The sequence below is a fragment of the Pseudophryne corroboree genome, chromosome 9, assembly GCF_028390025.1.
Source record: "Pseudophryne corroboree isolate aPseCor3 chromosome 9, aPseCor3.hap2, whole genome shotgun sequence".
NCBI classification, from domain to species: domain Eukaryota; kingdom Metazoa; phylum Chordata; class Amphibia; order Anura; family Myobatrachidae; genus Pseudophryne; species Pseudophryne corroboree.
This window is the reverse complement of record NC_086452.1, coordinates 60606108-61118607: the sequence shown is the minus strand read 5'-3', so window position 1 is coordinate 61118607 and position 512500 is coordinate 60606108. Positions and strand designations below refer to the sequence as shown.

General features: G+C 47.6%; 5 protein-coding genes and 4 pseudogenes across 16 annotated transcripts; 4 read left to right on the top strand and 5 right to left on the bottom strand.

Annotated features, from left to right (window-relative positions):
• The first annotated feature begins 85836 nt into the window (after nt 1-85836).
• On the top strand, nt 85837-97395 carry HPDL (4-hydroxyphenylpyruvate dioxygenase like). The gene is made up of 2 exons (XM_063939427.1): nt 85837-86055; nt 96037-97395. The coding sequence occupies exons 1-2, from the start codon at nt 86029-86031 to the stop codon at nt 97222-97224; spliced, it is 1215 nt and encodes a 404-aa protein (XP_063795497.1). The 5' UTR covers nt 85837-86028; the 3' UTR covers nt 97225-97395.
• Nucleotides 97396-103240: 5845 nt separating this feature from the next.
• Nucleotides 103241-139412, bottom strand: MUTYH (mutY DNA glycosylase). 8 transcript variants are annotated; one of them, XM_063939424.1, is made up of 16 exons: nt 139302-139412; nt 136919-137010; nt 136569-136687; nt 136159-136198; nt 117511-117584; nt 117385-117426; nt 116753-116824; nt 109120-109233; nt 108905-109002; nt 108626-108770; nt 108074-108164; nt 105729-105917; nt 105496-105641; nt 104886-105053; nt 103854-103904; nt 103241-103767 (listed from the first exon to the last, which is right to left on the bottom strand). In XM_063939424.1, exons 2-16 carry the CDS (start codon nt 137007-137009, stop codon nt 103654-103656), a joined length of 1554 nt encoding a protein of 517 aa, XP_063795494.1. In that variant the 5' UTR covers nt 137010; nt 139302-139412; the 3' UTR covers nt 103241-103653. The 8 variants fall into 8 exon arrangements, with proteins under 8 accessions (XP_063795494.1, XP_063795487.1, XP_063795489.1 ...); XM_063939417.1 differs by lacking the exon at nt 139302-139412 and adding an exon at nt 138388-138499 and having other exon boundaries at nt 136919-137013; XM_063939419.1 differs by lacking the exon at nt 139302-139412 and adding an exon at nt 138388-138499 and having other exon boundaries at nt 105729-105914; nt 136919-137013.
• On the bottom strand, nt 134513-134631 carry LOC134964647 (5S ribosomal RNA; annotated as a pseudogene).
• On the top strand, nt 138437-192820 carry TOE1 (target of EGR1, exonuclease). Of its 2 annotated transcripts, none has more exons than XM_063939426.1 (8): nt 138437-138638; nt 138930-139046; nt 155125-155165; nt 156011-156107; nt 174675-174833; nt 181286-181545; nt 183482-183653; nt 191795-192820. In XM_063939426.1, the coding sequence occupies exons 2-8, from the start codon at nt 138936-138938 to the stop codon at nt 192431-192433; spliced, it is 1479 nt and encodes a 492-aa protein (XP_063795496.1). In that variant the 5' UTR covers nt 138437-138638; nt 138930-138935; the 3' UTR covers nt 192434-192820. The 2 variants fall into 2 exon arrangements, with proteins under 2 accessions (XP_063795496.1, XP_063795495.1); XM_063939425.1 differs by having other exon boundaries at nt 138438-138605.
• An 8472-nt stretch (nt 192821-201292) lies between these two features.
• Nucleotides 201293-386032, bottom strand: TESK2 (testis associated actin remodelling kinase 2). 2 transcript variants are annotated; one of them, XM_063939412.1, is made up of 11 exons: nt 385927-386032; nt 370905-371208; nt 314662-314783; nt 283208-283256; nt 253343-253489; nt 244260-244342; nt 238435-238519; nt 216382-216465; nt 208848-208934; nt 206661-206802; nt 201293-205182 (listed from the first exon to the last, which is right to left on the bottom strand). In XM_063939412.1, the coding sequence occupies exons 2-11, from the start codon at nt 371115-371117 to the stop codon at nt 204227-204229; spliced, it is 1968 nt and encodes a 655-aa protein (XP_063795482.1). In that variant the 5' UTR covers nt 371118-371208; nt 385927-386032; the 3' UTR covers nt 201293-204226. The 2 variants fall into 2 exon arrangements, with proteins under 2 accessions (XP_063795482.1, XP_063795483.1); XM_063939413.1 differs by lacking the exon at nt 385927-386032 and adding an exon at nt 384168-384189.
• A 32-nt stretch (nt 386033-386064) lies between these two features.
• LOC134957463 (uncharacterized) lies at nt 386065-473786 on the top strand. Of its 3 annotated transcripts, none has more exons than XM_063939414.1 (7): nt 386065-386328; nt 425554-425906; nt 461931-462116; nt 465686-465883; nt 470521-470597; nt 470673-470885; nt 473028-473786. In XM_063939414.1, exons 4-7 carry the CDS (start codon nt 465780-465782, stop codon nt 473732-473734), a joined length of 1101 nt encoding a protein of 366 aa, XP_063795484.1. In that variant the 5' UTR covers nt 386065-386328; nt 425554-425906; nt 461931-462116; nt 465686-465779; the 3' UTR covers nt 473735-473786. The 3 variants fall into 3 exon arrangements, with proteins under 3 accessions (XP_063795484.1, XP_063795485.1, XP_063795486.1); XM_063939415.1 differs by having other exon boundaries at nt 386065-386348; XM_063939416.1 differs by lacking the exon at nt 465686-465883.
• Nucleotides 390545-390663, bottom strand: LOC134959070 (5S ribosomal RNA; annotated as a pseudogene).
• LOC134959069 (5S ribosomal RNA) lies at nt 397834-397952 on the bottom strand (annotated as a pseudogene).
• LOC134959068 (5S ribosomal RNA) lies at nt 416511-416629 on the top strand (annotated as a pseudogene).
• Nucleotides 473787-512500: the final 38714 nt, after the last annotated feature.

Here is a 512500-nt window from a genome sequence, read left to right as displayed (position 1 = left end):
TGAGTTTTGCCGACGCTGGGTTTCTGTATTAAACAAATGCAGTTTCGATCTGATGTTGCTTGTCATAGAGGAGTCGGGTCGGGAACTGCAAGTTGCTAAATCAAAAATAGAGGTTCTGAACACCACACATGTGGATATCATATCTGACCCGGGACACGCTGCTACCTGGTCTAAACTGACACAGCAAGTTGATAATTATAAGAAGGAATTATTGAAATGTAAAAGATCCAAATTACAAGTGGTCCAGAATGACTACGAAGATCACCAGGTCTATAGATGGTTAACTGGTACAGATAATGTTAAATCCATTTACAGAGCCACAAAACGGACACCATATCGGCAATGCAGAGGACGCCTAGATAAGGGCCATCACTCTTCTAATAGCGATAGCGACTTCATCGTCGCTGATTCAGATGATTCCATTTCTGCTAACCGTCCCCCTTTAGGGGCAACAACCAGGGCCAGGGCAGAGGCTGGCCCAATCCAACGCGACGGAGCGGACAAAATCAAAGGATCAACAAAGGGAAACAGATCCAAGAAAACAACTTGATTTTCAATCTGTCTTCTAGACAATTGACAACTATAGAAGAAACTGTGCTTGACAAAGGACTCTCTTTTGTTCCTACCAGTCATCATGATTCTTTCGACTGGCAGGCCGACATGCATCAAATGAATAGGAAATTGAGAATAAGAGAATGTTTTCAAAATACCCCTAAAAATCCTCAAGTGGATCCAACTAATAGAATTATTCGTAAATACAGCGCTTCATTGTTTGATCCGGTTTCCAATAATGCATCGTTGAAAACGTTTGGCCACCTTATGGATGACTCGGTGAACAGATTCATAGCCACTCCTAAACCAATTTATCATAACTTAACATTTGAACAGAGGGAAGCTCTGAAAGATCTAAGCACTGATACATCTATTGTGATTCGCCCTGCGGATAAGGGTGGGAGCATTGTGCTACAAGATAAAACTCAATACATACAAGAAATTATGAACCAACTTTCATGTACTGAGACCTATGTCAAACTGGACACTGATCCGACAAGGACATTTCAGAAGGAACTTAATACCGTATTAGAACAGGCTTTTCAAAACAAGTTATTAGATTCCAAACTGAAGGAAACATTACTTCCCAAAAATCCTATCATTCCGTGTTTATATACATTGCCGAAGGTTCACAAAAGTCTTGCGAACCCCCCAGGCCGACCGATAGTCTCAGCCAGGGATTCTTTGTACCAGCCAACAGCTGAATTCCTTGATGCTCTTCTCCAACCACGTGACTAAGCGACAAACCTACCTTAAGGACTCTACAACGTTCCTTAGAAAAATTATGGAGTTTGACGCATTACCATCTGATACATTGTTGTGTACTATGGATGTCTCCTCCCTCTATACCTCCATTCCGCATGAGGGAGGTTTAGAGGCGATGAGTAAATTTATTAATAACTTGGGTGACGAGTTTGGTCTAGACAAAACACTTTTTCTTATATTACTTGAATTAGTATTAACCAAGAATTATTTTTTGTTTAACGGTTTGTTTTATTTACAGCGGTCCGGCTGTGCCATGGGGAGCAGCGTGGCCCCGGCTTATGCCAACGTTTATATGTTTGATCAAGAACAAAAATTATTCTTTGACAATGTGTCTTACAGGGACAATATTATGTGGTTTATTCGTTACATAGATGATTTATTTATGTTGTGGAGGGGCAGTGCAGTGATGTTTCATGAAATGATGCAGAACATTAATCAGAATCCAGGTCCAATCAAATTCACGTTTGTCTGTTCACCTGATTTAATTAATTATCTTGATGTAACCGTACATTTGAAAGAAGGCAAATTAACATCATCAGTATTCTATAAGGAAACAGACCAGAATTCATTATTAGATGCGAGTAGCCACCATCCAGTATCACTAAAGAAAGGTCTTCCTTATTCACAGATGTTACGGGTAGCCCGTATTACTAGTGACCCCATGATGCTAGAGGATGCATTACAAACGGTAGTTAACAAGTTTAAAATTAGGGGTTACAATATCGGTGATCTTGAATTAGCCAAAAGTAGAGTAATGAAACAGGATCGTGTTCTGATGCTTCAGGATACACCTGTTAATAAAGATGAACAAAAGTTGTTCATATAGTCTACCAGATATTCTACATCGAGCCCGATTATACCTCGAGCTAGTAAGGCTGTGTGGCCAGTTGTCAAGACTGATAAGACCCTCCCATGTTTTCAGCAAACTCAGATTATGACTAGCTATAAAAGGGGACGTAATTTACGTGACCATTTAGTTAAAACTGACATCACAGATTATACTCCTAAACCTGGCATCTTTGGTTCAGTTAAGAAACCTGGCTGCTATAAGTGCCCCTCTTGCATCACATGTTCCTCTCTCATCACAGGATCATCCTTTGTACATCCAGTAATGAAACAAAAATGTAACATCAGACATGTGTTGAATTGTACAACTAAATTCATCATATATTACACTATCTGTCCCTGTAAATTACTATACGTTGGCCTCACTACCCGTACTTTACGGGAATGCATGGCATTACACCGCTCCAATATCAGCCAGGCACTAGCTGGCAATTCTAATGAACAACCGGTGTCTAGACATTGTTGTGCAAAGGCACATACATTATCTGAACTTCGTTACCAAATGATAGATCACGTCCCCCAGTTACAGAGAGGAGGAGACAGGGTTCTAGCTTTGCATAGGCTGGAAGATAGGTGGATTATTAAGTTAACACCATACAACCTTCAGGTCTCAATGAGAAGATTAATTGGAATTATTTGAGATATAAGTAAGCGCCATGCAAATTAGGACCTTATGCTTTTGAACCTCAGTTCTGTATATTGATAGGGTTGGAGATACAGTTAATGGGGGTATTGGATTTCTTCAATTATGTCTTTATTACCGGCCCTGTATAATCAAGTATTATGTGGTGACATACTCTTCCAGCTGCTACATCCAGCATTATTTCTTTGATATGCAAATAACAGTGTAAGCGCGTGCTGAGCTGTATATTTTACAACAATGGCACGGTAGTAGCACTGGTTATATATGTGTTGAACTTAGTTCTGACTGTCTAATTATGTGGTTATCCACACTGTTTTGTATGTATCACATTTCCCATTATGTTTTGTTTGTTTTTGTATGTATGTAGCTTCCCCCTGTCAGGCTGACTGGCCAGTGACAGCGTGGGGAACTTCCTGCATCGGGTTGCTGTGGCGACCGCCGCCTCCCGATGATGTCATCTATCAGGCGCCGTGTCCTGACCGGAAGCTCCACGCTGGTCTGCGGCTATACACGCTGACGAGGGGATGCTATATAGGTAAGACTTTGATGGTGTTTAGTCATATGCTGCTTACCTGTGAACACGTGCATTACCTGATGAAGGGACCCGTCGTGGCCCAAAATGCTGCATCGTAACTATGCTTGTGTTTCATTTTTACTAACACCGTGCCCTGTATCAGTGGATATCTGACTCCTGCTATGAATGTTAACAGGTCTTTGTTACTTGGACATTAAAATATATGTTGCTCAAGTCCTGCAGTGCCGCGTCCAGTTTGAACATTTAGGTGTTCTGATTGCATTGTATTCATACTGTACTTTGGGACAAAGGCACGTTGGCTGTTGTATTTTATTAGGAGTGCCGGATCTTTCGGATTATATATATATATATATATATATATATATACACAGAGAAAAAAACCACAGCACTCACCACACCAGAAGCGGGGCACAGCTATGCACTTACCACTCACAGGGTGGGGTGCATGTAACACAGCACTCTCCACCACAAAAGCGGGGTACACAGCTGTACTTACCACTCACAGGGCGGGGTGCATGTAGCCCATGACCACATCGCTCTAATAAATACAAACAAAGAACCCAGCACTCACCAAAGTAAACTCACTTATCCTCAACAATTCAATAAATAGTATATATATATAAAACAATAGAAGAATTGGCACCAGGGGGTCGCATCAACTCCCACTATTCCAACCCCTAATTGGTTAATACTTTTTAAAAAAAATAATAACATGTTCCATCATAAAACATTTATTAAAAACATATTCAAATTAATACAGAGGAGATATATTATTCCACACTTTAAGATGTATGACTCTTAGCGCTGAATACAAATGTTGAAGGATCACAACAATCTCCTCCTTCTCCTTATAGTTGGTTCGGAGATAGCTTCACAACACAGACAACCCAATACGTTTCGTCTTATACTAAAGACTTCATCAGGGGTATCTCTCAAGCAGCTGAAAAGTACAGTATTTTATACAAACAGTATAATGCGACAAAACTTGTTCATACATGCATGATGGAAACTTCAATATAACACCGAGGCTTTCTGATGAACAATCAGTGTGGCCTTGTGGTGAGATAACTTGTACAAAAATTCAGAAACCAAGGTACTGAAGGGTCACTTAGAAAGGAAACCTTCTATACATCTGCAGTGGACGCTCAGTACCTGTGCATATATATATAAGGATTGGTCTCGGCACTCAATTCCTCTAATAATGATGCCTGGGTGCCTTCCCTTACCTTACGGTATATGTATCAGAACAATAGATGGCGGCACTCACTCAGGACTTATCACAAATAATACAGAGACAAGCTGCTGCTGCTGTTAACGTTTCAGTTATAATAATAACTTTTGTCCTGGTCTCTATATCATATGTAGAGATGAACCACAATATTCTACATAGGGCATACTTTACGCCCAAGCTTAAATTTTTGATGGGCAAAGCGGACACGTCGGTGTGGAGACCTGGGTGCCGACATTAAACACTGTCTTTGGTCATGTCCCCGGGTTCATTCCCTGTGGTCTGCCCTTTAAACCTACATTACTCGCGACCTACACCTATCCTTCACTATTACTGATATATGGGCCTTTTGAGGTATAGTACCTGCTGAATTGAGATAACGGTTTAACTAGTGGTAACTTGAAATTGCTTATTAAACTGGCCGCCTCAGCTAAAAAGACGATACTATCCCAGTGGATCTCTCCAGACCCTGTACCTATTAAGGGGGGTACTGACGAGGGAGATGTGCGCTAAGTGATCGTAACACAGACCGCTCAGCACACATCTCTCCCCCCGCTCAGCACAGCGTGATGTGCTGAGCGAGGGGACGGACAGACAGGGGGGCCGCTCACTTAACACAGCGGTGAAGTGAGCGACCTGCTAGATTGAGCCTGCATGCAGGCTCAATCTAGCACTGGGGGGCATACACACGGCAGACCCGTGCTTAAAATCAAAGCAATCTAGTCAGATTGCTTAGATTTTAAACACGGATCTCTCCGTGTGTACCCCCATTTACTCTTTTATATCCAAGGTTATCCTATCTATTCACAATGGATTGGTCTGAGGTTTCCCTACAAAAAGAAAAACGGACTGCGACTTTTTTTGACAGCTGATTCACAAGAAGCAGTTTAAGCTGAAGTGTTCACTTAACCCTTTAGGGGCCGCAAGTCCACGCCCCCTGACTCGCAACACACACCCATTTACATAGCGCGCACCCCCTTTACACGGCGCGCGCCCCCTTTCTCGTGGCGCGCGCGCACGTATGCCAGGGCTGGATGGGATTGCGAGACATTCTGGTTCCATGCACAGCAGGAGCCATGGGGGAAACAGATCCCTTAACCATTCTGTAGCTTGTCCCTTTAGTTAAAGGTACCCAGTACCAGAGATTTTTACCTCACACCTAGGGATATCACCTCACTGTGGGAAAATGAGAGGCTTTAAAATGGCATACCTGGTGCTTTTTATAGAGTTTTCAGTTCAGTTACTGAATTCTGACATGACATAAGCTAGGAGGTAGGATCGCGATTACTACTACCAAGAAGTCCCAGTAGCAGTGGCCATCATCTCCATCAGAACAAGCTCATGGAACGGTGAAACAGTGGAGCAAGTATGCGGTACGGAATACCCTTAAGAATTTGGCAGCGGGTACACAGTACCACCTGCCAGACACTTTGCCATTACCACAATTATAATGTGCCATAAAGCAACAAGACCATGGTGCTTGGCAGCATGACGGCTCCTCCCACTTTGTCAGGGTTACTGGGAGTGGGACAGTGGCTGTATTTTCCTGTTATAATGGAGGCATTACTATATAGTGTTATTAAATTGGGGGCGTTACTATATATTTCTATTATACTGGAGGTATCACTATATATTTCTATTATACTGGAGGCATTACTATATATTTTTAGCGTTGCCTCCAGAATCCCCAAAAAAGGGCCTGTGTCATGTGGCCACGCCGCTAGTGTCATGTAGCCACTCCCACTAACAGCATGCGGCCACTTCCCATCACAACACATGACAACGCCCATTTTTCATCACTCAGTACCCATAAAAAAATATTTCTACTTGCACCACTGACGGTGAACCACAGGAGATGGGCAGCTGTGCACCCAGGATTCAGAGAAGCCGCATCTGGAGAAGCGTGAAGTTGCCCAGTGGAATCTCAGAGCGGGACCCTGCTCAGCAGCCTCCTTCGTAGACGCAGCTTAGCTATCCCCAGCCCAGGCGGTAAGTGTGACTGTATAACTAATTGCTATTTCTATTACTGAAGCTATAAAATCATGTAATGCTAAAATATAGCAGTAAAACCTGTAACAATGCAATATTATTGTCTCTGTGTAATACCCAAGTAAAAATCCTATTTCTCTGACGTCCTAAGTGGATGCTGGGACTCCGTAAGGACCATGGGGAATAGCGGCTCCGCAGGAGACTGGGCACAACTAAAGAAAGCTTTAGGACTACCTGGTATGCACTGGCTCCTCCCACTATGACCCTCCTCCAGACCTCAGTTAGAATCTTGTGCCCGGCTGAGCTGGATGCACACTAGGGGCTCTCCTGAGCTCCTAGAAAGAAAGTATATTTTAGGTTTTTTATTTTACAGTGAGATCTGCTGGCAACAGACTCACTGCAGCGAGGGACTAAGGGGAGAAGAAGCGAACCTACCTAACTGGTGGTAGTTTGGGCTTCTTAGGCTACTGGACACCATTAGCTCCAGAGGAATCGACCGCAGGACCCGACCTTGGTGTTCGGTCCCGGAGCCGCGCCGCCGGCCCCCTTACAGAGCCAGAAGCAAGAAGTGTTCCGGAAAATCGGCGGCAGAAGACTTCTGTCTTCAACAAGGTAGCGCACAGCACTGCAGCTGTGCGCCATTGCTCCTCATGCACACCTCACACTCCGGTCACTGATGGGTGCAGGGCGCTGGGGGGGGGGGGGGGCGCCCTGAGGGCAATATAAGACACCTTGGCTGGCAAATCATCACAATATATAGTCCCAGGGCTATATATGTGATAAATTACCCCTGCCAGAATCCATGAAAAAAGCGGGAGAAAAGTCAGCCGAAAAAGGGGCGGGGCTATCTCCCTCAGCACACTGGCGCCATTTTTTCTTCACAGTGCAGCTGGAAGACAGCTCCCCAGGCTCTCCCCTGTAGTTTTCAGGCTCAAAGGGTTAAAAAGAGAGGGGGGGCACTAAATTTATGCGCAATATGTGTATACAAGCAGCTATTGGGGGAAAAATCACTCAGTTATAGTGTTAATCCCTGCATTATATAGCGCTCTGGTGTGTGCTGGCATACTCTCTCTCTGTCTCCCCAAAGGACTTTGTGGGGTCCTGTCCTCAGTCAGAGCATTCCCTGTGTGTGTGCGGTGTGTCGGTACGGCTGTGTCGACATGTTGGATGAGGAAGGTTATGTGGAGGCGGAGCAGAGGCCGATAAATGGGATGTCGCCCCCTGTGGGGCCGACACCAGAGTGGATGGATAGGTGGAAGGTATTAACCGACAATGTCAACTCCTTACATAAAAGGCTGGATGACGTAACAGCTGTGGGACAGCCGGCTTCTCAGCCCGCGCCTGCCCAGGCGTCTCAAAGGCCATCAGGGGCTCAAAAAACGCCCGTTACCTCAGATGGCAGACACAGATGTCGACACGGAGTCGGACTCCAGTGTCGACGAGGTTGAGATATATACACAATCCACTAGGAACATCCGTTACATGATCTCGGCAATGAAAAATGTGTTACACATTTCTGACATGAACCCAAGTACCACTTATAAGGGGTTTTACGTTTGGGGAGAAAAAGCAGCCAGTGTTTTGTTCCCCCATCAGATGAGTGAATGAAGTGTGTAAAGAAGCGTGGGTTCCCCCGATAAGAAACTGGTAATTTCTAAAAAGTTACTGATGGCGTACCCTTTCCCGCCAGAGGATAGGTCACGCTGGGAGATATCCCCTAGGGTGGATAAGGCGCTCACACGTTTGTCAAAAAAGGTGGCACTGCCGTCTTAGGATACGGCCACCTTGAAGGAGCCTGCTGATAAAAAGCAGGAGGCTATCCTGAAGTCTGTATATACACACTCAGGTTCTATACTGAGACCTGCAATTGCCTCAGCATAAATAGTGCTGCTGCAGCGTGGTCTGATACCCTGTCAGATAATATTAATACCCTAGACAGGGATAATATTTTGCTAACATAGAGCATATTAAAGACGTCGTCTTATATATGAAGGATGCACAGAGGGATATTTGCCGGCTGGCATCCAGAATTAATGCAATGTCCATTCTGCCAGGAGGGTATTAGAGACCCGGCAGTGGACAGGTGATACTGCCTTTAAAAGGCACATGGAGATTCTGCCTTATAAGGGTGAGGAATTGTTTGGGGATGGTCTCTGGGACCTCGTATCCACAGCAACAGCTGGGAAGAATTTTTTTTACCTCAGGTTTCCTCACAGCCTAAGAAAGCACCGTATTTTCAGGTACAGTCCTTTCGGCTTCAGAAAAGCAAGCGGGTCAAAGGCGCTTCCTTTCTGCACAGAGACAAGGGAAGAAGGAAAAAGCTGCACCAGACAGCCAGTTCCCAGGATCAAAAATCTTCCCCCGCTTCCTCTGAGTCCACCGCATGACGCTGGGGCTCCACAGGTGGAGACAGGTGCGGTGGGGGCGCGTCTCGGAACTTCAGGGACCAGTGGGCTTGCCCACAGGTGGATCCCTAGGTTCTGCAAGTAGTATCACAGGGATACAGGCTGGAGTTCGAGGCGACTCCCCCTCGCCGTTACCTCACATCGGCCTTGCCTGCTGCCCTCGGAGAAAGGTAGTACTGGCGGCAATTCACAAGCTGTACTTCCAGCAGGTGAAATCAAGGTACCCCTCCTTCAACAAGGCCGGGGTTACTATTCCAAAATGTTGTGGTACCGAAACCAGACGGTTCGGTGAGACCCATTCTAAAATTGAAATCCTTGAACACTTATATACGAAGGTTCAAGTTCAAAATGGAATCGCTAAGGGCGATTATTGCAAGCCTGGAGAATTTCATGGTATCACTGGACACAGAGCCGGCCTTAGGTATAGGCAAACTAGGCAATTGCCTAGGGCATCTGGTATGCCTAGGGGCACAAGCAGCTTCTGCTGATTAAAATGATATGCGGCATGCCTATATTGTGTGTGTAGCATTTCGTATGCAGATACAGCCGCAGTCACACACAGAATATAGGCATGCCGCATATCATTTTAATCAGGAGAATCTGCTTGTGCATCCTAGCCACATAGCAATGCAAATAAGATGCATTTTCATCAAACACAGGCACCCGACGTTAGCAGAGCTACCAGTTGACTCGCGCCAGGCATCTCCTGCTGCATGGTGTAAGATTTAGGTATCCAAGCAGGGGCAGAGGTCGCAGTGTTAGCGGCTGTGTGAGTGCTGTGTGTGTGAGTGAGTTGGTTGTGCAATAGTGTTCAGCATATGTGTAAGGGTCATTATGCGTTTCATGTGTATAATGCATTAATAATGTGCAGCAAATGTGTATAGAAAAAGGGCACTACTGTGTGGTCTAATGTGAATAAAGAGCAATATGGTGTGGTGTAATGTGAATAAGGAGCAATACAGTATGATGTTATGTGAATGAGGGGAACTACTGTGATTAGTAGTGTATATAAGGTAAAGTGGTACTACTGTGTGATGTAATGTGAATAAGGGACACTATCGCATGATAAATTGTGAATAAAGTTGCACTACTGTGAGGCATAATTTGAATTGGGGGTACTATTGTGTGGCCATGCCCCTTCCCAGCAAGAACACATACCTTTTTGGTCTGTGCGCCGAATGTGCACACTGTTCTTATTTAAATTACAGGGGGTAGGGAAACCAAAATAAGGACTGGTATAGGTGAGGGGTGATGGTGCTGGGAAAAGGGTGCAGGGTCAGAGGCGGAATAAGCGTTGGTGCTAGGGGGCACCAGCCAAAATCTTGCCTAGGGCATCATATTGGGTAGGGCCGGCTCTGACTGGACATCAAGGATGCTTACCTGCATGTCCCTATTTACCCTCTTCACCAGTGTCAAAGTCAGAAGAATATCTCTATGCACACTACCATATTTGCACCTCACACAGGTCCGTGCTGCGCATGCGTACGCTCTCCCGTACGTGCGCATACTCACAGTCGCGGGCACCCGCAGGCGCACGGTATGCGTATTTACGGTAGAGTTTATGTGTTCGTAGCGTGCGACTCTTTCGTTACATATTTCCACTATATAATGTATTTTGTAGATCATGGTCCCTTTGATAGATTCTGAAAGTTTGGTTAATATAGAATGTTCATGAACAGAGAAATCCCTCTCTGTTTGATACGAAGGGTCAGACAGGAGTAATACAGTGGTGTTTAGTACCCATCGGAAGAGTATTTAATTAGCAATATTCCGGTGTTGGTTTGAAGCGGATTAATCGCTCGTGCGAATAGTTATGGACATAAGAAGTTTATGAACATTTACTGTATTTGCACTTACTTATCCATGCGGCGGGAAACCCAGTTTCCCTCCCACCTGAGCTGTTGGAAATAGTCACGGCCCACCTGTATGAATCAACCTATGACCTTTTGTTATAATGCAAGGAGGAATTCCTGTGTCCAATGAACAATGAGATTGTAGGGACCATTGAATTGTATTGTGTGTGGGGCATAAATAGACAAGCCGATCACATCCAGCACTCACTCTTCATCGGTTATCATTGCTGAAAATCGGGAGCTGGATGTCCAGAGGCGCATGCGATCGTTTCCTTTGTGCGTAAGTTTTCTCCGCAACCATATTGTTCTTACTGTTAGTGTGGGCCATTTCTCTCTCTCTCTCTCTCTTCTCCTCTTTCTCTCTTATTTTCCCTTAAAACGTAATTGTATTGTATTGTATTTCCTGTGTAGTTATCTGGTTAGGTAGTCTATGTTATATTGTAGTGTATGACCTGTATTGTGTTAATTCTTTTGCAAGTATATCATTCATAATATATATTTATTAGGCGTTGGACCCTAAGCCCAGGTATCTGTGTATTTCTTATAGTGTTTAGTATTCTCAGAGCGTCGGAGACGCTCGAACAGCATTTGAGTTAATAAGGTTATACTGTGTTGCATTTACACTCTATCATTACACTAAGGTTTTACTGCACAATACACTGTTTATGGTTTAGATACAAAGGTTTAACATTGTTAGCGTCAGCGCCGCTGGTGATCTCCTCGTGGTCCCGAGCGTCCGCTACACTATAGCGAATCATTACGTTAGTCAGCAGCCAATAGTGTGCCTGCCTGTGATCTCTTGGCCGTGAGCGAACGTGACGCTTGAGCGTCTCGACTACGGCTAAGCGATTGCTACGCAACGTGCGTACCCTTACGGTACTCCATACGTAAATAGCGTACAGTGTTCTTAGACCTCATAAAGGGTTTTATATAAGATAAATATTCAGCTTTATCAATTGGCGGCTCGCCCGTCCTTCACATATCTGCACTAGGTAATTTCAGCAGACATTATCCAGCAGCAAAGGGCGGGAGGTTATATTCCTCGTAGTGCTGTTTGGATAAGCGTCTGCTTCGCTTAGTAAAGGGTGCTGAAGGAATCCGGGACCGGAGGTAAGAACAAAACGATAGTGTCTTTTTAAAAACTGTTTATTTCTGTCTTGCGTACACACGCACGCATATCTGCATTTCTTTTCATTCGTGTATTTTCATATATCACTCTCCTGTTTGCCATTGTATAATTGATAAACGTACTAAGAGAGATTTGCCGCTATTTCATAGTTAAAGAGTAAAGGTAATACAGTTAAGGTATAGAAATACACACAGCTCTACCTAAAGGTAAAAGGAGAGATTGGTGTGGTGTGCGGTAGATGATCGAGGATCATCTACATTGATAAAACGTGTTAGTTGTGTTACGGTGGACAAAGACTGGTGTACACGTGTCTCTAACAAAGGGAGACTCGCCGACGCATGCAGCGTAAATTACGCAACGGAGCGTCTGGGTACGCCCACGTAACTCAAGTCACACGATAGTGTTGATTTTTAAATAGCGCAACAGGCGATAAGTAGCGCAAATCTATTTTAAATTCGAAATTTAAATTAATAGATCCTTCTCCTAATTTGTAACACATCTGGTCTAAAGAGAAATTTCTGCGCAGAAATAGAAATAGAAACAAAAGTGTACATGTGGTGAGTGAGTGTTTTTACATACATTTATACAATTTTGAGGTTGAACCAAAAGAAATCATCGAGTTCTCGTGAGGTACATACGTGTAAGTGACATGCACGGTGGCTAGGGAGGCATCCTTGGTTAAACATAAAAAAATTGAGCATTAGAGTATAGCAGACCAGGAGGTCATACTGTAGCAGACCAGGAGGTCATAACAGACCAGGAGGTCTAGGTACAGCAGACAAGGAAGTCCGCTATACAGTCCACAGGCACAACACCTAAAAGGGTTGGTGCAACACCCATATAGGCCATACAAGCTCTTGCTGAAGGAATTCGCAGCCGCAATTTTCGATTCCGCTGGTCGCTCCGTACATAAGATTAGTTGCTTATGTGCTGAACGATTGTACCGCACGTAATTGTGTGCATTAGTAAACCTGACCGGTACTATTTGTGTACGAAGGTCATAAACGCTATTTGTACATTCTGACGTGATTTGTGTAATTTTTTATTTTTACAAAGGGAAGTTCGCTGGTCACTCAGGAATTATCCAACAACCTCACCTTTACTGGAAAGAGTAAGTGTTCTGCGGATATCCCTCGCATGTTCCAGTAAACAAAGGTTAAATAGGTGCCCTGGGTCGAGTACGCCAGCACCATATCGGTGTGATCAGGTCGTATTGGTCGGCGTGGGCAGAGTGAGTAAGGTGCTCGGTAAACCTTACCGTCAACCTATCGTGAATATCTTGGTTTTTTGTAAGGGTCCGTAACACCTGCAAATTATGGGGACCAGTTGTTCAGGAAGGGGGCGATCAACCTCGGTTCGGGTTGATTCCATAAACCGACCAGTCGGGTCGGCAAGGTACGTAATGTGTGAAAAGTACGGAAGTCACACAGAAGCTTTATGTGATGAATGGGAGAGAATGACAGTACATGACGGGGAGAAATTCCCAAGAGTAGGTAGCTTCAGCACAGAAGTGTTAACGAATTTAAGGAGAAGGATATGTCTCATTAAATCAGCAAAGAGACGAATCAAGCATTATGATTATTTGCAGTTGTGGCAACAGGAGGGTGACATACAGAGAGGATTGGCTCAGGCGGCGGGATCTGGCTCGATCAGGAAACTGATAGCCACGGCCCCACCGCCACCATACATATCAGGAGAGAAATTGGTTGCGGAGAATGACGCACTAAGGTGTAACAAACAAACACTTAGCAACTGTGTAAATGTTAAAGATAATGTTAACCAATTAACCAATGCAAGTATTAACCCGTGCAAGTTGTACCCTGTTTTGAACTTTTCTCAGGAGTGTGATCAAGAGGACGAATCGGCAACAATTTCAGCGCTCTCTCTAGCAGCCACCATAGCAGAGACCACAGTAGGCACAGCTCCACCCCCGAGATTAGTAACAAAGGCCCCTAGCGGAGGGATAGGTGAGGTCGTATCAACGGGTAAGTACGGCACCATACACTATGCTGAAACTATTTCACCACAGCCTGTAGAATCTACACAGAATGAGGTTGTTAGAGTTAATCCTGTTAAGGTAATAGTAGTTCCAAATGGGAAAACAGACACTTCAGGAGTCACTCCTGTTAGGAACATTGCCATGTATAGCCCATTTTCCCGAATGGAATTAAGGACCATAGTGTCTGAATTCCCTGACCCTAGAAAAGACTTAGTTGCCAGCCAAAAATACATCAGAGACCTAGGTAACACGGTAGAGCCCAACAACAAAGACTGGCAGATATTGCTGAGAGCATGTTTACCCTCCAATGTTGACGCAACTCAATTTTTAGCTGACTGTGGATTAGATCAGGATGTACCTCTTACAGAAGTGTACAACAAAGACAATGTAAAAAGAATAAGCTTACAGTTAAAAGAGTATTTCCCAGCGGTAGTTAAATGGAACAAGATATTCTCCATTAAACAAAAGGAGTCAGAAACAGCTACAGAGTATTTTCACAGAGCATTATTAGAGATGGCAAAATACACAGGCATAGAGGACATTAAAACAAACATAAACCATCGAGAGGTAGCAGTATCGGTAATGATGGATGGTTTAAAAGAGTCATTAAAGACTAGGGTACAGACCACACAACCATGTTGGCGAGGTCTGTCTGTGGCTACTTTGAGAGAGGCTGCTATTGATCACGACCGGAATATCACCAGACACAGGGAACAACAAGGTGATAAGTTAATGGCAGTAAGTATACAGGCCTTGACCACAAAACAGCCTGTGTTAATATCACCAAACCCTGTGGGTAAGTCAAATGTGGTAACATGTTATTCTTGTCACAAACAGGGACACTTTGCACGAGACTGTAGATCGAGAAATATACAAAAATCTTATCAACCCCCTAGACAACGACACGACACACGACATTGGGATCAGGGTCCGCAGAAACGGAGTTATGAGCCACATGCAGGGGAAACAAAAAGATATCCCCCGAACAGAGACTGGCACGCCTCTGGTAGTTCCCAGCTAACTCCATCACAAGTAGTTGCTGCCAGCGGGATTCAGGGAGGTCACCATACCCAATAGGGGTGTGGCCATACCAGGGCCGAAACTAGGATTTTTGTCACCCGGGGCAAGGTAGTCATTTGACACCCCCCCCCCCCCACAAAAAATAAATAAAAATATTTTATAATAAATAAATAAAAATAATAAAATAAAATAGAAAAAATAAAAAATATATGAATAAAAATATTATATATATATATATATATATATATATATCTCTTTCAGAACTTTTTTACCTGAGAAACTGCCTTTTCTAACATAAATTTCATATCCAGGAAAAAGTGTCCCCATTTTACACAGTACGACAGGCAAGTGTCCCCATTCCCCATTTTACACATTGCGGCAGACAGGTGTCCCCATTTTACATATTACGGCAGGAAAAAGTGTCTCCATTTTACACATTGCGGCAGGAAAAAGTGTCCCCATTTTACACATTGCGGCAGGCACAGGTCCCCATTTTACACAGTACGCTGGCAAGTGTCCCCATTTTACACATTGCGGCAGGCACAGGTCCCCATTTTACACATTGCGGCAGGCACAGGTCCCCATTTTACACAGTACGCTGGCAAGTGTCCCCATTTTACACATAGCGGCAGGCACAGGTCCCCATTTTACACAGTACGCTGGCAAGTGTCCCCATTTTACACATTGCGGCAGACAGGTGTCCCCATTTTACACATTGCGGCAGGAAAAAGTGTCCCCATTTTACACATTGCGGCAGGAAAAAGTGTCCCCATTTTACACATTGCGGCAGGAAAAAGTGTCCCCATTTTACACATTGCGGCAGGCACAGGTCCCCATTTTACACAGTACGCTGGCAAGTGTCCCCATTTTACACAGTACGCTGGCAAGTGTCCCCATTTTACACATTGCGGCAGGCACAGGTCCCCATTTTACACAGTACGCTGGCAAGTGTCCCCATTTTACACATAGCGGCAGGCACAGGTCCCCATTTTACACAGTACGCTGGCAAGTGTCCCCATTTTACACATTGCGGCAGGCACAGGTCCCCATTTTACACAGTACGCTGGCAAGTGTCCCCATTTTACACATAGCGGCAGGCACAGGTCCCCATTTTACACAGTACGCTGGCAAGTGTCCCCATTTTACACATAGCGGCAGGCACAGGTCCCCATTTTACACATAGCGGCAGGCACAGGTCCCCATTTTACACATAGCGGCAGGCACAGGTCCCCATTTTACACATAGCGGCAGGCACAGGTCCCCATTTTACACATTGCGGCAGGTGGTGGAGAGAGAGAGAGAGGAAGGGAGAGGGGCTGACTTACATTTGAAGCGGTTCTCGCCGCTCTTCAGCCGCCTCTCCCTCCTCGTCTGCGCGGCTCCGGGCTCCCCCTTCTCCCTCCTCCGGCGGGGTTTCGTGGAATGACGCGTTTGCGCCGTGACGTCACGACGCAATCGCGTCATTCCGCGAAACCCCGCCCCCCGAGCTGGGCACTCGGGAGAAGGGGGTTTTTAAAAGTAAGTGCCGCGGCGGGTGTTAGGGGGTCTCGGCGCCCCCTCCAATCTGGCGCCCAGGTCGCCTGCCCCCCTAGCCCCCCCCTAGTTTCGGCCCAGGGCCATACCTGTAATCTGCAGCCAGTAAAATTGATTGCAAGTCTTGGGAGTGAACCAGAAATTGCAATCAATGTAGCTGGTAAATCATTAAACTTTCTTGTAGATACAGGGGCGGCCAAATCAGTGATAAATTCGACAGTGGGCATGAGAACCACTGGTAGGACAATTCCAGCCATGGGAGTAACAGGAGTAGTCCAGCATTACCCTGTTAGCAAACCAGCTGAGATTACAATAGGGCCTTTACATACCAAGCATTCCTTTTTGCTGGCTGCATCGGCACCGACTAATCTCCTGGGAAGAGACTTACTGTGTAAAATGGGGTGCGTCATTTATTGTACTCCTGAAGGTGTATTCTTGGACATACCTGAGAATCACGCTCAGGAAGTGCGAGACATGTTAGACTCCCCATCAAAATTAATGTCACATACCATTATGACAAATAGGACTCCATCCCAAGTAGAAGAAATGACATCTCAGATACCAGAGTCACTTTGGACTAAAGATGGACAGGACACTGGATTAATGGCAAACGTAGCTCCGGTAGTTGTACAAGTAAAAGATGGTAGGATAGTGTCACGAACCTCGGGCAGCGGCGACCGCGCTTGTCCCTGCGGGTGGCCTGGTCTGCCCGGCGCCTCTCTTCCCCTGTCAGTCTCCGGCTTCAGCGGCGGGTCGGCGCTGCTCTCCGGCGGCTTCCCGGAAGCAAGGGCGCCGCCATCACAAGCAAGGGCAAGGAGGCGGAGCAGGTCTGACGTCACCTGCCTGCTCCGCCAATCAGGCTAGGGCGGGGAATTTAAAATCAGATACCAGGCAGAGATCCGATGCCTGAGTATCTTCGTTTCTCCTGTGGAAGCTATGATCCAGAGCTCCCTCGTCCCTGCAAGCATCCTGTGCTTCCAAGCATCCTGTCCCTGCAAGCATCCTGTGCTTCCAAGCATCCTGTCCCTGCAAGCATCCTGTGCTTCCAAGCATCCTGTCCCTGCAAGCATCCTGTGCTTCCAAGCATCCTGTGCCTCCAAGCATCCTGTGCCTACAAGCACCTCCGTGCCTCCAGTTATCTCCGTGTCTCCAAGCACCTCGTGCCTCCAAGCACCTCCGTGCCTCCAAGCACCTCCGTGCCTCCAAGCACCTCGTGCCTCCAAGCACCTCGTGCCTCCAAGCACCTCCGCGCCTCAAGCACCTCCGTGCCTCCAGTTACCTCCGTGCCTCCAGTTACCTCCGTGCCTCCAGTTACCTCCGTGCCTCCAAGCACCTCCGTGCCTCCAAGCACCTCGTGCCTCCAAACACCTCCGCGCCTCAAAGCACCTCCGTGCCTCCAGTTACCTCCGTGTCTCCAAGCACCTCGTGCCTCCAAGCACCTCGTCCCTCCAAACACCTCGGTGTCTCCAAACACCTCCGTGCCTCCAAGCACCTCCGTGCCTCCAAACACCTCCGTGCCTCCAAGGGTCTCCCAGCACTCCCTGTACTCCCAGTACCTCAGTGCCTTCAATACCACAGTGTCTCCAATATCTCAGTACCCCAGCCTTCATTATTTCTACAAGTCTTGTCTTACAGGAGACCTACAAGAATTCCTCTGGGCCTCCCGCCTGCCGTCTTAGTTCTGCATGAGGAAGACCTACATCCGGCCATCTCTACTACGACCCAGTGGCGGTTCCTCTTCCCGGTCATCGGAAGAAGCCCCGAGTCCACAACACTCCCAAACCAGGTCAGTGATAGTATACTCAGGCCTCATGGACTCGGGGGATCGGAACACGGACTCTAGTGCCATCCAGAACCTGGCTTCTCGAGTGCAAAGTCAGGAAGCAGCACAAGGTCAGGTGATGCAGTACCTCCAGCAGTTGTCCGGGCGTCTGGATCAGATTCAGGCGTCTCTGGCCTCAGTAATTCCGGCTCCTGTTCCAGCAGTCGCACCAGTTGCCGTTGCCAGCAATGTTCAACCATCGGCCGGTGTCACTCCACGCCTTCAGTTGCCTACTCCGTCCCGCTATAATGGGAATCCCAAAAATTGTCGTGGTTTCTTGAACCAGTGCGAGGTACATTTCGAGCTACTTGCACACAACTTTCCTACAGACCGGTCCAAGGTAGCATATATTATTTCTCTGTTGGAAGGTTCTGCTTTGGATTGGGTGTCTCCATTATGGGAACGATCTGATCCCATGGTTTCCAACTACACCAACTTCATCTCGTCCTTTCGAAGGATTTTCGACGAGCCCGGCAGAATGACCACTGCTTCTTCCGATTTGCTCCGTGTTCGGCAGGGCGCCCGTTCCGTGGGCCAGTACGTGGTTCATTTCCAGACCATTGCTTCCGAACTACGCTGGAATAATGATGCCCTGAGAGCTGCCTTCTGGAACGGTCTTTCCGACCGGCTGAAAGACGAGCTGGTTACTAGAGATCTGCCGGATCCATTAGAAGATTTGATTTCCCTTTGCGTCAAGGTGGATCTTCGGATGCAGGAGCGTGGAAGAGAACGTAACCGTTCGGATCGTTCCAGGTTCCGGAATCCTACTCCTAGGCCGGTGGCCTCACCTAGCTCAGATGAGCCCATGCAAATTAACCGCTCCCGACTGTCTCCGGAAGAACGACAGCGTCGTCGTGAGGGTAAACTCTGCCTTTACTGTGGAGCCGCAGATCATTTTCTTAAATCTTGTAAAGTCCGTCCGGGAAACGGGCAGACCTAGCTTGTTCCGGAGGAGTCAAGCTGGGAGTTACGACAAAAGCTTCTCCAACTTCGGACTGCTTGCTTCCAGTAACTCTAGTCTCCAATTCAGTCTCCAGGTCTTGTGAAGCCCTATTGGATTCCGGAGCTGCAGGGAACTTCGTTTCTTCCTTCTGTGCCCAAAGTTTGGGTTTAAAGTTACGGCCTATCGAGCGGCCAATTTCACTGACGGCTATCAACGGGACTAGAATTTCCAAAGGTCTCATAATGTGGCGCACGGGGCCAGTTAAGCTGCGGGTCGGGGCTCTACATCAGGAAGATTTGGAACTCTTGGTAATCCCAGAAATGCCCCATGATCTGGTTCTTGGAATGCCTTGGCTGAAAAGTCATAACCCCCACATCGATTGGAAGTCGTCACAAATTCTGTCCTGGAGTTCCTTTTGTCACACTAATTGTCTTACTCCTGTTTGTCCGCTCCGTGTTACCTCCAAAACGGATGAAGAGCACATTCCGGAGGCATATCAAGGGTACAAGGACGTATTTTCGGAACAAGCTGCTGACCTGTTACCACCTCACAGGCCTTGGGACTGCCCTATTGACCTTGTCCCAGGGAAGACGCCACCTCGTGGTCGCACATATCCTCTGTCTCTTCCCGAGACTCAAGCCATGTCGGAGTATATTAAGTCCAATATGCTCAAGGGATTCATTCGCCCCTCTTCCTCCCCTGCTGGTGCAGGCTTCTTTTTCGTGAAGAAAAAGGACGGGGGGTTGAGACCATGCATCGACTACCGCGGCCTAAACGACATTACTATTAAGAATAAATACCCCTTGCCACTAATCACAGAGTTATTTGATAGGGTTCGTGGTGCCCGCATTTTTTCAAAACTCGACTTGAGAGGAGCTTATAATCTTATACGCATCCGAGAGGGGGATGAATGGAAGACTGCCTTTAATACCCGAGATGGGCATTACGAATACTTGGTGATGCCGTTTGGTCTTAGTAATGCTCCCGCGGTTTTCCAGGGATTCGTCAACGAAATCTTTCGTGATATGCTGTATCAGAGCGTTGTGGTATATCTGGACGACATACTGATTTTTTCCAAGAATCTTGTCGAACACAGGACTCAAGTCAAAGAGGTGCTACACCGTTTACAAGAGAATCATCTCTACGCCAAGCTTTCCAAATGTACCTTTGAAGTAACATCTATTCCGTTCCTCGGTTATGTCATCTCGGGGACGGAGCTTCGCATGGATCCGGAAAAGTTGTCGGCCATTCGTGATTGGACTCAGCCTCTTTCCCTGAAAGCAATACAAAGGTTCCTGGGCTTTGCGAACTACTACAGGAAATTCATTAAAGGTTTCTCCACCATTGTTGCACCCATTACTGCCCTGACGAGAAAGGGTTCTAATCCTAGTTTGTGGCCTCCGGAAGCCATTGTAGCTTTTTCTCGCTTAAAGTTAGCTTTCACGACGGCTCCAGTTCTCCAACAACCAAATTTCGAGGAACCCTTCTTCTTAGAAGTTGATGCATCTTCAGTCGGGGTGGGGGCTGTCCTCTCCCAGCATTCCTCTGATAAGAAATTACATCCGTGTGGCTTCCACTCTCGTAAATTCTCTCCAGCCGAACGAAATTACTCTATTGGAGACCAGGAACTCTTGGCAATCAAATCTGCCTTGGAAGAATGGAGATATCTTCTAGAAGGGGCTAAACATGTGTTTACCATCTACACGGATCACAAGAATTTACTGTACATCAAATCCGCACAATGTTTGAATCCTCGCCAGGCGAGATGGGCACTTTTCTTTTCCCGATTCTCGTTCATTATCAAGTACCGTGCCGGGACTCTCAATATTAAAGCAGATGCGCTTTCCCGTTCACAGGTTCCCACAGACGAGGATGAACCTCCGGAGCGGGGTTTAATTCTGAATCCAGTTTCTGTCTCTGCTGCTTTAACTACTCCAGCTCCTCCTCCTGGAAGAATGTCCGTACCAGCTAGATTCCGCCCAGGAATACTACGGTGGGTCCATAACTCCAAGTTTTCCGGTCATCCCGGCGCTCAGAAGATGTACAAGTTTCTGCAAAGGTCTTACTGGTGGAACACCATGAGGAAGGATGTACAAGATTGCGTTAATTCATGTCCCCAATGTACACAACATAAATCTCCTCGTCTGCCTCCTGCAGGGTTACTTCGTCCTCTGCCTATCCCTGTGAGACCCTGGACTCACATTTCCATGGACTTCATCACTGACTTGCCCTGTTCCAAGGGTTGCAACACCGTTTGGGTTATCGTTGACCGTTTTTCGAAGATGGCACACTTTGTGCCCTTGACTGGTCTTCCGACAGCACCGAAACTGGCTCTATTGTTTATCCGAGAACATTTTCGTTTGCATGGGTTGCCACAAGAGATTGTTTCTGACCGTGGAGTACAGTTCACCGCCAGGTTTTGGAAAGCCCTTTGTTCAACTCTACACATTAAACTTAAGTTTTCGTCGGCTTATCATCCCCAAACAAATGGACAAACGGAACGAGTCAATCAAGATCTAGAGACTTTTCTTCGGTTGTATCTCTCTCCCTCACAGGACAACTGGGTGGAGTTGTTGCCTTGGGCGGAGTTTGCCCATAACCATTTGTTTCATTCTTCCACTGGGGAATCACCATTTTTCGTCAACTACGGGTTCCATCCCCGTGTTCCGGAATTTCCAAGCCTTCCGATAATAGAGGTTCCTGCTGTAGCGTCCACTCTACGACACTTTGGACAAATTTGGAGAAAGGTTCATGCTAATCTTAAGCAGGTTTCTGTTCGGTACAAGTTCTTTGCAGATAAGAAACGGCAAGCCGCACCTCAATATAAAGTTGGGGACAGGGTATGGCTGTCCACACGGAATCTCCGGTTGAAGGTGCCCACCATGAAATTCGCTCCAAGGTTCATCGGTCCTTACCCTGTGCTACAAGTCTTAAATCCTGTGGTCTGTAAACTGGGTTTGCCTGCCCATCTTCGCATACCTAACGCCTTCCATGTTTCTCTACTCCGTCCCCTCATACTGAATCGATTCCACTCAGCACTCCCAAGGCCAACGTCCGTAGTGGCAGAAGCTGGAGCGGAGTTTGAAATCAAAGCTATTCTGGACTCTCGTTATCTTCATAAAAAATTACAGTACTTGGTGGACTGGAAGGGTTATGGACCTGAGGAGAGAAGTTGGATTGGGGCTACTGAAGTAACGGCTCCTCGTCTGATTCGGATCTTCCACTCCAGACATCCGACTAAGCCCGGGAAGTGTCCAGGGGCCACTCCTGGAGGAGGGGGTACTGTCACGAACCTCGGGCAGCGGCGACCGCGCTTGTCCCTGCGGGTGGCCTGGTCTGCCCGGCGCCTCTCTTCCCCTGTCAGTCTCCGGCTTCAGCGGCGGGTCGGCGCTGCTCTCCGGCGGCTTCCCGGAAGCAAGGGCGCCGCCATCACAAGCAAGGGCAAGGAGGCGGAGCAGGTCTGACGTCACCTGCCTGCTCCGCCAATCAGGCTAGGGCGGGGAATTTAAAATCAGATACCAGGCAGAGATCCGATGCCTGAGTATCTTCGTTTCTCCTGTGGAAGCTATGATCCAGAGCTCCCTCGTCCCTGCAAGCATCCTGTGCTTCCAAGCATCCTGTCCCTGCAAGCATCCTGTGCTTCCAAGCATCCTGTCCCTGCAAGCATCCTGTGCTTCCAAGCATCCTGTCCCTGCAAGCATCCTGTGCTTCCAAGCATCCTGTGCCTCCAAGCATCCTGTGCCTACAAGCACCTCCGTGCCTCCAGTTATCTCCGTGTCTCCAAGCACCTCGTGCCTCCAAGCACCTCCGTGCCTCCAAGCACCTCCGTGCCTCCAAGCACCTCGTGCCTCCAAGCACCTCGTGCCTCCAAGCACCTCCGCGCCTCAAGCACCTCCGTGCCTCCAGTTACCTCCGTGCCTCCAGTTACCTCCGTGCCTCCAGTTACCTCCGTGCCTCCAAGCACCTCCGTGCCTCCAAGCACCTCGTGCCTCCAAACACCTCCGCGCCTCAAAGCACCTCCGTGCCTCCAGTTACCTCCGTGTCTCCAAGCACCTCGTGCCTCCAAGCACCTCGTCCCTCCAAACACCTCGGTGTCTCCAAACACCTCCGTGCCTCCAAGCACCTCCGTGCCTCCAAACACCTCCGTGCCTCCAAGGGTCTCCCAGCACTCCCTGTACTCCCAGTACCTCAGTGCCTTCAATACCACAGTGTCTCCAATATCTCAGTACCCCAGCCTTCATTATTTCTACAAGTCTTGTCTTACAGGAGACCTACAAGAATTCCTCTGGGCCTCCCGCCTGCCGTCTTAGTTCTGCATGAGGAAGACCTACATCCGGCCATCTCTACTACGACCCAGTGGCGGTTCCTCTTCCCGGTCATCGGAAGAAGCCCCGAGTCCACAACACTCCCAAACCAGGTCAGTGATAGATAGCTCCAAAAATCCCACAGTACCCTCTGAAGCCAGAGGTGGAGTTAGGAGTTTACCCAGTAATAGAGCGCTTGCTACAACAGGGCATTCTGGTAAGAACGTCCAGCACTGCCAATAGTCCCATCTTCCCTGTTAAAAAGAGTGGGGGGAGGGGTTACCGGCTAGTGCAGGATCTAAGGGGGATTAACAAAATAGTTGAGAGTCAGTTCCCCGTAGTGCCAAATCCAGCTGTCATCCTAATGCAAATCCCTCCCACTGCGAAATTTTTCACTGTTATTGACCTCTGCTCCGCTTTCTTTTCGGTACCTCTGCACCCTGACAGTCAATATTTGTTTGCATTTACATACAGAGGAGTCCAATACACATGGACTCGATTACCACAAGGATTCATAGATAGTCCAAGTATATTTTCCCAGGCTTTGCATGATTGTTTACAGCCTTTTCAACCAGTGAGTGGATCAGTATTAATACAGTACGTGGATGATCTACTACTGTGTTCTGATTCATTGGAAGCATCCCTGAAGGATACGAAACAGCTCCTGTTTCATCTTTCAGACACAGGACACAAGGTTTCCAAAGACAAGTTACAATTATGCCAAACTAAGGTAAAATATTTGGGACACTGTCTAACACAAGGACTGAGACACCTGACCGCTGATAGAATTCAAGCAATTAGAGACATGACTCTGCCACAAACCCAGCAACAGATCAGAACATTTTTAGGAATGTGTGGGTATTGCCGTAATTGGATCCCAGGGTTTTCCATTCTAGCGTTACCCTTGCAGGAGATGGTCTCCTCTAACAAACCTGATCGGATTTCGCATACAGACGAGTCTGAGACGGCATTTGAGAGACTTAAACAGTGCCTAACGCAGGCACCAGCATTAGGTATGCCAGACTATGGGAAACCCTTTGAACTATACGGAACAGAAAGTGCTGGTTGCGCGGCAGGCGTACTAACCCAAAAGCACGGTGATGCCAGCAGGCCAGTAGCATATTACAGCGCTCAGCTAGACACGGTAGCGCGATCCCTCCCCACATGCTTGCGAAGCGTTGCTGCGATAGCATTGCTAGTAACGAAAAGCGAAGATGTAGTGCTAGGTCACAACCTCACAATTCATACACCACATGCAGTGTCAGCCTTGCTGAATTCTGCCCAAACCAGGCACGTCTCATCAGCGCGGTTTACAAGATGGGAATTGGCACTAATGGCCCCCGTAAACATCACCATAAGGAGATGCAGTGCATTAAATCCTGCAACATATCTCCCAGGTGTGCCTGGACAGGCACAAAGGGTGGAGGATGAGAGTGGTGGGGAAGGAGGATTCAATACAAAGGAAGACACACATGATTGTATGGAATATTTGACCCAAAATTTTACCGCAAGGCCTGACATCAGTGACAACCCACTGGAAGATGTAGAACTTACGTTCTACACGGACGGTAGTTGTCATAGACAGTCAGACTCGGGAGACTTGTGTACTGGATACGCAGTCGTAGATGACCAAGGCACCATAGAAGCGGAACCGCTAGGCCCACCTCACTCAGCCCAGGTTGCTGAACTGGTCGCCCTAACCAGAGCATGCGAATTGGCTAAGGGCAAATCAGCCAATATCTACACCGACTCTAGATACGCATTCGGGGTAGTCCATGATTTCGGAGCCCTATGGCGCCTCAGAAATTTCATGACGGCAGCTGGTACACCGGTAGCGCATGCAGCTCACATAAAAAGGCTTCTAACAGCGATACAGGAACCCGACAGAGTGGCTGTTATCAAATGTAAAGCACACACATATATCCAAGACCCAGTATCACTTGGTAACAGCCGAGCAGACGAAGCTGCTAAGTTAGCAGCTGGTACCCCCATACAGACAGACACCACACAATTGATGGTATTTAATACCATCAACACACAGAAGTTGTGTGAGATGCAAAATTTGTGTTCCACACAGGAAAAGGCAGTCTGGAAGGCAAAAGGATATGGCCAGGAGTCCTCAGGACTCTGGACGGATGGACACGGTAAACCAGTGGCCCCCAGAGCATACCTTCCATGTTTAGCTGAGGCAGCTCACGGGCTGACTCATCTGGGCAAGGAAGGGATGTGCAAGTTGGTAAGAGCATATTGGTGTGCCCCAGGATTTTCATCTCATGCGAGTAAAAGAGCAATGTCATGCCTTACCTGTTTGAGAAAGAACATCGGAAAGGCAATACCTACAGAATCATCTCATATCCCACCTGCCGGCGGCCCTTTCCAGGTAATACAGATTGACTTTATTCAATTACCCCCTTGTCGAAATTTGAAATATGTACTTGTTTGTATAGATGTTTTCTCAAATTGGGTCGAAGCATTTCCGGCGGCCACAAATACCGCTATGTTTACTGCTAAGAAAATTGTGCAGGAATTTGTATGTAGATATGGTATCCCTAGAATTATCGAAAGTGATAGGGGTACCCATTTTACAGGTGATGTCTTTCAAGGAATGTGTAAATTGATGGGAATTGATAGCAAGCTGCACACTCCATACCGTCCACAGGCGAGTGCGAAAGTGGAAAGAGTGAACAGCACTATTAAAAATAAACTGAGTAAAGTGATGGCAGAGACAGGATTGACATGGCCAGAAGCTTTACCCATTGTACTGTACAGCATCAGAACCACTCCCAGGTCCCCTCTTAATCTGTCTCCCTTTGAAATCTTGTTTGGTCGACAACCGCATGTTATGATTAACCCTCAGGATGATTTGAAGTGTAACAATGAAGTGACTGTAAAATACTTGATTAACATGAGTAAACAGTTAAGGAATCAAAATGATAATCTGAAGTTAGTGATTCCTGATTTACCAGATAGTAATTGTCATGACATTGAACCTGGGGATTATATAATGATACGGAATTTTCTACGCTCAGGTTGCCTTATTGACAGATGGGAAGGACCATACCAGGTCTTATTGACTAGCACTACAGCATTGAAGGTTGCTGAGAGAGAGACTTGGGTTCATTCATCCCACTGTAAGAAGGTTGCTGATCCAGAGAGGTCCCGTGATAAGGAACAGACGGTAGAGGTTGTATCACTGGAGTGTCTGTTCCAGGAGGATTGAGGCGGCACCTGAGCATTGAAAATCACAAGACCAAAAGCAGTTGTCGAATCCCCTGTTCCCTTTTATTGTTTTTCTCCAACTTCCCATCCCCTCTCCCTCAAATTATTTTTTTCCCCCTTCTCATTCTTCTCCGTTTCCTCCTACAAGATGGACTTGCCCCAAGAGACTGTGATCCGGATTTTCCTGTTGACCATGATGTTGACCAGAGCAGTCTGTTCCGGCGAGAGTACCATGGAGGTCGAGAGAGGTTCTGGAATGGGTTCTGATGATAAAGATGGAGGCGTAGTTTTCCAAGAACAACTTAACCAACAAGTAAAGGCGAGTATCAGAAAACGATCCGATAGCATTGACCATAGAAGGAATTGTGAAGGATTGTTAGCTGAAGAAAACTGTATCTGTCGGCTCTGTAACAATGTCATTGAGGATGGGTGCATAAAGAAATGCCAATCCAGTTTTAATATCCATATGGACCGGCATCCATTGAGTGACTATCACTCCTTAGTGGGTAGTGTGTTAAATAAAACAGATTGTTGGGTATGCTCTCAAGTACCTCAAGGTCATAGCAAATCAGGGCTAGTACCATTTCCTTTAACGTTAGGGGAGGTACTTGAGTTAAGTGGTGGGAGACCGGTGGACAGGAGGTTTAATATCTCCAGCCCTCCTAGTTTGAAGCTCCACCAATACCATGTGGATAGGTCCCTATTATGTTTTAACATCTCCAATCCCTGAAAGCCGGGAAATTGGGAAGTGTCATGGAGTAATCAAACCATGACCTTTTCGCATAGAGCAGATAGAATGCCTACAGATACAGAGCTTATACGCCACATAGCCAGTAGAGGAAAATCTTTCCGGTATAGGTATACCTTAGGAAATAGGATTACGAGAGTTGGAGAAGTATCACCAGGATACTGTGCACATATCGTACAACCTGATACGTGTACTAAGCAGATGGAAGAATTAGGGTTAGGAGATTTCACATGGAAGGTGTGTAATATGGTTATGTCCTACTCCGTCCCATATGTTCTCCCCGATGATGCATATTTCATATGCGGGAGAAAGGCGTATAAGTGGCTTGCCCCAAACTCTGAAGGATTGTGTTATATTGGAAAAGTACTGCCTGAAGTAATGACTGTATCACATGACAAAATGAAAGACATACACCGTGTTGCCCAAACTCCTTATACTCACACCCATTACGAGCACGTAGTTAAACGGCACCTGATAGAAAGAACAGAGCATCCGGCCTCTGACATGATCCATGAATCCACCGGGATTCAGTTTCTAATCGCGTTAGACATCACTCGCACCGCCAGAGGAGTGTTGAATTATAAATACATATCTGCGCTTGCAAATTTGTTAGATAATATCACTGAAATGTATGATGACACGTTTAGGTATACTGGAAGAGAACTTCAAGCTTATAAAACAGAACTGGTACAGCATAGAATGGTTCTTAATTACCTCACAGCAGTGACAGGCGGATATTGTGTCACACTGGCAACACAATACGGCGTGAAATGTTGCACATATATTACGAATAGCACCGAGGACCCGGTCGAGGTCATAGACCAAAAGATGGACGATATTCTCCAACTGAAGTGGGAATTTCGCAGGAGACACAATCTCACTCTTGCTGCTGTAGGTAATGAGCTGACTGGTTGGGTGTCATGGTTGAACCCGCGAAATTGGTTCTCTGGTTTAGGAGACTGGGCTCAAGGAGTCATAATGGATGTTGGGAAGTTTCTCCTATGTATCTTAGGTGTTATCATAACGATTGGCTTGATATTTAGATGCGGTCAGGCTTTAACGAAGTGTAAACGAAGTACCAGGGTGATGAGTTTAAGGAGTGAGGAAACTGTAATTCCAATGGATCTGATTTATGACCCAAATGTAGAAACAATGATGTGATGAAAATGCGATTTCTACGGTCCGTTTCTTTCACCTGTTTTTCCGTTTCCTCCAAGGTAAAAAGACCCACTTGGACGAGGAATTTGATGAGCCGATATACAGACAACAGATGGATTAAAGAAGAAGTTTTGACAACCTGATACACAGATTTTTGATGAACTTTGCCATAGATCCCCAGTTTCCCTAGAAATTTTAAAATTACGCTAGCCCAACACTTTTGTAAATCTATGGACATTGACAGCTTTTGCTCGCACCTTATGGGCAAAAGCACAAAGAAGACTGCAACCAACAGACACCAAACAAGACCTCAATCGACGAATGTACATTTACCTGACATAGAATACCACCGCATTTACCGTAATTATGTCTTTTCTTCATTTCTACAACCCTCAGGTAATGACACACATAGTCGATAGGGAATACAGGCACAGATATCAGCAATCACATATCTCCCCCATTCATGTATCATCAACCAAAATGTGCTCCCCCATTTTGTTACAACCAAAGCCGAAAAGAGCTCGGTAAAGTTTGACAGCCCATCCACAGACCCGTACCACGGGATAAGAAGGAATTCAAATGTATACTTCGCAATGCCTCGAAGCTTGATGTACAACACGTACGGCACGATGATACATGACCCCCCCAAACATGGATTCATACACACATGCTTCTACTATCCCACTAGGTCATACCCTCTTCACACCTTCTCCACTCCCCTCCCTTACCCAACCATGGAAATGTATTAACCCCTGACATATATTTTTCTCTTTTTGAAATGTTTTAGAAGGTGGCAGTTATTGTTGACTGCCAAAGGGTGGACTGTCAAAGTCAGAAGAATATCTCTATGCACACTACCATATTTGCACCTCACACAGGTCCGTGCTGCGCATGCGTACGCTCTCCCGTACGTGCGCATACTCACAGTCGCGGGCACCCGCAGGCGCACGGTATGCGTATTTACGGTAGAGTTTATGTGTTCGTAGCGTGCGACTCTTTCGTTACATATTTCCACTATATAATGTATTTTGTAGATCATGGTCCCTTTGATAGATTCTGAAAGTTTGGTTAATATAGAATGTTCATGAACAGAGAAATCCCTCTCTGTTTGATACGAAGGGTCAGACAGGAGTAATACAGTGGTGTTTAGTACCCATCGGAAGAGTATTTAATTAGCAATATTCCGGTGTTGGTTTGAAGCGGATTAATCGCTCGTGCGAATAGTTATGGACATAAGAAGTTTATGAACATTTACTGTATTTGCACTTACTTATCCATGCGGCGGGAAACCCAGTTTCCCTCCCACCTGAGCTGTTGGAAATAGTCACGGCCCACCTGTATGAATCAACCTATGACCTTTTGTTATAATGCGAGGAGGAATTCCTGTGTCCAATGAACAATGAGATTGTAGGGACCATTGAATTGTATTGTGTGTGGGGCATAAATAGACAAGCCGATCACATCCAGCACTCACTCTTCAACGGTTATCATTGCTGAAAATCGGGAGCTGGATGTCCAGAGGCGCATGCGATCGTTTCCTTTGTGCGTAAGTTTTCTCCGCAACCATATTGTTCTTACTGTTAGTGTGGGCCATTTCTCTCTCTCTCTCTCTTCTCCTCTTTCTCTATTATTTTCCCTTAAAACGTAATTGTATTGTATTGTATTTCCTGTGTAGTTATCTGGTTAGGTAGTCTATGTTATATTGTAGTGTATGACCTGTATTGTGTTAATTCTTTTGCAAGTATATCATTCATAATATATATTTATTAGGCGTTGGACCCTAAGCCCAGGTATCTGTGTATTTCTTATAGTGTTTAGTATTCTCAGAGCGTCGGAGACGCTCGAACAGCATTTGAGTTAATAAGGTTATACTGTGTTGCATTTACACTCTATCATTACACTAAGGTTTTACTGCACAATACACTGTTTATGGTTTAGATACAAAGGTTTAACATTGTTAGCGTCAGCGCCGCTGGTGATCTCCTCGTGGTCCCGAGCGTCCGCTACGCTATAGCGAATCATTACGTTAGTCAGCAGCCAATAGTGTGCCTGCCTGTGATCTCTTGGCCGTGAGCGAACGTGACGCTTGAGCGTCTCGACTACGGCTAAGCGATTGCTACGCAACGTGCGTACCCTTACGGTACTCCATACGTAAATAGCGTACAGTGTTCTTAGACCTCATAAAGGGTTTTATATAAGAGAAATATTCAGCTTTATCACCAGGAGTACCTCAAAATTGTGGTACAGGATTGTCATTACCAATTCCAGACGTTGCCGTTGGTCTGTCCCCGGCACCGAGGGTATTTACCAAGGTAATGGCCGAAATAATTATCCCGTACTTGGACGATCTCCTTATAAAGGCGAGGTCCAGGGAGCAGTTGTTCGTCGGAGTAGCACTATCTCGGGAAGTGCTACAACAGCACGGCTGGATTCTGAATATTCCAAAGTCGCAGCTGGTTCCTACGACGCGTCTACTGTTCCTGGGTATTGTTCTGGACACAGAACAGGATAATAAGGGTTTCTCCCGGAGGAGAAGTCCAAGGAGTTGTCGTCTCTAGACAGAGACCTCCTAATACAAATACAGGTGTCGGTGCATCAATGAACGCGAGCCCTGGGAAAGACGGTAGCTTCTTACAAAGAAATTCCATTCGCCAGGTCCCATGCAAGGATCTTCCAGTGGGATCTGTTGGACAAGTGGTCCGGGTCGCATCTTCAGATGCATCGGCGGATAACCCTGTCTCCAAGGGCCAGGGTGTCGCTGTTGTGGTGGCTGCAGAGTGCTCATCTTCTAGGGGGCCGCAGATTCGGCATACAGGACTGGGTCCCGGTGACCACGGATGCCAGCCTTCGAGGCTGGGGGGCAGTCACACAGGGAAGAAACTTCCAAGGCCTATGGAAAAGTCAGGAGACTTCCCTACACATTAATATTCTGGAACTAAGGGCCATTTACAATGCCCTAAGTCAGGCTAGACCCTGCTTCAACACCGGCCGGTGCTGATCCAGTCAGACAACATCACGGCGGTCGCTCATGTAAACCGACAGGGCGGCACAAGAAGCAGGATGGCAATGGCAGAAGCCACAAGGATTCTCCGATGGGCGGAAAATCATGTGTTAGCACTGTCAGCAGTGTTCATTCCCGGAGTGGACAACTGAGAAGCAGACTTTCTCAGCAGACACGACCTCCACCCGGGAGAGTGGGGACTTCATCCAGAAGTCTTCCAAATGATTGTACACCGTTGGGAAAGGCCACAGGTGGACATGATGGCGTCCCGCCTCAACAAAAAGCTACAAAGATATTGCGCCAGGTCAAGGGACCCTCAGGCGATAGCTGTGGACGCTCTGGTAACACCGTGGGTGTACCAATCGGTGTATGTGTTCCCTTCTCTGCCTCTCTTACCCAGGGTAATGAGAATAATAAGAAGGAGAGGAGTAAGAACTATACTCATTGTTCCGGATTGGCCAAGAAGAGCTTGGTACCCAGAACTCCAAGAAATGATCTCAGAGGACCCATGGCCTCTGCCGCTCAGACAGGACCTGCTGCAGCAGGGGGCCTGTCTGTTCCAAGACGTACCGCGGCTGCGTTTGACGGCATGGCGGTTGAACTCCGGATCCTGAAGGAAAAGGGCATTCCGGAGGAAGTTATCCCTACGCTAATTAAAGCTAGGAAAGAAGTGAACGCAAACCATTATCACCGCATATGGCGGAAATATGTTGCGTGCTGTGAGGCCAGGAAGGCCCCAAAGGAGGAATTTCAGCTAGGTCGATTTCTGCACTTCCTACAGTCAGAGGTGACTACGGGCCTAAAATTGGGTTCCATTAAGGTCCAGATTTCGGCTCTATCGATTTTCTTCCAAAATAGAACTGGCTTCACTGCCTGAAGTTCAGACTTTTGTTAAGGGAGTGCTGCATAGTCAGCCCCCGTTTGTGCCTCCAGTGGCACCGTGGGATCTCAACGTGGTGTTGGATTTCCTGAAGTCGCATTGGGTTGAGCCACTTAAATCCGTGGAGCTACAATACCTCACGTGGAAAGTGGTCATGCTGTGGGCCTTGGCGTCGGCCAGGCGTGTATCAGAATTGGCGGCTTTGTCATGCAAAAGCCCTTATCTGTATTTTATATGGATAAGGCGGAATTGAGGACTCGTTCCCAATTCCTTCCTAAGGTGGTATCAGTTTTTCATGTGAACCAACCTATTGTGGTGCCTGCGGCTACTTGGGACTTGGAGGATTCCAAGTTACTGGACGTAGTCAGGGCCCTGAAAAGTATATGTTTCCAGGACGGCTGGAGTCAGGAAAACTGACTCGCTATTTATCCTGTATGCACCCAACAAGCTGGGTGCACACAATAAGGAAAGGATTTTGAATCCCGGGTAAGACTCATACCAGCCACACCAATCACACCGTATAACTCGTGATATTATACCCAGTTAACAGTATGAACATAACAGAGCCTCTCAACAGATGGCTCAACCATAACCCTTTTAGTTAACAATAACTATATACAAGTATTGCAGACAGTCCGCACTTGGGACGGGCGCCCAGCATCCACTACGGACTACGAGAAATAGATTTACCGGTGAGTAAAATCTTATTTTCTCTAACGTCCTAGTGGATGCTGGGGACTCCGTAAGGACCATGGGGATTATACCAAAGCTCCCAAACGGGCGGGAGAGTGCGGATGACTCTGCAGCACCGAATGAGAGAACTCAAGGTCCTCCTCAGCCAGGGTATCAAATTTGTAGAATTTTGCAAACGTGTTTGCCCTAGACCAAGTAGCAGCTCGGCAAAGTTGTAAAGCCGAGACCCCTCGGGCAGCCACCCAAGATGAGCCCACCTTCCTTGTGGAATGGGCCTTTACAGATTTTGGCTGTGGCATGCCTGCCACAGAATGTGCAAGCTGAATTGTACTACAAATCCAGCGAGCAATAGACTGCTTAGAAGCAGGAGCACCCAACTTGTTGGGTGCATACAGGATAAACAGCGAGTCAGATTTTCTGACTCCAGCCGTCCTGGAAACATATATTTTCAGGGCCCTGACAACGTCTAGCAACTTGGAGTCCTCCAATTCACTAGTAGCCGCCGGCACCACAATAGGCTGGTTCAGGTGAAACGCTGACACCACCTTAGGGAGAAATTGGGGACGAGTCCTCAACTCAGCCCTATCCATATGGAAAATCAGATAAGGGCTTTTACATGATAAAGCCGCCAATTCTGACACTCGCCTGGCTGAAGCCAAGGCTAATAACATGACCACTTTCCACGTGAGATATTTCAGATCCACGGTTTTTAGTGGCTCAAACCAATGTGATTTTAAGAAACTCAACATCATGTTGAGATCCCAAGGTGCCACTGGAGGCACAAACGGGGGCTGAATATGCAGCACTCCTTTTACAAAAGTCTGAACTTCAGGTACTGAAGCTAGTTCTTTTTGAAAGAAAATCGACAGAGCCGAGATCTGTACTTTAATGGAGCCTAGTTTTAGGCCCATATCCACTCCTGCTTGCAGGAAATGCAGAAATCGACCTAGTTGAAATTCCTCTGTTGGGGCCTTATTGGCCTCGCACCATGCAACATATTTTCGCCATATGCGGTGATAATGCGTTGCCGTAACATCTTTCCTGGCCTTAATAAGCGTAGGAATGACTTCTTCCGGAATACCCTTTTCCTTTAGGATCCGGTGTTCAACCGCCATGCCGTCAAACGCAGCCGCGGTAAGTCTTGGAACAGACAGGGCCCCTGCTGTAGCAGGTCCTGTCTGAGCGGTAGAGGCCACGGGTCCTCTGAGAGCATCTCTTGAAGTTCCGGGTACCACGCTCGTCTTGGCCAATCCGGAACCACGAGAATTGTGTTTACTCCTCGCTTTCTTATTATTCTCAATACCTTTGGAATGAGAGGCAGAGGAGGGAACACATAAACCGACTGGTACACCCACGGTGTTACTAGAGCGTCCACAGCTATCGCCTGAGGGTCCCTTGACCTGGCGCAATATTTTTTTATCTTTTTGTTGAGACGGGACGCCATCATGTCCACCTGTGGTTTTTCCCAACGGTTTACCAGCATCTGGAAGACTTCTGGGTGAAGTCCCCACTCCCCCGGGTGGAGGTCGTGTCTGCTGAGGAAGTCTGCTTCCCAGTTGTCCACTCCCGGAATGAACACTGCTGACAGTGCTAGTACATGATTCTCCGCCCATCGGAGAATTTTTGTGGCTTCTGCCATCGCCATCCTGCTTCTTGTGCCGCCCTGTCGATTTACATGGGCGACTGCCGTGATGTTGTCTGACTGGATCAGCACCGGCTGGTGTAGGAGCAGGGATTTTGCTTGACTTAGGGCATTGTAGATGGCCCTTAGTTCCAGAATATTTATGTGAAGGGAAGTCTCCTGACTCGACCATAGTCCTTGGAAGTTTCTTCCCTGTGTGACTGCCCCCCAGCCTCGAAGGCTGGCATCCGTGGTCACCAGGACCCAGTCCTGTATGCCGAACCTGCGGCCCTCTAGAAGATGAGCACTCTGCAGCCACCACAGTAGAGACACCCTGGTTCTTGGAGACAGGGTTATTAAGCGACGCATCTGAAGATGCGATCCGGACCACTGGTCCAACAGGTCCAACTGAAAGATTCTGGCATGGAACCTGCCGAAGGGAATTGCTTCGTAAGAAGCCACCATCTTTCCCAGGACCCGCGTGCAGTGATGCACTGATACCTGTTTTGGTTTCAGGAGGTCTCTGACTAGAGATGACAACTCCCTGGCTTTCTCCTCCGGGAGAAACACTTTTCTCTGGACTGTATCCAGAATCATACCCAGGAACAGTAGCCATGTCGTCGGAACCAGCTGTGACTTTGGGATATTCAGAATCCAGCCGTGCTGGTGCAGCACTTCCTGGGATAGTGCTACTCCCACCAACAACTGTTCCTTGGACCTTGCTTTTATTAGGAGATCGTCCAAGTACGGGATAATTAAAACTCCCTTTCTTCGAAGGAGTATCATCATTTCCGCCATAACCTTGGTAAATACCCTCGGTGCCGTGGACAGTCCAAACGGCAGCGTCTGGAATTGGTAATGGCAATCCTGTACCACAAATCTGAGGTACTCCTGGTGAGGATGGTAAATGGGGACATGCAAGTAAGCATCCTTGATGTCCAGGGATACCATGTAATCCCCCTCGTCCAGGCTTGCAATAACCGCCCTGAGCGATTCCATCTTGAACTTGAATTTCTTTATGTATGTGTTCAAGGATTTCAAATTTAGAATGGGTCTCACCGAACCGTCCGGTTTCGGTACCACAAATAGTGTGGAATAATAACCCCGGCCTTGTTGAAGTAGGGGTACTTTGATTATCACCTGCTGAGAATACAGCTTGTGAATTGCCGTTAGCACCGCCTCCCTGTCTGAGGGAGCAATTGGCAAGGCAGATTTTAGGAACCGGTGGGGTGGGGACGCCTCGAATTCCAGCTTGTACCCCTGAGATACTATTTGCAGGATCCAGGGATCCACCTGTGAGCGAACCCACTGATCGCTGAAATTTTTGAGGCGACCCCCCACCGTACCTGGCTCCGCCTGTGGAGCCCCACCGTCATGCGGCGGACTTGGAAGAAGAAGCGGGGGAGGACTTTTGCTCCTGGGAACCTGCTGTTTGTTGCAGCCTTTTTCCCCTACCTCTGCCTCTGGACAGAAAAGAACCGCCTTTTCCACGCCTGTTTTTCTGGGTCCGAAAGGACTGAACCTGATAAAACGGCGCCTTCTTAGGCTGTGAGGGGACATGGGGTAAAAATGCTGACTTCCCAGACGTTGCTGTGGAAACTAGGTCCGAGAGACCATCCCCAAATAATTCCTCACCCTTATAAGGTAACACTTCCATGTGCTTTTTAGAATCTGCATCTCCTGTCCACTGGCGAGTCCATAAGCCTCTCCTAGCAGAAATGGACAATGCACTTACTTTAGATGCCAGTCGGCAGATTTCCCTCTGTGCATCTCTCATATATAAGACTGAGTCTTTTATATGGTCTATGGTTAACAGGATCGTGTCTCTGTCTAATGTGTCAATATTTTCTGACAGTTTATCTGACCACGCGGCGGCAGCACTGCACATCCATGCTGACGCAATAGCTGGCCTAAGTATAATGCCTGTGTGTGTATATACAGACTTCAGGATAGCCTCCTGCTTTCTATCAGCAGGTTCCTTGAGGGCGGCCGTATCCGGAGACGGTAGTGCCACCTTTTTAGACAAACGTGTGAGCGCTTTATCCACTCTAGGGGGTGTTTCCCAACGTGACCTATCCTCTGGCGGGAAAGGGAACGCCATTAGTACCTTCTTAGGAATTACCAATCTTTTATCCGGGAAAGCCCACGCTTCTTCACACACTTCATTTAATTCATCTGATGGGGGAAAAACTACGGGTAGTTTTTTCTCTCCAAACATAATACCCTTTTTAGTGGTACCTGTAGTTATATCAGAAATGTTTAACACCTCTTTCATTGCCTCAATCATACAGTGAATGGCCTTAGTGGGCATCAGGTTTGACTCATCGTCGTCGACACTGGTGTCAGTATCAGTGTCGACATCTGGGTCTGCTTGAGGTAGCGGGCGTTTTAGAGCCCCTGACGACCCATGCGACGCCTGGGCAGGCACGAGCTGAGAAGTCGGCTGTCCCACATTTGGCATGTCGTCGATTTTCTTATATAAGGAGTCTATACGTGCACTCATTACTTTCCATAAGCCCATCCACTCAGGTGTCTGCCCCGCAGGGGGTGACATCCCTTCTAAAGGCATCTGCTCCGCCTCCACATCATTATCCTCATCAAACATGTCGACACAGCCGTACCGACACACCGCACACACACAAGGAATGCTCCGAATGAGGACAGGACCCACAAAATCCCTTTGGGGGGACAGAGTGAGAGTATGCCAGCACACACCAGAGCGCTATATAATGCAGGGACTAACTGAGTTATGTCCCCTATAGCTGCTTTTTATATTATATATGTATTGCGCCCAAATTTAGTGCCCCCCCTCTCTGTTTTTACCCTGTTCTGAAGTGTAGACTGCAGGGGAGAGCCAGGGAGCTTCCTTCCAGCGGATCTGTGAAGGAGAAATGGCGCCAGTGTGTCTGAGGGAGATAGCTCCGCCCCTTTTCCGCGGCCTATTCTCCCGCTTTTTTCAGGATTCTGGCAGGGGAATTTACCACATATATAACCTCTAGGGCTATATATTGTGGTATTTTTGCCAGCCAAGGTGTTTTTATTGCAACTCAGGGCGCCCCCCCCCCCCCCCCAGCGCCCTGCACCCTCAGTGACCGGAGTGTGAACTGTGCATGAGGAGCAATGGCGCACAGCTGCAGTGCTGTGCGCTACTTTGGTGAAGACTGATGTCTTCTGCCGCCGTTTTTCCGGACCTCTTCTTGCTTCTGGCTCTGTAAGGGGGACGGCGGCGCGGCTCCGGGACCGAACACCAAGGACTGGGCCTGCGGTCGATCCCTCTGGAGCTAATGGTGTCCAGTAGCCTAAGAAGCCCAATCCGGCTGCAAGCAGGCGAGTTCGCTTCTTCTCCCCTTAGTCCCTCGCTGCAGTGAGCCTGTTGCCAGCAGGTCTCACTGAAAATAAAAAACCTAAACTATACTTTCTTTCTAAGGGCTCAGGAGAGCCCCTAGTGTGCATCCAACCTCGGCCGGGCACGAATTCTAACTGGGGCTTGGAGGAGGGTCATAGTGGGAGGAGCCAGTGCACACCAGGTAGTCCTAAATCTTTCTAGAGTGCCCAGCCTCCTTCGGAGCCCGCTATTCCCCATGGTCCTTACGGAGTTCCCAGCATCCACTAGGACGTTAGAGAAAATACAAAATTCCACGTTATCATTATGGGGGGTAGAATTTTGAGGGAAAAATGAATTTATTCCATTTTGGAATAAGGCTGTAACATAACAAAATGTGGAAAAAGTGAAGCACTGTGAATACTTTCCAGATGCACTGTGTATATATATATATATATATATATCCACAGTTAGGGCAGCACTCCCAGTAGAAAATTACATCTGCTCCGGTGCCCTCCAAGGAACCCAAATAGGCCCACAAAATACAACCTGGTATGGCGGCACTCAGATAAATTCACAGCTCAAGGCAGAAGTACAACGTTTCGGAGACTTTATTCACACTCCGTCATCAGGTCACCTGATGACGGAGTGTGAATAAAGTCTCCGAAACGTTGTACTTCTGCCTTGAGCTGTGAATTTATCTGAGTGCCGCCATACCAGGTTGTATATATATATATATATATATATATATATAAAATAATACTGTTGGCTTTTTTTTAAAGCACCCTCTGCTTTAAAGGGGGGGGGGGGTGATCAAGGGGGATTGTGGGGGCCCCAGATATATCAGTATACCAGGCCCCAAGATTTCTGTTGCCGGCCCTTCCTACAGCCACTGCCTGCCAGCTTCCGTTTAAGGGTAAGGTCTGCCTCACAGTCCATCCAGGCCGTGCCTCCTGACTGCCTTACTCTCTGCCCGGGATCCACACTGTGCCGCACCTCCACTGCCTTATATGGGATGGCTGTCGCCTCCTGACCATCCTCCTTTACTGCAGGGCTGAGGGAAGGGACTGCCACTTGTGTCCTTGCTAAAATTGGGTCCGCCTTTTGAGGAGTAGAGTCCACCTCCATCACTGCTGCTGCCCGCCACTTCCCCACTTTATTCTGAGCAGCACCCTGGGTCTGGCCGGAAACAGGTAATTCACAGGGGTTCCGTAGCACTCTATACCCTCCAACATGGGTGAGTAGGTAATCGGTACAAAGTAGGAAAGGGGAAGTTTCCACGGGTAAAGGGGGCGTGGCCCCATGGCGCTCCCATAGGAATCAATAGGAATGGGAGACGCTAATACCTGGTACAAAGCCCTTTATGGCCGGTACGGTACCAACACAAAAATATGGTACCGTATCGGACAAAAAGGCACAGTTGGAGGGTATGGCTTTATGGTCTTCAGTGCCAGTGGAGCCTGTCAGCGCTGCTGTCTCTCACAGTGTGCTCCATAACACCCGGCAATAATAATAATTTGCAATTAATAGATGTTTAAATTAAGGTATACAAAGCACCCTCCTAAAAATAAGCCACAGTGAACTAAACTTTTATCCAAAGATGTTTGAGTCAGTAGAAGACCTACCTTCTGACCAGGGGCGGATCCAGAAGAAAATGAAAGGGGGGGCACCATGATAGGGGAACGGTAATAGTTATATTTACAGGCACGCGTGCTCCCAGATAAGGAGTGTGGTTCTCCTTTTGAAAAAAAAAGAAGTGTCAGTGATCGCGCTGAGCCCCAAAAAAAGTGGGTCCCACGGACCCCTCACTTTTAAAAATTGGAGTCCTATCTGTCCTTTTCTGGGTCCCATCGGAATGAAGGTTCATATTAATCTTATTAATTATTCAAATATAAAAACAGACTTGATTTGGACACTACAAAAGTATTGTGAGGGGGAGGAGGGGGTGACAATGCTGCTGGGCTGTGTAGCATACAGGACACTCTGCCCCAGAACTGTAAGTAGACATTTCAGTGCCCCTTGGCAGAAAGTAAATTGGTGGTCCCCCAGCCATACTTCAAACCAAGGACAGTGCGCGCCGAAGGCGCGCACCAAAAATTTAGGGGTGAGGCTTCATGGGGAAAGAGCATGGCCACATACCAGTACCAATTCACATTACACCACACAGGTAGAGCACGCTATATACACATTGCACCAGGTAGAGCACATTACACACTTTGCGCCAGTTAGAACACCCTATACACATTGCGCCAGGTAGAGCACGTTACACACACTGCGCCAGGTAGAGCACGTTACACACATTGCACCAGGTAGAGCACGTTATACACACTGCACCAGGTAGAGCACGTTACAAACATTGCACCAGGTAGAGCACGTTATACACACTGCACCAGGTAGAGCACGTTACACACACTGCACCAGGTAGAGCACGTTACACACACTGCACCAGGTAGAGCACGTTATACACACTGCGCCAGGTAGAGCACGTTACACACATTGCACCAGGTAGAGCACATTACACACATTGCACCAGGTAGTGCGCGTTATACACATTGCACCAGGTAGAGCACGTTACACACATTGCACCAGGTAGAGCACGTTATACACACTGCACCAGGTAGAGCACGTTACACACACTGCACCAGGTAGAGCACGTTACACACACTGCACCAGGTAGAGCACGTTATACACACTGCACCAGGTAGAGCACTATACACACACTGCACCAGGTAGAGCACATTACACACGCTGCGCCAGGTAGAGCACATTACACACACTGCGCCAGGTAGAGCACGTTACACACATTGCACCAGGTAGAGCACGTTACACACATTGCACCAGGTAGAGCACGTTACACAGATTGCACCAGGTAGAGTACGTTATACACACTGCGCCAGGTAGAGCATGTTATACACATTGTGCCAGGTAGAGTATGTCATACACACTGCGCCAGGTAGAGCACGTTATACACACTGCACCAGGTAGAGCATGTTATACACACTGTGCCAGGTAGAGCATGTTATACACACTGCGCCAGGTAGAGCACATTATACACACTGCACCAGGTAGAGCATGTTATACACACTGCACCAGGTAGAGCACGTTATACACACTGCGCCAGGTAGAGCACGTTATACACACTGCGCCAGGTAGAGCACATTACACACACTGCGCCAGGTAGAACATGTTATACACACTGCACCAGGTAGAGCACGTTACACACATTGCACCAGGTAGAGCACGTTATACACACTGCGCCAGATAGAGCACGTTATACAGATTGCGCCAGGTAGAACACGTTATATAGATTGCGCCAGGTAGAACACATTATATAGATTGCGCCAGGTAGAACACATTATATAGATTGCGCCAGGTAGAACACGTTATATAGATTGCGCCAGGTAGAACACGTTATACACACTGCACCAGGTAGAGCACATTACACACATTGCGCCAGTTAGTGTTCTATACACATTGCGCCAGGTAGAGCATGTTATACACGTTTTATATGGTACTAGGGAGTAGCGACAGAGGTAGCATGGAGTAGGGACAGAGAGAGGCACCAGGGAATAGGGACAGAGGTAGCAGGAACAGAGAGAGGCACCAGGCAATAGGGACAGAGAGAGGCACCAGGGGGTAGGGACAGAAGTAGCAAGGAGTAGGGACAGAGGCACCAGGGGGTAGGGACAGAGGCACCAGGGGGTAGGGACAGAGAGGCAGGAGAGAGTGCAGCCAGAAACCCCACCACCATAACAACACCCTCCAGGGACCAGGCCCCCACCGCTTACCATGGACACTGCCAGCAGCAGCGGAGTCAGGCCGGGGGGTATAGTCCGTGGATCTGCATGAGGCCACACCGCCGCCAGCCTGAAGTCAGAGTATGTGGCCAGGGTGAGCGGGAAAACGCAGAGGGGTCGGCCGCATGGGTGAGGAGAAAGAAAAGGTGAATCAGCGGCGGCATCCAGCCGGGGGAACAGGGGACCGAACTGCCCCCACCTCAGGTACAGCAGCGGAGTCAGTTAACCGTGGGGGGAGAGAGCATGCGGAGGAGGGGAGGGCGGGAGATCACACTGTTCATGGTCTCCGCCTCTTCCAAGTTCCTCCCTCTGTTCCGTCCCTCCCACCGGACTGATTGACAGCGCAGGACAGGACAGCGCTACGGCTCACAGCGCGTCCTGAGGGAGTCGGGATCCGGCATTTTTTTATTTTTGTGTCCCCAACATCAATTCCTGGGTAATGACAGGGGGGGCACGGGCCCGAGTGCCACCCCCCTGGATCCGCCACTGCTTCTGACTCTACCGCTTTGGCTGGTATAGTACAGTTTTTTTGACAGCCTGCACCGGCAAGTGGGGCTCCCCCGCTTTGTACCGGATGCTGGGCAAACTTTACCCCTATGTGATCTCTATAGCAGCGCTGGGGGGGACAGACTCCAACAGTGCTGGCGAACTGACAGGCAGACTAACAGACTTGTCATATGTGTGGTTCTATATAAGTGCTGCAAGGACAGACTCCAGCAGCCAGACTCTGAGAGGGGAGGTAGGACTGCATGCTCAGCGCTGCTCTACTGTCCATACTACTGGCGGCATCCCAGATGCATAATGAGTCATGTAATCAGCATATCCGTGATGTTAGGTCTGGTGCCGACAGCAAAAATCCAAGTCACAATGTGTGTCCAAGAGCTTACATGGCACACAGTGAAAACATGTTAGAATAGTTATAATACATTTTGCATTTAAATAGAGTTTTTTACATAAATTTGGCCAACGTTATGGGCTTACATACCACGTCCAGGTAACCTCATCATCAGGTAAATCTCTAGTGAGAGTTGTGGTGGGTTTTAGGGTGTAGGGGCCCGCTGAGTTGCTTTGACTGGGCTGCTTCAAGGCATCACAATGTAACACTCATTTCAGCACTTTATAGCACTCTATTTTTTATCCATGTAACATTTTTCACACCTTTAATACGCCTGACACTTATCTTTAACACTTCATTTGCTATCTCTTGCTAGTGTGTTGCCTTGGAGTGGTTTGGTTGGGCTGGCTTGGGGGTGGCCCATGTTCTAGACTTGAGCCCTTAGAATGTTACAGATGTAACCTCATCATCGGGTAACTGGACGTGGTGGCTAAACCCATAACCTAAACCAAGATTATGCAAAAAAAACCTCTATTTAAATGCAAAATTTATTGCAAAATGTATTATAATTCTAATTAGTAATGTTTGAATAGTGCACCTGCATTTTTTCTTTTTGTGTATGGCACTTAAGGTCTCAGCAGGGTAGCACCTCTCATTACATGTAGTTAGGGTGTGCAGTCTGGGGCCCTACCCTTATATACACCGTGAAAGCCACCTTCTGACTAGTGCTGTTAATTGAGGAAATTCAATTGAGTGAGAGGTTTAGGGCGGGATGTATTAATATACATCGCCGCACCTCGCCGGTTACCACAGCGATGTTGATCGCGTATGTACTAACATATGCGATCAACATCGCGATGCGGTGACGGAGGCCCCCCGCGATACCTGTTAGGTGGTCTGCGGGGGGTCTCCGTCACCTCCATGGGGTCCCCACACTGCCTTGATGCCGGGTAGCAACAGCAGGCTGCCCCCGGCGCCTCCTCCTCCCCCCTGCAGCCGGAAGGACGTCCGGCTGCGTTGCTAGGGGGAGGAGGAGATTACCTTCCGGGTCAGGTAAGCTGGGGGGGAAGGTAAACTGGGGGGGAAGCGGGTCGGCGTCTGCGGCGGTGTCGACGGTGTCGGCGGGTTGCGGCGGTCGGCGAAAAGAAGCCCATAGGCTTCTATAGGGTATCGCCATCCAGAGATGGCGATACCCTGGACGCCGAAAACGCGGCGGTAGGGTGTTAGTAAATATGAAAATGCTGTAAAACCCCCGTTTTCGGGGGTTTTACCGCATTTTTGCTTTAGTACATCCCGCCCTTAGTGAGGTAAAGAGCCTTGCAGAGCTTGTTTCCAATTTTTGGATTACCGCGGATATGCATGCTCCCGATACTTGTGGTATCCAAAGCAGAAAACCCTCTGGCACAAGTTAAAAAAATAAGATAATGATACTTTCTTGTCTGGTGGTCTCACCTCCATCTTTACAATGAAGAGGATGCTGTCGGGAGACGTGGGGCCTGCTGGGAGTGGAGGTGACTGCTGGGAGATGTAGTTCTCCCAGCTGCTGCCTCTATTGGGTCACACACACACCGGGGATTACACACACACTCATGCACGCACACACTCACATACTTACCGCTGCTGCAGGAGTCTGGATCCCGATGCTGGAGGATAAGACGCTGCTTCGGAAGGTGAATATCTATTGACTAATTAAACTAATTCCAATTGCTTAATTGGTCCCTCCGGAGGGGTCTGTTGTCATTACAGAGTACTTTACCAGCGCATTCAGGATCACCTCTGCTCTTTGTGGTATAACTTGTTTATATATTGAAACTGGAACGGATCATAATACACACTGATAGTCAAAACAGTATATCTGTGCATGAGCTGCCATCATGCATGCTTCATCTCTCTCCTTCATGTAACCTTCAGAATACAGGAACAAACAAGTGTAAGACATACATCACAGACTGTAAAACACAGAACACATATATGACAGCTCCACCTGCTGTCCCTCCTGTGTAACACATCAAGTCTGAATCTATTGAATGCTGTTTCTCAACACCCCTTCTCAATAGGTGAGACTTGATCCACGAGACCCATCTTTCTAGATAGTCTGTGATGTCTTTCTCCAGCCAATGGCTTGGTAAGAATGTCTGCAGTCATTTCTTCTGTTGGGCAATATTCCAAGTTGAGACCTTGTTCCTGTAGATCCTTCAAGAAGTGGTACTTCACATCAATGTGCTTGGTCCTTGGATGTACACGTTCTGTTAGTGCTAATGCGAGACATCCTTGATTATCTTCAAAGATTTCTGTAGGTTCTGCTTGTTGCTGTCCCAATTCAGCTAACAATTGTCTCAGCAATATTAGCTCTTGACTTGCTTGAGCTGCCTCAACATACTCTGCTTCTGTGGAAGAAAGTGTTACACATGATTGCTTCCTACTTGTCCAACTGATTAGTCCTTCATCAAGTAGAAATATGTAACCACTTGTGGACTTTCTGTCTTTAGAGTCTCCAGCCCAATCTGCATCTACATATCCAATCAGATTACACTTTCTGCTTGCTGGAAGTCTAGTCCTAAACTGATGGTTCCCTTTAAGTAACGTATAACCCTTTTCACGGCATTCCAGTCCATCTGACTTGGCTTGGAGATCTTTCTGCTTAGAATTGCTACTGCTGTGGTAATGTCGGGTCTGGTAATAGTGGCAACGTACAGCAATTTTCATACTGCCTTTCTGTACTGGTGATTATCTGGTAATGGTGTACCTTCATTGTACATTTCCTTTATGTAGCTGGTCTGCATGGGAGTACTTGCCGGTTTTGCAACTTGCATCCCAAACTCCTCAATGGCTTCCTGTATTTGTTTCTGGTTTAAGGTAAAGTCGCCATTTTCTTCTCTCGCTATTTGAATACTTAAATAGTGAGTTATATTTCCTAGGTCTTTTGTTTCGAATTCCTTGTTCAGAATCTTCAGTAATTCCACTTTATCCCCTTCTTGCATGAAACATACTACAAGATTGTCCACATAGATTAACAGGTAGATCCACCTGTCAACTATTTCCTTAACATATAAGCAGGGATCTGCTTTGCTTCTCACAAAGTCTTCCTGTATGAGTACTTCATTTAATTTTGTGTTCCAGGCTCTTGCTGCCTGCTTCAGACCCAGAGGCAGAACTCTGGGAGGCAACGGAGTCAGCTGCCGCCGGGCTCCTGCTTTGAAGGGGGGCACCTCTCCTTCTGTTCCGTGTGTTCAGCGACATTAATCAATTAAGTTAATTGACAGCAGGCGGTATCTCTTCTGTAGCCGACTTCCCCACTAGTCACTACACATTACAAATCACACCCTCTTTATTATACAGTAGATACACTGGAAGCAGACACCTTACTGATGAAGCTATTTGCTCCTATAAAGGAAATATGAGAATTCTAACTATATGAAGTTATTACTCTGACAATTACACGTAACTTCATATAGTTAGAATTCTCATACTTCCTATGCAAGAGCAGATATCGCCATCAGTAAGGTGCATGCTTCCAGTCTAATAGGTTGTGGGTTCTAATCCTGGGTATGACACTTGCAAATGAATTGTCAGAGAAATAAACAGCATTGTGAGTGACTGAGCAGATCTATGTAGTGTGTGGTTGGACCCCTACATAGATCTGCCTAGTTGCAATGGGTTTTGTAGTAGCTTCATGTAGTTAGAGATGAGCGGGTTCGGTTTTACTCAGATCTCAAAACGGCATCTTATTGGCTTATGGATGATATATAGGGTGGGGGGGTGGCACCAATATTTTTCTTGCCTCTGGGCAACTGGGACAAACTTACGCCACTGTTCAGACCATATATACTCTTCTGGAGCTTGCATACTTGGTCTGGTCTTTCAGGGTCTTTGAAACCTGGTGGCTGTTCCATGTAAATATCCTCCTTTAGCTCGCCGTGTAAGAACGCTGTCTTTACATCGAAGTGTCTCGCTTGCATATCCTTTGCGGCTGCTACTGTAAGTAATGTCCTTATGGTCGTGTGCTTTACTACTGGAGCAAATGTCTCATCATAGTCTTCTCCATATTTTTGCGAATATCCTTTGGGTACTAATCTGGCCTTGTATCGCTCCACTTTTCCATCTGTTTTGTATTTGACTTTGAATGTCCATTTGCTGCCTATGGTTTTTTTCCTGCTAGCAGTTCTGTTAGTGTCCATGTTTGATTGTCGCGCATGGATTTCATTTCTTCTCTTGCTGTTTCTATCCATTTTTCAGCTTCCCTTTCTGGTAAGACAGGTACTTCTTCCCATGATGCAGGTTCATGTATACTGATGGTGCTAGCTTTATATGAGAGATGCACTGGTGCTTTGCCTTTGTTCTCTCTGGTCAAGCGCATTACTTCATCTGTGGTGCGCTCCTGCATACCTTTGGTATCTGGTTCCAGACTAATTTCAACCTCTTGGTCAGCATGTGTTGTGATGGTGTCACAAGACTCAGCGTTGTCTTCTTTATCCAGATCTGCTGAAATCATCACTTAATTTCTTAGTTCCTCCATGAAGGTCACACTATTGCTTATGGTTATCGTATCTGTCTTTGGGTTCAGAATTCTGTATCCTTTGGAGCATTCACTGTATCCAACAAAGATTCCTCCCACTGCGCAGTTCTGCAGTTTACTGCGCCTTTCTGCTGGAATATACACAAATGCTTTACATCCAAAGACTCTTATGTGTTTCACATTAGGTTTTCTGCCATGCCATAATTCATATGGGGTTTTCTCCACTGTTCTTGAGAATAATCTGTTCTGTAAGTATGTGGCTGTCGCTACGGCTTCACCCCAGTATTTGTAGGTAATCCTGTATCTGTTAACATGCATCTAATCATTTCTGTGAGAGTCCTATTCTTTCTTTCAGCTACCCCATTCTGTTCTGGTGTGTAGGGTACTGTCTTGTGGTTCTCTTTACCAAGTCATGGCAATATGCCGTGTTGATACCGGGTTATTTGTGCGATGTGAAAGGGTTATTAGTGTAGTCTTGGCTTTCCACTTGGATCCTTTTAAAAATAGTTTCTGCTGTTCTCCTTTCCATATAGAGCAGTCCTTTTTTAAATGTCCTATCTTCTTGCATCTAAAGCATGCTCTTGTTTCTTTGTTATGCACCCTGGGTGGTCTTCAGTATGCCGACTGCCGGGATCCCGGCGCACAGTATACCGGCGCCGGAATCCCGACAGCCGGCATACCGACACTTATTCTCCCTCATGGGGGTCCACGACCCCCCTGGAGGGAGAATAAAATAGCATGGCGCGCGTAGCGCGCCACCATGCCCGCAAGGGGCTAATTTGCGCTCGCCACACTGTCGGTAAGCCGGCGGTCGGGCTTCCGGCGCCAGTATGCTGGTCGCCAGGAGCCCGACCGCCGGCATACCATACTGAACCCATGCACCCTAGTATCTGTAATGTTGAGAGATTTTTCTGTGTCACTGTCCATGTAATCCTGTGTGATTTCTTTCCTGCGCTGATATTCATCTATAAGCCTGTTTTTCACAAAGTTTAGTGTGAGTTCTGTTTCAGGTCTTGTTTCCAAAGCGTTTATCAGTGCACTGTCTGTGTCTGGACTGGTAGACTGCACAGAAGTATGGCTACTGTGTGGCTGCGGATCTGAGCTGTGCTACTATCTCCAGCAATTTACTTATATGCTCTTGCATAGTCTGTCCTTTGCTAAGTCTCATTTGGTACAGTTTTCTTAGCAGAAATGATTTGCTGTTTAAACTGGTTCTTCCATGTAGCCTTTGCAGTGTATCCCACATGCCCTTTGCCAGGGCCGGTGTAAGGTTTCTCGACGCCCTAGGCAAAACTTTAGCCTGCTGCGCCCCCCCTCTCCCCCCAAGGGGGGAGATGCAGGGGGAGGTGTTGTGACCTGCGGTCACATAACTACATCCCGTGCTTGCTGTTTCTCCAATACCTTGTGTGTATATATATATTTCCGAACGATGTCTCATTCAGAGCAGACACGGCACTGCAGGTCTTTCATATAAGCAGATTTAATAGCCACAACAGCAAAGCATGTATACATACATATCCAGGGTTGCAAGTTCAGGAGTGTATTTCATGTGTGGCATAAAGCAGTAGTAACATCAGCACAAGCATAATCACAATGCAGCATTTCGGGCCACAGCGGGACCCTTCATCAGGCTTTGCAAGTGCTCAGATAAGACAAACATGAACATAACACACAACATGAATCTCACCTAAATAGCATCCCCATGCCGGCATTCAGGTCCATGGTCTGGCATGGAGCTTCCGGTCTCCCGAAGGCGCAGTACAGTGACATCATCAAAAAGCGTCGGTAACCATAGCAACCCAGCCGCACATGACGCACCTACGTCGCCACAAGGCTGGCGACCGGACAGGGGGACACTGTGATAAAACATAAAATCCCATGAGATAATAGACCCCATGAAAAAAACATATATTAAACATGGATGTTTTATATATATGTTTTTTTTGTGGGGTCTATTTAGATGAGATTCATGTTGTGTGTTATGTTCATGTTTGTCTTATCTGAGCACTTGCAAAGCCTGATGAAGGGTCCCGCTGTGGCCCGAAATGCTGCATTGTGATTATGCTTGTGCTGATGTTACTACTGCTTTATGCCACACATGAAATACACTCCTGAACTTGCAACCCTGGATATGTATGTATACATGCTTTGCTGTTGTGGCTATTAAATCTGCTTATATGAAAGACCTGCAGTGCCGTGTCTGCTCTGAATGAGACATCGTTCAGAAACCAGCTATGTATTGATTACTTGACAAAGGCACAAAGGCAGTTGCAATATTCTTTAAGTGCCGGACTTTCTTGAGACTGTATATATATATATATATATATATAAAAATAAAAGACAGTATAATAAAAGGCTAATGCCGCTCCTCACCTGTTTGGGGGGGATTCAAGTGTTTTGCGCGCTGGCAGACACTATATGGCACCTGACTGAGCAGTTCAAGTGTTGCTACGTCCGGGCGTGCACAGCCACTGATATTACTGCTATGATGTTCCGTCATTTTGACGGGCTGGTAGTGTGTGTGTGTGTGTGTGTGTGTGTGTGTGTGTATAAACAGATAGGCGGCACTCACGGACTTTTCAAAGCCAAAGAACAGACGTGACTCTGCCCTTGGTGCTTAACGTTTCGGTTGCTTCTGATGACGGTTGAAATAAACCGAAACGTTAAGCGCTAAGGGCAGAGTCACGTCTGTTCTTTGGCTTTGAAAAGTCCGTGAGTGCCGCCTATCTGTTTGTATATACCGCATGTGGACGCTTTGGATGGCACCAGGCTCGCTGCATCTAATTTGAGTGCATTGAGTGCTGAATATCTTCCATGTGTGTGTGTGTGTGTATATATATATATATATATATATATATACACTCTATACCTCCGGCACTCAGACTGTCTGCGATGGGAGCTGTCCTGTAAATAAATGTAATCTCTATTCCCCTTCCAGCATCCCAGCACCTCCAGCCCTTATATATTTAAGGATGCACCTTCAGCCATGCCCTTTACTGTATAGATTTAATAATCCCACCCCTTAAGTATTTCCCCCCCTCTCCCCTAAATGAAGCTCTCACTTACCCAAAGAGCCACTGGTCCTCAATCCTGCCGTGTCTGGTGGTGCAGGTTATACACAGTGAGTGATTGCAGCCTGTGTCGCGATCATGAAGGGTAGGGCGGGGGAAGGAAGGAGGGGGGCTGTAATCTTCATGATGCAATTGCGGGGTGTGTGTTATTGTGGAGAGGGGGTGTAACATGTGGGGTGAGATCGCGGGAGTCTGTGGTGCGGGGCCGCAATACGTGGATCGTTTTCGTGGAGAGGAGGTAGAAGCACTGTAACAATAGCCGGCAGGACGCTGCTTACTCTGGGCGGGATGTACAAACCTCCGCCACTTTTCTCTGCGCTCTGACACTCCCCGCTCCGCTGCCCACCGCTCCCCCGTCTGCTTTCTCATCCCCTTCTTCTTCTGCTTGCACCAAACGGCCAGGGGGAGCGCAGCGATGAGAGAATACAGTGGCCGCGGCGGTGAGCATAGAGCCGCTGCCGATGGGTTACATTCACACTGACAGCGCTGCACAGATGCCGCGGCCGCCCAACTGTTATCAGCCGCCAGCGCTGTCATTGTGAATGTAACCCATGGGCAGAGGCTCTAATACTCTATGCACATAGAGTAAGCAGTATCCTGCTGGCTATAGTTACAGTGCTTCTAACAACTGTCTTCTCCTCTCCGCGGTAACGCTCCACATATTGCAAGGGATAAACATCTTAGTGATATTTGGTGGACCCCTTTCTTTGAAAGTAAAGCATTCATAACCTAGAACCAGAAATAACGACACGGAGACTTGAATTTTGGCAGAAAATTGCTAGCTATTTATTTGTCCCTATCCATTAGGAAACCTGTAATAAAGAAATTAACTTAATATGCCGCTCCAGCCGGCATATGGTGGCGGCCCAAAAGAACGGCTCAATTAACCTAAATTAACCTTAAATAACTAACCCTATAAATTTACTAAAACTTATCATAAACCGGTAATAGGTGACAACTCAACCCCCACAGTGACTACCCACCACTCCTGGGTGCCCTGCCGCTGCCTTCCCGGACGGGTGGTCAAGCGGCCATAAGTCGATGGAGGTGAGTGCACCTAAACCACAACAAACTGTAAAACACTACAGTTTTCCCTACAATACAAAACTGCCGTTCTTTTCCGCCAATAAATAGCCAACGATAACCAGCCAACAACTTAACGCCAAAGCACCACGTGCCAGAATTTCCTACTACCAGGGCGGGAGGGTGGGAAAGCAAATCCACCAAGAGAACTAAGATGGCCTCACCTTCCCTATATATATCAAACCCTCCCCCTAAAGAAGGCTGTACTTTCCTAACAGCTAGGTCCACCCCTCCCCAGATGTTTAACTCTTTCCTTTCCTATGCAGTCAATACTCTCTCCTAAACATCTTAGTGATATTTGGTGGACCCCTTTCTTTGAAAGTTAAGCATTCATAACCTAGAACCAGAAATAACGACACGGAGACTTGAATTTTGGCAGAAAATTGCTAGCTATTTATTTGTCCCTATCCATTAGGAAACCTGTAATAAAGAAATTAACTTAATATGCCGCTCCAGCTGGCATATGGTGGCGGCCCAAAAGAACGGCTCAATTAACCTAAATTAACCTTAAATAACTAACCCTATAAATTTACTAAAACTTATCATAAACCGGTAATAGGTGACAACTCAACCCCCACAGTGACTACCCACCACTCCTGGGTGCCCTGCCGCTGCCTTCCCGGACGGGTGGTCAAGCGGCCATAAGTCGATGGAGGTGAGTGCACCTAAACCACAACAAACTGTAAAACACTACAGTTTTCCCTACAATACAAAACTGCCGTTCTTTTCCGCCAACAGCGAAAGACTCATCCCCGCAGTCTTTCGCACCGCCACCATAAACCTACCCTAACTCCTGCAAAGCGAAACCTAGATCCTCCAGAAAAAACATCATCCCCTCATTGGATAGATGTACTCCATCACGCCGGAAAAGGTGGCTGTCTCTGAACCGAATCCTCGGGTGGCGAACCACCCTCCCTCCGTGGGACAGCACCCACTTTGCCACCGCCCCGTTCACCTTTTTCCGAGCCTCGTCAATCTGGCGCCCATCCGCCACACCCCTCCAACACAATCTTGGCACCATCATTGAAAAAACCAACACACAATTGGTCCATGCCGTGGTCACACTTGCCAGATCCTGTATCATGGCCCACCGCAGATCCAAGGATGTCCTCTTCCCCAGGTCGTTGCCACCTAGATGGACAACCAAGACCCTAGGGACTCCATGCTTGCTGGCCTGACTCACTAACCTACTCCTCAGCTCACCCCACATCATTCCTCGCCAGCCAAGCCATCTGACACCCTGTGCTCCAAACGATGCCTGAGACCCTTCCGAGGCCACAAACCTGGCCGCCCAGTAAATGTAAGAGTGGCCAACCACCCAAATGGTCAAATTGTCGTCAAACCATCCTGAAGGGGAAAAGAGGGGTAGAATTGATTACTAAGAGGCTTATTAATTGTTTACACTGAAGGATCTGCCAAAAAGAAAAACTTTAGATCTCGCTATTGCAGCAGTCACGGCCTAGCCGACTGCACCATGCTTCGTTGCCAATTTAAAGCGCAATTAAAGACACAAAGGGGAAAGATCAAATAAAAACAAACGAAATAAAACAGGGAGGGGGGGGTATAAAATGGGAAACACATGTAATAACTCAGCTGGAGGTGAAAGCGTAAAGACCTGCTGAGGGACTCTGATTAGACCAGATTAGCCGAATTTGTAGATTAGAATTCAGTCCGTCAAGTCAGGCAAAAAGTCGCAAAATAACTCCAGACCCCCGCTGCCGACTCATGTCAGCAACGGCGAGTAGCTAATCCCTGAGTAGGATAAAAAGGGGAAAACACTAACAAACGCACAACACCATAAAATCACAGAACTGGAACAACATAATACATTGCAAATAAACAAAGCACCAAGCGCAATCCGACCTCTCATGCAACGGGGCGAATATATAGTCTGTAACTTGACGACTTCCATCGCCCCACCGCCTGGATTTCAGTTCTGGAAAAACCCGCAAATATTGCAAGGGAAAAGGAAAAGAAGGGAAGCATCCATCGGCAGCGTGACCGCCCTCTAGTGGCCGCCGCCCATAGGCAGCTGCCTAAAGCTGCCTAGTGGTGGCGCCGGCCCTGCCCTTTGCAGTGTCTTGTTGATTTATATGGACTAACTGGTCATCTTCAACTAATAAGCCTATAGTTGCACGTGCCTGTCTGTTCTTCTTGTCCCATTCCTGGTTATCAACATTTGGTCTTGCTGTGTTTATAACTTCCCACAAACAGGGTTGGACTTGCCCACAGGGATACGGGGGAATCCCCCGGTAGGCCCCACGGCCTGGGCCCCCACCGCCTCTTCTAGGGATCAGGTTCCATAGTGTGCACTTGTATTATACATAATACATATGTTACCTCATATTGCACAGGACTATGGTGTATTTTCTGCAGTGCATTGCCATTATTTATCTGGTACATTATCATGCATGCACTAGCAGTATTTACTATACTTTACTATACTATTTACTCTCTAATGATGAGTCAAACAGTTGTGGCAGCTGGCCACGCCCCTCTGAAGACTGGCCACACACCCAAACATTGGCCCCTATAACGGCATTCCCTGGTGGGCCCTTCATGCCCCAGTCCAACACTGTATAGAGAGAGAGAGAGAGAGAGAGAGAGAAGCAATAGGACACAAGGACATGCCTGAGACTGGAGGGGGGGGGGGGGGGTTCAGGGGAAATTTGAGGAAAAATTACTTCACAGAGAGGCAGGAAACCGAACCCCCCCGAACTTCACCCATTTTACACGGGTCCGAGGCATACTCGGATTCTCCCGTATGGCTCGTTTAATCCGAGCGCGCCCGAACGTCATCATCCTGCTGTCGGATTCTCGCGAGATTCGGATTCTATATAAGCAGCCGCGCGTCGCCGCCATTTCCACTCGTGCATTGGAAATGTTAGGGAGAGGACGTGGCTGGCGTCCTCTCCGTTTATTAATAATATTTATGCTACTGCTTATTGCTTAATTGTGGGGACTGGGGAGCAGCTGTATTATATAGGAGGAGTATAGTGCAGAGTTTTGCTGACAGTGACCACCAGTATACGTTGTCTGCCTGAAAAACACTCCATATCTGTGCTCAGTGTGCTGCATATATCTGTGCTCACACTGCTTAATTGTGGGGACTGGGGAGCAGCTGTATTATATAGGAGGAGTACAGTGCAGAGTTTTGCTGACCAGTGACCACCAGTATACGTTGTCTGCCTGAAATACACTCCATATCTGTGCTCAGTGTGCTGCATATATCTGTGCTCACACTGCTTAATTGTGGGGACTGGGGAGCAGCTGTATTATATAGGAGGAGTACAGTGCAGAGTTTTGCTGACCAGTGACCACCAGTATACGTTTTCTGCCTGAAAAACACTCCATATCTGTGCTCAGTGTGCTGCATATATCTGTGCTCACACTGCTTAATTGTGGGGACTGGGGAGCAGCTGTATTATATAGGAGGAGTACAGTGCAGAGTTTTGCTGACCAGTGACCACCAGTATACGTTGTCTGCCTGAAAAACACTCCATATCTGTGCTCAGTGTGCTGCATATATCTGTGCTCACACTGCTTAATTGTGGGGACTGGGGAGCAGCTGTATTATATAGGAGGAGTACAGTGCAGAGTTTTGCTGACCAGTGACCACCAGTATACGTTGTCTGCCTGAAAAACACTCCATATCTGTGCTCAGTGTGCTGCATATATCTGTGCTCACACTGCTTAATTGTGGGGACTGGGGAGCAGCAGTATATATATAGGAGGAGTACAGTGCAGAGTTTTGCTGACCAGTGACCACCAGTATACGTTGTCTGCCTGAAAAACACTCCATATCTGTGCTCAGTGTGCTGCATATATCTGTGCTCACACTGCTTTATTGTGGGGACTGGGGACCACCAGTATATTATATAGGAGGAGTACAGTGCAGAGTTTTGCTGACCAGTGACCACCAGTATATATAGCAGTACGGTACGGAAGGCCATTGCTCTACCTACCTCTGTGTCGTCAAGTATACTATCCATCTAGATTCTATACCTGTGGTGCATTTCAGTTTTGCAGTTTGCTGACAGTGACCACCAGTATATATAGCAGTACGGTACGGAAGGCCACTGCTCTACCTACCTCTGTGTCGTCAAGTATACTATCCATCTAGATTCTATACCTGTGGTGCATTTTAGTTTTGCAGTTTGCTGACAGTGACCACCAGTATATATAGCAGTACGGTACGGAAGGCCACTGCTCTACCTACCTCTGTGTCGTCAAGTATACTATCCATCCATACCTGTGGTGCATTTCAGTTGTGCGCAGTATATATAGTAGTAGGCCATTGCTATTGATACTGGCATATAATTCCACACATTAAAAAATGGAGAACAAAAATGTGGAGGGTAAAATAGGGAAAGATCAAGATCCACTTCCACCTCGTGCTGAAGCACTAGTCATGGCCGAGACGATGAAATGCCATCAACGTCGTCTGCCAAGGCCGATGACCAATGTCATAGCAGAGAGCATGTAAAATCCAAAAAAAAAAAGTTCAGTAAAACGACCCAAAAATCAAAATTAAAAGCGTCTGAGGAGAAGCGTAAACTTGCCAATATGCCATTTACGACACGGAGTGGCAAGGAACGGCTGAGGCCCTGGCCTATGTTCATGGCTAGTGGTTCAGCTTCACATGAGGATGGAAGCACTCATCCTCTCGCTAGAAAACTGCAGTGCCACACCTAGATGGGCCAGGTGTTTGTGTCGGCCACTTGTGTCGCTTAGCTTAGTCACACAGCGACCTTGGTGCGCCTCTTTTTTTCTTTGGATCATGTGCTGTTTGGGGGCTATTTTTTTGAAGTGCCATCCTGTCTGACACTGCAGTGCCACTCCTAGATGGGCCAGGTGTTTGTGTCGGCCACTTGGGTCGCTTAGCTTAGCCATCCAGCGACCTCGGTGCAAATTTTAGGACTAAAAATAATAATGGGGGTCATTCCGAGTTGTTCGCTCGCAAGCTGCTTTTAGCAGCTTTACACACGCTAAGCCGCCGCCTACTGGGAGTGAATCTTAGCTTCTTAAAATTGCGAACGAAAGATTCGCAATATAGCGAAAAGACATCTCTGTGCAGTTTCTGAGTAGCTCGAGACTTACTCGGCATCTGCGATCAGTTCAGTGCTTGTCGTTCCTGGTTTGACGTCATAAACACACCCAGCGTTCGCCCAGACACTCCTCCGTTTCTCCAGCCACTCCCGCGTTTTTCCCAGAAACGGTAGCGTTTTTTCGCACACACCCATAAAACAGCCAGTTTCCGCCCAGAAACACCCACTTCCTGTCAATCACATTACGATCACCAGAACGAAGAAAAAACCGTGAGTAAAAAACCTAACTGCATAGCAAATTTACTTTGCGCAGTTGCACTGCGAACATTGCACATGCGCACTAAGCGGAAAATCGCTGCGATGCGAAAAAAATTTACCGAGCGAACAACTCGGAATGACCCCCATTGTGAGGTGTTCAGAATAGACTGAAAATGAGTGGAAATTATGGTTATTGAGGTTAATAATACTATGGGATCAAAATGACCCCCAAATTCTATGATTTAAGCTGTTTTTGAGGGTCTTTTGTAAAAAAAAACCGAATCCAAAACACACCCGAATCCGACAAAAAAATTTCAGGGAGGTTTTGCCAAAACGCGTCCGAATCCAAAACACGGCCGCAGAACCGAATCCAAAACCAAAACACAAAACCCGAAAAATTTTCCGGTGCACATCACTAATATACATATATATATATATATATATATACAGACAAACACACACACATCCAAATGCCTATAATATATATATGTATATATCTACACAGTATGTATTTTATATATATATATATATATATACAATATTGTCCAATGTCCGGCTCTCACTTAATGCTATAGATCTGCGCCGGGTGCCCGCATGAGAGAAAAGTCAATATACAAATGTTGATATGCAGCACTCCTGGCGTCTTGAAAAATCACACGACTATTGCACTATCATATGGCAACGTTTCAGTGCCGTTTATTGTGGCACTGAAACGTTGCCATATGATAGTGCAATAGTCGTGTGATTTTTCAAGACGCCAGGAGTGCTGCATATCAACATTTGTATATATATATATACACATACATACATACATACATACATACATACATACATATATATATATTATATAACTGGAAGCACCCTGCAAATAAAATTATAAAAATTCATGTGTGTGTATGTAAGTGTGTGTGTTTGTGTGCATATATATATACATATATATATATATATGTATATATATATATTCACACAGATACCCATACCCACACACACGCACACACACACACACACACACGCACACACACACAAATAATAAGTATATAAATACTGTACATGCACCTAGACTGGCCGCCCTCCTCCTCCGTAGTGCAGCCGGATGATCGTGGCTACAGAGTGCGCTTCAGCCAACTGGCCGCAGGCCCCGCAAGCCTGTGTGCATCTCCCGTCGGCCAGCCGCTTGCCACCGCTGGTGAGTTCCTGCATTCTACTTGCAGATCACTTCGGCCGTCACGCTGAATGCCGCTGCCTGCCCATGTCTCTGCTTGTGGCTCTCCCCGGCCATTTCCTGTGCATTGCAAAGCACAGAGAGTTGCCCTGATCGGAGATGCAGCGGTCACTGTAGAGACGGAGACAGGGCTGTCTCCGTCTCAAAAATAAAACTCAGTCCGTCAGGGGGGGGGTTCTGGGTGCTCGGAAACCCCCCCTGTGTGCACCACTGAAAGGGAAAGGGGACAAGTGGAATAGCCTCCCATCAGAGGTGGTAGAGGCTAAGACAGTAGAGCAATTTAAGCATGCATGGGATAGACAGACATAAGGATATTCTTACAAAGAAATGAGGAACAAATAAGGTTTGAGATAAAAATATGGTAAAAAAAAAAAAGGGACAGACTAGACGGGCCAAGTGGTTCTTATCTGCCGTCAAATTATATGCGTATATAAATATATATATATATATATATATATATACATACATATAAAACATACAGATCTGAGGGCGCTAAATTAATGATACCATTTCAATATTGTGATACAATGATTGTTTGACAATGAATAACACTTCCCTTAGGTCAGTCAAGTAAAAGATAACAGGGGCCTCAAACCAGAAATAACCAGTTTTGGTCGGTCTGGTGGGGTGTGTGAGGTCATGCTGATGTCATAATGGCAACTGCCTATATCAGCGCTGTGCTGTTGCTGTCTCTCACATATGCCTTCAGAGGCCTGGGACGGCATAGCACACTGGCAGAAGGTTAGTGACTGGACAAAGATTAGGGCAGCTTAGTTCCAATCGTCGGCAGACTTTTAGCATGACTATTATAATATATGACTTATGACCTTGGGGATAGCATAGTATTGGATTAAAACAAAATCTCATACCTACTGGGACAGCACCGTTACTTAACAACCACAAGCGCCTGCAAATGGGCCATTGGAGAAATTTGCAGCGCGCTGTCTAGATGGGCCTATAATGTTCCTAATTACAGGTAAATCATTTATGTGCAGCCGCACCTATGACATCTCCTTGGAGTTGTTTGGTGAGCCTGTAATGTTGCAAATTAAATCCTTTACTCTCTCTGCCTGCCTAAATCCCAGTATGCCAGTATTGCAGGCTGATCCATTTGTATTAATGTGCAGAGGTGTAAGAGAATTATATTGTGCTTTAATTATTACTTTTGTTTTTATCCAATACTATATACAGATGTAGCCACGCTGGTCATGGCTACATCCGAGGTAAACGTGCACTCTCAACGCGGCTATGCGCACCATGGACGTGCAATCAGGGAGGCATGGGAGGTAGGAGGCAGTGCCTCTCCTGTCATTAATGATTAAAATAATACAAAGATACTTATGACACATATTCTGTGTCATAAGTATCTCCTTTATATTAAATTATTAATCAAATAATTTTTACTCCTAGAATGGGTTTGGGAGGCACTGACAGTGGTACCTCCCGTTGTTAATGGGAACGGGGGGCAGGCAGGGGTGGGGGTGGGCCAAGCCTTGGGCAGTAAAAGCCCATTGAATATATAATGGAAAGCGGCACCTACTAAAGTGCTGCTTTCATACAGGGACGTGCTTTCAACCCATGAAAGCACGCCTCTGTCAGTGATGCCAGATGTGATTGGCCAGTGGATCCGTCACTGGATCTGCTGCCATCACTCACTGGCTGCAGGCGAATGCGGTGGGACGGGTGGAGATGCTGGCAGCAGAGATGCGGGCGGCGGGACACGGCGTGATGTGGTGGCGGGTTTCAGTGGCGGCAGGCATGAATCCGAGATCCCTGCCTACCATTCTGCAGAGTTTGACAGCGGAGTGATACCCATTTCAAAAATGGCGCCACAGCGTAATTTTTTACAATTAAAGATGGCCGCCGTGGGACTTCCGGTTCCGGGACCCATGGAGTGAGCCGCACGCTGCAGGAGCTCCGTCCCGCCGCCCACCGCAACTAACCTTTTCAAGGCTGTTACAGCCTCTACATCACCCGGCATACCCTCTGCAAATTCAGCGGTCAGCATGGATCGCTATGTGACGCCCATGGCCGCGGCTGCACAGGCTCCGGCAGGCGTAAATGCGAGGCTGGAAAAGCGCCACGCGGGAACCAACATGGCGCCTGGCGCCGGCCCTGAAGTCACCTCCCCAGCCTCCAAAAAAGTTGCGGCCGAGGGGACAGACATCACAGGATCACAGGTATGCCGTGACCCTGAAGCCCCTGTAACGTATGGAGATGTAGTGGCAGCAATAAAGGCAACCATGGCCCCTCTGTTATCACAGGCTGTCACTGATATCACTACACAGCTGCAGCACTTACAGCAGAGAGTCACTCACACTGAATCCCAGCTGCAAGCTGCAACCCATGATATTGAGGGACTGCATCACTCAGTAAAATCTCTTACCACAGAGAATTATCAAATATGGAATAAGCTAGATGATATGGAAAATCGCTCAAGAAGAAATAATATCAGATTGGTGGGTTTACCAGAGTCACTTAAGGGCACAGCACTAGCTCATTTTGTACGTGTCACCCTGCCTACACTTTTGGGCATAGAACGAGACTGCAGTGATCTAGTTATTGAGAGGGTCCATCGTGTGGGCCCTGTCCCCACCCCCGCCAGACCGCGTCCACGGGTAACACTATTTCGCTGTCTAAACTACCTTCATAAAATGGCATTCTGGTCTGCATCCCGAAAAATGAAAGATATCCAATGGGAGGGTAACAAGCTTTTCATATTCCAGGACTATTCGGTGGAACTGACCCGGGCCCGTAAAGCGTTTTCACCTATTTGCACTCAACTTGTGTCCGAGGGCCGCAAGTTTGGATTACTCTACCCCGCACGCTTACGCATTTATGAGGGTACCTCCCACAAAGATTTTCTATCACCCGCAGACGCAGTGGCCTACCTCCGTAATATCTCTAGAGAAGACGCCACAGATATTACAGATCTCCCTTCGGCGGCTGCTGGATTGTAATATACAGGTTTTCCCCCTGCGATTCCATCATATCTTCTGATCAGTGCTGGTTCTTTTTGCTAATGATCTCTTGCATCATAGTAACTGCTGCCGCTCTATATTTGATTCGGCTTCATTATAGCTTCGATATGATTACATATATACAAAACAAGAAAGGAAAAAAAAAAAAATGTTCTATAATTGGTTATCATGTTACTTGCATATGCTGGGGACTCCCCCATTATCATGGACTTCCGTGGTTATGTTTACTTATTTGTAATCCTTCCCATATATTCTTTACATTACTCGACTCACTACATTTCACCCAAGAGCTGTTGTTTTTAGGAGTATGCTGTTACCCTGCTTATTTTTTGAGGGATGCTGGGTGGGTATAGATAATAGAATTATGGCGGTGGGGAGGGGATCCTCCTTTCCTGCTAGTGCCCATCACTGTATACTCAGGCGCGGGTACACCATCACTGGTGCTTGCTCATGTTTGCTGACCGGAGGTCACTGGCCACTGGCATATTAGTGACTTTTAAAATTGTACTTCTACGATTGTACGGCCTGTTACTCACGATTGACTCCTATCTCCCTTTTTCTTCTCTTGTTTTGTCTCTCTCCACCCCCCACTTCCCCACCCCCCATCCATCAGGTTGTGATTATGTCGCTGTTTCTTGTGAAGGTGGTAAAGAACGCATCTGTTTTGCCTTTTCCTCTGACATATGGCTGACCTGACGGTAGGATCCTGGAATGTTGGGGGCTTTAATTCCCCAGCAAAGAGACGGAAAATACTTCTCTATCTTAATAAACAACGGGTAGACCTGGCGTTCCTCCAGGAAACACACCTGACTTCAGAGGAGACGGCAAAACTAAATGCTTTGAATTGGCGAGTATTGGGGTATGCCTCTTTCAATTCTAAAGCCAGAGGTGTTGCTATATTGATCAAACGTTCTATCCCGGCGGAAGTTCTGTCCACTATGGCTGATCCTGAGGGTCGTTATGTGATACTATCTGTTAAGATACATGGTAGAGTTTATTCAATGTGTAATGTATATGCACCTAACGTCTATTCTAAGAAATTTTTTCAGTCCTTACTGGCCAAACTGACTCCCTTCCTCACAGATCCCTTGATACTCAGTGGGGATTTCAACCTTATCTCCTCCTCCTACCTAGACAGATCACACCCACCAGCAAGACCTCTCTCATTGCCCAAATTCGGGGTACCCCTACTGGCTGAAAGACTGCAGGTAGTAGATATTTGGAGAGCCTTACACCCCACAGACAAAGAATACACCTGCCTCTCTGCGGCCCATCATACATTGTCTAGGATAGACTACATTTTATTATCCCATTCTCTTCTACCACATATATCCGACTCTCAAATCGAGGCAATATCTCTGTCGGACCATGCTCTAGTCACAGCGACCCTTCACTTTCCAGACGCTCCCTCATCTCCCAAATTGTGGAGATTCCCTACATATCTAGCCAACTCCCTGAAATTTCAACAAAGACTGGAATCTTCTTGGGAATCTTATAAGACTAATAATTCATCCCATTTAGATGAGGATCCTATATTATTTTGGATGACCGCAAAGTCGGTTCTCCGAGGTGATATAATATCCTATGTCTCCGCCACTAACAAGAAATACGCCTCTAAGTACCTAGAGTTCCAGAGGCCCCTGTCGACGGCCTATCAGCAATACAAATCCTCTCCTACTCCACACAACCGTCTCCTTTATTTGGAGGCCAAAACACATTTCGATGAATTTATGTCTTCCATGGGTAATAGGTTCTCCTTTTCAGTGAATCACAGGTTTTATAAGTTTGGCAATAGAACTGGAAAATTGCTAACGACTCTTCTTACTGGTTCCCGACCTCCCATGGTCACCCATCCCTTACGCACCACCACTGGCGCATTAACTACAAACAACCAGGAAATCTCTGAGATAATGAAATCTTACTATAACGATTTATATTCCTCAACACCACATCCCTCCCCCTCCACGGAACCCACCCCTCCACCATGGCCCAAGGAGTTTTGGGACACTCTTCCTATCCCCCAACTTCAACCCTCCATGGTACAATCATTGCTTGATCCGATCTCATTGGAAGAAGTCCAGAGTGTCATTGGTCAATTTGGCAGAGATAAAGCACCGGGCCCTGATGGCTTTAGCGCCGATTTTTATAAAATCCTTTTACCCCGCATAGGGGACACTCTAGTGTCTGTACTAAATGCGATTTTGTCCTCTGACACTCTTCCCAGACATTTTAATACTGCTGTCCTTAAAGTCCTTCCTAAACCAGGTAGAGATTTGTCCCAGCCTGGATCATATCGCCCGATCTCATTGTTAAATCTTGATTATAAGTTACTCACTAAAATATTAGCAAATCGAATTAAATTATTACTCCCCCAAATTATACACAAGGATCAAACTGGATTCATTTGGGGTAGACACTCAGAGATCAATGTACGGAGAGTTTTAACTGCCATTTATACAGCTTCCTCTTTTTCTTCTCCTTCTTTCACTCCTCTTTCCCCTCCCCCAGTTATTCTCTCCCTTGACGCTGAAAAAGCGTTCGACCTCGTGGATTGGGACCATCTTTTCTCTACTCTCCTGCACTTTGGCTTTCCTAACGACTTTGTGAATCTTCGAAAACTACTTTATACTGCTCCACAAACCCAGATTTCCTGTAATGGGGTACTGTCCTCATCATTTGAGATACAACGAGGTACTAGACAGGGCTGCCCCTTATCGCCCTTACTATTTGCAATAGCACTGGAGCCCCTAGCGATAGCCCTACGCCAATCGAGAGTTTTTAAGGGAATCAAAATTGGAGACATTGACCTCCGTCTTGCTCTTTTTGCCGATGACATGCTGTTATTCGTTTCTGATCCATCGACCTCCATCCCGGAGATCCTTGGATTGATACAAGCATTCGGAACTAGGGCGGGATATAGAATTAATGTAGCCAAGTCAGAGCTTCTACCCCTGGGCCCTTCTGCCCATAACATTTCCAAACTCATCCCATCTCTTTCCTTTAAAATTTCCCACACTAAGCTTACCTACCTGGGGATTCAAATCCCAGCGAATCTCTCCAGACTATATGAGGAGAACTACACCCCTGCCTTAACACGTGTCACCTCGTTGCTAGATAGCTGGAAATTGCTGCCTCTGTCACTGTTGGGGAGGATAGCCGTCTTGCAAAGCATAGTCTTCCCGAAATTATTTTATCTTATGCAGATGCTCCCGATCCGCCTTAAGACTCAAGACATCCAATATTTACGAAAAATCATGTCAAAATTCCTATGGAAAGGGAAAAAAGCATTTATCGCTTTGGATAAACTCATGGCCCCTAAGGCCGCAGGAGGCTTTGGAGTACCTGATTATATGTCCTACTCTATGGCGACTCTATTCCGATGTGCTGCTGATTGGCTGTTTGACAGGGAACTCTTCACAGACTCTGCTCTAGATGAGGCCTTATTTACTCCCTACTCCCCGGGAGCATTGCTTCTGTCCAAACCCTCCCTGATCCCAACTCACATCCTTAACAATCCTCTTTTTCATGATATTTATTACAACTGGCGCACCCTACACAAGAAATTTAAATGTAACCCTGAGGTGTCTGTATGTATTCCGCTATGGGGCAACCCCGCCTTTCCCCCATCTCTCACTAACTCCAATTACCGGCTCTGGAAAGAGAAGGGTCTGTCTAACTCTTCCAAAGTGTTTGACCCGGGGGGCTCTATATATCCATTCTCATCGCTCCGAGAGAAATATGACCTGCCTCACTCTCATTTTTTCATGTATCTCCAGACCCGACACTATCTAGACTCAATAACTCGTATGCGCAACATACCACATGACTCATCCCCTTCCTCTCACCCATTGTTAGTCACACTTAATATTCACAAAGCCGGACCAACATGCATTAGACAGATTTATACCATCCTGACTTCTCGCACAACAGAGGGTAGATGGGACAGACTATTTACCCAATGGTGTAAGGATATACCTGGCCTAACTAATCACCATCAACTTAGTGATCATTATGTCTCTACCCTGAAAGCCCTAGCTTCACCTTACCTACAAGAGGTTCACCTCCGAACTTTGCAGAGAGCCTATATCTCCCCAACCCAACATGCTCGATTTCACCCCTTGGAAACCGGGGAATGCCCCAAATGTCATGTTCGAATAGCTTCCTTCTATCACATGTTTTGGGAGTGTGGTCTGATCCGACGTTTCTGGCACAAATTATTAGCCTACATTAATCAGCTATTGAATATACGTGTATCAGCAACGCCCCTTTCTTGTTTATGGGCAAATTTTTCGGAATGGGATCTAGGGCCTGGGAAACAGCAAATTATTCAATTTCTCACTATCTTAGTAACAGTATCAAAGAAAATTATTTTATCCCACTGGTTATCGTCTTCTTCACCTACATTGGTAGAAGTTCATAGTAAGTTGTTACAGATCTTATATTACGACAGAAAATCGGCTCAAGTAAATAGAGTCAGGTGTCAAAACTTTCTACAAAAAGTGGGGCCTTTACATTGACTCGCGGGATCAGACCACACAGGCCCAAATATTTAAGGTATTTGAGCACACTGAATGGTTCCTTCACAGGAAGATATTGGAAGAATCCATGTTATGAAACTATTTTCCGTACCTTAAGATAAGCCCTGGAGTTGAAATTTAGTACTCTCCGTCCTGATATTGAAGTATCAATTGCTACTATACTTTGTCTTTATGGATAAAAAACATCCTGATTCTTCCTCCCTACTTATCCTTATGTGTTTCCCTGTCCTCCCCCCCCCCCCCCCTCCCTACTTTCTCTCTACTATTCTTCTATCTCCCCCTTTTCTTATGGACTTATGTTTGATATAATGTTTCTAATGTTCTACTTCAAGGAAGGGTTTCCTGAGGTTTGATTTTTGGAGTACTATTTGACTCCAGTGCAATGTGTTCTTATTGATGAATCACATCTACTCCACGACTTTGACGATATTATAGATTTGATTCCTGACATTGATTGATGTACACACCAATGTTGTTTTTGTGCTTTATTCATCAAATAATTGCTATCTGTTTCTGTCTTACATTGTACTCTATGAAAATCATAATAAACAGATTTAAAAAAAAAAAAAGATGGCCGCCGTGAGTCAATCATGGCTCGCTGCATCATCGCCTTGCCCCCTCAGGCTGACTTATATAAGTCAGCGCTAGGCAGCGGCTGTCAGTCCGACGGCGGAGGAGCAGTGAAGAGCTCCTGAAGATAGAAGACGCCGTGGAAGTCCTGGATGGGCGGCGGCTATGCAAAAGAGCTTAAAGGCTGCCGCCCACCAGGTGAAGATGCCGGAAGCCCTGGGCAGGCAGCGGCTATGCAAAAGAGCTTATAGGCCACCACCTCCAAGGTGAAGACCCTGAATAATAAATGTTATTTTAAAACTGTGTCTTGTATTTATTGTAATATTTTCTTTACAGGTGGACTACAGGTGCCAGCGGGCCCCTTAATGTCCGAGCATGCTGGCACTTGTGGTTCTCCAAGTGCCGGCATGCTGAGGCAGGCTTGCTGGGACCTGTGCCTAGCTGCAGCATTTGCCGCTCCCATCCATGTGTATGGGGCAAACACACTTCATAGACGTCCATACGTACGCGGTGCGGTCGTGCCTAATATGGCGCAATCGCGATATGATGTAGCCACGATGAGAATGGCTACATTTGTACAGTAGTATTCCCTGTTAGAGTCAGAAATGAATGCTATGGTGGTTATGACTGTCCCCCTTTCACCCCCCTCACTCCCATTCATCTCTTGCTCTCTTTTTTCACTCTCTCACCATTGACGTGTAGGTGCGTTATTCTGCGGCCGGGTAAAAGGTCAAAATAGCAGATTTGAGGTGACAGAAGGGATGACTGGGTTAGGCAAGGTTAGTGGGTGGGCGAGTGGTCTGGCCAAACTCTGCATAGTCTCTTAATGCCTAGAGGGACGGGCAGTCCTTCAGCCATGGGTCCCCAGAGGTTTCCTCCACAAGGGGGTTTTTCCTCTCCTGAGTGCTGAAGGATGACTTCATGAGTCATGAGGCTTACGTCATCTTGTTCCTCTTATAGGACAAGTTTGTAAGATTACTGGACCAATCTTAGTCCAACATTCCCTATTTTATTATGCAGAGTAAATAAAAATAATAATTACAAATAATAGTAATAATAAGAAGACGAAGAAGAAGAAGAAGAAGAAGAAGAAAAAGAAGAAGAAACAGGCAGCATTTTACTTAAAATAAAAATAAACATTTATTTTTTAAATATTTTTTGATTGAAGTTGTCTTTATTTTATTAATGAATCCTCTCAAAAGGTGAAGAAATTATACATATTTGCGGAGACAAAAATATTAGGAGAGTTCAGAACCATGTATTGTTTATCCTAAGAGAGTACCAGGCGAGGCAGCCATGTTGGGCGCACTACATAGGTTACACTGTGCGATTAGCAAAACATGGCAGTAAGGCATACAAGGGTACAAAGAAAAGCAACTAACAGGGCACCAAGTTCTGCAGCTTACAGTGTAAGGGAAATTGCTCTCTAATTGCTTTCAGAAAATGTTCTCCTTTATAAAAATGTTAATGTGAGCTAAGGGGAAAATAACAAAAAGTTCCAGTTAGATTTTGAAATAATTAACAAAAAATAATAATCTGACAAAAAAATAAGAAAAAAATAAAAAGTTATATTAATTCTCTAACATTCCGAAGATAGTAAGCACATATTGTGAATTGCATAAAATATTTATATGAAGCCCACAAGGATTACTGACAAATACAAGTGCTGTGAGACCACCTAAACAAATGTTATGTACATTCTAACAACTACAGTGGAGATAATATCATACAGTTTTAATCTATTTTCACTTAAAAACCAGTATCAATAAAGAAAAAGTGATGAAACAGCTGGATGTGATCTGCGGTACAGAATCTGACCTGCTTCCTAGGACTTGACCAACGACTGACCTGCAGAGTCCTGAGAGCCGCGGCACATGACTGGACCAAAAAGAAATCAGCGCTAAAGTCCCGAAACAGCAGAAGGATTATTGCAAAATGAGCTTCATACAAACATCTATTCCCTCAGTGGTTGTCTCTAGGCACTTATAGTGGTGTCCTGGGTTGGTGGTCTAGGTCCAATTCAAATTATTTATGGCCAATATAATAGGCAAAACCAGTGCTAAGCCTGCCCCTATAGCAGGGGTGGGGAACACTTTTTCTACCAAGGGCCATTTGGATATTTATAAAATCCTTCGGGGGCCATACAAAAAATATAAACTTAAAAATGAGCCTGCCCCCAGTAGTTATGCCCCCAGTAATTATGCCCCCAGTCAGTTATTATGCCTCCAGTACATGTGCCGCCAGTAGATATGCCCCCAGTACACATGCCCCAGTCAGTTGTTTTGCCCCAGTACATATGCCCCAGTAGATAAACCCCCAGTCACTTGTTATGCACCATTAGATATGCCCCCAGTCACTTGTTATGTCCCATTAGATATGCCCCCAGTCACTTGTTATGCCCCATTAGATATGCCCCCAGTCACGTTATGCCCCATTAGATATGCCCCCAGTCACTTGTTATGCCCCATTAGATATGCCCCCAGTCACTTGTTATGCCCCATTAGATATGCTTCCCAGTCACTTGTTATGTCCCATTAGATGTGCCCCCTCTAGTAGCGCCACTTACACACGCACATTAAAAAACAACAACAAAACACAATACTCACCAGCCCTGTACCTACTTCCGGACCACTGCACACCGCCTGGCAGTCCGCTCCTCGGAGCTATGGGAGAGACATCATGACGCCTTCATAGTGCACAGCCGCATACTGTCAGAGCCAGAAGCCAGAGCTCAGTTGTAAGCTCCGGCTTTTGGCTGCCACTGAGGGGAAGGAGCCGGTGCCCGCTGGTAACACAATCTCAGCGGGCGCCAAACATCTCCCTCGGTTAGGTGAGCCTGGCCGGGCTGGATCAATCAGCTTTGCGGGCCTTATACGGTCCGCGGGCTGGACGTTCCCCACCCCTGCCCTGTAGGAACACAAATTGTCTAGTTTCAGAGAGCAGAAGCTTCTCTTTCTATAAAAGTGTTTTACCAAGGTCAGTCTAAGAGAACTGCTATTTCACATAATTATACCACAAAAGAAAACTAACATGTATCTGTAACCTTAATATAGGGCCTAATTCTGATCTGATTGCTGCTGTGCACTTTTGCACAGCAGGCGATCAGATCTCAAGTGCGCATGCCTATGCATCGTAATGCGCCGGTGAGTCGGATGGCTACAACGGGCTTCACCGATCAGCGATGGGATGCTGCGAAGGATCCATTCATACAGGCGTTCGCAAGGAGATTGACAGGAAGAGGCCGCTTGTGGGTGGCAACTGACCGATTTCAAGGAGTGTCTGGAAAAACGCAGGCGGGCTCAAGCGTTTTCAGGGAGGGTGTCTGACGTCCGCTCCGGCCCCGATCAACAGGATTCAATCGCACTGGAAGAGTAAGTCCTGGGCTGCGCAGAGACTGCACAAAATCAGTTTCTACAGCTCAGCTACACATGCGATCGCACACTTGCACAGCGAAAATACACTCCCCTGTAGACGGCGACTATCTGATCGCGGGGCAGCAAAAAACGCAGGCCAGCGATCAGATCTGAATTAGACCCATAGACCTTACTGCACCTCCTAAATCTGAACTTACTTTGAGCTTTTTACCTCTAGACCTATCATTCGCCATTATGGTGTTCCATTATAATGCCCATGCTGATATCCTATATATATATGCTAGGATCCACAAAGATGTGTATTGTACATTGGGGGTCATTCCGAGTTGATCGTAGCTGTGCTAAATTTAGCACAGCTACGATCGTAAACTCAGACATGCGGGGGGACGCCCAGCACAGGGCTAGTCCGCCCCGCATGTCAGTGCCGCCCCCCCCCCCCCCGCACAAATACAAAAGCATCGCACAGAGGCGATGCCTTTGTATATGTGGAGTAACTCCCGGCCAGCACAGCTCCTGCGGCTGGCCGGGAGATGAGTCTTGCTGCCGCTGGCTGCAGTGGCTGCGTGATATGTCATGCAGCCGCCGCGCCACGCCACTCCCAAAGGTCCGGCCACGCCTGCGTTGGCTGGACCGCACCTACTAAACGGCGGCTTAACGCCGCCGTTCAGCCACCTCCCGCCCAGCGACCGCCTCTGTCTCAGAGGCGATCGCTGGGCACCGCGTGCACAGTTCCGACCCGATCGCTGCGCTGCGACAAACTGCAGCGAGCAATCAGGTCGGAATGACCCCCTTTGTCCTACAGATTTATCACTATGTGCTGCTCTGTGTAAAGAAAAAGCTGATGTGAATGTAGAAGAAATATACTATTTTACACGTCTCACCTTATCACTATTTTACACGTCTCACCTTATCACTATTTTACACGTCTCACCTTATCACTATTTCACACGTCTCACCTTATCACTATTTTACACGTTATCGCCTTACAAGTCAGTACATGCAGACAAGTTCCTACCTGTGAGAGCCAATGTCTGGATTACATTGGATTGATAAGGGAACAATATTTCAATAAAATAAGAGTTGATACCAACTGGGAAAGGCATTGGCAATCAGAGCCTTTTAGACTTTTTGGTGCCCTGTGCCAGAAAGAGAATTGCTGCCCTCTCCCCCCCACTGTTCATTTTTCTAAAAGGGACATAAAACGCATGTCTTGTGGATATAGATAGATAGATATATATACACACACACACATATACACAGGGTTGGACATGCCCACAGGGGTACAGGGGAAACCCCCGGAGGGCCCCGCTGCCTGGGGCCCCACCGCCTCTTCTAGGGATCAGGTTCCATACTGTGCACTTGTATTATACATTATACATATGTTACCTCATATTGCACAGGACTATGGTGTATTTTCTACAGTGCATTGCCATTATTAGTCTGGTACATTATCATGCATGCACTAGCAGTATTTACTATACTTTACTAAACTATTTACTCTCTAATGATCAGCCAAACCTTTGTGGCAGATGGTCACGCCCCCTCTGAAAACTGGCCACACCCCCAAACATGGTGGGCCCCTATAACGGCATTCCCTCGTGGGCCCGCCATGACCCAGTCCGACACTGCCCACAAATCATCTTTAGTCAGCAGCATTTCAACTTTAAATTTCCACAGTTGGTAGTTATCATTAGACAGCTTGGTTACTGCCAGTCTAAGATCTGTGCTGCTTGCCATCTCTTTCTGTTTGTCTGCTATTCCCCTTTAGTAATAATACTGGGTTTACACACAGTTGTTGTGCAGATCTCTCAGAGATGTTTCTTGTGCCTTGATCCTTGTAATCTTTGCTCCTGGTAACTGGGATCCTCTTGTCTGTGTCTGGGCCCATAACCTGTTGTCATTACAGAGTACTTTACCAGCGCAGTCAGGATCACCTCTGAGCTATCTTTGAATCATGTAGGAACACACCGGAAAGCTCTTTGTGGTATAACTTGTTTATATATTGAAACTGGAATGGATCATAATACACACTAATAGTCAAAACAGTATATCTGTGCATAAGCTGCCATCATGCATGCTCCATCTCTCTCCTTCATGTAACCTTCAGAATACAGGAACAAACAAGTGTGAGACATACATCACAGACTGTAAAACACATAACACATATACGACAGCTCCACCTGCTGTCCCTCCTATGTAGCACATCAAGTCTGAATCTATTGAATGCTGTTTCTCAACAGGGTCTGCCACCAGGGTGCCAAAGCAAGTTCTAATGATTTTTCCTAAAATCAATGATTTTAGGCAAAATCTGACTTGCTCTGGAGGTGCAAAGAAAAAGACACATAGAAATCATTGCATATCATTTTCTGTCCTTTAACTGAATAGCAAGCTCTGCGGCTGTGGGAAAAAACCCTGCGCTGCAGGTTTTTTTTCAAAGTCCTGACATCAATTAAATTCACCCCCAAGTGTAGAGTAGAGGTTCTCAATCGCAGTCCTCAAGGCACCCTAAAGCTGGATACACACTACAAGATTATCTGTCCAATCTTTCTGGATGGTACGATAATCTGGTAATATATGACAGCATAAGCTATCCAACCTGCAGTTTCCCAGCGGCTGGGAAACTGCGCATGCATGTGTGCGGAATGGATCCTGCAATCGCATTACAGGCAGATGCAGTGCCGTAACTAGGTATTTTAGCGCTGTGTCCAAGAAACGGCATTGGCGCCCCCCTACGCAAGATAGGAGCAGTGCGCGTCGCAGGCGCGCAAAAAATATATAGGGATGTGGCTTCATGGGGAAGGGGCGTGGCCACAAAGTAATACCAATTCATACTACGTGCATAGTAGTCTCCATTATTCAAATTATGCTGCACAGTAGCGCCACTACACCAGGTAGAGCCCCTTTTTACACATTACGGCAGACAGCGTCCCCATTTTTACACATTACGGCAGACAGCGTGCCTTTTTGCACATTACGGCAGACAGCGTCCCCCTTTTTACACATTACGGCAGACAGCATGCCTTCTTACACATTACAGCAGTCAGCGTCCCCCTTTTTACACATTACGGCAGACAGCATGCCTTTTTACACATTACGGCAGACAGCATCCCCCTTTTTACACATTACGGCAGACAGCATCCCCTTTTTACACATTACGGCAGACAGCGTCCGCCTTTTTACACATTACAGCAAGCAGCGTCCCCTTTTTACACATAACGGCAGACGGTGTCCCCCTTTTTACACATTAAGGCAGACAGCGTCCCCATTTTTTCTACACATTATGGCAGACAGTGTCCCCTTTTTGTACACATTACGGCAGGCAGCGTCCCCTTTTTACACATTATGGCAGACAGCGTTCCCCTTTTTACACATTGCGGCAGACAGCGTCCCCTCTTTGTACACATTACGGCAGGCAGCGTTCCCTTTTTACACATTACGGCAGACAGCGTCCCCTTTTTACACATTATGGCAGACAGCGTCCCCTATTTACACATTACGGCAGACAGCGTCCCCCTTTTTACACATTACGGCAGACTGCGTGCCTTTTTACACATTATGGCAGACAGCGTCCCCCTTTTTACACATTACAGCAGACAGCGTGCCTTTTTACACATTACGGCAGACAGCGTGCCTTTTTGCACATTACGGCAGACAGCGTCCCCCTTTTTACACATTACGGCAGACAGCATGCCTTCTTACACATTACAGCAGACAGCGTCCCCCTTTTTACACATTACGGCAGACAGCATGCCTTTTTACACATTACGGCAGACAGCATCCCCCTTTTTACACTTTACGGCAGACAGCATCCCCTTTTTACACATTACGGCAGACAGCGTCCCCCTTTTTACACATTACAGCAAGCAGCGTCCCCTTTTTACACATAACGGCAGACGGTGTCCCCCTTTTTACACATTAAGGCAGACAGCGTCCCCATTTTTTCTACACATTATGGCAGACAGTGTCCCCTTTTTGTACACATTACGGCAGGCAGCGTCCCCTTTTTACACATTATGGCAGACAGCGTTCCCCTTTTTACACATTACGGCAGACAGCGTCCCCTCTTTGTACACATTACGGCAGGCAGCGTTCCCTTTTTACACATTACGGCAGACAGCGTCCCCTTTTTACACATTATGGCAGACAGCGTCCCCTATTTACACATTACGGCAGACAGCGTCCCCCTTTTTACACATTACGGCAGACTGCGTGCCTTTTTACACATTATGGCAGACAGCGTCCCCCTTTTTACACATTACAGCAGACAGCGTGCCTTTTTACACATTACGGCAGAGAGCGTCCCCTTTTTACACATTACGGCAGACAGCGTCCCCCTTTTTACACATCACGGCAGACAGCGTCCCCTTTTTACACATTACAGCAGACAGCGTCCCCCTTTTTACACATTACAGCAGGCAGCGTCCCCTTTTTACACATAACGGCAGACAGCGTCCCCCTTTTTACACATTACGGCAGACAGCGTCCCCTTTTTGTACACATTACGGCAGGCAGCGTCCCCATTTTACACATTACGGCAGACAGCGTCCCCCTTTTTACACATTACGGCAGACAGCGTCCCCCTTTTTACACATTACGGCAGACAGCGTCCCCTTTTTGTACACATTACGGCAGGCAGCGTCCCCATTTTACACATTACGGCAGACAGCGTCCCCCTTTTTACACATTACGGCAGACACAAGAGAGGGAGGGGGGGAGAGAGAGAGATACCATCTCTCCCCGCTGGCAGTCAGGCTCCTCGTGCAGGCAGATGATCAGATCCTGGGCAGCAGAGAAGGAGGAGGAGGGAGGGGGACTCTAGCCGCAGCAGAGCTATGTCATTGGTAGCGGCGCCACTGCAGCAGCCCCCTCTCCTTCCGTATTGGCTGGCCGGCGCTGAGAATACTGGGATGAGGGAACCGCATCCCAGCATTCACAGCAGCGCCGGGCAGCCAATACAGCAGGAGAGAGGACTGCTGGAGCGGCACCACTACCAATGACATAGCGCTGCTGCGGCTACAGTCCCCCTCCCTCCCCCTCCTTCTCTGCCCCCGGCGTGGCTGCTGCTCTCCCTCCAGCGCGGCGCACGGCACACAACAGACGGCTTGTAATGAGTCAATTTGACTCATTACAAGCCGCTGGCCGTGCACCCTTAGGGTAACTGCGCTGTGTGCCAGGCACACCTGGCACACAGGTAGTTACGGCGCTGGGCAGATGCATTCATGAGGAGAGGCGGCTGGCATCGCTGGAAATGGGGGGGGGGGTGTCACCCCCATTTTCCAGGAGTTGCGAGGCCAAGGACTGCGTACCAGATGCAGTTTCCTTGGCCTTGCAAGCCGCACTGCGACTGCTAGTCTGAGAAAGCTTAGGCTTACTTAGCCTGCAGTCACAGATGAACATTGTGAATTCATCCAGAACTGCGATCGCATCGCAGTTTACAGATCACAAATACAGGGAGGAGGTGGTATGCACTTCCTCCTGCATTTGCATTGCTAAGGATTACATTTGCAAAGCTGCTGTAAAAAGCTTTGCAAATGCAATCCTTACTGAATTAGGCCCATAGAGGGTCATTGCGACCTGTTCGCACGCAGCGGTTCTTCGCTGCGGTGCGAATGGGTTGGAAATGCACATGCGTGGTGGGTGCATTGCGCATGCGCGTCGTTGCCTGGCAATGACGCCACCAGCGACAAATGTGATCGCAGCGGCGATCGCAAGAAGATGGACTGGCGGGAGGTGTTCCGTGGCGGATACTAACAGTTTCCAGCCGTTTTCGGAGAGTGGTAAGAACGCAGGCGTGTCCAGGCGAAAGGAGGGTGGATGTCTGACTTCAGGACCGGGAACCTTCATCGCTGGATACGTCGCACTGGGTAAGTAGCTGCAGGGCTACTCTTATTTTGAGTGAAACTTTTTTAGCATAGCAGGGCAGAACAAGCGTTCGCAGCCCTGCTATGCTAAAATACACTCCCCCATAGGCGGCGTCTAGTTGATCGCACGAGCAGCAAAAAGTTGCTACGTGCGATCAACTCGGAATGACCCCCACAGTCTGTAGTTACTGTTTTATATGTATATGTAAAATACAGGTATGGTTCTACCTTTTGCTATTGTGTGATTCCTGTTTAATCTATGGGACTCAGTAAAGGAACCGGGGTACCGTGCCTGAGCTATAGATGAGAATAACACATACGTAGACCCGGTATCCTCTCAAGAGTTGAAGGATGTACTTCTGATAATGATGGGAGAAGTGGTTTTACAGATGAGAGAGGAGGACAGCAGCTATGGAACCAAAGAGTTGGCAATGGAAAATTCTGATGGGACTAACACATACGTAGACCCGGTATCCTCTCAGGAGTTGAAGGATGTACTTCTGATAATGATGGGAGAAGTGGTTTTACAGATGAGAGGGGGGGACAACAGCTATGGAACCAAAGAGTTGTCGATGGAAAATTCTGATGGGAAGCCCCTGGTGCTTAGAGAAGAGACAGGCAGTCTTGGAAAAAGAGAGATTGAAGGTTTCTGGTGCTGGAGATGTTGGCATTTGGGAGAATATGTAGAGAACAACAACTGACGATCTACAATCCCTCACAAGCACGGACCAGCTCGCTAGTGTAGAGGAGGGGAGGAAGAGTATTATCTACTCAATTGAATTAATAATAGAGTATTACCTCATAGTGGGCCGACTGGAAGGTAAACAGTTAGCAGGTGGCCACCATGTCTGAACAATGTTTCCAGCAACATTAAACTCTTCTGCAGAAGACTATCACTGGGAATTGGGTGACCAACACCGCAGCAAGTAATCTTCCCATTCCAGTTGTGAGAGTGGTCTGGGTGGAGGTAGAGCTAGGTGAACAATCCCTTAGGAAAAACTGTATCATCGTTGTTGGTGGCACAGGACTTCAACATGGCCCTCTCTTCATTGGTATGAACATACTCCACAGCTTGGACTGAATGGGGAAGGAAAAACTATAGTAGCTGTGCAAAGACATGCGGGAGGGATACTAAAAAGGGTGAGAGAGCAACTATGCTGAGAGAAACGAGACATACAGAAGATGTACTGAGAGGAGGGAACAGCCAAATAGGAGCTGTGAAAATGGGAAAGAAACATGTAGATGTCAGAGAAAGGGAGAGAGACAATAATGAACTGGGCCGAAGGGAAATGTGCTGAGGGGGGAAGCTGAGGAGACTGTGGGTCAAACAATTATGCTCCCCCTTGTATCTGGGAGGTGAGTACATTTAAGTGGAATGTAATGGTGTACTGGGCATTTACAGTGCATCTGGAAAGTATTCACAGCGCTTCACTTTTTCCACATTTTGTTATGTTACAGGCTTATTCCAAAATTCTACACACAATACCCCATAATGACAACGTGAAATTTTGTATTTATTTTTTTGCAAATTTATTAAAAATAAAAAACTAAGAAATCACATGTATCTAAGTATTCGCAGTCTTTGCCATGAAGCTCAAAATTGAACTCCGGTGCATCCTGTTTCTACTAATCATCCTTGAGATGTTCCTGCAGCTTAATTGGAGTCCACCTGTGGTAAATTCAGTTGATTGTACACGATTTGGAAAGGCACACACCTGTCTGTATAAGGTCCCACATTTGACAGTGCATGACTGAGCACAAACCAAGCATGAAGTCAAAGGAATTGTCTCGAGGCACAAATCTGGGAAAGGGTACAGAAAAATATCTGTTGCTTTGAAGGTCCCAATGAGCACAGTGGCCTCCATCATCCGTAAATAGAAGAAGTTTGTAACCACGAGGACTCTTCCCAGAGCTGGCTGTCCGTCTAAACTGAGCGATCGGGGGGGGGGGGGGGGGGCCTAGTCAGGTAGGTGACCAATAACCCGATGGTAACTCTGTCAGAGCTACAGCATTCCTCTGTGGAGAGAGGAGAACCTTCCAGTAGGACAACCATCTCTGCAGCAATACACCAATCAGGCCTGTATGGTACAGTGGCCAGACGGAAGCCACTCCTTAGTAAAAAACACATGGCAGCCCGCCTGGAGTTTGCCAAAATGCACCTGAAGGACACTCAGACCATGAGAAACAAAATTCTCTGGTCTGATGAGACAAAGAATGAACTCTTTGGCGTGAATGCCAGGCGTCATGTTTGGAGGAAACCAGGCACCACTCATCACAAGGCCAATACCATCCCTACAGTGAAGCATGGTGGTGGCAGTATCATGCTGTGGGGATGTTTTTCAGCAGCAGGAACTGAGAGACTAGTCAGGATAGAGGGAAAGATGAATGCAGCAATGAACAGAGACATCCTGGATGAAAACCTGCTCCAGAGCGCTCTTGACCTCAGACTGGGGCGACGGTTCATCTTTCAGCAGGACAACGACCCTAAGCACACAGCCAAGATATCAAAGGAGTATCTTGAGGACAACTTTGTGACTGTCCTTGAGTGGCCCAGCCAGAGCCCAGACTTCAATCCGATTGAACATCTCTGGAGGGATATGAAAATGGCTGTGCACCGATGTTTACCATCCAACCTGATGGAGCTTGAGAGGTGCTGCAAAGAGAAATTGGCGAAACTGCCCAAAGATCAGTGTGCCAAGCTTGGTATCTTTAATAACTGTCTCCTCTGAGGTGGTGGCCATTTTGGGAGAGACGTTTTCAATTGAAGTTTGCAGCGTCCTCTCCCCCCTCCTGTGTCAGAACTTAGGCATGAAAAGGGGACTGAGCTACTGGAATGGAGGGGGCAGGGCTACACAAGACCAGACTGGCTGCTACCACAGGTCACAGGAGAATGATCTGCCACAGCTCCTGCCAGCCTGTGATATGTAAGTTGAGGGAGAGTGAGTAAGGGAGAAAGTGTGTGTGTGTGTGTGTGTGTGTGTTTGTGTGTGTGTGTGTGTGGTCATTATGTGTAAGCGGCGCTGCTATTGGAGGCATGTATAAGCGCCACCGCTACTGGGGGCAGTTTTTGTGTAAGTGGCACCGCTATTGGGGGCATTAATATGGTGCAGGGGGCATTAGTATAGTGTTGCTTTATATGTGCACAGGATTTATTTACTTTTTAAATAAATATATATATATACCGTATATACTCGAGTATAAGTCGACCCGAATATAAGCCGAGGCACCTAATTTTACCACAAAAACCTGGGAAAAACTTATTGACTCGAGTATAAGCCTAGGGTGGGAAATGCAGCTCTAGCCGTACACAGCCCTCATAGTGCCAGATATGCCCTCATGCTGCCAGATATGCCCCCACACTGCCAGATATGCCCTCATGCTGCCAGATATGCCCCACAGTGCCAGATATGCCCTCATGCTGCCAGATATGCCCCACAGTGCCAGATATGCCCTCATGCTGCCAGATATGCCCCACAATGCCAGATGTGCCAGATATGCCCTACAGTGCCAGATATGCCCTCATGCTGCCAGATATGCCCTCATACTGCCAGATATGCCCCCACAATGCCAGATGTGCCAGATATGCCCTCATGCTGCCAGATATGTCCCACAATTCCAGAAGTGCCAGATATGCCCCACAGTGCCAGATATGCCCTCATGCTTCCAGATATGCCCCACAGTGCCAGATATGCCCTCATGCTGCCAGATATGCCCCACAATTCCAGAAGTGCCAAATATGCCCCACAGTGCCAGATATGCCCTCATGCTGCCAGATATGCCCCACAATGCCAGATGTGCCAGATATGCCCTACAGTGCCAGATATGCCCTCATGCTGCCAGATATGCCCCACAATGCCAGATATGCCCTCATACTGCCAGATATGCCCCCACAGTGCCAGATGTGCCAGATATGCCCTCATGCTGCCAGATATGCCCCCACAGTGCCAGATGTGCCAGATATGCCCTACAGTGCCAGATATGCCCTCATGCTGCCAGATATGCCCCACAATGCCAGATATGCCCTCATACTGCCAGATATGCCCCCACAGTGCCAGATGTGCCAGATATGCCCTCATGCTTCCAGATATGCCCCACAGTGCCAGATGTGCCAGATATGCCCTCATGCTGCCAGATGTGCCAGATATGCCATCATGCTGCCAGATATGCCCCACAATTCCAGAAGTGCCAGATATGCCCCACAGTGCCAGATATGCCCTCATGCTTCCAGATATGCCCCACAGTGCCAGATGTGCCAGATATTCCCTCATGCTGCCAGATATGCCCCACAGTGCCAGATATGACGTCATGCTGCCAGATATGCCCCACAGTGCCAGATGTGCCAGACATGCCCTCATGCTGCCAGATATGCCCCACAGTACCAGTTACTTACCTCCTGTCGCTCCCGTGCTGTCTTCTGAAGGAGGGACACGGAGGGCACAGCGCGCGGCTCTCCTGTGTCCCTCCTGCGTCTCCGGCGGCAGCGGTGTGTGTGTGTTAAAGGAAGTGCCGGTTCATGCACTTCCTTTAACACACACACGCCGCTGCGCCGGAGACGCAGGAGGGACACAGGAGAGCCGCGCGCTGTGCCCTCCGTGTCCCTCCTAAATTTTGACTCGAGTATAAGCCGAAGGGGCTTTTTCAGCACAAAAACAAGTGCTGAAAAAGTCGGCTTATACTCGAGAATATACGGTATATATATATATATATATATATATATATAATTAATTTATTTTTTTGTGTGGGGATGGGGGTCTAGGTCTAGGTCGACAGTAACTAGGTCGACCACTATTGATCGACAGTAACTAGGTCGACAGGGTCTCTAGGTCGACCTGTTCTAGGTCGAGAAGTCAAAAGGTCGACATGAGTTTTTCACAATTTCCAAGCGGACTACGAATGGGAATAGTAACCTGGCTAGCGTAGCGCAATCATGGCAAGCATGGCGAGCGTAGCAAGCCATGCGAGGGGACACGGTGCACTAGTTGGGGTTCCCGGTCACTGAACGGAGAAAACGACAAAAAAAATAAAATTAAAAACTAATTTCGACCTTTTGACCTGTCGACCTATACCATGTCGACCTAGAGACCCTGTTGACCTAGAGATCCTGTCGACTTAGTTACTGTCGACCAATATTGGTCGACCTAGTTACTGTCGACCTTGCATACCACACCCTTTGCAGAGAGTTGGGGTCTCTTGATGACAGCTGAAAGCTTACAGGTGTTTTCTTCAAAAAATGAACAAAATTCCCATGGTCTTATTTGCTACATACACACAGATTTGCAGTATATTATTTTTAGTGCTGATAAGAAAAGTTTTTTTCTATTTTGTATAGATATATGGCATTAATACTGCCACGCAGCTGGTACCATGGCCCTCATTCCAAGTTGTTCGCTCTGTAATTTTCTTCGCATCGCAGCGATTTTCCGCTAATTGCGCATGCGCAATGTTCGCACTGCGACTGCGCCAAGTAAATTTGCTAAGAAGTTTGGTATTTTACTCACGGCATTACGAGGTTTTTTCTTTGTTCTGGTGATCGGAGTGTGATTGACAGGAAGTGGGTGTTTCTGGGCGGAAACTGGCCGTTTTATGGGTGTGTGTGAAAAAACGCTGCCGTTTCTGGGAAAAACGCGGGAGTGGCTGGAGAAACGGGGGAGTGTCTGGGCGAACGCTGGGTGAGTTTGTGACGTCAAACCAGGAACGAAACTGACTGAACTGATCGCAGTGGCAGAGTAAGTATCGAGCTACTCAGAAACTGCTAAGAAATTTCTATTCGCAATTTTGAGAATCTTTCGTTCGCAGCTTTGATAAGCTAAGATTCACTCCCAGTAGGCGGCGGCTTAGCGTGTGCAATGCTGCTAAAAGCAGCTTGCGAGCGAACAACTCGGAATGAGGGCCCATTTACAATATGGGTAAAACCAAGCGTGGGCATATTTATTTTCTGTTTTGCTTTCAAAGTGTTGACAATGAGGTGTGTAAGATGTCGGCCCCTTGATTTGCAGTTTTTGTTACTGAAATATGCAGTGTTGAAACAGTACACTTAATTTATGTGTGGACCACAAACACACACAGAGCCGGCCTTAGGCATAGGCAAACTAGGCAATTGCCTAGGGCATTTGGTATGCTTAGGGGCACCAGCAGCTTCTGCTGATTAAAATGATATGCGGCATGCCTATATTCTGTGTGTGACTGCGGCTGTATCTGCATACGAAATGCTATGTTACAGTGTATTCCTGAAAATCACTGTACTATAGCATTTCATATGCAGATACAGCCGCAGTTGCACACAGAATATAGGCATGCTGCATATCATTTTAATCAGCAGAAGCTGCTTGTGCATCCTAGCCACATAGTAATGCAAATAATATGATGCATTTTCATAAACAAAAGGCGCCCGACGTTAGCAGAGCTGCCAGCTGACTCATGCCAGGCTTCTCTTGCAGAACCAGTGGCGGTGCTAGGGGGCACCAGCCAAAATCTTGCCTAGGGCATCATATTGGTTAGGGCCGGCTCTGAACACACATCACCACTGGCTGCCACTCTTATGGGTAAATTGACTAAATCTCCTAAAATGTGAAAGTGCTGATGTTGCCCATAGCAACCAATTAGATTCTGTCTATCATTTCTCTATTGCATCCTAGAAAGTAATAGGCAGAATCCGATTGGTTGCTATGGAAAACATTACCATTTTACAATTTTAGAAGCTTTAGGGGGATATTCAATAACCGCTGATAAAGCTTTGGGTGATATTTCCCTGTTTAATCAATGTTTTTCACCCGGATGAGACATCCTTTTCACCCAAAAACACGCAGGTTCAGCGAAACCTGTGTGTTTTCAGTAGAAACAGCCTCGTTTTCGGGTGAAAATGGGGCTGTGTTTCGGGGATTTTGCCGGAGGCAGGTGAAAAAAATCCCCCAAAAGCCGTGGCACACGCCGGCTTATCGGGGCTAATTTAATAGCCCCCCGACAATACTTTTACGCCCGAGCAGTGAGTGCGGTTAATTGAATACCCCCCATAGTAAATATACCCCATAGATGGAATGAAGAATGTAACTTAAAATTATACACATTTTGATAATTGTGTTATTCATAGTATCTGTGGTCTTTATTTCCTCATTTCTAGACAGATATAAATATAAATATATACAAGTTGAGTCTTTGATATCCAGAATGCCTGTGAGCGGTGGGATTCTAGATATGGCTTTTTTCCGTATTTTCCGGGAGAGAGCTGCCAGGACGGCTCAATGGAGGGGCTGGGCAGAAAAATGACGAGAGGAGTGGGCGGGGATGAGGCGGAACGGGGCGGGGAGGAGGCGGAACGGGGTGGGGTGGAGGAGGGACAGAGGCGGAACGAGGGTGGGGTTACACCATTGAGCCATGCCCCCCGCTCGGTAATGCCGCTATAACCGGCATTTTATAGCAGGGGGCGTGACTATGATGACGCGATTCAACAAGAATCGCGTCATCTACTGTCCGGACCGCCCACTTTACTCTCAAAGTGGGCGGCCGGGCAAGGGGGTAAGTTAAAAACTGGGAGACTTGTCTGTTCTTCCGTGGGGCCGGGAGGGTCACCCGATTTTCGGGAGCCTCCCGGCCATTCCGGGAGAGTAGGCAAGTATGACACATATACACCTTATACACATAGCATGAAGGCAATTTTATATAATATTTTACAATATTTTAAAGAATTCTGTGCATTAAACAAATTTGGAGAGCTCTGGACCAACAGAAGGCAAACACGTCATTATCTCAGTCGTGTAAAAAAAATAAATCTGTATTTTGGAATATTCTAATATGGAAGACTCAACCTGTGTGTGTGTATATATATATATATATATATATATATATATATATTTTTTTTTTTTTTTAAATGGTGTTATGGCCTAGGGATTATAGTGACAATCCTATGTGAAATGTTGGTAGTCTGTTTACTGATATATGTACTTTTTTATTATTTATTACCAGTTATTTCTATAGCGCACACATAGGGGGGAAATGTAAACCAGGTTCTGGTATTCAATTACAGGACGGAAAATTGGATGTGGTTATTTCTATAGAAATCACTGCGTCTCTTTTCTCGCACCTCCAGAACAAGTCTGATTTTTCCTAACATCATTATTTTTAGGAAAAATTACCGGGACTTGCTCTGGCACCCTTGCGGGACCCCCCTGAAGACTAATTAAGCATCTTGGGAGCCTCACAAAGCTTTATTGTTCAGTGCCATGGTAGTTTAGTATGTAACTTGCCACGCCTAGGATCACATTATACTTACTAATCGGGGCAATTCTTTGTCCTACACTGACCAGGCATTGTTACTGTGCATGCGTAGCAGCGTGTGTCGGGCTGGGAGAGAGACTACTGCTGTCAGGTAAGGGGGGGCTGCTCGTGGCGGCCCTTCTAATACCCGCTCCGCCAATGGGCGCACATTCACCAATGTAGCAGCACCAGACTTATAATATCGAGGGTGGCAAATAAACATAAATAAGGAGTTAAGATCAGGTAAATCAGTAGTATATTATATTGCTATATCTATGAACATCTGTACATCTGAATTCTGGGGTGCAACTGAAAATTATGACTGGCATGCTGAGATTTGTGGTTCCACAATAGTGAAATCACGTTGCCTAAGCCTGTTGCAGAAACCTGTAGACTAGAGTGAGGGGCTCCAGGTATTCTGTAGCCCATAAGCACTGCTGTTTCCTATGAGAAAAGGTTCCAGCCCTTGATACAAGATTGTCAGCAGCTTCCATACACTGCACAAGTCCCCAGACACTTCTTTTATGCTGTCACATATTCGGGGTAATTCAGAGTTGATCGCAGCAGCAAATTTGTTAGCAGTTGGGCAAAACCATGGGGGTAATTCCAAGTTAATCGTAGTAGGAATTTTGGGGGTAATTCCAAGTTGATCGCAGCAGGAATTTTGTTAGCAGTTGGGCAAAACCATGTGCACTGCAGGGGAGGCAAATTTAACGTGCAGAGAGAGTTAGATTTGGGTGGGGTGTGTTCAATCTGCAATCTAATTTGCAGTATAAAAATAAAGCAGCCAGTATTTACCCTGAACAGAAACAAAATAAACCAACCCAAATCTAACTCTCTCTGCAAATGTTATAGCTGACTCCCCTGCAGTGCACATGGTTTTGCCCAACTGCTAACAAAGTTCCTGCTGCGATCAACTCAGAATTACCCCCCATGTGTACTGCAGGGTAGGCAGATATAACATGTGCAGAGAGAGTTAGATCTGGGTGGGGTGTGTTCAAAATGAAATCTAAATTGCAGTGTAAAAATAAAGCAGCCAGTATTTACCCTGCACAGAAACAATATAACCCACCCAAATCTAACTCTACGAGAGCGTTTGTGGGTGTCAACTGACCGTTTTCTGGGAGTGGTTGGAAAAAGGCAGGCGCGTCGAAGTGTTTGCAGGGCGGGTGTTTGACGTCAATTCCGGGCAAGAACAGGCTGAAGTGATCGCAGCGGCTGAGTAGTTCTGAGCTACTCAGAAACTGCACAAAACTTTTTTGTACCGCTCGGCTGCACATGCGATCGCACACTTGCAAAGCAAACATACACTCCCCTATGGGCGGCGACTATCTGTTCGCAGCGCTGCAAAAAATAGCTAGCGAGTGATCAACTTGGAATGACCCCCCATGGTTTTGCCCAACTACTAACAAATTTGCTGCTGCGATCAACTCGGAATGACCCCGTGTTCATATGAAAGGGGAGAGTCCCAGCTTTTACACTTGGGCGATATGGCATACAATCCTTCGATTTAACCGCATGTGTGAGATACATCAAAGTATTGTATGCACATTTTAGGTACCATGCGACGCGATGCTCGGGCACGCCGGTCGAATGTCGCATCGCAAGATGTTAAATTCTGCACTGAATATTTTTCGCATCGCAGTGCGATTGCATGTTTTTAAAAATGCAATATATTGCACAGCGATGTGCGATGGGCACCTGCTGGCCGCTCCCACTCTGCGGTGACGTGCTCATCACGTGATTACCATGCGATCTCTCGCATTATCGCATGGTAAGCACTTTGGCAGTTCAGGTGCGATTTCATCACACCTGAACTGCCGTTGCGATGTCGCATCGCACAAGTGTATGGGGGGGCATAAGTTAGGCAGAACCTGAGATATCTGGCTAGGAAAAGCAATTAACAGGCTCGGAAGTGGACCACTACTTTGAAGACAGATATCTCTGGTTCCCCAGGGCTGATTTTCAAAAATCTGGTACCCCTAGAAAAAGGGAACCCTCAGCTATCAGCCTAGGGCCCTTATACTCCAGGGGCCTTTGGGCAACTGCTCACTGAGTCCATACGAAAAGACATCCCTGAGCCTGAGAACCATCAGAGATAACAGCAGCACTGCCCTAAGTTACACAAGGCAGCAGCAGATGCACAGCAGCAGTGACTCTGGCAGGAAGTTCCAAACTGCAACTCTAGGCTGGGGGGCGACGACACATGAAGCCTGACTTACCAGCCCATATATACCCCCAGTGAGTGATTTACAGTCTCAAGGAAGTACATCACATGATGCTTCTAATACATTCATCATAAGATCTGCTGGATTCCCTTAAGGCTATTGCTGACACCCCTCCCTGTCAGTGTAATGGTAGGTTCCACCTCAAGGCAGTACTGGGAGTTACTTCCAGGGTAACATTGAGAGAATGAATGAATTTTCTACAAGTGATCAGCAAGGTGAGTACGTCACATACATTCACTGATTGTATATATTATCCATTTATGCCTTTATATATTTTATTCTATCTATCTATACACACACACCTACTACATGCATGTGACATACACCTTATGTACACGTTACCATAAACAAACAAATCCCATATATACATACACATGAATATAAAGTTTCATACTTGCCTACCTGACCCTCTCCATGAGGAAGAAAATGCTCTGTTCCTGGACTTTCCTGGTAATGTATGATTGCCATCACCTGTGGTGAGCTAGGTAATTGATAAGAAAGGTGTTTCACCACAGGTGATGGCAATCATACATATATCACATCATAAACATACATAATATCACATGCATAGACCTTACATAAGTTACACATCATATGATACATATGATGTTTATATATCTATGGCACGCGTGTATAAGCACGCATAGCACCTCTATATGTGGGCGATTCTCCAGAAAGTGAACATAAAGTTCAACGCATCACACGCTTTTCATTTTTTTTTTTTTTCCTTTTAAACTAGTCTGTTAAGAAATTGTTCTTGTATGAAAACTTCATTGCGTATAGAAGCCATGCCTTACCCTGTAACTTGTGACCCACTAAAATCTTGGAATTTTGGAGACGTATTTTGTCTGAATTTGTGTAGCTGTCCTGTGCATCACGGAGAATCGCCCATGTACACATGCATACATACTGTATAACATATACATACATACATACATACTGTATAACATATACATACATACATACATACATACCAGGGCCGGTTCTATGATTTGTGGCGCCCCGGGCAAAATATGGGGGGCGTGGCTTCGATTGGGGGCATGGTCAGCACGCTGAAAGAAAAAATAAAAATAAATAAAAAGTATACTTACCATCCCCGTTCCTGATCCAGACCCCCTCCGCCGGCGGCGCCGCTCTTCTCCTCTCCTCCTCTCTTCTGTTCTCTTCGATCTATGGGAGAGACGTTATTACGTCTCTCCCATAGAACAGCATAGACACTAGAGGTCAATTATGACCCCTAGTGTCTGTGCCACTATGCTGTGCGGTGCGCGATGACGTCATCGCGCATCGCACAGCAAAGGTCCTCTAGACGAAGGGAAACTAGACCGTAGCGTCTAGTTCCCCTTAATGGAGAGGACCTTTGCTGTGCGGTGCGCGATGACGTCATCGCGCACCGCACAACTAAGGTCCTCTCCATGAAGGGAAACTAGACGCTACGCGTCTGGTTCCCTTCAAAGCGGGGGGGCACAGCAGGGCACTACGGGGGGCACAGTGGCGGATCTTGAAACAAACAGATTTAACTGTAAAAAAGCGCCTCAATATGATAAATAAACGTATATATCAGAAGCCCTCTGAATTACTGCGCAGCCTGCAACTATATGTGTAATAGTGGGGAGAAATAGACTGAAAAAGAGAACTGGCTGCGCTGAATTTCAGAAGGATTCAAATAACAAAGGAGAGAGCCAATATATCAATATAAAAAGACAGCAAGTTTATTTAAAACATAATGTGTTAATTAATAAAAATAATAATAATAAACAGACATGTTGCATTAATGATAACACAGTCCGGTGTCTCACAGTGTCAGCAGTATGTTGGACTTTTACAGAACTGCCTCTGTAGATGTGGTGTGTTAAAGTCCAAAATCCATGCCAGATATTAGGTGCCGTTCATAATGCTCAGTATTGATGCATGAAGAAATGTGATATTACTGATTCCAATATGGGATCACATAGGGGGGCCAGTGAGTCCGTAAATAATGAACAATTACCTCTCCAGTGGGTTGGTCCGTCTACCGGGCGTCCCCGGACAGGAATCCTGCGTTACCCACACACAACAGCAGTGTCACGGAGAGGAGAGCGAGCACCGCTCAGGAATCAGCTGGCTGTAGCGGTATGAGACGGCAGCGGCAGCGGCTATTTGGAGATCTCAAAGCCGCCCAGAATAAGATCGTCAGAGGTGCTGGGATGGTAGTACATATGAAACACCTGAACAGGTGTTCAAGAGGCGGGTCGACACATGAAAGGTCGACACATGAAAAAGTCGACATGAGTTTTTTTAACTTTTTTGGGTGTCGTTTTTTGCGTAAAGTGACTGGGAACCCCAATTAGTGCACCGCGTCCCCTCGCATGGCTCGCTTCGCCCGCCATGCTTCGGGCATGGTGCCTTCGCTCCGCTACCGCTTCGCTCGGCACAGATTACCGTTCCAATCGTAGTCCACGTGGATCATAAAGTATGGAAAAGTTCCCCAAAAGAAAAAAAAGGTAAAAAAAAACCATGTCGACCTTTTCATGTGTCGACCTTTCATGTGTCGACCATTTTCATGTGTTGACCATGTGTCCATGTCGACCACGTCAATGTCGACCAATAGTGGTCGACTTTATGACTGTCGACCATAACACGGATACCATTTCTCCAATAGGGACATCAGGTGCATGGTGGTGGGGAAGGTTCATGACAAAATTGATCCCAGAGAAAGCCCATGCTATGATGCTCCTTTCCACATATCCTAAATATAAATATTTTTTATCATACCCTCACATTTATAGAACACTGCAAAACAAATGGCTTTGGACACAAGTCCTCTTAATACCACACTCATGCCCTTAACTTGAGAGCTCGTTGTTATTCAGTTACAACACACTTTATTAAATAACACATTTCAATATGCTGTACTACTATACACAGGATTCAAACCCATAACCTATTGCATTCCAGTCAAACACAATATTCATTGAGCTATTCGATCCTGCATAACAATTATGAGATTTCTAACTATATGAAGCTACTTGTACGTTGTTGAAAAAACAAATCCACTAAAAAAACAACAGCATTGCAATTGAGGATATCTATGTAGGGTGCAGCCACACATCCAATCCCTTGCAGCCACACACTACAAAGATCTGTCCAGCCGCAATACTGATCATTTTTCCCACAAAGTACAAGGTAGGGTTCAGTACAAGGTAAGCTTCAAATAGTTAGAATTCTCTAGTTTCTATGTAAGGGCAGCTAGCTCACTGAATAGAGTGAAATGGATATACAGGCTATGGGTTCGATTCCCGGGTATGTCAGCATCTTGAAATGTAATAAAGGACAGTGTGACTGAATAACAAAGAGCTCTCAAGTTGAGTTCATGAATATTTATAGGTACTAGGGACGGAAGGGGTGGGGGAAGGTGACAGGGACGGTCAGGAGATGCTGGCCTTCAAAAAGGCGGGAAGCTGCAAGTGAAAGTAATGAAAACAGATAATTGACTAGTGCTGCTAACAGCTCCCCCTACCCTGCAGCGCTATGTGCGGAGCACCCTCCGCACACACCTAGTTACGGCCCTGTAGAATACCATTGACATTGTAACGCAGCAGGAGACGTCACGCTTCCTGCTTGCATTAGTAATTTGAGCTGGGTCCTAGGATGCAGCAATGGTCATCTGTGACACCATCAGCTGGATGCATGACCCATGGGGTTACGTAAGCTTCCACCGCAGGTACATCTATATCCTCCGACAGAGATCCTGTCCTTGTCCCTCCCCCACAATGGCGGCCACACACCTCCGTTTGGAGAAACAGATGCCGTTGCCACCTCCTTCCTGTCCCCAGATGGCAGCAAATTGTCATGGTACTCCTATTCCTGTGGGCAACTGCCTGAGATAGCTCACCCTGATATCTTACCATATCTGCAGTGCAGAGGAGAGTCAGCCTCTACCTATATACTGTCAGGATTAGGAGTGGACGGGATGTGGGGGTCGGTAGACCGCCGGTCACCTAACTATATCCCCTATATACAGACCTTTGTGTTCTGCCACCCTGCTGCTTATTTGGTTATTATGTTTATAAACTTTGTACATGTCCTGCAATCAGTGGCGGCACGGGGACGGTGACACCTGGTGCGGCCAGTCGCCATCCTGAGTATCTGAAGGTGGGTGGGACTGGCGGAAAGGGGGCACCGGATCCCTCGTTCTACATCACTTTAGGGGTGTGGATTAGCGGAAGCCCCTGTTCTAAGAGAAGGAGATGCCCCCAGAGACTCTTACTACACTGCCGACTGCTTCTCAGTGCCAGGAGCCAGACGCTGCAGTATAATTTCACACTGATTGTTAGTGACACCTTGGTGCGGCCCCCCCCTTGTGACGATGCCACTGTCGGCAATATTCTGTACTGTAAGCCATTATTTTATTGTTTGTTCACACGGTCTCTGTTTACATACTCTGTAAGTCGCTGCCAACCCCTTGCGACGCCATATAAAGGAAAATAATCTCTTACCTATTTAAGCCTATAGGGATATCTTCATATATGTGGAACTGATTTGTGTTTAAGACTCATGTGCAATTATACCGATCCATAAACACATTTCTCTGACGTCCTAGTGGATGCTGGGGACTCCGTAAGGACCATGGGGAATAGCGGCTCCGCAGGAGACTGGGCACAAAAGTAAAGCTTTAGAACTACCTGGTGTGCACTGGCTCCTCCCCCTATGACCCTCCTCCAAGCCTCAGTTAGATTTTTGTGTCCGAACGAGAAGGGTGCACACTAGGTGGCTCTCCTGAGCTGCTTAGTGAAAAGTTTAGTTTTAGGTTTTTTATGTTCAGTGAGACCTGCTGGCAACAGGCTCACTGCATCGAGGGACTAAGGGGAGAAGAAGCGAACTCACCTGCGTGCAGAGTGGATTGGGCTTCTTAGGCTACTGGACATTAGCTCCAGAGGGACCGATCACAGGCCCAGCCATGGATAGGTCCCAGAGCCGCGCCGCCGGCCCCCTTACAGAGCCAGAAGACAGAAGAGGTCCGGAAAATCGGCGGCAGAAGACGTCCTGTCTTCAACAAGGTAGCGCACAGCACTGCAGCTGTGCGCCATTGCTCTCAGCACACTTCACACTCCGGTCACTGAGGGTGCAGGGCGCTGGGGGGGGGCGCCCTGAGACGCAATAAAAACACCTTGGATGGCAAAAAATGCATCACATATAGCTCCTGGGCTATATGGATGAATTTAACCCCTGCCAGAATACACAGAAAAACGGGAGATAAGGCCGCCGAGAAGGGGGCGGAGCCTATCTCCTCAGCACACTGGCGCCATTTTCCCTCACAGCTCCGTTGGAGGGAAGCTCCCTGGCTCTCCCCTGCAGTCACTACACTACAGAAAGGGTTAAAAAAGAGAGGGGGGCACTAATTAGGCGCAGTATAAACAATACAGCAGCTATAAGGGGAAAAACACTTATATAAGGTTATCCCTGTATATATATAGCGCTCTGGTGTGTGCTGGCAAACTCTCCCTCTGTCTCCCCAAAGGGCTAGTGGGGTCCTGTCCTCTATCAGAGCATTCCCTGTGTGTGTGCTGTATGTCGGTACGTTTGTGTCGACATGTATGAGGAGAAAAATGATGTGGAGACGGAGCAGATTGCCTGTAATAGTGATGTCACCCCCTAGGGGGTCGACACCTGAGTGGATGAACTGTTGGAAGGAATTACGTGACAGTGTCAGCTCTGTATAAAAGACAGTGGTTGACATGAGACAGCCGGCTACTCAGCTTGTGCCTGTCCAGACGTCTCATAGGCCGTCAGGGGCTCTAAAGCGCCCGTTACCTCAGATGGCAGATATAGACGCCGACACGGATACTGACTCCAGTGTCGACGGTGAAGAGACAAATGTGACTTCCAGTAGGGCCACACGTTACATGATTGAGGCAATGAAAAATGTTTTACACATTTCTGATAATACGAGTACCACCAAAAAGGGGTATTATGTTCGGTGAGGAAAAACTACCTGTAGTTTTCCTGAATCTGAGAAATTAAATGAGGTGTGTGATGATGCGTGGGTTTCCCCCGATAACAACTGATAATTTCTAAAATGTTATTGGCATTATATCCTTTCCCGCCAGAGGTTAGGGTGCGTTGGGAAACACCCCCTAGGGTGGATAAAGCGCACACACGCTTGTAAGAACAAGGGCTCTACCCTCTCCTGAGATGGCCGCCCTTAAGGATCCTGCTGATAGAAAGCAGGAGGGTATCCTAAAATGTATTTACACACATACTGGTGTTATACTGCGACCAGCAATCGCCTCAGCCTGGATGTGCAGTGCTGGGTTGGCGTGGTCGGATTCCCTGACTGAAAATATTGATACCCTAGATAGGGACAGTATATTATTGACTATAGAGCATTTAAAAGATGCATTTCTATATATGCGTGATGCACAGCGGAATATTTGCTGACTGGCATCAAGTCTAAGTGCGTTGTCCATTTCTGCCAGTAGAGGGTTATGGACACGACAGTGGTCAGGTGATGCGGATTCCAAACGGCATTTGGAAGTATTGCCTTATTAAGGGGAGGAGTTATTTGGGGTCGGTCTTTCAGACCTGGTGGCCACGGCAACAGCTGGGAAATCCACAATTGTACCCCAGGTCGCCTCTCAACATAAGAAGACGCCGTATTATCAGGCGCAGTCCTTTCGTGGGCAAGCGGGCAAAAGGTTCCTCATTTCTGCCCTGTGACAGAGGGAGAGGAAAAAGGCTACAGAAATCAGCCAGTTCCCAGGAACAGAAGCCCTCTCCCGCCTCTGCCAAGCCCACAGTATGACGCTGGGGCTTTACAAGCAGAATCAGGCACGGTGGGGGCCCGTCTCAATGAATTTCAGCGCGCAGTGGGCTCACTCGCAATTAGACCCCTGGATCCTTCAGGTGATATCTCAGGGGTACAAATTGGAATTCGAGACGTCTCCCCCTCGCCGTTTCCTAAAGTCGGCTTTACCGATGTCTCCCTCTGACAGGGAGGCAGTTTTGGAAGCCATTCACAAGCTGTATTCCCAGCAGGTGATAATCAAGTACCCCTCCTGCAACAGGGAACGGGGTATTATTCCACACTGTTGTGGTACCGAAGCCGGACGGCTCGGTGAGACCGATTCTAAATCTAAAATCTTGAACACTTACATACGGAGGTTCAAATTCAAGATTGAGTCACTCAGAGCAGTGATTGTGAACCTGAAAGAAGGGGACTACATGATGTCTCGGGACATCAAGGATGCTTTCCTTCATGTCCCAATTTACCCTTCTCACCAAGGGTACCTCAGGTTTGTGGTACAGAACTGTCACTATCAGTTTCAGACGCTGCCGTATGGATGGTCCACGGCACCCCGGGTCTTTACCAAGGTAATGGCCGAAATGATGATACTCTTTCGAAGGAAGGGAATTTTAGTTATCCCTTACTTGGACGATTCCCTGATAAGGGTAAGATCCAGGGAACAGTTGGAGGTCGGTGTAGCACTATCTCAGGTAGTGTTGCGGCAGCACGATTGGATTCTCAATATTCCAAAATCGCAGCTGATTCCGACGACTCGTCTTCTGTTCCTAGGGATGATCCTGGACACAGTCCAGAAAAAGGTGTTTCTCCCGGAGGAGAAAGTCAGGGAGTTATCCGAGCTAGTCGGGAACCTCCTATAACCGAGCCAAGTCTCAGTACATCAATGAAAGGGTTCTGGGAAAAATGGTGGCTTCCTACGAAGCAATCCCATTCGGCAGATTCCACGCAAGAACTTTCCAGTGGAACCTGCTGGACAAATGGTCCGGGTCGCATCTTCAGATGCATCAGCGGATAACCCTGTCACCAAGCACAAGGGTGTCTCTCCTGTGGTGGTTGCAGAGTGCTCATCTTCTAGAGGGCCGCAGATTCGACATTCAGGACTGGGTCCTGGTGACCACGGATGCCAGCCTGCGAGGCTGGGGAGCAGTCACACAGGGAAGGAATTTCCAGAGCTTATGGTCAAGCCTGGAGACATCACTTCACATAAATATCCTGAAGCTAAGGGCCATTTACAATGCTCTAAGCTCAGCAAGACCTCTGCTTCAAGGTCACCCGGAGTTGATCCATTCGGACAACATCACGGCAGTCACCCACGTAAACAGACAGGGTGACACAAGAAGCAGGAGGGCAAGGCAGAAGCTGCAAGGATTCTTCGCTGGGCGGAAAATCATGGGATAGCACTGTCAGCAGTATTCATTCCGGGAGTGGACAACTGGGAAGCAGACTTCCTCAGCAGACACGACCCCCACCTGGGAGAGTGGGGACTTCACCCAGAAGTTTTCCACATGTTTATAAAACTCGACAAGTATTGCGCCAGGTCAAGGGACCCTCAGGCAATAGCTGTAGACGCTCTGGTAACACAGTGGGTGTACCAGTCAGTGTATGTGTTCCCTCCTCTGCCTCTCATACCCAAGGTACTGAGAATTATAAGATGGAGAGGAGTAAGCACTATATTCGTGGCTCCGGATTGGCCAAGAAGGACTTGGTAACCGGAACTTCAAGAGATGCTCACGGAGGATCCGTGGCCTCTACCTCTAAGAAGGGACCTGCTCCAGCAAGGACCCTGTCTGTTCCAAGACTTACCGCGACTGCGTTTGACGGCATGGCGGTTGAACGCCGGATCCTGAAGGAGAAAGGCATTCCGGATGAAGTCATTCCTATCCTGAGCAAAGCCAGGAAAGATATAACTGCAAAACATTATCACCGCATTTGGCGAAAATATGTTGCGTGGTGCGAGGCCAGTAAGGCCCCGACGGAGGAATTTTCAACTAGGTCGATTCCTACATTTCCTGCAAACAGGAGTGTCTATGGGCCTGAAATGGGGGTCCATTAAGGTTCAAATTTCGGCCCTGTCAATTTTCTTCCAAAAAAGAACTAGCTTCAGTCCCTGAAGTTCAGACGTTTGTGAAAGGGGTACTGTATATACAGCCTCCTTTTGTGCCTCCAGTGGCACCTTGGGATCTAAATGTAGTTTTTGGGTTCCAAAAGTCACATTGGTTTGAACCACTTAAATATGTGGAGTTAAAATATCTCACATGGAAAGTGGTCATGCTGTTGGCCCTGGCCTGGGCCAGGTGCGTGTCAGAATTGGCGGCTTTATCCTGTAAAAGCCCTCATCTGATTTTCCATTCGGACAGGGCGGAATTGAGGACTTGTCCTCAGTTTCTCCCTAAGGTGGTTTTCAGTGTTTCACCTGAATCAACCTATTGTGGTGCCTGCGGCTACTAGGGACTTGGAGGACTCCAAGTTGCTAGACGTTGTCAGGGCCCTGGAAATATAGGTTTCCAGGACGGCTGGAGTCAGGAAATCTGTCTCGTTGTTTATTCTGTATGCACCCAACAAGCTGGGTGCTCCTGCTTCTAAGCAGACTATTGCTCGTTGGATTTGTAGTACAATTCAGCTTGCACATTCTGTGGCAGGCCTGCCACAGCCAAAATCTGTAAAAGCCCATTCCACAAGGAAGGTGGGCTCATCTTGGGCGGCTGCCCGAGGGGTCTCGGCTTTACAACTTTGCCGAGCAGCTACTTGGTCAGGAGCAAATACGTTTGTAAAATTCTACAAATTTGATACCCTGGCTGAGGAGGACCTGGAGTTCTCTCAATTGGTGCTGCAGAGTCATCCGCACTCTCCCGCCCGTTTGGGAGCTTTGGTATAATCCCCATGGTCCTTACGGAGTCCCCAGCATCCACTAGGACGTCAGAGAAAATAAGAATTTACTTACCGATAATTCTATTTCTCGTAGTCCGTAGTGGATGCTGGGCGCCCATCCCAAGTGCGGATTGTCTGCAATACTGGTACATAGTTATTGTTACAAAAAAAAAAAAAATCGGGTTATTGCTGTAGTGAGCCATCTTTTCTAGAGGCTCCTCTGTTATCATGCTGTTAACTGGGTTTAGATCACAAGTTATATGGTGTGATTGGTGTGGCTGGTATGAGTCTTACCCGGGATTCAAAATCCTTCCTTATTGTGTACGCTCGTCCGGGCACAGTATCCTAACTGAGGCTTGGAGGAGGGTCATAGGGGGAGGAGCCAGTGCACACCAGGTAGTTCTAAAGCTTTACTTTTGTGCCCAGTCTCCTGCGGAGCCGCTATTCCCCATGGTCCTTACGGAGTCCCCAGCATCCACTACGGACTACGAGAAATAGAATTATCGGTAAGTAAATTCTTATTTTTGCTCTCTCCTATCTGCAGGCCGTAATAATGGCTTCTCCATTGATCCGTCTGAGTCACATTTCCCTGCAGGTTTCCAGTTCTCAGAAAATCATCACAGACCTGGTGACGAAGTACCAATTCCGGCCACTCGCTGCCCGGGGTTTAGATGGCAGAGCTCGCCGCCAGACGGTATTGGGAAATGGTAGAGTTGTGTTCATTGTGAATGAAAACAGTCCGGAAGTCCCCAGGAACTGCTCCCTGCTCTATGATTCCCCGCTTCCATCACCCTTTCCAGACACAGCCTGTAATGTCAGTTACGAGGTGGAGGATGTACCGGGCTTGTGCCGTTTTCTGACCAAGGAGGGCTGCCACCTGCTAGTGCCACCGACCGAGCTCCACGACTACGCTGGCTCTGTTTCGTACTGTGTAGTAAAGTCTGTACTCGGGAACGTGAACCACACTCTAATTGACCGCACTCGTTATGCAGCCCCTTTTCTCCCAGGCTTCCAGCTGCTAGAAAATGACCCGGTGGCTACAGGTGACTTATCGCATGTGGACCACATCACTTATTGCCTTCCACGTGGAACCATGCCACGTGTGATTGAGTGGTACAGACGTTGTTTTGGGTTCCAACACTTCCCTCTTAGTAAAGAAGAAGACCCTAAACATGGGTTAGAAATCAGTGGCTCTCAGATAGGCCTTCGCTTACTCTCTATGGAGTGCCCAGGGCAGACTGAAGTGGGCAAGATTGTGATGGTAGAATCTTTGCCGCAGCAGGGAATAAACCAGATAGACCAGTTTCTGCAGCATCACCAAGCTGGTGGAATTCAGCACATCGGTCTCTCTACACGCGACATCTTCAAAGCCGTGGGGTCATGGACGGAGCACGGGGTCCACTTCGCTGCACAGCCGCCATCATACTATACAGACCCCCATAAGCAGGCGGAGATCCTCCATGCTGGGTTAATACCCCAGCAACTGTGCCCGTTCGGGATCTTGCTGGACTCTTCTACTGAAAACCAAGAGTTGACAGCAACAAACAAAAAAGTTCTTCTGCAAGTTTTCACTGAACCCCTATTCTCTAAGGACTCGGTTTACCTGGAGCTGATTGAGCGCAGGGGGGCGCAGGGATTTGGGGAAGGGAATATTCGCGCTCTCTGGCGCTCCATGCAGGATATGATGGATGAGTTGAGCTGTAAAGAACAGGAGGAAGCCTTGACTCAGTGATACCTGCGTGTCCTAGAAGGCTTACGGAACTTGTGTGATTTTTAAAGAGAAAATATACACCGTTACTATGGAGATAATTATATCATTTTAACGTTGACCGCAAGTAAAGGTGCAGCGTTTACTCTTCAGATTTAGAATTGAATTAAATTATTGCATTTTCTTTGCTGTTAACGAGGTAGACAAATATATACTGCTCTATGGGGGTTATTCAGAGATGTATCCACATCATGCGTCCATCTACTCACATGCTGGCAGGCGGTCTGCCGCCATTTTTTTCCTCGGAGCGGCTGCATGTGATGTCACGCAGCCACCCCGAATACAGTCGGGACACGCCTGCGTTGTCCAGACCACACCCGCGAAATGCAACATTGACTCACCCCCGGCGGCCGCTCATGTCAATCACCTTGCGGCCGCATGGTGAGGGTCGCACATGCGCACTATGGCCAGTTGAGCGAGCGCAGACCCGATGGGCGTGGCATGCAGCGGCTGCGTCCATTTCTGAATAAGGCCCTATATCTGGGGATTTTCAGGAATTTTTTCATCATGCACTTTGGGGTTAGTGAATCTAGCGTTTTCCAAACTCTGCCATTACAGTCCAGGTTTTAAGGATATCCAGAAGGTTAAATCAAATTGACTGAGGTACTAATTAAGTAACCTTGGGCACAAGCATGGCTATCCTTAAAACCTGGACTGTAATGACAGAGTTTGTGAAACTATGAGTTAGTCCAGTGGTTCCCAAATTTAGAGCCTAATTCAGACCTGATCACAACAGCAAAATCTTTCTCTATTGGCAAAACCATGTGCACTGCAGGGGGGGCAGATGTAACATGTGCAGAGAGAGTTAGATTTGGGTGATGTGTATTCAAACTGAAATCTAAATTGCAGTGTAAAAATAAAGCAGCCAGTATTTACCCTGCACAGAAACAAAATAACCCACCCAAATCTAACTCTCTCTGCACATGTTACATCTGCCACACCTGCAGTGAAGCATGGTTTCGCCCACTGGAGAAAGATTTTGCTTTTGCGATCAGGTCTGAATTAAGCCCTTGGTCCTCAAGGCACCCCAACAGTCCAGGTTTTAGGGATATCCTTGTTTGCACACAGATGGTATAATCAAACTGTCTGAGGTACTAATTAAGTCACCTGTGCCTAAACATGGATATCCTTTAAAACAGGGATTGTTGGGGTGCCTTGAGTACAGCGTTTGGGAACGGGTTGGGTATGGGATGACGGCGGTCAGCATATCGACACTGAGATCCCGGCCGCCAGAATGCAGACGAGAGGGGCGAGCGCAACAAAGTCACAGGTTCTGTTCCTACTCTATGGGTGTCGTGGACATCCACGAGTGGGAATAGCCCCTGTAAGTCGGCATTTCTAGCAGCCAGGATTCCGGTGTCGGCCGGCAACATGACTACATCCCTTGGGAACCCCTGGGTTAGTCTATTTTGCTTGGTCAGTTCAGTTATTACCGCAGCTGTTACCACAGGTAGAAATGTGATAAGTTATTTATATAGCGCACACATGCTATGCAGCACTTTAGAGAATATTTCAGTCCCTGGCCAAAGATGCTTATACTCTATGGGCCTAATTCAGACCTGATCGCTCGCTAGGGGTTTTTTGCACTGCTGCAAACAGATAGTTGCCGCCCACACGGGGAGTGTATTTTTGCTGTGCAAGTGTGTGAACGCATGTGTAACAGAGCTGTACAAACAGATCTTGTGCAGTCTCTGCACAGCCCAGGACTTACTCAGCCGCTGCGATCACATCAGACTGTCCGTGGATTCTTCGCACAAACTCATCACCTGAGCGGCGATCCGCTTTGTACCTGGGCGACGCGCCTGTGCATTGCGGTGCATGAGCATGCGCAGTTCTGACCTGATCGCAGTGCTGCAAAAAACGCTAACGAGCGATCAGGTCTGAATTACCCCCTATATTCCCTATCACATGTAGGGATGGCCATTGACCATTGATGATTTTAAATCATCGCTAGTCTATGACCAATGTTGAATACTTTTACCATTGATGGCTCTTTTACAGATGGTTTTTACACCAGGGATGGGGAACCTTTGGCCCTCCAGCTGTTGTTGAACTACACATCCCAGCATGCCCTGCAACAGTTTTAGCATGACCAAATAGCAAAACTGTAGCAAGGCATGCTGGTATGTGTAGTTCAACAACAGCTGGAGGGCCGAAGGTTTCCCCATCCCTGTTTTACACCAATGGTACCATCGATGGATAACCCACCAATGGCCATCCCTAATCACATGTACGCACACACACACTAGGGCTCTTTTTTTTTTTATTGCGTCCGATGCCAAGTATCCTTCCAGTATGCTCTTCAGTGTGGTAGAAAACCAGTGCACCTTGAGGAAACTCAAGCAAATAATGGGAGAACATACAAACTCCTCACCAAACTGCGAGTGAACTCATGATCTCAGGGCTGTGAGGGGGGGTGCAGAAATCCTGACCTTTTCGGGGTACTTGAGGATTGAGGACTTGAGGTACCTCTGGATGGTTGTGTTGCTATTTTGTGGGTATTCTGTTCTCCAAAACAGCAAAAAGAAGACAGGTCATAGATAAAACCACTTGTATGTTGCTATAGTTTTGTCATAGCTAAGGGTGCGATAGAAAATAATGCCCAAGGGCACCTGCATACTCAGGGGCACCCATGTTTAAAAGAGGAGAGTCCCCTCTTTCACACAATGTGCCCCCTTAGTAGTATATAATGACAAGCTCTGCTACAGAAAGCATCAATAAACACAGGGTCCCCCTCATGTGATGCGTATGACATTATTCCTATACATTTTAGTTAATTCACTGAAGCCATAAAAAGTGTAGACTCTGGCTTTTGGCAGTCTTGGGAAGATAATTATTGCTGAGGAAAGAACCACAAAGTATTTCTTGGTGTTGGCTAGTGAATAAATAGGCACATGCTTTTAGTTTCCTTTAGTGCAATTTAAAAAATAAGCACTTTATTGCCCCTTTTCGGTAGATTGTCTTTGCCAGGTAAAGAAACTGGTGTGCTTTAATAAATACTGCCCCAGTGCAGAACGTAACTTCTGTTATGAAAGAGGATGAAAAACCAGAGTGAACTTTAAGTAAATACAGGGATACTAAATCTTTACCCAAGTGCAGGCATGTACATTGTATGTCTTGTGACCTGATATAATGTTCATTCTATCCGGTGCAGTTCCTCTTCCCTGCCTGGGGTGTCACTCTCTGCTCTGGTGCTTCTCAGGACTCTCTGGTCTGTATCACAGCATTGAGATACAGACCAGAGAGCGCTGGGAAGGACCAGGGCAAAGAGTGACACCCCAGGCAGGGAAGAGGAACTGCAGATGGCATTTTGTATAGTTTTTATTGAAAACAAGGGAAAAAGCATAACAGCATACAACATGAGCAATATTACATAGTAAACAAACAATGATTAGGTTGGTGAGGAATGAAACGTCACATATAATTAGAAGAAGAGAAAACTAGTCATGGGGTCCAGGTCCTCAAACAGTGTAATTGCTCAACACATCAAAATAACCCTAGAATTTTACAGGTTCAAGATTCAAATTAGCACCAGTCTTACAATGGAGTCTGAGCCTCACCTGTTCGTTGACATATAGGGGGTAATTCAGACTGCATCGGCAACGATCGCAGTCTGAATTACTTTGTGGAGTGCGCACCCTAGGAGCCCAGTGAGATGCTATCAGCATCTCTGGGCTGCGATCGCCTCTGCTTGATTGACAGGCAGAGGTGGTGCGGGCGTGCCAACGGCATTAGAACACCGTTGGCGGGGCACGGTCCGGACAACGGAGGCATGTCCGAACTGTTGGGGGTAGGGGGGAAGGTGCGGCGGCTGCGTGACGTCACATGCAGCTGCTGCGACCTGGGACGCGGCGGGTAGCTCCCTGCCAGAGCGCAGGAGCTGCACTGGCAGGGAGCTACTCGCTGGTTACAAAAGCTTTGCCGCGGTGCGATGCTTTTGCACCCGGGTGGGGGGGGCAGAGCCAGACATGTGCTGGGCGTTTCCCCGCATATCTGAGAAAATGATCGTAGATGTGCTAAATTTAGCACATCTACGATCAGATCTGAATTATCCCCCTAGTCCTTATAATCTGTGGAAGCCTTGTATTCAAGCCAAAAAGACCACGTAGCCACGAAATCAGATGATCTGCCTACTGCTGAAAGTAGTGTGTCTTCCATGTTCATATAGTAGTCTAGCCTAGAGAACCAAGCTTTACGTGTGGGTGGAACAGGAGATATCCAGAGTACAGGTATAGTTCCACGAGCTGCGGTACCTAAATGTCGTAGTAATGACGTCTTAAATTGTGATACAGGTATAGGCGAGTGATTTAAGAGCCATCAGGGGTACGGATAGACAGAATAGTTTGGGAAATCGTGAAGACATCGAGCCAGAACGTTTGTAAGAGAGGGCAGTCCCACCATATATGCATCATCGTTCCTTCCGCTTGAAGGCATCACCAACATTTAGCAGGGGAGGAGGGGTACATTGTGTGAAGAAGGGAAGGATATCTATACCAGCGCATAACAATCTTGTATTGGGTCTCCCTAGCTTGGATACAAACAGAACTTGCATGTATTTTAAGAAAGATTGTTTCCCATTCTTTCCCAGTGAAAGTTACACCTAGATCTCTTTCCCACGCAGTATTGCTTGTTTACAGTAATACACATACAGATTTGGAAACACACACTTGCACCATACAAAATGACACAACTTCTGTTATCTGGATATTGAGAAGTAAACTGCGCTTTGTTCAGTCACTATAGAAAGACGTAACAAGCGGATCTTCCAAAGACAATTCTAGAAAATACTTGGTTAGAAAAATCAAAACTTTATTGGATAGAAAAATAAGTAACAAACATCTGACTTTCAAAATGTATAATGTCATGGAGGTAGGCCGGACCCAGGCGATGAATACATACCGGCTTACAGACAGATCAGTAGCACATAATTCAGTTTTCTCCCACATAAATTTTTTTTGAATAAACCCTGAACCCCATATGTATGTGTAGACATTACTGCGTTTTATAATCCCTATACAAATATTATTCTGTTACAGTGGGGCAGATGTATTAAGCCTGTAGAAGGCATAAGGAAGTGATAAACCAGTGATAAGTGCAAGGTGATAAATGCACCAGCCAATCAGCATCTAAATGTCAGTTAACATGTTGGAGCTGATTGGCTGGTGCATTTAACACCTTGCACTTATCACTGCTTTAGCACTTCCTTATGCCTTCTCCAGGTTAATAAATCTGCCCCAGTGCTTCATCTTTCTTGTGATAAGTTCTATAAAATGTAGGAGCCAGTGTTAGTACCACTGGTGAGGAATAGGCTTTAGGCGGTGACTGTAAGGGGGATATCCTATTAGCCCCGGTAAAACATTGGGTGCAAAATATTTTTCGCAATTTTTCCCAATGTTTCACCAATTATTACTTTTTACAGGCGATCCAGATTGATCGCCTGTAAAAAAAATGCCTTTTCTCCCAAAAACACACAGGTTCAGTGAAACCTGTGTGTTTTCAATAGAAACAGCCGCGTTTTCGCACGACAACGGGGCTGGTTTTGGGGATTTGGTTTCACATGCCCGAGGCAGGCAAAACAAAATCCCTGATGACGTTGGCAACCTGCAGCATCCCTTGCCCGCTGCAGCAGGCTGGGACTGCAGGCATGGCGCCGCGACCCAGAACCTGCCACTCAGCGCGGTGACCCCCGGCAGGGAAGCCGGGGCAGTGCCGTGACTGCATCCCCCCCCTCCCCTGGCAGCGGTCACATGATGGGGGAGCGTCCATGTGACCGGGGGAGCCAGAGGAGCAGCGCTGCACCGGGAGCTGTCAGTAGCCGACACCCGGTGCAGCATCAGATAACCCCCGATAAGCCACCGCTCGCTGGCTTATCGCGGGTAATAGGATAGCCCCCAGTGGGATAATTAGCACCGGTAAATTTCTGGGGCTAATTGGATATCCCCCTTTGCCTTACATTATTGAACAAAAGCATTTCACAAAGTAAAAACATTAGCTTTTAATACGACCAGTGAACATAAAATCTAACACCGTTTTTAAGTGGCGCATAAGAGTCAGTTTCCATAATCGGGGTAAGTGTCTCTGTCTCCCAGCGGATAAGTATACTGAAAGCCAGTGTGCATAATTACACAGATTCATGTACAGGGAACATCTAAATATCATTATTCAGTATAAAAATATATAAAATGTAAGATTGGTAGGTTTCTGGTCTACAATGAGAGCAATGAGATGCAACCGTTCTGATTTGTCAGTAGCCACTTATAAAGCTATTTATCAGCTTGATCAGATGGTGGCTAATACCAGCTATGACCTTTCCAAGCTGTTGCTGCAAAAAGCAGCTAGATAATAAAATATCACAGTTCTGTCCCGGCAGAATCCGGTATTTCCGGTTAGAGGTCACTTCTTGGGGGTGGGTTTGAAGAAACTTTGTATTGACCTCTGCTTCTCCTCCATCTTGACCTTCCTGGTTGATGGTTGAGTGCCCGCTACGTTCCTTTTCCTTTTTCTCGTCTGTAAAACATAAATGAAACGTCACGCAGAGGTCCCTACGTAAAACAAGAGGACACAGAATACTGCAGAGTGTGACAGTCGCTCACCGTATCTGTGCCGCTGCTCAGCAAGTTCTTACCCTCACACATCTTTATAATCTGCAGAGAGATCAGCAGGAGGCGTTAGAAGACTCTGGGCAGATGGTGACTGAATTTCATCAGCACTGTAGCAAGGGGGATATTATTTATAATTAGGGAGGCCAATCCCGGGCCGTTTTTTCAATCCCGGGATTCGGGATTGAAAAACGATCAATCCCGGGATTCCCGGGATTGCAGTAGAGATCAGTAAAGAAGGGTGTAGGGAGCAGCGCTGGAGGGTAGGTAGCGGCGGGGAAGGGAGGGAGGGTGTAGGTAGCAGTGCAGGAGGGTGTAGGTAGCTTGGCGGGAGGGTGTAGGTAGCGGTGCGGAGGGTGTAGGTAGCTGGGCGGGAGGGTGTAGGTAGCTGGGCGGGAGGGTGAACAGTAGGTAGCGGGGAGGGTTGGTAGCGGCGCGGGAGGGAGGCTGGGTGTAAGTAATAACACTTGCTATTAGGTGGGCGCCAGCCATGGACACACTGAACGCGGCGGCATTTCAAATGAAGCGCCGGCCGCCAGCCAACCAGAGCAGGCGGACCAGCAGCCAATCAGGGAAGCGGCCGCAGCAGTCGCTCCTGATTGGCTGCCGCGGCAGCTTCCCTGATTGGCTGCCGGTCCGCCAGCTCTGATTGGCTGGCGGCCGGCGCCACATTTGAAGTGTCGCTGCGTTCAGCGTTAGTCTATGGCTGCCGCCCGCCTAAGTGTAAGTAGTATTACTTACACACACTCCCTCCCGCACATGCGCAGTGCAATCACGTGAATCCCGGGATTGGATGCTCCAATCCCGGGATTCAAATCCCGGCATTTTTGGGCCCAAATCCCGGGATCCTGCCGATCCCGGGATTGGCCTCCCTATTTATAATGAACCAGACCCAAGATCAATCACTGTTCATGCACAAGATAGGCCACTGGCTTTGAACAGGGCCACTAATTATCCAGTTTGGCTACACAGAGTTGCAAGTGAGACAACCAGCACGAAGGCTAGAAGACAGTTCCATACGATTACCTTTTTCATGGCGGTGGAGACGGCAGAATCTAGAAACTGTTTCATGGTGACCCAGCGGTAATTGAGATACTCCGTATCCTCTTCCTTTATACGGACACTTTCTGGGTGGCTCAGGGACAGGAAATAGACCAGATATGTCTGGTTGATGTGGGAAAAGATATGGACGACCTGTCGGAGAATAGGCTTCATTAGAAATACATGGTATTAAGATGTAGTATAATAACTTGGAATATATTTGGGTCCATCAGAGGAGTTTGCAAGGAACAATCTGCCTGCCTATATGGTTGTTCAGGGATATCCAACTTTTTATAATTAGCAGGTTATCTGCCAATCTTGCCATAGTCCTGGACTATGATTGATACCACCCTAATGCGTCTCTGGTCTTCTACTCAAGATACAAAGGGGTGTGGGGGCATTAATATTATAATTATAGTAATGGGCTTAGTCCCCTTAACCTGCACTTCTTTATGCTGTGCCTATAGCCTCAATATCCACTTACTGTAAGCGTGAGCTATCCCATGATCAATAGGCTTGGTGGACATCTGATCATTATGTAGCACTTATTGCTGTGCAGCGCAGGAGTATATATATCTCCCTAAGGATGTCTCACCTCCCCTGCAAACTGCAGGTCTTTCACCGGGATCTCCCGACCGGTCACTTCATGGAGACGACTGCATAGAGTACACTCCCGTCCCTTCACAGTGTGGTCCTTCTCCAAGAGCCTGCTGGGAAACTCCCACATCCCAGCCAGAAGCCCTATATGAGAGGACAGTGTTAGGATGTATTGCAGGTCAGTAAGTGTCCTGACCAGGGTCATATACATACAAATCCACAGTGACATACCTGTCTGGGGTCTCTGTACTAATAAATACTCCATCTCCCCCAACTCTCCGCATCTTTCCCACACACAGGTCACGGTTTGCTCCACTCGCGATGCTTTCTTTGCAGACTTGCGAGGAAAGTTTGCCACACCCATGCTGCGGTCCCACGGGTTACTTGGTGGAATACATAGTGGACATGACATGACCGCTGCTGAGAAACACCGTGTTACAATATAATAGACTTGTAATGGCCACCCCTCTCCTCACTCTGTTACGCCTGCTCCGTCCCGCTCTCATACTTAGCGCGTTTCTGACAATGCATTCCTCCTGTGTTTCCTGCTAGGCTGTGGACTGTCCTACCTGTCTAGGAATAGGAGCCATTGGGGCACACACACATGTTGGCGACGGGACAGACCTTACACAATTATATAGATCTGCCATAGACCAAATGTGTTCAGAACACTAAGATTGTCTCTAAGTTACAGTTTTAACTATGACCACATATTCTTGTCCTAGAGGCTTACAGTTAAAGCACCCACCCCAAATAATTATCGTACTCCTATATTTCAGTGTGACTCGGTTCTCCAGGGTGAAATCATGATGAGCTACTATAGTGTACTCTTAACCAAAGAAAAGTCTATTACACTAAGCTCATAATTCAGAATAGTCAAAGCCAAGACAGAGACAATGGGCCTAATTCTGAGTTGATCGCAGCCACTAAGCTCATAATTCAGAATAGTCAAAGCCAAGACAGAGACAATGGGCCTAATTCTGAGTTGATCGCAGCCTCAAGATTGTTAGCAATTGGGAAAAACCATGTGCACTGCAGGGGGGGGGGGGGGGGGGGGGGGGCAGATGTAACATGTGCAGAGAGTTAGATTTGGGTGGGGTATATTCAAACTGAAATCTAAATTGGAGTGTAAAAATAAAGCAGCCAGTATTACCCTGCACAGAAACAAAATAACCCACCCAAATCTAAATCTCTCTGCAAATGTTATATCTGCCCCCCCTGCGGTGCACATGGTTTTACCCAATTGCTAACAAACTTGAGGCTGCGATCAACTCAGAATTACCCCCAATGAGGACAAATACTAACACAGTTCCCCTAACATTACCCTAGAACGACTTATTACCTAATTATTATTTTTACTAACATCCGTTATTTATATGGCGCCACAAGGGTTCTGCAGCACCTAACATAGGCCCTCATTCCGAGCTGATCGCTCGCTAGCTACTTTTAGCAGCCGTGCAAATGCATAGTCGCCGCCCACGGGGGAGTGTATTTTCGCTTTGCAGAAGTGCGAACGCCTGTGTAGCCGCGCGGCAACAAACATATTTTGTGCAGAACAAGACCAGCCCTGTAGTTACTTATTCTGTGCGATGATTGCTGCGACGAGTGACACGGTAATGACATCAGATACCCGCCCGGCCACGCCTGCGTTTTCCAAACACTCCCAGAAAACGGTCAGTTGCCACCCAGAATCTCCCATTTCCTGTCAATCTCCTTGCGTTCGGCTGTGTGATTGGAATCGTCGCTAGAACCAGTGCAAAACCATAAAGGACTTCGCACCCGTAAGACGCGCGTGCGCATTGCGGTGCATATGCATGCGCAGATTAGCCGTTTTTTTCACTGATCGCTACGCAGCGAACAACGGCAGCTAGCGATCAACTCGGAATGACCCCCCATAGGGGGTAATTCCGAGTTGATCGCAGCATCAAGTTTGTTAGCAGTTGGGCAAAACCATTTGCACTGCAGGTGTGGCAGATATAACATTTGCAGAGAGAGATAGATTTGGGTGGGGTGTGTTCAAACTGAAATCTAAATTGCAGTGTAAAAATAAAGCAGACAGTATTTACCCTGCACAGAAACAAAATAACCCACCCAAATCTAACTCTCTCTGCAAATGTTATATCTGCCCCCCTGCAGTGCACATGGTTTTACCCAACTGCTAAAAAATTTGATGCTGCGCTCAACTCGGAATTACCCCCATAGTACAGAGGCATAAACACTGCACACAAAACATTGTAACCTCTGCAGTCACTGTACCCAGAGGCAGCGCTGTCTGTTGAGCTACATTAAAGGGGAACTTATTCTTTGAAACTTCAAATTTGCTCTGTAGATACAACTAAATCTTATACAGAGACCTGGGCTTATCACATTGCTTCAAACAAGTAGGACAGAATGATGTAACTTATTAGAAAATATAATCTTTAATGTTTCGATGTATGTTGCTTTATTATAAATTATTCTTCTCTTTTGTTTTTGTATTTTGAGGACGATTTAAAGATAGGAACAAACCTGACACCTATTTATTGTACGGGTATATACAGTACATTAACCTGATGCTTCTTTCCCGTCGCACTCACCACATTCCTCGATGTCAGAGATGATCCCAGGCTGATTGTCAGCTCTTACGTTCACAAACTTACTAAGGGCGGATGCAGAATCCAGCTCCACCTACAACACACAGAAACGCCAATATGGTTACTGGGATGTTGTTAATATCCCGGCGGTCGGGATGCCAGCAATCAGGATACCGATGCCGGGATCCCGCCCGCCAAAATGCCGGCACCTGCGCTAGGGCTATTCCCACTCATGGATGTCCACAACACCAATACAGTGGGAATAGAACCTTTGGCGAGCGCAGCGTGGCAAGCCCGCAAGGAGATTTCTAGCGCTCCCCCTGCTGGCAGCATTTTGGCGGCTGGGATCCCGGCGTCGGTATTATGACGGCCGGGATACCATACCCAACGCGTCTAACGCCAGAACCAAGACCAGTATTACTAAGGCCCATAATACTACGTCATTCGTTAGTGGAAGCACATGGCTTGTGTGTACTTTTACGATTCATCAAACATGTTAAGGTCAAAGTTACATTATTATTATTATGGCAATTCTCACTAGGATAAATACATTACCTTCCTATAAGCATGGCATAGGTTCTGCAGCGGGCATTCGGAGCACATGGGTTTTTTGGGCATGCAGACCGTGGCCCCTAGTTCCATCATAGCCTGGTTGAAATCTCCTGGTCGATCTGGGTCAACAAGAGCGTTTGCCAAGTTCCTGCATAGGACGATAAATCTGATGAGAAACCAGCAAGCGTGTATGAAGGTCCCCAGTTTCTTAGAGCACAGATAGAACAGGAAGCTGGCCTGTGACTTCTATCAGCCACTAACGGTCTCCCCACCATAACATACCAAAGGGCATCAGTGACCGCTGGGGTGTTGGCGTCCGCTCCAATACATCGCAACCGACACAGAACCCTTATCACATTTCCGTCCACGACACCCGTCACCTGGGGAGAGAAACGAAGACCGCAAAGCTCAGAACACCCAGACACTGCAGATTTCTCTGGAGGTAGGTCGGAGTGGGGACAATCCTTAACCTAAGACATGATTCATCTTAGATTTACCTGCCCATAGGATATAGAAGCCACTGCCCCAGCCGTGTATCGCCCCACTCCTGGCAGGAGTTTCTGTAGGTCTTCTGCAGTGCGGGGCATCTGACCTCCCATCTGTTCCACCACCTGGAGACACGGGACGTGGCATTATACACAGGTTTGTGAGCACAGATTATATTGCTATATAATAAAGAGATCAGTATTTCTGTATTACAATGGCCATTGAACATGCTAAAATACTCGTAACAGAATACATATTTCATGGTAATTATTCATCCTAAAACACTGCAAGAAAATCTTCACATCTTACCTAGAACTTCTAAGATAAATATAAATTCTGGTAAGAAATCTGAATCAAAATTTTTACACAATAACGTAGAGAGAAATGAAGTAATAGCGGATTATGGAATATATAAAGGTGACACTTGCACATAGGACCGATTCATGTTTGCAACTAAAGCAAAAAAAAGCTCGTAACTATGGGGGTCATTCCAAGTTGATCGCTCGCTAGCTTTTTTTTGCAGCGCTGTGATCAGATAGTCGCCGCCTATAGGGGAGTGTATTTTCGCTTTGCAAGTGTGTGTTCGCTTGTGAAGCCAGCGGTACAAAAAAGTTTTGTGCAGTTTCTGAGTTGCCCAGAACTTACTCAGCCGCTGCGATCACTTCAGCCTGTCCGGGCCCGGAATTGACGTCAGACACCCGCCCAGCAAACGCTTGGATACGCCTGTGTTTTTCCAAACACTCTCTGAAAAAATAAGATTTTACTCACCGGTAAATCTATTTCTCGTAGTCCGTAGTGGATGCTGGGAACTCCGTAAGGACCATGGGGAATAGACGGGCTCCGCAGGAGACTGGGCACTCTAAAAGAAAGATTAGGTACTATCTGGTGTGCACTGGCTCCTCCCACTATGACCCTCCTCCAGACCTCAGTTAGGATACTGTGCCCGGAAGAGCTGACACAATAAGGAAGGATTTTGAATCCCGGGTAAGACTCATACCAGCCACACCAATCACACCGTATAACTCGTGATACTACACCCAGTTAACAGTATGAAATATAACTGAGCCTCTCAACAGATGGCTCAACAATAACCCTTAGTTAGGCAATAACTACATACAAGTATTGCAGACAATCCGCACTTGGGATGGGCGCCCAGCATCCACTACGGACTACGAGAAATAGATTTACCGGTGAGTAAAATCTTATTTTCTCTGACGTCCTAGTGGATGCTGGGAACTCTGTAAGGACCATGGAGATTATACCAAAGCTCCCAAACGGGCGGGAGAGTGCGGATGACTCTGCAGCACCGAATGAGAGAACTCAAGGTCCTCCTCAGCCAGGGTATCAATTTTGTAGAATTTAACAAACGTGTTTGCCCCTGACCAAGTTGCAGCTCGGCAAAATTGTAAAACCGAGACCCCTCGGGCAGCCGCCAAAGATGAGCCCACTTTCCTCGTGGAATGGGCTTTTACTGATTTAGGATGCGGCAATCCAGCCGCAGAATGCTCCAGCTGAATTGTGCTACAAATTCAGCGAGCAATAGTCTGCTTAGAAGCAGGAGCACCTATTTTGTTGGGTGCCTACAGGATAAAAAGCGAGTCAGTTTTCCTGACTCCAGCCGTCCTGGAAATATAAATTTTTAAGGCCCTGACTACGTTCAGTAACTTGGAATCTTCCAAGTCCCTAGTAGCCGCAGGCACTACAATAGGTTGGTTCAAGTGAAAAGCTGATACCACCTTAGGGAGAAACTGGGGACGAGTCCTCAATTCTGCTCTATCCATATGGAAAATCAGATAGGGGCTTTTACATGACAAAGCCGCCAATTCTGACACACGCCTGGTCGAAGCCAAGGCCAATAACATGACCACTTTCCACGTGAGATATTTCAAATCCACAGTTTTAAGTGGCTCAAACCAATGTGATTTTAAGAAACTCAACACCACGTTGAGATCCCAAGGTGCCACAGGAGGCACAAAAGGGGGCTGAATATGTAGCACTCCCTTTACAAATGTCTGAACTCCAGGCAGTGAAGCCAGTTCTTTCTGGAAGAAAATCGACAGAGCCGAAATCTGGACCTTAATGGAACCCAATTTTAGGCCCATAGTCACCCCTGACTGTAGGAAGTGCAGAAAACGACCCAGCTGAAATTCCTCTGTTGGGGCCTTCCTGGCCTCACACCACGCAACATATTTTCGCCAAATACGGTGATAATGGTTTGCGGTTACTTCTTTCCTGGCTTTTATCAGCGTAGGAATGACTTCTTCCGGAATGACCTTTTCCTTTAGGATCCGGAATTCAACCGCCATGCTGTCAAACGCAGCCACGGTAAGTCTTGGAACAGACAGGGCCCCTGCTGTAGCAGATCCCATCTGAGCGGTAGAGGCCATGGGTCCTCTGATATCATTTCTTGAAGTTCTGGGTACCAAGCTCTTCTTGGCCCATCCGGAACCACGAGTATCGTTCTTACTCCTCGTTTTCTTATTATTCTCAGTACCTTTGGTATGAGAGGCAGAGGAGGGAATACATAAACCGACTGGTACACCCACGGTGTCACTAGAGCGTCCACAGCTATTGCCTGAGGGTCCCTTGACCTGGCGCAATATCTAGTTTTTTGTTTAGGCGGGACGCCATCATGTCCACCTGTGGCCTTTCCCAACGGTTTACCAACAGTTGGAAGACTTCTGGATGAAGTCCCCACTCTCCCGGGTGTAGGTCGTGTCTGCTGAGGAAGTCTGCTTCCCAGTTGTCCACTCCCGGATTGAACACTGCTGACAGTGCTAAGACGTGATTTTCCGCCCATCGGAGAATCCTTGTGGCTTCTGCCATCACCATCTTGCTTCTTGTGCCGCCCTGTCGGTTTACATGGGCGACTGCCGTGATGTTGTCTGATTGGATCAGTACCGGCTGGTTTTGAAGCAGAGGCCTTGCCAGACTTAGGGCATTGTAAATGGCCCTCAGTTCCAGAATATTTATGTGTAGGGACGACTCCTGACTTGACCAAAGTCCTTGGAAATTTCTTCCCTGTGTGACTGCCCCCCAGCCTCGAAGGCTGGCATCCGTGGTTACCAGGACCCAGTCCTGTATGCCGAATCTGCGGCCCTCTTGAAGATGAGCACTCTGCAGCCACCACAGTAGAGATACCTTGGTCCTTGGAGACAGGGTTATCAGCCGATGCATCTGAAGATGCGATCCCGACCACTTGTCCAAGAGGTCCCACTGAAAGGTTCTTGCATGGAACCTGCCGCATGGAATTTTGCTTCGTAGAAGCTACCATTTTTCCCAGGACTCGTGTGCAGTGATGCACCGATACCTGTTTTGGTTTCAGGAGGTCTCTGAATAGAGATGACAGCTCCTTGGCTTTCTCCTGCGGGAGAAACACTTTTTTCTGTTCTGTGTCCAGAACCATCCCCAGGAACAGTAGGCGTGTGGTAGGAACCAGCTGTGACTTTGGAATGTATAGAATCCATCCGTGCTGTTGTAGCACTTCCCGAGATAGTGCTACTCCGACCAACAACTGCTCCTTGGACCTCGCCTTTATAAGGAGATCGTCCAAGTACGGGATAATTAAAACTCCCTTTTTTCGAAGGAGTATCATCATTTCTGCCATTACCTTGGTAAAGACCCTCGGTGCCATGGACAGTCCAAACGGCAGTGTTTGGAATTGGTAATGGCAATCCTGTACCACAAATCTGAGGTACTCCTGGTGAGGATGGTAAATGGGGACATGTAGGTAAGCATCCTTGATGTCCAGGGATACCATGTAATCCCCCTCCTCCAGGCTTGCAATAACCGCTCTGAGCGATTCCATCTTGAACTTGAATTTTTTATGTATGTGTTCAAGGATTTCAAATTTAAAATGGGTCTCACCGAACCGTCCGGTTTCGGTACCACAAACAGTGTGGAATAGTAACCCCGTCCTTGTTGAAGTAGGGGCACCTTGACTATCACCTGCTGGGAATACAGCTTGTGAATTGCCTCTAGCACAGCCTCCCTGCCTGAGGGAGTTGTCGGCAAGGCAGATTTGAGGAAACGGCGGGGGGGAGACGCCTCGAATTCCAGCTTGTACCCCTGAGATACTACTTGAAGGATCCAGGGATCCACCTGTGAGCGAGCCCACTGATCGCTGAAATTTTTGAGGCGGCCCCCCACCGTACCTGGCTACGCCTGTGGAGCCCCCGCGTCATGCGGTGGACTCAGAGGAAGCGGGGGAAGAATTTTGATTCTGGGAACTGGCTGACTGGTGCAGCTTTTTCCCTCTTCCCTCGTCTCTGTGCAGAAAGGAAGCGCCTTTGACCCGCTTGCTCTTCTGAAGCCGAAAGGACTGTACCTGATAATACAGTGCTTTCTTAGGCTGTGAGGAAACCGGAGGTAAAAAATTTTCTTCCCAGCTGTTGCTGTGGATACGAGGTCCCAGAGACCATCCCCAAACAATTCCTCACCCTTATAAGGCTCTATGTGCCTTTTAAAGTCAGCATCACCTGTCCAGTGTCGGGTCTCTAATACCCTCCTGACAGAATGGACATTGCATTAATTCTGGATGCCAGCCGGCAAAATATCCCTCTGTGCATCCCTCATATATAAGACGACGTCTTATGTTCGCAAAATAGTATCCCTGTTTGACAGGGTTACAGACCACGCTGCAGCAGCACTATCTGCAGGTCTCAGTCTAGTACCTGAGTGTGTAAATACAGACTTCAGGATAGCCTCCTGCTTTTTATCAGCAGGTACCTTCAAAGTGGCCGTATCCTAAGACGGCAGTGCCACCTTTTTTGACAAACGTGTAAGCGCCTTATCCACCCTAGGGGATATCTCCCAGCGTAACTTATCCTCTGGCGGGAAAGGGTACGCCATCAGTAACTTTTTAGAAATTACCAGTTTCTTATCGGGGGAACCCACGCTTTTTCACACTTCATTCACTCATTTGATGGGGGAACAAAACACTGCCTGCTTTTTCTCCCCAAACATAAAACCCTTTTTTAGTGGTACTTGGGTTAATGTCAGAAATGTGTAACACATTTTTTATTGCCGGGATCATGTAACGGATGTTCCTAGTGGATTGTGTATATGTCTCAACCTCGTCAACACTGGAGTCAGACTCCGTGTCGACATCTGTGTCTGCCATCTGAGGGAGCGGGCGTTTTTGAGCCCCTGATGGCCTTTGAGACGCCTGGGCAGGCGCGGGCTGAGAAGCCGGCTGTCCCATAGTTGTTACGTCATCCAGCCTTTTATGTAAGGAGTTGACACTGTCGGTTTATACCTTCCACCTATCCATCCACTCTGGTGTCGGCCCCACAGGGGGCGACATCACATTTCTCGGCATCTGCTCTGCCATCACATAACCTCATCAAACGTGTCGACACAGCCGTACCGACACACCGCACACACACACAGGGAATGCTCTGACTGAGGACAGGACCCCACATAGCCCTTTGGGGAGACAGAGAGAGAGTATGCCAGCACACACCAGAGCGCTATATAATTTTGGGATTAACACTATATTGAGTGAATTTTTCCCAATAGCTGCTTGTATATACAATATTGCGCCTAAATTTTGTGCCCCCCCTCTCTTTTTAACCCTTTGAGCCTGAAAACTACAGGGGAGAGCCTGGGGAGCTGTCTTCCAGCTGCACTGTGAAGAGAAAATGGCGCCAGTGTGTTGAGGGAGAAGCCCCGCCCCTTTTTCAACTGACTTTCTCCCGCTTTTTCTGGAATACTGGCAGGGGTAATTTTACATCTATATAGCCTCTAGGACTATATATGATGTAGATTTGCCAGCCAAGGTGTCATATATTGCCCTCAGGGCGCCCCCCCCAGCGCCCTGCACCCTCAGTGACCGGAGTGTGAAGTGTGCATGAGGAGCAATGGCGCACAGCTGCAGTGCTGTGCGCTACCTTGGTGAAGACCGAAGTCTTCTGCCGCCGATTTTCCGGACCAGTTCTTGCTTCTGGCTCTGTAAGGGGGATGGCGGCGCGGCTCCGGGAACGAACACCAAGGCCAGTTCCATGCGGTCGATCCCTCTGGAGCTAATGGTGTCCAGTAGCCTAAGAAGCCCAAGCTAGCTGCAAGCAGGTAGGTTCGCTTCTTCTCCCCTTAGTCCCTCGATGCAGTGAGCCTGTTGCCAGCAGGTCTCACTGTAAAATAAAAAACCTAAAATAAACTTTCTTTCTAGGAGCTCAGGAGAGCCCCTAGTGTGCATCCAGCTCGGCCGGGCACAGAAATCTAACTGAGGTCTGGAGGAGGGTCATAGTGGGAGGAGCCAGTGCACACCAGATAGTACCTAATCTTTCTTTTAGAGTGCCCAGTCTCCTGCGGAGCCCGTCTATTCCCCATGGTCCTTACGGAGTTCCCAGCATCCACTAGGACGTCAGAGAAAGGTCAGTTGCCACCCACAAACGCCCTCTTCCTGTCAATCTCCTTGCGATTGGCTGTGCGAATGGATTCTTCAGTAAATCCATCATCCAGCACCGGTCCGCTTTGTACCCGTACAACGCGCCTGCGCAGTGTGGAGCATGCGCAGTTTTGCCGAGTTTTGACCTGATCGCAGCAAAAAATAGCTAGCGTGCGATCAGGTCAGAATGACCCCCTTTGTGTCTGGAACAAACCATGTTGCCATGTAAGGGGAGCACATACATTTATATTGTTTCTGTGCAGGGTAAATACTGGTTGCTTTTGCATGTAGCCCACAAATGTTAGACAGCTTTATTTTTACACTGAGTTACAATTCCGTTTGAACACACCCCACTCAAATCTCTCTGCACATGTTACATCTGCCCCACCTGCATTGCAGCATGGTTTTGCCCAGTTGCTTGCTTTTTGCTTTACTTACAAACATGAACCAGGCCCATAGTACTACAGTTCTTCATGCAGAACAGATGTGTGTTGACAGTCATAGATAACTCAAATGCATATGCATACACAGTGTCAGACTGCAGCACAAAGGGCCCACCGGGGGAAGGCAATGGTAGGGGCCCATGTTTAGGGGTGTGGCCAGTCTACAGAGGGGGGGTGTGGCCAGCTGCTCCTTGATAAATATACATAGTAAGTACTGCTAGTGCATCAATACAAAGTACCACATTAATAATTGCAATGCTCTGTAGAAAATACACCATAGTCCTGTGCAGTATAAGGTAACAAACGTATAATGTACAATTCAAGTGCACAGTCTGGAACTTGATCACTAGAGGAGCAGGTGGGCCCCCATGCAATGGGGCCAATTGGGAGTTTCCCCTGTACCCCTGTGGGCCAGTCCAACCCCGTACATACATATATTTATGTGGATAATGCCTTTTTTTTTTTTCATCTTATACTTGATAATTATTAAGGCACTAATAACACTCATCATAACACTAGATGTATCTATCCTTCAAGAGAGATAAAGTGGAGAGGTTGCCCATAGCAACCCGCTTCTAACGGTCATTTTATAGACTGCTAGATGAATGATATCTAGAATGGCTTGGTTGCTATGGGCAACTTCACTTCATCTCCCTCAAAGGTTTCATACATTCTCCCCGCCCCCAGCACACACACACACACACACACACACACACACACACACACACACACACACACACACACACACACACACACACATATATATCTACGTACGTATGTGGTGGCTGTGCTTATTCTGTGACCTTTACTCACCTTCTGTGCCCCTTCATGCAGCCGCCTGCCCCGGGAGTAATACCCCAGACCTGACCACTTCTCATTGACCTCCTGGGGGCACAGGAAAATAACCCATCACTAAGCGCAGAAGAAGTTAATACAGGAAACAAAAAAACAAAACACCCAGGAAAAAATATGCAAAAATATCAAAAGGCAAAAACAGCAAAAGAGGATGACAATCCAAGGAACACTCAGAGGTCGTATTAACCCCTCAAAGGGACCTTGTTTGGTTGCCCCATTACCAACCTCCTGCCGACAGCGCCATCTTCCGTGTGATATTCAGGAGCATGGCACAGTGCTAATACCTGTGCCCACGCCAGCTTTCTGAAGATGTCACAAAGAAGATGGCGCTGCCGGCACATTTAATAGTGGGGGACCCACTACAAGCACTATCAGTGGGGTGTATTCTGGGTGCAGGATGTGCGGTGCTTGGGGGCCAGGGGCTTGTGTGCCCCACACGCCCTGCAGCCATTATTGAAGATACGCCAATAGTGTATTATAGTGATCAGGGCCCTTACTATAATACACTGCATCCCCCCTTCCACTACTAGTGCCTGGAAGAACCCTGATTATATCGGTGTGGAGTGTGATAAGACACATAACAGATGTACCTCAAGTGATGCCGCAGCGAGATCATGCACGGTTGGCCATTTCTATAGGAAGTAAGAACAGGGCGTAAGATTGCTGCAATAAATGTCTGGTTCCCATCACTTCTCCCTCTTTCCCACAGACATCACCTTCATCCACTTGTTGTAGTAGTCAATGACTGAGGCCACCTGAGTCTGCTGCAGCATGACCTCTGACACCCAGACTGTAAGAGGAGGACACTCGTTACATCTCTGATATCGTAACGCTTATGATGAGACTTCCTCACAGATACAGTGTTATACTGATCTTTACATCACACATATATTATAATGGCTATAATGACCCTTATATCACACATCTATTATAATGGCTATAATGACCCTTATACCACACATATTATAATGGCTATAATGACCCTTACATCACACATATATTATAATGGCTATAATGACCCTTATATCACACATTTATTATAATGGCTATAATGACCCTTATATCACACATATATTATAATGGCTATAATGACCTTTCTCTAACGTCCTAAGTGGATGCTGGGAACTCCGTAAGGACCATGGGGAATAGCGGCTCCGCAGGAGACTGGGCACAACTAAAGAAAGCTTTAGGACTACCTGGTGTGCACTGGCTCCTCCCTCTATGACCCTCCTCCAGACCTCTGTTAGAATTTTGTGCCCGGCCGAGCTGGATGCACACTAGGGGCTCTCCTGAGCTCTTAGAAAGAAAGTAATATTTAGGTTTTTTATTTTCAGTGAGATCTGCTGGCAACAGACTCACTGCTACGAGGGACCTAGGGGAGAGAAGGGAACCTACCTGCTTGCAGCTAGCTTGGGCTTCTAGGCTACTGGACACCATTAGCTCCAGAGGGATCGAACACAGGCCCAGCCTCGGTCGTCCGGTCCCGGAGCCGCGCCGCCGTCCCCCTAGCAGAGCCAGAAGCAAGAAGACGTTCCTGGAAATCGGCGGCAGAAGACTTCGGTCTTCATTAAGGTAGCGCACAGCACTGCAGCTGTGCGCCATTGCTCCCCAGGCACACCACATACTCCGGTCACTGATGGGTGCAGGGCGCTGGGGGGGGGGGGCGCCCTGGGCTGCAATATAAGTACCTTACTTGGCAAATTAACACATAATATAGCCTTTAAGACTATATATGTGTAAAATCCCCTGCCATAACTGTATAAATAAGCGGGAGAAGCCCACCGGAAAAGGGGCGGGGCTATCTCCTTCAGCACACTGGCGCCATTTTCCCTCACAGCTCCGCTGGAAGGATCGCTCCCCAGGCTCTCCCCTGCAGTTCCAGACTACATAGGGTAAAAAAGAGAGGGGGGGCACTAAATTTAGGCGCAATCTGTGATATATAGGCAGCTATAAGGGGTAAAATCACTGTGTAGTGGGTATCCCTGTTTTATATAGCGCTCCGGTGTGTGCTGGCATACTCTCTCTCTGTCTCCCCAAAGGGCTTTGTGGGGTCCTGTCCTCAGTCAGAGCATTCCCTGTGTGTGTGCGGTGTGTCGGTACGGCTGTGTCGACATGTCTGATGAGGAGGCTTATGTGGAGGCGGAGCAGGTGCCGATAAATGTGATGTCACCCCCTGCGGGGTCGACACCTGAGTGGATGGATATGTGGAAGGAATTACGCGACAGTGTCAACTCCTTACATAAAAGGTTTGACGACATATCAGATGTGGGACAGCCGGCTTCTCAGCCCGTGGCTGCCCAGACGTCTCAAAAACCATCAGGGGCTCTAAAACGCCCGCTACCTCAGATGGCAGACACAGATGTCGACACAGATACTGACTCCAGTGTCGACGACGATGAGACTAGTGTACATTCCAATAGAGCCACACGTTACATGATTACGGCAATGAAAAATGTGTTGCACATTTCTGATATTACCCCAGGTACCACAAAAAAGGGTATTATGTTTGGGGAGAAAAAACTACCAGTGGTTTTTCCCCCTTCTGATGAATTAAATGAAGTGTGTGAAGAAGCGTGGGCTTCCCCCGATAAGAAACTAGCAATTTCTAAAAAGTTACTAATGGCGTACCCTTTCCCGCCAGAGGATAGGTCACGTTGGGAGACATCCCCTAGGGTAGATAAAGCGCTCACACGCCTGTCAAAGAAGGTGGCACTACCGTCTCCGGACACGGCCGCCCTAAAGGAGCCTGCTGATAGGAAGCAGGAGGCTATCCTGAAGTCTGTTTATACACACTCAGGTATTATACTGAGACCAGCTATTGCTTCAGCATGGATGTGCAGTGCTGCAGCTACGTGGTCAGATTCCCTGTCAGAAAATATTGATACCTTAGACAGGGACACTATATTGCTAACCATAGAGCATATTAAAGACGCAGTCTTATACATGAGAGATGCACAGAGGGATATTTGCCGGCTGGCATCTAAAATAAGTGCAATGTCCATTTCTGCCAGGAGGGGTTTATGGACTCGGCAGTGGACAGGGGATGCAGATTCTAAAAGGCACATGGAAGTTTTGCCTTACAAGGGTGAGGAGTTGTTTGGGGATGGTCTCTCGGACCTCGTTTCCACAGCGACAGCTGGGAAGTCAGAATTTTTACCCCATGTTCCCTCACAGCAAAAGAAAAAGGGATTTTTGTTTACTTACCGTAAAATCTCTTTCTCTGATTCCATCTGGGGGACGCTGCGCACTTACTAATGGGTTAGAGTGTGTGGGATGGGTGTGTGGGATGGGAGTTTGGCACAGAACCTATAGAAAACTAACTCCTCCCCCCTCTAACCCCTCCCATCTCCAGCCTACCAGCAGATTACCTCAGTTAACGTTAAGCAAAGCCGGAGGAGATAGAACAGAATGTATCCAATAAACCAGACAAAAAAATACGGGAGGGATCGCAGCGTCCCCCAGATGGAATCAGAGAAAGAGATTTTACGGTAAGTAAACAAAAATCCCTTTTTCTCTTTCATCCATCTGGGGGACGCTGCGCACTTACTAATGGGATTTTCCCAAGCAAGCTGATTAGAGGAGGGAGACACAGACTGCATAGCAGTCTGCAAAATCTGACGCCCAACAGAGGCAGTCTCCAAACCAAAGGTAAATGGTAGAACTTCGTGAAGGTATGCACGGACGACTAGGTCGCCGCTCTACACAGCTGTTCGAGAGATACACCACCGCGAACAGCCCAAGAGGCTCCAATAGCTCTAGTCGAGTGAGCCCTTAAGAAAACCGGAAAAGGCAACGCCTAAGAAACATACGCCTGCCGAATAGCAGAAGTAAACCAGCGCGCCACCGTGTTCTTAGAGGCTGGCCAGCCACTCTTGGGTACAACAGACAAAACCCAACAAGGTAATACGAAAGGCATGAACGACAACCAATAAGGCCGTGTCGACCTGCCCCGGACGAGACCGGGACGACACAGGAAGCACAAAAGGCTGAAGAGGAAAAAACAAATATAACTTGTGGTTTGTAGTTAAAACCACCATGACTGCATAAACAAAAGGCAAGAGGTGTAATAGACTAAGGACTCCAGCTGAGTGACTGTTACAAATGTACAAAACGACGACGTGTTCTGGACACTGCAATTGGTTAGTGAGCCGGAAACGTAGCAGGGCTTGATGACACTGTTCTCCACAATCACGCCAGCACAGTCAGACGAATCAAAATCCCGGTGATGTTGCAAAGGTTGAATATGGAGAGCCGGCCGAAAAGGCACCCTGTAAGGAGCCCTGGCCTGAAGCATTGCAGAGTAGAGTCAACAGTCAAATCTAGAGCAGATTAGGAAGACCGAAAGAGTCACCGGTCAAATGTGGTGAAGTACTCACTAGATTTTGCCAGAGGCAGAATAAATATGCCAGATGAAAAATTATAAGGAACTGACACGACTTCCACGATTGCCACAAGCGGATCCCCAGAGTGATCACATTACCAAGGAAGCCCTGAGGTCTATGAAGGCTAGTCACAGAGATACACCAAAATCCAGGAATACTCGTTGATCTTACATACTTCAAGGTAAGACTAGCCTGACGACCCAGGAAGGCCACTTCCCAGATGCCTATTTTGTAACTGGAGATGACCGATATTGTCGGAACCCAAATTTTCGCCCTCTGCATATGTTAGATACTGTTCCGATGGCTCTCCAGCTTTGCATGCAACAGCACAAGTTGATATAGTCTACAGTGGAAAAAACCTTGTAGATTACATTGAGCTGGAGTCAAGGTGTTGTGGATCGCCTATAGACCGGAAGTGACATCACTACCTTGGACTTTAGTGTCATTGAAAACGCCAGAGTTGAAACCAAAGACCGTAACGTCTGAGCCTTTTGACTGTGGTTATGACCCTCTATGTCGATACAGAATGAAGTCCTATAGATCAGATTTTGATCGTGTAGTCCACGAAAACATAGACCAATTAAAATATTTTTGTACTTGAAATGAGAGACCGAACTGTGGTTTACGTAAACTCAATCCTGGGAGTAATAACATTGTGTAAAGTCACCACTGTCCTGCAGAGAAATGGTATGCCGCGGAGTACTGACCCCTGTGGAAACTGCAGAAGAGTCTATTCTGGTCAGGAAATCCTTGACTCCGCCAAAGTTCGAGATACCTGGGATCGAAAAGAAGACCCCTGAATATCATCCTCTGCGAAGGAAGAAATGTATGACTAAGCGTGCATGAGACAGATCTCTTTTTGCAACAACTGACCCAAGAAGTCAGCGATGGGAAAATAGCATAAAAAAAAAAAAATCCCCAAGACCCTGATGATGGGAAAAGGATTGTACTGAATACTCCTGTGGTGCATAACGAACACACTGCAATGATTAGAGCCTGTCTCTTGGATGAAACTTAAACAAGAGGGGCACTAAAGAATCCTGCTTGGTACGTGTTCTCCAAGATTCAGAATATATGTCCGTGATACAAATTCAGGACATCCAACGTACCAGTGGACTCTGAAAAAGTTGCCCCCCCCCCACACTGGGAACCAGACTGCCCGACTCCGTGATCCCTGTAGAGGACACATCAGAAGTCCGTGTTCTAGGCGGACAAATGCCTCCCAAAAGAATACATATTCCCCTGACATATATGTTAAAACACACATTTCTCAGCTATTATACTGAGGATGAGAACCCACGACCTGTTATACTGTAGGCATACACCTTACCAATAGAGATATTTGCTCTTGCCTGCAAAGTACGCTTTAATCTGGAAGCAGAATTTCACGATTTGCAACCAAAATGAATATAAGGGTGTCATAGCCAGGGAAAAGATGTAACAGAGTAGACAGGGAATAGAGCTTCAGAGACCAAATATGTCAAAGGATAATTTGAAAAGGATCAGCTGACACAAGAATGGACAACTTGCATTATGCAATCTGCCACCGGTTTAAAGATTCATGCATTAGCCAGGAGAGGGCGTAGGAATATTCCTGTCAGAATGAATTCACATACAGTACGTTAGTAAAGACAGTCGTCCTAGGCTTTCCCCTGATGGATGCGTGCACTAATTATTAGTGGAACCTTCATCAGGTTAGTGTCTTCATCAACAAAAGGATAAAGAAATATTGTCTCTAATAATGAGACACCAAAATCGAACCGACAACAGTGTGTACTGGAGACAGACACATTTCCCTGGAAATATAAACCTTTGCATCAGGTGTGGAGTCAGACTTCCATCAACATTCTCGTGGAGGAAGAGGTGGAAACTAAAATTCAGTAGATTATTTCATATTCCTATCCTGAAGGATCCTCCCTGACAGGATTTCTCTCACCATTTTCGTTAGACGAAGCCTCAACACGTGGGCAGAATCAGGAACGAAAAATAGGGAGGCGCAGGACTCCGCCAGTTGGCGGTATACCCTGAGGACGCAATGATCCTACCGAAGAAAGTCATGTTAGACAGACACCAGGCAGTGTAAAACTAAACCTTCCTCAGAAGCGACCCTAACTATTGAGCTTATAACCACTTGGACATAAGGATTTGCCTCTGAAGTAACTAAGTTATATTGTCTGTCAGGCACCAGGCTCACTGCACAGTATGAGCTGATTAAGGAGCGGTGAACTGTGTTCAGCCATTTGGCAAATCATAAGTACCTAGGGTACAAGAAACAGAACTAGTCTGTCTTGTGTGACATAGTTCCACATTTTATGTTACATATCATTAACATTTTTAACCAAGACTAGTGATTAAGTAGTAAACAGAGTACCAAACCCATTACACTGTTATAGTTGAAGGTAAGGTAGACTCTGACAACATCGGTATTTGTGGCTTAGTCCTGGAACCCCAATAAAAACCCTGCAAGCACAGGGATATACATATATACATACATGCATACATCCTCACACAGTTCGTGCATATATCGAACTGGAAGGAGGCAGGTTCAGGGACAAAACATAAGGAACATTTTCTTTCCCCTTTTTTTTTTTTTTTTTTTTTTAAGTAGTGAATAAGTGGAATAGTCTCCCAACAGAGGTGGTAGAGGTTAAGACTGTAGAGCAAATTTAAACCTGCTTGGAATATGCATAGATTTTTATGTAAACAAACTCCTGGCCTCAGTGCCATGAGGGAGCAATGCCAACCACTACACCATCTGTATTACTCTGGATTGGGGCGTCTCTGGCCCACGGAGACATAGAATGATTCCTGTAACCTCCCGGCTGCTCCTCAACTTTTGTCCCGGAGCATTGTGTACCTGGGTCCATGCTACCATTTAGGAAGACTGGAGTCACACTGGGAGCATGTAATTAATGTATACGGGAATCAAATTATACAGTATTAGGCCACAAGGCTATTGGAGCTTCTGTGTAGTAAACTAATGAACCTGCTGTTCCTTTAAGAGATTTACTGACCATGGAATAGTCACAACCCAAGCACAATATGCCTTACTACTGCTCCTCTTGACTCTGTGTGCTGTGGTCCAGAGCTCTATAGATTGAGGTATAGCCCTTTTATAAACATAATGTCTATATTAGTTAACATATAATCCCCACCTGTGTAATAAACAGGGTGAGATAAATAAAAACCTTATAACCGTGAAACTACTAATACATAGTAGACAAGAAACAAAACTTTATTTCTGATTTTACTCAAGACACTTCTCTGTTCTGATCCCCGCCTGTATAATAACAGGGTGAGTTAAGATTTTGTCACAGATTCTCCTCAGGGCGTTGTGCAGTGTTCCCTGATGAGACAGCACTGATAGGGAATGCACTAAAATGTCACCCGCTGCTCGAGTCCACCCCCACAGACAGTGATGGGCGGAATAGTAAAGACTGCCACGCGGGAAGCTGGCATCCATAGATCAAAGTCGCTCCCACAGAATGAGGTGGACGGGCATCAATAACTGGCTGAGCGGGAGAATAAGGCGGGAAGTGCTTACTTCCCCCTCTGGCTCCCGCCGCGGCCAGCCTGTACAGTTCCTTTCTGCAACATGACCCCGGCGCCTGTACCAGAGACGCGGCTTCCCCAGCGGCGGAAGCGGGAAGGGCTCACATCCCCCTTAGAACCGCTCCGTCTAAATAAGAGCACGCTGCCTTCCTGGCAGCAGGGACACTTTCAAACAGCGTGCACAGTTAAGCAACCCTGTCAGGCCTCCTTACAGCGCCGTAACAGACACCCGCCCGCGGGGGGAGGGGGGGTGTAGAGGGGACAGACACAGCAATCATATAAGTACTGTCAGCGGAGATAACAGCCCAACACTGCCCAGGCAGGTTGTGGCTGTCCTACCTGAGAAGTGCCTCCTCGGAGCTCTGCCCGGCAAGAAGAAAGCCCCAGTGACTTCAGTATGGTGGCTTCCCAGAGGCTATGTAGAGTGGGAAAAAAATCCTAGCTAACCCCACTCAAACTATACTTGTCACCTGTACACAGGGACTAAGTATGGAACAAAACTGAAAAGAAATCAAAAGAAACCTAGCTAAAAACTATAGGCAAAAAAACTGTGCCTGTACTCCTCAGGCACAAAACTAAAACTGAGGTAATCTGCTGGTAGGCTGGAGATGGGAGGGGTTAGAGGGGGGAGGAGTTAGTTTTCTATAGGTTCTGTGCCAAACTCCCATCCCACACACCCATCCCACACACTCTAACCCATTAGTAAGTGCGCAGCGTCCCCCAGATGGATGAAAGAGAAAGCACCGTATTATCAGGTACAGTCCTTTCGGCCCCAGAAAGGCAAGCGGGTTAGAGGCGCGTCATTTCTGCAGAGGGAAAAAGCTGCAACATACAGCCAGTTCCCAGGAACAAAAGTCCTCCCCCGCTTCCTCTAAGTCCACCGCATGACGCTGGGGCTCCACAGGCGGAGCCAGGTACGGTGGGGGCCCGTCTCAAGAACTTCAGCAACCAGTGGGCTCGCTCACGGGTGGATCCCTGGATTCTACAGGTAGTATCTCAGGGGTACAAGCTGGAATTCGAGACGTCTCCCCCTCGCCGTTTCCTCAAATCTGCCTTGCCAACAGCTCCTCCGGACAGGGAGGCAGTGCTGGAGGCAATTCACAAGCTGTATTCGCAGCAGGTGATAGTCAAGGTACCCCTCCTTCAACAAGGAAGGGGTTACTATTCCACAATGTTTGTGGTACCGAAACCGGACGGTTCGGTGAGACCCATTTTAAATTTGAAATCCTTGAACACCTATATAAAAAGGTTCAAGTTCAAGATGGAATCGCTCAGGGCGGTTATTTCAAGCCTGGAGGAAGGGGATTACATGGTATCACTGGACATCAAGGATGTTTACCTACATGTCCCCATTTACCTTCCTCACCAGGAGTACCTCAGATTTGTGGTACAGGACTGTCATTACCAATTCCAGGCGTTGCCGTTTGGTCTGTCTACGGCACCGAGGGTATTTACCAAGGTAATGGCCGAAATGATGATACTCCTTCGAAAAAAGGGAGTTTTAATTATCCCATACTTGGACGATCTCCTTATAAAGGCGAGGTCCAGGGAGCAGTTGTTGGTCGGGGTAGCACTATCTCGGGAGGTGCTACAACAGCACGGTTGGATTCTGAATATTCCAAAGTCACAGCTGGTTCCTACGACACGTCTGTTTCTGGGGATGGTTCTGGACACAGACCAGAAAAGGGTGTTCCTCCCGGAGGAGAAAGCCAAGGAGTTGTCGTCTCTAGTCAGAGATCTCCTGAAACCAAAACAGGTCTCGGTGCATCACTGCACGCGAGTCCTGGGAAAAATGGTAGCTTCCTACGAAGCAATTCCATTCGGCAGGTTCCATGCAAGAATTTTTCAGTGGGATCTGTTGGACAAGTGGTCCGGATCCCATCTTCAGATGCATCGGCTGATAACCCTGTCTCCAAGGACCAGGGTGTCTCTGCTGTGGTGGCTGCAGAGTGCTCATCTTCTAGAGGGCCGCAGATTCGGCATACAGGACTGGGTCCTGGTGACCACGGATGCCAGCCTTCGAGGCTGGGGGGCAGTCACACAGGGAAGAAACTTCCAAGGGCTATGGTCAAGCCAGGAGATTTCCCTACACATAAATATTCTGGAACTAAGGGCCATTTACAATGCCCTAAGTCAGGCAAGACCCCTGCTTCAAAACCAGCCGGTACTGATCCAGTCAGACAACATCACGGCGGTCGCCCATGTAAACCGACAGGGCGGCACGAGAAGCAGGACGGCGATGGCAGAAGCCACAAGGATTCTCCGATGGGCGGAAAATCACGTGTTAGCACTGTCAGCAGTGTTCATTCCGGGAGTGGACAACTGGGAAGCAGACTTCCTCAGCAGGCACGACCTCCACCCGGGAGAGTGGGGACTTCATCCAGAAGTCTTTCAGCTGATTGTAAATCGCTGGGAACGGCCACAGGTGGACATGATGGCGTCCCACCTCAACAAAAAGCTAGAAAGATATTGCGCCAGGTCAAGAGACCCTCAGGCAATAGCTGTGGACGCTCTAGTGACACCGTGGGTGTACCAGTCGGTTTATGTGTTCCCTCCTCTTCATCTCATACCCAAGGTACTGAGGATAATAAGACGAAGAGGAGTTAGAACTATACTCATTGTTCCGGATTGGCCAAGAAGAGCTTGGTACCCAGAACTTCAAGAAATGATCTCAGAGGACCCATGGCCTCTGCCGCTCAGACAGGACCTGCTGCAGCAGGGGCCCTGTCTGTTCCAAGACTTACCGCGGCTGCGTTTGACGGCATGGCGGTTGAACGCCGGATCCTGAAGGAAAAGGGCATTCCGGAGGAAGTCATCCCTACGCTGATTAAAGCTAGGAAAGAAGTGACCGCAAACCATTATCACCGCATATGGCGAAAATATGTTGCGTGGTGTGAGGCCAGGAAGGCCCCAATGGAGTAATTTCAGCTGGGCCGTTTTCTGCACTTCCTACAGACAGGGGTGACTATGGGCCTAAAATTGGGTTCCATTAAGGTCCAGATTTCGGCTCTATCGATTTTCTTCCAGAAAGAACTGGCTTCACTACCTGAAGTTCAGACATTGGTTAAGGGAGTGCTGCATATTCAGCCCCCTTTTGTGCCCCCAGTGGCACCTTGGGATCTCAACGTGGTGTTGAATTTCCTAAAGTCACATTGGTTTGAACCACTTAAAACCGTGGATTTAAAATATCTCACGTGGAAAGTGGTCATGCTGTTGGCCTTGGCTTCGGCCAGGCGTGTGTCAGAATTGGCGGCTTTATCATGTAAAAGCCCTTATCTGATTTTCCATATGGATAGGGCGGAATTGAGGACTCGTCCCCAATTTCTCCCAAAGGTGGTTTCAGCTTTTCATTTGAACCAGCCTATTGTGGTGCCTGCGGCTACTCGTGACTTGGAGGATTCCAAGTTGCTGGACGTAGTCCGGGCCCTAAAAATCTATGTTTCCAGGACAGCTGGAGTCAGAAAGACTGACTCGCTATTTATCCTGCATGCACCCAACAAGTTGGGTGCGCCTGCTTCAAAGCAGACTATTGCTCGCTGGATCTGTAGCACGATTCAACTTGCACATTCTGCGGCTGGACTGCCGCATCCTAAATCTGTAAAAGCCCATTCCACGAGGAAGGTGGGCTCTTCTTTGGCGGCTGCCCGAGGGGTCTCGGCTTTACAACTTTGCCGAGCAGCTACTTGGTCGGGGTCAAACACATTTGCTAAATTCTACAAGTTTGATACCCTGGCTGAGGAGGACCTAGAGTTCGCTCATTCGGTGCTGCAGAGTCATCCGCACTCTTCCGCCCGTTTGGGAGCTTTGGTATAATCCCCATGGTCCTTACGGAGTTCCCAGCATCCACTTAGGACGTTAGAGAAAATAAGATTTTACTCACCGGTAAATCTATTTCTCGTAGTCCGTAGTGGATGCTGGGCGCCCGTCCCAAGTGCGGATTGTCTGCAATACTTGTATATAGTTATTGGTTAACTACAGGATTATTGTTGAGCCATCTGTTGAGAGGCTCAGTTATATTTCATACTGTTAACTGGGTATAGTATCACGAGTTATACGGTGTGATTGGTGTGGCTGGTATGAGTCTTACCCGGGATTCTAAATCCTTTCCTTATTGTGTCAGCTCTTCCGGGCACAGTATCCTAACTGAGGTCTGGAGGAGGGTCATAGAGGGAGGAGCCAGTGCACACCAGGTAGTCCTAAAGCTTTCTTTAGTTGTGCCCAGTCTCCTGCGGAGCCGCTATTCCCCATGGTCCTTACGGAGTTCCCAGCATCCACTATGGACTACGAGAAATAGATTTACCGGTGAGTAAAATCTTATTTTATATCACACATATATTATAATGGCTATAATGACCCTTATATCACACATATATTATAATGGCTATAATGACCTTTATATCACACATATATTATAATGGCTATAATGACCCTTATATCACACATATATTCTAATGGCTATAATGACCCTTATATCACACATATATTATAATGGCTATAATGACCTTTATATCACACATATATTATAATGGCTATAATGACCCTTATATCACACATTTATTATAATGGCTATAATGACCCTTATAGCACACATATATTATAATGGCTATAATGACCCTTATAGCACACATATATTATAATGGCTATAATGACCCTTATATCAAACATATATTATAATGGCTATAATGACCCTTATAGCACACATATATTATAATGGCTATAATGACCCTTATATCACACATATATTATAATGGCTATAATGACCCTTATATCACACATATATTATAATGGCTATAATGACCCTTATATCACACATATATTATAATGGCTATAATGACCCTTATACCACACACATATTATAATGGCTATAATGACCCTTATATCACCATATATTATAATGGCTATAATGACCCTTATAGCACACATATATTATAATGGCTATAATGACCCTTATATCACACATATAGTATAATGGCTATAATGACCCTTATAGCACACATATATTATAATGGCTATAATGACCCTTATATCACACATATATTATAATGGCTATAATGACCCTTATATCACACATATATTATATTGGCTATAATGACCCTTATATCACACATATATTATAATGGCTATAATGACCCTTATATCACACACATATTATAATGGCTATAATGACCCTTATATCACACATATATTATAATGGCTATAATGACCCTAATATCACACATATATTATATTGGCTATAATGACCCTTATATCACACATATATTATATTGGCTATAATGACCCTTATATCACACATATATTATAATGGCTATAATGACCCTTATATCACACATATATTATAATGGCTATAATGACCCTTATATCACACATATATTATAATGGCTATTATGACCCTTACATCACACATATATTATAATGGCTATAATGACCCTTATATCACACATATATTATATTGGCTATAATGACCCTTATAGCACACATATATTATAATGGCTATAATGACCCTTATATCACACATATATTATATTGGCTATAATGACCCTTATAGCACACATAGGGGCTGATGTATTACCTGGAGAAGGCATAAGGAAGTGATAAACCAGTGATATGTGCAAGGTGATAAACGCACCAGCCAATCAGCTTCAATATGTAAATTAACAGTTAGGAGCTGATAGACGCACCAGCCTAATCACCTTGCACATATCACTGGTTTATCACTTCCTTATGCCATCTCCAGGTTAATACATCTGCCCCATAGTACAACGGGGATCATTCCGAGTTGATCGCTAGCTGCCGTTGTTCGCTGCGTAGCGATCAGTGAAAAAAACGGCTAATCTGCGCATATGTATGCACCGCAATGCGCACGCACGTAGTACAGGTACGAAGTCCATTCTGGTTTTGCACTGGTTCTAGCGACGATTCCAATCGCACAGCCGAACGCAAGGAGATTGACAGGAAGTGGGAGTTTCTGGGTGCCAACTGACCGTTTTCTGGCAGTGTTTCGAAAAACGCAGGTGTGGCCGGGCGTTTGCTGGGCGGGTATATGACATCATTACCGTGTCACTCGTCGCAGCAATCATCGCACAGGATAAGTAACTGCAGGACTGGTCTTGTTTTGCACAAAATGTGTTTGCAGGCGCTCGGCTGCACAGGCGTTCGCACTCCTGCAAAGCGAAAATACGTTCCCTCGTGGGCGGCGACTATGCGTTTGCACGGCTGCTAAAAACTGCTAGCGAGCGATCAACCCGGAATGATCCCCAATGGCTTTAATTGCTCTTATAGCACACATATTATAATAGCTATAATGATCTTTAAATGACACACACTGTATTATAATAGCTATAATGATCTTTAAATGACACACACTGTATTATAATAGCTAGCCCGAGAAATCATGCAGAATCATTATTTGAATGTCAACAGTATATTATGAGTGCGCTGGGTTTGTGTTACCGGTGGTCACACTACCAGCACCTGGATCCCAGGCTGTTAGATGGCCGGTGAGGGGGCAAGCACAACAAAGCCCCTTGTGGGCTCGCTGTACTTTCCACGGGTTCTCTTCACACTCTAAGGGTGTCGTGGATACTCACGAGTGGTAATAGTCCCTGTTGGTCGGCATGCCGACCGGCGGCAGTCAGATGCCGGGATCCCGGCGTCGGTATCGTGAGAGACCGCCGGTCACATAAACGTATCCTGTTTTGAGATGCTATACACTCTTCCCCCTCGTTCTTCTCTTTCCCTTTTCCACTCCCCTGGGAACATGCCTCCCACACTTAGGGGGTCATTCCGAGTTGATTGCTCGCTAGCAGTTTTTAGCAGTCGTGCAAACGCTATGCTGCCGCCCCCTGGGAGTGTATTTTAGCTTAGCAGAAGTGCGAACAAAAGGATCGCAGAGCGGCTGCAAAATAATTTTGTGCAGTTTCAGAGTAGCTTCAGACCTACTCAGCGCTTGCGATGACTTCAGACTGTTCAGTTCCGGATTTGACGTCACAAACACGCCCTGCGTCCGCCCAGCCACGCCTGCGTTTTTCCTGGCATGCCTGCGTTTTTTCGAACACTCCCTGAAAACGGTCAGTTGACACCCGGAAACGCCCACTTCATGTCAATCACTCTGCGGTCAGCAGTGCGACTGAAAAGCTTCGCTAGACCCTGTGTAAAATTACATCGGCTGTTGTGAAGGTACGTCGCGCATGCGCAGAAGTGCCGCTTTTTCACTTAATCACTGCGCAGCAAACATTTTTATCTAGCGATCAACTCGGAATGACCCCCCTAGTCATTAGCTCTTCAACTGCACTTTATTTAAGTCACATTAATTAATTAGAGATGAATTGTTTCTATTGGGAATGTGTCTTGGTGTGTGCTGCTTATCATCACTGGGATTGATGTACTTTATTTGAACTCGTTCACTTGTTACATGTGGCGTTTAATGGTCTGATTGTTTTTTGTTGTATTTTTTCTTCTATGCAAAACTCAATAGAAAATACATTAGTGAACACAAAAACTGGATACATGAAGTACACACAAAGCAGCTCTGTTGTTACAAGACAGTGGTCTCTAGAGCAATGTCAGCCGGAGGACTTGCTGCTGTCTCGGGGGAAGAGTGCCAGTGTCACTTCTCCACTGTTTCCTAAACACAACCAAGTACAGAGGCTTTAGTGGCTCACAAGGAACACTAGGGCTGCTGTGTCGGCTGCTGTGCCGGCAGCTGGGTAAAAGGCAAGAATTAACTTAAAGAGGTTAAAGCTAAGAAAACAGGTACCTTTGAGAGATGTCCTTTCCTACCCGCTGATGCTTGTGCTTGGTTAGAGCATGGATTTGGAATATCAAACCTATTATTTAAGTTATTTAGACAATGGGCCTAATTCAGGCCGATCGCTGCTGTGCGTTTTCGCACAGCGGGCGATCGGGTCTGAACTGCGCATGCACCGCAATGCGCAGGCGCGTCGGCCTGCAGCGCCGGGGAGTGCCGGGCAGCGACGGGATGGTGCGAACAAAGCAATCACACCGGTGATCGCAAGGTGACTGACAGGAAGAGGGCGTTTGTGGGTGGCAACTGACCGTTTTAGAGGAGTGTCCGGAAAAACGCAGGAGGATCCAGGTGTTTGGAGGGAGGGTTTCTGACGTCAGCTCCGGCCCCGATCATTGCACTGGAAGTGTAAGTCCTGGGCTGTGCATAGACTGCACAAACTTTTGTTTGTACAGCTGTTTGCACATGCGATCGCATCCCTGCACAGTGATTCCCCCTCTCCTGTAGGCGGCGACTACCTGATCGCAGGGATGCAAAAAACGCACCCTAGCGATCAGGTCTGAATTAGGCCCAATGTTCATTAGTTTATTAGACTTGGGATATGCCAGATCATCTCAGTCTCAGCCCCGCCATCTGCTCTGGCTTACCCCACCCCCTCTCTGCTGTTTCCCACCACCCACCCACTCCCTTGAGGCTCCAACCTGAGTCCCCACCCCGTCACTCAGTATCGAGTTCCCAGCACCCATCCCGGTCACCCCCACCATTGCTTTGTCCAGCCCCCACTCATCCTGGCAGTCAGTCTACCTCTCCTAACTCTGTCCCATCTCCCTCGCAGCAGGAGACGTTGATGTGCACACCCAGGATTCCATTTGGTCTTGGTGTATTACACAAAACTGGTGAATCCTTACACCTGTTATTGGGTCATTCTGACCCGTTCGCTAGCTGCATTTTAACGCAGCAGAGCGAACGGGTCCCTACTGTGCATGCGCTGGCGACGTAGTGCGCCGGCGCATGCGAGGTGGCTGAAGGCCGTAGCAGGGATGCGATCGCCTCTGTCTGATTGACAGGCAGAGGCGGTCGCTGGGCGGGAGGGGGCGGAACGGCGGCGCTTGGCCGCCGTTTTGTGGGTTTGGTCCGGCCAACGCAGGGTTTGACCGGACCGAACGGGGAGCGGGCAGCAGCGGCTGCGTGACGTCACACACAGCCGCTGCGGGCCGGGGAGCGATGAGTAGCTCCCGGCCAGCACGCTTAAGCTGCTCTGGCCGGGAGCTACTCTTAAAGTGCAAAGGCATCGCCGCTGTCATGCGAGGCGGACTGGCATGCGAGGCGGACTAGCCCTTTGCTGGGCGTCCCCCCGCCTGTCAGGGAATAAGATCATAGCTGTGCTAAATTTAGCACAGCTACGATCAACTCGGAATGACCCCCATAAACTGAAGTTACAAATACTGACTACGGAGCGCTTTAGTGATTCGGTTCCAGCTGCATGAATAAGCTACATCTCAAGACTACAGGGGCAGTCCATGTACTCAGTAAGGAATTGGGTTAAGGATGCCGCACAGGACTAAGTGATGAAAATTAAGTATAATTTTTAAAGAAGTTTCCAAGATAACCGACCAACCAGAAAGTAATTCTGGAATTTATCACCATCTACCATTAAAAGAGAATTTCTATAAGTAGATGTTAACGGTGATTGTCGATGGTGCTCCCATAGGTCCAATACGTATGTAGTAAGAGGAAGAGAAACAAGAAAAAGTGACCTTTTTTGGGAGCACTCCCACTTGGAAACAAATATGATTTGAGTAATAATCAATAATGTAAGCATGAGATAGTTAAAACGTAACCTTTAATTATATTAAAATAATATATAGGTACACCGAAAAAAATAGGAATGTTGTAAAACTAAGAAGTGGCTATACAATGTGAGCCACCTGGTAAAGCTAAACTGTGAAAATATTGATGAATATGAAAGGCATTATTTAACAGGCCCACCAGGCACAGGTATATAAAGTTAGTGCAATAACCAATGTAGTGCCGTCAAAAAACCTACAACACCTGGTATTCCTTAGTGGTCCACCACCTAAGTACTGACCAGGCCCAACACCGTATTGCTTCCAAGATCAGACGAGATTGGGCATGCGTGGTGTGGTATGGTAGTAGATTGAAATTGATGAGGCAAATTCTACAGCTGATATGTAGCTAGTAGAAAATTATTGGTAAGCACCTTATTGCTGGAATGACCAAATAATCTCTGGCTAGAGAGAAAATATATGTTTGACCGTCATTGCACCGAATTGTAACCCAAATATGTAGGTATACGTAGGTTTAAATCATGTGGTCAATAATTTTTTGGCCAGCAGGAAATGCCTGTATATTTCTTTGTGTGCTGTGCAGCACCATTGAACGTGGGTTTCTGTAATGGGTGAGGCAGGTATAAACCCTGTTATGCTGATGACATGCCACAATATTTATATGTGATCCAGAGAGAAGCTATCTCTGTTGTTAACTGGATCTCCCTGTTAGACATTGAATGGAAAAAGAGATTATTGTGACGGTCATATTTTGAACATCAAAGCATAAATCTATGTGATATTTTGTACAATGCAAATAAATCTGAAAAAGACGATCTGGAAACTTTCCACTTGTCTCCTACTGTACCATAACAGACAGTATAGGACAGAGGATGGAAATAAACCGAAATAGAAATCTATCAGCTTGAGGAGAAAAGAGACAGACTTGAGAAGTGGACGAGATGTATCACAGTCTCAATTGTCCACATAAAGGCTAACTATTACAATAGTGCCTGACAGGATACAAGTACTGTCTTTGAAACAAAATTGTTACACCAATAAATATTTTGCATGTATCCACAATGTATCTGCAGTGTATCTGTCTATATTGTGACAGAAAAACACTGAAAAGAAGCCAAAAAAAACCCAAAAAAACACACAAAGAAAACACATAAAAAACACATGCTAGGTATAATTTACAATGTAATGCATAATAGCTTTTTGATTTGTGTGAAAACCTGCATGTGAATAGGTGCTGAAAAGGTCAGCAGTGAGACAGGGACAATCTCTTTAGTAGTCAAAGTCCTAATAAATAACAGTTTGCTCCTGATTATGTAATATCAAATGCATAAAGACACACAAGTGTCAGTTATCACCATCTGTTAATGCAAGCACCTAGAAAACATGAGCGATAAATAATGCTTTGTAATTGGCATGGCATTGCCTAAAGAGACCGATGCACATTATTGTTAAAATTACATGTGTGCATGTGTGGATAGCGGGAGACAGAAGTTCGAGTGGGATGAAGAAAATACTTATGTTATGCCCCGCTCGTGATGCGCCGCTGGCCGCTGAGCTTCAGGCGTCTGTGCGGCTTATCTGGTCTCCTCTCCTGCCGGTCTCCGGTCACGTGAGCGCGCTCATCGTGACCAGGTCCACCTCCTGTTAAATAATGCCTTTCATATTCATCAATATTTTCACAGTTTAGCTTTACCAGGTGGCTCACATTGTATAGCCACTTCTTAGTTTTACAACATTCCTATTTTTTTCGGTGTACCTATATTTTATTTTTATGCAGTCCATGTACTGTCAGCATCCAGATATATTCGTTTTCATACACAGACAACAAGATGAATCAAAATGAACTGTGATTATTTCATAAACAAGTATATATCTCACCTGAATACGCTCTGCGGTCCAAGTCACATTCTGTACTGGCCTGAAATAAACATACTGTAGTTACTGACTGGTATTGCCCCGAATGGGAAATATCAATCTTAGTAATCTATGCTATATAATAAAAATAAGGCCTGACTCAGAGCCGCATTGCATTTGGCTCTGAGTCAGGCCTTATGGGTGCAATATATTGGTACAAGGTATTGTGCGGGTCACCTCTGGTGCAATATATTGGTACAATCAATGCAATGGTTTCTGTATCGGTGAATCCCATGGACTGAACAGTGTTGGGGTGAAGAGGCCATTTTGTGTTTCTTCAGGCACTGCATTCTACATCAGACATTTTGTGTTACAGTGAGAGAAGACAGTGATGTGCAGACAGTTGTCAATAAAAGATGACCAATATAACATACCAGCCTCCTCCACGGCAGGTCTCGCTTAGATTGGTCATACCAAGACAGCAGACGCGTCCTCAGAGTGTCAGCCTCCAATGAGGAGAAGGAGTGATATGGGGAAAGCTGGAGTGGGGAGTCTACAACAAAATATGTACAATGAAGGACCTGTCTCATCTGAGGTCAGCCATCACTGAAAATGGCTGCTGACTTAGTAGCTATCGCAACTTTACATTGAGGAGAAAATAGATGTAATAGGCTATTTCTATGACACTGATCCATGCAGTCCTGCCTCCCCCTCCCCCCTTACCCCTCTATGCCAGACAGACCCTCCCCACACACCACAGAAAGATCCGATCTAGCCCACTCACCCAGTGTGTCAGTTGCAGGCTGTTTATTCGGGGATATTGGCACCTTCTTTGGGCGATTCTGTGTGCCACGTATTACTCCTGATCTGCCCATTCTGCTGAAATGAAGAACTTGTTAGTATAATATTTGATACTGTATAACCATCGTTATCCCCAGTGTATGTATATTATATATCTGATATTACATACACATCAGTATCCCCAGTGTTTGTATCCGATATAATATCTGATATTGTATACACATCAGTATCCACAGCGTCTGTATGATAATATAATGGGGGTCATTTCGAGTTGATCGCTCGCTAGCTACTTTTAGCAGCCGTGCAAACGCATTGTTGCCGCCCACTGGGGAGTGTATTTTTGCTTTGCAGAAGTGCGAACGCTTGTGCAGCAGAGCGCCTGCAAAATCTTTTTGTGCAAAACAAGACCAGCCCTGTAGTTACTCTTTGTGTGCGTTGATTCTAACGACAGAGGGACGGCTTTTGACGTCACACACCCGCCCAGCGTTTGCCCAGCCACGCCTGCGTTTTCGCCGATACACCTGCATTTTTCCAAGCACTCACTAAAAACGGTCGGTTGCCACCCAGAAACGCCCACTTCATGTCAATCTTCCTGCGTTGTGCCGTGCGACTGAAAGCTTTGCTAGAACCTGTGCAAAACCACAAATGACTTTGTACCCGTACGTCGCGCGTGCGCATTGTGGGCCATATGCATGCGCAGAAATGCTGATTTTTAGCCTGATCGCTGCACTGCGAACAACGGAAGCTAGCGATCAACTCGGAATGATCCCCAATATCTGATATTGTATACATATCATTACCCCCAGTGTCTGTATATAATATTTGATATTGCATACACATCAGTATCCACAGCGTCTGTATATAATGTCGGATATTGCATACACATCAGTATCCACAGCGTCTGTATATAATGTCGGATATTGCATACACATCAGTATCCACAGCGTCTGTATAATATAATATCTGATATTGCATACACATCAGTATGCCGAGTGTCTGTATATAATAATAGTTACATTCAGATCAATCTCTCCAGTGTGTGTGTATATACAAGTATCCCCAATGTATGTATATAATAATATATCATTATATCCAGTGTTACATGCAGATCAATCGTTCCACTGTGTATGTAAAATAAAAATAACAATAATAATAACAACGTTACATAACATACAGATCACAATCTCTCCAATGTGTGTGTGTGTGTATATGATATATGTGATATCACATACACATCTGTACTCAGTGTGTGTATGTGATATATCTGATATCACAGTATAGCTAGTGTCTGGATATGATAAACACATAACAATATTTCTATCACATACACATTACAGTGACAATATCCCACTTAGGATTCTGGGTAATGGACGTAGTACAGCGGTGACGTCACGCACTGAGGCCAGAGATATAAAAATAACGATTCTATTCCACACCGGCCTCCACACTCACAGTCCAATCTTCCAGGCCCCGCCTTTCACCTCGCGCCTCGTAGCTGATTGGCTCTTGGCATTAGGAAGGCTGGCACGCATGTGTGACTGACATGTTACTTCTCCAATAGACCCTCCCCAAAGCGACTCGCGCAAAAGCGCACACTCTAGACATGTGATGACGTCAGTAGTCTGTGCCGGAAGTGGTGCCCTGTGTTGCATGGGGTCCTGATCACGAAGGTAACATAGACACAACCGTGTTGCATGTAGCATGTAAGTGGTAATGCGCTGTGCTGCTGGGTGACGTGTATTTTGTGGTATTTGTCTATGTTGTCTGCAGTTACTTCCCCTGTCATACTATGTGTTCATCTCTCATAGTGTCACGTGACTGCTCCAGGTCTATAATATGATTATTATTATTATTATTATTATTATTATTATACACCTGTAATAACATCTATGCTTTCCAATCCGATCACTAAGTCTATGGGCATGTGTTGGGTTCTCTCTCTCTTCTCCATTTATCATCTGACTGTAAGTGTCGTTTTCTTTCCTCCTGACTAGGTGACGATGACGAGTCTGAAGGTCCCAGTGATCGATGTTCACAATGATAATTTTGGTGTTTTCTGGCCTTCAATGCTGCTGGCGATGAAGACGTCCACCTTCATAGCTGTTGATACTGTACGTGAGACGCCAGTAAAATAACTGCTTTACTCCTCTGCTAGATTTTCAGTAATGTTTTTTTTGCTGGACAAATATGTACTATTATTTGCACAATGTATGCCAAAATCACTAAGAGTCATATAGCTCAAGTGTACTGCATCACAGCACAGTCCAAAAACACAATACACCATAATACATAAATCAGTAATATATTATACTACAGTACAGGGTATTCGAAGCGGGGAGATGCTAGAACCAAGTTTAAGAAATTACCTCTGGGGGTGTGGCTTGGTGAGCTGAGGAGAGGACGTGCTCGGGCAGTGCTCCTCTGTAAAACAGCGGCCTTTCTCTAAAGTCCTAGTGGATGCTGGGGACTCCGTAAGGACCATGGGGAACAGACTGGCTCCGCAGGAGACAGGGCACTTTAAGAAAGAATTTGGATACTGGTGTGCTCTGGCTCCTCCCTCTATGTCCCTCCTCCAGACCTCAGTTTGAATCTGTGCCCGGACGAGCTGGGTGCTACTTAGTGAGCTCTCCTGAGCTTGCTATAAGAAAGTATTTTGTTAGGTTTTTTTATTTTCAGAGAGATCTGCTGGCAACAGACTCTCTGCAGCGTGGGACTGAGGGGAGAGAAGCAGCCCTACTCACTGAAGATAGGTCCTGCTTCTTAGGCTACTGGACACAATTAGCTCCAGAGGGATCGTACACAGGATCTCACCCTTTGTCGTCCGGAGCCGCGCCGCCGTCCCCCTCGCAGAGCCGGAAGACAGAAGCCGGGTGAAAGAAGCAAGAAGACTTCAAAATCGGCGGCAGAAGACTCCAGTCTTCAAACTGAGGTAGCGCACAGCACTGCAGCTGTGCGCCATTGCTCCCACATTAAACCCACATACTCCGGTCACTGTAGGGTGCAGGGGGGGGGGGGCGCCCTGGGCAGCAATTAGGACCTCTTGGCAAAAGTTGGGCATATATACTGTTGGCCACTGTATATATGCATGAGCCCCCGCCATATTTTTACACAGAAACGCGGGACAGAAGCCCGCCGCTGAGGGGCCGGGGCTTCTTCCTCAGCACTCACCAGCGCCATTTTCTCTCCACAGCTCCGCTGAGAGGAAGCTCCCCAGGCTCTCCCTTGCAGATTTACGGTAGAAGAGGGTAAAAAGAGAGGGGGGGCACATAAATTAGGCGCAAAAACATTATATACAGCAGCTACTGGGTTAACACTAAGTTACTGTGTGATTCCTGGGACATATAGCGCTGGGGTGTGTGCTGGCATACTCTCTCTCTGTCTCTCCAAAAGGCCTTGTGGGGGAACGGTCTTCAAAAAGAGCATCCCCTGTGTGTGTGTGGTGTGTCGGTATGCTTGTGTCGACATGTTTGACGAGGAAGGCTATCTGGAAGCAGAGCGGGAGCAAATGAATGTGGGGTCGCCGCCGACACCTGATTGGATGGATATGTGGAAGGTTTTAAATGATAATGTTAATTCCTTGCATAAAAGGTTGGATAAAGCTGAAACCTTAGGACAGTCGGGGTCTCAGCCCATGCCTGATCCTATGTCGCAGAGGCCGTCAGGGTCTCGGAAGCGCCCACTATCCCCAATTGTTGACAAAGATATCGACACGGATTCTGACTCCAGTGTCGATGGCGATGATGCAAAGTTACAGCCTAAATTGGCTAAAGCCATCCGTTATATGATTATAGCAATAAAGGATGTGTTGCACATCACAGAGGAAACCCCAGTCCCTGACAAGAGGGTTCATATGTATGGGGAAAAAAGGCAGGTGGTGACCTTTCCCCCTTCACATGAGCTAAATGAGTTATGTTAAAAGGCTTGGGAATCTCCAGATAAAAAACCTGTAGATTTCCAAACGGATGCTTATGGCGTATCCTTTCCCGCCAACGGACAGGTTACGCTGGGAATCCTCCCCTAGGGTGGACAAAGCTCTCACACGCTTATCCAAGAGGGTAGCTCTGCCGTCACAGGATACGGCCACCCTAAAAGATGCTGCGGATAGAAAGCAAGAGGGTACCCTGAAGTCCATTTATATACATTCAGGTACCTTACTAAGGCCGGCAATTGCGTCGGCCTGGGTGTGTAGTGCTGTAGCAGCATGGACGGATACCTTATCTGAGGAACTTGATACCTTGGACAAGGATACTATATTAATGACCCTGGGGCATATAAAAGACGCTGTCCTGTATATGAGAGATGCTCAAAGAGACATTATCCTTCTGGGCTCTAGAATAAATGCAATGTCGATTTCTGCCAGAAGGGTCCTGTGGACTCGGCAATGGACAGGCGATGCCGACTCAAAAAGGCACATGGGGGTTTTACCTTACAAGGGTGAGGAGTTGTTTGGGGAAGGGTTTCTCGGACCTGGTCTCCACAGCTACTGCTGGAAAGTCAATTTTTTTGCCATATGTTCCCTCACAACCTAAGAAAGCACCGTATTACCAAATGCAGTCCTTTCGATCACAAAAAGGCAAGAAAGTCCGAGGTGCGTCCTTTCTTGGCAGGGGCAGAGGAAAGAAGCTGCACAACACAGCTAGTTCCCAGGAACAGAAGTCCTCCCCGGCTTCCACTAAATCCACCGCATGACGCTGGGGCTCCACAGGCGGAGCTAGGCCCTGTGGGGGTGCGTCTCCGAAATTTCAGCCACAAGTGGGTTCACTCCCAGGTGGATCCCTGGGCACTAGAGATTGTGTCTCAGGGATACAAGCTGGAATTCGAAGAGATGCCCCCTCACCGATACCTCAAATCGGCCCTGCCAGCTTCCCCCTTAGAGAGGGAAATAGTGTTAGCTGCAATTCACAAATTGTATCTTCAGCGGGTGGTGGTCAAGGTTCCCCTCCTTCAACAAGGAAAGGGTTATTATTCGACCATGTTTGTGGTACCGAAACCGGACGGTTCGGTCAGACCCATATTGAATTTAAAATCCCTGAACATATACCTGAAAAGGTTCAAGTTCAAGATGGAATCGCTCAGAGCGGTCATTGCAAGCCTGGAAGGGGGGGATTTTATGGTGTCTCTGGACATAAAGGATGCATACCTTCATGTCCCCATTTATCCACCTCATCAGGCGTACCTCAGATTTGTGGTACAGGATTGTCATTACCAATTCCAGACGTTGCCGTTTGGTCTCTCCACGGCACAGAGAATATTTACCAAGGTAATGGCGGAAATGATGGTGCTCCTGCGAAAGCAAGGGGTCACAATTATCCCATACTTGGACGATCTCCTCATAAAGGCGAGGTCCAGAGAGCAGTTGCTGATCAGCGTAGCACGCTCTCGGGAAGTGTTCCAACAGCACGGCTGGATTCTAAATATTCCAAAGTCGCAGTTGATTCCTACGACTCGTCTGCCCTTCCTGGGCATGATTCTGGACACAGACCAGAAGAGGGTTTATCTCCCGATGGAGAAGGCTCAGGAGCTCATGACACTGGTCAGAGACCTATTAAAACCAAAACAGGTGTCGGTGCATCACTGCACGCGAGTCCTGGGAAAGATGGTGGCATCATACGAGGCCATTCCCTTTGGCAGGTTCCATGCGAGGACCTTTCAATGGGATCTGTTGGACAAGTGGTCCGGATCGCATCTACAGATGCATCGGCTGATCACCCTATCCCCCAGGGCCAGGGTGTCTCTCCTGTGGTGGCTGCAGAGTGCTCACCTTCTCGAGGGCCGCAGATTCGGCATTCAGGACTGGGTCCTGGTGACCACGGATGCAAGCCTCCGAGGGTGGGGGGCAGTCACACAGGGAAGAAATTTCCAAGGTCTGTGGTCAAGTCAGGAGACTTGCCTTCACATCAATATCCTGGAACTAAGGGCCATATACAACGCCCTAAGTCAAGCGGAGACCCTGCTTCGCGACCAATCGGTGCTGATTCAGTCAGACAACATCACTGCAGTGGCTCATGTAAACCGCCAAGGCGGCACAAGGAGCAGGGTGGCGATGGCGGAAGCCACCAGAATTCTTCGCTGGGCGGAGAATCACGTAAGAGTACTGTCAGCAGTGTTCATTCCGGGAGTGGACAATTGGGAAGCAGACTTCCTCAGCAGGCACGACCTCCACCCGGGAGAGTGGGGACTTCATCAAGAAGTCTTCACGCAGATTGCAAGTCGGTGGGAACTGCCACAGGTGGACATGATGGCATTCCGCCTCAACAAAAAGCTACAGAGGTATTGCGCCAGGTCAAGAGACCCTCAGGCGATAGCTGTAGACGCACTAGTGACACCGTGGGTGTTCCAGTCTGTTTATGTATTTCCTCCTCTTCCTCTCATACCCAAGATGCTGAGAATCGTAAGAAAAAGAGGAGTGAGAACAATACTCATTGTTCCGGATTGGCCAAGAAGGACTTGGTATCCAGATCTGCAAGAAATGCTCACAGAGGACCCATGGCCTCTGCCTCTGTGACGGGACTTGTTGCAACAGGGGCCCTGTCTGTTCCAAGACTTACCGCGGCTGCGTTTGACGGCATGGCGGTTGAACGCCGGATCCTAGCAGAAAAAGGCATTCCGGATGAGGTTATTCCTACGCTGATAAAGGCTAGGAAGGACGTGACGGCTAAACATTATCACCGTATATGGCGAAAATATGTTGCTTGGTGTGAGGCCTGGAATGCCCCTACGGAGGAATTCCAGCTGGGCCGTTTCCTTCACTTCCTACAGTCGGGAGTGACTTTGGGCCTGAAATTGGGTTCCATTAAGGTCCAGATTTCGGCCCTATCCATTTTCTTTCAAAAAGAACTGGCTTCTCTTCCTGAGGTTCAGACGTTTGTAAAGGGAGTGCTGCATATTCAGCCCCCTTTTGTGCCTCCAGTGGCACCTTGGGATCTTAACGTGGTGTTGAGTTTCCTGAAGTCACACTGGTTTGAGCCACTCAAAACCGTGGAGTTAGCATGACCACCTTCCACGTGAGAAATTTTATTAGCCTTGGCTTCAGCTAGGCGTGTGTCAGAATTAGCGGCTTTGTCACATAAAAGCCCCTATCTGGTTTTCCATATGGACAGGGCAGAATTGCGGACCCGTCCACAATTTCTGCCAAAAGTGGTGTCCTCTTTTCATATGAACCAACCTATTGTGGTGCCTGTGGCTACTCGTGACTTGGAGGATTCCGAGTTACTAGATGTGGTCAGGGCTTTGAAGTTTTGTGTAGCCAGAACACGATTCAGCAGGCTCATTCTGCGGCTGGATTGCCGCTTCCAAAATCAGTAAAAGCCCACTCCACAAGGAAGGTGGGCTCTTGGGCGGCTGCCCGAGGGGTCTCGGCATTACAGCTTTGCCGAGCAGCTACTTGGTCAGGTTCGAACACTTTTGCAAAGTTTTACAAGTTTGATACCCTGGCTGAGGAGGACCTTGTGTTTGCTCATTCGGTGCTGCAGAGTCATCCGCACTCTCCCGCCCGTTTGGGAGCTTTGGTATAATCCCCATGGTCCTTACGGAGTACCCAACATCCACTAGGACGTTAGAGAAAATAAGATTTTACTTACCGGTAAATCTATTTCTCGTAGTCCGTAGTGGATGCTGGGCGCCCGTCCCAAGTGCGGACTTCTTCTGCAATACTTGTATATAGTTATTGCTTAAATAAGGGTTATGTTGTGGTTGCATCAGGGTTGATCTGATGCTCCGTTGTTGTTCATACTGTTAACTGGGTAAGTTTATCACAAGTGATTGGTGTGACTGGTATGAGTCTTGCCCTGGATTCCAAAATCCTTTCCTTGTACTGTCAGCTCTTCCGGGCACAGTTTCTCTAACTGAGGTCTGGAGGAGGGACATAGAGGGAGGAGCCAGAGCACACCAGTATCCAAATTCTTTCTTAAAGTGCCCTGTCTCCTGCGGAGCCCGTCTATTCCCCATGGTCCTTACGGAGTCCCCAGCATCCACTACGGACTACGAGAAATAGATTTACCGGTAAGTAAAATCTTATTTTCTCCCTGATTTGCGGCACTGATAGCCTCCTCTCCATCCCAGTGTTCTTTATTGTTGGTCCCCCAGCCCTGGGCAAGCACCTTACACGACCGCTGGGCCGGCGGAAGCGGCCGCTTCACCCCGCAGTCTGTGGCCTAGACGTCCTCCGGAAGCCGGGACCTGGAGTTTTGGTCGCGGCCGGACGGCGGGCTCCGTGGCGCGTACATCGCGGCGGACGCTCCTTACTGCGCCCCATCACGCAGGCGGACACTATAGACCCCGCAGCAGACAGTGGGGTCGAAGAGCACCTTGAGGATCTCCTGCAAAGACAGGGAAATACAGGTACTTACCCTCCTGGTGCCCCAGCCCCTCACCGCGGTGGCCATCTTGCCTGGCCCCCTTTAAACTTGATCTGCTCTCTGGCTGTAGCACTAAGGGGTGACTCTAGGGAGTGGGGCTGTCGCAGCCTTCACCCTACACTGACACCTCTGTCTGATTATAGTGGGTCACACTCCTACTATCTCACAATAACCATTATGCAGGACAGACCCATTTGTAAACCCTGTGCTGCAGCTTTACAGAATACTCCCTCTGGTGACCATCCTGAGGAAAATCCATCTGAGATGTGCATTCCTGCTCAAATATAAGAATCCGATTTTCAACCACGTCAGACGATCGGTGCCAAACCGTTGTTTCCTGATGAATGCTTTTCTAACCCGCTAAGACGTCCCAGCGGTTTTGTGCTATGGATGTGTGCTACGCAAGCCTGCCGCTGCCATTGATACCGTAATGAACTGTTGACTCCACCCCACAGGGAGCTACCCCGCTGAAGGCATCCTTCTGTGAGTTATGCAAACTTAGTTCACCTCGTTATCCTGACCTTAGTGAATCTAAGCTCCTCGATGCTAATTGAGTGATGCCCAGGAACAAGAAATCTTCTCAAAAGACCGGTACACCACCTCCACGGGGGACCATGTCGCAGTCCGCCATGAGACCATTCTTACAACCCACTCCGCCCGCATTTACAGAGAACCCTCCCCTCTCCCCGCCTGCCTCTCATCCATCCCCCTCCGGTGCAGATGCACCACATATCTGCCCTCCAGGAGGTAGGGATTTACAAGATATCTTGGCCTATATGAAAAATCTCCCCACTAAACAAGATCTACAAGATACTGTGAGACGTGAACTGGCTACCATGAGACAGGACATTTCCCATCTCTCCGACCAAATGTCGAATCTGGAGGATTTCCATGCCTCTTCCGACACGTTCCTGAAGTCATTGACGAATGCCATTGAAGCTCAGTCGACAGAGATCCGCTCTCTCCAAACACGGCTAACAGATTTGGATAACAGAGGGAGGAGAAATAACATCCGTGTACGGGGTTTGCCGGAAGACGTCCCTCAAACAGGCTTGATTGATGCTCTTACAAACATCTTCAACGAGATACTGGGTAATGATCCCAATGACACTATCACTTTCGACAGGGCCCATCGTGCTCTGAAACCAAGAGGTCTCTCCGCTGACAGACCACGTGATGTCATCTGCAGATTGCATTATTTTTCTCAAAAAGATGACATTATGCGCATTGTACGCCTACTCGACAGAGTCGATTTTAACGGTTCAATAATCCATATCTACCAAGACTTGTCCTGGCACACCCTCCAACAGCGGAAAGCCCTCAAGCCCCTAACAGATGAGCTCCGTAAACGCCAACTGAAATACCGTTGGGGCTTTCCCTTCAATCTCCAAGTCTCCTCTTCGGGGAAAACCCATATTCTCAACTCCCACTCTGATCTCCCTATGTTCTGTAATGGTCTTGGACTACCGGAACTTGACTTACGCGACTGGGACTTCCCTACTCCAGCATTGCCATCTCTCCGGTCCCCGAGTACTGGAATCCCCTGGCAGGAGGTGCGGAACGCTGGGAGGAAAAGAATCGACGACTCCCCCTCTGACTGACTCAAATGCTACCTGATTGATAACCTGTGATCATTTGTTTGTTCATGTTCCTCTTGCGCTGTCTCTCTAGGTTACAGTATGATGCTATTTCTAACCGCTAATGAGTCTTAATCTAATATCTTATTGTTGACGGGGCTAAACCCCTCCCATTATATATTAGGCCGTTGATTATTAGCTCCTGTTTCTCGACTATGAGATTTCTTTTATCCTACCATTTGAAGATTTCTTCCTGTTAACAAGGTTTACAGTTAGTTAAAACCATGTATGTGTAATGATTTTTGCATTATTTTTTTCCCATTTCTCAATATGCCTCTGACGGTGGCTCCCTCACTTGCCCCTTACCCGCTCCTGGCTGTTTTGCCTCTTGGGTTTCTGATCCTTAGATGGATCAGCTACCCCATTGCGGGTTTTTTGACTGTTATTGTTGTTTTTTCTACTTGCTCTGTTTCTTTCTCCTTCCTCCCTGTTCCTTTGTCTTTCCTCTTTCTGACCATTCCGGGCCCACCGCCTCCTACTATGACTTATGCCTCCCATGACATCCCCTGGTAGACTCATAATATCATCGATCAACGCGAAGGGCCTTAATGTACCAGAGAAAAGGGCCTCCCTTTTACGGTCTCTCTGGGCCGGTAGAGTAGATGTCGCATTGGTCCAAGAAACGCATTCTAGAATCTCAGCTCGTAGCCCCTCCCTGACTAACTACCGTTTCCCCCAGGCCTTTTATAATAACAACCCAGACTCTAAATCAACAGGTGTAGCTATATTTTTCTCTAGGACCCTTCAGCTGTCTGACATATCAGTTCATAAGCCGATCCCGGGTCGGCTTCTGGTAGTGCGTTGTAATATGTATGTGCCCTTACACATTTGTTGCACTTTATGCCCCAAATAGGGACCAGGTTCCATTCTTTCGTTCCGCCCTTTCCCAAATAGAACCTCTTCTTTCGGGTGTTGTTTTGGGGGTTGATTTGAATTGGATAATGGACCCATCCCTAGACTCTTCTTCTAATGCTCCCCGGACCTCCCAACGCCAGTACCGACAAGTGAGAAGACTGTTCCACGATCTCCAGCTGGCTGACTCCTGGAGGGTCCTTCACCCCTCCGATAGAGACTACTCATTCTATTCACCCCCCCCCACAAAGCTTACTCTCGTCTTGATTACCTATTCCTTAGTCACAGACATCTCCCCTTACTAATAGATTCTTCCATTGGCTCGATAACCTGGTCTGACCACGCCCCGGTGTCTATGACTCTTTCAACCCCCCAAACTACCCCAGGTCAATGGACCTGGCGTCTTAATGAATCCTTATTACAGGACCAATACTGCAGGGGAGAAATAGAGAAGGCCCTGACTGAATTTTTCTCCATAAATGATACCAACGATGTCTCTAAGATTATCCTGTGGGAAGCGCATAAATGCACCATACGGGGTAAACTTATACAGTTGGGTACATTTGTGAAAATAGAGGTCAGCACTAATCACCAAATTATTGCAGAGACTCCACTTTCTTGAATCCTCGCATAAAACGTCCCTGTCTGAGACCGATTACTTAGAACTTCTTGACACGCGGGCTCAACTTAAGAAAACCCTCACTGACAGTATCCAGCTTTCAGTCCGTAAATGCAACTCCAAGTACTACCAGTGGGGCAATAAACCTGGTCGCCTCCTGGCCCAGGCACTTAAGGCCCAACGCTCTTCACTGTTTATAAATAGTGTGAAGGACCCCGGGGGCACTCTCTGTTTCAAAACCCCTGAAATAGCTGCATGCTTCAAACAGTATTATTCTCTTTTATATAACCTAGAGAACCGACCCGATGGCGCCACCCCTCTTTTTGACATTCTAAAGGCGAAGGCGTATTTAGAAAAGGTGTCTTATCCCGTCCTACCTCCTTCAGATAGGGAAGCTTTGGAATTACCTTTTACCCCGCAAGAGCTGGAAAGCGCTATGACCTCGACACCCTCTGGTAAGAGTCCAGGGCCGGATGGCTTCACGCTTACTTACTATAAACAATTTAAAGGTTTCCTTTCCCCTTATCTCCTCCAGGCCTTTAATTCCATCTCACAATTAATGGTATTCCTATTATAACACAGAGGAATAAACTACTCTTACTATCTTAAATAGATCACTAACATCTATTTGAGTATAAGGATCTCAAGGGAATGAATATGATGTACAGTAATATCTTGTTAAAAGATTTGACCATTTATTACCATTAATTGTCACAGCTCTCTATGAGCCATAGTGATCCTATGATAAAATCTTGTGACAACTAAAAGATTGGATACTGTCAGAGCTTAACAACGGTTTCCTTTTAGTGGATACATTTGTATCCGAATGTTTCACATGCTCCTTTATCAGTGGGTACAACACTGCTCATGAAACCAGAACACACAGATATTATTGAGACCTTATAATAGAGCTTGTATATTAACTTTGAGATATAGAGAGACACAGTACACATTCAGCATTTTGATCAGTTTATTGAGAGACAATTTAGCAAAACATATAGTAAACCATTAGCATTATACAAGGTGACATCTGGAATTTGGCTCCAACGATCCTACATTTGGAATCCTGGGAAGGAATATATTTAATTTGTGGGACACCTATCCTTGGAGCCTTTTCAGCTGTCTAAAAAGTGTAATATAACACATATGGAATATTTCTGATACACTCTTGACCATTTATAGATTTTGCTAGTAATATATGAGCGAATCTGGTGACATCTAGTGCGCAGCATTTTTATTTTAAGACACTATTTCTTTTCTATTTACACGACTCTACTTTCCTTTTAATATTCGCTGGTTTTAACATATATTTCAATAAAAGTTATATCTTAATACAAGATTGTGTGCACCACCTTAGGGCATTTCGAATTCTTTCTTCTTTTTTCTTTAATTCCATCTCCACAGATGCCCATTTTTCAGGCCAGTCCTTAGAAGCCCACATTTCTGTTCTTCCTAAGCCCGGTAAAGACCCCTCGGTGTACCCCAGTTATAGGCCCATATCTCTTCTAAATGTCGATGTCAAACTTTTCGCAAAACTGATGGCGAACAGACTGAATGTATTCCTGCCTTCTCTAATTCACAACGACCAGGTGGGCTTTATCCCAAACCGTGAGGCTAAGGATAATACCACCAAGGTTTTGAGCCTAATACACATAGCGTCACAGGGTAACTCCCCCACTGTGTTGCTATCCACTGATGCTGAAAAGGCCTTTGATAGAGTCAGTTGGGGTTTTATGAGGTCTGTACTGGCGCACATCGGATTGGGCCCCCTAGCACTTGGTAGGATTATGGGACTTTATAGATCGCCCACAGCTCGGGTTCGAGTTAACGGTTCCTTATCCGATCCCTTCTCCATAGGTAATGGGACACGACAAGGCTGCCCACTGTCCCTCTTACTCTTTGTCCTTTGTATCGAAGCTCTTGCTAGAGCTATCAGGGCCAATGATTGTATTACTGGTCTGAGAGTTGGTGATACAGAGCACAAACTTTCCCTGTTTGCAGACGATTTATTAGCTACAATAATGCACCCGGTTTCCTCCCTCCCCCATCTTATGAAAGAGCTGTCCAATTTCGGTTCACTTTCCAATTTTAAGATCAACATGTCCAAATCCTGCGCCTTGAACATCTCCACCCCTCCCGATACAGTGGTTAAACTTAAACAATCTTTCCCCTTTACTTGGAATACCTCCCATTTGTCCTACTTGGGAATACAATTACCGAGCGATCTCTCCCGTTTGGTTTCATTGAATTTTATGCCCCTTCTCCGAAACTCTCAGGGCCGACTACAGTAGATGGTACCTCAAACCACTTTCCTGGCTGGGGAGGGTGAATGTTGTGAAGATGAATACTCTCCCTAAGCTACACTATAAACTTCAGGCTCTTCCCATACGGATCCCAGACTCCTGGTTCAAGTCCATTCAACTCTTGATACAACAATTTGTCTGGTCCCGGAAACGGCCTAGAATTAGTCGGTCCACTATGATTCGCCCCACCCGATGCGGTGGTTTCCAGCTACCTGATATCAGAGGCTATTATTGGGCAATCCTGCTTAATAGGGTCTTGGATTGGACGAGGAATCGGGACACAAAGCAGTGGGTAGTTCTGGAGGGGCTTTATATGCAACAATACCCTGAGATCTTCCCTTGGCTCCCTTCCCTTCCTCCCCTCACCCAACTGTCACCGCGACCCTTTCCTTTTGGAAAAAAGCGCGCCGCTGGCCCTTCCTCTCTTCTGATTTCGGCCGTTGACCGCTTTTCTAGCCAACCCTGACTTTCTACCCGGCTTAACACTCTCTCACTTTCGCAATTGGGCTCTTGAAGGGCTCTTCAGGGTAGGCCAGCTGGCGATCTCCTCAGGAGTCAGACAGTTCTCGGAAGTGCGATCTAAATGGGAGATTCCACAACACGACTTTTGGAAATATTTACAGCTTAGACATTTTTTGCATTCCAAACACAGATATCTTCTAGCCTCTAGGGAACTAACACCGTTTGAGAGACTGTCTCTCTACGTGTAACCCCCAGCATACTGTTTCCACACTTTACAAATTATTACAGAGTCCCGGCGCTCAGGCGCCTCCACCTTACCAGTCAGCTTGGGAGAAGGACCTCGGGTTTCAACTATCAGACAAAGATTGGCGGATGATATTCCTCAAATCCCACAATAGTTCAGTCTGTATAAACTTTTAATGAGATAGTACAGACACCCCTCCCTCCTCCACTTCATGTACCCCGGACAGACAGGTGCTGGAGATGTCTTAACACCACTGGTTCCCTACTGCACATCTGGTGGAATTGCTCCTTACTTCGGCCATACTGGGTTGATGTAATCTCTATTTCCCAAGACATACTTCATACCCCCGTCCCCTCCGACCCGGCCTTCTGGTTGCTTTCCCACTTTTCTGTCACTGGCTCAGTATAAAACATCACTACTCCGCCATCTGTCTAATGCAGCACGGGCAGTTATTCCCACTCTATGGAGGTCATCATCCCCACCCACAAGGAAAACATGGTTCACTAGAATTAACTATTATATGAATATGGAGAACATCCTCCTGGTCTCCAGAGATAGACTTCCAGAATTCATGGCCACTTGGTTACCCTGGATAGAATATACGTCCTCAAAAGAGTACAAAGACTACATATATGCTACTAAATGATCTGAGTTTCGCAGGTGATTGATTAAAGAGATTGCAATCCCTTTCCCCTTTGTCTGATGGCCCCCCAGGTTTGGTCACACTGTTTATCTTCTACTCTTTCCTTCACTTCAAATCTTGCTCTTTTCTAGAGTACTTCGATTGTGTTACATATGTTACTATGATTGCACTCACTGTTTAGACAAATAACGAGTAGGTATTGCGATGATTCCATAGAACACCCTATCAAGGTCTGTGTCTGCACTGTCTTCCAGTGTTCAGGGTGGCAAGTTATCATGCTCCTTATGGCTAATATGCAATTGACGTTAATTATGTGTCTTGAAGCTCTTTTTGTCTAATGTGATGTAATCTTTATATTTTCCTAAATAAAAACAGATTATACAAAAAAGAAATGACCTCTGACGTCAGGCAAAGGAGCTAGGCCAGTGGGATTTTTTTTTTTTTACTATCCACGCCACCAACTACTCCCTTTAGTAACCCAGCGGCGAGCCCGAGCGTGGCGAGCGTACATTTCGGGTACCTTGTTTGGGCCTTGCTCATCCCCCTGGCGATGTTAGAGGTCCTTTCTCCAACTTGGTTTTAGCCATAACCATTCGAAGTGACATCTTACACTATACATAGCCTTACCATACCATCCCTTTAAACTGGACGCTCATGAATTACACAGGTTCTGTGGCTGATTTAAACCAGGTGAAATGCAGGCTTGAAGTCGGCCATCCACAGAACCTGTGTAATTCATGAGTGTCTCAGTTTAAAGGGATTGTATGGTAAGCCTTGATACGCATCATGTACCACACATTCTTTCATCACTTTATGAAAAGAGGCAGCTAGGGGGAAATCACAGACCCAAAGTTTTATTGAGAAACCGACACTTTAGAAAAAGTTTCCTCCATACTGTGTAGGATAGACTAGTCTTAGCCTGCGATAGACAATTCTCCCTCAGTTGGAGGTATTTTTCTGGCAACCCACAAAGCGTCCTTAACATTGGGGGTCATTCCGAGTTGTTCGCTCGTTAATTGTTTCTCGCAACGGAGCGATTAGTCGCTAATGCGCATGCACAATGTCCGCAGTGTGACTGCGCCAAGTAAATTTGCTATGCAGTTAGGAATTTTACTCACGGCATTACGAGGTGTTTTCTTCGTTCTGGTGATCGTAATGTGATTGACAGGAAGTGGGTGTTTCTAGGCGGAAACTGGCCGTTTTATGGGAGTGTGTGAAAAAACGCTACCGTTTCTGGGAAAAACGCGGGAGTGGCTGGAGAAACGGAGGAGTGTCTGGGCGAACGCTGGGTGTGTTTGTGACGTCAAACCAGGAACGACAAGCACTGAACTGATCGCACTGGCAGAGTAAGTCTCGAGCTACTCAGAAACTGCACAGAGAAGTCTTTTCGCAATATTGCGAATCTTTCGTTCGCAATTTTGAAAAGCTAAGATTCACTCCCAGTAGGCGGCGGCTTAGCGTGTGCAAAGCTGCTAAAAGCAGCTTGCGAGCGAACAACTCGGAATGACCCCCATTGTACATAAGGCACCAAGCTTTCTGGGTCACCCCATAGATGCGCATGCAGGTATTAGTCTAAGTGGTGGGAAAGGATCTTCCTGGACACACTGAGTTCATATTCCATATCCAACAGAATCTGTGCAAAGGGACAGTCCCAAAAGATGTGCATAGATGTTACTTTATTAGTGATGCACAAGAGACAATGACTGTATCTGCACAGTAGTGCATGAAGGCCCTGAGGAGGAAACTGTACCTAGATAGCCATTCATGTCGAGTACAGAAGTATCCTAATTGGTATTCTAGCATGTTGTCTGCAGCTCCCACTTTCTGTAAAGTACAGGAAGAGACTTCAAGCCAGAGATGATGCGATTCTCGAAAATCACATCACCTTGACACCCGTTGCGCGAATTTCACTTGGAAGTGGGTGGGACGTGGATAGATGATATACTCTTCTAGGGCATAGGTTCTCAAACTCGGTCCTCAGGACCCCACACAGTCCATGTTTTGCAGGTAACCCAGCAGGTGCACAGGTGTATTAATTACTCACTGACACATTTTAAAAGGTCCACAGGTGGAGCTAATTATTTCACTTGTGATTCTGCGAGTAGATCTGCAAAACATGCACTGTGTGGGGTCCTGAGGACTGAGTTTGAGAACCTGTGTTCTAGGGAGTCTGTGGGCCTCCCGAATAGTAGAGTCCCCCAGCTGTTCAGGGAAAGGCATGGAGATATCCTCTGCAGGGAGAGCCCTACTAATGGGCGGAGGATTTCATTACGCAGTTATCGGAGACTGAGTTAGGGATGGCCATTAAATAGTGGAGGTATGGCCGTCATTGCAGCAAGCCGTGTGATGGCATGCAGCCATTGCAAGGTAACCATTGGATAGTTTTACCATCAGTGGATGGTGGTGCGCATGTGCAGTGGGCAGTTGAAGTTTTGTACAGGTGCAGAGGAGCCAAGCTATAGAGACACAGAGTGTATGCAGCAGGAGTCCCATCAGTAGCATCAGATATAAGCATCACAGTCCTGACATTGATTGGGGAAAAGCATCTCCATAGCATCGACAACATCAGTGGTTGATTTTCAATGGCCATCTGTAGAGTCATGATAGGTAAGTGTTAGATTATCTGTAGTTATTTCCACAAGGGCAGCTATTACCCATCATTAGAAAAACCTTCTCCTAATTCTAAATGCAGCGTAGGATTAGCTCCAGTACCACTTCCTCATGTAGTTCTATTAGTGTTCATTCTGTGATACAACAAGTACAGTTCCTCTTTCCTTCCCGGGGTGTAGCTCTCTGCTCTGGTGCTTCTAGCTCACTCTGGTCTGTATTTCAGTATTGAGATACAGACCAGAGTGTGCTAGAAGCACCAAAGCAGAGAGCAACACCCCAGGCAGGAAAGAGGAACTGCATGGGTTGTGACAGGTGCTAAAATGAACAATAAACCTTCCTTGGTGGAAGACGATCCTATAATTTCCTCAGAAGTGTATTTACAATGAGTTCTGGAAAATCTGTAATATAAATTAATTCTAAAAAAATAATCCATCTGAATCACTGTGTGTTATGTACTTAAAGGAACTGAGTGGCCTGGGATCCAGAAAGAGTTTGCTGAACCAGTAAGTTATTGCAGTGCTATTGTGGTTGTTACCCTGTGTATATAGGGGCATTTCACAGGGAGATAGAAAGCCTTTAAATAATATTTTATGTTATATGCCCCATATATGTGCTGTTACTATTTACCAATGTAATACAGGTTGAGTATCCCATATCCAAATATTCCGAAATACGGAATATTCCGAAATACGGACTTTTTTGAGGGAGAGTGAAAAAGTGAAACCTTTGTTTTTTGATGGCTCAATGAACACAAACTTTGTTTAATACACAGTTATTAATAATACTGTATTAAATTACCTTCAGGCTGTGTATATAAGGTGTATATGAAACATAAATGAATTGTGTGAATGTACACACACTTTGTTTAATGCACAAAGTTATAAAAAATATTGGCTAAAATCACCTTCAGGCTGTGTGTATAAGGTGTGTATGATACATAAATGCATTCTGTGCTTAGACTTGGGTCCCATCGCCATGATATCTCATTATGGTATGCAATTATTCCAAAATACGGTAAAATCCCATATCCAAAATACCTCTGGTCCCAAGCATTTTGGATAAGGGATACTCAACCTGTATATGTAAATTCCTGCTGAGAAGCCAGAGAGAGATGTGTTTTCTTCGTTACACCATCAGTAGTGATGTGTTGTATGCTTTGTGTACAGTTTGTGTGTGTGTGTGTGTGTGTGTGTGTGTGTGTGTGTGTGTCACAATTTAGGAAGGGGTAGAAATGAGATTGAATTAATTGCTGAATCACAGAAAAATGCATTTGGAAACTTCTTGTTGTTTTCATCACGTTTTGCCCAGCAGCAGTCTCTGCATTGGAGTAATGTCTGTTGTGTTGTAGATGCGTGGAGGAGCGGTATACAGCCATTTGTCACGCTGCTCGCACGCGCTCCATACTATCCCTGGGAATTGCCTGCTTCAAACAGCTTCCTGACAAGGTAAGTGGGGGCCTGGGTGAGTGTCTCTGGCACGCCAGATCCTTTGTAAGATCTCCTATTATATCTCAACAGTGATGAGGGAAAGCTACAGTGGAGAAACCTGGGGGGATCATCAGAGCATTACATCAAGAGTTAAATGATATTTAAGTCTATTGTTGATTTGTTTATCCAGGGGTAGACGACGTGTAGCATACTCCCGTTGCTGGGGAACTACACATCCCAGCATACCCTGCCACATTTTTTCCGTTAGGACATGCCAATGCTGGCAGGGCATGTTGGGATGTATAGTTCCACTGTGCTAGAGTAATTGATGTTGCCTGTTGGGATAATGGTCACAAGAAGTGCGCAGCGGATGTGAAAGTGACTGTTAGGCCACATAGAGAGTCTTTAGCCAGGATGCCGGGTTTATTGGTGAAAAACAGGTACAGCGTTGTGCAGGAACATGATGGTAATGCATGGATTAACATCAGTGGTATCAAACACAGGGTATTACAGCTAATAGGTGTCTCCTCTCAAGAGCTACGTACTGCATGTGTGTGCAGTACTGTGACACACACAGTAAGGATAGCTGCAGTAGCACATCAGGTTGGAGGTTGCACCTCCCTGCAGACTCTGGGTCCTAGTGCTGCTCTCCCAGCAGCTTACTCCTGTGTTAAACCATATCAGAAGTAGTGTATTTAAGTACAGAAATCTCCCAGGCAATGACTGGGTAAAATAATAATACAGCAGTAGGAGGAGGAATAAGAATTCATACTATTGGGTATATTCAATTAGTGTTGGAAACTGCCATCTTGTCGGAAAAACGGCAGAAGGGGTTCCGACCTATTCAGTCCGGGCTCAGTTTTTCCGACAAGTCGGGAAATCTGAGTCGTCGGAATACACGCGGATCGGCGGCTTCAGCCGGCATTGAATAGAGTGCTGTCAGGTCCTTTCCGTCGGAAAGGACTCGACAGTTGTTGAATACGGCCCAATAGGGGAGAGGGGGAGATGGGTGTAAAGAGGGGCGTTTAATTAGGATGATGAGAGGGGATTAGATGGTAAGGAGTAATTGTCAGAAATACAGTGATTGACTAAGAATATGGGTTGGTCTCATGGTAATCAATTCATTGAGACCAAATGTAACATAATACATTGCAGTACAGGACCCTTGTTCTGTAATGGAGATAGAGGCAGATTCCGGTTTCTTCCAGTTGACTGCAATATTGTAATTAGCAGTGACTAAGCTGAGATGAATCCGGGTGTGTAAGTGCTGGGAAGGATGGAATAAAACAAACGGGGCTCTCACTCTTAGATACGGACACTGATGGAACTCTTACCTGTATTTCTCTGACGTCCTAGTGGATGCTGGGGACTCCGTAAGGACCATGGGGAATAGCGGCTCCGCAGGAGACTGGGCACAAAAGTAAAGCTTTAGAACTACCTGGTGTGCACTGGCTCCTCCCCCTATGACCCTCCTCCAAGCCTCAGTTAGATTTTTGTGCCCGAACGAGAAGGGTGCACACTAGGTGGCTCTCCTGAGCTGCTTAGTGAAAAGTTTAGTTTTAGGTTTTTTATGTTCAGTGAGACCTGCTGGCAACAGGCTCACTGCATCGAGGGACTAAGGGGAGAAGAAGCGAACTCACCTGCGTGCAGAGTGGATTGGGCTTCTTAGGCTACTGGACATTAGCTCCAGAGGGACCGATCACAGGCCCAGCCATGGATAGGTCCCAGAGCCGCGCCGCCGGCCCCCTTACAGAGCCAGAAGACAGAAGAGGTCCTGTCTTCAACAAGGTAGCGCACAGCACTGCAGCTGTGCGCCATTGCTCTCAGCACACTTCACACTCCGGTCACTGAGGGTGCAGGGCGCTGGGGGGGGGGGCGCCCTGAGACGCAATAAAAACACCTTGGATGGCAAAAAAATGCATCACATATAGCTCCTGGGCTATATGGATGAATTTAACCCCTGCCAGAATACACAGAAAAACGGGAGATAAGGCCGCCGAGAAGGGGGCGGAGCCTATCTCCTCAGCACACTGGCGCCATTTTCCCTCACAGCTCCGTTGGAGGGAAGCTCCCTGGCTCTCCCCTGCAGTCACTACACTACAGAAAGGGTTAAAAAAGAGAGGGGGGCACTAATTACGCGCAGTATTAAAAATACAGCAGCTATAAGGGGAAAAACACTTATATAAGGTTATCCCTGTATATATATAGCGCTCTGGTGTGTGCTGGCAAACTCTCCCTCTGTCTCCCCAAAGGGCTAGTGGGGTCCTGTCCTCTATCAGAGCATTCCCTGTGTGTGTGCTGTGTCGGTACGTTTGTGTCGACATGTATGAGGAGAAAAATGATGTGGAGACGGAGCAGATTGCCTGTAATAGTGATGTCACCCCCTAGGGGGTCGACACCTGAGTGGATGAACTGTTGGAAGGAATTACGTGACAGTGTCAGCTCTGTATAAAAGACAGTGGTTGACATGAGACAGCCGGCTACTCAGCTTGTGCCTGTCCAGACGTCTCATAGGCCGTCAGGGGCTCTAAAGCGCCCGTTACCTCAGATGGCAGATATAGACGCCGACACGGATAATGACTCCAGTGTCGACGGTGAAGAGACAAATGTGACTTCCAGTAGGGCCACACGTTACATGATTGAGGCAATGAAAAATGTTTTACACATTTCTGATAATACGAGTACCACCAAAAAGGGGTATTATGTTCGGTGAGGAAAAACTACCTGTAGTTTTCCTGAATCTGAGAAATTAAATGAGGTGTGTGATGATGCGTGGGTTTCCCCCGATAACAACTGATAATTTCTAAAATGTTATTGGCATTATATCCTTTCCCGCCAGAGGTTAGGGTACGTTGGGAAACACCCCCTAGGGTGGATAAAGCGCTCACACGCTTGTAAGAACAAGGGCTCTACCCTCTCCTGAGATGGCAGCCCTTAAGGATCCTGCTGATAGAAAGCAGGAGGGTATCCTAAAATGTATTTACACACATACTGGTGTTATACTGCGACCAGCAATCGCCTCAGCCTGGATGTGCAGTGCTGGGTTGGCGTGGTCGGATTCCCTGACTGAAAATATTGATACCCTAGATAGGGACAGTATATTATTGCCTATAGAGCATTTAAAAGATGCATTTCTATATATGCGTGATGCACAGCGGAATATTTGCCGACTGGCATCAAGTCTAAGTGCGTTGTCCATTTCTGCCAGTAGAGGGTTATGGACACGACAGTGGTCAGGTGATGCGGATTCCAAACGGCATTTGGAAGTATTGCCTTATTAAGGGGAGGAGTTATTTGGGGTCGGTCTTTCAGACCTGGTGGCCATGGCAACAGCTGGGAAATCCACGTTTGTACCCCAGGTCGCCTCTCAACATAAGAAGACGCCGTATTATCAGGCACAGTCCTTTTGTGGGCAAGCGGGCAAAAGGTTCCTCATTTCTGCCCCGTGACAGAGGGAGAGGAAAAAGGCTGCAGAAATCGGCCAGTTCCCAGGAACAGAAGCCCTCTCCCGCCTCTGCCAAGCCCTCAGTATGACGCTGGGGCTTTACAAGCAGAATCAGGCACGGTGGGGGCCCGTCTCAATGAATTTCAGCGCGCAGTGGGCTCACTCGCAATTAGACCCCTGGATCCTTCAGGTGATATCTCAGGGGTACAAATTGGAATTCGAGACGTCTCCCCCTCGCCGTTTCCTAAAGTCGGCTTTACCGATGTCTCCCTCTGACAGGGAGGCAGTTTTGGAAGCCATTCACAAGCTGTATTCCCAGCAGGTGATAATCAAGGTACCCCTCCTGCAACAGGGAACGGGGTATTATTCCACACTGTTGTGGTACCGAAGCCGGACGGCCCGGTGAGACCGATTCTAAATCTAAAATCTTGAACACTTACATACGGAGGTTCAAATTCAAGATTGAGTCACTCAGAGCAGTGATTGCGAACCTGGAAGAAGGGGACTACATGATGTCTCGGGACATCAAGGATGCTTACCTTCATGTCCCAATTTACCCTTCTCACCAAGGGTACCTCAGGTTTGTGGTACAGAACTGTCACTATCAGTTTCAGACGCTGCCGTATGGATGGTCCACGGCACCCCGGGTCTTTACCAAGGTAATGGCCGAAATGATGATACTCTTTCGAAGGAAGGGAATTTTAGTTATCCCTTACTTGGACGATTCCCTGATAAGGGTAAGATCCAGGGAACAGTTGGAGGTCGGTGTAGCACTATCTCAGGTAGTGTTGCGGCAGCACGATTGGATTCTCAATATTCCAAAATCGCAGCTGATTCCGACGACTCGTCTTCTGTTCCTAGGGATGATCCTGGACACAGTCCAGAAAAAGGTGTTTCTCCCGGAGGAGAAAGTCGGGAACCTCCTATAACCGAGCCAAGTCTCAGTACATCAATGAAAGGGTTCTGGGAAAAATGGTGGCTTCCTACGAAGCAATCCCATTCGGCAGATTCCACGCAAGAACTTTCCAGTGGGACCTGCTGGACAAATGGTCCGGGTCGCATCTTCAGATGCATCAGCGGATAACCCTGTCACCAAGCACAAGGGTGTCTCTCCTGTGGTGGTTGCAGAGTGCTCATCTTCTAGAGGGCCGCAGATTTGACATTCAGGACTGGGTCCTGGTGACCACGGATGCCAGCCTGCGAGGCTGGGGAGCAGTCACACAGGGAAGGAATTTCCAGAGCTTATGGTCAAGCCTGGAGACATCACTTCACATAAATATCCTGAAGCTAAGGGCCATTTACAATGCTCTAAGCTCAGCAAGACCTCTGCTTCAAGGTCACCCGGAGTTGATCCATTCGGACAACATCACGGCAGTCACCCACGTAAACAGACAGGGTGACACAAGAAGCAGGAGGGCAAGGCAGAAGCTGCAAGGATTCTTCGCTGGGCGGAAAATCATGTGATAGCACTGTCAGCAGTATTCATTCCGGGAGTGGACAACTGGGAAGCAGACTTCCTCAGCAGACACGACCCCCACCCGGGAGAGTGGGGACTTCACCCAGAAGTCTTCCACATGTTTATAAAACTCGACAAGTATTGCGCCAGGTCAAGGGACCCTCAGGCAATAGCTGTAGACGCTCTGGTAACACAGTGGGTGTACCATTCAGTGTATGTGTTCCCTCCTCTGCCTCTCATACCCAAGGTACTGAGAATTATAAGATGGAGAGGAGTAAGCACTATATTCGTGGCTCCGGATTGGCCAAGAAGTACTTGGTAACCGGAAATTCAAGAGATGCTCACGGAGGATCCGTGGCCTCTACCTCTAAGAAGGGACCTGCTCCAGCAAGGACCCTGTCTGTTCCAAGACTTACCGCGGCTGCGTTTGACGGCATGGCGGTTGAACGCCGGATCCTGAAGGAGAAAGGCATTCCGGATGAAGTCATTCCTATCCTGATCAAAGCCAGGAAAGATATAACCGCAAAACATTATCACCGCATTTGGCGAAAATATGTTGCGTGGTGCGAGGCCAGTAAGGCCCGACGGAGGAATTTTCAACTAGGTCGATTCCTACATTTCCTGCAAACAGGAGTGTCTATGGGCCTGAAATGGGGGTCCATTAAGGTTCAAATTTCGGCCCTGTCAATTTTCTTCCAAAAAGAACTAGCTTCAGTCCCTGAAGTTCAGACGTTTGTGAAAGGGGTACTGTATATACAGCCTCCTTTTGTGCCTCCAGTGGCACCTTGGGATCTAAATGTAGTTTTTGGGTTCCAAAAGTCACATTGGTTTGAACCACTTAAATATGTGGAGTTAAAATATCTCGCATGGAAAGTGGTCATGCTGTTGGCCCTGGCCTGGGCCAGGTGTTTGTCAGAATTGGCGGCTTTATCCTGTAAAAGCCCTCATCTGATTTTCCATTCGGACAGGGCGGAATTGAGGACTTGTCCTCAGTTTCTCCCTAAGGGGGTTTTCAGCGTTTCACCTGAATCAACCTATTGTGGTGCCTGCGGCTACTAGGGACTTGGAGGACTCCAAGTTGCTAGACGTTGTCAGGGCCCTGGAAATATAGGTTTCCAGGACGGCTGGAGTCAGAAAATCTGACTCGTTGTTTATTCTGTATGCACCTAACAAGCTGGGTGCTCCTGCTTCTAAGCAGACTATTGCTCGTTGGATTTGTAGTACAATTCAGCTTGCACATTCTGTGACAGGCCTGCCACAGCCAAAATCTGTAAAAGCCCATTCCACAAGGAAGGTGGGCTCATCTTGGGCGGCTGCCCGAGGGGTCTTGGCTTTACAACTTTGCCGAGCAGCTACTTGGTCAGGAGCAAATACGTTTGTAAAATTCTACAAATTTGATACCCTGGCTGAGGAGGACCTGGAGTTCTCTCATTTGGTGCTGCAGAGTCATCCGCACTCTCCCGCCCGTTTGGGAGCTTTGGTATAATCCCCATGGTCCTTACGGAGTCCCCAGCATCCACTAGGACGTCAGAGAAAATAAGAATTTACTTACCGATAATTCTATTTCTCGTAGTCCGTAGTGGATGCTGGGCGCCCATCCCAAGTGCGGATTGTCTGCAATACTGGTACATAGTTATTGTTACCAAAAAAATCGGGTTATTGCTGTAGTGAGCCATCTTTTCTAGAGGCTCCTCTGTTATCATGCTGTTTACTGGGTTTAGATCACAAGTTATATGGTGTGATTGGTGTGGCTGGTATGAGTCTTACCCGGGATTCAAAATCCTTCCTTATTGTGTACGCTCGTCCGGGCACAGTATCCTAACTGAGGCTTGGAGGAGGGTCATAGGGGGAGGAGCCAGTGCACACCAGGTAGTTCTAAAGCTTTACTTTTGTGCCCAGTCTCCTGCGGAGCCGCTATTCCCCATGGTCCTTACGGAGTCCCCAGCATCCACTACGGACTACGAGAAATAGAATTATCGGTAAGTAAATTCTTATTTTTACTTAAGCCAGACCCATTCCTTGCAGGTAATTTCTGCTTTGTCCTCTTCCCATTTGATTACATGTTGGTCCTTCAAGGGCTGATTGTCGGATAATAATTGGGAGAGGTGTGTGTATGACAAAAGACCAAATGTGTTAAATGGAACGGCAAATAATTAATCTGGAGATTGGGACAACCTAGACTTTTGAAGATTCTTTAGGAAAATGGAGAAAACACATTCCGGAGGGGTCTGGAAAAGGTAGAGCAATGTCGGAAGGACAGTCAGGAGATACACATCATGTTGCAGTCCACAAAGTTTCTGTTGATGCTAAGCATGGAAACATTTCCAGCAGCGATATGGTTATGAGTAGAGGATGAGTGGGTTCGGATTTACTCGGTTCTTTACGCCAGAATTATCGCCGTCTCTTATTTTCTGGATTTTTCTTATTGGATATCCAAAACACATGACGTCCGACAGCCAATAAGGAGATTCAGGTAAATCCAAGTAAATCAAAGTAAAACCGAACCCGCTCATCTCTAGTTATGAGAAGTTTTCCCATTGAGTTTTATTTGAAGGTCAGCGTTCTCTTCTTTGTCAACAGCATTCTCTTCTTCCTTCCTGCCCTCCCTGGAGTGCCTACTTTAGTTATTGTCCTCAATAGTAATAGTCTCAGGTAACTGCTTTGAATTTGTTGTGAACTACTGGTTTCTCTCCACAAGAGGGAACCATCATACTGCTATTCTCAGTTCACCAGTCTACAGCAAATGCTCCAACACAGCATGGTGTAACACAGAAACATAGCCTTCGACGCCGGGTAAGAACCACTTGGTCCATCTAGTCTGCCCCTTTTTGAACCATATTGTTACCTCAAACCCTATTTGATCCTTATTTCTTTGTAAGGATATCCTTATCTCTATCCCATGCATGTTTAAATTGCTCTACTGTCTTAGCCTCTACCACCTCTGCTGGGAGGCTACTCCACTTGTCCACTACCCTTTGTGTGAAGTAATTTTTCCTCAAATTTCCCCTGAACCTCCCCCCCTCTAGTCTCAGCGCATGTCCTCGTGTTCTAATACTTCTCCTCTTCCTTTGAAGAATGTCTCCCTCCTGTACCATGTTAAAATCCTTAATATATTTGGAAGTTTCTCTTGACAAGGCCAGCACAAAGGCAGGAGTGGAAGCGATTCCATTATAAAGCCACGCTAAATGCCTATGTACCAGTTACAGGCCTACTTTCTTAGCAACTGTGAATCTTTGCTAAGATATGGTCCAACAGCCAGGCATACAGAAACACTCGGCCTTCCTCAAGGTAACTACAATTTCCATTGGCAGCTGCACAAAAGTATATTGTATCAATGTAATCAACATACAATCTGAGTGAAGGATTTGCAGGAGGAGAGGGTGGTCCACAGTGTAAAAAGCAGCAGAGAGGTCAAGGAGCATAAGCAGAGAGTGGTGGCCCTTGGATTTGGCAGTAAGGCAGTCAATGTAGACTTTCGTGAGGGCTGTTTCAGTAGAGTGGAGAGGATGGAAGACTGATTGAAATGGGTCAAACGGAGTGGGAAGAGATAATGGCAGTAAGGTGGTTGTAGACAATATGTTCAAGAAGTTTGGAGTAAAAGGGAGGTGAGAGATGGGTCGGTAGTTGGAGATAGTGTTAGGATCAAGGGTAGGTTTTTTTATTTTGTAGAATAGGGGAGACAGCGGCATTCTTGAAGGCAGAGGGGACAGTGCTTGATGAGAGGGAGAGATTGAGGAGGTGGGGAAGGTGGTTAAAGGCAGAAGGAAAGGGTCTAGTATGGAGGACCAGATGAGGGCCATGACTGCATCTCCAGATACAGGAGAAAAATAAGTCAGTTGGTAAGATGGATGGATAGGGTTAGGTTGGTGAGGGTCTGGTCGGATGTGAAGTCCTGGCATCTGAAGTCAATTTTGGATGTGAAGTAGGTGGCAAAGTCTAGGACAGAGAGTGAAGAGGGGAGTCGAGGCGGAGGTGACAGTGGGAAAGACACTTTGGAGGTTTGGAGGAGATGAGGTTCTTGTAGTACGACTGTTTAGAGAGGGACAGGCACCACTGTAGGATGAGAGCATACATTTCAAATGAAGTAAATCTGCCTTTGAGCATGATATCCTCCACTGTCGCTCTGCGGTACAAGTACATTTGGCAGATATCTGATGAATTTGGAATGCCAGGGTTGATGAACAGTGGTCACCGGAGCAACAGAGTCGAGCAGAAGTAAGGGAGGCATTGTATAGGGAAGTGGCTTGGTCAGGGCAGGAGAGAGAATAGCAGAGAGAAATGAGTCCAACGGGGAGGATAAGGAAACTGTGTTGAGGGCCTCAATGTTACGCTTAGTTATGGTAGCCTATATTTCTGTATGAACCACCATGGAATGATAGGCGGTTTATAAATTGATTAAAAAAAATAACATTTCTGCTGCGGGGTACACTGGATTAACATTGGGGTGTAGAGTAGGATCTTAAACAATGCAGTTCAACTGTTACAAGGTATGTGATGAGACCGTTTGTTTATATTCTGAGCTATTAATAAAGTGGCGTTCTGTAGTGTGCCCACCCCCTCAGCAGGAACTTGTTAGAGCCCTCTGCTGTGTTTTAGCATAGGATACTGGGCCACAGTGTATTACGTGGGTGGGGCATTTGTGAGTATACTGGAATGGATGGAGAGGTATACTGCAGGATGGGATAGTTGTGGGTTAATACCCTTACCCTAAAGGGTAGACTGGATGGGCCATATGGTTCTTATCTGCTTTTGACTTATATGTTTTATACTGGAATGGTGGAAGGGGTATACTGAAGGGTGGGACAGTTGTGTCTTAATACCCTAACACAATCCCCTAAACTAACCCTAATACCTTCCACCCAATACTGTAAACCCTAATACGCTGACACAATCCCCTAAACCAGTGGTCTCCAACCTTAATTGGAGTGTGAGCTACTTTTGGAAAATAATACCTCTAGAAGAGCTAACCCCTCCCCCCAATGCGCGCGCGGTCCTGCAAAAGTGGGTGTGGGCTCGCAACTGCAAATAATGCCGCCCCCCCCCCCCTGCATAGTGCCAAATACACGAGTAACGCCCCCTCGCGTAGTGCCAGATACACGAGTAATGCCTCCCAGATATACAAATAATCCCCCCCAGCGGTGCCAGATACACAAATAATGCCTCCCCCCTCACCAGCAGTGCCAGATACAAGTCAGAGCTCGCAGTTTTTGGACTTTGCCCCCGCAGCAGCTGCTCGCTTGTGTGTGACAGGAGGAGATGAGGGGAGCAGCGCACCCTAGCACAGCGCGTGCCTCAGTCTCCTGCTCCGTCCACTCCTCACTGAAGTCCCGGCGCCGATGTCTCCGGCCGCGTGGCCACTTGATATATAGTGCTGACTGGCAGGCAATCAGGAACCAGCGCACAAGCTCTGATTGGCTGACGGCTGGCACCATATTAATATGCACCCACCGCCAAGTGAGGTGAGATACCCAGGAAGCGGTGACGAGCTATCCGTCGCTTGCTGCTCTAAACTAACCCTAATACCTTACACCTAATACTGTAAACCCTAACCCTAATACCCTAACCTTCAAGGGCAGACTGGATGGGCCATGTGGTTCTTTTCTGCCGTGAAATTTTATGTTTCTATGTGTAGCCTTAAGAGTAAGAGATGGAGAAGCAGAGAGGGGTAAGGTAAGAGTGCAAGTGATGGTAGGAGAGGGGTAATGGGAAGTTAGAGCAATCAAAAATTTTACAACAGTGAGTGAAGACCAGCTAAAGTGAGTGCCCACTCACATGGGAGGGTGAGGAGGTCCACTGGGAGAAACCAAGGGATGATGTCAGGTTAAGGAGTTCAGAGGCAAGGGAGGTCAGTCTGAATAAATATGTACAGATCGTATTATTAAAAGGGCGTACAGTGGCAGAAACACCACAAATCTACACTAGACTGATAGATATATATTAGTGATGAGCGGGTTCGGTTCCTCGGAATCCGAACCCCCCCCCGAACGTCACCCATTTTACACGGTTCCGAGGCAGATTCGAATCTTCCCGCCTTGCTCGGTTAACCCGAGCGCGCCCGAACGTCATCATCCCGCTGTCGGATTCTCGTGAGATTCGGATTCTATATAAGGAGCCGCGCGTCGCCGCCATTTTTCACTCGTGCATTGGAAATGATAGTGAGAGGACGTGGCTGGCATCCTCTCAGTTTTATTCAGGTGGCTGCAAATATCTGTGCTCACTGCTTTATTGTGGGGACTGGGGACCAGCAGTAATATATATAGGAGGAGTACAGTGCAGAGTTTTGCTGACCAGTGACCACCAGTATTATACGTTCTCTGCCTGAAAAACGCTCCATATCTGTGCTCAGTGTGCTGCATATATCTGTGCTCACACTGCTTTATTGTGGGGACTGGGGACCAGCAGTATTATATAGGAGGAGTACAGTGCAGAGTTTTGCTGACCAGTGACCACCAGTATTATACGTTCTCTGCCTGAAAAACGCTCCATATCTGCGCTGCATTGTAGTATATAGTAGGAGTACAGTGCATAATTTTGCTGACCACCAGTATATAATATATAGCAGTACGGTACAGAAGGCCACTGCTCAACCTACCTCTGTGTCGTCAATTATATTATCCATCCATACCTGTGGTGCATTTCAGTTTTGCACAGTTTGCTGACCACCAGTATATAATATATAGCAGTACGGTACAGTAGGCCACTGCTCTACCTACCTCTGTGTCGTCAAGTATACTATCTATCAATACCTGTGGTGCATTTCAGTTGTGCGCAGTATATATAGTAGTAGGCCATTGCTATTGATACTGGCATATAATTCCACACATTAAAAATGGAGAACAAAAATGTGGAGGATAAAATAGGGAAAGATCAAGATCCACTTCCACCTCGTGCTGAAGCTGCTGCCACTAGTCATGGCCGAGACGATGAAATGCCATCAACGTCGTCTGCCAAGGCCGATGCACAATGTCATAGTAACGAGCATGTAAAATCCAAAAAATAAAGCTCAGTAAAATGACCCAAAAATCTAAATCAAAATCGTCTGAGGAGAAGCGTAAACTTGCCAATGTGCCATTTACGACACGGAGTGGCAAGGAACGGCTGAGGCCCTGGCCTATGTTCAAGGCTAGTGGTTCAGCTTCACCTGAGGATGGAAGCACTCATCCTCCTGCTAGAAAACTTAAAAGAGTTAAGATGGCAAAAGCACAGCAAAGAACTGTGCGTTCTTCTAAATCACAAGTCCCCAAGGAGAGTCCAATTGTGTCGGTTGCGATGCCTGACCTTCCCAACACTGGACGGGAAGAGGTTGCGCCTTCCACCATTTGCACGCCCCCTGCAATTGCTGGAAGGAGCACCCGCAGTCCAGTTCCTGATAGTCAAATTGAAGATGTCACTGTTGAAGTACACCAGGATGAGGATATGGGTGTTGCTGGCGCTGGGGAGGAAATTGACAAGGAGGATTCTGATGGTGAGGTGGTTTGTTTAAGTCAGGCACCCGGGGAGACACCTGTTGTCCGTGGGACGAATATGGCCATTGACATGCCTGGTCAAAATACAAAAAACATCACCTCTTCGGTGTGGAATTATTTCAACAGAAATGCGGACAACTGGTGTCAAGCCATGTGTTGCCTTTGTCAAGCTGTAATAAGTAGGGGTAAGGACGACGTTAACCACCTAGGAACATCCTCCCTTATACTTCACCTGGACCGCATTCATCAGAAGTCAGTGACAAGTTCAAAAACTTTGGATGACAGCGGAAGCAGTCCACTAACCACTAAATCCCTTCCTCTTGTAACCAAGCTCCTGCAAACCACACCACCAACTCCCTCAGTGTCAATTTCCTCCTTAGACAGGAAAGCCAATAGTCCTGCAGGCCATGTCACTGTCAAGTCTGACGAGTCCTCTCCTGCCTGGGATTCCTCCGATGCATCCTTGAGTGTAACGCCTACTGCTGGCGCTGCTGTTGTTGCTGCTGGGAGTCGATCGTCACCCCAGAGGGGAAGTCGGAAGACCGCTTGTACTACTTCCAGTAAGCAATTGACTGTCCAACAGTCCTTTGCGAGGAAGATGAAATATCACAGCAGTCATCCTACTGCAAAGCGGATAACTCAGGCCTTGGCAGCCTGGGCGGTGAGAAACGTGTGTCCGGTATCCACCGTTAATTCACAGTCAACTAGAGACTTGATTGAGGTACTGTGTCCCCGGTACCAAATACCATCTAGGTTCCATTTCTCTAGGCAGGCGATACCGAAAATGTACACAGACGTCAGAAAAAGAGTCACCAGTGTCCTAAAAATGCAGTTGTACCCAATGTCCACTTAATCACGGACATATGGACAAGTGGAGCAGGGCAGACTCAGGACTATGACTGTGACAGCCCACTGGGTAGATGTATTGCCTCCCGCAGCAAGAACAGCAGCGGCGGCACCAGTAGCAGCATCTCGCAAACGCCAACTCGTTCCTAGGCAGGCTACGCTTTGTATCACCGCTTTCCAGAAAAGGGCACACAGCTGACAACCTCTTACGGAATCTGAGGAACATCATCGCAGAATGGCTTACCCCAATTGGACTCTCCTGGGGATTTGTGACATCGGACAACGCCACCAATATTGTGCGTGCATTACATCTGGGCAAATTCCAGCACGTCCCATGTTTTGCACATACATTGAATTTGGTGGTGCAGAATTATTTAAAAAACGACAGGGGCGTGCAAGAGATGCTGTCGGTGGCCCAAAGAATTGCTGGCCACTTTCGGCATTCAGCCACCGCGTGCCGAAGACTGGAGCACCAGCAAACACTCCTGAACCTGTCCTGCCATCATCTGAAGCAAGAGGTGGTAACGAGGTGGAATTCAACCCTCTATATGCTTCAGAGGATGGAGGAGCAGCAAAAGGCCATTCAAGCCTATACATCTGCCTACGATATAGGCAAAGGAGGGGGAATGCACCTGACTCAAGCGCAGTGGAGAATGATTTCAACGCTGTGCAAGGTTCTGCAACCCTTTGAACTTGCCACACGTGAAGTCAGTTCAGACACTGCCAGCCTGAGTCAGGTCATTCCCCTCATCAGGCTTTTGCAGAAGAAGCTGGAGACATTGAAGGAGGAGCTAAAACAGAGCGATTCCGCTAGGCATGTGGGACTTGTGGATGGAGCCCTTCATTCGCTTAACCAGGATTCACGGGTGGTCAATCTGTTGAAATCAGAGCACTACATTTTGGCCACCGTGCTCGATCCTAGATTTAAAACCTACGTTGTGTCTGCCGGAAAGAGAGATACAAGTCTGCAGAGGTTCAAAGACCTGCTGGTGAGAAAATTGTCAAGTCAAGCGGAACGTGACCCGTCAACAGCTCCTCCTTCACATTCTCCCGCAACTGGGGGTGCGAGGAAAAGGCTAAGAATTCCGAGCCCACCCACTGGCGGTGATGCAGGGCAGTCTGGAGCGAGTGCTGACATCTGGTCCGGACTGAAGGACCTGCCAACGATTACTGACATGTCGTCTACTGTCACTGCATATGATTCTGTCACCATTGAAAGAATGGTGGAGGATTATATGAGTGACAGCATCCAAGTAGGCACGTCAGACAGTCCGTACGTGTACTGGCAGGAAAAAGAGGCAATTTGGAGGCCCTTGCAGAAACTGGCTTTATTTTACCTAAGTTGCCCCCCCTCCAGTGTGTACTCCGAAAGAAATGGAACAAGCCAACCTAGGTTGGAAGGGGCGCTGTGGGTGTGATTCCAATTTGAGGTGTACAGCAGCTGCCTGGATAGGTTAGTTACACCTATATAGAAATACGAACTAAATACAACAACAATAAGGCTGCGCTTAGAGAGATGAATTGTCTGAATACCAAATAAAATTTATTATACTTAAAATCAGTCTATTAGACAATTAAAAATGAATATACACTGTGATGAATAACCTCTAATCACCATTTAAACAACACATAAGCTTGTTCCAAATTAACCATGGAACCCTGTATGCTTAGAACCGATTGTATCCTGGGGCTATAGCATAGTCCCTGGGCTGGAGAAATATGTCCCAACGCTGGAGGATTAGCAATTCCAATAATGAAGCATGTTTTAAGGAAAGTCCTCACCAGTTGTGCGTTTTGATGAACAAAAGTCCAGTCCTTAGTTGCGGATATGGATCAAATTGAGCAATTTGCAGGGTCCACGGTGGTCCAAGCTGAGGTGGTGAGTTGTACCACCCACTACAACTCACCACCTCAGCTTGGACCACCGTGGACCATGCAAATTGCTCAATTTGATCCATATCCGCAACTAAGGACTGGACTTTTGTTCATCAAAACGCACAACTGGTGAGGACTTTCCTTAAAACATGCTTCATTATTGGAATTGCTAATCCTCCAGCGTTGGGACATATTTCTCCAGCCTATTGACTATGCTATAGCCCCAGGATACAATCGGTTCTAAGCATACAGGGTTCCATGGTTAATTTGGAACAAGCTTATGTGTTGTTTAAATGGTGATTAGAGGTTATTCATCACAGTGTATATTCATTTTTAATTGTCTAATAGACTGATTTTAAGTATAATAAATTTTATTTGGTATTCAGACAATTCATCTCTCTAAGCGCAGCCTTATTGTTGTTGTATTTAGTTTGTACTCCGAAAGAGTGTTTAGTGCAGCCGCTCACCTTGTCCGCAATCGGCGTACGAGGTTACTTCCAGAAAATGTGGAGAAGATGATGATCATCAAAATGAATTATAATCCATTCCTCCGTGGAGACATTCACCAGCAATTGCCTTCAGAAAGTACACAGGGACCTGAGATGGTAGATTCCAGTGGGGACGAATTAATAATCTGTGAGGAGGGGGATGTACACAGTGAAAGGAGTGAGGAATCGGACGATGAGGAGGAGGTGGACATTTTGCCTCTGTAGAGCCAGTTTGTGCAAGGAGAGATTAATTGCTTCTTTTTTGGTGGGGGCCCAAACCAACCAGTCATTTCAGTCACAGTCATGTGGCAGACCCTGTGGCTGAAATGATGGGTTTGTTAAAGTGTGCATGTCCTATTTATACAACATAAGGGTGGGTGGGAGGGCCCAAGGACAATTCCATCTTGCACCTCTTTTTTCTTTCATTTTTCTTTGCATCATGTGCAGTTTGGGGACTATTTTTTTAAATGCCATCCTGTCTGACACTGCAGTGCCACTCCTAGATGGGCCAGGTGTTTGTGTCGGTCGCTTAGCTTAGTCATCCAGCGACCTCGGTGCAAATTTTAGGCCTAAATATAATATTGTGAGGTGTGAGGTGTTCAGAATAGACTGGAAATGAGTGGAAATTATGGTTATTGAGGTTAATAATACTATGGGATCAAAATTACCCCCAAATTCTATGATTTAAGCTGTTTTTGAGGGGGTTTTGTAAAAAAACACCCGAATCCAAAACACACCCGAATCTGACCAAAAAATTTCAGGGAGGTTTTGCCAAAACACGTCCGAATCCAAAACACGGCCGCGGAACCGAATCCAAAACCAAAACACAAAACCCGAAAAATGTCCGGTGCACATCACATTGTACACAAATCCGTCTCTGGGCAATCTGATTTCTCCCTGCATCTCTTTATATGTTGAGGAAAATAACTAATTAGTGTAATAAGAGCTGTGATGACAACAGCTGGGGCACCTGGCTGTTCCTCTCTTACTGTAAATTAGGGTAAGGGGTTCCAAAAAAAAATGAATATTCGGGGAGTAGGGTGTTTAGTACCGGCTTTTTGATACATGTACATACATATTACATATTTATTTTTAATGTTCTATTCTCTTAATGGACAAATCCACTAATTTCTATGTATTGGACTACAGACACCAGATTATATTCAGTATTCTTCTGTTTATACTGGATAGCCTACGTTTTGAAGTGGGTGTGAACGGAACGACCTGTAGCTTTATGGGATCATCCAAATGTTCACAGCTGTGCAGAGTATTTGAGGAGGAGCGTATGCTGATCTTACGGAGGGCCCTAACTTCTCCACATGTAATTATATTTGTGAGGAAAGGGTTTACTGTCTGAGAGGGAAACGGGGGCAGGAGGGAAGCTGCAGCCAAAACGTTGGCTAATGGGAAGAGCAGGGTCCTCCCACAGCGCAGGCTAATGACGTGACGCACAAAGATGGTGATGTCAAACGCATCTATGTATTTAACTGCTGGAAGTTCATATATTACACCCTAATTATTAATTTGATTTGCAAACACTGGGCTATTAATATAAAAAAAAACTTCCTGTTGTAAGGAATACAGATGGTGGAAACTATGTATGATCACCAGCTCACAAGGAGATGGGTTATAACTTCGCTTTCTAGCTGTTAAAATGATCTGTAAATAGCGGTTGGTATCAGTTGGAGAATATTCGCTGGACTTCCCGTTTACAGAGTTGCAGCAATTTGTGTCTGGTGAAGATAATAACCGCAGAGAGAGTAACAGGAAACGGGCAGGAAATTACCGTTATGTTGGTTTCTTCAGTAATAGTGACTACAGCACCAATGTGATAGTGCCGTATATATAATGTGTCAGCTCTGTACAGAGGGTAATTATACAATCTTTCCCCGTACAATTACTGGTGTTTCATTGCAGAACTATTTAGTGTGCTGCACCCCACCACTTGTATGTGTGTTATCATTTATTTATTAAGTTTAAGAGCGAAACCAATGAATTTTTCTAGGAAGTGCTGCAGAGTACACAGCAGTCCACGTACAGCCCTGTGCAGAGAGTTAGCTCTTTAGACAAGTACATAGTTAGTGCCGCATAGAGTTAATTCCCGAAAACCGGTCCCTTTCCCGCCTCAGCAGAGTTTTCATGTACGATTGAAGAGAGATTAAATTAGGTTTTCCAGTTTTATATCTTTATGGAACAAGGATGATTATACAGTATTGAAAGGACAATATACATGGCCAGTCCTTATAGGAAGATCCATAGCTCCTAGGACAGTAAGACTGCCCAAGCAGCAGTTCAGGAGCGTCTTGTGTGTGCAGTGTCCTGTTCTAGGATGAGAGCTCCTGTGTGGCCTGGCGGCACACGAGGGCACACCATCAGTTTTGGGGAGTGGTAGATTGTCATTTCCCGGATGGAAGAAATAGAACCTGTAGGAAATGTATATAGATAGCTGCTGTCAGTTCATACATCTTGGGAATCCTTTCTCATTCAGTAAATGCTCATCCTGCCTAGTTCAGGCCTTTGTGACATTCTTATGTCCATTCCCAGGTTGGTCTGTATGATAAATCTGCAGTGGAACAGAGAGAGTGGTTCCTGGGATACAGAATTAGCATCTGGCTCGGGTGTGTTCTCACCTAGATTCGGTCTGGGAGAAACCTCAGCCAGACAAACCGTAGGTGTGATCAGTCCTGTGAGCGTTACACTGGTCTGCTATGCACTGGTGGCTGTGTCCCACATGTGCTATAACACAGGTAGCCTTTCCTATGGAATCATTAGTGATATGAATGAGCTATGTCATTTTATCGGCTTGTAAGTGAATCGTGTCTCGGTCATTTTGTCATCTTGATGCTTGGCATAATGGCGGCCATATTGCATTGTTGGTTTTAAATATACATAATTAGGAATGACGCCCATGTCCGTGGTACACACAGCTTTTTATGTCCTTACTGTTTAATATTGCGGTGCATTGTGCATGTAGCACTGACGCAGGGTCTCGCTGTCTTGTCTCTGCAGGGGGAGAATGTCTACCTGTCCCAGATCTACAATCTGACCCTGCTGTGTATGGAGGATTATACAATCGAACCGCAGTCCGTGCAGTTCCTCGTCCAACACGGCTTTGACTTTAATAAACAGTATTCGCTGGGGATCCCGTACCACAAGGGGAACGATAAGGTAACCCTTTGTAATCACAGGACGCCTTCTTTACGTTGTTGGTGGGGTGATCGTACCATAAAAGTCCTGGCTGCCGGGCAAGCCAGTGTTCGGTGGCTCTGGCACTACTGGTTGCACCGGACTGTCTTTGGGCGATTTTTGTTTTTCGGAGATGACTATGAATTTGCTTACGTGGTGGTTAATCACAATATTCTTGGGAACACACAACATTGTTCATCCTGACTGGGGAACCACATCTTTCATGGGGCTGGAGATACCAGAATGACCAAAACCAATTCCATCAATTACAAACAACTTTTTTTTTTTTTTTTTTTTTTTTAGATGATGTCCCCCTGCTTCAACTGATCTGCCAAATTGTGTTGGGAAAGGAACAATCTGTGATCCTTGGTAGCACAGCATTCTGGGGCGTGATTTTGGCAGTCAGGCGCATCACTGCAGAGGATCTGGGTAGCCAGAGGAGATCCGTAATGCACTTGTGCTCAACGGATCTCCTAAACCAGTGGTTCTCAAACTCTGTCCTCAGGACCCCACACGGTTCACATTTTTCCATGCCACCCGGCAGCTGCACTGTGTATCCCCAACTGTCACATTTTAAAAATCTACAGGTGACCTGCAAAACATGGACCGTGTGGGCTCCTGGGGACAGAGTTTGAGAACCTGTGCCTTAAACTAAAGCCTGGGTGCACACTGCGGGGCGGTGCGGTCGCATGTGATGCAACCATGCTAGCTTAAGTACTACTGACTCCATTTGCATCACATGCGACGGCGCCAGGCAAGTGGGTAATGTAATCTTGTGTGTAACATTGTATTTATAGAAAGTAGACCATACAGGCTCCCTCCCAGCTGTGATATTCACATGTATATAGTAACAGGACTTTCTCTAACGTCCTAAGTGGATGCTGGGGACTCCGTCAGGACCATGGGGTTTAGCGGCTCCGCAGGAGACAGGGCACAATAATAAAAGCTTTAGGATCAGGTGGTGTGCACTGGCTCCTCCCCCTATGACCCTCCTCCAAGCCTCAGTTAGATCTTTGTGCCCGGCCGAGAAGGGTGCAATCTAGGTGGCTCTCCTGAGCTGCTTAGAATAAAAGTTTAAGTTAGGTTTTTTATTTTCAGTGAGTCCTGCTGGCAACAGGCTCACTGCTACGAGGGACTTAGGGGAGAGAAGTAAACTCACCTGCGTGCAGGATGGATTTGCTTCTTAGGCTACTGCACACCATTAGCTCCAGAGGGAGTCGGAACACAGGTCTCACCCTGGGGTTCGTCCCGGAGCCGTGCCGCCGACCCCCCTTGCAGATGCCGAAGTTGAAGAGGTCCAGAGGTCCAGAAACAGGCGGCAGAAGACTTTCAGTCTTCATAAGGTAGCGCACAGCACTGCAGCTGTGCGCCATTGTTGTCAGCACACTTCATACCAGCGGTCACTGAGGGTGCAGGGCGCTGGGGGGGGCGCCCTGGGCAGCAATGTATTATACCTTTTTTATGGCTAAAATACATCACATATAGCCCTTGAGGCTATATGGATGTATTTAACCCCTGCCAGATCTCACAAACTCCGGGAGAAGAGCCCGCCGTTTTAGGGGGCGGGGCCTATTCTCCTCAGCACACGGCGCCATTTTCCTGCTCAGCTCTGCTGTGAGGAAGGCTCCCAGGCTCTCCCCTGCACTGCACTACAGAAACAGGGTTAAAACAGAGAGGGGGGGCACTTATTTGGCGATATGATTACATATGTGAAAATGCTATAAGGGAAAACACTTGTATAAGGGGTTGTCCCTGTATAATTATAGCGTTTTTGGTGTGTGCTGGCAAACTCTCCCTCTGTCTCCCCAAAGGGCTAGTGGGGTCCTGTCCTCTATCAGAGCATTCCCTGTGTGTGTGCTGTGTCGGTACGTGTGTGTCGACATGTAGGAGGACGATGTTGGTGAGGAGGCGGAGCAAATTGCCTGTATTGGTGATGTCACTCTCTAGGGAGTCGACACCGGAATGGATGGCTTATTTAGGAATTACGTGATAATGTCAACACGATGCAAGGTCGGTTGACGACATGAGACGGCCGGCAAACAAATTAGTACCTGTCCAGGCGTCTCAGACACCGTCAGGGGCTTGTAAAAACGCCCATTTACCTCAGTTGGTCGACACAGACACGGACACTGACTTCAGTGTCGACGGTGAAGAAACAAACGTATTTTCCTTTAGGGCCACACGTTACATGTTAAGGGCAATGAAGGAGGTGTTACATATTTCTGATACTACAAGTACCACAAATAAGGGTATTATGTAGGGTGGGAATAATCTACTTGTAGTTTTTCCTGAATCAGATAAATTAAAGTGTGTGATGATACGTGGGTTTCCTCCGATAGAAAATTATTGGAGGTATACCCTTTCCCGCCAGAAGTGAGGGCGAGTTGGGAAACACACCTTAGGGTGGATAAGGCGCTCACACGCTTATAAAAACAAGTGGCGTTACCGTCTCCAGATACGGCCGCCCTCAAAGAGCCAGCTGATAGGAAGCTGAAAAATATCCTAAAAAGTATATACACACATACTGGTGTTATACTACGACCAGCAATCGCCTCAGCCTGGATGTGCAGCGCTGGAGGGGCTTGGTCGGATTTCCTGACTGAAAATATTGACAGGAACAATATTTTATTGACTATAGAGCATTTTAAGGATGCATTTCTATATATGCGAGATGCGCAGAGGGATATTTGCATTCTGGCATCAAGAGTAGATGTGATGTCCATATCTGCCAGACGATGTTTATAGACACGACAGTGGTCAGGTGATGCAGATTCCAGACGGCACATGGAAGTATTGCCGTATAAAGGGGCGGTCCATCGGACCTGGTGGCCATGGCAACAGCTGGAAAATCCACTTTTGTTACCCCAAGTCACATCTCAGCAGAAAAGGACACAGTCTTTTCAGTCTCAGTCCTTTCGTACCCATAAAGGCAGGCGGGCAGAAGGCCAGTCATATCTGCCCAGGGTTTGAGGAAAGGGAAGAAGACTGCAGCAGGCAGCCCATTCCCAGGAACAGAAGTCCTCCACAGCTTCTGCCAAGTCCGCAGCATGACGCTGGGGCCATACAAGCGGACTCGGGTGCGGTGGGGGGTCATCTCAAGAGTTTCAGCACGCAGTGGGCTCACTCGCAAGTGGACTCCTGGATCCTACACGTAGTATCCCAGGTGTACATTGGAAATTCGAGACGTCTTCCCCTCACAAGTTCCTGAAGTCTGCTTTACCAACGTCTCCCTCTGACAGGGAGGCAGTATTGGAAAAAAATTCACAGGCTGTATTCCCAGCAGGTGATAATCAAAGTACCCCTCCTACAACAAGGGAAGGGGTATTATTCCACACTATATTGTGGTACTGAAGCCAAACGGCTCGGTGAGATCTAAAAGATTTGAACAATTACATACAAGGGTTCAAATCAAGATGGAGTCACTCAGAGCAGTGATAGCGAACCAGGACGATATGGCGTCACTGGATATCAGGGACGCTTACCTACATGTCCAAATTTTGCCCTTCTCACCAAGGGTATCTCAGGTTCGTGGTACAGAACTGTCACTATCAGTTCAGACGCTGCCGTTTGGATTGTCCACGGCACCCCGGGTCTTTACCATGGTAATGGCCGAAATGATGATTCTTCCTAAAAGAAATATGGACGCTTTCCTGATAAGGGCAAGGTCCAGAGAACAGTTGGCGGTCGGAGTAGCACTATCTCAAGTAGTTCTACGACAGCACGAGTGGATTCTAAATATTCCAAAATCGCAGCTTTTTCCGACGACACGTCTAATGTTCCTAGGAATGATTCTGGACACAGTCTAGAAAAGGATGTTTTCTCCCGGAGAAGAAGACCAGGGAGTTATCCGAGCTAGTCAGGAACCTCCTAAAACCAGGAAAAGTATCAGTGCATCATTGCACAAGGGTCCTGTGAAAAATGGTGGTTTCTTACAAAGCGATCCCATTCCATTCGGTAGATTTCACGCAAGAACCTTTCAGTGGAATCTGCTGGGAAAATGGTCCGGATCGCATCTTCAGATGCATCAGCGGACAACCCTGTCTCCAAGGACAAGGGTGTTTTCTTCTGCGGTGGCTGCAGAGTGCTCATCTATGAAAGGGCCGCAGATTCGACATTCAGGACTGGGTCCTGGTGACCATGGATACCAGCCTGAGTGGCTGGGGAGCAGTCACACAAGGAAAAAATTTCCAGGGAGTGTGATCAAGTCTGGAGACTTCTCTCCACATAAATATACTGGAGCTAAGGGCAATTTACAAGGCTCTAAGCTTAGCAAGACCTCTGCTTCAAGGTCAGCCGGTATTGATCCAGTGGGACAACATCACGGCAGTCGCCCACGTAAACAGACAGGGCGGCACATGAAGCAGGAGGGAAATGGCAGAAACTGCAAGGATTCTTCGCTGGGCGAAAAATCATGTGATAACACTCTCAGCAGTGTTAATTCCGGGAGTGGAAAACTGGGAAGCAAACTTCCTCAGCAGGCATAACCTCCACCCGGGAGAGTGGGGACTTCAGCGGGAAGTCTTCCACATGATTGTAAACCGTTGGGAAAAACCAAAGGTGGACATGATGGCGTCCCGCCTGAATAAAAAACTAGACAAATATTGCGCCAGGTCAAGGGACCCTCAGGCAATAGCGGTGGACGCTCTGGTAACACTGTGGGTGTACCAGTCAGGGTATGTGTTCCCTCCTATGCATCTCATACCAAAAGTACTGAGAATCATAAGAAGGAGATGAGTAAGAACGATACTCGTGGTTCCGGATGGGTCAAGAAGGACTTGGTACCCGGAACTTCAAGAGATGCTCACGGAAGAACCGTGGCCTCTACCTTTAAGAAAGGACCTGCTCCAGCAGGGGCCTTGTCTGTTCCAAGACTTACCGCGGCTGCGTTTGACGGCATGGCAGTTGAACGCCGGATCCTGAAAGGGCATTCCAGATGAAGTCATTCCTGCCCTGGTCGAAGCCAGGAAGGATGTAACCGCAAAACATTTTCACCGCATTTGGCGAAAATGTGTTGCGTGGTGTGAGGCCAAGAAGGTCCCTACAGAGGAATTCCAACTGGGTCGTTTCCTACATTTCCTGAAAACAGGACTGTCTATGGGCCTAAAATTAGGGTCCATTAAGGTTCAAATTTCGACCCTGTCAAATTTTTTCCAGAAAGAACTGGCTTCAGTGCCTGAAGTTCAGACGTTTGTAAAAGGGGTACTGCATATACAGCCTCCTTTTGTGCCCCCAGTGGCACCTTGGGATCTCAATGTTGTTTTGAGTTTCCTAAAGTCACATTGGTGATCCACTCACCACTGTGGAATTAAATTATTTCACATGGAAGGTGAAGATTCTATTAGCCCTGGCTTCAGCCAGGCGTGTGTCAGAATGGGCGGCTTTATCATATAAAAGCCCTTACTTAATTTTTCATTCTGACAGGGCAGAATTGAGGACTCGTCCTCAATTTCTCCTTAAGGTGTTTTCTGTTTTTCACATGAACCAACCTATTGTGGTACCTGCGGCTACTAGGGACTTGGAGGACTCCAAGTTACTTGACGTTGTCAGGGCCCTGAAAATATATGTTTCCAGGACGACTGGAGTCAGAAAATCTGACTCGCTGTTTAGCCTGTATGCACCCAACAAGATGGGTGTTCCTGCTTCTAAGCAGACGATTGCTCGCTGGATTTGTAGTACAATTCAGCTTGCACATTCTGTGGCAGGCTTGCCACAGCCAAAATCAGTAAAAGCCCATTCCACAAGGAAGTGGGCTCAACTTGGGCGGCTGCCCGAGGGCTCTCGGCTTTACAACTTTGCCGAGCTGCTACTTGGTCAGGGGCACACCCTGACTGAGGAGGACCTGGAGTTCTCTCATTCGGTGCTGCAGAGTCATCCGCACTCTCCCGCCCGTTTGGGAGCTTTGGTATAATCCCCAGCATCCACTTAGGACGTTAGAGAAAATAAGAATTTACTTACCGATAATTCTATTTCTCGTAGTCCGTAGTGGATGCTGGGCGCCCATCCCAAGTGCGGATTGTCTGCAATACTTGTACATAGTTATTGTTACAAAAATCGGGTTATTCTTGTTGTGAGCCATCTTTTCAGAGGCTCCTTCGTTGTTATCATACTGTTAACTGGGTTCAGATCACAGGTTGTACGGTGTGATTGGTGTGACTGGTATGAGTCTTACCCGGGATTCAATATCCTTCCTTATTATGCACGCTCGTCCGGGCACGGTATCCTAACTGAGGCTTGGAGGAGGGTCATAGGGGGAGGAGCCAGTGCACACCACCTGATCCTAAAGCTTTTATTATTGTGCCCTGTCTCCTGCAGAGCCGCTAAACCCCATGGTCCTGACGGAGTCCCCAGCATCCACTACGGACTACGAGAAATAGAATTATCGGCAAGTAAATTCTTATTTTCTGATGGATTGAAACGTCTGGGTCTCTTTGCAGGGGGAAGAGCAGCACTTGCAGAGTGTCCGCACTCTCTTCCTTGAACTTCTGAAAGCACAAAAGCCGCTGATCCTGCACAACGGGCTGATCGATTTGGCCTTTCTGTACCAGTGCTTCTACGCCCAGCTCCCAGACAAGATGGTGAACTTCATCGCCGACCTCTCCGAAATGTTCCCTGCCGGGATCTATGACACTAAGTACGCCTCGGAGTTTGAGACTCGCTTTACAGCTTCTTACCTGGAATACGCCTACAAGAAGTGGTGAGTGAGAGAGCGGTGTGTACCCTGTATATAGATTGTATAGGAGATGTTTAGGTGTCTCATGTTACAGGGGACAATATTGATCCCGTTGTCCTCTCATTATAATTACTCCGATATCCATATATGTTCTATCTGTGATTATTTTATACAGGATGTAATAATTCTGTTATTTTCCTCCTTGTATACATATAGCCAAGAACTACAGGGGTACACTTGCATTAATACACTTCGGAGTATATTCACTAATGTTCCATTTTGGACGACTTTGGGTTGTTTGTGTATTTGATTTTGCAGTTTGGAGATCTGCTAAAGGCAAAATCGAATCTAAAACCAAATCTTGTTCAAAATCGAATATCTGCAAAACATCGGTACTTTTACATAGATGAATATAGGCTCCCCTGATTTACTAACATTTTCGATTTGAAACGGAAAATGGACATAGAGATCCCCCAAATAATAGACCAATAGCAGACTGGCGATTTTAGCTTCTGACAATGGGGGTCATTCCGACCCGTTCGCACGTAGCGTTTTTTCGGTGCGGAATGCGCATGCGCGGCTGGCACCGGGTTACGTCGCGGCTACCGACGGAAGCGACCGCTAAGAAGATTGACAGGAAGGAGGCGTGGATGGGCGGATCCGGACCGTTTGGAGCCGTTTTCGGGGAGTGGTGAGTAAAACGCAGGCGTGTCCAGGACAACGGAGGGCGGAGGAGTGACGTCAAAGCCGGCCCCATCATCGCTGGATCCATTGCACAGCTGGTCTTCTGCTTGAAATTTTTTTTAGCTTAGCAGGGCTGCACAAGCGATTGCAGCCCTGCTAAGCTAAAATACACTCCCCCATAGGCGTGGACTGTTGATCGCAGCAGCTAAAAGTTGCTGGCTGCGATCAACTCGGAATGACCCCCTATATTCTATTCCCCAAACCTTCATTCTGACACCTATAAAAGTAGACATGACTGACGCCTTGTGATGTTCCTGCATTTGAGCGATTATCGGTAAATCGTGCATGCATATGCTCTGCGCCGTGTATGCGCCAGAGCCACTTGCAGCATTTACCTCTACGCAAAGTGATTGACAGTCAAGCAACCTTTGTGGGTGTTGGCGGGGGAATGGTGGCAAAAACACAGGTGTGTCACAGTTGTTTTTGGGGCGTGATGCTGGAAACACTACAGGATCTGTGCACCTCTCTAATAAAAAGGGACCCAAACGTGGTTCACTGTAGGAATGATGGGCCTCATTCATAGATGGGCGTATTGCATGTCGCTCCTGCGTATTTGGATTCCCCGCCCACAAATGGTGACAGGCTGCGGCTTAGGGGGCGCATACACAGAACGGGCTCTGCGCAAACAAAGGTGCCCACCATCAGAGATGTATACAAACCAGCGCAGGCGCCCCACCATTGATGTATACAAACCAGCGCAGGCGTCCCACCGTCGGAGATGTACACAAACCAGAATTAGCGGATCCACCGCAGCTTCTTGCATGTGATATGTTTTGTCCAATAGGAATACATAAGGAAATGTTTTGTTGTGTGTTTTGGGGTTTTTTTGCTTGTGTTTTTTTTTTTTTTTTTATTTGTTCGATCTCCTTCAATTTTATAGGTGATTTTATTTTCGATTTTGAAATGGGACATCCAAAACTGAGCAAAAACTACTGGTCAAAATTGACACACATTAAAATCGATTTTGAAATAGATTTCAAAATCGAATGTTGGTGAATCCACAATTTGGGCAATAAAAAAGAATTTCCGTTTCAGTCTATTTTAAATCGACCATAAAATTGAACATTAGTAAATACACCCCTGGATCTCAATAAGGTAGAGCTACAGAAACGCTTGTTTAGTATAATACAGAGAGACAAATACAAATGTTTCTGATGGTATATGTCTGAGTCTTTGCCTCCTGGTCCTGATGTAGACATCTATGCGTCTATTATAGCAAACGTGAGAACTGCCGACTGATAGACGTAAGCAGCAAGCACTTGGCCATCGAGTTCTCTAGCTATCCGGCCAGCATGTCGGCGTATGTGGATTATCGCCTCTGCTCTCTGGCTGACCCTGACGCTGCTGGACCCGCCGCGGCCGCTCCACACATCTGCGAGAAGTTTTCAGTGAGTAAATCACATCTCTATAGCGGGAGAACACTGAGCGCTAGCTCTATGGACTATTTTGCTGGTTAATCTGTATCTTAATTGAAGATTTGAGAAGCGCTCTCGTATGTAAGATTTCTTCTGATATTTTGTGCCACTGGTCAGTGCCGTAACTATACTTTCTAGCGCTGTTTGCAAGAAACATCATCAGTGCAAAAATATAGTGGTGTGGCTTCATGGGAAGGGGCGTAGCCACATAATACCAATTCATATTACTCTGCACAGTAGTCTCCATTATTTAAATTACAATGCACAGTAGCGCCACTTACACACGTTACGCCAGGTAGAGCCCCTTTTACACATTATGCCAGGTAGAGCCCCTGTTGCACATTACATCAGGCAGAGCCCCCTTTTACACATTATGCCAGGTAGAGTCACAAAAGAGATAGAGGAGGGAGAGAGAAAGAAAGGTGGCAGGTAGAGAGACAGAGAGTGGTGGGAAGGAGGAGGAAAAGGACACACACACACACAGCGGTACCTATGCGATTACGGCTGGAGTGCAGGCAGTCATGGCAGGGGAGGGGGGGGGGGGGGTCGTCCCAGGGGGAGGGGGGGTCGTCCCTGTGTTGGTAACCGCTATAGCTGCTGTACACTATGGAATCAGAGCTGCTACTATTCTGTCCTCCCGGCATTCCCTGCGCGTCTCCGGACCGACCTGTATGGTGCACGAACACTGGGCTGCCGCACCCGTCAAGGTGGAGGAGTGGGGCCAGGCTGCAGCACACGGGACGGGGTGACGGATACAGTATGCGCAGTGCTGCCAACTATAATATATATCAGCGAGCAGCAGCTGTGCGTCGGCAGAGGAGCCGGGCGCAATGCTACTTTTATATGTTGTAGCAGACTGCGCTGCAGCTGGCGGTGGCCAGTCGGGGTGGATGCGGATGGTGTGCCCACAACGCAAATGCACTGGGTGTGAAGCACCATCCGCCCACACATAGTTACAGCCCTGTGCAGACTGCCCCCTCCCCACACACACTCACTGACTGCAGACTGCCCCCTCCCCACACACACTCACTGACTGCAAACTGCCCCCTCCCCACACACACTCACTGACTGCAAACTGCCCCCTCCCCACGCGCACTCACTGACTGCAAACTGCCCCCTCCCCACGCACAGTCACTGACTGCAAACTGCCCCCTCCCCACGCGCACTCACTGACTGCAAACTGCCCCCTCCCCACGCACACTCACTGACTGCAAACTGCCCCCTCCCCACGCACACTCACTGACTGCAAACTGCCCCCTCCCCACGCACACTCACTGACTGCAAACTGCCCCCTCCCCACGCACACTCACTGACTGCAAACTGCCCCCTCCCCACGCACACTCACTGACTGCAAACTGCCCCCTCCCCACGCACACTCACTGACTGCAAACTGCCCCCTCCCCACGCACACTCACTGACTGCAAACTGCCCCCTCCCCACGCACACTCACTGACTGCAAACTGCCCCCTCCCCACGCACACTCACTGACTGCAAACTGCCCCCTCCCCACGCACACTCACTGACTGCAAACTGCCCCCTCCCCACGCACACTCACTGACTGCAAACTGCCCCCTCCCCACGCACACTCACTGACTGCAAACTGCCCCCTCCCCACGCACACTCACTGACTGCAAACTGCCCCCTCCCCACGCGCACACACTGACTGCAAACTGCCCCCTCCCCACGCGCACTCACTGACTGCAAACTGCCCCCTCCCCACGCGCACTCACTGACTGCAAACTGCCCCCTCCCCACGCGCACTCACTTGGACTGCTCATCACACATATACACAACTGTGCTGCCTGGAGTACGGACTGGAGCCGAGGAGGCGTGCACTTGGCAGTGAGTGACACGTACAGGACCATGGGAGCTGCCTGGTCTCCTGCCCTGCTAGTCGGCAAACGCTGTAGCTGTGTGAAGAGCTGCAGCTGAGATCACAGCCCGAACTCTCTGGGAAAAGGTGATCTGCCGCAATGGATCGGCCTGGGGTGAGGGGAGGGCTGCGTACTCTGAAACCCCTCCAACGTGCAACGCTGGCAGCGGGGGTTGGGGGTGACGGGCATTGTTCTCCGCGGCTCATTGTATCCTTGGGGTGGTGGTAGCTTTTGGGCTGCAATATGAACTTCGGCGTAGGAGGGAGGGTGGTGGATGGGTCGGGCATTGCAGCCTGTGGCTCAGTGTATACTGGGTGGGGGTTGTCAGGCCACACACACAATGTAAACTACGCCCGGTGCTGGGGGTCAGGCATTACAGTACTGCCCGCGGCTGCACAGTAACCTGGGGGAAAGGGAGGCAGAGGTGTAGCTGACAGGCAGGCAGGCACCTTATTTGTTTTGGTGTCCGGATCCAACCCTGCACGCAACAGGTGACTACCGTGGACAGACTGCAGGTGTTGCTGGTGGTACTGCGCCCACAGTGTGTATGCGCTGTGTGCCAGGCACCGCTGGCACACACCTAGTTACGGCCCTGCCACTGGTCGCATCTATAACACTTTTGGTGTGGTGATAAATTCATGTTACTTTCTCTGACGTCCTAGTGGATGCTGGGGACTCCGTAAGGACCATGGGGAATAGACGGGCTCCGCAGGAGACTGGGCACTCTAAAAGAAAGATTAGGTACTATCTGGTGTGCACTGGCTCCTCCCTCTATGCCCCTCCTCCAGACCTCAGTTAGATTTCTGTGCCCGGCCGAGCTGGATGCACACTAGGGGCTCTCCTGAGCTCCTAGAAAGAAAGTATATGTTAGGTTTTTTATTTTACAGTGAGACCTGCTGGCAACAGGCTCACTGCAACGAGGGACTAAGGGGAGAAGAAGTGAACCTACCTGCTTGCAGCTAGCTTGGGCTTCTTAGGCTACTGGACACCATTAGCTCCAGAGGGATCGACCGCAGGACCCGTCCTTGGTGTTCGTTCCCGGAGCCGCGCCGCCGTCCCCCTTACAGAGCCAGAAGCATGAAGATGGTCCGGAAAATCGGCGGCAGAAGACTTCAGTCTTCACCAAGGTAGCGCACAGCACTGCAGCTGTGCGCCATTGCTCCTCATACACACTTCACACTCCGGTCACTGAAGGTGCAGGGCGCTGGGGGGGGGGGGGCGCCCTGAGCAGCAATAAAAACACCTTGGCTGGCAAAATAATCACAATATATAGCCCCAGAGGCTATATATGTGATAATTACCCCTGCCAGAATCCATAAAAAAGCGGGAGAAAAGTCCGCGAAAAAGGGGCGGAGCTATCTCCCTCGGCACACTGGCGCCATTTTCTCTTCACAGTGTAGCTGGAAGACAGCTCCCCAGGCTCTCCCCTGTAGTTTTCAGGCTCAAAGGGTTAAAAAGAGAGGGGGGGGGGGGGGGCCACTAAATTTAGGCGCAATATTGTTTATACAAGCAGCTATTGGGGAAAATTCACTCAGTGATAGTGTTTATCCCTACATTATATAGCGCTCTGGTGTGTGCTGGCATACTCTGTCTCCCCAAAGGGCTGTGTGGGGTCCTGTCCTCAGTCAGAGCATTCCCTGTGTGTGTGCGGTGTGTCGGTACGGCTGTGTCGACATGTTTGATGAGGAGGCTTATGTGGAGGCGGAGCAGATGCCGATAAATGGGATGTCGCCCCCTGTGGGCCGACACCAGAGTGGATGGATAGGTGGAAGGTATTAACCGACAGTGTCAACTCCTTACATAAAAGGCTGGATGACGTAACAGCTATGGGACAGCCGGCTTCTCAGCCCGCGCCTGCCCAGGCGTCTCAAAGGCCATCGGGGGCTCAAAAACGCCCGCTCCCTCAGATGGCAGACACAGATGTCGACGCGGAGTCTGACTCCAGTGTCGACGAGGTTGAGACATATACACAATCCACTAGGAACATCCGTTACATGATCCCGGCAATAAAAAATGTGTTACACATTTCTGACATTAACCCAAGTACCACTAAAAAAGGGTTTTATGTTTGGGGAGAAAAAGCAGGCAGTGTTTTGTTCCCCCATCAAATGAGTGAATGAAGTGTGAAAAAGCGTGGGTTCCCCCGATAAGAAACTGGTAATTTCTAAAAAGTTACTGATGGCGTACCTTTTCCCGCCAGAGGATAAGTTACGCTGGGAGATATCCCCTAGGGTGGATAAGGCGCTCACACGTTTGTCAAAAAAGGTGGCACTGCCGTCTTAGGATACGCCCACTTTGAAGGTACCTGCTGATAAAAAGCAGGAGGCTTTCCTGAAGTCTGTATTTACACACTCAGGTACTAGACTGAGACCTGCAGATAGTGCTGCTGCAGCATGGTCTGTAACCCAGTGAAGCAGGGATACTATTTTGCGAACATAAGACGTCGTCTTATATATGAGGGATGCACAGAGGGATATTTTGCCAGCTGGCATCCTGAATTAATGCAATGTCCATTCTGTCAGGAGGGTATTAGAGACCCGACACTGGACAGGTGATGCTGACTTTAAAAGGCACATAGAGCCTTATAAGGGTGAGGAATTGTTTGGGGATGGTCTCTGGGACCTCGTATCCACAGCAACAGCTGGGAAGAAAAATTTTTACCTCAGGTTTCCTCACAGCCTAAGAAAGCACTGTATAATCAGGTACAGTCCTTTTGGCTTCAGAAAAGCAAGCGGGTCAAAGGCGCTTCCTTTCTGCACAGAGACGAGGGAAGAGGGAAAAAGCTGCACCAGTCAGCCAGTTCCCAGAATCAAAATTCTTCCCCCACTTCCTCTGAGTCCACCGCATGACGCTGGGGCTCCACAGGCGTAGCCAGGTACGGTGGGGGGCCGCCTCAAAAATTTCAGCGATCAGTGGGCTCGCTCACAGGTGGATCCCTGGATCCTTCAAGTAGTATCTCAGGGGTACAGGCTGGAATTCGAGGCGTCTCCCCCCCCGCCGTTTCCTCAAATCTGCCTTGCCGACAACTCCCTCAGGCAGGGAGGCTGTGCTAGAGGCAATTCACAAGCTGTATTCCCAGCAGGTGATAGTCAAGGTGCCCCTACTTCAACAAGGACGGGGTTACTATTCCACACTGTTTGTGGTACCGAAACCGGACGGTTCGGTGAGACCCATTTTAAATTTGAAATCCTTGAACACATACATAAAAAATTCAAGTTCAAGATGGAATCGCTCAGGGCGGTTATTGCAAGCCTGGACGAGGGGGATTACATGGTATCCCTGGACATCAAGGATGCTTACCTGCATGTCCCCATTTACCATCCTCACCAGGAGTACCTCAGATTTGTGGTACAGGATTGCCATTACCAATTCCAGACGTTGCCGTTTGGTCTGTCCACGGCACCGAGGGTATTTACCAAGGTAATGGCCGAAATGATGATACTCCTTTGAAAAAAGGGTGTTTTAATTATCCCGTTCTTGGACGATCTCCTAATAAAGGCGAGGTCCAGGGAGCAGTTACTGGTCGGAGTAGCACTATCTCGGGAAGTGCTACAACAGCATGGCTGGATTCTAAACATTCCAAAGTCACAGCTGGCCCAAGATGAGCCCACCTTCCTCGTGTGCAGTGATGTCTGCACACGAGTCCCAGGACTCGTGTGCAGTGATGCACCGATACCCGTTTTGGTTTTAGGAGGTCTCTGACTAGAGATGACAACTCCTCGGCTTTCTCCTGCGGGAGAAACACTTTTTTCTGTTCTGTGTCCAGACCTTTGTAAAGGGAGTGCTACATATTCAGCCCCCTTTTGTGCCTCCTGTGGCACCTTGGGATCTCAATGTGGTCTTGAGTTTCCTAAAATCACATTGGTTTGAGCCACTAAAAACTGTGGATCTGAAATATCTCACGTGGAAAGTGGTCATGTTATTGGCCTTGGCTTCGGCCAGGCGTGTGTCAGAATTGGCGGCTTTGTCATGTAAAAGCCCTTATCTGATTTTTCATATGGATAGGGCAGAATTGAGGACTCGTCCCCAGTTTCTCCCTAAGGAGGTATCAGCTTTTCACTTGAACCAACCTATTGTGGTGCCTGCGGCTACTAGGGACTTGGAGGATTCCAAGTTACTGGACGTAGTCAGGGCCTTGAAAATGTATGTTTCCAGGACGGCTGGAGTCAGGAAAACTGACTCGCTTTTTATCCTGTATGCACCCAACAAAATTGGTGCTCTTGCTTCTAAGCAGACTATTGCTCGCTGGATTTGTAGCACAATTCAGCTGGCGCATTCTGCGGCTGGATTGCCGCATCCTAAATCAGTGAAAGCCCATTCCACGAGGAAGGTGGGCTCATCTTGGGCGGCTGCCCGAGGGGTCTCGGCTTTACAACTTTGCCGAGCTGCAACTTGGTCAGGGGCAAACACGTTTGCTAAATTCTACAAATTTGATACCCTGGCTGAGGAGGACCTTGAGTTCTCTCATTCGGTGCTGCAGAGTCATCCGCACTCTCCCGCCCGTTTGGGAGCTTTGGTATAATCCCCATGGTCCTTACGGAGTCCCCAGCATCCACTAGGACGTCAGAGAAAATAAGATTTTACTCACCGGTAAATCTATTTCTCGTAGTCCGTAGTGGATGCTGGGCGCCCATCCCAAGTGCGGATTGTCTGCAATACTTGTATATAGTTATTGCCTAACTAAAGGGTTATTGTTGAGCCATCTGTTGAGAGGCTCAGTTGTATTTCATACTGTTAACTGGGTTTAATATCACGAGTTGTACGGTGTGATTGGTGTGGCTGGTATGAGTCTTACCCGGGATTCAAAATCCTTCCTTATTGTGTCAGCTCTTCCGGGCACAGTATCCTAACTGAGGTCTGGAGGAGGGGCATAGAGGGAGGAGCCAGTGCACACCAGGTAGTACCAAATCTTTCTTTTAGTGTGCCCAGTCTCCTGCGGAGCCCGTCTATTCCCCATGGTCCTTACGGAGTCCCCAGCATCCACTACGGACTACGAGAAATAGATTTACCGGTGAGTAAAATCTTATTTTCCTTTTTATAGTGGTAATAAACGAACATAAGACACTTTGATCCAGCAGTAGAGTGAGACACCGTTGTCTTAAATGTCCGTGTGTCTCTAGTTCTGTGGTTAGTTCCTTGCCATGTCTTTGCTGTGACCGTAACTGTGCACTGGGCCAAGCTCGTGAACTGGTTTTGCAAAAAAAAAAATATAATTATATGTGCATCTGCTGATGAGAAGGGGCAGAAGGGATTGGTTTCCTTGAAGTTTTATTCTCTTTCCTATAATGTTACAATCTGAGTTATCGATTTGGAGAATAAAGCAAACCAAAGTGTAGTGGAAGATGCATTGATGGGGAAAGTTAAGACTCTTAGGGCGGGATTGAAATCTTGCAGCTCCCCGCCCGCCGGCAGTATTCAAATGTTACTGCCAATGGGTGTGATATCAGCATTTCAGCTTGCCACCCCCTGGGGTGGTGAGCTGAAATGCACAAAAAGTGACCTGTTTGGACGCCCAAACGGGACTTTTAGCGATCGCTCCCATGACTTTAGTCTGGTTTAGCTGCTTTACGTGGCTAAACCCGTCTCTCTTATGGGCACGATAACAGGGGGCCATAGAATATCGCCCCGCGATTTCTCGTCATTTTAGACGGGAGATCGGGGGCAATTAAAGATTTGAATCTCGCCCTTATATTTTGACTTGAGATTAAATTGAACAAGCAGACGTGCCCATGTGTATAAGCCCACCAATTCTATAGACTCAAGGCCCCCATACATCAGCAGACGATTGTGCAAATAAATGTGCACTGTATTTCATTCACAGATCGTGGATTCAGTCCAAAAATTGATTGGGATTGTTAAATCAGGTTGTCCAATAATGTTGGATTTCACAGATCAATTGGGGCTGTAGATTGCTAGTGTATGGTAAACAATCAGCAGATTTGCAGACCGTTTCTACTAAACCGATGAGCCTTTCTATTGCCATTTGTCCCTATACATTACCAGATTTTAATTCCAATCAGCTAGATTTTTAAGATTTCTTTTAAATTCAATGCCAAACCCATGAGAGGTTATTGTCTGAATATTGAGGCTGGCATTGCACATTGCTGCAGAGATTTATTGTTCTGAGAATGTATTTGGACAGGAAGATTGGTGGATTAATACTATTGATGTTGGAATTTATGTGTTTATCAGCAAATATCTTTTAGAAACACATTAATCGGTGTGATCTCATCTTGACAGGCATATGGCTGGTGTCCCAATGGCTTTAAATGTACACGTTCTCACAATATTGACCTGATCCTCGCGGAGGACGAGAAGGGCACAACGGACAAGCCAAGAAAGAGACGGAAAAGGAAAAAGGACGCAGCAAAGCAGGGAATGGACAGCAATGTGGAGATGGACATGGAGCCCAGTTGTAAACAGGCTAATATCACTGGTGCAGCACTAGGTGTGGGAGATGGGGGGACACTCCAATCTAGCTCCATACTGGCCACAGAAACTGTCACTATGGACCAGTCTCAAACCACTGGAGAAGTAGATAAGGAGGACCCACCACTAGAGGACGGTCCTACTAACAAAGACTCAGATAAAAATACCAGTTTGCCGCCAACAGCAGAAAATATCTCCCGATCAGCCGAGGGTGGAACCCACAGAGCTGGGTTTGATGCCTTCATGACCGGGTACATTATGGCCTATGTGTGGATGCTGAAAAAAGGAAACGAGTTGGACTCTTCTGCATCCCAATGTCTGCCAGACTGCCACAATAAAGTCTACTTGAGCGGGAAGAACGTGCCATTGCAGATTGTGAAAAGCATCTTCTCCAAGTCCACCAGAGCTCATGTCCAGAAGATGAAGCTGATCTCAAGTGATCGTTCCTAGTTGGGATCTAGTTTTAGTGGGAAGCAATGGGCCAATTTTGTTCTCAGCGTTTCCTGATGGGACAGGCAGAAGCCATTTCCTTAACAAGTGCAGCATGGACACTGGATGATACTAAGAACTTGCCTGCTTTCTACATACACTAATGGAAGATTAATTTATGTACAAGGTTCTGTTATCCACATTGCTGGTCATACATTGCCGACACCTCTAGGGGGTGCCTGCAAGATAACCCAAAACTTCCAACCTAATTGTATCCCCAACTATGTAATATATTAATTGATGTAGTATTCTCAGACAGAGGAATATTACTGTTTCTCAAAGTGCTGGTCCAACTGTTTTGTTTTTTATTGAGGGGGAAAGAATATTACAAATTAATATTTGTTAAAATGGTTTTTTGTTTATTGAGAGCTAATTACTAACATTGCACAGCAAATCTGCACTAAGGGCCTAATTCAGCTGGAGACGCGGAAGTGCGTAAATTGCTATTCAGCGGTTTCTGCACATGCGTGAGGACTTAAGATTGCGATCACAATCTAATTCCTAGCAGGGTGTGTTGACAGGGCGCCGTCGCAGTCTGGTCAATGGAGGTGCATCCGGACCGATGACGGGCTGTGACGGCTGCCTGATGTCACATGAAACATGATGGCTCTGTGCTTGTATAGCGATGCACTTGCATTTTAGTGGGGGAAGGGGTGGAGGACCTGGTGTGCGGGGTGGCCTTGCTCCGTGATTGATAGCTTGCTGAATGCTAGAGAACAGGTGTGTAGTTTTGCAATTTTTCCCAAAACTACAACTTAACAGCCCTACACACTTAAAGATATGAACGATCTCGTTCATTAATAAATGAGATACCGTTTGTATCTTTCAGTGTGTAGGCACCAACAATCTGCAATACCTGCAGGCCAACATGGACAATCTCGTCCATATTAGCATGCAGGGCTATGGAGCCGGGTGATGGGAGTGAAGAAACTTCACTCACCCTGTCACCTCTTCCCCGCCAGCCAGCTGCTGAATGTGTAGGGCCCTTTAAGCTGCATTAGGCCCTAAATCCAATAAGACATGAGTTGCTAATTGTCCAGAGCAAGTACCAATGTAAGAAACTAGCTGATTGGTTTCTGATTTGTACCTTTTGTGTAATGTCTGTAAATAACCCTCGGGCCATGGCTGCGGCTTTATTTTAGCGGCTCCATAGTGATCACTTCAGAATCTTTCCTTGGATATGTCACTGGGAAAGACTTGTTACATAAATACATTATAGAATGTAAAGCTTAGTGCTGGTATTTGCCCATTACCTTCTGTTAGCACAATGGGATCAGCTTGCATTGTTTTACATGGCAGATTAGAGGCAGCCTTATTTTATTTGAAATGTTGCAGCTGAAACCAAACCTAGATATCTAGGTCTCTGTCCTCACACCTATACATGGTATAAAGCAATCGCCGAGAACCCTACTGTTATGTAGAACACTGATGTTGTTACATAGGAGATTGCTCTAGGCAGGGCAGCGGCTGTGTAAATGCCACTGATGGGTACATTGCAGAAACTGACACCTCATTCTGTTACTCTCACTAAGGGGGACATTTACTAAGCAGTGATAAGAGCGGAAAAGCTGCCCCATCAACCAATCAGCAGCTCTGTATCATTTTATAGTATGCAAAGTATAGATGTTACTTCAGTGCTGATTGGTTGCTATGGGCAACTTCTCCACTGCCTCACTGCTTAGTAAATGTCCCCCTAAAACATTTATGGGTGATGTTTCACGGCCAGAGCTGTCACTTGTCTGTGAACAGAATGTGGAAGGGACTGAAGGATTATAGAGCTGTGGGCAAATTACACATTTCCTGCAATGAGGAAAGCAGCCTGGACTGTTATCTCTGCCGCAAGTGTGTCAGTCCCTTCTCCATTCTAGTTACCCATGCCAGTCACACACACCTGGGGTCAGAGTACCAATCACTCTCCAATAGTTCTCTATGCCAGGCAGTTGCCCATAGTTCCTGGCCGAGCCAGATCACTACTCCACCCTGGTTTCCCATGCCACTTACACATAAAATGGCTAACATGTCCATATACCAGTCCTCTCTCCATCTTGGGTACATGTGCCAGGCAGAGTCCCATGGTTTCCTGTGTCAGAGCACTGGGCACACATCCATGCTGGATGCAACAAGGTTTACCTTGATAGATGTGCAAATGTTGCCGTTCCAGCTTATTAAGTATGCAGACTATACCCTCAGCCAGAGGTTCCCAAACTCAGGAATCAAGGCACCCAGGTTTTAAGGATATCCATGGCTGAGCACAGATTGGTAAATCAAATATACAGGTGTTTTATTTCAATCAAATCACCTATACTCAAGCATATTGATTCTTAAAACCTAGACCGTTAAGGGGGGTACTCACGGAGCGATATTCTAAGCAATCTGACTAGAATATCAGCATGATCGCTCCGTGTGTAGCCCCCTCACCTATAGCGATGCGCAGCCCCGCACATCGCTATCGCTGCTGCTAGATTGGCCTGCATGCAGGCCAATCTAGCGGGTCGCTCACTTCACGCGCTGGGTGAAGTGAGCGGCCCCCCCGCACGCTCAGCACAGATCGCGCTGTGCTGAGCGGCAGGAGAGATGTGTGCTGAGCGGTTCGCTCAGCACACATCTCTCCTGCATCGGCCCGTGGGTACTGGGCTTTAGGGTGCCTTGAGTTTAGGAACCTGCCAGGAACACGGCCGTGCATTGCTTGTACTGATACACTTCCAGCTACATGCGGTTTTATCTGTAGGGTACTGAACAAATACACATGTACATTCCATTTTCATGCACTTGAGAAACACTGGGGCCTAGAGCGTGGTAACAGGAGACTAGATACTTCAAATTCCTGAAAAGGCTTCAGTTCCTCCTGCTTGTTTCTTCAGTGCCCACCAGAGCTGGATGCCAAGTCAAGGGTGAGAAGGATTTAAGAACAGCATTAACACATTTATGCATGCAGTATGAAAATGTGCCCTGTATGGGAAATAAGGAGTGTTACGGTAGACCATTGTTAACTCTTCCTGCAAGGTACATTGGGTTCCACAGGGAAACATCAGTGTGTAGGGTGGATCTTGATCTAGAGGACACCAACTGGCTAAAGCTTTAGGCAGTCCCAGGATGCATTGGGGCCTTCTCTATAACCCCACTTCCAGGTACTGTGAGCTCAGTTTCATTAACCAGGCCAATGCAGGAGAAGGGGAAAAAAGAAGGTAAATGTTAGTCACATAGAACCACCATCTCACAACAGGAGAAAGAACCAGCGGCTAATACCATACAAACCCACAGTGTGTCAGGCAATAGCCAATAAAAATAAGACCTTGGCCATGAGCCATTTAAGGTCCACCATCTCAAGTGGTTCAAATGGAGACTCTTGCAGGACAACAGAGTTTCCATGACGCCACAGGAGAGACATAGGGAGGCTGAATCCGTAAGACATCCTGCGTGAATATATGAATGTCCGGTATACATGCAATTTTTCGCTGAAACCATACCGACAAGGCAGATATGTGAACCTTGAGGGAGGCCAGACGAAGGCCTAAGTCCAGGCCGCTTTACAGAAAAGCCAGAATTCTGGAAGTTCTGAATCTGTATGCATCATAATTCTTATCAGCACACCAGCTGAAGTAAGAATTCCAGAACCTGTAATAAATCAGAGCAGGTGTTGGTTTGAGGGCTTTTAACATAGTTTGGATAACTGCCTCAGAGAATCCTTTGACTCTCAGGAGTGATGCCTCAAGAGCCACGCCATCAAACCCAGCCTGGCCAGATCCAGATAAAGACAAGGACCCTGTATGAGGAGGTCTGGGCGTTAAGGAAGAAGAGGATGCTCTGTCAATAGACCCTGCAGGTCTGAGCACCAATACCATCTGGGACATGCTGGAGCGACTAGAAGTGGATATCCTCCTTCTTGTTTGAATTTCCGCAGGAGTGACACTGGAGGGAACACATAGGGAAGCCGAACGCTCCATGGAATTGCCAGTGCGTCCACAAACGCTGCTTGAAGATGTCTGTTCCTTGATCCAAAGAACTTGTGATTGTGTCAAGACGCCATCAGGTCTATGTCTGGTAGACCCCAGTTTTCCACTAGGAGTTGAAAGACTTCTGGATGAAGACTCCACTCTCTGGCGTGCACGTCTTGGTGACTGAGGAAGTCCGCTTCCCAGTTTAGGATGCCGGGAATGAACAACTGCCAATAATGCAGATGGCATTCGACCCATTGAAGTATTGTTGACACTCCCATCATAGCCATGCGGCTTCTAGTGCCACCTTGATTGTTTATGTATGCCACTGTAGTGGCATTGTCTGACCATACTTGAACCAGCCTGTTCTGTACTAGAGGCAGGGCAAGAGTCAATGCATTGAAAACCACCCACAACTCCAGAATGTTTATTAGGAGGAGTGACTCCTCCTTGATCCAGCAACCCTGAAAAGAGTGTTGCTCTAACACCGCACCCCATCCCCACAGACTAGCATCCGTTGTCAGCAGGACCCAGTCAGGGAACCAGAAGGGACGGCCCCTGCTCAATTGCTGGTCCTGTAGCCACCAGGTCATTGACAGATGAACCTCCAGAGTCAAAGTGATCATGTGAGATCTGATCCGATGAGGTAGGTCGTCCCACTTGGAAAGGATTAACCTCAGTAGAGGGCGAGAATGAAAATGAGCATACTCTACCATGTTGAATGCCGACACCATCAAGCCAAGTACCTGCATCGCCGAGTGTATCGACACTCTGGGGGCGACAAAGGAAGCATCTTATCCTGTCTTGAAGTCTCAGGACTTTTTCTGGAGACAGAAATAGTCGTTGACTGTGTGTCCAGGAATGCCCCCAGGTGCACCATGCTCTGAGCTGGGACCAGCGATGATTTCTTCCGATTGATGAGCCACCCGTAGGCTTGTAGGAAGCTTACAGTCAGTTGTAGATGAGTGAGGAGGACCTCATGGGAGTTTGCCAGAATCAGCAAGTCATCCAGATAGGGCAGGATCCTGACTCCCTGGCGCCGGAGATGGGCCGGCATTACGGCCATGACCTTGGTGAAGATCTGAGGAACCATAGCCAGTCCAAATGGCAGAGCCTGGAACTGATAGTGGAGGTTGCCACTTCTGATGCGACATGGCAATAGGTATATGCAGGTAGGCATCCTGTATATCCAGGGATACCATATAGTCTCCGGGTTCCATAGCCAGTATAATTGAGTGCAGTGTTTCCATACGGAACTTGGACACTCTCACAAACTTGTTCAGTGATTTGAGGTTAAGTATAGGCCGGAAAGACCCATTGGGTTTCGGAACTAGAAACAGGGTCGAGTAGTAACCTCTGCCTCTCTGGGTTAGAGGAACCGGCACTACCACTCCTGTATTCAGGAGAGAGCTCACAACATTTTGCAAAGCTTGCGCCTTTAACGGATCCAAAGGGATAACAGTGGTGCAAAACTGGCGTGGGGAACGTCTCTTGAAGGAGACTGCGTACCTGTGAAAGACAACTTCTCAAACCCATGCGGCTGAAGTGGTCTTTAACCAGACCTGGGTGAACTGCAGAAGTTGGCCTCCTACCCTGGAGTCCCCTAGGGGGAGACACGCCCTGTCAGGCTTGTCTTGTTTAGAAGCAGGCTCACGGGCCGACCAGGACTGCTTTTTTTGGGGTTTAGTGGTCTTGGGAGCATGGGTATGCCTGACCTTTTGCTTTCCCTTGAGGCCGAAAGAAACGAAAAGTGGTACCTTTAGCCTTTTGTGCAGAAGGATTAGTATTTGGGAGAAAGGCAGTCTTAGCAGCCACCAATTCAGACACTATTTTATTTAGGTCTTCACCAAACAAAATGTCCCCTTTAAAGGGGAGTACCTCCAAGGTCTTTTTGAGTCTAGGTCCACCTTCCATGGCCTCAACCACAGAATACGGCGAACCAGGACAGACATAGTCGATGCCTTGGCTGTCAACACACCCGCCTCAGCGGACGTCTCCCGAATGTAATAGGCGTTGGTGATAAAGTGAGACTGGTATTGTCTGGCATTGTCAAATATATCCTCAGGCAGCTCTTCCTGTAATGCCTGAACCCATGCTTCAATTCCTTTTGCAGCCCAATAGGCCGCAATAGTGGGTCTATGTACAGCACCTGTAAGGGAGTAAATAGATTTCAAGCATCCCTCCATATGCTTATCCGTCGGTTCCTTCAGTTAAGCGACAGTGGTGACACAACTAGGCAGGTGACATGAGAATCCACCTGCGGTGAATTTTCCCACTTGTTACATAACGCTGCAGGGACAGGATAGCGAGCAAAAACCCGTTTAGACAGAGGAAATTTCTTCCCTGGATCAGACCAGGGCTCCTGCCTGATGCCCACCAAATGGTCAGAATGAGGTAATAGATTGATATATTTAAACGGCAGAAGGTGGTTAACAGTTTTCTTAGCCACCGTAGTGGAATCCTCATCATCAGTTATTTGTAGGATTTGCTTAAAAGCAGCCACAAGGGCAGGGACATCAATTTGCAATGGAGAATCCTCGTCAGTAGCACCTGATTCAGTGTCCGACAGGACAGTATGCTCCCCCTCCTCTTCAGATGAAACATCTGAGAGATTCGTGGATTGTGAGGAGGAAGCAGGCCGCTTAGATGACCCAGAGACACTAGAGTGACCTGGAGTAGATTTGTCTGACCAAGGAATGATTTAATTGCTGCAACTGGTTAGACCAATTTTCCACCCAAGGCTGATTAACCATAGGGACAATTTGTTGCTGTAATGGCACAGGTGGTCCCATAGGGGGCATAAGGTGTTCCACCAGAATACCCAGTAGGTTTGTGAATGCAGCCCACGGTGGCTCCTGATTGGTTACATGCAGGCGCATGATGCAGGAGCATCCACAGACTTACTGCCCTTCTTGTTAGACATTGTACACAAATGCAACAGAGCGAATTAGTACGATAAAGCCATATAGAGTATAATACCTGCGAATAAATACGTTAGTATGTGACTGTAGACACAGTACACAACCACCACAGTAGAATACATGTAATAGGTAAATACTGTGACGCACTATATATATGACCATGACGCACCTTGGGGGTCATTCTGAGTTGATCGCTCGCTATTTTCTGCAGCACTGCGAACAGTCGCCGCCTATAGGGGAGTGTATGTTTGCTTTGCAAGTATGCGATCGCATGTGCAGCAGAGCGGTACAAAAAAGTATTGTGCAGTTTCTGTGTAGCTCAGAACTTACTCAGCCGCTGCGATCACTCCAGCCTGTTCTTGCCCGGAATTGACGTCAGACACCCGCCCTGCAAACGCTTGGACACACGCGCATATTTTATTTATGTAAAAAAAAAAAACACAGCCACGCGAACCAGGAGAGCGACTGCAACCGTGTGCTTAAAGCCAGAGAGTCTCCGCCGCAAGTACCCGGGAACAGACTGCGGGAGTATGCAATGCCGCATGGGGAGGTGATGGAGCTGCAGCGCTAAAGTGTCAGCATGACATACAGCGCTGACAGCCCAGTTTTGAATACATTTTCAGAAAAATGTTTTTCAGGGATGCCCAGTGCAGCCCACCTGTTAAGTGAGCTACTTCTGCAGACACCAACTGACACTGTGCTCACAGTTCCTGGAGGCGGGGTTATAGAGGAGGCCCCAATGCATCCTGGGACAGCCTAAAGCTTTAGCCTGTTGGTGCCTCTGGATCAAGATCCACTCTACACCCTGATGTTTCCTTGTGGAAACCAATATAACCTGCTGCAGAAATACCATTACATTGACCTCTCCATCAGCCCCATTATGTATACTGACAACAACCGTCCAGTGGTCCTTTAACTCTGTTGACAATGACAACAAACGTGGCCACACAAAACTGGGATTGCAGGATGCAACATAAAATGGTATCATCCATTAACACAAAGTTCTCACTCTTACATGGGGTTGGGTACACACGATCAGCATTAATCATGCAGACAGTGGTGAAATGTCAGCATTTCGTCCTGGTGGCCTAGCGGTGACTGACCTGCTCCAGGCGGCGTCTTTCGGGTCCCAGCAGCCATGTGATAGTCACTTCCAGGTGAGAGCTGCGTCCTCTATCATTCCGGTACGTGTTTCCAGGGTAACTGTTCTCCTAATCCCGCCCCTACCACCTGACATTTTAACTATGTTGATATAACTGTTGACATTATGAATATCAACCTTTAAATGGTCAGATCAAGACACTAAGGGGGGCATTTACTAAGTAGTGATTAGAGCAGAGAAGTGAGCCAGTGGAGAAGTTGCCCATGGCCAGTGGCGTCACGCGGAGGGTGCGGCCCGCACCCGGGTGTGACACCAAATGTCAGCTCCTCCGCACTGACCGGAACCAGGTGCTGTAGTGAGAAAATCTCCTGCCACAGAAGAGGAGCCGACAGCGGACGGAGACTGGCTCTGGGGGAAGCCCAGCATCTCCGGAGATGCTGGGCACGCCCCCAGAGTGACGATTTCGGTATCCCCGCGAAGCCACGCCCCCTAAGTACAAGGCCACGACCCCTTTCTTGCCGCTATCGCGGCAGGAGATCAGGGGCGCGCACCGGGTGTCACCACACCCGGTGACGCCTCTGCCCATGGCAACCAATCAGCACGGAAGTAACATCTATAATTTGCATACTATAAAATTATACAGAGCTGCTGATTGGTTGATGGGGCAACTTCTATACTGGCTCACTTCTCCACTCTTATCACTGCTTAGTAAATGTCCCCCTAACTGAACTTGTAGCCCATAACCATATGGTCCGAGCAGCAGTGTGATGGAGACCGTTACACACTCATAATATTTATGGTATCGTGAATAAATGCAGCAAGCAGTTTGAGAATGAAAAAGAACACAATGCAGACTAAACGGTTTCATAGATCGGGACGGCAACGCCAGACACTGCTAGACATTTTAATCTGTTCGCTAAATGAGAAATTACAACTACAAAAAAAAAAAAAAAAAGTCTAAAATGATTCATTCAATTTCTCTTTGGTTTCTCATTTCAGAAATCATATATACACAAAGCTCATTGGCAGAACATTGAAGCATAACCATTTTATAGATCCATAAATATACATAGAAAAATCATGGGGACGACAGATTTGAGAAAAAAAAATTATTAATTTGCTGGCAGTGATATTATTCTCGTCATGATTAATTACAGCTCCGTAAGGTTCCAAACCCATCGGTTTTAAGACTTAATAAAATGCTCATAAATATGAAAATAAACCAACTTTTAAAGAGGCTCAAAACCAGATCCGACTGCCAAAAACAACTTGACTTTTTGCATAGAAATGTATTGACAGCAAAATATCAGTTATAAGTGCAAAACAGAAGAATTCAAGTGTCTTTTACTATAAGACTGGTTCGTGTAAAAACAGCTCGAGCCGCAGAACGCCACCTTGGTCTGCCGTCCTTCCAGCATAGGTTTGTGAACCAATTGAAAATACCTTATACAAAAATAATATTTACTACTTCTCTCAATCAGTAACAATTACATGCCTGAAAAAAAGCCTACTTAAAAACAAAAGAAGACAATTGTAGTGATTAATCTGAAAGTACTGTACATTTTCCTACTTGGTTATTCAAGTGGTTCTGGAGTGCTCAGCATCATCAGGGCCCCGGAATTAATATACAACATAAATATCTGACGTGTGCATTGAAAAGTCATTTTCATCTTCGTTAAAAAAAAAGTGTACCCTGTCATCTACACATAGTGTGGTGGTCTACATAGTAAGCCTATCAAATCACTAGGAAATCGTGACATCACTGAGCTTTCAGTGATGTCACCAGTCCTTAGTGTACTGATTGGCTGCATTTTCATGAGATTGGGTTAAACCCAAAAACCGGTCGCTCCACTGTGTATATCTGATGAAGTACAGAACAATCGCCAATTCTTACCCGCATTCATATAGTTTGTCTCTTAGTTTAGACGTAAATGTTTTTGTTTTTAGCTGCAGCAACTAAAATGGGAAAAAAACTTAAATTTATTTAATTTCATAATGGAGCAAAGATTTATCACATACTTTAGTAAATGGGGATAATGGAGTCTGTTGTGGGCAGTAGCTGGTGTGGAAGGGACTATTTACACCACAGGTTCTCAAACTCTGTCCTCAGGACCCCACACGGTTCATGTTTTGCAGGTCACCTGTAGATTTTTAAAATGTGACAGTTGGTGATACACAGTGCAGCTGCTGGGTGACATGGAAAATGTGAACCGTGTGGGGTCCTGAGGACAGAGTTGGAGAACCACTGATTTACACTATAGTGCTCCTGAATGCCCTTCTCTAGCCAGCTAGTGGGAAGACTAGCTAAACTCACTATATACAAGAGCAAATGCATTATTGTGGATGAACTTTACAACAAGTTAATGTTACATGTTCCTATGTGAGCTGTGCAGTGTAACATTATAATCAGTTTATTTAGAAGGGGAATGGAGGCATGCCCATACTGTTACTTCCTCTTTCCATGCGAATTATGCAGGTCTTCCTTTATCTGCACAAGCTGACTCTCACAGCAGGGAGCAGATATCCACTTCTATAAAAGGAGGGTAATAGCCATAAATAGCCTGGTTAGATGGTAATCCAATACTAATTGTATTTAGTGGGTGGTAACGCCACTGATCAGAATGATAATACAGGACAGTGTCGCTCGAGAATCGGAGCACTGCAGCTCTGTAACATCATTACAACTGGAAATTAGACATTTTTATACAAGAAACGCTGGTTTCGGGTCAACAGATGTGATTTGGGGCGGGGGCAGAGGAGACTGGTCACTTCAGCTTGCGGATACACATTCTGTACACGTAACACTTGTTAGATGCGTGGTATAGATGCTCTGGTCTGGAGCCAATCAAATAACAACACTTTACCCTTTAAAAGCCAGAGTTGGGTAGACGCAGGCAGTTTTATACTTCACACCGACATTTCAAACTCTCTTAAATAGTTGCATTAAAACGGTCAGGTTACCCCAGGCCGGAGGGCGGAGGCTCCAACCGACCATGCTATGTGCAGTTCACATTACTTAGATGAATGCATGTTTAATGGACTTTACTAAGGTGGCAGTCTGGGGGGAGGTTCGGTGTCTAGGCCAACATACTGGCACTGAACAGGTTAAGGCATCACAAAATGACATTGAGCCCTAAAAGGTCTGTTTAAAAAGATTGGACCACCAGGGCACTATAAGCCACATTAATAAGTCTCACAGGTCTACCATGGAACTCAGGTGGCCAATGTTCACATCTGATTGGGTACACAGCATCACATGATTGATTGGTTACAATGTGTAACATGACATGAGTGCTGTTCATTGTATGAAATACATTTTATGTTCTAATGCATCGTGAATATGTTGGGAACATTAAGACAACAGGAGCTGCTGGCTTTAGCAATGGACACTTGTTTCCAATTTCTAAACTGCATTATACACTTTGATCTGGTTGCCGTAGTTTATAAAACCTTTTTCCTGTGCACCAGATCTCCAATGAGTTTGTGCGATTCACGTTTTGGATCCCTTTTGTGCATGAACCCTAATCCTCTTTACTTAGAGGTCACACCGATGACACACAGTCCCCAAATGACAGCCTGTAATAATCACCCAGACATAGATCTTTCTACCAGTTGTAGTACACGAATGGAGGGATAACAACCCTACCGGGAGGTGCAAATGTCAGGAATTGCAGGAAGAGCAGCAGGTGTTACAGCTCCTAAGGAAACCGGACAATGGGAAAATTCCATAATGAAAGATTCCTATTGTGTACTATAATCCCATTCAAGATACTGCGGATAACGTCAAGCAAGAGCGTCACATTTTAACCACTCCCTGCATAATCCGGCAGCCGGACACAGGGTCACATAGAAAGTCTTTGCTGTCTGTATCGTCACCCTGCAGTAATGAGAGATCCCCAAACACTGGTGGAGAGCTGCAGCTGACCGATGACCCAGAATGGTTCTCGTTTAGTTCATCCTCTATTTCCATGGCTTCGGAACTGGGGGATAACGCAAAGGAGTGGTCATCCTCAGGGAGGCAGTGAGCTGGACTTTGGGAACACAGGGTGGGCTTCTTGTTATTGACCAGCAGCTGGTTACAATACTCATCTACCTTGTTCTTCACCAGGGTGGGGGAACCAAAGCTACTCTCTTCCAGGGTTCCGCTGCCATCAGTGCAGTCCATTTCTTCGTCATTGGCCTGCACAGAGTCCGAGGTTGGTGAGCGCAACTTATATGGGGGAATTTCGGATACTCCGTATTTGATGTTACAGAGGAGTTTTGCCTTCACCTCACTGCTGTTCTGCGTAATGTCGCCCTTTCCCACTGTGGAGGGCGAGCAGTCTCTTTTTAAAAGCTCCGGAGAGACTGGCAGCGACCTACAGATTCTTCTGGGAATACAGCTGTTATCCACAGTGTCCTGGCTGTACAGCTGCCTTAGAGGCCCCGTCACCGGAACCCCGTCTATCTTGGGTGAATGCAAGTCAAAGACGTGAGAGATGACCGATTTGCTGGGCATGTCGAAGAATTTAATCTTTCCTCCTCTCAAGTCCTCCCTGGCGTTAAAGGGGTTGACCTTGCGCAGTGCCCCCTTGCTGGGAGTGTAGAAGGGGTCCTGCACGTTGATCTTCTGCACACCTTTCCGTGCAAAGACATCCGACTGACTCCGGGACAGAGTGATGTTGCGTCGCGGGCGTGGTGATTTCTGTGGGATTTTGTCATCCTGTGGTGTAGCGATGAGACGCTTGACCCCTTGGCTCTTCTCACTGGCCCCTGCACAGCAACAAAAACAAAATAGACACACATAAAGATTGACAGAAAACATCCTTCAAAGACCAATAGTCAAATAAACAACAATAGTGCAAAAACAACAATGTATATACAAAGCAAAAATAAATACGGTGTTGAAAGCTGGAAGGGGATCACACCACCACTGCCCGTACATGGGGGCAATGCAGATAATCTAGGGGTCTGCCAGATAACCACTGCACTTATCATGGAACTTCTGCATAAGGGTCAGGAGCGTCAGATGCAAACCAAGTCCTAGTCCAGAGGTTCCCAAACGCGGTCCTCAAGGCACCCCAACAGTCCAGGATTTCAGTATATCCATGGCTCAGCACAGATGGTTAAATCAAATTGACTGACGTGCTAATTAAGTCACCTGTGGCCAATCATGGATACATTTAAAACCTGGACCATTGGGGTGCCCTGAGGACCACGTTTGGGACCCTCTGTCCTAGTCACTATAACTTTAGCCATGGTGGTAAGGCATCAAGTATAACGGTAAAGTACCAGGGAATGCGTTTCTTCCAGATCCAGGCTAAGTAAGCAAATCTTATGGTTTAATGGGATGGGGGGGGAAGAGAGGGCTGTGGGACACCATTGGGTAGTCCCACAACAGTTACCAGTGCCGTGTCATTCCAGACTATGTAGAGAAAGTGGGGTGTGATACACTATGGAGGACATAGAAAAACACCTGCTGGTATCTAACACAGGGGAGTAGTATACTGAATAGAACCCAGAATTTGTGAGAGGATCCAGTCACAATCCCGGCGGTCAGGATGCCGTCTGTCAGAATCCGGACACTGATTGGAATGCCGGCGCTGGGGGAGGGGGACTGGGGGGGTGGTGGTGGTGGGGGGGGGTAGGTTTAGGCACCACCGGGAGGGTTAGGCTGCACGGGGGAGGGAGGGAGGTTCGGGGGACATTGGGGGAAGGTGGATATATGTACCCTCCCGTTGGGATTCTGATCATCGGGATGCTGGGGTCGGTATTCTGACCACCGGAATCCCAAACCCTTTGTGAGCACTCCTCACTAGAAATAGAAGCTATATCTGTCTCCCATTTAAGTTTAAGGGGGTCTAGTAAGCCTGGGATGAATCTGGCATTCTGGAGGTATTTGGCTCCTAGAGCCCAAACTGCTGACAAATGACTTAATTGTGGAAGATGACATAGTAGAAACTTGTACTGTGTGTCTCAGCTGCAAATATCTAAAAAAGGCGGTTTTAGGAACATCAAATTCACTTTGCAACTATAAAAATGACTTTAAACATCCTCCAAGAAAGCACTATGATTTTTATTAAAGAGCATCCAGTGTAGGCTGCCATTCGCTAGTGAACCCCCCCTAAAGTAGCCACTGGGCTAGTGTAGAAGGTGCACATCTAGACCATTACGCAGCTGGACTACACATAGAGGGATCACCAGGAACCTCCATACTGTGGCTTACGCTATACGAAGGCGGACACACTCACCTTTAGGAAGGGGTTTAGTCTCTGTAGCCTCGGGGCTATTAGCCCTTCGCTCATTTTCAGACTCTTCTTTCTTTGAACGATTTAAAATTTCCTCCAGCTGCTTCACAATGTCCACAAAGGACGGACGGAGCTTCGGGTCCATCTGACAAGAAACAATATGTGAAGACCAATCATCAGCACATGCATTATCATGTGTCATAGACACACAGGACCAGTGGGCGCTGCAGTATCCTACTGCTGTAGAACCTAGGAGGGTAACAATAGGCACCCAATGGAATTGCTGGTTTATTGGTAACAGCAGAGTAACAAGTTCTGCATGGGTTAAGCAGTGGTGTACATAGTAGTGGTGCAGTGTTAGCCTGGAGTTGCTGGGCGTTGTGGTTCACCTGATGCAGAACGCACTATCGGGCTGTTTACTCACTGAGGGAGCCGGCGGTATGCTTGTGGTGCTAACTGGTGAGGGTAGTGTATATTGGCAGCCCTTGTGGCTGTAGCAGGGTTCTGTGCCTGTTGGGCATGTCCGTGTACCCAGGAAGAAGGAGACACCCCGCGCTGTCGCAGTAGTGCATTCAGCAGGACGGACCTGCTGTAAGAGCTGCCCCTATGGCCCAGACAAGCCGCATCAGAATACTGATGATCCCTTCTCAACAAGGGTATGGTGGTTTTACAGAATGCATTCACTATGTCGAATGATAGGATGTCGATATGGTTAAATGACACCATCTAACATGTCGACATCTGCTAAATGTCAACATAGACAAAATATTGACAGTAGCGTTAGGGTTAATTATGGCAATGTCTATTTGATGCACGTCGACATAGTGTAGCCGATATACTGCACAAAACTTGTGCCTCAGTCTTACAATAAACATTTTTAAAACAGAAGTGCAATATATACAGGTTGAGTATCCCTTATCCAAAATGCTTGGGACCAGAGGTATTTTGGATATCTGATTTTTCCGTATTTTGGAATAATTGCATACCATAATGTGATATCATGGCGATGGGACCTAAATCTAAGCACAGAATGCATTTATGTTACATATACACCTTATACACACAGCCTGAAGGTAATTTTAGCCAATATTTTGTATAATTTTGTGCATTAAACAAAGTGTGTCTGCATTCACACAATTCATTTATGTTTCATATACACACAGCCTGAAGGTCATTTAATACAGTATTTTTTAATAACTTTGTGTATTAAACAAAGTTTGTGTACATTGAGCCATCAAAAAACAAAGGTTTCACTATCTCGCTCTCACTCAAAAAAGTCCGTATTTTCGGAATATTCCGTATTTCGGAATATTTGGATATGGGATACTCAACCTGTATGTATGTATATATACAGGTTGAGTATCCCTTATCCAAAATGCTTGGGACCAGAGGTATTTTGGATATCGGATTTTTCCATATTTTGGAATAATTGCATACCATAATGAGATATCATGGTGATGGGACCTAAATCTAAGCACAGAATGCATTTATGTTACATATACACCTTATACACACAGCCTGAAGGTAATTTTAGACAATATTTTTTATAACTTTGTGCATTAAACAAAGTGTGTGTACATTCACACAATTCATTTATGTTTCATATACACCTTATATACACAGCCTAAAGGTCATTTAATACAATATTTTTAATAACTTTGTGTATTAAACAAAGTTTGTGTACATTGAGCCATCAAAAAACAAAGGTTTCACTATCTCTCTTTCACTCAAAAAAGTCCGTATTTCGGAATATTCAGTATTTCGGAATATTTGGATATGGGATACTCAACCTGTATATATATATATATATATATATATATATATATATATACACACATATATATATATACATACATACATACACACATATATATATATATATATATATACACATATATCTCTCTATCTAGTTCACACTCCCCGACTGATGAGATGATACTCAAATTTGAATCACCTTTTCTGCTGTCTATTAATAGAACAGTTATTTCGAGCCCACCTACATATGAATTGGAGATGTTCCAATATATAGGAGTTCAGCATAAAAGCCAGAAGTGTGAGCTCTCTGTAGGGGCAGCCAGCACTCTCCCCTGTATAACATGTCGCCCTCAGGGCAGCAGGAAGAGGAGGATACATTTATATTAGTAGCAGGTTTACAAGCAGAGAACAGGAGAAGAGTTTGAGGCTACTCACATTGCAGCAGTTAAACGTCAGCTGAAGAAAGTCGGGAGGACAATCCCCAACCATGTGCTGGAAGGCGTCATAGTCCAGCCCAAAGTTCTGTGGAACAGGAGGAGGGGGGGGAAGTAAAAATAAGAATTTACTTACCGATAATTCTATTTCTCGGAGTCCGTAGTGGATGCTGGGGTTCCTGAAAGGACCATGGGGAATAGCGGCTCCGCAGGAGACAGGGCACAAAAAGTAAAGCTTTCCGATCAGGTGGTGTGCACTGGCTCCTCCCCCTATGACCCTCCTCCAAGCCTCAGTTAGGTACTGTGCCCGGACGAGCGTACACAATAAGGGAGGAATTTTGAATCCCGGGTAAGACTCATACCAGCCACACCAATCACACCGTACAACTTGTGATCAAACCCAGTTAACAGTATGATAACAGAGGAGCCTCTGAAAGATGGCTTCCTAAACAATAACCCGAATTAGTTAACAATAACTATGTACAATTATTGCAGATAATCCGCACTTGGGATGGGCGCCCAGCATCCACTACGGACTCCGAGAAATAGAATTATCGGTAAGTAAATTCTTATTTTCTCTATCGTCCTAGTGGATGCTGGGGTTCCTGAAAGGACCATGGGGATTATACCAAAGCTCCCAAACGGGCGGGAGAGTGCGGATGACTCTGCAGCACCGAATGAGAGAACTCCAGGTCCTCCTTAGCCAGAGTATCAAATTTGTAAAATTTTACAAACGTGTTCTCCCCTGACCACGTAGCTGCTCGGCAAAGTTGTAATGCCGAGACCCCTCGGGCAGCCGCCCAAGATGAGCCCACCTTCCTTGTGGAGTGGGCCTTTACAGATTTAGGCTGTGGCAGGCCTGCCACAGAATGTGCAAGTTGGATTGTGCTACAGATCCAACGAGCAATCGTCTGCTTAGACGCAGGAGCACCCATCTTGTTGGGTGCATACAATATAAACAACGAGTCAGATTTTCTGACTCCAGCTGTCCTTGCAATATATATTTTTAATGCTCTGACAACGTCCAGTAACTTGGAGTCCTCCAAGTCACTTGTAGCCGCAGGCACTACAATAGGCTGGTTCAGATGAAATGCTGACACCACCTTAGGGAGAAAATGCGGACGAGTCCGCAGTTCTGCCCTGTCCGAATGGAAAATCAGATATGGGCTTTTGTAAGATAAAGCTGCCAGTTCTGACACTCTCCTGGCCGAAGCCAGGGCTAGTAACATGGTCACTTTCCATGTGAGATATTTTAAATCCACCTTTTTTAGTGGTTCAAACCAATGAGATTTTAGAAATTCCAAAACCACATTGAGATCCCACGGTGCCACTGGAGGCACCACAGGAGGCTGTATATGCAGCACTCCCTTAACAAAAGTCTGGACTTCAGGAACTGAAGCCAATTCTTTTTGAAAGAAAATCGACAGGGCCGAAATTTGAACCTTAATAGATCCCAATTTGAGACCCATAGACAATCCTGATTGCAGGAAATGTAGGAATCGACCCAGTTGAAATTCCTCCGTCGGAGCACTCCGATCCTCGCACCACGCAACATATCTTCGCCAAATGCGGTGATAGTGTTGCACGGTTACTTCCTTCCTTGCTTTAATCAAAGTAGGAATGACTTCTTCCGGCATGCCTTTTTCCTTTAGGATCCGGCGTTCAACCGCCATGCCGTCAAACGCAGCCGCGGTAAGTCTTGAAACAGACAGGGACCCTGCTGAAGCAAGTCCCTCCTTAGAGGTAGAGGCCACGGATCTTCCGTGATCATCTCTTGAAGTTCCGGGTACCAAGTCCTTCTTGGCCAATCCGGAACCACTAGTATCGTTCTTACGCCTCTTTGCCGTATAATTCTCAATACTTTTGGTATGAGAGGCAGAGGAGGAAACACATACACCGACTGGTACACCCAAGGCGTTACCAGCGCGTCCACAGCTATTGCCTGCGGATCTCTTGACCTGGCGCAATACCTGTCCAGTTTTTTGTTGAGGCGAGACGCCATCATGTCCACCATTGGTCTTTCCCAACGGGTTACCAGCATGTGGAAGACTTCCGGATGAAGTCCCCACTCTCCCGGGTGAAGGTCGTGTCTGCTGAGGAAGTCTGCTTCCCAGTTGTCCACTCCCGGGATGAACACTGCTGACAGTGCTATCACATGATTCTCTGCCCAGCGAAGAATCCTTGCAGCTTCTGCCATTGCACTCCTGCTTCTTGTGCCGCCCTGTCTGTTTACATGGGCGACTGCCGTGATGTTGTCCGACTGGATCAACACCGGTTTTCCTTGAAGCAGAGGTTCTGCCTGGCTTAGAGCATTGTAGATTGCTCTTAGTTCCAGAATGTTTATGTGAAGAGACGTTTCCAGGCTCGTCCACACTCCCTGGAAGTTTCTTCCTTGTGTGACTGCTCCCCAGCCTCTCAGGCTGGCGTCCGTGGTCACCAGGATCCAATCCTGTATGCCGAATCTGCGGCCCTCCAATAGATGAGCACTCTGCAACCACCACAGAAGAGATACCCTTGTCCTTGGAGACAGGGTTATCCGCTGGTGCATCTGAAGATGCGACCCTGACCATTTGTCCAACAGATCCCTCTGGAAAATTCGTGCATGGAATCTGCCGAATGGAATTGCTTCGTAAGAAGCCACCATTTTTCCCAGGACTCTTGTGCATTGATGTACAGACACCTTTCCTGGTTTTAGGAGGTTCCTGACAAGCTCGGATAACTCCTTGGCTTTTTCCTCCGGGAGAAAAACCTTTTTCTGAACCGTGTCCAGAATCATCCCTAGGAACAGCAGACGAGTTGTCGGCATTAACTGGGATTTTGGAATATTCAGAATCCAGCCGTGCTGTTTTAGCACTTCTTGAGACAGTGCTAATCCCATCTCTAGCTGTTCTCTGGACCTTGCCCTTATTAGGAGATCGTCCAAGTATGGGATAATTAATACGCCTTTTCTTCGAAGAAGAATCATCATCTCGGCCATTACCTTTGTAAAGACCCGAGGTGCCGTGGACAATCCGAACGGCAGCGTCTGAAACTGATAGTGACAGTTTTGTACAACGAACCTGAGGTACCCCTGGTGTGAGGGGTAAATTGGAACGTGGAGGTACGCATCCTTGATGTCCAAGGACACCATAAAGTCCCCTTCTTCCAGGTTCGCTATCACTGCTCTGAGTGACTCCATTTTGAACTTGAACTTCTTTATGTACAGGTTCAAGGACTTCAGATTTAGAATAGGTCTTACCGAGCCGTCCGGCTTCGGTACCACAAATAGAGTGGAATAATACCCCTTTCCCTGTTGTAGAAGAGGTACCTTGACTATCACCTGCTGAGAGTACAGCTTGTGAATGGCTTCCAAAACCGTCTCCCTTTCGGAGGGGGACGTTGGTAAAGCAGACTTCAGGAAACGGCGAGGCGGATCTGTCTCTAGTTCCAACCTGTACCCCTGAGATATTATCTGCAGGATCCAGGGATCTACCTGCGAGTGAGCCCACTGCGCGCTGAAATTCTTGAGACGACCGCCCACCGCCCCCGAGTCCGCTTGAGAAGCCCCAGCGTCATGCTGAGGCTTTTGTAGAAGCGGGGGAGGGCTTCTGTTCCTGGGAAGGAGCTGCCTGTTGGTGTCTCTTCCCCCTTCCTCTGCCTCGTGGCAGATATGAATATCCCTTTGCTCTCTTGTTTTTAAAGGAACGAAAGGGCTGCGGTTGAAAAGTCGGTGTCTTTTTCTGTTGGGGAGTAGCTTGAGGTAAAAAGGTGGATTTCCCGGCTGTAGCCGTGGCCACCAAATCTGATAGACCGACTCCAAATAACTCCTCCCCTTTATACGGCAAAACTTCCATATGCCGTTTTGAGTCCGCATCGCCTGACCACTGTCGCGTCCATAAACTTCTTCTGGCCGAAATGGACATAGCACTTACCCGTGATGCCAGTGTGCAGATATCCCTCTGTGCATCACGCATATAAAGAAATGCATCCTTTATTTGCTCTAAAGACAGTAAAACATTGTCCCTATCCAGGGTATCAATATTTTCAATCAGGGACTCTGACCAAGCTACTCCAGCACTGCACATCCAGGCTGTCGCTATAGCTGGTCGTAGTATAACACCTGTATGTGTGTATATACTTTTTTGGATATTTTCCATCCTCCTATCTGCTGGATCTTTAAGTGCGGCCGTCTCAGGAGAGGGTAACGCCACTTGTTTAGATAAGCGTGTGAGCGCCTTGTCCACCCTAGGAGGTGTTTCCCAGCGCGCCCTAACCTCTGGCGGGAAAGGGTATAAAGCCAATAACTTCTTTGAAATTAGCATCTTTTTATCGGGGGCAACCCGCGCTTCATCACATACATCATTTAGTTCTTCTGATTCAGGAAAAACTATAGGTAGTTTTTTCACACCCCACATAATACCCTGTTTAGTGGTACCTGTAGTATCAGCTAAATGTAACGCCTCCTTCATTGCCAAAATCATATAACGTGTGGCCCTACTGGAAAATACGGTTGATTCGTCACCGTCGCCACTGGAATCAGTGCCTGTGTCTGGGTCTGTGTCGACCGACTGAGGCAAAGGGCGTTTTACAGCCCCTGACGGTGTTTGAGGCGCCTGGACAGGCACTAACTGATTGTCCGGCCGTCTCATGTCGTCAAACGACTGCTTTAGCGTGTTGACACTATCCCGTAATTCCATAAATAAAGGCATCCATTCTGGTGTCGACCCCCTAGGAGGTGACATCCCCATATTTGGCAATTGCTCCGCCTCCACACCAATATAGTCCTCATACATGTCGACACACACGTACCGACACACAGCAGACACACAGGGAATGCTCTTAACGAAGACAGGACCCCACTAGCCCTTTGGGGAGACAGAGGGAGAGTTTGCCAGCACACACCAAAAGCGCTATATATGACAGGGATAGCCTTATAATAAGTGCTCCCTGTATAGCTGCTTTTATAATATAATTTTTGCCACTATTTTGCCCCCCCTCTCTTGTTTTACCCTGTTTCTGTAGTGCAGTGCAGGGGAGAGACCTGGGAGCCGTCCTGACCAGCGGAGCTGTGTAAGGAAAATGGCGCTGTGTGCTGAGGAGATAGGCCCCGCCCCTTTTTCGGCGGGCTCGTCTCCCGCTCTTTAGTGTATTCTGGCAGGGGTTAAATATCTCCATATAGCCCCCGGAGGCTATATGTGAGGTATTTTTTAGCCAAATAGGTTTTCATTTGCCTCCCAGGGCGCTCCCCTCCCAGCGCCCTGCACCCTCAGTGACTGCCGTGTGAAGTGTGCTGAGAGGAAAATGGCGCACAGCTGCAGTGCTGTGCGCTACCTTCAGAAGACTGAGGAGTCTTCTGCCGCCGATTCTGGACCTCTTCATGTTTCAGCATCTGCAAGGGGGCCGGCGGCGAGGCTCCGGTGACCATCCAGGCTGTACCTGTGATCGTCCCTCTGGAGCTGATGTCCAGTAGCCAAGAAGCCAATCCATCCTGCACGCAGGTGAGTTCACTTCTTCTCCCCTAAGTCCCTCGTTGCAGTGATCCTGTTGCCAGCAGGACTCACTGTAAAATAAAAAACCTAAGCTAAACTTTCTCTAAGCAGCTCTTTAGGAGAGCCACCTAGATTGCACCCTTCTCGGCCGGGCACAAAAATCTAACTGAGGCTTGGAGGAGGGTCATAGGGGGAGGAGCCAGTGCACACCACCTGATCGGAAAGCTTTACTTTTTGTGCCCTGTCTCCTGCGGAGCCGCTATTCCCCATGGTCCTTTCAGGAACCCCAGCATCCACTAGGACGATAGAGAAATAACTGGTTCAGTTTTCTGTAATATCTGTATAGTGCCCTATTGTTTCCTATGCCACCATATATTACCCTGTAATGTCCTCTGCCCCTGTACATCGCACTGACATCCTGTGCCACCATATATTACCCTGTAATGTCCTGTGCCCCTGTACATAGCACTGATGTCCTATTCCACCATATATTACCCTGTAACGTCCTGTGCCCCTGTACATAGCACTGACGTCCTGTGCCACCATATATTACCCTGTAATGTCCTTTGCCCCTGTACATAGCACGGACATCCTATGCCACCATATATTGCCCTGTAATGTCCTGTGCCACCATATATTACCCTGTAATGTCTTGTGCCCCTGTACATAGCACTGATGTCCTGTGCCACCATATCACCCTGTAATGTCCTGTGCCCCTATATACAGCACTGACGTCCTATGCCACCATATACACCCTGTAATGTCATGTGCCCCTGTATGCAGCACTGATGTCCTATTCCACCATATATTACCCTGCAATGTCCTGTGCCCTTGTATACAGCACTGACGTCCTGCGACACCATATATTACCCTGCAATGTCCTATGCCCCTATACATAGCACTGACATCCTGTGCCACCATATATTACCCTGTAATGTCCTGTGCCCCTGTACAGAGCACTGATGTCCTATTCCACCATATATTACCGTGTATTGTCCTGCACCCCTGTTTACAGCATTGACATCCTATGACACCATATATTACCTTGCAATGTCCTGTGCCCCTGTACATAGCACTGATGTCCTATTCCACCATATATTACCCTATATTGTCCTGTGCCCCTGTACATAGCACTGACATCCTGTGCCACCATATATTACCCTGTATTGTCCTGTGCCCCTGTACATAGCACTGACATCCTGTGCCACCATATATTACCCTGTATTGTCCTGTGCCCCTGTACATAGCACTGACATCCTGTGCCACCATATATTTCCCTGTAATGTCCTGTGCCCCTGTATACAGCACTGATGTCCTGTGCCACCATATATCACCCTGTAATGTCCTGTGCCCCTATATACAGACTGACGTCCTGTGTCACCATATATTACAAATAATGTCGGGTAACCCTAATTGTAAATGCTGTTCTGTGGCCCTAACTTACCTATGTAAACACTTACAGGGCAGAAGTTACAGTAATTATCATATAAACTGTGATGTAAGTTCCATCCCCCACCCCTTCCCTAGAACCCCCCTGAAGCCATAGTTTCAGGATACTAGAACAAGCAGTTGTATGGGCTTGTGTAATATCAGAGACATTTTAACGCAAAAACACTTATTTTCAAATAAAGTAAAATATTCCTCTTCTTGCAGTCAGTAGGGGGCAATGTTGCTGCAGCTATCCAGGAATGGGGAAAGTTTTCCATGGCTAGTAATATACTAATCTGTAGCTTTAATGTCATTATACCTTGCAGACATTTATTGCATATTTCCCTTCTGATCTTTGTACTCCAGCGGTTATAATTCGGGAGCGTTTGTAGTGATGAGTAACTATGGCTAGAACGTGATCAAGACCAACCACTTCCCTGCTACATTCACTGGGAGGCCATAGAGACAGTAATCAGGCAACCTACGCATCTGCATGAAACATTAGGTGGCTGTTGTAGAACTCGAAGGCCTGGCGTTATGCAGCGATGATATGGTAACAGAGATATATAATGCTGGGTAACAAGGTCCTGCGATGTCATTACACCCCTCTCAATGGCCCCCATTACATACGCCACTTACCTCTGTGCGGGGCAAATAGTCGGGGTCCGCCTGTATCCGAGCGATTATCTCACACAAGATGATTCCGTAGGAGAACACATCAGCCTGGAGGTGGGAGGAGAACGGAGGCGTCAGTAGGAAATGAGCCACTTATCCCCCTATATACATGTTATTTTTATATTATGACTAGGTGATTCATCGCGCCCTACGGGCGCTCTTCACACCGTCGTAAGGGGCTTCGCCCCTGTAACCAGTACATAAAGGTGAAGGTGTAGAATAGTAGTTGTATAATGTATTGTGGTGGAATGTGGCTTTTGGTGTTGGTGAAATTTTGCATGGCAAAAGGGAATGTGATGGTGAATGGTGTGTAGGGTGTTGTGAGTGGGTGAACAGTGTGATGTGTGTGGTCCGTAGTGGGGGGTGTAGGTTAAGGCACATGCATGAGGGATTTGGGGTCAGCAGACATTGGAGGCGGCTAGAGATGGTCTGAGGGTGATGGGTGCAGGAGTGGTGGGTCTTGGCTGGTGGTGTTGTCAAGATGGGTAAGGTGGTTTGTGTGTGGGGGGGTGCCATAAGGGGGAAGAGTGTGGAGGGTGATGGTGTGTGTGTTTGTGTGTACGTTAGACGTGGTAGTAGTATGTGCTGATAGTGAGAGTTTGGCTGAGGAGGGTGTGCATATTGTGTGGTGTTTGTAGTCAGTTGGGGGGGGATAAGCTACATGTATTAGAGGGGTTTAGGGGCAGCAGACAGGGGAGGCTGGTAGAGATGGTCTCAGGGTGATGGGTGCAGGAGTGCTGGATAGTGGGTGGTGTTGTAGTCACGATGGGTAAGGTGTTTTGTGTGAGGATAGGGGGGTGAGAAGGGGGAAAAGTGTGGAGGGTGAGTGTGTGTTTGATGATAGTGAGTGTTGACATGAAGTGGGTGTACATATGGTGTGATGTTTTTGATCCGTTGTTGGCGGGGTGGAAGGGGGGTGGGGGTAGGGTAAGCACAGGCATTACAGGTGTTTGGGGGCAGCAGACAGAGGTGGCTGGTAGAGATGGTATGAGTGTGATGGGTGCAGGAATAGGCAGGTGGGTATGGTGTGCGCCATGGTGAGACGGGAGGCTGGTAAATAGTGTAGGCGGGTATGGTGTGCTCATGGTGAGACAGTGGAGGCTGGTAAATAGGCAGGTGGGTATGGTGTGCGGCATGGTGAGACAGTGGAGGCTGGTAAATAGGCAGGTGGGTAAGGTGGGGGGCATGTTGAGACAGCAGAGGTTGGTAAATAGGCAGGTGGGGATGGTGGGCGTTCATGTTGAGACAGGGGAGGCTGGTAAATAGGCAGGTGGTTATGTTGGCGGCCATGTTGAGACAGTGGAGGCTGGTAAATAGGCAGGTGGGTATGTTGGGGGGCATGTTGAGACAGCGGAGGCTGGTAAATAGGCAGGTGGGTATGTTGGCGGCCATTTTGAGACAGTGGAGGCTGGTAAATAGGCAGGTGAATATGTTGGGGGGCATGGTGAGACAGTGGAGGCCGGTAAATAGGCAGGTGGGTATGGTGTGCAGCATGTTGAGACAGCAGAGGTTGGTAAATAGGCAGGTGGGGATGGTGGGCGGCATGGGGAGACAGCAGAGGTTGGTAAATAGGCAGGTGGGTATGGTGGGCGGCATGGGGAGACAGCAGAGATGGATAAATGGCCAGGTGGGTATGGTGGGGGTCATGTTGAGACAGGGGAGGCTGGTAAATAGGCAGATGGTTATGTTGGGGAGCATGTTGAGACAGTGGAGGCTGGTAAATAGGCAGGTGGGTAAGGTGGGTGGCATGTCCAGTAATGTGTTGCTCCAGTGTAGAGCAGCGTGTGGCTGTGTGTCCCGGCCAGCATGTACATGTGGGTGCAGGGGAGGGGGGGTTGTGTTTGCAGAGTGTGGTGGTGTGGGGTGCGGGTGGGTGCTATACAGTGGGTGTTGTGTGGGGCTGGGTGGTGGACGGTGGTGGAGGGGGGGTTGCGGAGGCAGGCTGTTGTGGTGTGGGTTGCGGGTGGGTGCTATACAGTGGGTGTTGTGTGGGGCTGGGGGGTGGAAGGTGGTGGAGGGTGGGTTGCGGAGGCAGGCTGTGGTGGTGTGGGTTGCGGGTGGGTGCTGTACAGTGGGTGTTGTGTGGGGCTGGGGGGTGGAAGGTGGTGGAGGGGGGGTTGCGGAGGCAGGCTGTGGTGGTGTGGGGTGCGGGTGGGTGCTGTACAGTGGGTGTTGTGTGGGTTGGAAGGTGGTGGATGTGGAGGTGGGGGTGGAGGCGGCAGGCTGTGGTGGTAGGGTGCGGTTGTCTTGCGTCTCCCATTTTGCGCTTGATGTGAGCTGCTTGAGGTGGGAGCTGTGGAGGGGGGTAGGGGAGGCAGCGTGTGGCGGTGTGGGTGGCTCCCGAGCAGCGTTTCATATGTGCGGCAGGAGGTGTGGAGGGGTGTAGCAGAGGCAGCGTGTGGCGGTGTGGCAGGATCCTGGGCCACGGTTCTTATGTGCGGCAGGAGGTGTGGAGGGGGGTAGCGGAGGCAGCGTGTGGCGGTGTGGGTGGCTTCCGGGCAGCGTTTCGTATGTGCGGTGGGAGGTGTGGAGGGGGGTAAGGGTAGGCAGCATGTGGCGGTGCGGGTGGCTCCCGGCCACCGGTCTTATGTGCGACCGGAGAGGGAAGCTGTGGAGGTGGTAGCGGAGGCAGTGTGTGGCGGTGCAGGTGGCTCCCGGCCAGCGGGTCTTCAGTGCGGCAGGAGGTGTGGAGGGGGTAGCGGTGGCAGGGTGTGGGGTGCGGGTGGCTCCCGGGCAGTGGGTGTTCTGTGCGGGATGCGGCAGGAGGTGTGGAGGGGTTAGCGGCGGCAGCGTGTGGCGGTGCGGGCGGCTCCCGGCCAGCGGATCTTCAGTGCGGCAGGAGGCGGGAGGTGTGGAGGGGGGTAGGGGAGGCAGCGTGTGGCGGTACGGGCGGCTCCCAGGCGCGGGTCTACAGTGCGGCAGGAGCTGTGGAGGGGGTAGCGGCGGCAGCGTGAGGGGCGCGGGCGGCTCCTGGGCGCGGGTCTTCAGTGCAGCAGGAGATGTGGAGGGGGGTAGGGGAGGCAGCGTGTGGGGTGCAGGCGGCTCCCGGCCAGCGGGTGTTCTGTGCGGGATGCGGCAGGAGCTGTGGAGGGGTGTAGCGGAGTCAGCGTGTGGGGTGCGGGCGGCTCCCAGGCGCGGGTCTTCAGTGCGGCAGGAGCTGTGGAGGGGGTAGCGGCGGCAGCGTGTGGGGCGCGGGCGGCTCCTGGGCGCGGGTCTTCAGTGCAGCAGGAGATGTGGAGGGGCTAGGGGAGGCAGCGTGTGGGGTGCAGGCGGCTCCCGGCCAGCGGGTGTTCTGTGCGGTATGCGGCAGGAGCTGTGGAGGGGGGTAGTGGAGTCAGCGTGTGGGGTGCGGGCGGCTCCCAGGCGCGGGTCTTCAGTGCGGCAGGAGGTGTGGAGGGGGGTTGAGGAGGCAGCATGTGGGGTGCGGGCGGGTCTTCTGTGCGGGATGCGGCAGGGGTGACTCCGCCCAGGCCTGTGACTCCGCCCAGCGTTACGGCCAGGCACAGAATCACAGACTTGGGCTAATATATAGGAGATGGGACAATAGTTGCGTGAAAGACTTTTTAGATTTTGTTTCCTGCATTGCAAGTCTGGTAATTTCACAATAAATTGGACTGAAATCTGAGCAAGGAATAGGTTTGATCACAGTATGTTATTTTATCCATCAGTCATAGGGGGGTATTTATCAAAGCACGGAGAGAGAAAGTGGAGAGAAATCAAACACTAACCAATCAGCTCCTGACAGCCCAGGTGCAGTCTGTGTTTGAAAAATGACAATTAGGAGCTGATTGGTTAGGGATAGATAACCTGAATCCTGTGCCTTATACCGAATGGTTCTCCGCAACGGGATGCGGTTCAGAGTTAGGCACTAGAGGGGGAGGCGGGGGGGTTGGCCCTAGCCCCCCCCCCGAATCTTAGCCTTATCCACCTTAAAATAATTACCCCGTCCCCTGTTGGGACGACGCCGGTGTCGGCATCCCAACCACCGGTATAATGTATTGCACCCTCCCCAACCTATAACGCTGGGGTATTATTAGAAGTAGACTCAAACGTCCGTTAATAAACTGAAAGTGATCTGAGCGGTCAGAGAAAGTTAAAGACATTTCCAGAGCTGTTTACACAGCACAGAATATTCCCCTCTGTACAAGCCAAGAGATAAGTATCGGAGTCCTGATTAATATTTTACTACCAGTCAATGCGCACCCGCTACAGACCGTGTTTACTCATCTGCAGGAATCTCACTTATTTCTCTCACACAACACAGGGATCATAATGAACTCCCAAAGGTCAATGCTGGTTACTATGGCTGCAATTGTACTGCATACAGCTACACCCCAGTCATTTACCTGTGGTCCACTGCAGCCAGCGCGGACAGGTATTATGCAGATTGTCAGCTTTCAGGGCGGCCGCCACACGAACAATTATATAAATGTTATTTTAAATCCATTCTCGCCATCATGCGAATGAAGCCACAGGGCACCTTAAAGGCCTCTTCAATTATCAGGTCTTTTTTTTTTTTTTTTTTTTACCCCCCCCCCCTTTGCTTTTCAAGAAGAGACTCCAGCACTGACCAACAGAGGGCGCCAGTAAGTACCAGAACTGCACAGGAGGTAAACTTATAACTTGTGTAAGGAATAATAAGAATTTACTTACCGATAATTCTATTTCTCGTAGTGGATGCTGGGGACTCCGTCAGGACCATGGGGAATAGCGGCTCCGCAGGAGACAGGGCACAAAAATAAAGCTTTAGGATTAGGTGGTGTGTACTGGCTCCTCCCCCTATGACCCTCCTCCAAGCCTCAGTTAGGATACTGTGCCCGGACAAGCGTACACAATAAGGAAGGATATTGAACCCCGGGTAAGACTCATACCAGCCACACCAATCACACCGTATAACTTGTGATCTGAACCCAGTCAACAGTATGACAAACGTAGGAGCCTCTGAACAGACGGCTCACAACAAATAACAACCCAATTTTTTTGTAACAATAACTATGTACAAGTATTGCAGACAATCCGCACTTGGGATGGGCGCCCAGCATCCACTACGGACTACGAGAAATAGAATTATCGGTAAGTAAATTCTTATTTTCTCTAACGTCCTAAGTGGATGCTGGGGACTCCGTCAGGACCATGGGGATTATACCAAAGCTCCCAAACGGGCGGGAGAGTGCGGATGACTCTGCAGCACCGAATGAGAGAACTCAAGGTCCTCCTCAGCCAGGGTATCAAATTTGTAGAATTTTGCAAACGTGTTTGCCCCTGACCAAGTAGCAGCTCGGCAGAGTTGTAATGCCGAGACTCCCCGGGCAGCCGCCCAGGATGAGCCCACTTTCCTTGTGGAATGGGCCTTGACAGATTTAGGTTGTGGCAAGCCTGCCACAGAATGTGCAAGTTGAATTGTGCTACAAATCCAACGAGCAATCGTCTGCTTAGAAGCAGGAGCACCCATCTTGTTGGGTGTATACAATATAAGCAGTGAGTCAGACTTTCTGACTCCCGCCGTTCTTGAAATATATATTTTCAATGCCCGGACCACGTCCAACAACTTGGAATCCTCCAACTCGTTAGTAGCCGCAGGCACCACAATAGGCTGGTTCAGGTGAAACGCTGACACCACCTTAGGCAGAAAATGAGGACGCGTCCGCAGTTCTGCCCTGTCCGTATGGAAAATCAGATATGGGCTCTTATATGATAAAGCCGCCAATTCTGATACTCTCCTGGCTGAAGCCAGGGCCAGTAGCATGGTTACTTTCCATGTGAGATACTTCAGCTCCACCGATTTGAGCGGCTCAAACCAATGGGATTTGAGAAAATCCAAGACTACATTAAGATCCCACGGTGCCACTGGGGGCACAACCGGGGGCTGTATATGTAGTACTCCTTTTACAAAAGTCTGGACTTCAGGAACTGAAGCCAATTCTTTCTGGAAGAAAATCGACAGGGCCGAAATTTGAACCTTAATGGACCCCAATTTGAGGCCCATAGACAATCCTGTTTGCAGGAAATGTAGGAATCGACCCAGTTGAAATTCCTCCGTGGGGGCCTTCCTGGCCTCACACCACGCAACATATTTTCTCCAAATGCGGTGATAATGTTGTGCAGTCACCTCCTTCCTGGCTTTTACCAGTGTAGGAATGACCTCTTCCGGAATGCCTTTTTCCTTTAGAATTCGGCGTTCAACCGCCATGCCGTCAAACGCAGCCGCGGTAAGTCTTGGAATAGACACGGTCCCTGCTGAAGCAGGTCCCGTCTTAGAGGTAGAGGCCACGGATCCTCCGTGAGCATCTCTTGAAGTTCCGGGTACCAAGTTCTTCTTGGCCAATCCGGAGCCACTAGTATCGTTCTTACTCCCTTCTGCCGTATAATTCTCAGTACTTTTGGTATGAGAGGCAGAGGAGGGAACACATACACTGACTGGAACACCCACGGTGTTACCAGAGCGTCCACAGCTATTGCCTGAGGATCTCTTGACCTGGCGCAATACCTGTCCAGTTTTTTGTTGAGGCGGGACGCCATCATATCCACCATTGGTTTTTCCCAACGGTTCACAATCATGTGGAAGACTTCTGGATGAAGTCCCCACTCTCCCGGGTGTAGATCGTGTCTGCTGAGGAAGTCTGCTTCCCAGTTGTCCACTCCCGGAATGAATACTGCTGACAGTGCTATCACATGATCTTCCGCCCAGCGAAGAATCCTTGCAGCTTCTGCCATTGCGGTCCTGCTTCTTGTGCCGCCCTGTCTGTTTACGTGGGCGACTGCCGTGATGTTGTCCGACTGGATCAACACCGGCTGACCCTGAAGCAGGGGTTTTGCCAGACTTAGAGCATTGTAAATCGCTCTTAGCTCCAGTATATTTATGTGAAGAGACATCTCCAGGCTTGACCATACTCCCTGGAAGTTTCTTCCTTGTGTGACCGCTCCCCAGCCTCTCAGACTGGCATCCGTGGTCACCAGGACCCAGTCCTGTATGCCGAATCTGCGGCCCTCTAACAGATGAGCACTCTGCAACCACCACAGAAGAGACACCCTTGTCCGTGGCGATAAGGTTATCCGCTGATGCATCTGCAGATGCGATCCGGACCATTTGTCCAGCAGATCCCACTGAAAAGTTCGTGCGTGGAATCTGCCGAATGGAATCGCTTCGTAAGAAGCCACCATCTTTCCCAGGACTCTTGTGCATTGATGCACAGACACTGTCCCTGGTTTTAGGAGGTTCCTGACAAGTTCGGATAACTCCCTGGCTTTCTCCTCCGGAAGAAACACCTTTTTCTGAACCGTGTCCAGAATCATTCCCAGGAACAGCAGACGTGTTGTCGGGGTCAACTGAGATTTTGGAAAATTCAGAATCCACCCGTGTTGTTGCAGCACTACTTGGGTTAGTGCTACTCCGTCCTCCAGCTGTTCTCTGGACCTTGCCCTTATCAGGGGATCGTCCAAGTAAGGGATAATTAATACGCCTCTTCTTCGCAGAAGAATCATCATTTCGGCCATTACCTTGGTAAAGACCTGAGGTGCCGTGGACAATCCAAACGGCAGCGTCTGAAACTGATAATGACAGTTTTGCACCACGAACCTGAGGTACCCTTGATGTGAAGGGCAAATTGGGACATGCAGGTAAGCATCCTTTATGTCCAGGAACACCATAAAGTCCCCTTCTTCCAGATTCGCTATCACTGCTCTGAGTGACTCCATCTTGAACTTGAATTTTTGTATGTACAGGTTCAAAGATTTCAGATTTAGAATAGGTCTTACCGAGCCGTCCGGCTTCGGTACCACAAATAGCGTGGAGTAATACCCCTTTCCCTGTTGTAGGAGGGGTACCTTGACTATCACCTGCTGAGCAAACAGCTTGTGAATGGCTTCCAATACCGTCGCCCTGTCTGAGGGAGACGTTGGCAAAGCAGACTTTAGGAACCGGCGAGGGGGAGACTTCTCGAATTCCAACCTGTAACCCTGAGATACTACCTGCAGAATCCAGGGGTCCACCTGTGAGCAAGCCCACTGTGCGCTGAAATTCTTGAGTCGACCCCCCACCGTTCCTGAGTCCGCTTGTAAGGCCCCAGCGTCATGCTGAGGGCTTTGCAGAACCCTGGGAGGGCTTCTGTTTTTGGGCAGGGGCTGCTTGCTGCCCTCTCTTACCCCTTCCTCTGCCCCGAGGCAGATATGACTGTCCTTTTGTCCGCTTGTTCTTATAGGACCGAAAGGACTGCGGCTGAAAAGACGGTGTCTTTTTCTGTTGGGAGGGGGTCTGAGGTAAAAAGGTGGATTTTCCGGCAGTTGCCGTGGCCACCAGATCAGATAGACCGACGCCAAATAATTCCTCCCCTTTATACGGCAATACTTCCATATGTCGTTTGGAATCCGCATCACCTGACCACTGTCGCGTCCATAAACTCCTTCTGGCAGATATGGACATCGCATTTACTCTCGATGCCAGAGTGCAAATATCTCTCTGCGCATCTCGCATATAAAGGAAAGCATCCTTTAATTGCTCTATAGTCAATAAAATACTGTCCCTATCCAGGGTATCAATATTTTCAGTCAGGGAATCCAACCAGACGACCCCAGCACTGCACATCCAGGCTGAGGCGATGGCCGGTCGCAGTATAACACCAGTATGTGTGTATATACTTTTTAGGGTAGTTTCCAGTCTCCTATCTGCTGGATCCTTGAGGGCGGCCGTATCAGGAGACGGTAACGCCACTTGTTTTGATAAGCGTGTGAGCGCCTTATCCACCCTAGGGGGTGTTTCCCAGCGCGCCCTAACCTCTGGCGGGAAAGGGTATAATGCTAATAACTTTTTTGAAATTAGCATTTTTCTATCTGGGTTAAACCACGCTTCATCACATACATCATTTAATTCCTCTGATTCAGGAAAAACTACAGGTAGTTTTTTCACCCCCCACATAATACCCCTTTTTGTGGTACTTGCAGCATCAGAGATATGCAAAGCCTCCTTCATTGCCGTGATCATATAACGTGTGGCCCTACTTGAAAATACGTTTGTTTCATCACCGTCGACACTAGATTCAGTGTCTGTGTCTGGGTCTGTGTCGACCGACTGAGGTAAAGGGCGCTTTACAGCCCCTGACGGTGTCTGAGACGCCTGGGCAGGTACTAACTGGTTTGCCGGCCGTCTCATGTCGTCAACTGATTTTTGTAATGTGCTGACATTATCACGTAATTCCATAAACAAAGCCATCCATTCCGGTGTCGACTCCCTGGGGGGTGACATCACCATTATCGGCAATTGCTCTGCCTCCACGCCAACATCGTCCTCATACATGTCGACACACACGTACCGACACACAGCAGACACACAGGGAATGCTCTTATCGAAGACAGGACCCTACTAGCCCTTTGGGGAGACAGAGGGAGAGTTTGCCAGCACACACCCAAGCGCTATAATATATATGGGAACAACCTTATATAAGTGTTGTTCCTTATAGCAGCTTAAATATATCCAATATATCGCCAAAAAATGCCCCCCCCTCTCTGTTTTACCCTGTTTCTGTAGTGCAGTGCAGGGGAGAGTCTTGGGAGCCTTCCTCACAGCGGAGCCGAGCAGGAAAATGGCGCTGTGTGCTGAGGAGAATAAGCCCCGCCCCCTATTTCGGCGGGCTTTCCTCCCGTAGATTTTGATAACTGGCATGGGTTAAATACATACATATAGCCTTAATGGCTATATGTGATGTATTCTTTTGCCTTAAGGTAATAAAATATTGCTGCCCAGGGCGCCCCCAGCAGCGCCCTGCACCCTCCGTGACCGCTTGGTGTGAAGTGTGTGACAACAATGGCGCACAGCTGCAGTGCTGTGCGCTACCTTCATGAAGACTGAAGAGCCCTCTGCCGCCTGTTTCCGGACCTTCAATCTTCAGCATCTGTAAGGGGGGTCGGCGGCGCGGCTCCGGGACGAACCCCAGGGTGAGACCTGTGTTCCGACTCCCTCTGGAGCTAATGGTGTCCAGTAGCCTAAGAATCCAATCCACCCTGCACGCAGGTGAGTTGAAATTCTCTCCCCTAAGTCCCTCGATGCAGTGAGCCTGTTGCCAGCAGGACTCACTGAAAATAAAAAACCTAAAAAACTTTTTCTAAGCAGCTCTTTAAGAGAGCCACCTAGATTGCACCCTGCTCGGACGGGCACAAAAACCTAACTGAGGCTTGGAGGAGGGTCATAGGGGGAGGAGCCAGTACACACCACCTAATCCTAAAGCTTTATTTTTGTGCCCTGTCTCCTGCGGAGCCGCTATTCCCCATGGTCCTGACGGAGTCCCCAGCATCCACTTAGGACGTTAGAGAAATTATCATTACCACGTATACAGTGCCATCATATTGCGTTGTGCATTACAACTGTACGGCTGGGAAACCCTATTTCTCTATCGTCCTAAGTGGATGCTGGGGTTCCTGAAAGGACCATGGGGAATAGCGGCTCCGCAGGAGACAGGGCACAAAAAAGTAAAGCTTTTACCAGATCAGGTGGTGTGCACTGGCTCCTCCCCCTATGACCCTCCTCCAGACTCCAGTTAGATTTTGTGCCCGAACGAGAAGGGTGCAATCTAGGTGGCTCTCCTAAAGAGCTGCTTAGAGAAAGTTTAGCTTAGGTTTTTTACTTTACAGTGAGTCCTGCTGGCAACAGGATCACTGCAACGAGGGACTTAGGGGAGAAGTAGTGAACTCACCTGCGTGCAGAGTGGATTTGCTGCTTGGCTACTGGACACTAGCTCCAGAGGGACGATCACAGGTACAGCCTGGATGGTCACCGGAGCCGCGCCGCCGGCCCCCTTGCAGACGCTGAAGAGAGAAGAGGTCCAAAATCGGCGGCTGAAGACTCCTGAGTCTTCATAAAGGTAGCGCACAGCACTGCAGCTGTGCGCCATTTTCCTCTCAGCACACTTCACACAACAGTCACTGAGGGTGCAGAGCGCTGGGGGGGGCGCTCTGAGAGGCAAATAAAATCCTTATTAGAGGCAAAAAAATACCTCACATATAGCCCACAGAGGCTATATGGAGATATTTAACCCCTGCCTAACTTCAAAAATAGCGGGAGACGAGCCCGCCGAAAAAGGGGCGGGGCCTATCTCCTCAGCACACAGCGCCATTTTCTCTCACAGAAAAGCTGGAGAGAAGGCTCCCAGGCTCTCCCCTGCACTGCATTACAGAAACAGGGTTAAAACAGAGAGGGGGGGCACTGATTTTGGCGATATTGTATATATATAAAAGATGCTATAAGGGAGAAACACTTATATAAGGTTGTCCCTATATAATTATAGCGTTTTTGGTGTGTGCTGGCAGACTCTCCCTCTGTCTCCCCAAAGGGCTAGTGGGTCCTGTCCTCTGTCAGAGCATTCCCGGTGTGTGTGCTGTGTGTCGGTACGTGTGTGTCGACATGTATGAGGACGATGTTGGTGAGGAGGCGGAGAAATTGCCTGTAATGGTGATGTCACTCTCTAGGGAGTCGACACCGGAATGGATGGCTTATTTAGAGAATTACGTGAGAATGTCAACACGCTGCAAGGTCGGTTGACGACATGAGACGGCCGACAATCTATTAGGACCGGTCCAGGCGTCTCAGAAACACCGTCAGGGGTTTTAAAAACGCCCATTTACCTCAGTCGGTCGACACAGACACAGACACGGACACTGAATACAGTGTCGACGGTGAATAAACAAACGTATTTCTCAAGATTAGGGCCACACGTTAAGGGCAATGAAGGAGGTGTTACGTGTTTCTGATACTACAAGTACCACAAGAAAGGGTATTATGTGGGAGTGAAAAAACTACCTGTAGTTTTTCCTGAATCAGATAAAATAAAATGAAGTGTGTGATGATGCGTAGGGTTACCCCGATAGCAAATATTGGCGTTATACCCTTTCCCGCCAGAAATTAGGGTACGTTGGGAAACACCCCTTAGGGTGATAAGGCGCTCACACGCTTATCAAGTGGCGTTACCGTCTCCAGATACGGCCGCCCTCAAGGAGCCAGCTGATAGGAAGCTGGAAAAATATCCTAAAAAGTATATACACACATACGGTGGTTATACTGCGACCAGCGATCGCCATCAGCCTGGTGATGCAGTGCTGGGTTGGCTTGGTCGGATTCCCTGACTGAAAATATTTTATTCATGTAGAGCATTTAATAGGATGCATTCTATATATATGTATGTGAGATGCACAGAGGGATATTTGCTCTCTGGCATCAAGATAAGTGCGTTGTCCATATCTCCCAGAAGATGTCAGGGACACGACAGTGGTCAGGTGATACAGATCCCATACGGCAGATGGAAGTATTGCTGTATAAAGGGAAGGAGTTATTTGGGGGTCGGTCCATCGGACCTGGGGACCACAGCAACAGCTGGGAAATCCAACCTTTTTTACCCCAAGTTACATCTCAGCTAAAAAAGACACCGTCTTTTCAGCCTCAATCTTTCCTTTCCCATGAGGGCATGCAGGCAAAAGGCCAGTCATATCTGCCCAGACATAGAGGTAAGGGAAGTAGACTGCAGCAGGCAGCCCTTTCCCAGGAAAAGAAGCCCTCCACCGCGTCTGCCAAGTCCTCAGCATGACGCTGGGGCCGTGCAAGCGGACTCAAGGTGGGGGGGTAGTCTCAAGAGTCTCAGGGCGCAGTGGGATCACTCGCAAGTTGACCCCTAGATCGTACGAGTATTATCCCAGGGGTAAAGATTGGAGAGTCGAGACATCTTCTCCTCGCAGGTTCCTGAAGTCTGCTTTACCAACGGCTCCCTCCGACAGGGAGGCAGCATTGGAAACAATTCACAAGCTGTATATCCAGCAGGTGATAATCAAAGTACCCCTCCTACGACAAGGAAAATAAGAATTTACTTACCGATAATTCTATTTCTCGGAGTCCGTAGTGGATGCTGGGGTTCCTGAAAGGACCATGGGGAATAGCGGCTCCGCAGGAGACAGGGCACAAAAAAGTAAAGCTTTACTAGGTCAGGTGGTGTGCACTGGCTCCTCCCCCTATGACCCTCCTCCAGACTCCAGTTAGGTACTGTGCCCGGACGAGCATACACAATAAGGGAGGCATTTTGAATCCCGGGTAAGACTCATACCAGCCACACCAATCACACCGTACAACTTGTGATCTAAACCCAGTTAACAGTATGACAACAGAAAGGGCCTCTTAGAGATGGCTCCTTAACAATAACCCGAATTAGTTAACAATAACTATGTACAAGTATTGCAGATAATCCGCACTTGGGATGGGCGCCCAGCATCCACTACGGACTCCGAGAAATAGAATTATCGGTAAGTAAATTCTTATTTTCTCTATCGTCCTAAGTGGATGCTGGGGTTCCTGAAAGGACCATGGGGATTATACCAAAGCTCCCAAACGGGCGGGAGAGTGCGGATGACTCTGCAGCACCGAATGAGAGAACTCCAGGTCCTCCTTTGCCAGGGTATCAAATTTGTAAAATTTTACAAACGTGTTCTCCCCCGACCACGTAGCTGCTCGGCAGAGTTGTAATGCCGAGACCCCTCGGGCAGCCGCCCAAGATGAGCCCACCTTCCTTGTGGAGTGGGCTTTCACAGTTTTAGGCTGTGGCAGGCCTGCCACAGAATGTGCAAGTTGAATTGTGTTACAAATCCAACGAGCAATCGACTGCTTAGAAGCAGGTGCGCCCAACTTGTTGGGTGCATACAATATAAACAGCGAGTCAGATTTTCTGACTCCAGCCGTCCTTGCAATGTATATTTTTAAGGCTCTGACAACGTCCAACAACTTGGAGTCCTCCAAGTCGCTAGTGGCCGCAGGCACCACAATAGATTGGTTCAGATGAAATGCTGATACCACTTTAGGGAGAAAATGCGGACGAGTCCGCAGTTCTGCCCTATCCGAATGGAAGATTAGATAAGGACTTTTATAAGATAAAGCCGCCAATTCAGATACTCTCCTGGCAGAGGCCAGGGCTAGTAACATAGTCACTTTCAATGTGAGATATTTCAAATCCACCTTTTTCAATGGTTCAAACCAATGGGATTTGAGGAAATCTAAAACTACATTTAGATCCCACGGTGCCACCGGAGGCACCACAGGAGGCTGTATATGCAGTACTCCCTTGACAAAAGTCTGGACCTCAGGGACAGAGGCCAATTCTTTTTGGAAGAATATTGACAGGGCCGAAATTTGAACCTTAATGGATCCCAATTTGAGACCCATAGATAATCCTGATTGCAGGAAATGTAGGAAACGACCCAGTTGGAATTCCTCCGTCGGAACCCTCCGATCCTCGCACCACGCTACATATTTTCGCCAAATGCGGTGATAATGTTTCACGGTGACTTCCTTCCGTGCCTTAATCAAGGTAGGAATGACTTCTTCTGGAATGCCTTTCCCTTTTAGGATCTGGCGTTCAACCGCCATGCCGTCAAACGCAGCCGCGGTAAGTCTTGAAAAAGACAGGGACCCTGCTGTAGCAGATCCCTTCTCAGAGGTAGAGGCCACGGTTCGTCCGTGAGCATCTCTTGAAGTTCCGGATACCAAGTCCTTCTCGGCCAATCCGGAACCACTAGTATTGTTCTTACTCTTCTTTGCCGTATGATCTTCAATACCTTTGGTATGAGCGGCAGAGGAGGAAACACATACACTGACTGGTACACCCAAGGAGTTACCAGTGCGTCCACAGCTATTGCCTGTGGATCTCTTGACCTGGCGCAATATTTGTCCAGTTTCTTGTTGAGGCGAGACGCCATCATGTCTACAATTGGTCTTTCCCAACGGTCTATTAACATGTTGAAGACTTCTGGATGTAGACCCCACTCTCCCGGATGAAGATCGTGTCTGCTGAGGAAGTCTGCTTCCCAGTTGTCCACGCCCGGGATGAACACTGCTGACAGTGCTATCACGTGATTCTCCGCCCAGCGAAGAATCTTGGCAGCTTCTGCCATTGCACTCCTGCTTCTTGTGCCGCCCTGCCTGTTTACATGGGCGACCGCCGTGATGTTGTCCGACTGAATCAACACCGGCTTTCCTTGCAGGAGAAGTTCCGCCTGGCTTAGAGCATTGTAGATTGCTCTTAGTTCCAGAATGTTTATGTGAAGAGACTTTTCCAGACTCGTCCATACTCCCTGGAAGTTTCTTCCTTGTGTGACTGCTCCCCAGCCTCTCAGGCTGGCGTCCGTGGTCACCAGGATCCAATCCTGAATGCCGAATCTGCGGCCTTCTAATAGGTGAGCCTTCTGCAACCACCACAGAAGTGACACCCTTGTCTTTGGTGACAGGGTTATTCGCAGGTGCATCTGCAGATGCGACCCTGACCATTTGTCCAACAGATCCCTTTGGAATATTCTTGCATGGAATCTGCCGAATGGAATTGCTTCGTAAGAAGCCACCATTTTTCCCAGGACTCTTGTGCATTGATGTACTGACACTTTTCCTGGTTTTAGGAGGTTCCTGACCAGATCGGATAACTCCTTGGCTTTTTCCTCTGGAAGGAAAACCTTTTTCTGAACCGTGTCCAGAATCATTCCTAGGAACAGCAGACGAGTTGTCGGGATTAAATGGGATTTTGGAATATTCAGAATCCACCCGTGTTGTCTTAGCACCTCTTGAGATAGTGCTAAAGCTGTCTCCAGCTGTTCTCTGGACCTTGCCCTTATTAGGAGATCGTCCAAGTATGGGATAACTAATACGCCTTTTCTTCGAAGAAGAATCATCATCTCGGCCATTACCTTGGTAAAGACCCGAGGCGCCGTGGACAATCCGAACGGCAGCGTCTGAAACTGATAGTGACAGTTTTGAACAATGAACCTGAGGTACCCCTGGTGTGCGGGGTAAATCGGAACGTGTAGATACGCATCCTTGATGTCCAAGGATACCATAAAGTCCCCTTCTTCCAGGTTCGCTATCACTGCTCTGAGTGACTCCATCTTGAACTTGAACTTTTTTATGTAGAGGTTCAAGGACTTCAGATTTAGAATAGGCCTTACCGAGCCATCCGGCTTCGGTACCACAAATAGAGTGGAATAATACCCCTTTCCTTGTTGTAATAGGGGTACTTTGACTATCACCTGCTGAGCGTACAGCTTGTGAATGGCTTCCAACACCCTCTCCCTTTCGGAAGAGACGGTTGGTAAGGCAGACTTCAGGAAACGATGAGGAGGATCCGTCTCTAATTCCAACCTGTACCCCTGAGATATTATCTGCAGGATCCAGGGGTCTACCTGCGAGTGAGCCCACTGCGCGCTGTAATTTTTGAGACGGCCCCCCACTGTCCCCGAGTCCGCTTGAGAGGCCCCAGCGTCATGCTGAGGTTTTTGCAGGAGCCGGGGAGGGCTTCTGTTCCTGGGAAGGAGCTGCCTGTTGGTGTCTCTTCCCTCTTCCTCTGCCTCGTGGCAGGTACGACAAGCCCTTTGCTCTCTTATTTTTGTAGGAGCGAAAAGGCTGCGGTTGAAAGGTCGGTGCCTTTCTCTGTTGGGGAGTGACTTGAGGTAAAAAAGTGGATTTCCCGGCAGTAGCCGTGGCCACCAAGTCTGATAGACCAACTCCAAATAACTCCTCCCCTTTATACGGCAAAACCTCCATGTGACGTTTTGAATCCGCATCGCCTGTCCACTGTCGTGTCCATAAGGCTCTTCTGGCTGAAATGGACATAGCACTCACCCGAGATGCCAGTGTGCAAATATCCCTCTGTGCATCACGCATATAGATAAATGCATCCTTTATTTGTTCTAACGACAGTAAAACATTGTCCCTATCTAGGGTATCAATATTTTCAATCAGGGATTCTGACCAAACTACTCCAGCACTGCACATCCAGGCAGTTGCTATAGCTGGTCGTAGTATAACACCTGCATGTGTGTATATATTCTTTTGAATAACTTCCATCTTTCTATCTGATGGATCCTTAAGTGCGGCCGTCTCAGGAGAGGGTAACGCCACTTGTTTGGATAAGCGTGTGAGCGCCTTGTCCACCTTAGGGGGTGTTTCCCAGCGCGCCCTAACCTCTGGCGGGAAAGGGTATAATGCCAATAACTTTTTTGAAATTATCAACTTTTTATCAGGAGCAACCCACGCTTCATCACACACGTCATTTAATTCTTCTGATTCAGGAAAAACTGTTTGTAGTTTTTTCACACCATACATAATACCCTGTTTTACGGTATCTGTAGTATCAGCTAAATGTAACGTCTCCTTCATTGCCAAAATCATATAACGTGTGGCCCTACTGGAAAATACGTTTGAATTTCTACCGTCGTCACTGGAATCAGTGCCCGTGTCTGGGTCTGTGTCGACCGACTGAGGCAAAGGGCGTTTTACAGCCCCTGACGGTGTTTGAGGCGCCTGGACAGGCATTAATTGATTGTCCGGCCGCCTCATGTCCTCAACTGACTGTTTAAGGGAAGATAAACCATCACGTAATTCCACAAATAAAGGCATCCATTCTGGTGTCGACCCCCTGGGGGGTGACATCTGCATATTTGGCAATTGCTCCGCCTCCACACCAATATCGTCCTCATACATGTCGACACCACGTACCGACACACACCGCAAACTCACAGGGAATGCTCTAATGAAGACAGGACCCACTAGCCCTTTTGGGGAGACAGAGGGAGAGTCTGCCAGCACACACCACAAAGCGCTATATATACAAGGGATATCCTTATATTAAGTGCTCCCTTATAGCTGCTTTAATATATATATATATAGCCATTAATGTGCCCCCCCTCTCTGTTTTACCCTGTTTCTGTAGTGCAGTGCAGGGGAGAGACCTGGGAGCCGTTCTGACCAGCGGAGCTGTGACAGAAAATGGCGCCGTGTGCTGAGGAGATAGGCCCCGCCCCTTTTTCGGCGGGTTCTTCTCCCGCTATTTTTCCAGTCAGGCAGGGGTTAAATATCTCCATATAGCCCCTATGGGCTATATGTGAGGTATTTTTAGCCTTGTATAAGGTTTATATTTGCCTCTCAGAGCGCCCCCCCCCAGCGCTCTGCACCCTCAGTGACTGCCCAGTGAAGTGTGCTGAGAGGAAAATGGCGCACAGCTGCAGTGCTGTGCGCTACCTTATGAAGACTGAGGAGTCTTCAGCCGCCGGTTTCCGGACCTCTTCACGCTTCAGCATCTGCAAGGGGGTCGGCGGCGCGGCTCCGGGACCGGACTCCACGGCTGGGCCTGTGTTCGATCCCTCTGGAGCTAATGGTGTCCAGTAGCCAAGCAGCAAATCCACTCTGCATGCAGGTGAGTTTACTACTTTCCCCCTAAGTCCCACGTTGCAGTGATCCTGTTGCCAGCAGGACTCACTGTAAAGAAAAAAAAAACCTAAACTAAACTTTCTCTAAGCAGCTCTTTAGGAGAGCCACCTAGATTGCACCCTTCTCGTTCGGGCACAAAATCTAACTGGAGTCTGGAGGAGGGTCATAGGGGGAGGAGCCAGTGCACACCACCTGACCTAGTAAAGCTTTACTTTTTTGTGCCCTGTCTCCTGCGGAGCCGCTATTCCCCATGGTCCTTTCAGGAACCCCAGCATCCACTTAGGACGATAGAGAAAAGGGTATTATTTTTCCACACTATATTGTGGTACTGAAGCCAGACGGCTTGGTGACACATAGTCTAAATCTAAAATGTTTTGAACACTTACATAAAAGGTTCAAATCGAGATAAAGTCACTCAGAGCAGTGATAGCGAACCGGAAAAAAGGGGACTATATGGTGTCCCTGGACATCAAGGATTACCTCCATGTCCAAATTTTGTCCTTCTCATCAAGGGTACCTCTGGTTCGTGGTACAGAACTGTCAATATCAGTTTCAGACGATGCCGTTTGAATTATCCACGGCACCCCGGGCCTTTTTACCAAGGTAATGGCCGAAAAGATGTTTCTTCAAAGAAAAAAGGCATCTAAATTATCCCTTACTTGCACGACCTAAAAAGGGCAAGTTCCAGAGAACAGTTGGAGGTCGGAAGAGCACTATCTAAAGTAGTTCTTCGACGGCACGACTGGATTCTAAATATTCCAAGAATCGCAGCTGTTTTCCGACGATACGTCTGCTGTTCCTAGGGATGATTCTGGACACGGTTCAGAAAAAGGTTTTTCTTCCCGAGGAAAAAGCCAAGGAGTTATCCGACCTGTCAGGAACCTCCTAAAACCAGGAAAGGTGTCTGTACATCAATGCACAAGAGTCCTGGGAAAAATGGTGGCTTTTTACGAAGCAATTCCATTCGGCAGATTCCATGCAAGAATTTTCCAAAGGGATCTGTTGGACAAATGGTCAGGGTCGCATCCTCAGATGCACCTGCGAATAACCCTGTCGCCAAGGACAAGGGTATATCTTCTGTGGTGGTTGCAAAAGGCTCATCTATTGGAGGGCCGCAGATTCGGCATACAGGATTTGATCCTGGTGACCACGGACGCCAGCCTGAGAGGTTGGGGAGCAGTCACACAAGGAAGAAACTTCCAGGGGGTATGGACGAACCTGGAAAAGTCTCTTCACATAAACATTCTGGTACTAAGAGCAATCTAAAATGCTCTAAGCCAGGCGGAACCACTCCTGCAAGGAAAACCGGTGTTGATTCAGTCGGACAACATCACGGCGGTCGCCCATGTAAACAGACAGGGCGGCACAAGAAGCAGGAGTGCAATGGCAGAAGCTGCCAAGATTCTTCGCTGGGCGGAGAATCACGTAATAGCACTGTCAGCAGTGTTCTTCCCGGGCGTGGACAACTGGGAAGCAGACTTCCTCAGCAGACACGATATTCACCCGGGAGAGGGGGGTCTTCATCCAGAAGTCTTCCACATGCTAATAAACTGTTGGGAAAGACCAATGGTAGACATGATGGCGTCTCGCCTCAACAAGAAACTGGACAAGTATTGCGCCAGGTCAAGAGATCCACAGGCAATAGCTGTGGACGCACTGGTAACACCTTGGGTGTACAAATCAGTATATGTGTTTCCTCCTCTGCCTCTCATACCAAAGGTATTGAAGATTATACGGTGAGGAGGAGTAAGAACAATACTAGTGGCTCCGGATTGGCCAAGAAGGACTTGGTACCCGGAACTTCAAGAGTTGGTCACGGACGACCCGTGCCCTCTACTTCTGAGAAGGGACCTGCTACAACAGGGTCCCTGTCTCTTTCAAGACTTACCGCGGCTGCGTTTGACGGCATGGCGGTTGAACGCCAGATCCTAAAAGGGAAAGGCATTCCAGAAGAAGTCATTCCTACCTTGATTAAGGCAAGGAAGGAAGTCACCGCGAAACATTATCACCGCATTTGGCGAAAATATGTCGCGTGGTGCGAGGATCGGAGTGTTCCGACGGAGGAATTTCAACTGGGTCGTTTCCTACATTTCCTACAATCAGGATTGTCTATGGGTCTCAAATTGAGATCTATTAAGGTTCAAATTTCGGCCCTGTCAATATTCTTCCAAAAAGAATTGGCCTCAGTTCCTGAGGTACAGACTTTTGTTAAAGGAGTACTGCATATACAGCCTCCTGTGGTGCCTCCGGTGGCACCGTGGGATCTAAATGTAGTTTTAGATTTCCTCAAATCCCATTGGTTTGAACCATTGAAAAAGGTGGATTTTAAATATCTCACATGGAAAGTGACTATGTTACTGGCCCTGGCTTCCGCCAGGAGAGTATCTGAATTGGCGGCTTTATCTTATAAAAGCCCTTATCTAATCTTCCATTCGGATAGGGCAGAACTGAGGACTCGTCCGCATTTTCTCCCTAAGGTGGTATCAGCGTTTCACCTGAACCAACCTATTGTGGTGCCTGCGGCCACTGGCGACTTGGAGGACTCCAAGTTGTTGGACGTTGTCAGAGCCTTAAAAATATACATTTCAAGGACGGCTGAAGTCAGAAAATCTGACTCGCTGTTGATACTATATGCACCCAACAAGTTGGGTGCCCCTGCTTCTAAGCAGACGATTGCTCGTTGGATTTGTAACACAATTCAACTTGCTCATTCTGTGGCAGGCCTGCCACAGCCTAAATCTGTTAAGGCCCATTCCACAAGGAAGGTGGGCTCATCTTGGGCGGCTGCCCGAGGGGTCTCGGCATTACAATTCTGCCGAGCAGCTACGTGGTCGGGGGAAAACACGTTTGTAAAATTCTACAAATTTGATACCCTGGCAAAAGAGGACTTGGAATTCTCTCATTCGGTGCTGCAGAGTCATCCGCACTCTCCCGCCCGTTTGGGAGCTTTGGTATAATCCCCATGGTCCTTTCAGGAACCCCAGCATCCACTTAGGACGATAGAGAAAATAAGAATTTACTTACCGATAATTCTATTTCTCGGAGTCCGTAGTGGATGCTGGGCGCCCATCCCAAGTGCGGATTATCTGCAATACTGTACATAGTTATTGTTAACTAATTCGGGTTATATTGTTAAGGAGCCATCTTTAAGAGGCTCTTTCTGTTATCATACTGTTAACTGGGTTTAGTTCACAAGTTGTACGGTGTGATTGGTGTGGCTGGTATGAGTCTTACCCGGGATTCAAATTGCCTCCCTTATTGTGTACGCTCGTCCGGGCACAGTACCTAACTGGAGTCTGGAGGAGGGTCATAGGGGGAGGAGCCAGTGCACACCACCTGATCTGGTAAAAGCTTTACTTTTTTGTGCCCTGTCTCCTGCGGAGCCGCTATTCCCCATGGTCCTTTCAGGAACCCCAGCATCCACTACGGACTCCGAGAAATAGAATTATCGGTAAGTAAATTCTTATTAAATGCAGTGACTGACCAAGAATATGTTTCTTGAAAGGACCTAATGACTCAGATGCCCCTCTGCCGTTTTAATAAGGGAACAACCAAGGTGAACAACACTGTAATTATAGGACTATGTAGTTGTAAATATACGTTCCGTCAGGAGAATGACAGATGAACTTGGCAATGTATCCAGGTCACTGACTGTATGTAAATTTACACAATGGAGAGAACAGATGCTCATTGTCAGGCTGCGATATCCTGCATACAATAATGCAATGCAGAAATACAGTACATGCAATGGAACAACAACGGGTGAAGCCAGCTTTCATTTACAGACGATGGTCTGGACCCACCTTCTCGTTGTAAGGTTCGTCTCGCAGAACCTCGGGAGCCATCCAGTAGGGAGACCCTACTACAGCGAGCTTCTCGTTCCCCTGACTGAAAGACAGACACACAGAAATGGAGTCATGGAGTGCAGGAAAACATAGGTCTGAGAGCAGGTATCGCTGACATGTCCTCACAAAACAAGTCCCACCCACTTTAGAAGCACACAATGTGATGGCAGGTTAGAACCACTTGGCCCATCTAGTCAGCCCTAAACATACATACTTGTTTGTTGGGAGCCAATTAACCTACCAGTATACTTTTGGATTGTAGGAGGAAACCCACTCAAGCACAGGAAGAATATACAAACTCTACACAGATAGAGTCATGGTGGGAATGGAACCCATGACCTAGGTGCTGCGAGGAGGTAATGCTATGTCAGGTATTCAACATGCAGCCATCCAGCTGCGGTAGAACATCCCAGCATGCCCTGCCACAGTTTTGCTTTTAGGGCATCCTAAAACTGTGATGGGTGTGTTATGGAAGGTAGATAGTAACTAGGTCGACAGGGTCTTTAGGTCGACAGGTCAAAAGGTCAACAAGAGTTTATGTTTTTTTGGTGCCGTTTTCTTCGTAGAGTGACCGGGAACCCCAATTAGTACACCATGTCCCCTCGCATAGCTCGCCGTTCCAATCGTAGTCCACGTGGATCGTTAAGTATGAAAAAGTTGGAAAAAAAAAAAATCGTGAAAAACTCATGTCGACCTTTTGACCTAGAAACCCTGTTGACCTAGTTACTATAGACCAATAGTGGTCGACCTAGATCAGTGATGGCTAACCTTGACACTCCAGCTGTTGTTGAACTACACATCCCAGCATGCCCTGCTACAGTTTTGCTATTTGGCCATGCTAAAACTGATGCAGGGCATGCTGGGATGTGTAGTTCAACAACAGCTGGAGTGTCAAGGTTAGCCATCACTGACCTAGATAGTGTCGACCTAGTTACTGTCGATCTAGAGACCGGATCCCAACTGTGATGTAGCTAGACGGCTGCATGTTGAATGCTCCTCCTTTATAGAGTGGTAACAGTTATTGAACCCAAAGTCATTGCCAAATTAACTAACTGGTTTAGTAAGCAGTTAATAAAAAGGGCAACCACCACCCTTACACCGTGGCAGCAGCAGTTTTGTGACTGAACCAATATTCCCGAGAGTGACAACTAATGAAACGTAGACTGGAACAGATGAAACGTCTCTTCTGTAGGTTCAGGCTGTAGTGGTGGATGGGGTTAGTGAGTGTTTGCAGCTGCTCGGATAAGAGGAGATGAGCTGCGCCCTGACTCGTGCTGAGCAAGATCAGACAGGATATATAATTACCGCCACCCAGGTAAAGATAATTAATTCTGATGCATTACGGTTATTAAACTCTCTGGGTTCTATCCACAGACGACCTCCCCACCCAGCTGCAGGTAAGGCGACAGCACTATGTCTGGCATCACTATTACAGGGGTGATGCATGCAGAGGTTACAGAACACCGTAACATTACTGCAGCACAGTCTTACAGCCAGGGCCTGTATCCTCACCCTGCAGACATTACCAGGGCGGAAAACTATTCTCACCGGGACTTTTACTTCTGTTGACTTTGGCTGGATAATGCTGCAGATTACTGCAGGGTGAGGGGAATGTGTTAGGAGAGGAGGAGGATCGGAGCTAGTCATTCCATTTATATAACCTCCTCTTCCTCCTCCCACCTGGGCAATTCATACATATATTCTCTGGTCTTATAGACATTATCATAGTCATCACAGGTATTATATGCAGCTGGATCTCCTGTAAATCGGAAAATGAGAGCAAAGGGTCTGGTTGGAAACGATGTAAGTAATTATTCCGAGTCTGCATCTTCTGCACAAGCCATAATCCTTACAGAAGAGTTCAGAGGAGGCAGCTGTCCGTGAGGTCTGTAACCATCATTTAATGTGGCCTCAGCAGTCCACAAATAACTATGCAGAGAAAGCCGTAATCTGCGCAGGGATACGTATAATCACCTGTGTTCCCGGCCACTTCCAGGAAAGCCAGGCAAAATAAAGTCTAATTATTAAGCTGACTTTGAACCATAAAACTATACCTATATATAATACACACACGTAGTTCTACATCTAAATCTAGCTGCTATTTTCCATAAACGTCAGCAAATTACAGTTCTCCAATGTAATACATAAGAGAAACTTGTGGACATGGAACAGAAACTGTTCTCTACTTTCTCAGATATAAAATAATAAATATCTGAAATCTGATTGGTCGCTAAGGTAGAAAACGACTCTTTTTCCTTGTGTCCCCGCATTGCATCTTCCTGGAATAAGTACCGGAGGAAGCTAATGGATACAATCCGCTGTAATAAGCTTGCAGCTAATCCGCCTTGTACATTAGGCAAGGAGGCTTCCAGTACTGTCAGCTGCTGAATGGTTTCATGTCACAGTATTACCCTAAACGGGTTCATCCGACGACTGCCAGTTACAGAATGGCCATCCGTGCCATGCTCATCTGGGGAGGGGTGGTGCGGGCCCCATATGGCTATCGAAACAATCATTTTGTTTACAAGCACAGTGCAGATCATGTGACCGCAGCTGCTGCAGAACAGCTCATGGCATAGGGCGGTCAATCACAGACCTGCTGGACAGCTAAAACTTATCATGGAAAGGGTGGATTACTGTGGCAACAGTCACGGACATACAGAAGAACGTTCTCAGTCCTACATGATGGTCTTCGGTCCCTGGAAATCTGCTTCCAGCTAAAACACAGGGCCTAATTCAGACCTGATCGCAACAGCAAAATTTTTCTTTAATGGGCAAAACCATGTGCACGGCAGGGGAGGGCAGATGTAACATGTGCAGAGAGAGTTAGATTTCGGTGGAGTGCGTTCAAAATGAAATCTAATTTGCAGTGTAAAAATAAAGCAGCCAGTATTTACCCTGCACAGAAATAATATAACACCCAAATCTAACTCTCTCTCTGCACGTGTTACATCTACCACACCTGTGGTGCACATGGTTTTGCCTACTAGAGAAAGATTTTGCTTTTGCTATCAGGTCTGAATTAGGCCCACAGTCTGTAAAAGAGCCAGAGCTCCCTGCGTATTTCCTAATCCTTTCTGTAATTCACTGGGAGACTATGAGAAGTCTATGCAGTTAGCACACATCACGTAATCTCCCTGAACACCACAGAGAACGCAAGGCAGATTGCTTACATTTCCCAATCTTTCCTAAATCACCGATTTACTACACTTAGGGGGTCATTCCGAGTTGATCGTAGCTGTGCTAAATTTAGCACAGCTACGATCGTAAACTCAGACATGCGGGGGGACGCCCAGCACAGGGCTAGTCCGCCCCGCATGTCAGTGCCCCCCCCCCCCTTCCCTGCGCACAAATACAAAAGCATTGCATGCCTTTATATCTGTGGAGTAACTCCCGGCGGCATAAGACGTCACGCAGCCACCACGCCACGCCCCTCCAACGGTCCTCTGCCGTTCAGCCCAGCGACCGCCTCTGTCTCATAGGCGATCGCTGGGCACCGACTGCCATGCGCCGGCGCAGTTCGACCCGATCGTTTCGCTGCGACAAACTGCAGCGAGCGATCGGGTCAGAATGACCCCCTTAGTTGGATGACGGACAGGAGGGAGGATGAGTTATGGCTGCCTGGCATTGCAGGTTAGGGCTTCTTGGGAAGGACATGTTACAAGTGATGGCTGAAAATAGTTTATTTCCCTTCAATTGTTTATAGCTCCAATTTAAAGAGAGGGACCTATTCAATTGTTTGCATGATCACCCCCGGAACTGGTGGTCCCCCTACTATATGTGGATTGCTGCTACACCTCAGGAGGGTGCGAGCAGAAATCCACGGTAAGTGTAGCCTGCAGACTGGCTCTCATAACCATTCAATAGCTCGCACTCCCTTGACACGGGACCAATAAACAATTGAATCGCCCCCCATTAATTTTTTTTCTCCAACGCTCTTCCAGCAGCCGCTTCCTTTCTGCTTGTAGTTACTATTCATACATGAGTGTAACCGCGCAGATATTCCATCAGTTAGATGTCATAGCAACACTCTAAGGGGGCAACTCAATTATCTGTAACGTGCCGCTAGCACATCAGGGAGAAGTAACAACTCCTGCGCACCGCCTATGGGGCTACAAGGTCAAGTGATTGACTATGTTCCATCATGAGCGTTCCTAGGCTGTTCCGGCAGCACATTACAAGCAGGTAAGTGATACAGAACTGTTACAGCCACAGGGGACCCGGCTAATACCACCGGCTTTCCTTTTCACTTGAATTATCCTTTAAGACAGTAAACAAAGCCGTGTCATCCATCACAGTGAAAGCTATCATCACCCTAATAATAAGCCTCACAGCGCTCATACATGGTCAACATTATTCCCAGAATTTTTTTTAATAAGGCAAATTGCAATTTAGTTTAGTGGCCGCCACAGGTATTGGCCATCATGCAGCAGAAAAAGGGGCTCATTTATCAACGAGTGATCAAACTCGTTGTGAATGATCAAACTTGTTGCGGATGATAATTGGTTCTCAAGCTAATCAGCTCCTAACGGTCATGTGTTCAGCTCCTAACGGTCATGTGTTCAGCTCCTAACGGTCATGTGTTTGAAAAAGCATAGTTGGGAGCTGATTGCATAAGATAAATGGTGCTCCAGCCAATGTGTTTTAATAGCTAAAACTCATTAATAAATGGACCCCTTAGAGTACTGCGATTCTTCGGCGACAGATAAAAATAAAACCATCTTTGTATTCAGGCAGCGAGTCAGATACACGGCTGCTGCGTGGAGCCGTGTTACTCTGGCGCAGACACTGCACTAATGACGATCCAGAACAGGGTCTCCTTACAGCTCCATGTTCTGGGAATTCTCTCCTTTCAGGAAGGGTTTTGTTACATTACAGCCACCAAAGGCTCCATCTGGTTTATGGGTTTATCCGGCACACGTGGCAGGAACAGACATCATTGATCCTCCAGCTGCCAGAAACATACATCGCAGGTATGAGATCTGGCTGCGATCCCGATACTTCATGCGGTCGTGTATGCGGACTGGTGCTAATCAATGCCAGCTGTACCCCCCCCACCCCCAACACCATATTAATGAGGTGCAACCGAGGAACTGACTTTTTTTTTTGCTTTTGGCCTGACTGTGTAAGAAAACATTATTAAACATTTCCACCTTTACAAGACATTTGCTTTCCGCCTTAGAACTCCCAGTAATGGAGGTATCCCCGTTATAGGACAGGAGCAGGCCATTCATTGTATAATCATAATGGCCCCCGATCGCCCAGCAGACGGGTGCCGTTAGGTCTGTGCGTGGACCATGTGAGACTATTCTCCTAGTGAAGCTACACCCATAAGCGGCTAATGAATATTACTGTGTGGATGGCAGCTGGCACAATACACCAACATTATTGCAGGTTCTACTGTACAGTGACGGTGAGATCTTGTACCAGAGATGGATAATGCGGCTTATTGCTCCCTGTACATGTTGTTCCTCTCCACAGCTTAACTGTGAAAATGAAGATCATTTTTCTAGGTTTCCGCGATATATTTTAATAGACGTTCATGTGTCACATGACTCACGCAGAGATTGTTCTGTACTGGACACCCACGAGTGGGAATAGTCCCTGCTAGTCGGCATGCAGACTGTCGAGATTTCGAGTGGGCGAGATCTAGGGGTCACATAACTACACCCGGCTAAATCATATAGGATCATTTACATGTACGTATGGTCTTGGCTTCTCCACCTACAGTAGGACAGTAACTACTAAATGAAATGTATTTGCGCCGGCTTTGATTCATTTACCTGTAATCTGGAATTTTTTCTGCAAGTCCAAAATCTGCCACCACTGCGGAGTACCCGCTCTCATCACTACTAATGAGGCAGTTCTGAAAGAGAAGACACAGTAATTAGTTGCCATCGTTGTAATGTCACCGTGAGTCATTCCAGTCCATGAGAAGGGTTAATGTTGCTGGAGAGGCTGGCGCACAGCATGTAGATTAACACCCAGCTAAGGCACTCAACAGGATACCTGGAAGCTGCTGAGGTAGGAGAAACGCGGCATAAGCCCTTAGCGAGAGCAAGACGCCGAAGCCCTGCTGAGGTTCTCCCAGTGCCTACATCATTGCCAGTCCATGCCAGGGTACTCTCTAACCTTCAGCATTAACACTAGTGCCAGACTGTCCTGGGGTTCTCCCTAATGTACATTTACACTAGGGTCAGACTGTCCTGGGGTGCTCCGTAACGTACATTTACACTAGTGCCAGACTGTCCTGCGGTGCTCCATAACGTACATTTACACTAGTGCCAGACTGTCCTGAGGTTCACGCTAATGTACATTTTTACTAGTGCCAGACTATCCTGGGGTTCACGCTAATGTACATTTACACTAGTGCCAGACTGTCCTGGGGTACTCCCTAATGTACATTTACACTAGTGCCAGGCTGTCCTGGGGTACTCCCTAACGTACATTTACACTAGTGCCAGACTGTCCTGAGGTTCACGCTAATGTACATTTTTACTAGTGCCAGACTATCCTGGGGTTCACGCTAATGTACATTTACACTAGTGCCAGACTGTCCTGGGGTACTCCCTAACGTACAATTACACTAGTGCCAGACTGTCCTGGGGTTCACGCTAATGTACATTTACACTAGTGCCAGACTGTCCTGGGGTACTCCCTAACGTACATTTACACTAGTGCCAGACTGTCCTGGGGTACTCCCTAACGTACATTTACACTAGTGCCAGACTGTCCTGGGGTACTCCCTAACGTACATTTACACTAGTGCCAGACTGTCCTGGGGTTCACGCTAATGTACATTTACACTAGTGCCAGACTGTCCTGGGGTTCACGCTAATGTACATTTACACTTGTGCCAGACTGTCCTGGGGTTCACGCTAATGTACATTTACACTAGTGCCAGACTGTCCTGGGGTACTCCCTAACGTACATTTACACTAGTGCCAGACTGTCCTGGGGTACTCCCTAACGTACATTTACACTTGTGCCAGATTGTCCTGGGGTACTCCCTAACGTACATTTACACTAGTGCCAGACTGTCCTGGGGTACTCACTAACATACATTTACACTAGTGCCAGACTGTCCTGAGGTTCACGCTAATGTACATTTACACTAGTGCCAGACTGTCCTGGGGTTCACGCTAATGTACATTTACACTAGTGCCAGATTGTCCTGGGGTACTCCCTAATGTACATTTACACTAGTGCCAGACTGTCATGGGGTACTCCCTAATGTACATTTACACTAGTGCCAGACTGCCCTGGGGTTCTCCCTAACGTACATTTACACTAAGGTCAGACTGTCCTGAGGTACTCCCTAATATACATTTACACTAGTGCCAGACTGTCCTGGGGTTCACGCTAATGTACATTTACACTAGTGCCAGACTGTCCTGGGGTACTCCCTAACGTACATTTACACTAGTGCCAGACTGTCCTGAGGTTCACGCTAATGTACATTTACACTAGTGCCAGACTGTCCTGGGGTTCACGCTAATGTACATTTACACTAGTGCCAGACTGTCCTGGGGTACTCCCTAATGTACATTTACACTAGTGCCAGACTGTCCTGAGGTTCACGCTAATGTACATTTACACTAGTGCCAGACTGTCCTGGGGTTCACGCTAATGTACATTTACACTAGTGCCAGACTGTCCTGGGGTACTCCCTAATGTACATTTACACTAGTGCCAGACTGTCCTGAGGTTCACGCTAATGTACATTTACACTAGTGCCAGACTGTCCTGGGGTACTCCCTAATGTACATTTACACTAGTGCCAGACTGTCCTGGGGTACTCCATAACGTACATTTACACTAGTGCCAGACTGTCATGGGGTACTCCCTAACGTACATTTACACTAATGCCAGACTGTCATGGGGTACTCCCTAACGTACATTTACACTAGTGCCAGACTGTCCTGCGGTGCTCCCTAACGTACATTTACACTAGTGCCAGACTGTCCTGGGGTACTCCATAACGTTCGGGCAGTACGGATGGCGTCATGGTTAGCATTACTGCCTCAAAGCACTAAGGTCATGGATTCAACGTTGGCCCTAACTTGTGGAGTTTGTATATTCTCCCCGTGGGTTTCCACCGGGTACTACGGTTTCCTCCCACAATCCAAAAATATACTGGTAGGTTAATGGTCTCCCTACAAAACACAAAATAAATACACCCTAGTGTGTATGGGTACATGTGTTTAGGGCCAAGTGGTTCTTATACACAGTCACGTTCTAGGTTACTGTGAAACATGGACTCCACAAGACCTATGTCCTGGAGTACTCTCCAATGAACAACATCTACAATAGTGATGCAGTATGTGCAACAGTTACACTAGTGCCAGCGTGACGGTCGTCTCTAATCTACAATCTAAATTACACTAGTGGGCAGCATCCTCTCTAATGTACATCGCTTACACTAGAATCCCCTAATTCTCGCTTACACTAGAATGCCCCAGAATCCTATCTAATGTACTGTGCAAAAGTTTTAGGCAGGTGTGGAAAAATAAGAATGCGTTCAAAAATAGAAGTGTTAATAGTTGATTTTTATCAGTTAACAAAAAGCAAAGTGAATTAACAGAGAAAGAAATCTAAATCAAATCAATATTTGTGTGACCACCCTTTGCCTTCAAAGCAGCATTAATTCTTCTAGGTACACTTGCACACAGTTTTTGAAGGAGCTCGGCAGGGAGGTTGTTCCAAACATCTTGGAGAACTAACCACAGGTCTTCTGTGGATGTAGGCTTGCTCAAATCCTTCTGTCTCTTCATGTAATCCAAATGTATTCTGCAGCAGGACAACAACCTCAAACATACAGCCAATGTCATTGAGAACTATCCTCAGCGTAAAGAAGAACAAGGAGTCCTGGATGTGATGATATGGCTCACACAGAGCACTAATCATCAAGTCTGTTTGGGATTACATAAAGAGACCGATGGCTTTGAGCAAGCCTACATCCACAGAAGATCTGTGGTTAGTTCTCCAAGATGCTGAGTCTAAAACTCTGTGCAAGTGTACCTTCTGTTCAGTCACTTTATTTTTATCAATTAACAAAATGTTAACTATTAAGGAGTATATTCAATTGAAGTCGGATCCATTCCGACATTCATTTGTCGGAATGGATCCGACCTGGGCTATTCAAAGACATCTCAATTTGACTTTTAAAAAAGTCGAATTGAGATGCGGGAGGGGAGACGGGGGAGAGCTGCGGGCAGACGGGAGAGAGCAGCGCTACGGCAGTAGTTATATAGCTGCTGCTGTAGCGCTGCTTTCCCCCTCCCTCCTCTCTGTCCCTGCATCACAGCCGCCGCTCACGGTAGCGTCCACCGTGCTCCAGCAAGCGAAGTCTCGCTTGCTGGAGCCGGGTGGATGCTGCTGTGAGCGGCGGCTGTGACATCCTCCAGCACTGCTCACCCGGTCCCCGCCTCGGCTCTCCCTATCTCACTTCGACTTTTTTTTTTAAAGTCGAATGGAGATGGTCGAAAAGGGGGTCAAAACCTGTTGCTTTTGGCCCCGTTTTCGACACAAGCACCTGGATCGGCAGCTATTCCGCCAACCCACGTGCTTTTCGACAAGTCAAATTCCTCGACTTGTCGAAAAATTTTGGGTTATACTGAATAGGTCTGAACCCCTTCCGACCTAAAAAAGTAAAAAACTGCCGTCTTTTCGACAGATGGCAGCTTTCGACTTCAATTGAATATACCCCTAAGACTTCTATTTCTGAAAGCATTCTTACTTTGCAGCATTTTTTTCACACCTGCCTAAAACTTTTGCACAGTAATGTGAATATATATATATATATATATATATATATATATATATATACACACATATACATATATATATATATATACATATACACACACACATAATTTTTTTCCTCTTCTATGCAATAACTCCTTATAGATATTGCAGATTTTAAACATCTCGATTGACCTGTTGCCACAAGCACAAGTTATATGGAGCAAACAAAGTCTGATCAATGTTTCTTTGTGCGGTTCTGTGGATTGTTATGTTCCACATGGTGCAGAATTACAGACAGTCCTGTGTAACACACAGCCTGGAAACATCTGTTTCCCACCTTCCAGACGCAGAACACAAATATCACTTTTAATAAACTTTGTAGGATCTGTTTATTGAGCTGCTAAACACAGGAAAGGGGAGGACAGGACCAGTCTGTTTATTACTACACAACTATCAGAGCGAGAAAAGCAAAATGATACATATATAGGAGACCCGAGCTAGGCCTGAGCCCCCTCTGTAGAGTCCCAAAACCCCTACTATCCTTTGCTTATATAAGCAAGAGGGACATACTACAGTAAGAGGGACATTCTGATGGGATGTAGTCTTGTCGACATAGAACATGTCGGCATGTGCAAAGTGTCAACATTCTGCATGGACTGGCAGCGGAGGGTTAGGGAAAGGAACTAAGGGGAGCAGGGGATCAGGCACTAGGGAGCAGAGGATCAGGCTGCGAGAGGAAAGGGGAGGGTCAGGCTGCGAGAGGAAAGGAGAGGGTCAGGCTGCGAGAGGAAAGGAGAGGGTCAGGCTGCGAGAGGAAAGGAGAGGGTCAGGCTGCGAGAGGAAAGGAGAGGGTCAGGCTGCGAGAGGAAAGGAGAGGGTCAGGCTGCGAGAGGAAAGGAGAGGGTCAGGCTGCGAGAGGAAAGGAGAGGGTCAGGCTGCGAGAGGAAAGGAGAGGGTCAGGCTGCGAGAGGAAAGGAGAGGGTCAGGCTGCGAGAGGAAAGGGGAGGGTCAGGCTGCGAGAGGAAAGGAGAGGGTCAGGCAGCGAGAGGAAAGGAGAGGGTCAGGCTGCGAGAGGAAAGGAGAGGGTCAGGTTGCGAGAGGAAAGGAGAGGGTCAGGCAGCGAGAGGAGAGGGTCAGGCAGCGAGAGGAGAGGGACAGGCTGCGAGAGGAAAGGAGAGGGTCAGGCTGCTAGAGGAAAGGAGAGGGTCAGGTTGCGAGAGGAAAGGAGAGGGTCAGGCAGCGAGATGAGAGGGTCAGGCAGCGAGAGGAGAGGAGAGGGTCAGGCTGCGAGAGGAAAGGAGAGGGTCAGGCTGCGAGAGGAAAGGAGAGGGTCAGGCAGCGAGAGGAAAGGAGAGGGTCAGGCAGCGAGAGGAAAGGAGAGGGTCAGGTTGCGAGAGGAAAGGAGAGGGTCAGGCAGTGAGAGGAGAGGGTCAGGCAGTGAGAGGAGAGGGTCAGGCAGCGAGAGGAAAGGAGAGGGTCAGGCTGCGAGAGGAAAGGAGAGGGTCAGGCTGCGAGAGGAAAGGAGAGGGTCAGGCTGCGAGAGGAAAGGAGAGGGTCAGGCAGCGAGAGGAAAGGAGAGGGTCAGGCAGCGAGAGGAAAGGAGAGGGTCAGGTTGCGAGAGGAAAGGAGAGGGTCAGGCAGTGAGAGGAGAGGGTCAGGCAGCGAGAGGAAAGGAGAGGGTCAGGCTGCGAGAGGAAAGGAGAGGGTCAGGCTGCGAGAGGAAAGGAGAGGGTCAGGCTGCGAGAGGAAAGGAGAGGGTCAGGCTGCGAGAGGAAAGGAGAGGGTCAGGCTGCGAGAGGAAAGGAGAGGGTCAGGCTGCGAGAGGAAAGGAGAGGGTCAGGCTGCGAGAGGAAAGGAGAGGGTCAGGCTGCGAGAGGAAAGGAGAGGGTCAGGCTGCGAGAGGAAAGGAGAGGGTCAGGCAGCGAGAGGAAAGGAGAGGGTCAGGCAGCGAGAGGAAAGGAGAGGGTCAGGCAGCGAGAGGAAAGGAGAGGGTCAGGCAGCGAGAGGAAAGGAGAGGGTCAGGCAGCGAGAGGAAAGGAGAGGGTCAGGCAGCGAGAGGAAAGGAGAGGGTCAGGCAGCGAGAGGAAAGGAGAGGGTCAGGCAGCGAGAAGACAGGGTCAGGCAGCGAGAAGACAGGGTCAGGCAGCGAGAAGACAGGGTCAGGCAGCGAGAAGACAGGGTCAGGCAGCGAGAAGACAGGGTCAGGCAGCGAGAAGACAGGGTCAGGCAGCGAGAAGACAGGGTCAGGCAGCGAGAAGACAGGGTCAGGCACTAGGGAGCAAGGGGCTAGTGTTAGACACTAGGGAGGAGAGGGTTATTTGACTAGGCACTAGGGAGGAGAGGGTTATGGACTAGGCACTAGGGAGGAGAGGGTTATGGACTAGGCACTAGGGAGGAGAGGGTTATTTGACTAGGCACTAGGGAGGAGAGGGTTATTTGACTAGGCACTAGGGAGGAGAGGGTTATGGACTAGGCACTAGGGAGGAGAGGGTTATGGACTAGGCACTAGGGAGGAGAGGGTTATGGACTAGGTGCTAGGGAGGAGAGGGTTATGGACTAGGCGCTAGGGAGGAGAGGGTTATGGACTAGGCGCTAGGGAGGAGAGGGTTATGGACTAGGTGCTAGGGAGGAGAAGGTTATGGACTCGGCGCTAGGGAGGAGAGGGTTATGGACTAGGCGCTAGGGAGGAGAAAGTTAGGCGCTAGGGAGGAGAAAGTTAGGGCGCTAGGGAGAAGAAGGAGACGCTTAGGCGCTAGGGAGAAGAAGGAGACGGTTAGGCGCTAGGGAGAAGAAGGAGACGTTAGGCGCTAGGGAGAAGAGGCGCTAGGGAGAAGAAGGAGAAAGTTAGGGCGCTAGGGAGAAGAAGGAGAAAGTTAGGGCGCTAGGGAGAAGAAGGAGACGCTTAGGCGCTAGGGAGAAGGAGACGCTTAGGCGCTAGGGAGAAGGAGACGGTTAGGCGCTAGGGAGAAGAAGGAGACGTTAGGCGCTAGGGAGAAGAGGCGCTAGGGAGAAGAAGGAGAAAGTTAGGGCGCTAGGGAGAAGGAGGAGACGGTTAGGCGCTAGGGAGAAGAAGGAGACGGTTAGGCGCTAGGGAGAAGAAGGAGACGGTTAGGCGCTAGGGAGAAGAAGGAGACGGTTAGGCGCTAGGGAGAAGGAGACGGTTAGGCGCTAGGGAGAAGAAGGAGACGGTTAGGCGCTAGGGAGAAGAAGGAGACGGTTAGGCGCTAGGGAGAAGAAGGAGACGGTTAGGCGCTAGGGAGAAGAAGGAGACGGTTAGGCGCTAGGGAGAAGGAGACGGTTAGGCGCTAGGGAGAAGAAGGAGACGGTTAGGCGCTAGGGAGAAGACGGAGACGGTTAGGCGCTAGGGAGAAGAAGGAGACGGTTAGGCGCTAGGGAGAAGAAGGAGACGGTTAGGCGCTAGGGAGAAGAAGGAGACGGTTAGGCGCTAGGGAGAAGAAGGAGACGGTTAGGCGCTAGGGAGAAGAAGGAGACGGTTAGGCGCTAGGGAGAAGAAGGAGACGGTTAGGCGCTAGGGAGAAGAAGGAGACGGTTAGGCGCTAGGGAGAAGAAGGAGACGGTTAGGCGCTAGGGAGAAGAAGGAGACGGTTAGGCGCTAGGGAGAAGAAGGAGACGGTTAGGCGCTAGGGAGAAGAAGGAGACGGTTAGGCGCTAGAGAGAAGACGGAGACGGTTAGGCGCTAGGGAGAAGACGGAGACGGTTAGGCGCTAGGGAGAAGACGGAGACGGTTAGGCGCTAGGGAGAAGACGGAGACGGTTAGGCGCTAGGGAGAAGACGGAGACGGTTAGGCGCTAGGGAGAAGACGGAGACGGTTAGGCGCTAGGGAGAAGACGGAGACGGTTAGGCGCTAGGGAGAAGACGGAGACGGTTAGGCGCTAGGGAGAAGACGGAGACGGTTAGGCGCTAGGGAGAAGACGGAGACGGTTAGGCGCTAGGGAGAAGACGGAGACGGTTAGGCGCTAGGGAGAAGACGGAGACGGTTAGGCGCTAGGGAGAAGACGGAGACGGTTAGGCGCTAGGGAGAAGACGGAGACGGTTAGGCGCTAGGGAGAAGACGACGGTTAGGCGCTAGGGAGAAGACGGAGACGGTTAGGCGCTAGGGAGAAGACGACGGTTAGGCGCTAGGGAGAAGACGACGGTTAGGCGCTAGGGAGAAGACGACGGTTAGGCGCTAGGGAGAAGGAGACGGTTAGGCGCTAGGGAGAAGGAGACAAATAAGCACTAGGGAGGAGGAAAGGGTTAGGCACTAGGGAGGTGGAAAGGGTTAGGCACTAGGGAGGAGGAGAGGGTTAGGCACTAGGAAGGAGGAGAGGGTTAGGCACTAGGGTGAAGGAGAGGGAGGAGAGGGTTAGGCACTAGGGTGGAGGAGAGGGTTAGGCACTAGGGAGGAGGAGAGGGTTAGGCACTAGGAAGAAGGAGAGGGTTAGGCACTAGGGTGGAGGAGAGGGTTAGGCACTAGGGTGGAGGAGAGGGTTAGGCACTAGGGTGGAGGAGAGGGTTAGGCACTAGGGTGGAGGAGAGGGTTAGGCACTATTGTGGAGGAGAGGGTTAGGCACTATTGTGGAGGAGAGGGTTGAGGAGAGGGTTAGGCACTAGGGTGGAAGAGAGGGTTAGGCACTAGGGTGGAAGAGAGGGTTAGGCACTAGGGTGGAGGAGAGGGTGGAGGAGAGGGTTGAGGAGAGGGTTGAGGAGAGGGTTAGGCACTAGGGTGGAAGAGAGGGTTAGGTACTAGGGAGGAGAGGGTTAGCATTAGTCATACTCATCACCAGAAGCGGATCTGCCAGAAGTCATCCTGGTGTCACCGCAAGACGCAGCTGGAGCCACCGGACCCACTGTACCAAGTGAGTCCCAATTAGACTACCAGTGACGTTTTGTTGACATTCTAATCATGTCGACATCTCATTTGCATTGACATGTTGAATGTACACATGGTCAATTATGCTGCATTTCGACAAAATATACAACACCCGACACCAGGAACATCTAAAAGAACCATGCAGCTCTTTCCCAGTCTACATTCCTAATGAATTCTGTATGATAAGATTCACCAGGACACTGTTGTACAAGCACATAAAGGAGGACAGGCAGCCATGGAACCTACCTTTGATGTGAGGTCTCGATGGAAGATCCCCTTGGAGTGGAGATAGGCCAGGCCTCGGGCCATGTCCAGAGCCAGCTTTTCCCGTACCGTCCACGGTAGATGCTGGTTGCTGTCTAGAAGCTGCTCCAAATTTCCACTATTAATGTACTGAAAAACAAGCAGACATGAGGCTAAGCACAAATCAGAAAGATATGCACAATCCCAGCAGCTGTTTCTGGTCGGAAGGTTTTTACTTATTATTATTAACAGTTGCTGCCATGGTGACAACGGCTAGACCGTAATAACTATGCTGTCAGACATAAGAGGAGAAAGTCAGGACTAGCTGTAAGCATCCATATATATATATATATGCATAGGTTTGTTCACAGTGGGCAGGACAGGTATACAGTGATAATAAGAATTTACTCACCGGTAATTCTATTTCTCGTAGTCCGTAGTGGATGCTGGGAACTCCGTAAGGACCATGGGGAATAGCGGGCTCCGAAGGAGGCTGGGCACTCTAGAAAGATCTTAGACTACCTGGTGTGCACTGGCTCCTCCCACTATGACCCTCCTCCAAGCCTCAGTTAGGTACTGTGCCCGGACGAGCGTACACAATAAGGAAGGATTTTGAATCCCGGGTAAGACTCATACCAGCCACACCAATCACACCGTACAACTCGTGATATGAAACACAGTTAACAGTATGAAACAATAGAGCCTCTCAACAGATGGCTCAACAATAACCCGATTTAGTTAACAATAACTATGTACAAGTATTGCAGATAAACCGCACTTGGGATGGGCGCCCAGCATCCACTACGGACTACGAGAAATAGAATTACCGGTGAGTAAATTCTTATTTTTTCTAACGTCCTAGTGGATGCTGGGAACTCCGTAAGGACCATGGGGATTATACCAAAGCTCCCAAACGGGCGGGAGAGTGCGGATGACTCTGCAGCACTGAATGAGAGAACTCCAGGTCCTCCTCAGCCAGGGTATCAAATTTGTAGAATTTTGCAAACGTGTTTGCCCCTGACCAAGTAGCTGCTCGGCAAGTTGTAAAGCCGAGACCTCTCGGGCAGCCGCCCAAGATGAGCCCACCTTCCTTGTGGAATGGGCATTGACAGATTTTGGCTGTGGCAGGCCTGCCACAGTATGTGCAAGCTGAATTGTACTACAAATCCAACGAGCAATAGTCTGCTTAGAAGCAGGAGCACCCAGCTTGTTAGGTGCATATAGGATAAACAGCGAGTCAGATTTTCTGACTCTAGCTGTTCTGGAAACATATAATTTTCAGTGCCCTGACAGCGTCTAGCAACTTGGAGTCCTCCAAGTCCCTAGTAGCCTAGGCACCACAATAGGCTGGTTCAGGTGAAACGCTGACACCACCTTTGGGAGAAACTGGGGACGAGTCCTCAATTCTGCCCTATCTATATGAAAAATCAAATAAGGGCTTTTACAAGACAAAGCCGCCAACTTTGATACTCGCCTGGCAGAAGCCAAGGCCAATAACATAACCACCTTCCACGTGAGATATTTCAGATCCACGGTTTTTAGTGGTTCAAACCAATGTGATTTTAAGAAACTCAACACCACGTTGAGATCCCAAGGTGCCACAGGAGGCACAAACGGGGGCTGACTCTGCAGCACTCCTTTTATAAATGTCTGAACTTCAGGTACTGAAGCTAGTTCTTTTTGAAAGAAAATCGACAGAGCCGAGATCTGTACCTTAATGGAACCCAATTTAAGGCCCATAGTCACTCCTGCTTGCAGGAAATGCAGAAATCGACCTAGTTGAAATTCCTCTGTTGGGGCCCTTTCGGCCTCACACCATGCAACATATTTTCGCCATATGCGGTGATAATGAGTTGCTGTAACCTCTTTCCTGGCTTCAGTAAGCGTAGGAATGACTTCCTCCGGAATGCCCTTTTCCTTCAGGATCCGGCGTTCAACCGCCATGCCGACAAACGCAGCCGCGGTAAGTCTTGGAACAGACAGGGCCCCTGCTGCCGCAGGTCCTGTCTGAGTGGCAGAGGCCATGGGTCCTCTGATATAAATTCTTGAAGTTCTGGGTACCAAGCTCTTCTTGGCCATCCACGAGTATCGTTCTTACTCCTCGCCTTCTTATTATTCTCAGTACCTTTGGTATGAGAGGCAGAGGGGAGAACACATAAACCGACTGGTACACCCACGGTGTTACCAGAGCGTCCATAGCTATCGCCTGAGGGTCCCTTGACCCGGTGCAATATCTTTTATAGCTTTTTGTTGAGGCGGGACGCCATCATGTCCACCTGTGGCCTTTCCCAATGGTGTACAATCCTATTGGAAGACTTCTGGAGGAAGTCCCCATTCTCCCGGGTGGAGGTCGTGTCTGTTGAGAAGATCTGCTTCCCAGTTGTCCACTCCGGGAATGAACACTGCTGACAGTGCTAACACATGATTTTCCGCCTATCGGAGAATCTTTGTGGCTTCTGCCATTGCCATCCTGCTTCTTGTGCCGCCCTGTTGGTTTACATGGGCGACTGCCGTGATGTTGTCTGATTGGATCAGTACCGGCTGGTTTTGAAGCAGCGGCCTTGCCGGCCTCAGGGCATTGTAAATGGCCCTCAGGTCCAGAATATTTATGTGTAGGGAAATAACCTGACTTGACCAAAGTCCCTGGAAATTTCTTCCCTGTGTGACTGCCTCCCAGCCTCAAAGGCTGGAATCCATGGTCACTAGGACCTAGTCCTGTATGCCGAACCTGCGGCCCTCTTGAAGATGGGCACTCTGCAGCCACCACAGTAGAGATACCCTGGTCCTTGGAGACAGGGTTATCAGCCTATGCATCGGAAGATGCGATCCGGACCACTTGTCCAACAGGTCCCTCTGAAAAGTTCTTGTATGGAACCTGCCTAATGGGATTGCTTCGTAGGAAGCTACCATTTTTCCCAGGACTCGCGTGCAATGATGCACCGCTACCTATTTTGGCTTCAGGAGGTCTCTGACTAGAGATGACAACTCCTTGGCTTTCTCCTCCGGGAGAAACACTATTTCTGGTTTATGTCCAGAACCATCCCCAGGAACAGTAGACGTGTCATAGGAACCAGCTGTGACTTTGGACTGTTTAGAATCCAACCATGCTGTTGTAGCACTTTCCAAAATAGTGCTACCCCGACTACCAACTGCTCCTTGGACCTCGCCCTTATAACGAGATTGTCCAAGTACGGGATAATTACAACTCCCTTTTTTTTGAAGGAGTATCAACATTTCGGCCATTACCTTGATAAAACACCCTCGGTGCCATGTACAGTCCAAATGGCAGTGTCTGGACTTGGTAATGGTAATCCTGTACCACAAATCTGAGGTACTCCTGGCGAGGATGGTAAATGGGGACATGCAGGTAAGCATCCTTGATGTCCCAGGATACCATGTAATCCCCCTCGTCCAGGCTTGGAATAACCGCCCTGAGCGATTCCATCTTGAACTTGAATTTTTGTGTTCAAGGATTTTAAATATAAAATGGGTCACACCGAACCATGCGGTTTCGGTACCCCAACCCGTGTGGAATAGTAACCCCGTCCTTGTTGAAGTAGGGGCACCTTGAGTATTACCTGCTGGGAATACCGCTTATTAATTGCCTCTAGCACAGCCTCCCTGCCTGAGGGAGTTGTCAGCAAGGCATATTTTAGGAAACGGCTGGGGGGAGACATCTCGAATTCCAGCTTGTACCCCTGAAATACTACTTGAAAGAAACAGGGATCCACCTGTGAGCGAGCCCACTAATTGCTGAAATTTTTGAGACGGCCCCCCACCGTACCTGGCTACACCTGTGGAGCACCCGCGTCATGGTGTGGCCTCACAGGAGGCGGGGGAAGAATCTTGATTCTGGGAACAGGCTGACTGGTGCAGCTTTTTTCCCTCTACCCTTGTCTCTGTACAGAAAGGAAGCGCCATTTGACCCGCTTGCTTTTCTGAAGCCGAAAGGACTGTACCTTTGTCTGTGAGGAAACCTGAGGTAAAATTATTTCTTCCCAGCAGTTGCTGTGGATACGAGGTCCCAGAGACCATCCCCAAATAATTCCTCACCCTTATAAGGCTCTCTATGCGCTTTTTAAGTCAGCATCACCTGTCCAGTGACAGGTCTCTAATACCCTCCTGACAGAATGGACATTACATTTATTTTGGATGCCAGCCGGCAAAATATCCCTCTGTGCATCCCCCATATATAAGACGACGTCTTTAATATGTTTTTATGTTTGCCAACTAGTATCCCGGTTTGACAGGGTCACCGACCACGCTGCAGCAGCACTATCTGCAGGTCTCAGTCTAGTACCTGAGTGTGTAAATACAGACTTCAGGATAGCCACCTGTTTTTTATCAACAGGTACCTATTAAAGTGGCCGTATCCTAAGACGGCAGTGCCACCTTTTTTGACAAACGTGTGAGCGCCTTATCCACCCTAGGGGATATCTCCCAGCGTAACTTATCCACCTGGCGGGAAAGGGTACGCCATCAGTAACTTTTTATAAATTACCAGTTTCTTAACGGGGGAACCCACGCTTTCACACACTTCATTTATTCATCTGATGGGGGAACAAAACACTGCCTGTTTTTTCTCCCCAAACCTAAAACCCATTTTTAGAGGTGCTTGGGTTAAAGTCAGAAATGTATAACACATTTTTTATTGCCGGGATCACGTCACGGATGTTCCTAGTGGATTGTGTATATGTCTCCACCTTGTCGACACTGGAGTCAGACTCCGTGTCGACATCTGTGTCTGCCATCTGAGAGAGCGGGCGTTTTTGAGCCCCTGATGGCCTTTGAGACGCCTGGGCAGGCGCGGGCTGCGAAGCCGGCTGTCCCACAGCTGTTACATCATCCACCCTTTTATGTAAGGAGTTGACACTGTCGGTTAATACCTTTCACCTATCCATCCACTCTGGTGTCGGCCCCACAGGGGGCGACATCACATATATCGGCCTCTGTTCTGTCACCATATAAGCCTCCTCATTCAACATGTCGACACAGCCGTACCGACACACCGCAGACACACAGGGAATGCTCTAAACGAGGACAGGACCCACAAAAGCCCTTTGGGGGGACAGAGTAAGAGTATGCCAGCACACACCAGAGCGCTATATATATATACAGGGACTAACTGAGTTATGTTCCTAATAGCTTTTATATAATATACTGTATACAGTGCCAATTTTAATGCCCCCCCTCTCTTTTCCCTCTGTAGAATTGCAGGGAAGAGGCAGGGAGCTTCCCTCCAGCCGAGCTGTGAGGGAAAAATGGCGCCAGTGTGCTGAGGAGATAGGCTCCGCCACTTTTTCGCGGCCTATTCTCCCGTTTTTTATGGAATTCTGGCAGGGGTATTTACCTCATATATAGCCCCTGGGGCCATATATTGAGGTATTTTAGCCAGCCAAGGTGTTTTTATTGCTGCCTCAGGGCGCCCCCCCCAGCGCCCTGCACCCTCAGTGACCGGAGTGTGAAGTGTGTGAGAGGAGCAATGGCGCACAGCTGCAGTGCTGTGCGCTACCTTGGTGAAGACAGAGTCTTCATGCCGCCGATTTTCCGGACCATCTTCTTGCTTCTGGCTCTGTAAGGGGGACGGCGGCGCGGCTCCGGGACCGAACATCAAGGCTGGGCCTGCGGTCGATCCCTCTGGAGCTAATGGTGTCCAGTAGCCTAAGAAGCCCAATCCGGCTGCAAGCAGGCGAGTTCGCTTCTTCTCCCCTTAGTCCCTCGCTGCAGTGAGCCTGTTGCCAGCAGGTCTCACTGAAAATAACAAATTCTAAGACTATAACTTTCTAAGAGCTCAGGAGAGCCCCTAGTGTGCATCCAACCTCGGCCGGGCACGAAATCTAACTGAGGCTTGGAGGAGGGTCATAGTGGGAGGAGCCAGTGCACACCAGGTAGTCTAAGATCTTTCTAGAGTGCCCAGCCTCCTTCGGAGCCCGCTATTCCCCATGGTCCTTACGGAGTTCCCAGCATCCACTAGGACGTTAGAGAAAATGGTATAACACCATCGCCCCACTGACAGACAAGAAGTCTGCAATGTACAGAAGGAAATCTTCCCCCATAACCACTGCCTAATATCATATATCCTGAACCGTACATATTTATACTACATTATTATTATCCTTTATTTATATGGCGCCACATGGGATCTGCATCGCCCAATTACAGAGTAAATAAATAAGCAAAACATGGAGACAGTGACTTACAGTTCAATACAATATAGGACAAGTACAGGATATATAAACATAGCTGTGTCAGTAAACAGCACTGAAATAAGTATCAGGGCGGCAGAATTTGGTGCCGTCAAAGGGAGTATCGAAAAGAAGACAGGTTAAGTAAGAGACGTAAAGGCACATAAGGGAAGAGGGCCCTGCTCGTGAAAGCTTACATTCTAAAGGGGAGGGGCAGACAGACAGGGGTGACACAGGTGGTGTAGAAAGTGAGTATAGGCCACAGAGGGCTTAGGATGAGAGACAGCTGGGTTTGGTGAAGGAGTGTATCTTGAGAGCCCATTTGAAGTTTTGTAGAGAGGTGGAGAGTAATTTACATTTTAGAATGTTTTCATCATATAAAGTTTCTATTACATGAGTGGGGTCCTTACTGGTGCAGAGAAGTGATAGAAGCCTCCCAGATTAATTTGGTTATATATTTGGGTTTTCATTGGATCTGGCAACTTCTGCTCTTTTTTTCTCAGGTCGGTGGTAGAGTCTCCTGACCTCTGCAACCTGCCCTGATGGCAGACATGGTGACGGCCATTTATCGTCCCCGTTGTCCTGCAGGTGGATTTTAGTCATGCTCTACATTAAATGTATACGGGCAAGAAACCTTATTCCTATGTACCTTTACCTTCATTCTTACTTAGTAGGAATGCAGCAAAAAAGGCAAACAAGATACTAGCATGCATTAAGCGGGGAATTGATGCAAGGGATGAGAGTGTTATACTCTCAGTATATAAATCACTAGTGAGGCCACATCTCGAATACTGTGCGCAGTTATGGGCACCTTACTACAAAAAGGATATCCTTAGGTGTTGACTCTAGGCTGTTTTAGCATGGCGCCGCTCACTGCCCGATTTTTTAAAGACAAAATCCGCCCTGCCCCTTTTGCGGCGCCCTGCTAGAACAGCCGCCCGCTTCCTGCCCTCCCAGCGTGTAAAGATGCCGTGCGCATGCGCACGGCATCAATTCACGCTATGGTAGAGAGCTGGGGGAAGCCCAGCACCGACGCACGCCCCCAACAGTGATGTCACCGGCCACAGACGCCCCCTATAGCAACGTCTGTGGGCCGCACCGCCCACTAAAATGGCGTTTCCATGGCCACGCTCCCTAATTTACATGGCCGCGCCCCCGTTTCAGGCGATGCCCCCGGAGTCTGGCGCCCTGCCCTAATTGATTCCTAGAAGGAACACTATATCCTGGAACTAGAAAAGGTTCAGAGACGGGTGACCAAATTGATTAAGGGGATGGAGATGCTAGAATACAAGGAATGGCTTGCTAAGCTAGGCATGTTTACGCTGGAAAAGAGGAGATTAAGAGGGGACATGATTAACATTTAAAAAAATATATAAGGGGTCAATACACGGAGCAAGCAGGGGGTTTGTTTTTGGTAAGATCATCAAAAAAAAAGACACGTGGACACCCACTTAGGTTAGAGCAGAAGAGATTTCGCACACAGACTGAAAGGTTTCTTCACAGTAAGGACAATACCTATTTAGAAATTCCTGCCTGAGAGAGTAGTAATGGCGGACTCGGTTATTACTTTTAAGAATGGGCTAGATAAATTCCTAACGGATAAGGATGTTACGGTGGGTAAATCATGTACTAAAGTAAAAATAAGAATTTACTTACCGATAATTCTATTTCTCATAGTCCGTAGTGGATGCTGGGGACTCCGTAAGGACCATGGGGAATAGCGGCTCCGCAGGAGACTGGGCACATCTAAAGAAAGCTTTAGGACTATCTGGTGTGCACTGGCTCCTCCCCCTATGACCCTCCTCCAAGCCTCAGTTAGGATACTGTGCCCGGACGAGCGTACACAATAAGGAAGGATTTTGAATCCCGGGTAAGACTCGTACCAGCCACGCCAATCACACCGTATAACCTGTGATCTGAACCCAGTTAACAGCATGATAACAGAGGAGCCTCTGAAAGATGGCTCACAACAATAATAACCCGATTTTTGTAACAATAACTATGTACAAGTATTGCAGACAATCCGCACTTGGGATGGGCGCCCAGCATCCACTACGGACTATGAGAAATAGAATTATCGGTAAGTAAATTCTTATTTTCTCTAACGTCCTAAGTGGATGCTGGGGACTCCGTAAGGACCATGGGGATTATACCAAAGCTCCCAAACGGGCGGGAGAGTGCGGATGACTCTGCAGCACCAAATGAGAGAACTTCAGGTCCTCCTCAGCCAGGATATCAATTTTGTAGAATTTTACAAACGTATTTGCTCCTGACCAAGTAGCTGCTCGGCAAAGTTGTAAAGCCGAGACCGCTCGGGCAGCCGCCCAAGATGAGCCCACCTTCCTTGTGGAGTGGGCATTTACAGATTTTTGGCTGTGGCAGGCCTGCCACAGAATGTGCAAGCTGAATTGTACTACAAATCCAACGAGCAATAGTCTGCTTAGAAGCAGGAGCACCCAGCTTGTTGGGTGCACACAGGATAAACAGCGAGTCAGATTTCCTGACTCCAGCCGTCCTGGAAACATATATTTTCAGGGCACTGACAACGTCTAGCAACTTGGAGGCCTCCAAGTCCCTAGTAGCCGCAGGCACCACCAATAGGTTGGTTCAGGTGAGCCGCTGAAACCACCTTGGGGAGAAACTGAGGACGAGTCCTCAATTCCGCCCTGTCCGAATGGAAAATCAGATAAGGGCTTTTTCAGGATAAAGCCGCCAATTCTGACACGCGCCTGGCCCAGGCCAGGGCCAACAGCATGACCACTTTCCATGTGAGATATTTTAACTCCACAGATTTAAGTGGTTCAAACCAATGTGACTTTTGGAACCCAAAACTACATTGAGATCCCAAAGTGCCACTGGAGGCACAAAAGGAGGCTGTATATGCAGTACCCCTTTTACAACGTCTGAACTTCAGGGACTGAAGCTAGTTCTTTTTGGAAGAAAATTGACAGGGCCGAAATTTGAACCTTAATGGACCCCAATTTCAGGCCCATAGACACTCCTGTTTGCAGGAAATGTAGGAATCGACACAGTTGAATTTCCTCCGTCGGGCCTTACTGGCCTCGCACCACGCAACATATTTTCGCCAATTGCGGTGATAATGTTTTTGCGGTTACATCCTTCCTGGCTTTGATCAGGATAGGGATGACTTCATCCGGAATGCCTTTTTTCCTTCAGGATCCGGCGTTCAACCGCCATGCCGTCAAACGCAGACGCGGTAAGTCTTGGAACAGACAGGGTCCTTGCTGGAGCAGGTCCCTTCTTAGAGGTAGAGGCCACGGATCCTCCGTGAGCATCTCCTGAAGTTCCGGTTACCAAGTCCTTCTTGGCCAATCCGGAACCACGAATATAGTGCTTACTCCTCTCCATCTTATCAATCTCAGTACCTTGGGTATGAGAGGCAGAGGAGGGAACACATACCCTGACTGGTACACCCACGGTGTTACCAGAGCGTCTACAGCTTATTGCCTGAGGGTCCCTGGACCTGGCGCAATACCTGTCGAGTTTTTAATCATGTGGAAGACTTCTGGGTGAAGTCCCCACTCTCCCGGGTGGAGGTCGTGCTGAGGAAGTCTGCTTCCCAGTTGTCCACTCCCGGAATGAATACTGCTGACAGTGCTATCACATGATTTTCCGCCCAGCGAAGAATCCTTGCAGCTTCTGCCATTGCCCTCCTGCTTCTTGTGCCACCCTGTCTGTTTACGTGGGTGACTGCCGTGATGTTGTCCGACTGGATCAACACCGGCTGACCTTGAAGCAGAGGTCTTGCTAAGCTTAGAGCATTGTAAATGTCCCTTAGCTTCAGGATATTTATGTGAAGTGATGTCTCCAGGCTTGACCATAAGCCCTGGATATTCCTTCCCTGTGTGACTGCTCCCCAGCCTCGCAGGCTGGCATCCGTGGTCACCAGGACCCAGTCCTGAATGCCTAATCTGCGGCCCTCTAGAAGATGAGCACTCTGCAACCACCACAGGAGGGACCACCCTTGTCCTTGGTGACAGGGTTATCCGCTGATGCATCTGAAGATGCGATCCGGACCATTTGTCCAGCAGGTCCCACTGGAAAGTTCTTGCGTGGAATCTGCCGAATGGGATTGCTTCGTAGGAAGCCACCATTTTACCCAGAACCCTTGTGCATTGATGCACTGAGACTTGGCTCGGTTTTAGGAGGTTCCTGACAAGCTCGGATAACTCCCTGGCTTTCTCCTCCGGGAGAAACACCTTTTTCTGGACTGTGTCCAGGATCATCCCTAGGAACAGAAGACACGTCGTCGAAACCAGGTGCGATTTTGGAATATTGAGAATCCAATCGTGCTGCCGCAACACTACCTGAGATAGTGCTACACCGACCTCCAACTGTTCCCTGGATCTTACCCTTATCAGGGAATTGTCCACGGAAGGGATAACTAAAATTCACTTCCTTCGAAGGAATATCATCATTTCGGCCATTACCTTGGTAAAGACCCGGGGTGCCGTGTACCATCCATACGGCAGCGTCTGAACTGATAGTGACAGTTCTGTACCATAAACCTGAGGTACCCTTGGTGAGAAGGGTAAATTTTGACATGAAGGTAAGCATCCTTGATGTCCCGAGACATCATGTAGTCCCCTTCTTCCAGGTTCGCAATCACTGCTCTGAGTGACTCAATCTTGAATTTGAACCTCTGTACGTAAGTGTTCAAAGATTTTAGATTTAGAATCGGTCTCACCGAGCCATCCGGCTTCGGTACCACAACAGTGTGGAATAATACCCCGTTCCCTGTTGCAGGAGGGGTATCTTGATTATCACCTGCTGGGAATACAGCTTGTGAATGGCTTCCAAAACTGTCTCCCTGTCAGAAGGAGACATCGGTAAAGCAGACTTTAGGAAACGGCGAGGGGGAGACGTCTCGAATTCTAATTTGTACCCCTGAGATATCACCTGAAGGATCCAGGGGTCTACTTGCGAGTGAGCCCACTGCGCGCTGAAATTCATTGAGACGGGCCCCCCACCGTGCCTGATTCTGCTTGTAAAGCCCCAGCGTATACTGAGGGCTTGGCAGAGGCGGGAGAGGGTTTCTGTTCCTGGGAACTGGCTGATTTCTGCAGCCTTTTTCCTCTCCCTCTGTCACGGGGCAGAAATGAGGAACCTTTTGCCCGCTTGTCCACGAAAAGACTGCGCCTGATAATACGGCGTCTTCTCATGTTGAGAGGCGACCTGGGGTACAAACGTGGAATTCCCAGCTGTTGCCGTGGCCACCAGGTCTGAAAGACCGACCCCAAATAACTCCTCCCTTAATAAAGCAATACTTCCAAATGCCGTTTGGAATACGCATCACCTGACCACTGACGTGTCCATAACCCTCTACTGGTAGAAATGGACAACGCGCTTAGACTTGATGCCAGTCGGCAAATATTCCGCTGTGCATCACGCATATATAAAAATGCATCTTTTAAATGCTCTATAGGCAAAAATATACCATCCCTATCTAGGGTATCCGACCACGCCAACCCAGCACTGCACATCCAGGCTGAGGCGATTGCTGGTCGCAGTATAACACCAGTATGTGTGTAAATACCTTTTAGGATACCCTCCTGCTTTCTATCAGCAGGATCCTTAAGGGCGGCCATCTCAGGCGAAGGTAGAGCCCTTACAAGCGTGTGAGCGCTTTATCCCCCCTAGGGGGTGTTTCCCAACGCACCCTAACCTCTGGCGGGAAAGGATATAATGCCAATAACATTTTAGAAATTATCCGTTGTTATCGGGGGAAACCCACGCATCATCACACACCTCATTTAATTTCTCAGATTCAGGAAAACTACAGGTAGTTTTTCCTCACCGAACATAATACCCCTTTTTTGGTGGTACTCGTATTATCAGAAATGTGTAAAACATTTTTCATTGCCTCAATCATGTAACGTGTGGCCCTACTGGAAGTCACATTCGTCTCTTCACCGTCGACACTGGAGTCAGTATCCGTGTCGGCGTCTATATCTGCCATCTGAGGTAACGGGCGCTTTAGAGCCCCTGACGGCCTATGAGACGTCTGGACAGGCACAAGCTGAGTAGCCGGCTGTCTCATGTCAACCACTGTCTTTTATACAGAGCTGACACTGTCACGTAATTCCTTCCAACAGTTCATCCACTCAGGTGTCGACCCCCTAGGGGGTGACATCACTATTACAGGCAATCTGCTCCGTCTCCACATCATTTTTCTCCTCATACATGTCGACACAAAAGTACCGACATACAGCACACACACACAGGGAATGCTCTGATAGAGGACAGGACCCCACTAGCCCTTTGGGGAGACAGAGGGAGAGTTTGCCAGCACACACCAGAGCGCTATATATATATACAGGGATAACCTTATATAAGTGTTTTTCCCCTTATAGCTGCTGTATAGTTAATACTGCGCCTAATTAGTGCCCCCCTCTCTTTTTTTTAACCCTTTCTGTAGTGTAGTGACTGCAGGGGAGAGACAGGGAGCTTCCCTCCAACGGAGCTGTGAGGGAAAATAGCGCCAGTGTGCTGAGGAGATAGGCTCCGCCCCTTTTTCGCGGACTTTTCTCCTGCTTTTTTATGGATTCTGGCAGGGGTTAAATGCATCCATATAGCCCAGGAGCTATATGCGATGCATTTTTTTGCCATCCTAGGTGTTTTTATTGCGTCTCAGGGCGCCCCCCCCCAGCGCCCTGCACCCTCAGTGACCGAAGTGTGAAGTGTGCTGAGAGCAATGGCGCACAGCTGCAGTGCTGTGCGCTACCTTGTTGAAGACAGGACGTCTTCTGCCGCCGATTTTCCGGACCTCTTCTGCCTTCTGGCTCTGTAAGGGGGCCGGCGGCGCGGCTCTGGGACCCATCCAAGCTGGGCCTGTGATCGTCCCTCTGGAGCTAATGTCCAGTAGCCTAAGAAGCCCAATCCACTCTGCACGCAGGTGAGTTCGCTTCTTCTCCCCTTAGTCCCTCGATGCAGTGAGCCTGTTGCCAGCAGGTCTCACTGAAAATAAAAAACCTAATCTAAAACTTTCACTAAGAAGCTCAGGAGAGCCCCTAGTGTGCACCCTTCTCGTTCGGGCACAGAGATCTAACTGAGGCTTGGAGGAGGGTCATAGGGGGAGGAGCCAGTGCACACCAGATAGTCCTAAAGCTTTCTTTAGATGTGCCCAGTCTCCTGCGGAGCCGCTATTCCCCATGGTCCTTACGGAGTCCCCAGCATCCACTTAGGACGTTAGAGAAAAAGACAAAAACAAACAAAGGAGTATTTTAGTTAACGGCTAAACGTTCACCACAGTTAAAATTATTCTTAAAATATTTCAGTGTAGGACAGCACTAACCGGTTGAACTCGATGGACAAATTGTCTTTTCTCAACCTCAGAAACTATGTTATCATGAACAGTAATTCACACACAGTGCAGACGCGCATCTTGATCCACCCAATTACTCTTATTTACTAACTTTTTCACCTCCCCAGATGTCTCCTAGAAGATCCCCAGGTGTTTTCCAGTAAGTTAGGCACATACTGCACAAAAGGAGGCAAGCAATGTCCCAAAAACATTCCCGTTGTGGCGCTGGACTTCTGTAAGATTAGAAATGGGCCTGTTTTCCAGCAAAGCAGGAGGATACTTTTTAGTTGTTCATGTTTCTGTTATACCCGTTCCACACCAAACTTATACTCCGGATTATTGCTGGGGCAACCTGGATCCAGGCTTGGTGTGAAAGGGCCTATCCCAGAGGTTCCCAAACGCGGTCCTCAAGGCACCCCAACGGTCCTGGTTTTAAATGTATCCATGCTTGGCCACAGGTGACTTAATTAGCACCTCAGTCAATTTGATTTAACCATCTGTGCTGAGCCATGGATATACCTAAAACCTGGACTGTTGGGGTGCCTTGAGGACCGCGTTTGGGAACCTCTGGTCTATCCAGTTTGATTCCAGCCCTGGGCAGTAGAGGTCGGAGGCAGAGTGCATTTGTGACAGCGCCTTACGGAACGCTAACAGCAAATAGGCCTCTTCGAGAAGCATATTACGCTGTCCTCACAACTTAGGACAGCCATGTAACCCAATGACAGGTTCAAGTGTTCGCTCTTTAATAACGGTTTAATTTATGACCTAGAGACACACTCTGCTGCTGTGAATCAGCCTCTCTAGAATAAGCTCTGCAGTCATCTATACAAACAACAGACATCAGACCGCTGAGGGACCACTGGACAGGGAAGGGGGGATGGAGGTTAAACAACAAATGTTTTTACTAGATACCCAGGCCCCAGGGACACAAATTATATTAATCGGACATCTGTTCTGTATGAGGTTTGTGTATGCTGGTTTTCCTGTGCTGGCAATGACAAGGGTTACATGGATGTAGTATGGTATGCCAGCGGCCGGGATCTCGACGGCCAGCATACCCGCGCCGGGAGAGCGCAAATAAGTCCCTTGTGGGCTCGCTGCGCTCGCCACGCTATTTATTCTCCCTCCAGAGGGGTCGTGGACCCCCAGGAGGGAGAACAGTTGTCAGTATGCCGGGTGTCGGGATTCCGGCGTCGGTATACTGAGCGCCGGAATCCCAACAGCCGGCATACTGAATACCACCCGGGTTACATAGGTGCACTACATCCTCATTTGTAGCAGGCTAGTGAATGAGCATTGTCACAATCCTTGCAACGTATAAGAATAGCAGAATACAGAGGAAGAATGACACAAAAACTTCTGTTTCCACAGTCTGAGAACTGAAGCAATATCATATATGCAGGCCAGGGTGTCTGTATTCCTCAGATGTAGCCTAAACTACCAACTTTGCAAATGGAAAAATCAATTGACAGGAGACAAGGGACCGACACCCTCGGGGGAACCCAGATAAGCAGAAGCCAGAGAGACTGCGGCGCTGTACAAGCATCCAACAGACTTGCACAATATCTCGCTACAGGATCTCGTCTGCAGGATAGAAAAAAATATACATTTCCCAGCTTTTCAATACACAACAATCACATTTTGATTTTATTAGACTTAAATGGTTTCACTTGGCAATAAGCCGACACACAGTACGTAAACAATCTACATCAGATTTATTCACAGTCACAACGCACAATAAAGGATTGTGCAGCACAGTCTGAAAAATACACAAAGGAGTCTGTGGTTATCGGGCGTTTTGTTTTCATGACCTGTAGCTGAAACGGAGCACATGCTCCAGGATCACTGCCACCCAGCATAAAGGAGCCATTCAATGTACCTGCAGCCTCCTCTATAGAGGAAAGTGTCACGGAGCACCTGGTTACTTTTGGGTCCTGTGTTGGAGATGATCAGAGAGACCTTATAGGGGTTTCAGGGAATCGGGATAGGAGAGAATGTATACAGAGCAATCACTGGGGTAGCTGCATGAAACAGGGAGAACTACTCATCCCAGCCATGCAGCAGCCACCTGCCCAGTAACTCTCACTACAGGGGAGGCTTATCCAGCCACAAACTGGGTGGCGAACAAAATAAGGTTTATATATTAACTAGGTGATTCATCGCACCCTTAATCCCTAAACGCCCTTGTGGCGTGCAATATTTTTATTATATGGAGTATTACCGGCAATCCCAATTTTTTGAGTGGTTAAATATTGCACAGACAAAGGGCGTGCAATGGTTAAGTGGCTGTAGGCCCTTGCAACGGCGTGAACAGCGCACGCAGGGGCCAATGAATCACCTAGTAGGTGCTGTGGTTGGCGGAGTGGCGGGTACAGAGGAGCCGCGGATGGGGGAGGGGGTCCGGGGGTACCAAGGGTGGGGGAGGGGGTCCGGAGCCACCACGGGTGGGGGAAGAGCGGTTGCGGGTGGGGGAGTGGCGGTGCCGCGGATGGGGGCCCGGAGGTACTGTGAGTGGGGGAGGGGCGGATGATGCTTCTCCTCCTGGAAGTAGCGATAATACAATAGTAATATGTAGGGAGGCGGCATTTAAACTGACTTCAATACATTAATAATCCATACTGTGATTACAGCAAATGTGTTCTATACAGCAGCCAAGCAGCCAGAGCTAAGGGCTGCTGGGAGCTGTACTTTATTTAGTGCTTCTACTTCCCTGTAATGCGGCGTATTGGGACACCGGCGCTGACAATAGTGACTGGCTGGCAGAACTGGCTGACTCGCTGAATCAATGTAAAAGATGAGAGTGCTGTGCGGTGTCAGTGACACTGCACACCCACTGCACTGCACTGCACAGCACTGTCACCTTATAAATTGGTTCAGCGTCCAGACATTACCCTCTGCGATATCACCCACTCTATCCGTTACATTAGCCATCTCGGGGCTCTCAGGGCGGCAGGCCAGGTGCTGTGTTGCGGAGTCCGGGCCTCTGGGAATCTGGGCGCATCTATGGCGGGGAGGCACTTCTGTGACATCACACGCAGGGGAGGTTTCGGGGATAAGAGAGTATGCGGCGCAGGGAGAGCTATGAAAGCCTTCCGCTGCGCCGCTTTCATACACATCTATGCCGGTGGCCACAGCTGCGCCGCGGCTAGGGCATGGGGATTGTGGGGGCAGGCGGACTGGCAGCAGGACATAGGACGCTGCAGTAAAAGGTTTTTTTTTCCCTACCTACAGCGCAGAGACTTGTTGCAGATGCAGTGGGCCTATTTTGGGGTGTGTACCTGGAGCTGCAGCTCCATCAGCCCCATTGTTAATCTGGCTCTGGGAACACACAGCAGCCAAAGGGCAGAGCCTCCCATTGGATGTAACCAGTGCAGGAGGGTGTTTATCGCCCAATCAGCTGTGGACTGGGTGTGATAGACCTGCCGCTGACATAATCAGAGCTCCTAACCACACCGACCGTTATACACACAGTCACAGATCTGGGCTATTATATAGGAGATTGCCTCACTGCTTCTTTATATGTTCACCGGCCTGCCTACCAAGCAAATCCACGTGCTCACCAATAAACCGGGTGTCACTGAAGAAGTATATATGTTCGGCATTTGCATAAAAGCCTTTGTGGGTGCTACTGGGAAAGCACCTACTCTGTTACATTTTTATTATTCTCCCTTAAATTTTGAATCCATTTCACTTTCTCAAAATTTCTGATAGAAATGGACATTAAAAAGAATGATCTGTAGTAATTGTTTTATTTCGATTTGTGTACAATACCATACATCCAAAAGAGAAAGCCATGCAATTATACATATCAAATACTGGTATGATGATTTCCAATTATTGTAATCAGTCTCTGTGCGACCACTGGCGAGAAAACGAGCAATTATTTCCATCCTATGTACTTCTGAGCTGGACACATAATTCAGTTTGATCCGATTCTTTTTCCATTTAGACCAGAGTTTGGCAGGCAGCCCAGACTTGCTTATTATGTTGTAACAATGTTGCAGTTTTCTGTAAACTAGTTACCAATTGGTGCTACAGAACAACTCAACATGAAAGCGACATTACTACCCTGATAAATGTTTTACTATGATTCCACTCCCCCTAGCCAACGCCTGCTACATGCAACCAGCAAACTGTCTGCGCTAACCGAGTCTTTCAGCAGAGAACCAATCAGAACTCACAATCTCTTGACTTATTCTCCTGCCCCCCCCCCCCCCCCCCCCATTTTGTGAATAATAAATTGCTCACAAAATGGAACTATTGATAGTGCACAATGGGAACATCCACCTTTACATACAACCTTTGTTAAATGTCTCAGTAGAAATGCTAGTAAAAGGAAACAATGAAATTGCAGCAGACACATGATATCTCATACACAAAGATCACAATGTGTAAGAGCAAAGGCTCATGATGCAACATGTCTTGTAAGGGGAGGGGGGGGGGGGTTTGACTGTTGAAGTGTAACAACCCAAGATAGGGTCCTGACAGGGACAGAGGTCAAGGTCTCCTGGGGTCAGGTTCAGGAGAGGCGGATTAAGAGATGAGGTCTATGGAGCTCACATTTTATGAAAGGATACAGAGGAGTTTCTACAGGAATACTGTTTGGTATGTGTGCCTTTACTCCAGCCAGATGCACAGAGAATCCATCCATTCCATCCATGTTTCTCAGGCTGTTCCCACATTTAGGTCAGTAACACGTCCTCTAACGTCCAAACACTCCCCCAAAAAAGTAATCTCTTCATCAGCTCATCAAATTCCTGAACCCCCTCTTACCCTACCTATTTCACCACCCTCTATTCTACCCAATTACCCTCCACATCGCTATTCAGCCCAATTATACTATCCCTCTTGTATTCTACCCATGTATCTCCCTCTCTATCCTGATAAATAATCCCTTCTTTACTCTACTGTATTCAACCCCACCTTCTTCTATCCGACTGCCCCCCCCCTACACTACCAGATTACCATCCCCTCCACTCTATTCTATCCAATTACCCTCCACCCACTATTCTACTTTATTAACCCCCCCCCCCCCCCTCCCCTCCTTTCTCATTCCACCTGATTTGTTCCCTTTCGATTTTACCCAAATACCTCCCCATTTCTATCCTTGTCGCTTACAAACGTCTATTCGGTATCCGGTCAGAGTGTCCACAGGTTCTCGATGGACAAAGTCGACAAGAAAAAACTAAGAATTTACTTACCGATAATTCTATTTCTCGTAGTCCGTAGTGGATGCTGGGGACTCCGTCAGGACCATGGGGAATAGCGGGCTCCGCAGGAGACAGACAGGGCACATCTAAAAAGCTTTTAGGTCACATGGTGTGTACTGGCTCCTCCCCCTATGACCCTCCTCCAAGCCTCAGTTAGGTACTGTGCCCGGACGAGCGTACACAATAAGGAAGGATCTTGAATCCCGGGTAAGACTCATACCAGCCACACCAATCACACCGTACAACTTGTGATCTGAACCCAGTTAACAGTATGATAACAAAACGAAGTAGCCTCCGAAAAGATGGCTCACAACAATAGTAATAACCCGATTTTTGTAACAATAACTATGTACAAGCATTGCAGACAATCCGCACTTGGGATGGGCGCCCAGCATCCACTACGGACTACGAGAAATAGAATTATCGGTAAGTAAATTCTTATTTTCTCTAACGTCCTAGTGGATGCTGGGGACTCCGTCAGGACCATGGGGATTATACCAAAGCTCCCAAACGGGCGGGAGAGTGCGGATGACTCTGCAGCACCGAATGAGAGAACTCCAGGTCCTCCTTAGCCAGAGTATCAAAATTTGTAAAATTTTACAAACGTGTTCTCCCCTGACCACGTAGCTGCTCGGCAAAGTTGTAATGCCGAGACTCCTCGGGCAGCCGCCCAGGATGAGCCCACCTTCCTTGTGGAATGGGCATCTACATATTTCGTCTGTGGCAGGCCTGCCACAGAATGTGCAAGCTGAATTGTACTACAAATCCAGCGTGCAATAGACTGCTTAGAAGCATGAGCACCCAGCTTGTTGGGTGTATACAGTATAAACAGCAAGTCAGACTTTCTGACTCCAGCCGTCCTAACTATATATATATATATATATATATATATATATATATATATATATATATATATATATATATATATTTTTAGGGCCCTGACCACGTCTAGTAACTTGGAGTCCTCCAAGTCCCTAGTAGCCGCAGGCACCACAAGAGGTTGTTTCAGGTGAAAACGCTGACACCCCTTTATGAAGAAACTGGAGACGAGTCCCAGTTCTGTCCTGTTCAAATGGAAAATTTTAATATGGGCTTTTGTAAGACAAAGCCGCCCATTCTGACAATCGCCTGGCCGAGGCCAGGGCTAACAACATGGTCACTTCCCATGTGAGATATTTGTCAACAGCATGGTCACTTTCCATGTGAGATATTTCAAATCCACAGATTTGAGCGGTTCAAACCAATATGATTTTAAGAAATCCCAACACTATGTTGAGATCTCACGGTGCCCCTAGGGGCACAAAAAAGCTGTATATGCAATACATCCTTTACAATCTGGACTTCAGGAACTGAAGTCAATTCTTTCTGGAAGAAAATCTACAGGGCCGAAATTTAAATGTTAATGAACCCCAATTTGAGGTCCAAAACACTCCTGTTTTCAGGAAGTGTAGAAATCGACCTAGTTGAATTTCCGTCGTGGAGCCTTCCTGGCCTCACCCACGCAACATATTTTCACCACATGTGGTGATGACGTTGTGCGGTCACCTTCTTCCTGGCTTTGACCAGGGTAGGTATGACCTCTTATGGAATGCCTTTTCCCCTCAGGATCCGGCATTCAACCGCCATGCCGTCTAACGCAGCCGCGGTAAGTCTTGGAATAGACATGGTACTTGCTGAATCAAGTCCCTTCTTAGCTCCCCAGGCCCTTAGTCCTCTGTGAGCATTTCTTGAAGTTCCGGGTACCAAGTCCCTCTTGGCCAATCCGGAGCCACTAGTATAGTTCATACTCCTCTATGTCTTATAATTCTCAATACCCTGGTTATGAGAAACAGAGGAGGGAACACATACACAGACTGGTACACCCACGGTGTTACCAGAACATCCACAGCTATCGCCTGAAGGTCTCATGACCTGGCGGAATACCTGTCCCGTTTTTTGTTCGGGCGGGACGCCATCATGTCCACCTTTGGTCTTTGCCAACGGTCCACAATCATGTTGAAAAACTTCCCTATGAAGTTTCCACTCTCCCGGGTGGAGGTCATGCCTGCTGAGGAAGTCTGCTTCCCAGTCGTCCACTCCCGGAAAGAACACTGCTGACAGTGCTATCACATGATTTTCCGCCTAGCGAAAAATCCTTGCAGTTTTCACTGCCCTCCTGCTTCTTGTGCCGCCCTTCTGTTTACGTGGGCGACTGCCGTGATGTTATCCCACTGGATCAATACCGGCTGACCTTGAAGCAGAGGTCTAGCTAAGTTTAGAGCATTATAAAATTGCTCTAAGCTTATTTATGCAGAGAGAATTCTCCAGACTTAATCACACTTCCCTGGAAATTTTTTCCCTGTGTGACTGTTCCCCAGCCTCTCAGGCTGGCCTCCGTGGTCACCGGCATCCAATCCTGAATGCCGAATCTGCGGCCCTCTAGAAGATGAGCACTCTGTAATCACCACAGGAGAGACACCCTTTTCCTTGGATATAGGGTTATCCGCTGATGCATCTGAAGATGCGATCCGGACCATTTGTCCAGCAGATCCCACTGAAGAGTTCTTGCGGGAAATCTGCCGAATGGAATTGCTTCGTAATAAGCCACCATTTTTACCAGGACTCTTGTGCAATGATGCACTGACACTTTTCCTGGTTTTAGGAGGATCCCGATTAGCTCGGATAACTCCCTGGTTTTCTCCACTGGGAGAAACACGTTTTTTCTGGACTGTGTCCAGAATCTTCCCTAGGAACAGTAGACGTGTCGTCGGAAAAAGCTGCGATTTTGGAATATTTAGAATCCACTCGTGCTGTCGTAGAACTACTTAAGATAGTGCTACTCCGACCTCCAACTGTTCTCTGGACCTTGCCCTTATCAGGAAAGCGTCCATGTTTCTTTTAAGAAAAATCATCATTCCGGCCATTACCTTGGTAAAGACCCGGGGCGCCGTGGACAATCCAAACGGCAGCGTCTGAACTGATAGTGACAGTTCTGTACCAGGAACCTGAAGTACCCTTGGTGAGAAGAACAAATTTGGACCTGTAGGTAAACGTCCCTGATATCCAGTGACATCATATCGTCCCCTTCTTCCTGGTTCGCTATCACTGCTCCGAGTGACTCCATCTTGATTTGAACGCTTGTATGTAAGTGTTCAAATATTTCAGATCTCACCGAGCCGGTTGGCTTCAGTACCACAATATAGTGTGGAATACTACCCCCTTCCTTGTTGTAAGAAGGGTACTTTGATTATCACCTGCTGGGAATACAGCCTGTGAATTGTGTGAGGGGGAGACGTCTCGAATTTCCAATGTACACCTGGGATATTACATGTAGGATCCCGGAGTTCCCTTGCGAGTGTTGCTGAAACTCTTGAGATGACCCCCTACCGCACCTGAGTCCGCTTGTACGGCCCCAGCGTTATGCTGCGGACTTGGCAGAAGCCGTGAGGAGCTTCTGTTCCTGGGAATGAGCTGCTTGCTGCAGTCTTCTTCCCTTTCCTCTCCCCCTGGGCAGATATGACTGGCCTTCGCCCGTCTGCCCGTATGGGGACGAAAGGACTGAGACTGAAAAGACTGTGTCCTTTTCTGCCAATATGTGACTCGGGGTAACAAAAGGTGGATTTTTCAGCTGTTGCCATGGCCACCAGGTCCAATGGACCGCCCCTTTATACGGCAATACTTCCATATGCCGTCTGGAATCTGCCTCACCTGACCACTGTCGTGTCTCCGTCTGGCAGATATGTACATCACATTTACTCTTGATGCCAGAATGCAAATATGCCTCTGCGCATCACACATATATAGAAATGCATCCTTAAAATGCTCTATAGACAATAAAATCCTGTCCCTGTCAAGGGTATCAAAATTTTCAGTCAGGAAATCCGACCAAGCCCCCTCAGCGCTGCACATCCAGGCTGAGGCGATTGCTGGTCGTAGTATAACACCAGTATGTGTGTATATACTGTTATGATATTTTCCAGCTTCCTATCAGCTGGCTCCTTGAGGGCGGCCGTATCTGGAAACGGTAACGCCATGTTTTTTATAAGCGTGTGAGCGCCTTGTCCACCCTAAGGTGTGTTTTCCAACTCGCCCTTACTACTGGCGGGAAAAAGGGTATACCGCCCATAACTTTCTGTCGGAGGAACCCCACGTATCATCACACACTTCATTTAATTTATCTGATTCAGGCAAAACTACAAGTAGTTTATTCCCACCCTACAAAATACCCTTATTTGTGGTACTTGTGGTATCAGAAATACGTAACACCTCCTTCATTGCCCTTAACATGTAACTTGTGGCCCTAAAGGAAAAATACGTTTGTTTCTTCACCGTCGACACTGGGGTCAGTGTCCGTGTCAGTGTCTGTCGACCGACTGAGGTAAATGGGCGTTTTTACAAGCCCCTGACGGTGTCTGAGACGCCTGGACCGATACTAATTTGTCCGCCGGCTGTCTCATGTCGTCAACCGGCTTGCAGCGTGTTGACATTATCACGTAATTCCATAAGTAAGCCATCCATTCTGGTGTCGACTCCCTAGAGAGTGACATCACCATTACAGGCAATTTTCTCCGTCTCCTCACCAACATTTTCCTCATACATGTCGACACACACGTACCGACCTACAGCACACACATACAGGGAATGCTCTGATAGAGGACAGGACCCACTAGCCCTTTGGGGAGACAGAGGGAGAGTTTGCCAGCACACACCAAAAGCGCCATAATGTATATAACAACCCTAGAAGGTGTTGCTTCTATATATGGGCTCTTAATATATAATTATATCGCCAATTTATGCCCCCCTTCTCTTTAACCCTGTTTCTGTAGTGCAGGGGAGAGTGGGAGCCTTCCTCACCAGCGGAGCTGGTCAGGAAAATGGCGCTGAGTGCTGAGGAGAATAAGCTCCGCCCCTTTCACGGCGGGCTTTTCTCCCGGTTATTAGGAAAACTGGCCTGGGTTAAATACATACATATAGCCTTAATGGCTATATGTGATGTATTTATTTGCCTCTAAGGTAATCTATATTGCTGCCCAGGGCGCCCCCAGCAGCGCCCTGCACCCTCCGTGACCGAGATCAGTGAGCCGTGTAGCAACAATGGCGCACAGCTGCAGTGCTGTGCGCTACCTTCATGAAGACTGAGGAGTCTTCTGCCGCCTGTTTCCGGACCTCCGTTCTGCCGTTCTTCAGCGTCTGTAAGGGGGATCGGCGGCGCGGCTCCGGGACGAACCCCAGGCTGACCTGTGTTCCGACTCCCTCTGGAGCTCAGTGTCCAGTAGCCTAAGACTTCAATCCTCCTGCACGCAGGTGAGTTGCAAGTCTCTCCCCTAAGTCCCTCGTTGCAGTGATCCTGTCGCCAGCAGGAATCACTGATTAGAAACCTAAAAAAAAACTTTTCTAAACAGCTCTTTAAGAGAGCCACCTAGATTGCACCCTCTCGGACGGGCACAAAAACCGAACTGAGGCTTGGAGGAGGGTCATAGGGGGAGGAGCCAGTACACACCATGTGACCTAAAAGCTTTTTAGATGTGCCCTGTCTCTGTCTCCTGCGGAGCCCGCTATTCCCCATGGTCCTGACGGAGTCCCCAGCATCCACTAGGACGTTAGAGAAAAAAAAGCCAACATTCACAAATGTTGACACCAGAATGCTGACCGTACATGTGTGTCTTATTTCCAGGTTAGGTATAGGTTTAGATTAGGCTAAAATATGCAAAAAGTGATGTCAAAATTCTTGTGTCAACATGGTAATGTAAAAATTGTATCACGGTTGACATCTGTATTGCTTGTCAACCTAATGCCCATGTTGACATCCTGACTATCGTCATTTTGAAACGGTTGACATTCTTAAGGTCGACCTATCATACAACACCCCTTCTATTCTTCCCGCGTATCGCTCCTCTCAACAGATCTCACAAACTCCCATTTATTATTTCTCTGAACCAAACCTACGTACCCCAAACCAATATAACTGTGTGACCGGATCACGTAACCCCAATAAAACGTTTTTCCCTATGCAATCTGGCTAGACCAATAAAAGCTCATGTATCAAACTTCTATCTCACTACACACTGATGGTCATTTCCGAGTTGATCGCTCGCTAGCAGTTTTTAGCAGCCGTGCACACACTATGCCGCCTCCCACTGGGAGTGTATTTTAGCTTAGCAGTAGTGCAAACGAAATGATCGCAGAGCAGCGCAAAATGCAGTTTTAGAGTAGCTCCAAACCTACTCAGCGCTTGCGATCACTTCAGACTGTTCAGTTCCTGTTTTGACGTCACAAACACGCCCTGCGTTTGCCCAGCCATGCCTGCGTTTTTTCCCAACACTCCCTGAAAACGGTCAGTTGCCACCCAGAAACGCTCACTTCATGTCAATCACTCTGCGGCCAGACCCTGTGTGAAACTACATCGTTCATTGTAATAGTACGACGCGCGTGCGCATTGCGCCGCATACGCATAACTGCGTTTTTTTTGCCTCATTGCTGCACAGCGAACGAATGCAGCTAGCGATCAACTCGGAATGACTATCACTATACGCAACGCCTTCCTACCGCTTCATCATTCTGTTAATACCCGGCCTTATTTCTGTAAAGTCTGCAGATGGGAGGAAGTCCCCAGACCCCAAATAAGTCATTTTCTGCATTTATGTTCATCTTACAATATTCAATATTGTTCCCAAAGCTGAATGGTGAGCAGATCTATCCATGTTTGGGGCTACTGGGGAAGCACGGAGACTCGGGAGAGAGGAGTAGTCAACATTTACAGAGTTAAAGCAACGCGTGGCCCATCGCATGGGATAAAGATGCATTCTACAAAACCAAATGGACCTTTTAAATCAAATCATTTCCTTGGGACATAAATATAGATTTCACTAAAATGTATTCATTTCAGGTGACGCCAATATTTTCCAGCAACTGAATACAAAGGGACCCAACCGTAGAATATCACTGATGCCAAATCCAGTTCCTTTGTGAAGGAGCAGAAACTGCACGAGAGGCTCCTTTGTTCCTCAGACAGGAAGCTTGTCTTACAAATTAATACTTTAAAGCAATCACCTGACTCTGATCAAAAAAGGGGAGGGGGAGCGCATCCTCGTATTTCAGGGTTATCCTCCCACCCTGAAAATCAATCATCCACAAGTGGAATGTTACAGGCAGGCCTGTAAAATAATAACCTTCACATGAATATTATGTCTTCAGCTGAACAAGCAGAATAATTCTCTGAAATAACAAACCGGGATCCAAGGAGATTAAAGTTTTCAGCACAGGAATAAGTGTCTTATCCAGAGAATGTACTGGTGCGGGATTCCCAGGGTAATGGAAGTTACTGAGCGCAGGCTGCCCGGCCTGTTTTACCTGTACGCTGACCGCGCTTCATCACATTCCTCACAAACTGAAAGTCGTCGTGGTAAAGACAGGGAGGTGCACTCCTATTTTATATCTACCTGCCTTATATAAATCCCAGGGAGTAACATTCTATAACTCAGGTCAGACCAAGGAATGGTCTGCGCTTACAGCCTCATTCAGCATGGATGGCAAAAGCAAAATCTTTCTCTACCAGGGAAAACCATGTGCACTGCCGAGGGGTCAGATGTAACATGTGCAGAGAGACTCAGATTTAGGTGGGGTGCGTTCACACTGAAATCTAAACTGCAGTGTAAAAATAAAGCAGCCAGTATTTACCCTGCACGGAAACAAAATAACCCACCCAAATCTAACTCTCTCTGCACATGTTACCTTTGACCCACCTGCAGTGCACGAGGCCTAATTCAGACCTGATCGCTGTTGTGCGTTTTCGCACAGCAGCGGATCAGCTCTGAACTGCCCAGCTCATGCCAGACAGCCGATGGCCATCTCAGCCCAGCAATCGAGGCAGAGGTGGTCAATGGGTGGGAGGGGGCGCGCCGGTGGCATTTGGCCGCCATTTTGGGGACGCGATCCGGGCAAAGCAGGCGTGCACGGACCATGTGGTGGGCGGTCCGTGGCGGCTGCGTGACGTCACACGCAGCCGCTGCGACCAGGACAGCGACGGGTAGCTCCCTGCCAGCATGCAAGAGCTGCGCTGGTAGGGAGGTACTCGTCAAGTAAAAAAGCATCGCAGCTGTGCGATGCTTTTCCACGTGTGTGTGTGTGTGTGTGTGTGTGTGTGTGTGTGTGTGTGTGTATGTATGCATGCATGTATGTATGTATGTATGTATGTATGTAGCGGTAGGGGCAGACTAGCCCTTTGCTGGGCGTCCCCCCGCATGTCTGAGTAACTGATCGTAGCCATGCAAAATTTTGCACGGCTACGATCAGGTCTGAATGAGGCCCATGGTTTTGCCCAGTAGAGAATAATTTTGCTTTTGCCATCCATGCAGAATCAGGCCCTTAGTCTGCAAGTTATTTCCCCATGATGAGGGTTTCCACTGGATGCTCTGCCTCCCCCCCCCCTCTCCCCTCCCCCCTCACACCCAGGCAGGTTAACCGGCTTAAACTTAAATGCCTTTAATGGCTGGGTTTGAACCTGTGGTAGGAAATGACATTGTACGCTCCACTGGGCCAGACACTGATGTGAAGGAATAAGCATTCCCTGTAGCGCTGTGTAATATGCTGGTATTACGTAGGGCTGTGTGAGAGGAGCTGATGGCAGCCACAGAGAAACTGGCATTAAGGATAATTTGCTTAAACTTGAAGGCAAGTAAAGGGGAGGGGGGGGGGGGGGGGCTTTTTCTTTCCTACACCAGTTGCTATTAGTACTAATTAGGTCTGTGGTATTATCTAAAAGGGTAACACTAAATCAAGACTTTATAGCAAATTAGAGGGCAATTTATAATACAAAAAGTTCTAATGTGAAAAAGGAGCTTTGGAACAGTTGCGTGCGGCAGTCCTTTGCCTTGCTGCAGGCTCAGAGGGCTCCCTGCTCCGTCCGTCCGCCGTAGGATACGGACCAGATACACCTCCAATGTTTCCACTTGGCAAACTCTTGATACAGTGCATACTAGTAAATGTTATTAGGAGTTACATGGTTGTATATATACACAATCAGGCGCTGCAGCAGGCCTCCCTTACACATCACAACCCATACCCTCACCTCTAACTCCATGCTAGACCCTTTTTGTCTGGTTTTCAACAACACAATCAGCAGAGACTGTGCCCACAACAGACAGACCGAAACCTCCTAGCAGGCAGGTGAAATAAATAATTTCAGAGGCACCAGACGTCAATGGTCTGTGTGCAGGGTCCCAGACTATAGATCTACATTACCCAGCAGCTGCATTGAGCTGTACAGTTCTTACGTGGTACGCAGAACGTGGGCTCTGGAAAGAGTAAAGGTGCAGACGTGGACGGGGCTCTCAGGAGAGAGCCCAGGGGACTGAGAAAGTAGAGCTCTGCGGACTGTTTGCCTCTGGTCGGAAGTACATGCCATCATGGTGAAATAACAGGTTTGGTAATTGTATTGCTGCAGAGTTCTAATCAGTTGCACTAATATCCGTTCTGACAGAGCACAAGACTAAATCGGCCCGTCTGCCAAGAGCTGGATTATACGTTATCACATAAGGAGGAGCAGGCACAGCAGAGGGACAGGCAGATATATAACAGAACAGGTACAATATAAGCTGTGACTCTCCTGCCTCTGGAGATGCCCTGTGATAATACACATTTTATTCCACAACATCTGTAATCTCTGTCTTACACTACATTACACAGCTCAGCTTCAGAGATGTATGTAACTGCACCAGATATACCCAATGCAATCCTGACCGGATGAGCCATGCCTCGGATAGTAACTAAAGACCTGCAATAAAAGGCAGATACAGAGCTGCCGCCAGCAGCAGGCATTAGGAAGGCAGATGGCGGAGAAGGAGGAAGACATAGTAAGGGTTTTGCAAGCGTTGTAAAATGAACCACGGGCGCTGCCAAGTGCGACCCAGAGACCAGCATCCTTGATATTCTTAATTATAAGCTGCCAACAAGCCGAACTGCTTTGGAAGAACCAAGATATTTATTTCATGGGCGAGAAGTAGGAGGAGGATTTAGGAAACAATGGAGCAGATGCATTAAGCCTGGAGAAGTGATAAAGCAGTGATAAGTGCAAGGGGATAACGCACCGGCCAATCAGCTCTTAACTGTACATTTACATATTGCAGCTGATTGGCTGGTGCGTTATCACCTTACACTTATCACTGCTTTATCACTACTCCAGGCTTAATACATCTGCCCCAATGACTTTCAGCTACAGACTGCCCGATGCAGTCCCCGGCATTATAAGTGTAGGGATGCTACAATATATCCAACGCTATTAATCATTTCTAATGTACGAATACAGGAGTTATGTCTCAGTGGCCATTCATGCACACCTGAATGTACAGAAACTGCTCTTATTGGGGGTCATTCTGACCCGACCGCACGCTGCAGGTTTTCGCAGCGTAGCGATCGGGTCAGAACCGCGCATGCGCCGGAGCCGCAGTGCGCCGGCGCATGGCCAGCCATCGCTACGATCACCTCTGCCTGGTTGACAGGCAGAGGCGGACGATGGACGGAAGGGGGCAAAACGGCGGTGTTTGGCCGCTGTTTCGTGGGCGCGGTCCGGCCAACGCAGGCGTGGCCGGACCGTGCGGGGAGCGGCCCGCAGCGGCTGCCTGACGTCACACGCAGCTGCTGCGGGCCGGGGAGCGATGAGCAGCTCCCGGCCAGCACGCTAAAGCTGCGCTGGTCGGGAGCTACTCTTGAAGTGCAAAGGCATTGCCGCTGTGCGATGCCTTTGCACTTCTGCGGGGGGGCGGCACTGACATGCGGGGCGGACTAGAACTGTGCTGGGCGTCCCCCCGCATGTCTGAGTTCATGATCGTAGCTGTGCTAAATTTAGCACAGCTACGATCAACTCGGAATGACCCCCATTGTGTAGTGAAATGCACTGAGAAGCATGTGCAATTCCAACACAGTGATATGATTACACATATAAACTGCAATGCAGCCGTCACTGATTCCCACATCCCAGGGTCCTAAACCCTCCAGTGGCTGCAGTGCATGATGGGAGATGCTGACAGGTTATTTCGTGGGTATTTCCCAAGTGACGGCAGACACTGGGGACTTTCACATACAGTTTCTGTATCACGAGGCAATTGCTGCAACTACTGAATTCCCGGTACTACAGAAGGACAGTGATTAGTACAGTGACAGACAAGGCTCTTACCTCTGTGAGCGCATGCAGCTGCCCCTGGTGGACGCAGACTCCCATAAACCTAGGAGGAAAGAGACAATGTCATATATTGCATAGCAGGAATGATTAACGGCCACAAGATTACAGAAAAAGCCCAAATCACCATAGTAACGTCATAAATATAGAAAGACTATTATTCCCATGATACGCTGTAACTGTCTATTCTCCAGCAGTTACCCGGCAACCTACCCTATATGTACCTGTGGGGCAGATGTGTTAAAGCCTGGAGAAGTGATAAAGCAGTGATAAGTGCAAGGTGATAACGCACCAGCCAATCAGCTCCTAACTGTCAAGTTACATATTGGAGCTGATTGGCTGGTGCGTTATCACCTTCCACTTATCACTTCTCCAGGCTTCATACATCTGCCCCATTGTTTTCTAGATGGAAGGTGGTTCCACGTAAGCTTTCTGCGAGCAGGACCCTCTCCGTTTCTGCTTTCGCCAAGTAACTTATGCGCTATAAATGATTGAACTAATAAGAATTTACTTACCGATAATTCTATTTCTCGGAGTCCGTAGTGGATGCTGGGGTTCCTGAAAGGACCATGGGGAATAGCGGCTCCGCAGGAGACAGGGCACAAAAAAGTAAAGCTTTACTAGGTCAGGTGGTGTGCACTGGCTCCTCCCCCTATGACCCTCCTCCAGACTCCAGTTAGGTACTGTGCCCGGACGAGCATACACAATAAGGGAGGCATTTTGAATCCCGGGTAAGACTCATACCAGCCACACCAATCACACCGTACAACTTGTGATCTAAACCCAGTTAACAGTATGACAACAGAAAGGGCCTCTTAAAGATGGCTCCTTAACAATAACCCGAATTAGTTAACAATAACTATGTACAAGTATTGCAGATAATCCGCACTTGGGATGGGCGCCCAGCATCCACTACGGACTCCGAGAAATAGAATTATCGGTAAGTAAATTCTTATTTTCTCTATCGTCCTAAGTGGATGCTGGGGTTCCTGAAAGGACCATGGGGATTATACCAAAGCTCCCAAACGGGCGGGAGAGTGCGGATGACTCTGCAGCACCGAATGAGAGAACTCCAGGTCCTCCTTTGCCAGGGTATCAAATTTGTAAAATTTTACAAACGTGTTCTCCCCCGACCACGTAGCTGCTCGGCAGAGTTGTAATGCCGAGACCCCTCGGGCAGCCGCCCAAGATGAGCCCACCTTCCTTGTGGAGTGGGCTTTTACAGTTTTAGGCTGTGGCAGGCCTGCCACAGAATGTGCAAGTTGAATTGTGTTACAAATCCAACGAGCAATCGACTGCTTAGAAGCAGGTGCGCCCAACTTGTTGGGTGCATACAATATAAACAGCGAGTCAGATTTTCTGACTCCAGCCGTCCTTGCAATGTATATTTTTAAGGCTCTGACAACGTCCAACAACTTGGAGTCCTCCAAGTCGCTAGTGGCCGCAGGCACCACAATAGGTTGGTTCAGATGAAATGCTGATACCACTTTAGGGAGAAAATGCGGACGAGTCCGCAGTTCTGCCCTATCCGAATGGAAGATTAGATAAGGACTTTTATAAGATAAAGCCGCCAATTCAGATACTCTCCTGGCAGAGGCCAGGGCTAGTAACATAGTCACTTTCAATGTGAGATATTTCAAATCCACCTTTTTCAATGGTTCAAACCAATGGGATTTGAGGAAATCTAAAACTACATTTAGATCCCACGGTGCCACCGGAGGCACCACAGGAGGCTGTATATGCAGTACTCCCTTGACAAAAGTCTGGACCTCAGGGACAGAGGCCAATTCTTTTTGGAAGAATATTGACAGGGCCGAAATTTGAACCTTAATGGATCCCAATTTGAGACCCATAGATAATCCTGATTGCAGGAAATGTAGGAAACGACCCAGTTGGAATTCCTCCGTCGGAACCCTCCGATCCTCGCACCACGCTACATATTTTCGCCAAATGCGGTGATAATGTTTCACGGTGACTTCCTTCCGTGCCTTAATCAAGGTAGGAATGACTTCTTCTGGAATGCCTTTCCCTTTTAGGATCTGGCGTTCAACCGCCATGCCGTCAAACGCAGCCGCGGTAAGTCTTGAAAAAGACAGGGACCCTGCTGTAGCAGGTCCCTTCTCAGAGGTAGAGGCCACGGTTCGTCCGTGAGCATCTCTTGAAGTTCCGGATACCAAGTCCTTCTCGGCCAATCCGGAACCACTAGTATTGTTCTTACTCTTCTTTGCCGTATGATCTTCAATACCTTTGGTATGAGCGGCAGAGGAGGAAACACATACACTGACTGGTACACCCAAGGAGTTACCAGTGCGTCCACAGCTATTGCCTGTGGATCTCTTGACCTGGCGCAATATTTGTCCAGTTTCTTGTTGAGGCGAGACGCCATCATGTCTACAATTGGTCTTTCCCAACGGTCTATTAACATGTTGAAGACTTCTGGATGTAGACCCCACTCTCCCGGATGAAGATCGTGTCTGCTGAGGAAGTCTGCTTCCCAGTTGTCCACGCCCGGGATGAACACTGCTATCACGTGATTCTCCGCCCAGCGAAGAATCTTGGCAGCTTCTGCCATTGCACTCCTGCTTCTTGTGCCGCCCTGCCTGTTTACATGGGCGACCGCCGTGATGTTGTCCGACTGAATCAACACCGGCTTTCCTTGCAGGAGAAGTTCCGCCTGGCTTAGAGCATTGTAGATTGCTCTTAGTTCCAGAATGTTTATGTGAAGAGACTTTTCCAGACTCGTCCATACTCCCTGGAAGTTTCTTCCTTGTGTGACTGCTCCCCAGCCTCTCAGGCTGGCGTCCGTGGTCACCAGGATCCAATCCTGAATGCCGAATCTGCGGCCTTCTAATAGGTGAGCCTTCTGCAACCACCACAGAAGTGACACCCTTGTCTTTGGTGACAGGGTTATTCGCAGGTGCATCTGCAGATGCGACCCTGACCATTTGTCCAACAGATCCCTTTGGAATATTCTTGCATGGAATCTGCCGAATGGAATTGCTTCGTAAGAAGCCACCATTTTTCCCAGGACTCTTGTGCATTGATGTACTGACACTTTTCCTGGTTTTAGGAGGTTCCTGACCAGATCGGATAACTCCTTGGCTTTTTCCTCTGGAAGGAAAACCTTTTTCTGAACCGTGTCCAGAATCATTCCTAGGAACAGCAGACGAGTTGTCGGGATTAAATGGGATTTTGGAATATTCAGAATCCACCCGTGTTGTCTTAGCACCTCTTGAGATAGTGCTAAAGCTGTCTCCAGCTGTTCTCTGGACCTTGCCCTTATTAGGAGATCGTCCAAGTATGGGATAACTAATACGCCTTTTCTTCGAAGAAGAATCATCATCTCGGCCATTACCTTGGTAAAGACCCGAGGCGCCGTGGACAATCCGAACGGCAGCGTCTGAAACTGATAGTGACAGTTTTGAACAATGAACCTGAGGTACCCCTGGTGTGCGGGGTAAATCGGAACGTGTAGATACGCATCCTTGATGTCCAAGGATACCATAAAGTCCCCTTCTTCCAGGTTCGCTATCACTGCTCTGAGTGACTCCATCTTGAACTTGAACTTTTTTATGTAGAGGTTCAAGGACTTCAGATTTAGAATAGGCCTTACCGAGCCATCCGGCTTCGGTACCACAAATAGAGTGGAATAATACCCCTTTCCTTGTTGTAATAGGGGTACTTTGACTATCACCTGCTGAGCGTACAGCTTGTGAATGGCTTCCAACACCCTCTCCCTTTCGGAAGAGACGGTTGGTAAGGCAGACTTCAGGAAACGATGAGGAGGATCCGTCTCTAATTCCAACCTGTACCCCTGAGATATTATCTGCAGGATCCAGGGGTCTACCTGCGAGTGAGCCCACTGCGCGCTGTAATTTTTGAGACGGCCCCCCACTGTCCCCGAGTCCGCTTGAGAGGCCCCAGCGTCATGCTGAGGTTTTTGCAGGAGCCGGGGAGGGCTTCTGTTCCTGGGAAGGAGCTGCCTGTTGGTGTCTCTTCCCTCTTCCTCTGCCTCGTGGCAGGTACGACAAACCCTTTGCTCTCTTATTTTTGTAGGAGCGAAAAGGCTGCGGTTGAAAGGTCGGTGCCTTTCTCTGTTGGGGAGTGACTTGAGGTAAAAAAGTGGATTTCCCGGCAGTAGCCGTGGCCACCAAGTCTGATAGACCAACTCCAAATAACTCCTCCCCTTTATACGGCAAAACCTCCATGTGACGTTTTGAATCCGCATCGCCTGTCCACTGTCGTGTCCATAAGGCTCTTCTGGCTGAAATGGACATAGCACTCACCCGAGATGCCAGTGTGCAAATATCCCTCTGTGCATCACGCATATAGATAAATGCATCCTTTATTTGTTCTAACGACAGTAAAACATTGTCCCTATCTAGGGTATCAATATTTTCAATCAGGGATTCTGACCAAACTACTCCAGCACTGCACATCCAGGCAGTTGCTATAGCTGGTCGTAGTATAACACCTGCATGTGTGTATATATTCTTTTGAATAACTTCCATCTTTCTATCTGATGGATCCTTAAGTGCGGCCGTCTCAGGAGAGGGTAACGCCACTTGTTTGGATAAGCGTGTGAGCGCCTTGTCCACCTTAGGGGGTGTTTCCCAGCGCGCCCTAACCTCTGGCGGGAAAGGGTATAATGCCAATAACTTTTTTGAAATTATCAACTTTTTATCAGGAGCAACCCACGCTTCATCACACACGTCATTTAATTCTTCTGATTCAGGAAAAACTGTTTGTAGTTTTTTCACACCATACATAATACCCTGTTTTACGGTATCTGTAGTATCAGCTAAATGTAACGTCTCCTTCATTGCCAAAATCATATAACGTGTGGCCCTACTGGAAAATACGTTTGAATTTCTACCGTCGTCACTGGAATCAGTGCCCGTGTCTGGGTCTGTGTCGACCGACTGAGGCAAAGGGCGTTTTACAGCCCCTGACGGTGTTTGAGGCGCCTGGACAGGCATTAATTGATTGTCCGGCCGCCTCATGTCCTCAACTGACTGTTTAAGGGAAGATAAACCATCACGTAATTCCACAAATAAAGGCATCCATTCTGGTGTCGACCCCCTGGGGGGTGACATCTGCATATTTGGCAATTGCTCCGCCTCCACACCAATATCGTCCTCATACATGTCGACACCATGTACCGACACACACCGCAAACTCACAGGGAATGCTCTAATGAAGACAGGACCCACTAGCCCTTTTGGGGAGACAGAGGGAGAGTCTGCCAGCACACACCACAAAGCGCTATATATACAAGGGATATCCTTATATTAAGTGCTCCCTTATAGCTGCTTTAATATATATATATATAGCCATTAATGTGCCCCCCCTCTCTGTTTTACCCTGTTTCTGTAGTGCAGTGCAGGGGAGAGACCTGGGAGCCGTTCTGACCAGCGGAGCTGTGACAGAAAATGGCGCCGTGTGCTGAGGAGATAGGCCCCGCCCCTTTTTCGGCGGGTTCTTCTCCCGCTATTTTTCCAGTCAGGCAGGGGTTAAATATCTCCATATAGCCCCTATGGGCTATATGTGAGGTATTTTTAGCCTTGTATAAGGTTTATATTTGCCTCTCAGAGCGCCCCCCCCCAGCGCTCTGCACCCTCAGTGACTGCCCAGTGAAGTGTGCTGAGAGGAAAATGGCGCACAGCTGCAGTGCTGTGCGCTACCTTATGAAGACTGAGGAGTCTTCAGCCGCCGGTTTCCGGACCTCTTCACGCTTCAGCATCTGCAAGGGGGTCGGCGGCGCGGCTCCGGGACCGGACTCCACGGCTGGGCCTGTGTTCGATCCCTCTGGAGCTAATGGTGTCCAGTAGCCAAGCAGCAAATCCACTCTGCATGCAGGTGAGTTTACTACTTTCCCCCTAAGTCCCACGTTGCAGTGATCCTGTTGCCAGCAGGACTCACTGTAAAGAAAAAAACCTAAACTAAACTTTCTCTAAGCAGCTCTTTAGGAGAGCCACCTAGATTGCACCCTTCTCGTTCGGGCACAAAATCTAACTGGAGTCTGGAGGAGGGTCATAGGGGGAGGAGCCAGTGCACACCACCTGACCTAGTAAAGCTTTACTTTTTTGTGCCCTGTCTCCTGCGGAGCCGCTATTCCCCATGGTCCTTTCAGGAACCCCAGCATCCACTTAGGACGATAGAGAAATGTACTTATGATAACTGGTACACCTACCTGTATCTGCCTAAATTATGTCACCGCGTAATCCTATACGTTCTGCGCCTACATACGGTGCTGTGGAACCCTTGTGTTGCCATACAAGTTCAAGATTAGAATAAGAAAGTCATCAAAATGACATTTTCATCTTCCCCACATACATGTGCACCTGCCCAAACCCGTCATTCCCCCATTGTGGGCCAATAGTGATTATGTAAGACATGAGGATATTCAAGAACTTAACAGAGGAGAGTCACAAATATAATTATCTATGGTGCGGAATACAGGTGACAATGTATAAACGTAAATTCTAATATATTCCTAGAAAACATACTGCAAACAGTATCAAAGTAAATTAAGTATCAGTAAGTGATTATAATAGTGCGGCTGGGGAATAACATCGCAAAAGACACACCGATATCACACACTTGATACATACTGATCACTACACTCAATACAAACTGAGCGGATGCGTTTGGCATTCCGGCAGTTGGGATGGCGGCGGTCGGAATCACGACACCACTCAGAAAACTGGCGCCGGAACATACACAGCCGACATCCCAAACAGCATTTGCTGCGCTATGTAAGAAACTTTTCAAAAATAAAATAATTAATAAATAATCCCGAAGGAGAGTATTGGGGTACGGGTTAGGGACTAGGGGGGTGGTTAGCCATAGCCGCCAACCCCAAAGGGTTAGGATAGGGGCTGGGGAAAGAGGTAAAATACTTAACCCGTCCGGTGTCGGGATGCCGCTGTCGGTCATGTGACCACCGGCATAACATACCTAACCCATACTGATCACTATACGCAAGTCACACCGAATACACACTAATCACTATACACCTATATCACACACTGATCACACTAATCACTATACACTGGTCACACACTGATCACTATACACCTATATCACACACCTAATACACACTGATCACACTAATCACTATACACTGGTCACACACTGATCACTATACACCTATATCACACACCTAATACACACTGATCACACTAATCACTATACACTGGTCACACAATGATCACTATACACCTATATCACACACCTAATACACACTGATCACACTAATCACTATACACTGGTCACACACTGATCACTATACACCTATATCACACACCTAATACACACTAATCACTATACACTGGTCACACACTGATCACTATACACCTATATCACACACCTAATACACACTGATCACACTAATCACTATACACTGGTCACACAATGATCACTATACACCTATATCACACACCTAATACACACTGATCACACTAATCACTATACACTGGTCACACAATGATCACTATACACCTATATCACACACCTAATACACACTGATCACACTAATCACTATACACCTATATCACACACCTAATACACACTGATCACACTAATCACTATACACTGGTCACACACTGATCACTATACACTTATATCACACACCTAATACACACTAATCACTATACACTGGTCACACACTGATCACTATACACCTATATCACACACCTAATACACACTGATCACACTAATCACTATACACTGGTCACACAATGATCACTATACACCTATATCACACACCTAATACACACTGATCACACTAATCACTATACACTGGTCACACAATGATCACTATACACCTATATCACACACCTAATACACACTGATCACACTAATCACTATACACTGGTCACACAATGATCACTATACACCTATATCACACACCTAATACACACTAATCACGATACACTGGTCACACAATGATCACTATACACCTGTATCACACACCTAATACACACTGATCACACTAATCAATATACACTGGTCACACACTGATCACTATACACCTATATCACACACCTAATACACACTGATCACACTAATCACTATACACTGGTCACACACTGATCACTATACACCTATATCACACACCTAATACACACTGATCACACTAATCACTATACACTGGTCACACAATGATCACTATAAACCTATATCACACACCTAATACACACTGATCACACTAATCACTATACACTGGTTACACAATGATCACTATAAACCTATATCACACACCTAATACACACTGATCACACTAATCACTATACACTGGTCACACAATGATCACTATACACCTATATCACACACCTAATACACACTGATCACACTAATCACTATACACTGGTCACACACTGATCACTATACACATCACACTGCTATCACACAGAGATCACACTGGTATCACACATCTGATACTAAACACTGTACACAGATGGCGCAGACATCACACACCTGAAACAATGATCACTATACACAGGTCACACTGATATCACATACCTGATACACACTGATCACTATACATGTCACACACCTGATACACACATCTGACACGGATCATTATACACATGTAACAGTCATCACACCGCTATCACACCGGTAACACACATATGCTACTAATCACAATATACAGGTGGTACAGACATCACACCGATCACTATACACGTCACACATCAGATAGTGATAATTAAACACAGGTGATACAGACATCACACACAGGTCACAATGGTATTGCTATATACAGGTGGAGCAGACATCACACACCTGATACACTCTAACCACCACAGGACTGTGACAACCAGGGCCGGCAGATAAAGTAAGCACCACCAGGGAGTGCCATAACTCACAAGAGCGCCATCTGCCAGACTGGTATACAGTGCCTTATGTCACAGGCAGCACTATGGGCTCTGAAGAGGCAGCACATAGACAATTAGGGGAATATTCAATTGACGTCGAAAGCTGCCGTCTGTCGAAAAGACGGCAGTTTTCGACTTTTCTTTAGGTCGGAAGGGGTTCCGACCTATTCAATATTTTCGACAAGTTGAGAAATTCGACTTGTCGAAAAGCACGTGGATCGGCGGTATAGCTGCCGATCCACGTCGGTTTTGGCCCCCTTTTCGACCATCTCAGTCCGACATAAAAAGAAATGTCGGACTGAGATGTAGACCCAGAGGAGGATGGGGGGAGACGCAGGGAGGGGGGAGCCGCGGGTATACAGGGGAGATCAGCGCTATAGCACAGCGTTGCAGCAGGATGTCACACAGCCGCGCCGCTAACGGCAGCGTCCACCCAGGCTCCAGCAAGTGAGGTCACGCTTGCTGGAGCCGGGTGGACATTGCCGTGAGGTTGGGCGGCTGTGTGACATCCTTCTGCAGCGCTACTGTAGCGCTGATCTCCTCCGTCTGTCAGCAGCTGTCCCAGCTGGTCTCCCCACGGCTCCCCCCCCCTCTCCTCCTCTGGGTCCCTCATCTCAATTCGACTTGAAAAAGTCGAATTGAGATGCTATAGAATAGGGGTTGTCGGATACATTCCGACAAATGCATGTCGGAATGGATCCGACACCAATTGAATATACCCCTTGGTCTTCATCAGTACCGCCTATTGGTGGCCTTCCTGTCTTAAATACGTAAGGAGACCGGTTATGTGTTAAGTCAACTTGCTGTCTGAATCCAAATATTCCCAAGATGAATTGAAATGACCAGTTCTGGAAGGTATTGTTTTCTGATGCAAGATCTGTGAACGAATAGTAATTGGTTTAAAGAGACTGTGGGCTGGTTTACCCCCTGCCAACATGTGCTACAGTATGGCCCTCAACATCATGGTGTTTTCATCAGCTGAACTTCTAAGAACAACCTGTATGCTGCGATATTACTGGTTCCTTCCACAGGAAATAGGGTCTGCTTAAAATACAATGTATTGAAGCTCATAAACATCTTCTTTCAAGATGCATGTATCTGCTCGTATCCAGCGACTACCAGATAAGCGACGAGCTTAACGGTTTTCTGGCTGTCCTGTGGCTGAGCCCAGTGTCTCCGAGCGGAACACTGGTCCAAAGTAAGAGGCCAGTGGGGATGTTGCAGACTACAGGTGGCGTTGCAACAGCATGATTACAGTAGGAAGCGGTCACAGGAGGCGGTGTAGTAGTTTGGCAAGTAGGTGGTTCTTAGTCCTCAAGGAACGCTTAAAGTACAGGTTTTGGGGCTCTCCATGCTCGAGTACAAATGGTTAAATCAGAAAAACTGAGGTACCAATTAAGTCACCTGTGCTCTGGCACAGCTATACTTAAAACCTGGACAGTTTGTGCGCCTTGTGGGCCAGGGTTGGGAAACAATGACAAGAGTACAAACTAGTGGGTTCAACCTGTAGTTAATGCAAAACATGAACACTTGCCCAATCCATGACTATCAGGCTCCCTAATGTATGACCCAGTATGCTATTATTGTGCAAGACACCTTACATATATGTACGCAATGATCACATTAAATTTGTATTGGACTTGAATTTCTGGACAAGCTGCCTGGGCGACACTGGATATGACCGATGGGTGAACCTAGACCCACCCCCTAGGATGTCCGATGCACAAATGGCGCCGGTTTACAACAGTCTCCCTGGTGTAGTTTGCAGAAGATTGACAAGTGAGAGTGGGAGGAGCTTCTCTTAACTAAGCCGGCAGAGTTTGACTGACAAATTGCAGACTTACAGTCAGGTCCATAAATATTGGGACAACGACACAATTCCCATATTTTAGTCTCTATACACCACCTCAATGGATTTGAAATGAAACAAACAAGATGTACTTTAACTGCAGACTTTCCGCTTTATTTTGAGGGTATTTACATGAAAATCAGGTGAATGGTGTACGAATTACAACGGTTTCTATATGTGCCTCCCACTTTTTAAGGGACCAAAAGTAATGGGACAAATCGACTCAAAAAATATTTTGTGGACAGGAGTGGGCTATTCCCTCGTTATTTCATCATCCATTAAGCAGGTAAAAGGTCTGGAGTAGATTCCAGGTGTGTGACATTTGCATTTGGAATCTGTTGCTGTTGACTCTCAATATGAGATCCAAACAGCTGCCACTATCAGTGAAGCAAGCCATCATTAGGCTGAAAAATCAAAACAAACCCATCAGAGAGATAGCAAAAAATAAGAATTTACTTACCGATAATTCTATTTCTCGTAGTCCGTAGTGGATGCTGGGGACTCCGTCAGGACCATGGGGTTTAGCGGCTCCGCAGGAGACAGGGCACAATAATAAAAGCTTTAGGATCAGGTGGTGTGCACTGGCTCCTCCCCCTATGACCCTCCTCCAAGCCTCAGTTAGGATACTGTGCCCGGACGAGCGTGCATAATAAGGAAGGATATTGAATCCCGGGTAAGACTCATACCAGCCACACCAATCACACCGTACAACCTGTGATCTGAACCCAGTTAACAGTATGATAACAACGAAGGAGCCTCTGAAAAGATGGCTCACAACAAGAATAACCCGATTTTTGTAACAATAACTATGTACAAGTATTGCAGACAATCCGCACTTGGGATGGGCGCCCAGCATCCACTACGGACTACGAGAAATAGAATTATCGGTAAGTAAATTCTTATTTTCTCTAACGTCCTAAGTGGATGCTGGGGACTCCGTCAGGACCATGGGGATTATACCAAAGCTCCCAAACGGGCGGGAGAGTGCGGATGACTCTGCAGCACCGAATGAGAGAACTCCAGGTCCTCCTCAGTCAGGGTGTGCCCCTGACCAAGTAGCAGCTCGGCAAAGTTGTAAAGCCGAGACCCCTCGGGCAGCCGCCCAAGATGAGCCCACTTCCTTGTGGAATGGGCTTTTACTGATTTTGGCTGAGGCAAGCCTGCCACAGAATGTGCAAGCTGAATTGTACTACAAATCCAGCGAGCAATCGTCTGCTTAGAAGCAGGAACACCATCTTGTTGGGTGCATACAGGCTAAACAGCGAGTCAGATATTCTGACTCCAGTCGTCCTGGAAACATATATTTTCAGGGCCCTGACAACGTCAAGTAACTTGGAGTCCTCCAAGTCCCTAGTAGCCGCAGGTACCACAATAGGTTGGTTCATGTGAAAAACAGAAAACACCTTAAGGAGAAATTGAGGACGAGTCCTCAATTCTGCCCTGTCAGAATGAAAAATTAAGTAAGGGCTTTTATATGATAAAGCCGCCCATTCTGACACACGCCTGGCTGAAGCCAGGGCTAATAGAATCTTCACCTTCCATGTGAAATATTTTAATTCCACAGTGGTGAGTGGATCACCAATGTGACTTTAGGAAACTCAAAACAACATTGAGATCCCAAAGTGCCACTGGGGGCACAAAAGGAGGCTGTATATGCAGTACCCCTTTTACAAACGTCTGAACTTCAGGCACTGAAGCCAGTTCTTTCTGGAAGAAATTTGACAGGGTCGAAATTTGAACCTTAATGGACCCTAATTTTAGGCCCATAGACAGTCCTGTTTTCAGGAAATGTAGGAAACGACCCAGTTGGAATTCCTCTGTAGGGACCTTCTTGGCCTCACACCACGCAACATATTTTCGCCAAATGCGGTGAAAATGTTTTGCGGTTACATCCTTCCTGGCTTCGACCAGGGTAGGGATGACTTCATCTGGAATGCCCTTTCAGGATCCGGCGTTCAACTGCCATGCCGTCAAACGCAGCCGCAGTAAGTCTTGGAACAGACAAGGCCCCTGCTGGAGCAGGTCCTTTCTTAAAGGTAGAGGCCACGGTTCTTCCGTGAGCATCTCTTGAAGTTCCGGGTACCAAGTCCTTCTTGACCCATCCGGAACCACGAGTATCGTTCTTACTCATCTCCTTCTTATGATTCTCAGTACTTTTGGTATGAGATGCATAGGAGGGAACACATACCCTGACTGGTACACGCACAGTGTTACCAGAGCGTCCACCGCTATTGCCTGAGGGTCCCTTGACCTGGCGCAATATTTGTCTAGTTTTTTGTTCAGGCGGGACGCCATCATGTCCACCTTTGGTTTTTCCCAACGGTTTACAATCATGTGGAAGACTTCCCGCTGAAGTCCCCACTCTCCCGGGTGGAGGTTATGCCTGCTGAGGAAGTTTGCTTCCCAGTTTTCCACTCCCGGAATTAACACTGCTGAGAGTGTTATCACATGATTTTTCGCCCAGCGAAGAATCCTTGCAGTTTCTGCCATTTCCCTCCTGCTTCATGTGCCGCCCTGTCTGTTTACGTGGGCGACTGCCGTGATGTTGTCCCACTGGATCAATACCGGCTGACCTTGAAGCAGAGGTCTTGCTAAGCTTAGAGCCTTGTAAACTGCCCTTAGCTCCAGTATATTTATGTGGAGAGAAGTCTCCAGACTTGATCACACTCCCTGGAAATGTTTTCCTTGTGCGACTGCTCCCCAGCCACTCAGGCTGGCATCCGTGGTCACCAGGACCCAGTCCTGAATGTCGAATCTGCGGCCCTTTCATAGATGAGCACTCTGCAGCCACCGCAGAAGAAAACACCCTTGTCCTTGGAGACAGGGTTGTCCGCTGATGCATCTGAAGATGCGATCCGGACCATTTTCCCAGCAGATTCCACTGAAAGGTTCTTGCGTGAAATCTACCGAATGGGATCGCTTTGTAAAAAACCACCATTTTTCACAGGACCCTTGTGCAATGATGCACTGATACTTTTCCTGGTTTTAGGAGGTTCCTGACTAGCTCGGATAACTCCCTGGTCTTCTTCTCCGGGAGAAAACATCCTTTTCTGGACTGTGTCCAGAATCATTCCTAGGAACATTAGACGTGTCGTCGGAAAAAGCTGTGATTTTGGAATATTTAGAATCCACTCGTGCTGTCGTAGAACTACTTGAGATAGTGCTACTCCGACCGCCAACTGTTCTCTGGACCTTGCCCTTATCAGGAAAGCGTCCATATTTCTTTTAGGAAGAATCATCATTTCGGCCATTACCATGGTAAAGACCCGGGGTGCCGTGGACAATCCAAACGGCAGCGTCTGAACTGATAGTGACAGTTCTGTACCACGAACCTGAGATACCCTTGGTGAGAAGGGCAAAATTTGGACATGTAGGTAAGCGTCCCTGATATCCAGTGACACCATATCGTCCTGGTTCGCTATCACTGCTCTGAGTGACTCCATCTTGATTTGAACCCTTGTATGTAATTGTTCAAATCTTTTAGATCTCACCGAGCCGTTTGGCTTCAGTACCACAATATAGTGTGGAAAAATACCCCTTCCCTTGTTGTAGGAGGGGTACTTTGATTATCACCTGCTGGGAATACAGCCTGTGAATTTTTTTTTTTTCCAATACTGTCTCCCTGTCGGAGGGAGACGTTGGTAAAGCAGACTTCAGGAACTTGTGAGGGGAAGACGTCTCGAATTTCCAATGTACACCTGGGATACTACGTGTAGGATCCAGGAGTCCACTTGCGAGTGAGCCCACTGCGTGCTGAAACTCTTGAGATGACCCCCCACCGCACCTGAGTCCGCTTGTATGGCCCCAGCGTCATGCTGCGGACTTGGCAGAAGCTGTGGAGGACTTCTGTTCCTGGGAATGGGCTGCCTGCTGCAGTCTTCTTCCCTTTCCTCTAACCCTGGGCAGATATGACTGGCCTTTTGCCCGCCTGCCTTTATGGGTACGAAAGGACTGAGACTGAAAAGACTGTGTCCTTTTCTGCTGAGATGTGACTTGGGGTAACAAAAGTGGATTTTCCAGCTGTTGCCATGGCCACCAGGTCCGATGGACCGCCCCTTTATACGGCAATACTTCCATGTGCCGTCTGGAATCTGCATCACCTGACCACTGTCGTGTCTATAAACATCGTCTGGCAGATATGGACATCACATCTACTCTTGATGCCAGAATGCAAATATCCCTCTGCGCATCTCGCATATATAGAAATGCATCCTTAAAATGCTCTATAGTCAATAAAATATTGTTCCTGTCAAGGGTATCAATATTTTCAGTCAGGAAATCCGACCAAGCCCCCCCAGCGCTGCACATCCAGGCTGAGGCGATTGCTGGTCGTAGTATAACACCAGTATGTGTGTATATACTTTTTAGGATATTTTTCAGCTTCCTATCAGCTGGCTCTTTGAGGGCGGCCGTATCTGGAGACGGTAACGCCACTTGTTTTTATAAGCGTGTGAGCGCCTTATCCACCCTAAGGTGTGTTTCCCAACTCGCCCTCACTTCTGGCGGGAAAGGGTATACCTCCAATAATTTTCTATCGGAGGAAACCCACGTATCATCACACACTTTAATTTATCTGATTCAGGAAAAACTACAAGTAGATTATTCCCACCCTACATAATACCCTTATTTGTGGTACTTGTAGTATCAGAATATGTAACACCTCCTTCATTGCCCTTAACATGTAACGTGTGGCCCTAAAGGAAAATACGTTTGTTTCTTCACCGTCGACACTGAAGTCAGTGTCCGTGTCTGTGTCGACCACTGAGGTAAATGGGCGTTTTTACAAGCCCCTGACGGTGTCTGAGACGCCTGGACAGGTACTAATTTGTTTGCCGGCCGTCTCATGTCGTCAACCGACCTTGCATCGTGTTGACATTATCACGTAATTCCTAAATAAGCCATCCATTCCGGTGTCGACTCCCTAGAGAGTGACATCACCAATACAGGCAATTTGCTCCGCCTCCTCACCAACATCGTCCTCCTACATGTCGACACACACGTACCGACACACAGCACACACACAGGGAATGCTCTGATAGAGGACAGGACCCCACTAGCCCTTTGGGGAGACAGAGGGAGAGTTTGCCAGCACACACCAAAAACGCTATAATTATACAGGGACAACCCCTTATACAAGTGTTTTCCCTTATAGCATTTTGACATATGTAATCATATCGCCAAATAAGTGCCCCCCCTCTCTGTTTTAACCCTGTTTCTGTAGTGCAGTGCAGGGGAGAGCCTGGGAGCCTTCCTCACAGCAGAGCTGAGCAGGAAAATGGCGCCGTGTGCTGAGGAGAATAGGCCCCGCCCCCTAAAACGGCGGGCTCTTCTCCCGGAGTTTGTGAGATCTGGCAGGGGTTAAATACATCCATATAGCCTCAAGGGCTATATGTGATGTATTTTAGCCATAAAAAAGGTATAATACATTGCTGCCCAGGGCGCCCCCCCCAGCGCCCTGCACCCTCAGTGACCGCTGGTATGAAGTGTGCTGACAACAATGGCGCACAGCTGCAGTGCTGTGCGCTACCTTATGAAGACTGAAAGTCTTCTGCCGCCTGTTTCTGGACCTCTTCAACTTCGGCATCTGCAAGGGGGGTCGGCGGCACGGCTCCGGGACGAACCCCAGGGTGAGACCTGTGTTCCGACTCCCTCTGGAGCTAATGGTGTCCAGTAGCCTAAGAAGCAAATCCATCCTGCACGCAGGTGAGTTTACTTCTCTCCCCTAAGTCCCTCGTAGCAGTGAGCCTGTTGCCAGCAGGACTCACTGAAAATAAAAAACCTAACTTAAACTTTTATTCTAAGCAGCTCAGGAGAGCCACCTAGATTGCACCCTTCTCGGCCGGGCACAAAGATCTAACTGAGGCTTGGAGGAGGGTCATAGGGGGAGGAGCCAGTGCACACCACCTGATCCTAAAGCTTTTATTATTGTGCCCTGTCTCCTGCGGAGCCGCTAAACCCCATGGTCCTGACGGAGTCCCCAGCATCCACTTAGGACGTTAGAGAAACATTAGGTGTGGCCAAATCAACTGTTTGGAACATTCTTAAAAATAAAGAACGCACCGGAGAGCTCAGCAACACCAAAAGACCCGGAAGACCACGGAAAACAACTGTGGAGGATGGCAGAAGAATTATTTTCCTGGTGAAGAAAAACCCCATCACAACAGTTGCCCAGATCAAGAACACTCTCCAGGAGGTAAGTGTATATGTGTCAAGGTCAACAATCAATAGAAGTTTTCACAAGAGTAAATATAGAGGGTTCACCACAAGATGTAAACCATTGGTGAGCCACAAAAACAGGAAGTCCAGATTACAGTTTGCCAAACATCATCTAAAAAAGCCTATACAGTTCTGAAACAACATACTATGGATGGACAGATGAGACAAAGATCAACTTGTACCAGAGTGATGGGAAGAGAAGAGTATGGAGAAGGAAAGGAACTGCTCATGATCCAAAACATACCACCTCATCAGTGAAGCATGGTGGTGGTAGTGTCATGGTGTGGGCATGTATGGCTGCCAATGGAACTGGTTCCCTTGTATTTATTGATAATGTGAATGCTGACAAAAGAAGCAGGCTGAAGTGTTTCGGGCAATATTATCTGCTCATATTCAGTCAAATGCTTCAGAACTCATTGGACGGCGCTTCACAGTGCAGATGGACAATGACAAGCATACTGCGAAAGCAACCAGAGAGTTTTTTAAGGCAAATAAGTGGAATGTTATGCAATGGCCAAGTCAATCACATGACCTGAATCCGATTGAGCATGCATTTCACTTGATGAAGACAAAACTGAAGGGAAAATGCCCCAAGAACAAGCAGGAACTGAAGACATTTGCAGTAGAGGCCTGGCAGAGCATCACCAGTGAAGAAACCCAGCGTCTGGTGATGTCTATGCTTTCCAGACTTCAGGCTGTAATTGACTGCAAAGGATTTGCAACAAAGTATTAAAAAGTGAAAGTTTGATTTAGGATTGTTTAGTTTGTCCCGTTACTTTTGGTCCCTTAAAAAGTGGGAGGCACATATAGAAACAGTTGTAATTCCTACACCGCTCACCTGATTTGGATGTAAATACCCTCAAATTAAAGTGGAAAGTATTCAGTTAAAGCACATCTTGTTTGTTTCATTTCAAATCCATTGTGGTGGTGTATAGAGCCCAAAATATGAGAATGGTGTCAATGACCCAATATTTTTGGACCTGACTGTAAATACTCTAAGGTCAGGTACACACGACAAATTGTGCATATCGCCTAGTGTGTATGCCCGATTTGAGCGCATCCCACGGTAGCACGTGACGTCTTCTGGTCGGCCATATTGCACGGCCAACCGGTCGATTGCACATGCGACCAGGTGCATGTTAATGAAAGATGGGACAGCGATTGTTCAGTCCTTCATTAAACCTTCCTGGTGTGTATGGGCAATCGGGCTCAAGGGAAATCGTCCCAAAAATCGACCGTGGTTCAGGTGTGTACCCAGCCTAAGCGGATTGCTTGACTGATTGATTCATACACCAACACAGGGGCATGGCTCTGGTGTGACCATAACTCAGTCTCTGCTTTAAATTTGCATGGGGTTATAAGAGGACAGTGTTCTAGGAATGGGGTTATAAGAGGACAGTGTTCTAGGAATGGGGTTATAAGAGGACAGTGTTCTAGGAATGGGGTTATTAAGAGGACAGTGTTCTAGGAATGGGGTTATTAAGAGGACAGTGTTCTAGGAATGGGGTTATTAAGAGGACAGTGTTCTAGGAATGGGGTTATTAAGAGGACAGTGTTCTAGGAATGGGGTTATTAAGAGGACAGTGTTCTAGGAATGGGGTTATTAAGAAGACAGTGTTCTAGGAATGGGGTTATTAAGAAGACAGTGTTCTAGGAATGGGGTTATTAAGAGGACAGTGTTCTAGGAATGGGGTTATAAGAGGACAGTGTTCTAGGAATGGGGTTATTAAGAAGACAGTGTTCTAGGAATGGGGTTATAAGAGGACAGTGTTCTAGGAATGGGGTTATTAAGAAGACAGTGTTCTAGAAATGGGGTTATAAGAGGACATTGTTCCAAAGAATTCAGTATGATTTACTGGTGGCCGGGATGCCGGCGTTGGTATCCTGACCTCCGGGATCCCGACAACCAGCAATTAAACGGATCCCGTTTTAAAGATAGGGGAGGAGTAGGGGGAGGCGATACATTATAACAGCTGAAGTGGAATGTCAGTTTTAGACAGAAGAATGATTCATATCTAATTAAAAAGTATTACGGTACTTTTCATGATTAGTGGTCCTTTCAAGTTCCTAAATTTTCTTGTTAAACTGTATTTTGTTGTAGCCATGTGCTGCATGATATTGGCAGCCATATGTAAGGACATAGCAGTACCTTCCCCCTGCCTTTCCCCAGTGTAATGTCTATAGCAGTGACGTGCGGTGGGGTGACGCATGTCCCTGGTCTACAGGTATAAGTTGTATTTGCTGGCTGTTGGGATCCCGGCATTCAGGAAATCGGAGCTGGAATCCCAACAGCTGGCGATGCCGGCAGCCGGAATACCGGCACAACAGGGCTATTCCCACTCGTGGGTGTCATATGCTGACAATATCACAGTTAAGGTGGGTACACACTGATATATATATCTGCCAATCAATTGATAGGCAGATATATCTATGGACGGATCGGGCAGTTTGCTGTGCATACACACTGCCCGATCCATCGGGGACGGACGTCATGAAATGGGCGGGCGTGTGCAGCTGTCAATCACAGTCGGCCGCCACAGCAGGTGTACGGGCGGCTGGCTGGTCGGCCGCACACACACACAGCGATGCAACAATATATCGGTAGATATATTGGCCGTTGGCTGCGCTGCGGGGCCGACGCGATATGTCTGAACGACGGAGTTCACAAACATATCACCCATACACACTGGCTGACGGTCCCGATATATATTTGGCGTTCAATAGAATGGCCGATATATCGACCAGTGTGTACCCACCTTAAGGCCTTTTTTCTTTTTCAAAGGTACTTTACAGAAACACTTTGAAAAAAAAATGTCAAATCTGTTACGTATGTCTGAGCCCGCTAAAAAGAATTTAGTTACAAATAACAGAGCTTTAGGGGTATATTCAATTAAAGTCGGATCCATTCCGACATGTATTTGTCGGAATGGATCAGACAACCCCTATTCAATTCCATCTAAAATTCAACTTTTTCAAGTCGAATTTAGATGGGACCCAGAGGAGGAGAGGGGGGGCCAGCCGTGGGGGGACAGCCGACGGCAGCCAGAGGAGATCGCAGCAGGATGTCACTCAGCCTCCCGACCTCACGGCAACTTCCACCCGGCTCCAGCAGCGTGCTGGAGCCGGATGGAAGCTGCCGTGAGGTCGGGAGGCTGAGTGACATCCAGCTGCAGCGCTGATCTCGCTGTATGCCCGCCGGCTGTCCCCCCGGTCTCCCTGCAGCCCCCCCCCCCTCGCCTTCTCCGGGTCCGCATCTCAGTCCGACATAATTTTGATGTCGGACTGAGATGGTCGAAAAGGGGGCCAAAACCTGTCGGATTTGGCCCCGTTTTCGACATTAACTCGTGGATCGGCAGCTATTCCGCCGATCCATGTGCTTTTCGACAAGTCGAATTTATCGATTTGTCGAAAAAAATAAGATTTTAAACCTACCGGTAAATCTTTTTCTCCTAGTCCGTAGCGGATGCTGGGGACTCCGTAAGGACCATGGGGATAGACGGCTCCGCAGGAGACATGGGCACTGTAAAGCTTTAGAATGGGTGTGCACTGGCTCCTCCCTCTATGCCCCTCCTCCAGACCTCAGTTATGACTGTGCCCAGAGGAGACTGACAGTACGAGGAAAAGGATTTTGTTATCTAAGGGCGAGATACACACCAACCCACACCATACATACCGTACAACATGGTATACAATAACCAGTTAACAGTATGAACAAAACAGCATCAGCCAGAGGCCGATCTCAACTGTACTTAACCCTTAAGTATGCAATAACTATATACAAGTCCTGCAGAATGTTTCCGCACTGGGACGGCCGCCCAGCATCCTCTACGGACTAGGAGAAAAAGATTTACCGGTAGGTTTAAAATCTTATTTCCTCTTACGTCCTAGAGGATGCTGGGGACTCCGTAAGGACCATGGGGATTATACAAAAGCTCCAAAACGGGCGGGAGAGTGCGGATGACTCTGCAGCACCGATTGAGCAAACATGAGGTCCTCATCAGCCAGGGTATCAAACTTGTAGAATTTTGCAAAAGTGTTTGACCCCGACCAAGTAGCTGCTCGGCAAAGCTGTAATGCCGAGAAGCCTTGGGCAGCCGCCCAAGAAGAGCCCACCTTCCTAATGGAATGAGCCTTTACCGAATTTGGTACCGGCAATCCAGCCGTAGATTGAGCCTGCTGAATAGTGTTACAGATCCAGCGAGCAATAGTCTGCTTAGAAGCATGAGTGCCAACCTTGTTGGCTGCATACAGGACAAATAGTGCCTCTGTTTTCCTAACCGTAGCCGTTCAGGCTCAATAAATCTTTAAGGCCCTGACTACATCAAGGGACTTGGAATTCTCCAAGGCCCCATAGCCACAGGCTCACAATAGGTTGGTTCATATGAAATGACGAAACCACTTTAGGCAGACATTGAGGACGAGTCCTCAACTTTGCCCTATCCGCATGGAAAACCAGATAGGGGCTCTTGAAAGACAAGGCCGCCAATTCGGACACCGCCTCGCAGATGTCAAGGCCAATAACATGACCACTTTCCAACTGAGAAACTTCTATTCAACTGTTTGAAACGGTTCAAATCAGTGTGACTCAAGGAAACTTAACATCACGTTAAGGTACCATGGTGCCACTGGGGGCACCAAAAGAGGTTGGATGTGCAACACTCCTTTTACAAAAAACTGGACTTCTGTGAGAGAAGCCAATTCCTTCTGAACGAATATGGATAAGGCAGAAAACTGCACCTTAACAGAGCCTAACTTTAGGCCCATATCCACTCCTGCCTGTGGAAAATGGATAAAATGTCCTAGTTGGACATACTCAGTAGGAGCATTCTTGGCTTCACACCAAGACACATATTTTCTCCAGAACGGTGATAGTGTTTCACCGTAACATCTTTTCTAGCTTTAATAAGAGTAGGAATGACCTCCTCTGGAATTTCATTAAGCTAGGATTTGGTGTTCAACCGCCATGCCGTCCAACGTAACCACGGTAAGTCTTGGAACACGCACGGCACCTGTAGTAGCAGTTCCACCCTGAGAGGAAGGCCCCTGAAAATCTGATATCAGGCCCTTCGAGGCCAATCTTGAACAATGAGTATCGTCTTCACTCTTGTTCGTCTTATGATTCTCAATATTTTTGAGATGAGAGGAAGTGGAGGGAACACATAGACCGACTGAAAACACCCACGGTGTCACCAGGGCGTCTACCGCCGCTGCCTGAGGGTCCCTCGACCTGGAACAATACATTCGAATCTTCCTGTTGAGGCGTGATGCCATCATGTCTATTTGAGGAAGTACCCAACGACTTGTCACCTCTGTAAAGACTTCCTGATGAAGTTTCCACTCTCCTGATGGAGATCGTGTCTGCTGAGGAAGTCTGCTTCCCAGTTGTCTGTAATGAAGACCGCTGACAGTTTGCTTCCATGATTTTCTGCCCAGCGAAGAATCATGTTGGCTTCTGCCATTTCTGCTATGCTTTTTGTCACGCCCGGGCGGTTCACATGCGTCACGGCCCTGACGTTGTCTGATTGGATCAGAACAGATAGGTTGCGAAGAAAATTCTCCACTTGTTTGAGGCCGATGTAAATGGCCCTAAATTCCAGCATATTGATGTGTAGGCAAGCCTCTTGGCTTGACCGTATTCTCTAAAATTGTTTTCCTGTGTGACTGCTCCCCATCCTCGGAGGCTCGCGTTTGTGGTCACAAGAACCCAATCCTGAACGTCGAACCTGCGACCCTCTAGAAGGTGAGTACTCTGGAGTCACCACAGGAGAGAGAGAGAGACCCTGGCCCGGGGAGACAGGGCAATCTTCCAATGCATGTGTAGGTGGGACCCTGACCACTTGTCCAGAAGGTCCCACTGAAAAGTCCTTGTTGAATGGCCTCGTAGGCCGCCACCATCTTTCCTAATACATGAGTGCCTTTATGAACAGACACTCTTTTTGACTTTAACAGGTCTCTGACCATGTTCTGGAGTACTTGGGCTTTTTCCTCTGGGAGGAAGACCTTTTGTTTTCTGTGTCCAGAATCATGCCCAAAACAAGTTGTTGGAACCAACTGCGCCTTATTGTAGATTTAGGATCCAGCAGTGTTGTTGCAGTATTCTCAGGGAGAGAGATACACTTTGTAACAATTATTTCCCTTGAACTCGCCTTTAACAGGAGATATTCCAAGTACGGGATAATTGTGACGCCTTGCTTGCGCAGGAGCACCATCATTTCCACCTTTACCTCGTCGGGGCCGTGGAACGCCCAAACGGCAAAGCCTGAAACTGGTAAGAACAATCCTGTACAGCGAATCTCAGGCCCGCCTGATGAGGAGGATATATGGGGACATGAAGGTATGCATCCTTTATGTCTAGTGATACCATAAAAACTCTGCCCGGAGAGATTCCATCCTGAATTTGAAAATATATATATATATATATATATATATATATATATATATATTATATTTTATATATATATATATACACACACACACACACACACACACACACACACACACACACACAAATATCCAACCCGGCACTCAAAGGGACAGCGTCACCCTACTGCCCTCCATGAGATGATGAATCCCAAATGTGTAGTAGAAAGAAGAGGCGGCACTCCCAGCGTTTTAAAGTGGAAAAAATCTTTTAGTCAAGAACGACGTTTCGGGGGGTCTCACCCAGTCATCAGGATAACATGTGCATAAAAAAAGAACAGACATTTATACTTACATGCCGCCCGTCTCCCCGCCCGCAGTCCACGGACGCCACCATCTCCTTCCGGGTTCAGGACCCCGACGTCACCGGAAGCAGTGAGACCACGTGAGCCTGCGCCGGGAGGTCTAAGAGAGACAAGCCGCATGCATTACGTGTCGCCATAGTAACAATAAACAAAATACAACATAAGTGAAAAAACTATACGATGTGAGGAAAAGCCCCACAATAATAACTGTGCTAAAACAACATTATAGTGACACTAACCATTAAAAGCAGCAAAAGTGGACTATAATGCATATATACAAGAGTCAATGCTTAAAATAAATATGCTTAATAGCAACAAATCCGGAACACAGCAACCCCCACTTCACATTGCCTGCACAGCTAGCATCACTATGCTTTCTCACTCCTCCACTACTAATAAACTGACTACAATGTACAATGTCGCAAAAATCTATTTATATAGGCCACACACACTACTGAGCCTTATTTTGACTTGTTTTAAGGACATTACATCAAAGTTGGATCAGCCTGTATTGTGTTTTTCCACTTTAATTTTGAGGGTGACTCCAAATCCAGACCTCCATGGGTTAATAAATTTGATTTCTATCGATAATTTATGTGTGATTTTGTTGTCAGCACATTCAACTATGTAAAGAACAAAGTATTTAATAAGAATATTTCATTCATTCAGATCTAGGATGTGTTATTTTAGTGTTCCCTTTATTTTTTTGAGCTGCGCGCGTGTGTGTGTGTGTGTGTGTGTGTGTGTGTGTGTGTGTGTGTGTGTGTGTGTATGTATGTATGTATGTATGTATGTATATGTATGTATATGTATATATATATATATATATATATATATATATATATATATATATATATATATATATATATATATATATATATATATATTCAGGGATTTTTAGATTCAGAATGGGCCTGACCGAGCCATCCGGTTTCGGGACCACAAAAAGGCTTGAATAAAACCCCTTCTTGATAATCACTTACTGATGATACAGTTTCTGTATGGCAGCTGCCACAGTTTTCCTCTCTGGGGAGGAAATTGGCAAGACCGATTTGAAAAATCGCTGAGGGGGCACATCTTCGACTTCTAGTTTGCATCCCTGGGATACAGTATCTACCGCCCCAGGATCCAAGTCCGACTGAACCCAGACTCGGCTGTGCCCCCACCGGCGCGGACTTCCTCAGCGGAGCCCCAGCGTCATGCAGTGGATATTCCAGAGGACGGGGAGGGCTTTTGCCCCCTGGAACTAGCCGTAGCAGGCGCTGTTTTCCCTCTACCTCCACCTCTGGCGAGGAAGGAAGAGCCCCGACCCCTTCTGGACTTATGCGACCAAAAGGACTGCCTCTGATATTGAGGTGTTTTCCTTTGCTATGGGGAAACATAAGGCAAAAAAGAAGATTTACCCGCGGTAGCTGTGTTAATCAGATCCGCGAGGCCCTCCCCAAATAAAACTTCACCTTTGTAAGGCCAAGCCTCCAAATGTCTTTTTGAATCAGCATCACCTGACCATTGGCGGGTCCACAGGGACCGTCCAGCAGAAATTGCCATGGCATTGGCTCTTGCACCCAACAGCCCAATATCCCTTGCAGCTTCTCTCATATATAATGCTGCGTCTTTAATGTGACCCAAGGTCAACAAAATGGTATCTTTATCTAGGGTGTCAATGTCAGATGACAAGGTATCTGCCCACGCTGCAGCTGCGCTACCCAACCATGCCGACGCTACTGCCGGCCTTAGTAGGGCACCCGTATGTGTATAAAATCGATTTTAAGGTAGTTTCCGGTCTGCGATCAGCAGGATCCTTGAGGGTTGCCGTATCCGGAGATGGTAGCGCCACCTTTTTTGACAAGCGCGTCAAAGTCTTGTTCACCGTGGGTGGGGAATCCCACCGTAACCTGTCCTGGGAGTGGAAAGGTTACGCCATAATAATTCTCTTGGGAATCTGCAGTTTCTTATCTGGAGTTTCCCAAGCTTTTCAAACTGGGCGTTCAGCTCGTAAGATGGGGGAAAATTTACCACAGGTTTCATTTCCTTAAATATGCAGACCCGTATGTCAGGGACAGAGGGGTCCTTAGTGATATGCAAAACATCTTTTATTGCAATAAACATATATTGAATACTCTTGGCCACCATTGGGTGCAACTCAGCATCATCATCGTCGACACTGGAGTCGGAATCCGTGTCGGTATCAGTGTCTACTACCTGTGAAAGGGGACGTTTCTGAGACCCCGAAGGGCCCTGTGACACAGTCAAAGGTATGGATTAACTCCCTGCTTTTTTCTTTGGACTCAGCTTTGTCCATTGTGTTTAAAACATTCCACATATCCATCCAATCAGGTGTCGGCGGCGCCGACAGACACCACAATCATCAGCTCTGCCTCCTCCTTAGATGAGCTTTCCACCTCAGACATGTCGACACACACGTACTGACACCCCCACACACACTGGGATACCTAATATTATGGGGACTGTCCCACAATAAGGCCCTTAGGAGAGACAGAGAGAGAGTATGCCAGCACACACCCAGCGCCACTGTACACTGAGACAAAAATCCCAGTCTGTCAGCGCTTTTTATATATATATATATATATATATATATATGTGTAAAAACACTATTTTTCACAAATTTTGTGCCAAATAACGTGCCCCCCCCACCCCCCCTCATTTTGACCCTCTGTATTAGCTGACAGCAGGGGAGAGTCCGGGGTCGCTTCTCTGCAGCATGCTGAGGAGAAAATGGCGCTGGTTAGTGCTGGAGGATCAAGCTCCGCCCCCCGGTGGCGGGCTTCGGTCCCGCTCTAAATCTTTATACTGGCGGGGGATTTGGAATATATAGCCTCTACAGTATATACATATGTGTACTTTGCCAGTGTTATCTGTGGTATATTTGCTGCCCAGGGCGCCCCCCCTGTGTCCTGCACCCTTACTGTGGTGCCTGTGTGTGTGAGCTGGGAGCAATGGCGTGCAGCGTTACCACTGCGCGTTACCTCATGAAGATCTGAAGTCTTCTGCCGCCTTTGAAGTCTTCTTTCTTCTTATACTCACCCAGCTTCTTTCTTCCGGCTGTGAGGACGACGGCAGCGCGGCTCCGGGACAAACGGCGAGGGTGAGACCTGCGTTCCGACTCCCTCTGGAGCGAATGGTGTCCAGTAGCCTAAGAAGCAGAGCCTATCCCTGAAGTAGGTCTGCTTCTCTCCCCTCAGTCCCACGAAGCAGGGAGCCTGTTGCCAGCAGTGCTCCCTGAAAATAATAAACCTAACAAAAGCTTTTTCAGAGAAACTCAGGAGAGCTCCCCTGCAGTGCATCCAGTCTCCACTGGGCACAGGAACTAACTGAGGTCTGGAGGAGGGGCATAGAGGGAGGAGCCAGTGCACACCCATTCTAAAGCTTTACAGTGCCCATGTCTCATGCTGAGCAGTCTATCCCCATGGTCCTTACGGAGTCCCCAGGATCCTCTAGGACGTAAGAGAAATTAGCAAAAATATTGAATATGTCGAATCAGGATTCGACCAAAAAAAGTCGAAAACTGCCGTCTTTTCGACAGACGGCAGTTTTCGACTTCAATTGAACATACCCCTTAGTAATGGTTCCAAATGATAACTAGAATCCACATCTATAACATGCAATAAAAGTCAGAGATGGGAGTTAAAAAACAAATGATAAAAAAAAAAGAAAGACTCCAATGAACACGTGAAGGAACTAAATTCCTCATTTATCTCATCAGGGTAAGGAGAAGAAAAATCAATCCTTTATCTGCCATAAAAGTCAAACTTATTAAATGGTGAAATAAAATCCACGGCTTCTGTCCCAGGGGAATGCGTCCAGACGATAAAAGGACTGACATTATCACATTACTATCTGAAGCGGTGCAGTTTTAGGCAGTTACCGTCAATTATACACTTACATACCTGAATTTACCAACAATAAAAAGAAAAGTACAGAGTAACAATAAGACAGAATATTCCCACTGGCCCTCATTCCACATGCTGATCCCAAGTTCTCCGTTAGAGTAACCCACATTAGTTCAAATAATATGGCTTGGCCGTCAAGTACCAACAGCCAGAAGCAAGCGTGCAGAGATTATGCCGGAACATTCCGGTCATCACATGCTCTCCAAATGTTCTAGCTATCATTTATCTGGTGATAAAGTGAAAACATTTCTGAAGTGCATTCTATAAAATTATACAGAGCAGCTGATTGGTTCCCACACTTTTCACTACTTTATGAATAGACTACAAAGTACCAACAAATAAGCTCCTGTCATATTTCAAAACACACACATCCTGTTACATGGCAAAGCTGACTGGCTGGTACTTTATCACTCTTTGGGGCAAATGTATTAAGCCTGGAGACGGCATAAGGAAGTGATAAACCAGTGATAAATACAAGGTGATAATGCACCAGCCAATCAGCTCCTAACTGTAAACTTACATATTGTAGCGGATTGGCTGGTGTGTTATCACTTCCTTATGCCTTCTCCAGGTTAATATATCTGCCCCTTTATCCAACGTCTCCCCCCCCCCCCCCCCACCCCCACCCCCACCCCCCCATTCCCTTATGGTCTCCCTCCTTAGTACAAACTCCCACCCCACCCCTTTCTATTTGGGCCTGGGTCAGAGGTGGACGCTAATGAGGCTGCAATTGCATAATTTAACACAGCGCAATATGGAAGGCGATGGAATTCATAGAGACGGCCGCCCACTGCAGTGCTAATCCGCTGCCTGGCATAAAAACGTCACAAGATTGAACATTAGAGCAGCTTAAGGTCGTTTGCAATGCCTGTCGGAACATGGCCACCGGTGCGACTGTCTTTGGACGAAGTCGCTGGCCACGACACATCCGCCATCCCCATTCTATTCCACTACCAAAACTCCCTCAATCTCTGCATCCAATTTGTTCTGCGACTGCCATTGGTAACAACCGACATGCAACTGCAGACCTAAAACATTGGGGTCGATTCAATTCGGCAATTTATGAATAGCGCCGGGAATTAGCTCCCGATGCTGTTCAATTCAGCTCCAGTTAAGTCGGCGATGGCCCGTTCTCGCCGACTAAACAGGTTGAATTGTCGGGAGAACGGGCATTCTCCGACTTAACGCCCTGGCGCGAGGCTGATTCCCGACAGAATCAGCCTCGCGCCGGCCGCGAGGCAGCACTTTTGTCGGGTTTCTTCTCTCATCCCCCGGGGATGAGAGAAGAATTCCCGACAATTGCGGGTAACTAGCAGCTGAATTGAATAGCGTTGGGAGCTAATTCCCGGTGCTATTCATAAGTTGCCGAATTGAATCGAACCCATTGTGTGCTTGAGTCAGTCATCAACGATTACATATATATTTAAAAAAATAAATAAATAATATCATACAAACTCAGCACTCACCTAATTACACTCGAAACTGTAATTCACCTGAATTCAGGGAAATGCTAGTTCCAAAATATTGCAATCATTTGTTAAACTGGCCAGTCCCTTCACGGTTGGTTCTAAATTGGAGTGGGGTAAGGGACCTCTGACGTCACCAGGGGGCGGAGCCACATCACCAGGGGGAGGAGCCACAGACGAACAGGGTACCCGAAATGTAAGCTCGCCACACTTCGGGCTCGGTGGCTCGCGGGTTACTAAAGGTAATAGTTGGTGGCGTGGATAGTAGAGGAACTATCCCACTGGCATAGCCCCTCTCCCTTGTGTCGTGGCTCCTTCCCCTGACATAAAAGGTCCCTTAGGCCACTTGAATCTAGCATCTACCGTCCCTTCACGGCCTTCCCTCTTGGTCAGTCTCTACACCGACATTCAATAATATAAGCATAGCTCTGGTTCAGGTATCATTTGGAACATACTGTGTATTTACAATCCAAATGATACCTGAAGCAGAGAGTGTGTATATATGTATACATACACAGATGCACACACAATAAATGAAACATATATACTGTCTATACAGGACTGGCAGGTGTGTTTTACTTTCCAGCATAAATAAGCCGTACAGCTGATCAATATTCCCCATTCCCAAGCGCAAGTCTCAGCTAATGGAATTCACCAACGCGGGAAGCCAATCACGATATCTCAGGGTAAAAGTGACAAGCCCAGGACAAAGCAATAAATCTGGATAATCCCTTTCTGCACTTGTCAATTTGCTAATTTCACTGACAAATATATCTGGAGCTAAACCAATATCGCAGCATCAATAAAAGTCACTCTCCCTGACCTGCAGAATTATTACCCTGCAGATCCACTCATTACAAGTCAATGGCTTGGGGGGGGAGGGGGGGGGGGCTGTGAAGAACACGTTCCCTCTCACCAACTAACAATTCTGGTCCAAATTACTCGGAGAGCCAGAAAACGTTACTGTGTAAGGAAAGGGACGGATCTGGTTTCTGATTTTCGGAGTTAGCAGGACAAAAAAAAAAGTGGAAAAGTGTCAAACTTTAATGAAAAGATTTATTCCAAAAAAACTCTGGTGCGGGAGCAGATTCAATCTCCAGAGTATGAGCTCACTCCACAAACATTTTACTTGCTAAAAATACCTCGTAAAGAGCCCTGCAGTGTAATGGCGATACAAGCAGGAGAAAGCCATCAAATAGAAGGAGATCGCACAACATAAATAGAAGCGGCTGGAAGCTGCCAAAAAGCTCACAATTCCCGACCAGGGAGGCATAACGCCAACTACAATAACCCCTTCGCTACAGAGCGCCTTGCGGGGCTGGGAAGGGGTTAATGGAGTCAACAGGATCACACCCAGTGAGGGAGGTGGCGTAATACCGGTGGCTGCGTCTGTTTGGATCCATTGTGTCAACATGAGATTTGTTTCTGTTTATTTTATTACATCCTATTGTACTGGAATTCCACTCAGAGAAATCACAGACGGTCGCCGGTGTCCCTGTACGGGCGATGCTAGAGCATAGCAGTGACATCTTTCAGAAGCTAGTGTTTTCATTACTACTTCTTCTCACCCTGGCACCCCATTCACTAACCCACTCAGCATCCTGGCCTTGGCTCTGCCTACCCACTCAACCCATATCACACTTGGTTGCCTGGCCTTGGTGCCACTTTACCAAATGATAGTCAGGCCATGACTCACTTCCATAAACTTGTCAGTATGGTACAGGCCTTGCCGCCAGTTACCCACCCAGCCTGGCCCCATGCCATTTACCTAATTGGCAGCCTGGCCCTATCGCCATAGCTCCGTCCGGCAGCAGCCAGGCCTAAGCACGGGCCACTTAACCACCTAGCGTCACTCACAAAAACCAACAGTAAGGCCATGGTCTGCCACCTCTTATCCACCAGCCAGTCTGGCCCCAGCAGCATTAACACAACCTGCTGCCTGGCAATCTACTGTATCCAATCACCGATACTTCCGCACAGAATGAAGGTACATAAGCAACGGAATTTGCTGCGCTATATAAGAAACTGTTAATAAATAAATAAATAAATAAAGCACGAACAGATGACCGGAATCTAAGGCCTTCCCCAGTAATAAGCATGTAAAGCGCAACTACACGCTAATGGTCATGCTGTATATAAATAATATACTCTGCTACAGGACGCCGATGGGATCAGCCTATAATCAGCTCCAGGGTAGTGCCCTCATCAGGAAGATTACAGTCCTGATCTAAAAAGGTTTTCTCCACAATGGGAAATTCTGTATAACTAAGAGAAACTCTGATGCTAAACAGCTTTTACACAAGCCGGCAAGTGTTACAGCGGTGTGCTACTCTGCGCTGTAACACAGCGGCACCAAACATCGATCCACTTCCCCCAACCCTGGCAGCACAGAGAGATCGTACCTCAGTATATTGGGGTGGGACAGGCGGTTCATGAGCTGCACCTCCTTTAGCATGTTGGCCCGGTTACTGCTGAGCATGTTCATCTTCAGGGCCATGACTTGGTCCGACGTCCTGTGCCGCACCTGGAACACACACACAAGTGACAGCGGTCAGCACATATTCTGGATGCAACAGGTAATCTCACACACGGCTATTGTCAAGGACCCTTCAATCTGAATACATATCTATGCAGACTCACATTGTGATGGAGAAGTGGTGAATACAATGTGTTCTGCTTTATATTACTGTGCGCCCGCATACCACCTCCTCTTCCCTTTACGGTGCGGATACACTGCCATTCACACAGGAGAGAGTAGATGATCTGAATGCGGAGGATAGACATTGGGAAGTCTACAGTGGGTACAAGTTTTACCTTACAGGGCAGTAAAAATATGATGAAACGTCCATCCATCAGCAAATAAAACTGAAATGAGGAAGAATCTGGAATCTTCTCGTTCTATAGGATCTGGTAATCCTCCTTCATGTAATACTAGGCATAAGGATTGCTCTCCGATTAGTGATATCGGATAAAGGAGACTTCTGGGTCTGAGTATAGGAGGTCACTACTCTGTGCCCGGCCGTCCAGGGTGGCTAATATATCCTTATAACTCATGAAATTAATTGGTTTGAACAATATTCCAGACTGTTATTAAGCATGGGGTACAGAGATCGCTTTAACCTCATTTACAATATAACAAATGGGAACTAGTGCCGGAGATTCTGGACCTAATTCAGACCTGATCGCAGCAGAAAATTTGTTCTCCAATAGTCAAAAACCATGGGCAATGCATGGGTGGCAGATGTAACATGTGCAGAGAGAGTTAGATCTGGGAGGGGTGTGTTCAAACTGAAATCTAAATTGCAGTGTAAAAATAAAGCAGCCAGTATTTACCCTGCACAGAAACAATATAACCCACCCAAATCTAACTCTCTCTGCACGTTATATCTGCCCCCCCCCTGCAGTGCACATGGTTTTGTCCATTACAGAACAAATTTGCTGATGCGATCAGGTCTGAATTAGGCCCTTTGTTTGTTCAGGCAAAAGTATCGAAGCTATTGGATGGAATCTGAAAAGGGTTAAAGGAATGACACTATTATGACAACAAATCAATGGAGCAAGAGCCATTATCAAGGATATTCCCTTAAGAATTTGCTCATTATTAAACACTGAGAAAGATTCCAATCCCCCCCCCAACACTATCTTAAGGGACATTAAAATATTAATATGCAATTTGATGATTTTGTGTTGGGTGACAGCTTCTAGAGTGGAGTTATGAATAATTGAAGAGAGACGTTCTTATTTCACAGTGAACGCAAATGCAAAGGAGATTAGTAACTGAACAAACTTTGTTATCTTATGATGCAAATAAAATCTATTCCGTTTTGCATGGTACAAAAAATTAAAATGTTTGAGTTAGAAAGCGGGGAGCAGTGGGTTTGGCTGCAAGCACTTTATAGGTTTCTTCCAGACTGTATATAGCAGTTAAATGGATTATGCAACAATAAAAAGCTTTGATCCAAGTGCTCACGCTCTGATGAAACAGCCGGATCGTTTATGCCTTTTTATGGATTTAAACCCGAATGCTTGAAACAGACGTTACCGTGGAGAAAGATGGTAATTCTGTATTGCTGTAAACCTTCCATTAGTTCAGTGATTCACAAAACCACACGCCGACTGGGAGCGTAGGGAAAGCCTGTGAGCAGTACGCAGTGAACGAACAGAAGAACGCCCTTATTGTAATGTCAAATACAAATGGTGTGAATTTTTCCACTTATTTGTTGTCCAGTTTAAAGGTCACCAAACTGTAGCGGAATGAACAGTTGCGCCAATGAGGTTCAAGGTGGAATGAAGTTTTGCTATCGCTGTTTGTTGCAATCCATGTGTAGGACGTGCCGGATAGGCAATTGGGTATGTATTTGCACCACACAAATAGGTGATGTTGGAGTATTGTTTTCTATTCAGCTTTGTAGTGTTGATGAGCCTAAAGAATGGGGAAAAAAACAAATGGGGGGGGAAAAAATCCCAACTCCAAATAATTTAGAAATGGGTTACTGCAGTAGGATAGTTTTAATGCACCTGTAGATAAAATATAGCCCATCAGACATGTATACTTCTATAAATCGGTGTACAGTGGAGGCTGCACAAACTCTTATAGGGATCACTGATCCCACCTACATCTCTGCTCCGTCCACCAGAAGAATATCAGGATGCAGTAACATTGGATATAAAACTACAGGGGAGCACAAAATAAACAGCTGATATTCTAATCATGTGGCCACACTGATGGTCCTCATACTTCATGGAAATAAGGGGGGCTGGTCGAATATATACAGTGCATAACTGAAGGAAGCTAGGAACTTCTGAAGAACCAGGATCCTGATCAGTTATAGCTGAAGGCGACCAATAATGAAATCACCCCCCCCCCCCCACCAAAAAGCACAATACATATACATTATAAGAAATAGAGAGATAGAGAGCGATAGAGAGAGATAATGTATAGATAGATCGATCGATAGATAGAATCAAGGGGATTGAAGTGAGCAAAGTCATTCCAATTGTCTCAGAGTCTTTAAGATAAATTCGTTTTCACTGATCCCGAGGAAAAGACGCTTGGTGCAGCCTCCTCCGATAAGCCGTGACCACCAGCGCAGCAATAAGCACGTAAGAGAGAAATGGTGGGCTCACAGTGAGTAATTCAATCAAATTCCGTTTGCTCAAAGTAAAAGCTCACATACATGTTAGAAAGAAACAATTAGTCTCACACTCTCACTGCACTGACGCCGGATGGCACACAAAGGTGACCAGGCTCCAGGCTGTATCAGAGTCCTCTATTCGGATCTTCCGCATTCAGGAACAAGCCCCTTGATGTCAGCGCGTCTAGCGTCATGACAGCTATACTAGACAGCTAATAATGATATCTTATAATTTATTAGTGATAAAGTATTGCTCTCGACACTAGACGCGCTGACGTCACGGAACTTGTTCCTGAAGGCGGGAGATCCGAATAGAGGACTCTGTGGGTGTGGATCATATGGTTGACCACACTTAGGTTGACAGTGTCTAGGTCAACCACCACTGGTCAACAGTGAGTAGGTCGACATGGTTTCTAGGTCGACATGTACAAGGTCAACATGAGTTGTTGTTTTTTTTTTTTTTTTAAATGGTGTCGTTTTCTACGTAGAGTGCCAGGGAACCCCAATTAGTGCACCGTGTCCCCTCGCATGGCTCGCTTCACTCGCCATGCTTCGGGCAAGGTGCCTTGCTCCGCTACCTCTGCGCTCGACACAGATTACTGTTCCCAATTGTAGTCCACGTGGATCGTAAAGTATGAAAAAAGTTAAAAAAATCTCATGTCAACCTTCTGTCATGTCGACCTAGACCATGTCGAACTAGAAACCATGTCGACCTACTTACTGTCAACCAATACTAGTTAACCTAGACATTGTCGACCTAAGTGTGGTCGACCTATAGAGACCGGATACCGACTCGATACAGTCTGGAGCCGGGTCACCTGTGTGTGTCATCCGGATCCGGAGTCAGTGCAGTGAGAGTGTGAGGCTGATTGTTTCTTTCTAAGATGTATGTGAGCTTTTACTTTGAGCAAACGGAATTTGATTGAATTACTGTGTGAGCAGTCAAGTACAACAACAACAAAAAAACCACACAACAACAAACAGCCAAAAGCAGAAGAATCACATATCAGCTTCATTTTGAGCTAAAGGGGGGGGAATGAATCTCAAAACTGTATGTGGATAACAGAACTACAGTATAAAGTTTCTGGCAGACTAACATAACTTGTGCAGGACTCAGAGCATGATAACTGAATCCCACAGGGATTACACAACTTGTACAGAGCGTAATACAAAGATACTGCTGAGACACAGAACATGTGCAGGGCAGAGTACAATACGGAGGTCCAAAGAGATCAAACAACTTGTGCAGGACACAGTATAATAGAGAGATACCATAGAGGTAACAACTGGTGCAGGACGCAGCACAATACAGAGATACCATAGGAGGTAACACAACTTGTGCAGGACACTGTAAAATATACCAGAGAGGTAACAGCTTGTGCAGGACACAGCACAATACAGAGATACCACAGAGGTAGCTGCTTGTGCAGGACACAGTATAATAAAAAGATACCAGAGAGGTAACAGCTTGTGCAGGACACAGTATAATACAGAGATACCAGAGAGGTAACACAACTGGTGCAGGACACTGTAAAATATACCAGAGAGGTAACAGCTTGTGCAGGACACAGTATAATACAGAGATACCAGAGAGGTAACAGCTTGTGCAGGACACAGTATAATACAGAGATACCAGAGAGGTAACACAACTGGTACAGGACACAGCACAATACAGAGATACCACAGAGGTAATAGCTTGTGCAGGACACAGTACAATATAGAGATACCAGAGAGGTAGCACAACTGGTGCAGGACACAGTACAATACAGAGATACCAGAGATGTAACACAACTAGTACAGGACACCGTATAATACAGACATACCAGAGAGGTAACAACTGGTGCAGGACACAGTACAATACAGAGATACCAGAGAGGTAACACAACTGGTGCAGGACATAGTACAATACAGAGATACCAGAGAGGTAACACAACTGGTACAGGACACAGCACAATACAGAGATACCACAGAGGTAATAGCTTGTGCAGGACACAGTACAATATAGAGATACCAGAGAGGTAACACAACTGGTGCAGGACACAGTACAATACAGACATACCGGAGAGGTAACACAACTGGTGCAGGACACAGTATAATACAGAGATACCGGAGAGGTAACACAACTGGTGTAGGACACAGTAAAATATACCAGAGAGGTAACAGCTTGTGCAGGACACAGTACAATACAGAGATACCAGAGAGGTAACACAACTGGTGCAGAACACAGTACAATACAGAGATACCACAGAGGTAATAGCTTGTGCAGGACACAGTACAATACAGAGATACCAGAGAGGTAACAACTGGCGCAGAACACCGTAAAATACATTGATACCAGAGGGGTAACAACTGGTGCAGGACACAGTATAATACAGACATACCGGAGAGGTAACAACTGGCGCAGGACACAGTATAATACAGACATACCGGAGAGGTAACACAATTGGTGCAGGACACAGTAAAATACATTGATACCAGAGGGGTAACAACTGGTGCAGGACACAGTACAATACAGACATACCGGAGAGGTAACACAACTGGTACAGGACACAGCACAATACAGAGATACCACAGAGGTAATAGCTTGTGCAGGACACAGTACAATATAGAGATACCAGAGAGGTAACACAACTGGTGCAGGACACAGTACAATACAGACATACCGGAGAGGTAACACAACTGGTGCAGGACACAGTATAATACAGAGATACCGGAGAGGTAACACAACTGGTGTAGGACACAGTAAAATATACCAGAGAGGTAACAGCTTGTGCAGGACACAGTACAATACAGAGATACCAGAGAGGTAACACAACTGGTGCAGAACACAGTACAATACAGAGATACCACAGAGGTAATAGCTTGTGCAGGACACAGTACAATACAGAGATACCAGAGAGGTAACAACTGGCGCAGAACACCGTAAAATACATTGATACCAGAGGGGTAACAACTGGTGCAGGACACAGTATAATACAGACATACCGGAGAGGTAACAACTGGCGCAGGACACAGTATAATACAGACATACCGGAGAGGTAACACAATTGGTGCAGGACACAGTAAAATACATTGATACCAGAGGGGTAACAACTGGTGCAGGACACAGTACAATACAGACATACCGGAGAGGTAACACAACTGGTACAGGACACAGCACAATACAGAGATACCACAGAGGTAATAGCTTGTGCAGGACACAGTACAATATAGAGATACCAGAGAGGTAACACAACTGGTGCAGGACACAGTACAATACAGACATACCGGAGAGGTAACACAACTGGTACAGGACACAGCACAATACAGAGATACCACAGAGGTAATAGCTTGTGCAGGACACAGTACAATATAGAGATACCAGAGAGGTAGCACAACTGGTGCAGGACACAGTACAATACAGAGATACCAGAGATGTAACACAACTAGTACAGGACACCGTATAATACAGACATACCAGAGAGGTAACAACTGGTGCAGGACACAGTACAATACAGAGATACCAGAGAGGTAACACAACTGGTGCAGGACACAGTACAATACAGAAATACCGGAGAGGTAACACAACTGGTGCAGGACATAGTACAATACAGAGATACCAGAGAGGTAACACAACTGGTACAGGACACAGCACAATACAGAGATACCACAGAGGTAATAGCTTGTGCAGGACACAGTACAATATAGAGATACCAGAGAGGTAACACAACTGGTGCAGGACACAGTACAATACAGACATACCGGAGAGGTAACACAACTGGTGCAGGACACAGTATAATACAGAGATACCGGAGAGGTAACACAACTGGTGCAGGACACAGTAAAATATACCAGAGAGGTAACAGCTTGTGCAGGACACAGTACAATACAGAGATACCAGAGAGGTAACACAACTGGTGCAGAACACAGTACAATACAGAGATACCACAGAGGTAATAGCTTGTGCAGGACACAGTACAATACAGAGATACCAGAGAGGTAACAACTGGCGCAGAACACCGTAAAATACATTGATACCAGAGGGGTAACAACTGGTGCAGGACACAGTATAATACAGACATACCGGAGAGGTAACAACTGGCGCAGGACACAGTATAATACAGACATACCGGAGAGGTAACACAATTGGTGCAGGACACAGTAAAATACATTGATACCAGAGGGGTAACAACTGGTGCAGGACACAGTACAATACAGACATACCGGAGAGGTAACACAACTGGTGCAGGACACAGTAAAATATACCAGAGAGGTAATAGCTTGTGCAGGACACAGTACAATATAAAGATACCAGAGAGGTAACACAACTGGTGCAGAACACAGTACAATACAGAGATACTAGGGAGGTAAAAACTGGTGCAGGACAGTACAATACAGAGATACCGGAGAGGTAAAAACTGGTACAGGACACAGTACAATACAGAGATACCAGAGAAGTAACAGCTTGTGCAGGACACAGTACAATACAGAGATACCAGAGAGGTAACACAACTGGTGCAGAACACAGTACAATACAGAGATACCACAGAGGTAATAGCTTGTGCAAGACACAGTACAATACAGAGATACCAGAGAGGTAACAACTGGCGCAGAACACCGTAAAATACATTGATACCAGAGGGGTAACAACTGGTGCAGGACACAGTATAATACAGACATACCGGAGAGGTAACAACTGGCGCAGGACACAGTATAATACAGACATACCGGAGAGGTAACACAACTGGTGCAGGACACAGTAAAATACATTGATACCAGAGGGGTAACAACTGGCGCAGGACACAGTATAATACAGACATACCGGAGAGGTAACACAACTGGTGCAGGACACAGTAAAATATACCAGAGAGGTAATAGCTTGTGCAGGACACAGTACAATATAGAGATACCAGAGAGGTAACACAACTGGTGCAGAACACAGTACAATACAGAGATACCAGAGATGTAACACAACTGGTGCAGGACACAGTACAATACAGAGATACTAGAGAGGTAAAAACTGGTGCAGGACACAGTACAATACAGACATACCGGAGAGGTAACACAACTGGTGCAGGACACAGTACAATACAGAAATACCGGAGAGGTAACACAACTGGTGCAGGACACAGTACAATACAGAAATACCGGAGAGGTAACACAACTGGTGCAGGACACAGTACAATACAGAGATACCGACCGGAGGGGTAACACAACTGGTGCAGAACACAGTACAATACAGAGATACCAGAGATGTAACACAACTGGTACAGGACACAGCACAATACAGAGATACCACAAAGGTAATAGCTTGTGCAGGACACAGTACAATATAGAGATACCAGAGAGGTAGCACAACTGGTGCAGGACACAGTACAATACAGAGATACCAGAGAGGTAACAACTGGTGCAGGACACAGTACAATACAGAAATACCGGAGAGGTAACTGCTTGTGCAGGACACAGTATAATACAGAGATACCAGAGAGGTAACTGCTTGTGCAGGACACAGTATAATACAGAGATACCAGAGAGGTAACAACTGGCGCAGGACACAGTATAATACAGAGATACTGGAGAGGTAACACAACTGGTGCAGGACACAGTAAAATAATAAGATTTTACTCACCGGTAAATCTATTTCTCGTAGTCCGTAGTGGATACTGGGACTCCGTAAGGACCATGGGGAATAGCGGCTCCGCAGGAGACTGGGCACAACTAAAGAAAGCTTTAGGTCACCTGGTGTGCACTGGCTCCTCCCACTATGACCCTCCTCCAAGCCTCAGTTAGGACACTGTGCCCGGACGAGCTGACATAATAAGGAAGGATTTTGAATCCCGGGTAAGACTCATACCAGCCACACCAATCACACCGTATAACTCGTGATACTATACCCAGTTAACAGTATGAATATAACTGAGCCTCTCAACAGATGGCTCAACAATAACCCTTTAGTTAGGCAATAACTATATACAAGTATTGCAGACAATCCGCACTTGGGATGGGCGCCCAGCATCCACTACGGACTACGAGAAATAGATTTACCGGTGAGTAAAATCTTATTTTCTCTGACGTCCTAGTGGATGCTGGGAACTCCGTAAGAACCATGGGGATTATACCAAAGCTCCCAAACGGGCGGGAGAGTGCGGATGACTCTGCAGCACCGAATGAGAGAACTCCAGGTCCTCCTCAGCCAGGGTATCAATTTTGTAGAATTTAGCAAACGTGTTTGCCCCTGACCAAGTTGCAGCTCGGCAAAGTTGGAAAGCCGAGACCCCTCGGGCAGCTGCCCAAGATGAGCCCACCTTCCTTGTGGAATGGGCTTTTACAGATTTTGGCTGCGGTAGTCCAGTCGCAGAATGCGCCAGCTGAATTGTGCTACAAATCCAGCGAGCAATAGTCTGCTTAGAAGCAGGAGCACCCAGTTTGCTGGGTGCATACAGGATAAACAGCGAGTCAGTTCTCCTGACTCTAGCCGTCCTGGAAACATAATTTTTCAAGGCCCTGACTACGTCCAGTAACCTGGAATCCTCCAAGTCCCTAGTAGCCGCAGGCACTACAATAGGTTGGTTCAAGTGAAAAGCTGATACCACCTTAGGGAGAAACTGGGGACGAGTCCTCAATTCTGCCCTATCCATATGGAAAATCAGATAAGGACTTTTATATGGCAAAGCCGCCAATTCTGATACACGCCTGGCCGAAGCCAAGGCCAATAACATGACCACTTTCCGCGTGAGATATTTTAGATCCACGGTTTTTAGTGGCCCACACCAATGTGATTTTAAGAAACTCAACACCACGTTGAGAACCCAAGGTGCCACTGGAGGCACAACCGGGGACTGAATATGCAGCACTCCTTTTACAATGTCTGAACTTCAGGTACTGAAGCTAGTTCTTTCTGGAAGAAAATCGACAGAGCCGAGATCTGTACCTTAATGGAGCCTAATTTTAGGCCCATAGACACTCCTGCTTGTAGGAAATGCAGAAATCGACCTAGTTGAAATTCCTCTGTTGGGGCCTTTTTTGGCCTCACACCAAGCAACATATTTTCGCCATATGCGGTGATAATGTTTTGCAGTTACATCTTTCCTGGCTTGAATCAGCGTAGGAATGACTTCCTCCGGAATGCCCTTTTCCTTTAGGATCCGGCGTTCAACCGCCATGCCGTCAAAACGTAGCCGCGGTAAGTCTTGGAACAGACAGGGCCCCTGCTGCCGCAGGTCCTGTCTAAGCGGCAGAGGCCATGGGTCCTCTGATATAATTTCTTGAAGTTCTGGGTACCAAGCTCTTCTTGGCCAATCCGGAGCCACGAGTATCGTTCTCACTCCTCGCCTTCCAATTATTCTCAGTACCTTTTGTATGAGAGGCAGAGGGGGGAACACATAAACCGACTGGTACACCCACGGTGTTACCAGAGCGTCCACAGCTATCGCCTGAGGGTCCCTTGACCTGGCGCAATATCTTTTATAGCTATTTGTTGAGGCGGGACGCCATCATGTCCACCTGTGGCCTTTCCCAATGGTGTACAATCCTTTGGAAGACTTCTGGATGAAATCCCCACTCTCCCGGGTGGAGGTCGTGTCTGCTGAGAAGATCTGCTTCCCAGTCGTCCACTCCGGGAATGAACACTGCTGACAGTGTTAACACATGATTTTCCGCCCATCGGAGAATCCTTGTGGCTTCTGCCATCGCCATCCTGCTTCTTGTGCCGCCCCGTTGGTTTACATGGGCGACTGCCGTGATGTTGTCTGATTGGATCAGTACCGGCTGGTTTTGAAGCAGAGGCCTTGCCTGACTCAGGGCATTGTAAATGGCCCTCAGTTCCAGAATATTTAGGTCCTGTATGCCGAACCTGCGGCCCTCTTGAAGATGGGCAGTCTGCAGCCACCACAGTAGAGATACCCTGGTCCTTGAAGACAGGGTTATCAGCCGATGCATCTGAAGATGTGATCCGGACCACTTGTCCAACAGGTCCCACTGAAAAGTTCTTGCATGGAACCTACCGAATGGGATTGCTTCGTAGGAAGCTACCATTTTTCCCAGGACTCGCGTGCAATGATGCACCGATACCTGTTTTGGCTTCAGGAGGTCTCTGACTAGAGATGACAGCTCCTTGGCTTTCTCCTCCGGGAGAAACACTTATTTCTGTTCTGTGTCCAGAACCATCCCCAGGAACAGTAGACGTGTCGTAGGAACCAGCTGTGACTTTGGACTGTTTAGAATCCAACCGTGCTGTTGTAGCACTTTACAAAATAGTGCTACCCCGACTAGCAACTGCTCCTTGGACCTTGCCCTTATAAGGAGATTGTCCAAGTACGGGATAATTAAAACTCCCTTTTTTCGAAGGAGTATCATCATTTCGGCCATTACCTTGGTAAACACCCTCGGTGCCATGTACAGTCCAAACGGCAGTGTCTGGACTTGGTAATGGTAATCCTGTACCACAAATCTGAGGTACTCCTGGCGAGGATGGTAAATGGGGACATGCAGGTAAGCATCCTTGATGTCCCGGGATGCCATGTAATCCCCCTCGTCCAGGCTTGCAATAACCGCCCTGAGCGATTCCATCTTGAACTTGAATTTTTTTATGTATGTGTTCAAGGATTTTAAATATAAAATGGGTCACACCGAACCATGCGGTTTCGGTACCCCAAACCGTGTGGAATAGTAACCCCGTCCTTGTTGAAGTAGGGGCACCTTGAGTATTACCTGCTGTGAATACAGCTTATTAATTGCCTCTAGCGCAGCCTCCCTGCCTGAGGGAGTTGTCGGCAAGGCATATTTGAGGAAACGGCGGGGGGGAGACGCCTCGACTTCCAGCTTGTACCCCTGAAATACTACTTGAATGAAACAGGGATCCACCTGTGAGCGAGCCCACTGATCGCTGAAATTTTTGAGACGGCCCCCCACCGTACCTGGCTACACCTGTGGAGCCCCGCGTCATGCTGTGGACTCAGAGGAAGCGAGAGAAGAATTTTGATTCTGGGAACAGGCTGACTGGTGCAGCTTTTTCCCTCTTCCCATGTCTCTGTACAGAAAGGAAGCGCCTTTGACCCGCTTGCTTTTCTGAAGCCGAAAGGACTGTACCTGATAATACAGTGCTTTCTTAGTCTGTGAGGAAACCGGAGGTAAAAATATTTCTTCCCAGCTGTTGCTGTGGATACGAGGTCCCAGAGACCATCCCCAAATAATTCCTCACCCTTATAAGGCAGAATCTCTATGCGCCTTTTAAAGTCAGCATCACCTGTCCAGTGACAGGTCTCTAATACCCTCCTGACAGAATGGACATTACATTCATTTTGGATGCCAGCCGGCAAAATATCCCTCTGTGCATCCCTCATATATAAGACGACGTCTTTAATATGTTCTCGTGTTTGACAGGGTCACCGACCACGCTGCAGCAGCACGATCTGCAGGTCTCAGTCTAGTACCTGAGTGTGTAAATACAGACTTCAGGATAGCCTCCTGCTTTTTATCAACAGGTACCTTCAAAGTGGCCGTTCCTAAAACGGCAGTGCCACCTTTTTTGACAACCGTGTGAGCGCCTTATCCACCCTAGGGGATATCTCCCAGCGTAACTTATCCTCTGGCGGGAAAGGGTACGCCATCAGTAACTTTTTAGAAATTACCAGTTTCTTATCGGGGGGAACCCACGCTTTTCACACACTTCATTCATTCATCTGATGGGGGAACAAAACACTGCCTGCTTTTTCTCCCCAACATAAAAACCCATATTTAGAGGGTTAATGTCAGAAATGTAACACATTTTTTTTTTTTTTTTTTTTTTTATTGCCGGGATCAAGTCACGGATGTTCCTAGTGGATTGTGTATATGTCTCAACCTTGTCGACACTGGAGTCAGACTCCGTGTCGACATCTGTGTCTGCCATCTGAGTGAGCGGGCGTTTTTGAGCCCCTGATGGCCTTTGAGACGCCTGGGCAGGCGCGGACTGAGAAGCCAGCTGTCCCACAGCTGTTACGTCATCCACCCTTTTATGTAAGGAGTTGACACTGTCGGTTAATACCTTTCACCTAACCATCCACTCTGGTGTCGGGCCCACAGGGGGCGACATCACTTTTATCGGCATCTGCTCCGTCACCATATAAGCCTCCTCATTAAACATGTCGACACAGCCGTACCGACACCGCACACACACAGGGAATGCTCTGACTGAGGACAGGACCCCACAAAGCCCTTTGGGGAGACAGAGAGAGAGTATGCCAGCACACACCAGAGCGCTATATAATGTGGGGATTAACACTATAACTGAGTGAAATTTCCCCAATAGCTGCTTGTATATATAATATTGCGCCTAAATTTAGTGCCCCCCCCCCCTCTCTTTTTAACCCTTTGAGCCTGAAAACTACAGGGGAGAGCCTGGGGAGCTTTCTTCCAGCTGCACTGTGAAGAAAAAATGGCGCCAGTGTGTCTGAGGGAGATAGCTCCGCCCCTTTTTCGCGGACTTTTCTCCCGCTTTTTTCTGGATTCTGGCAGGGGTATTTACCACATATATAGCCTCTGGGGCTATATATTGTGGTATTTTTGCCAGCCAAAGTGTTTTTACTGCTGCTCAGGGCGCCCCCCCCCAAGCGCCCTGCACCCTCAGTGACCGGAGTGTGAAGTGTGTATGAGGAGCAATGGCGCACAGCTGCAGTGCTGTGCGCTACCTTGGTGAAGACTGATGTCTTCTGCCGCCGATTTTCCGGACATCTTCTTGCTTCTGGCTCTGTAAGGGGGACGGCGGCGCGGCTCCGGGACCGAACACCAAGGCTGGGCCTGCGGTCGATCCCTCTGGAGCTAATGGTGTCCAGTAGCCTAAGAAGCCCAAGCTGGCTGCAAGCAGGCAGGTTCGCTTCTTCTCCCCTTAGTCCCTCGCTGCAGTGAGCCTGTTGCCAGCAGGTCTCACTGAAAATAAAAAACCTAATTCTATACTTTCTTTCTAGAAGCTCAGGAGAGCCCCTAGTGTGCATCCAACCTCGGCCGGGCACAAAATCTAACTGAGGCTTGGAGGAGGGTCATAGTGGGAGGAGCCAGTGCACACCAGGTGACCTAAAGCTTTCTTTAGTTGTGCCCAGTCTCCTGCGGAGCCACTATTCCCCATGGTCCTTACGGAGTTCCCAGCATCCACTAGGACGTCAGAGAAACAGAGATACCACAAAGGTAATACAGGTTGAGTATCCCTTATCCAAAATGCTTGGGACCAGAGGTATTTTGGATATCGGATTTTTCCGTATTTTGGAATAATTGCATAATATAATGAGATATCATGGTGATGGGATCTAAGTCTAAGCACAGAATGCATTTATGTTTCATATACACCCTGTACACACAGCCTGAAGGTAATTTTAGCCAATATTTTTTGTAACTTTGTGCATTGAACAAAGTGTGTGTACATTCACACAATTCATTTATGTTTCATATACACATTATACACACAGCCTGAAGGTCATTTAATACAATATTTTTAATAACTTTGTGTATTAAACAAAGTTTGTGTACATTGAGCCATCAAAAAACAAAGGTTTCACTATCTCAGTCTCACTAAAAAAAGTCCGTATTTCGGAATATTCCGTATTTCGGAATATTTGGATATGGGATACTCAACCTGTAGCTTGTGCAGGACACAGTACAATATAGAGATACCAGAGAGGTAGCACAACTGGTGCAGAACACAGTACAATACAGAGATACCAGAGATGTAACACAACTGGTACAGGACACAGCACAATACAGAGATACCACAAAGGTAATAGCTTGTGCCAGACACAGTACAATACAGACATACCAGAGAGGTAACGCAACTGGTACAGGACACAGTACAATACAGAGATACCACAGAAGTAACACAACTGGTGCAGGACACAGTATAATACAGACATACCGGAGAGGTAACACAACTGGTGCAGGACACAGTACAATACAGAAATACCGGAGAGGTAACACAACTGGTGCAGGACACCGTACAATACAGAAATACCGGAGAGGTAACACAACTGGTGCAGGACACAGTACAATACAGAAATACCGGAGAGGTAACACAACTGGTGCAGGACACAGTATAATAGAGAGATACCAGAGAGGTAACAACTGGTGCAGGACACCGTATAATAGAGAGATACCAGAGAGGTAACACAACTGGTGCAGGACACAGTACAATACAGAAATACCGGAGAGGTAACACAACTGGTGCAGGACACCGTACAATACAGAAATACCGGAGAGGTAACACAACTGGTACAGGACACCGTATAATACAGAAATACCGGAGAGGTAACACAACTGGTGCAGGACACCGTATAATAGAGAGATACCAGAGGGGTAACAACTGGTGCAGGACACAGTATAATAGAGAGATACCAGAGAGGTAATAGCTAGTACAGGACACAGTATAATAGAGAGATACTGCAGAAACACAGAACACGTGCGTGACACAGAACATAGGGCCCAATTCATATTGGCAGTTCCGTACGCATTCGCAGTTGATCGATAATCGGCTGCCTTGCGAATTTGCACAACAGCGATCAGGTCTGAATTACCTCCACAATACAGACAAGTATTGCAGGACAGAGTATTATACAAACATACTGTAGAAGTAACAACTTGAGCAGCGCAAAGTACAATACAGAAATGCTGCAGTTACACAGAACATGTGCAGGACGTACAGCATAATACAGACATCCCGCAGAGACACAGAACATGTGCAGGACGTACAGCATAATACAGACATCCCGCAGAGACACAGAACATGTGCAGGACACACAGCATAATACAGACATCCCGCAGAGACACAGAACATGTGCAGGACACACAGCATAATACAGACATCCCGCAGAGACACAGAACATGTGCAGGACACACAGCATAATACAGACATCCCGCAGAGACACAGAACACGTGCAGGACACACAGCATAATACAGACATCCCGCAGAGACACAGAACACGTGCAGGACGTACAGCATAATACAGACATCCCGCAGAGACACAGAACATGTGCAGGACACACAGCATAATACAGACATCCCGCAGAGACACAGAACATGTGCAGGACACACAGCATAATACAGACATCCCGCAGAGACACAGAACATGTGCAGGACACACAGCATAATACAGACATCCCGCAGAGACACAGAACATGTGCAGGACACACAGCATAATACAGACATCCCGCAGGAGACACAGAACATGTGCAGGACACACAGCATAATACAGACATCCCGCAGGAGACACAGAACATGTGCAGGACGTACAGCATAATACAGACATCCCGCAGAGACACAGAACATGTGCAGGACACAGCATAATACAGACATCCCGCAGAGACACAGAACATGTGCAGGAGACACAGCATAATACAGACATCCCGCAGAGACACAGAACATGTGCAGGAGACACAGCATAATACAGACATCCCGCAGAGACACAGAACATGTGCAGGACACACAGCATAATACAGACATCTCGCAGGAGACACAGAACATGTGCAGGACACACAGCATAATACAGACATCCCGCAGAGACACAGAACATGTGCAGGACACACAGCATAATACAGACATCCCGCAGAGACACAGAACATGTGCAGGACACACAGCATAATACAGACATCCCGCAGAGACACAGAACATGTGCAGGACACACCGCATAATACAGACATGCCGCAGAGACACAGAACATGTGCAGGACGCACAGCATAATACAGACATCCCGCAGAGACACAGAACATGTGAAGGACACACAGCATAATACAGACATCCCGCAGAGACACAGAACATGTGCAGGACACACAGCATAATACAGACATCCCGCGGAGACACAGAACATGTGAAGGACACACAGCATAATACAGACATCCCGCAGAGACACAGAACATGTGCAGGACACACAGCATAATACAGACATCCCGCAGAGACACAGATACCAAAGAGATACAGACCTTGTGTAGGACAGAGCGTAACACAGTGACCCTTGAGATATAACACAACTTTGCATGACACAACATAATACAGAGACACTGCAGTGACATAGAATATGTGCAGGACATACATGCAATACAGAGACACACACAACTTGTGCAGGACAGAGCACAATACAGAGATCCTGCAGACACACCAAACATGTGCAGGACACGCAGCATAATACTGGAGAGATAACACAACTTGTGCAGGACACAGTATAATACAGAGACACTGCAGCAACACACAACATGTGCAGGACATACAGCGATTCCAGAGACACAAAGAGGTCGATACAATTCACTGATAGTTGAATAGCGCTGGGAGTTTGCGCCCGTCACTATTCAATTCAGCTCCAGTTAAGTCGGCGAAGGCCCGTTCTCACCGACTCAACAGATTTAATTGTCGGGAGAACGGGCATTCTCCGACTTAACTCCCCATCGCAATGCTGATTCCCGACAGAATCAGTTTTGCGCCGGCCGCACTTTTGTCGGGTTTCTTCTCCCGTCCCCCAGGGGTGAGAGAAGAATTCCCAACAATTGAGGGTCACTTGTCGCTGTATTGCTATTCAACTGTCAGTGAATTGAATCGACCCCAAAGAACATGTGCAGGACACAGAGCGTAATACAGAGATCATGTGCACAGAGTGTACTACATAGAGGGCCTAATTCAGAGTTGATCGCAGCAGCAAATTTGTTAGCAGTTGGGCAAAACCATGTACACTGCAGGGGGGGGGGGGGGGGAGGGAGATGTAACTTGTGCAGAGAGTTAGATTTGGGTGGAGTGTGTTCAAACTGTAATCTACACTGCACAAAAAAAATAAAGGGAACACTAAAATAACATCCTAGATCTGAATGAAATATTCTTATTAAATACTTTGTTCTTTACATAGTTGAATGTGCTGACAACAAAATTACACAAAAAATAAGAGTTTACTCACCGGTAATTCTATTTCTCGTAGTCCGTAGTGGATGCTGGGAACTCCGTAAGGACCATGGGGAATAGACGGGCTCCGCAGGAGACTGGGCACTCTAAAGAAAAGATTAGGTACTATCTGGTGTGCACTGGCTCCTCCCTCTATGCCCCTCCTCCAGACCTCAGTTAGGGAAACTGTGCCCGGAAGAGCTGACATTACAAGGAAAGGAAATTTGAATCCAGGGTAAGACTCATACCAGCCACACCGTACAACTTGTTCATACTGTTAACTGGGTAAGGTTATCACAACAACTGAGCCTCAATTAACGGATGGCTCATAACAATAACCCTTATTTAAGCAATAACTATATACACGTATTGCAAAAAGTCCGCACTTGGGACGGGCGCCCAGCATCCACTACGGACTACGAGAAATAGAATTACCGGTGAGTAAATTCTTATTTTCTCTGACGTCCTAGTGGATGCTGGGAACTCCGTAAGGACCATGGGGATTATACCAAAGCTCCCAAACGGGCGGGAGAGTGCGGATGACTCTGCAGCACCGAATGAGCAAACACAAGGTCCTCCTCAGCCAGGGTATCAAACTTGTAGAACTTTGCAAATGTGTTTGAACCCGACCAAGTAGCCGCTCGGCAAAGCTGTAAAGCCGAGACCCCTCGGGCAGCCGCCCAAGAAGAGCCCACCTTCCTTGTGGGATGGGCTTTTACTGATTTTGGATGCGGCAATCCAGCCGCAGAATGAGCTAGCTGAATCGTGCTACAGATCCAGCGCGCAATAGTCTGCTTTGAAGCAGGAGCACCCAGCTTGTTGGGTGCATGCAGGATAAACAGCGAGTCAGTCTTCCTGACTCCAGCCGTTCTGGAAACATATAATTTCAAAGCCCTGACTACGTCCAGTAACTTGGAGTCCTCCAAGACCCGAGTAGCCGCAGGCACCACAATAGGTTGGTTCAAATGAAACGATGATATCACCTTTGGGAGAAATTGGGGACGAGTCCTCAATTCTGCCCTGTCCATATGGAAGATCAGATATGGGCTTTTACATGACAAAGCCGCCAATTCCGACACACGCCTAGCCGATGCTAAGGCCAACAGCATGACCACTTTCCACGTGAGATACTTTAGTTCCACGGTCCTAAGTGGCTCAAACCAGTGGGATTTCAGGAAATCCAACACAACGTTAAGATCCCAGGGTGCCACTGGTGGCACAAAAGGGGGCTGAATATGCAGCACTCCCTTAACAAACGTCTGAACCTCAGGCAGTGAAGCCAGTTCTTTTTGAAAGAAAATGGATAGGGCCGAAATCTGGACCTTTATGGACCCCAATTTTAGGCCCATAGTCACCCCTGACTGTAGGAAGTGCAGGAATCGACCCAGCTGGAATTCCTCTGTAGGGGCCTTCATGGCCTCAAACCAAGCAACATATTTTCGCCATATACGGTGATAATGCTTTGCGGTCACGTCTTTCCTAGCCTTTATCAGCGTAGGAATAACTTCATCCGGAATGCCTTTTTCAGCTAGGATCCGGCGTTCAACCGCCATGCCGTCAAACGCAGCCGCGGTAAGTCTTGGAACAGACAGGGCCCTTGTTGCAGCAGGTCCTGTCTGAGAGGCAGAGGCCATGGGTCCTCTGTGCGCATTTCTTGCAGTTCCGGGTACCAAGTCCTTCTTGGCCAATTCGGAACAATGAGTATTGTTCTTATTCCTCTCTTTCTTACTATTCTCAGTACCTTGGGTATGAGAGGAAGAGGAGGAAACACATATACCGACTGATACACCCACGGTGTCACTAGGGCGTCCACAGCTATCGCCTGAGGGTCCCTTGACCTGGCGCAATATCTTTTTAGCTTTTTGTTGAGGCGGGACGCCATCATGTCCACCTGTGGCAGTTCCCATCGCTTTGCGATCTGTGTGAAGACTTCTTGATGAAGTCTCCACTCTCCCGGGTGGAGGTTGTGTCTGCTGAGGAAGTCTGCTTCCCAGTTGTCCACTCCCGGAATGAACACTGCTGACAGTGCTTGCACGTGATTCTCCGCCCACCGAAGAATCTTTGTGGCTTCCGCCATTGCCATCCTGCTTCTTGTGCCACCCTGGCGGTTTACATGGGCGACCGCCGTGATGTTGTCTGACTGAATCAGTACTGGCCGGTTTCGAAGCAGGGGCTCTGCTTGACTCAGGGCGTTGTAAATGGCCCTTAGTTCCAGTATATTTATGTGTAGAGAAGTCTCCTGACTTGACCACAGCCCTTGGAAGTTTCTTCCCTGGGTGACTGCCCCCCACCCTCGGAGGCTTGCATCCGTGGTCACCAGGACCCAGTCCTGTATGCCGAACCTGCGGCCCTCGGGAAGGTGAGCACTCTGCAGCCACCACAGAAGAGACACCCTGGCCCTTGGGGACAGGGTGATCAGCCGATGCATCTGAAGATGCGATCCGGACCACTTGTCCAACAGATCCCACTGAAAGTTCCTCGCATGGAACCTGCCGAAGGGAATGGCTTCGTATGAAGCCACCATCTTTCCCAGGACTCGCGTGCAGTGATGCACCGATACCTGTTTTGGTTTCAGGAGGTCCCTGACCAGAGATGCTAATTCCTGGGCCTTCTCTACCGGGAGAAACACCTTCTTCTGTTCTGTGTCCAGAATCATGCCCAGGAAAAGCAGACGCGTCGTAGGAATCAGCTGCGACCTTGGAACATTCAGAATCCAGCCTTGCTGTTGCAACACTTCCTGAGAGAGTGCTACGCTGATCAACAACTGCTCCCTGGACCTCGCCTTTATGAGGAGATCGTCCAAGTACGGGATAATTATAACTCCCTTCTGCCGAAGGAGTATCATCATTTCGGCCATTACCTTGGTAAATATTCTCGGTGCCGTGGACAGGCCAAAGGGCAACGTCTGGAACTGGTAATGACAGTCCTGTACCACAAACCTGAGGTACTCCTGGTGAGGTGGGTAAATGGGGACATGCAAGTAAGCATCTTTGATGTCCAGCGACACCATAAAATCACCCTCTTCCAGGCTTGCAATGACCGCTCTGAGCGATTCCATTTTGAACTTGAACTTCTTTATATAAGTGTTCAAGGATTTTAAATTCAGAATGGGTCTCACCGAACCGTCCGGTTTCGGTACCACAAACATTGTGGAATAGTAACCCCTTCCCTGTTGAAGGAGGGGGACCCTGACAATCACTTGCTGGAGGTACAGCTTGTGAATTGCCGCCAGTACTACCTCCCTTTCCCTGGGAGCAGCTGGTAAGGCTGATTTGAGGTAACGGCGGGGGGGAGTCGCTTAGAATTCCAGCTTGTATCCCTGAGATACAATTTGTATAGCCCAGAGATCCACCTGTGAGCGAACCCACTGGTTGCTGAAGTTTCGGAAACGCGCCCCCACCGCACCTGGCTCCGCCTGTGGAGCCCCAACGTCATGCGGTGGACTTAGTGGAAGCAGGGGAGGACTTTTGTTACTGGGAACTGGCTGCATGGTGCAGCTTCTTACCTCTACCCCAGCCTCTGGCAAGAAAGGATGCGCCTCTGACCCTCTTGCCTTTTTGGGAACGAAAGGACTGCATTTGATAATACGGTGCTTTCTTAGGCTGTGAGGAAACCTGAGGCAAGAAAGTCGACTTTCCAGCTGTCGCTGTAGACACGAGGTCCGACAGACCGTCCCCAAACAATTCCTCACCCTTATAAGACAAAACCTCCATGTGTTTTTTAGAATCAGCATCTCCTGTCCATTGCCGAGTCCATAAGACCCTCCTGGCAGAAATGGACATAGCATTAATTCTAGAGCCCAGCAGGCAAATGTCCCTCTGAGCATCCCGCATATATAAGACGACGTCTTTGATATGGCCCAGGGTTAGCAAAACAGTATCTCTGTCGAGGGAATCTATGTCGTCTAACAGAGTATCTGTCCACGCTGCTACAGCACTACACATCCAGGCTGAAGCAATAGCAGGTCTCAGTAGAGTACCAGAGTGTGTATACACTGACTTCAGGATAGCTTCCTGCTTTCTATCCGCAGGCTCCTTTAGGGCGGCCGTATCCTGAGACGGTAGGGCCACCTTTTTAGATAAGCGCGTCAGCGCCTTGTCCACCCTAGGGGATGTTTCCCAACGTAACCTGTCTGTTGGCTGGAAAGGGTACGCCATCAGTAACCTCTTAGAAATCACTAATTTCTTATCAGGGGAACTCCACGCTTCTTCACACAATTCATTTAATTCATCAGATGGGGGAAAAGTCACTGGCTGCTTTTTCTCCCCAAACATATAAACCCTCTTGGTATTAACAGGGTTAATCTCAGAAATGTGTAATACATCTTTCATTGCAATAATCATGTATATTTTAGACTGTAAATGTGCCTCATCATCGTCGACACTGGAGTCGGACTCCGTGTCGACATCTGTGTCAACCATCTGAGATAGAGGGCGTTTATGAGCCCCTGACGGTTTCTGAGTTGCCTGGGCAGGCGCGGGCTGAGACCCCGGCTGTCCCAAGGCTGCAGCGTCATCAAACCTTTTATGTAAGGAGTTTACATTGTCATTTAAGACCTTCCACATATCCATCCAATCAGGTGTCGGCCCCGACACCACACTTATCTGCCCTTGCTCCGCCTCCACGTAACCTTCCTCATCAAACATGTCGACAGAGCCGTACCGACACACCGCACACACACAGGGAATGCTCAGACTGAGGACAGGACCCCACAAAGTCCTTTGGGGAGACAGAGAGAGAGAGTATGCCAGCACACACCACAGCGCTATATAACACAGGGATTCTCACTGATAAGTGATTTACCCAATAGCTGCTTTATATGTCTTATTTGCGCCTAAATTTATGTGCCCCCCCCTCTTTTTAACCCGTCTTGTACCTGGATACTGCAGGGGAGAGCCTGGGGAGCTGCTTCCAGCGGAGCTGTGATGAGAAAATGTCGCTGGTGTGCTGAGGAAGAAGGCCCCGCCCCCTCAGTGGCGGGCTTCTGTCCCGCTTTCTGTGTGAAAAAATGGCGGGGTTTTTTACATATATACAGTGCCAGACTGTATATATGTATTTTTATGCCAAAAGGTACTTCAATTGCAGCCCAGGGCGCCGCCCCCCCCCCCTCCCCCAACGCCCTGCACCCTACAGTGACCGGAGTGTGTAAGTGTGCTGGGAGCAATGGCGCACAGCTGCGGTGCTGTGTGCTACCTTAATGAAGACAGGAGTCTTCAGCCGCCGATTTCGTCGTCTTCAAGCTTCTGTTCTTCTGGCTCTGCGAGGGGGACGGTGGCGCGGTTCCGGGAACGGACGATCGAGGACAGGTGCCTGTGTTCAAACCCTCTGGAGCTAAAGGTGTCCAGTAGCCTAAGAAGCCCAAGCTAGCTGTAGACAGGTAGGTTTGCTTCTCTCCCCTTAGTCCCACGTAGCAGTGAGTCTGTTGCCAGCAGAAGCTCACTGAAAATAAAAAACCTAATAAATACTTTCTTTACTAGTAAGCTCAGGAGAGCCCACTAGGAGCACCCAGCTCTAACTGAGGTCTGGAGGAGGGACATAGAGGGAGGAGCCAGTGCACACCAGATAGTACCTAATCTTTTCTTTAGAGTGCCCAGTCTCCTGCGGAGCCCTTCTATTACCCATGGTCCTTACGGAGTTCCCAGCATCCACTAGGACAGGCCTGGCCAACCTGTGGCTCTCCAGCTGTTGTAAAACTACAAGTCCCATCATGCTTTGCTACAGTTTTGCTATTAGGGAAGGCTAAAACTGTGGCAGGGCATGCTGGGATGTGTAGTTTCACAACATCTGGAGAGCCACAGGTTGGCCAGGCCTGCACTAGGACGTCAGAGAAATTATCAATGGAAATCAAATTTATTAACCCATGGAGGTCTGGATTTGGAGTCACACTCAAAATTAAAGTGGAAAAACACACTACAGGCTGATCCAACTTTGATGTAATGTCCTTAAAACAAGTCAAAATGAGGCTCAGTAGTGTGTGTGTGTGTGTGTGTGTGTGTGTGTGTGTGTGTGTGTGTGTGTGTGTGTGTGTGTGTGGCCTCCATGTGCCTGTATGACCTCCCTAAAACGCCTGGGCATGCTCCTGATGAGGTGGCGGATGGTCTCCTGAGGGATCTCCTCCCAGACTTGGACTAGAATCCGCCAACTCCTGGACAGTCTGTGGTGCAACGTGGCGTTGGTGGATGGAGCGAGACATGATGTCCCAGATGTGCTCAATTAGATTCAGATCTGGGGAACGGGCGGGCCAGTCCATAGCATTAATGCCTTTGTCTTGCAGGAACTGCTGACACACTCCAGCCACATGAGGTCTAGCATTGTCTTGCATTAGGAGGAACCCAGGGCCAACCGCACCAGCATATGGTCTCACAAGGGGTCTGAGGATCTCATCTCGGTACCTAATGGCAGTCAGGCTACCTCTGGCGAGCACATGGAGGGCTGTGCGGCCCCCCAAAGAAATGTCACCCCACCCCATTACTGACCCACTGCCAAACGAGTCATGCTGGAGGATGTTGCAGGCAGCAGAACGTTCTCCTTGGCGTCTCCAGACTCTGTCACATGTGCTCAGTGAGAACATGCTTTCATCTGTGAAGAGCACAGGGCGCCAGTGGCGAATTTGTCAATCTTGGTGTTCTCTGGCAAATGCCAAACATCCTGCACGGTGTTGGGCTGTAAGGACAACCCCCACCTGTGGACATCGGGCCCTTATACCACCCTCATGGAGTCTGTTTCTGATCATTTGAGTAGACACATGCACATTTGTGGCTAGCTGGAGGTCATTTTGCAGGGCTCTGGCAGTGCTCCTCCTGTTACTCCTTGCACAAAGGCGGAGGGTTGTTGCCCTCCTACGGCCTCCTCCACGTCTCCTGATGTACTGGCCTGTCTCATGGTAGCGCCTCCATGCTCTGGACACTACGCTGACAGACACAGCAAACCTTCTTGCCACAGCTCGCATTGATGTGCCATCCTGGATGAGCTGCACTATCTGAGCCACTTGTGTGGGCTGTAGACTCAGTCTCATGCTACCACTAGAGTGAAAGCACCGCCAGCTATCAAAAGTGACCAAAACATCAGCCAGAAAGCATAGGAGCTGAGAAGTGGTCTGTGGTCACCACCTGCAGAACAACTCTTTTATTGGGGGTGTCTTGCTAATTGCCTATAATTTCCACCTGTTGTCTATTCCATTTGCACAACAGCATGTGAAATTGATGGTCAATCAGTGTTGCTTCCTAAGTGGACAGTTTGATTTCACAGAAGTGTGATTGACTTGGAGTTACATCGTGTTGTTTAAGTGTTCCCTTTATTTTTTTGAGCAGTGTAATTGCAGTATAAAAAAATAAGATTTTACTTACCGATAAATCTATTTCTCGTAGTCCGTAGTGGATGCTGGGACTCCGTAAGGACCATGGGGAATAGCGGCTCCGCAGGAGACAGGGCACAAAATAAAAGCTTAAGGATCAGGTGGTGTGCACTGGCTCCTCCCCCTATGACCCTCCTCCAAGCCTCAGTTAGGATACTGTGCCCGGACGAGCGTACATAATAAGGAAGGATATTGAATCCCGGGTAAGACTCATACCAGCCACACCAATCACACCGTACAACTCGTGATCTGAACCCAGTTAACAGTATGATAAACGCAAAGGAGCCTCTGAAAAGATGGCTCACAACAATAATAACCCGAATTTTTGTAACAATAACTATATACAAGTATTGCAGACAATCCGCACTAGGGATGGGCGCCCAGCATCCACTACGGACTACGAGAAATAGATTTATCGGTAAGTAAAATCTTATTTTCTCTGACGTCCTAGTGGATGCTGGGACTCCGTAAGGACCATGGGGATTATACCAAAGCTCCCAAACGGGCGGGAGAGTGCGGATGACTCTGCAGCACCGAATGAGAGAACTCCAGGTCCTCCTCAGCCAGGGTATCAAATTTGTAGAATTTAGCAAACGTGTTTGCCCCTGACCAAGTAGCTGCTCGGCAAAGTTGTAAAGCCGAGACCCCTCGGGCAGCCGCCCAAGATGAGCCCACTTTCCTTGTGGAATGGGCTTTTACTGATTTTGGTTGTGGCAATCCTGCCACAGAATGTGCAAGCTGAATTGTACTACAAATCCAACGAGCAATCGTCTGCTTTGAAGCAGGAGCACCCAGCTTGTTGGGTGCATACAGGATAAACAGCGAGTCAGATTTTCTGACTCCAGCCGTCCTGGAAACATATATTTTCAAGGCCCTGACAACGTCAAGCAACTTAGAGTCCTCTAAGTCCCTGGTAGCCGCAGGTACCACAATAGGTTGGTTCATGTGAAATGCAGAAACCACCTTAGGTAGAAATTGAGGACGAGTCCTCAATTCCGCCCTGTCAGAATGAAAAATTAAGTAAGGGCTTTTATATGATAAAGCCGCCAATTCTGACACACGCCTGGCTGAAGCCAAGGCTAACAGCATCGACACCTTCCATGTGAGATATTTTAAGTCCACAGTGGAAAGTGGTTCAAACCAATGTGACTTTAGAAAACTCAACACAACATTGAGATCCCAAGGTGCCACTGGAGGCACAAAAGGAGGCTGTATGTGCAGCACCCCTTTTACAAAAGTCTGAACTTCAGGTACTGAAGCCAGTTCTTTCTGGAAGAAAATCGACAGGGCCGAAATTTGAACCTTAATGGACCCCAATTTTAGGCCCATAGACAGTCCTGTTTGCAGGAAATGAAGGAAACGACCCAGTTGAAATTCCTCTGTAGGGGCCTTCTTGGCCTCACACCACGCAACATATTTACGCCAAATGCGGTGATAATGTTTTGCGGTTACGTCCTTCCTGGCTTTGACCAGAGTAGGGATAACTTCTTCTGGAATGCCTTTTTCCCTCAGGATCCGGCGTTCAACCGCCATGCCGTCAAACGCAGCCGCGGTAAGTCTTGGAACAGACAAGGCCCCTGCAGTAGCAGGTCCTTTCTTAGAGGTAGAGGCCACGGTTCGTCCGTGAGCATCTCTTGAAGTTCCGGGTACCAAGTCCTTCTTGGCCAATCCGGAACCACGAGTATAGTTCTTACTCCTCTCCTTCTTATGATTCTCAGTACTTTTGGTATGAGAGGCAGAGGAGGGAACACATACACTGACTGGTACACCCACGGCGTTACCAGAGCGTCCACTGCTATTGCCTGAGGGTCCCTTGACCTGGCGCAATATCTGTCCAGTTTTTTGTTTAGACGTGACGCCATCATGTCCACCTTTGGTTTTTCCCAACGGTTTACAATCAGGTGGAAGACTTCTGGGTGAAGTCCCCACTCTCCCGGGTGAAGGTCGTGTCTGCTGAGGAAGTCTGCTTCCCAGTTGTCCACTCCCGGAATGAACACTGCTGACAGTGCTATCACATGATTTTCCGCCCAGCGAAGAATCCTTGCAGCTTCTGCCATTGCCCTCCTGCTTCTCGTGCCGCCCTGTCTGTTTACGTGGGCGACTGACGTGATGTTGTCCGATTGGATCAACACCGCCTGACCCTGAAGCAGAGGTTTTGCTTGACTTAGGGCATTGTAAATGGCCCTTAGTTCCAGAATGTTTATATGAAGAGATGTTTCCATGCTTGACCACAAGCCCTGGAAATTCCTTCCCTGTGTGACTGCTCCCCAGCCTCTCAGGCTGGCATCCGTGGTTACCAGGATCCAATCCTGAATGCCAAATCTGCGGCCCTCTAGTAGATGAGCACTCTGCAGCCACCACAGGAGAGACACCCTTGTCCTTGGCGACAGGGTTATCCGCTGATGCATCTGCAGATGCGATCCGGACCATTTGTCCAGTAGATCCCACTGAAACGTTCTTGCATGGAATCTTCCGAATGGAATCGCTTCGTAAGAAGCCACCATTTTTCCCAGGACCCTCGTGCACTGATGCACTGAGACCTGTCCTGGTTTTAGGAGGTTCCTGACTAGCTCGGATAACTCCCTGGCCTTCTCCTCCGGGAGAAACACCTTCTTCTGGACTGTGTCCAGAATCATTCCTAGGAACAGTAGACGTGTCGTTGGAATCAGCTGCGATTTTGGAATATTTAGAATCCACCCGTGCTGACGTAACACTACCTGAGATAGTGCTACTCCGACTTCTAACTGTTCCCTGGATCTTGCCCTTATCAGGAGATCGTCCAAGTAAGGGATAATTAAAAGGCCTTTTCTTCGTAGAAGAATCATCATTTCGGCCATTACCTTGGTAAAGACCCGAGGTGCCGTGGACAATCCAAACGGCAGCGTCTGAAACTGATAATGACAGTTTTGTACTACAAACCTGAGGTACCCTTGGTGAGAAGGGTATATTGGGACGTGGAGATAAGCATCTTTGATGTCCAGAGACACCATATAGTCCCCTTCTTCCAGGTTCGCTATCACTGCTCTGAGTGACTCCATCTTGAATTTGAACCTTTTTATGTAAGTGTTCAAGGATTTTAGATTTAAAATTGGTCTCACCGAGCCGTCCGGCTTCGGTACCACAAATAGCGTGGAATAATACCCCTTTCCCTGTTGTAGGAGGGGTACCTTGATTATCACCTGCTGGGAATACAGCTTGTGAATAGCTTCCACTACCGCCTCCCTGTCGGAGGGAGACGTTGGTAGAGCAGACTTCAGGAACCGGCGAGGGGGAGACGTCTCGAATTCCAATTTGTACCCCTGTGATACTACCTGCAGGATCCAGGGGTCCACTTGCGAGTGAGCCCACTGCGCGCTGAAATTCTTGAGACGGCCCCCCACCGTGCCTGAGTCCGCTTGTAAGGCCCCAGCGTCATGCTGAAGACTTGGCAGAAGCGGGGGAGGGCTTCTGCTCCTGGGAAGCGGCTGCATGGTGCAGTCTTTTTCCTCTTCCTCTGCCCCGGGGCAGAAAGGAGTGGCCTTTTGCTCGCTTGTACTTATGGGAACGAAAGGACTGAGTTTGAAAAGACGGTGTCTTTTTCTGCTGATGTGGAGTGACCTGGGGTAAAAAGGTGGATTTTCCAGCCGTTGCCGTGGCCACCAGGTCCGATAGACCAGCCCCAAATAACTCCTCCCCTTTATACGGCAATACTTCCATGTGCCGTTTGGAATCCGCATCCCCTGACCACTGTCGCGTCCATAACGCTCTTCTGGCAGAGATGGACATAGCACTTACTCTTGATGCCAGGGTGCAAATATCCCTCTGTGCATCACGCATATATAGTAATGCATCCTTTAAATGTTCTATAGTTAACAAAATATTGTCCCTATCCAGGGTATCAATATTCTCGGTCAGGGAATCCGACCATGCGACTCCAGCACTGCACATCCAGGCTGAGGCGATTGCTGGTCGCAGTATAACACCAGTATGTGTGTATATACTTTTTAGGATATTTTCCAGCCTTCTATCAGCTGGTTCTTTGAGGGTAGCCGTATCAGGAGACGGTAACGCTACTTGTTTTGATAAACGTGTGAGCGCCTTATCTACCCTAGGAGGTGTTTCCCAACGCGCCCTAACCTCTGGCGGGAAAGGATATAATGCTAATAATTTTTTAGAAATTAGCTGTTTTTTATCGGGGGAAACCCACGCTTTTTCACACACCTCATTTATTTCCTCTGACTCAGGAAAAAATATTGGTAGTTTTTTCTCACCCCACATAATACCCTTCTTTGTGGTACTTGTAGTGTCAGAAAGGTTCAATGCCTCTTTCATTGCCGTGATCATGTAACGTGTGGCCCTACTGGACATTACGTTTGTCTCGTCACCGTCGACACTAGACTCAGTATCTGTGTCAGGGTCTGTGTCGACCCACTGAGGTAACGGGCGTTTTAGCGCCCCTGACGGTGTTTGAGACGCCTGGACAGGCACTAATTGATTTGCCGGCTGTCTCATGTCGTCAACAGTTTTTTGCAAATTGCTGACATTATCACTTAATTGTTTAAATACAATCATCCAGTCAGGTGTCGACTCCCTAGGGGGTGACATCACCAACACAGGCAACTGCTCCGCCTCCACATCATTTTCCTCCTCATACATGTCGACACACGCGTACCGACACACAGCACACACACCGGGAATGCTCTGATAGAGTACAGGACCCCACTTAGCCCTTTGGAGAGACAGAGGGAGAGTCTGCCAGCACACACCCAGCGCTATATATATATATACAGGGATAACCTTATATAAGTGTTACTCCCTTATAGCTGCTGTTAATATATTTATTTGCTGCCAAACGTGCCCCCCCTTCTCTTTTTTACCCTGATTCTGAAGCAGGACTGCAGGGGAGAGTCAGGGAGCCGTCCTTCCAGCGGAGCTGTGAGGGAAAATGGCGCTTGTGTGCTGAGGAGATAGGCTCCGCCCCTTCACGACGTCCTTATCTCCCGCTTTTTTGTGTAAAATGGCAGGGGATTAAAATACATCCATATAGCCCAGGAGCTATATGTGATGTATTCTGTTTTGCCACCTAAGGTATTCTGTTATATTGCGTCTCAGGGCGCTCCCCCCCCAGCGCCCTGCACCCTCAGTGACCGGAGTGTGAAGTGTGCTGAGAGCAATGGCGCACAGCTGCGGTGCTGTGCGCTACCTTAGTCTGAAGACAGGATGTCTTCTGCCGCCGATTTCACCGGACCTCTTCGTCTCTTCTGGCTCTGTAAGGGGGACGGCGGCGCGGCTCCGGTGACCCATCCAGGCTGAACCTGTGATCGTCCCTCTGGAGCTAGTGTCCAGTAGCCTAAGAAACCCGATCCACTCTGCACTCAGGTGAGTCCGTTTCTTCTCCCCTTAGTCCCACGATGCAGTGAGCCTGTTGCCAGCAGGACTCACTGAAAATAAAAAAACCTAACTAAACTTTTATTCTAAGCAGCTCAGGAGAGCCACCTAGATTGCACCCTTCTCGGCCGGGCACAAAAATCTAACTGAGGCTTGGAGGAGGGTCATAGGGGGAGGAGCCAGTGCACACCACCTGATCCTTAAGCTTTTATTTTGTGCCCCGTCTCCTGCGGAGCCGCTATTCCCCATGGTCCTTACGGAGTCCCAGCATCCACTAGGACGTCAGAGAAATAAAGCAGCCAGTATTTACCCTGCACAGAAACAATATACCCCACCCAAATCTAACTCTCTCTGCAAATGTTATATCTGCCCCCCCCCTTCCCCCTGCAGTGCACATGGTTTTGCCCAACTGCTAACAAATTTGCTGCTGCGATCAACTCTGAATTACCCCCAAAGTCCGCATAGAATCAGAGCTTGTACAGGACACAGAGCATAATACAGATACAGAGACACACAGTGGCGGAAGTTCCGGAGGCAACGGACTCGGTCGCCGCCGGGCTCCAGCTCTAAAGAGGGCACCTGGCCCGGCCCTGACCGTCTCGATTGCCTCTGCTGAGCTCCAGCCTCCGTGCGCAGCGGGAGAGCGCTCCGATCAGCGCTGCCGTGCATAGCATCGCAGCGCACGCCATACTTTCAGCAGGGGCAGGAGGGGTTTGCCGGCAGTGTGTCAGGCAATGCTCCCGCCTCCTCACAGCCCTGCTCACTAGTCTCCCGCCAGCTCTCTCCCCACCCCCGGCTCAGAGGGTCAGCTTGAAGACGGGAATTGTGAGCTGCTGCCAGAAGATGCCTCTTCTATTGGTGAAGAGCAGCAGCGGTGGCTGTAGTGTTAGGGACATGTGCTGTGTGTGTGTGTGTGTGTGTGTGTGTGTGTGTGTGTGTGTGTGTGTGTGTGTGTATACATAGGGTTGTGTGTGTGTATCCTATATGGAGCTGTGTGTGTGTACAGTATATACAGGGACTGTATGTGTGTCTATATGGGACTGTGTGTGTATATACATAGGGTTGTATGTGTCCTATATGGAGCTATGTGTATGTATGGGGCTGTGGGTGTGTATATACATGAGGTTATGTGTGTCCTATATGGAGCTTTGTGTGTGTATATACAGGAGGCTGTGTCTATATGGGGCTTTGTGTGTGTATATGGGGCTTTGTGTGTATATACAGTATTTGGGGCTGTGTGTGTATATACATGGGGTAGTGTATGTGTATATATGGGGCTTTGGGGGGGGGGGGTGTATGTGTATATATATATATATATATGTGGGGCTGTGTGATATATGGGTGTGTGTGTGTGTGTGTGTGTGTTATATATTATATATATATATATATATATATATATATATATATGTGTCTGTGTGTGTATATGCGTGTGTGTGTATATATAGCAAATGGAAACAGCCCGGCACTCCACTCCCAATGATCACTACTGCTGAGGTGCCTTCCCTGTGGGGGATGCTTGCAATCCCAGATAGATAATGTAGGTATTATGGGCGGCACTCATACAGACTCTGCAGCGTGTGAAGAAAATTATGCTTTATTCTGCCAAATAAATAAATATATATATATATATATATATATATATATATAAATAATATACGTACGTATGGGACTGTTTGTGTGTGTATATATATGGGGCTGTGTGGATAGACTATCTATATACTGTATATAGGGCTGTGTGTTTATACTATGGTGCTATGTGTTATGTGCATGTGCGTATTTGGGCAGTGTGCATATATGGGGCTGTGTGTGCGTATGTATGTATATATATGGGGCTATTTGTGTGCGTATGTATGTATATGGGGCTGTGTGTGTGTATATGTGGCTGTCATTGTATGCGGCTTTGCATGTGTTTATGTGTCTCTTTGTGTGGCTGTGTGTGCACAATCACATATGAGGCTGTGTGAGTGTGGGGGGGGGGGGGGGGCACACCATTGTCTAATTCGCCTCCGGGCGTCTGGTTTAAACTTACGCCCCTGGAGACACAGCGTAATATATAGATACAGTGTGCAGGGAACATAGCACAGACACAGGATTTGTGCAGGATTATAGAGCATGACAGTAGAGAATACAGAGACATAGGACTAGATATATGCAGAGACACAGAGAATCACAATGAGCTGAACAGTTAACATCAGCTAAAGCTAACACTGGAAGAAAACTACATTCATGTGATATCTCATGAGCTCTCGCCTGCAGGGCAACAAGAGGATAGAACAAGAAGCTATATTTCTAATTATATCTCTCTTTTTTTTTTTTTTTTTACAGACTAAGAAAACACAATATATCAGTGTCTGCCGGAGACCTTACTGAATGGTCACTGTGCCCAATCTATTATTATTAACAGTTATTTGTACAGCCATTCATATATTACACAGCACTTTACAAAGAATATGTAATCATTTACATCAGTTCCTGCCCCAACTGGAGCTTACAATCTATCCTTCCTATGATGCGCACACAAACACTGGGCTCTCCGTCTACAAGATGGCGGCCTCCGTGTGCAAGTGACAGGTCAGTTTTATGGAACACAAAGTCAAGTCACCACTTGTTCAAATATTTGCACATTGTTGTTTGAATTGTAAAAGCTTTAACAAGTTACAAACATTATGTATGTGGCTCTTCTAGGACTCAAATCCCATTTTAAAAGGGTTATATTCTTAAAATCAATGCACATGTTTGACCAAGCAGGAGATGAAAGGTTTATAGACTTCTCTAAACCTCTGGTCTTCAAAGATCGATGAATTCATCAGGAATGTTCTATTTAAAGTGTTCCTTGCTTAACAGTGTCAGGGGGGCTCCCCTCGTCAATGAAAATATACAGGCTGGGTCCTAGTTACTGGAATATCAGGAGGGAGGGGAGAGGGGGGGGGGAGAGAGAGAGGGGAGAGGGGGGGGGGGGAGAGAGAGAGGGGAGGGGGGGGGAGAGAGAGAGGGGAGAGGGGGGGGGGGGAGAGAGGGGGGGGAGAGAGAGAGAGAGAGAGAGAGAGAGAGAGAGAGAGAGAGAGAGAGAGAGAGAGAGAGAGAATCTATTTTTTATACACTGCTCAAAAAAAATGAAGGGAACACCAAAATAACACATCCTGTATCTGAATGAATGAAATATGCTCGTTAATTACTTTGTTCTTTACATAGTTGAATGTGCTGACAACAAAATCACACAAAAATTATCAATGGAAATCAAATTTATTAACCCATGGAGGTCTGGATCTGGAGTCACACTCAAAATTAAAGTGGAAAAACACATTACAGGCTGATCCAACTTTGATGTAATGTCCTTAAAACAAGTCAAAATGAGGCTCAGTAGTGTGTGTGGCCTCCACGTGCCTGTATGACCTCCCTACAACGCCTGGGCATGCTCCTGATGAGGTGGCGGATGGTCTCCTGAGGGATATCCTCCCAGACCTGGACTAAAGCATCCGCCAATTCCTGGACAGTCTGTGGTGCAACGTGGCATTGGTGGATGGAGCGAGACATGATGTCCCAGATGTGCTCAACTGGATTCAGGTCTGGGGAACGGGCGGGCCAGTCCATAGCATCAATGCCTTCGTCTTGCAGGAACTGCTGACACACTCCAGCCACATGAGGTCTAGCATTGTCTTGCATTAGGAGGAACCCAGGAGCAACCGCACCAGCATATGGTCTCACAAGGGGTCTGAGGATCTCATCTCGGTACCTAATGGCAGCCAGGCTACCTCTGCCGAGCACATGGAGGGCTGTGCGGCCCCCCAAAGAAATGCCACCCCACACCATTACTGACCCACTGCCAAACCGGTCATGCTGGAGGATGTTGCAGGCAGCAGAACGTTCTCCTTGGCTTCTCCAGACTCTGTCACGTCTGTCACATGTGCTCACTGAGAACCTGCTTTCATCTGTGAAGAGCACAAGGCGCCAGTGGCGAATTTGCCAATCTTGGTGTTCTCTGGCAAATGCCAAACGTCCTGCACGGTGTTGGGCTGTAAGCACAACCCCCACCTGTGGACGTCGGGCCCTCATACCACCCTCATGGAGTCTGTTTCTGATCGTTTGACTAGACACATGCACATTTGTGGCTTGCTGGAGGTCATTTTGCAGGGCTCTGGCAGTCCTCCTCCTGTTCCTCCTTGCACAAAGGTGGAGGTAGCGGTCCTGCTGCTGTGTTGTTGCCCTCCTACGGCCTCCTTCACGTCTCCTGATGTACTGGCCTGTCTCCTGGTAGCGCCTCCATGCTCTGGACACTACGCTGACAGACACAGCAAACCTTCTTGCCACAGCTCGCATTGATGTGCCATCCTGGATGAGCTGCACTACCTGAGCCACTTGTGTGGGTTGTAGGGAGGTCATTCAGGCACGTGGAGGCTACACACACTACTGAGCCTCATTTTGACTTGTTTTAAGGACATTACATCAAAGTTGGATCAGCCTATTGTGTGTTTTTCCACTTTGATTTTGAGTGTGACTCCAAATCCAGACCTCCATGGGTTAATAAATTTGATTTCCATTGATAATTTTTGTGTGATTTTGTTGTCAGCACATTCAACTATGTAAAGAACAAAGTATTTAATAAGAATATTTCATTCATTCAGATCTAGGATGTGTTATTTTAGTGTTCCCTTTATTTTTTTGAGCAGTGTATATAATAGAAGAAGTCCAGCACTCTCATCTTAGCTGGCAACAGCGGGGTGCACTACACAAAAAATCCCCAGGTCATGGGAGATCTCTGTTAAATATTATCCAAACATAGGCACGCTCCAAACTTCAATAAGCTTCAAGGTTTTTTTAATCCAATACTCACCAAGTGATCATGCAAGGCTTTCATAGATGCATAGCAGAGAAAACCCCAACGTTTCGGTCCATCCGGACCTTTGTCAAGCTTTCATCATTACATGCCCATAAAAAAGTACAAACCAGCGGAGCTATTTGCAGCGTAAGTGCATACCCGTCGCTGGCTGCTCCTTAAATACCCACATGCCATCCACATTACCTCGGTCCCGTCGTGTGTTCCAGCAATCTCGTGGAGCGCACCCGGATACATGTCCCGCTTCTGGTCATGTGCTCTTGCGCTCCAGCACCCGGCGTGGAACGCAAGTCGGCGCATCGTCATCACACATTCCCAATAGGACTTTAAATGTAAATAGTCGTTCACTTCACAGCAGTAATCTGGCCTTACATTCATAACAAGGCCCAAGTCGATAATGCAACAATATTACTGACTATATTTAGGTATATAAATAATCTTCCCATGGTACATATATCATATGCACCATGCCACATAATAATCACAGTGCTCACAGCGTCACCTATGGCCCAAAGAGAGAGAAAAAAAAAAAAAAAAAACAGTGGATCAGCATATTAGCACTTAGGGGCAACAAAGGAGCAGCCATCGATATTTATTTTTATTATATATATATATATATATATATATATATATATATATATATATATATATATATATATATATCACCTTGACAAAGGGCTCTTAGCGCCCCGAAACGTTGGTCACCCTATTTGCTGTTATGGATTAAAGTCCTTTTTTCACGTTATTTACCGGATTCTAGTCTCTGAGTGCCGCTGCATGATCCCTATTGCTGCATATATATATATATATATATATATATATATATATATATAAAAAATGGAGAATAGCGCCAATGCTGATCCTAAATGACACAAGCTAAAGTATAATGGATGTGCTTAGGTGACAAAATATTTGATTGAAAGGAAAAATGTTTTAACACCCCCATGAATTTATGGGTGGCAGCTCGTGTCCAGTATATGGATAAAATGTAGAGAAATGAAGTGCATGAGAGCGCCTAATAGTGTTTGAAAATTGTCAAAATCAATTCACCATGTGAAAAAGTGCAAAGTGTAAATTTAAAAAAGAAACGACTTAGCTTCCTTGGGAAACTGCTTCAGTCTGATGACACTTTTGAGACATGTAAAATAGAAAAAGCCAACATAGTGTGTACTGTTTAAATGGTATACAATGCTCCAAAAGTTTAGGGGCCTTGCTGGTCCCAATATAAATAAAAGAACTGGATGAGCAATTCCAATTCCAATAGGTAGGAGCTTTACACAATTATAATACATAAACAATAATTTTAATATAATATCTCCTGAAGCCAATGTAGGTATCAAACGTACAAGATAAAAATGAATAAACAGCTTATCTATCCATAGGTAAAAGTCACAAGGTGAGCAGCAGCCCAATCCTGTTAGCACGTAAACAAATGTCCTGAAACAAATGCAGGTAGCATACGTACATAATAAATAGTTTAAAATGGCTTATCTGTCCATTCAAGGAAGTCAAGGGTGAGTAGTAAGTCCCGGTCCCGACGCGTTTCGTCCTGTAGCATAGGACTTCATATACATATATACACACATACATACATACATACATACATACACACACACACACACACACATACATATATATGTTGTGTGTGTAGATTTTATATATATAATATTGATAAAATGCACTTTTTAATATTCACAAAAATTAGGAAAAAAAGTGGTCTGGAAAATGTACGATAAATTTACTGACAGCTGGCAGCATGCTACCTACTGTCCAATAGGCGCTACAACACAGAGACCTTAATAGTTAGGGAGTCAAAAGCATAATTTATGTGGGTTCTACTGTGTCCGATCAGATCAGGGCTCTCCGGCTGCCATTATATACATCAGTTATACGGCGAAGAGTTCACAGCACAGGGACAGATGAAGCCTGTCCTAACAGGCAGGAGGAGGACGAGGATGGAGGTTTGGTAATTATAGGCTGTGCTCTGCACACAAATCACAGTTACCCCAACTAAAGAATCTCTGGGCTGCATTTAATAATAAATCTCTGCTGCCGCCTAAATAGCTTTTAAAACATGAGATCAAAGTTGAGATGTCCCCTCAGTTTATTACAGGCATAAATACCTGCAAGGGAAACCTGCTTCAGACAGTATAAAGTCTACAGCTCCAGCCCAATGGAAGTAACATTTTCTGAACATATTTGGAACAGGCACAGAAATCTGCCGCAAGCCACCTGGCCCAGGACTATTTACCTAATGCTCTGTGCACCCCTGCCAAACACTACCCAGACTCTGCCTCGGGTTTCACTGTAAACAGATAGAGAGCGGCCGCACTTCATCTACAGTTTTTCTGTCGGCGCAGATTATCGTGATTTATGTAAATATTACCCAGTGTTCATTTCTCAGAATTACTGCACAATCTACCGATCTGTGTCAATGGGGTCGATTCAATACACAGACAGTTGAATAGCACCGGGAGTTAGCTCCCGGCGCTATTCAATTCAGCTCAAGTTAAGACGGTGAAGGCCCGTTCACCCGGACTTAACAGGTTGATTTGTTGGGAGAACTGGCATTCTCCGACTTAACTCCCCGCCGCGATACTGATTCCCGACAGAATCAGCCTCACGCCAACCACGCGGCAGCACTTTTGTCAGATTTCTTCTCTCATCCCCCGGGGGTGAGGAAAAATTCCCGACAATTTACTGTCACTTGGCGCTGTATTGAATAGCGCCGGGAGATAACTCCCGGCGCTATTCAACTATCGGTGAATTGAATCGACCCCAATGTGTCATTGGCTACATCAAGCCTGGCCAACTTGTGAAACTACAAGTCCCAGCATGCCTGACAGTTTTTTGCTATTAGGAGAGGCTAAAAATAAAAACAACACAACTGTGGCAGGGCATGCTGGGACTTGTAGTTTCACAACAGCTGGTGAGCCACTGTTTGGCAAGGCCTAGCCTACATTAAGCAGAGGAATCCATTTTTGTGCATCATTCCATGAAGTGCCGCAGTAACCTCACTAGGTCCAAATAAATTAATATATATTTATTTACGCATCTGATAAAATGGCTGCCACTGTGGAGAGCAGGTGACGGAACACGAATATGGAGCAATTGGAAGGGGTCGCTGTAATTTAGGAAGATAAACTGACAGACCTTGCTCGATTACAGTCAGCAGCAATACTTAATTCTGCAAAAAGGAAGAAAAACTGGATGTTTGACATTTGTTGCTTATATATCTATAATACAAAAAAAGTGGGATACTTCAGGGCCGAATTAAGGGCCAAATGGGTCTGGGGCATGCTTGCCTACCTGACCCTCTCCATGAGGGAGAAAATGCTCTGTTCCTGGACTTTCCTGGTAATGTATGATTGCCATCACCTGTGGTGAAACACCTTTCTTATCAATTAACTAGCTCACTACAGGTGATGGCAATCATACATTACCAGGAAAGACCAGGAACAGAGCATTTTCTCCCTCATGGAGAGGGTCAGGTAGGCAAGTATGGTCTGGGGCTGAAAATGTTCAAGGGCCTATAATGAGAAGGGGAGGAGCTGTGACCAGAGCTATGTGGGTGTGGCCAGACACATGTGGGCGTGTACACCCCCCTACCCTATCTGCCCCAATGTCTCCCTAAATACAAAACATTTCTGTGAGAACTACAAAAATACAATTTTAATACTTATGATTTATGGCTGACTGTGTGACATCCCAGCAGCTGGTCATCCCCATCCTGCCATGACGGTGGGCCTATTTTTATGTGGAGGCATGGACAACTAATATATGCATGTATGCCATGCCTTAATGCAGCCAGCTGGCCTGATACTGCCCTCTAGCTGCACCCTCCAGGGGGTGGTGTCAAGTAATGTGTGCCCCTCTAACCTTCCAAAGGGCTGCACATTACCCTCAACCCCCACATCAAATTAAGATGCGTCTTGCGCTGCTTGACAGGCTTTGAGTACAGTGACAGACACCCATCATGCGACTTCCCGGAATATGATATGCAATCAGTCGCCATGGGAACTGAACTGTACATCAACTGCCAAAAACTAGAATATGCAAAAATATTTAAAAACCATGAAGACAATCTGCTTAATTACTAAAACAGAATTATAATAATTCACATCACATGCGGCTGTTATATAAGTGTACCGTGCTGGTGTATATAAGGGAATCGATGCTGCTTTCCCTGACTTGCAGCAGTCATTTATTTAAACCAGAAGCTAAATATATATCATCATTGTAGGACATGCAAAATTCAACATTCAAATGTGTTCCCGCAAGACGCAGCGAGTACGGAACATCGGAGAGCACCCTGTACAATGGCAGGTGCGGAACTGTAAAGGACGACACGTAAAGACATCACCTACAGTACGTAGGTGAACACCAGAAAGGAGACACCCGTGTCACCACCTCACGCAGCTTTTGTAACAATTAAGGAATCACAAGATTTCCTCCTCCTATCATAACGAACTAAGCAAATATAGGACAAACAGCTCAGATAACAAAGGCTGCAGGTTATTCTCTCCATCTAAGCTCCAGCGCACATTCCACACCCCTGCATAATACATTGCTGCACGTATTATAATTCTGTCAGCCGTTCTCTTCTGTCCCACAGGCTCTGCACATGCAGAAGGTCCAGTAAACCGTCAGCAGTTACAGATGATCAGACATTACTCTCTGAAGTCGCAGAGAAAAATCACACATTAAACCCTTGGGGCAGATTAGATACAGCGCTACAGAGGAGAGATGAACTGGACTGATTTAGAACTGGACTGATTTACTTACATGAAACTGCAGGGATAATTCATTTACTCCTGTCCTGTGATGTACGGTCACCAGTCCCAGTTTCTGGGGCTCGCAAATAAACAAAATTCTAATAAAGGGTTAAGGTGCCTCAAAACCCCAAGATTGCCATTTTCGGATATGAAGCATGGAGGTAAAATACGTTGTTACCCTGATATTTCCACTGCAGTGCTATCATAGAGCAATATGATTACAGACAGGTGAAGATCCTCCTACAAGTATAATAAGATTTTAAACCTACCGGTAAATCTTTTTCTCCTAGTCCGTAGAGGATGCTGGGGACTCCGTAAGGACCATGGGGTATAGACTGGCTCCGCAGGAGACATGGGCACTATAAAGAACTTTTAGTATGTGTGTGCACTGGCTCCTCCCTCTATGCCCCTCCTCCAGACCTCAGTTAGAGAAACTGTGCCCAGAGGAGATGGACAATATGAGGAAAGGATTTTGTTAATCTAAGGGCAAGATTCATACCAGCCCACACCAATCATACCATATAACCTGGAAAATACGCAATCCAGTTAACAGTATGAACAAAAAACAGTATCAGTCAAAGACCGATTCCAACTGTAACATAACCCTTATGTAAGCAACAACTATATACAAGTCTTGCAGATTTAGTCCGCACTGGGATGGGCGCCCAGCATCCTCCACGGCAGGCATTCCCAACCGCGGTCCTCAAGGCACACCAACAGTGCAGGTTTTAGTGATATCCAGGCTTCAGCACAGATGGTTAAATCAAAATAACTGAGGTACTAATTAAGTCACCTGTGTTCAAGCCTGGATATCACTAAAACCAGGACTGTTAGTGTGCCTTGAGGACCGTGGTTGGGAAACACTGCTCTACGGACTAGGAGAAAAAGATTTACCGGTAGGTTTAAAATCTTATTTTCTCTTACGTCCTAGAGGATGCTGGGGACTCAGTAAGGACCATGGGGTTTATAACAAAGCTCCAAACCGGGCGGGAGAGTGCGGAGGACTCTGCAGCACCGACTGAGCAAACGCAAGGTCCTCATCAGCCAGGGTATCAAACTTGTAGAATTTTGCAAAAGTATTTGAACCCGACCAAGTAGCTGCTCGGCAAAGCTGTGATGCCGAGAAACCTCAGGCAGCCGCCCAAGAAGAGCCCACCTTCCTAGTGGAATGGGCCTTTACCGAACTTGGTAACGGCAATCCAGCCGTAAAATGAGCCTGCTGAATCGTGTTACAGATCCAGCGAGCAATAGTCTGCTTAGAAGCAGGAGCGCCAACCTTGTTGGCTGCATACAGTACAAACAGAGCCTCTGTTTTCCTAACCCTAGCCGTCCTGGCTACATAAATTTTTCAGGCCCCGACTACATCCAGGGACTTGGAGTCCTCCAAGTCCCCCGTAGCCACAGGCACCACAATAGGTTGGTTCATATGAAATGAAGAAACCACCTTAGGCAAAAATTGAGGACGAGACCTCAACTCCGCTCTATCCACATGGAAAATCAAATAGGGGCTCTTGTGGGACAAGGCCACCAATTCAGACACCCGCCTTGCAGATGCCAAGGCCAATAACATGACCACCTTCCACGTGAGAAATTTTAATTCAACCGTTTGAAGAGGTTCAAACCAGTGAGATTTTAGGAAACTTAACACCACGTTAAGGTCCCACGGTGCCACTGGGGGCACAAAGGGGGGCTGGATGTGCAGCACTCCCTTCACAAACGTCTGGACTTCTGGGAGAGAAGCCAATTCCTTCTGGAAGAATATAGATAGGCTCCATTAAGGTACAGATTTCGGCCCTAACTTCAGGCCCATATCCACTCCTGTCTGTAGAAAGTGGAGAAACCGGCCCAGATGGAAATCTTCCGTAGGAGCATTCTTGGCTTCACACCAAGATACATACTTCCTCCAGATACGGTGATAATGTTTTGCAGTCACCTCCTTCCTAGCCTTTATCAGAGTAGGGATGACTTCCTCCAGAATACCTTTCCCAGCTAGGATTCGGTGTTCAACCGCCATGCCGTCAAACGTAGCCACGGTAAGTCTTGGAATACGCAGGGCCCCTGCTGCAACAGGTCCTCCCTAAGAGGAAGAGGCCACGGATCTGCTGTGATCATTTCCTGAAGATCTGAATACCAGGCCCTTCGAGGCCAATCTGGAACAACGAGTATTGTCTGCACTCTTTTTCGTCTTATGATTCTCAATATTTTTGAGATGAGAGGAAGAGGGGGGAACACATAGATCGACTGAAACACCCATGGTGTCACCAGGGCGTCCACCGCTACTGCCTGAGGGTCCCGTGACCTGGCACAATACCTCCGAAGCTTCTTGTTGAGGCGTGATGCCATCATGTCTATTTGAGGAATTCCCCAAAGACTCTGCAAAAACTTCTTGATGAAGTCCCCACTCTCCTGGATAGAGATGGTGTCTGCTGAGGAAGTCTGCCTCCCAGTTGTCCACTCCCGGAATGAAGACAGCTGACAGAGAGCTTACGTGATTTTCCGCCCAGCGAAGAATCCTGGTGGCTTCCGCCATCGCCACTCTGCTCCTTGTCCCGCCTTGGCGGTTTACATGAGCCATGGTTGTGACGTTGTCTAATTGAATCAGAACCGGTAAGTCGCGAAGAAGATTCTCCGCTTGTCGTAGGCCGTTGTATATGGCCCTCAATTCCAGTATGTTGATGTGTAGACAAGCCTCCTGGCTTGACCATAGTCCCTGAAAATGTCTTCCTTGTGTGACTGCTCCCCATCCTCGGAGGCTCGCGTCCGTGGTCACCAGAACCCAGTCCTGAATGCCGAACCTGTGACCCTCTAGAAGGTGAGCACTCTGCAGCCACCACAGGAGACACACCCTGGCCCTGGGGGACGGGGTTATTTTCTGATGTATTTGTAGATGGGACCCGGACCACTTGTCCAGAAGGTCCCACTGAAAAGTCCTCGCATGAAAACTGCCGAAGGGGATGGCCTCGTAGGCTGCCACCATTTTTCCCAGAACTCGAGTGCATTGATGAACTGACACTCTTTTTGGTTTTAGCAGGTCTCTGACTATGTTCTGGAGGTTCTGGGCTTTTTCCAATGGGAGAAAAACCTTCTTTTGTTCCGTGTCCAAAATCATGCCTAGGAATGATAGCCGAGTCGTTGGAACCAATTGTGACTTTGGCAGATTGAGAATACAACCGTGCTGTTGCAGCACTCTCAGGGAGAGCGACACGCTCTTCAGCAATTGATCTCTCGATCTCGCCTTTATCAGGAGACCGTCCAAGTATGGGATAATTGCGACTCCCTGCCTGCGCAGGAGCACTATCATCTCCGCCATCACCTTGGTGAAAATCCGTGGAAAGCCCAAACGGCAACGTCTGAAACTGGTAATGATAGTCATGTACAGCGAATCTCAGGTACTCCTGATGAGGGGGATATATGGGGACATGAAGGTATGCATCCTTTATGTCTAGTGACACCATAAAATCCCTCCCTTCCAGGCTGGATATTACAGCTCTGAGCGATTCCATCTTGAATTTTAACTTTTTCAAGTACAGGTTTAGGGATTTTAGATTTAAAATGGGTCTGACCGAACCATCCGGCTTCGGGACCACGAACAGGGTTGAATAGTACCCTTTTCCCTGTTGGACCAGGGGAACCTTGACAATCACTTGCTGTTGACACAGCTTTTGAATTGCAGCTAACACTACTTCCCTCTCCGGGGGTGAAGCTGGCAAGGCAGACTTGAAAAATCGGCGAGGGGGCACCTCTTCGAATTCCAGCTTGTTGCCTTGGGAAACAATTTCCATCGCCCAAGGATCCATGTCTGAAAGAACCCAGATCTGGCTGAAAAGTCGAAGACGTGCCCCCACTGGTGCGGACTCCCTCAGTAGAGCCCCAACGTCATGCGGTGGATTTTGTAGAAGCCGGGGAGGACTTCTGCTCCTGGGAACTAGCCGAAGCAGGCGTTCTATTTCCTCTACCCTTACCTCTGGCAAGGAAGGAGGAGCCCCGACCTCTTCTGGACTTATGCGACCGAAAGGACTGCATCTGATACTGTGGAGTTTTCTTTTGCTGTTGGGGAACAAAAGGTAAAAAGGTAGATTTACCCGCAGTAGCTGTGGAAACCAGGTCCGCGAGCCCATCCCCAAACAACACTTCACCCTTGTAAGGTAAAACCTCCATATGCTTCTTTGAGTCTGCATCAACCGTCCATTGGCGGGTCCATAGAGCTCAACTCGCAGAAATAGCCATGGCATTGGCTCTGGAACCCAGCAGCCCAACGTCTCTTTGAGCATCCTTCATATATAAGACTGCGTCTTTAATGTGGGCTAAGGTCAATAAAATGGTATCCCTGTCTAGGGTATCAAGGTCAGCTGACAAGGAATCTGTCCACGCTGCAACTGCACTACACACCCATGCCGATGATATTGCCGGTCTGAGCAAAGCACCTGTATGCGCATAAATAGACTTTAAAGTAGTTTCCTGTCTGCGATCAGCAGGATCCTTGAGGGCTGCTGTGTCCGGAGACGGTAGCGCCACCTTCTTGGACAGGCGTGTTAAAGCCTTGTCCACCCTGGGAGAGGATTCCTAACGTACTCTGTCCTGTGCAGGGAAAGGATACGCCATAAGAACCCTTTTGGGAATCTGCAGTTTTTTATCTGGAGTTTCCCAAGCCTTTTCAAATAACTCGTTAAGCTCATGGGATGGGGGAAAGGTTACCTCAGGTTTCTTTTCCTTATACATGCGCACCCTCGTGTCAGGGACAGAGGGGTCATCTGTGATATGCAACACATCTTTTATTGCAATAATCATATACTGAATACTTTTTGCCACCCTTGGGTGTAATTTTGCATCATCGTAGTCGAAACTGGAGTCAGAATCCGTGGCGGTACCAGTGTCTGCTATTTGGGATAGGGGACGTTTTTGAGACCCAGAAGGGCCCTGTGACCCAGTCCAATCTGTGGATTGACTCCCTGCTTTTTCCCTGGACTCTGCTTTGTCCATTCTCTTATGTAATGAGGTCACACTTGCATTTAACATATGCCACATGTCCATCCAATCATGAGTCGGCGTTGCCGACGGAGACACACCACTCATCTGCTCCACCTCCTCCTTGGACGAGCCTTCCGCTTAAGACATGCCGACACGCATGTACCGACACCCCCACACACACAGGGATATATCTATAAGGGGACAATTCCCCAACAAGGCCCTTTGGAGAGACAGAGAGAGAGTATGCCAGCACACACCCAGCGCCAACTGACACTGGAATAAAACCCAGATATATCGCTTTTTATATGTATAATAAATGTGTATACACTCGCTGCGCCTTACAAAGCCCCCCCCCCCCCCTCTTTTCAGCCCTCTGTCACCGAGTTCAGCAGGGGAGAGCTTCTCTGCAGCGCTCGGTGGAGAAAATGGCGCTGTTAGTGCTGAGGGATCAAGCTCCGCCCCCTCCAGCGGCGGGCTTCGGTCCCACTCCAATATACAAAAAATGGCGGGGGATTTTTTCATTTACTGCCTCCGCAGCCTAATGTACCCTGTTGCCAGTCCAGAGGTTTACATTGCTGCCCAGGGCGCCCCCCCTGCGCCCTGCACCCATCAGTGCCTTCAGTGTGTGTGTAGTGTGTGGGAGCAAGTCTTCTGCCGCCTTTGAAGTCTTCTTTCTTCTTATACTCACCCGGCTTCTATCTTCCGGCTCTGCGAGGAGGACGGCGGCGCGGCTCTGGGACGAATGGCGAGGTTGAGACCTGCGTTCCGACTCCCTCTGGAGCTAATGGTGTCCAGTAGCCTAAGAAGCAGAGCCTATCACTTAAGTAGGTCTGCTTCTCTCTCCTCAGTCCCACGATGCAGGGAGCCTGTTGCCAGCAGTGCTCCCTGAAAATAAAAAAACATAACAAAATTATTTTTCAGAGAAACTCAGGAGAGCTCCCCTGTAATGCACCCAGTCTCCTCTGGGCACAAAATCTAACCAAGGTCTGGAGGAGGGGCATAGAGGGAGGAGGCAGTGCACACCCATACTAAAAGTTCTTTATAGTGCCCATGTCTCCTGCGGAGCCTGTCTATACCCCATGGTCCTTACGGAGTCCCCAGCATCCTCTAGGACGTAAGAGAAAATAACACTACATGGCCAGAAGTAGGGGTCACCACCAGAACCTCACACCCATATGTGCTGGCTGAACATCTCATCCCAATACCACAAGCATCACAATGGATGTGGTCCTCTCCTTTGCTGTCGTAACAGTCCTCACTGCCACTAGCGTTTCGAACATGGCTGCGAGGACTCCCATCCATTCAGCCGCAAGAGCAATAGTGAGGTCGGGCACTGATGTTGGGGGGAAGCGGTGAAAATACAGTTAGTCAGGATCCCGGAAGTCACAAGGCCGACGAGCGGTGAAATGCCGCCGCCAGAATGCCGGTGACACAGGCTATTCTCCCTCAGTGGGTGTCCACGACACCCATAGAGGGAGAATATAACCTGTGGCGAGCGCAACAAGCTTTCTAGCGCTCGCCCCGCTGCCGGCATACTGGTGGCCAGGATGCCACTGTCTGTATACCGCCGGCCGCTGGTAAAGCAGACTGAACACATGTTGGGGATAGGGCCTGGCTTACAGCAGGCGTTCCAATTCATCCTAGGGATGGTCATCGGTGGGGTGTCCATCGATGGTTGCCATTGGTGATACCATCGATGGTACACAAACCATCTATGGTGAACCATCGATGGTTTGCACCACTCGATGGCCACCACTTGAAAGGCGCTGGCTGGACCGTGGGCCAATGAAAAACCAGGGGTGGGGCTTAGCAGGTGTCAGGGGGCGGAGCTATGCTCTGTGTCCCGGCACCACATAAAAAAAAAAAAAAAGATTTTACTTACCGGTAAATCTATTTCTCGTAGTCCGTAGTGGATGCAGGGGACTCCGTAAGGACCATGGGGAATAGACGGGCTCCGCAGGAGACATGGGCACTTTAAGAAAGAATTTGTATTCTGGTGTGCTCTGGCTCCTCCCTCTATGTCCCTCCTCCAGACCTCAGTTAAAGAAACTGTGCCCGGAAGAGCTGACAGTACAGGGAAAGGATTTTGGGAATCCAGGGTAAGACTCATACCAGCCACACCGTATAACTTGTGATAACTTTACCCAGCCAGTTAACAGTATGAACAATAAACAGAGCATCAGATAAACCCTGATGCAACTATAACATAACCCTTATTTAAGCATTAACTATATACAAGTATTGCAGAAGAAGTCCGCACTTGGGGGGTCGTTCCGAGTTGTTCGCTCGCAAGCTGCTTTTAGCAGCTTTGCACACGCTAAGCCGCCGCCTACTGGGAGTGAATCTTAGCTTATCAAAATTGCGAACGAAAGATTCGCAATATTGCGAAAAGACTTCTCTGTGCAGTTTCTGAGTAGCTCGAGACTTACTCTGCCAGTGCGATCAGTTCAGTGCTTGTCGTTCCTGGTTTGACGTCACAAACACACCCAGCGTTCGCCCAGACACTCCTCCGTTTCTCCAGCCACTCCCGCGTTTTTCCCAGAAACTGTAGCGTTTTTTCACACACTCTCATAAAACGGCCAGTTTCCGCCCAGAAACACCCACTTCCTGTCAATCACATTACGATCACCAGAACGAAGAAAAAACCTCGTAATGCCGTGAGTAAAATACCTAACTGCATAGCAAATTTACTTGGCGCAGTCGCACTGCGGACATTGCGCATGCGCATTAGCGACTAATCGCTCCGTTGCGAGAAAAAAATAACGAGCGAACAACTCGGAATGACCCCCTTGGGACGGGCGCCCAGCATCCACTACAAACTACGAGAAATAGATTTACCGGTAAGTAAAATCTTATTTTCTCTAACATCCTAGTGGATGCTGGGGACTCCGTAAGGACCATGGGGATTATACCAAAGCTCCCAAACGGGCGGGAGAGTGCGGATGACTCTGCAGCACCGATTGAGCAAACGATAGGTCCTCCTCAGCCAGGGTATCAAACTTGTAGAACCTTGCAAACGTGTTTGAACCTGACCAAGTAGCAGCTCGGCATAGTTGTAATGCCGAGACCCCTCGGGCAGCCGCCCAAGAAGAGCCCATCTTCCTAGTGGAATGGGCTTTTACTGATTTTGGCTGCGGCAATCCAGCCACAGAATGAGCCTGCTGGATCGTGTTACAGATCCAGCGAGCAATAGTCTGCTTTGAGCTTGAAGCAGGAGCACCAAGCTTGTTAGATGCATACAGGATAAACAGTGACTCCGTTTTCCTGACTCTATCCGTTCTGGCTACATAAATTTTCAAAGCCCTGACTACATCTAGTAACTCTGAATCCTCCAAATCACGAGTAGCCACCGGCACCACAATAGGTTGGTTCATATGAAAGGATGAGACCACTTTTGGCAGAAATTGTGGACTTGTCCTCAATTCCGCTCTATCCATATGGAAAACCAGATATGGGCTTTTACAGGACAAAGCCGCTAATTCTGACACGCGCTTAGCCGAAGCCAAGGCTAATAGCATGACCACCTTCCACGTGAGATATTTCAACTCCACTGTTTTAAGTGGTTCAAACCAGTGCGATTTCAGGAAACTTAACACCACGTTAAGATCCCAAGGTGCCACTGGAGGCACAAAAGGAGGCTGAATATGCAGCACTCCCTTCACAATCGTCTGAACTTCTGGCAGAGAAGCCAACTCTTTTTGAAAGAAAATGGAAAGGGCCGAAATCTGGACCTTAATTGAGCCTAACTTCAGGCCCAAATCCACTCCCGACTGAAGGAAGTGAAGGAACCGGTCCAGCTGAAACTCCTCCGTAGGAGCATTGCTGGCCTCACACCAAGAAACATATTTTCGCCATATCCGGTTATAATGTTAAGCTGTTACGTCCTTCCTAGCCTTTATCAGCGTAGGAATGACCTCCTCCGGAATACCCTTTTCTGCTAGGATCCGGCGTTCAACCGCCATGCCGTCAAACGCAGCCGCGGTAAGTCTTGGAAGAGACAGGGTCCCTGTTGCAACAGGTCCTGTCTTAGAGGAAGAGGCCACAGATCTTCTGTGAGCAATTCTTGCAGATCTGGATACCAAGTACTTCGTGGCCAATCTGGAACAATGAGAATTGTTCTTACTCCTCTTTTTTTTTATTATCCTCAGTACCTTGGGTATGAGAGGAAGAGGAGGAAATACATAGACCGACTGGAACACCCACGGTGTCACCAAGGCGTCTACAGCTACCGCCTGAGGGGCCCTTGACCTGGCGCAATAGCTCTGTAGCTTTTTGTTGAGGCGTGACGCCATCATGTCTATCTGTGGCAGTTCCCACCGACTTATAATCTGTGTGAAGACTTCTTGATGAAGTCCCCACTCTCCCGGGTGTAGGTCGTGTCTGCTGAGGAAGTCTGCTTCCCAGTTGTCCACTCCCGGGATGAACACTGCTGACAGTGCGCTTACGTGAGTCTCCGCCCAGCGAAGAATCCTGGTGGCTTCCGCCATCGCCACTCTGCTCCTTGTGCCGCCTTGGCGATTTACATGAGCCACTGCGGTTATGTTGTCTGACTGAATCAGAACCGGTTGGTCGCAAAGTAGGGACTCCGCTTGACGTAGGGCGTTGTATATGGCCCTTAATTCCAGGATGTTGATGTGAAGGCAAGTCTCCTGACTTGACCACAGGCCTTGGAAATTTCTTCCCTGTGTGACTGCCCCCCACCCCCGGAGGTTTGCATCCGTGGTCACCAGGACCCAGTCCTGAATGCCGAATCTGCGGCCCTCTAGAAGGTGTGCACTCTGCAGCCACCACAGCAGAGACACCCTGGCCCTGGGGGATAGGGCGATTAACCGATGCATCTGAAGATGTGATCCGGACCATTTGTCCAGGAGATCCCATTGAAAGGTCCTCGCATGGAACCTGCCGAATTGAATGGCCTCGTATGATGCCACCATCTTTCCCAGGACTCGTGTGCAGTGATGCACTGACACCTTTTTTGGTTTTAACAGGTCTCTGACCAGTGTCATGAGTTCCTGAGCCTTCTCCCTCGGGAGATAAACCTTCCTCTGGTCTGTGTCCAGAATCATGCCCAGGAAAGGGAGACGAGTCGTACGGATCAACTGCGACTTTGGGATATTTAGAATCCAGCCGTGCTGTCCTAACACCTCCAGAGAGCGTGCTACGCTGATCAATAACTGCTCTCTTGACCTCGCTTTTATGAGATCGTCCAAGTATGGGATAATTGTGACCCCTTGCTTCCGCAGGAGTACCATCATTTCCGCCATTACCTTGGTAAATATTCTCGGTGCCGTGGAGAGACCAAACGGCAACGTCTGAAATTGGTAATGACAATCCTGTACCACAAATCTGAGGTACGCCTGATGAGGCGGATAAATGGGGACATGAAGGTATGCATCCTTTATGTCCAGAGACACCATAAAATCCCCCTCTTCCAGGCTTGCAATGACCGCTCTGAGCGATTCCATCTTGAACCTTTTCAGGTATATGTTCAGGGATTTTAAATTCAATATGGGTCTGACCGAACCGTCCGGTTTCGGTACTACAAACATGGTCGAATAATAACCCTTTCCTTGTTGAAGGAGGGGAACTTTGACCACCACCTGTTGAAGATACAATTTGTGAATTGCCGCTAACACTATTTCCCTCTCTAAAGGGGAAGCTGGCAGGGCCGATTTTAGGTAACGGTGAGGGGGCATCTCTTCGAATTCCAGCTTGTATCCCTGAGACACAATTTCTATTGCCCAGGGATCCAACTGGGAGTGAACCCACTTGTGGCTGAAGTTTCGGAGACGCACCCCAACCGGGCCTAGCTCCGCCTGTGGAGCCCCAGCGTCATGCGGTGGATTTAGTGGAAGCCGGGGAGGACTTCTGTTCTTGGGAACTAGCTGCGTTGTGCAGTTTTCTTTCTCTGCCCCTGCCCCTGGCAAGAAAGGACGCACCTCGGACTTTCTTGCCTCTTTGTGATCAAAAGGACTGCATTTGGTAATACGGTGCTTTCTTAGGCTGTGAGGAAACATATGGAAAGAAATTTGACTTTCCAGCAGTAGCTGTGGAGTCCAGGTCCGAGAGACCCTCCCCAAACAATTCCTCACCCTTGTAGGGTAAAACCTCCATGTGCCTTTTTGAGTCGGCATCACCTGTCCATTGCAGAGTCCACAGGACCCTTCTGGCAGAAATCGACATTGCATTTATTCTAGAGCCCAGTAGGCTAATGTCTCTTTGAGCATCTCTCATATATAGGACAGCGTCTTTTATATGCCCCAGGGTCATTAATATAGTATCCTTGTCTAAGGTATCCAGTTCCTCAGACAAGGTGTCAGTCCATGCTGCTACAGCACTACATACCCAGGCCGATGCTATCGCTGGCCTGAGTAAGGTACCTGAATGTGTATAAATGGACTTCAGGGTACCCTCCTGCTTTCTATCCGCAGCATCTTTGAGGGTGGCCGTATCCTGTGACGGTAGGGCTACCCTCTTGGATAAGCGTGTTAAAGCTTTGTCCACCCTAGGGACGGATTCTCAGCGTAACCTGTCTGTTGGCGGGAAAGGATACGCCATAAGCATCCTTTTGGAAATCTGCAGTTTTTTATCTGGAGATTCCCAAGCCTTTTCACATAACTCATTTAGCTCATGTGAAGGGGGAAAGGTCACCACTTGCCTTTTTTCCCCGTACATATGAACCCTCTTGTCAGGGACTGGGGTTTCCTCTGTGATGTGCAACACATCCTTAATTGCTATAATCATATAACGGATGGCTTTAGCCAATTTAGGCTGTAACTTTGCATCATCGTAATCGACACTGGAGTCAGAATCCATGTCGGTATCTGTGTCAACAATTTGGTATAGTGGGCGCTTCTGAGACCCTGACGGCCTCTGCGACATAGGATCAGGCACGGGTTGAGACCCTGACTGTCCTGAGGCTTCTGCTTTGTCTAACCTTTTATGTAAGGAATTAACATTATCATGTAAAACCTTCCACATATCCATCCAATCAGGTGTCGGCGGAGACACCTCATTCATTTGCTCCCGCTCTGTTTCCACATAGCCTTCCTCGTCAGACATGTCGACACAAGCGTACCGACACACCACACACACAGGGGATGCTCTTTTTTGAAGACAGTTCCCCCACAAGGCCGTTTGGAGAGACAGAGAGTATGCCAGCACACACCCCAGCGCTATAAAACCCAGGAATCACACAGTAACTTAGTGTTTACCCAGTAGCCGCTGTAATAATGATTTTTGCGCCTAATTATGTGCCCCCCCCCCTCTTTTTCACCCTCTTCTACCGTGTATCTGCAGGGGAGAGCCTGGGGAGCTTCCTCTCAGCGGAGCTGTGGAGAAAAAATGGCGCTGGTGAGTACTTCTGTCCCGCGTTTTTATACAATATTATGGCGGGGGCTCATACATATATACAGTGCCCAACTGTATATATCTACTTTTTGCCAAGAGGTCCTAATTGCTGCCCAGGGAGCCCCCCCCCCCCTGCGCCCTGCACCCTTACAGTGACCAGAGTATGTGGGTGTAGTGTGGGAGCAATGGCGCACAGCTGCAGTGCTGTGCGCTACCTCAGTGAATACTGGAGTCTTCTGCCGCCGATTTCGAAGTCTTCTTGCTTCTTTCACCGGCTTCTGTCTTCCGGCTCTGCGAGGGGGACGGCGGCGCGGCTCCGGGATCGGACGACAAAGGGCGAGATCCTGTGTACGATCCCTCTGGAGCTAATGGTGTCCAGTAGCCTAAGAAGCAGGACCTATCTTCAGAGAGTAGGGCTGCTTCTCTCCCCTCAGTCCCACGCTGCAGAGAGTCTGTTGCCAGCAGAGCTCCCTGAAAATAAAAAAACCTAACAAAATACTTTCTTATAGCAAGCTCAGGAGAGCTCACTAAACAGCACCCAGCTCGTCCGGGCACAGATTCAAACTGAGGTCTGGAGGAGGGACATAGAGGGAGGAGCCAGAACACACCAGAATACAAATTCTTTCTTAAAGTGCCCATGTCTCCTGCGGAGCCCGTCTATTCCCCATGGTCCTTACGTAGTCCCCAGCATCCACTAGGACGTTAGAGAAAAAGTATTCGGTTATACCTTTCCATCGATGGAGGGAAACCATCTGGTTCTCCCCCATCGATGGCAAAAGTATTCTACATCGGCCATAAACCATCGATGATTTTGAATCATCGATGGCCGATGGCCATCCCTATTTCATCCCAAAGGTGTTTGATGGGGCTGTAGTCTTTGAGCTCTAGTCTACAAGTTCTTACATCGAGATTGCTTACAGAGACAGCTTGCAAACTCTAGGGGCAGTAGTCAATTCTTTCCGCCCCCTTCCACACCCGGTCTGTTTCTGATAGGCGTGGTATCATCATTTCGGGGTAGCGAGGTGCCCTAACCCTTTTACACAGCTAAACCAGATTACTATGGGCACGATAATGGGGATCACTTTAGAAAGGAGATTGGGCACGATATATCATTTGAATACCGCCTTAGTAGTCAGAGTCAGTACTCAACAGTCCCGTTTGTGAGCTACCACCACTTTGTGACTGGGCTTTTGACACTAGACACATCCAATGCACAATAACAGCCCTGGCACGCGGCCGGGACTTCTCTAGCAGGACAGAAGTTTGATGAGCTGGCTTGTTGGAAAGGTGGCATCCTATGACAGTGCCATACTGAAAGCCAACCCATTCTGCTGCTAACGTGTGACTACAGAGATCGCCGGGGTGCGCAATGGATGTTAGGCACTGTTTCGCAATGGGCGTGGCTGAAACACACAATTAGGAGGAGTATACACATACTATACTACTGGCCATGTAATGTACTGATGGCATCTGATATCAGTGAAAGAGTTGGGAATGCAGCTGAGGTGTGGGAAATCTGCCAGGATTGTCAGACAACCACTCCTAACATGGGAGTACCCCTGCGTGCGAGGGTTCCCAACACTCCAGTTATCTCATGCATGTTACGCAGCCTTTACTAAGCAGTAATAGAGGCTCTGTATGAGCATTTGGTAGATTAACGGCAGAAAGGTGCGACTGGGAGATGTTTCATGAAACACGCAGACATTCGCATGAATGCGCTCTCCCGAGAGTTCTCCAATCCAATGAAAAATGCCTATTTGCGGTACTCGTAGCGGTGGTTTCCGAATTGTCAGCCATATGCGATGTGCATGGAAAAAATGGGGTGACCTTCCTGGACCCCAAAAAGTGACAAATTAGTTTGCAGAATCATATAGACGGCTATTAGAGGTCATAAGGAAAGTAGTGGAGATTGGTGAGAAAATGGTGAAAAGCAATTACCGTATTTAAAAAAAAAAAATGAAAACTAATTACATTTTGGGTACGTAAAGCAATTTGGTTGATTTTGAGGTTATTTTTTTTAAACCCAACATGACATGTAATTATTGGACTAATTAAGCTAATTGGAAACTTTCAATTGCCTAATTAGTCATGTGGTGGCGTTGGTGGGGTGAAGGTGCGGGGGGGGGGGGGGGGGGGGGTGTCCACAGGGGTTCTGCGTGGTGCCCTGACATTTTAACCTTACAATAAGTAATTTCCCTGCCATCTCCCGCCCTCAGTGAGGTGTGAGAGGAAACATGCGCGTTTCCTGTGCCTGGCTTTAGTGCCTCAACTCGATTGCAAAATACAAATCTGCAGAGAAAACGGCAACTCGCATCTCGCGCCTCATTGGACTGACCCCTTAGCATGGGTCTTGGTTATGGACTGCGCCATGTAAGCATTGACTGGAGGTGTTGGTAAATTACTAGGATATGGCTACATACAGGAACAATGTGTATCCCTCCGCCACCAATACAGAAGCTTCTATTGTCCCTACTGGGATGTAGTTCTGTGACCGCCGGTCAGGAGACAGCGGTCCCAATACCTACGCCTACATCCCACCCCCTCAAGATCCAGACAGTCGGCATGTCGACTAACAGGGACTATTCCCACTTGTGGGTGTCCACAACATCAATAGTGTGGGAACAGAACCTGTGGCAAGCGCAAGGGGCTTCGGTATTGTAATCCCTAGGATCCCGGCGTTGGTATGGTGACCGGCGGGATCCCAAGCACCAGTCACCCATACCCATCCCGTCCTGCTATTTGCAAAATTAATTAACATTTTATTTAGTTTTATACCAATTTAATTACAGTTTGATCATATTAAAACTAATAATAAAAAGGACTTCAAGCTTTTTTATGGATGTTGAACTCATGAAAATGTATACAATACCCGCCCCGAAAAAAAAAAAACACAAAAAAAAAAAAGATAGATATGGTTTCAACACCCTTGAGGCACCCAGCTGCACCTCCATCACCCTGGCCGTGCCTGCCCGCACCTCCAGCAGCATGATGGCACCCTGCCCACTCCTCCAACCTCCGAGCTGCATCCCCCGCACCACCATCACCTGCTCTGCCTGCCAATACCCTAGCGAGGGAAATAATGACATAATAAGCAGTTGTATTTCTAGTATAAGTTTTCCACCATCAGATAATGTATTGCCCAATATCTCCTCCAATCAACATTAATCACATTGCTTTATCTTTCCTATTTCCAGCTACGCTTTCAGTCCTGTAGATCATCAGGCAGATCCAACGCGGCACTACTGTACATTGGATACAAGTGTTCTCAGAGAACAGCTGTGTGTCAAATACAAAAAGAACAGTAAAATAGCTACTTGATGCTATAAATGCATGACTAAAAAGCACAGCCGGAATAAACCCAACAAAACGCAACAGCAAAGCATCTAGTAAAAGTTATATATTTCTCCCACAATAAGCAGTGATCCGTTCCATACGGAGAATATGAACAGGGCTCTAAAATGAAAGTGAAACCAGCCATGACCCGGAGGTTTCCCAAACATCTCCCAACATCTACTCTGCGTTCTGCGTTTCTGAATGCGACATTGGCAGGAACTCCCACACCCCTTATTTCAGGGCTAAGGATCCAGAGCTCCGTTACACAGAACAGGGACATCTGGAAGTTTAAACTATTTAAGTACTAATCTCTGATCTCAAGGAGATTGAGTCCAGCAAATAGACAGAGTAAATTATATCTTCAGAAGAGACTGTACTACCGTCCACTGTCCCCGTTACAGGAGCTTGTAATTAAATGCAGATTGTTAAACTTATTTTTGTTTCATACGGAAGCCACAGAACATTTCTGCTCTGAACATAAATCTGCATGAATAGATTCAACACTCTTGCAAGGTCTAAGCAGTAAGATCATAAAGGAAAAGGTGCAGAAAACGAGACCTCTCAGCCCCGCTAGTCATGCCACCACAAGGGCGTATATACATGTGCCAGTAACGATCCAGAAAGCGCAAGTTTCTTTACAGAATCCTGTCAAAATAATTATGCAGTTACCTTGAAAACTTCGGAGAAGAAGCCCGAGCCAATCTTTTCACACGTGAAGTCATCGAGCCGCGTGAGCCTGGAGAAGGCGCTGATGAGGGCATTGTAGGAGGAAGAGTAGACTTTCCCCAGCTGAGCAATCCCACCCTCTCCCCCAAGGCTGTCCTCAATCCGCTCTAAGCGAGGGGGGAACCCGGCTATCGAGTTCCGTTTGTTCCGATCCATTGTTCCCTGAGTAGTGTGGCTGGGATTGTAGCAGAGTTACGCTCACATTTTAGGATCGCCAGGAATTGGGGTTTCTGGTGGTTATGAAATGCTGAAAAATACAGGAAAAAAAAGAATAAAATAAAGGCTATAATATGTGGTGTACACTGCCAAGTAATTGCCACCACAGACTCGTCACCTACACACAATATTGACGTTTGCTCATTTGACTTTAGAATTGTTAGGTCTCAGAAGAGAATTGTATCCTGAATATGTATAACAGTTTAAGTCGGAAAAAGTAATGGACTAGCTAATAAAGTTATCCGACGGCGCACAGCCCCTTTCATTTTACAATCCAGCATAATACAGCCAAAAATCAACATACGCTACAACTAGCTATACAAATAATAAATAACTGTCATTATCTGTTTATAACACCATTTCTACAGAAACTTGTCCATGGATTGCCACTTCCGGTTCCCAATCCATCTTGGAACTAGCGAGGTGTGCTTGGTCTTGTAGTGACACAACAGCTAGACAACCACAGGCTGCCACCTAAATAAACAGAGTAAACCCATGAATGCGGTGATCAATCGTGGGGGTCTATTACACACATTGGGGGTCATTCAGAGTTGTTCGCTCTTTATTTTTTTCTCGCAACGGAGCGATTAGTCGCTAATGCGCAATGTCCGCAAGTAAATTTGCTATGCAGTTAGGTATTTTACTCACGGCATTACAAGGTTTTTTCTTCGTTCTAGTGATCGTAATGTGATTGACAGGAAGTGGGTGTTTCTGGGTGGAAACTGGCCGTTTTATGGGTGTGTGCGAAAAAACGCTACCGTTTCTGGGAAAAACGCGGGAGTGGCTGGAGAAACGGAGGAGTGTCTGGCCGAACGCTGGGTATGTTTGTGACGTCAAACCAGGAACGACACTGACTGAACTGATCGCAGATGCCGAGTAAGTCTGGAACCACTCAGAAACTGCTAAGAAGTGTCTATTCGCAATTCTGCTAAACTTTCGTTAGCAATTTTGATAAGCTAAGATTCACTCCCAGTAGGCGGCGGCTTAGCGTGTGCAAAGCTGCTAAAAGCAGCTTGCGAGCGAACAAATCGGAATTACCCCCTTAATACAGAAATCATTCACAGGTCTCTGAACCATGATGATCCAATTTATTGCTCACTGCACAGCTAGGGAATCAGCAAGCAATCCGCGGCGAACTGCTACCTGATTCAGGGGACAAGAGTTCTAGCATCTCATAGGTACCCCAGAAAAGACAAATATCTGAAGACTGACCCTTTCTGTCCTCTTATTATGTACAGTGGGGCAAAAAAGTATTTGGACAGCCACCGATTGTGCAAGTTGGCCCACTTAAAAAGATGAGAGAGGTCTGTAATTTCCATCATAGGTACACTTCAACTGAGAGAGACAGAATCTGAAGGAAAAAAATAATAAAAAATAAATAAAAAAAAAACAGGAAATCACATTGTATGATTTTGAAACAATTTATTTGTATATTCTTGTGGATAATAAATATTTGGACAATCAAAAAGTTTAACTCAATACTTTGTAATATAACCTCGGTTGGCAATTACAGAGGTCAAACGTTTCCTGTAGTTCTTGACCAGGTTTGCACACACTGTAGCAGGTATTTTGGCCCACTTTTCCATACAGATCTTCTCTAGATCTGTCATGTTTTGGGGCTGTCGCCGGGAAACACGGACTTTTAACTCCCTCCACAGATTTTCTATTGGGTTGAGGGCTGGAGACTGGCTAGGCCACCCCAGGACCTTGAAATGCTTCTTACAGAGCCACTCCTTAGTTGCCCGGCGGTGTGTTTGGGGTCATTATCATGCTGGAAGACCCAGCCACGTTCCATCTTCAATGCTCTTACTGAGGGAAGGAGGTTTATGCCCAAAATCTCACGATACATGGCCCCATTCATCCTCTCCTTAATACGGATCAGTTGTCCTGTCCCCTTAGCAGAAAAGTAGCAACGAAGCATTAGTGATGTGCACCGGAAATTTTTCGGGTTTTGTGTTTTGGTTTTGGGTTCGGCTCCGCGGCCGTGTTTTGGGTTCGAACGCGTTTTGGCAAAACCTCACCGAATTTTTTTTTTCCGGATTCGGGTGTGTTTTGGATTCGGGTGTTTTTTTCAAAAAACCCTAAAAAACAGCTTAAATCATAGAATTTGGGGGTCATTTTGATCCCATAGTATTATTAACCTCAATAACCATAATTTACACTCATTTTCAGTCTATTCTGAACACCTCACAATATTATTTTTAGTCCTAAAATTTGCACCGAGGTCGCTGGATGGTAGTGTTCACTCTAGCCTTCTTTCACGGGGCGCTGCGCCCTGCCCCTTTTCTGAGTGGCAGAATGCGCCCTGCCCGTTTGTGCCCGCCCTGCCGCCCTGCTGATTACTAAAGGACTGCCTACTCACCGCTGCGCCGGGTGCGCTGTCACTGCCTCCTGCTCCTCCCCACCGCTCTGTCACATCACGCTGTCACTGCCCTCTGCTCCTCCCCGCCGCTCTGTCACATCGCGCTGTCACTGCCCCCTGCTCCTCCCCGCCGCTCTGTCCCGCCGCGCTGTCACTGCCCCCTGCTCCTCCCCACCGCTCTGTCACATCACGCTGTCACTGCCCTCTGCTCCTCCCCGCCGCTCTGTCACATCGCACTGTCACTGCCCCCTGCTCCTCCCCGCCGCTCTGTCACATAGCGCTGTCACTGCCCCCTGCTCCTCCCTGCCGCTCTGTCACATAGCGCTGTCACTGCCCCCTGCTCCTCCCCACTGCTCTGTCACATAGCGCTGTCACTGCCCCCTGCTCCTCCCCGCCGCTCTGTCCCGCCGCGCTGTCACTGCCCCCTGCAGCTGCCTTAGGCTTGTCGCGCTGATGCGCTGGCTGAAGGGAATCTGGTAAGCTAAGGAGGGCTGGGTTTGCTTCTCCCGCCGAGGCAAACCCAGCCCTCCCTCCTCTGTGTGCATGGATCAATGTGGTGGCCATTTTTAACCAGCTCCGCGGTGTGTGAGGGGGGACCAGCGCAATCAACTCCCGCAGCATCAGCCCCCAGTAAGTAAAATTGGCACAAAAAAAGCAGAGATCAAAAATGTGCCCTACCTGGTGCAGTGTGTCTCAGTGCTCTCTACCTGGTGCAGTGTGTCTCAGTGCTCTCTACCTGGTGCAGTGTGTCTCAGTGCTCTCTACCTGGTGCAGTGTGTATCAGTGCTCTCTACCTGGTGCAGTGTGTCTCAGTGCTCTCTACCTGGTGCAGTGTGTCTCAGTGCTCTCTACCTGGTGCAATGTTTCTCAGTGCTCTCTACCTGGTGCAGTGTGTCTCAGTGCTCTCTACCTGGTGCAATGTTTCTAAGTGCGCTCTACCTGGTGCAATGTGTATAACGTGCTCTCTACCTGGTGCAATGCGTATAATGTGCTCTCTACCTTGTGCAATGTTAATCAGTGCTTTCTACCTGGTGCAATGTGTATAACGTGCTCTCTACCTGATGCAATGTTTTTCAGTGCTCTCTACCTGGTGCAATGTGTATAACGTGCTCTCTACCTGGTGCAATGTTTTTCAGTGCTCTCTACCTGGTGCAATGTGTATAACGTGCTCTCTACCTGGTGCAATGTGTATAACGTGCTCTCTACCTGGTGCAATGTGTATAACGTGCTCTCTACCTGGTGCAATGTGTATAACGTGCTCTCTACCTGGTGCAATGCGCATAATGTGCTCTCTACCTTGTGCAATGTTAATCAGTGCTTTCTACCTGGTGCAATGTGTATAACGTGCTCTCTACCTGGTGCAATGTTTTTCAGTGCTCTCTACCTGGTGCAATGTGTATAACGTGCTCTCTACCTGGTGCAATGTTTCTCAGTGCTCTCTACGTGGTGTAATGTTTCTTAGTGCTCTGTATCTGGTGCATTGTGTATAACGTGCTCTGCCTGGCGCAAAGTGTAGAATGTGCTCTATCTGGCGCAATATGTATAACGTGATCTACCTGTCGCAGTGTGTATAGGAGGTTCTACCTGGTGCAGTGAGTATTAGCTGCACTACTCTGTGGTGTAATGTGAATTGCCACTATTATGTGGCCGTGCTCCTTCCCCATGAAAAACAGCGCTCCTAAATTTTTCGCCGGGCACTGTCCATTCTTTGGCCTTTCAGAATGGGAGGACCAAGCATTATAGTATGTACCTAATTTTGCCCTTCTAAATGAAAAATGTGCCCTCCCGAATGAAAAATGTGCCCTCCCGAATGAAAAATGTGCCCTCCCGAATGAAAAATGTGCCCTCCCCGTGATCAGCACCCTGCCCTAAAAAAATCCTAGAGTGAACACTAGGATGGCTAAGGTAAGCGACACAAGTGGCCGACACAAACACCTGGCCCATCTAGGAGTGGCACTGCAGTGTCACGCAGGATGGCCCTTCAAAAAAATACTCCCCAAACAGCACATGACGCAAAGAAAAATGAAAGAAAAAAGAGGTGCAAGATGGAATTGTCCTTGGGCCCTCCCACCCACCCTTATGTTGTATAAACAGGACATGCACACTTTAACGAACCCATCATTTCAGCGACAGGGTCTGCCACACGACTGTGACTGAAATGACTGGTTGGTTTGGGCCCCCACCAAAAAAGAAGCAATCAATCTCTCCTTGCACAAACTGGCTCTACAGAGGCAAGATGTCCACCTCATCATCATCGTCCAATTCATCACCCCTTTCACTGTGTACATCCCCCTCCTCACAGATTATTAATTCATCCCCACTGCTGAAATCCACCATCTCAGGTCCCCGTGCACTTTCTGGAGGCAATTGCTGCTGGTGAATGTCTCCACGGAGGAATTGATTATAATTCATTTTAACGAACATTATCTTCTCCACATTTTCTGGAAGTAACCTCGTACGCCGATTGCTGACAAGGTGAGCGGCGGCACTAAACACTCTTTCGGAGTACACACTGGAGGGAGGGCAATTTAGGTAGAATAAAGCCAGTTTCTGCAAGGGCCTCCAAATTGCCTCTTTTTCCTGCCAGTATACGTACGGACTGTCTGACGTGCCTACTTGGATGCGGTCACTCATATAATCCTCCACCATTCTTTCAATGGTGACAGAATCATATGCAGTGACAGTAGACGACATGTCAGTAATCGTTGGCAGGTCCTTCAGTCTGGACCAGATGTCAGCACTCGCTCCAGACTGCCCTGCATCACCGCCAGCGGGTGGGCTCGGAATGCTTAGCCTTTTCCTCGCACCCCCAGTTGCGGGAGAATGTGAAGGAGGAGCTGTTGACGGGTCACGTTCCGCTTGACTTGACAATTTTCTCAACAGCAGGTCTTTGAACCCCTGCAGACTTGTGTCTGCCGGAAAGAGAGATACAACGTAGGTTTTAAATCTAGGATCGAGCACGGTGTCCAAAATGTAGTGCTCTGATTTCAACAGATTGACCACCCGTGAATCCTGGTTAAGCGAATGAAGGGCTCCATCCACAAGTCCCACATGCCTAGCGTAATCGCTCTGTTTTAGCTCCTCCTTCAATGTCTCCAGCTTCTTCTGCAAAAGCCTGATGAGGGGAATGACCTGACCTCAGGCTGGCAGTGTCTGAACTGACTTCACGTGTGGCAAGTTCAAAAGGTTGCAGAACCTTGCACAACGTTGAAATCATTCTCCACTGCGCTTGAGACAGGTGCATTCCACCTCCTTTGCCTATATCGTGGGCAGATGTATAGGCTTGAATGGCCTTTTGCTGCTCCTCCATCCTCTGAAGCATATAGAGGGTTGAATTCCACCTCGTTACCACCTCTTGCTTCAAATGATGGCAGGGCAGGTTCAGGTGTTTTTGGTGGTGCTCCAGTCTTCTGTGCCTGTACGCCGAAAGTGGCCCGCAATTCTTCTGGCCACCGACAGCATCTCTTGCACGCCCCTGTCGTTTTTTAAATAATTCTGCACCACCAAATTCAAGGTATGTGCAAAACATGGGACGTGCTGGAATTTGCCCAGATGTAATGCACGCACAATATTGCTGGCATTGTCCGATGCCACAAATCCCCAGGAGAGTCCAATTGGGGTAAGCCATTCTGCGATGATCTTCCTCAGTTGCCGTAAGAGGTTTTCAGCTGTGTGCGTATTCTGGAAAGCGGTGATACAAAGCGTAGCCTGCCTAGGAACGAGTTGGCGTTTGCGAGATGCTGCTACTGGTGCCGCCGCTGCTGTTCTTGCAGCGGGAGGCAATACATCTACCCAGTGGGCTGTCACAGTCATGTAGTCCTGAGTCTGCCCTGCTCCACTTGTCCACATGTCCGTGGTTAAGTGGACATTGGGTACAACTGCATTTTTTAGGACACTGGTGACTCTTTTTCTGAGGTCTGTGTACTTTTTCGGTATCGCCTGCCTAGAGAAATGGAACCTAGATGGTATTTGGTACCGGGGACACAGTACCTCAATCAAGTCTATAGTTCTGAAGTAACGATGGATACCGGAACCACGTTTCTCACCGCCCAGGCTGCCAAGGCCTGTTATCCGCTTTGCAGCAGGATGACTGCTGTGATATTTCATCTTCCTCGCAAAGGACTGTTGGACAGTCAATTGCTTACTGGAAGTAGTACAAGTGGTCTTTCGACTTCCCCTCTGGGATGACCATCGACTCCCAGCAGCAACAACAGCAGCAGTAGGCGTTACACTCAAGTATACATCGGAGGAATCACAGGCATGAGAGGACTCGTCAGACTTGCCAGTGACATGGCCTGCAGGACTATTGGCTTTCCTGGGTAAGGAGGAAATTGACACTGAGGGAGTTGGTGGTGTGGTTTGCGTGAGCTTGGTTACAAGAGGAAGGGATTTACTGGTCAGTGGACTGCTGTCGCCCAAAGTTTTTGAACTTGTCACTGACTTATGATGAATGCGCTGCAGGTGACGTATAAGGGAGGATGTTCCGAGGTGGTTAACGTCCTTACCCCTACTTATTACAGCTTGACAAAGGCAACACACGGCTTGACACCTGTTCTCCGCATTTGTGTTGAAATAATTCCACACCGAAGAGCTGATTTTTTTTGTATTTTGACCAGGCATGTCAATGGCCATATTCCTCCCACGGACAACAGGTGTCTCCCCGGGTGCCTGACTTAAACAAACCACCTCACCATCAGAATCCTCCTTGTCAATTTCCTCCCCAGCGCCAGCAACACCCATATCCTCATCCTGGTGTACTTCAACACTGACATCTTCAATTTGACTATCAGGAACTGGACTGCGGGTGTTCCTTCCAGCACTTGCAGGGGGCGTGCAAATGGTGGAAAGCGCAAGCTCTTCCCATCCAGTGTTGGGAAGGTCAGGCATCGCAACCGACACAATTGGACTCTCCTTGGGGATTTGTGATTTCGAAGAACGCACAGTTCTTTGCTGTGCTTTTGCCAGCTTAAGTCTTTTCATTTTTCTAGCGAGAGGCTGAGTGCTTCCATCCTCATGTGAAGCTGAACCACTAGCCATGAACATAGGCCAGGGCCTCAGCCGTTCCTTGCCACTCCGTGTCGTAAATGGCATATTGGCAAGTTTACGTTTCTCCTCAGACGCTTTTAATTTTGATTTTTGGGTCATTTTTTTACTGATCTTTTGTGTTTTGGATTTTACATGCTCTGTACTATGACATTGGGCATCGGCCTTGGCAGACGACGTTGATGGCATTTCATCGTCTCGGCCATGACTAGTGGCAGCAGCTTCAGCACGAGGTGGAAGTGGATCTTGATCTTTCCCTATTTTTTTAACCTCCACATTTTTGTTCTCCATATTTTAATGCGCACAACTAAAAGCCACCACAGGTATACAATGTAGATGGATGGATAGTATAGTATTATATTACTTATGGAGGACGACACAGAGGTAGGTACAGCCGTGGCCTACCGTACTGCTATATATAATATACTGTATAATAATAACGGACCTGGTGGACACTGTCAGCAGACTGCTAAACTAGTATGAAGAAAAAAAAAGCCACCACAGGTATACAATGTAGATGGATGGATAGTATAGTATTATATTACTTATGGAGGACGAGTGCACTGACGACACAGAGGTAGGTACAGCCGTGGCCTACCGTACTGCTATATATATATATATATATATATATATATATATATATATATATATATATATTATACTGTATAATAATAACGGACCTGGTGGACACTGTCAGCAGACTGCTAAACTAGTATGAAGAAAAAAAAAGCCACCACAGGAGTGTTTTTCAGGCAGACAAACGTATACTGGACTTGTGGTCACTGTCAGCAAAACTGTGCACTGTACTCCTGCTATAACTGCTCCCCAGTCCCCACAATTAGGCAGTGTGAGCAGTGCACTCAGCACAGATATATCATGCAGCAGTGCAGCACACTGAGCACAGATATGGTAGAGCGTTTTTTCCAGGCAGAGAAACAACGGATTAAACTCACTGATGGTATTATAATCAAAACCCTGCACTGTACTCCCTAACAGCTGCTCCCCGTCCCCAATCCTCCCCACAATTATACCTAAGTCACTCTTTTCTACTATAACGGAGAGGACGCCAGCCACGTCCTCTCCCTATCAATCTCAATACACGTGTGAAAATGGCGGCGACGCGCGGCTGCTTATATAGAATCAGAGTCTCGCGAGAATCCGACAGCGGGATGATGACGTTCGGGCGCGCTCGGTTTACCCGAGCCACACGGGAGAATCCAAGCACGGCTCGGACCCGTGTAAAAAGGCTGAAGTTCGGGGGGGGTTCGGTTTCCGAGAAACCGAACCCGCTTATCACTACGAAGCATGAGGTTTCCACCCCCATGCTTCACAGTGGGTATGGTGTTCTTGGGATGCCATTCATCATTCTTCTCCCTCCAAACACAGCGAGTGGAGTTTATACCAAAAAGTTTGATTTTGATCTCATCTGACCACATAACATTCTCCCAATGCTCCTCTGGAACATCCAGGTGGTCACTGGCAAACTTTAGACAGGCCTGGACATGTGCTGGCTTAAGCAGGGGGACCTTTCAGGCGCTGCAGGATTTCAATCCATGACGACGTAGTGCGTTACTAATGGTAACCTTTGTGACTGTGGTCCCAGCTCTCGAGGTCATTGACCAGGTCCCCCCGTGTAGTTCTGGGCTGATTCCTCACCGTTCTCAAGATCATTGATACCCCACGAGGTGAGATCTTGCATGGAAGCCCAGGTCGAGGGAGATTGTCTGTGATCTTGCATTTCTTCCATTTTTTAATAATTGCGCCAACAGTTGATCTCTTCTCACCAAGCTGCTTGCCTATTGTCGAGTAGCTCATCCCAGCCTTGTGCAGCTCTACAATTTTGTCCCTGGTGTCCTTACTTAGAAAGCTCTCTGGTCTTGGCCATGGTAGAGAGGTAGCAGTCTGACTGTTTGAGGTTGTGGACAGGTGTCTTTTATACAGATAACCAGTTCAAACAGGTGCCATTAATACAGGTAACGAGTGGAGGATAGAAGAGCTTCTTAAAGAAGAAGTAACAGGTCTGTGAGAGCCAGAAATCTTGCTGCTTGGTAGGTGTCCAAATATTTATTTTCCACAAGAATATACAAGTAAATTGTTTAAAAATCATACAATGTGATTTCCTGTGGGGTTTTTTTTCAGAGTCTCTCTCAGTTGAAGTGTACCTATGATGGAAATTACAGACCTCTCAACTTTTTAAGTGGGTCAACTTGCACAATAGGCGGCTGTCCACATACTTTTTTGCCCCATTGTATATAACATACACTGCACATCTTTCTGGATTTTATCTGCATATAATGTACAGGTGAGGCCAAGATAGGTGCCAATAGTCACAAATATCTCTAGGAATAGCAAGTTCTAAGGTCACCGATCAAATCTGGTAACTTTTAGGAAAACTTCTGTAAAACCTCTACTGTAAATGATCAGATATTACTGTATATGTCACCGAGGAACTCTGATTCCTTTATATTAACATTCAGTCAGAGGCCTGGGGGGGAATTCAATTGTTTAATTGCGCCCGATCTCCCGTCTTAAGTGATGGGAGATCATGGGGTGATATTCAATTTTCCCCCGTTTTAGCACCCATATCATCGGGTTTAGCCACATAAAGCAGCAAATCCCGACTAAGTGAATGGGCGCGAAGCAAAAAGACCCCTTTTGGAGCGCTTTCTGTGCATTTCAGATCGTCACTCCCTGTAAGTTGCAAGCTGGGAAGTTATTGCGCTTGTCGGCAGCAAAATTTGAATAGCTGCCAGCGGGCGCTCAGACCCGCTACAACATTTGAATCTTGCCCCTTAGGGGGAATTCAATTGTTATCGCTCCCCGATCTCCCGTCTAAAGTGACGGGTTTAGCAGCATAATGAGCTAAACCTGACTAAACGAATTTGGGGTGATCCCAAAAAGTGCCATTTGTGAGGCCAAACAGGTCACTATTCACACACTTCACCTCGCACCCACCAGGGGTGTGAGTTGAAAGGTCAGCGCCGGCAGCCGACCGCACCCAAACCGAGCTACAATTGAATAGCTCCGTTGGGAGCCATCTGCTAGGTGCTGGCGTGAATTAAACTTGAATTCTGCCCCTTGTGTCCTTATATATCACATAAGGGGAAATTTAAATGTACGGGAGCTATTTAATGACTTCCCATGACTAGCTCTGGGGCTGCACTTATCGCAGATGCATGCTCGTACCCTCCTAAGATGTGAGCAGAAATCTGCATTAAGTAGGGCTTCGGGACCAGTCGAAATCGGACAGCTGCATCGCACCGGGCTGCAACTTAACGCGGCTATGCCCAGGCATTATCGTGGGAAAATAATTGAAAAGCTCCCTGCCTTGGAACTACATTACGCAAATTAACTGAATCTCCTCCATAACATCCAATGTCCTTATTTACAGATAAGGATGCAATGGCGTTGATTCAATACAATGCGAATTCAATAGCACCGGGAATTAGCTCCTGAGGCTATTTAATACAGCGTAATGGTAAGTCGAAGAATGCCCGTTATCCCGGTCTAAACAGGGTGCTTTGTCGGGAGAACCGGCATTCTCCGACTCAACTGCACAGCGTGATGCTGTTACCGCCGCGCTAAGGGCAGAAATCAGCATTGCGCCGGCACTTCTGTCGGATTTCTGTTCGCACCCTTCGGGGAGTGTGAGAAGAAATCCTGTTGCCGGCTGTCACAGAGCGCCATATTGAATAGCCCCTGGAAGCTAATTACCGCCACTACTCAACTCACATTGTATTGAATCGAGTTCAATATATCATGTTCTATAAACTGTTTACTAGTTACAAGCCGGTCAAATTAACAGAACAGTAATGTCAGTGCCGGCAGGTATGCGCGCCTGAATGGAACAATACTTGAATTGATCCATCGGGCGCCATCTGGTGGCCGCCAGCGTGCAAAACACTTGAATTCCCCCCATAGAGCCGAGGAGCAGCGTTTGCCTTTTATTATATAGGATGATGGAGTTAAGATTTTTGGACTTTGAACAAAAACGCCTACCTGCCACACCCGCCGGTCTATTTGTTGAAGTTTATATTGGTCACAAAATGACACAACCACCCCACACGCATACACACACTGCAATAAAAACAGACTGCTAAATCCTCAGTAACATGCACACCAGCTCCTGGTAAATCTTATACTTAGCGTACGGGAGATTCAGTCAATTTACCAACAATCAAAATCCTGACGGTCAAAATACAGACAGCAATTGACCGACGGTCAAAATCCCGACAAGGTCAAAATCCTGACATTTATAATGTCGACAGTTCAAAAAGTTAACATAAGTTTTTTATGATTTTTTTTCATTGAAACCGACTTGTTCACACTTTACCATCCCAGTGGATCTGGAGGGGGAATATAATAGAAGCATGACAAGCGGACACGGTACACTTATATTGTGTCCATGTCGACATACACATAAAAACCAATGAAAACTTGTGTTGACATTTTACATGTCGGTATTTTGACAATGGGGTCGATTCAATTCGGCAACAGTTGAATAGCGCCGGGAGTTTGCTCCCGGCGCTATTCAATACAGCGACGACTGACCCTCAATTGGCGGGAATTCTTCTCTCATCCCCGGGGGATGAGAAAAGAAACCCGACAAAAGTGCTGCCGCGCGGCCGGCGCGAGGCTGATTCTGTCGGGAATCAGCATCGCCGCGGGTAGTTAAGTCGGAGAATGCCCGTTCTCCCAACAAAACTACCTGTTAAGTCGGCGAGAACGGGCCATCGCCGACTTAACTGGAGCTGAATTGAATAGCGTCGGGAGCTAATTCCCGGCGCTATTCAACTGTTGCCGAATTGAATCGACCCCATTGTCTGTATTTTGTCCATGTCGGGATTTTGATTGTAAGTATTTCATACCGATCCCGCGTATGGTGCTTATACCCCCACCCCACATGCAGACCGTGCAAATCTCTTCCCTATTTACTCATATACGCTGTATGACTGGTGCCATCCCCGGGGATGTAGCAGTGTCAGTATTATAACTTTACACATGATGGTAAAGCATCATGCTTAATGGTGTAATGCCGACACTGTGTCAGCATTCTCCTGTCAACATTACACTGTTAACTATTTAGATACCCCCTGCTGTTAGATCAGACTGATGAGTGAGGGGACCTTATTGTATGTGCTCTTGTAGACATTTACCTCTTTCTAGATATAAACTCAGGAACTTGCCTTTTTTTCTTGAGTGTTTATCTAAATACTGTTGGTTAAAGGAGTGGATCACTTTACAGGCAGGATGGAGAGCAACAGGTCACTTGGGGCAGATCCAATATACTGTAGGAAACATTTGATTAGTAGTATGAGAGATAAAAGAACAGCGTCAATAGGCTGAATAAAGGTTAAACATGGATTCCTGTACTACGCACAGGAGACGTTCTACCGCAATAACGCTGCTACCAAACGCGTAACGGCAACTGGCCAGGAGCGGTATTCAGGGATGGCATTCGTCTCTCGGGATGGAACATACACTGCTTCATAGCCATATGTGACGGCACAAGATACAGCAATTACTCTAAATAGCTGCTAATAAGGCATGAAGATCTAGGAGTGTGACATTTACATGGTACTCACCGATTCCATTCTCTAGGCCTTTCGGACTATATACAGAAGTATGGAAATGCCCACATCCGGCGATGACACAGTGCCAATATATAAAGCCCCTTAAATCTGTGTCAGGATTAATATGTACCTGTACTCGACACTTGGTGAACATTTGCAATCAGCTCAAAACCATGTGTATTTTATTATAGTATTATTAGCTGTAATTAGTACATAGCACCAACATTACCACGGCGCTGTACACCAGCACACTGGCTGCAGAGCGTTCTGCGACACATTATCTTCCTTTTGAGCGTGAACATAAAACATAGCGGTGCACAAAGACACAGCAATTAGAACACACCATCAGCTTTTACAAAGATGACAGCAACACATCACCGCACGATACAGAACTAACCTCACTACGCCCATCGCACAGCACATCAGTACACTACACCCACTCATATAGAACTATGAATAATGCTCCATATACACAGTAGTACCAGTATATAGCACTATAGATAATGCTCCATATAACACCAACATATAGCACTATGAATAATGCTACATATATAGTACCAGCCTATCTCACTAGGGCTAATAGTCCATAGAGTACCATAACATACAGCAGTACGGGTGTTACACCATAGAGCTCCAGCACACAGCACTAGGGATAATAGAGCATAAAGCACCAGCACAGAGCACTAGGGGTAATAGAGCATAGAGCACCAGCACTAGGGATAATGGTCCATAGAGTACCATAACATACAGCAGTAAGGGTGTTACACCATAGAGCTCCAGCACACAGCACTAGGGATAATAGAGCATAAAGCACCAGCACAGAGCACTAGGGGTAATAGAGCATAGAGCACCAGCACTAGGGATAATGGTCCATAGAGTACCATAACATACAGCAGTAAGGGTGTTACACCATAGAGCTCCAGCACACAGCACTAGGGATAATAGAGCATAAAGCACCAGCACTAGGGATAATAGAGCATAGAGCACCAGCACAGAGCACTAGGGATAATACAGCACAGAGCACCAGCACACAGCATTAGGGATAATACAGCATAGAGTGCCAGCACACAGCATTAGGGATAATACAGCACAGAGCATCAGCACACAGCATTAGGGATAATACAGCATAGAGTGCCAGCACACAGCATTAGGGATAATACAGCATAGAGTGCCAGCACACAGCATTAGGGATAATACAGCACAGAGCGCCAGCACACAGCATTAGGGATAATACAGCATAGAGTGCCAGCACACAGCATTAGGGATAATACAGCACAGAGCATCAGCACACAGCATTAGGGATAATACAGCATAGAGTGCCAGCACACAGCATTAGGGATAATACAGCACAGAGCACCAGCACTAGGGGTAATACAGCACAGAGCACCAGCACACAGCATTAGGGATAATACAGCACAGAGCATCAGCACACAGCACTAGGTATAATACAGCACAGAGCACCAGCACTAGGTATAATACAGCACAGAGCACCAGCACTAGGTATAATACAGCACAGAGCACCAGCACTAGGTATAACACACCATAGAGCACCAGCACACAGCACTAGGTATAATACACCATAGAGCACCAGCACTAGGGGTAATACAGCATAGAGTACCAGCATATAGCAGAACACAGTACAAGATTTACAACAAGGGTTTGTTGATAAGAGGCAGGGGGAGGAGCCGTGGCCCCCGCTGAGGGGAGTGGCTGTGGCCCCAGGTGGGGGAGCAGTGTGTGGCCCCTGCTCTCGGAACGCTGGAGAACTCACCGTAAGCGGCTGCAGCTGGGCAGGGGAGCTGGGAATCCCCGCAGCGTTACCCCCCGGCCGCCATGTCTGCTCGTCCCGAGCACTGAGCAGCGAGTCAGCTGCAACCCACCGCAGGTCCTGGTGGGGGCGAGGCCCTGAAGCGATACCACGCCCATCCATTCTACACCAGCCAATCACCTCGCCATAATGTTTAACTGACAGGTGAACCCCTCAGCCAATCGCACGTCGCAACTCTCGCTCGGAGCGCTACACCCAGTTCACTTCAAAGAAGGTTCCAGCCCATTCGCCATTTTCTGCTGAGTTACTGCTTCATTACCGAATAGGAAACGGAGAGTGTGGGGGCGGGCTCGTTTATTGTCAGCCAATAGGAGTGAAGAGGTCGCATGTCGCAGCTGAAAGTTGGTAAATAGTTTTGTGATAAGGTTGGTACTGTCCGGGGTTTGGTTCGCGGTTGCTATGACGACCGTAGGCGGTAACCCCAGACTAATGGCCGAGCTGCAGTGATGGCTGACACAGATTGTTTGATAGTTTGACAGCGACTTCTGGGTATTGTCGGTTACCACTATGGCAATATCAGCAGCTGCCAACAGGTGGTGCTCGTTCCTCTGCATCTTCCAGCAATTATCCACATGGGGCGCTCGCCTTCTTATGCCAGCAGCTTCCGACATATGGTGCTCTTACCTCTTCTTATGTCAGCAGCTACCGACAGGTGGTGCTAGTACCTCATGCTAGCAGCTACTGACAGATGGTGCTCCTGCCTCTTTTTTTGCAGGCAGCTGCCAACAGGTGGCGCTCCAACCTCTTATGCCAGCAGCTGCCGACAGGTGGTGCTTGTCCTCATGCCAGCAGCTGCCGACACGTGGTGCTCCTACCTCTTTTTATGCCAGCAGCTGCCGACAGGTGGGGCTCGCTGCTCATATAACCTGCAGCTGTTTCTGTGTGGCGCTTTCTCTGGCTGGGTACAAACTGAAGCGATGGGCATTAGTTCCGACATCGCAACGAATGCCTGTCAGCGGGGATTGCCATAAATTACACAGTTGATTACTCGCTAGCAACTTTTTGCAGCGCTGCGATCAGATAGTCGCCGCCTATAGGGGAGTGTATTTTCGCTTTGCAAGTGTGCGAACGCTTGTGCAGCCGAGCGGTACAAAAATGTTTTGTGCAGTTTCTGAGTAGGTCTGAACTTACTCGGCCCTTGCGATCACTTCAGCCTGTCCGGGCCCGGAATTGACGTCAGACACCCGCCCTGCAAACGCTTGGACACGCCTGCGTTTTTCCAACCACTCCCTGAAAACGGTCAGTTGACACCCATAAACGCCCTCTTCCTGTCAATCTCCTTGCGATCGGCTGTGCGAATGGATTCTTTGTTAAATCCATCACTCAGCACGGTTCCGCTTTGCATTGTGGTGCATGCGCAGTTTGATGAGTTTTGACCTGATCGCAGCGCTGTAAAAAATAGCGTGCGATCAACTCGGAATGACCCCCTATGTTAATAAAGGACAGGACGACAATGTTCCGTCCTCCATTAGCATGAACGAGCACGCTAGCAATGGATGCTAGATTTGATGTGCAGCACATGAAACCCAACGTCCATCGCTTGCGTCCACGGGACCACATAATCCTGGGTACAATCTGAGCGATGTAAGCGATATGTCGCTCCAAAGCGGCATTCTGGAGCGACATCGTTCCAGCGAGTACCCAGCTTAAGGATGGAGAGCGTAAGCATTGACATCAAGTCCAGCAATGCGATTACTACTAGCGATCACATAAACACCATTTGTTGCTATAGCCGTTGGTAGTTAAGGTCCATTCACACTAGACGACGTCGCGTTGTGAGCGTCGTCGTCTAGTGTTTCCCCGGGCCGGGTGGTCGGCGCCCCTCCCGTGCACACTGAGCGATATGACCACTCATATCGCTCAGTGACGTAACGCGGTGGCCGACAGTGCATGCAGCTCCTGGACAAAAGTCCAGATAGAACATGCATGCACTGCTGACAGCGTCGATTGTAGCCGACCAGTGGGGCCGCGCATCATTCGTCGCTGGCGGCATACATACTTGCCGAGAAAATGAGCGACGTCGCTCAGAAAGGGGGAAAATGTGCGACGTCGCTCAGAAAGGGGGAAAATGAGCAACGTCGTTCAGGTAGGGGGAAAATGAGCGACGTCGTTCGGGAAGGGGGAAAATGAGCGACGTCGCTCAGAAAGGGGGAAAATGAGCAACGTCGTTCAGGAAGGGGGAAAATGTGCGACGTCGCTCAGAAATGGGGAAAATGAGCGACGTCGCTCAGAAAGGGGGAAAATGAGCGACGTCGCTCAGGTAGGGGGAAAATGAGCGACGTCGTTCAGGAAGGGGGAAAATGAGCGACGTCGCTCAGTAAGGGGAAAATGAGCGACGTCGCTCAGGAAGGGGAAAAATGAGCGACGTCGCTCAGGAAGGGGGAAAATGAGCTACGTCGTTTAGGAAGGGGGAAAATGTGCGACGTCGCTCAGAAAGGGGGAAAATGAGCGACGTCGCTCGGGAAGGGGGAAAATGAGCGACGTCGCTCGGGAAGGGGGAAAATGAGCGACGTCGCTCGGGAAGGGGGAAAATGAGCGACGTCGCTCGGGAAGGGGGAAAATGAGCGACGTCGCTCGGGAAGGGGGAAAATTAGCGACGTCGCTCATTTTCTCGGCAACTGTGTACGGCCTTAACTTGTGCGCATTAGTGATGCGTCATCAATGGCTGATAATTTTTATTTCTTTTTTTAAACCCTGTTGGTGCTTGCGCACTGTGGGAAGAGATGCTGTGTCATGGGAGCTGTTCTGCTGCTTGCAGCGTCTGTAAGATGCTCTGACCAGCAGCTAGTAAGCCCATACAATGGGAAACGCCCTCCAGCTTAGTTATGACGGCTTGAACCCCGTTCAGGGCGTGGGTGAAGCACAGTGGTGCCCTGTAACTGGGCTGCAGACTGGCTTAGCCGTTGCTTTCTCAACATGCCAGTCATTAATGCTGAAACAACGATGTCACATTATTGTTGTCAACCTGCCTGTCATTTGTTGCAGACCATCGATGGTTGCAAAACCAGTAATAGTTGATAGCCCACTCAGGATGAGTGAATGCGTCATTGGGAGGGTGAAATTATTAATGAACGGGTTAATCAGTGCTGGGAGGGGGTAGTAGGTGCTAAGTGGAGGTGTCACTACTGGGTATTGTAAGTGACTAGATGTATGGGTGCTGTGTGGGAAGATCTTTATGGGGGCTGATAAGGTGGAGGACAGTATTAATAAGTGCTGGGAGAATAATAATGGATTGAAGAGGTATAGATTAATGGATCCTGGGGGGGGGGGGTGTTATGGGTTCCAGAGGTAATTATTTAATGGGCGGGTTAATTAATGGATTCTTGAGAACGATGGGTGCTGGTTGGATGGAAGCTAATGGGTGCTAAATGGGTTAATGGGTGCTAACACTGAATTGGTTTGCTGGGGATAAATGGGGGTGGTGGTGAATGGGCATACTGGGTGATCGGAGTACTCAGCATTTAATATTTTACAGACTGTAGGTTCATGCCAGATTGTTTTAGCAGAGCGCTGCTTCCTGCCCATTTTGCAGATAGAAGAATGTGCCCCGACCCATATTGTAACATCATGCTGAGCTCCGGAGGAGAGTCATTTGGTTAGGAGGAGTGCTTTGCCGCACCTCCCCCTGAACCGGAAGACTGGGGGTTGGGCTTGGATACCACGCTTCCCACAGAGAACTGAGTTTTAAACCTCCATGGCCACTTTGGAATCTCTGCTCCGCAGCCAGCACAAAATACGTCCTCTGTCTGACTCTGCAGCAGTACCATAGGTGTATTTACAGGAATTATGGTATAATTAATGGATTGCTGACGCTGATGTGCAGCAGAACTATGTATTGGGGACAATGATGAGGGTAATATACATGGTATAGTTATTATGACCATCAGCTGATAGCCAGAGTAACCACCGCATGCAGCATGGACAGCAGCTAGACGAGCTGAACTGACGTTTTAAGGCCCACATATATGGAGCGATGTGTCATCCAGCGTCAGGACCCGGCGAGGTGCCGGCATCGACAAGTGCACACACATTGCAGATGCCGGCAACCGTATATGTACAAAGAGAAAAAGTATGACTCTTGTTTGGGCGCACTCTTATTATATTATCATAAATGATACCTAGTAGGAGATAAGTCAATAATAATGTTGTTATCGTCTTTAGTTAGTACCCTTCTCAACACGTAAAAACTCAAAACAAAATAAATTCAACATGGCCATGATTATACAATGCGGAAAATATGTCGGGATGAAACAACTTATTGAATTTGGAAGTATATATGAAATGTTCAGATCTTATTTATGCCTGGATAAATGCATAGGAAAAGTAGCTACATCTCAAGCTGCCTCCGTCTGCCCAAGATCTGTACAAACTTGGTTTGTATTAATGCAGCCCTAGTTGGGTTAAATACGCGAGTGGGAGAACCCACACACTGTTAACAATTCTAATTATTTGCCACTATCATAGGTAAGTGAGTCGTCACAATTGGAGATTGAAGAAGTAGTTAGATTGAGTATAAGTGGTGATACTGCTGTTGGCGTTTTTGATATAGGGAAGAAAAGCTTACCTACTTCACCAGGTATTCCCTAGCAGTCGCCTGTCTAGGTACTGACCTAGCCCACCTCCGTTTAGCTTCCAAGATCGGACGAGATTGGGCGTGAACGTTGGGGTATGGTCGTAGGGAAAACTTGCCTTATATCACCAATGAGAGTGCACCGAAACAGAAGGAATGATTCCTTCTTCAGAGAAAGAATAAATAATTGATCAGACTGTATTGTAGAATTGGGTAAGTCATAGTAGACAAAATGGTGTGAATCTGCTGTCCACGTTAGACTGGAGAGACGTGTCCCTAGGAGAACACGTTCTCCAGAATCATGGATGAGAGTTCACAGAAGGAAGGAGAGTGGGAATATAGTAATATAGGAAGTATTGTGAGCACAGTTTATTTATAGCTCTAGGTCTCCTTTTGGTCACCTGTATAGTTTCAATATCGTGAATTTAAGTGACAGTAAAAGGTATCATACAGGTATCCCAGAGAAGGAGAAACACAACAAAAGCTGTAATCGTATGACCTTGTTTAGAACAATAGGTTAATGTAATGGGTGCCAACAGCTGGGTACGGGGTTAGGCGTGTTTAATACATCCTATTAAATAACATGAAAAACTGGTAAGATAACCCGAGAAAATCCAAATGATCATTTATGACAGTGGCAAGGTGTATTCCTGATGGTAACAGTTTGTATTATCAAAAAGACTTTTATACAAGTAATGATGAATGAGACTGATGAGTTGTCACCAATCAAACAGACCCCTTGGTGATAAGTCCTCGAGAGGACAGGCACATAGAATAAGTCTGCTTAGAGCTTGCTAGTTATACGATCAAAACAAAATAAAATAAATTTCTGCAATCATGAATATATGCAGTGATTTAATTTGCATAAACCAAATCACGAGGCTGAGTCACCTGGTTACATCACAATTTGCTTGCATAGAGGAGTGCATGTGTATGCAGCACAGTCAAACTAGAAACTAGTAAGTGTTGAGCTACGGCAGAAGTGCTTGCTCAGACAAAAGGGCAGAGAGTGTGACTAAGTATAATCTGCATGTCCTATGGCTGTTAAAACAACCAACAGGCGGTGTGCCCGCTGAAAAAGCGGAGAACAAACTTGAAGTATCAAACAGGCAAAGGTGCCAAGGATAAGATAATTTGGTAATAAATATCACCCATTCAGTTGTTCTGATAGGAGAGGTGCCCACTGGAAAAACGCGTTTCACCCTGTCACGGGCTTGTTCACTTTCATTCTGAGCAACTCATAGGAAGCAGGGGTTAGAGTATTTAATGGAACCTGTCATTGATGTCAGCCAATGACTGGTCCCGTGGGCGGGGTTGAACTGAGCTGGTGGTCCTATCAATAGCATTGTGCTTTGGGGGAGGACTAGCTGATGTCACTAGATTAGTCAAAGAAGGGCGGAAGTTGTAAATATTACTTCCGCCCTCTTCAGGTGGCTAAGAGACGGCCCGAACGTGTGGCGAGTGGGTGTCCCGCTATGCGGGCTGGTGATAGACTGGGAGAGACCATGGTTACTGGCGCCTAGGTTCTGATCATACGGGCGGGGGGCCGCGATCGGCGGTATGCGCTGATGAGAAAGTGTACGGGCGGAAGTCGTCACCCTAGGCTCCGCCCATACCAACGACGGGTCGGTTGCTATGATGCTTGTGCCGCTGATTGTGATCAGTGAGCGGAAGTAGTACTTTGGTGAGGGCGGAGATGAACAGCTGAACTTGCGCCCAATTGGCTGGGTGAAACTGGGTTGCTAGGATACACACGGATTATGTAAAACACGGAGGGGGGAGAGGGGGAGAAGCAGGGTGCCAGGATGCTTATACTGCCTCGTATCTGTGCTATCTTGGCAGATTGTGATTGATTCTCAATTAAGTCTTGAAGGGAATGTGATTAAATGGTGATGCCCATGTTCCTGCCAAGGAACGGGAAATAAATAATGAGATTGTTATGATTAACCATGTACATAAAATGAGAAAATAAGAATGAAAAAAAAAAAAATATATAAAAAAATATAATAATAAAAAAATATAAAACTATAAAAAAAAAAAGAAAAAAAAATATAAAAAATATAAAATAAAAATATATTAATAGAGGTAAAATGGTTGAAAGAAGAAAGAAAATAAATATATGTTATTGAATGATAATAGTGATAATAAAAATTAATATTGTATATGGGATTAATTGTGAGATGGAGAAGATATTAAAATGAAAGTACATCAAGAAGATGATATGAATAGCAAAGATTGAGAATGATTATGAAGATAAGAGTTCTTGATTAAGGTTATACGTGTGGACATATCCATTTATGAGCATTGCAAGGTTGTGCTGGGATAGGTGAGTGATGTGGGGGACATGATGGGGCATATGGTTGGGGAGGGGAAGAAGTGGGAAATGGGGGAGAGGGGGTGGGGAAATGGGGGAAATGGTGCGGATGGAAAAGTGTGGAGGAGAGAGATGTTAATAAGAGATGTGAGGATGAATGTGGTGGGGTGAGTGTGAGTGTTAACCTGGGTGGCATTCCAGGAAACTGGCTGTTTGTATAGAACATGGCAGTACTAGATATGTGTATCTGAGTAAGTGTAAGTGTCTGTGCAGATGGTGCCTTGTGGTGGTGCAGTGTCGGTGTGTGATGGAAAATGATTAGCCTGGGGGAGAGAAAAGGGGAGATGATGGATGTGGTTGTGTGTGAGTCTAAGTATGTGAGTCTATAATGCCTGGCCCTGACTGGTGAATGTGATGTGACTTGTGATGAGTGGAGACTGAGTACTCCTATGTTGAGCATTAAGAAATGTTGTATTTTATGGAAAACTGTATGTGCTGTGCAGATGTGAGTAGGGAAATGTACCTTGGGTGATAAGTTTGAGAATTTTAGAAGGTTGTGGGTAGTGAATGCGTATAACTATTGGGTGGAGGGGGAGAAAGGGGGAGAAAGGGGGAAGGGTGGGTTATGATGGAAAGAAGGGGGGGGGGGTTTAGGAAGGAAAAATGGAGGGGAGAGAAATTGGAGGGAAAATTATGTTTAGGTTAATGCTATGTATGAAAATCAGTAAAAATATTGGAAAGATAGAGTTGTGGAAATGCCATTTAAGGCACATGCACGGTGAGTCTCACAGGAAAACACTGTAGTTAATATTTTCGTTTAGGCCTTTGGGTCGGAGGCCATTCAGTTTAAACATCCATTCACTTTCTTTTTTCAAAAGTTCTTTGGTAATATCTCCGCCTCTAATTCCCAGATGGATTTGTTCCAAGCCAAAGATTTTAAAATCCTTCTGATGATCCTTGTGATGGGTATGGAAATGTCTTGCAACTGTTGTTAACTGCTTCATCCTAGCAAGATCCGTAGCAGCATTTCGACAGGTGCCCAGGTGTTCCAAGGCTCTTTCCTTGAGTTTGCGCGTTGTCATGCCTATATATCTAGCATCACAGCTGCACGTGATGCAATATATTAGTGCTTGTGTGTCGCAATTAAAGAATTGTTTGATCATTATGGTCTTTCCATATCTGTCCACCACTGAATTTGTTTTCAAAATATGAGGGCATACTTTACACTTGCCACAGGGAAAAGAGCCCGTCACTTTAGTCGATGCTGGTGTCCCACTGGTCATGTAGTCAGTTATTTGATTTTGTCTTGTCGTCTTTCGGACAAAATGGCTTCTGACCAGGTGATCCTTGATATTTCTGGACCTTCGCCAGCTCATGTCTATTTTAGAATCTATATAAGGTGATAAGTCTGCATCCAGTTGTAGAATAGGCAGATGTTTTTCAATTGCCTGCTTAAGGAGTTTCCATTCCGATGAACCTAACTTTAGTCTCATCTTCCTTGGTTTTGAGTTGAGGTTGGGAAATCAAAGAATCTCTGCTGGTATATAAAGCTTCCCTTTGAGCCCGCTTGAGAGAGCGTTTACTATATCCTCTTTCTCGGAGCCGATCAATCAGTTCATGACTCTTCATCTTGTAGACCCCTACCTCCGAACAGTTGCGCCTCAGTCTCAGGAACTCCCCCTTGGGAATGTTCTCAATAGTGGGGGGGAAGTGTGCGCTAGTTTGGAGGAGGATGCTGTTAGTGGCGGTTTCTTTCCGATAGAGTTCGGTGGCTAAAGTGCCATCCGGCGACTTGTAGACCCGTAGGTCCAAAAAGGCAACCATGTCTTTGCTAATTGTATGTGTTAATTTGATATTCAAGTTGTTACTGTTGAGAAGATGAATAAATGAGAGCAAAAGTTCCTCTGTATCATCCCAGATGATGAAGATGTCGTCTATGTATCTGAGCCAAATTAACACATGTTCTGTGTATCTGTCATTCTGTTCATTGAAAACGTGAGTCTGTTCCCATCTCCCCAGAAAGAGATTGGCATATGTTGGTGCGCAGGCTGCGCCCATCGCGGTACCCCTGACTTGTAAGTAGAAGCGATCCTGAAAAGTAAAGTGGTTTTTCTCTAGTACAAATTTCATCAGGTTGAATAATAGAGAGTTGAAATCATCATTCTTGCTGAAGTCCAGGAAGTGTTTGACTGCCTTAAGACCCATCTGGTGGTCGATACTGGTGTACAAAGCTTCTACATCCAGTGTAGCCAGTAAGAAATGCTCCTCAAAGTTGATATCCTGTATCTTGCGGAGCAGGTCAGATGTGTCCTGTAAGTAGGAAGGCAACTGTAATACGTATTCCCGCAGATGTAAATCGAGAAAACGACTTGGTTGTTCCAGCATCCCTCCATTCCCAGACATGATAGGTCTACCGGGTGGTCTTTGGATGTTCTTATGGACCTTGGGAAGGAGGTAAAAAGTGGGTACCCTGGGATTGGTGACAGAAAGATATTTGTGTTCTTGTTTAGTGATTGTACCAGTTGATGCTGCTTCGTCAATCAATTGAGAGTATTCCCTCATAAATTGTGGAATCGGATTGTGAGAGAGTTTCTTGTAACAGGCCGTCTGATTCAATTGACGGAGTGCCTCGATGGTATACATCTCTGTGGGCCAAAGAACAATATTCCCGCCCTTATCGGACGGTTTTATGACCACATCTTTCCAGGTATTCAATTGTTTGAGTGCTTGTCTTTCTTCTTTCTTCAGGTTGTCTGAGAATCTATGTCGTTTATTCAGGTTTTGCATATGAATCTGATCAAATTCCTTAGCGACCAGGTTTAGAAATACTCGCACTTCAGGGCTGTTGTCATCTGGGGGAAAGAAGTTGGATTTGTTCTTGCACATTGGACGTCGATCGGCTGTGGGGTCCCTATTAGATTCAGAGTATAATTCTTCCAGGATACTAAGTGTGTTTCTGTCTTCCTCCGTCAGAGGGGCTACTAGGGTAACATCCTTTTGTTGACTCCTTCGTGCAAATAATTTTTTCAGCAGGAGTTTGCGACCAAATAATCTTAGATCTTTTTCCCAAAGGAATCTGTCAAAAGACTTTGAAGGGGAGAAGGATAAGCCTTTGCTAAGAACATTGGATTGTGCTGAAGTAAGGATTCTGTTGGATAGATTGATTATAGTTAAGTGATGAGGTGTAGATGGGTCTATCGTATTTTCCGTCTCTGGCGTTCCGGATATTTTGACGTCCGTGGCATATCCCATCGAGGATCTCGTCCCGTGTCTCTTCTTCCCCCCTCGTCTCGTCTTTCTTGAGGTCTGTACCTTCATCTCGGTTTCTGTCCTCTTTCTAAAAAATGAGGGGAGCCTTCCCTGCTGGAGCTAGGGGTGGGTCGTACCGTATCAAGTGCCTCACTGAGAGAATCCTCACTTGTGGATGACTCAAATTCAGAGAAGGTATACCCCTCTGGTTGTCTTCTGCCTCTATTCCTAGGGGGCTGGGGGTTCCATTTAAAGATATCACCCTGGGAAAAGTCCCGTTTGTCTCGTTGCAACTTATTCCGTTTACGGTCGACAATGGTTTTTTCGTAGGTGTCGAGATCCTTCTTGTGTCTCTCAAAAGTCGTCTGGAAGGATATGTCTTTTTCCCAGTTTTCAAGCTCTTTCCCCAGCTCCTCTATCTCCTTTTCAACCTGATCTAACATCAAGGTGTCATGTTTAACCAAGATGTGCAATAAGTCACTGGAGCATTTTAAGAGGGCGGATTCCCATTCGTGCTTTAGGCTTTCTGTAGCGAGGGGAAAAGAAGGGAAAATTTTGGGTCTGAGACCCCTTGGTACAATTTTGTTCTTGATGTAGTTGTCTAGGGTCGTGATGTCCCAGGTCAGACGGATACGTCTCTGAAGGGTTCGCTGTAATTTAGAAAAGGGTGTCCTCCAATCAGTGGGTGTAGTCTCGATGTTCAGGGTTTCCGAGAGAAGGTCTTCTAATTGTCCTACGTTCTTCCGTTTGGATAACTCATTTTTGAGAGAAAAAGAGGACATGCTGTGCTGCTGGTGTAATATTTTCCCTGAATCAGACTGTCTACTGAGGATGGATTATCGCTGTTCCTTGCTCTCGATTGGGAGTATTGGTTCAAGGGCTGGGTAAGGGGCCGTTTGTCTATTAGAGGCTTAGAGGTTTATGAGTTAGAGAGAAGCGGAAAAACGGGGTAAAGACGAAATGGAGTTTGAAGGCGATAGAGATTATCTGCCCAAGAAAGTAATAATATGGTCGTGCAAGGGATCAGAAGCTGAGCATAACTCAGCATGAACATCAGTGCGGGAACAAAGGTTTTTGATCCTGCACAGACCTAGATTCAAAATTACACTGTGAATTATCTAGAAACCAAAAATGGACAATACTATTTGGAAATTCCTGTCTGTCCGTGTGGCGGTGCGCCCGGAGTCATAAAAAATAGACAAAGGTATATGTACAAAGAGAAAAAGTATGACTCTTGTTTGGGCGCACTCTTATTATATTATCATAAATGATACCTAGTAGGAGATAAGTCAATAATAATGTTGTTATCGTCTTTAGTTAGTACCCTTCTCAACACGTAAAAACTCAAAACAAAATAAATTCAACATGGCCATGATTATACAATGCGGAAAATATGTCGGGATGAAACAACTTATTGAATTTGGAAGTATATATGAAATGTTCAGATCTTATTTATGCCTGGATAAATGCATAGGAAAAGTAGCTACATCTCAAGCTGCCTCCGTCTGCCCAAGATCTGTACAAACTTGGTTTGTATTAATGCAGCCCTAGTTGGGTTAAATACGCGAGTGGGAGAACCCACACACTGTTAACAATTCTAATTATTTGCCACTATCATAGGTAAGTGAGTCGTCACAATTGGAGATTGAAGAAGTAGTTAGATTGAGTATAAGTGGTGATACTGCTGTTGGCGTTTTTGATATAGGGAAGAAAAGCTTACCTACTTCACCAGGTATTCCCTAGCAGTCGCCTGTCTAGGTACTGACCTAGCCCACCTCCGTTTAGCTTCCAAGATCGGACGAGATTGGGCGTGAACGTTGGGGTATGGTCGTAGGGAAAACTTGCCTTATATCACCAATGAGAGTGCACCGAAACAGAAGGAATGATTCCTTCTTCAGAGAAAGAATAAATAATTGATCAGACTGTATTGTAGAATTGGGTAAGTCGTAGTAGACAAAATGGTGTGAATCTGCTGTCCACGTTAGACTGGAGAGACGTGTCCCTAGGAGAACACGTTCTCCAGAATCATGGATGAGAGTTCACAGAAGGAAGGAGAGTGGGAATATAGTAATATAGGAAGTATTGTGAGCACAGTTTATTTATAGCTCTAGGTCTCCTTTTGGTCACCTGTATAGTTTCAATATCGTGAATTTAAGTGACAGTAAAAGGTATCATACAGGTATCCCAGAGAAGGAGAAACACAACAAAAGCTGTAATCTTATGACCTTGTTTAGAACAATAGGTTAATGTAATGGGTGCCAACAGCTGGGTACGGGGTTAGGCGTGTTTAATACATCCTATTAAATAACATGAAAAACTGGTAAGATAACCCGAGAAAATCCAAATGATCATTTATGACAGTGGCAAGGTGTATTCCTGATGGTAACAGTTTGTATTATCAAAAAGACTTTTATACAAGTAATGATGAATGAGACTGATGAGTTGTCACCAATCAAACAGACCCCTTGGTGATAAGTCCTCGAGAGGACAGGCACATAGAATAAGTCTGCTTAGAGCTGGCTAGTTATACAGGTTGAGTATCCCATATCCAAATATTCCGAAATACGGAATATTCCGAAATACGGACTTTTTTGAGTGAGAGTGAGATAGTGAAACCTTTGTTTTTTGATGGCTCAATGTACACAAACTTTGTTTAATACACAAAGTTATTAAAAATATTGTATTAAATGACCTTTAGGCTGTGTGTATAAGGTGTATATGAAACATAAATTAATTGTGTGAATGTAGACACACTTTGTTTAATGCACAAAGTTATAAAAAATATTGGCTAAAATGACCTTCAGGCTGTGTGTATAAGGTGTATATGTGACATAAATGCATTCTGTGCTTAGATTTAGCTCCCATCACCATGATATCTCATTATGGTATGCAATTATTCCAAAATACGGAAAAATCCCATATCCAAAATACCTCTGGTCCCAAGCATTTTGGATAAGGGATACTCAACCTGTACGATCAAAACAAAATAAAATAAATTTCTGCAATCATGAATATATGCAGTGATTTAATTTGCATAAACCAAATCACGAGGCTGAGTCACCTGGTTACATCACAATTTGCTTGCATAGAGGAGTGCATGTGTATGCAGCACAGTCAAACTAGAAACTAGTAAGTGTTGAGCTACGGCAGAAGTGCTTGCTCAGACAAAAGGGCAGAGAGTGTGACTAAGTATAATCTGCATGTCCTATGGCTGTTAAAACAACCAACAGGCGGTGTGCCCGCTGAAAAAGCGGAGAACAAACTTGAAGTATCAAACAGGCAAAGGTGCCAAGGATAAGATAATTTGGTAATAAATATCACCCATTCAGTTGTTCTGATAGGAGAGGTGCCCACTGGAAAAACGCGTTTCACCCTGTCACGGGCTTGTTCACTTTCATTCTGAGCAACTCATAGGAAGCAGGGGTTAGAGTATTTAATGGAAACTGTCATTGATGTCAGCCAATGACTGGTCCCGTGGGCGGGGTTGAACTGAGCTGGTGGTCCTATCAATAGCATTGTGCTTTGGGGGAGGACTAGCTGATGTCACTAGATTAGTCAAAGAAGGGCGGAAGTTGTAAATATTACTTCCGCCCTCTTCAGGTGGCTAAGAGACGGCCCGAACGTGTGGCGAGTGGGTGTCCCGCTATGCGGGCTGGTGATAGACTGGGAGAGACCATGGTTACCGGCGCCTAGGTTCTGATCATACGGGCGGGGGGCCGCGATCGGCGGTATGCGCTGATGAGAAAGTGTACGGGCGGAAGTCGTCACCCTAGGCTCCGCCCATACCAACGACGGGTCGGTTGCTATGATGCTTGTGCCGCTGATTGTGATCAGTGAGCGGAAGTAGTACTTTGGTGAGGGCGGAGATGAACAGCTGAACTTGCGCCCAATTGGCTGGGTGAAACTGGGTTGCTAGGATACACACGGATTATGTAAAACACGGAGGGGGGAGAGGGGGAGAAGCAGGGTGCCAGGATGCTTATACTGCCTCGTATCTGTGCTATCTTGGCAGATTGTGATTGATTCTCAATTAAGTCTTGAAGGGAATGTGATTAAATGGTGATGCCCATGTTCCTGCCAAGGAACGGGAAATAAATAATGAGATTGTTATGATTAACCATGTACATAAAATGAGAAAATAAGAATGAAAAAAAAAAATATATATATATAAAAAAATATAATAATAAAAAAATATAAAAATATAAAAAAAAAAAATACAAAAAAAATATAAAAAAATATAAAATAAAAATATATTAATAGAGGTAAAATGGTTGAAAGAAGAAAGAAAATAAATATATGTTATTGAATGATAATAGTGATAATAAAAATTAATATTGTATATGGGATTAATTGTGAGATGGAGAAGATATTAAAATGAAAGTACATCAAGAAGATGATATGAATAGCAAAGATTGAGAATGATTATGAAGATAAGAGTTCTTGATTAAGGTTATACGTGTGGACATATCCATTTATGAGCATTGCAAGGTTGTGCTGGGATAGGTGAGTGATGTGGGGGACATGATGGGGCATATGGTTGGGGAGGGGAAGAAGTGGGAAATGGGGGAGAGGGGGTGGGGAAATGGGGGAAATGGTGCGGATGGAAAAGTGTGGAGGAGAGAGATGTTAATAAGAGATGTGAGGATGAATGTGGTGGGGTGAGTGTGAGTGTTAACCTGGGTGGCATTCCAGGAAACTGGCTGTTTGTATAGAACATGGCAGTACTAGATATGTGTATCTGAGTAAGTGTAAGTGTCTGTGCAGATGGTGCCTTGTGGTGGTGCAGTGTCGGTGTGTGATGGAAAATGATTAGCCTGGGGGAGAGAAAAGGGGAGATGATGGATGTGGTTGTGTGTGAGTCTAAGTATGTGAGTCTATAATGCCTGGCCCTGACTGGTGAATGTGATGTGACTTGTGATGAGTGGAGACTGAGTACTCCTATGTTGAGCATTAAGAAATGTTGTATTTTATGGAAAACTGTATGTGCTGTGCAGATGTGAGTAGGGAAATGTACCTTGGGTGATAAGTTTGAGAATTTTAGAAGGTTGTGGGTAGTGAATGCGTATAACTATTGGGTGGAGGTGGATAAAGGGGGAGAAAGGGGGAAGGGTGGGTTATGATGGAAAGAAGGGGGGGGGGGTTTAGGAAGGAAAAATGGAGGGGAGAGAAATTGGAGGGAAAATTATGTTTAGGTTAATGCTATGTATGAAAATCAGTAAAAATATTGGAAAGATAGAGTTGTGGAAATGCCATTTAAGGCACATGCATGGTGAGTCTCACAGGAAAACACTGTAGTTAATATTTTCGTTTAGGCCTTTGGGTCGGAGGCCATTCAGTTTAAACGTCCATTCACTTTCTTTTTTCAAAAGTTCTTTGGTAATATCTCCGCCTCTAATTCCCAGATGGATTTGTTCCAAGCCAAAGATTTTAAAATCCTTCTGATGATCCTTGTGATGGGTATGGAAATGTCTTGCAACTGTTGTTAACTGCTTCATCCTAGCAAGATCCGTAGCAGCATTTCGACAGGTGCCCAGGTGTTCCAAGGCTCTTTCCTTGAGTTTGCGCGTTGTCATGCCTATATATCTAGCATCACAGCTGCACGTGATGCAATATATTAGTGCTTGTGTGTCGCAATTAAAGAATTGTTTGATCATTATGGTCTTTCCATATCTGTCCACCACTGAATTTGTTTTCAAAATATGAGGGCATACTTTACACTTGCCACAGGGAAAAGAGCCCGTCACTTTAGTCGATGCTGGTGTCCCACTGGTCATGTAGTCAGTTATTTGATTTTGTCTTGTCGTCTTTCGGACAAAATGGCTTCTGACCAGGTGATCCTTGATATTTCTGGACCTTCGCCAGCTCATGTCTATTTTAGAATCTATATAAGGTGATAAGTCTGCATCCAGTTGTAGAATAGGCAGATGTTTTTCAATTGCCTGCTTAAGGAGTTTCCATTCCGGACAAAAGGTTCCGATGAACCTAACTTTAGTCTCATCTTCCTTGGTTTTGAGTTGAGGTTGGGAAATCAAAGAATCTCTGCTGGTATATAAAGCTTCCCTTTGAGCCCGCTTGAGAGAGCGTTTACTATATCCTCTTTCTCGGAGCCGATCAATCAGTTCATGACTCTTCATCTTGTAGACCCCTACCTCCGAACAGTTGCGCCTCAGTCTCAGGAACTCCCCCTTGGGAATGTTCTCAATAGTGGGGGGGGAGTGTGCGCTAGTTTGGAGGAGGATGCTGTTAGTGGCGGTTTCTTTCCGATAGAGTTCGGTGGCTAAAGTGCCATCCGGCGACTTGTAGACCCGTAGGTCCAAAAAGGCAACCATGTCTTTGCTAATTGTATGTGTTAATTTGATATTCAAGTTGTTACTGTTGAGAAGATGAATAAATGAGAGCAAAAGTTCCTCTGTATCATCCCAGATGATGAAGATGTCGTCTATGTATCTGAGCCAAATTAACACATGTTCTGTGTATCTGTCATTCTGTTCATTGAAAACGTGAGTCTGTTCCCATCTCCCCAGAAAGAGTTTGGCATATGTTGGTGCGCAGGCTGCGCCCATCGCGGTACCCCTGACTTGTAAGTAGAAGCGATCCTGAAAAGTAAAGTGGTTTTTCTATAGTACAAATTTCATCAGGTTGAATAATAGAGAGTTGAAATCATCATTCTTGCTGAAGTCCAGGAAGTGTTTGACTGCCTTAAGACCCATCTGGTGGTCGATACTGGTGTACAAAGCTTCTACATCCAGTGTAGCCAGTAAGAAATGCTCCTCAAAGTTGATATCCTGTATCTTGCGGAGCAGGTCAGATGTGTCCTGTAAGTAGGAAGGCAACTGTAATACGTATTCCCGCAGATGTAAATCGAGAAAACGACTTGGTTGTTTCAGCATCCCTCCATTCCCAGACATGATAGGTCTACCGGGTGGTCTTTGGATGTTCTTATGGACCTTGGGAAGGAGGTAAAAAGTGGGTACCCTGGGATTGGTGATAGAAAGATATTTGTGTTCTTGTTTAGTGATTGTACCAGTTGATGCTGCTTCGTCAATCAATTGAGAGTATTCCCTCATAAATTGTGGAATCGGATTGTGAGAGAGTTTCTTGTAACAGGCCGTCTGATTCAATTGGCGGAGTGCCTCGATGGTATACATCTCTGTGGGCCAAAGAACAATATTCCCGCCCTTATCGGACGGTTTTATGACCACATCTTTCCAGGTATTCAATTGTTTGAGTGCTTGTCTTTCTTCTTTCTTCAGGTTGTCTGAGAATCTATGTCGTTTATTCAGGTTTTGCATATGAATCTGATCAAATTCCTTAGCGACCAGGTTTAGAAATACTCGCACTTCAGGGCTGTTGTCATCTGGGGGAAAGAAGTTGGATTTGTTCTTGCACATTGGACGTCGATCGGCTGTGGGGTCCCTATTAGATTCAGAGTATAATTCTTCCAGGATACTAAGTGTGTTTCTGTCTTCCTCCGTCAGAGGGGCTACTAGGGTAACATCCTTTTGTTGACTCCTTCGTGCAAATAATTTTTTCAGCAGGAGTTTGCGACCAAATAATCTTAGATCTTTTTCCCAAAGGAATCTGTCAAAAGACTTTGAAGGGGAGAAGGATAAGCCTTTGCTAAGAACATTGGATTGTGCTGAAGTAAGGATTCTGTTGGATAGATTGATTATAGTTAAGTGATGAGGTGTAGATGGGTCTATCGTATTTTCCGTCTCTGGCGTTCCGGATATTTTGACGTCCGTGGCATATCCCATCGAGGATCTCGTCCCGTGTCTCTTCTTCCCCCCTCGTCTCGTCTTTCTTGAGGTCTGTACCTTCCTCTCGGTTTCTGTCCTCTTTCTAAAAAATGAGGGGAGCCTTCCCTGCTGGAGCTAGGGGTGGGTCGTACCGTATCAAGTGCCTCACTGAGAGAATCCTCACTTAGTATCCTGGAAGAATTATACTCTGAATCTAATAGGGACCCCACAGCCGATCGACGTCCAATGTGCAAGAACAAATCCAACTTCTTTCCCCCAGATGACAACAGCCCTGAAGTGCGAGTATTTCTAAACCTGGTCGCTAAGGAATTTGATCAGATTCATATGCAAAACCTGAATAAATGACATAGATTCTCAGACAACCTGAAGAAAGAAGAAAGACAAGCACTCAAACAATTGAATACCTGGAAAGATGTGGTCATAAAACCGTCCGATAAGGGCGGGAATATTGTTCTTTGGCCCACAGAGATGTATACCATCGAGGCACTCCGCCAATTGAATCAGACGGCCTGTTACAAGAAACTCTCTCACAATCCGATTCCACAATTTATGAGGGAATACTCTCAATTGATTGACGAAGCAGCATCAACTGGTACAATCACTAAACAAGAACACAAATATCTTTCTGTCACCAATCCCAGGGTACCCACTTTTTACCTCCTTCCCAAGGTCCATAAGAACATCCAAAGACCACCCGGTAGACCTATCATGTCTGGGAATGGAGGGATGCTGGAACAACCAAGTCGTTTTCTCGATTTACATCTGCGGGAATACGTATTACAGTTGCCTTCCTACTTACAGGACACATCTGACCTGCTCCGCAAGATACAGGATATCAACTTTGAGGAGCATTTCTTACTGGCTACACTGGATGTAGAAGCTTTGCACACCAGTATCGACCACCAGATGGGTCCTAAGGCAGTCAAACACTTCCTGGACTTCAGCAAGAATGATGATTTCAACTCTCTATTATTCAACCTGATGAAATTTGTACTAGAGAAAAACCACTTTACTTTTCAGGATCGCTTCTACTTACAAGTCAGGGGTACCGCGATGGGCGCAGCCTGCGCACCAACATATGCCAATCTCTTTCTGGGGAGATGGGAACAGACTCACGTTTTCAATTAACAGAATGACAGATACACAGAACATGTGTTAATTTGGCTCAGATACATAGACGACATCTTCATCATCTGGGATGATACAGAGGAACTTTTGCTCTCATTTATTCATCTTCTCAACAGTAACAACTTGAATATCAAATTAACACATACAATTAGCAAAGACATGGCTGCCTTTTTGGACCTACGGGTCTACAAGTCGCCGGATGGCACTTTAGCCACCGAACTCTATCGGAAAGAAACCGCCACTAACAGCATCCTCCTCCAAACTAGCGCACACTTCCCCCCCCACTATTGAGAACATTCCCAAGGGGGAGTTCCTGAGACTGAGGCGCAACTGTTCGGAGGTAGGGGTCTACAAGATGAAGAGTCATGAACTGATTGATCGGCTCCGAGAAAGAGGATATAGTAAACGCTCTCTCAAGCGGGCTCAAAGGGAAGCTTTATATACCAGCAGAGATTCTTTGATTTCCCAACCTCAACTCAAAACCAAGGAAGATGAGACTAAAGTTAGGTTCATCGGAACCTTTTGTCCGGAATGGAAACTCCTTAAGCAGGCAATTGAAAAACATCTGCCTATTCTACAACTGGATGCAGACTTATCACCTTATATAGATTCTAAAATAGACATGAGCTGGCGAAGGTCCAGAAATATCAAGGATCACCTGGTCAGAAGCCATTTTGTCCGAAAGACGACAAGACAAAATCAAATAACTGACTACATGACCAGTGGGACACCAGCATCGACTAAAGTGACGGGCTCTTTTCCCTGTGGCAAGTGTAAAGTATGGCCTCATATTTTGAAAACAAATTCAGTGGTGGACAGATATGGAAAGACCATAATGATCAAACAATTCTTTAATTGCGACACACAAGCACTAATATATTGCATCACGTGCAGCTGTGATGCTAGATATATAGGCATGACAACGCGCAAACTCAAGGAAAGAGCCTTGGAACACCTGGGCACCTGTCGAAATGCTGCTACGGATCTTGCTAGGATGAAGCAGTTAACAACAGTTGCAAGACATTTCCATACCCATCACAAGGATCATCAGAAGGATTTTAAAATCTTTGGCTTGGAACAAATCCATCTGGGAATTAGAGGCGGAGATATTACCAAAGAACTTTTGAAAAAAGAAAGTGAATGGACGTTTAAACTGAATGGCCTCCGACCCAAAGGCCTAAACGAAAATATTAACTACAGTGTTTTCCTGTGAGACTCACCATGCATGTGCCTTAAATGGCATTTCCACAACTCTATCTTTCCAATATTTTTACTGATTTTCATACATAGCATTAACCTAAACATAATTTTCCCTCCAATTTCTCTCCCCTCCATTTTTCCTTCCTAAACCCCCCCCCCTTCTTTCCATCATAACCCACCCTTCCCCCTTTCTCCCCCTTTATCCACCTCCACCCAATAGTTATACGCATTCACTACCCACTACCCACAACCCACAACCTTCTAAAATTCTCAAACTTATCACCCAAGGTACATTTCCCTACTCACATCTGCACAGCACATACAGTTTTCCATAAAATACAACATTTCTTAATGCTCAACATAGGAGTACTCAGTCTCCACTCATCACAAGTCACATCACATTCACCAGTCAGGGCCAGGCATTATAGACTCACATACTTAGACTCACACACAACCACATCCATCATCTCCCCTTTTCTCTCCCCCAGGCTAATCATTTTCCATCACACACCGACACTGCACCACCACAAGGCACCATCTGCACAGACACTTACACTTACTCAGATACACATATCTAGTACTGCCATGTTCTATACAAACAGCCAGTTTCCTGGAATGCCACCCAGGTTAACACTCACACTCACCCCACCACATTCATCCTCACATCTCTTATTAACATCTCTCTCCTCCACACTTTTCCATCCGCACCATTTCCCCCATTTCCCCACCCCCTCTCCCCCATTTCCCACTTCTTCCCCTCCCCAACCATATGCCCCATCATGTCCCCCACATCACTCACCTATCCCAGCACAACCTTGCAATGCTCATAAATGGATATGTCCACACGTATAACCTTAATCAAGAACTCTTATCTTCATAATCATTCTCAATCTTTGCTATTCATATCATCTTCTTGATGTACTTTCATTTTAATATCTTCTCCATCTCACAATTAATCCCATATACAATATTAATTTTTATTATCACTATTATCATTCAATAACATATATTTATTTTCTTTCTTCTTTCAACCATTTTACCTCTATTAATATATTTTTATTTTATATTTTTTATATTTTTTTTTTCTTTTTTTTTTAATAGTTTTATATTTTTTTATTATTATATTTTTTTATATATTTTTTTTTTTTCATTCTTATTTTCTCATTTTATGTACATGGTTAATCATAACAATCTCATTATTTATTTCCCGTTCCTTGGCAGGAACATGGGCATCACCATTTAATCACATTCCCTTCAAGACTTAATTGAGAATCAATCACAATCTGCCAAGATAGCACAGATACGAGGCAGTATAAGCATCCTGGCACCCTGCTTCTCCCCCTCTCCCCCCTCCGTGTTTTACATAATCCGTGTGTATCCTAGCAACCCAGTTTCACCCAGCCAATTGGGCGCAAGTTCAGCTGTTCATCTCCGCCCTCACCAAAGTACTACTTCCGCTCACTGATCACAATCAGCGGCACAAGCATCATAGCAACCGACCCGTCGTTGGTATGGGCGGAGCCTAGGGTGACGACTTCCGCCCGTACACTTTCTCATCAGCGCATACCGCCGATCGCGGCCCCCCGCCCGTATGATCAGAACCTAGGCGCCAGTAACCATGGTCTCTCCCAGTCTATCACCAGCCCGCATAGCGGGACACCCACTCGCCACACGTTCGGGCCGTCTCTTAGCCACCTGAAGAGGGCGGAAGTAATATTTACAACTTCCGCCCTTCTTTGACTAATCTAGTGACATCAGCTAGTCCTCCCCCAAAGCACAATGCTATTGATAGGACCACCAGCTCAGTTCAACCCCGCCCACGGGACCAGTCATTGGCTGACATCAATGACAGGTTCCATTAAATACTCTAACCCCTGCTTCCTATGAGTTGCTCAGAATGAAAGTGAACAAGCCCGTGACAGGGTGAAACGCGTTTTTCCAGTGGGCACCTCTCCTATCAGAACAACTGAATGGGTGATATTTATTACCAAATTATCTTATCCTTGGCACCTTTGCCTGTTTGATACTTCAAGTTTGTTCTCCGCTTTTTCAGCGGGCACACCGCCTGTTGGTTGTTTTAACAGCCATAGGACATGCAGATTATACTTAGTCACACTCTCTGCCCTTTTGTCTGAGCAAGCACTTCTGCCGTAGCTCAACACTTACTAGTTTCTAGTTTGACTGTGCTGCATACACATGCACTCCTCTATGCAAGCAAATTGTGATGTAACCAGGTGACTCAGCCTCGTGATTTGGTTTATGCAAATTAAATCACTGCATATATTCATGATTGCAGAAATTTATTTTATTTTGTTTTGATCGTATAACTAGCCAGCTCTAAGCAGACTTATTCTATGTGCCTGTCCTCTCAAGGACTTATCACCAAGGGGTCTGTTTGATTGGTGACAACTCATCAGTCTCATTCATCATTACTTGTATAAAAGTCTTTTTGATAATACAAACTGTTACCATCAGGAATACACCTTGCCACTGTCATAAATGATCATTTGGATTTTCTCGGGTTATCTTACCAGTTTTTCATGTTATTTAATAGGATGTATTAAACACGCCTAACCCCGTACCCAGCTGTTGGCACCCATTACATTAACCTATTGTTCTAAACAAGGTCATACGATTACAGCTTTTGTTGTGTTTCTCCTTCTCTGGGATACCTGTATGATACCTTTTACTGTCACTTAAATTCACGATATTGAAACTATACAGGTGACCAAAAGGAGACCTAGAGCTATAAATAAACTGTGCTCACAATACTTCCTATATTACTATATTCCCACTCTCCTTCCTTCTGTGAACTCTCATCCATGATTCTGGAGAACGTGTTCTCCTAGGGACACGTCTCTCCAGTCTAACGTGGACAGCAGATTCACACCATTTTGTCTACTACGACTTACCCAATTCTACAATACAGTCTGATCAATTATTTATTCTTTCTCTGAAGAAGGAATCATTCCTTCTGTTTCGGTGCACTCTCATTGGTGATATAAGGCAAGTTTTCCCTACGACCATACCCCAACGTTCACGCCCAATCTCGTCCGATCTGGGAAGCTAAACGGAGGTGGGCTAGGTCAGTACCTAGACAGGCGACTGCTAGGGAATACCTGGTGAAGTAGGTAAGCTTTTCTTCCCTATATCAAAAACGCCAACAGCAGTATCACCACTTATACTCAATCTAACTACTTCTTCAATCTTCAATTGTGACGACTCACTTACCTATGATAGTGGCAAATAATTAGAATTGTTAACAGTGTGTGGGTTCTCCCACTCGCGTATTTAACCCAACTAGGGCTGCATTAATACAAACCAAGTTTGTACAGATCTTGGGCAGACGGAGGCAGCTTGAGATGTAGCTACTTTTCCTATGCATTTATCCAGGCATAAATAAGATCTGAACATTTCATATATACTTCCAAATTCAATAAGTTGTTTCATCCCGACATATTTTCCGCATTGTATAATCATGGCCATGTTGAATTTATTTTGTTTTGAGTTTTTACGTGTTGAGAAGGGTACTAACTAAAGACGATAACAACATTATTATTGACTTATCTCCTACTAGGTATCATTTATGATAATATAATAAGAGTGCGCCCAAACAAGAGTCATACTTTTTCTCTTTGTACATATACCTTTGTCTATTTTTTATGACTCCGGGCGCACCGCCACACGGACAGACAGGAATTTCCAAATAGTATTGTCCATTTTTGGTTTCTAGATAATTCACAGTGTAATTTTGAATCTAGGTCTGTGCAGGATCAAAAACCTTTGTTCCCTCACTGATGTTCATGCTGAGTTATGCTCAGCTTCTGATCCCTTGCACGACCATATTATTACTTTCTTGGGCAGATAATCTCTATCGCCTTCAAACTCCATTTCGTCTTTACCCCGTTTTTCCGCTTCTCTCTAACTCATAAACCTCTAAGCCTCTAATAGACAAACGGCCCCTTACCCAGCCCTTGAACCAATACTCCCAATCGAGAGCAAGGAACAGCGATAATCCATCCTCAGTAGACAGTCTGATTCAGGGAAAATATTACACCAGCAGCACAGCATGTCCTCTTTTTCTCTCAAAAATGAGTTATCCAAACGGAAGAACGTAGGACAATTAGAAGACCTTCTCTCGGAAACCCTGAACATCGAGACTACACCCACTGATTGGAGGACACCCTTTTCTAAATTACAGCGAACCCTTCAGAGACGTATCCGTCTGACCTGGGACATCACGACCCTAGACAACTACATCAAGAACAAAATTGTACCAAGGGGTCTCAGACCCAAAATTTTCCCTTCTTTTCCCCTCGCTACAGAAAGCCTAAAGCACGAATGGGAATCCGCCCTCTTAAAATGCTCCAGTGACTTATTGCACATCTTGGTTAAACATGACACCTTGATGTTAGATCAGGTTGAAAAGGAGATAGAGGAGCTGGGGAAAGAGCTTGAAAACTGGGAAAAAGACATATCCTTCCAGACGACTTTTGAGAGACACAAGAAGGATCTCGACACCTACGAAAAAACCATTGTCGACCGTAAACGGAATAAGTTGCAACGAGACAAACGGGACTTTTCCCAGGGTGATATCTTTACATGGAACCCCCAGCCCCCTAGGAATAGAGGCAGAAGACAACCAGAGGGGTATACCTTCTCTGAATTTGAGTCATCCACAAGTGAGGATTCTCTCAGTGAGGCACTTGATACGGTACGACCCACCCCTAGCTCCAGCAGGGAAGGCTCCCCTCATTTTTTAGAAAGAGGACAGAAACCGAGAGGAAGGTACAGACCTCAAGAAAGACGAGACGAGGGGGGAAGAAGAGACACGGGACGAGATCCTCGATGGGATATGCCACGGACGTCAAAATATCCGGAACGCCAGAGACGGAAAATACGATAGACCCATCTACACCTAATCACTTAACTATAATCAATCTATCCAACAGAATCCTTACTTCAGCACAATCCAATGTTCTTAGCAAAGGCTTATCCTTCTCCCCTTCAAAGTCTTTTGACAGATTCCTTTGGGAAAAAGATCTAAGATTATTTGGTCGCAAACTCCTGCTGAAAAAATTCTTTGCACGAAGGAGTCAACAAAAGGATGTTACCCTAGTAGCCCCTCTGACGGAGGAAGACAGAAACACACTTAGTATCCTGGAAGAATTATACTCTGAATCTAATAGGGACCCCACAGCCGATCGACGTCCAATGTGCAAGAACAAATCCAACTTCTTTCCCCCAGATGACAACAGCCCTGAAGTGCGAGTATTTCTAAACCTGGTCGCTAAGGAATTTGATCAGATTCATATGCAAAACCTGAATAAACGACATAGATTCTCAGACAACCTGAAGAAAGAAGAAAGACAAGCACTCAAACAATTGAATACCTGGAAAGATGTGGTCATAAAACCGTCCGATAAGGGCGGGAATATTGTTCTTTGGCCCACAGAGATGTATACCATCGAGGCACTCCGCCAATTGAATCAGACGGCCTGTTACAAGAAACTCTCTCACAATCCGATTCCACAATTTATGAGGGAATACTCTCAATTGATTGACGAAGCAGCATCAACTGGTACAATCACTAAACAAGAACACAAATATCTTTCTGTCACCAATCCCAGGGTACCCACTTTTTACCTCCTTCCCAAGGTCCATAAGAACATCCAAAGACCACCCGGTAGACCTATCATGTCTGGGAATGGAGGGATGCTGGAACAACCAAGTCGTTTTCTCGATTTACATCTGCGGGAATACGTATTACAGTTGCCTTCCTACTTACAGGACACATCTGACCTGCTCCGCAAGATACAGGATATCAACTTTGAGGAGCATTTCTTACTGGCTACACTGGATGTAGAAGCTTTGTACACCAGTATCGACCACCAGATGGGTCTTAAGGCAGTCAAACACTTCCTGGACTTCAGCAAGAATGATGATTTCAACTCTCTATTATTCAACCTGATGAAATTTGTACTAGAGAAAAACCACTTTACTTTTCAGGATCGCTTCTACTTACAAGTCAGGGGTACCGCGATGGGCGCAGCCTGCGCACCAACATATGCCAATCTCTTTCTGGGGAGATGGGAACAGACTCACGTTTTCAATGAACAGAATGACAGATACACAGAACATGTGTTAATTTGGCTCAGATACATAGACGACATCTTCATCATCTGGGATGATACAGAGGAACTTTTGCTCTCATTTATTCATCTTCTCAACAGTAACAACTTGAATATCAAATTAACACATACAATTAGCAAAGACATGGTTGCCTTTTTGGACCTACGGGTCTACAAATCGCCGGATGGCACTTTAGCCACCGAACTCTATCGGAAAGAAACCGCCACTAACAGCATCCTCCTCCAAACTAGCGCACACTCCCCCCCCACTATTGAGAACATTCCCAAGGGGGAGTTCCTGAGACTGAGGCGCAACTGTTCGGAGGTAGGGGTCTACAAGATGAAGAGTCATGAACTGATTGATCGGCTCCGAGAAAGAGGATATAGTAAACGCTCTCTCAAGCGGGCTCAAAGGGAAGCTTTATATACCAGCAGAGATTCTTTGATTTCCCAACCTCAACTCAAAACCAAGGAAGATGAGACTAAAGTTAGGTTCATCGGAACCTTTTGTCCGGAATGGAAACTCCTTAAGCAGGCAATTGAAAAACATCTGCCTATTCTACAACTGGATGCAGACTTATCACCTTATATAGATTCTAAAATAGACATGAGCTGGCGAAGGTCCAGAAATATCAAGGATCACCTGGTCAGAAGCCATTTTGTCCAAAAGACGACAAGACAAAATCAAATAACTGACTACATGACCAGTGGGACACCAGCATCGACTAAAGTGACGGGCTCTTTTCCCTGTGGCAAGTGTAAAGTATGCCCTCATATTTTGAAAACAAATTCAGTGGTGGACAGATATGGAAAGACCATAATGATCAAACAATTCTTTAATTGCGACACACAAGCACTAATATATTGCATCACGTGCAGCTGTGATGCTAGATATATAGGCATGACAACGCGCAAACTCAAGGAAAGAGCCTTGGAACACTTGGGCACCTGTCGAAATGCTGCTACGGATCTTGCTAGGATGAAGCAGTTAACAACAGTTGCAAGACATTTCCATACCCATCACAAGGATCATCAGAAGGATTTTAAAATCTTTGGCTTGGAACAAATCCATCTGGGAATTAGAGGCGGAGATATTACCAAAGAACTTTTGAAAAAAGAAAGTGAATGGACGTTTAAACTGAATGGCCTCCGACCCAAAGGCCTAAACGAAAATATTAACTACAGTGTTTTCCTGTGAGACTCACCATGCATGTGCCTTAAATGGCATTTCCACAACTCTATCTTTCCAATATTTTTACTGATTTTCATACATAGCATTAACCTAAACATAATTTTCCCTCCAATTTCTCTCCCCTCCATTTTTCCTTCCTAACCCCCCCCCCTTCTTTCCATCATAACCCACCCTTCCCCCTTTCTCCCCCTTTCTCCACCTCCACCCAATAGTTATACGCATTCACTACCCACAACCTTCTAAAATTCTCAAACTTATCACCCAAGGTACATTTCCCTACTCACATCTGCACAGCACATACAGTTTTCCATAAAATACAACATTTCTTAATGCTCAACATAGGAGTACTCAGTCTCCACTCATCACAAGTCACATCACATTCACCAGTCAGGGCCAGGCATTATAGACTCACATACTTAGACTCACACACAACCACATCCATCATCTCCCCTTTTCTCTCCCCCAGGCTAATCATTTTCCATCACACACCGACACTGCACCACCACAAGGCACCATCTGCACAGACACTTACACTTACTCAGATACACATATCTAGTACTGCCATGTTCTATACAAACAGCCAGTTTCCTGGAATGCCACCCAGGTTAACACTCACACTCACCCCACCACATTCATCCTCACATCTCTTATTAACATCTCTCTCCTCCACACTTTTCCATCCGCACCAATTCCCCCATTTCCCCACCCCCTCTCCCCCATTTCCCACTTCTTCCCCTCCCCAACCATATGCCCCATCATGTCCCCCACATCACTCACCTATCCCAGCACAACCTTGCAATGCTCATAAATGGATATGTCCACACGTATAACCTTAATCAAGAACTCTTATCTTCATAATCATTCTCAATCTTTGCTATTCATATCATCTTCTTGATGTACTTTCATTTTAATATCTTCTCCATCTCACAATTAATCCCATATACAATATTAATTTTTATTATCACTATTATCATTCAATAACATATATTTATTTTCTTTCTTCTTTCAACCATTTTACCTCTATTAATATATTTTTATTTTATATTTTTTTATATTTTTTTTTTTTTTATATTTTTTTATTATTATATTTTTTTATATATATATATTTTTTTTTTTCATTCTTATTTTCTCATTTTATGTACATGGTTAATCATAACAATCTCATTATTTATTTCCCGTTCCTTGGCAGGAACATGGGCATCACCATTTAATCACATTCCCTTCAAGACTTAATTGAGAATCAATCACAATCTGCCAAGATAGCACAGATACGAGGCAGTATAAGCATCCTGGCACCCTGCTTCTCCCCCTCTCCCCCCTCCGTGTTTTACATAATCCGTGTGTATCCTAGCAACCCAGTTTCACCCAGCCAATTGGGCGCAAGTTCAGCTGTTCATCTCCGCCCTCACCAAAGTACTACTTCCGCTCACTGATCACAATCAGCGGCACAAGCATCATAGCAACCGACCCGTCGTTGGTATGGGCGGAGCCTAGGGTGACGACTTCCGCCCGTACACTTTCTCATCAGCGCATACCGCCGATCGCGGCCCCCCGCCCGTATGATCAGAACCTAGGCGCCAGTAACCATGGTCTCTCCCAGTCTATCACCAGCCCGCATAGCGGGACACCCACTCGCCACACGTTCGGGCCGTCTCTTAGCCACCTGAAGAGGGCGGAAGTAATAGTTACAACTTCCGCCCTTCTTTGACTAATCTAGTGACATCAGCTAGTCCTCCCCCAAAGCACAATGCTATTGATAGGACCACCAGCTCAGTTCAACCCCGCCCACGGGACCAGTCATTGGCTGACATCAATGACAGGTTCCATTAAATACTCTAACCCCTGCTTCCTATGAGTTGCTCAGAATGAAAGTGAACAAGCCCGTGACAGGGTGAAACGCGTTTTTCCAGTGGGCACCTCTCCTATCAGAACAACTGAATGGGTGATATTTATTACCAAATTATCTTATCCTTGGCACCTTTGCCTGTTTGATACTTCAAGTTTGTTCTCCGCTTTTTCAGCGGGCACACCGCCTGTTGGTTGTTTTAACAGCCATAGGACATGCAGATTATACTTAGTCACACTCTCTGCCCTTTTGTCTGAGCAAGCACTTCTGCCGTAGCTCAACACTTACTAGTTTCTAGTTTGACTGTGCTGCATACACATGCACTCCTCTATGCAAGCAAATTGTGATGTAACCAGGTGACTCAGCCTCGTGATTTGGTTTATGCAAATTAAATCACTGCATATATTCATGATTGCAGAAATTTATTTTATTTTGTTTTGATCGTATAACTAGCCAGCTCTAAGCAGACTTATTCTATGTGCCTGTCCTCTCGAGGACTTATCACCAAGGGGTCTGTTTGATTGGTGACAACTCATCAGTCTCATTCATCATTACTTGTATAAAAGTCTTTTTGATAATACAAACTGTTACCATCAGGAATACACCTTGCCACTGTCATAAATGATCATTTGGATTTTCTCGGGTTATCTTACCAGTTTTTCATGTTATTTAATAGGATGTATTAAACACGCCTAACCCCGTACCCAGCTGTTGGCACCCATTACATTAACCTATTGTTCTAAACAAGGTCATACGATTACAGCTTTTGTTGTGTTTCTCCTTCTCTGGGATACCTGTATGATACCTTTTACTGTCACTTAAATTCACGATATTGAAACTATACAGGTGACCAAAAGGAGACCTAGAGCTATAAATAAACTGTGCTCACAATACTTCCTATATTACTATATTCCCACTCTCCTTCCTTCTGTGAACTCTCACCCATGATTCTGGAGAACGTGTTCTCCTAGGGACACGTCTCTCCAGTCTAACGTGGACAGCAGATTCACACCATTTTGTCTACTACGACTTACCCAATTCTACAATACAGTCTGATCAATTATTTATTCTTTCTCTGAAGAAGGAATCATTCCTTCTGTTTCGGTGCACTCTCATTGGTGATATAAGGCAAGTTTTCCCTACGACCATACCCCAACGTTCACGCCCAATCTCGTCCGATCTTGGAAGCTAAACGGAGGTGGGCTAGGTCAGTACCTAGACAGGCGACTGCTAGGGAATACCTGGTGAAGTAGGTAAGCTTTTCTTCCCTATATCAAAAACGCCAACAGCAGTATCACCACTTATACTCAATCTAACTACTTCTTCAATCTCCAATTGTGACGACTCACTTACCTATGATAGTGGCAAATAATTAGAATTGTTAACAGTGTGTGGGTTCTCCCACTCGCGTATTTAACCCAACTAGGGCTGCATTAATACAAACCAAGTTTGTACAGATCTTGGGCAGACGGAGGCAGCTTGAGATGTAGCTACTTTTCCTATGCATTTATCCAGGCATAAATAAGATCTGAACATTTCATATATACTTCCAAATTCAATAAGTGATATGATTCCAGTACTTCTGACCAGAGGAGATCTTATGACAGAGGCCAGAGTACTGGAAGGAAATGCTGGTTACGGGAGCGGGAAAGCCTAGTAAACCCTGGCGCCCTAACTCCGTTGTCTCGCCCGTGTAATCAGAAATCCCCTGCGAGACTATGGTTGCTTGAGCCCATGGCAGCCGCGTTTGAAGGGCGGATTTTGTCTGCCCAACTCCGATGCCCCCTCAGGTCTTAATGGGAGACAAAGGGAAATCCGAGACAGGGTGATAACAAGGGGCCCTCTGACTAAGCAACCAGGCCAGGGGCTACAAGCTAACTAACTTAAACCAGAAGTATGTGCGGACAAACCGCCAGGGAAAAGGACAACCAAAAATCCACTAATCCGTTACTCCTATCCAGCACCGCTGGATACCAGAGTGGATTTGTGGGAGCGGAATCCTCCGCAAAAAGCTCCGAAACACAATATAACCAAATAATAAATAGTAAGCGGTCAAGCCGCAACACACGGCTACGCCGCGACTCACGAACACCACAGGATGTTAAAGGTGCTCGGTCTGGACTCCAGGAAAGGATGACAACTTCCGAGTACTGGATCACTGAGGACAGGAACGACCGGATAGAACAGGACTGGAAAACTCTCTGCAACTGACACAGCAAACAGGAAGCTATAACCGGCGTCTGTGAGAAGTCCTGAGAGTGCCTTTAAATGGAAGCCCTCCAATCAGGAGCCAGACAGGGCTAATTACAACATGCCGTGCAGCTGCATGCTGCACGGCCAGGAACCAATGAGGTGATTAACTTAGACCCAGCAACGGGGAATGCGGTCCGACAGTGGCGTCCCCGTTGCTAGGGTCTGTGCGGCTCCGTGCGCCCGGCGTCTAGCGTTGCTAGGGAGCCGGCGGCTGTCCGCATGCGGCGTCCCTAGTTGCTAGGCGCCGGGCCGCACTGACGAGCGGACCCTCGGCGCCTAACAGTACCCCCCCCTTGAGGAGGGGTCAAGGAACCCCTAAGGCCAGGTTTCTGAGGAAATTCTCGAAAAAATGCCCTCTTGAGCCTCGGGGCATGGAGATCCTTATCCAGGACCCAAGACCTTTCTTCTGGACCATAACCTCTCCAATGTACCAGAAAATAAAGCCGACCCCGGGACAACTTGGAATCGAGAACCTTCTCCACCAAGAACTCCTGCTGACCCTGTACATCTACTGGTGATTTCCCCTGAGAGACCTTTCGAGGAAATCTACTGGAAGAAACGTATGGTTTCAACAAGGAGCAATGGAACGTATTTCCGATCCGGAGAGTTCTTGGTAAACGTAACCGGAAAGCAACTGGATTGATTTTTTTTATAATATGAAATGGTCCAATAAATTTGGGGCCCAATCTGGCTGAGGTTTGTCGAAGTTTAATGTTGCGAGTCGACAACCATACCCTATCTCCTACTTTAAAAGTGCAAGGCCGCCGGAGCCTGTCAGAAAAATTTTTCTCCCGAAATGCCGCTTTTCTGAGAGCAAGGTGCACTTTTCTCCAAATGAGTCTGAGATGAGAGGTCAAAGTCAGCGAGGAGACAGAGGAATGTTGAAAAAAGGAATTAGCCCTGGGGTGAAAACCGAAAACTGTAAAAAATGGAGACACATTGGTGGAGGAATGACAGGCATTGTTGTAAGCAAACTCCGCCAAAGGAAGAAACTCGGACCAATAATTTTGGAGTTTGGCAGAGTACAAACGCAAATACTGTTTTAATGATTGATTAACTCGCTCAGTCTGCCCGTTGGATTGGGGATGGTAGCCGGACGTTAAAGACAATTTCATCTTTAATGAGGCACAAAAAGACTTCCAAAATTGTGCAATGAATTGTGGACCCCGATCAGAAACAATATCAGTGGGTAATCCATGGAGTCTGAAAACATGGCGGAGGAACAAAACTGCCAATCCCTGGGCAGATGGCAGTCGGGGAAGAGCAATGAAATGGGCCATCTTGCTAAAACGGTCCACTACTACCCATATGACTCGGCATCCGGCTGACAGAGGGAGGTCTACCACAAAATCCATGGAAATATGAGACCATGGCCTGAGAGGAACATTTAAGGGCATAAGTTGACCGATAGGCAAGGAACGGGGAACTTTATGCTGTGCACAGACTTGACAAGAAAAAACAAACTCCTTAATGTCTTTGGAAAGACCAGGCCACCATACTGAGCGGGAGACTAATTCCAAAGTCTTAGAGATCCCCGGATGCCCGGCAACTTTGCTATCACGAAACTCAGTCAAAACAGTTGCTCTCAAAAACTCAGGGACATAAAGACGACCAGCAGGAGTATTTCCAGGAGCTTGATGTTGAAGCTGTTTTAACTGGGTGAATAAATCTTGTGTGAGACCTGCCCGAATGACTGAAGACGGAAGTATGGGAGTAACAGGACTGTTATCATGAACTGGAAGAAAACTGCGTGACAGGGCATCCGCCTTGGTATTCTTGGAACCTGGCCTGAAGGTGATAAAAAACTTGAAACGAGTAAAAAATAAAGCCCAACGAGCCTGCCGGGCATTCAGCCGTTTAGCTGATTCGATGTACTGAAGATTTTTGTGATCAGTCAAAACTGAAATGGTATGTGTTGCTCCCTCAAGCCAATGCCTCCACTCCTCGAAAGCCCATTTAATAGCCAGTAATTCCCGGTTACCAACATCGTAGTTGGATTCAGCAGAAGAGAATTTCTTGGACATAAAGGCACAAGGATGTAATTCTAGAGAGTCCGGATCCTTCTGAGACAGGATAGCCCCTACTCCAACCTCCGAGGCATCAACCTCAACAATGAAAGGCAATTCTGGGTTGGGATGTCTGAGGACTGGGGCTGAGATGAAGGCTTGTTTCAAGGCCTGAAAAGATACTTCAGCTTCACGTGACCAGTTGGTTGGATCCGCTCCCTTCTTAGTCAGTGCCACAATGGGAGCAACCAGGTCGGAGAAAGAATGAATAAATCTTCTATAATAATTCGCAAACCCTAAAAAGCGCTGAATTGCTTTTAAGTTGGTGGGTTGCGCCCAACTAAGGATGGCTTGGAGCTTCTTTGGTTCCATACAGAATCCCCGAGGGGAAATAATGTACCCTAAAAAGGATACCTCCGTGACATGAAATTCACACTTCTCCAGCTTGGCATATAGGTGATTTTCACGTAATTTTTGAAGAACCTGACGCACCTGGGTAACATGTTGTTCAATAGAGTCAGAATAGATCAAAATATCGTCTAAGTAGACGACTACGAATCTTCCAAGAAAATCACGGAGCACATCGTTAATGAGATCCTGGAAAACTGCCGGAGCGTTAGACAGGCCGAATGGCATAACCAGATACTCGTAGTGACCCGATTGAGTACTGAATGCCGTTTTCCACTCATCTCCTGACTTGATTCGGATGAGGTTATACGCTCCTCTCAGGTCAATCTTAGAAAAAATCACAGCCGAACGTAGCTGATCAAAGAGGACAGAAATCAGCGGCAAAGGGTAAGTATTTTTTACTGAGATCTTATTCAAGGCTCTAAAGTCAATGCAGGGTCTGAGTGATCCATCTTTCTTCTCCACAAAGAAAAAGCCTGCACTTAAAGGGGATTTAGATGGCCTGATAAATCCTTTCCCTAGGCTCTCTTTAACATACTCATTCATGGCCACAGTTTCTGGTCCGGACAATGCATATAACCTTCCCTTTGGCAATGTGGCACCAGGAATTAGCTCAATAGCACAATCATAAGGCCGATGGGGAGGCAGAATGTCCGCATTGCCCTTGGAAAATACATCAACAAAATCCTGGTATTCCACAGGAATAGGTGCGGGAATGACAGCAGCAATTCTGAGGGGAAGCGTAATACATTCCTTATTACAGATGGTACCCCATTGTGAGATCTCCCCCGACTGCCAATCAATGATGGGATTATGAAAGGCCAGCCAAGGGTGACCCAGAACCACTGGAACTGCTGGGCAATGGGTAAGGAAAAATTCAATTTTTTCGGAATGAAGAGCTCCGACCGAAAGTAGAACAGGGGGTGTACAGAGAGAAATAACCCCATTGGATAAGGGACTCCCATCTAAACCATGCATGGTGATATGCCTACCCAAGGTTAACTGAGGAATACCTAAGGCCTTGGCCCACGTTAAGTCCATAAAGTTCCCTGCAGCTCCACTGTCAACGAAAGCCGACACCGAAGAACAGAGGCTGCCAAAGGAAACTTTAGCTGGGACTAACAGGGAATTATTCGAGGAGATAAGCTGCAGACCAAAGTGAACCCCCTCACAATTCACTTGGTCGAGGCGTTTCCCGACTTGCTCGGACAATTACGGGCAAAATGTCCTTTACCCCCACAGTACAAACAAAGACCAGAATTTTGCCTTCTGGTTCTTTCTTCAGGAGACAGCTTGGAGAGACCCATCTGCATGGGCTCCTCTATGTCCACAGGAATGGAAAAAACACAAGGGGTAGACCCGACAGGTGCTCCTTTTTCAGCCCTCCGCTCTCTGAGACGACGATCAATCTTAATAGAAAGCTCCATGAGTTTATCGAGAGTCTCAGGAGCGGGATACTGAAGGAGACTGTCTTTTATAGACTCAGATAAGCCGAGGCGAAACTGACTGCGCAGGGCTGGGTCATTCCATCCACAGTCGTTCGACCAACGGCGAAACTCCGTACAATAAATCTCTGCGGGATTCCTACCCTGTCTGAGAGCACGTAACTGACTCTCGGCGGATGCCTCTCTATCAGGGTCATCATACAATAGCCCTAAAGACCCCAGAAAGGCGTCTACAGACAACAATGCCGGATCCTCTGTTCTTAAACCAAAAGCCCAGGTCTGGGGATCCCCCTGAAGTAAAGAAATAATAATTCCGACCCGCTGAGATTCCGTACCTGAGGAGACTGGTCTTAAACGAAAATAAAGTTTACAAGACTCTTTAAAATTAAAAAACTGCTTCCTATCACCAGAAAAACGGTCAGGCAAATGCATTTTCGGTTCAGGAACGACCCTCGGGGAAGTCCGTAAAAGATCTTCCTGTGACCTCACCCGAAGGGAAAGATCCTGAACCATCTGAGTAAGTTCTTGAATCTGGCTAACTAGAAGCTGGCCAGGATTTGGCCCTAAACCAGTGGGATTCATGAGGCCGACAAATCTTCTAAACTGAATAAGGGAAAAAATCAAACCCTGTTAAATTTTAAGTTTTGGTCTGGCCGGTTATAATGTTATGATTCCAGTACTTCTGACCAGAGGAGATCTTATGACAGAGGCCAGAGTACTGGAAGGAAATGCTGGTTACGGGAGCGGGAAAGCCTAGTAACCCCTGGCGCCCTAACTCCGTTGTCTCGCCCGTGTAATCAGAAATCCCCTGCGAGACTATGGTTGCTTGAGCCCATGGCAGCCGCGTTTGAAGGGCGGATTATGTCTGCCCAACTCCGATGCCCCCTCAGGTCTTAATGGGAGACAAAGGGAAATCCGAGACAGGGTGATAACAAGGGGCCCTCTGACTAAGCAACCAGGCCAGGGGCTACAAGCTAACTAACTTAAACCAGAAGTATGTGCGGACAAACCGCCAGGGAAAAGGACAACCAAAAATCCACTAATCCGTTACTCCTATCCAGCACCGCTGGATACCAGAGTGGATTTGTGGGAGCGGAATCCTCCGCAAAAAGCTCCGAAACACAATATAACCAAATAATAAATAGTAAGCGGTCAAGCCGCAACACACGGCTACGCCGCGACTCACGAACACCACAGGATGTTAAAGGTGCTCGGTCTGGACTCCAGGAAAGGATGACAACTTCCGAGTACTGGATCACTGAGGACAGGAACGACCGGATAGAACAGGACTGGAAAACTCTCTGCAACTGACACAGCAAACAGGAAGCTATAACCGGCGTCTGTGAGAAGTCCTGAGAGTGCCTTTAAATGGGAGACCTCCAATCAGGAGCCAGACAGGGCTAATTACAACATGCCGTGCAGCTGCATGCTGCACGGCCAGGAACCAATGAGGTGATTAACTTAGACCCAGCAACGGGGAACGCGGTCCGACAGTGGCGTCCCCGTTGCTAGGGTCTGTGCGGCTCCGTGCGACCGGCGTCTAGCGTTGCTAGGGAGACGGCGGCTGTCCGCATGCGGCGTCCCTAGTTGCTAGGCGCCGGGCCGCACTGACGAGCGGACCCTCGGCGCCTAACAATAAGTTGTTTCATCCCGACATATTTTCCGCATTGTATAATCATGGCCATGTTGAATTTATTTTGTTTTGAGTTTTTACGTGTTGAGAAGGGTACTAACTAAAGACGATAACAACATTATTATTGACTTATCTCCTACTAGGTATCATTTATGATAATATAATAAGAGTGCGCCCAAACAAGAGTCATACTTTTTCTCTTTGTACATATACCTTTGTCTATTTTTTATGACTCCGGGCGCACCGCCACACGGACAGACAGGAATTTCCAAATAGTATTGTCCATTTTTGGTTTCTAGACAATTCACAGTGTAATTTTGAATCTAGGTCTGTGCAGGATCAAAAACCTTTGTTCCCTCACTGATGCCGGCAACCACCAGCGAAGGGGGTGCATGCTGCATTTGGCACCATGGCATTGTTCGCCACCTCAGATCTCCCTGCATGTACAAGCGATCTAAGGAGGCGACGATCGACCCGTGGGTGCACGCATCGCATCATTTACATGCCCACGCACAGTGTTTAAATGATGTGTCCACATTGTTTAAAAAATCTTACCATGTGCGGGGACCTTGAGACACAAGTCTGGCAGCCCCCAGGTTAGTTTTGATGGTGAGCTGCTCCACTGTAGCGCGTCGGTCGGTCCTCCCGCACCTTCGTAGCCGACGTTCATCTCTCACATCAATGGCAGGTGGTGTTTCGCAGTTTTCACGTTGGTTATGGCGCCATTTGTCCAGTCACAAAACACCTTCACCAGAGCAGCACGCGAACAGTTCACAAACTGCGCAGTTTCAGAAATACGGCTAACTTCAGCCCAAAAGCCGATGATCATCCTTTTTGCAACTCGTATATACCCACCAAGCCAGCACACGACACGTGACGTACTTCATAGGCTATGCGCTGCCGACATCAAATGTAGAAGGTGGGCATCATAATGTGACTCGACCGTGTATGTTGTGACACTGATGTGTGGCATAATTATGTATTGGGGACAGTGATGAGTGGAATATTGGGGGTAATTCCGAGTTGATCGCTAGCTGCCGTTGTTCGCAGCGCAGCGATCAGGCTAAAACTCGGCATTTCTGCGCATGCGTATGGGCCGCAATGTGCACGCGCGTCGTGCGGGTACAAAGCCCGTTGTGGTTGTGCACAGGTTGTAGCGAAGTTTTCAGTCGCACTGACGGCCGCAAGAAGATTGAAAGGAAGGGGGCGTTTCTGGGTGTCAACTGACCGTTTTCAGGGAGTGTTTGCAAAAACGCAGGCGTGTCTGAATAAACGCAGGCTTGGCTGGGCGTTCGCTGGGCGGGTGTATGACATCAAATCCGGACACGAATAGGCTGAAGTGATTGCAAGCGCTGAGTAAGTTCAGAGCTACTCTGAAACTGCACAAACTTTTTTTGCAGAGCTCGGCTGCACAGGCGTTCGCACTTCTGCTAAGCTAAAATGCACTCCCCAGTGGGTGGCGGCATAGCGTTTGCACAGCTGCTAAAAACTGCTAGCGAACGATCAACTCGGAATGACCCCCATTGTGTATTGTGGCACATGTGTGTAGAGTGCACAAATGTTGTTCCCAAAGTTTGGTTAAAAGTGTGTGAGTGAGGTATTATGTAGTTGGCTGGTAAAACTGTATTAGGGGTAGGAGGGGCAGTAGGGTGCCCAGAAACCTTAGCTCTGACCCTGATAGGAACCATTCTGTTTCATGAAGCCATTTTGTGCTACATTATACAGTGTCATTGGTGGAGAAGGTACAAATGACCTGGGCCTAGTCCTCTGTAGGGCCCTGGGAGTGAAGGGGATGCAAAAGCCCTTTTTTCCTCTCCTGCAATGCCAGTGGAGTGTCAATGCGCAACATAGGGCTGTACACACCAAAGACACATGGACATGTCCACTCCAGTGGACACACCCCAGTACGCATGCCCGCCGGATGTCTCTGCGGCCCTGCTCGGTGTAACCCATACAGTCTTTTTCAGCAAAGCTCTACGTTAATGTTCTATTGATGTGGGATGTGATGACCCCAGCATCAGGTAACAGATCGAGGTGACCCCTTTCTGTTACCTGATGCCCAAAAGCTGGAAAAAATAGTGACATTTGATACATGGGTGCTGCTCCCAAGCTTACAGTCTTTGGGAAAAATAGAAAATGTGTACATGAGGTGCCACTGTAGCCTATAGGTTGAGCCATACAGCCATGGGAAAGTGTTCAGTGGGCTATGTCATCCAGTCAAAGTGAACCCTAGATACAAGTTAAATGAAAGTTAATTATTTTTATTCTGTAAGTCCTTCATGTGACATCAGCTGTTACAGTAACTTTTACTAGCAAGACGAAATATAAAAGATTGATTAGAAGCATACTTTATTTTCCTTTGTATTAAGGGGCCATCACCACCTTTACCATCTGTAATAAACAATATATTTCACTACTTCTGTGTGTTAATACAGTGCGGTGTCATCACATGAGTGCGGGCACAGACTGAAGACATCTGTTCTCACCGTAATATGAAGCAGGCAGCCAGCGAGGGCTATTGTATATAAACCCCACAAGGTGGTCACTTAGCAATGTCAACACAGACGCCCGCAGAACTGCCGGAGAATGGATATTTCGAGGCTGTGTATCTGTCGGGATACTGAGTTATTAGGAATGGATTTCCTATCCACGAGTCAGTGTTTGGACAGTTTTTTTCCCGTTATACACACTTTTCCTGAACTCTAAACAAAGCCATACATTGCAGCCACACGTTATCTATCATCTGATCTAGCTGGTTCTTGAAACGTGTATTGTGGATGTACCACTGGTGAGTTAAAGAATATCATTTTTTATTATTTTTTTTTGACACAAAAGATTATGGGGCCCGTTTATCAAAGATCGCATTTTCAATGCTAGCTGGGCGGGATCTTGCTATCCATGATCGCATTTGAATATGCAATCAAATCGTACTGCTATATCATGCAGCACAGGCAGGGACAGGGGATCTGGAAGGAGACTGTCCCTGCCGTGTGCTGGGAGGGATGAGCGGTCATCTCTGAACGCACAAACACAGAGGTCACTTCCGGGAAGGGTTCTGGGGAAACCCACCACTGGGTACAATTGTGCAGCCCATAGCTGTGGGGGGCCGGGTGTGGATTACACTAAAACGGTCTACAGTCACTAATGGTAGACATGCATTAGCATACCTCCCAACTGTCCCGATTTTCGCGGGACAGTCCCATTTTTTGGGACTGTCCCACCCGCGGGCCGCAGTGTCTCGCGGTGGGGGGAGGCAGTTGGGAGGCTCCTGCACTCGCTGCTCTGCTAAGCAGAGCAGCGGTGAATAGACGCTGCGTCTATTCAGTGGAGACAGGAGGAGAGGAGGCATGCCAACGGCTCACAGAGCATTGGGCATGCCCCCTCAGTGATGAAAATGGGGCGTGGCTCACGATCGCCCCCCCCCCCCCCCCCGTGAAACCATGCCTCCTTTTCATAGGCCGCACACCCTTTCCGGAAGCGCGCACGGCTTCACCGCGCGTGTGTCCCTCTTTGACAAAGCTGAAAGTTGTGAGGTATGCATTAGGTCGACAGGGTCAAAAAGTCGACATGGAAATGGTCGACACAAACAAGGTGGACACAATTTTTTTTTCTTGTTTGGGGTGTTTTGTCACTTTTCTGCCACAAACAAGCCCCGTTAGTGTACTGCGTCCCTTCAGGCAAGGTTACTATTCCCAGTCGTAGTCCACGTGGATGGTAAAGTATGAAAAAGTAAAAAAAAAAGAAATAAAAAAAACTTGTGTCTACCATATGTGTGTTGACCATTGTCATGTGGACCTGTTGAACTATCTTTTGACTCTGTCGACCTCTGACCCTGTCGACCTAATACATGTCTACAATTAGTGGTAGACCTATTGACTGTAGACCTTTTTAGTGTAGATTTTTAGTCCGTATACCATAAGGGGCCAATATCGGGAATGCATCACATTCTCGTTATTGGTAAATCGGGCAGCATTGTATCCCACATAGTAACCTATAGGGGATGCGGCTGCGGGCAGCAATGGAGGGATGGTAGTATGTATCGGAGATACATTTGGGTGTTATCTAATATTTACAGCTAACCCCCGAAAACTGGTGTTTTCAGGGAAGTAGCCGCAAATATGGAATGATAAATAAGCCCCTAAATGTCAGAAAGAACATGTCGTACAATTCCCGACTGTGACAAAGATAAAACATAAAGGACATCAGCGGTTACGTTCTACAAGGACCCCTTTACTGGAATAGGAAGCCACATTTAGATTTGAAATGATTGTGTCAGAAGACCCTGATCACCACTTTGTGTGTCCCCACAAAGATGCAGTTGCGATTGAGGCACACGGTATCAGACATGTATTGGAAATATGCCGAGCGTTCTTGGGCAGTGCTTGGGAGAGAGCTATTCTGATAGTAACATAGGGGCAGATGTATTAAACTGGAGAAGGCATAAAGGAAGTGATAAACCAGTGATATGTGCAAGGTGATAAACGAACCAGCCAATCAGCTCCAATATGTAAATTAACAGTTAGGATCTGATTGGCTGGTGCATTTATCACCTTGCACATATCACTGGTTTCTCTATCGTCCTAGTGGATGCTGGGGTTCCTGAAAGGACCATGGGGAATAGCGGCTCCGCAGGAGACAGGGCACAAAAGTAAAGCTTTCCGATCAGGTGGTGTGCACTGGCTCCTCCCCCTATGACCCTCCTCCAAGCCAGTTAGATTTTTGTGCCCGGCCGAGAAGGGTGCAATCTAGGTGGCTCTCCTAAAGAGCTGCTTAGAAAAGTTTAGCTTAGGTTTTTTATTTTACAGTGAGTCCTGCTGGCAACAGGATCACTGCAACGAGGGACTTAGGGGAGAAGAAGTGAACTCACCTGCGTGCAGGATGGATTGGCTTCTTGGCTACTGGACATCAGCTCCAGAGGGACGATCACAGGTACAGCCTGGATGGTCACCGGAGCCTTGCCGCCGGCCCCCTTGCAGATGCTGAAGTAAGAAGAGGTCCAGAATCGGCGGCAGAAGACTCCTCAGTCTTCTAAAGGTAGCGCACAGCACTGCAGCTGTGCGCCATTTTCCTCTCAGCACACTTCACACGGCAGTCACTGAGGGTGCAGGGCGCTGGGAGGGGGGCGCCCTGGGAGGCAAATGAATACCTATTTTGGCTAAAAATACCTCACATATAGCCTCCGGAGGCTATATGGAGATATTTAACCCCTGCCAGAATCCGTTAAGAGCGGGAGACGAGGCCGCCGAAAAAGGGGCGGGGCCTATCTCCTCAGCACACAGCGCCATTTTCCCTCACAGAAAGGCTGGAGGGAAGGCTCCCAGGCTCTCCCCTGCACTGCACTACAGAAACAGGGTTGAAACAGAGAGGGGGGGCACTAATTTGGCGTTAGAAATATATAAAAAAGATGCTATAAGGGAAAACACTTATATAAGGTTGTCCCTATATAATTATAGCGTTTTTGGTGTGTGCTGGTAAACTCTCCCTCTGTCTCTCCAAAGGGCTAGTGGGTCCTGTCCTCTATCAGAGCATTCCCTGTGTGTGTGCTGTGTGTCGGTACGTGTGTGTCGACATGTATGAGGACGATGTTGGTGAGGAGGCGGAGCAATTGCCTGTAATGGTGATGTCACTCTCTAGGGAGTCGACACCGGAATGGATGGCTTATTTAGGGAATTACGTGATAATGTCAACACGCTGCAAGGTCGGTTGACGACATGAGACGGCCGACAAACAATTAGTACCGGTCCAGACGTCTCAAAAACACCGTCAGGGGTTTTAAAACGCCCGTTTACTTTAGTCGGTCGACACAGACACAGACAGGGACACTGAATCCAGTGTCGACGGTGAATAAACAAACGTATTCCTTATTAGGGCCACACGTTAAAGGCAATGAAGGAGGTGTTACATATTTCTGATACTACAAGTACCACAAAAGAGGGTATTATGTGGGATGTGAAAAAACTACCGTAGTTTTTCCTGAATCAGATAAATTAAATAAAGTGTGTGATGATGCGTGGGTTCCCCCCGATAGAAAATTATAGGCGGTATACCCTTTCCCGCCAGAAGTTAGGGCGCGTTGGGAAACACCCCTTAGGGTGGATAAGGCGCTCACACGCTTATCAAAACAAGTGGCGGTACCGTCTATAGATAGGGCCGTCCTCAAGGACCAGCTGACAGGAGGCTGGAAAATATCATAAAAAGTATATACACACATACTGGTGTTATACTGCGACCAGCTATCGCCTCAGCCTGGATGTGCAGAGCTGGGGTGGCTTGGTCGGATTCCCTGACTAAAAATATTGATACCCTTGACAGGGACAGTATTTTATTGACTATAGAGCATTTAAAGGATGCATTTCTATATATGCGAGATGCACAGAGGGATATTTGCACTCTGGCATCAAGAGTAAATGCGATGTCCATATCTGCCAGAAGATGTTATGGACACGACAGTGGTCAGGTGATGCAGATTCCAAACGGCACAAAGGTGTATTGCCGTATAAAGGAAGAGGAGTTATTTGGGGTCGGTCCATCGGACCTGGTGGCCACGGCAACTGCTGGAAAATCCGCCGTTTTTACCCTAAGTCACATCTCTGCAGAAAAAGACACCGTCTTTTCAGCCTCAGTCCTTTCGTCCCTATAAGATCATATCTGCCCAGGGATAGAGGAAAGGGAAGAAGACTGCAGCAGGCAGCCCATTCCCAGGAACAGAAGCGTTCCACCGCTTCTGACAAGTTCTCAGCATGGCGCTGAGACCGTACAGGACCCCTGGATCCTACAAGTAGTATCCCAGGGGTACAGATTGGAATGTCGAGACGTTTCCCCTTCGCAGGCTCCTGAAGTCTGCTTTACCAAGGTCTCCCTCCGACAAGGAGGCAGTATGGGAAAAAATTCACAAGCTGTATTCCCAGCAGGTGATAATTAAATTACCCCTCCTACTACAAGAAAAGGGGTATTATTCCACACTATATTGTGGTACTGAAGCCAGAAGGCTAGGTGAGACTTATTCTAAAAAAATTTTTGAACACTTACAAAGGTTCAAATCAAGATGGAGTCACTCAGAGCAGTGATAACGAACCAGGAAGAAGGGGACTATATAGTGTCCCGGGACATCAGGGATGCTTACCTCTATGTCCCAAATTTGCCCTTCTCACTAAGGGTACCTCAGGTTCGTGGTGCAGAACTGTCACTATCAGTTTCAGACGCTGCCGTTTGGATTGTCCACGGCACCCCGGGTCTTTACCAAGGTAATGGCCGAAATGATGATTCTTCTTCGAAGAAAAGGCGTCTTAATTATCCCTTACTTGGACGATCTCCTGATAAGGGCATAGTCCAGGGAACAGTTGGAGGTCGGAGTAGCACTATCTCGGATACTGCTACAACAGCACGGGTGGATTCTAAATATTCCAAAATCGCAGCTGATCCCGACGACACGTCTGCTGTGCCTAGGGATGATTCTGGACACAGTCCAGAAAAAGGTGTTTCTCCCGGAAGAGAAAGCCAGGGAGTTATCCGAGCTAGTCAGGAACCTCCTAAAAACAGTGCATCATTGCACAAGGGTCCTGGTAAAAATGGTGGCTTCCTACGAAGCAATTCCATTCGGCAGATTTCACGCAAGAACTTTTCAGTGGGATCTGCTGGACAAATGGTCCGGATCGCATCTTCAGATGCATCAGCGGATAACCCTATATCCAAGGACAAGGGTGTCTCTCCTGTGGTGGTTATAGAGTGCTCATCTTCTAGAGGGCCGCAGATTCGGCATTCAGGATTGGATGCTGGTGACCACGGAGCCCAGCCCGAGAGGCTGGGGAGCAGTCACACAAGGAAAAAATTTCCAGGGAGTGTGATCAAGTCTGGAGACTTTTCTCCACATAAATATACTGGAGCTAAGGGTAAATTTATAATGCTCTAAGCTTAGCAAGACCTCTGCTTCAAGGTCAGCCGGTATTGATCCAGTGGGAAAAACATCACGGCAGTCGCCCACGTAAACAGACAGGGCGACACAAGAAGCAGGAGGGCAATGGCAAAAACTGCAAGGACTTTTCGCTGGGCGGAAAATCATGTGATAGCACTGTCAGCAGTGTTTCATCCCGGGAATGGAAACTGGGAAGCAGACTTCCTCAGCAGGCACGACCTCCACCCGGGAGAGTGGAAACTTCATCGGGAAGTTTTTTTCCACATGATTGTAAACCGTTGGGAAATACCAAAGGTGGACATGATGGCGTCCCGTCTGAACAAAAAACGGGACAGGTATTGCGCCAGGTCAAGAGACCCTCAGGCAATAGCTGTGGACGTTCTGGTAACACCGTGGGTGTACCAGTCGGTGTATGTGTTCCCTCCTCTGCTTCTCATACCTAAGGTGCTGAGAATTATAAGACGTAGAGGAGTAAGAACTATACTCATGGCTCCGGATTGGCCAAGAAGGACTTGGTACCCGGAACTTCAAGAGATGCTTACAGAGGTCTTATGGCCTCTGCCGCTAAGAAGGGACTTGCTTCAGCAAGTACCATGTCTGTTCCAAGACTTACCGCAGCTGCGTTTGTCGGCATGGCGGTGGAAAGCCGGATCCTAAGGGAAAAAGGCATTCCGGAAGAGGTCATTCCTACCCTGGTCAAAGCCAGAAAGGAGGTGACCGCACAACATTATCACCACATGTGGCGAAAATATGTTGCGTGGTGTGAGGCCAGGAAGGCCCCACAAAGAAATTTCAACTCGGTCGTTTCCTGCATTTCCTGCAAACAGGAGTGTCTATGGGCCTCAAATTGGGGTCCATTAAGGTTCAAATTTCGGCCCTGTCGATTTTCTTCCAGAAAGAATTGGCTTCAGTTCCTGAAGTCCAGAAGTTTGTCAAGGGAGTATTGCATATACAACCCCCTTTTGTGCCTCCAGTGGCACTGTGGGATCTCAACGTAGTCTGGGATTCCTCAAATCACATTGGTTTAAAACCAGTCAAATCTGTGGATTTGAAGCATCTCACATGAAAAGTGACCATGCTCTTGGCCCTGGCCTGGACCAGGCGAGTGTCAAATTGGTGGTTTTTTCTCAAAAAAGCCCATATCTGTTTGTCCATTCGGACAGGGCAGAGCTGCGGACTCGTCCCCAGTTCTCTCCCTAAGGTGGTGTCAGTGTTTCACCTGAACCAGCTTATTGTGGTGCCTTGCACCTACTAGGGACTTGGAGGACTCCAAGTTGCTAGATGTTGTCAGGGCCCTGAAAATATGTTCCAGGACGGCTGGAGTCAGGAAAACTGACTTGCTGTTATCCTGTATGCACCCAACAAACTGGGTGCTCTTGCTTCTAAGCAGACTATTGCTAGTTGGATGTGTAATACAATTCAGCTTGCACATTCTGTGGCAGGCCTGCCACAGCCAAAATATGTAAATGCCCATTCCACAAGGAAGGTGGGCTCATCTTGGGCGGCTGCCCGAGGGGTCTCGGCTTTACAACTTTGCCGAGCAGCTACTTGGTCAGGGGCAAACACGTTTGCTAAATTCTACAAATTTGATACCCTGGCTAAGGAGGACCTGGAGTTCTCTCATTCGGTGCTGCAGAGTCATCCGCACTCTCCCGCCCGTTTGGGAGCTTTGGTATAATCCCCATGGTCCTTTCAGGAACCCCAGCATCCACTAGGACGATAGAGAAAATAAGAATTTACTTACCGATAATTCTATTTCTCGGAGTCCGTAGTGGATGCTGGGCGCCCATCCCAAGTGCGGATTATCTGCAATACTTGTACATAGTTACAAAAATCGGGTTATTATTATTGTTGTGAGCCATCTTTTCAGAGGCTCCGCTGTTATCATACTGTTAACTGGGTTTAGATCACAAGTTGTACGGTGTGATTGGTGTGGCTGGTATGAGTCTTACCCGGGATTCAAAATTCCTCCCTTATTGTGTACGCTCGTCCGGGCACAGTACCTAACTGGCTTGGAGGAGGGTCATAGGGGGAGGAGCCAGTGCACACCACCTGATCGGAAAGCTTTACTTTTGTGCCCTGTCTCCTGCGGAGCCGCTATTCCCCATGGTCCTTTCAGGAACCCCAGCATCCACTACGGACTCCGAGAAATAGAATTATCGGTAAGTAAATTCTTATTTTCAGTGAATCCTGCTGGCAACAGGTTCACTGCACCGAGGGACTAAGGGGAGAAGAAGCGAACTCACCTGCGTGCAGAGTGGATTGGGCTTCTTAGGCTACTGGACATTAGCTCCAGAGGGACGATCACAGGCCCAGCCATGGATGGGTCCCAGAGCCGCGCCGCCGGCCCCCTTACAGAGCCAGAAGACTGAAGAGGTCCGGAAAATCGGCGGCAGAAGACGTCCTGTCTTCAATAAGGTAGCGCACAGCACCGCAGCTGTGCGCCATTGCTCTCAGCACACTTCACACTCCGGTCACTGAGGGTGCAGGGCGCTGGTGGGGGGGGCGCCCTGAGACGCAATAAAAACACCTTATATGGCAAGAAATACATCACATATAGCTCCTGGGCTATATGGATGCATTTAACCCCTGCCAATTTTTCCTTAAAAAAGCGGGAGAAAGGCCGCCGAGAAGGGGGCGGAGCCTATCTCCTCAGCACACTGGCGCCATTTTTCCTCACAGCTCCGTTGGAGGGAAGCTCCCTGACTCTCCCCTGCAGTCCTGCACTACAGAAACAGGGTAAAACAAGAGAGGGGGGGCACTAATTTGGCAGATAAATCTATACAGCAGCTATATAAGGGAAAAACACTTATATAAGGTTATCCCTGTATATATATAGCGCTCTGGTGTGTGCTGGCAAACTCTCCCTCTGTCTCCCCAAAGGGCTAGTGGGGTCCTGTCCTCTATCAGAGCATTCCCTGTGTGTGTGCTGTGTGTCGGTACGTTGTGTCGACATGTATGAGGAGGAAAATGGTATGGAGGCGGAGCAATTGCCTGTAATAGTGATGTCACCCCCTAGGGAGTCGACACCTGACTGGATGGTCTTATGGAAGGAATTACGTGATAGTGTCAGCAGTTTACAAAAGACTGTTGACGACATGAGACAGCCGGCAAATCAGTTATTACCTGTACAGGCGTCTCAAACACCGTCAGGGGCTCTAAAGCGCCCGTTACCTCAGATGGTCGACACAGACCCAGACACGGACACTGACTCCAGTGTCGACGGTGAGGAAACAAACGTATTTTCCAGTAGGGCCACACGTTACATGATCACGGCAATGAAGGAGGTTTTGAACATTTCTGATACTACAAGTACCACAAAAAAGGGTATTATGTGGGGTGTGAAAAAACTACCCGTAGTTTTTCCTGAATCAGATGAATTAAATGAGGTGTGTGATGAAGCGTGGGTTTCCCCCGATAAAAAACTGCTAATTTCTAAAAAATTATTGGCATTATACCCTTTCCCGCCAGAGGTTAGGGCACGTTGGGAAACACCCCCTAGGGTAGATAAGGCGCTCACACGCTTATCAAAACAAGTGGCGTTGCCGTCTCCTGATACGGCCGCCCTCAAGGAACCAGCTGATAGGAAGCTGGAAAATATCCTAAAAAGTATATACACACATACTGGTATTATACTGCGACCAGCAATCGCCTCAGCCTGGATGTGCAGTGCTGGGGTGGCTTGGTCGGATTCCCTGACTGAAAATATTGATACCCTGGACAGGGACAGTATATTATTGACTATAGAGCATTTAAAGGATGCATTTCTATATATGCGAGATGCACAGAGGGATATTTGCACTCTGGCATCAAGAGTAAGTGCGCTGTCCATTTCTGCCAGAAGAGGGTTATGGACGCAACAGTGGTCAGGTGATGCGGATTCCAAACGGCATATGGAAGTATTGCCGTATAAAGGGGAGGAGTTATTTGGGGTCGGTCTATCGGACCTGGTGGCCACGGCAACGGCTGGGAAATCCACCTTTTTACCCCAGGTCACCTCTCAGCAGAAAAAGACACCGTCTTTTCAGGCTCAGTCCTTTCGTCCCCATAAGGGCAAGCGGGCAAAAGGCCACTCATATCTGCCCCGGGGCAGAGGAAGGGGAAAAAGACTGCAGCAGGCAGCCTCTTCCCAGGAACAGAAGCCCTCCCCCGCTTCTGCCAAGTCCTCAGCATGACGCTGGGGCCTTACAAGCGGACTCAGGCACGGTGGGGGCCCGTCTCAAGAATTTCAGCGCGCAGTGGGCTCACTCGCAAGTGGACCCCTGGATCCTGCAGGTAGTATCTCAGGGGTACAAATTGGAATTCGAGACGTCTCCCCCTCGCCGGTTCCTGAAGTCTGCTTTACCAACGTCTCCCTCCGACAGGGAGGCGGTATTGGAAGCCATTCACAAGCTGTATTCCCAGCAGGTGATAATCAAGGTACCCCTCCTACAACAGGGAAAGGGGTATTATTCCACGCTGTTTGTGGTACCGAAGCCGGACGGCTCGGTGAGACCTATTTTAAATCTGAAATCCTTGAACACTTACATACAAAGGTTCAAATTCAAGATGGAGTCACTCAGAGCAGTGATAGCGAACCTGGAAGAAGGGGACTATATGGTGTCTCTGGACATCAAGGATGCTTACCTCCATGTCCCAATTTGCCCTTCTCACCAAGGGTACCTCAGGTTTGTGGTACTGAACTGTCACTATCAGTTTCAGACGCTGCCGTTTGGATTGTCCACGGCACCCCTGGTCTTTACCAAGGTAATGGCCGAAATGATGATTCTTCTTCGAAGAAAAGGCGTCTTAATTATCCCTTACTTGGACGATCTCCTGATAAGGGCAAGGTCCAGAGAACAGTTAGAGGTCGGAGTAGCACTATCTCAACTAGTACTACGACAGCACGGGTGGATTCTAAATATTCCAAAATCACAGCTGATTCCGACGACACATCTGCTGTTCCTAGGGATGATTCTGGACACAGTCCAGAAAAAGGTGTTTCTCCCGGAGGAGAAAGCCAGGGAGTTATCCGACCTAGTCAGGAACCTCCTAAAACCAGGCCAAGTGTCAGTGCATCAATGCACAAGGGTCCTGGGAAAAATGGTGGCTTCTTACGAAGCGATTCCATTCGGCAGATTCCACGCAAGAACTTTTCAGTGGGATCTGCTGGACAAATGGTCCGGATCGCATCTTCAAATGCATCAGCGGATAACCCTGTCTCCAAAGACAAGGGTGTCTCTCCTGTGGTGGTTACAGAGTGCTCATCTTCTAGAGGGCCGCAGATTCGGCATTCAGGACTGGGTCCTGGTGACCACGGATGCCAGTCTGAGAGGCTGGGGAGCAGTCACACAGGGAAGAAATTTCCAGGGCTTGTGGTCAAGCATGGAAACGTCACTTCACATAAATATCCTGGAACTAAGGGCCATTTACAATGCCCTAAGTCAGGCAAGGCCTCTGCTTCAGGGTCAGCCGGTGTTGATCCAGTCGGACAACATCACGGCAGTCGCCCACGTAAACAGACAGGGCGGCACAAGAAGCAGGAGGGCAATGACGGAAGTTGCAAGGATTCTTCGCTGGGCGGAAAATCATGTGATAGCACTGTCAGCAGTGTTCATTCCGGGAGTGGACAACTGGGAAGCAGACTTCCTCAGCAGACACGACCTCCACCCGGGGGAGTGGGGACTTCACCCAGAAGTCTTCCACATGATTGTGAACCGTTGGGAAAAACCAAAAGGTGGACATGATGGCGTCCCGCCTCAACAAAAAACTGGACAGATATTGCGCCAGGTCAAGGGACCCTCAGGCAATAGCTGTGGACGCTCTGGTAACACCGTGGGTGTACCAGTCAGTGTATGTGTTCCCTCCTCTGCCTCTCATACCCAAGGTACTGAGAATCATAAGAAGGAGAGGAGTAAGGACTATACTCGTGGCTCCGGATTGGCCAAGAAGGACTTGGTACCCGGAACTTCAAGAGATGCTCACGGAAGACCCGTGGCCTCTACCTCTAAGAAAGGACCTGCTCCAGCAGGGACCCTGTCTGTTCCAAGACTTAACGCGGCTGCGTTTGACGGCATGGCGGTTGAACGCCGGAACCTGAAGGAAAAAGGCATTCCGGATGAAGTCATCCCTACCCTGATCAAAGCCAGGAAGGATGTAACTGTGCAACATTATCACCGTATTTGGCGTAAATATGTTGCGTGGTGTGAGGCCAGGAAGGCCCCTACAGAGGAATTTCAACTGGGTCGTTTCCTGCATTTCCTGCAAACAGGACTGTCTATGGGCCTAAAATTAGGGTCCATTAAGGTTCAAATTTCGGCCCTGTCGATATTCTTCCAAAAAAGAACTAGCTTCAGTTCCTGAAGTTCAGACGTTTGTCAAGGGGGTACTGCATATACAGCCTCCTTTTGTGCCTCCAGTGGCACCTTGGGATCTCAATGTAGTTTTGGGGTTCCTAAAATCACATTGGTTTGAACCACTCACCACTGTGGACTTAAAATATCTCACATGGAAAGTGGTAATGCTGTTAGCCCTGGCTTCAGCCAGGCGTGTCTCAGAATTGGCAGCTTTATCCTATAAAAGCCCTTACCTAATTTTTCATACGGACACTGCAGAATTGAGGACTCGTCCTCAATTTCTCCCTAAGGTGGTTTCAGCGTTTCACTTAAACCAGCCTATTGTGGTACCTGCAGCTACTAGGGACTTGGAGGATTCCAAGTTGCTGGACGTAGTCAGGGCCCTGAAAATATATGTTTCCAGGACGGCTGGAGTCAGAAAATCTGACTCGCTGTTTATCCTGTATGCACCCAACAAGCTGGGTGCTCCTGCTTCTAAGCAGACTATTGCTCGTTGGATTTGTAGTACAATTCAGCTTGCACATTCTGTGGCAGGCCTGCCACAGCCAAAATCTGTAAAAGCCCATTCCACACGGAAAGTGGGCTCATCTTGGGCGGCTGCCCGAGGGGTCTCGGCTTTACAACTTTGCCGAGCAGCTACTTGGTCAGGGGCAAACACGTTTGCTAAATTCTACAAATTTGATACCCTGGCTGAGGAGGACCTGGAGTTCTCTCATTCGGTGCTGCAGAGTCATCCGCACTCTCCCGCCCGTTTGGGAGCTTTGGTATAATCCCCATGGTCCTTTCGGAGTCCCCAGCATCCACTAGGACGTCAGAGAAAATAAGAATTTACTTACCGATAATTCTATTTCTCATAGTCCGTAGTGGATGCTGGGCGCCCATCCCAAGTGCGGATTGTCTGCAATACTTGTACATAGTTATTGTTACAAAAATCGGGTTATTATTGTTGTGAGCCATCTTTTCAGAGGCTCCTCTGTTATCATGCTGTTAACTGGGTTCAGATCACAAGTTGTACGGTGTGATTGGTGTGGCTGGTATGAGTCTTACCCGGGATTCAAAATCCTTCCTTATTGTGTACGCTCGTCCGGGCACAGTATCCTAACTGAGGCTCGGAGGAGGGTCATAGGGGGAGGAGCCAGTGCACACCAGGTAGTCCTAAAGCTTTTACTTTTGTGCCCAGTCTCCTGCGGAGCCGCTATTCCCCATGGTCCTTTCGGAGTCCCCAGCATCCACTACGGACTATGAGAAATAGAATTATCGGTAAGTAAATTCTTATTTTTTCTCTTACGTCCTAGAGGATGCTGGGGACTCCGTAAGGACCATGGGGATAGACGGTCTCCGCAGGAGACATGGGCACTAAAAAAGAACTTTAGGAATGGGTGTGCACTGGCCCCTCCCTCTATGCCCCTCCTCCAGACCTCAGTTTAATACTGTGCCCAGAGGAGACTGGGTGCATTACAGGGAGCTCTCCTGAGTTTCCTGAAAAGAAAGTATTTTGTTAGGTTTTTTATTTTCAGGGAGCCTGCTGGCAACAGGCTCCCTGCATCGAGGGACTGAGGGGAGAGAAACAGACCTACTTTAACGTTAGGCTCTGTTTCTTAGGCTACTGGACACCATTAGCTCCAGAGGGAACGGAACACAGGTCTCACCCTTGCCGTTCGTCCCGGAGCCGCGCCCCCGTCCTCCTCGCAGAGCCAGAAGATAGAAGCCGGGTGAGTATGTGAAGAAAGAAGACTTCAGAGGTGGCAGAAGACTTCAGATCTTCATTGAGGTAACGCTGCGCGCCATTGCTCCCACACAACACACACAAGGCAGGCACTGTAAGCAATAAGAACCTCCATATCTGGCTTAAAATTATATATACAGGCTGGGCACTGTATATAAGAGATCCCCCGCCAGTTTTTGAAAATTTTTAGCGGGACCGAAGCCCGCCGCTGAGGGGGCGGAGCTTGTTCCTCAGCACTCACCGGTGCCATTTTCTCCACAGCACACCGCTGAGAGGAAGCTCGCCGGACTCTCCCCTGCTTACACGGTGAAAGAGGGTTTTAAAGAAGGGGGGGCACATAATTTGGCGCAGATACGGATAAACAGCGCTATCTGGGTAAACATACTGTGTTTTTTTTCCTGGGTCATTAGCGCTGGGTGTGTGCTGGCATACTCTCTCTCTGTCTCTCCAAAGGGCCTTAGGTGGGAACTGTCTTCAGATAAGAGGATTCCTTGAGTGTGTGGTGTGTCGGTACGCGTGTGTCGGCATGTCTGAGGTAGAAGGCTCTCCTAGGGAGGAGGTGGAGCAAATGACTGTGGTGTCTCCGTCGGCAACGCCGACACCTGACTGGTTGGATATGTGGAATGTTTTAAGTGCTAATGTGAATTTATTGCACAAAAGGTTGGACAAATCTGAGTCCAGGGAATGTACAGGGTGTCAAGCCCTGCCTGCCCCTATGTCACAGGGACCTTCGGGGTCTCAAAAGCGCCCACTATCCCAAATAGTAGACACTGATACCGACACGCATTCTGACTCCAGTGTCGACTACGATGATGCAAAGTTACAGCCAAAATTGGCTAAAAGTATTCAATATATGATTATTGCAATAAAAGATGTTTTGCATATCACAGAGGACCCCCCTGTCCCTGACACGAGGGTACACATGTATAAGGAAAAGAAACCTGAGGTAACCTTTCCCCCGTCTCATGAGCTGAACGAGTTATTTGAAAAGGCTTGGGAATCTCCAGACAAAAAACTGTAGATTCCCAAAAGGATTCTTATGGCGCATCCTTTCCCGAATAAGGACAGGATACGGTGGGAATCCTCCCCAAGGGTGGACAAAGCGTTGACACGCTTATCCAAAAAGGTAGCGCTGCCATTCCAAGATACGGCTACCCTCAGGGATCCTGCTGATCGCAAGCAGGAGGCTACCTTGAAGTCCATTTACACACATTCTGGTACCTTACTCAGACCGGCGATAGCGTCGGCTTGGGTTTGTAGCGCTGTGATAGCGTGGACAGATACCTTGTCGGCGGAACATGATACCCTGGATAAGGATACCATTTTATTGACCCTGGGTCATATTAAAGATGCTGTCTTATATATGAGAGATGCTCAAAGGGACATTGGCCTACTGGGTTCTAGAGTCAACACTATGGCGATTTCTGCTAGACGAGTCCTATGGACCCAGCAATGGACAGGTGATGCCGACTCAAAGAGGCATATGGAGGTTTTACCTTACAGGGGTGAGGAATTGTTTGGGGAAGGTCTCTCGGACCTGGTTTCCACAGCTACGGCAGGTAAATCAAATTTCTCTGACGTCCTAGTGGATGCTGGGAACTCCGTAAGGACCATGGGGAATAGCGGCTCCGCAGGAGACTGGGCACAAAAGTAAAAGCTTTAGGACTACCTGGTGTGCACTGGCTCCTCCCCCTATGACCCTCCTCCAAGCCTCAGTTAGATTTTTGTGCCCGGCCGAGAAGGGTGCACACTAGGGGCTCTCCTGAGCTTCTTAGTGAAAGTTTAAGTTTAGGTTTTTTATTTTCAGTGAGACCTGCTGGCAACAGGCTCACTGCATCGAGGGACTATGGGGAGAAGAAGCGAACTCACCTGAGTGCAGAGTGGATTGGGCTTCTTAGGCTACTGGACACCATTAGCTCCAGAGGGACCGAACACAGGCCCAGCCTCAGAGCTCGGTCCCAGAGCCGCGCCGCCGGCCCCCTTACAGAGCCAGAAGCAAGAAGAGGTCCGGAAAAATCGGCGGCAGAAGACATCAGTCTTCAACAAGGTAGCGCACAGCACTGCAGCTGTGCGCCATTGTTACTCAGGCACACTTCACACTCCGGTCACTGAGGGTGCAGGGCGCTAGGGGGGGGCGCCCTGAGCAGCAATGTAAAACACCTTGGCTGGCATAAATACACCACATATAACCCCCAGGGCTATATGGATGTATTTTAACCCCTGCCAGAACTCACCAAAAAAGCGGGAGAAAAGGCCGCCGAGAAGGGGGCGGAGCCTATCTCCTCAGCACACGGGCGCCATTTTCCATCACAGCTCCACTGGAAGGACGTCTCCCTGACTCTCCCCTGCAGTCCTGCACTACAGAAAAGGGTAAAAAAGAGAGGGGGGCACTAATTTGGCGCAGTTTTGATACTAACAGCAGCTATAAAGGGAAAAGCACATTTTATAGTGGTATTCCTGTCTATATATAGCGCTCTGGTGTGTGCTGGCATACTCTCCCTCTGTCTCCCCAAAGGGCTAGTGGGGTCCTGTCCTCTATCAGAGCATTCCCTGTGTGTGTGCGGTGTGTCGGTACGATTGTGTCGACATGTTTGAGGAGGAAAATGAGATGGAGGCGGAGCAATTGCCTATTATACAGTTGTCACCCCCTAGGGAGTCGACACCTGAGTGGATGAGCTTATGGAAGGAATTGCGTGACAGTGTCAGCTCTTTACGACAGACAGTTGACGACATGAGACAGCCGGCTACTCAGCTTGTGCCTGTCCAGGGGTCTCAAACGCCATCAGGGGCTTTAAAACGCCCGTTACCTCAAATGGCAGACACAGACACGGATACTGACTCCAGTGTCGATGATGAGGAGACATACGTGACTTCCACTAGGGCCACACGTTACATGATTGAAGCAATGAAAAATGTATTGCATATCTCTAATAATACAAGTACCACTAAAAAGGGTATTATGTTTGGTGAGAAAAAACTGCCTGTAGTTTTTCCTGTATCCGAGGAATTAAATGAAGTGTGTGATGAGGCGTGGGTTTCCCCCGATAAAAAACTGATAATTCCTAAAAGGTTATTGGCATCGTACCCTTTCCCGCCAGAGGATAGGGCACGTTGGGAAACACCCCCTAGGGTGGATAAAGCGCTCACACGCTTGTCTAAACAGGTAGCATTACCCTCTCCTGATACGGCCGCCCTAAAGGAACCTGCCGATAGAAAGCTGGAGAATATCCTAAAATGTATATACTCCCACACGGGTGTTATACTGCGACCAGCAATCGCCTCAGCCTGGATGTGCAGTGCGGGCCTGGCGTGGTCGGATTCCCTGACTGAAAATATTGATACCCTAGATAGGGACAGTATATTACTGACTATAGAGCATTTGAAGGATGCATTTCTATATATGCGTGATGCACAGAGGGATATTTGCCGACTGGCATCAAGAGTTAGCGCGCTGTCCATTTCTGCAAGAAGAGGTTTATGGACGCGGCAGTGGTCAGGCGATGCGGATTCTAAAAGGCACATGGAAGTATTGCCTTATAAGGGGGAGGAGTTATTTGGGGTAGGTCTATCAGACCTGGTAGCCACGGCAACTGCTGGAAAATCCACATTTTTACCCCAGGTAGCTTCTCAACCTAAGAAGACGCCGTATTATCAGGCGCAGTCCTTTCGGCCCCATAAGGGCAAGCGGGCAAAAGGCGCCTCATTTCTGCCCCGTGGCAGAGGGAGAGGGAAAAGGCTGCAACAAACAGCCAGTTCCCAGGAACAAAAGCCCTCTCCCGCCTCCGCAAAGTCCTCAGCATGACGCTGGGGCTTTACAAGCTGACTCAGGCACGGTGGGGGCCCGTCTCAAGAAGTTCAGTGCGCAGTGGGCCCACTCGCAAGTGGACCCCTGGATCCTTCAAGTGGTTTCTCAGGGGTACAAATTGGAATTCGAGACGTCTCCCCCTCGCCGTTTTCTAAAGTCTGCTTTACCGACGTCTCCCTCAGACAGGGAGGTAGTATTGGAAGCCATTCACAAGCTGTATTCCCAGCAGGTGATAATCAAGGTACCCCTCCTACAACAGGGAAAGGGGTACTATTCCACACTATTTGTGGTACCGAAGCCGGACGGCTCGGTGAGACCAATTTTAAACCTAAAATCCTTGAACACTTACATACAAAGGTTCAAATTCAAGATGGAGTCACTCAGAGCAGTGATTGCAAACCTGGAAGAAGGGGACTATATGGTCTCTCTGGACATCAAAGATGCTTACCTACATGTCCCAATTTACCCTTCTAACCAAGGGTACCTCAGGTTTGTGGTACAGAACTGTCACTATCAGTTTCAGACGCTGCCGTTTGGATTGTCCACGGCACCCAGGGTCTTTACCAAGGTAATGGCCGAAATGATGATACTCCTTCGAAGGAAGGGAGTTTTAGTTATCCCTTACTTGGACGATCTCCTGATAAGGGCAAGATCCAGGGAACAGTTGGAAGTCGGGGTAGCACTATCTCAGATAGTGCTGCGCCAGCACGGTTGGATTCTCAATATTCCAAAATCGCAGCTGATCCCGACGACACGACTTCTATTCCTAGGGATGATCCTGGACACAGTCCAGAAAAAGGTGTTTCTCCCGGAGGAGAAAGCCAGGGAGTTATCCGAACTAGTCAGAAATCTCCTAAAACCAGACCAAGTCTCAGTGCATCAATGCACAAGGGTCCTGGGAAAGATGGTGGCTTCTTACGAAGCAATCCCATTCGGCAGATTCCATGCAAGAACCTTCCAGTGGGATCTGCTAGACAAATGGTCCGGGTCGCATCTTCAGATGCATCAGCGGATAATCTTGTCACCAAGGACAAGGGTGTCTCTCCTGTGGTGGTTGCAGAGTGCTCATCTTCTAGAGGGCCGCAGATTCGGCATTCAGGACTGGGTCCTGGTGACCACGGATGCCAGCCTGAGAGGCTGGGGAGCAGTCACACAGGGAAGAAATTTCCAGGGCTTGTGGTCAAGCCTGGAGACATTACTTCACATAAATATCCTGGAGCTAAGGGCCATCTACAATGCTCTAAGCCTAGCAAGACCTCTGCTTCAAGGTCAGCCGGTGCTGATCCAGTCTGACAACATCACGGCAGTCGCCCACGTAAACAGACAGGGCGGCACGAGAAGCAGGAGGGCAATGACAGAAGTTGCAAGGATTCTCCGCTGGGCGGAAAATCATGTGATAGCACTGTCAGCAGTGTTCATTCCGGGAGTGGACAACTGGGAAGCAGACTTCCTCAGCAGACACGACCTCCACCCGGGGGAGTGGGGACTTCACCCAGAAGTCTTCCACATGATTGTGAACCGTTGGGAAAAACCAAAGGTGGACATGATGGCGTCCCGCCTCAACAAAAAACTAGACAGGTATTGCGCCAGGTCAAGGGACCCTCAGGCAATAGCTGTGGACGCTCTGGTAACACCGTGGGTGTACCAGTCAGTGTATGTGTTCCCTCCTCTGCCTCTCATACCCAAGGTACTGAGAATCATAAGAAGGAGAGGAGTAAGGACTATACTCGTGGCTCCGGATTGGCCAAGAAGGACTTGGTACCCGGAACTTCAAGAGATGCTCACAGAGGACCCGTGGCCTCTACCTCTAAGAAAGGACCTGCTCCAGCAGGGACCCTGTCTGTTCCAAGACTTACCGCGGCTGCGTTTGACGGCATGGCGGTTGAACGCCGGATCCTGAAGGAAAAAGGCATTCCGGATGAAGTCATCCCTACCCTGATCAAAGCCAGGAAGGATGTAACCGTTCAGCATTATCACCGTATTTGGCGTAAATATGTTGCGTGGTGCGAGGCCAGGAAGGCCCCTACAGAGGAATTTCAACTGGGTCGTTTCCTGCATTTCCTGCAAACAGGACTGTCTATGGGCCTAAAATTAGGGTCCATTAAGGTTCAAATTTCGGCCCTGTCGATTTTCTTCCAGAAAGAACTGGCTTCAGTTCCTGAAGTTCAGACGTTTGTCAAGGGGGTACTGCATATACAGCCTCCTTTTGTGCCTCCAGTGGCACCTTGGGATCTCAATGTAGTTTTGGGGTTCCTAAAATCACATTGGTTTGAACCACTCTCCACTGTAGACTTAAAATATCTCACTTGGAAAGTGGTAATGCTGTTAGCCCTGGCTTCAGCCAGGCGTGTCTCAGAATTGGCGGCTTTATCCTATAAAAGCCCTTACCTAATTTTTCATACGGACAAGGCAGAATTGAGGACTCGTCCTCAATTTCTCCCTAAGGTGGTTTCAGCGTTTCACTTGAACCAGCCTATTGTGGTACCTGCGGCTACCAGGGACTTGGAGGACTCCAAGTTGCTGGACGTAATCAGGGCCCTGAAAATATATGTTTCCAGGACGGCTGGAGTCAGGAAATCTGACTCGCTGTTTATCCTGTATGCACCCAACAAGCTGGGTGCTCCTGCTTCTAAGCAAACTATTGCTCGTTGGATTTGTAGTACAATTCAGCTTGCACATTCTGTGGCAGGCCTGCCACAGCCAAAATCTGTAAAAGCCCATTCCACAAGGAAGGTGGGCTCATCTTGGGCGGCTGCCCGAGGGGTCTCGGCTTTACAACTTTGCCGAGCAGCTACTTGGTCAGGGGCAAACACGTTTGCTAAATTCTACAAATGTGATACCCTGGCTGAGGAGGACCTGGAGTTCTCTCATTCGGTGCTGCAGAGTCATCCGCACTCTCCCGCCCGTTTGGGAGCTTTGGTATAATCCCCATGGTCCTTACGGAGTTCCCAGCATCCACTAGGACATCAGAGAAAATAAGAATTTACTTACCGATAATTCTATTTCTCGTAGTCCGTAGTGGATGCTGGGCGCCCATCCCAAGTGCGGATTGTCTGCAATACTTGTACATAGTTATTGTTACAAAAATCGGGTTATTATTGTTGTGAGCCATCTTTTCAGAGGCTCCTCTGTTATCATGCTGTTAACTGGGTTCAGATCACAGGTTGTACGGTGTGATTGGTGTGGCTGGTATGAGTCTTACCCGGGATTCAAAATCCTTCCTTATTGTGTACGCTCGTCCGGGCACAGTATCCTAACTGAGGCTTGGAGGAGGGTCATAGGGGGAGGAGCCAGTGCACACCAGGTAGTCCTAAAGCTTTTACTTTTGTGCCCAGTCTCCTGCGGAGCCGCTATTCCCCATGGTCCTTACGGAGTTCCCAGCATCCACTACGGACTACGAGAAATAGAATTATCGGTAAGTAAATTCTTATTTTTTTTGCCTTATATTCCCTCACAGCCTAAGAAAGCGCCACATTATCAGATGCAGTTCTTTCGGTCAAATAGAAACAAGAGAGTACGAGGATCGTCCTTTCTTGCCAGAGGTAAGGGCAGAGGGAAAAAGCTGCCTACCACAGCTAGTTCCCAAGAGCAGAAGTCCTCCCCGGCCTCTACAAAATCCGCCGCATGACGCTGGGGCTCCGCGGAGGGAGTCCGCCCCAGTGGGGGCACGTCTTCAACTTTTCAGCCACATCTGGGTTCACTCACAGGTGGATCCCTGGGCAATAGAAATTGTTTCCCAGGGGTACAAGCTGGAATTCGAAGAGGTGCCTCCTCGCCGGTTTTTCAAATCGGCCCTGCCAGCATCTCCCCCAGAAAGGGAGATAGTTTTAAATGCGATTCACAAATTGTGTCTTCAACAGGTGGTGGTCAAAGTTCCCCTGCTTCAGCAAGGGAAGGGGTATTACTCAACCCTGTTTGTAGTCCCGAAACCGGACGGTTCGGTCAGACCCATTTTAAATTTAAAAACCTTGAACCTATACTTGAAAAGGTTCAAGTTCAAGATGGAATCGCTCAGAGCGATCATCGCCATCCTAGAAGGGGGGGGGGGGTTTATGGTATCCATGGACATAAAGGATGCATACCTTCATGTTCCCATTTATCCACCTCATCAGGCGTACCTGAGATTTGCGGTACAGGAGTGTCATTACCATTTTCAGACGTTGCCGTTTGGGCTTTCCACGGCCCCGAGGATTTTCACCAAGGTAATGGTGGAGATGATGGTGCTCCTGCGCAAGCAGGGTGTCACAATTATCCCGTACTTGGACGATCTCCTCATAAAAACGAGATCACGAGAGCAGTTGTTGAACAGCGTCTCACTTTCACTGAAGGTGTTGCAGCAAGACGGCTGGATTCTCAATATCCCAAAGTCACAGTTGGTTCCTACGACTCGTTTGACCTTCTTAGGCATGATTCTGGATACGGACCAGAAAAGGGTTTATCTGCCGATAGAAAAGGCCCAGGAACTCATGACTCTGGTCAGGGACCTATTGAAGCCAAAACAGGTGTCAGTGCATCACTGCACTCGAGTCCTGGGAAAGATGGTGGCATCTTACGAGGCCATTCCCTTTGGCAGGGTCCATGCGAGGACTTTCCAATGGGACCTACTGGACAAGTGGTCCGGGTCACATCTACAGATTCATCAGTTGATCACCCTGTCCCCCAGGGCCAGGGTATCTCTCCTGTGGTGGCTGCAGAGTGCTCACCTTCTAGAAGGTCGCAGGTTCGGCATTCAGGATTGGATTCTGGTAACCACGGACGCGAGCCTCCGAGGTTGGGGAGCAGTCACACAGGGAAGAAACTTCCAAGGTCTTTGGCCAAGCCAGGAGACTTGTCTTCACATCAACGTCCTGGAGCTGAGTGCCATATACAACGCCCTTCGTCAAGCTGAGAATTTGCTTCGCGATCGACCGGTTCTGATTCAGTCAGACAACATCACCGCAGTGGCTCATGTAAACCGCCAAGGCGGCACAAGGAGCAGAGTGGCAATGACGGAAGCCACCAGGATTCTTCGCTGGGCGGAAAATCATGTAAGCGCACTGTCAGCAGTGTTCATTCCGGGGGTGGACAACTGGGAAGCAGACTTCCTCAGCAGACACGATTTACATCCAGGAGAGTGGGGACTTCATCAGGAAGTCTTCGCACAGATTGCAAGTCAGTGGGGACTGCCCCAAATAGACATGATGGCGTCCCGCCTCAACAAAAAACTACAGAGGTATTGCGCCAGGTCAAGAGACCCTCAGGCGGTGGCAGTGGATGCCCTGGTGACACCGTGGGTGTTCCAGTCGGTCTATGTGTTTCCTCCTGTTCCTCTCATCCCCATGGTGTTGAGAATCATAAGAAAAAGAGGAGTACAGACATTGCTCATTGTTCCAGATTGGCCGCGAAGGGCCTGGTATCCGGATCTGCAGGAAATGCTCACAGAAGATCCGTGGCGTATTCCTCTAAGACAGGACCTGTTGCAACAGGGGCCCTGTCTGTTCCAAGACTTACCGCGGCTGCGTTTGATGGCATGGTGGTTGAACGCCGGATCCTTGCGGAAAAGGGCATTCCGGATGAGGTCATTTCTACTCTGATAAAGGCTAGGAAGGACGTGACAGCTAAACAATATCACCATATATTGCGGAAGTATGTTTCTTGGTGTGAGGCCAGGAATGCTCCTATGGAAGAATTCCATCTGGACCGTTTCCTTCACTTCCTACAAACGGGAGTGAATTTGGGCCTAAAATTAGGCTTCACTAAGGTTCGGATTTCGGCCCTATCCATTTTCTTTCAGAAGGAATTAGCTTCTCTCCCGGAAGTACAGACTTTTGTGAAGGGAGTGCTGCAAATTCAGCCTCCTTTTGTACCTCCGGTGGCGCCTTGGGACCTTAACGTGGTGTTGTGTTTCCTTAAGTCCCACTGGTTTGAACCACTTAAAACTGTGGAATTAAAATATCTCACTTGGAAAGTGGTTATGTTGTTAGCCTTGGCTTCGGCTAGGCGAGTGTCGGAGTTGGCGGCTTTGTCTCACAAAAGCCCCTATCTGGGGTTCCATGTGGATAGAGCAGAATTGCGGACTCGTCCTCAATTCTTGCCCAAGGTGGTTTCATCTTTTCATATGAACCAACCTATTGTGGTGCCTGTGGCTACGCGAGACTTGGAGGATTCCGAGTCCCTTGATGTAGTCAAGGCTTTGAAAATTTACGTGGCCAGAAAGGCTCTGTCACAACTGAGGGCTGGAGACCGTGACTGGGAGCCTCAGATGTAGGGGTTGATGGGTACCTGAATGTTGGAGGAGCGATGGGACTCCTGGACATGCGTAAAGACAGTAGCAAGGATGCCCGAAGGCGTGACCACAACAACTGGAAATATCTTTCAGTGATTTTATTAAATGAAAAGTCATAAAACGTGCAAAAACAATAGAAAGTCACAAGTGGAAATTTAGGTGTGCAACTGGTTAATACCAGTAACCTGGAATGTAGAGAAAAGTTCTGTAAACTGTAAATGAAGCTAGGGTTCGCTGGAAAACTGTAAATGAAGCTAGGGTTCACTGGAAAACTGTAGTTGTTGAAGAGTGGCTGCTGGAAAACCGGAATACAGACACAGGTGAGTAAGGTGATGTTGTAGAGGGTTAATCACAGGTGTGTCGTGTTACACCACAGAGTGTAACACAGAGGAGTCAGGCTTGAATGCAGGAGAGTTCACTGAAGAATCTGTAGAAGACTGCACACAGGAACCACTGGAGACAAATGAAGCACTGACATCTATCTGGCCCAGACACAGGATACTTATACCTGCAGCTATGCAGGCATTGGCTGGGCAATTATGCAGATTTCAGGGCCAGTAGATTGGAGGAGCTGGAACATGTGATTGCATCCAACATGGCTGCGCCCATGCTGGAAGTAAGATGAAAAACCTGGTTTGGAACACAATGTAGAAACATAGTAGTAATGGCGGCTTCGGCCGCAGAGGACAGGAGACGCCAAACAACAAGTGCATGCTGAGACACGTGGAAGGCAGCGGAGGCCGCGGAGGGCGTACAACCAGAAGGGAGATAGTGTCTCAGTACTCGGATCGTGACAGTACCCCCCCTTTTAGGAGTGGCCCCAGGACACTTCTTAAGTTTTCCTGGCCATCTGGAATAGAACTTCTGGAAGAAGACTTGTGCCAACTTGGAAGTGGGGAATCCATGACAGAATCCATCGAGGAATGAACCCACGGACGATGAGGAACAGACAAGGAAACCAGTTGCCTAGTGGGTGACTGGCGGGATACTTTGTGCTGGGCAGATTTTGGGCAGGAGGCCCCAAATTCAGCAATGTCCTTTTTTAGGGTCGGCCACCAATTTGACCTGGAGACGAATTTTAAGGTCTTACGTATGCCCGCGTGTCCGGCAAAGCGAAAGGAATGTGCCCGATGCAAGAGCTTCCTCCTGAAAGCCGGCTTCACGAAATTTTTCCCTGGCGGGGGCATAGAGTCCATCCTCACTGTGGAGAACGCCACTGGATCAACAATACAATGCTTGACAGTAGACTCAGACTCATTTTCTTGCTCCCGGGAGCGGGAACGGGCATCAGCCTTGTGATTCGGTGACCCTGGACAAAACTGTAGTTTGGAGACTTGGCACGAAGGAGACGGGACATCAGAAGACTTGTAGGAGGATATGCGAACTGGAAGCTCTTTTTGGAGACAGGTCTCTGAGCAGGAAGGACCCCATGCCAGGATACGGGTCGACTTCCAATCAACTTGAGGATTATGCAGACGTAGCCATGGAAGGCCTAGGACCACAGGATGGGTGGCCCTGGGGATAACCTGGAAAGAAATCAACTCTGTATGCAGATCCCCTACCTTCAGACGGATAGGTAGGGTCTTGGAGGTAATCACCGCATTAGGAATCCTACTGCCGTCCACGGCAGTTAGAGATATCGGTGATGACAGTCTTTCAGTGGGTAGAGACCACTGCTTAACGAACCTCTCTGTAATAAAGTTTCCGGCTGCTCCAGAATCCAATAAGGCAGTGAGATTCTTAGTACGCTGAGCCACCTGCAGAAAAACGGAGAGATTGCAGTTACTTGGAAATGGAGAGAAATTCGTCACTCCTAGCTGGTCTTCTCCTTGGTGGGCTAGAACTTGAGGTTGTCCCGGACGCTTGGGACAGGACTTGATAACATGGGAAGATTCGGCACAATACAAACAGAGACGCTCAGCAAGACGTCTACTACGCTCTGCCTGAGATAAACGAGAGCGACCTATCTGCATAGGTTCCTCCCTAGACGGAGATGGCTGACGAGGAATGGAACCCGTAGGAATCCTGGGAAATGTGGATCTTCCTCGTTCAACAGCCCTTTCACGGAACCGTAAATCGACCTAAGTGCAGAGGGAAATGAGCTCGTTTAAAGTTAAAGGCAAGTCTCTAGCAGCGAGCTCATCTTTGATACGCTCGTATAGCCCTCCCCAGAAGGCTGCATAAAGAGCGTCATCATTCCAGGAGACTTCAGATGCCAAGGTCTGGAATTGCACCAAATACTGACCGACAGTTCGCGTCCCCTGACGCAGTCGAAGGATCTCTGAAGATGCTGATGTCACTCGACCTGGCTCATCGAAAATTCGTCTGAACGTTGCCACGAAGTTAGCATAGGATGACAACAAAGCATCAGACCTTTCCCATATAGGTGAGGCCCAGTCTAGAGCGGCACCAGTGAGTAGAGAAATAAGGTATGCCACCTTAATGCGGTCAGTAGGGAAACTGCTGGGTTGCAATTCAAATTGGATCTCGCACTGGTTTAGGAAACCCCTGCAGGCTTTAGGGGATCCATCATATTTAGCAGGAGTCGGCAAGTGAAGATAGGGAGCAGGAACAGGTATGGTGGGTGGGGACACCACCAGAGGCGCTGGAGTCGGCACACTGGAGGCCCCTGATCCACGGAGGGCCGCTTGAATTTCATCCAGCCGGGAGGAGAGGTCCTGGAGACAGCGAACAACATGGTCCTGAGCAGCCTCCTGACGTTCAAGGCGGGTTGCCAATTCTTGTATCAGCCTAAGCGATTGGGCCAGGTCTCCGGCTGGATCCATTTGGTCAGTGCTTACTTTCACAACTGAGGGCTGGAGACCGTGACTGGGAGCCTCAGATGTAGGGGTTGACGGGTACCTGAATGTTGGAGGAGCGATGGGACTCCTGGACATGCGTAAAGACAGTAGCAAGGATGCCCGAAGGCGTGACCACGACAACTGGAAATATCTTTCAGTGATTTTATTAAATGAAAAGTCATAAAACGTGCAAAAACAATAGAAAGTCACAAGTGGAAATTTAGGTGTGCAACTGGTTAATACCAGTAACCTGGAATGTAGAGAAAAGTTCTGTAAACTGTAAATGAAGCTAGGGTTCGCTGGAAAACTGTAAATGAAGCTAGGGTTCGCTGGAAAACTGTAAATGAAGCTAGGGTTCGCTGGAAAACTGTAGTTGTTGAAGAGTGGCTGCTGGAAAGCCGGAATACAGACACAGGTGAGTAAGGTGATGTTGTAGAGGGTTAATCACAGGGGTGTCGTGTTACACCACAGAGTGTAACACAGAGGAGTCAGGCTTGAATGCAGGAGAGTTCACTGAAGAATCTGTAGAAGACTGCACACAGGAACCACTGGAGACAAATGAAGCACTGACATCTATCTGGCTCAGACACAGGATACTTATACCTGCAGCTATGCAGGCATTGGCTGGGCAATTATGCAGATTTCAGGGCCAGTAGATTGGAGGAGCTGGAACATGTGATTGCATCCAACATGGCTGCGCCCATGCTGGAAGTAAGATGGAAAACCTGGTTTGGAACACAATGTAGAAACATAGTAGTAATGGCGGCTCCGGCCGCAGAGGACAGGAGACGCCAAACAACAAGTGCATGCTGAGACACGTGGAAGGCAGCGGAGGCCGCGGAGGGCGTACAACCAGAAGGGAGATAGTGTCTCAGTACTCGGATCGTGACAGGCTCGGGTCAGGAAAACAGAGGCACTGTTTGTCCTGTATGCAGCCAACAAGGTTGACGCTCCTGCTTCTAAGCAGACTATTGCTCGCTGGATCTGTAACACAATTCAGCAGGCTCATTCTACGGCTGGATTGCCGTTACCAAAATCGGTTAAGGCCCATTCCACTAGGAAGGTGGGCTCTTCTTGGGCGGCTGCCCGAGGGCTCTCGGCATTACAGCTGTGCCGAGCTGCTACTTGGTCGGGTTCAAACACCTTTGCAAAGTTTTACAAGTTTGATACCCTGGCTGAGGAGGACCTCATGTTTGCTCAATCGGTGCTGCAGAGTCATCCGCACTCTCCCGTCCGTTTGGGAGCTTTGGTATAATCCCCATGGTCCTTACGGAGTCCCCAGCATCCTCTAGGACGTAAGAGAAAATAAGATTTTAAACCTACTGGTAAATCTTTTTCTCCTAGTCCGTAGAGGATGCTGGGCGCCCGTCCCAGTGCGGACAAAATCTGCAAGACTTGTATATAGTTATTGCTTACATAAGGGTTATGTTACAGTTTTGTTCAGTCTCTGACTGATGCTGTGTTGTTTCATGCTGTTAACTGGTTCGTATAACCCAGGTTATACGGTGTGAATGGTGTGGGCTGGTATGAATCTTGCCCTTGGATTAACAAAAATCCTTTCCTCGTACTGTCCGTCTCCTCTGGGCACAGTTTCTCTAACTGAGGTCTGGGGGAGGGGCATAGAGGGAGGGGCCAGTGCACACCCATTCCTGAAGTTCTTTTTTAGTGCCCATGTCTCCTGCGGAGCCCGTCTATCCCCATGGTCCTTACGGAGTCCCCAGCATCCTCTACGGACTAGGAGAAAAAGATTTACCGGTAGGTTTAAAATCTTATTATCACTTCCTTATGCCTTCTCCAGGTTAATACATCTGCCCTATAGTTACATAGTTAATGAGGTTGAAAAGAGGCAAAATGCTCATCGGGTTCAACCTGTATTCTGTATTAAGCTGTGCACGTTATAATGCACCAGCTGAAGTAATGGTTTCGTACCAATTGACAACTATATTTCGTACCACTCCCATATACTGTACATAGGGGGTAATTCCAAGTTGATCGCAGCAGGATTTTTGTTAGCAGTTGGGCAAAACCATGTGCACTGCAGGGGAGGCAGATATAACATGTGCAGAGAGAGTTAGATTTGGGTGTGGTGTGTTCAATCTGCAATCTAATTTGCAGTGTAAAAATAAAGCAGCCAGTATTTACCCTGCACAGAAACAAAATAACCCACCCAAATCTAACTCTCTCTGCAAATGTTATATCTGCCTCCCCTGCAGTGCACATGGTTTTGCCCAACTGCTAACAAAAATCCTGCTGCGATCAACTTGGAATTACCCCCATAATGTCAATATATTAAATGCTATAGCCAGAGATTATCCATTTTATGGGCCTGGTATTGGAGTGTCGCAGGCATGTTGCTGAAGTGTGAGCACTCCCAAAATCTCCAACCATTGAGAGCTAGAGGTTACCCCGTCTCACTGGAATTTGATCATTGCAAATCAGATGAGCCATAAGGATTTTGTCTTTGGTAACAACAGCAACAATTCTGAGCACTACTGATGGGTATTACTAAATACTACACTACTAGGTGATTCATCGTGCCCAACGGGCGCTCTTCAAACTGTCGTAAGAGGCTACGCCCCCTTAACCCTTGCACACCCTTGTGGCGTGCAATATTTGTATTATATGAAGTATTACCTCCAATCATAATTGTGTGAGTGGTTAAATATTGCACAGACAAAGGGCATGCGATGGTTAAGGGGTCGTCGCCCCTTGCAACGGCGTGAACAGCGCACGCAGGACCTGATGAATCACCTAGTAGGTGCTGTGGTTGGTGGAGTGGCGGTAGTGGGGGAGGGGGTTCGGGGTGCCGCGGGTGGGAGAGGGGTGGTTGCGATGGTGCCGCGGGCGGGGGAGGGTTGCGTGCGTGGGTGCCGCGGGTGGGGGTCCGGAGCCACCGTGGGTGCGGGAGTTGCCGCGGGTGGGGGAGGGGCGGGTGCTGCGGGTGGGGGAGGGGGGGCGGAGCCACCACGGGTGGTGAAGGGGTGTGTGTGGGGGTGCCTCGGATGGGGCACGGAGGTACTGTAAGTGGTGGAGGGGCGGGTAATGCTTCTCCTGAAAGCAGCTAAGTTGCTGTCCTCCCTTTGGCAGTGGCTCTGCCGGAGACTCGCACAGCAGCCAAGCAGCCAGTCACTATTGTTAGCGCCGGTGTACCAACGCGCCGCATTACAGGGAAGAAGATGCACTCAATAAACTACAGCTCCAAGCAGGCCTTAGTGCCGGAATGCTTTGTCGCTAAGGGCTGTTTGGGAGGTGTAGTTTATTTAGTGCGTCTACTTCCCTGTAATGCGGCGCGTTGGGACACCAGCTAACAATAGTGACTGGCTGGCAGAACTGACTGACACTGCACACCCACTGCACTGCACAGCACTGTCACCCTCCGCGATATCACCCACTCTATCCGTTACATTAGCCATCTCGGGGCTTCCAGGCCGGAAGCCCAAGTGCTGTGTTGCAGAGTCAGATCCTCTGAGAATCTGGGCGCAGCTGTGGCGGGGAGGTACTTCTGTGACATCACGCACAGAGGAGGTTCCAGGGCTCAGAGAGTATGCCGTGCAGGGAGGGCTAGGAAAGATTTCCGCTTTGCCGCTTTCATACACATCTATGCCGGTGGCCGCAGCAGCTTTTGTTCCACCTGCGCCGCAGCTAGTGAGTGGGGATAGTTGATGCCGGAGGGGGCAGGCGGACTGGCAGCAGGACATAGGACGCTGCAGTAAAAGGATTTTCTCTGACGTCCTAGTGGATGCTGGGAACTCCGTAAGGACCATGGGGAATAGCGGCTCCGCAGGAGACTGGGCACAATTAAAGAAAGCTTTAGGTCACCTGGTGTGCACTGGCTCCTCCCACTATGACCCTCCTCCAAGCCTCAGTTAGATTTTGTGCCCGGCCGAGGTTGGATGCACACTAGGGGCTCTCCTGAGCTTCTAGAAAGAAAGTATATATTTAGGTTTTTTATTTTACAGTGAGACCTGCTGGCAACAGGCTCACTGCAGCGAGGGACTAAGGGGAGAAGAAGCGAACCTACCTGCTTGCAGCTAGCTTGGGCTTCTTAGGCTACTGGACACCATTAGCTCCAGAGGGACCGACCGCATGGAACTGGCCTTGGTGTTCGGTCCCGGAGCCGCGCCGCCGTCCCCCTTACAGAGCCAGAAGTAAGAAGAGGTCCGGAAAATCGGCGGCAGAAGACATCTATCTTCACCAAGGTAGCGCACAGCACTGCAGCTGTGCGCCATTGCTCCTCATACACACTTCACACTCCGGTCACTGAGGGTGCAGGGCGCTAGGGGGGGGCGCCCTGAGCAGCAATAAAAAGACCTTGGCTGGCAAAAATACCACAATATATAGCCCCAGAGGCTATATATGTGATAATTACCCCTGCCAGAATCCAGAAAAAAGCGGGAGAATAGTCCGCGAAAAAGGGGCGGAGCTATCTCCTTCAGCACACTGGCGCCATTTCTCCCTCACAGCTCCGCTGGAAGGAAGCTCCCTGGCTCTCCCCTGCAGTCTACACTACAGAAAAGGGTAAAAAAGAGAGGGGGGGCACTAAATTTAGGCGCAGTATATATAACAGCAGCTATAAGGGACATAATTCAGTTAGTCCCTGCATTATATAGCGCTCTGGTGTGTGCTGGCATACTCTCACTCTGTCTCCCCAAAGGGCTTTTGTGGGTCCTGTCCTCTGTTAGAGCATTCCCTGTGTGTGTGCGGTGTGTCGGTACGGCTGTGTCGACATGTTTGACGAGGATAATGAGGTGGAGGCGGAGCAGTTGCATATAGAAGGGATGTCACCCCCTGCGGGGCAGACACCTGAGTGGATGGACTTATGGAAGGAATTGCGTGCACGCGTCGACTCCTTACACAAAAAATTTGACGACATGCCGAATGCGGGACAGCCGGCTTCTCAGCTCGTGCCTGTCCAGGTGTCTCAAAGGCCTTCGGGGGCTCTAAAACGCCCGCTACCTCAGATGGCAGACGCGGATGTCGACACGGATACTGACACCAGTGTCGACGACGATGAGTCTAGTCTAATGTCCACTAAGGCCATTTGTTGCATGATTGAAGCAATGAAAGAGGTGTTACACATTTCTGATATAAACCCAGGTACCACTAAAAAGGGTATTATGTTTGGGGAGAAAAAACTACCCGTAGTCTTTCCCCCATCAGAAGAATTAAATGAAGTGTGTGAAGAAGCGTGGGTTTTCCCTGATAAAAGATTGGTAATCTCTAAGAAGTTACTAATGGCGTTCCCTTTCCCGCCAGAGGATAGGTCACGTTGGGAGACACCACCTAGGGTGGATAAAGCGCTCACACGTTTGTCTAAAAAGGTGGCACTACCGTCTCCAGATACGGCCGCCCTCAAGGAACCTGCTGATAGAAAGCAGGAGGCTATCCTGAAGTCTGTATATACACACTCAGGCATTATACTTAGACCTGCTATTGCGTCAGCATGGATGTGCAGTGCTGCCGCTGCGTGGTCAGATTCCCTGTCAGAAAATATTGACACCCTAGACAGGGACACTATTCTGCTAACCATAGAGCATATAAAAGACTCTTATACATGAGAGATGCACAGAGGGAGATCTGCCGGCTGGCATCTAAAATAAGTGCACTGTCCATTTCTGCTAGGAGAGGCTTATGGACTCGCCAGTGGACAGGGGATGCAGATTCAAAAAGGCACATGGAAGTTTTGCCTTATAAGGGTGAGGAGTTATTCGGGGATGGTCTCTCGGACCTAGTTTTCACAGCAACTGCTGGGAAGTCAGCATTTTTACCCCATGTTCCCTCACAGCCTAAAAAGGCGCCGTTTTATCAGGTACAGTCCTTTCGGACTCAGAAAAACAGGCGTGGAAAAGGCGGGTCTTTTCTGTCCAGAGGCAGAGGTAGGGGAAAAAGGCTGCAACAAACAGCAGGTTCCCAGGAGCAAAAGTCCTCCCCCGCTTCTTCCAAGTCCGCCGCATGACGGCGGGGCTCCACAGACGGAGCCAGGTACAATGGGGGGTCGCCTCAAAAATTTCAGCGATCAGTGGGCTCGCTCACAGGTGGATCCCTGGATCCTGCAAATAGTATCTCAAGGGTACAAACTGGAATTCGAGGCGTCTCCACCCCACCGGTTCCTAAAATCTGCCTTACCGACAACTCCCTCAGGAAGGGAGGCTGTGCTAGAGGCAATTCACAAGCTGTATTCCCAGCAGGTGATAGTCAAGGTGCCCCTACTTCAACAAGGACGGGGTTACTATTCCACACTGTTTGTGGTACCGAAACCGGACGGTTCGGGGAGACCCATTTTAAATTTGAAATCCTTGAACACATACATAAAAAAATTCAAGTTCAAGATGGAATCGCTCAGGGCGGTTATTGCAAGCCTGGACGAGGCGGATTACATGGTATCCCTGGACATCAAGGATGCTTACCTGCATGTCCCCATTTACTATCCTCACCAGGAGTACCTCAGATTTGTGGTACAGGATTGCCATTACCAATTCCAGACGCTGCCGTTTGGACTCTCCACGGCACCGAGGGTGTTTACCAAAGTAATGGCGGAAATGATGATACTCCTTCGAAGAAAGGGAGTTTTAATTATCCCGTACTTGGACGATCTCCTAATAAAGGCGAGGTCCAAGGAGCAGTTGTTGGTGGGAGTAGCACTATCTCAGGAGGTGCTACACCAGCACGGTTGGATTCTGAATATTCCAAAATCACAGCTGGTTCCGACGACACGTCTACTGTTCCTGGGTATGATCCTGGACACAGTCCAGAAAAAAGTGTTTCTCCCGGAGGAGAAAGCCAAGGAGCTGTCATCTCTAGTCAGAGACCTCCTGAAACCGAAACAGGTATCGGTGCATCACTGCACGTGGGTCCTGGGAAAGATGGTGGCTTCTTACGAAGCAATTCCTTTCGGCAGGTTCCATGCCAGAATCTTTCAGTGGGACCTGTTGGACCAGTGGTCCGGATCGCATCTTCAGATGCATCGCCTGATAACCCTGTCTCCAAGAACCAGGGTGTCTCTGCTGTGGTGGCTGCAGAGGGCCCATCTTCTAGAGGGCCGCAGATTCGGCATACAGGACTGGGTCCTGGTGACCACGGATGCCAGCCTTCGGGGCTGGGGGGCAGTCACACAGGGAAGAAACTTCCAAGGACTATGGTCGAGTCAGGAGACTTCCCTACACATCAATATTCTGGAACTAAGGGCCATTTACAACGCCCTAAGTCAGGCAAGGCCTCTGCTTCAAAACCAGCCGGTACTGATCCAGTCAGACAACATCACGGCAGTCGCCCATGTAAATCGACAGGGCGGCACAAGAAGCAGGATGGCAATGGCAGAAGCCACAAGGATTCTCCGATGGGCGGAAAATCACGTACTAGCACTGTCAGCAGTGTTCATTCCGGGAGTGGACAACTGGGAAGCAGACTTTCTCAGCAGGCACGACCTCCACCCGGGAGAGTGGAGACTTCATCCAGAAGTCTTCACGCTGATTGTAAATCGATGGGAACGTCCACAAGTGGACATGATGGCGTCCCGCCTAAACCAAAAACTAGAGAGATATTGCGCCAGGTCAAGGGACCCTCAGGCGATAGCTGTGGACGCTCTGGTGACACCGTGGGTGTACCAGTCAGTTTATGTGTTCCCTCCTCTGCCTCTCATACCAAGGGTACTGAGAATAATAAGAAAACGAGAAGTAAGAACAATACTCGTGGTTCCGGACTGGCCAAGGCGAGCGTGGTACCCGGAACTTCAAGAGATTATCTCAGAGGACCCATGGCCTCTGCCGCTCAGACAGGACCTGCTGCAGCAGGGGCCCTGTCTGTTCCAAGACTTACCGCGGCTGCGTTTGACGGCATGGCGGTTGAACGCCGGATCCTGAAGGAAAAGGGCATTCCGGAGGAAGTCATTCCTACGCTGATTAAAGCCAGGAAAGATATAACTGCAAAGCATTATCGCCGCATATGGCGGAAATATGTTGCTTGGTGTGAGGCCGAAAAGGCCCCAACAGAGGAATTTCAACTAGGTCGATTTCTGCATTTCCTACAAACAGGAGTGACTATGGGCCTGAAATTAGGCTCCATTAAGGTACAGATCTCGGCTCTGTCGATTTTCTTCCAAAAAGAACTGGCTTCATTGCCTGAAGTTCAGACGTTTGTGAAGGGAGTGCTGCATATTCAGCCCCCGTTTGTGCCTCCAGTGGCACCTTGGGATCTCAACGTGGTGTTGAGTTTCTTAAAATCACATTGGTTTGAGCCACTTAAAACCGTGGATCTAAAATATCTCACGTGGAAAGTGGTCATGTTATTGGCCTTGGCTTCGGCCAGGCGTGTGTCAGAATTGGCGGCTTTGTCATGTAAAAGCCCTTATCTGATTTTCCATATGGATAGGGCAGAATTGAGGACTCGTCCTCAGTTTCTCCCTAAGGTGGTATCAGCTTTTCACTTGAACCAACCTATTGTGGTGCCTGCGGCTACTAGGGACTTGGAGGATTCCAAGTTGCTGGACGTAGTCAGGGCCTTGACGGCTGGAGTCAGGAAAACTGACTCGCTATTTATCCTGTATGCACCCAACAAGCTGGGTGCTCCTGCTTCTAAGCAGACTATTGCTCGCTGGATTTGTAGCACAATTCAGCAGGCGCATTCTGCGGCTGGACTGCCGCATCCTAAATCAGTAAAAGCCCATTCCACAAGGAAGGTGGGCTCATCTTGGGCGGCTGCCCGAGGGGTCTCGGCTTTACAACTTTGCCGAGCTGCTACTTGGTCAGGGGCAAACACGTTTGAAAAATTCTACAGATTTGATACCCTGGCTGAGGAGGACCTGGAGTTCTCTCATTCGGTGCTGCAGAGTCATCCGCACTCTCCCGCCCGTTTGGGAGCTTTGGTATAATCCCCATGGTCCTTACGGAGTTCCCAGCATCCACTAGGACGTCAGAGAAAATAAGATTTTACTCACCGGTAAATCTATTTCTCGTAGTCCGTAGTGGATGCTGGGCGCCCGTCCCAAGTGCGGATTGTCTGCAATACTTGTACATAGTTACTGTTAACTAAAGGGTTATTGTTGAGCCATCTGTTGAGAGGCTCAGTTGTTTTCATACTGTTAAACTGGGTATTGTATCACGAGTTGTACAGTGTGATTGGTGTGGCTGGTAAGAGTCTTACCCGGGATTCAAAATCCTTCCTTATTATGTCAGCTCGTCCGGGCACAGTGTCCTAACTGAGGCTTGGAGGAGGGTCATAGTGGGAGGAGCCAGTGCACACCAGGTGACCTAAAGCTTTCTTTAATTGTGCCCAGTCTCCTGCGGAGCCGCTATTCCCCATGGTCCTTACGGAGTTCCCAGCATCCACTACGGACTACGAGAAATAGATTTACCGGTGAGTAAAATCTTATTTCCCCCCCCCCCCCCTATCTACAGTGCAGAGACTTGCTGCAGATGCAGTGGCATACCCTCCAGCTGCACCTTTTTGGCAGGTACAGTCCCTTTTTTTTTTATGGTCTGTACCAATTTTTAGCTCTCCAAACTTCCATTGAAAGTATAGGAAAAGGGGCGTGGCCATGTCACTGTACCTGTGGCAACGCCCTCTTTTCGATTTGCTGCGATTTTTATGTGTAAATTGTTGGAGGGTGTGTTGCTGCAGATGCAGTGGGACTATTTTGTGGTGTGGACCTGGAGCTGCAGCTCCATCAGCCCCATTGTTAATCCTGCTCTGGGAACACACAGCAGCCAAACGGCAGTGCCTCCCATTGGATGTAACCTGTGTGGGAGGGCGTTTCTCGCCCAATCAGCTGTGGACTGGGTGTGATAGACCTGCTGCTAACCCAATGAGAGCTCCTAGCCACGCCCAGCGTTATCCACACAGTCACAGATCTGGGCTATTATATAGGAGATTAGGCTCATGGCCACTGGCGTATGTGCACTATGTAGACAAAAGTGATTGGACACTGACAGCAAATAGATCAACAAGATTGTTTTGTCATTTGTTCTTTCTAGGTCCACCACGTGCAGTGATTACTGCAGACACCCTTCTTGGCGAACTGTCCACAGCAGCAGGCCGTTTTTTTTTGCCATTCTGTGGCAACTGTGGCACTGAAGAATGACAAGTTGGACTCGAATGCACCCGTCGCTCCAATTAGTCCCAGAGGTCCTCAATGAGGCTAAGATCTTGACTCTGAGCTGGTCAGTCCATCTGGGTTACCCAATTTTCTGTATACCAGTCCAGCATCGCCCTGGAAACATGACAGGTGGCATTGTCGTCTTGATAAAAACATTTGTCGTTTCCGTAGAACCGCCACAATGTATAATCTTGAGCACATCTCTATACTTCTCAGAGGTTAGGGGGGGGGGGTGTACTAAAGGAAAAATGTGGTAAAAACCCAGTTTTCAAGGTTTTTACCGCATTTTCACATGTACTAAACCCGGTCTGCCCGCTTATCGATGCGGAGGGTATCGCCATGGGCTTCTTACCGCATCTCACAGCTCACGCCAACCCCAATACCTGTATGCAGGCAGCCTTCAGTCTTGGTCCCGGATCCCAAACTCCTCCTTCCCCAGCAACACAGCCATCTGTCCTTCTGGCTGCAGGGCGGAGGAGCCTGGGACTGACTGTAGATGTCACATCCCAGGGCTGGGAGGTGACAGAGACCCCCGCACACTCTCTCCTCTGGACCACCAGGTATCGCAGGGGGTCACTGTCAGGGGTGTATCTAGGGGTCCGAGCGCCCATGGCAAAGTAAGGGGCTGTTGCGCCCCCCCCTACACACTTTTGGAATAAGGTGCGAGTATTGGAAATGGGGCATGGTCTTGTGGGGGAAGGGAGTGGACACAATAGTACTTACAATTCAAATTATGCCACACAGTAGTGTCCCTTATTCGCATTACACCACACAGTAGTGTCTCGTATTCCCGTTACACCATCCCTCCCCCCCTAACCCTAACCCACCTTTCCCACTGCCTGAATTTAACCCCCCCCCCAAAAGCCTCTTCAGTGGTGCCTAACTCTAACCCACCCTTCCTAATCTCCCTCCCTGCAGCCTAAACCTAACTCTCCCACCCTCGCAGCCTAACCCTCCCACGCGGCTTCCCAGTGGAGACTTTGGCACCAACTCGATCCGGATTTTGGCATTCTGCATCGCTATCTATGTTGGGATGCCAGCATCATCATTCTGAGCAGTTTCGGGATGCTGGCGTCAGGTTTCCAACTGACGGAATGCCAAACGCCGGCATCTTGACTGCATCCCGAATGAAATGCTAATGAGCTGCTGTGAGATGAGCCTCAAACGGACCCAGCCATTAACCAAACAGCATTAGTTGGATGGTAGAAGTGTTTCCTGTTAGAAAAAACATCAGGGTGCCATCACTTCTAAGATAAAATTATCAATTATACAATAACCTGATATACATTTCCTTGAACCTGGCCTTGAAATAGGTAAGATATGTATTTTCTTTATTACACTCAACAAGTTAAAGTTTTCACTTACTTACTACTTACTTACATCTAACATGCATGAAAATCGTGTAGTTTTCCAGGTACTACAGTCCCTTCTCCCAAACACTGACACTTTTTTATTATCTTCAACAACAAATAGATCTATAGCACTGTGCTATATAACAATTGCTGTGTACCTGGTGAGTGTCTATTTATGCCGTTGCGGCGCCGGTGTTCGTCAGCACCGCACTGCACTAGTGATCAGACTAGTGTCCGGCAGCACCGCACTTGTAATCAAGCTCACAATAAACTACAGTTCCCAGCAGCCCTTGCTGCCGGGAGCTCCCAGCAACAAGGGCTGCTGATAGCTGTAGTTTATTTTGAGTCTGATTACAAGTGCGGTACTGCCGGACACCAGCGCTGCTCCAGCAGTAACAGACTCTCACCAGGTACAGTCTGACAGTACTGCTTTTCTACCCTTTGGCCGCGAGTGGCACAGCCAGGCAGTGCCCCCTCCTTGCCTGGCGCCCCTGGCGAGTGCCATCCTGGCCAATGGGTAGATACACCCCTGGTCACTGTCATCGTATTGCATTACTGATCGCATATGTTAGTACATATGCTATTAGCATTGCTGCGATGGCCAGCGATGTCTATTAGTACATCCCGGCCTTAATGTTACAACTAGTGGACCCGGCCCTCATTCCGAGTTGATCGGTCGCAAGGCGAATTTAGCAGAGTTACACACGCTAAGCCGCCGCCTACTGGGAGTGAATCTTAGCTTCTTAAAATTGCGACCGATGTATTCGCAATATTGCGATTACTAACTACTTAGCAGTTTCAGAGTAGCTTCAGACTTACTCTGCCTGTGCGATCAGTTCAGTGCTTGTCGTTCCTGTTTGACGTCACAAACACACCCAGCGTTCGCCCAGGCACTCCCACCGTTTCTCCGGCCACTCCTGCGTTTTTTCCGGAAACGGTAGCGTTTTCAGCCACACGCCCCTGAAACGCCGTGTTTCCGCCCAGTAACACCCATTTCCTGTCAATCACATTACGATCGCCGGAGCGATGAAAAAGCCGTGAGTAAAATTACTTTCTACATAGCAAAGTTACTTGGCGCAGTCGCAGTGCGAACATTGCGCATGCGTACTAAGCGGATTTTCATTGCGATGCGATGAAAAATACCGAGCGAACAACTCGGAATGAGGGCCCCATACCAAACCGTCTGAAACAGCCCCACAGCATAACGGCACCACCTCCATGCTTTACTGTAGGTACACTCTGCATCAGGTGTTCTCCTGGTAACCACCAAACCCAAACACGTCCATCTGATCTGAAAAGTGTAAATCGTGATGCGTCACTCCGTAACACTCGCCACCATTGTTCCACAGTCCAGTTTTTTTGCGCTCTCTACACTATCATAAGCGCTAGGCTGCATTCTTCTTTGTGATTAGAGGTTTATGAGTAGGGAGGCCAATCCCGGGATCGGGATCGGCGGGATCCCGGGATTTGAGCCCAAAAATGCCGGGATTTGAATCCCGCGATTGGAGCATCCAGTCCCGGGATTCACGGGATTATTCTGCGCATGCGTGGCGGCAGGAGGGTTGGTGTGTAAGTAATAATACTTACTCATTTAGGCGGGCAGCAGCCATGAACAAGTAGAACGCGCGCAGCACTTCAAATGTAGCGCCGGGCCGCCAGCCAATCAGAGCTGGCGGACCGGCAGCCAATCAGGGAAGCTGCAGCGGCAGCCAATCAGGAGCGACTGCTGCGGCCGCTTCCCTGATTGGCTGCCGGTCCGCCAGCTCTGGTTGGCTGGCGGCCGGCGCTTCATTTGAAATGCCGCCGCGTTCAGTGTTTTAATGGTTGCCGCCCGTCTAATAGTAAGTACTATTACTTACACCCACCCTATCTCCCTCCGTGCAGCCTTCCTCCCTCCCTGCCGCGACCTGCACCCTCTGTCCTGACTGAGTCCCGCACCGCTACCTACTACACCCTCCCTACCTCCCGCACCGCTACCTACACCCTCCCTACCTCCCGCACCGCTACCTACACACTCCCTCCAGCCCTGCTCCCTACAATTTTCTCTAATCCCTACTGTAATCCCGGGATCCCGGGAATCCCGGGATTGACCGTTTTTCAATCCCGAATCCCGGGATTGAAAAAACGGCCCGGGATTGGCCTCCCTATTTATGAGCAGCTGCTCGGCCATAATATTCAAGTGCATGGGCCTCCCTACAAAGTGTTCTTGTTGAAACCGGCACATTAGCGCCATTTGGAAATCATGTGAAATAGTATGCATGGTACCCCTGTTCTTTCACAGCTCCCTGGTTAGATCTCTCCGGTCCCTGGGTTGCAGTTTCGGGGTTTTTCCAGGGCGAGGTGCATTCCTGCAATGACCGTTCTTCCACGCATTAATGACAAAAGACACAGTGGATTTAGGACTGTTCCTACCATCCGCAGCGCTGCTCACAATCATACCACCGATGGAGCAGCCTACAATGATCCCTTTTCAAACTCGGTAAGCTCCTTTCGGCAAAAGCCATTTTGTTAGCAAATTATCTAATCCGTGTCCCTCTACCCGTGTTATACCTTCACGAACACGTCTGCTGCAGGAGCACAATGTCTACATAATGTATAATGGGTGCAAGGTGTGCGGTACACACGGGCCCCTGGGTCCAGGGGCGGCCCACACACAACAATTATAATTACCACTCCGTAGGCCCAGCGCTGGCTGCAGAGCTGCAAATGTCACTGGAAAAATGGCCGCCGTGGCCATTTTCCAGTGATCTGCACATACGTAGTAGAGATTTCTCCAGGAATGCGGTGTGGGTGCCATGTTAACCCAAGTGTCTGTATGTGTGTATTTCTGTTGATGTGTCTCTTGCAGTAGAAGACTGGCGCATGCATAGTACCGATCCTGCATATGAGCCAATCTACTGACATCGGTAGTAGTACACAATCCATCGCCTCTGCGTACAAGTTCAGTATGCTTTACCAGCGTCCGGGATGCTGGCCGTCAGTATAGTGGGGTGAATGCAAAGAGTCCCCTTGCGGGCTCGCTGCAGGCTCTGTGGCTCGCTGCGCTCTCCACAGGCTCTATTCCCACTCTATGGGTATCGTGGACACCCACGAGTGAGACTAGTCCTGTTTGGCTGGTGTTCTGGCTGCCAGCATTGCCAGCTGTCGGGATTCCGGCGTTGGTATCCTGAACGCCAGGATCCTGACTGCCGGCAACTTAAACGTATACCCTGCGAACTACTCTGAATCAGGCCCTACGTAGGCCTGTATATGTGCATCTATATGTTGTTGTGATGTACACATGTAAGTGCGTAACTATATACCCCCCTGTAGCGGCCCTTGTTTGCCCATTGAAAGCTCAAACCCGATTCTCATGGCTTAAACTTGATAGAGACTCCCAGGTACATAACACTTAACAGTACTTGCATGTGAGCCTTTTTATTTCATTATCGATCCCTTGGGATAATGCACTATTGCACCTCTCTCATTTATTACTTCCATATATAACCACTTAACTGTCTAATATTTTTTCCAAAAATTGCTCACAAATAGTCCTTCTTTATACATTAATTAAGTTAAAAACATTTTCTCTAACGTACTAGAGGATGCTGGGGTCCATTTAGTACCATGGGGTATAGACGAGTCCGCAGGAGCCTTCGGCACTTTAAGACTTTTTTACAGTGTGAACTGGCTCCTCCCTCTATGCCCCTCCTCCAGACCTCAGTTTAGAAAATGTGCCCAGTGAGACTGGACGCACGCTAGTGGAGTTCTGCAGAGTTCTACTGGAAAAGACTTTATTAGGTTTTTTATTTCACAGGGAAGCTGCTGGCAACAGCTTCCCTGCTTCGTGGGACTTAGGGGAGGAAGTAGGAACCAACTTCTCATTAAGTTTCATGGCTCTGCTTCTTCCGCTGACGGGACACCATTAGCTGCTGAGGGGTACTGAACATAGCCCAAGCCTGGCTAGCGCCCACTCCCACAGCACTGCCACCACCCCCTAACACAGCCAGAAGTCAGAAGAGTGGTCAGTATATCACCGGAGACCTACAAGAGAGGGGCCCTCCACTCATCGTTGGCGGCAAAAAGGTTCAGCGCAGTGGTGGGACGCTGCGCGAGCATGCATCTCAAAACACACAGCCCTTCACAACGGGGTGCAGGGCGCGGGGGGGGGGGGGGCGCCCTGAGCTGCATGGAAAATCCTTAATCTCACTGGCAAAACGGTAAATACATGTATAGCCTCTGATTTACAAACCCCAGCCAGTATAAAAATCATTGTTGCTGAGGGAGGATCGCGCCATTACAGGAGGCGGGGCTTCTCCTCAGACTTGCCAGACATTCACACAGCGCCATTTTCTCATGCAGATCACAGAGAGAAGCTGACAGACACTGTTTCCTCCTCATAACAACGCTGAAACAAAGGGTGTTATAGAGAGGGGGGGAGTGTTTATTACATTAGGTGAGCGTGCCTAATATTGAAATAAAGTGCTGAAGGTTTTGTATAATAAATATACATATACAATTCTCTTCATATAGGGCGCAGTGTGTGAACTGGCAAATCTCTCTGCGTTTCTCTGACAGATTTTAATGTGGGTCTGCCACCAATAGCTCCCCTGTATGACTGTGGGTGAAAGTGCACGTTTGTGACATGTCAGACAATGGAGAGAGCTCTTCCCCTGAGGAAGCCATTTTAGATACGCAGGAGTGTAATGTGGTGGCCCTTCCCTCACAGAAGGAGCCAGAGTGGGTGAGAAAGTAATATGTCAAAGCTTTCTAGAAAATTCTCTGAGTCTGAACAACAGACAAAATACTGGAGAAAGTCAGTGGAGGATGTACTATTTGCTGATCCCTCCACGTCATCCACACGGGACCCCTCAAGTTCCCAAAAAAGGTCACTTGCGCAGATTATGCAAGGTGACACAGACACAGATTCCGACACAGGTGTCGACACTGGGGATTTGAGGGGGGGGAAACCCAAGTTAGCGAAAAGCATTCAATGGGGTATATTTACTAAAATTCGTATTTGTACCGATTTGGAGTGAGATTCATCACGAATGACATTGAATGTGTAAATTTGCAACTTTTTGAATTTGTTACGCCTCATTTACTAAGCTGTCGTATTTGTATTTTTCGTGTTTTCCGATGTCGATGTCATTCGTGGTTTTGTAAGATAGAATGCGTCCGATTTAGTGGTTTTGCGGCCGTGTTATGAGGTTTTCTTACGACTGCGTCACATTTCGGTTACGGCAGTGTTTTTCCGTTTCCGGACTCGTTTTTTTTTCTAAGTTTCGTTTTTGTCACTCGTCCGTGATTGGTTTGATTCGTGATGGAGGAGTGACTGTGCTCATTACTATAAAAACGCCCCCAACCCTCCGCACCTCATGGGTTTAGCTAGTGGAGAGGTGAGAGGAAGGTGTGTTCGGAGTTGGTGAGTTTTTTGGAGTTTGTGGAGGATTTGAGGAGGTTTTTGTCGATTGTTGAGTGCTGTACTGTGTGTGTAAGTAGTCTTGTCATACTTGTTGTGTAGTTATTTAAAAGTCTGTCTAGTTTTTTGTCATTGTTTTTTTTTCACGTCTATTGTCATTGTTTGTGAGTGACTGTGTGTGTGTGTGTGTGTGTGTGTGTGTGTGTGTGTGTGTGTGTGTGTGTGTGTGTGGTGTGAGGTGTGTAGTGGTAGTGGAGGAGTGTGTTTACTGTTTTTTTTTTCAGTGTTATTTGTTGTTTGTCCTGATTATGTCCCAGTCAGAGGTGAGTGTGGTGGAGGAGGTGAGTGAGAGGGAGGAGGTGAGTGAGGTGGAGGAGGTGAGTGAGGTGGAGGAGGTTAGTGAGGAGGTTAGTGAGGAGGAGGGGGAGGTTGCTGCTGCGGCCTTCAGTAATAGTGATAGTGATGGTGCTGTGGCTCCGCAGCCACGCACCACTACAAAGACGGGCCGCAATGTTAAATTCAGCTACGCTGAGAATATGGCTTTGGTGCGGGAGCTGATGAGGCATCATCGGCAGTTGTTTGGTCATGATGCTGCAAAGGTGTCGTCACGCAGGAAGACTGTTCTGTGGGGGAAGGTCGTTGCGGCTGTTAATAGTGAGGGTGTGGTGAGGCGGACTGAGGACACGTGTCGTAAGCGATTTTACGACATCAAGCGCCGTGTCAAGGCCAAGATGTCGAAGGAGGCTAAGTCCGCCCGCCAAACCGGGGGTCTTATCGGGATTGGGAGGAGCCTGTGCATACTCTCATTCCGCCAGAAGTGGTTGGTGCGACTCATGTCCGGGATTCTGATCGGCCAAGGCAGGATGGTGAGTTTTTTATTTTTTTATTTAAACATCTATGCTTTGTCCTTAGTTGTCTGAAATGTCTTCTAGCTAATTGTGATTGTAAGTTGGTTCATTCTTCTAATGTGTTGGTGATGTTTTGCAGGCCTGTCCAACCTGTGGCTCTCCACCTGTTGTGAAACTACAAGTCCCATTATGACTTTACACAGTTTTGCTATTAGAGAATGCTAAAACTGTGGCAGTGCATGCTGGGATGTGTAGTTTCATTACATCTGGAGAGCCACAGGTTGTCCAGGCCTGATGTAGTTTAAATCTCAATTATGTATGTTTTAATAGTTTGTATTGTACAATTTTCTGGTTGCCTTGGCCTTTTTCTGGTGTCTTATTTCAAAAGTAAATGTTTGTTGGTGTATTTTAAAGAAGTGTTTTTTTTTTGTGTTTTTTTTGTTTTATTTTTAAATTTCAATGGACTTATGTTTATTGTGTGTTGTTCTGGGTTGAAATGTGTGTTGTTGATGTGATTTAGCATGCATATTTGGTTTTGAGGTTTTCTATTTTGGCAACATATTTGTGGGTAGTGTTTTCTTGTTAGCATGAAAAATTGGTCACTTATCGTGCAATATTGTGGTTGTGTCAAGCTACGACGTTTGGGTTTTAAGTAGTATAATATTGTGCATTATGTCCCTTTGTGTATGTATTGTTTTGTTAAATTGTTTAGTATTTAAAGTATAGACACCCAATTAAGTCAGGCAGAAATGCATAAGCATCGTTTAGTTTACTTCTCATCAGGTCCCACATATGTTTACATCACAATAATGAATTTGCATAAACATATTCTTAAAAAAAGTATGTTCATAAGGACAATCTTCATAGTTCTACAGTACGCCAGAGAAGCAGCACAGCCACGCCACATCCCACACTGCCAAGAGATGCAGATGGTGGCAATGCCGGTAAGATTTTACTGTAAACACATATTCTGCAAACACATTGCAAAACAAAATGTTAATGTGTATTTTTTCACATAGGTTCTTCTTCTGCAAACGCCCCTCCACTAAGGCGCCCATCACAGGGCTCGGTTACTGTGGCTAGGAGGCCAAGCAAAAGACGCCGTCTTGAGGCTGAATCCCCAGCACCAGCATCACCACCCCAACGGCGCATCTCCGCAGTGTCGGCCCTGCCACCACTAGCTATTTTGGCCAGCCCACAAAGTGAGGATCCACAATCCCCTCAGTTGTCTGGTGAGTAAACATAACAATTTCCTGTAAGGAAGGATAAAAACAGTGGGGTAGATGTATCAGAATCAGAATCAGCTTTATTGGCCAGGTATACTTACGTATACTAGGAATTTGTCTTCGGTTTGCTATACAACAGCCAAGTAGGTAACAGGTAAGCAGGTGCGTGCGTGTGTGTGTGTGGGGGGGGGGGGGGGGGCAAGTAAAGTTACACAGATAGGTATACCGTAGGGACACAAGTGAGTTACATGTATGTCTAGTCAGTCAATGTTCAGGAGTTCAGCAGGCGGACAGCTTGGGGAAAGAAACTTTTGAGGCTTCTAGTGGATCTGGCGGGGACAGCCCTGTAACGCCTGCCTGAAGGAAGCAAGTTAAACATGCTGTGGCCGGGGTGTAGCTGGTCTTTTACTATCTTCATTGCCCGCTTTTTAGCTCTGGACAAGTACAGGTCCTGGACTGAGGGAAGGTCGGCCCCGATGATCTTCTCTGCGGTTCTGACCACCTTTTGGAGCCTGCATATGTCCCTCGCGCTGGCGGAGCTGTACCATACGAGTATCGAGGAGCACAGTACCGACTCCACAATCGCGGAGTAGAAGAGGAGCAGGAGCTTCTGTGGGATGTTGAACTTCCTTAGTTGCCTGAGGAAGAACAACCTCTGCTGCGCTTTCCCAACAGTGGCGTCAGTGTTGGACCCCCATTTAAGGTCCCTGGAGATTGTGGTCCCTAGAAACTTGAAGGAGTCCACTAGCGATACCACACTGTCAGCAATCGTTAGCGGAGGTGCACTAGATGACTTCTTCCTGAAGTCCACTATCATCTCGACAGTTTTGAGGGGGTTGAGGTCAAGGTTGTTGTGGATGCACCACTGGGCCAGCCGGTCTACTTCCTGTCTATAGGCCGATTCGTCCCCATCCTTGATGAGGCCGATGACGGTGGTGTCATCAGCGAATTTGATGATCCTTACTGATTGCGCCTCTGAGGTACAGTCATTTGTGTACAGGGAGAAGAGCAGGGGTGAGAGGACACAGCCCTGAGGGGCCCCTGTACTGATGGACCGCGCTTGAGAGGTGAATTCCCCCGCTTTCACCACCTGTGTCCTATCTGTCAGGAAGTCTATTATCCAGGAACAGGTAGCTTCTGGGACCCCTAGGCGAAGTAATTTGGGGTGGAGGATGCTGGGGACGATTGTATTGAAGGCCGAGCTGAAATCGACAAACAGGACCCTCGCGTAGGTACCGGGAATGTCTAGGTGCTGTAGAATGTAGTGCAGGCCCAGGTTGACTGCATCCTGTATTAACCTGGAGAAGGCATAAGGAAGTGAAAAACCAGTGAGATGTGCAAGGTGATAAAGGCAGCAGCACAAAAACATCATAACTGTTAATTTACATATTGGAGCTGTTTGCCTTGTGCCTTTATCACCTTGAACATATCACTGGTTTTTCACTTCCTTCTGCCTTCTCCAGGTTTATACATCTGCCCCACTGTTTGTGCACAGGCAAAAAAAAAAAAAAAGAACAGTTATCCTTGTAATAATCAACAACAGCAAGCACATGGTGGTAAGGTTTTTTTAGATGGTTAATTGTCAGATGTCATGTTGGCCATAGCAAAAAATATGTATTTTTTTAATATTGAGGAAAAACACCTACATAAATGTTAAGTCTCATCCAATTTTTTTGCATGGCCAACATCACCAGGTCTAAACTTAGGCCACCTTAAGATTTTTTCACCCATTGTTAATGTTTACATTTTCTCACTAACATTTATGTAACGTTTTGGGCAGACCACTGACTGCCTTAAACAATGTATGAGTGTATTGGTAAACACATTTATTGTATTGTGTGTGTTGTTCCAAAGGAAGCTTCATACCCAATATGTAAATGTAGTAATTTGTATTTGTTGGAGTTCTTCGTGGTCGCACATTAATTATGGCTCAGAGTCCAACAATTCGCACAAACTTTTTAGAACTGAGTAGTGAAGGTTTGAAGCCACAGATTTAGAGAAAAAGGTGAACAACATAGTTAAGTTTAGGCCACAATCTATTTATCAATTCAAACATGAATATTAAGAAGTAATGCATGTTGACGTAAAGCTAGAGTAAGACCAATGCTAACAAGTTACTAAATACTGGCTGTCTTCAACCCCATACAGAACCAGCCATCATGCCCGAGGATGCCCAGCAGGAAAGTGTACAGCAGGATGCATACACTCTTCACCTGCAACCCATAGATGATACCCAGCCAACCACGCCGCAGGACATACCCCAACCACCCCAAACATCCCACAGCCCCCAATTGAGCACAACACCAGGCCAGACACCAATGGGCCCTGAGTTTTGGAGCGGTTGGGCCAAACAACAGGCACAAAACTATGCGTGCCTTAACACCCACAGCCAATACCTGGCATGTCTGCCCCATCATCTGCCTAGACTGGCTCGAAACTCTGGCAGACTTATCGTTCAAGTGGCAAGAATAGCAAATTCAATGGAACAGATGAGGGCAGACAACTGCCAAATGCAAGCAAATCTCGTAAGAATCATGGATGAACATCAGCGCCAACAACAATCACTAATTCAGATCATCCAACACAACCAAATTATCAATGACAACATATCCCGAATCATAGCAAGCCACACTGCAGCTAATACGCAACTCACTGCCAGCCTCAATATACTCAGCCAAAGCCTTAATGTTTTGGCAGCACACCAAGTCAGCTCTAGCTCGGGGACAACTACACCAAACCAGACCCCAGTTCAATCCCCAGTTAGACGCTCCAGTCGAACCAGGAGCAACGATCCAGGCCAATCATCGGCACCCAGCACACACACGAAAAAAAAAAAAAATCTTGTCTGCAGCTAATACTTTTTCAAAAATTATATTCTGTTTATTTGTTGTGGCAAAAATGCCTTTGTTGTAGGTAATAAATTGCTCACACGGAATATGTCTCTTGTTTTTTTTTTTTTTTTTTGAAAATATGTTTATTAGTTTTTCCACATAGAGACATAAAGAGAGAAAAAGGCAGAGAAACAATGCAGTACAAAGTGCATGTAAAATGCTTATACTTATGGATTACATAATAGGCAACAAAGGTGTGGCATAGTATCAAACATCACCACTACCCCTGGTGGTGTGTATAGGAGCGAGCAGTGCAGAGGACCATATCAAAGCATCAGCAGTGATGATTATAAACAGCATTTTAGGCCTATAATATATTATTGAAGAAAAACTGCACATTGTCACATATGTGCCAAACCAAAATCAACTAGACAATCATAGAGAAAAAGAAAGAAGAAAGAAAGACAACAAAGACATGGATAAGAAGTGTGAGGGAGGAGGGGGGGGGGGGGGGGGGTTGCAGATGCCTAACAAATATTCATCGTACATGATAAGGCACATTCCTAGGGACTGTGGGGATCAAATCGCTCAGTATCAAGGTACGAAAGCGAGCATCACCCTGATGCCGAAGGTGGATCATCACCAATAGGGATACCTAGTCTGCGGTAAGAATCCCAACTAAGGGAATCAAACAATTTCAGTATATGAGTTCGTTGTGGGGGTAGAAGAGAGTCAATGTATAGTCCCCATTTCTTATAAAAGCGCAAAGCGTTGCGGTCAAGGTCTGGGAGAGTTGATTGGCGTTCAAAGTATAGTGTATTAGTAAGTAAAGACTTGAGGTTACCTAGGGAGGGGGAGGTTCGATATATCCAATGATTCAGAATTAACTTTTTCCCCAGGGTCAATAGTACATATAAAAACGGAATGCAGTATGTCTGGGATGGATGTAAACACCAGGTTGTAGTATTAAGGCCGAGGAGTGCCGCTGGGTCCATAGGGAGAGAGATCCGGAAGGTGGATTTTATATACCATACTACTTTATTCCAGAATCGTTTAATTTTCGGACAATGCCAAAAGTTATGCATAAAGAGAGCATTTGGTGCTTTACATTTGGGGCAACGACCAGAGTCTGTAGAGACCATATATTTGCGTTGTCCCGGGGCAATATATGCCCGATGTAAAAATTTGAAGTGGATTTCCTGAAGCTGGGCAGAATGCAGGGCTTTCAGTATAGCAGGAAGGGGGGAGAGGAAGCACTCCACCGATGGGTCCCAGGACCACTCACTCGACCATTTTGACAACATGGGGGGCCAGAATACCTCCGGCTTGCCGGGCAACAAGTCCCGGTATAACCAGCATATCTTGTATGAAAAGGTAGGTAACGTGACCAGCAGGGCGGACAAGGGATCCTTTCTCCGCTCGTGCACAGGAGGGATGGGGAGAGTTTGTACAAAATGGCGTACTTGTAGGAACATGAAGAAATCAGATGAGGGCACACCGTGTCTCTCGGCTAGATCCGCGAATGACAATACATGGCCACCCGGGTCGAACACATCACGAATGAGGGCTATGCCCCTAGATTTCCATGTGAGGAATTTGGTATTGTCAAGGGGAGGAGTGAAGCAGGGGTTTCCGCACAATGGGATGAAAGGAGAGTATTCTGGGTTGCGATGTAGGGCCTTGTTAATGGCCCACCAGGAACGATAGGCGTCCCAGAAAAGAATATTAGGGCGTACCATTGGTGGGAGCAAAGCTTTCGGGGTATGTAGCAAAGCCCTTAAGTCGTAAGGGTGTACAAGGCTCTGTTCCATGTCATAATTAACATATGAGGAGGTGCCCCTTAGCCAATCCGAGATATACCTAAAGTTCGCGGCCTGGAAGAAAGCCAAGAGGTCTGGTACAGCCAAGCCACCCTGGGCACGGGGGAGTTTAAGTTTAGGTAAAGAAATCCGAGACCTCTTGTGATTCCACAGGAATTTGGAGAACATTCTATCACATTCTTTTAAGTCTTTAGTAGGGGGCTGGATAGGAATCATCTGGAGTAGATAAGAGATCTTGGGGAATACAATACTCTTCAAAATAGCTACTCTTCCTAGTAGGGACACAGGAAGAGATGACCAGGTGGATAGCAATTGGGAAACTTTGTTAAAAACAGCGGTATAGTTGACTGAGTATAGGTCTAAGATATTCACAGGGATATATATACCCAAGTATTTAAGGCCTAAGGTGTTTCTCTTAAATTGAGTGAGAACTGGCACCGGGGGGCGCTGACAGGCAATCGAGTTGAGTGGGAAGAGTTCAGACTTAGAGGCATTAACACGATATCCCGCAAAAGCACCAAACTCAGAAATAGCCAGCATGATCGACGGGACAGAGGTCTCAGGTCGTGAAATAAAGAGGAGCATGTCATCTGCAAACAAACTCACACGGAGCTCATGGCCATGAACCAATACTCCGGAGTATTCTGGGAGATGACGCAGTTTAATAGCCAGGGGCTCTATGGCGATAGCAAATAATAGTGGGGAAAGGGGGCAGCCCTGCCTTGTGCCTCGGTGAAGAGGAATAGGAGCCGACAGGTAGCCATTACACATGATGCGAGATGAGGAGGGGGAATACAAATTACGTATCATGTTGATCAGGTCCAGCGGAAACCCAAACTTATCCAGCGTCGTGTATAGGTGATCCCAACTGACAAGATCAAACGCTTTCTCCGCGTCCAGGGAGAGGATGTATTGAGGGTCAGGGTCTCCGCTGGAGTGTAACCAGGTGGCCGCGGCAAGAACTTTACGGATATTGTTAGTGGAGTGTCGGCCTGAGATGAAACCAGTTTGGTCAGGATGGATAATGGAGGGGAGTAATCCTTTTAACCTATCTGCAATAATTTTCGTAAAGAGTTTATAGTCAACGTTGAGCAAGGAGATGGGGCGGTATGAACCGGGGAGATGGGGATCCCTTCCCGGTTTGGGAAGGAGACGTATCAGGGCTTCGTTAAAGTACAGAGGGAGGGAATGGGAAGATAAAATGCTATTAAATACCAGGGTCAAAGGATCCAGCAATTTAAGTATGAGCATTTTGTAGAATTCCCCAGAGAAACCATCGGGTCCAGGTGCTTTCATGGGCTTAAGATGTTTAATTGCCGCTTCCACCTCCTGGGTAGTAATCGGCAAGCAAAGATCCCCCTTCACCGATGTTGATATTTGAGGCAAGGAAACAGAGTCCCAGAAAGAAGTTTTAGCTGCTTGATCGAGGGGAGGGGGGGAGTAAATGTCAGTATAAAATTCTGAGAGGATCTGCGCCATGTCCACAGATCTGGTAGCCAACGAGCCATCGTCTCGTTTCAATGTCTGGATCACCGAGGACGGCACTGAACCCCGCAGAAGATTTGAAAGGAGACGGCCCGTTTTATTGCCGTACCTATGAAAACGGTGATTTCTGCTAAATGTATGGCGGTCGCCCATTAATGCCAGTACAGCACCAAACTGAGACTTGCAATCTAAATATACCTTCTTTGAGGCAGGAGACGGGGACTGTTTGAAGTGTTGGTAGGCATCAGTTAGGCAGCGTTGTGAGGTTTTAAATTCAGAAAGAAATTGTTTCTTTCTTGTGGAGGTATATTCCACAAGCCTACCGCGTATAACCGCCTTTGAGGTCTGCCAGAACAATAAGGGATCGGTTTCAGCAATAGCTGCATTATCCAGTCTGAACTCCTCCCAAAATGCCTCCAACCTGTTCCGAAATTGTAGGGAAGAGGTAAAGGAAGTGGGGAAACGCCAGCATTTAAAGGAGCCATAGTCTAATGAGGTGGTAAGGGAAACCCAAACTAGGGCGTGATCAGAAAGAGAAATTGTTTCCATCTGTGCTTCAGCATTTTGGGGAATCAGGGAATCTGAGAGCAATAAGAAGTCTATTCTGGACAGTGTGCCGTGAGCAGCCGAGAGACACGAGTACTCCCTGTCAGTGGGATGAAGAAATCTCCAAGCATCAGTCAGATGCAGTTGTTGTGCAAAAAAGGTGACACCTAGGGTAGGAGGGGAGCGTGCACGAGCGGAGGAGTTCGAATCCATATAAGCGGAGGCCACAATATTGAAGTCTCCGCCCACAATCATTGGACATGGCATAAACGGGCACAGTGTTGTTATGAGACTCTTAAAAAAACCTTTTGAATAAGAGTTTGGAGCATACACAGAACATAAAACATACTTGGTATTATGAAGTAAAATTTCAAGTATTAGGAATCTACCAGCAGGATCGCACAGGGAAGTAATGACTTCAATATGCAAGCTACTTTTAGCGAGGATCAATACACCCCTAGCCTTAGAAGAATAGGGAGCGTCTAAGAGTACCTGCCAGCCCAAAACACCCAATTTTTGGGCCTCTGGGGTGAGAAGGTGCGTCTCCTGTATAAACACCAAATCCATATGTAATCTATTTAAATAGAGTAGAATCTTCTTCCTCTTGATAGGGGAGTGGATACCCCCAACATTCCATGTGCCCACCTTAATAGAAGACATGGGGCTTTGAGTAGTGAGTAATCATACAGGAAGACATCTTACAAACCCATAAGCAGTGTAGGGTGGGAAAAGACACAAGAGGAAGGAGGGGAGGGGGAAGACACAAGGATAGTAGAGACATAGAGATGAGAAGAAAATATTAGACCCACCGGGGGGTCCCACAACAATATTCGTGTAAACAACTTCACGGTATTATAATTAAAGTAATAACCAAGGGCAGCAAGGAGGGCAGTGCTCCTAGCCAGCGACCACTATAATGAGCAGCATAGGGGATGGGGGGGGGGGGGGGAGAGAGAGAGAGGGAGAAGGGTAAGGGGAGTGGGGTATAGGGGAGGGAGAAATAGGGAGTGGAAGGGGGGAGGGGGGGGGGGGAGAGGGATAGGGGATATGAGTGAGCGGTCAGGATGACATCAGCCTACCCCTAAATGGATGGGCAAAACAGGCATCCAAGCATATAGAACTATATAAAACTAGAAACAGGCATATAGGTATACATTGCTTAGAGGAAGCTTATGTCACTTTAAGATTATATATACATCACCCAGAAGACCACTGAGGGATTAGCGAGAAGGTCCAAATAAGACTAACAGAGGAACTTATAGTCCACGGGGTGGGGATAAGAAATAAATGTATGTCGAGGGTGACTAAGTCCAGGCAACAATGAAGCAGGATAGTTACAGAGCAGTGTCTGTAAAAGACGGCTATTTCGGCACTTGGTCGGAGGCTTCGGTCTCCGAAAGATAAGCGGCAGCATCCTCCGGGGTGTGGAAGTCCTTAAAAGACGTGCCATCGAAAATCCTCAGGCGTGCAGGGTAGAGTAGAGCAAACTTTCGGCCCTCTTGGGCTAATTTTGAGCATGTGGGGGAGAACGCCTTTCGTAGCCTGGTAAGCTCCGGGGAGAAGTCCTGGAAAATTAATAATTTGGCATCTTCCCAAACAAGGTCTCTTATACGGCGGGAAGCAGACCACAGGGCCTCTTTATGGAGGTAGTTGAGACACCGAAATAGCACAGCTCGTGGTCGGTTGGATGCAGCGGAGCGACCAGGGCCTGTTCTGTGTGCACGTTCTACCACGAGATCCGAGCAAATATCTTGAATTCCAAGAAGATCAGGAAGTGTGTGTCGAAGGAAGTGATAAAGAGCTTGGCCCTTAATCGTCTCTGGGAGCCCAATGAGCCTGAGATTGTTTCTGCGCGATCTATTTTCTAGATCGTCGATCTTAGACCATACCAGGTTTTCTGATTTCTGCAGTTTAGCGGAGATGTCGGAGAGTTCAGCGATTTGCTGAAAATTTTCACCAGCAGCATGTTCCACTTGTAAAACACGCTTGGACAGTTGTTTATACTGGCTTTTAATATCCAGGACAGCTTGCTGTAGTGCAGCAGCATGCAGCTGTGCTTGTTCTTGAAATAACGGCTGGACGGTCTCTTTCACCGCTCTAACAATGTCCTCATAGGACAAGGAATGCCCCGGGGTAGAGGAGGGCAGTAACGTGCCTAGGGCAGCGGACCCAGCAAGGGATGGAGAGACGCTGGGCACAGGGGCCGAGGGAGGAGCTGAGGTACCCGCCGTTCGAGCTCCGGTCTCCAGAGAAGCTGCGGCGGCCATCTTGGAAGCCGAGCCGCGGCTTTCAGATTTGGCCCGTGGAGGCTTTCCCTGCATCGTAGGAGCTAGGAATCGGTCCATAGAGGGGGGCCGGATGTGCGGGGAGCGGGCCGGTGTGAGTGACCGCTCAATGGACGCCCAAAATGGGCGATATGTTAGAGGTCAGTGGCCGCGGGCACCGGAGCTTCTAAGCAGCGTGTCACTCCATGCGGTGCCGGAACCGGAAGTCTATGTCTCTTGTTTAATTAGCTACCGAAACCACCTGTACATTAGTGTCTAGGCCCAGATGTGTATTGGTATAAATATATTGCCTGCCCCTAGGTGGCCTCAGCTCAACGTGTGTGTAATCTATGGCACCCAGCACATTGGGCATGGCCGCAAGCTCACAGAAAGCTACCCTGACTGCATGCCACTACGACTTCTGGGTAGGTAAGCAGAGAGAGGCATCTATGTGGCCATCCAAGACATCCAAAACCTGAGTGGACAATCCTAAATTTAAGGTGAGTTTCATGACCTGTAATCAATCCAATACTGTGTTATAATATTACATTACAGAAGCACCACTTACACATAGACGTGTATGCATATTTTAAATCACCAGAATTAAATATTTATAAAAGGTGGCCTGCAGAGCCGGCCCTAACCAATATGATGCCCTAGGCAAGATTTTGGCTGGTGCCCCCTAGCACCACCGCTGGTTCAGCCTCTGACCTTGCACCTCTTTCCCAGCAACACTACCCCTCACCCATAGCAGTCCTTATTTTGGTGTTTGTACCCCCTATACTTTAAATAGAAACAGCTCGCACAAAAAGGGGTGTGTTTTTGCTGGCAAGGGGCATGGCCACACAATAGTAACCCCAATTCCAATTACGCCACACAGTACTGCAACTTTATTCACATTTGATCATGCAATAGTGTCCATAATTCATATTACATTCCACAGTAGTATCACTTTACCTTATAAACGTTACTCCTCACAGTAGAGCCCCTTATTCACATTACATCACACTGAATTGCTCCTTATTCACATTACACCACACCCTATTGCTCTTTATTCACATTAGACGGCACAGTAGTGCCCTTTCTATATGCAACACCACATAGTAGAGCACCTTATACACATAATGCCACACATTAGTAATGCATTTATACACAATTCCACACAGTAATGCCCCTTACACATATGAGACACCTTATTAATGTGCTTATAAACATAATGCGCCTTACACATTATGACAACCTTTATTAATGACCTTTTACACATAAAGAGAGTCATTCCGAGTTGTTCGCTCGCTAGTTGCTTTTAGCAGCATTGCACACGCTAGGCCGCCGCCCTCTGGGAGTGTATCTTCGCTTAGCAGAATTGCAATCGAAAGATTAGCAGAATTGCGAATAGAAAATTCTTAGCAGTTTCTGAGTAGCTCGAGACTTACTCCTACACTGCGATCAGCTCAGCCCGTTTCGTTCCTGGTTTGACGTCACAAACACGCCCTGCGTTCGGCCAGCCACTCCCCCGTTTCTCCAGACACTCCCGCGTTTTATCCTGGCATGCCTGCGTTTTTCCGCACACTCCCAGAAAACGGTCAGTTTCCGCCCAGAAACACCCACTTCCTGTCAATCATACTCCGATCACTTCAACAATGAAAATTCTTTGTTCTGCCGTGAGTAAATCTACTAAGTTTTGAGCTAAAATACTTAGTACCATGCGCATGCGCATTTTCGCATTAATCGCTCCGTTGCGAAATTCGGCATCGAGTGAACAACTCGGAATGACCCCCAATGTCCCTTACACATATGCCTCACATTATTAATGCCCTTTTCTCTATCGTCCTAGTGGATGCTGGGGTTCCTGAAAGGACCATGGGGAATAGCGGCTCCGCAGGAGACAGGGCACAAAAGTAAAGCTTTCCGATCAGGTGGTGTGCACTGGCTCCTCCCCCTATGACCCTCCTCCAAGCCAGTTAGATTTTTGTGCCCGGCCGAGAAGGGTGCAATCTAGGTGGCTCTCCTAAAGAGCTGCTTAGAAAAGTTTAGCTTAGGTTTTTTATTTTACAGTGAGTCCTGCTGGCAACAGGATCACTGCAACGAGGGACTTAGGGGAGAAGAAGTGAACTCACCTGCGTGCAGGATGGATTGGCTTCTTGGCTACTGGACATCAGCTCCAGAGGGACGATCACAGGTACAGCCTGGATGGTCACCGGAGCCTTGCCGCCGGCCCCCTTGCAGATGCTGAAGTAAGAAGAGGTCCAGAATCGGCGGCAGAAGACTCCTCAGTCTTCTAAAGGTAGCGCACAGCACTGCAGCTGTGCGCCATTTTCCTCTCAGCACACTTCACACGGCAGTCACTGAGGGTGCAGGGCGCTGGGAGGGGGGCGCCCTGGGAGGCAAATGAATACCTATTTTGGCTAAAAATACCTCACATATAGCCTCCGGAGGCTATATGGAGATATTTAACCCCTGCCAGAATCCGTTAAGAGCGGGAGACGAGGCCGCCGAAAAAGGGGCGGGGCCTATCTCCTCAGCACACAGCGCCATTTTCCCTCACAGAAAGGCTGGAGGGAAGGCTCCCAGGCTCTCCCCTGCACTGCACTACAGAAACAGGGTTAAAACAGAGAGGGGGGGCACTAATTTGGCGTTAGAAATATATAAAAAAGATGCTATAAGGGAAAACACTTATTTAAGGTTGTCCCTATATAATTATAGCGTTTTTGGTGTGTGCTGGTAAACTCTCCCTCTGTCTCTCCAAAGGGCTAGTGGGTCCTGTCCTCTATCAGAGCATTCCCTGTGTGTGTGCTGTGTGTCGGTACGTGTGTGTCGACATATATGAGGACGATGTTGGTGAGGAGGCGGAGCAATTGCCTGAAATGGTGATGTCACTCTCTAGGGAGTCGACACCGGAATGGATGGCTTATTTAGGGAATTACGTGATAATGTCAACACGCTGCAAGGTCGGTTGACGACATGAGACGGCCGACAAACAATTAGTACCGGTCCAGACGTCTCAAAAACACCGTCAGGGGTCTTAAAATGCCCGTTTACTTTAGTCGGTCGACACAGACACAGACAGGGACACTGAATCCAGTGTCGACGGTGAATAAACAAACGTATTCCTTATTAGGGCCACACGTTAAAGGCAATGAAGGAGGTGTTACATATTTCTGATACTACAAGTACCACAAAAGAGGGTATTATGTGGGATGTGAAAAAACTACCGTAGTTTTTCCTGAATCAGATAAATTAAATAAAGTGTGTGATGATGCGTGGGTTCCCCCCGATAGAAAATTATGGGCGGTATACCCTTTCCCGCCAGAAGTTAGGGCGCGTTGGGAAACACCCCTTAGGGTGGATAAGGCGCTCACACGCTTATCAAAACAAGTGGCGGTACCGTCTATAGATAGGGCCGTCCTCAAGGACCAGCTGACAGGAGGCTGGAAAAGATCATAAAAAGTATATACACACATACTGGTGTTATACTGCGACCAGCGATCGCCTCAGCCTGGATGTGCAGAGCTGGGGTGGCTTGGTCGGATTCCCTGACTAAAAATATTGATACCCTTGACAGGGACAGTATTTTATTGACTATAGAGCATTTAAAGGATGCATTTCTATATATGCGAGATGCACAGAGGGATATTTGCACTCTGGCATCAAGAGTAAATGCGATGTCCATATCTGCCAGAAGATGTTATGGACACGACAGTGGTCAGGTGATGCAGATTCCAAACGGCACAAAGGTGTATTGCCGTATAAAGGAAGAGGAGTTATTTGGGGTCGGTCCATTGGACCTGGTGGCCACGGCAACAGCTGGAAAATCCGCCGTTTTTACCCTAAGTCACATCTCTGCAAAAAAAAAAAAAAAAAAAAGACCGTCTTTTCAGCCTCAGTCCTTTCGTCCCTATAAGATCATATCTGCCCAGGGATAGAGGAAAGGGAAGAAGACTGCAGCAGGCAGCCCATTCCCAGGAACAGAAGCGTTCCACCGCTTCTGACAAGTTCTCAGCATGGCGCTGAGACCGTACAGGACCCCTGGATCCTACAAGTAGTATCCCAGGGGTACAGATTGGAATGTCGAGACGTTTCCCCTTCGCAGGCTCCAGAAGTCTGCTTTACCAAGGTCTCCCTCCGACAAGGAGGCAGTATGGGAAAAAATTCACAAGCTGTATTCCCAGCAGGTGATAATTAAATTACCCCTCCTACTACAAGAAAAGGGGTATTATTCCACACTATATTGTGGTACTGAAGCCAGAAGGCTAGGTGAGACTTATTCTAAAAAATTTTTTGAACACTTACAAAGGTTCAAATCAAGATGGAGTCACTAAGAGCAGTGATAACGAACCAGGAAGAAGGGGACTATATAGTGTCCCGGGACATCAGGGATGCTTACCTCTATGTCCCAAATTTGCCCTTCTCACTAAGGGTACCTCAGGTTCGTGGTGCAGAACTGTCACTATCAGTTTCAGACGCTGCCGTTTGGATTGTCCACGGCACCCCGGGTCTTTACCAAGGTAATGGCCGAAATGATGATTCTTCTTCGAAGAAAAGGCGTCTTAATTATCCCTTACTTGGACGATCTCCTGATAAGGGCATAGTCCAGGGAACAGTTGGAGGTCGGAGTAGCACTATCTCGGATACTGCTACAACAGCACGGGTGGATTCTAAATATTCCAAAATCGCAGCTGATCCCGACGACACGTCTGCTGTGCCTAGGGATGATTCTGGACACAGTCCAGAAAAAGGTGTTTCTCCCGGAAGAGAAAGCTAGGGAGTTATCCGAGCTAGTCAGGAACCTCCTAAAAACAGTGCATCATTGCACAAGGGTCCTGGTAAAAATGGTGGCTTCCTACGAAGCAATTCCATTCGGCAGATTTCACGCAAGAACTTTTCAGTGGGATCTGCTGGACAAATGGTCCGGATCGCATCTTCAGATGCATCAGCGGATAACCCTATATCCAAGGACAAGGGTGTCTCTCCTGTGGTGGTTATAGAGTGCTCATCTTCTAGAGGGCCGCAGATTCGGCATTCAGGATTGGATGCTGGTGACCACGGAGCCCAGCCCGAGAGGCTGGGGAGCAGTCACACAAGGAAAAAATTTCCAGGGAGTGTGATCAAGTCTGGAGACTTTTCTCCACATAAATATACTGGAGCTAAGGGTAAATTTATAATGCTCTAAGCTTAGCAAGACCTCTGCTTCAAGGTCAGCCGGTATTGATCCAGTGGGAAAAACATCACGGCAGTCGCCCACGTAAACAGACAGGGCGACACAAGAAGCAGGAGGGCAATGGCAAAAACTGCAAGGACTTTTCGCTGGGCGGAAAATCATGTGATAACACTGTCAGCAGTGTTTCATCCCGGGAATGGAAACTGGGAAGCAGACTTCCTCAGCAGGCACGACCTCCACCCGGGAGAGTGGAAACTTCATCGGGAAGTTTTTTCCACATGATTGTAAACCGTTGGGAAATACCAAAGGTGGACATGATGGCGTCCCGTCTGAACAAAAAAACGGGACAGGTATTGCGCCAGGTCAAGAGACCCTCAGGCAATAGCTGTGGACGTTCTGGTAACACCGTGGGTGTACCAGTCGGTGTATGTGTTCCCTCCTCTGCTTCTCATACCTAAGGTGCTGAGAATTATAAGACGTAGAGGAGTAAGAACTATACTCATGGCTCCGGATTGGCCAAGAAGGACTTGGTACCCGGAACTTCAAGAGATGCTTACAGAGGTCTTATGGCCTCTGCCGCTAAGAAGGGACTTGCTTCAGCAAGTACCATGTCTGTTCCAAGACTTACCGCAGCTGCGTTTGTCGGCATGGCGGTGGAAAGCCGGATCCTAAGGGAAAAAGGCATTCCGGAAGAGGTCATTCCTACCCTGGTCAAAGCCAGAAAGGAGGTGACCGCACAACATTATCACCACATGTGGCGAAAATATGTTGCGTGGTGTGAGGCCAGGAAGGCCCCACAAAGAAATCTCAACTCGGTCGTTTCCTGCATTCCTGCAAACAGGAGTGTCTATGGGCCTCAAATTGGGGTCCATTAAGGTTCAAATTTCGGCCCTGTCGATTTTCTTCCAGAAAGAATTGGCTTCAGTTCCTGAAGTCCAGAAGTTTGTCAAGGGAGTATTGCATATACAACCCCCTTTTGTGCCTCCAGTGGCACTGTGGGATCTCAACGTAGTTCTGGGATTCCTCAAATCACATTGGTTTAAAACCAGTCAAATCTGTGGATTTGAAGCATCTCACATGAAAAGTGACCATGCTCTTGGCCCTGGCCTGGACCAGGCGAGTGTCAAATTGGTGTTTGTCCATTCGGACAGGGCAGAGCTGCGGACTCGTCCCAGTTCTCTCCCTAAGGTGGTGTCAGTGTTTCACCTGAACCAGCTTATTGTGGTGCCTTGCACCTACTAGGGACTTGGAGGACTCCAAGTTGCTAGATGTTGTCAGGGCCCTGAAAATATGTTCCAGGACGGCTGGAGTCAGGAAAACTGACTTGCTGTTATCCTGTATGCACCCAACAAACTGGGTGCTCTTGCTTCTAAGCAGACTATTGCTAGTTGGATGTGTAATACAATTCAGCTTGCACATTCTGTGGCAGGCCTGCCACAGCCAAAATATGTAAATGCCCATTCCACAAGGAAGGTGGGCTCATCTTGGGCGGCTGCCCGAGGGGTCTCGGCTTTACAACTTTGCCGAGCAGCTACTTGGTCAGGGGCAAACACGTTTGCTAAATTCTACAAATTTGATACCCTGGCTAAGGAGGACCTGGAGTTCTCTCATTCGGTGCTGCAGAGTCATCCGCACTCTCCCGCCCGTTTGGGAGCTTTGGTATAATCCCCATGGTCCTTTCAGGAACCCCAGCATCCACTAGGACGATAGAGAAAATAAGAATTTACTTACCGATAATTCTATTTCTCGGAGTCCGTAGTGGATGCTGGGCGCCCATCCCAAGTGCGGATTATCTGCAATACTTGTACATAGTTACAAAAATCGGGTTATTATTGTTGTGAGCCATCTTTTCAGAGGCTCCGCTGTTATCATACTGTTAACTGGGTTTAGATCACAAGTTGTACGGTGTGATTGGTGTGGCTGGTATGAGTCTTACCCGGGATTCAAAATTCCTCCCTTATTGTGTACGCTCGTCCGGGCACAGTACCTAACTGGCTTGGAGGAGGGTCATAGGGGGAGGAGCCAGTGCACACCACCTGATCGGAAAGCTTTACTTTTGTGCCCTGTCTCCTGCGGAGCCGCTATTCCCCATGGTCCTTTCAGGAACCCCAGCATCCACTACGGACTCCGAGAAATAGAATTATCGGTAAGTAAATTCTTATTATACACATAATGACAAACATAGTGCCACCTACACATTTGCTGCACATTATTAGTGCCCCTTTACACATAATGATACACATACAGTAGTACCCTGTTACACATATGCCGCACATTATTAATGCCCTTATACACATAATGACACACATAGTGCCCCTTACATATATGTTGCACATTAATTAATGCATTTTTACATGACACACATAATGCTCCTTACACATATTCTGAACACTACTGCACAACCAACCCACTCACATGCACACAGCACTCACACTGCCACTAACACTGTGACCTCTGCCTCTGCTTGGATACAGAAGTGTCCTCATAAATCTTGCCTCGATGCTAACGTCGGGCACCTTTTTTTTAATGAAAATGCATCTTATTTGCATTGCTATGTGGCTAGGATGCACAAACAGATTCTGCTGATTAAAATGGTATGCAGCATGCCTATATACTGTGCGAGACTGTGGCTGTATCTGCATATGAAATGCTACACACAGAATATAGGCATGCCGCATATCATTTTAATCAGCAGAAGCTGCTGATGCCTCTAGGCATATCAAATGCCCTAGGCAATTGCCTAGTTTGCCTATGGCCGGCTCTGGTGGCCTGTGAGATAATAATGACAATCGCCAGTCACAGACTGGAAGCTGCCAGTAGCCATAAAGTGAAACACAGCCAGGAGTTTGTGCAGGCCTGAGACAGAGCGAGAGCGTGCTGGCTCAGGGTCTAGATTCAGTTTGACAAGGTCATACAGACGGAAAAGGTTATTTACATTTAGTGGGACCATCTGTATAACCTGGTCATCAGACAATTTGTTAAAGTTTAAACGACCACTAAAAAAACCAGCCATGGCCAGCCTACGCGGAACCTGTACAACCTGCTGACCATGTTCATTTTCCTGGACTTGGTTTATTGTAGCCTCATGGAGCAGTGTCAGGTATCCCCCAGCAAACAAGACAGCAGTACTACACACGGTAGCAGCCATTTCAGAGTGAGAGAGGAGAAAAAATGTGTTTGGGCCCCTTTTAAAAAGGTACAAAAAGTCAGGTGTGAGTAATGTAGAATTGCCAAGACATGTAAACACGCTTCTCAAAAGCAGGTCTACTTTTTTTTAAGCTTTTTTTACGATTTGTATTTTTTTTTTTGGCCGCAATTCCATTTTCACGGAAGAGATTTCAAATACGAATGCTTAGTAAATGACCGAGTTCTATACCTAAACAACCGCGTTTGACCGATGGTGTATTCATTCGTATTTTTACTACACAGCTGTAATAAAAATCCGAATGCTCTCATCACTGCCGAGATTTGTGCTTAGTAAATTCCCGAGATGACACTTTGAAGAAAAAACACCAAATCGGTCAAAATCGGGACCTTAGTAAATATACCCCACTGCCTGAAAAATAACAGTTAAGAGGCTCATCTCTAGTTATTAGTTTATTTCTCCCCACTATATCTCTCAACAAAACTTGATACATATCACCCTAAATGGGAAATGCATGCCACACTCATCAGTACTGTGTGGGGGAGGTGTGACAGGAGACTGGCGCCAGATCGCTGACAGCTGGGATGCCGAAGGGGGAGGGTTAGGGTTAGGCACTAGGGGAGGTTAGGCACTAGGGAGGGTGGTTAACCATAGCTGCCACCCCGAGGGTTAGCCGTAGAAACCCCCCCCCCCCCCCCCTTCCCCGAAGGTTAGGGTAGGGGGTATAAATACAGCCCCTATGATGTCGTTACCTTCACAGTCGGGATGCCGCTGTCAGCAGTGGCGGATCCAGGGGGGGGGGGGGGGCACGCGGGCCCGTGCCCCCCCTGACATGTCTGGCACTTTAAAAAAAAAAAAAAGCAGTCCCTTGAAAAAAGAAGCGGCGGCGCAGTTCACTGGCGCCCGCCGCAATGAAGGGTCCAGTGGCAGCGGCAGCAGTAATGAGTCAGAGTGACTCATTACAGTACGCTGCACCGGCTGTAGTAAAGCCAGAAGTCTCTGAGGAGAGGGGAGGCTTTCCCCTTCTCTCTTCTTCCCTCCTCCACGGTCCAGCCACAAGTGACATGCGACTGGCCGCTGGTGCTTGTCTCGGCCCGCACATGAATCAGTCAAGCGGGGGTTTCTGAGTCCCTAGAAACCCCCGGCCGCTGATCTATCGCTGAAGAGGTGAGCGGTTTTTTTTTTTTTTTTCCTTTTTGTAAGTCTGGCGCTCAGCTTCACTCCCTGAGCATCCCGAGGCTGGACGCTCAGGCTGGCATATAGGAGTAGCAGCTCCGCTCTCACTGACGTGCTGTGAGAGGTGGGAGCCGCTGGCCCAGCATCATTGTAGCGCCGTTGCAGCTTTTACCTTCACTCCGGGCACTGATTACTGATTGACTTTGTAGCGGGAGCAAGGTGATACATATGCTGGGAGCGACGCCGGTACTCTTAATTTGCGGTAACCAGAAGTTTGACTAGGCACATGTACTGTCCGTCCATGAAGCATGATGGTGCTACGCTGTCTATGGGGGAGGGGGTGATGGTACTGCCCTGTCTGTCTAAGGGGGGACGATGGTGCTGTCCTGTCTGGGAGTGGAGGAGGGGGGCTGGGTTATGGTGCTATGCTGTCTGGGGGGGGGGGGGGGGGAGGGGAGGAGGAGGAGGAATGATGGTGCTGTCCTATGTGTCTATGGGGGATGATGGTGTCATGCTGACTGTCTATGGGGGGCGTAATGGTGCTGTCCTGTCTGTCTATGGGGAAAAGGGGGAAGATGGTACTATCCGGTCAGTCTATGGGGTGGCGTAGGGAATGGGATAGGATGGTGCTGTCCAGTCTGTCTATGGGGATGGGGGGAGGGGTGATGGTGCTATGCTGCCTGTCTATTGGGGGCATAATGATGCTGTCCTGTCTGGGGGGGGGGGGTGATGGTGCTATCCTGCTGTCTATGGGGGGCATAATGGTGCTGACCTGTCTGTCTATGGGGAAGAGAGTGAAGATGGTACTGTACTGTCAGTCTATGGGGTGGCATAGGGATAGGATGGTGCTGCCCTGTCTGTCTATGGGGGGGGGGGGGGGTGATGGTGCTATGCTGCCTGTCTATGATGGGGAGCATAATGGTGCTGATCTGTCTGTCTATGGGGAAGAGGGTGAAGATGGTACTGTCTTGTCAGTCTATGAGGTGGGGCAGGGGCAGGATGGTGCTGTTCTGTCTGTCTACATGGGGGATGATGGTGCTGTCCTGTCTGTCTACTGGTGGTGGGTGGGGGGGGGGGGGAGTTGATGGTGTTGTCTGTCTATGGGGAGGGGGAGAATGTTGGTAGTGTGATGCCTGTCTATGGAGGGAAGGGGGTTGCTGGGGGGAATGATGGTGCTGTGGCTGTCTATGGAGGTAAGTGGGTTGCTGGGGGGATATGTGCTGTCTGTTCATGGGGGGTGGGTTTCTATGGGAACACAACTGAATAGCAGGCTGTACTCATTGCAGGAATTATCAGGCAACAGATGAGGGGTTCACCGACATTTCAGTGTTATTCAGTTCAACATTTTCATAATTTTCATCCTGTATACTCTATCCAGAAAATCCATGGCGCCATCTGCTCACAGGTTACTGGTGCAGAAGAATGACATCACATGGGAACGCTAGCATTGGCGTCATAGAGGGAGCCGGACCAATTAATGTTAAATTGAATAACATTGAAATGTCGGTGAACTCTTCATCTGATTATTCCTGCAATGAATTCCGCCTGCTATTCAATTGTATATTCTGATGACGCAGCGCTGTAGTTTCCTTATTAAGCAAGGCACCTGCATTTATATTATATTACATACTAAGAGGAATGCTACGTCATAAGGATAGATAGATAGATAGAGATAGATTATATATATATATATATATATATATATATATATAGGCAGCAGACGCGGCACTCCAAGTGACTTGTAAAATAACAGCTCTTACAACAGGCAGAAGTGTAAAGTACGACGTTTCAATGCCGCTTTATTAGGGCATTTTCCTCATACCTGAGGAAAATGCCCTAATAAAGCGGCATTGAAACGTCGTACTTTACACTTCTGCCTGTTGTAAGAGCTGTTATTTTACCAGTCACTTGGAGTGCCGCGTCTGCTGCCTTTCTGTGTCGTTAACCACGCAGGCACCCGGTGCAGGAATGGAACCACAGGAGAGCCGGATCTATGGGACGATATATATATATATATATATATATATATATATATATATATATATATATATATATACACACACACACACACACACACACACACACACACACACACACACACACGTACACATACTGTTTATTTGTGTGTGTGTGTATATATATATATATATATATATATATATATACTGTATATACACACACATACTGTTTGTGTGTATATATATATATATATATATATATATACATATACACACACACACACACACACACACACACACACACACACATATATATATACACACACACATACACAGGTTGAGTATCCCATATCCAAATATTCCGAAATATGGAATATTCCGAAATACGGACTTTTTTGAGTGAGTGAAATAGTGAAACCTTTGTTTTTTGATGGCACAATGTACACAAACTTTGTTTAATACACAAAGTTAAAAATATTGTATTACATGACCTTAAGGCTGTGTGAATAAGGTGTATATGAAACATAAATAAATTGTGTGAATGTAGACATACTTTGTTTAATGCACAAAGTTCTAAAAAATATTGGCTAAAATTGACTTCAGGCTGTTTGTATAAGGTGTATATGAAACATAAATGCATTCTGTGCTTAGACTTAGGTCCCATCTCCATGATATATTATGGTATGCAATTATTCCAAAATACGGAAAAATCCGATATCCAAAATACCTCTGGTCCCAAGCATTTTGGATAAGGGATACTCAACACATATATATATATATATATATATATATATATATACACACAAACAGTATGTGTGTGTATATACAGTATATATATATATATATATATATACACACACACACACAAATAAACAGTATGTGTACGTGTGTGTGTGTGTATATATATATATATATATATATATCGTCCCATAGATCCGGCTCTCCTGTGGTTCCATTCCTGCACCGGGTGCCTGCGTGGTTAACGACACAGAAAGGCAGCAGACGCGGCACTCCAAGTGACTGGTAAAATAACAGCTCTTACAACAGGCAGAAGTGTAAAGTACGACGTTTCAATGCCGCTTTATTAGGGCATTTTCCTCAGGTATACACATATACACACACACACTTGTGCTTTATTGATTTTTAGATAGGATATATCAGGCTGTTTGCCGGGTTCAGGAGCCCCTGCCTCCCCCCCCCCCCTCTCTCTCTCTTCCCCCCCCCCGCCCCCTCTCTCGCTTCCTTGTTCCCTCTCCTCTCAATTATTGTGTTAAGCTTCCATGTTTTCTTCTGTCAGTTTCCCCAGCGATACTTTCACTTCATGTCTCTGTAAACTTCACAAATGTCTCACTGCTCCCTCCTACTCCTATAGAGACCACTGCCTCTCCCTGTCCCCCTCTCCTTGTTACCCACTGCCACCTCCCCCTGGCATCACCCACTTTTTCCTCGTCACCCTTTCCCCGGTGTTACCCACACTGCCTCTCACTGTCACCCTCTCTCTGTCACCCACTGCCTCTCCGTCTCCCACTATGTCTCCTTCACCCACTGCCTCACCCTCTTCCTCTCCCCTGTGTCACTATAAAGTAAACCCATCACCCTCTCTCTCCTGTTACCTTCTGCCTCTCCAAAGTGTCACCCTCTTCCCGTCTTATGAATATGACATTCCTTTTGAGGCCATTACCCTTGTTGCTAGGTCATGCCCTTGTTGTGAGGACACGCGCACCTTCATGGGACCGCACGCTGAAGGCGTGCACAAGGTGCCCCCCCTGTCATTTTTTCCTGGATCCGCCCCTGGCTGTCAGTCATGTGGCCGCTGGTATCCCGACCACCAGGAATTAGTATGTTTCTTGTGATAGCACATGCACCTGCCCCAGTTGCCAGGGCAGGTAAAGTGGTCAAAACGGTGAGGCCCCACCTGTTTCTTTTGTACTAGGGGGGTAATTCAGATCTGATCGTAGAAGTGCTAAATTTAGCACATCAACAATCAGTTACTCTGACATGCAGGGGGCTGCCCAGCACAGGGCTGGTCCGCCCCGCATGTCAGCCCCCCCCCCCCCCCCCCTGCACAGGTGCAAAAGTATCGCACATACTTTGGCACCTGATAAGGCCGCTACCCGCCACGTCCCAGGTTGCAGCGGCTGCGTGTGATGTCACGCAGCCACCACAGCCCATCCCCCCAACGGTCCATACACGCCTGCGTTGTCCGGACTGCACCCCACCAACTGCGTTCTAATGCCATTGGCATGCCCCTCCCCCCCCCCCCCCCCCACGACAATCAGGCAGAGGCGATCGCAGCCCAGAGAAGCTGATAGTATCTCACTGGGCTCCCGGAGTGCGCACTCGCAGTTCCCACTGTGCGTGCGCATTCCACATATGTATTCAGAATGCGATCGCTGCCAGTCTGAATTAGGCCCTTGGTCCTTAATGATGTTAGCTCTGCATGTTTGCATGCTCTGTATTGTCTACAACTGTGTTATGGTGCAGAGTCAGCCGATAATCACTAGATGGCGCTAATACTCAACCAAAACCAAATGACTGTTTAATGGTTTTTAAAATGGTAATTCTTCTGTATAGCAAATTAACAATTATTCTTATTTATTGGAACTCCTTTTTTTTTTTTTTTAGCATTGTAATGTACTTTAATAAAAAACAAAAAAACATGTAAAATGTCTTTAAGCAGAGGGAACATTCTCCATCTAGGTATAATATTAAATATTTTCTGTATGATGGATAGGATGGGCTGACACAATGCTGGCTGACAGTCAGGTCACAGTGACCTTCACAGCAAATTTACGTCAGACAAATCATTTGTCTGTTTAATATGTCAGCTTATTCTCTTCATGTTTCTGTTCTGGAGCCATCTGCCGTATGTTTTCCTAATACACTATAAATCATATTTATCTTTCTGAGCTGTCCTTCCCCTCTACAGATAGTCCCAACTTCAGGGCATTATTAATACTACAGCCAGGAACATAGGGGGTCATTCCGAGTTGATCGCTTGCTAGCCACTTTTTGTAGCGCTGCGATCAGAAAGTCGCCACCTATGGGGGAGTGCATTTTCGCTTTGCAAGTGTGCGATCGCCTTTGCAGCCGACGGCACTAAAAAGTTTGTTGCAGTTTCTGAGTAGCTCTGGACTTACTCAGCCGCTGCGGTCACTTCAGACTTTTTGATCCCGGAATTGACGTCAGACACCGCCCTGCAAACGCTTGGACACGCCTGCGTTTTTCCAAACACTCCCAGAAAACGCCCTCTTTCTGTCAATCACCTTGCGATCGGCTGTGTGAATGGATTTTTCATTAAATCCATCGCACAGCAAAGATCCTATTTGTACCTGTATGACGCACCTGCGCATTGCAGTGCATACGCATGCGCGGTTTTGCTGAGTTTTAACATGATCGCAGCACAGCAAAACGTTGCTAGCGAGTGATCAACTTGGAATGACCCCCAGCTTCCCTTCCTGGAGAGGACCTTCACTGTAATGATGTGCGGTGCGCGTTGACGTCATCGCGCACCGCACAGCAGAGGTCCTCTCCACAAAGGTAAACTAGACGCTAAGCATCTAGTTCCCTTCGTGGAGAGGACCTTTGATGTGCGGTGCACGATGACATCAACGCGCACCGCACATCATTACAGTGAAGGTCCTCTCCAGGAAGGGAAGCTAGACGCTACGCGTCTAGTTTCCCTTCACAGCGGACAGCGGGCCGCGGCAGCGGGGGGCACCACAGCAGCAGCGGATCTTGCCATGGTGCGGCGCGGCGCCCCGGGCAAAAGTCCTGCTTGCCCGTGGCAAGATCCGCTACTGGATGTACTAAACCTTGCAGAGTGATACTGCATGCACTGGACAGCAAACCACATTGCTCTCAAAACCCTCAACTGCTGGGAAAGTAGAATCTACATTCTGTACAACAAAAGGGATTTTGGATGACAGGGGAGCTGAGTGATGCGACGTCTCTTCCAGTCCATTCCCACAATGCCCTGCGCCAAGTAACCGTTAGGACAGCCTGAGCCGTGGTGTTGGACCGGGCTGCGCACAGTGACAGCCAAAGGACTCTGTGTGAGCTCTGGCACTGTGTGTGACCGGGGAGGATGGCGAACACGAGGCGGTAACCGGTGAGACAGCCTGCGGAGTGGGATCCTGCTACCTGTCCTGTGAAAGCTGAGTAGTCTGCAGATTGAAGCTAAGACCCCAAATTATCACATCAAGCAATGTCATTTAATATAGGCTTTTTGTTAACACGTAGAACATATAACTGTTACTTGGTAATTAGCCATGTTCTATTGATTGAGCAAGTAACAGTTCCTACCTTATTTTATCATAGAACAGCTACAACTAAAAAAAAGATTTTAAGTCCCCTTTTCCTCTGCTACTATAGGATATAGCCCCTGTCCATGCGGATGCTCCTTAATACATTTGTCCGGTGTAACCACATACTGCAATGCGATTCTCGCCGCGAATATCGTTACCAGACTATATTTGTCTATTCTCACGGAATTGTCGGGAGGCTCCGGAAAACTGGGTGGTGCTCCCGCCTCCAGGAAAAGTGACAAGACCACCCACTCCCACACATAACCCCTCCGCAGTCAGAATGGTTCGATGACGCCATTTGCGCTGAATTGCATCATCATGGCCCCGCCCCCTGCCCCACAATGCCCGTAATCTCGAGGCCACAGTGACGCGATTTCGTGAACACCCCCCCGCTCTGCGCCTTGCCGCTCTGCCCACCATATGCCACGCCCCCTGCAATGCTGACCTGGCTGCGTCCTGCTGGAGGGGCAGACAGAAAAATGGCAAGTATGGTCCAGATCATATTAGTATGTGACTACTAATAAATAGACTCCATAATGTGGGAAGAGCCAATGATTTTTATTGTGGAAGCTGGAGACTGCCAGCTTCCACATTGAAAAACAATGACGGCATGAGATATTGGTCACTCTTTCATACTGTATATACAGTTGTTACAGAATATTTGCAGGTGTTTTCGTGACATGATTCATCTGATGCACTATGTTTCCTTGGCCGACCACTGTGTCTGCAGTCCTCAGCATTGCCCGTTTCTTTGTGCTTTAATGCTGAGAAATACAGGTAGGAACTTATTCATCGTGCAGTACCATCAGGTAGGCGTCTGATTGACTCCAGATTTATTCTGCAGTAGAGCAATGCCCCAAACATACAGAAATGTCATTAAGAACTATCTTCAGAGTAAAGAAGAACAAGGAGTCCTGGAAGTGATGATATGGCCCCCTGATCTAAACATCATTGAGTCTGTCTGGGATTACATGAGGAGACAGAAGGATTTGAGCAAGTCTACATCCACAGAAGATATGTGGTTAGTTCTCCAAGGTGTTTGGAACAATCTTCCTGCTGAGTTCCTTCAAAAACTGTGTGCAAGTGTACCTAGAAGATTTGATGCTCTTTTGAAGGGAGGAGGCTAGTGAGGAGGAGGGTGAGGTTGCTGCTGCGGCCTCTGATAGTGACAGTGATGGTGCTGCAGCTCCACAGCCACGCACCACTACAAAGACGGGCTGCAATATGAAATTCAGTTAAGCTGAGAATGTGGCTTTGGTGCGTGAGCTGATGCGCCATCATCGCCAGCTGTTTGCCCGTGATGCAGCAAAGGTCCCATCTTGCAGGAAAAGTGTACTGTGGGGTAAAGTGGTTGCGGCAGTGAACAGCGAGGGTGTGGTGAAGCGGACCGAAGACACCTGTCGCAAGAGGTTTTACGTCATCAAGCGCCGTGTCAAGGCAAAATCTGCGAGACAAACCGGGGGAGGCCATCCCTTTATTGCGCCCTATCGGGAGTGGGAGGAGCCTGTGCAGAGCCCAATTCCTCCAGGAGTGGTCGGGGTGACTTATGTCCGTGATTCGGATCGTCCTATGCAGGATGGTGCGTTTACATATGTACTTTTGCCTTAGAACAGGCACGTCCAAACTGCGGCCCTCCAGCTGTTGTGAAACTACATATCTCAGCATGCCCTGACACAGTTTTGCTGTCAGTGAATGCTAAAGCTGTGTCAGGGTATGCTGGGATGTGTAGTTTCTCAACAGCTGGAGGGCCGCAGTTTGGACATGCCTGCCGTAGAATTAAAAACATCTTCTATTTAGTGTTTAGCTGAGTGGTTTTCACCAGATGTATGTGTGGTTACGAGTTGTTATGGTTGTACCTACCCATATTGTTTGTTCATTTTTTTTTTTTTAAATACTTTTAAAAAACTTTTTGGAAGTGTGAACAACATTACTGCCTTTGATTGTTTATGTAGAATGCAAAAGTGTTTTTATAGGCTGTTATTTGGTGTGGTTTATGGGGCACAGGATATTTATCGTAGCATAGTAAATGTGTTTGTTACAGTGAAATGTTTCAGTTGAATTTGAGTAATTTGTGTGGAGTATTTTTTAATTATGTATTTATTTATTGTTTGTTGTTTTTGTGGTGCTATGAATGTGGGAACACATGTTTTGTATTTGTACAAGTTGAATTTGTTGTACCTTTTAAGGAAATTTTTTTTTTTTAGTTGCTAACTTTGGTTCAAAGAAGTAAATTGGGCAGTTGCTTAGGTTTTGTAGTTAGCTTGTTTGTGTATGGCAAACTAGATTTGTCTAATGTATGTTGCATTTGTAATGTATTGTGTTAGTGTAGAATAGATGAATATTATGTGATACAATTCCATGGTTCTATATTTCGTATTTTGGCAGTGACAACTAAGCACCTGGCCCTATGTTTCTGGCTTTTGGGTATTGTTTTTTTCTAGGCCTAGCCGCACACGATATAGACAGCAAGAAATGTAGCGGAGTTGGTGTGCAAATGTGTGCTTTCGGTTTTCTGTATAAAAATATGTTGTTTCCTGTTGAATTTATTTATTTATTTATTTAAGCAATATTGGGGGTCATTCCGAGTTGTTCGTTCGTTAATTTTTTCTCGCAAAGGAGCGATTAGTCGCTAATGCGCATGCGCAATGTCCGCAGTGCGACTGCGCCATGTAAATTTGCTAAGCAGTTAGGAATTTTACTCACAGCATTACGAGGTTTTTTCCTCGTTCTGGTGATCGTAATGTGATTGACAGGAAGTGGGTGTTTCTGGGCGGAAACTGGCCGTTTTATGGGTGTGTGTGAAAAAACGCTACCGTTTCTGGGAAAAACGCGGGAGTGGCTGGAGAAACGGAGCAGTGTCTGGGCGAACGCTGGGTGTGCTTGTGACGTCAAACCAGGAACGAAACTGACTGAACTGATCGCAGATGGCGAGTAAGTCTGGAGCTACTCAGAAACTGCTAAGAAGTGTCTATTCGCAATTCTGCTAATCTTTCGTTCGCAATTTTGCTAAGCTAAGATTCACTCCCAGAGGGCGGCGGCTTAGCGTGTGTAAAGCTGCTAAAAGCAGCTTGCGAGCGAACAACTCTGAATGACCCCCATTATGTTAACAAACAAACATAATTTTTCACAGTGCATAAAAAAACCCCACCACAGGCAGGACTCCAACCACACAGGCACAAGCTGCCAATGCAGGTACAGTATACTTTGTGGCACATATGAGTCCAAATGAACATCCAAAACATTAAAGTTGTTTTGTATCCATAGGAACATCCACATCGCAACACATTAGGCAAAGGCGCCATTCTGCCACACGAAAGCAAAGGCCTCACAAGAGTCACCGTCCGGCTGTCCCAACACAATCCGCATCTCCGCCACATCTCGGTTGGGACGTCACAGTCACCAGTTGACATTTTGGACAGTCCGCCAGCACAGGACCCACACTCCCCGCAGCTGCCTGGTGAATAGAAACATACTTACACAGTAACTTTTACACCAAATTAGCGAAGAATAATAACACAATAATCCTCGTAAGGATCTACACCAGCAACCACATGGCTTGCAAATGTTAGGGGTTACCACCTCTAAAATAAAAAATGTGTGTACACTTGAGCCACACACTAGTTTGGTGCTTGCAAAAGTAATCAAAGTATAGTTGAAAGTTTATCCAGATTACCATCCTTTGGCAATGGTGACTGGATACATATTTACATGTAATGTGTTGAGCTGGTATTACATTCATATGCGTTTCCCAACCAAGCCAAATAAAGGGGGTCATTCCGAGTTGATTGGTCGCTAGCTGTTTTTAGCAGCCGTGCAAACGCTAAGCTGCCGCCCACTGGGAGTGTATTTTAGCCTAGCAGAAGTGCGAACGAAAGAATCGCAGAGAGACTACAAAAAAAATAATAAATTGTGCAGTTTCAGAGTAGCTCCAGACCTACTCAGCGCTTGAGATCACTTCAGACTGTTTAGTTCTGGATTTGACATCACAAACACACCCTGCGTTCGGCCAGCCACGCCTGCGTTTTTCCGGGCACGCCTGCGTTTTTAGCTCACTCCCTGAAAACGGTCAGTTGACACTCAGAAACGCCCACTTCCTGTCAATCACTATGCGGCCAGCACAGCGACTGAAAAGCTTCGCTAGACCTTGTGTGAAACTACTTCGGGCGTTGTGAAAGTACGTTGCGCGTGTGCTTTGCGCCACATACGCAGAAGTGACGTTTTTTGCATCATCCCTGCGTAGAGAACATTTTCAGCTAGCGATCAACTCGGAATGACCCCCATGTTTTTTGCTTATATAAATTTTTATCTGTGTTTGATCAGTAAGCTGTGTCTTTCTATTCGTGTTTGTTTTGTGTTTGGCAAATTACAAAACATTTAAAAAAAAAAAAAACCCACACATTGGCCTTGCATTAACACACAATTAGTATTGTAAACGGCAAACAAAGAAACAAAAAAAAAAAAAAATCATGCATGTTCTAGACAAAACTATAAAGAAACATAACAAAAATATGTATAACGTTACTAAAATAATGTACCATTTAACCACATACAGATGCTGACAGCATGCCCCCGGATACCCAGCAGGACACAGATATAGAGGATACGTTTATCCTACAACTCCAGCCAATAGACAACCCAACCTACCACGCCACTTGTGAGTACGCCTCCACCACAAAGTTCACCTGCACCACAAATGAGCCCAACTACACCACAGGCTCTAACAAAGGATCAGGCATTTTGGGACAGGTGGGCAAACCAGCAGGAAAATAATCTGGAGTGTCTCCGCAGACAGCCACTTTCTTGCAAGCATACCACATCACCTTCCAAGATTAAGTAGAAATAGCAGCCGACTAAATGTTCAAGTCAGCCGCATGGCTAATGCTATGGAACAAATGTGTGCTGACAACATCCTAATGATTAATAGTTTCCAAAGAATCATGGATGAGCAACACCGCCAACAACAAAATTTCATACACATTCAAAATAATCAAATGATTACGGAAAGCCTAAGCCGCATCATCGACAAACAGCAGCAACCACCCAACTCTGACTAACGTCAGGCAGAACATTAGTTTGCTCCAAACGCAACAAAGCACCAGCTCAGGCACCACTTTGCCAAACATGACCCCAGTAAGGAGGTCAAGCCAAGCACGCACAAACGTGCCTGGCCAAGCCTCTGCAGGCTCCAAAGTTCCCCCACCCCCCAAAAAAATAAAATAAACCCCTCTGCAGATGCAAACTGTTTATGATTTGAAAACACTGTCTTTTGCAGTGTATGATGTACACCGAAAATAAGATTTTACTCACCGGTAAATCTGTTTCTCGTAGTCCGTAGTGGATGCTGGGACTCCGTAAGGACCATGGGGAATAGCGGCTCCGCAGGAGACTGGGCACAACTAAAGAAAGCTTTAGGACTACCTGGTGTGCACTGGCTCCTCCCACTATGACCCTCCTCCAGACCTCAGTTAGGATACTGTGCCCGGAAGAGCTGACACAATAAGGAAGGATTTTGAATCCCGGGTAAGACTCATACCAGCCACACCAATCACACCGTATAACTCGTGATACTATATCCAGTTAACAGTATGAAATATAACTGAGCCTCTCAACAGATGGCTCAATAATAACCCTTTAGTTAGGCAATAACTATATACAAGTATTGCAGACAATCCGCACTTGGGATGGGCGCCCAGCATCCACTACGGACTATGAGAAATAGATTTACCGGTGAGTAAAATCTTATTTTCTCTGACGTCCTAAGTGGATGCTGGGACTCCGTAAGGACCATGGGGATTATACCAAAGCTCCCAAACGGGCGGGAGAGTGCGGATGACTCTGCAGCACCGAATGAGCAAACTCTAGGTCCTCCTCAGCCAGGGTATCAAACTTGTAGACTCTTGCAAAAGTGTTTGAACCCGACGAAGTAACAGCTCTGCAAAATTGTAAAGCCGAGACCCCTCGGGCAGCCGCCCAAGAAGAGCCCCTTTCCTCGTGGAATGGGCTTTTACAGATTTAGGGTGCGGCAGTCCAGCCGCAGAATGTGCAAGTTGAATCGTGCTACAGATCCAGCGAGCAATAGTCTACTTAGAAGCAGGAGCACCCAGCTTGTTGGGTGCATATAGGATAAATAGCGAGTCAGTTTTCCTGACTCCAGCCGCCTGGAAACATATTTTTCAGGGCCCTGACAACGTCCAGTAACTTGGAATCCTCCAAGTCCCAAGTAGCCGCAGGCACCACAATAGGTTGGTTCATACCACCTTAGGAAGGAATTGGGAACGAGTCCTCAATTCCGCCCTATCCATATAAGAAAAAAAAAAAAAAAAAAAAAATCAGATAAGGGCTTTTGCATGATAAAGCCGCCAATTCTGATACACGCCTGGCCGACGCCAAGGCCAACAGCATGACCACTTTCCACGTGAGGTATTTTAGCTCCACGGATTTAAGTGGCTCAACCCAATGCGACTTCAGGAAATCCAACACCACGTTGAGATCCCACGGTGCCACTGGAGGCACAAACGGGGGCTGACTATGCAGCACTCCCTTAACAAAAGTCTGAACTTCAGGCAGTGAAGCCAGTTCTATTTTGGAAGAAAATCGATAGAGCCGAAATCTGGACCTTAATGGAACCCAATTTTAGGCCCATAGTCACCCCTGACTGTAGGAAGTGCAGAAATCGACCTAGCTGAAATTCCTCCGTTGGGGCCTTCCTGGCCTCACAGCACGCAACATATTTCCACCATATGCGGTGATAATGGTTTGCGCTCACTTCTTTCCTAGCTTTAATTAGCGTAGGGATAACTTCCTCCGGAATGCCCTTTTCTTCAGGATCCGGCGTTCAACCGCCATGCCGTCAAACGCAGCCGCGGTACGTCTTGGAACAGACAGGCCACCTGCTGCAGCAGGTCCTGTCTGAGCGGCAGAGGCCATGGGTCCTCTGAGATCATTTCTTGGAGTTCTGGGTACCAAGCTCTTCTTGGCCAATCCGGAACAATGAGTATAGTTCTTACTCCTCTCCTTCTGATTATTCTCATTACCCTGGGTATGAGAGGCAGAGAAGGGAACACATACACCGACTGGTACACCCACGGTGTTACCAGAGCGTCCACAGCTATCGCCTGAGGGTCCCTTGACCTGGCGCAATATCTTTTTAGCTTTTTGTTGAGGCGGGACGCCATCATGTCCACCTGTGGCCTTTCCCAACGGTGTACAATCATTTGGAAGACTTCTGGATGAAGTCCCCACTCTCCCGGGTGGAGGTCGTGTCTGCTGAGAAAGTCTGCTTCCCAGTTGTCCACTCCGGGAATGAACACTGCTGACAGTGCTAACACATGATTTTCCGCCCATCGGAGAATCCTTGTGGCTTCTGCCATCGCCATCCTGCTTCTTGTGCCGCCCTGTCGGTTTACATGAGCGACCGCCGTGATGTTGTCTGACTGGATCAGCACCAGCCGGTGTTGAAGCAGGGGTCTAGCCTGACTTAGGGCATTGTAAATGGCCCTTAGTTCCAGAATATTTATGTGTAGGGAAGACTCCTGACTTGTCCATAGTCCTTTGAAGTTTCTTCCCTGTGTGACTGCCCCCCAGCCTCGAAGGCTGGCATCCGTGGTCACCAGTACCCAGTCCTGTATGCCGAATCTGCGGCCCTCTAGAAGATGAGCACTCTGCAGCCACCACAACAGCGACACCCTGGCCCTTGGAGACAGGGTTATCCGCCGATGCATCTGAAGATGCGACCCGGACCACTTGTCCAACAGATCCCACTGGAAGACCCTTGCATGGAACCTGCCGAATGGAATTTCTTCGTAAGAAGCTACCATCTTTCCCAGGGCTCACGTGCATTGATGCACCGACACCTGTATTTGTATTAGGAGGTCGCTGTCTAGAGACGACAACTCCTTGGACTCTCCTCTGGGAGAAACCCTTTTTTCTTGTTCTGTGTCCAGAACCATACCCAGGAACAGTAGACGCGTCGTAGGAACCAGCTGCGACTTTGGAATATTCAGAATCCAGCCGTGCTGTTGTAGCACTTCCCGAGATAGTGCTACTCCGACGAACTGCTCCCTGGACCTCGCCTTTATAAGGAGCTCGTCCAAGTACGGGATAATTATTTCGGCCATTACCTTGGTAAATACCCTCGGTGCCGGGGACAGACCAACGGCAACGTCTGGAATTGGTAATGACAAACCTGTACCACAATTTTGAGGTACTCCTGGTGAGGACGGTAAATAGGGACATGCAGGTAAGCATCCTTGATGTCCAGTGATACCATGAAATTCTCCAGGCTTGCAATAATCGCCCTGAGCGATTCAATTTTGAACTTGAACCTTCGTATATAAGTGTTCAAGGAGTTCAATTTTAGAATGGGTCTCACCGAACAGTCTGGTTTCGGTACCACAAACATTTTGGAATAGTAACCCCGGCCTTGTTGAAGGAGGGGTACCTTGATTTCACCTGCTGGAAGTACAGCTTGTGAATTGCCGCCAGTACTACCTCCCTTTCTCCGAGGGCAGCAGGCAAGGCTGATGTGAGGTAACGGCGAGGGGGAGTCGCCTCGAACTCCTGCTTGTATCCCTGTGATACTACTTGCAGAACCTAGGGATCCACCTGTGGGCAAGCCCACTGGTCCCTGAAGTTCCAGAGACGCGCCCCCACCGCACCTGTCTCCACCTGTGGAGCCCCAGCGTCATGCGGTGGACTCAGAGGAAGCGGGGGAAGATTTTTGATCCTGGGAACTGGCTGTCTGGTGCAGCTTTTTCCTTCTTCCCTTGTCTCTGTGCAGAAAGGAAGCGCCTTTGACCCGCTTGCTTTACTGGAGCCGAAAGGACTGTACCTGAAAATACGGTGCTTTCTTAGGCTGTGAGGAAACCTGAGGTAAAAAATTTTCTTCCCAGCTGTTGCTGTGGATACGAGGTCCCAGAGACCATCCCCAAACAAATCCTCACCCTTATAAGGCAGAATCTCCATGTGCCTTTTAAAGACAGCATCACCTGTCCACTGCCGGGTCTCTAATACCCTCCTGGCAGAATGGACATTGCCTTAATTCTGGATGCCAGCCGGCAAATATCCCTCTGTGCATCCCTCATATATAAGACGACGTCTTTAATATGCTCTATGTTAGCAAATTATTATCTCTGTCTAGGGTATTAATATTGACAGGGTATCAGACCACGCTGCAGCAGCACTATTCATGCTGAGGCAATTGCAGGTCTCAGTATAGTACCTGAGTGTGTATATACAGACTTCAGGATAGCCTCCTGCTTTTTATCAGCAGGCTCCTTCAAAGTGGCCATATCCTAAGACGGCAGTGCCACCTTTTTTGACAAACGTGTGAGCGCCTTATCCACCCTAGGGGACATCTCCCAACGTGACCTATCCTCTGGCGGGAAAGGGTACGCCATCAGTAACTTTTTAGAAATTACCAGTTTCTTATCGGGGGAACCCACGCTTCTTTACACACTTCATTCACTTATCTGATGGGGGAACAAAACACTGGCTGCTTTTTCTCCCCAAACATAAAACCCCTTTTATGTGGTACTTGGGTTCAGGTCAGAAATGTGTAACACAGTGGATTGTGTATATGTCTCAATCTCGTCGACACTGGAGTCAGACTCCGTGTCGACATCTGTGTCTGCCATCTGAGGTAACGGGCGTTTTTTGAGCCCCTGATGGCCTTTGAGACGCCTGGGCAGGCGCGGGCTGAGAAGCCGGCTGTCCCACAGCTGTTACGTCATCCAGCCTTTTATGTAAGGAGTTGACATTGTCGGTTTATACCTTCCACCAGGGACGTGCAGTCAGGGGAGGCAGGGGAGGCAGTGCCTCCCCTGTGATTAATTAGTAAAATAATAGATTAATTAGTAAAAGAATACATAGAAGATACTTATGACACATATTCTATGTCATAAGTATCTTCCTTATGTAATGGCATATTTTTTGGGGGGTGAAATTACTTTGGGAGGCACTGTTAGCAGTGCCTCCCATACAGAATAGGAACGGGGAGAGAGCGGGGGGCGGAGCCTAGCATCGGGCTGTAAAAGCCCATTGAAATACAATGGCAAAGCGGCACTGAAAAAAGTGCCTCGCTGACAGGGACACCACCCCCATGTCAGCGAGGCAGCTGTGATTGGACTGCGGATCCAGCACTGGATCCGCTGTCCAATCACCAAGACGCGACGGGAGGCAGAAGTTGGGAGGGGAGCAGCAGCAGCGGTGGGTCTGCAGTGACTGCTGCTCTCCCCTGTTATGCTCCGCTGGCCCCGTCCCCCCCTCCCGCACACAGGCACCTGACAGCTGCCAGAGTCCGGCGGCTCCGTCCTCCCCTCCTGCTGACTGCTTGTACTGTGTGCGGCTCTCTCCGGGCGGCTGGTCCGTCCGCAGACAACAGCAGCAGGTATGTGTTTTCTCTCTCTCTCTCTCTCTCTCTCTCTTTCCCCCCTCTGTAACTCCTTATTTTCATTCACTTTTACAGGTCCCACTGTTGGATTCTACTGGACAAGTGGACGTGATTCTCGGCGTGGTGTGTAGGTAAGTAATCTCTAATTTTTACAGGTCCGCTATAGGATTCTACTGGACAAGTGGACGTGATTCTCGGCGTGGGATGTAGATAAGTATGTGTGAGTGTGTACGTGTGTTATAATAAAATTTTACTTTCACGGTGTGTGTGCTGTGTTTTTATTTGGGTATTTTTGTTGTTGTAGAACTACAAGTACCAGCGAGCCCGTTATTTCCCCGAATGCTGGTACTTGAGGTTCTCCAAGTACCAGCAAGCGTGGGAGGCTTTCTGGGCCTTGTAGTTCCACGACAAAAAACAATATTCTTTTTTTAACACTCATGACTATCAGCCTGGCACCCACCGCCCAGGGGTGCTGGGGACAGCCTCGGGCTTCACCCCTGGCCCTTGGGTGCCTGGAGGGGGGGGAACCCTTGATTTAAGGGGTCCCCACTCCTCCAGGGAACCCCGGCCAGGGGTGACTAGTTGGGGGGGTAATGCCACGGCCGCAGGGACCTACGTAAATGTGTCCCCCGGCTGTGGCATTATGTCCCTGGCTAGTGGAGCCCGGTGCTGGTTTTAAAAATACGGGGGACCCCTACATCTTTTGTCCCCCGTATTTTTGGAACCAGGACCGGACTAAGAGCCAGATGCTGGTTGTCTAAATACGGGGAACCCCTGTCCAATTTTCCCCCAGTATTTAAACAACCAGGACCGGCTCAAAGAGCCCGAGGCTGGTTATACTTAGGAGGGGGGACCTCACGCATTTTTTTTTTTTACATTTTTTAACCCATTCAGACCCTTCTCCATTAAGTTAATGGAAGCCCTGGACAACAGAATTGCAGTTATGTCCTCCTCCCACTCCCTTCCCAGTACCAAACACTCATTTTTTTTCTATAAAAATGTACAATATATCACAAGTATGAGAGGCAGGCAGCGGGCATTGGCGGCATCGGAGTGAGATGCAAATTAGTGGCGGAGGGATGGGTCAGTTTATGGTGGCCGAGTTTGTAAGCCGGTGGCGGTGGCAGCGGGCATCGACTCAGGGGCAGTAGCGGGCATTGGCTCGGTGGCGGTAGAGGTCATCGGCAGATTCGGCGGACATTATGGCTGTAGTGCCTCACCAGCCACTGACCTCACCGCACGCCACTGCCTTCCACCTATCCATCCACTCTGATGTCGGCCCCACAGGGGGCGACATCCCATTTATCGGCCTCTGCTCCGCCTCCACGTAACCTTCCTCATCCAACATGTCGACACAGCCGTACCGACACACCGCACACACACAGGGAATGCTCTGACTGAGGACAGGACCCCACAAAGTCCTTTGGGGAGACAGAGAGAGAGTATGCCAGCACACACCAGAGCGCTATATAATGCAGGGATTAACACTATAACTGAGTGATTTTTCCCCCCAATAGCTGCTTGTATACACATATTGCGCCTAAATTTAGTGCCCCCCCTCTCTTTTTAACCCTTTGAGCCTGAAAACTACAGGGGAGAGCCTGGGGAGCTGTCTTCCAGCTGCACTGTGAAGAAAAAATGGCGCCAGTGTGCTGAGGGAGTTAGCCCCACCCCTTTTTTGGCAGACTTTTCTCCCGCTTTTTTCAGGAATTCTGGCAGGGGTAATTTATCACATATATAGCCCTGGGACTATATATTGTGATGATTTGCCAGCCAAGGTGTTTATATTGCTGCTCAGGGCGCCCCCCCCCAGCGCCCTGCACCCATCAGTGACCGGAGTGTGAGGTGTGCATGAGGAGCAATGGCGCACAGCTGCAGTGCTGTGCGCTACCTTGTTGAAGACCGAGGTCTTCTGCCGCCGATTTTCCGGACCACTTCTTGTTTCTGGCTCTGTAAGGGGGACGGCGGCGCGGCTCCGGGACCGAACGATCGAGGTCGGGTCCTGTGTTCGATCCCTCTGGAGCTAATGGTGTCCAGTAGCCTAAGAAGCCCAAGCTACCACCAGTCAGGTAGGTTCGCTTCTTCTGCCCTTAGTCCCTCGCTGCAGTGAGTGTTGCCAGCAGATCTCACTGTAAAATAAAAAACCTAAAATATACTTTCTTTCTAGGAGCTCAGGAGAGCCCCTAGTGTGCATCCAGCTCAGCCGGGCACAAGATTCTAACTGAGGTCTGGAGGAGGGTCATAGTGGGAGGAGCCAGTGCACACCAAGTAGTCCTAAAGCTTTCTTTAGTTGTGCCCAGTCTCCTGCGGAGCCGCTATTCCCCATGGTCCTTACGGAGTCCCAGCATCCACTTAGGACATCAGAGAAATAGTGTTTTGCACAAAAGTTTCTTCATGCTTTATGTAAAATGTTTAATGTCTTAGGAGTATATTCAATTGAAGTCGGATCCATTCAGACATGCATTTGTCGGAGTGGATCCAACAACCCCTATTCAAATCTCATCTCAATTTGACTTTTTCAAGTCGAATTGAGAAAAGGGACCCAGAGGAGGAGAGAGAGGGGGGGGGGAGCCGCGGGGAGACCTGCAGGGGACAGCCGCCGGCAGACGCAGGAGATCAGCGCAACAGGAGGATGTCACACAGCTGCCCGACCTCACGGCAGTGTCCACCCGGCTACAGCAAGCATGATCTCACTTGCTGAAGCCGGGTGGAAGCTGCCGTGAGCGGCGTGGCATCCTGCTGCAGCGTTGTGCTGTAGCGCTGATCTCCCCTGGCTACCCGCGGCTTGATCACACATTGATTGCATAATGCTCATTTTGTTACACTCTAAAAAAAGCACACATATCTAGGTACATACCCAGCAGCCATCCGCCTGGCATTTGTCCAGCTTCAAATTTATCAAAGAGGGATGACTGACGGAGAATGAAGGAATCATGGCAGCCGCCAGGGTAACCCGCAACAACACTCATTATTTTAAGGTTTGCATCACAAACCACCTGGACATTAGTGGAGTGATCAAGAAGTCTATTAGTATAAAATATACCGTCTGCCCCTAGGTGGTCTCAGCTCAACGTGTGTGCAGTCTATGGCACCCAGCACATTGGGCATGCCAGCAAGCCCATAGAAAGCTACCCTGACTGCATGCCACCGAGACTCCTGGGTAGGGAAGCAGATAGAGGCATCTATGTGGGGTTGCAATGCATCCAACACCTGTGTGTACATTAGAAAAAATAAGGTGAGTGACATGAGCCCTAACAACAACAACAACAACAACAACAACGACTGTATAATGTAACATTACACATAAAATACTTTGACAGAGAGCAGTATGTCATACTTACCTACTCTCCCAGAAGCTGCGAGAGACTCCCGTTTTTTGGGGTAGCCCCCTGCACCCCTGGAAGAGTGGGCAGGTTTCCTGCATCCTGCTCGCACCCTAGTGATGCGAGCAGGATGGAGAGATAACCTCCCGCATTCGCGGGTCCGTTGGGTGGAGAAGGGGTTAAAATGACGCAAATCGCGTCATTTTAGCCACGCCCCCTTCCAGCGGACCCGCAAATGGCGGCATTTCCCGATGCGGGGGCGGGGCTTAGTGATGTCACAGTCCGCCCCCGCCCCCCGAAGACACCTGCAGCGTCTCCTCTCCGGGCTTCTCCCGAAGAGGAGACTTACAATGTAGGTAAGTATGGAGTATGTATGTTATACCTCACCTGAGGTATTGGTCACTCTTTCATACTGTATATACAGTTGTTACAGAATATTTGCAGGTGTTTTCGTGACATGATGTGTCATTCATCTGATGCACTATGTTTCCTTGGCCGACCACTGCGTCTACAGTCCTCAGCGTTGCCCGTTTCTTTGTGCTTTAATGCGGAGAAATACAGGTAGGAACTTATTCATCGTGCAGTACCATCAGGTAGGCGTCTGATTGGCTCCAGATTTATTCTGCAGTAGAGCAATGCCCCAAACATACAGAAATGTCATTAAGAACTATCTTCAGCATAAAGAAGAACAAGGAGTCCTGGAAGTGATGATATGGCTCCCTGATCTAAACATCATTGAGTCTGTCTGGGATTACATGAGAAGACAGAAGGATTTGAGCAAGTCTACATCCACAGAAGATATGTGGTTAGTTCTCCAAGGTGTTTGGAACAATCTTCCTGCTGAGTTCCTTCAAAAACTGTGTGCAAGTGTACCTAGAAGATTTGATGCTCTTTTGAAGGGAGGAGGCTAGTGAGGAGGAGGGTGAGGTTGCTGCTGCGGCCTCTGATAGTGACAGTGATGGTGCTGCAGCTCTGCAGCCACGCACCACTACAAAGACGGGCTGCAATATGAAATTCAGTTAAGCTGAGAATGTGGCTTTGGTGCGTGAGCTGATGCGCCATCATCGCCAGCTGTTTGCCCGTGATGCAGCAAAGGTCCCATCTTGCAGGAAAAGTGTACTGTGGGGTAATGTGGTTGCGGCAGTGAACAGCGAGGGTGTGGTGAAGCGGACCGAAGACACATGTCGCAAGAGGTTTTACGTCATCAAGCGCCGTGTCAAGGCAAAATCTGCGAGACAAACCGGGGAGGCCATCCCTTTATTGCGCCCTATCGGGAGTGGGAGGAGCCTGTGCAGAGCCCAATTCCTCCAGGAGTGGTCAGGGTGACTTATGTCCGTGATTCGGATCGTCCTAGGCAGGATGGTGAGTTTACATTTGTGTTTATTGTGCATTTACATATGTGCTTTTGCCTTAGAACAGGCATGTCCAAACTGCGGCCCTCCAGCTGTTGTGAAACTACATATCTCAGCATGCCCTGACACAGTTTTGCTGTCAGTGAATGCTAAAGCTGTGTCAGGGTATGCTGGGATGTGTAGTTTCTCAACAGCTGGAGGGCCACAGTTTGGACATGCCTGCCTTAGAATAAAAAACATCTTCTATTTAGTGTTTAGCTGAGTGGTTTTCACCAGATGTATGTGTGGTTACGAGTTGTTATTGTTGTACCTACCCATATTGTTTGTTCATTTTTTTTTTTTAATACTTTCTCTGACGTCCTAGTGGATGCTGGGGACTCCGTAAGGACCATGGGGAATAGCGGCTCCGCAGGAGACTGGGCACAAAAGTAAAGCTTTAGAACTACCTGGTGTGCACTGGCTCCTCCCCCTATGACCCTCCTCCAAGCCTCCGTTAGATTTTTTGTGCCCGAACGAGAAGGGTGCACACTAGGTGGCTCTCCTGAGCTGCTTAATGAAAAGTTTAGTTTTAGGTTTTTTATGTTCAGTGAGACCTGCTGGCAACAGGCTCACTGCATCGAGGGACTAAGGGGAGAAGAAGCGAACTCACCTGCGTGCAGAGTGGATTGGGCTTCTTAGGCTACTGGACATTAGCTCCAGAGGGGACGATCACAGGGGGGGGGGGGTGGGGGGGGGGGGGGGGGGGGGGGGGGGGGGGGGGGGGGGGGGGGGGGGGGGGGGGGGGGGGGGGGGGGTGGGGGGGGGGGGGGGGGGGGGGGGTGGGGGGGGGGGGGGGGGGGGGGGGGGGGGGGGGGGGGGGGGGGGGGGGGGGGGGGGGGGGGGGGGGGGGGGGAGGGGGGGGGGGGGGGGGGGGGGGGGGGGGGGGGGGGGGGGGGGGGGGGGGGGGGGGGGGGGGGGGGGGGGGGGGGGGGGGGGGGGGGGGGGGGGGGGGGGGGGGGGGGGGGGGGGGGGGGGGGGGGGGGGGGGGGGGGGGGGGGGGGGGGGGGGGGGGGGGGGTGGGGGGGGGGGGGGGGGGGGGGGGGGGGGGGGGGGGGGGGGGGGGGGGGGGGGGGGTGGGGGGGGGGGGGGGGGGGGGGGGGGGGGGGGGGTGGGGGGGGGGGGGGGGGGGGGGGGGGGGTGGGGTGGGGGGGGGGGGGGGGGGGGGGTGGGGGGGGGGGGGGGTGGGGGGGGGGGGGGGGGGGGGGGGGGGGGGGGGGGGGGGGGGGGGGGGGGGGGGGTGGGGGGGGGGTGGGGGGGGGGGGGGGGGGGGGGGGGGGGGGGGGGGGGGGGGGGGGGGGGGGGGGTGGGGGGGGGGGGGGGGGGGGGGGGAGGGGGGGGGTGGGGGGGGGGGGGGGGGGGGGGGGGGGGGGGGGGGGGGGGGGGGGGGGGGGGGGGGGTGGGGGGGGGGGGGGGGGGGGGGGGGGGGGTGGGGGGGGGGGGGGGGGGGGGGGGGGGGGGGGGGGGGGTGGGGGGGGGGGGGGGGGGGGGGGGGGGGGGGGGGGGGGGGGGGGGGGGGGGGGGGGGGGGGGGGGGGGGGGGGGGGGGGGGGGGGGGGGGGGGGGGGGGGGGTGGGAGGGGGGGGGGGGGGGGGGGGGGGGGGGGGGGGGGGGGGGGGGGGGGGGGGGGGGGGGGGGGGGGGGGGGGGGGGGGGGGGGGGGGGGGGGGGGGGGGGGGGTGGGGGGGGGGGGGGGGGGGGGGGGGGGGGGGGGGGGGGGGGGGGGGGGGGGGGGGTGGGGGGGGGAGGGGGGGGGGGGGGGGGGGGGGGGGGGGGGGGGGGTGGGGGGGGGGGGGGGGGGGGGGGTGGGGGGGGGGGGGTGGGGGGGGGGG

What these genes read in the sequence shown, in the direction of transcription:
- HPDL (XM_063939427.1), top strand. Translation starts at nt 86,029, where the DNA reads ATGAATTTTCTACAAGTGATCAGCAAG. An exon ending in TTCTACAAGTGATCAGCAAG is followed by an intron (nt 86,056 to 96,036) that starts GTGAGTACGTCA and finishes TCCTATCTGCAG; the next exon opens with GCCGTAATAATGGCTTCTCC.
- MUTYH (XM_063939417.1), bottom strand. Translation starts at nt 138,467, where the DNA reads ATGCGTGCCAGCCTTCCTAATGCCAAGAGCCAATCAGCTACGAGGCGC. An exon ending in ACTACAACAAGTGGATGAAG is followed by an intron (nt 117,427 to 117,510) that starts GTGATGTCTGTG and finishes TACTTCCTATAG; the next exon opens with AAATGGCCAACCGTGCATGA. An exon ending in TGCATGAAGGGGCACAGAAG is followed by an intron (nt 109,234 to 116,752) that starts GTGAGTAAAGGT and finishes CCGTGTCTCCAG; the next exon opens with GTGGTGGAACAGATGGGAGG.
- TOE1 (XM_063939426.1), top strand. Translation starts at nt 138,936, where the DNA reads ATGACGAGTCTGAAGGTCCCAGTGATCGATGTTCACAATGATAATTTT. An exon ending in TCAAACAGCTTCCTGACAAG is followed by an intron (nt 156,108 to 174,674) that starts GTAAGTGGGGGC and finishes TTGTCTCTGCAG; the next exon opens with GGGGAGAATGTCTACCTGTC. An exon ending in GAATACGCCTACAAGAAGTG is followed by an intron (nt 181,546 to 183,481) that starts GTGAGTGAGAGA and finishes CGTCTATTATAG; the next exon opens with CAAACGTGAGAACTGCCGAC.
- TESK2 (XM_063939412.1), bottom strand. Translation starts at nt 371,117, where the DNA reads ATGGATCGGAACAAACGGAACTCGATAGCCGGGTTCCCCCCTCGCTTA. An exon ending in ATCGAGACCTCACATCAAAG is followed by an intron (nt 244,343 to 253,342) that starts GTAGGTTCCATG and finishes CTTCTCTTTCAG; the next exon opens with AACTGCCTCATTAGTAGTGA. An exon ending in GACTAAACCCCTTCCTAAAG is followed by an intron (nt 205,183 to 206,660) that starts GTGAGTGTGTCC and finishes GTTGCTGTGCAG; the next exon opens with GGGCCAGTGAGAAGAGCCAA.
- LOC134957463 (XM_063939414.1), top strand. Translation starts at nt 465,780, where the DNA reads ATGACAAAAGACACAGTGGATTTAGGACTGTTCCTACCATCCGCAGCG. An exon ending in ATGATCCCTTTTCAAACTCG is followed by an intron (nt 465,884 to 470,520) that starts GTAAGCTCCTTT and finishes CAATCTTCATAG; the next exon opens with TTCTACAGTACGCCAGAGAA. An exon ending in ACAATCCCCTCAGTTGTCTG is followed by an intron (nt 470,886 to 473,027) that starts GTGAGTAAACAT and finishes AACCCCATACAG; the next exon opens with AACCAGCCATCATGCCCGAG.